We start from the raw sequence: 560,179 nt of genomic DNA, 5'->3' as shown, positions 1-560,179 counted from the left end.
CTTACTGGATTTTTATCCATTTTCTATTCACCAAAAGTTTGTGCATAATATATGCAGATGTATTGCAATATTTATTATTTTTAAAGCGTCCGTTTAGAGGAGAGAACGGTCCTATAAAATGCAAATGTACTAAATCATTTTGAAGGACCGGAAGAAGCTCATCTTGTAGTGGACATTGTGAGTAATGAGCGAGACTTCAGCTAAATTGGTTTCGAACTATTGATTGAGAACTGATTGAAGCAGGGTGACATCATTATAGTTTCAATGAAATATATTGTCACTATAATTTCATAAAACAGAAGATATCGAAGAGACCTGTTAATAAGAACTAAAATTGATTTAATTTGTGTTTTTTTATGAGGAATTCAATGGTCCTCAAGTCTAACCATTTGGCATGTATGAATGTATGATGCAGCCCGCAATTACATGTACAGTATTGTTTTTACAATATTCTTTGCACTTCACATGTAAAGAAGAAGCCGGAAAATACAACAAGGACAACTTTATTCCTTTTTTGTTTCTTTATAAATGGAGGTCCTTGTGTAGCTTTATTAGTGTAAAAGTAGGATACACTGTATTCTGTTCCTAGAAGTTCTGAATTTATGATATCCTAAAGAATTAAAATCATGTTGCAATTAGTTATTAAGTCATTTGCTAGAGCTACAATGCTACAGGCTAGGGGTATTATTGATTGACTTGGTTCGATCCGAATAACTAAAAATAGTCTAACCAAATAATTTTCCATTTACAGAAATATAAATTGATCGACTATATAATCCAATCAATAAAATTAGAAATTGAACTAAATAAATCGACTAAATTATTATGAAAATTTTAATATATAAATGTTATTATGAACGTCAAGTAGCTAATTTATGTAAAATATGTGTAAGAGAGAGGTTAAGGTGTTATACATAGTGATATTATCAGTCCATACTATGGATCCATATCTCTGTTTTTAAAGTTTGAATGGTCTATTCGAACCGCGCAGTATGATTTATATATAAAAATGTATTTGGGTTCAATTTTACATTTTTAGAATTCTTTTACTATTTTTTTGATAGATAGAAAATCATTTGATGTAAAAATTATGGATCATTCAAATATAGTAATTTTTTTATCTATCTGATAAAAAAAGTAAATGTTCTAAAAAATATATAATTTGATCATCAAGTACATCTATGATGATGTGAGTCGAATCAACTGTTAGCATTTTGAAAACAGAGATTAATCCATAGCACAGACTGATCTATTCTATGCATAGCACCAAATAGCCTCACTTATAAGAGTAATATAGCACAGACTGATCTATTCTATGCTTAGCACCACCCCTTCTAGGCCTCACCCAGGACACACCAATACCCCATCTCTCTCGTCTCTACTGACTCGAATGCAGCAGAGAATTAGAGAGAGGGGAAGGAGTAGAGCTAATGGGAGCTCATGTAAGCATGGTATTGTCAGAGCTCGGAGCGTGGAGCCTCCATCCTGATTGGAGTACAACAGTGAGGCGGCTAGGACCAGAGCGGATTTTTTTATGGAGAGAGATGGAGAATAAGGTGATAGAATGATTATAAGTGTAGATAAGAAGGTATTGAAAAATAGAGTAGTTGAGAAGGATTGATGAGAATAAATTAGTAGATCTAGGAATGAGGGTTATTTGACTTATTATATATACGTTTTTTATCAATTACATCGTTAATAGGCATTTAAAGCCACTAACCTTCTAAAATAAAATATATGGTGTATTTGATTTGTTCAGTTCATTTGATTATCATTCATCACCATTTTACCAAACAAACTAAACAAGAATTCTATTACCCAAAATACATTTAGATTTACAGAAGTAAAGAAACTGGTCAATCTGAACAACATGCACAAGGAGTAGTACTGTTATTTCAAGTTGAATAAAATAAAATCAATCGATATTGTTATGTACCTGAGTTTTGGAGCACTGCAGCATGCAACGCTGTCTGCTTTTTTGGTCCTGAGTAATAATCTGGTGTAATTTCGTGATTCAACATTTTTGCCACCATATTATGTACCATATCCAGCGATCCCCTTGCTGTAGCCAAATACAAGGGAGATACAGAATCATCGTTGACCAGGCTCGCCAATTCCATATCTTCTTCAAAGCAGCTTCATGTAAGGCTGTTTCCCCGAGGCAGTTCTTTTGTCTAACCAGCTCTTTCAACCCAGCCTCACCAAATTCCAACTTGGCATGTTTGATCAACTTCAAAATGGTGTTTTCATGCCCAAATCTTGAAGCATGGTGCAAAGGTGTCTCCATTCTTACATTGCGTACCTTCAGTAACGAGCTATCGTTCAGCAATGAGTTATCCTTCAACCATGAGCTATCTTTGGAACAGATTGTAGACACAAGAGTTCCGTGGCCATTGGCAGAGAGTATGTGAAGAATGGTATTCTCCATAGCTGTAAAAGGAATTGAACATGACTCATCAGATTCTGCAGTGAGCAGAAAACTGAAGAAGATAGATAGCAGGATTTGAAAGGCTAAGCGTGGTTCAACTGGGGCAAATAAAATATGGATTCAAATTTCTTGATGTATATTTTAAGATGGTTGAAGCTAGGTTTCAACTTTATGAGAGTTTTCTACGTAAAGTTATGGGTGTTTAAGTGAAGCATGCGCAGTTAATCCACTGTTCTTTTTCAGTTTTTTTTTTTTAAATTATGAATTTTTAGAATTTTTATCTGATGTTTTAAAGCTATAAAATAGATGTAATATGTTGTGATCTAAAAGAGAATATAGAGAGTTGGTAATAGAAAAAAAACATTTCTTCTTCTTCTTCTCTTCCCTCCACCTCAAAAATATTGTATCCACCATTTACTTATATTTAACATGTCTTGGACTCTCTGGTGAGGAACGTTTTAATTTTTTTTTTAATTTCAGTTAATTCTAGGTCATTAGTGGGTTCTCAGGTCCAGGTTAAATCATGTCTTGGTAGAACCCAGGCCTGGACTTTATATTGTGGGTCAACCTTGAGGTTCCATTGGGTCGAGCTTTCTTAGGTTGCGAGCTTTATTAAAATATATAGTGTTATTTTGGGTACTGTCAATCAAATTGTGATCTACACTTGAACAGTCGGTATTTAGTTATTAAGGTTTAAATAGCCCATTATTTAGTGACCACATATATATATTATTTCTAATATTATAAGACGTCCTCATAATTTATCATATTCTATTATTTTTTATCATTAATTGGATAGATGACTTCTAGCCGTTGAACAAAAGAGTATAATCATTCTCAATCAACAAATCAATTAACTATTCGAATTTTCAAGCCCCAACCAAAAAGCTAATGGTTCAAACCAAAAAAGAAAAATTCAACGAGAGGAGAGCTAAGAGCCTAATGACATTTAAATAAATTCAGAAATATTCTAGATCACATTTTCCTGACAGTTTCTTTTGTTTCTTTATAAATTTAACAATAATTAATTGTTAATCCAATATTTAAATATACCTGGTGATTAGAATGTTAGGAATTAGATTCCAATATATCTGTTTATCTATTATTATATTTTATAAAACTTAGTATAAGCATGACAAAATTTGATCGATAGAAAAAATAATTAATTTTAAATCCTAATGTATAGTTTTATAATTAAACAATGTTCCGATCCGAACATGATATATATTTACAAATATCTCATGTATTTTCACAAATTATTAAAATTTAAAAATATGAGAAAATTTATAACACATTATTAGTTTAATTATTTACAAATTTTATCTTATTTCAAATAGATGATAAAATTTAATTCGAAATACATAACTTTTAAATAAAGCAATACTTTCCATAATTAAACACATAGTACAACTGAACACTTAATTCAACATGTTCCCATAATCATTCTTGTGTGTACCCATGGGTTCCCACTTTTTACAAAGTTGGTTCTCATCCCATCAAATCTCATCCCATGTAATCCCGTGACAAACAAACATGCCCTGAATGATATTACCTAAGGTCATAAAATTTTTGAGATTATATCCAGACCGTTAGATCTGCTTTGGCACAAATTTTGAGATTATATCAGACGGTGGGAATCTAAACACAAATATTCTATTAATACAAGCATGACAAGACACAACACAAGTTAATTATTAACAACACGAGTTAGTTCACAAATCAACAACGAGGAGGAAAACTCTTCTCATATAACTCCGGATCCAACACACAAAAGGTTGGGGTTTCATCAACCACCAAATGTATATTTCTTTCTCTTTATTTCTTATCACTAAATAATTAATTAATAAACCAAGACTAATGTATACCATGATTGGTACTCAATGTTACTTGTTTGGGCCAATAAGTACTAATTACCTGTTATGCTTCTTAGGCAGTCAGAGGGCTCCATTGGTGTTTCTTCCTCATCAGAAGCTTCTTTATCATCGTTCAATCCCCGAAGCTTCTTCAAAAACACTATTTTCAAAAGGTATAAAATCTTTAGATCAAGTGATTTTTCTATCTAACTAATAAATAGTAAACAAGCCTTTAAAAATAGTAAACAAATTCTAAGAAATGTAAAATTTGATCTACGCATACATTGTTATATGAAGATCATATTGAACGATTCAGATATATTGTTTGTACTTTGAAAAAGGAGATATTGATCCATAATATAGACCAATATGCGCTATGCATAGTTCCATAGCCTCGCTAATTTCTATCTTTATTTTCTTAGCCCTGAGAAAAAGACCAATAGTCCAAGACTAAGGTGCGAAGCTTGGTAATCAATGTACTCCTGTTTTGGCAAAAAAAAAAAAAAAAATTACCTGTTGCTTTTCTGAGGCAGTCAGAGGGCTCCATTGGTGTGACATCCTCAACAGATATGTTCGTATGAAGGGGATGGTGATCATCATCGTTCAATCCCAGAAGCTGCCTCAAATCTGTCACGTTGCCATCAATAGCTGCCTTGAGTAGCTTGTGTGGCATTAACAGGCGCTTAGGCACATTCTGAGTTGGAGAAGAACTTGTTATCTTGGTTGCTATTAATTAGTTCTGGAGCTTAGTCTACTGTCTTATATGACATATTGGGGACGAAATGTATAGAGGATTGATCTTAAATATTTAGGAAATGCAAGTTTGCCAGCTCAATTATGTATGGCGCTGGAATATATAGTGTGCCATGTCTTTCATTATTATTATATTGGTTGGTACCCTACCCAACGGCTAGATGGGTGGATCAATTAATTATGAAAGATATAATAAAACAAGCCATTTAGGTAACATCGAGAACTGTTAATTAAGTTGACATAGTTTTTAAGTTCTCATATTTACCTATTCCTTATTTCAAATATCGAAGCATAGTTGCAACAAAACAATGTGCTGACATTAAACTTCCCGTTGGGTAGTGGCTCAAAACATATGATGCACAACTATTTATTACTCAATAAATTTAGTGGATCTCACGATCCTATTCTAAGTCAATGCCTCGTTATCTGAAAGGTCCTTAAAATGAAAACAATAGATTAGGGAAGCTGATAACTGTCCTCCGAGTAAAATCTCTCAAATGTCTCTCCACTATAACTCTCGGGATCACTCAAAACTGCATGGAGAACAATCCAAAAATGGTGAAGTGATGAGTAACTTAAGCTCGCTCATTGCAAACAACTGAACGAAACAATTGAACGAAATTATAAGTTACGGTAGTTGCAACCCTAATAAAACACATCAATTGCACTCTAGTAATGTCTCCAGATGGCAAGATTATACGGCATTTACAACCCTAAAACAACACTCCAATTGAAGGTGTTTAGAGCACTCTAGTGGAGTCTCCAGATGACAAGATAATAAGGTATTTACAACCCAAATACAACACTCCAATTGAAGATGTTTGGAGCACTCTAGTCGTGTATCTATATGGCACGATAATATTGGATTTCTAACTCTAATATTGTTAGTTTGTAATAATCTAGAAGTCAATAATACGATAAATTATCATAAAGCTTTGTTCATGAATTGAATGTTTATATCATTTTGTTGCCTTGAGTATTATTGCATTTATGGATCATTTCGTGTTCATGACTGAAATTGTGAAACTCCATAATATAGATGATATATACTCTTAAAAGGTCACTGACCAAGGTAAATAGCAGGAACACTAATTACCGCTATAAGGTTAGTATATGGATTAAAAGATGGTTAAGTTTTACAAACCACTTGACACGAGATGTCATTTTAATCACATAGATACATGTTCTAGGAACATGGTATTTGACAGACCCCAAATGAGACATTAAATATAATTGTGTTCGTGTCATTTATGTTTTCATTCAGTGTCACGTTCTACAGTATGAGGTATTTATCGTTCCCACTGAGAAATGTGTATGTGTGATTGCTATCTACCGCTGTTCGTAAAAAGCAGTCATAACGGTAGCATTTTCATATGTATAGCTTAGCTAAGGAAGTGATAGTCTGCCAAGAATACTATTTGTCCCTCGTATCTCTATATGAGCTATAGCATCACTGGGCCCCTTGGTAGAGTTAGATTATCTGCATGCGGTATAATTACAAGAGTAATTATATTTGATAATCTACTCAAGATCAAGAAAAGATTCAGTTAGCAATGATGACACACATCTACCTTGAAACTGATCTGATAGCTATGAGACAGAAGAACAGACACAAGTAAATAGTTTACTGGATCGTGATATTGTACAGTACAGCATCATCTGTGTAATTGGATGGTCATGATGTGTTGCCAGATACCACTCATGATTATAGAAGTTAAAACAGTTTTAACTCTGTTTACCAACATAACACAGATCCTATTGGGTCACACCATATAGGAGCTACTCGGAGAATCTTACTGATTAATTATAAATTGATTATAATTAATATTAAGATGGTTATAATTAATTATACGTGATATAATTAAATTATAAATGTCATTTAGAATGACAAGCAGAAACAATGGTTAATTTATAAACGTACACATTACGTTGTATAAAAGTTATCGAACAACAACCGAAAAGAAATATAATTGTATATGACAATTATATATATTTGATTTGAATTTTAATTTGTTAATTATGGATTTGAATTATGGGTTTAAAAGCCCAAAAATAATCAAAGCCTTAATTAAAATTAAAAGCCCAAAGTCAAAGCCCAAAATCAAAGCCTTTTACTATTCATGCCTTAATGGGCCAAGGGAAAAATGGTCATTTCACACCTATGCCACCTTGCATGACACCTTAGGGTGTAGAAGCATGGAGAAGAGTGTGGAAGGGGTATTTTGGTCATTTCACATATTAAAGCATGAGGTGTCAATGTATTTTGGTAAATAGATTTGTTTTGAGGGGTACTTCGGTCTTTTGCGAACCTCCTCAAAACACTATAAATAGAGGGGTGAGGGTAGAGAGAAAACTTACTAATTCACGTGTTAATCTGATTACTTCGTTAATCGGTTTTTCTCTCTTCCCCGGTTTCGTTTATTACGAGATTCGAACAAATATATTTTTGCAAACTCTGCGATATTTCTTGTTTTGCTTTTAAGTGAAACGGAATAACTTGGAGTCTTAAATATATTTAATCTGTCCCTTTTTGGTGAATAGTGTTTCTACAGAATTCCGCGGTTTACGGTATTTCTGGCAGAAGAAATAAACTACTCTCCGGTTAGTCCTAGTGGATAACCGACAGAGGTATCACACGTGTGATACTCCGAGTCGATTCCTTCCCTGGTGTAGCTCTTCTCGCTCGGTCTGCATTCCAACTATGATTTGGAAACAAGGTATAAACATGTTATATTAATCTATTTAATTGATAAATAGATTTAAAGCTATAGAAAATCAATTATGGAGTAGATCTGTAAATAGGATTAAATGGATCTTCCTGATTCATTTAATCTGTAGCTTAAGGTAGATGTAAAAATTTTTGTTTTACTCTTTCCGCACCTTAAGCTAAATCAATGGGTTTGAATCATCAAAAACCCAACAAATATAACACTCCAATTGAAGGTATTTGGAGCACACTAGTAGAGTCCCTACATGGTAAGATAATAGGGCATTTACAACCCTAAAACAACTCCAATTGATGGTGTTTGGTGCACTCTAGTAGTGTCCATATATGGCAAGATAATAGGGCATTTACAACCCTAATACAACACTCCAATTGAAGATGTTTTGAGCACACTAGTAGTGTCCCTACATGGAAACATAATAGGGCATTTACATCCCTAATACAACACTCCAATTGAAGGTGTTTGGAGCACACTAGTAGTGTCCCTATATGACAAGATAATTGGGCATTTACAACCCTAATACAATACTCCAATTGAAAGTATTTGGAGCACTATAGTAGTGTCTATATATGGCAAGATAATAGGGCATTTACAACCCTAATATAACACTCCAATTAAAGATGTTTGGAGCACTCTAGTAGTGTCTCCAGTTGACAAGATAATAAGGCATTTACTACCCTAATACAACACTCCAATTGAAGGTGTTTGGAGCACTCTAGTATTGTCCCTACTAGGAATGATAATAGGGCATTGACAACCCAAATACAACACTCTAATTGAAGGTGTTTGGAGCATTCTAGTAGTGTCTATATATGGCAAAATAATAGGGCATTTACAACTCTAATACAACACTCCAATTAAAGGTGTTTGGAGCACTCTAGTAGTGTCTCAAGTTGGCAAGGTAATAGGGCATTTACTACTGTAATACAATACTCCAATTGAAAGTGTTTGGAGCACTTTAGTATTGACCCTTTATGGCAAGATAATAGGGCATTTACAACTCTAAAACAACACTCTAATTGAAGGTGTTTGGAGCATTCTAGTAGTGTCTATATATGGCAAGATAATAGGGAATTTAAAACTCTAATACAACACTCCAATTGAAGGTTTTTTGAGCACTCTAGTAGTGTCTATATATGGCAAGATAATAGGGCATTTAGAAACCTTATACAACACACCAAATAAACGTGTTTGTAGCACTCTTGTAGTGTCTTCAGTTGGCTCAATAATAGGGCATTTACAACCCTAATACAACACTCCAATTGAAGGTGTTTGGAGCACTCTAGTATTGTCCCTTTATGGCAAGATAATAGGGCATTTACAACTCTAAAACAACACTCTAATTGAAGCTATTTGGAGCATTCTAGTAGTGTCTATATATGGAAAGATAATAGGGCATTTACAACCCTCATACAACACTCCAATTAAAGGTGTTTGGAGCACTCTAATAGTATCTCTAGTTGGCAAGGTAATAGGGCATTTACCACCCTAATACAACACTCCAATTGAAGGTGTTTGGAGCACTCTAGTATTGTCCCTTTATGGCAAGATAATAGGGCATTTAAAACCCTAATACAACACTCTAATTGAAGGTGTTTAGAGCATTCTAGTAGTGTCTATATATTGCAAGATAGTAGGGCGTTTACAATCCAAATACAGCACTCCAAATAAATGTGTTTGGGGCACTCTAGTAGTGTCTTCAGTTGGCTAAATAATAGGACATTTACGACCATAATACAACACTCCAATTGAAGGTGTTTGGAGCACTCTAGTAGTATCCCTATATGGCAAGATAATAAGCCATTTACAATCATAATACAACACTCCAATTGAAGGTGTTTGGAGCACTCTAGTAGTGACCCTACATCGAAAGATTATATGGCATTTACAACTCTAATAAAACACTCCAATTGAAGGTGTTTGGAGCACTCTAGTAGTGTCCCAACATGGCAAGATAATAAGGCATTACAACCCTAATACAACACTCGAATTGAAGGTGTTTGGAGCACTCTTGTAATGTCTCTATATGGCATGAGAAGAGGGTAGTTGCATCCCAAATACAACACTCCAATTGAAAATCTTTGCAGCACTCTTGTTGTGTCTCAAGATGACAACGTAAGAGGGTACTAGTAATCCTAATAAAACACTCTAATTGAAGGTGTTTGCAGCACTCTAGTAATGTCTCTATATGGAAAGAGCAGAGGGTAATTGCTACTAACACACTCCAATTTGAAAGTGTTTGGAGCATTCTAGTAATGTCTCTATATTCCAAAAAACGAGCGTAGTTGCATTCCTAATAACACACTCCAATTGTTGGTGTTTGGAGCATTCTAGTAATGTCTCTTTATGGCAAGAGAAGAGGGTAGTGCAAACCCTAATACAACACTCCAAATGAAGGTCTTTGTAGCACTATAATTTTGTCTCCAAATGGCAAGGGAAGAGCATAGTTGCAACCCTAATACAATACTCTAATTGAAGGTCTATGCAGTACTGTAGTAGTTTCTCCAGATGGAAAGATCATAGGGTAGTTGTAACGCAAAAAAACACTCCAATTAAAGGTGTTTGGAGCACTCTAGTAGTGTCCCCAGATGGCAAGATAATACGGCATTTACAACCCAAATACAACTCTCCAATGGAAGGTGTTTGGAGCACTCTAGTAGTGTCTCCAGTTGGCAAGGTAATAGAGCATTTACAACCCTAATACATCACTACAATTTAAAGTATTTGGAGCACTCTAGTAGTGTCTCTATATGGTAAGATAATAGGGCATTTACAACCCTAATACAACACTCTAATTGAAGGTGTTTGGAGCATTCTAGTAGTGTCTATATATTGCAAGATAGTAGGGCGTTTACAATCCAAATACAGCACTCCAAATAAATGTGTTTGGGGCACTCTAGTAGTGTCTTCGGTTGGCTAAATAATAGGACATTTACGCCCATAGTACAACACTCCAATTGAAGGTGTTTGGAGCACTCTAGTAGTATCCCTATATGGCAAGATAATAAGCCATTTACAATCATAATACAACACTCCAATTGAAGGTGTTTGGAGCACTCTAGTAGTGACCCTACATCGAAAGATTATAGGGCATTTACAACTCTAATAAAACACTCCAATTGAAGGTGTTTGGAGCACTCTAGTAGTGTCCCAACATGGCAAGATAATAAGGCATTACAACCCTAATACAACACTCCAATTGAAGGTGTTTGGAGCACTCTTGTAATGTCTCTATATGGCATGAGAAGAGGGTAGTTGCATCCCTAATACATCTCTCCAATTTAAAGTATTTGGAGCACTCTAGTAGTGTCTCTATATGGTAAGATAATAGGTCATTTACCACCCTAATACAACACTCCAATTGAAGGTGTTTGGTGCACTCTAGTGGAGTCTTGAAATGGCAAGATAATAGGGCATTTACAACCCCAATACAACACTCCCATTGAAGGTGTTTGGAGCACTCTAGTATTGTCCCATTATGGAAAGATAATAGGGCATTTCCAACCCAAATACAACACTCCAATTGAAGGTGTTTGGATTACTCTAGTAGTGTCTATATATGGCAAGATAATAGGGCATTTACAGCCCTAATACAACAATCGAATTAAAGGTACTTGGAGCACTCAAGTAGTGTCTCTATATGGCAAGAGAAGAGGGTAGTTGCAACCCTAATATGACACTCCAATTGAAATTCTTTGCAGCACTCTTGTACTATCTGAAGATGACAACATAAGAGGGTAGTAGTAATCCTAATAATACACTTCAATTAGAGGTGTTGGGAGCACTCTTGTTATGTCTCTATATGGCAAGAGATGAGGGTACTTGCAACCCAAATACAACACTCCAATTGAAGTTGTTTGGAGTACTCCAGTAATATCTCTATATGGCAAGAGAATATGGTAGTTTCATTCCTAATAACACAATCCAATTGAATGTGTTTGGAGCACTCTAGTAATGTCTCTATATGGCTAAGAGAAGACGGTAGTTGCAACACTCATAAAACACACCAATTGAAGGTGTTTGAATCACTCTAGTAAAGTCTCTAGATAGCAAGATTATATGGCATTTACAACCCTAAAACAACACTCTCATTGAAGGTGTTTGGAGAACTCTAGTGGAGTCTCCAGATGGCAACACAACAAGGTATTTACAACCCAAATACAACACTCCAATTAAAGGTGTTTGGAGAACTCTAGTAGTGTGTCTATATATGGCAAGATAATATTGCATTTCAAACCCTAAAGCAACACTCCAATTGAAGGTGTTTGGAGCACTCTAGTAGAGTCCCTACATGGTAAGATAATAGGGCATTTACAACCCTAATACACCACTCCAATTGAAGGTGTTTGGAGCACTCTAGTAGTGTCCATACATGGATAGATAATAGGGCATTACCCACCCTAATATAACACTCCAATTGATAGTGTTTGGACCACTCTAGTAGTGTCTCTATATGGCAAGATAATAGGGCATTTCAAACCCTAGTACAACACTAAAATTGAAGGTGTTTCGAGCACTCTAGTAGTGTGTCTATATGGCAAGGTAATAGGGCATTTACCACCCTAATACAGCACTCCAATTGAAGGTGTTTGGAGCACTCTAGTATTGTCCCATTATGGCAAGATAATAGGGCATTTACAACCCTAATACAACACTCTAAATGAAGGTGTTTGGAGCATTCTAGTAGTGTCTATATATTGCAAGATAGTAGGGCGTTTACAATCCAAATACAACACTCCAAATAAATGTGTTTGGAGCACTCTAGTAGTGTCTTCAATTGGCTAAATAATAAGACATTTACGACCATAATACAACACTCCAATTGAAGGTGTTTGGAGCACTCTAGTAGTTTCCCTATATGACAAGATAATAAGCCATTTACAATCATAATACAACACTCCAATTGAAGGTGTTTGGAGCACTCTAGTAGTGACCCTACATCGAAAGATTATAGGGCATTTACAACTCTAATAAAACACTCCAATTGAAGGTGTTTGGAGCACTCTTGTAATGTCTCTATATGGCATGAGAAGAGGGTAGTTGCATCCCAAATACAACACTCCAATTGAAAATCTTTGCAGCACTCTTGTTGTGTCTCAAGATGACAACGTAAGAGGGTACTAGTAATCCTAATAAAACACTCTAATTGAAGGTGTTTGCAGCACTCTCGTAATGTCTCTATATGGCAAGAGCAGAGGGTAATTGCAACTTTAATACAGCACTCCAATTGAAAGTGTTTGGAGCATTCTAGTAATGTCTCTATATGCCAAGAAAAGAGCGTAGTTGCATTCCTAATAACACACTCCAATTGTTGGTGTTTGGAGCACTCTAGTAATGTCTCTATATGGCAAGAGAAGAGGGTAGTGCAAACCCTAATACAACACTCCAAATGAAGGTCTTTGTAGCACTCTAATTTTGTCTCCAAATAGCAAGGGAAGAGCATAGTTGCAACCCTAATACAATACTCTAATTGAAGGTCTATGCAGTACTGTAGTAGTTCCTCCAGAAGGCAAGATCATAGGGTTTGTAATCCAAAAAAACACTCCAATTGAAGGTGTTTGGAGCACTCTAGTAGTGTCCCCAGATGGCAACATAATACGGCATTTACAACCCAAATACAACTCTCCAATTGAAGGTGTTTGGAGCACTCTAGTAGTGTCTCCAGTTGGCAAGAAAATAGAGCATTTACAACCCTAATACATCACTCCAATTTAAAGTATTTGGAGCACTCTAGTAGTGTCTCTATATGGTAAGATAATAGGGCATTTACAACCCTAATACAACACTCCAATTGAAGGTGTTTGGTGCACTCTAGTGGAGTCTTCAAATGGCACGATAATAGGGCATTTACAACCCCAATACAACACTCCCATTGAAGGTGTTTGGAGCACTCTAGTAGTCTCTCTATATGGCAGGATAATATTGCAGGTGTTTGGAGAACTCTAGTAGTGTCTCTATATGGCAAGATAATATTGCATTTCAAACCCTTATGCAACACTCCAATTGAAGGTGTTTGGAGCACTCTAGTAGAGTCCCTACATGGTAAGATAATAGGGCATTTACAACCCTAATAAACCACTCCAATTGAAGGTGTTTGGAGCAATCTAGTAGTGTCCCTACATGGATAGATAATAGGGCATTTCCAACCCTAATAGAACACTCCAATTGATAGTGTTTGGAGCACTCTAGTAATGTCTCAATATGGGAAGATAATAGGGCATTTAAAACCCTAGTACAACACTAAAATTGAAGGTGTTTCGAGCACTCTAGTAGTGTCTCTCTATGGCAAGATAATAGGGCATTTACAATCCTAAAACAACACTCCAATTGAATGTGTTTGAAGCACTCTAGTAGTGCTCGTATATGGCAAGATAATAGGGCATTTACAACCCTACTAGAACACTCCTATTAAATGTGTTTGGTGCACTCCAGTAATGTCCCTATATGGCAAGAGAAAATGGTAGTTGAAACCCTAATACAGCACTCCAATTGAAGGTATTTGGAGCACTCTAGTAATTTCTCTATACGGCTAGAGAAGAGGGTAGTTGCAACGCTAATAACAAACTCCAATTGAAGGTGTTTGGACCACTCTAGTAATGAGTATATATGACAAGAGAAGAGGGTAGTTGCAACCCTAATACAGCCCACCAGATGAAGGTCTTTGTTGCATTCTACTTTTCTCTCTGAATGGTAGGGGAAGAGCGTAGTTGCGACCCTAATACATCACTCTAATTGGAGGTCTATGAACCACTCTACTAGTTTCTCCATTTGGCAACATTCGAGGGTAGTTGTAACCCTAGCAAAACACTCCAATTGAAGGGGTTTGGAGCCCTCTAGTAGTGTCTCCAGCTGGGAAGATAATATGGCTTTTACAACCCTAATACAACGCTACAATTGAAGTTGTTTGGATCACTCTAGTACATGGCAAGATAATAGGGTATTTACAAACCTACTACAACACTCCAACTGAAGATATTTCGAGCAGTCTAATAGTGTCTCCAGATGGCAAGATCATAGAGCATTTACAACCCTTATACAACACTTCAATTGAAGGTGTTTGGTGCACTCTAGTGGTATCTCCATATGGCAAGATAATAGGGCATTTACAACCCAAATACAACACTCCAATGGAACGTGTTTGGAGCTCCCTATTAGCGTCCTTATATGGCAAGATAATTGGGCATTTACAACTCTAATAAAACACTCTAATGGAATGTGTTTGGAGCACTCTAGTAGTTTCTCCAGAGGGCCAGATAATAGGGCATTTACAACTCTAATAAAACACTCTAATTGAATGTGTTTGGAGCACTCTAGTAGTGTCTCTAGTTGGCAAGATAATAGGGCATTTACTATCCTAATAGAACACTCCAACTAAAGGTGTTTGGAGCACTCTAGTAGTGTCTCCAGTTGGCAAGATAATAGGGCATTTACTACCCTAATATAACACTTCAATTGAAGGTGTTTCGAGCACTCTAGTGGTGTCCCTACGTCGAAAGATAATAGGGCATTTACAGCCCTAATACAACAATCGAATGAAAGGTACTTGGAGCACTCAAGTAATGTCTCTATATGGCAAGAGAAGAGGGTAGTTGCAACCCTAATATGACACTCCAATTGAAATTCTTTGCAGCACTCTTGTCCTATATGAAGATGACAACATAAGAGGGTAGTGTCTCTATATGGCAAGATAATACGACATTTATAACCCTAATACAACACCAATTGAAGGTGTTTGGACCATTCTAGTTGTGTCTCCAGATATCAAGATAATAGGGCGCTTACAACCCTAAAACAACACTCTAATTGAAGGTGTTTGGAGCATTCTAGTTGTGTCTATATATGGCAAGATAATAGGGCATTAACAACCCTAATATAGCACTCCAATTGAAAGTGTTTGGAGCACTCCAGTAGTATCTCCAGTTGGCCAGGTAATAGGGCATTCACTACCCTAATACGACACTCCAAACACCTCTAAACCCTAAACCCTAAAACCTAGTGTGCTCGAAACACCTTCAATTGGAGTGTTGTATTAGGGTTGTAAATGCCCAATTATATTGCCATATAGGGACACTACTAGAGTGCTCCAAACACCTTCAATTAGAGTGTTGTATTAGGGTTGTAAATGCCCTATTATCTTGCCATTTGGAGATAGTACTAGAGTCCTCGAAACAACTCCAATTGGAGTGTTGTATTAGGGTTTTAAATGCCCAATTATCTTTCCATACAGAGACACTACCAGAGTGCTGCAAACACCATCAATAGGAGTGTTGTATTAGGGTTATAAGTGCCCTATTATCTTGCTTTCTGGAGACTCTACTAGAATGGTCCAAACACCTTAAATTGGAGTGTTGTATTAGGGTTGTAAATGCCCTATTACTTGCCATATATAGATACTACTAGAGTGCTCCAAACACATTCAATTGAAGGTGTTTTAGGGTTGTAAATGCCCTATTATCATTCCATATATAGACACTACTAGGGTTGTAAATACCCTATTATCTTGCCATTTGAAGACAATACTAGGGTCCTCGAAACAACTTCAAATGGAGTGTTGTATTAAGGTTGTAAATGCCCTATTATCTTGCCATATAGCAATTGGAGTGTTGTATTTGGGTTGTAAATGCCCTATTATCTTGCTATATATAGACACTACTAGAATGGTCCAAACACTTTTAATTGAAGTGTTGTATTATGGTTGTAAATGCCCTATTATCTTGTCATATATAGACACAACTAGAGTGCTCCAAACACCTTCAATTGAAGGATTTTTAGGGTAGTAAATACCATATTATCTTCCATATATAGACACTACTAGAATGCTCCAAACACATTCAATTGGAGTGTTGTATAAGGGTTGTAAATGCCCTATTATCTTGCCATATAGGGACACCACTAGATTGCTCCAAACACCTTCAATTGGAGTGTTGTGTTAGGGTTGAAAATGCCCTATTATCTCTTCATAAAGGGACACTACTAGAGTGCTCCAAACACCTTCAATTGGAGTGTTGTATTAGGGTTGCAAATGCTATGTTATTTTCCCATATATAGACACTACTGGAGTGCTCCAAACACCTTTAATTGGAGTGTTGTATTAGAGTAGTAAATGCCCTATTACATTGCCAACAGGAGACAATACTAGAGAGCTCCAAACACCTTTAATTGGAGTGCTATATTAGGGTTGTAAATGCCCTATTATTTTGCCATATATAGAAACTACTAGAATGTTCCAAAGACCTTCAATTAGAGTGTTGTATTAGGGTTGTAAATGCCCTATTATCTTGCCATAAAGGGACAACACTAGAGTGCTCCAAACACCTTCAATTGGAGTGTTGTATTAAGGTAGTAAATGTCCTATTATCTTGACAACTGGAGACACTACTAGAGTGCTCCAAACACCTTTAATTGGAGTGTTGTATTAGGGTTGTAAATGCCATATTATCTTGACATATAGGGACACTACTAGTGTGCTCCAAACACCTTCAATTGGAGTGTTGTATTAGGGTTGTAAATGCCCTGTTATTTTCTCATATATAAACACTACTAGAGTGGTCCAAACATCTTCAATTAGAGTGTTGTATTAGGGTTGCAACTACTCTCTTCTCTTGCCATAAAGGGACAATAGTAGAGTGCTCCAAACACCTTCAATTGGAGTGTTGTATTAGGGTTTCAATTATCCTTTTCTCTTGCCATATAGGGACATTACTGGAGTGCACCAAACACCTTTAATAGGAGCGTTCTAGTAGTATTGTAAATGCCCTATTATCTTGCCATATAGGAACACTACTAGATTGCTCCAAACACCTTCAATTGGAGTGTTGTATTAGGGTTGTAAATGCCCTATTACCTTGCCATATAGAGACACTACTAGAGTGCTCTAAACACCTTCAATTGGAGTATTGTATTAGGATTGTAAATGCCCTTTTATCTTTCCATCTAGGAACACTACTAGAGTGCTCCAAACACCTTCAATGGAAGTGTTGTATTGGGGTTGTAAATGCCCTATTATCTTGCCATTTGGAGACTCCACTAGAGTGCACCAAACACCTTCAATTGGAGTGTTGTATTAGGGTTGTAAATGCCCTATTATCTTGCCAACTAGAGACACTACTAGAGTGCTCCAAACACCTTTAATTGGAGTGATGTATTAGCGTTGTAAATGCTCTATTTTCTTGCCAACTGGAGACACTACTAGAGTGCTCCAAACACCTTCCATTGGAGTGTTGTATTTGGGTTGTAAATGCCGTATTATCTTGCCATCCGGGGACACTACTAGAGTGCTACAAACATCTTCAATTGGAGTTTTTTATTAGGGTTACAACTACAAACATCTTCAATTGGAGAAACTACTACAGACCTCAATTATAGTATTGTATTAGGGTTGCAACTACGCTCTTCCCTTGCCATTTGGAGACAAAATTAGAGTGCAACAAAGACCTTCATTTGGAGTGTTGTATTAGGGTTTGCACTACCCTCTTTTCTTGCCATATAGAGAAATTACTAGACTGCTCCAAACACCTTCAATTAAAGTGTGTTATTAGGAATGCAATTACGCTCTTTTCTTGCCATATAGAGACATTACGAGAGTGCTGCAAACACCATCAATTGGAGTGTTTTATTAGGATTACTACTACCCTCTTACGTTGTCATCTTGAGACACAACAAGAGTGCTGCAAAGATTTTCAATTGGAGTGTTGTATTTGGGATGCAACTACCCTCTTCTCATGCCATATAGAGACATTACAAGAGTGCTCCAAACACCTTCAATTGGAGTGTTTTATTTGAGTTGTAAATGCCCTATAATCTTTCGATGTAGGGTCACTACTAGAGTGCTCCAAACACCTTCAATTGGAGTGTTGTATTATGATTGTAAATGGCTTATTATCTTGCCATATAGGGATACTACTAGAGTGCTCCAAATACCTTCAATTGGAGTGTTGTATTATGATCATAAATGCCCTATTATTTAGCCAACTGAAGACTCTACTAGAGTGCTCCAAACACGTTTATTTGGAGTGCTGTATTAGGGTTGTAAATGCCCTATTATCTCGCCATATTGGGACACTACTAGAGTGCTCCAAACACCTTCAATTGGAGTGTTTTATTAGGGTTGTAAATGCCCTATAATCTTTCGATGTAGGGTCATTACTAGAGTGCTCCAAACACCTTCAATTGGAGTGTTGTATTATGATTGTAAATGGCTTATTATCTTGCCATATAGGAATACTTGTAACATCCCAGAAAAATTGAATCACTGTTATTTATATTTACAAGGTTTTTTTTTTTGTAATAAAGAAAATCGTTGGTCTTTTAGTAAAATATTTTGTCTGTATTAATGAAAATATAAAGAGGTAATTAGTATAAGAATTTGATTTGTTAATATCTGAATTCTACTTATTTGGAGATAAACTAATACTTTTTATTTCCTTTCTTTCATTATTTAATTGAAGAATTATAAATTAATTTGTGAAGATGAACAAACTATAGTAAATATTAATTGCTACAATTATTTATTTTCCATTTTTATCGGTGATTAAATAGGAATGCAATCTCGGACATTTAATTATCTATGCCGTCTCCTCTTTACGTATTTTAATTAAATATATATTTAGACAGTAAATATAAAAAGAATAAAAGTGGAAACGACGCCTTGTAAAAAGCGGTTATGCATGGTAACTTCTCTATTCCCTGTCCGCTCATATTTCGCTCTCTATAAACTGGAACCTCCTATGTTTTAATTGAAACAGCTCCATTTATTTTCATTTATTCAGCCTCTTACTAATTCCCCTGCGTTCCCCATCTCTGTTCAAGATTATAATAACCGCCTCCTCAATTTATTTAATTCTTTCTCATTTCACCCTGCTTTTGTGGCAAACTCATCAGCAATTTAGCAAACTATTCGACTAGGTAAGATTTGTATCTATCTCCTATTTGTGCTTACTGACAAATTATAATCTAGTTATTCATTTTAAACTAAATACACATCTTGATAAATTTTCTAAATATTGATTATTATTCGATTGTATATCTGATTCGAATTATGACTACGTCGCAGTGATTATGAGTTGTCTTTGCAATCCGATTTGAAATTCTGAATATCTCGCTATCAGGTAACCGGACTTCTCTATAATCTGTGTTTTCGTTTTGTATGGTTGATTTGAATATTGGTATTGCATATTGAATTATGATGGCATATTTAACGGGATAGCGGGTCTAAGGTTGGAATTTGATATGTGATTGTAGCCTCTCATTGTTGGATGGATTTCCCAGTGGGTTGGCGGCCTTCCAATGTTGGATGGATTTCCCATTGGATTGGCGGATTAAAGGAATTGTGTTATGAGAATGTGGGAATTGCCTGTGATAGGGATTACACGTGTGTGAATATGATGTGACTTGTTTTATGGATAACCTAGACCGACGTGCTATTGCTGGTTAAATATGCGTGCATAATTTGATGTGAATTTGTGTGGATTAATCCGGTCTAATTGAATAGTTGTTAAATTAAGCCAATTGTAGAGAAGCGCGTCGTTAAATAACCGGTTACTGAGCTTTGTAGCTGACTCCATTTTGTTATTTTGTTTTCTTTTCTGTTGGCGACGTAGGTTGACGGGCTAAGGAAAGGTGTGAAGATGCTTATATAATCACGCTCCGGATGGTAAAAATCTGGGGTGTGACAATACTACTAGAGTGCTCCAAACACCTTCAATTTGAGTGTTGTATTAGGATCATATATGCCCTATTATTTAGCCAACTGAAGACACTACTAGAATGCTCCAAACACGTTTATTTGGAGTGTTGTATTAGGGTTGTAAATGCCCTATTAGTTTGCCATATATAGACACTACTAGAGTGCTCCGAACACCTTCAATTGGAATGTTGTATTAGGGTTGTAAATGCCCTTTTATCTTGCCACATAGGGACACTACTAGATTGCTCCAAACACCTTCAATTGGAATGTTGTATTAGAGTTATAAATGCCCTATTATCTTTCCATGTAGGGACACTACTAGAGTGCTCCAAACACCTTTAATTGGAGTGTTGTATTAGGGCTGTAAATGCCTTATTATCTTTCCATAAACAAACACTACTAGAGTGCAACAAACACCATGAATTGGAGTGTTGTATTAGGGTTGTAAATGCCCTATTATCTTACTTTGTAGGGACACTACTAGAGTGCCCCCAAACACCTACAATTTGGAGTGTTGTATTAGAGTTGTAAATGCCCAGTTATTTCATATAGGGACACTACAAGAGTGCTCCAAACAACTTCAATTGGAGTGTTGTATTAGAGTTGTAAATGCCCTATTATCTGGCCCTATGGAGAAACTAATAGAGTGCTCCAAACACATTCAATTAGAGTATTTTATTAGAGTTGGAAATGTCCAATTATCTTGCCATATTGGGACACTAACAGGGAGCTCCAAACACCTTCCATTGGAGTGTTGTATTAGGCTTGTAAATGCCCTATTATCTTGCCATCTGGAGGCACCACTAGAATGCACCAAACACCTTCAGTTGCAGTGTTGTATAAAGGGTTGTAAATGTCCTATGATGTTGCTATCTTGAGACACTACTAGAATGCTCCAAATAGGGCATTTGGAGACATGTAGAGACATAACAAGAGTGCTCCAAACATTACAAGAGTGCTGCAAAGACTTTCAATTGGAGTGTTGTATTAGGCTTGCATCTACCCTCTTCCCTTGCCATATAGAGACATTACAAGAGTGCTTCGAACACCTTCAATTGGAGTGTTGTATTAGGGTTGTAAATGCCCTATTACCTTGCCATATAGAGACACTACTAGAGTGCTCTAAACACCTTCAATTGGAGTATTGTATTAGGATTGTAAATGCCCTTTTATCTTTCCATCTAGGAACACTACTAGAGTGCTCCAAACACCTTTAATGGAAGTGTTGTATTGGGGTTGTAAATGCCCTATTATCTTGCCATTTGGAGACTCCACTAGAGTGCACCAAACACCTTCAATTGGAGTGTTGTATTAGGGTTGTAAATGCCCTATTATCTTGCCAACTAGAGACACTACTAGAGTGCTCCAAACACCTTTAATTGGAGTGTTGTATTAGGGTTGTAAATGCCCTATTATCTTGCCATTTGGAGACACTACTAGAGTCCTTCAAATTGGAGTGTTGTAGTGTATTGTATCGGGGTTGCAACTACCCTCTTCTATTGTTATATGGAGACTCTATTGAAGTGTTGTATTAGGTTTGCAACTATCCTCTTCTCTTACAATATAGAGACACTACTAGTGACAAAGTCATTCAATTGGATTGCTGTACTAGGGTTGCAACTATCGTCTTATTTTACCAATTGAAGACACTACTAGAGTGCTATAAAGTTCTTTAATTAGAGTGCTCTATTGGGGTTGCAATTACCCTCTTTTGTTACTATATGGGGACACTGCTAGAGTGATGCAGAGACCTTGAATTGGAGAGTTGTATTGGGGTGCAACTAGCCTCTTCTCATGATATATGGGTACACTACTAGTGTGCTGCAAATACCTTAAATTGAAGTGTTGTATTGGGTTGCAAACTAACATCTTTATCTTGCTATTTGGAGACACTACTGGGATGCTACAAGCACACTCTTTTGTTGCCATCTTGGGACACTACTAAAGTGCTGCAAAGATGTTCAATTAGAGTGTTGTATTAGGGTGGGATCTACCCTCTTCTCTTGCCATATAGACACACTTCTATAGTGTTACAAAGAACTTAAATTGGAGTGTTGTATCGGGGTTGCAACTACCCTCTTCTCTTGTCATATGGAGACACTATTAATGTGATGTAAAGACCTTCAATTGAATTTTTGTATTAGGGTTGCAACTACCCTCTTCACTTGCCGTATGAAGACACTACTAAAGTGCTACAAAGACCTTCAATTTGGGTGTTGTATTGGAAATGCAACTACCCTCTTCTCTTGCTATATAGAGACACTACTAGTGTGCTAAAAAGACCGTCAATTAAAGTGTTGTACTAGGGATGGAATTACCCTTTTCTTTTGCCATTTGATGACACTACTAGAGTGCTACAAAGTCCTTTAGTTGGAGTGTTGTATTGGGGTTGCAACTACCCTTTTTATTACCATCTGGGACACTATTAGAGTGATGCAAAAACCTTCAATTGGAGTGTTGTATTGAGGTGCAACTACCATCTTCTTGCGCCATATGGGGACACTACAAGTGTGCTGCAAAAACCTTCAATTTAAGTGTTGTATTAGGGTTGCCAAATACCCTCTTATCTTGCCATTTGGAGACACTACTAGAGTGCTGCAAAGACCTTCATTTGAACCATTGTATTTGGGTTGCAACTAACCTCTTCTCTTGCCATATGGAAGCATAACTTGTGTGCTGCAAAGACCTTCAATTTGAGTGTTGCATTAGGGTTGTAACTACCCTCTTCTATTTTCATCTAGAAACACTACTAGAGAGCTACAAAGACTTTCAATTGGAGTGTTTTATTAAGGTTGCAACTACCACCTTCTATTGACATATGAAGACACTACTAGAGTCTTACACAGACCTACAATTTGAGTGCTATATTAGGGTTGCAACTACCCTATTATCTTTTCATATGGAGACACTATTAGTGTCCTACAAAGACCTTCAATTGAAGTGTTGTATTAGAGTTACAACGACTCTCTTCTTTAGCCATATGGAGACACTACTAGTGTACTGTAAACATCTTTAATTGAAGTCTATATTAGGGTTGCAACTACCCTATTCTCTTTTCATATGGAGACACTATTAGTGTCCTACAAAGACCTTCAATTGAAGTGTTGTATTAGGGTTACAACGACTCTCTTCTTTAGCCATATGGAGACACTACTAGTGTACTGTAAACATATTTAATTGAAGTGTTGTATTAGGGTTGCACTTACCCTTTTCTCTTGCTATATGAAAACACTACTATTGTGCTATAAAGACCTTCAATTGAATTGTTGTATTAGGATTGCGAGTAACTTCTTCTCTTGCCATATGGAGACATTACTAGTGTGTTGCAAAGATTTTAAATTCGAGTGTTGTATTGGGATTGCAACTAGTCACATCTGTTTTCATCTGGAGACACTACAAGTGTGTTGTAAAGACCTTCAATTGGGGTGTTGTATTAGGGTTGCAACTACCCTCTTCCACTGCCATATGGAGACACTACTAATGTATTGTAAACACCTTCAATTGGAGTGTTATATTAAGGTTGCAACTACCATCTTCTCTTACCATATGAAGACACTACTAAAGTGCTACAAAGACCTTCAATTGAAGTCTTGTATAAGGGTTGCACCAAACCACTTCTTTTGCCATATGGATACAGTATTAGTGTGCTACACAAAGACCATCAATTGAAGTGTTATATTATGTTTGCAACTAACTTCTCTTACTATATAGAGACACTACTATTGTGCTGGAAAGACCTTCAATTGTTGTGTTGTAATAGTTTTGCACCTACCCTCTTGTCTTGCCATATGGAAACACTACTATTGTGCTACAAAGATGTTCAATTGAAGTATTGTATTAGGGTTGCAACTAATTTCTTCTCTTGCCATATGGAGACACTACTAGTGTGCTGCAAAGACCTTCAATTTGAGTTTTGTATTGGGGTTGCAACCACCCTCTTATCTTTCCATATGGAGACACTACTAGAGTGCTACAAAGACATGCAATTAGAGTGTTGTACTAGGGTTGCAACTACCCTCTTCTTTTGTCATTTGACAACACTACTAGAGTGCTACAAAGTCCTTTAATTGGAGTGTTGTATTGGGGTTGCAACACTACTAGAGTGATGCAAAGACCTTCAATTAGAGTGTTGTATTGGGGTGCAACTACCCTCTTCTCATGTTATATGGGGACACTACTAGTGTGCTGCAACGACATTCAATTGAAGCCTTGTATTAGGGTTTCAACTAACATCTTATCTTGCCATTTGGAGACACTACTAGTGTGATGCAAAGTCCTTCAATTTGAGTATTGTATTGGGGTTGCAACTTCTCTCTTCAATTGGCATGTTGACTTTCATCTATTACGCCACTACCAAGCAATTTAAAAAAAAAAAAAAGACTTTCATCTACTATGTTGCACCAAAAAGGTTATGCACAAAGTTTCAGTATAGTAAACTATACTTTTTTACCTTGATTCCACTTTCGACTCAGATTGCAAGTATACAATTTTATCGCGTAGTATTATCAAGTATTGATCCTCAGGGATGGATTGAATTTTGCTGGATTCTACTTAAGTTAATTAAAATCTAGATGTTCTGCAAAAGTTGATTTTGGTATTTAATATCCTAAACAATTCAATAACGATCATTAAAAAGTAATAAAATGATTTTTGGTTTGGTTTTATATAATTAAAAGGTGTTCCTAGGGTTTCTGACTTCGTCTCAGCTTTGCCTTTCGGTGCCCGGTCCGTGCACTCTCATGCACGACCCGTGTCCAGTGTACTCTCATACTCGGTCCGTGTGGCCCTCGAGTTGATACAGCAGCTATTGGTTTCTATGTTGTTCCTTTGTGCAGGGTTTTATTGACCGTACCTGATGTTTCTAAACCTTAACTCTCATTTGTTGGCTTAATTAACTCAGTACGGAACTGCAATTTCTACCCTCTTAGGGTTCTAAACCTCAACTCTCGTTTGTTAGTTTGAATGACCTAAGTTACTTGTTTGGTTTACTACATCCATGTCTTGACGCAAGAAAAGTTCACCTTTCGGCTACTAATTGGTTTCATCTCTCGGTTCACAAACCTACCTCATATACTTAGTCTGGTTGAGAGAATATCAGGGCCAAAGTACCAGAAAGATGCAGCTGTTCATCTAGCGGTAAACCAATCAAATTCAAATAATTTCAACTAAGCAATTAAAATACTACGCAATCAAGCAAACACAAATTTCAACACAGATTCAAATAACTAGCATGTAAAACAAAGCATTTGACTACATCATAACCCTAGAAACTAAAGAGTTTAGCCTAACATAGTTCTAAAGTAAACAAAATAGATGATAAAAGAATAAGTCATGACAAAACTCAAAGAACAAAGAAGATTCATCGCAAAACTTGCATTTTCCTCCTCTTTGCTTCGTCTCCAAGCTTAGCCGTCTTCTCCAAACCCTAGGTTTCGTTCTTAGATCCAGAATGATGTCTCTGTTGCTAAGAATCTCGCCTTATAGCCTTCTTTGCTGCCCTTCCTTCAATTGGCCTCTATTTCCATTTTTTTATTATGTTTCTGGAAATGCCTTACACGGTCTGTGTGCCTATTTCCTGGTCAGGTGGATAGTGTGCGGTCATGTCAGTGGTTGGGCAGGGATTGTACGGTCCACATAGGATGTTGCACGGTCCGTGTGTAAACCTCAAAATTCTAGATTCTTCCCTGATTTTGCCCGTTTCCTGCAAAATAAGAACAAAAGCACAGCAGTACCATATCCTATAGATATTTAATGAAATAAACACAATTTCACAGTTTTAGACACAGATTTTGGTGCAAAGTTTGGTCGGAATATAGATAAAATAGCGAGATATCATACTACTAGTTGTCTTTCATGTTCTACTTGTTATTTTTCATGTTCTACTTGTTGTTTTTCATGTTGTAATTGTTGTCTTTCACCTTGTACTGGTTGTCTTTCATGTTTTTTGCTAGTTGTTTTTCATATTCTACTGGTTTACTTTCATCTACTACTAGTTGTATTTCAACTTCTTCTAGTTGTCTTTCATGTTATACTAATTGTCTTTCATGCTCTACTGATTGTCTTTCATGTTCTACATGTTGTCTTTCATCTACTATTGATTGTCTTTAATGTTCTACTTGTTGTCTTTCACCTTCTTCTAGTTGTATTTCATCTTCTTCTAGTTGTCATTCATCTTGTACTTATTATCTTTCATCATCTTTTAGTTGTCTTTCATGTTTTTTATTTGTTGTCTTTCATGTTATATTAGTTCTCTTTCATGTTCTACTGATCAATTGTCTTGCATCTACTATTAGTTTTGTTGCAACTTCTTCTAGTGTTCTTTTAATTTGTAATGTGTTGGGGTTTACATGATGTTGGATGGTGCACTTTAAATTTTCAAGCCTAACATGTGTGATATTTATGATCAGGAAAGCAATCATCCATGCAGTTTATAGATCACATCACATATGCGAACAAGTATAGAGTTTAAAGAAGCACTACCTCTCCAAATGAATGGAGCGAGAATGGTCAAAGCTTGGACCTTTGTCTCCTTTGTGCCTTCTTCTCCAAGTTACCACAATGGCAACCTCAAAGCTTGATCCACCCAAGGTTTGATTGAGAGAGAGATGGTTCCAATGCTAGTTGTACTACAATCTCTCCAAAATCAAATCCTTTATAACTTTGCTCGAAGACTCGCAATCCAACATAAGGAACGAATCAAAAGATCAAGCAAAATCTCAACACATGTGCAACTCAAATGAGCAAAAAGGGATTAAAACGAGAAGCAAAAAAATTTCTAACATAATATCTAAAACGAGCTCAAAAAGAGGAGAAGAAAGAGCCCTTACAGTAGGCAATCGGCTCACCTAGGCCGATCGGCCTCAAGAGGGGAGGCGGAGGCGGCTTTGAGTGGTTCTTCCAAGGAGGGAAGTGGGAGATATGTGGAGGGAAGAAGAAGAGAATGGCATGAGAGACAAGAGAGGAGGAAAGTGGGGCATTTAAATGGGAGCTCTCTCATTTTATTGTGTAATTACTATATTGTCTAATCATTATGTGGATGAAGTCATCCTTATAAAATATATATGGGCACAATAGTAATCAAACAATGCATTGGTCCAATGGACTAAGTATCATATCAGAGTATGATATCTCATCAGTGACCTTGTTGGGTGTGTCCGCTTTGGATCTGTATTTATGTTGGCAATAAAATCATGCTCTATTGATCACAAATAACCTCCAGCATAAGGCCTTATGATTATTCAATTAATACAAACGATATGTTCAATAACAATACCATTGATCTAATATAAATAATATTGTATACTACCCGGGTAATTATCCATTACACATGATATCCATAATTGACATGTCTCGGTATTAGAAATGTGTCATCCTCATTAACTATATCTATTATGTTTCTTGAATCGAAAGTTCGACTGTATAATGTACAATCAACATCTTATCATACTGCATGCATCATAGTCTCACTTCATCAAAGGGCCCAGAAGATATCATCACTTATACAATATCTACTAGTATTGTTGTATAAGGGTAATTGCCATCTTGATATTTGCGAACTTCTCCATATGAGAAATATAATATTGAGTAATTATCCTTATAACTGTTCTTTGCAGAAAAACTTAGACAATACTACAAGACAAATTCCTTACATGAGAAAACTGAATAGCTTAGTGTCACACCCCAAATTTTTACCATCCGGAGAGTGATTATATAAGCATCTTCACATTTTTCCTTGGCCCGTCAACCTACGTCGCCAACAGAAATGAAAACAAAATAACAAAACGAAGTCAGCTACAAAACTCAGTAACCGGTTATTTAACGACACGCTTCTCTATAATTGGCTTAATTTAACAATCAATCAAATAGGCTGGATTAATCCACAGAAATACACATCAAATTATGCACGCATATTTCACCAGTAATAGCATGTCGGTCTAGGTTATCCATAAAACCAGTCACATCATATTCACACATGTGTAATCCCTGTCACAGGCGATTCCCACATTCTCATAACACAATTCCCTTAAACTGCCAACCCACTGGGAAATCCATCCAACAGTGAGAGACCAAATTCCAACCTTAGACCCGCTATCCCGTAAAATATACCATCATAATTCAATATGCAACATATACCAATATTCAAATCAACCATACAAAACGAAAACACATTTATAGAGAAGTCCGATTACCTGATAGCGAGATCTTTGGAATTTCAAATCGGATTGCAACGACAGTCATAATCACTGCGACGTAGTCAGAATTCAAATCGGACATACAATGAGATTCTTGTTAATAGGATGTGCAAGAAAGAGAGGAGAGATATGACTTATTTGGGTGCGGCAGAGAATTGATACGGACTAATTGAAATTGAGAGGCGCATATATTATAACAAAACAGAGAGGCAGTAGGAAGTAAAATAAATGGGGGATGGTTTCAAATAAAACTGACGAAAGTTATTATTTAATGAAACAGTGAGTTACATCAGGGGACGCGTCTTTTATTTTTCTTTTATTTTCCAAAATTTAAGAGATATAAATTCACATAAATCTGGTTACCGTAAATACTTTGGCGGTTACCATACATGCATTGGAATGTTATTTATATGTGACAATAATTAAATTAAAGCATAAATATATAATCCGTATATCATCTTGTTCATTTTACATTACTAATCAGACATACAAAATAATAATTATTTTATTTATCATACTTATTAGATATTTAAATTTTTTTACATTAACTGTTATATTAGTCAATAATCAAAAATCTTTTTACATAGATGTATAAAATATATTCAATATTACAAATAAAAAATTTATACGCTAAAATAATATTAACTCAATTTTTCGGGATGTTACACTTAGACATAAGATATTTACACTATGTGAATATATGGTGACACTAAACACAAAATCCTATAAATATTCACATAAGGTCATTCCAATGCCATATTCACCTTGATATGCATCTGTGAGATTAAATTGATTCACCATCGGCTGATCTATGAAACGCAATCAATCTTTCATCCTCACACTAATCTTATCTGTAAATAGTATTCCTTACTTGTATACAAAGATTAGGGAAATCTAGAGTTTATTACTTATTACGAAATAATGTTTCACAATCGAGGAATCTTATTCCATATACTATGAAGTAATGTCAAACTCAAGGAAAAGCTTGATTGACTCAACCATCATATGAACAATATCATATACCAACATTCACTCTAGGACACTAACTCCATCATAATGGTTGTCTTTCAAGTTCTACTGGTTGTCTTTGATGTTATACTAGTTGTCTTTCATGTTCTACGCGTTGTCTTTCATATTTTTCTACTTATATTTCATCTAATTCTAGTTGTCTTTCATCTTGTATTGGTTATTTTTTATACTCTATTGGTTGTTTTTCACGTTCTACTAGTTGTCTTTCATGTTGTTCTTGTTGTATTTCACCTTCTACTTGTTGTGTTTTATGTTCTTTACTGGTTTTCTTTCATGTTTTACTAATTTTCTTTCATCTTCTTCTTGTTGTCTTTCATTTTCTTCCGGTTATCTTTCATCTATTACTGATTGTCTTTCATGTTCTACTGGTTGTCTTTCATCTTATAATGGTTGTCTTTCATCTTCTTGTAGTTGTATTTTATCTTCTACTAGTTGTCTTTCACCTTGTACTAGTTGTCTTTGATGTTCTTTACAGGTTCTTTTTCATGTTCTACTAATTGTCTTTCATAACTACTAGCTATATTTCTTCTTCTTCTAATTGTCTTTCATGTTATACTAATTGTCTTTCATATACTACTAGTTGTCTTTTATGTTGTATTGATTGTCTTTCCTGTTCTACTAGTTGTCTTTCATATTCTTTTAGTTGTCTTTCACCTTCTTCTTATTTACTTTTATATTCTTCTGGTTGTCTGTCATCTTCTTTTGGTTGTATTTGATATTCTTTTAGTTGTATTTCATCATCTTTTAATTGTCTTTAATCTTGTACTGAATGTCTTTCATCTTCTTCTAGTAATCATTCATCTTGGATGTTTTTCATATTCCATTAGTTGTCTTTGATAACCTACCGGTTCTCTTTCATTTTGTAATGACTATTTTTAATAGGGGTTCTTTTTCATGTTCTATATGTTGTCTTTCATCTAATACTGGTTGTCTTTCATGTTCTACTGGTTCTCTTTCACATTCTTCTAGTTGTACTTCATATTCTTCTTGTTGTCATTCATCTTGTATTGATTGTTTTTTATCTTCTTTTAGTTGTCTTTCACTTACTACCAGTTGTATTTCATCTTTTTCTAATTGTCTTCCATTATGTACTGGTTGTCATTCAAGTTCTACTTGTTGTTTGTCATGTTTTACATGTGTTTTGTATACTACTAGTTGTCTTCATGTACTATTATTGTCTTTCATTTTCTTCTAGTTGACTTTCATGTTATACTAGTTTTCTTTCATGTTCTATTAGTTGTATTTCATGTTCTATTGGTCGTTTGTCATGTTCTACATATATTTCATATACTACTGGTTGTCTTTCATATTTTACTTTTTGTCTTTCCTCTATTACTATCTGTATTTTATCTTCTTATAGTTGTCTTTTATCTACAACTTGTTGTCTTTAATGTTCTACTAGTTGCCTTTCACTTTCTTCTAATTGTATTTCATCTTCTTCTAGTTGTCTTTCATGTTATACTAATTGTCTTTCATGTTCTTTTGGTTGTATGTCATTTTCTTCTAGTTGTATTTCATCTTCTTCTAGTTGTCTTTCATCTTGTACTGGTTGTCTTTCACCTTCATTTAGTAGTCTTTCATCTTGTAATGATTGTCTTTCATATTCTGCTTGTTGTATTTGATGTTCATTATTAGTTGTCTTTCATGTTCTACTAGTTGTATTTCATCTACTAGTAGTTGTATTTTTTTTTCTAGTTATCTTTTTGTAATAGTTGTTTTTTATGTTCTTTACTGGCTTTTTTTATGTTCTATTGGTTGTCTTTAATCTACTACTAGCTGTATTTCATCTTTATTTAGTTGTATTTTATGTTATACTAGTTGTCTTTCATGTTCTACTAGTTGTCTTTTATGTTATGTTAGTTGTCTTTCATTTTTTTTTGTTGTATTTCATCTTCCTCTAGTTATATTTTATTATCTTCTAGTTGTCTTTCATCTTGTAATAATTGTCTTTCATATTTTACTTGACGTCCTTGATGTTCTTTACTGGTTGTCTTTCATGTTCTACTGGCGGTCTTTCATCTACACTAGTTGTATTTCTTCTTCTGGTTATCTTTTATTTTGTAATGGTTGTCATTGAAGTTTAACTGGTTGTATTTCATGCTCTACATGTTGTCTTTCATCAACTACTGGTTGTTTTCACCTTCTTCTTGTTGTATTTTATATTCTTCTAGTTATCTAATGAGCGTAAATTAGGTACACTTTTACCTAGGATTTTATATCCATAATTTGACCAATTTTCATGCATTTAGTTTAGTTTAGTTTAATTTAGTTTAGTTTAATTTAATTTCGTTTAGAATTACATCAAGATTCAAGTTACTGCCCAAGTCTATTTAAATTACAAGAAATAGAGCAAATTATAGATCTTCTTGCAAGGTTTCCAAAAAGTGGTAGAACACTGAAAACAGAGCTACGGATAATGAGTTCATAGCCGAGTCAGAGGCTCCGTGCGGCCTAAGTTGTGGCCTAGTCAACCCGCACAGCAGAGCAAAAGCAACAGAAACAGAGGCTCCGTGCGGCCTAAGGTGTGGGCACCCCTGGCCGCACATATTTTCGCAGGAATTCCAGCTTTCGACACCCTTTCATATTTTGACCATATCCGGGTCATACGAACTCCATTTTAGGCAAATAAAAGCTTATTGGAAAGATACAACGAGATCTACAATTTTAGGAAGGTTAGAAATCAGAATTTGTAATGTGCAAGTCGCAAGGACCTTTTTAGAAAGGAATCAGCTGAAATCTATTGTCATATCTCATGAGATCTTGATTGATTTATCTTCCATTATTGGTTGCTTACTCCCTAAGTCACAAAATAACTATAAATGAGGGGAATGTAGTAGGAGTAAGATCATCTCCCCTTTGGGGAAGCAATCTTTGGATACCACAATTCTCTCCATTCAAACCCTAATCACCTTCTCCATCCATCTCATCTCTTAAGTGAATCAAAGGCGCGAAGGATTGAAGAACTTGGCAGATCTCGAGGAGCTTGCAAGGAAGAACTGAGATATAGCTTGGGAATTGGCATATTCTATTTCTCTTGTTATTTTCTTGATTTTACTTGTATGAATTTCTTGTTTTCTATCATGGATATTATTGTTATTGCACCCATGAGAGGTTCCTCTCTAAGGGCTTAGGTTGTAGCATGAACTTGTGTTAGTTTATTTACTTGGATGTTCTTTTAATGATGATTGTTTTGACTTGATGTTTGGTTTTATTTTATATATTTGTGAGTCATGCATGATTTGTGTTTTGGTAATCGAACCTTGTTAGGGTAGTGACAGTACTTTAGCATTAAGGGTGTATGATAAAGAAAAAACCCTTTCATTATACACAAATAATCTTAGGATGGTAGATAAGGTGGACTCCAATCTATTCCCGGAATTATAGAACCAAATACGGTACCAAGTAGTAGTAGTAGTAGATGCTTCCTATTAAATAACCCAATTAGGTGGATGAGAGCCCTAATTAAGAGGTACATTAACATGGAATCATGAATTATGAAAGGTAGTTATAGGAATTAGAAATAGACCAACATAGTTGGAATTCCCATCAAGACATGGCATGAATTTAGAGAACTCCAAAAGTAAATAGATTGACCAAGTGATTGTAGACCAAAAGCCCTTAGACCTCGTTATCTTGATTTACAAACACCTTTTTATTTGCATTTAATTTAGTTTCTTGTTACAAACCATCTGCTTTGGGTATTGAACCCATATTTAGTTATTTTGCAACAAAACCACCTTTTTTAATTACTTTCAATTTATTTAGTTTTAATTTAGTTTAAGTGAAAATTACAATTGCCTTGGTCTTTGGATCGATACCTCATTACTACAATGATAGATTGTGCCCTTGCAATTTAATCTACTTTGTGTTTTTAGGTTTATAAATTTAAAGCATTTGTGTAAGAATTAGTCCAAAATAAATACCCCTAAAATACACAATATTATGTTACATTTTGTACTGATTGTCTTTTATCTTCTTCTAGTAGTTTTTTCATTTCTGCTGATTATATTTAATCTTCAACTGGTTATATTTTATTTTCTTCTAGTTGTCTTCCATCTTCTACTGGTTGCATTTTCCTTTTCTTTCCTATGACAGTGGTAGGTTGATGCTTTTTTCATCTTCATTTCCTTCTCGTGTGTGAGCTATAAATATCGACTACCACTATCAGATAGAGAAGAGAAAAAACAATATTCAATAACTACAATTGTGTTTTTAATCATCAAATGTGAGAACTGCTAATCACATATCTTCTCATTTTCTTCCCTCTTATGGTGGTAGAATTCATATTTCCCTCATTCTCATTTTTGCCTTATGTAGGAACTATTATGAACTATAAATTTGGACTACCACCATCAGAGGGAAGAAGAGAGAAATCAATCATGATTAGTTGATCGATTTGTCCAATAAAGTAGTCTTAAAATAAAGTAGACTACCAATCATATCTCGATATTTGGCTATATCCACGGAATGTCCACTTGGGTCCGAATTGAGCTTTGCTGATGTTGCCATGGGAGTTGGACTTGATTTGCTATCCGATATTTCAAACTTCTTTATCAACTCTTTCACATACTTGGATTGACTTATGAAAGTACCTTTCTTAAGTTGTTTGATTTGTAGTCCCAAAAAGAACTTGATTTCACCCATCATACTCATCTCAAATTTGCTGTGCATTAACTTTGAAAACTCATCGGCAAGTGCCACATTAGTTGAATCAAAAATAATATCATCTACATAGATTTGAACTATCAACATTTCTTTCTCATTCTTTTTGGTAAACAATGTTGTGTCATTTTTATCCTTATTGAAACCATTTTCTATTAGGAAGGAGCTAAGTCTTTCATACCATGCTCTAGGGGCTTGTTTAAGACCATCCAATGCCTTGGTAAGTTTGTAAACATGATTGGGACAATTTGGATCAACAAATCCGGGTGGTTGTTGGACATACACCTCCTCTTCTAGGTATCAATTCAAAAATGCACTTTTAACATCCATTTGGTATAGTGTAAAGCCTTTGTGAGCGGCATATGCTAAAAGCATTCGAATGAATTCTAGACAAGCTACTAGAGCAAATGTTTCATCAAAATCTATACCTTCTTGTTAGGTATAGCCTTTTACTACTAATCTAACTTTGTTTCTAACTACATTACCATTTTCATCTCTTTTGTTCATGAAGATCCATTTAGTACCTATAATCATACAACCTTTTGATTTTGGAACTAGTTCCCAAACATTGTTACGTGTAAATTGATCAAGTTCCTCTTGCATAGCACATATCCAATTTTCTTCATTATTGGCTTCTTTGAAATTTTTAGGTTCTAATTGAGATACAAATGCACAGTGAGCAATTATTTGGTGTAATCCGGACCTAGTCTTAACACTTTCCCTAGGGTTACCTATGACATTTGTAAGAGGATGAGCGGGAACTTCACTTAGATTTTTGGAAATTTGATATGTGTCTTCGTGAGTCTCTTGAGGATCTACATGAGGAGTATTTTCTTCTATTGTGGTTTGCTCAAGAGGTGGATTGATTGCCGGATCTTCCTCATTCGTAACTTTTTGTATGGGTCAAGGTTCATGTGTGGATACATCACTTGTTGCATCTCTTTGAGTTTGTTTGTTTGCGTCATTTCTCTCATTCTCTTGATTTTGTCTAGTTGCTTCAATACCTACAAAATCATTTCCTTCATCGGCCATTTGATTAGCATTTTCATTAAATTTGACATGTATATATTCGATTATAGTAAGATGTTGAGGTATGTACACTCTATATGCTTTACTAGTCATGGAATATCCTACGAATATGCCTTCAATGGCTTTAGGATCAAATTTGCCTATCTTTTGTGATTCATCTACTATGAAATACTTTGAACCGATCACCCTCAGGTGTGAGACATAGGGTTTGTAATCTTTCAAAAGTTTATAATGTGTCCTGTCTAGAATATTCATGGTTCTTGTAATTTCAAGTAGGGTTCAGTTTTTCCTTTCGGCTACTCTATTTTGTTGAGGTATTCTAGGGGCCAAAAATTCTTGAGTATACCCTCTATTAATGAAAAATTGACTAAATTGAACATTTTCAAATTCTCCTCCATGGTCACTTCTAATTCTATTTAATTTTAACCCTCTTTCGTTTTCAACCCGGTTACAAAAGATTTCAAAATTTTCAAATGCTTCATTTTTGTGTTGTAAGAATATTACCCAAGTGTACCTACTATAGTCATATACTATGATAAATGCATATCTCTTTTTGGTCAAGCTTGGGGTGCTCATTGGTCCTATGAGGTCCATATGAATCAGTTGTAATGGTTGAATGGTAGATACTATCCTTTTTGGTTTAAAGCTACTATTTGATTATTTACCTTCTACACATGCTTTACATAATCCTTCAATTTCTATGTTAGTTATGGGTAGTCCTCTCACAAGATTTAGTTTAATTACTTTTCTGATAGTATCATTACCAATATGACCTAGTCTCCTATGCCATAACCTATAGTCCGATGTAATTGCACTAAGGAAAGTTTCAACCGTTTCAAAATGATTAAAATGTAGATGATAGACATTTTTATCTATTTTACCTGTGTAGATTATTTCATCATCTGAAGATCTAACTAAATAACACACATTAGTATCAAATTTAACATAATGTCCGACATCACACAACTTACTAACACTAAGTTGTATGTTAGACCAACAACTAAGTACACATTCTTGATAATTAGGTTTTGTAACACCACGTAAATTTAAATTATAGTACAACTTAAACTATATTTATTATTATATTAACTAAATGAATTAGTAGACCAAAAGAGACCTTAGATGTCCAATTAATTCTCCGCAGTCCATATTTTTATAATATGCCTTTGATAAGCCAAATTTATATCTATAAACCTAGGGTTGGGTACGAAAAATAAGCCGAGTTTTGATTAGATTAGGTTTAATTAGGTTAGAAATGTCCAAAAGTTCAAGTTACTGCCCTAGTTATGTTTGTTCTACAAGTAATCAAGTGTTTGGAGCTAAACGAAGCAAAACGGGTGAGTTAGCATGAAGAATGGAGCTTCTGCCACATGCATTGCGGCCCGGAAGAGAACCTTTTGCGGTCCGCAACCAAGCAAGCCAGAACCAAGCAAGCCAGAAGATTTCAGCACATGCATTGCGGCCCGCAATGACCTTCAGAATTCTTCGCTGTAGTCTGTTAACTTCCTCCATGCATTGTGGCCCGCAATGAATATATTGCGGCCCGCAATTAAGTCGGTTCAGAGCCCGAATTTGCTAATTTTGGTTGGTTATTTCTAGGTTTTTGAGTTGGGTATAAATAGGGACCTATAGAACAGATTGAGGACGTTTTTTAGAGAGTTAATTTCTGATTTTGAACAAGGAAGAGCAAGGAAAAGCTAGAAGAGAAAAGAAGGAAGAAGAGATCATCATTGATCAACCGGTTTTATTAATTTCTTTCCTTTGGAACTCTTTTATTCTTTTGAATTGATTTGTATCTCATGGCTGGCTAAGGGCTTTTCTAGGGTTGATTAGGGTTGTACTTGAAACTTTTGTTATGATTTAGTTGGTTTTATTTTATATGTTCTTGTTCTTTGTTGTGATCTATTCTTTATTTTAATTGATTGTGAAGACTTAATCGAAATTGCATGAAACCCTAGGATTTGGTATTTACAATTGAGAAATTGAATATTAGGTCCAGACCATAAGGAATAGGGTATTTGATAGGTTAAGTACCGAGAGGTGATGCTTGTCTTATACGGGCTTTACCCAATAGTTTAGACAAATTGTGCCAAGTACCGAGAGGTGAAAAATAATTTTCTAGATCAATTGGGACAGTAAGAACTTAATGACTTTAGATTAGAGTAGCCAAGTACTGAGATGTGACGTTTATTCTAATTTAAAGATGGTATTAACATAGAAATATCACTTTGTACCTACAACACCAAACTGTGCCTTTATAAATATAAGAACAGAAATTTATAAACCAATTAGTCGTGACATTAGTGGATAGGAATCCTAAGAAACCCTAATTTCTCATACTTGATAAAAATAATATTTTGCTTTAAAGACTTAGTTTAATTCAACTTAATCACAATCAAACCAACCTTTGAACAAACAAATTCCTTTTTACTTTCTTTTACTAAATTAAATTGTTAGGTTAGATTTTGATATTCCAACTTGTGCATGTGGAGACGATCCCTAAGTACTACTTGACAAGGTTGTACAGTTGCAATCGAATTGAGTATCAACCAGGATTTATTACTTGTATTGTAATAATTCATATCAAGTTTTTGGCGCCGTTGCCGGGGACAACGGAGAATATTATTTCAGACCTAAGTAATTTAGTTAGTAATTGTTTTTAATTTTCTTTTGTTTTCTTTCTCTCTCATTTTTAGGTTGAAATCTGGCAGAGGAACCTCCAACCCCGAACGTCACAGATTTGGTTGAGTGGTTTTCTAGGCGAGGGTCAACCCATCTCTTCTACCAAAGAAGGAACAAACACCCAACAAGGGGACCTTTCTTGCACTTGAATCCACGCCAGTTAGACATGTCGACCGGAAATGAAGATATTCGATTTGAAAATCTTCAGAGAGAAAGGGATAGGATGGCCAATGAGCTTCAACGTTTGCGGGCAGTCGCTCTCGAAAGAGAAAACAATGAAGTAGCCGATGCCAATCGCCTTTTGAGAGACTTTACGGCACCTAGGGCTGAGGAAATCCACCTTGGCTATACGACACCTACTATCAATGCTGAAGAATACCAAATTCCGCCTACATGGGTTAGCATGGTGCAGCGTAACTTGTTCCACGGTCTGCCTCACGAAGATGCCACGCAACACTTAGCCAATTTTGAAGAAATCTGCAGTACAATTAAGGTACAAACTGTTTCTCCTGATGATCTGAAAGTTATATGGCTTTCACTTTTTCTCTTGCAGATAAGGCTAAAGGTTGGATAAGGGGACAACGGCCCGAGAACATGAATACTTGGCCAAAGGTGGCGAATGCTTTTCTTAACAAGTTCTTTCCGCCATCCAAAACAAACTCCTTGTGCCATCAAATCTACAATTTCCGACAAAAAGGAGATGAAACCATGAGCGAGGTGTGGGAGAGATTTCAAGAACTGCAGAGGTGCTGTCCACATCATGGTATAGAAGGGTGGAATTTATTGCAAATCTTCTACAACAGCCTCATGCCACACGACAAAGGTATGTTAGATGCAGCTGCTGGAGGTAGTCTCATGAATAAAGGGGCTGTGGACGAATACAAATTGGTAGATGACATGGCTCTCAACCAAAGCCAATGGCACAACCCTAAGGAGACACCGATCATCCTGCAACGGGGAATGAAGGAGGTGAATTCGAATCAAAACTTGGCTGCAGAAATTGCCGCTTTGAATCGCAAAATTGATCAAATGAGCGTAAATTCGGTAAACAATTCCTTGTTCAATTTGTGGTGGTACCGACCATTTAGCAATTAATTGTGGTGTAAGTAATGAGGTTAGTTATGAGGAAGTTAATGCAATTAACCAAGGCAATTTCAAACCAAATAACAATCCTTACTCCAACACTTACAACCCCGGTTAGAGAAATCACCCAAAATTTTCGTGGAGACAAAATGACCAAAATACCCAAGGTAACTCAAACTTTAATAGACCAAATCAAGGTTATGGTAACCAAGGGTATAGTTCTAATGCACAACCAAAATCCAATCTTGAATTGATGATGGAAGCATTCATGACAAGTCAAAACCAAAAGTTTGATGAATTGACCAAAAAGGTAGATATGTTGGCAACCCAAAATAAAATGCTTGAAAACCAAGTTGCACAACAAGCTACGCAATTCTCTCGCCAACCGGGCACCCTTCCACCAAAACCCGAGAACAATCCCAGGGATGTCAAGGCAGTTAGGCACGTGCTTCGCAGTGGCATGCAATATGAAGATCCACCTATGCCGACGGATGACTATGTGCAGCCACAGGGTGAAGAGACACGAAGCAGGGATGAGCATATCTCCACACATGAGGATTCTGCCTCAAAGGAAGCTACACCAATTGTACCAAGCGACCCTACCAAGCAAGCAAATCCATCTCAAGATGAGCCGCCAAAGGTAAGTGCACAGGTACCTCTTTACATTCCTCCTCATAAATTCGCACATTTTCCTGGTAGGCTTAAGAATGAGAGAACTGACAGACAATTTGCTAAATTCCTTGAATTATTGAAACAATTGCATGTGAACCTACCATTAACTGAGGTAATGACCCAAATGCCGGTTTACACCAAATTTTTCAAGGACATTCTCTCAAATAGGCGTAAGCTTGAGGAAGTACAAATGGTATCTTTAGACTCAAACGGTAGTGCCATGGTAATGAATGAATTGCCTAAAAAGTTGGACGATCCGGCTAAATTTTCCATACCATGTTCCATAGGAAATGTCCAATTTAAACGTGCACTCTGTGATCTAGGGGCAAGTGTAAGCCTAATGCCAAAATCGGTGTATGATAGGTTAGGTGTTGGGGAACTTAAGCCAACCAGAATATCTCTCCAATTGACAGACCAATCGGTTAAGTTACCCCTAGGAGTGGTAGAGGACTTACCAATTCAAATTGGTAAATTCTTTGTTCCAATAGATTTTGTTGTTGTTGACATGGATGAGGACACTCATACACCACTCTTGTTAGGTAGACGATTTCTCAATACGGCAAAAGCCGTGATTTATGTTCATGATGGAATTATAACAATGAACATTGGTGAAGAAAAACTGACATTCGATATCAAAAGATCCATGAGATACCCATCTAATGATCAAAGTGTTTTTAGTGTTGAGATTCTTGACATGTTGATAGATGAAGAACTCATAAACAACTTGGAGAAGGGTTCCTTTGAGTATTGGATGGATCAGGAGTGCGAAAAAGCCAACAAAACAAATTCTGCAGACCCCATTGCGGCCCGCAATGACACTTATTGCGGCCCACAGTACCTTTAGACAGAACCACAAAAATGCCTGCAGAAACCAGAACCCATTGCGGCCCGCAATGAATCTATTGTGGCCCGCAATGAACCTTTCCCAGATGACTTAATCCCTGTTCTGAGCCCAATTTTCCAGGTTTCAACAGCTGAGATCCTTCCAAACTTTGCCGAAACCTTGGAGGATGCACCCAAAGTAGAACTAAAGCCACTGCCCTCGACCTTACGCTACGAATACCTTGGCCCGAACCAAACCTACCCTGTTATTGTTAATGCATCCCTGAACCAAGACCAAACCGACCAACTCTTGATAATCTTGAGGAAGCACAAGAAGGCCATTGGATACACCATCGATGACCTCAAAGGAATCAACCCTTCCATTTGCATGCACCGCATTCTCATGGAGGAAGGACACAAGCCAACCATTGAAGGGCAACGAAGATTGAACCCGAACCTTAGTGAGGTGGTGCGAAAGGAGATCCAAAAGCTTCGTGACGCTGGCATCATCTATTCAATCTCTGATAGCAAATGGGTGAGCCCAATCCATGTGGTGCCAAAGAAGGGAGGAACAATAGTGATAGAAGGGGAGAATGGCGAGCCAATTGCAACACGACTGGTGACGGGATGGCGCATGTGCATCGACTATCGAAAGCTCAATACCGGCACGCGCAAGGATCACTTCCCTCTCCCGTTCATTGATCAAATGCTTGAACGGCTAGCTAAGCACTCTTTCTTTTGTTATCTAGATGGTTACAGTGGTTTCTTTCAAATACCAATACATCCTGATAACCAAGAAAAGACCACTTTTACTTGTCCATATGGTACCTTTGCATATCGTAGGATGCCCTTCGGGTTATGTAATGCCCGTGCCACTTTTCAAAGGGCAATGATGGGAATCTTTTCAGACCTTATTGAAAAATCCATGAAAGTCTTTATGGATGACTTTTCAGTTTATGGTACAACCTTTAATGATTGTTTGACCAACCTGACCAAAGTCCTACAAAGATGTGAAGAGGTTAGTCTTGTTTTGAATTGGGAGAAGTGTCATTTTATAGTTTAAGAGGGTGTTGTATTGGGCCATGTTGTTTCTGAAAAAGGTTTAGAAGTTGACCGTGCCAAGGTAGAGGTAATTGAAAAACTACCTCCACCAATTAATGTGAAGGGTGTTAGAAGCATTTTAGGGCATGCAGGTTTTTATCGAAGGTTCATTAAAGATTTTTCTAAAATTGCCAAACCTTTAACTAATCTATTGCTTAAAGATGCCCCTTTTGATTTTAATGCGGATTGCCTAGATGCTTTTAATAGGTTGAAAGAATCTTTGATTTCAGCACCTATCTTGCAACCCCCGAATTGGAGTGAGCCATTTGAGATTATGTGTGATGCGAGCGATTATGCTGTTGGAGCAGTTTTGGGGCAGCGAGTCGACAAGAAGCCGTATGCAATCTACTACTCAAGCAAGGTGCTAGATGAGGCCCAAGTCAATTACACCACAACTGAAAATGAGTTGCTTGCAGTGGTTTTCGCCATCAACAAGTTCCGCCCTTACTTGGTGGGTTCTAAGGTCATTGTCTACACTGATCATGCGGCAGTCCGTTACCTCCTTACCAAAAAAGATGCAAAACCGCGCCTCATCCGATGGATCCTCCTCCTTCAAGAGTTTGACCTTGAGATAAGGGACAAGAAGGGCACTGAAAACTTAGTAGCTGATCACCTTTCACGCATTGTGGATGAACCTTCAAGCAAAGAAGTGCCAATAGATGACTCTTTTGTTGATGAGCAGTTGTACCAGGTGAGCAAGGCCGAATACCCTTGGTTTGCCGACATTGCAAATTTCCTTGCATGTGGAGTTCTACCCCCTACCTCACATACCAACAACGGAAGAAATTCTATGCGGATACCAAGCATTATTTCTGGGATGATCCATATCTTTTTAAGCTTGGTGTTGATGGGATTCACAGGCGTTGCATACCACAAGATGAGGTTCAATCAATTCTCTACCATTGTTATTCATCACCATACGGAGGACATGCTTCAACCAACAAGACCGCTGCCAAAGTCCTGCAAGTCGGTTTCTTTTGGCCAACCCTTTTTAAAGATACAAGGCAATTTGTTGTCTCTTGTGACAAGTGCCAAAGGTTGAGAAGCATCACCAGGAGACATGAGATGCCTCAGCAAGGTATTCTAGAAGTCGAATTATTTGATGTATGGGGCATTGACTTTATGGGGCCCTTTCCAAGCTCATGCAACAATAAGTACATCCTGGTAGCAGTGGATTATGTCTCCAAATGGGTAGAAGCGATACCAAGCCTAGAAGTTGACTCCAAAGCCGTCAAGTGCCTTTTTCAAAAGGTAATTTTTCTGAGATTCGGTGTTCCGAGAGTGGTGATTAGTGATGGAGGTTCTCACTTCATAAACCGCTCCTTTGAAAGCTTAATGGAGAAATATGGTGTAAAACACAAAGTGGCCACTCGTATCATCCGCAAACAAGTGGCTAAGTTGAAGTGTCAAACCGTGAGATCAAGCACATCCTCCAAACTGCTATAGGCTTGACCCGAAAAGACTGGAGTTTGAGACTAGATGACGCACTTTGGGCGTACCGCACAGCCTACAAAACGCCAATTGGCATGACCCCTTTCAAGCTTGTCTATGGCAAACCATGTCATTTGCCGGTCGAATTGGAGCATAGGGCATTTTGAGCCATCAAGTCTCTTAACTTCGACATGCAACAAGTCGGACGAAAGCGCATCCTCGACTTGCATGAACTTGAGGAGATCCGTCTCAGCGTGTTTGAGAATGCCAAAATCTACAAGAAAAAAACGAAACAATGGCATGACAAACATATCATACGAAGGGAGTTTAACATTGGTGATTATGTTTTATTGTTCAATTCACGTTTTAAACTCTTTGCAGGTAAACTCAAGTCCAAGTGGAGTGGCCCGTTTCAGGTGAAACGTGTGTTTGAACATGGGGCGGTAGAGATTTGGAGCGAGCGAACTGGAGCATTTAAAAGTCAATGGGCAACGACTCAAGGTGTACAATTATGGAGAACCGGTTGAAGGGAAGATTAACATCTCCCTTACCGATGCACAAACGAACTAGAAGAGGAGAATGGTCAAGCTCGAGACGATAAACAAGTGCTTCTTGGGAGGCAACCCAAGCAATTTACTTTTCTGCACATTTAAATTTTTGTACTTTAATTTTATTTGCATTTAGATAGGTTAGTTAGACATTTAAGAGAATTTTTTAGACATATTGCGGTCCGCAAAAAAAAAAAAAAAATTTCTGGTTGGTTGCGGTCCGCAATGAGTTCATTTCGGGCTCAATGGACCCAGATCATTTACTTAATCGATTTTTTTTTTAATTTTTACAGGATTATTGCGGCCCGTAACCAACCTCATTGCGGTCCGCAATAGGGTTCCGATAGGTGACAAATACAATCAAAGGGAGGGCCTTTTTGCAAAATCTCTCTCTCTCTCCCTCTCCGCTTTCTCTTTCTCTCTTTCCCTGCCGACTCTCCCTCCCTCTCTCTTTCTCTTTCTCTCATCTTTCTCTATCCCTATCTCTCTTTTTTTTTCTTTTTCTCGATCCACCACACCCTGACCAACACCGAAACTGTAGCCGCCTAGCCTCGCCGTATCAGATCTGCAACCCTTCGCCGAGCCCCGCCGCCTCACCACTTCTCCATCTGTTCCACCACAACCCTCATTGCGGCCTGCAGCAACTCTCCTTGCGGCCCGCAAACCAGCAACACAGAATTCAAAGTCTCATTGCGCCCCGCAGTACAGTGCAGAAAGGCATTCTGCACTGATTTTTCTGGAATTTGGAGCTTCAACTCGGAGTTTGGACTTCTCGGCTGCACTATTCTACCTCTCCACTTCAAATTGGTTTGATTGCACGCATTCGGTTGTATTTCTAACTCTCTTTAATTTCAATTGAATTAATCAAGGTAAATCGAATTGCGAATTGTGCTTGAATTGTACCAAATTGCGAATTGTGCTTGAATTGTACCAAATTACGAATTGTGATTGAATAGAATCAAACCATACCAATCATGCCACCAAAGACTAGGGGAAAGGGTAAGGAATTTGCAAATGAGGATTTCTTACCCTCAAAACGGTCCAAACAGTATATGGGGGGAGCTGGTACCACTAGTGGTCCTCAAGACACATAAATGTCTGACCAGCCCGACTGGACCACTCTACCTGAAAAACAGTGGCCTGAGAACAACCTCACTGACTTTGGTCTTAAGTTTAGGAATGGGAGGGAACGAGAGACCTTTTAGTCTCTTAAGTCCAAGAGGGTTGTACAGCCCAAATACATCCATGTACCTACACTGCAGTCCTTAGGTATTTTGGATGAGGTCCAGTCTCTGATGTCTTCCCTGGGTATTTGGGGATATTGCACTATATCCATGCCAGCTTATCGTACTTTGACCTATGAGTTTTTGTCTACTCTAGAGATGGAGGATGAGCATCTGGCGACATACTACATGGACGGTGAGAAGTACTCCATCACCATGGATGACGTCAACCGTATCATGGGGTTCCCCAATAGACCCGAGGCAGTAAAGGCCCCTGCATGGGATGAGACCACTAATTTCTACGACTTCTCTGGCCAATTGATTGGTGGCCCTAGGAGGACCTACAAGGCCAGTCAGATCAGCCATCCCGTCTTCCGGTACATCCAGCATGCTCTCGCCTTCACTATCTTTGCACGCGGTGAGACGGTGGGTACTATGGGCGAGAGTGAGATCTTCTTCATATATGCCATGCTCAATGCCCAAACCAGACTCGAAATTCTTCCAAATGTCAGTGTCTTCATGTTTGAACACATCTTGGGCGTGCGTGACAATGCCAGCCAGGGAGGTATGATATCAATTGGTGGATTTGTGACCTGGCTTGCCATCTACCACCGTGTGCTTCCTGTAGAAGGTCCGATCTATCGAGTTCTTGCCACGCGCTTCCAGAAGCAAACTGAGTTCATTGATATGACATACTTGTAGACGGCCGGTATGTTTTCTAGGGTTGGCGACTCGTATTTCTTCCTCTCACGTGGTGGTCAGCAGATTCCTCTACCCCTTCCACTTCCGATCGATCGGGCAGATCCTACCACTTGGATTCTGCCCCTCAATGTGGGTCCACCACTGCAGCCTCAGTATCAGCATCAGCCAGGAGCCGAGCCTGCTACATAGCCACCTATTGATCCATTTGGGGGACCTCCCCTAGATCAGCCTCCACCTTACTGGGCTCCCGGACCCAACCAACCGACCCCACAGCAGATGTTCGAGCTGATGCAAACAATGAACACCAACATCACCAATTTGGCGACTCAAAGTGCTACACAGTATACGGAGCTGCGTGATTATGTTAATGAGCGGTTCACTGCTTTCGACCGACAAATTGTAGACCTCCGCACATACATTGGTGAACAGGGTGGCCAGAGTCAGACCTACATGGCAGGCCAGTTCGGCATATTTCACTCCGATATGACTCAGCTCAGCACGCAGATGGGGCGCATGCAGGTTCAGTACTCTGATCTTGCAGGCGATATTGATGAGATGGCAGACCAGCAGCATGGCACTTACCACCAGACTGATCGCATCTATACACACATGTCGAGCTCTGGATTTGTCACAGCTGATCCGATACCGAGGTGCAGGCGACAGAGGCGCACACCACCTCAGCAGAGTGATGCACCACCTCAGCAAAGCGGTGCACCTCCTCCGTAGCTTACTCTATGAGTTTTGTTATTCCTATTTTTTTTCCTTTCTTGAGTTTGTTTGTGGCACCGAGACGATGCCAATGGATAGGCTTGGGGGGGGGAATTGTTAGGAATTGTATCCAATTTGTATCTTTGTTTGTTTGCTTTTGTTTTTAGTAAGTTTTGTGCACTTTAGGGAAAAACAATACAAATTGAGGGCATATTTTTAAAATTTTTGTTTGGTGATTTCAATGATATAACCTCATGACATAGGAAAGGGTAATAATTGGTGAATTATGATACCTTATGATACCTTGGTACCGGTGGTCTTTTATTAAGAACCCATTCTACATGCTTGGAAATCAAGTCTCAGACGCGCAAGGCCAAGAGTTTCTGAAAGGCTTGGTGCCCGTAGGAGACTTTTGCGCGAGACTCAGAAATCCTTTTCTAAACCGGACTTAATTGAACAAAGGTGTAGGCTGAAAAAGTGAGATATGTAGGATTGAAGTCCTTAGGACAAATACATCCGCATATATATATATATATATATATATATATATATATATATATATATATATATATAAAACAAAGAAAAAAAAGAGAGTGAAGAGTAGAAAAAGAAACAAAAATGAAATAAAAATAAAAAATAGGAAAATGAGCGAGCCAAAAACAGACAGATGCACAAGTAAAAAAAGTCAAAGCATCAGGCACAGTCTACACCCTTAACTAAAATTTCTTTTTCAAAGGATTTTCTGGAATTGGTTGTCACTTGTAGAATTGGGGGAAAAATACAATGTTCACTAACTCTGAGGTGTTATTTGGGTATAAATTTTCTTAATTAAAACCAAAACTTGTGTTTGTGAGGTGAAGAAGATCATTTGAAAGAAATCCGAATAAATGTTTTACCTATGCTTTAAATTGAGTTGTTTACACCCTAATTTGCCTTGACTGACCAATTTTTAGTTTTTGTTAGGATAGTTTAGATAACTTGGTTTAAAAGACGTGACCAGCCCCGGGGATATCTGTGAATGTTTAGACTTGCTTGGGACAAGCAAAAACTAAACTTGGGGGAATTTGATAAGCCAAATTTATATCTATTGAAACTTAGGGTTGGGTACGAAAAATAAGCCGACTTTTGATTAGATTAGGTTTAATTAGGTTAGAAATGTCCAAAAGTTCAAGTTACTGCCCTAGTTATGTTTTTTCTACAGGTAATCAAGTGTTTGGAGCTAACCGAAGCAAAACGGGTGAGTTAGCACGAAGAATGGAGCTTCTGCCACATGCATTGCGGCTCGAAAGAGAACCTTTTGCAGTCCGCAACCAAGCAAGCCAGAACCAAGCAAGCCAGAAGATTTTAGCACATGCATTGCGGCCCGTAATGGGGTGGTTGCGGCCCGCAATGACCTTCAGAATTCTTCGCTGCAGTCTGTTAACTTCCTCCATGCATTGCGGCCCGCAATTAAGTCGGTTCAGAGCCCGAATTTGCTAATTTTGGTTGGTTATTTCTAGGTTTTTGAGTTGGGTATAAATAGGGACCTGTAGAACAGATTGAGGACGTTTTTTAGAGAGTTAATTTCTGATTTTGAACAAGGAAGAGCAAGGAAAAGCTAGAAGAGAGAAGAAGGAAGAAGAGATCATCATTGATCAACCGGTTTTATTGATTTCTTTCCTTTGGAACTCTTTTATTCTTTTGAATTGATTTGTATCTTAGCCATGGCTGGCTAAGGGCTTTTCTAGGGTTGATTAAGGTTGTACTTGAAACTTTTGTTACGATTTAGTTGGTTTTATTTTATATGTTCTTGTTCTTTGTTGTGATCTATTCTTTATTTTAATTGATTGTGAAGGCTTAATCGAAATTGCATGAAACCCTAGGATTTGGTATTTACAATTGAGAAATTGAATATTAGGTCCAGACCATAAGGAATAGAGTATTTAATAGTTTAAGTACCGAGAGGTGATGCTTGTCTTATACGGGCTTTACCCAATAGTTTAGACAAATTGTGCCAAGTACCGAGAGGTGAAAGATAATTTTCTAGATCAATTGGGACAGTAAGAACTTAATGACTTTAGATTAGAGTAGCCAAGTACTGAGAGGTGACGTTTATTATAATTTAAAGATGGTATTAACATAGAAATATCACTTTGTACCTACAACACCAAACTGTGCCTTCATAAATATAAGAACAGAAATTTATAAACCAATTAGTCGTGACATTAGTGGATAGGAACCCTAAAAAACCCTAATTTCTCATACTTGATAAAAATCAGATTTTGCTTTAAAGACTTAGTTTAATTCAACTTAATCACAATCAAACCAACCTTTGAACAAACAAATTCCTTTTTACTTTCTTTTACTAAATTAAATTGTTAGGTTAGATTTTGATATTCCAACTTGTGTCTGTGGAGACGATCCCTAAGTACTACTTGACAAGGTTGTACACTTGCAACCGAATTAAGTATCAACCAGGATTTATTACTTGTATTGTAATAATTCACATCATCCTTCAGCCCAATATAATATCTAAAGCCCATAATTTTTTCTAATTAAATATCTGTCCAAAAACTGACCACCTTGTAAAACCACGCAACTCTCTGATTCGCACCCTTTCCTGTTCAATTCTTAGAGCATCTCCAACAATGATTGCTTATGGATTGTTTATGCTGATGTGTCAATTGTTTTTGTAATTGTTGGGTTGTATGGCAATTGCTTATTTAGCAATTCTTGGAAATAATTGCTTAATAAGAAATACTTTTCTAAAGATGAGTTGGCTAAATGTTTAATTCTTATTGGCCAAGTGTTTAATTCTCAATTGTATGGTTAATTGTACTAATGTAGGAGTGGATTGATTAATTTCTAAAATTTTTATAATTGTTATTTAGCAATTAATTTCAATTGCTGGATTGAAGATGCTCTTATCATCTCCTTTATGTAACCCTGTTATGCACCCCTTCCTGTTTAATCCTTATCTTTAAAAACCTGTCCGACGTCTTTCTCTCTTTTGAATTCCTCTACCACATCTTTCTCACTAAAATAAATCGCTGCCACATATCCTTCACTTTTCTTTCCTGCACATGCAATTGTCAAAAGGAAACGTGTTGCTGTCTCCTCTTTTGTGTTGAATTCTACACTTAAGGTAATTTAAAAAGTTTGATATATTGTTTCATTAAAAGTCATTACACCTACTGTACACTAAACTTACCTCCTAGTAGCTCTACTAATAGTTGATCGTGTGGTTGAATTGATGTCTTCTAGAATATTATTTTTCTGAAATATAGTCAAAAGCATCATACTAATTTAATTAGATTTATTATATATATTATCTCCAGTATATACAATCTTGTACATCGTCCTATATATATATTCACAAAAAAAAAAAATGTATCTTTTCTTATGGAAATGTGATTAAGAATCTGAAATTATATTCGTTTATATTAATCTTATTAAATTTTATGACTGAATTTCATTTATTAAGATATGATAAAAATATTAGTTATTTGGATACATTAATTAAAGTTTGAATTAAATAAATTAGGTTCAAGTCTAGTGATTGACGAACGCGACAAACGTGAAGAGTACGCTCGAGGAACCTACGAAATTCAAGGTGCGGTGTATTTCCTGGATAGTTGTTAAATTGCTTTACCATTTTGGTTAAATATTTATTTTTATAGTTCTATGATGAATGGTGCATTTGGAAATCTAAGGAAAGATGCCATGATTGCTATTGAAATGGATTTTTGAAATGAACGTGATATATGTGAATAGAAAAAAGCTAGAATACAATAAGTGAACAAGGGCCGATATGTTTTACATATCGAGATGTATACATTGGGTCCGGTGTTCGACTAGATCCCTCGTTAACGTGACTGTAGGCGAAAGCGGTCCTGTCACGGGTCAAAACTTAGCAGAAAGCCGGATGTGTAACGTCATGTAAATTAAAATACTAAATTAAGGTACGATGTCAATAGTTATATATTTATTTAGCAGTAATTAAATAGTATATAAATAGTATATAATTATAATCCGAATATACAAGACTCAAAATTTATATAATTAGTCGGCAGCACACAATACATAGATATATACATATATATATATATATATATATATATATATATACACATTTGATTAATTGGTTGAATAAGAGTCATAACTCCTCAAAGTAATCAGCGCCAATCCAAATTAATATATTTATATATCAGATTAATTGGAGTCATAACTCCTCAAAACAATCGGCGCCGATTCAAATTAGAAACTGTTTCTTTAAATATACATGAATTAACCGGTTTGCATCTCTGTGTTCTTTTCTCTGCCTCTTCACAGACCCTTCTTTCTCTTCAATTATTTATTCATTTCCTCCGCCATCTTCACAGAGGTGATCAAATACTATATTGCTTTCCATTGGTTTTATTCCTTTTTCTTCATACATTCCATGAGATACCCAATCCGTGCAATCAACGTGTTCCAATTTTTTTATTTAAGGTAATCTTTCTCAGATTGTGTTTTTCATTTGGTTTTTTTTTCTGTTTGTACTCTTTTGGAATTTAATTATTGTATACTATATATATATATAAATTACTTTGATGATAATAGATCAGATAGTCATTATTGAGTCAGATAGTCATTTGAAATCTGATTATTTTTATTAAATTCGTTTAGATAGTCAGATTTATATAGTCAGATATTTAATAATTGTCAGATTTATATGGTCAGATTTATATAGAAATTTTGGAATTTCAAATTTTATTAAATTATTTTATGCTTTTGGAATTTGATTATTTTTATTTAATTCGTTCATATAGTCAGATAGTCATTTTAATTAATTTGATTCATAAAGTAAGTTTGATAATAGATATTATTCTGATTTATATTATTGAGTGATTTTCAATTAGTTTGAATAATTTGGTCTGATTAAATGGTGTCCATGAAGTTCATATAAAATATATATGTATATTCTTTCGGTATTTGACTTTTATTTAATTTACACTAAGTATGATTTTCCATAAAATAAAAATTGATTAATTTGATCATGTCTTGATATGATGACCCGTCTGAAAATAATTGTGATGATATTCAGATTTTAAAACATAACAAATTTTATTTTAAGTCAGATTAGATGGTAATAAATATATTTGATTTATATCTCGAATGACAGTCAAATGGAAATATATATATAAGTATTAATTTAGAATCCGTGTTACATGGTCTAGGTTTGAGTTCTGAAGTAAAGAGTGACGAAGAAGTGGTAGTGAACTACACCACAATAGCAGGTACGGGTTTCCTGGACATTGTCAAATTGTTACTTACCGTTTTGTTTGCATTTATTTATTTATGAAATTATGCATGTTGAATCGAACGATTCCCTTGGCTTTGTTTAGAATACTAGGATGTGATTATTCGTTTGATCAATAGATTTATAGGATGTGTTGTGTTGAGTATGACTCGAGCGTGATTAATGAAACAAATATGGAATGTAATGGATAAGTTAAAGGAAAGGGGCCAATATGCGTTGAACGCGTGTTGGAATGTATACATTGGGTCTAGTGTCCGACTGGACCCCTCGTTAACATGGCGTTGGTTGGACTTCCCGTCACGGGTCAATATCTTGCGGTGGTTCGAGTCCCCGTTGAGTGAGACAGTTGAACTAGTGGTGGTTCGAGTCCCCCTAGTGAGACGCCAATAGCTGGGGTGGTTCGAGTCCCCTTGGTGAGGCAAAGAAGATCTAGCGGTGGTTCGAGTCCCCGTCTAGTGGCACAGCCAAGATCTGGTGGGGTTTGAGTCCCCCTGGTGAGGCAGTTAAAAACATGAAAGATAACTAAAAAAGTGTTTGTGTGCTTGTGTGTTTGTGTGTGTGTGTTTTAAATATGCATTAATAATATAGAATGTGAGGATATAATTTTAATATCCTTTTTGTGTTAATAAGTAAATTTGACAAACTCCGGGACTGGAACTGAATCCCATACTGAGAGACTGTTCGATCTCTCACCCGTTCCACTTTTATGTGGGTTCCAGGAAATGATGAAACCGATGAGGAGCACGAATAGAAGGGATGCAGATCAGGAAGTCAACGAGCAGATGACTCAAATATCTTTTTATTTTCCTTTTAGTTAAACTTTAATTATCTCTTTGAAAGTAGATACATTGACTGACGTGGCAATTATCGATTTCTTTGCCATGTTTGTCTTTAACTCATGTTAAATGTATGTTATGTGTTTGAACTATTGGTGATGTTAAAAGACTTTGTTTGACTTGTAAATATTGCATGAGTATTTATTATTGATAATGTATGTGATGTACACACGCCTTACGTATAAATACGTGGCGGGTTGTCTCAGGGTGTGACAGGATGCATGCACCATCTAATGAGACAGTCCAGACCTAGCGGAAAGCCGGATGCACCGCCTAGTGAGACAACCAAGACTTAGCGGAAAGCTGGATGCACCGCTTTATCAGGCAAAAGAAATGTGAATTAAAAAGAAAAAATAGATGTTTTTGATTAAATAACTAAATTTGTGCATCATTGGATAGATTTCAATAATTCAACATGTATGAGAAATTTATATTTGATATCTAAAGTTAATTTCACAAAGATCCGGGCTGGAACTAAAAATATCCGCACAGAGAGTTTCGTTCAAACTCTCATCCGTACCACTTTATTTATGTGGGTTCCAGGTGATGAAGACTGTCACACCCCAGATTTTTACCATCCGGAGCGTGATTATATAAGCATCTTCACACCTTTCCTTGGCCCGTCAACCTACGTCGCCAACAGAAAGGAAAACAAAACAACAAAACAGAGTCAGCTACAAAGCTCAGTAACCGGTTATTTAACGACGCGCTTCTCTACAATTGGCTTAATTTAACAACCATTCAAATAGGCCGGATTAATGCACACAAATACACATCTAATTATGCACGCATATTTAACTAGCAATAGCACGTCGGTCTAGGTTATCCATAAAACAAGTCACATCATATTCACACATGTGTAATCCCTGTCACAGGCGATTCCCACATTCTCATAACACAATTCCTTTAATCCGCCAATCCAATGGGAAATCCATCCAACATTGGAAGGCCGCCAACCCACTGGGAAATCCATCCAACAGTGAGAGGCTACAATCACATATCAAATTCCAATCTCAGACCCGATATCCCGTTAAATATGCCATCATAATTCAATATACAATACCAATATTCAAATCAACCATACAAAACGAAAACACAGTTATAGAGAAGTCCGGTTACCTGATAGCGAGATGTTCAGAATTTCGAATCAGGTTGCAACAATATTTCAGAATCACTGCGACGTATTCAGAATTCAAATCCGACATTAAAATCGAATCTCAAAATATTTCTCAAGATAATTTTTCCTTTTTCCCACTTTTCTATTTGGTTTATGTTATTCTTTTGTTTCGGAAGGGATAGAGAGAGAGAGAGACAGACATAATTAAGAGAGATAAAGAGACGGTTATAAGAGAAGAGGTCACAGGAGGCGCCTCTTTGATTAAAACTGATTAAATATTTTTTTTTTAATATTTAAAAGAAAATAATTACGGATCATCACCACATCAAATGAAAGTAATAAAGTTTGTATTAAGAATGAAAATAAAAATTAATTATACAAGTCAGAAAGCCAGGATATTTTATTTTAAAATACGCTATAAATTTTATTATTATGAATACAGTATTTTATCGAAAATATATAATTTTTAATTATTACGGAAAATATTGTTAGTATAAAAGAAATAATAATTATGATTCAATTTTTTCGGGATGTTACATTCTTCCCTTCTTCAAAAAGAATTTTGTCCTCAAAATTCAAACATAGAATAGTAATTAAGTGCACTACGCTTCTGTTGCGCTACTCTGATTAAACTATAAAACTATTAAAATAAATAAATAAATGAAACAAAATAATGACAACAAGTTTAATTAGTGCGGCCAATAATAAATAAGAATTTGCCCAAAGGCCGATAATATAAAATAGATATAGTTTAATTTGATGAATAATTTATAACTACAAAGTATTAATAAATTCAACAATAGTTAAAACTAGGCAGCGGAGATTTTTAAAAGTAGATGACTGAATTAACAAAACCAAGTTATACAATAATAATTAATAAACAACTTTTATATATCAACAAAAATCAGGAGTTTATTATGTCGATAATAAATCAGTTAAGATGGAATCAACTTGAACAATCATAATTTAACACGACCAATCAATGAAAAGTATTTATGGACAGTTTTAATTGGAAACGAATCAAATTACGAAAAATCAAGAGATAGATTAATTTGTATATTGACTAACAACTTCGTATAGGAATTGTCGGTGAAAGATGCAATTTAATCTATAATAAAACCGATTTGTCCTTATGATATTTTATATATGATAATTCAAGATAAAAACGATAAATATTTAGCCAGTAACAATTGATAGAGGAAATCAAGCAAATTGAATTGATACATAAATTATAATTCAATCAGGATACCTCAAATAGATATATATGTGGTGCAGATCAGATGAAGATAGAACAAAACCGCCAAACAAATTCTAGATTTATATCTCTAGGAAATTGATTGCAAATCAAAATTCAAAAGGAAATCGATAACGAATGAAACAAGGACCCAAACACAGTCCGAGGAACGAATGCTCTGATACCAACTTAGTTGTCACACCCCATGACAACCCGCCACGTATTTATACGTAAGGCGTGAGCATGTTACACACATCATCAATAAAATTTTAATAAAATATATATATTGCCACAAATCTACATATAAATCACACAAGTATTTTGATACAAAGGACATAAATGGACATGGTTATTATATAAATGTCTCATAACCATGTTCATTATATGTATTCAAACAAATAAAATAAACAAACTAAGTGGCAATATAATAATTATCCTCGCTTTGCCTTCTCATTTTATTCCTCACCTCGCCTAGTCACGTTGTCTTCGTCACCTGGAACCCACATAAATAAAGTGGTACGGGTGAGAGCTCAAACAAAAACTCTCCGTGCGGATTTTTAGTTCCAGCCCGGATCTTTGTGAAATTAACTTTAGATATCAAATATAAATTTCTCATTCAAATTCAATTAATGAAATCTATCCAATGATGCACCAATTTAGTTATTTAATCAAAAACATCTATTTTCCCTTTTTAATTCACATTTCTTTTGCCTGACTAAGCGGTGCATCCAGCTTTCCGCTAAGTCTTAGTTGTCTCACTAGGCGGTGCATCCGGCTTTCCGCTAAGTCTTGACTGTCTCATTAGACGGTGCATCCGGCTTTCCGCTAAGTTTTGACCCGTGACAGGACCGCTTTCGCCTACAGTCACGTTAACGAGGGGTCTAGTCGAACACCGAACCCAATGTATACATCCCGATATGTAAAACATATCGGCCCCTGTTCACTGATCGTATCCTAGCCTTTTCTATTCATATACAGCATGTTCATTTCAAAAATCCATTTCAATAACAATCATGGCATCTTTCCTTAGATTCCAAATTCACCATTCATCACATAACTATAAAATAAATATATAACCAAACGGTAAAGTAATTTAACAACTATCCAGGAAATACACCGCACCTTGAATTTCGTAGGTTCCTCGAGCATACTCTTCACCTTCGTCACGTTCCTCAATCACTAGACTCGAACCTAATTTATTTAATTCAAACTTTAATTAAAGTATCTAAATAAGTAATATTTTTATCATATCTTAATAAATGAAATTTAGTCATGAAATTTAATAAGAATAATATAAACGACTATAATTTCAGATTCTAGAGATAATATATATAATAAATATAATTAAGTTAGTATTATGCTTTGAGTATATTTCAGGAAAATAATATTCTAGAAGACATCATTTATTAGACATTAGATATTTCGTAATAGAATGGTTATAATATTGGTGATCACATTTTTGAAATTATTTGAATAACTGAAAGTTAAATCAAGATACATGATGAAAATTAATTCAGCAATACGATCTACTATTATAAACAATATATCAAACTTTTTAGATTATCTTAAATGTAGAATTCAACACAAAAGAGGAGACAACAACTCATTTCCTTTTGACAATTATGCAGGAAAGAAAATTGAAAGATATGTGGCAGCGGTCTATTTTAGTGAGAAAGATGTGACAGAGGAAAGAGGACGATGGACAGTTTTAAAGAATACCAATTTCTCCAGGGGTTGCGTAGAGAGGATAAGAAGTGAACAGGAAAGGAAAGGGTGCAAATCAAAGAGTTGCATGCACTTGCGTGGTTTGGCAGGGAGATAGTTATGGGCTGAATTTTAATATAGGCTTTAGAAAATTAATTAATTAGATTGGGCTGAAGGTAAATTAGAAAATATGAACTGCAGAGAATTAATTGGATTAAGGTCTAAGTTGTACTTTAATTTAAATTTACGTGGTGTTACAAAGACAACGTGGCTAGGCGAGGTGAGGAGTAACACGGGAAGGCAAAGCGAGGATAACTATTATATTGCCACTTAGTTTGCTTATTTTGTTTGTTTGAATATATATAATGAACATGGCTATGAGACATTTATATATTAGCCATGTCCATTTATGTTCTCTGTATCAAAAATACTTGTGTGATTTGTATATGAATTTGTGGCAGTATATATATATATTTTTCTTTTATTGATGATGTGTGTAATGTGCTCACGCCTTACGTATAAATACGTAACGGTGTGTCACGGGGTGTGGCAACTAAGTTGATATCAGAGCCAAGTTCACACAATATCAATAAAATCCTCGCTTAGAGAGTAACAAAATGTTAAAGTCGTATTTTTAGAATTCAGATAATACAATATACGTTAGGGCCTTGTTGATTTTGTTATATATATCGGCTTTAAATCTGTTTGTATTTAATAAAAATCGACTAATGATTAGATTACAGAAATCATTAAATTACTAATATGAAGCAAATAATCTCATAAGTTTCCTTAAGGTATATAAATTAGATTTCAATCATGAATTAAAAAAAATAATAATATCCGTATGAAATAATTTTACTAAACAAAAATAGATGAACGTTGTAGGAAGTAAAAACTGTTTTGATTTAGTAAATTAGTTATTTATATTTAATTTAATAATTAAAAAATTTAAAAAAAATTAAAAAAAAAAACTAATTTAATAATTAAAGTTATATATAATTACAGTAATGAAGAGGATGACCCCGAAGAACAGCTCGAGTAGCTAATTTAAATAGAAGAAACCCTCCTGTCAGGAACCAACGGCAACAAAATTCTCCAAGTCCACCCCGTGAACCACTGATGGGAGATAATCATGTGGAGTTACTATTACAAGGATTAGAAAGGTTCGTTCAAGCTGCCCAAGGATCAGGTGAAGTAGATCCTTTCTATGAAGTTGATCGTTCATTCAATAGTTTACATCCACCAACTTTTGATAGCACCAAGGACTTTATGACAGTAGAAAAGTGGTTGGCTAGTGTTAAAGATAAGTTTCAGATCTTACGAGCTCCAAATGAATACAAAGTGGAACTAGCTGGTCAATTACTAGAAGGACACGCAAGATTTTGGTGGCAGGAGGTAAAACGGAGATGGGACGAAATCACTGGACCTCCCACCTGGGAGGAATTTGAGACAGAGTTTGAGAGGAGGTACATGGACATCATGTCGCGGGAGGCATTGCATCAAAAGTTTGTTAATCTTAAGCAAGGGAGTGTCACAGTAGTGGAGTACAATTTCAAATTTGAAAATTTGATGAGGTATGCACCGGACATCCTCAGAGATGATTTTCGTTTGAGGCAACAATACCTTAGCGGGTTAAATGCACGTCTGGCCCAGATTATCAATATTCCAGGTATTGATACGTTAGCAGACCTAATGCTAAGAGCTACTACTGCTGAGTCATACGAATCACGTATCAGTCAAGCAAGTGGTTCTAGGAATGTTAAACCAAGGATATAAGAAGGTGTTAAATCAACTCCATATCAATATAATTTCCGATCTAATAATGATGTTCGATGCAACTATTGTGGCAAGGATCATCAAACTAGCCAGTGTAGCCAGTTAAACGGGTTATGCCACCGATGTCTCAAACCAGGACATTTTGTTAGAGAGTGTCCGGAGCATTTTATGCACAGCAAGGAGATCCAGGACGGAGGTCCTCACCAAGGTTACACCCGACCACCGACTACAACCGGTAATGCTGTCAATTGAGCACCTTTCATACGAGGATCTGGTGGCTACAATAACTCTAGGAATGGAAATCAGGGCAATAGCCGAGTAGGAGTGCATGCGCATCAATGCACCTATGACTGTGAGAATGCAGTTGAAGGAGTCGAGGAAGCTCAGGAAGAAGAAGAGTTGGCAAAGAAACTTGTGGGAGGTAGGCAATAATTATTGAAGTATACTGTTTCCGTGTTCATATACATTGGAGGTAGTCATTTTTTTAATTATATAAATAAGTTGACAATCGAATACTATACCGAAATGACTCAAAAGTCATTTTAAGTAGATTTCTAGAAATCAAGATGTCTGTGGACGATTCTGTTCAGAGGGCGGAACAAGAATTTTATGACCGGAAGGATGTAACGACTTGTATAATTTTATTTATTATAATAATCGATCATTATCAAACACCAGAATTCTTCGAGACATCGGAGAACGATTATGTTCAGGGGACTGAACATGATTCTTAAGGGGGAAAGGATGTAACACCACGTCAATTTAAATTATAGTACAACTTAAACTATATTTATAATTATATTAACTAAATGAATTAGTAGACCAAAAGAGACCTTAGACGTTCAATTAATTCTCTGCAGTCCATATTTTTATAATATGCCTTCAGCCAAATCTAATATCTAAAGCCCATAATTTTTTCTAATTAAATCTGTCCAAAAACTGACCACCTTGTAAAACCACGCAACTCTCTGATTCGCACCCTTTCCTGTTCAATTCTTATCATCTCCTTTATGTAACCCTGTTATGCACCCCTTCCTGTTTAATCCTTATCTTTAAAAACCTGTCCGTCTTTCCCTTTTTTGAATTCCTCTACCACATCTTTCTCACCAAAATAAATCGCTGCCACATATCCTTCACTTTTCTTTCCTGCACATGCAATTGCCAAAAGGAAACGTGTTGCTGTCTCCTCTTTTGTGTTGAATTCTACACTTAAGGTAATTTAAAAAGTTTGATATATTGTTTATAATAGTTGATCGTATGGTTGAATTGATGTCTTCTAGAATATTATTTTTCTGAAATATAGTCAAAAGCATCATACTAATTTAATTAGATTTATTATATATATTATCTCCAGTATATACAATCTTGTACATCGTCCTATATATATATTCTCAAAAAAAAAAAATGTATCTTTTCTTATGGAAATGTGATTAAGAATCTGAAATTATATTCGTTTATATTAATCTTATTAAATTTTATGACTGAATTTCATTTATTAAGATATGATAAAAATATTAGTTATTTGGATACATTAATTAAAGTTTGAAATAAATAAATTAGGTTCAAGTCTAGTGATTGAGGAACGTGACAAACGTAAAGAGTACGCTCGAGGAACCTAAGAAATTCAAGGTGCGGTGTATTTCCTGGATAGTTGTTAAAATACTTTACCATTTTGGTTAAATATTTATTTTTATAGTTCTGTGATGAATGGTGCATTTGGAAATCTAAGGAAAGATGCCATGATTGCTATTGAAATGGATTTTTGAAATGAACGTGATATATGTCAATAGAAAAAAACTAGAATACAATAAGTGAACAGGGGCTGATATGTTTTACATATCGGGATGTATACATTGGGTCCGGTGTTAGACTAGACCCCTCGTTAACGTAACTGTAGGCGAAAGCGGTCCTGTCACGGGTCAAAACTTAGCAGAAAGCCGGATGCATGCACCGTCTAATGAGACAGTCAAGACCTAGCAGAAAGCCGAATGCACCGCCTAGTGAGACAACCAAGACTTAGCGGAAAGCTGGATGCACCGCTTAGTCAGGCAAAAGAAATGTGAATTAAAAAGAAAAAAATAGATGTTTTTGATTAAATAACTAAATTGGTGCATCATTGGATAGATTTCATTAATTAAACATGAATGAGAAATTTATATTTGATATCTAAAGTTAATTTCACAAAGATCCAGGCTGGAACTAAAAAAATCCACATAGAGAGTTACGTACAAAAATAAATTACAATTATTCTATTGAAGAATGATGATTTCGATTGCAAAAAACAAAAAATGTCATAATTTGAAAATGGAAATATAATCCAACCCTATCATGATAGTAAGAGCTCATGTGCGCTACAAAAATGTGTCACTATCGCAAGAGTAAAAGTGCTTTTTGCCGATGGTATCTTCACCGGTATTCCTGTCGGTTATATTGACACACTAAAAGAGAGCAATTTCTTTCGGCGTATCCTCGGAAATAGTTACTTTTTACCCTCACGGATAGTGGTCTATTTTTATAGCGCGGCGGATACCATCAGTGGATGGAGAAATTCATACATTACTTTCTATGACATTTTCTCTTACAATTTACAATTGTCACACCCCGAGACAACTCGCCACGTATTTATACGTAAGGCATGTGCACATCGCATACATTATCAATAAAAATACTCATGCAACATTTACAAGTGAAACAAAGTCTTTTAATATCACAAGTAGTTCAAGCACATAACATAAATTTAACATGAGATCAAGACAAACAGGGCAAACAAATCGATAATTGCCATGTTAGTCAATGTATCCACTTTCAAAGAGAGAATTAAAGTTCAACTAAAAAGAAAATAAAAAGATACTTAAGCCATCTGCTCATTGGCCTCCTCATCCGCATCCCTCCTATTCGTGCTCCATGTTGGCCTCATTATTTCCTGGAACCCACATAAAAGTGGAACGGGTGAGAGATCGAACAGTCTCTCAGTACGGGATTTAGTTCCAGTCCCGGAATTTGTCAAATTCACTTATTAACACAAACAGGAAATTAAAATTATATACTTACATGCGATCTTACTAATGAATATTTAAAACACGCACACGCGGGCACACACACACACTTCTTAAGTTATCTTTCAAGTTTTTAACTGTCTCACCAGGGGGACTCAAACCCCACCAGATCTTGGCTGTGCCACTAGACGGGGACTCGAACCACTGCTAGATCTTCTTTGCCTCACCAAGGGGACTCGAACCACCCCAGCTATTGGCGTCTCACTAGGGGGACTCGAACCATCACTAGTTCAACTGTCTCACTCAACGGGGACTCGAACCACCGCAAGATATTGACCCGTGACGGGAAGTCCAACCAACGCCACGTTAACGAGGGGTCCAGTCGGACACTAGACCCAATGTATATATTCCAACACACGTTCAACGCATATTGGCCCCTATTCTTTAACTTATCCGTTACTTCCATATTCGTTTCATTAATCACACCAGCGTCACACTCAACACAACACATCCTATAAGTCTCTTGATCAAACGAACAATCCTATCCTTCTTACTATTCTAAACAAAGCCAAAGTGATTGTTCGATTCAATATGCATAATTTCATAAATATATAAATGCAAGCAAAATGGTAAGTAACAATTTGACAATGTCCAGGAAACCCGTACCTGTTATCGTGGGGCAGTTCGTTGTTGTCTCTATTGTTTTTCCTTACTTTGACACTCAAACCTAGACCACGGAACATGATTTCTAAATTAATATTTATTCAAGTTTCTAATTAAAAATAATAATATTTGTTTAAGTTTATGATCTGTGTAAAATTCAAAAATCCACGTGAAATCCAGAAATATAATCTTTACTCTGAAATAAGACAATTGTACAAATTGTTTTTCATGAAAAATATAATTTAATCATTTGTAAGGATTTAGAACTAGACTTCTTACTATAAAATAATTCTAGGGTCATCGCTAAATAAAATCTCAAGATTCTTGGATAAAAAGATAACCCTTTAATTAAAATAGTAGATGCAATTCAAAAATCAGTCTCTGACAATCGAAATCATTATACGATTTATAAATTTTATTCGGTGAAAAGTAAGGTGTTCTTATATGATTTAAAAAAAAAATGATGAATAGACATATTCTGATTTGTAAAACCTACTCAATTTATTTTACCGATAAACTCATCAAGCATCCAAAAGTTTGCTTACATTAAATTAATAAAAATAGAAGAATTGATCTTCATGAAATAAATTAAGTTCCTTGAAATTCATTAGTGAATTCAATTATTTGTATAAACGTAAATTTCATATTATAATATTACCAAAGAAATATTTGATAATCAATTAAATTTTTATTCGAAAATTACTTTTAACTAATTGACCAGACTTATAAAATTTCAGAAATCAAACTATTAGTCAATAAAACAAATATATATAATTTTCAGAAATCTTATCAACTAAATCAATATAAAAATTATTTAGTCTACTTACTAACAAGAACCTAAGTATAAAATTTGGATACCTTAATGTTTTCATCACTTGATTTTGGGCCTTTTGGCAAGAAAGATGCGGCTTGGGATTATGAACGAAAGAGGTCTCATTTCTAATTGATATGAAGAAAGCAAAGAGAGAGAGAATGGACAGATGGGATAATTTTAATTATAGGAGCAGTAGTTGAAGAGGCGCTAGTTGAAGAGGCGCTATTTGGAGAGTAGTTATTTTGGAAGTTATTATCTTCAGTACGTACTTAACATATAATAAATCGTGGGTTGCTGAAAATAATATATTAAATCATACCTTGTGTTTTGGAGTAACTTATAAATATACAAACTATTTTAATTAGTGATGCAAATCGGACCACAGAAATTTCTATTCAAGGTGGTCATTTTGGAGTTACTTGTTATTGCTAAATTAGTCGATTTACATGATAGAAAATAAGTATAAAAATATATATATGTTTATGTTGTGCTTTTATTTTAGTATTTCAATTACGTGACGCTACATTTAAAATATAAATGTTTAATTAGATTGAACTCGATTACTTGGTGTTACATTCTTCCCCCGGCCCCTTTAAAGTGAATTTTGTCCCCAAAATTCCAATAATAAATTGTAGTTAATTTACATTAAAAATATACCTAATTGGTAAATGTTACATTCTTTCCTGGAAAACGCTATTCTAAGCGCAAAAATTCTATTATTGAGAGCTGAGAGAATTTTTTTCGCAGTTAGACCAAATTTACCCTTAATAAATTCTTCTTTCAATCTTTATTTTAAATTAAGTAACTATTAATAAAGGAAATATTTAAGGCTTCACAATACACATGACAGTCTTGTATATTTATGGAATTCATAAATAAGTAATGTAATTATTTTGATTTTGCCCACATGACCGTGATTATATTATAAACTAATTAAGTTTATCTTCAAGATTAATATTAGCATTAAAATACAATCAATTAGGGGTGCAAAATTGCTGACAGATCGATTAATTTCCGTCTGTATCTGGATATGTATTCAAACTTTTGTGGATTCAGATATTTGGATAAGTATAATTTTTTTTTGCAAACTATAAGTATAATTTGTATATAAGATACGGATACAGGTGTAGATATGAGTGATGAAGATAAATATATGAATATGGTTTTGGTTTCGGAAGCAAATACTGATAATAATTATCTATATCTATATTTTTATTTTAAATTTTCAGATATCTATTTGTGCATATTCATTACGGATACAATGATGATGTGTATTTTTTATCCTTTTGTTTTAGAATCGTATATGTTAGAGAGAAATATTTATTTTTGTAAGTATCTATTGATTAAAATTTTACTTATGTTGGCTATTTTGTCATATCTTATAATAAGATAACAAGTTTAACATTGAAGAAAATATTATTTTGTCCGTTTAATATCCGATATGTATTCATGTTTGTTTAATATTCAATTTGTATTTGTATCTATTTAGTATCCAATCTGTATTTGTATCTCTGTATCTGAAAAATAAAAACATGTGGAAATATAATTTTTATCACTATCCAATCGGCATCGAACCCATTTGCACATGTACAATAAATTATATCCACAAAATAAAATTATCTATTGTAATTAACAAATAGAATACTTAGAGAATTATATAATGATTATCTACTTTTAAAGATTAGTCAATGACTCTTCAATTAAAAAGTTTCCAAAATGTAACATGTTATATATTTTTTCATTATTTTAATTGTACATATTGGAACTAATCAAATTCGACCATGTTTTTTTTATTCAAATAATTTGCCTTGGATCAAATAGAGAAGAATTTGTTTACAATTTTTTTTGACTAATCTCAATGAATTACCTCATCAATTAATTACTTAGAAAGTTTTTTGGGGTTGTTCTAAATTTGAATCAATATAGATTTGTACATGTATAATTTTGTTTCTTATTCCACTCTATTTTGGGGTTGTTCTAAATTTGAATCAATATAGATTTGTACATGTATAATTTTGTTTCTTATTCTACTCTATTAGGTAAGAATTAATAACATGAATTATTTGAACAAAAAACAGCTTCAACGTAGGCATTAATTTCCCTTCCATAAGTGATAATAGGAATTAATTAGAACCATAATAAGAAAGTACTTAATAAGGGGCAAAATTTTATTAAAAGTAAAAAAATTCTCTCAGCACTCAAAAGTAGAATTGATGCTCTCAAAATAGTACTCCCCTTCTTCCCTCCTTTAAAGGAATTTTGTTCTCAAAATTCAAACATACAAATCTTTTACATAAAGCATATAATTTTAATTATACTATAAGCATAAATAATTTTTACTATTTTTTTTTTCAAGGTATCACAACAATAGAGTAATTCGGATTATTTGTATAACATTTATTACTATTTTATAGTTGCATAAAATGCTATATAATTTTTTGTTAATATTATCAGACTAAAAATTAAGTAGGATAAATCTTAGAAGTTCGAGTGATATCAAGTGTCGCTTTTGATGCAGATTAAACATTAACGGCAGTAAATAATAGTAAGGAATGAATGTTAAAAAGGGTTGTTTCTTAATTATTTTTAAGGATTAAAAAATATCTCCTGCGTATCCTGTTGTCCAAGTTAAATTTTTCAAGAAAGCTTAAAAAGCCACTAACATTAATTTCGCTTTCAAATACTCTTCATCTAACATCAGTATGAGATTGTAGTCAATAGTCGACCATGAAAAATAGATCAAACTAAACACATTGATTGACAAATGCATACAAAATTTTGACTAATGAATTAAGAGATACATAAAGAAAAATCATACATAGTACAATTCGAGAATAGACAAATATAGCAAGTAAAATGGTTTCTTGAATATGCAAATTAGTATAATAAAAATATGCAGAAAAGTCAATTTTTCTTCAAAATCGATAGTGACACAGTATTACAAAAGTCAATTTTTCTTCAAAATATGCAAATTTTTCTTGAGTATACAGTAATATTTTCCAACAATTTTTTCCCACCAGACATTTTTTTCCAATATCGATAGTGATATATACATTGAGTTTTTTTCCAACACTGACCAGTATGTACGTCAGAATATATATGTTCAAAACTTCAAATACAAGAATACATCCATTATATAAGGACATCATTAGCACGAGGTCTTTCCACCAACCGTATATCATTTCAATAATCTCTTTTTTAGATAAAAGGAGCAAAATATAGTAAAAGAGAAATGGAGTTCTCGAGATTCCTACACCTAAGCCAAAATATTATCTCACTGTTTACACTCAGGTGCGCTGCCGAGTTGAAAATTTCAGATTGTATACATGAATATGACCGGCAAGCCATACCTCTAAAGGAACTCGCTCGCGCTATTCCCATCGCACCAGAGAAGGCACCAATGCTTGGCCAAGTAATGCGACTACTTGTCCAACAAGGCGTGTTTGCCCAGTCTGAGGAGGGTTACATGCTCACGCCAGTCTCTGAGCTAATGCTGTCTCAGGGCTCTGACATGGGAGCTTTTATCTGCTTTGTCACAGAACCCGAAAATTGTAATACACTTTCCCAAATGGGTAACTGGTTCAAGTCCAGTGGTGCAGGAAGTCTTTATCAAATGAAACATGAAGGGCAATCATTATGGGAGTCAACAAAGGAGAAAAAAGAATTTGGTAACAACATATATATAGACACAAATTAACCTCTTTCAGCCAACATGTTTGATTTGATAAAATGTATGCTACTTTTTTTCTTTCAATTTTGATGGATGGAATTTGCTATTTTGGTGTCACGGGCGGACCTAGTAAGGCCCAAGAGATTTAAAAAATAAAATTAACCTATATATTTTTAGGTTGTTGTCCATCTCTGATAAACAAGTTTGTTTACCCATTAATTATTTGTCTACCACTAGGCCAAATTCATTTTCTTCACAATTTCTGAGGCCAATTTCTGGGCCCGCCCCTCTTCTGTGTTGACATCACTAATTTGATTGCCCATGCTCAACTAGGTAACTTATTCAATGATGCAATGGCATGCCATAGTAGAAAGTTAATGAAAGATGTGGTTGCCTCATGTCCTCAACTATTCGATGGGCTGAAGAGTCTTGTGGATGTAGGAGGCGGCACCGGAACTACTGTAAAAGTTATTGCTGAAACATTTCCTGAATTGAGGTGTACGGTGTTCGATCTCCCGCATGTCATATCCAATGCGTTGAAAAGCGAGTTATTCAATGCCATGGGGGGCAACATGTTCGAGAAAATACCAGCAGCTGATGCAATAATGCTCAAGGTTATATCTGATCATAATAATAATATTATATATACTGGTTACAGCTGATTCCATGGGCCCTGTGTACGTTTGGATGGGCTTGGGTTAGCGCTAACCCAAGAATACTAACCCGGAGTGCTATTTCATGTTTGAGCATGCTACACAAAGCGCTCTAGTGGATATTCCATTAACCCACAAATAGTTGGGTTAGTGATTGAGAAGTTTGCTCGGGTTAGTGGCAATTCTCACTAACTCCATGTTTCATCCAAACACACCCCCAAACATACTAAATAATGTGCATGTTTTACAAATACTGTATGGATTTTTTTTTTAATATTTTCTATATCATACTTAAACAGCATATTCTCCATGATTGGCCTGATGATGATTGCATAAAAATTCTTGAGAGATGCCGAGAGGCGATTTCACCAGTAGAAGTTGGTGGTAAGGTTATCATAGTCGAACTCACTACAGACTTGGAGACACATGACCAGATGGCGATCGAGACGACCCTCTGTTTTGATATAAACATGTTGACAGTGTTTGGATCAAAGGAACGCAGCAGGCAAGAGTGGCACAATGTTTTCCAAGCAGCAGGTTTTGTTAATTACAAAGTACACACAGTGGGGATTTACTCAATCTATGAGCTCTATCCTTGAAGATGATATATAAATATATATTTCAGCAGAGAGTCAGCAATAATATACGTGCCATAAAATGCAGATTGGTCGGACTTTTCAATTTCAATTGTTTTACTTTTCTTTTCTGTTTTATTTAATCTTCCTTTTTTTCTTTCTTTTATTAACTACCTTTGTAATTCCATAAAAAGGTACATCACGGCATCTATGTAGTATTTACAGAAGCATTTTTTTTCGCACAACCAATTATATGTTGCATTGTCAAGAGGTATGTCACATTAATGTACAACAAAAATCATGCTATAATGGAAATATGAAATTGACGCCCAAGAAGTGTATACCAAAAATATAGTTTACCGGAATGTCTTGACGCCCAATAAGATATCAACCATATTATTAAACATTTATAATTTTATTATAACTTTCTCTTTTGAAAACTTGTATTGGATGGATTGTTTATGTACCCTGAACATATTGGCAGACTCAATGTTTGGTACCAGTTTCCTGTTTTTTATGGTTTCGTGGTGAATGAAATCGGTGGGTTATTAGACCCCACTACTTAATAAATAAAATAAAAATTGGTCAACTTAAAATTACTTAGTCTCCTATCTCATAATTTGCAATTTTAAACAATTAGGTTTTTACAATTATTTTATAGATGACCAATGAATATCTATATTTATTTAAAATTGGCATTGGTCCTATCTGAACAATTTTTTCCAAAACATATAACAGAGTACTATAAAGTTAGATGTATGTTAACAGATAACAGAGGTAACATAGAGTTATGAATTGTAAAATATATTTCACATTAAGAGAGAAAATGCATCTTGCTATATGCTGATTTAAGAATCTTCAACCACGATCAATATGGTCAAATAGGTGGCATTTCGGCTCAAATTCTTGACTTGATTTTATCGGTTGAAGAATGGAATGCACAATTCCAAATATTGGTTTAAGATTTTAACAGAGCAGTTTTGGTTTCATGTAGTGCTGTTTTCATTCTATAGTCTGTATGCTGCATGAGCTATATGTAGTGTTGTTTTCATTCTATAGTCCGTGCACTGCATAAAGCAAAAACTTCTCTGTTAAAATCTTTACCCCAAATATTGGTGATAGCAGCAAATTAGCCCCAACGACTTGCACCAGCACAAGAGAAGCATGGCCTGTTACCACAACTGTTTAGTGGCCCATACAATTCAAAAGGAACAAAACCCAGAACCTCCGACTTGTAACTATATCGTTCATGATACAAACATATGATAATACGCCCAAGGATAAATCTATTTAATTAACAACCTCAGCTATCAAGTTGTTTTACAGCATGGTTTATAGCATATATTATATTAACATCCTACAGGTCATATATATCCAAACAAAAAGGAGAAAAACATTCTACAGTCCGTGCAACCACGCCAAATTTACAGCTACCAGATTATTATTATCACAACACAAAATTATAACTAATTAACAACATGTCTCATTACCTTTATATCACCATCCGTTCCATCCTTTATGATATCATTCTTCGCTACCACAGTGAAACCCGACCAGATGTAGAAGCCCTCTTATGACCGATGAGTTTCTTGCACACCCTATTTAAAGTAATTTTTTTAGTAATGTAGAGAAAATTTTCCAGAAAAAAAATGAAGCTGGGAATTTTCAATTCTAACTGAAAATCAATTTCACAACTTCTTTGTTGCTAATAATGACATCCCTGCCAATCCGAGCTTTCATGTCAATAATGCAGTTCCTGTGGTAGAATACAACAAAAATGATCACTAAGTACCCCAAAAATATCATTTCATTAAAGGGATATCAGTTCTTTTTTTCCTTTTCGAAAGAAACAAGTAATTAATGCTTTTGATTTGCAGGTAACCAAAAAAAATTTAGCTGTAGAGAGCGGCTAGCATTGCCATTGAAGCAGTACAAGGTTATACTAAAGCACTAATTCTTGATTATGGTTTGCAGGCAATCAAATTTTCATTTTAAGTAATCAAGTCTGATTGAATCTTCATTTCTCGGTTTTTAAAAAAATTTTAGGGCTTGAATATATGCACATAGCTTGTGTGAAGCCTATATAGTTCCTAGGGATGTAAAGAGCATCAACATTTTCTTAGGAGAAAACTTGGAGGCTAAGGTATGTGATTTGGGCATAGCTAGAGCTTTCTGTAGCAACTATGAAGCAACATGCGCAGCCCTTGCGGTATGTACGGTTACATCGACTCAGAATACATATGTTTCTCATTTTAAATTTCAGTTTAATTAAAAATTGAAGGATCCTTAATATAATCAAACATATATAGTACTTTCTGCCCAAATATAGGTCCATGATGTCAAATATGGTCACTGTTAAGTGCGATGTATACAACTTTGGAATTCTTCTTCTTGAGTTAATCACAAGCCTACTTCCTATCATTCGCGAACAATGTCATGTACAGAAGCACGTAAAGCTTCAGGGAGAAGACATCACGAGCGTGATTGATACACGGTTGGATGGAGAATATGATGACAACTCATTGCGGAAAGTGTTGGAATTGGCCAAGTATAATTGCACGGTATAAGACCCTACTAAGAGGCCCACAATGTCATGTGTGGTGGCTGTTCCAAGAGAAAGCTTGCTACTTTTATTTCATGGAAGAATGTAAGTAATTGACAATTGATATTTATCTAACTTTCGTTCTGTGTTGTAAATATTCAATTAATTAGTTAGATGACACTTTCAAATTATGCGAATTTCATTTTCAAATTTATGAAATCTCCATTTATATTTTGTGAATGTTAATATATATCTAATTTATGGCTAGTAAATTCGGAAGCTAATCCAATATATATCTAGATTTTTCCCTGGTTTGGTGAGAATATATAGTGCTAGGCAAAAAAACTTATCCTGATTGGAAAATAGTATGTAAAGGGAAAGAACAGGAGGATTAGGAGTTCTTAATTTAGATTTAATGAATACTTCTTTACATGCTAAATGGTGATTCAGATATAATGACCCTCAATTCAGGGGAATTGAAAGAATATTAATGGTCTTTTAATTTTTTTGAGACAAGAACATGTATCTTTTTTTAATCTTGGTTATCTCTTTAACCAAATGTGTCCTAAAAAATCCATCACACTTAGTGAAAACTAAATATATCAATAATTGTTGCTCAACATTTAAATATATATCTTGTTACTAACCCAAAGCTACTTCATGGTATATCATTTCCTTTGATAAGCAATCAAAATAATTTCTTCCCGTTTGTATCTAAATGCATGTAGTCATTGTATCCACTGATTAATCTGAATTACCAGCATTCATTTTCATTTAACATCTTGTTTGTAAAATAAATCGAACCTCTAATTAAAGATACATGGAAATATGGGGGTTAATAAATTAGAATAGGCACCATTAATTCGACTTTCATCTAACAACACAATTTAAACTAACCCTCGACATTTTACGCCACTTGCATGCAGCTGATAGTTTATTAATTGGTCCGAAAACTACTAAATACACTGGCAGCAACAAACAGTACAGCACCACAAATCTACCTAAAATGCCAAAACCAAAACATCTCAGATAATGCACCAAAATTCAATTATTGCTATATATATAGTAACAATTTGTTGAATGAAATATTGCTTCTGACTGAAACGGATGTTGGTTCGATAGACCCATTACGGATTTCTCCTTTTATTCCTCTTAGGTACTTAGAGGTATCAGTTTCATCTCACGACATGTCTGGATAGCTTGATCAAACATCTCCTCTATGGTGTATTTGAACTTGAATCCCATGTCTAGAAGCTTTTTCGAAGAAAAATGGACGACTGGCAGATCCTCTTCTTTCCACTTGAACCTAAATTTATAGTTTACAACTTTACATGGTTAGTGGAACTAAATTTTATTTTGTTAGGAGTTTTACCTTTGAAAAACTGAGGCAAAATAAATAAAAATCAGCATCGATTGAAACCATGTAAGGGAAAAGAGCACAAACTCTTGTGGTATGTTGTATTCAGGGTAGCGATTCTTGAGCATTCTTGCAAGGTCATAAATGGTGGAATCATGAGAAGAACAAATGTACCGTCCCTTTGCCTCCGGGTTCTCAAATAGGAAAATGTGGGTTTCACATAGATCATCCAAGTGAACAAATTGAATATTCTTTATGATCATATAGTGCGATTCAGTTCCTAACATAAAAACATTTTGTTAACACATACACAAAAAAAAAAAAATTATAATAAGCCAGTATTTTGAAGTGCAGTGATCGAGTACCTGTGATGAGAGCCAGTGAAGTTTTAAAGCTAGGAGGCATGCCTGTCGACAAAAACGGGCCCGAAACCAGTGGAGAGATTATAGTAATTAGGTCTATTCCATTCTCCTCTGCATACTTCCATGCTGCCTGTTCAGCCAGAGTTTTCGATACAAAGTACATCTGTACAACAATTCATTACATTATGTTATTTGATTTTTTTCTCAAATTCTGATATAGTGTTTTTTGTTTTAGCTCTAGTGATGTTTCTGAAAGTCTCGTGTTTAATGAAATTAATGCAACCAGCTATATATATATGTATGTAAATTAATTGTCTTGTGTCCAATATGTGATATTGACTTTGTTGAAATGATTGTTTGAAGATTAAGTGCCGATGCATGCATAAAATGAATTCCACTTGCTCAAACGAGAAATAAAAAGTATAAAATGCCATACCCAGCCAGTCATTTTGACCTTTTGGCAGAAGTCAATGTCGGTCCAGCATGTCTCGTCATACACCGGCTTCATATGCTCTTCCACGCATACGGTACCAGCAGAGGATGTGAACACCACACGCTTGACAGTACCAGCTTCCTTACATGACTTCATAATTCCCAGCATTCCTTCTACTGCTGGTTTTATCACTTCATTCTGCATAGAGACAACACAAAGTTTTTTTTAAGAAACAAGTGGATTAAATAATATGTAACTGAAAATGCAGAAGTCATCAAATGAAAGTTACATATTGCAATAGTATGTACAAGTAATAACAACTTAGATATTTGATGAATTGGTATGGATACACATTGAGTATCTTGTTAGACCACACAATGGTTTTTGCTTAACTGAAATATTCATGTGAGCGTATATCATCATCTGTTTATCAGGAACTAGCATCTTTTTTATTACTATGGTTCTTGACTTCTTTCCTCTTATTTCATTTATGTTACTGTTAATTTTAAGGGCAATAATAGTACCTCGGGGTCTTTGGATTCCAAATTCACAGGAGTGGCGACATGAAAAACACCGGTGCATCCCTTTATTGCCTCATCAAAACTCCCAGGATTACTGAGATCAGCTTTCCATAGCGACAGTTGCTCACTAGACCCTGGCAGATCAAGCAACGGCTTCGTTCTCTTCTGATTTGCTGCCAAAAGGAGTTGTCAAGTTAACCAATAACCATACTACTTGTGTAATTATTTATTATCACATTGAACAATTTTTCCATAAGTTTTAGAATATAACTTTTCTAAAAAGGAATTACTTCATGATAGAAAATCATCAAAAGGACCAAGACTTGAAACTATAGTGTCAACCAAATCCTTTATGTGTTTATCTGATTCGTATCTATTTATGGTTGAGACTTTTCAATTTTGTTTAACAAATATGAATATGGTAAGACAAAATTTTCATTAGCTTATCGGACAATAATACAGATAAGAACTATTTGGTGTCCATTACCCTATGTTGCATGGATACGGATACGGGTATCGTATCGGATACGATACGGATACGGAGATACGGCAATTTTCAAAAATCCCGGATACGATACGTCTATTATATATATTATTTTTTTATTGTTATTATATTATTAATTCAATATTAGTTACCACAACTATTTTCTACATTTTCAAAGTCCAAATAGTCGATCCAAACCGTTCAACATGAACTCCACAATAAAATGTGCTTCCAAATCAAATTTTATATTTTTTGGAATTTTTTTACTATTTATTAAGATGGGTACAAAATTCAATGGTCTGAATTTGACTAGTTTTTGTACCCATCTTAATAAATAATAAAATAATTCCAAAAAATGTAAAATTTGGTCTCCAAGCACATTTAATGGTTTGGATCGACGATTTGGACTTTGAAAATGTAGAAAATGGTTGTGGTAACTTGTTTTAACTCAAAAATTGTTGTAATTTGATCTCTCCTCTAAAATAAATATAAATTTTTTGGATGATACAGACAACTCAAATATAAGTTAAATATAATAAGTGCTAGCCTCTAACAACAAAATGTGAGTTATTGGTGTGGTTTAGGTGCATGTTAATTTCGCAGGATTGGTCTATACGGGCTCACAGAAGTTGCTCTAGTCGTTTGGTGTACCGCGGCTCACGGGGGTACACACAAAACAGAAAATTGATTCAATAGATCAGGCTCACGCGCGGCCCACAGGAGAATAGACCAGGCTCACTGCCGTATCAGGTCCGTATTCGAGCGTTTCAAGCCGTATCACCCCGTTTCAATCTTTATCCGAGACTGTATCAGAGAGTTAGGGATACGCCGGATACGTCAGATGGCGTATCCGACACGTATCAGGTCCGTATCGGGTGTGTATCTGTATCTAATACAGTTACGGAGCCCTAAACGGCGTATCCGGGTAACATATTGTCAACAAAAACTAAATTATATTTGACAATTTTTTATTTGCAAGTATAATTATATAATTTTTATTATTATGATTAGATTGATTTACACAGTATTTTATATATATTTTTTATTTACTAACTTATGATAAAATTTATTTATCCAATGTTTTACAAAGTTTTTTAATTATTAATTCATGGCAAGATTAATTTGTACAATTTTTTATATTATTTTATTTAACTAATAATTTATATATTTTTATATAATGAAATAAGAAAACTATTTTTTTATAATTTTTAATATTACGTACGTGATGTGTTGAATATATTTATTTATTTGTTGTATCTTTAGAATACATTATCTTATCATTCGCCAATTTCTTCACTGACTAGATATAATAGTTCAATAATAGAAGTAAATCTTTAAAATTCAATTGTAAACTGTTATTCCTGTTATTCTCCGATAATTGTTCTTTTTTTTTTAACTTAATTTCTCTAATTTTTAATTGGTAATCGCTTGATAATTCATACAATTGCTGTTTCTTTTTATCGCATTTTCTGAATAGAAAATGTTTCTTTTTATGAATTTTAACGAGAAAAGGTTTCTCTACTTGGAGGCACCTCACTAAATGGAGAAACTGACAGTGAAGGCTTGACAGAACTTGGAACCACGACTCGTTGTGCAGTAGGAGGAGAGAGAGTGCACAGGACTGTATCACACGTAGGAGAGAGACCGTGACTGTATTGCGTGGAGGAGATGGAGCGCCACGATCAGCCATTGTTGGAAACGATTGGAAATGGATGGTGAGAATTGGAAAGCGTAAGATTAAAAGATGAGAAATGGAGAGAGGTATTTCAATTAGGCATGCTTTTTTTTGGAATTGAAACGTCTCGATCTAGCTAGACTGCTGGTCCAAAATTAGATATACATGTCAAATTTTGGATTACAATTGGAGCATAAATTTTTAGGACATTTGAGCCCTTCTAATAGTAATAGTAATAATAATAGTAATAATAATAATAATAATAATAATAGTAATAATAATAATAATAATAATAATAATAATAATAATAATAAAAAATAGTTAGTAGCTAGTATAATAAAAACTAGGGTTTAAATTCTTACATGGATCTCTAACAGTAGCTCTAACGGTGTATCCAGCTTTCAGAAGTTTCATCACAAGCCATGAACCAATGAAACCGGACGCTCCAGTAACAACAACTGGCCCCTTCATGTCATTCATTTCCTTTTTTCGTTTATCTCGCTGTCTTTCTTTCAAGTTTAGCTCACAATAACGCTTGGTCTTTCCCTTTAAATATATATAGCGCTAACCTTCAGCGACTGTCTAATTAGTTACAGCAATCCACTTTTTAAACTATAAAATAAGTTTAAAAGAAAATCAAGTTGCTTTCTCTCCGTTACATTAGAAGAATGGAAAAAAAACCATTTGAATAATACATTATTCCTTGTGTGTTTAGTCTGGTTCAATACACAGTTTGATAGTCAACAGTCAACACCCAGAAAAGAAAAATTGTCAGATTTCACTATTCCGTGTGTGTTTTGTCTTTCTATTGACAAAGACTTGTCCACAGTATCAAGTTTTTGCCAATTACAATTTTGTTTCATGATTACAAAAAAGTGTTTTTAATCTAAGTAACTCTTATCTGTAATTTTGTATTAATTTTAGTAATGGCCACCGTTGTTTAATTTTATCGTTACAGCAAAAGTTTTTTTTACCTATCTCTAGTCAATTAAGATATGTTATCGGTCCATGATATTTGTTCCTTGGTGTTTGGTGCAGTTTAGTGTGCATTTTGTTCCTCTCACTGTGAATTGACAGCAATTTCAGTTTCTTTGTTCTAAAAGAAAAAAGAAACTTCAAACTAAGACATATATGGAATGAGCTGAATTTACCAACGAGCAAACAAAATGGCAAAAAAAAAATAACTTCATCATTATTAATGCACCGGATGGGCAGATTTTTTTTTTTTAATTCTATTTAATGATCATAAATTACAAGCAAAGATGACTTGCATTAGCAATTGTATGCAACAATTATGGAATATCTAATTAAAATGGGAATTTATTTGTTATTAATAAAGGCTATTTTTTTTCCTCTGTCTTTATTTTTTTTTTTTCGGTAATTAGTTGCGTATGTGATGTAGAATTAGAGGTGCAAACGGATAGGATAATATCCAACTGTATCCGGATACGGATATGATTTTGAATTTTAATTATCCGTATTAAGACATATACTATATAATATAGTATAATAACTTAATATATATATTATGACATTATTTATGTATAAATCTACGGATATCCAATATCCGATCCGTATCCGTCTAATATTTGATCCGTATCCATATCCAAAAAATAAAAACGGATACGGATACAATTTTACCACTATCCGATTCGTATCCGATCCGTTTGCAGCCCTACGTAGAATAGAAGAAGAATCCGTATCCTCTCCGATATTGCAGAGGATCACCATCATTTTACGGTTTGAGATTAAATTTCAACCAATTTGTTATTCGGGCCACAATAGGGGGCAGTATTTTTGGGCTTTGATATTTGTGCCAAGTTAAAAAGAACAGTTCAAATCTAGTAATTGTAAAAGATTCTCTTGTTAGGTATTGGAGAGGATGTGAATTCATAGAAGAATGTCTTGCGTGTCCTATAGAAATTCTTTATCACATGTGTTTCAAATTTCTTAAAATATCTATTTTTTAAATTTTGTAGATCTTTATTTTTCTTTAAAATATGTTCCTACTAAATAATTAGCCACTTCAACACGAAACTTAAAAAGAAAAAAACCATACCTTCTCTAGTTCTATCCATGTATCTTGATTGATCCATCTTCATCTTAAACTAATATATATGGACAAAATTGAAACCTAAATTTTTATAATATTAAAACTGAGATAAGACTTCCTTATCATGTTCGTTGGAATGGGTTTGACTTAGGGGTGCAAACGGGTTGGATATTATCCAACCGTATCCGAAAATTTAATACGGATATTCGATATCCGAATATCCGTGAGGATACAGATACGGATATGATTTTGAATTTTAATTATCCATATCCGAATAGTGGATGGAGAGACTTGCAGTGGTTAAGTTGCTGTGATCTGTTAAATTGTTTTTTTTATTAAAGAACTTGTACCTTACATCTTCTGTGTTTAGGTGTGGTCTTAGTTTAGCCTAGCACTAGTAAAGAAAACGTGACAATACACAGTCCAAAAGGCTATGACACACGGTTACACGACCGTATCCTCGAGCGCCATGTATGAATAGTGAGGTACTTTGTACACGGTTATTGAACCGTGTCTATATAGATGAAATATACACGATTAATTAAACCGTGTCAGATCACATAAAAAAAGGGCGCGGAAGATGGTGGTTTTTACACAATCTATTTAACGGTGTACAATGAGTAGCATACTCATTATTTGTATGTTTTCTAAAAGTCATCCGTGTATTATTTTCTTAACCATACATGGACATTCCATTGGTCCTCCACATTTTTAAAATCGATAGCAATCGTTGATTCATGGTTGTCTTAAAATAACAAGCCAATCCTTCTACAGATAAAAATGTTAGTTATTAAAATTCAAACAAATTAAAGATCAGAAGAAAAGAAAAACTACATATTAAGTAAAAAAAGAACTATCTAACATAGTCCCAAAAAAAAAAAAACTATAGTCCAACAAGATATCCACACCAGCAACTAAAAGAAACAACTAACAAGATCAAGAATTGCCATCTCTGATCTTATGTAACATTACCAATAAGAATTATCAAGATCCACTGTCAAGGTTTTAATAATAATAATAATAATAATAATAATAATGGATCACTCTTATCTTTTGTGACTTTAGTAATAAGAATTATCCTTTGTCTTTCAACTCTATGTCTCTATCAAACATAACAATTAAATAAACTTTATTGTTGAATTCGTTAACGGTTTGATATCAACGCCCACAAAAGAAAAATTGTCATATTTCACTATCAAGGAAAAGTGTACGCTGTCCAAAATGGAAAACCGTGGAAACTAATTTGACTCGATTGATTGTGCGTGGTTTGTGTTTGTATTGACAAAGAGTTATCCGGTGGTTAAGTTTTCGTCCATTAATATTTTGTTTTGTAACTACAAAAACGCGTTTTAACCTAACTTTTATGTAATTTAATATGCGTTTTGCATTTATATAAGCAAAATAATTATCTGCTTATGTTGTTTTTTCTTTATCTCTGTGCCACACACAATCTAAATAAATAAACTTTACCTCTAAAAGTAAATCTCAATATCCGTGTGCGTTTTGTCTTTCTATTGACAAAGACTTGTCTACAATATCAATACAAACACTTCATTTCAATTTATACGCTTCGTTTTCCAAATAGTCCGCTGTGAAAAAGGAAAAATCATATCTTTCCAACTTGGAAATATCAAACAGAGAAAAAAAAAACTAAAGAAGAGATGTCTCCAACGAATGACAAAAAAAAACCTCCAACAGAAACATAAAAAAAATATTAAATTAATAAAAAATCACTTTTCTTGAACAAAATTCATATCTCCAGATTCCGGTGCCTCAGTGAAAAAATAAATCAGTTCGATTTTTAATTAAGATTTGTGGTAAATTGTTAATTTCACAATAATAATAAATTGTTAAAAATAATGAAAATATTAATTTTTTTCTATTATATTTTTTATGAAATAAAATAGTGAAAATAATGTTTAGCCCCGTCTATAATTTTTTCTATTATATTGTGTTATATGAATTTTTTATTATTATTTTTCTTAAATAATTTTTAGCCCCGTCTATACTTAAATCCTAGTTTCACCCCGGTGTGTTTAAAAACTTCACTATTGGAGGACACATGGGAGGTGGTCCGATAACTGGTTAGAACTATTCCATTAATGTTAAAATTGACATGCACTTGTTTTGCACTAATTTCAAAGCTTTCCACACAAATTTTGATGCATAATAGCCAATATTTACTATAGCAGAAATACCCTTCGGCGACTGGCCAAATGGGTCGCAGATGGGTGAAGCGCCAGTCGCAGAAGATGTTTTTGAAGGTGGGAGCCAGTCCCAGATGACCAAAATGGCTCATAGAAGACCTGGTCGCAGTTGCTCCGTCACTAATGACTGCCCTGCTGATGTCACCGGTCTCTGAAGGTTATGGCGCCGGTCGCAGATGACCCCTTCAGCGACCGACTAGATCCGTCACTGGTGCGACATGCTGACGTGGCTAGAGGCGTATCAGGGACCGATTGGGCAGTCGCAGAAGGGTCCCAAATCGGTCGCAGAAGGTTATTATTATTTTTTTTTTCCCAATTGGTACGAAATGTATCAAACAAATATAATATCAAACCAATCAATTACTATTAAAATAAGCAGATTCAATTTTAATTGACTACATATGTTGAACTTCCAGATTTATTATTCAAATATCTATGCATCAAATAACCTTAGATAACTTAAACATATGTTGAACTTCTGATGCATCAAATAGGAAGCATACTGGCATTTACCAAAAATTCTACTTGCAGACTTGAATTGGTCTTGTCAAAAGAAAGAAACATACAGTATAACAATTTTCATATCTATGCATCCATTATGTTAAAAACCACATTGCTTAAAATGATAACTTAAAATGCTACCAAAGCACCGTAATTCAATCCTTACTGCACCAAGCTCAACTATTCCAGACTTGATTTTGTCCAAACTAAATGTTAGCTTGAAACAACTGTTTTGAAAACAAAAGAAATAAATTAAGAAACTACAACCCAATTTGCATCCCAACAAAATGTTAACATGTGCATCAAGACTACATACTTCATTAATGCAACATGAAGTAAAACATCTTCATCACAGGGTACAAGTATCACAACTAGTAAGCATTAAGTACTGCCAACAACAAGAGTTCCTCTCAAGACAGAGAGAGAGCAAAATAAGAAGATTAGAAATATTACTGGACAACGTCATAAGCTACAAATGAATAAACTGTGGTATTTTTTTAAATTTTGATGTGCAAATTTGAGAGAGAAAAAGATAAACATTTATAAAATACCTCGATTATACAAAATATCTTGATTATTATTCCTAGATAAGCTATATGATCATCTTCTCCAACATTTAGTCAATTATGTTTATTGTGATTTTTTTATATATATTTCTTAGTTGTTACTGTACATACGTAATCGCTCTATATATAGTCATTAAAGCTACCGCGCGTGTCCAAAAAAAAAAATCTGGGCTTATATATTAGTATTACTTTCATGTAAAGACTTTTTAGGTTCAGATTTTGAATAAACGCAACCTTACCATATAAGTTGGTAGGTGCCAAAAACATGCATGGAAGTCGTTGGCAGTAACAGGTCCAGTCGAATTGGATTCAAAGGTACGTTTATTACAGCTCATAGGCGGCTTGTTTTAGCATCCCTTGGTTCATTAGTCCGGAATGTGAATACCAATGTGGGTCCGCCCCTGTGGTGACACCTGTTTGAGATTTCGGACTAATGAACCGAGGGATGGTCAAGCAAGCCGGCTATGAGCGGCGACCTCTACTGCTTGAGGTGTTAGAAGAGTATTCCAGATGGTGACTTCTAGTTGTAAAAACAGAGAATGATCATCCTATCTAATTTATACATCACATTTCAATTTTAAGTTTTATTTTTATAAATATACTACCCATGTTTCAAGTTTGAAGTCCACCTATGCCAATGTTTAATTCCACAGTCAATTCCAAGCCTAGAACAAAAAAGAAATCAGTTATCTATCATAACTTATGGTTTGACTATTCTTCGAGACAAATTATGTAGAACAAAAAAGAAATTAGTTATCTATCATAACTTATGATTAATTAGTATTCATATATAACTTATCTTTACTGCTTTTGACTATTCTTCGAGACAAATTCTGAAGAAATATCTATCATAACTTATCTTTTGACTATTCTTCGAGACAGAAATTAGTAGAGAAAATATGTAGAAAAACAAAAGGAAGAGATTAGGTTAGGACTCCTTTCTTCCTACGACACAATAAATGACAAATAAACATATAGAATTTAGATCGAACATCACAATCATTGACCTAAACATATAGAATTTAGAATTAAGAAAACATATAGAATTTAGAATTTAGAATTTAGAAATTAGAATTTAAGCATATAAGCCCAGATTTTTTTTGTTTGGACACGGTAGCCTATAATGACTATATGTAGAGCGATTACGTATGTACAGTAACAATTAACAAATATATATATAAAAAATCACAATAAACATAATTGACTAAATGTTGGAGAAGATGACCATATAGCTTATCTAGGAATAATAATCAAGATATTTTGTATAATCGAGGTATTTTATAAATGTTTATCTTTTTCTCTATCAAATTTGCACACCAAAATTTTAAAAAATATCAGAGTTTATTCATTTGTAGCTTATGACGCTGTCCCCTTATACAAATAGTGGGAAACAGCACCCTTTTTTTTTTAGAAGACCACAAAATATTGTTGTTTTTTTTTATTTTGTCGTAAGGCAAGCTGCTCTATTTCTAGGGTCCGACTTTGGATGCTTAATGGTAATACTGTGGTTAAATGAACCTTGAATTAAAAAGAGATGAGCGTAGGGCATTAGCAAAATATCTATCATATATAACTTATTTCAAAGTCCAAATCATCGATCCAAACCGTTCAACATGATCTCCACAATAAAATGTGCTTCCAGTTCAAATTTTACATTTTTTGGAATTTTTTTATTATTTATTAAGATGGGTACAAAATTCAATAGTCTAAATTTTACTAGTTTTTGTATCATCTTAATAAATAGTAAAAAAATTCAAAAAATGTAAAATTTGGTCTCCAAGCATATTTTATTGTAGAGATCACATCTAATAGTTTGGATTGACGATTTGGACTTTCAAAATGTAAAAAATAGTTGTGATAACTTGTTGTAACTCAAAAATTATTGTAATTTGATCTCTCCTCATATATATATATATTTTACTATATATAAATGGAGACTAGCCCCTAATACAGGCATATAATCAAAATCACAAATATCTCTTCTAACAGATTCAATGTAGAAATTAAAACGACACAACTAATTTCTTTTTTTGTTCTAGGCTTGGAATTGACTGTGTGATTAAACATAGGCATAGGTGGACTTCAAACTTGAAACATGAGTAGTATATTTGTACAAATAAAATTTAAAATTGAAATGTGATGTATAAATTAAATAGGATGATCATTCTTTGTTTTTACAACTAGAAGTCACCATTTGGAATACTCTTCTAACACCTCAAGCAGTAGAGGTCGCAGCTCATAGCCGGCTTGCTTGACCATCCCTTGGTTCATTAGTCCGAAATCTCAAACAGGTGTCATCACAGGGCGGACCCACATTGGTATTCACATTCCGGACTAATGAACCAAGGGATTGTGATGTTGGATCTAAATTCTAATTTCTAAATTATAAATTATAAATTCTATATGTTTTCTTAATTCTAAATTCTATATGTTTAGGTCAATGATTGTGATGTTGGATCTAAATTCTATATGTTTATTTGTCATTTATTGTGTCGTAGGAAGAAAGGAGTCCTAACCTAATCTCTTCCTTTTGTTTTTCTACATATTTTCTCTACTAATTTCTATCTCGAAGAATAGTCAAAGCATAAGTTATGATAGATATTTCTACATAATTTGTCTCAAAGAATAGTCAAAAGCAGCAAAGATAAGTTATATATGATAACTAATTAATCATAAGTTATGATAGATAACTAATTTCTTTTTTGTTCTAGGCTTGGAATTGACTGTGTAATATTTAAATATAGGCATAGGTGGACTTCAAACTTGAAACATGGGTAGTATATTTATACAAATAAAATTTAAAATTGAAATGTGATGTATAAATTAAATAGGATGATCATTCTCTGTTTTTACATCTAGAAGTCATGTGGAGAACGTACAATTAGTGTCGCCTTAAAAAGCCAACACTAATACTTTAGTATCAGTCGTTTACAAAAAGCCGACACTAATAATATTAGTGTCGGCTGTTTATAAAAAGGCGACACTAATAACTGAGAATTAGTGTCAGCTGGTTATAAACAGCCGACACTAATGTATTAGTGTTGGCTATTTATAAATAGCCGACACTAATTGTTAAGTATTAGTGTTGGTTGTTTATAAATAGCCGACACTAATACATACTAATACATTAGTATCGCCTTTTTATAAACAGCCGACACTAATTCTCAGTTATTAGTGTCGCGTATTTATAAACAGCCGACACTAAAGCTGAAAAAATTTCATTTTAAGTCCCGCGCACCTCTTTCACAACGCACACCTATGGTTTAAAACACAACCTCCTTTCTCCCGCCCCTCTCTCTTGAGCGTTCACTTCGCTTCACGCTTCTCTCCGATCTGATCTTCTCAAACCTAGCCGCTTCTTCTAGGCGAATACTAGAAGATGGCGCTGTTTCATTTCGTCAACTGTGCTCTCTCGCTACACCACCTCTCTCTCGCGACACCAGGCGTTGTCTAGATGACGTTGCCTCTGTGGACTCTGCAGCGAAGTAGCGAAGAGGTGAAAAGAACGCTCTGGTTCACACCAAAACCTCAAACATGGCAGCAGTAAGCTTACTTCAACAACAATGCCTTTTCTTGCATAATCCATCTATAAGTGTCATGTTACGAAATTTTTACAATTAATTTTTAATGATTTAAAAGCAAGAATCGAAAGTCGTGCTAATAAAATGAAAGTTTAAACCTTAATTAAGGTTCCTCTAAATAAGTAAGTTAAGTGTGAATCGAAACCGCGTCAAAATTTCGAAGTTCTGAACCATTTTAGGTCCAGTGCGTCCGCACTAGTGGGGAGTGCGGGTGACTGACCCGCACTGGCTTCTGTTTTCCTAAATTTTCTTTTGAAATTTCTGTGAGTGCGGATGGGTTGATCCGCACTGCGGGTTGATGCATCCGCACTCATGAGTTTTCTGTGTTGAACTGAAATCGGCGAAGTGCTGAGTGCGGATGGTTGACCCGCACTGCGGGTGGGTGCGTCCGCACTCATGAAATCATGTGTTGATCTGAATTTTCTGAAATTCTTCTAAGTGCTGAGTGCGGATGGGTGCGTCCGCACTAAGCTCGGACTTTTCCAAATTTTGCTGAAAAATATCGACTAAGTATTCAGTGCGTTCGCACTGATGGTGAGTGCGGATGGATGACCGGCACCGACATCAGTTTTTGCACTGGAAAGTGCTGGAAGGACCTACAAACTGCTGAGTGCGTCCGCACTCAGATCCAGTGCGGGTGAGTGATCCGCACTGGGTGATTCCGAGGGCTTATTTGCATAATTCCTACTCTCTCTCTCTCTCCCACTTCATTTCTATTCCATTTTCAAGTGAAATTTCACCCGAGAGAGAAGAAAAAGAGCGAGAGAGTTTCCCTTCCTTCTTAAACCCCCGATTGTTGCGAGAAATTGAAACTGGAACCGAGTAATCGCCCGTGAATCTCTCCTAACTCTCCGATTCGGTATTCTTTTCTCTCCTTCTCTCTTTCAAAACCTCAAATTTTCTCGATTTCTCAGGTTTTCGTTTTAAACTCGAGATTTGTGTTCGAATTGCTCGAGGATTAGTTCCTCTACACTCCTTGCTTTTTTATTTGTCAATCTTTTTCCCGATTTCTTCCGATTTGTGGATTTTGATTTCTAGGGTTTCGTGCCAAAATTAAAACTGGGCATAATCGTGAATTGATTTGTTTAATCCAACCAATTAAACTTGTAATCGGTAGGGTTACCTCTTGATCTTGAATTTCTAGAACATTTAACGGCTGATTTGAGATTTGACCAAATTAGGGTTTAACCAAACAGTAAACTGAATTGTTACGGGAACCGAATTGGTGAACCAAGATTAAACCTGGTATACGTGTAATATAGGTGTAGGCTCGGTCGAGCAAGACTTTGTGGGGCAATTCGAGACACCCGGTCCTTAATTAAGCGGTACGCTCGTCGTAATCAGGTGCGGGATTCTTGAACTTGTTTGATACTTTGTTTTCAGGAATTAAACTGTGTATTCGTTTGTCATGTTGAATATCATTGATTGCATCATTGAATTGTGTAAAACATTTGCATAGCCCAATCAAATTAAACTCAAATTGATGTGACTTGAGTGATTTGCATGATGGTATGGTTGTAGGTTGTGTCCATCTATTATGCTCTGATTTGATTGAAAGTTACCATGATTTGATATGTATGTGAATGGATTTACGAAGTTAAGCACTTGGATCCAATGAATTTGCAAAGTCGGGCTGTATGCTGACTTTGATTCCCAGGATCCTAATGGCCTTAGGTGAACGGCCCTCAATGTTTCCCAGTACCGGTTGGGACGAGGGAGGGTGATTATGTTATGATGTGTGAATTGGAATCGTGGGTGACTAGTGTGTAACGACTATGGCTCGGTGGTATTCTCCTACGTGTTAATGCATTTGGAAGGTCAATTGAATATTACGAATATTGGAAATGATTCTAAAGAGGATTTTCTTTATGTGACTAGAACCAGACCTTAATAACTGTTAAGCCAAGCAATTGCAGATGGGTGTCAGATAAAAGGTCTAGCTTGGTGGGCCATCTGTAGGTGTCAGTAACCCTACAGATGTGGGTTTGATAAAGGGTCCAGCTCGAAAGAACATTTGTAATTGCTACAAGCCCTAAGGAGTTGAGTTAAGCCAAATATGTGTTGTGTTTGAAATTCATCTTGGAAATTCCATAAACTGTGATTCAAATTGGATTAATTGTTGACTAGCATTGGCATTCTGTTATTTATGAATATATATCTGTTTGAACTGTTATGGTTTGGGTTTCATTTTTGAATATGCAGTTTGATTGCAAGTCTAATAATTCAAATGTGGCAAATTTCGCACTGATGATTTATTCTCACCCCCACCCTTCGGATTACTTTACAGGTACTGGTGCGACTGATTCCGGAGAGGCACGAGAGTAGTAGTCCTTAGTAGCTTACCACTTCATGACCCTAGATATATTTTGTTGTATAGATTTAGGGTAGGCCTCATGGTTGGTATCCGGATGTGATACTTTTGTTGTATTATTTACTGTCCATACTGTGTACTCTGATTATATATTAGAAACTTGTTTCAATTGCTTGCTGTGTTTTGTTTGAATTGGTAATTGCCTTGTAAGCATACACGACGTTGTATGCTTACGGCGGGGGACTGTTACGACCCGTGGCCGCGGGGTGTGACAATAAGAGTGTTAAAGGTCATGACATCAGGTTCATACCATTTACACATCATGTCATGTAAAAAATCCACTGTTGTCTCAATTTCACCATTCTTGTATAATCCATCTATAAGAATGTTATAGGTTACGACATCAGGTTGATGTCCTTTAGAAATCATGTCATGTAGATAACCCATTGCCTTCTCAATTTCAACTTTGTTGCACAGCCCATTTATAAGAATAACGATAAATGATATATGAGCAATTTGGATGATATTTTATTTAGTGAGTGTTATTTGTAAATTATGATGAATTATTTGATATCTTTGTTTTATATATAGTTTAGCAAAAATATATAAGCATCCTAGAACAAAAATTTTCATTTTTGGATTTTTCTATGATTTATAGTGAATTTTTGAAATTTATATATTTTAAAAAAAAAAACATTAGTGTCGGCTATTTATTAAATGGCCGACACTAATACTTATTAGTGTCGGCTTTTTAATAAATAGCCGACACTAAAAGTTAGTATTAGTGTCGGCTATTTAATAATTAGCCGACACAATTGCCTTATTTTTAGTGTCGGCTATTTACAAAGTATTAGTATCAGCCCGATTAGTGTCATTTAATGTCCGATACTAATACCTATAAACAACCAACACTAATTCCAAGTTCTCCACTAGTGAGATCACCATCTGGAATACTCTTCTAACCATAGTAGGAATAATCGGCCGATACCGATCCGGATCGGCCGATACAGATCAGTATCGGCTGACCCCGATCCGATCCTGAGCCGATCCTCACGTAGCAAATCATAAAGTAAAAAAAAAAAAAAACCCGATCCTGAGCCGATCCCAATCCGATACTCCGATCCCGTATCGGTATCGGCCGGGACCGATCCCGATCCCGATAGTTCCTACTATGCTTCTAACACCTCAAGCAGTAGAGGTCGCAGCTCATAGCCGGCTTGCTTGACCATCCCTTGGTTCATTAGTCCGAAATCTTGTGTCCGCCACTGGACCTGTTACTGCCAACGACTTCCATGCATGTTTTTGGCACCTACAAACTTATATGGTAAGGTTGCGTTTATTCAAAATCTGAACCTAATTAAAAGTCTTTACATGAAAGTAACACTAATATATAAGCCCAGATTTTTTTTTCTTGGACACGGGAGCCTATAATGACTATATATATAGAGCGATTACGTATTTACAGTAACAACTAATAAATATATAATTCGTTGACCGCTATGCCGTCAACCATAAAAAAAAACTAACAAATATATATTAAAAAAATCACAACAAACATAATTGACTAAATTAAATGGACTGATCAATTTATTCAAAGAAAGCGGTCTAACTACAACAGCTGATAGCTACAAATGCCATTGTATATACAATATATATATAGACAGATAACCTGCACCTTGGCTTTTCCGTATAATCAATATATATATAGCAAGCACATATATACCTATGTACATTATTTAACACATATACACCCTAAACCCTAAACCCTAAACACATATACAAATGGAGATCACCACAATAAAAAACCTAAGCATAGCGTACATGAGTAGTTTCGCTCTCAAGTGTGCTGTGGATTTAGACATCTCAGGGCACATACAAGCATATGGCCGGGCCATGCCTTTGAACGACCTCGCTCGTTCCATACCGATCCCACCTGAGAAGGGCTCAATGCTTGGACGCCTCATGGCACTTCTTGTTCACCAAGGAGTCTTCGTGCAATCTGAAGCAGGTTACCTCCTCACACCCATCTCGGAGCTCCTTCTGATAAAGGGCTCCAACATGGGCACCTACCCGCGCTCCACTACAGCACTAGTTGAGTTATTTAAAAGTTTGGGTTGTCTCAGCGAAGTGTTCACAGATTCTGGTACAAGCACCCTGTTCCAGAAAGCGTTTGATGGGAAACAGTTTTGGGAAGTTTTAAAGGAAAGACCCGACAATGGTAAATCTAAATACTACACACTAAATTAGCTTTACAAATATTTGTTAATTTGGTAATTTATATTCCCACAGACACACATAATAGTAATTATAAATGTTATATATAATAAAAGGCACTAATGCATAAGTTATAAATTTATACACAATTAATTAATATTTACATTGCATATTTGAACCATCCAAACTAGGTAATATATTCAACGAGGCAATGGCAAGCCAAAGTAAGCCCTTAATGAGAGACTTAATTACTACCTATCCACACATATTTGATGGCTTACGTAGTTTGGTGGATGTTGGCGGGGGCAGTGGAATTGCGGTCAAAATTATTGCCGAAGCCTTTCCCGGATTGAGATGCACAGTGTTTGACCTTCCACATGTTGTTGCAGAGGCTTCGAAAAATGAGTCCTTCGACATGGTAGGGGGAGATATGTTTGAAAAGATTCCTCCAGCTGATGCAATATTTCTCAAGGTCTCTCTGTCTTCATCCTAGTGCTCCAGCTGAACTCAACATTATTATTTATTTGTTACAATAATTGTTTAATTTTCATAGATAAACCTTGAAACTTTTAAACTTTTTTTTATGCAGAAAGCACTCTGATTTATATCCACTGGTTAATTTAATTTGGTAAAAAAAAAAAAAATCATTAGTTCACTCACTTTTTTTTCCAACATGCATGTTTTTCAGAATATTCTTCACGACTGGAGTGATGAGGATTGTGTTCGGATACTCAAGCAATGCAAACAATCAATTGAATCCGGCAAAAGTAATGGTAGCAAGGTCATTGTTGTCGACATAGTCTTAGATTTAGAGACTGATGACCCAAAAGTAATTGAGACAACCCTTCTTTTTGACATCAGCATGATGTGTCTCTTTGGGTCAAAGGAACGTAAAAAGCAGGAATGGCATGATATCATAGTGGGAGCAGGCTATTCTGATTACAAGATAGGTTCTGCTCGGTTGGGTCTTGAAGCAGTTATTGAGCTCTATCCATGAATTTCTGTGATAAATAAAGATGACAGGTGAGGGGCAGGAGAGAATAACAGTGTTTTATTGCATGCTGTTGTACTAATAAATTAAAATAACTTCCATGTATCCCAATTTATATAGCATCAATTAAGCGCAAAATACTCGGTCGTAATTTGAAATTATCTTCAATGAAGCCTCAATCTATGTTAAGTTTTCATCAGTTGGCTCTCAATTCAATTATGTACAGAAAAGAAAAAGTATATGAAGGTAAATTTATTGACATGCTCTTCACTGGCTCAAGATGCAAATATAATGGTCTGAACAGAATTTGCTCCGGTTATAAACTTACCTGATAATAATTAACTGTTGGTGTTTAACTTGACACATAAATATGACTGGTACAAAAGTATTACAAAAACTCACTGATACAGGATGAATTAAATGAATTTTTGAGATGAAGGTGAACAGTGAAAGTATGATAATGAGAATTTAAAAGAGTAAAATACTCGGGAATTACTTACACTTTCAATCAGTTTAGTAGTGCCTTTGCATCTCCAGTGCTTTTAGCTTAAATAAAAAGGGAATGTATAGACTATCGTATCCTTAACGAGAATAGTGTCAAAAACAAGTTTCCCATGCCTATCATAGAGGATGAGAGATAACAAATTCTTTTCTAAGCTGGACCTCAGGTCCAGTTATCACCAGATCCGCATGAGTGAAAAAGATTACCAAAAGAAATGCTCTTCGGACACATGATTGTTGAATTATAAACTTTATTTTTGCTGAACTAATGAAAAATCAAAATCTTCAAGAGAAATCACAACCGGTCAACAAAGCTGGCTGGGTTTCTTAACAAAGTGGCTGCCAACTTAAGAGTCTTCAAATACAAATTCTATTGTGAAATTTAATATTTAATAGCCTTTAGACATGTGTAATGAATAGTCTAGAATTGTGTTAATCGCCATATAGTAGTACAAATAGAGGGTAGTAGTTCTTGTAATAGTTAGTGCATGAGTGATATATATACCAGCTGTGTAATGGAAGAAGCCTCTTGTACTCTTTATCTTAATATAAGAAATATATTTGAGTTTGTGTTGAATATCTTTCTCCATCAAAAATTGGAGATTATTTCTAACAATGATGGCCTATATGAGTTCAGGATAATGCCCTTTGGGCTTACCAATGTGCTGCAACTTTTCAATCCTTGATGAACCAAATTTTAAAATAATTTTTGTGGAAGTTTGTACCAAACTGACTAAGAAAAGTATAAGAAAGTTCTGAGTATTTTATCTTCGAGTTCTCATAATCCTTCTTCCGTTGTTCACTTTTCATCTCGCAAATTCATTCAGTTTTGTCAACCTCTGACTCAAATTGTAGCCACTCGAAACCACTAGGCCTCTACCTGAACCCAAATTATTTGCTAACCCCTAGCTCAAATTCTAACTACACTGCCTCCAGTATAGTTCGAAAAATCGGCCGATTCAATTGAGAAAGGGAGGTCGGCTCCTCTGCGTGGAAAGGAGAGAGATGGAACGGGAAGAGGAAAAGAGAAGAAAGGAAGAGAAATGGGCTGTGGGGTCCGCTGTCAGTGGAACAAAAGAGGAGAGGGAATGGAGGGGAATGTGATGGACCCGAAAATTCCATTCAATTGGGTTAATTCAGCACATGAATTCAAATCATAGCTTTGAGATCTGTGCTAGCTGTGATCCGACGGAATAAGAAAGGTTTTGAAAGAAATCAATATATATATTTGAGTGTGGAGTGTGGATCCGAACCCTTCAATTAAATTTGATTAATTTCATTTCTTCTTCAAGACTTTGAGATTTGTACGGCTGGTATTTGATTGATTAATATACTTCCTAAATTCTAAATTGTCATGTAGCACTTCAAATTTAGCTAGCTAAGAATCAACGAATCTATTTATTTATTCTTAATTAACATAGTTTTTTTATAAATTATTTTTATCAATTTTTTCCTACTTTTTAGCTACAAAACAAGGCTTCTGCCAAAAAAACCCGATTTACCGATCCGATTTTCCGATTTCGGCCGATTTATCTGATTCTAACTAGGCGGTCAAAAATCCGATTCCGATTCCGATTCCGATTTTTTGAACTTTGGCCTCCACCTCCAAACTTAAATGTTAATTAAGATACCAAGTCTTACATTCCACTTTGATGGCACAAAAATGACACTCCTGGAGTTGAATTATATGATTGAAATGCTGATTGTCCTGTGTGGGATGAATTGGTTCCTCCACAGATGGATCGACAATTGGAAATTTACAGAAGCAGAACATGCATGTACGTGCTCAATGATTTGGAGAATGGCATGTTATCCTTTTCCCCAGATATAGGTCTGACATGATGTAGCTTTAATTTTAAACAGAGTATTTTTAATTAAGTAGGATTTTAATTACTTTCAGTTCAGTTAGTGGAACTCTTGAGTTGTCAGATTGTTCCAGATATAGTGTTCTTAATGTATTATTATATAGATTGGTTTGGATCGAATAAAGTATTGTCAGATCGTACTTCCAGAATCCAAGAGTTCAATTCTCTTTCTTTTCATATTTAAAAATTTTGGTTACTCCAATTTTGAATGGTGTTTCCTCTGAGTTAACTCAAATTTTAAGTTTTGAACTTTAGATCTGGATCTTTTGATCATAATCCGTATGAATCAAAGCAGATTGAAGGATCTGAATTTGTGTTTCTTCGGCTTGCAGCAACAATGATTAGATAAATAAGCCAATTATGAAATTATTAACTAATACATCTGCGTATTGGGCGCTTAAAAATGGACCCAAGGATAAAATTTGGGCTCAAGGGCATATGGAAATTGATGGCACCTTAAAGGTATAGAATTTTCGCTTGGTTCTTGTTGTTAAACAGAATATTTACGACAGAATCTGATGAGTATATAGAGACTTCAATATGATGAGCATCTGTTACTTAGGCTGAGCTGACGAGGAAACAACCATAGAAGTCATGAAATCGGAATCAAATGAATCGGTTAGAGTCAGCCGAATCGGACCGCAAACTCGGATCTTTTTGGCAGAAACTTGTCTTGTATTAAAAATATATTAAAACAAAATATTACACACAAATAATATATTTATATAATATAATACAATTTTTTCAATTAAAATAAACTCTAAAAAATCAATATTGTGCTACAAATTCATCTGGGGCTGGGCATCAAAATGGTTTGGATGGTCAAATATTGAGAGAAATTTGTAATTAAAAAAATTGTGTTCGGATGGTCAAATATGGATTTACTCACTACAGCAAAACTAGTCATCTGCAACCGCTTTTTGCGACCGGTCAGGTCACTGAAGACCCCCAAAAAACCCCAGCATTGGAGACGAACCCTTCGGCGTCCGGCGCCCATAGCCTTCTGAGATATTGAACATAATACAGGCAGTGTTTTGCATTGTCTATATTAGATATGCGATACTGTTCAGATACATATTATCTGTATACATGGCTAGTCAAGGCATGTTGCTAGACGCTAACCTTATTCAATCGGAAACTGGTTGTTCCAGATTGCCAATGTAATACAGATCCAAGCTGGCCAGACCTATAAGGTCACTTGGTCGAGATGTCATACAGGCTGATGACACTAGTGCATGGATGTTGGAAACAACATAGTACAACGAATTAAATAATACGGGCTATTATACTGTTCAACACTATGAGAGATATGAGGACATAATCAAAGCAGTTTGCAACCTGCTGTACAAATGGTGTTTTGATTATGTGAGATGATTTTCCTCCTATTTTGATTTATGTGTTGATACCATGAGATAGAGGATAATCATACGAGCGCGTGGATATGTGGTATGCGCGATTTGGACTTACAGTTCAAAAGTTATGATAATTTAAGTAAAGATGTAAGAAAGTTGACCAAAGTCAAAAATGGGTCAAACTTTGGCCAACACGTTTTTGACCAAATGTGAGGTGTCATGTGGTTGACTGGTCAACCATATGAGAGAGATGAGATTGCTTACAAAAGAAGCAATGAATAGATATATTCTTAAATAGACCAATGGTCCATTGGACCATTAATTATGGAAATTACTAAATGAGCCTTCTTCATTTAACATGGTGTTAGATATTTACAAACTACTTTGATTATGGAAATTACTAAATGAGCCTTCTTGATTTAACATGGGCATTTGTCTAATTCATTAATTCTATTTAAGGAGGGTATCCCTCCATTCTACACACACAAAATTCATTTGGCAAGATCAATATAGAAACTTTTCCATTCTTCTCTTTCTCTTCCATTGATCCAGATAGCTAGCAAAGAAGTACGAAAGGCATGACTACAAGTCGAGCAGCCGCCTCTCCTCCTCCCTAGCTGCCACCACAAGGGGACCTGAACCGATCTCTCCACCCACCGCCCAAGACCAGCTCGCCACACCGTGGTCGTGCGTCGCTCACCCGCGCCGCCACTCCGCCACTTCTCCACGCATAGCAGTGGCCACCGATCACCAATCGGCCTTGCTCCGCCTCCCTTCGCCGGTTTGGCACGTCGCCGACCACTGCACCTCTCTCTCTCTCCTCTCCTTGTGTTGAGGATCGAGCGAATCTCTCTCTCTCCTTCTTGCATGAGATTGATCTAGATCCGTTTGATCTAGATCTTGATCTCTCCTTACCTGCTCGATTCGAGTAGAGATTTCGATCATCAAGAAGCGTGTGAGATTGTGTTGATGCGTTACGCGAATACTATTCAAAGTGCTTTGAAGTAGTTTGCTAGCATTCAAGTTCGCAAAGCCACGAGGATCCGATCAACTAGCATTGATCTCCTTCTGTTCTCGACAACACCTTGTTGTGCGAAGCTTGAGGTTTCATGTTTTGAAAACTTCATCAAGGAAGATTAAGACGCAGGCAACCGTTTCACGCTCCACTTGTTTGGAGGGGTATGATTCATAATAGTTTGCTAGATCATGCGTGTGACATAAACAATAAACTGCGTGTGATTGATTGCTTGTATATAGTAAGATCTGGTCTAAATCGCTATGAAAATTTTGAAATATACCTGACAGCCTAGACCCACTACTACAGAAATGGTCATTGTACACGGATTTATCAATTTTACAGAAAACCCGTGTAGAAATTGTAATTTTTTGGATGCCTAAAATATCTGTGGAATCTCTACACGGATATTTATTAAAGAATCAGTGTAGAAAGCCTTGAGAGAGCTACACGGACGTTTATTAGGAAATGTACATCGCTTATTGTCTAACTAACAGTGTAGGATGCCTGGAGAGAGCTACACGGATATTTAATTAAAGAACCGTGAATAAATGTCTAAATTGTACACGGATGTTTGTTTAAATAACAATGTAGAAACCTTGCGAGAGCTACACGGACGTTTAATAAAGAGCCGTGTAGAAAGGTAGAAATTGTACACAGTTGTTTGTTTAATTAACAGTGTAGAAAGCCTTGAGAGAGCCACACGGACGTTTAATAAAGAGCCGTGTAGAAAGGTTATTTTAGGGTTTTGGTTATATAAAAGGCCTTCACTTTCCAGCGCCAAGTTGGTTATATAAAAGGCCTTCTCCTTCCAGCGCCTGTTATGAATTTTAGGGGTATTTATTTTGGACTCAAATATCATGCAAATGCTTTAAATTTATAAACCTAAAAACATAAAGTAATTAAAAAAGGGGGTGCTTGTTGCTAGCAACTAAAGGTGGGTTCAATACCCAAAGCAGTTGGTTTGTAACAAAAAATTAAAGTGCATGCAAATAGAAAGGTGTTTGTAAATCAAGATAGCGAGGTCTAAGGACTTTTGGTCTACAATCCCTTGGCTAGTCTATTTACCTTTGGAGTTCTCTAAATTCATGTTATGTCTTTATGAGAATTCCAACTAGGTTGGTCTATTTCTAGTTCCTACAATACCTTTCACAATTCATGATCCTCCTGCTAATGTATGATAAGCCAAAATTATATCTGTTGAAACCTAGAGTTGGGTATGAAAATTAAGCCGAGTTTTGATTAGATTAGGATTAATTAGGTTAGAAAGGTCCAAAAGTTCAAGTTACTGCCCTAGTTATGTTTGTTCTACAGGTAATCAAGTGTTTGGAGCTTAACGAAGCAAAACGGGTGAATAAGCACGAAAGATTGGAGCATTTCAGCACAACCATTGCGGCCCGGAAGAGATCCATTGCGGCCCGCAACCAAGAAGCCAGAACCAAGCAAGCCAGAAGGTTTTCAGCACATGCATTGCGGCCCGTAATGGGTATGATTCCGGCCCGCAATAACCTTCAGAATTCTTTTGTGCAGAACTGCCTCCATATATTGCGGCCCGCAATGAATGTATTGCAGCCCGCAATTAGGTCGGTTCAGAGCCCGAATTTGCTATTTTTGGTTGGTTATTTCTAGGTTTTTGAGTGGGGTATAAATAGGGACCTGTATAACAGATTGGGTACGTTTTTAGAGAGTTAATTTCTGATTTTTGAACAAGGAAGAGCAAGGAAAAGCTAGAAGAGAGAAGAAGGAAGAAGAGATCATCATTGATCAACCGGTTTTATTATTTTCTTTCCTTTGGAACTCTTTTATTCTTTTGAATTGATTTGTATCTTAGACATGGCTGGCTAAAGGCTTTTCTAGGGTTGATTAGGGCTGTACTTCAAACTTTTGTTATGATTTAGTTAGTTTTATTTTATATATTCTTGTTCTTTGTTATGATTTATTCTTTATTTTAATTGATTGTGAAGACTTAATCGAAATCACATGAAACCTTAGGATTTGGTATTTGCAATTGAGAAATTGAATATTAGGTCCAGACCATAAGGAATAGGGTATTTGATAGGCTAAGTACCGAGAGGTGACGCTTGTCTTATACGGGCTTTACCTAATAGTTTAGAAAATTGTGCCAAGTACCGAGAGGTGAAAGATAGTTTTCTAGATCAATTGGGACAGTAAGAACTTAATGACTTTAGATTAGGGTAGCCAAGTACCGAGAGGTGACGTTTATTCTAATTTAAAGATAGTATTAATATAGATATATCACTTTGTACCTACAACATCCAACTGTGCCTTCATAATTAAAAGATCAAATTTAATAAACTAATTAGTCATGACATTAGTGGAGAGGAACCCTAAGAAACCCTAATTTCTCATACTTGTTAAAAATCAGATTTTGCTTTAAAGACTTTAGTTTAATTCAGTTTAATCACAATCAAACCAACCCTTGAACAAACAAAAACCTTTTTACTTTCTTTTACTAAATTAAATTGTTAGGTTAGACTTTGATATTCCAACTTGTCCCTGTGGAGACGATCCCTAAGTACTACTTGACAAGGTTGTACACTTGTAACCGAATTGAGTATCAACTAGGATTTATTACTTGTATTGTAATAATCTACATCAATGTACCTCTTAATTAGGGATCTCATCCACCTAATTGGGTTATTTAACATGAATCATCTACTACTATTACTTGGTACCATATTTGGTTTTATGATTCTGGCAATAGATCTGAATCCAATCAACCTTATCAAGACCCTAAGATTATTTGTGTACAATGAAAGTGTTTCTTCTTTATCATACACCCTTAATGCTAAAGTACTGTTACTACCCTAACAAGGTTCGATTACCAAAACACAAATCATGCATGATTCACAAATATATAAAATAAAACCAAACATCAAGCCAAAACAATCATTATAAAGAGAACATCCAAGTAAATAAACTAAAACAAGTTCATGCTATAACCTAAGTCCTTAGAGAGGAAATTAGCCTTTCATGGGTGCAATAACAACAACATCCATGATAGAAAACAAATAATTCATACAAGTAAAATCAAGAAAATAACAAGAGAAATAAAATACACTAATTCCCAAGTTATGCCTCAGTTCTTCCTTGCAAGGTCCTCGAGATCCGCCAAGTTCTTCAATCCTTCGCGCCTTTGATTCACTTGAGGGATCAGATGGATAGAGAAGATGATTAGAGTTTGATGGATGAGAATGGTAGAATTAAAAATAACCCCAGAATGATGCTGGTAATGCATCATCAGACTGATGACCCCGAGAGGATCCTCCTCCACTAGCTTCCGCTCTTCTGCGGTCGAGGTCAAGCGAAAGGCTTCTCACTCATACTCTGCACGTTCGGCGGTGGAAGGAGCGAGGTTATGCAGCATATTGTTGTACCACGGGAAATAGACCCCCAGACTGTCAGGGTAATCCTTTGGGAGGTGAGTCTTCTACACTACCCCCTTCCCCTTCTCCGTAACTGGGATGATTTCCTGGAGGTGCTTGCGAAATTCCTCCCCGAGATCGTCAGAGCTTTCTGCAAGGTATTCAGAAAGGGGAAGGGGCGACGAGATGACCTTGGAGGCTGGCACAGGACGCGATGGAGTCGAGGTCGGGACAACAGTTTTTCTCACCACAAGTGTAGTTTCTTTTTCCTTGTGCGACTTCTTGGCGCCTGGTTCTTGGATAGAAACCCCGCCGGTACTTGGAGCTTTTCTCTTCTTTCTCTGAGGAGGTTCGGGCTGAACTCATTTCTGCTTATCCGTAGTGCTAGCCTTTGGGGATGGAGCCTCGGAAGGGGTCTTCTTCCTCTCCCTCTGCCTGGCAGAGGTTGAGTCCTTTGATATTTTTAGGGTCTAAGGATTGGCCCCGGCAAACTTCTTAACAGATGCCTCAGAAGGTTTCTTGGGACCTATCCCGGATTCTTTCTTTAAGGCCCCCGCAAAGACTGTGTTCTCTGGGTCAAGGGGCAAAGGGTACTCCGAAGTGAACTGGAGGTGATGAGATTCATCCTGTATTGGTCCACCGGGCCTAGGGATAGAACAGGGTCCGATGCATCCTTCTTTTTCTTGGACTTCCTGGTAGCCTGTGGAGGTTTTGTCAAGTGACTCCATTTTCTCCGGATTCCACTCCAACAGTCAAACTCATCCGGGTTTTCTAAGTACACGTAGGCGTGATTCCAATCATCGAATTTGTTCCATTTTTCAGCCCAGGAAGTGTCAAAAATAGAAGGACTATTTTGACTCTTCCTTATCCCGGCATAGTAGCTATTCATCCACAGCTGGCTAAAAAAGGTCCAGAACAAGGGTACAGTAGGATCTTGCTCCTCGAGTTCTGACCGGAATTGCTTAAACATCTCTTCATTTGAACTGTGATGAATGAAGAGTTCTGACCCCTCCAGCAGTCAAACTCCTCGAGTTCTGACCGGAATTGCTTAAACATCTCTTCGCACACCAAGGGTACAATTGGATCTTGCTCCTCGAGTTCTGACCAGAAAAAGGTCCATAACAAGGGTACAGCAGGAATCTGTGCCGGTGCGACATCAAGTTCCCTTAGTAGTCCCTTTACGAAGGGGGACAACTTTAAATTAAAGCCACAGAATGATATTTTCCAGTAGATAGTGATTCCCTTATTGGAATCGTGGGCCCGATCTTCCGGGGTGGGAACTCTCAAACGAACTATATCTCGGGGCAATTCCCCCCTATGTTCCTGTGGAACAAGAGCATGGTAGAAACGGTCTAAGTAACCAGAAACCCGAACGTCGGCTTTAGACCCTAGTCTCGCCGACTCCTGGAACTCGATATCATCCGGATGCCCGAAGCGAGGTTCCATAGGATCAAGTTCCCTCTTCTTTCTAGGGACATTTTTTGAGGACCCATTAGCTTTCGGCCTCTTTCTAGGAGGATCGTCTTCGTCCAACTGCTCAACTTCCTCCTCTACTTCTTCTTCTCCAACATGTTTTGATTGACCCGAGGTAGTAGGCTCACTATGCTCTTCAGAGTCTCTCAAAGGGTCTTTATCGCGGGGAGGTATCAAGGGGCCTTTACCACCACCATGATGGACAATGGGTGATGAGTCAGAGCCCGAATCAGAGAAAGCGGATGAGCCCGGACTAGAGCTCGGGTTAGAATTCTAATCTCCCTTTTGGACGACTTCTTCAGTAGAATTCTGATCTCCCCTTTGGACGACTTCTTCAGCCGCCCGAGGTGGAGGAGCTTCTTGGGAGAAGACCCAGGGACCCTCAGAGGTACCGGCCATATATCTAAGTTTACAAAAAAACAAAGGAATAGGCTTACGATGGGGATATGCAAGGGTAAACAAGTCTACTCAACGAGGCATTACCATGAAGACCAAGTATGACTGTCGGGTTCAAATTAATAACGATTACTGGAGACTTACGCAACGACCTATGGTATACCTACCATGTTTAAATTAAAGAAAAGATAGAAAGGACGTACCTCGCTACGATAAAAAAGCGAGATGTCCCTGAAATATGCAAGGACCGGTTTCGCAGTCACCTCCTTGTCCGACTTCGCTCTTGATGTGCAAATCGCTTGCAAGTTCTCCTTCCTCCTTCTTCTCCGAGATAAGTCACCAAAGCTAAAGTAAAGAACAAATGAGGAGAAATAAAGATCCATATATAGGCGTATGAAACTTCCCGCCCGTTCGGGGCACGAGATTCAAGAAATTACTACGTGGCGTATTCTTGGTGAACTCAGCATACTCGCGTCCCATCAACACCAATACCACGTATTTGTTAGTGTAATAATCTAGAAGTTAATAATACGATAATTGATTATATATAAAGTTTTGTTCATGAATTGGATGATTAATATCATTTTGTTGCCTTGAGTATTATTGCATTTATTCGAGTTCATGACTGAAATTGTGAAACTCCATAATATAGATGATATATACTCTTAAAAGGTCACTGACCAAGGTAATTAGCAGGAACACTAATTACCGCTGTAAGGTTAGTATGTGGATTAAATGATGGTCAAGTTTTACAGACCATAGACAAGGAGTTGTCATTTTAATCACATAGATATATGTTCCAGGAACATGATATCTGACAGACCCCGAATGAAACATTATACGGAATTGTGTTCGTGTCATTAATGCTTTCATTCAGTGTTAAGTTCTAAAGTATGAGGTATTCATCTTTCCTACTAAGAAATGTATATGTGTGATTGTTATCAAACGCTGTCGGTAAAACACAGTTATAATGGTAGCTCTTCGGTATACATGACTTAGCTGAGGTAGTGATGGTTTACCAAAAGTACTATTGTCCCTTGTATCTCTATACGAGCTATAGCATCACTGGGCCCCTTGATAGAGTAAGATTATCAGCGCGCGGTATGATTACAAGAGTAATCATATTTGATAATCTGCTCAAGATCAAGAAAAGATTAAGTTTACAAGCATGACACACACCTACCTTGAAACTAATCTGATAGCTATGTGACAAAAAAACTAACACGAGTAAATTGTTTACTGGATCGTGATATTGTACTGTACAGCATCATCTGTGTAATTGGATGGTCATAGTGTATACTGCCAGATGCCTCCTATGATTATAGAAGTTAAAACAGTTTAATTCTATTTACCAACATAACACAGATCCTATTGGGTCACACCATATAGGAGTTAATCGGAGAATCTTATTGTGATTGATTATAAATTGGTTATGATCAATAGTATGATGGTTATAATTAATTATACGTGTTATAATTAAATTATAAATGTTATGTAAAAATAACAAGCAAAAACATTGGTTAATTTATAAACGTGTGTGACACGTTGTATAAAAGTTAACCGGTTAATTTATAAATGTGCAGGACACGTTGTATAAATTACCGAAACAACAACCGCAAGAAAAATATATATAATTATTCAGAATAATTATACGAATATTATTTGTGTTCGGGCCGAGGGCATTCGGGTCTTTTCAGATTCGTCTTATCCGCATGACATGTCATCGATCCTATCCAGATGACACGTCATCAATACCGAAACAAACAACCGCAGAAAAATATATATAATTGTTCAGAATAATTATACAAACATTATTTGTGTTCGGGCCGAGGGCATTCGGGTCTTTTCAGATTCGTGCTTATCCGCATGACGTGTCATCGATCCTATCCAGATGACACGTCATCGATCTTATCCACATGTCATCATCCTTATCCATTCGATGGCATATCTTGTAAATAGGCCGAACTTGGAGGGCATTTTGGTCATTTGGCAACTGACCCTAAATCCTATAAATAGGGGTGGAGGGGTAGAGAGAAAAATTGCTAATTCACATGTATCGTTTCGTGCAGAATCGAATCGATATTTTCTCTCTTTCTCGGTTTCTCTCCCAAATAGTGTTTCGGTTGAGAAAAGAAAGTTATACGTAGTTGACGTATAATCTTGCGGGTTGTTGTGGAGAATATTTACCACATGAATAGTGTTTTATCGAATTTCGCGATATGTCAGTTTTGCTTATTTGTGAAACTGAGTAACCGAAAATTCGTGTTTACGAGTTTTCATCTTTTTCCCTGTGAATAGTGTTTTGATAGAATTCCGCGGTTTATAGTATTTCTGGCAAAAGAAATAAACCGCTCTCTGGTTAGTCCTGGTGGATAACCGATAGAGGCATCAGACGTCTGATGCTCCGAGTCGATTCCTTCCCTGGTGAGGCTCTACTCGCTCGGTCTGCATTCCAACTGTGATTTGGAAACAAGGTATAAATATGTTATATTAATCTATTTAATTGGTAAGTAGATTAAAGTTTTAAAAATCAATCATGGAGTAGATCTGTAAAAGGATTAAAAGGGTCCTTGCAATGAAAGACTTCAGAAGGAACTCTGCTTTTGTCTTTTCGGCATATCCCTTTTAATTCACGGCTTGAGTTAGAAGTAAAAAATTTTGTTTTACGTTCTTTCCGCAGCTTAAGCCTAAACGGGTTTTGGTTACCGTGAAACCCCAAAAGTGGTATCTGAAACCCAACAGTGGTATCAGAGCACAAGGCTCTCCCGCTGATTGATTTTCTAAAAGTTATAACTTATGCAAATTAGGTGCATATACCGCATATCAGTTTAATTCTTACATTTGCAGCTTAAGTCCAAAACCGATTAGAAATGAGATTTTCTTGGATCGGTTCTACCGACTAAGAAAGTTAAATTAGATTTAAGCTTTCTTTATGCTTTCTTATGAAATGTAAACTTTTACATTTCTTGGATCGGTTTTCCGACTGAGAAAGATAAAATAGGATTTTATGCTTTCTTTATGTTTTCGTTTTCAAAACTTTCAACTGCATTTGAGTATATCTAAGAATGTGATGAAGCAATAAAGTACCCAAGTAAGAACTGTTAATCTCCACCCGTAAACGACAAGGTTAATGACAAGAAAAGTCTCGACTTTTCGTCTAACCCTCGTTTACGTGTCCTGATAGCTGGCCCAAAGGGGACTTTGTCACGTTACCAAATTACTCTATGCTTTTGAAATGGCAAAATTTAGTGTAAGTTTTTCGCCTTTTCGAAAACCTTCGGATAAGTAAAGTTCATCGAAGAATGTGATGAAGCAATAAAGTACCTGAGTAAGAGCTGTCATTTCCACACAAGAAAGAGATGGTTCTGTCTAGGAAAGATTGAGTCTAAGCGGTCCTTGTGACCCCGATCTTTCCTGGGAGCCCCTTTCACGTGTCCTAATGGCTGGCCCAAAAGGAACTTTGTCACGTTACCAAATTGCTTTATGGACCGAAAATAATATCTGATTTTAAAACATATAAATTGTTTATGTGCTTTAAATGGTATAAATAAGAACTGAGCATAGCTGCAAAATAAAGAATTGGTAACTGATAGATTATATACCCGACTTGGTCCTGTATATAAGTAAATTAGATTTACAGCTTAGAGTAAATTAGATTTACTGCTTTAAAATGAAAATTGGTAAAACTAGATTTACAATCTTTCCAAGGAACCGTGAAAGAAAATTTTCTTTGAAGAAAAATACGAATGTGGGATCACATTTGGCATTGTTTTCTGATATCTCCATATTATATCTAAATTACAGCCCTAATTTACACTAAAACCTGTGTTTTAAAGCCTATAAAAGTGGACTTTGTACTTGTATTTCGATGAAATGTGGTACTGCTATGCTTTGTTTGGTATTTTGCAGGAAAAAGGGCGAAAAACTGGATCTGACTACTTTTCATACGGCCCGTATGACATTCCCTACGGGCCGTACAAAATCTGCCCAACCACACAGAAGGGTTCCACAACAGAAGCACAAAGTCTCCAAGGCAAAGCACAGGCATACGGCCCGTACGAGGTCCCATACGGCCCGTACGGAGTCCCATACGGCCCGTACGACGCTAAATTGGAAAATCCAGCTGGAATCTGAAATCAGTATGATTTAAGGAGGCCGAAAAGGAAGCCTCTGGGGGCGTAATCTGAGGTATTAAATGAGATATTCCACACCATAAAAAGGGGGATTAGGTCATGGAATAAATAGAATCCTTCTTGGAGAGACCAGGGGGCATGAGAGAGAGATCATTCCTCATCATGGGGGGATCAACCTAGGGTTTGGGGGCGACGGCTCGGCTTGGAGAGCAAGTAGAGAGGAGGAAAATGAGAGTTTTGCGACGGATCTTCTTCGTTCCTCGAGCTTTGCCATGAGCTTCCTTATCATTATCTTTACTTGTTTTATTTGTTTTCTTTTCTTTTAGTTTCTAGGGCTAAGATGTAGTTTCTAGTTTGGTTTTGTTTGCATGCTACTTGGATTTTGTGTTGAATGATTTGTTTTTACCTTGTTGTGTAGTATTTTGATTGCTTTATTTGTGGTTGCTTGCATCGATTAGTCATCCCGTTAGATGAATGCGCACATCTAAGTGTTAGGAGCCAAGTCTATGACATTTAATCCAACCGAATAAAGTATATGAAGTAGGGTGAAACCAAGGAGTACCCGAAAGGTGAAACTTTCCTCGAGGCGAAAGTCCTTGGATACTTTTAGTAAACCGACAAGTGACTTAGATAAATTAGGCCAAAATGCGAAAGTTGAGGTTTAACGCATCTAAGAGGGAAGTATTTGAGTCCGGTAATCGGGTACTAGGCCAAAATGCAAAAGTTGAGGTTAGGTATCTAGATCTGGTCGATAGAAACCCTAAACATTAGCACCAACGCAGAAAACAGTAGCTGCAGCATTAACTCGGGGTCCCCTACGGGCCGTATGGGAATCCATACGGGCCGTATGCCTCGGGGCTGAACAGAAATGAAATCTAAACCCTGGAAACACCTTTTTATTCTTATTAAACAAAACCCCAAAAATATTTATTGTTTTGAATATCATTATTTATCTTTTTAAAAACACCAAAATCACATTTGCAACTTCTAGAGTTTATTTAATTTAAGTAAAGTCCAGTTAAGTTTCAACCGTCCCTGTGGATCGATACCCGACAATATACTACTCGATAGGACTGTGCACTTTCAGTCTGAACCGAAGGTGTATTCAAGGTTAAAAGGTACAGCTTGCTGTACTGAAACTTTGTGCATACTTTTGTGTGAACATTTTCTTTCTGACTTCCTTTCCACGACTGCTTACTGAAGCATATGAAAGAGGTCTTTGAGGAAGATAGGAATTGGATCACAATAGGTATTTTTCTGACAAGCAACTTTCACGTGTCCGTAACGCTGACCAAGGTCAACATTACGAAATTAAAGAAATATACGTGACTCGGTCACATATATAGGTAAATCAGATTTACTGCTATCATATAAAAACGTATAGATTAGATTTACCGTTTTTTATAAGAAACCATATAAACTACCTCTACAAGATAGACGGTAGCTAAAGTCAGTTACAAGAACTGACTGCTTAAACAAAGCTAAGCGTATCAAAGAGGTACTGATAAGAACAGAAACTAATGGAGATCACATTTCGTATTCAAGACTTCCTTTCCACGACTGCTTAATGAAGCATATGAAAGAGGTCGTTATAAAGATACGAATAGAATCACATTTAGTCATTCTTACATATGCTGAGAAAAGAAAGTAATGGGGATCACATTCGATATTTTAGACTTCTTTTCCACGACTGCTTAATGAAGCATATGAAAGAGGTCGCTATAAAGATACGAATAGAATCACATTAGTCGTTCTTTCTGACATAAGCTAAGAAAAGAAATGGAGATCACATTCGGTATTCAAGACTTCCTTTCCACAACTGCTTAATGAAGCATATGAAAGAGGTCGCTATAAAGATACGAATAGAATCACATTAGTCATTCTTTCTGACATACCCCTTTGGAGATTGCTGGCACTGTTAAGCATAAACACCAACCCATTAAATATTAAGTAGTATGCCCTTCCCACTCTATCCTCCTCAAACCATTGTTCATTGGTTGATGGGTAAACTACTCAGTAGACATCGCCTTTTACCTTTGGTGGTCGAGGGTTATGTCCGACATATCAAACCAAATAGAGTGAAGTTACTTACCAATGATTTCCAAAACAGTTTTGGGCTTGGGGCAAAGTCTTCGTTAAATACACGTGATGTTTTAACGAAACTAAGAATCACAAAGAGTTGTGATTAGCAAGTTTGCTTACCTAAGATAACTGATAACCATGATATGCATACACTGCCTTGGTTATTGGTGAAAATATGGATCTTGGTCCTACTGCAAACGGGAATAGAACAAATTTGCAGTGGGAGTTTTATTATTGAATAAAACATTACATGAACAAAGCTAAAAATCTTTACATTAAACGTTGTAGAAATATGGCTAAAGAAACGTCTTTCTCTTTACGCTCCCTACTCGAAAAGGTAGACATACATGAGAAAAGGGAATATATCCTAAATACACCGGTCCCTGCTGAAATAGTAGAGAGTAGCTCTGTCAGTACTCACACGCTTCATATGACAAGCGATGATGAGAAACTGGAGAAGCTTAACTGTTCGTTGAGCCACGAGTTGGTCACGGAAGTTATCCTGAACTCATTTCCTCCCAGCTATTCGAAGTTCATTGTGAACTCCCATAAGCAAGAGTTGGATAAGAGTTTGCAGGAGCTCCAAGGGATGTTGAGGATCATTGATATAGACATTGAGAATAGCTCTCATGTTCTCGTGATCCAAGAAGGTGGGAGAAAGATCAAGAAAGCAAAAGGGAAAAACGGCTATTAAAGTACAAAGGCAAAGGGAAGTTGGTTTTGGGAACGAACTCTCCCAAGATAAATGTTTCTGCTAACTCTGACTGCTATTTTAGCAATAGCAAAGGTCACTGAAAGAGAAACTGCCCGGAGTATCTTGGAGATATGAAGTTTGAGAATGTCTCAAAAGTCTCAGTCTCAAGTATTTATGTTATTGAAATTAATGTTGCGACCTCTTTTAATGATTGGGTACTGGATACTGGATCATGTGCTCATATTTGCACGAATATGCACGCACTAAGAGGAAGTTACGCAATAAGGAAGTACAACTCCGAGTTGGTAACAGAGCACAAGTTGCAGCCGTTACAGTCGGTAGGATAGAATTGTACTTGCCTAGCGGGTTTATTCTGGAACTAGAAAATGTCTATTTTGTTCCTACCATTTCTAGAAATATCATATCAATCTCGTGTTTAGAGATGAATGGTTTCTCGTTTGTTATAAAGGACAATAGATGTTCTATTTATAACATGAGACATATTATGGATCATCTTACTTGTTAAATGATCTTTATATGCTAGAAATGGAAAATCCCGTGTTTAACAATCAATAACAAAAGACTCAAAACGTTTCATGAAAGTATTGACTTACATGAGACATAAGTCTGAATCCTTTGACGAGTTCAAGGAATTTAAGACTAAAGTAGAAAATCAACTGAACAAAAGTATTAAGGCATTACGGTAGGACCGTGGAGGCGAATACTTGAGTTATGGTTTTCAAAACGTACTTAAAGGAATGTGAGATAGTCTCACAAATCACACCTCTAGGGACACCGCAATGTTACGGTGTTGCCAAGAAAATGAAACAAACCATGCTGGACATGATTCGTTCCATGATGAGTAACGCCACCCTTCCCAAAATCATTTTGGGGACACGCACTAGATACTGCTGCACTAACGATAAATATGGTTCCATCCAAGTCAGTTGAAAAGACTCCATACGAGTTATGGTTTGGGAAATCCCAAATATGTCTTATCTTAAAAATGGGGTTGCAAAGTATTTGTCAAACGCCTGACGTCTGACAAACTTGGTCCCAAATCTGACAAGTGCTTTTTCATAGAGTATCCTAAGGAAACGAAAGGATATTACTTCTATTACCAGTCCGAGAACAAATTAGTTGTTGCTCGTCATGGTATACTTTTGGAGAACAAGTTTCTTGCAAAAGGAAGTAGTGGGAGTAATGTAATACTTGAAGAAATTCAAGATACATCACACAATACAATATCTGAACTAGATCAGATTAACCCACCTCTTGATTTTTTGGCTGATGAGCATCTGGAAGTACCAAGTCCACAAGTAGTTGTGGATGAGGTTCTAGTCTCGAGCTCAAGTGCTTCAACGCAAGTTGAAGTAGAATTGGATCTGCAGACAGTTGTGGATCAAGTTCGATAGCCTGAAGAACAAGTGCTACGTAGGTCAATGAGAACAGTCCATGCACCCGAGAGGTACTTGGGACTGCACGAGGTCTCAGTTTTTGACACTGAAGATCCACTGACCTATGCGGAAGCAATGGATAGGCCTGACTCTGATAAATGGCTGGAGGCCATGAGATCCGAAATACAGTCCATGTATGACAACACGGTTTGGAACCTAGTTGTACCACTTGATGGGGTGAAGCCCATAGCTAACAAGTGGGTTATCAAAGGAAAACAGACATGGATGACAATATGACTATTTACAAAGCACGGCTAGTAGCGAAAAGGTTTCAAACAAATTCTGGGAATTGATGAAACTTTTTCACCTGTGGCTATGTTTAAGTCAATTCGGATACTCCTAGCAATTGCCGCATTTCATGATGATAAAATATGGCAAATGGATGTCAAAACCGCATTCTTAAATGGAAATTTAAGAAGAGGATGTGTACATGACACAGCCTACGGGTTTTGAAGATCCAGAAAATGCTGGGAAGGTATGCAAGCTTCTTGAATCCATTTATGGATTGAAGCATGCATCACGGAGTTGGAATCTTCGATTTGGCAAAGAAGTCAAAAGCTTGACTTCGTAAGATGCGAAGAAGAATCTTATGTGTACAGAAAAACTAGTGGGAGTGTCATCACCTTTCTTAATCTTATATGTAGATAACATACTCTTAATAGGAAACGATATTCCTCTATTGCAATTAGCCAAAGTCTTCATTAAAGAAAAGTTTTCTCGATGAAGGACTTGGGCGAGGATGTCTATATACTAGGCATAAAAATCTACTGAGGTAGATCAAAGAGACTTATAGGATTAAGTCAAAGCACGTACATTGACAAAGTGCTGAATCGGTTCAGCATGCAGGATTCTAAGAGAGAATTCCTGCCAATGAATCATGGTACACAGCTTAGCAAGACTCAGTGTCTTTCGACAACTGATGAGCAAAGCACTATGAGTAGAGTACCATACGCTTCGGCTATTGGCTCTATCATAAACACCATGTTGTGCACTCGCCCTGATGTCTCGTACGCTTTGAGTGTGACGAGTAGATATCAGGCTAATCCAGGCATAAAGCACTGGAATGCAGTAAAGAATATCCTTAAGTTCTTGAGGAGAACTAAGGATATGTTTCTCGTCTATAACGTTATCACCTAATACGAGAGATCGTAAACATAATAAGATGTTTATAATTAATTATAAAAGATATAATTAATATAAAGGTGATGTAAAGGTTTGCAAAAATTGACACAATCAGCAACACAGCTGATCCACTCACAAAATCTCTTCCTCAAGCCAAGCACGAGATGCTTAATGCTTCTATGAGTCTAGAACACATAGAAGATTGGCTGTGTGATTTTCTCAGGATCTACGAGATCTTAGAGAATATAGAGTTTTGTATATAAGTAGGGCCTACGATGATTGGCTCCTAGCTTAAGTGGGAGATTGTTAGTGTAATAATCTAGAAGTCAATAATACGATAATTCATTATATATAAAGATTTGTTCATAAATTGGATGATTAATATCATTTTGTTGCCTTGAGTATTATTGCATTTATGGATCATTTCGAGTTCATGACTGAAATTGTGAAACTCCATAATATAGATGATATATACTCTTAAAAGGTCACTGACCAAGGTAATTAGTAGGAATACTAATTACCGCTGTAAGGTTAGTATGTGGATTAAATGATGGTCAAGTTTTACAGACCATAGACAAGGAGTTGTCATTTTAATCACATAGATATATGTTCCAGGAACATGATATCTGACAGACCCCGAATGAAACATTATACGGAATTGTGTTCGTGTCATTAATGCTTTCATTCAGTGTTAAGTTCTAAAGTATGAGGTATTCATCTTTCCTACTAAGAAATGTATATGTGTGATTGTTATCAAACGCTGTCGGTAAAACGCAGTTATAATGGTAGCTCTTCGGTATACATGACTTAGCTGAGGTAGTGATGGTTTACCAAAAGTACTATTGTCCCTTGTATCTCTATACGAGCTATAGCATCACTGGGCCCCTTGATAGAATAAGATTATCAGCGCGCGGTATGATTACAAGAGTAATCATATTTGATAATCTGCTCAAGATCAAGAAAAGATTAAGTTTACAAGCATGACACACACCTACCTTGAAACTAATCTGATAGCTATGTGACAAAAAAACTAACACGAGTAAATTGTTTACTGGATCGTGATATTGTACTGTACAGCATCATCTGTGTAATTGGATGGTCATAGTGTATACTGCCAGATGCCTCCTATGATTATAGAAGTTAAAACAGTTTAATTCTATTTACCAACATAACACAGATCCTATTGGGTCACACCATATAGGAGTTAATCGGAGAATCTTATTGTGATTGATTATAAATTGGTTATGATCAATAGTATGATGGTTATAATTAATTATACGTGTTATAATTAAATTATAAATGTTATGTAAAAATAACAAGCAAAAACATTGGTTAATTTATAAACGTGTGTGACACGTTGTATAAAAGTTAACCGGTTAATTTATAAATGTGCAGGATACGTTGTATAAATTACCGAAACAACAACCGCAAGAAAAATATATATAATTATTCAGAATAATTATACGAATATTATTTGTGTTCGGGCCGAGGGCATTCGGGTCTTTTCAGATTCGTCTTATCCGCATGACATGTCATCGATCCTATCCAGATGACACGTCATCGATACCGAAACAAACAACCGCAGAAAAATATATATAATTGTTCAGAATAATTATACAAACATTATTTGTGTTCGGGCCGAGGGCATTCGGGTCTTTTCAGATTCGTGCTTATCCGCATGACGTGTCATCGATCCTATCCAGATGACACGTCATCGATCTTATCCACATGTCATCATCCTTATCCATTCGATGGCATATCTTGTAAATAGGCCGAACTTGGAGGGCATTTTGGTCATTTGGCAACTGACCCTAAACCCTATAAATAGGGGTGGAGGGGTAGAGAGAAAAATTGCTAATTCACATGTATCGTTTCGTGCAGAATCGAATCGGTATTTTCTCTCTTTCTCGGTTTCTCTCCCAAATAGTGTTTCGGTTGAGAAAAGAAAGTTATACGTAGTTGACGTATAATCTTGCGGGTTGTTGTGGAGAATATTTACGGGATCGATGAATAGTGTTTTATCGAATTTCGCGATATGTCAGTTTTGCTTATTTGTGAAACTGAGTAACCGAAAATTCGTGTTTACGGGTTTTCGTCTTTTTCCCCGTGAATAGTGTTTTTGTAGAATTCCGCAGTTTATAGTATTTCTGGCAAAAGAAATAAACCGCTCTCTGGTTAGTCCTGGTGGATAACCGATAGAGGCATCAGACGTCTGATGCTCCGAGTCGATTCCTTCCCTGGTGAGGCTCTACTCGCTCGGTCTGCATTCCAACTGTGATTTGGAAATAAGGTATAAATATGTTATATTAATCTATTTAATTGGTAAGTAGATTAAAGTTTTAGAAATCAATCATGGAGTAGATCTGTAAAATGATTAAAAGGGTCCTTGCAATGAAAGACTTCAGAAGGAACTCTGCTTTGGTCTTTCCGGCATATCCCTTTTAATTCACGGCTTGAGTTAGAAGTAAAATTTTTTGTTTTACGTTCTTTCCGCAGCTTAAGCCTAAACGGGTTTTGGTTACCGCGAAACCCCAAAAGTGGTATCTGAAACCCAACAGTATTAACACGTGGCATGGTAGATTCATCATTTTGGAAGGCAATAATGACGCCTCTTTGAGTTACGCATCGAGTGCTCTGACAGTTTGACTAACGCCTGATTGGACAGCTAATAACCAGACGCGCCCTTTGGAATCCTCAAAGGAAAGATTATATAAACCCTTCTTCTAGAGCAAACTTCGACACGAACTTTTCCTCTCGTAAGAATTATACATCTCCGAGATGAGTAACTCTAACCCACAACCCGACAATGGCAGAGGAAAGTGGAGAGCTTTCTTCGACTTTGTCCTAGCGGGAGGTGCTGAGAATTGCCAAAAGATATTCAACACGTTGTGCGAGACAGGGCACTCCAAGTTAGAGGCCGCCCAAGACCCAGGGGATGCCACAGCTCCAGTCCCGGAAGTAACAAATGAGTGCCAGCGTAAGGGAGATCCGGAGAATCCGTCTCGGGTAGAGATGATGGGGGCGCCGCGCCAACTACCTCATAATTCATCAACCCGATGAATCTGAATAAGTGCGCCCACTGTATAATGCAAATTATGATATAAGAACTTTTTCTTCTTTTCTGTTTGATCTGACTTACTCATGCTAACTCCTTTTATTGACCTCGGGGGCTTTCTCCTGACATATCCTCCTAACACTTTCACACGACTTCAATGCGTCAGTAAAAAAAAAACAAAAAAAAAATATATTACCGTGTATCCTCCGCGATAGCACTTTAATTCGCTTCTAATATTATGCACGCCGCGTAAAGTAAATTTTCCGCGTTGCATCCCACGTACACTAATAAAGTTTTACCATGAAAGGTACTAAATTTTGACCACGTGTAATACATTGTTACCGCGTACAAAATTGGCTATATAATATACATGCCATAAGCGATAATGACAACTTGAGAAACCAACAAACATGAATCCAGGACAGATCTCGGATATTGAAAGAAAAACTAGGGATGCCGATGATTTCTGTAAGGTATGCAACCAATATGGGAAGCGAATAAATATGTTCACTTGTATTGAATGTATAGAAGTATTTCATCCCCCATGCATCACGGCCTACCTCCCCAAGACAAGAGATGATTTGAGATGGAGAGCTTTTATTTGCCCACCATGCGCGTTCGACAAGTCAAAGCGACTTAGAACAAAAAGAAAACGCAAGAAAATAGTTCATTATGATTCCGAGTAACAAACTCATTTTTTGAGTTAATAACCCCTCCGAGTTTACATCGTTTCTATTGTTAATATTTTGCTTCTTAAGCTAATATAGATGTGTGTAACCTAAGTAACCCCTCCGACTTAGGACCTCTTCGTTGAGAGGCCAACCCGGGATACAATGCAGAGCCCACAATTGAAACCCTATTACGATTAAAGCCCAGAACAATTGACTTAAAATAGATCGGGATAGCCCGTATCCCGCGACTCAAGGCCCTGAAATCGCTTAGCGGATAATAACCGTTCATTAACTTCCCACGATGTCGGTTACAACGTAACCATCCATGACGTCGTGTGACTATTAGTTATGCCATGTCCGCGGTCACATGTTCGCATAACTGATCACACGATCTCAGAACTGACCCACGAACTGCCTTACCCTTGGCAAGGGTAAGGCGGTACGTAGATCACCCTATATAAAGCCCTTCTTTCGACAGGAAAAGGGCGAACCACAAACAACACATACTTACACTCATACACATGTAGGAAATAACACAGGTCAGAGTTCAATATTTCCAAGATCATCCTAAGTCTTTGGGGTCATTTTTCTGACTTCCGAGACCCGAGATCGAATCACAGTCTCTCCAACACCTCTTCTTGGCCTGCAACTCCAAGCAAGACGAGCCCAGTTCAAGCCCATCCTGACATACGGCCTTCTCCCCGAGATAGCCCATATCACCAATAATACCGAGATTCAAACGGTTATTTGCAAATCCCAAAGATACGAAATTGTTGCGTTGGCATGAAGAAGAGCGCAAAAGGGATGTTAAACTAAGACACCCGGCTGATTCTCCTCAGTGGAGAAACATTGATACAGAGTTCACAGAATTTGGTGGCGAATCAAGAAACCTTAGGTTAGGGGTGAGCACAGACGGAATGAGTCTGTTTCGAAGCATGAGCAGTTGGCACAGTACTTTACCAGTTCTTATATACATGTACAATCTTCCTCCTTAGTTGTGCATGAAACGCAGGTATATAATGATGTCATTACTAATCCAAGGACCCAGACAACCCGGAAATGACATAGATGTATATCTCGCACCATTAATTGAGAACCTCCAAAAATTGTGGAGGGATAACATCCGGGTGTGGGATGCATACGGCAAAGAACAATTTGAATTGCGGGCCCTCGTATTGTGCACCATAAATGATTTTCCCATGTATGAAAATTTATCGGGCTACAGTACTAAAGGAGCAAACACGTGCCCTATCTGTGAAGATGACACGTAGGTGTTGAGGTTGAAAAATTGTAAAAATAATGTTTTTATGGGGCATCGTAGGTTTCTTCCTATTAATCACCCATACCGTAAGAAGGAGAAAGAATTCAATGTGAACACTGAGCTTGGAGTGGCACGTTGTCAGTTAGAGGAGAAGGGTGTCTTCATGCGGGTTAAAAACCTGAAAGTTGTTTCTGGAAAATGTGCCAAAGCACCACCGAAAAATATTTGGAAAAAAAGGTCCATATTTTGGGAGCTACCGTACTGGGAATATTTAGAAGTGTCGTGCACGTTGAAAAAAATGTTTGCGACAGTTTGATTGGCACATTATTGAACATTTCGGGGAAGACTAAAGACGATATTAAAGCTCAAAAAGACATGGTAGAAATGAAAATACGACCCAAGCTTGCACCGCAGGATAAAGGGAAACAAAACGCATACCTACCCCCCGCAATGTGCACAATGTCGAAAATCGAGAAAACAAGCTTTTGTAAATGCCTTCATAGTATTAAAGTCCCACCAGGGTATTCTTCGAATATTAAGAAGCTGGTTTTGATAAAGGACATGAAATTGATTGGTCCTAAATCCCACGACTGCCATGTTTTAATGACACATATGATTCCTGTTGCAATTCGGGGAATTTTACCAAAGCCCGTTCGGCAAACCATCACAAAGCTTTGTTTTTTCTTCAATGCAATTAATTTCAAAGTGATAGACTCGGTAAAGTTAGATGCTTTACAAAAGGAGGTTGTCGTTACACTTTGCCATCTTGAGATGTATTTTCTGCCATCTTTTTTCGATGTTATGGTTCACCTTGTTGTTTATCTTGTGAGAGAAATTAAGATCTGTGGTCCTGTGTTCCTGTGGTATATGTATCTATTCGAGAGATTCATAGGTATTTTGAAAAGTTACGTAAGGAACCGATTTTGACCCGAAGGTAGCATCATAGAAGGATATTCCATGGAAGAGATCGTTGAGTTTTGCACCAACGACATGACCGGTGTGGGTCCTATTGGCATTCCAAAATCTCAATACGAGGGAAGGCTCCAAGGAGTAGGCACTATTGGGTTGAAAGCCGTAGTTGCTGATTATGATGAACTGCTAAAGGCATATTTAATTGTACTACAACACACGGCAGATGTTACTCCCTATATAGATGAGCACATGGCAATCCTTCGACAACAGAACTAAACTAGAAGTCAGAAGTGGCTTACTGACGAGCATAACTGTTCTTTTATAGGATGGCTGAAAGAAAGAGTGAAGTCACACCCCGAAATGTCGCCCGTAAGTGAAACTATTAGATTGCTGGGCGAAGGACCACAAATGGTTGTTAGAACATTCCAAGGATACGAGATTAACGGATATACATTTTACACTAAATTACAAAGTGATAAAAGCACCATGCAAAATAGTGGGGTGACGTTGGTGGCGACGTCTCAAGAATTCAGTAGATCGGGGGATGCCCGGCCTGTAATAGCATCAAAATCATATTACGGTGTTATTGAATAAATCTGGGAGCTCATTTATAATGCTCACCTCAGCATTCCGGAAAAAACAGTCCACCGGCAAGCAGAAGCGACAAGCGTTGGCCAAAAGTTACCCGAAAACAGTTCAGATGGGGAAAATTAAGCGGATGCGGCCAAGTGTTGGGGAAAAGTAAGCGGATGCGGCCAAGCGTTGGGGAAAACTAAGCGGATGTGGCCAAGCGTCGGTGAAAAATGGCCCGAAATCAGTCCAGTGGCAAGCGTTGGGCAAAAGTGACTCGAAAACAGTCTAGCTGGGGAAAATTAAGCGGATGCGGCCAAGTGTTGGGGAAAACTAAGCGAATGCAGCCAAATGTCGGTGAAAAATGGCCCGAAAACAGTCCACCGGCAAGCGGAAGCGGCAAACGTTGGCCAAAAGTGACCCGAAAACAATTCAGTTGGGGAAAAACTAAGCGGATGCGGCTAAGCGTCAGTGAAAAATGGCCCGAAAACAGTCCAGCGGGGGAAAATTAACCGAATGCGGCCAAGCGTTGGATAAAACTAAGCGGATGCGGCCAAGCGTTGGGGAAAACTAAGCGGATGCGGCCAAGCGTCGGTGAAAAATGGCCTGAAAACAGTCCAGCGACAAGCTGAAGGGGCAAGCGTTGGGCAAAAATGACCAAAAACAGTGGAGCGGGGCGCTCCGAATCTATGCATACACATAAAATGGGGGGGAAACCTGGGGAATTTCCAGGGGGTGGTAACCCTGGGCGTGGCTAGAGACCCAAAATGCATATTCCTCTATAGGGGGAATGATTTTTGGAAGGGGCGCCTCCTCATGTACATGTCAAGCAGTGTGTACATGGCCCCTGTCGGTGCCAGCGTCGGTGAAAAATGACACGATTTTGTTACCCAAAAACACGATTATGTTACCGAAAAAACACGATTGAGCGGGGGCAAAAAACACTATTTTGTTACTAAAAAACACGGACCGCAGTGGGCAAGGAACGCGATTATGTTACCGAAAAACACGGATTGTAGTGGGCAAAGAACACGATTGTGTTACCGAAAAACACGAACAGCAGTGGGCAAAGAACGCGATTATGTTACCGAAAAACACGGACCGCGCGGGTTGAAATCCCCAGCTGTAAATCCGACGAAACAAGGTCGGCCAGGGCGTCTAAGCGTGGAGGCGCCCGTAAGACCGATGCGGTGTTACGTTACGAAACTTTTACAATTAATTTTTAATGATTTAAAGGCAGGAATCAAAAATCGTGCTAACAAAATAGAAGTTTAAACCTTAATTAAGGTCCTCTAAATGAGTAAATTAAGTATGAATCGAAACCGCGTCGAAATTTTGAAGTTCTGAACCTTTTTAGGTCCAGTGCGTCCGCACTGGTGGTGACTGACCCGCACTGGCTTCTGTTTTCCTAAAATTTCTTTTGAAATTTCTGTGAGTGCGGGTGAGGCCACCCGCACTGCGGGTGGGTGCGTCCGCACTCATGAATTGCTGTGTTGAGCTGAACTTTCCTGAAATTGGCTAGGTACTGAGTGCGGTTGAGGCCACCCACACTGCGGGTGGGTGCGTCCGCATTACGCTCGGACTTTTTCTGAAATTATGTCGAAAATTTACTAAGTTCCGACTGCGGGTGAAGTGACCCGCACTGCGGGTGATTTCTGTGTTAAATTTCATTTCTGAAAACTGACTAAGTGCCGAGTGCGGGTGAAGCCACCCGCACTGCGGATGAGTGCGTCCGCACTCAGGGTAATTTTAACCCTAAAACTCAAATTGAACCTTCTCTCTCTCTCCCACTTCATTCCTTTCCCCATTTTTAAGTGATATTTCACCCGACAGAGAGAAAAAGAGCGAGAGAGTTTCCCGTTCCTCTCAAACCCTCGATTGTTGCGAGAAATCAAAACTAGAATCGAGTAAGCGCCCGTGAATCTCTCCCAACTCCCTGATTCGGTATTCTTTTCTCTCATTTTCTCTTTCTAAACCTCGAATTTTCTCGATTTCTCAGATTCTCATTTTAAACTCGAGATTTGTGTTCGAATTGCTCGAGGATTAGTTCCTCTACACTCCTTGCTTATTTATTTATCAATCTTTTTCACGATTTCTTCTGATTTGTTGATTTTAGATTTCTAGGGTTTCGTGCCAAAATTGAAACTGGGCATAATCGTGAATTGATTTGCTTAACCCAACCAATTAGACTTGTAATCGGTAGGGTTGCCTCCTGATCTTGAATTTCTAGAACATTTAACGACTGATTTGAGATTTGACCAAATTAGGGTTTAACCAAACGGTAAATCGAACTGTTACGAGAACCAAAATAGAGAACTGGTACCTAAATTGTTACCAAATGGAGAGTTTGTATGGTCCGAAGGACCTAGATGAGATTGTGTGCGGTTTTAGAGGATTTTGGTAAGAAATAATGAACCGAACGAATTGATATCAAAAGCATAGAAATTGATTAAAGAAGGTATAAGCCCTAGAAGTAACTCGAGTAAACCTCTCGATCGTGAACCAATGTTAAACCTAGTATACGTGTAATATAGGTGTAGGCTCGGTTGAGCAAGACGTTGCGAGGCATTTCGAGACGCCTGAACCATAATTTAAGCGGTACGCTCATCGTATTCAGGTGCGGGATTCTTGGACTTGTTTGATACTTTATTTTCAGGAATTAAACTATGTATTCGTTTGGTCATGTTGAATATCATTGATTGCATCATTGAATTGTGTATAGCATTTGCATAGCCCAATCAAATTAAACTCGAATTGATGTGACTTGAGTGATTTGCATGCTGGTATGGTTGTAGGTTGTGTCGATCTATTATGATCTGATTTGATTGAAAGTCACCACGATTTGATTTGATATGTATGTGAATGGATTTACGAAGTTAAGCACTTGGATCCAATGAATTTGCAAAGTTGGGCAGTATGCTGACTTTGATTCCCAGGATCCAATGAAGTTAAGCCTTAGGTGAACGGCCCTCAATGTTTCCCAGTACCAGTTGGGACGAGGGAGGGTGATTATGTTATGATGTGTGAATTGGAATCGTGGGTGACTAGTGTGTAACGTCTATGGCTCGGTGGCATTCTCCTACGTGTTAATGCATGTGGAAAGTCAATTGAATATTACGAATATTGGAAACGATTCTAAAGAGGATTTTCTTTATGTGACTTGAACCAGACCTTAATAACTGTTAAGCCAAGCAATTGCAGATGGGTGTCAGATAAAGGGTCCAGCTCGGTGGGCCATCTGTAGGTGTCAGTAACCCTACAGATATGGGTTTGATAAAGGGTCCAGCTCGAAAGAACATCTGTAATTGCTACAAGCCCTAATGAGTCGAGTTAAGCCAAAATATGTGTTGTGTTTGAAATTCATCTTGGAAATTCCGTAAACTGTGATTCATCTGATTAATTGTTGTCAAGCATTGGCATTCTGTTATTTATGAATATATATCTGTTTGAATTGTTATGGTTTGGGTTTCATTGTTGAATATAGAGTCTGATTGCAAGTCCAATGATCTAAACTGTGGCAAATTTTGCACTGAGAATTTATTCTCACCCCCACCCTTCGGGTTATTTTACAGGTACTGGTGCGAATGATCCTGGAGAGGCACGCGAGTAGTAGGCCTTAGTAGCTTACCATTTCATGACCCTAGATTTGTTTTGTTATATAGATTTAGGGTAGGCCTCGTGGTTGGTATCCGAATGAGATACTTTTGTTGTATTATATTCTGACCAGACTGTGTACTCTGATTATATATTAGAAACTGGTTTTATATTGCTTGTTATTTTGTTTGAATTGGTAATTACCTTGTAAGCATACACGGCGTTGTATGCTTACGGCGGGGGACTATTACGACCCGTGACCGCGGGGTGTGACACTATACATCCAAGAAAATGTAAATAATGAATAAATTAAATATGAGAAATTTTATTAATATAGAAAATTTTTCTTATTTAAATTTTCTTCATCGTAGTTGTATCTTAAAGTTCATATGAGTCATTTATCTGACAATTATTCGTTTCATATCTATATTCGAATTCGTATTCGGAGATTATTCGTTTCATATCAATATATGTATCTATATCCATTTAAGACGGGTATGGTTTTAAATTTTGAGACACTTTTAATTGGAGTGTTGTATTAAAGTTGTAAATGCCAGCAATACAAAACAAAATGAACCAGCAAGACTGGGATGGTTTGAAACTTAGCGTATATACCAATTTCACAAAATTTGCATTTTTTTTCCCTGAAGCAGCCAAATCAAGATAAAGAATAACAATTTGGGCGAATTCTAGAATGTGTTAAATTATTTTAAGGGGTTGTTTACGGTGCAGCAAAATTATTTTGACTACAGTACAGCAAAATTAAACTAAATTGTAACCCTTCATTTATTTAATCCGACGATTGAGATAAAACAAATCTATTTAGTATTCTCTGTTAAATTTAACGGAATGTTTAGTCTGAAGGGTAAAATTGTCAATTTACAATGAACCGTTTATTTCACTGATTCTCTCTTCGTCTCTCTCGTTTCCCCAAAACCCTCCATGCGCGGATCAAATGTTCATCTCTCTCACTCTCTCGCCTATGAACTGTTTATTTCACTGACGCACCATCTCACTCTCTCGCCTCAGACCCCATCCCGACCCATCTCTCTCTTGATCTCTCGCCTCAGACCGGCGCCAGCGGCCCTAGCACAGACCCTCAGCCTTCCTTTTCAATTCTCTCTTTGTACAATCGGCTGAGCCATGGCGGTGAGAGGGATAGCTGCTTCTGTCGGCGCGATAGTTCTTCTAGCTGTAACGAATCGCATTCTTTACAAGCTGGCGCTTGTCCTCATGAAGGGTTACCCTTTCTTCCTCGCTCAAGCTATACTACCTTTGGGTATGTTTTAATTGTAATTATGCAGGTCACTTGTAAATTTTTTGTGTGTAATATGATGTTGTATGTGGATTTATGTTGAATAGACATTAGGCTAATCCTTAAGATTTTAGGATGTGTTTTTCTATGTTTAGATGTTTGATAAAATGCTAAAGAGAAAATGTCTTTCAAAATATGTATCATATTTGATATCTTTCAGGTCAAATTTGAAACACGTAATATTTGCTTGTTCTGCTTATGTGAACATATATCATTGACAGAAGATGGAGCATATTTATCCTTAAACATTTGGATAAGATAAGATAGATTACAGTTTTAGATTATCACACCGGTTAAGTCTGGTATTCTAATGGTAAAGTGTGTCCTACCCTGAAGGGCCTGAATAGAGATGTACACTTTTACCTAGGTATTCTTGCTTATATGAGTACTCATTTCAGTATCAGCACCCGGTTATGCACCTCGATATATCATAGGTACTGTTATATTAGTCTTTTGGATAACTTTTTTACAGTGATAAGAGCATAACCTTTAACACTTTCTTTGTTCATCACAGGTATGTGGCAGTATACTTCTCTGTACTTTTCTTAAGATGTTGTTCAGGGTAGTTACTAAGGAAATCTTGTCGCTTCCCAAAGTTCATTTTGTGGTAATTGGTGTATTAGAAGCCCTTGGTGTGGCTTCAGGCATGTCAGCTGACGGTAAATACTTAATGTTGTTTAAATTTTCAATTATCATTGCAGAAAAAGGTTGTAATTTCTTGCAACTAATAAGAATTTCCCTGAAGAGTAACCTTTCGTATTAAAACTGAATTGATATGCTACCTGGGCCAGCCATACCTATTTTGTCTCAGGTAACAAACTAATTTCAATTGATTTTTGCTTTGTTTGTAATATAGATAGATATGTTGAAGATATGTATGATATCAGTCTATAACCAGGAAAAGACAAAAACTTGGGGTGGTTCTTAAATCACACTAGCAACCAAAGGTACACTTGTCCACCAGAGTATCCTTTCTGGATAGATGATGTTCATGAGATGTAGATTTAAAAAAAAGTCACGAGCACTAATCATTGTTTATCCTTGGGCTCCAGGTGTTTAGAAATTTCAAAATTGAAGAGGCTGAGATAATATGTGACTATGATATGCTACAACTATGGATGAGTTTTTTACAAAATACTGGTACCGGGTTTTGATATGCAAAAATAATGTTTGCAAATTCCTGCATATACAAAAAAGATTTATTTGTAATATCAACTGTCTTATTTGTGTTAAGCAAAGTACTATAAATTTTTTATTTGTAATATCGACTGAAGTGAGATGAGCAGAGATTTTTTTCTTTTTATTTTGTGTAATTGCTGGTTTTGTAGTGTTGTACCAGTATAGTTTTGTACTGCTGGTTTTATCTAACTTTTCCTTTTCAATTTTTTTTTTTTATATCTTCAATTAACTATGGTCACAACATCAGGTTGATGCCCTTTAGAAATCATATCATGTAAAGTCTTAGAAATCATGCCCTTGAAAAATGTGTAGATCTTAGAAATGCACGCAAGTTCGATGAAATACCTATTTGAGAATCTTAGAGCTGATGTTGCATTTGATGATCTTAGAGGGTTTGGTTACGTGATAAAGTGAATCTGTACTATGGGTTTCAGTTCAACTGAACTGTAACAGTGGCATGATTGACAATACTTAAACTACTCAATTATTGGCCTTGAACAAGGGTACGTATAACAGTACCCATCCCAAAAATTATGAACTTGTACATAGTACTTTGCGTGATGGTGAATACACCATACTGACTCTACCAAATTAAATAGCTAACTTAAAAAAGATATACACCGATAATCCCTAAGTCATTCTAACTGAAATCGAGAAAGATACAAATAAAAGAAAGAAATGGAAAGCAGGAAACCGGTACTGGTACCGATGTCGGTATTGGCCATTAGGAAATATGATTGAATTTATTGAGAAAATAATAATCTGACGTTGTCACGAATTGATAGTAGGACACTCTGACTTTGCTTCAGTCAATGAGCTGCTTCAGACAATACTGGGTAGCTCCACCTATTGCAGTATACTTTGAAGTCAATGAAAGGCATTGCTTAATTAACAGTGAGGAAGAAAGAGAGAGGTGAAGTGAATAGAATGAAAGGGTATATTAGTTAATACAATTTGTAAAATAATAAATAAAAGGGGATAGAAGAAAGAAAGTTAAATTTATATGGGGTTATTAGATATTATGATGTATTTATGGGAAATTTTCCCTAAAAGAAAAGTCATGGCCTAATTGAGGAACCATTTGAGGCTTAATCCAGCCTTTCAGTTTGCTCAAGCTAGAGTAATCTTAAATTGAGGTTAGAAGAAAATGTTATCTTGAGTGGAACATGCACCAAACTGAACAGATAAGTAGACACTTCATTTCATGGGGAAATTAATTAGCGTGCATAGTTTTTCAAATTAGAAACGACCAAATTGTAATACTTTTCATATCAGCTAAATCAAGCAAATTTATGTAGACTATTTAATCTGCTGTAAAGAGGCTTGAAATAATTAACAGATACCATCATCATATGACAGTAAAAAACATTTCTTTGTTTTAATCTCTCACTTTGTATTTCTCCCTTCTTGCTTCTAGTTTAATTTCTTTTCTATTTTATTAGGATTTTTTTTATTTAATTCTATTTTCTGCTGCTTTGTTTTTTCGGATGATGTGATGATACCTGTATCAGGTACGGAGTAGCTTAAATCATCGTTATTTTGTATTAGAATAACATGTACGAGGGCAATTTAAATTTATAATAATATTTAATTATCTATCTATTCATTAATTGCTTGCATTTTAATTATCTGTTAATTCATTTCTTGCATTTGCTTCTGTTGCAAGCACAATACCTCTTGTATAATTCTGAAACTGCCAGAAATAATTAACAGATACCATAAGCATGTCACGATGCTAAACTTTCCATTTACTAAACGCAATAAATTGATGATCAACCATCATGCCAGAGCTAAGGCATCAACTTGATTTAGTTAGATTTCATGTCTAGTTACATACAACATATTCAACTTACAACTATATAACTTTAGTTAACAAAAACCACCAACAGTTTTCAGATATCTGCCACCAGAACACGGGCAAAAGATAAATCATAAAAGTTCAATACCCATAACTTTTACCCTTATGTAGATCAACAAAATTATCAGCTAATTTACTTTTGTTATAAAATTTACTCGGCTATATGCACCAACTCATACTCCACAAGCGACAAATTGTTATCTTCTTTAACCGTAAAATTAGATGCTTCAGCTGCCTCCACATGGCCCCACTTGTCAACTGCTAGCCTCACGGAACCCTTAAAAATGTCAATTTTTGCATTGCGAATTATTGTTGTTGAAAGGTTGCAACACATCAACTGTCACAAACAAATTCCTATGTTAATTCATGCAACATAAATCAATGTTGGTTCACCGTACATATACGATGTGGGAAGTGGAATATTATACATTGCAGTTCTTTGCTCAGTAAATTATGAATTATATCTACTGTTCATCACCAAGGATCTCAAAAACTTAACAGCAATAGCAATAAATTGTGATTCTTCTAAACTTGTCAAGGAGAATGTGACAAACAATACTTGAATTTTTCATTATTAAAAAATCTACAATGTTGAAAATATAACAGGAAAAGAAAAGATATTCTTACTGGTAAAAAAAAAAAAGAAAAAAGAAAGTGCACTCTTAAGCCAAAATCTATTATTTAGTATGAATGTGAATTAATAATAAATATTTGTAGCCTAACAACTCAAGTACTGATATCAATCTAATTATCACTCCTAAATGCAAAACTTGAACATGGATAAGATTATAGTTAATCAAATAATATATCAATTTTGTTCATTTTTTTTTATATTTCTTAGAAGAATTAAAGATTAATCATCATTGACATAAACAGATGGGAACTCAATTTGCTAACAAACTCATGAATTTAGAGAATTAGCAAAATTTACAAAAAATGCAGCATAGTCCTCAGAATTAGTAAAATTTAGAGAATAGGTCAATAGTATTGCTAGCATTATACTAGTACACCAGTGGGAGATGTGTAAACTAAAGGATATGTGCAACAAACAATAATGAAATATCATAGGGTATTCAAACCTCAATAGCAGTGGAAGATGCAGTCCCCTAAACTTTCAAAGATATATATAGAAAACTTTTCCCTACAGAGATTTAAAAAAAATCCAATTAATAAAACAGAAACAAAGAAATAATCACAAAGAGATATTAGATTATTATAATTAGCGACTAAAGTATCAAACAAATCTATTAAATACAAACTGCACATATGTTCCAATAATAATAATAACAATATGAAGTCACAATAAATACCATGGACTCAATCAATGAAGTGATGCGATCAAAGCACGCAATGGGTACTGGTATATTACCTTACTCGTAACATGCACGGTGATCAGTACATGTCTGCCAATTGTGCCACATTTACCGCACTGATCCACTATTTTTATTGTTCATACTCATCACTGACATCGTGAAGGAGTATAAGACATGGTTTAGTTGCCAATTTTGGACAGGGGCATCCATTCATGGTATTTGGTATCAAGTTTGCTTGGTTTGGAACTTGTCAGAGACTGAGACATGGTTTCTTTTCATCAATTCGTGAGTTTTTGCCTGGACACGGGTACCCCTACCAAAAAAACTTAACAACAAAAAGCTAGAACTTAAACTTGAAAGAAAAGAAAAATTAATCAATTAAATCATGCAATCGTAATAAACGTATTAGAATTTCTCAAGGACCTTGGCAAGTGAAAGAGAGAATTGAAAAAAAAAAAGACTTTTCAATTCAAGCGGAATTGAGTTGCGTTAATTGAAAATAATGTGGAACGGTATGAGTATGAGGAATGGAATTTTACGATTTGCCAAGAGAAAAGAGATATGTGAACAGTATCACGAGCACCGAGCAGCGGAGGCGGCAGCGCGTTCAAGCCCTGCCGCAATTTCTCTACTCTCTTCTCCGTTCAAAAGGATCAGCCGCGAATTTTTGGAATGAGAGAACGAGATGTAAGCGCAAGCGTGTCTTATTTACTTGAGAAAGGATAACGGAGTCAGGGAAAAGAGAGTAAAAAGACAATTCTACCCTAAATAACTTAAAGATGGAGATAAGGAGATTAAAGGTCAGATTTTAATTAAAATCAAGTACTGCACTGTAGCTAAAATAACTTTGCTGCACTGCAGACGAACCCTTATTTTAATTATGTAATTTGAGATAAATTAGCAATTTTTTCATTAGTTCAGCCACAGGGGTGGACTAAATATTAAACCACTTTAATAGGTAGCTTATCTATATATATTTATTTTAGGTCGGTGTAGAGATTGGTTTTTGCCATATTAAGGACTATCAACACAATAAAAACTGCTGTTGGAAATAAAATAAAATAAAAGAAAAGGGAATTTCTTAGTCGTACAGTAGTCCACCAGGAGGGGAGGGCTTGGCTTGGCAAGTTGTCTTACCAGTTGAGTAAGTTACACATCAATCGCAAAATATTTCCAAAAGCAGCATCCAATAATTTGTGACTAATCAATATCAAATGCAGAATGGCTTTTTTTAGTCGTACAGTCCAATCAATATCAATTGCCGAATGGTTTTTTTTTTTTTTCCACCAATCAATCAACATAAAATAAATTGTGACTAATTTTATACGAAAACATTTGGTTTACAGTTTGATCAATATGACTATATCTTGATCTTCTGGCTTTCGATAAATAGAGTAAATACTATATAATAAGGAGAGTATTTACAAATGGAATTGACAAGTTGACATGACAAGTTGTACAAAATAATCGGATACATGATCTACGCGAGCGACAATGAATGATTTGATATATTATTATCGGATATATGATTCACGCGAGTTATTTGGAATGGCCAGATAAGATCAGATGCTCAATCATGAAAATCATGAATATCACCAAGATCAAGATCATGAATATTATGAAGATCACATTTTACCAATTATATTTTATCAATTTTAATTTACATCCAAAGGTTTTAGTTGCTACCTTTGGGAAATAATTTAGGAGGATTAGAGTTCGTACAATGTAATTGGGGATTGGGATGGTAAAATCCATTTTTTTTTTCTTGAACCCTCAATGAGCTCAAATTTGCACAATTTGATGTATGAATAGATTTTATATACCGTAATATTTATGAATTGTTTTTATTTGAGAAGTTTGTTGTACTAATTAGGTGTTGTTGTATCCATTAGGTCTGGAATATGGGAATTATCCAGAAAACAACTATTATGTTGGCCAAGTAGAACCTTTGATAGAGACAATTTCACACAAACACAAACCTTTGATATAGACAATTGCACGACTATTTGGCTCTCTTTTATTAAGTACCCTTTTCCCACTTATCTCCCTCCATATTTTTTCTTGCAAAACACTCAAATTTGTAACACCATATTCATTTCCTATAATATACTCCATTAATTTTTAAGTGACCCTTTTAACATTGAAATCTTTTGATACACATATCCACCCAAATTTGTCAAATCTTTGTCAGATTATTTGAATAAAGGCTTTGTTTTTCTTTTTGATGATTTTTAGTAGAGAACATAATTTATATGAAATACCTATGCGGTACCATCAAGTCAATGGTTAACGTAATAATTTCATCCCCTCCAGATTAACAAATTACTTAGGCACTTTTCGCGAGAGAAAAAATACATTTATGACGGTACTCTGTTACGAAAAGTACCGTCGCGAATAGAAAAAGAACGTTTATGACGGTACTCCGCACGAAAAGTCACTTTTTACTCTCGTGAAAAGTGTCAGTCTTTTGTAGTGTTTTGCCATAGACAGATGAAACAATTTGTTTTAATTCATGAGTCAAAGTTGTTAAATCAAATGAGTCAAAGTTAAGAAAAAGTATCCGCTCAAGGCTAGTTGAGGAATTAAATACAACTTGATGTTTTACCATACATGGTAAATGAAAATAAATAAATTTATTTTATAAATGAAAGTACCAATGAAGTTTAAACATTACACTACTCTGCAAACTTGCATTATTAGATCAGATGCACTGAATAAGATCTTTCCATTTGCAAATAACAAATTACTCATATTATTCACTTATTTTCCTCAGAGTATCGTTTATTGTCACTCAGGCATTTGCAGCTGGGATGTACACCTTATTCTTTGGGGTTTTCATCAAGGTCTTGTTTGTGGTTGAGATTGGAGATGTAGTCGTCGAAGCATTCGTCGATTGTGTGGAAGGTTATGTCAGGGTAGAGGTTGCTGATCTCAATTTCATCTTGGCCATCAATATTGAAGTTTGTCTGGCACCCGTTTATGAATACGTCGTGTGTTAGCGAAGCCACGATACTTCCAGGAAAGATATTCTCTGTTAATTTTGTCAACCAGAAACATTTTTTTGAGACTAACTGTCCAGAAACTCACTCAAAATTTGTGGTGTTATGGAATATGTATATCCCTTTGTAAAGCAGTATAAAGTTTTGCCTATTAGGACATCCAATTTCTTTCCCTTTTTGGTGTTTTGACTTACCCAGGAGAAAGATGGAAGGGCGTTAGCAATCTTTTTGTTTTGAGAAATGAAAATAATGTCCACAATCATACATGTCCCCATAATTTGTGTTATTGTATTGATATATGCATCTTTGTTCTGTAGTGTTTTCGAGAGTTACCTGCAGCAATGGAGAGCAAATCTTCTGCGGTGAGGGTGGTTCGTGGTAGCTTTCGGCCGATCTTACTTTCCCAGAGGGAGGCCATCTCATTCAAGCTGAGGAGGTTGGATGAGGGACGGAAATGGACAGTCTTGTTCAATGTGCGCAGATCATACGCTGCTTTGATTGTCAACTTTCCAATGTCATTACCCGCCACAAAAAATGCTAGTCATGAGAAAAGAAAAGTTAATTTATTTGTTTTTTATTAATTAATTTCAGCACCTTTTTTACTTAGACGTTTATGATTGATAATGAAATTCTGTCCTTAATATAAAGATGAAATTTGTCCCACCTATGATACATTATGATGTTACTTATTAAAACTATAAACGATAAATGGGATATCTTTAATTGAGGAACATTAGTTGAGTAGCGTGTGCATAGGTGATATGTGTTTGGTTGTCTTTTAAAGGATGTAGCTTGAGAAATGAAATGGTTACAACATTTGGAATTGGACATCAGCATGGCAATAATATTGAGATAGGAAAAATCCAAAATGGGTACTTCACAATGGGTAAATGACTTTTTAATAAAGGGAAAAATTGGCACTTCATCAATTTTAAAAATAATATATATCGAAAAAAATAATAAAATGGGTAAATTTGTAAGATTTTAAATTTAGAAGGATAAATATGATAATACAAATTTAATTGGGGGCAATACGTAATTTCAAAATTTATCTTGACCGTGGTGCTTTTCAAGACACTAAACCAAAATTGCAAAAACAAAAAAGGTACCTCTGCCATTGCCATCACCATAGATCTGGAAACAGTCAAGCGGTGGCGTCATCTCCGATGGATGTATATTGTCGAAGTATGGCCAACCTGCGATCGAGTTACAACAAATATACGTGTACGGGATAGCTGCTGCCTCTAAGGCACATCGAACCCTTCTCTTCTCATTGTAAAAAGCCAGACCTGGCTCGACGGGATTTGTTTTGTCTATGTCATGTCCGAACTCCGATGGCAAAAATCTCTATGAATAGGGATAGAAATAAATTTTGAAAGGAAGGTACCAATTCACACTTAAAAGTTACTGAAGCATGTACATAGAAAACCAGTTCTGCGAGCAATAAAAATAAAGGATTTCTCACTATTCTGTTATAATCAATATCATTGGTTTGGCACCATTGATCTTCCATCCAAGTTATCTGCTTTTATTACATTAGTGGTCTGAAAAAGGATAGCATTGTAACTGTATGCCTTTGAATAGCAGATATTCAGTTTTGGTAATATTCAACACATTACCTAAGAGGAGAAAAAAAGGAAGCAGAGAAAAACTGATCCTATAGCAAGAGACTTCAGATAATTAAAATTGTGAAAATGACGTGATAATATGGAGGTAACTGATAGTCCCATTTCCCTACCCCTTAACTGGACAAATACAACAGAACTAAAAAAAGAGGAAAAATAAAACAGAGATGTTCATATAAGAGTGTTAAATTACATGCGCACAAGGTTTCGTGTATCAATGCATACATACATACCTTGACTGTACCAACAGCTTTCATGGCTTCTATTAGTGTTAACTGATCAAGTATGTTGGTCCCACCTACTGAAGATATCACCACCTCTATTCTATATTCTTTCAACTTCTGTTCTATGAACTCCTTCTCATTAATGCGGCCCTGTTTTACAAATGATTTTTCTATATATAAGTGTCAAGAACGAATACTCAAAAAAAAGAAGCTTAATAATATCATATTTCTTCCACATCACATTGAAAGCACAAGAGAAATGTGGGATCTCAGTACGAGTGAAATTAATTACCTCTATAATTATGGCGCCTTTCTCGCGGAGCGCCTTGATAGATGCCGCACGTATTGGGGATTTCCTTCCTGGGGTTACAAGCACATAGGTGGTATGGCCACTTTCTAAACATGCGTCAGCCACAAACCGGCCAATGTACCCAGTGGCACCAATTATCAGTGCTGGGCCATTAATACTCTCTTGAGCAACCGCCATGGTACTTGGGTTTTTAGGCTTAGGATTGCTTATGTGTGTGGAACTGACTCGCAAATTACCAAGGAAAGAGCCTTTATCTTGCCTCCACCATGTTAGGATGTAAGAGAGACAATATTATATATATATATAGTGGGGAGACTTAATTTTATTTTTAGAATTGTTATTTATTAAATAGGGAAATAGATTAAGTACGAGGGATTTTCAATGCCCTATAAGGTGCCGAATTAGTGGTTTGGATCCAAACTTAATAGCCGAGTTAATGGTATGTTTCCAAACTTTGGAGCCAAATTAGTGATCCGAATACAAACTAAGGCCACATTAAATCCCACCGACCCACTTCTTTCTCTCTCTCCTTTCATTTTTGAAGATCTCTTCTCCGTACATGTATTTTTCCAAGACATCTATTCTAAACAGGTAAGGCCAAGGCAAGGGATAAAACAAAAAGATGATATTTTCACCGAGAAGGCAATAGGAAAGCTTATGAGGAGATCTACAATAGCATATTTCTTTCCCATTAAACAAAAGGAAAAGTCTCAATACTTGAATTGACGTTTCCGATTAAGTTTTTCCTTTTCCATACTGCATTACCATACTTTTTCTCAGATATAGTGTTTTTTGTTGCATTTTGATTATTTTTAGTTAGATTGTTGTTCATGAAATAATTTGTGTAATGTAATTGTAAATGTTGTTTATATTCGTAAATGTAGTGTTTTTTGATATGTATTTTGTTTAAATTTATTTAGTGTTTTGGTATTTTGTTAAAAGTAGTGTTTCATTTGAATTCAGATACATGGTTTCGTTGGTACTTTTTTTTCTTCAGAAAATATGAATTATACATAGTTTTTAATTGAAACCATGTATGATTGGTGTTTTTATACACAATTTTTATTTAAACAACCGTGTATGAATGTTTTGGCGAATAAAATCAGAGGTGTTTATAAATGTTCAAGAAGATGACCATATAGCTTATCTAGGAATAATATTCGAGATATTTTATAAATGTTTATCTTTTTCTCTATCAAATTTGCACACCAAAATTTTAAAAAATACCACAATTTATTCATTTGTAGCTCATGACGTTGTCCCCTTATACAAATAATAGGAAAACAGCACCCTTCTTTTTTTAGAGGACCACAAAATATTGGTTTTTTTTTTTCTTTTTTTGTCGTAAGGCAAGCTGCTCTCTTTTGGGGGTCCGACTTTAATTGGATGCTTGATGGTAATTAATACTGTGGTTAAATGAACCGTGAATTAAAAAGAGATGAACGTAGAGCGTTAGCAAAATATCTATCATATATAACTTATCTTTACTGCTTTTGACTATTCTTCGAGACAAATTATGTAGAAATATCTATCATAACTTATGCTTTGACTATTCTTCGAGACAAAAATTTATAGAAAAAATATGTAGAAAAACACAAGGAAAAAATTAGGATAGGACTCCCATCTTCCTACGACACAAAAAATGACAGAAACATATAGAATTTAGATCCAACATCACAATCGATGACCTAAACATATAGAATTTAGAAAGAAGGAATTAGAATAATATAATGTAGATACAAGACAAAAACTTCTCCATCTGTTGAAATCTAAAATCTCCATACATTATATTTTGAATTCACACAGCACAATCAACAGTTACAATAGGAAGGCCACCATCTATAGAGGAAAAATGTCCCTTATATGACAGCAACAATCAATGCATTTCTATGTTAACGTGTAATGTAGTAGGTTCCGGTCTAAATCAAACATTGAAGTGCACAGCTAACCATACATTGTTTAATCAGATCATGATCAAGTTGGACTATAATTTCCAAATTTGCAATCTCAAATATGGACTATAATTAGTTGTCTCCAAGATAAGTAATTGTCCCAATTTGAAGTCGCCAATATGGATCTTGCGCGCAAGTTGGACTTATTGTTCAATCAGATGTTGCAAGTTGGACTTAAAATTACCCTAGTTCTACTCGATTATTTGAACACAATATATCTAAGCACTGTTGAGTGCATATTGCAATACACATTTGTAATACACATTTGTAGTAACTTAGTAATATTGTAATACACATTTGTAGTAACTTAGTAATATTGTAATACACATTTGTAGTAACTTAGTAATATATACAATTTGTTAATAGCAGGCGTTTGAGCAAAAATAAAGCTCACACATATCTACATAATCATTTAAAATCCAACCGTGCACTAAAACCAATATTTGTAGGCGGTTTGTTAGTATTGAACCATGTACAACTTGAGGGCTCTATACAAGATTAATAGTTTAGAAAACGTGTATATTTTGTACAAATATTCGAACACAGATTTCTCTAAATAACCATGAAAGATTCATTTGTGCCCTGATCAACTGAACTAGTTCAATTGCATTCATGACATGAATTTGTGTGTGTGTATATATATATAAAATAGGGACTTTCAAATATAGGGAAATAGATTAAGTACGAGGGATTTTCGATGGCCTAGGTGCCAAGTTAGTGGTTTGGATGCAAACTTAATAGCCGAGTTAATGGTATGTTTCCACATAGTAACAAATGAATTATTCGGTTTCGGTTTGGCGAGGTCAAAAATTCGTGATTCAGGTATAATTCGGGTATAATTTGGAAATAATAAGTTCTAAATCTGAGATTTTTTTAATTTTAACATTAAATAACAACTTTAATACAAACTTTTATATACAAAAACGAACACAGAAAATCAAATCTACACTTTAAAACCCATTACCGTAAGAAATATTTAACACTAAAAGTTACCCTTCTATTTTTCAGATTTGATTGAATGGTTTTAATAAGATCTACACCATTAATTTCAGATCCAACCATTGAAATCTTCACTAAACATGCAATGAGCTCTTTTCAAATTGGAGATGATCCCAACAGAATACAAAAATTTGGGTTCACGCGGTGCAGCAGCCTAGGGCCTAGGCCTAGATTCCTAGAAAAACGTGAATTCAAAATTTATCCAGATTTGAAGCTAAAGGCACGGACGTTTCTTTGCAAATTTAATGCGAATAAAACGTAAAATTTGTTAAATTCGCGAATAATTCATGAATAATTCGTTTAATTCGCGAATTAACGTTTTAATCGCAGATTGATTCGCAGAGTCCTCAAATCCAAATTATTGGTGAATTATTCGCAAATAATTCGCCTACCTTGTTACTATGTGTTTCCAAACATTGGAGCCGAATTAGTGATCCGAATACAAACTAAGGCCACATCAAATCCCACCCACCCACTTCTTTTTCTCTCTTCTCTCTCCTTCTTACCTTCTCCCATCCAAAAACTACTTTTTTTTATCGAAAGTGTAGAATTACCATCCGGTTTTGGTTTGTTTTATTTATTGAAGGGGATGCCCTCATAAAGAGTTGTAAAATTGCCTTGAGGTAGTACAAATTAACAACCATTGTCAATCTTTTCAAAAAAGAAAAGAAAAAAAAGAATGTAAGTTCAAGATAGGGGGGGAGGATGCCATATGCAACACGAGCAGGCGCCAGGTTTTCTTTTGGAGCAATTTTTGTTTGGCGCTAGGAATTGGAAAGGTACAGAGGGGAGGATCTGAATTCCAGAGAGAGAGAGATAGAACGAAGAGGGGTATAATGGTCTTTTTTAATTAATTAATATTGTTTGGTAAATTTAAGTATTAAGTTTTATTATTTTATTATTTTTCGGTAAATATGTGAGTTTCTATGATTTTGAAGGGTAAATATGATATTTTAAATTTTTGAGGGGGAAATACGCAATATTGAAGTTTTTGAAGGGGATACATGAAAGTCCCCCTTCTAATAAAGAAATCCCTAAATCTATTTTGTTTTATCTTAATATATTACTATTTTTCTTTATCTTAATATAATTACTATTATTTTTATATATCATATTTTTCTTAGCTTATCTAGGAATTTTAATCGAGATATTTTGTATAAATTAAATGAATTTAACATGATATTTTTTCTTTTTCTTTATCAAATTTCCACACCAAAATATAAAAAAAATACCACAGTTTATTCATTTGTAACTTATGCCTATTGTCCCCTTATGCAAATAGTTGGAAAACAGCCCCCTTGTTTTTTTAGAAGGCATGGTGCTCTCTTTTGGTGTCCTACTTTGGCTGCTTAATGGTAATACGTGGTTGAATCAAAAAGAGATGAGTGCAGGGCGTTAGCGAAATATCTATCATAACTTATCTTTCCTGCTTTGACTATTCTTCGATAGAAGGAAATTACGTACAGATATCTATCATAACTTATTCTTTGACTACTGTTCGAGACAAAAAATTATGTAGAAATATCTACCATAACTTTTGCTTTCACTATTTTTCGAGAAAGAAATTATGTAGAAATATCTATCATAACTTATCCTTTGATTATTCTTCGAGACAGAAACTAGTAGAAAAAGATATGTAGAAAAACACAATGAAGAGATTAGGTTAGGACTCCCTTCTACCTACCACTCAAATCAATGACCTAAACATATATATAGAAATTGGATCCAACATCACAATCAATGACCTAAATATATAGAATTTAGAATAATATATTAGAGATACAATAATAAAAGATAATAGCTAGAATAATTAATGAGGTACGTAGGTGGAAAATTGCTAAAATGTACTAGTTGAATATGTATAGAAATGTTGCAGAAGATGACTGTAAGACTTCTAATAGAGGTATTTTGTATGATGAAATGAATTGAATTCTAACTTTTTTATCTTTTTCTTATGAACTTTACAAACCAAAATATTAAAAAGTACCATGCACACTTTCTTCATTTGCCCCGATTTACGCAAATCTCCTTCAAATTTTCTAATTTGCATAATATATGAGGTTGGCTAAGATCAAAGTGGTAGTTCCTGAGCTTTGGTGCTACCAATTTGTTTTTTAATTTTTGAAGTTCAAAACGTCGATCCGAACCGTTCAAGTTGTTCTCCATATTAAATTGTGCCTGGAGACCAAATTTTACATTTTTCTGAATTTTTTTACTATTTATTAAGCCACTTTGAAAATCGCTAATCCAACAGTGGCTTAACAATACAGTAAAATCAGAAGCCACCGTTGGATCAGCGATTTTCAAAATGGCTTAATAAATAGTAAAAAAATTCAGAAAAATATAAAATTTGGTCTACAAGCACAATTTAATATAGAGAACAACTTGAACGGTTCGGATCGACGTTTTGAACTTCAAAAATTGAAAAACGAATTGGTAGCACCAAAGCTCAGGAATTACCACTTTGATCTTAGCCAGCCTCTATAATATATATCTCATTTACTGACAATTAGTATCAGGATGGTCGATCTTGTGCGCACTAATGAAGCAAATCGGTTATATAGTCAGCTTTATTTTACTCTAACCTTTTATCCTAATTTCATGTAGCTTCTATGTCCTAGGTTAGTACATTCATTTCTCATCAATTGAATATATTATATTCTTAGTGAAATAAGAAGAACTAATTTGTGAAAAAATCGCATTTAGTAAGTGCAATATTTCTTGTAATGATTGCGAAGTCATATTCTATATTTTTCAGCCTTTTATTAAGTAGATTCCACTATGAATTATTAAATTGTATTATTCAAATTTAACAAACCATTGCTTCATCAGGTGTGGTAAATATGTCTGGGAAATTAACTGATTCGTTTACTACTTGGACTAGATTGGAAATTTTGAATTTCCAAAACGAAATGTCCTTATTTTGTTAACTGCTTTCTCATAGATGATTTTTGAGTGGAAATAAAAAAAAATTGAATTATACAAAAAAATTAGTTGGTACGTACCATCAAGTGAAAGGATAACATTTTCTTCCATGGCACTCAATAATAACAAATTGGTTAGATAGGGATGTTTCCATTAAATGTCTATATCAGTAACATCGTGTCAAAGGAATAAAAGAACTGTGGACGCTCAAAAGCTTTCCCCTGTTAAATGTCTATATCAGTCAGTGGCGTAGCCAGGATTTGAGCCAGGGGTGGGCAGAATAATCCAACAATAGATACAAAATTTTCAACAAATTCAACGATTTATACAATGATCTGATAAGTCCAACAATTCACCAAGAAATATGAAAATTTCCAAAAAATTCAACAATTCAAGAATTCATCTATTGATTTAATAACTTTAACAATCCAACAATAAGTACGAAATTTTCAAGCCAATGACATTGAAGCGAGCAATCCTCTACGATTCTTCATCTTCTGAAATCTTTGCATAATTTTCTCATTATCCACATGGGCAAACACATCATTTTCAATATAAATAATCAAACAATCATTCATCCATTGATCTCCCATTGTATTCCTTAAGCGACTTTTCACCACATTCATTGCCGAAAATACCCTCTCAACACTTGCGGTAGCCACCGGCAATATTAAAGCTAATTTCACTAATTTGTAAACCAAGGGATAAGCAGTGTGTTTATTCTTTTCCACCATCTTTTGAGAAAGTTCAACTAAGCTCTTTACCTCCAAAAAATCACTATCACTTTGCAAATCCATGTGGTAATTCACCAATTGATTTTCTAAGATAGTGAGCTCCCACTGATTGAAATCAGAGGGATAAAATTGAGCTAATTGGAGATTTAGATGTCCTCTTATAGTACTTGTCCATCTTTGATACTCTAATAGACAGAAATTTAGGTTATAAACAAAAATTTAGGGTTCAGCTCAATTTTACAAAATCAACATAAAGTGGGTATAAACAGAAATTCAGGGTATAAATTATGCAATTTGAGTAGCATGAAACAAAAATTTGGGTATAAACATAAATTTCTACTCAATTTTATCCAATTTGAGTAGAATGAAAACATATTTGTACTCAATTTTATCCAACTCACTAGTCGCAACTGATTTTATCAATTTATAAACAGAAATTAAATAGAGTTAGGTTTCAAACTGTCAATCTGTCGCTAGAGCAGGGTCTGCCTCCGTGAATCAGCAAGCAGGGTTGAATGCTTCGCTCTGAATCGCCTCCGTGCTTCGCTTTGAATAGCCTCCGTAAACCCTTTGCTTTGAATCGCCGCTGCAGTCCTGCTTCTTTCTTTTGAATCAGCGAAGGGTTGAACAGGCCGCGCCTCTGCTTCTTTCTATTGATAGGGAATCTCACCTCTGCAGCTCTGCTTCTTTCTTTGAACGGGCCACGCCAAGGAATTAATTGGGCTTCTTGCACTTGATTGGCTGATTGCAATTATTCTATTCCTAAATTAAAGGTAGGAATTAATTGGGCCACGCCAAGGGTTGTGGGCTGCAGAGGCCAGAGGGAGGCAACAAATAATTTAGAGGTAGGCAAAGGCTGAAAATACTATATCCGGTCCAAAAAAATTCAATTTCTAGGGGTAAGTAACTGCCCACCCCTGCAAAGAGCTGGCTCCGCTACTGATATCAGTGACTTTCTCATGGGCTGCACCCCAGTCAATAATAACAAATTGTTTAGATAGGGATGTTTCGATTAAATGTCTATATTAGTAACATCGAGTGAAAGGAATAGAAGAACTGTGGACGCTCAAACTTCAAAGAATGCCATAACACAGTTGATGTACTAGAGGAGATGGTCATTATACTGTGGATTTCATTATTTCAACAAGCGGAAGACGAATGACACAAAGAGAAGATAACTAGTTTTGATCTTATTTTGGTTTTTTGGTTCTCGTTATTTTCTTTGTTTTATTTTGAATTGTTTTTTTTCTATTTTAAGTTCGATACTTCACTTTGTAAATCCACCCTAGAGTTACATCTCAAAACCCTAGTTAAACTTTGTAATCAATTACAGTTAATAAAATAGGAGCATGACTCCCGTTCTTACTAAATAAAAAAAAAAAAAAAAACTTACCACGCCTCAAAAAAGTTCTATTTCAATTTTCAAGACTCCGCAATTTGCTTAAGAAAAGTAGTAGCGTGTCTGAAAGGTTGAATTCCTCACGAATAAGTTCTTTTAATAGGCCCAGTAATGGCCCAGTAAGGACCTTACATGGTCCATTTTACAACAAAAAACATGCCCATCTTGTGGGCTTGTAATTTATTAAGGGACCCATTATTTTGGCAGGACCCAATAAGGAAACTAACTTAAAAATAGCCTTCACTAAATTGGTAGAGGAAAAAAATCTGTCAAAGGCAACAGGGGACCGAGAAATAGTAGAATTCGCATCCTCTGAGATATCTCAACTTTTGCGTGTTTTTTGGGAAAATCACAACCGTTCAAATACGTTATGCATGACCTCAAAGCACAAATATTAGGGGCCCTGCGCTACCTCCGAATAGGCACCGGACACGTTGGTCCCGCTAAAATTGAGATATCTAAGAGGATACGCACTCGAAATAGTATTAATGAGCACTGGTTCATGTTCATATATGAAGTTTAGAAGACTGTCTGTAACATTCGTAGAACGAATCAAATGAAGTTGAGACTTGAGAGGCACCAAGTAGAAATGTCTATACTATGTAGCGTTTCGTAGAGCGAATCAAAATGGGGTTGAGAGACTAGGTATATTAATTAAATGTGTGACAAAAAATATGGCACATCCGACTAATATATTTTAAAAACATTATTTTGAAATAATAATGTTCTTGTAATTTTCAATAAAATATTTATTATTTTTTCTTTCCGGTACTTCACTTTGTTTGAGACTACTTACACAAACTTTTTTATGTATAATTCATTTTTCTGTAAAAAAAAGTGAAGAAAATTTTGTTTACAAATTTTCTCCCATTATTCGATCTAAATATTTTTAGTTTGACATTAATTAATTTATTTTCTATAAAACAAAAGATTTTTTTAAGTTACTAAAAACTTAATATTTAGATTTAAGTAAATATAGCAATGTGATTCTTGAATAATCATCAATAAAAATAACAAAATATTTAAATCCATTATAAGATTAAATTAGGGCGGGTTATGGAAGCGTCTAATTGTCCACAGCCTTTTGTCCACCATTTGTCCACAGCTTTGACTTGCGCGAATACTGTAAAATTACTTCTACATGTTGTATAATTATACAATATATCACATAAAATATATCAGTTAATCACAAAACATCCAGCAACTATTTGAAGTGGTCCCATGATAGTTAAAAAAAGATTGCAACTTGCACAACATGACAAAATAAATGTACTTTCAAACTGTACTTTCGGAAATTGCAGTTATAGGAAGTTATTGGCAGTTAGAGTTAGTTATTAGCGATTATTGGCAGCTAGAGTTATTAGTGTCCGCACTGGGTTGAATCTTGTATACTGTAAAATTGAATCTTGTATACTGTAAAATTAAATCTTGTATACAGTAGAATTTTCAATTGAATCTTGTATACTGTAAAATTTTCAAATAATACTGTAAATTTTCAATTGAATCGTCTATATTGTAAAATTTTCACATAATACTGTAAATTTTCAATTGAATCTTGTATATTGTAAAATTTTTAAAACTAAACCATAAAATATTACCATATATACTGTAAGATAAAATATAAAAAATGCTACATTTCAGTTTAAACTACAACCTGCAAACAATCATATATACTGTAAAATTACAAAATATAAACCATAAAATAATACCATGTATACTATACAATTGCTAAATCTATACATACATCCATCATTACACACAAAATCTGTTTACCACAAAACAACATCTGTTCACCACAAACAACATCTGTTCAACACAAGATAAAAAAATTCACCGCAACATTCAGAATAGCATAATAGCAACAAAAAAACTATGGACAAATAACTTTTACATTAAAAACCTCATGTGTTCATTGTTCGGATGAATAAGAAGCCTCATCATAAGAACAACACGTTCTTTTGAGATGTCATCCTGCATAATAATAAAATAAACAATGAAACAAATTCGATTTATAACAAATAAGAATTACAAAATAATCTTACAAGTTATTTACCTAATTGAAAAGCATATGGAGTGTAATCATGCATACAAACCTGTATCATACAAAATAAAACGCATTAAAGAGTACTCAAGTATTTCAACAGCAAAAATAAAAAGATTAAATTAATAAAGAGATAATAAAATAAAAAAGCAAAAAAAAAATATTTACATACAAATAAGGATTAATGAAGAACCATTTATCATTGACAGGCGTCTCAAATTGCATGACACTCAGAACCATTTCAACCAACTACAAAACAAACGATAAAAAACATTCAAATCAAAATCAATGATGTATCCAGGAAAGTAAAATTACTTCATATATCCTGTAAAATTATTTCATATATCCAGTAAAATTACTTCATATATCAAATTACTTCCTGTATATTGTAAAATTACTTATATATCTAGTAAAATTACTTGATATATCAAATTACTTCATGCATGTATCCTGCAAAATTACTTCATATATCCAGTAAAATTACTTCATATATCAAATTACTTCATCTATCCTGTAAATTTACTTCACGTATCCTGTAAAATTACTTCATATATCAAATTACTTCACATAGTTGTCACATGAACAATTCTACTCATAACATAATTACTTATATTGTAGCCTATTTGCTCTTCATTTTACTTTTAATCAACTTTTACTTCAAATGATAAGAGTATCACCTAAAAAAGGAAAAAAAAAAAGTATTTGAAACAACATCTGCAGCAGAGCACGTTCTAATTGCTAATTACAATCATACATCATTGATCAATAAGACGAAACATGCATACAAAGATTAAATAAAAGAGAGAAGTAATGCACTGGATTACATAAATAGTAACGAGAGAAACTTGGGCAAGTAAAACACACCTGAATGAGGATAATATTGGCACCTTTCTTGTGAGCTTCTCTGATTAACCTGCACACATACAGTACAAACCTTCAATTCCAGCTCACCTCATAACGGCTCTCTTTCTTTTTTCAGGATAATGATCAATAAGCAATGATTTCACAGTATATTTTTATTAAATGGAATTTTGACGAACCGAGAAAGGGTTTATGGCCTTCATTAGTTACAACACCTACTGAGAAAAATAGTTAGGGAGAGAGAGAAAAGATGAGGTGTGTTACCGTTCAGCGGTGGCAATGTTGTCAGAAGGGGAATCGGTGCAGGCGAACTGTACAGCTGCTACAGCTACCTTTCTGCCACCACCGTTATCCATCCCTCCCTATTTCTCTTCTCACCAATGAACTTTTCTCCACTCTCAGTGGTAAAGGTAAAGCCAAAGGCTCTGATCAGAACAAGATATTTCTCGCTAAAACGGAAGGCAATCGCAAAGAACTCAGGAATCGTTTGAATGAAAGAAGAAAGAGGAAGGCAATCGCGAATCGCGGTCTGAATCTTATGTCGCGACGAAAGAGGAAGGCAATCGCGAATCGCGATCTGAATCTTACGTCGCGACGAAAGAGGAAGGCAATCGCGAGCTAAATCTGATCAGATCTGAAATTTGGAAAATAAATTCAAAAAAAAGAAAAGTCGGTAGCGGAGGCATGTTTAAATACGAGAATATGACAGCTAGAAAGTCGGTAGCGGAAGTTGAAGACAGTTGAACTGAGAATAGATAACCCAGTGAACAAATGGTGGACAAAAGCCAGTGGACAATAACCTTTTCTCTATAAATATTTATTGTGAAACATTCATTCTTATCTTTTTGAAAAAAATAATGAAGCTAATGTGACACTTCTCTTGCCACGCGGCTTGTTGCATGAAAACCACCTCTAATCTTTTTTTTACCACCGTGAAAATCTCTTGATATATATAGGATCATTTTTACTTTTTGGTCAAACTAAGATGGAAAAAAAATAGGAGAGACAATTTGAGAAAATGATAAGTTATGTTTTGATAAATATTGTGATATTTGATATCATGTACGATTCGAATTCCGACTACGTATGTCACGTTGATTCTAAACAATTGTTGCAATTCAATTTGAATTTTTGGATTCATCGTTATTAAGTAATCGGACTTCTCTATAATCTGTGTTTTCGTTTTGTTTGGTTGAATTGAGTATTGGATTATGATGCATATTTAACGGGATAGCAGGTCTGTGATTCGAATTTGATTTGTGAAATGATTTGATCGTGTGTTCTGAGAAATTGTGAAATGATATGATTGTGTTAAATGAAATGATAAGGATATATATTGTGTGACTTGTTTTATTGATAACCTAGACCTAGGTGTTATCGTTGGTTAAATATGTATTCATAATTTGATGTGAATTTGTCTGGATTAATCCAATCTGTTTGAATGGTTGTTTAATTAAGCCAGTTATAGAGAAGCGCGTCATTAAATAACCTGTTGCTGAGCTTTGTAGCTGACTTTGTATTGTTTCTGTCTGTTTCTTTTTATTGCGAAGTAGGTTGGCAGGACGATGGATGGATGCGAGGGTGCCTCTCTTGTCGCGACTCTTGGCCCGGCGGCGGGGTTGTGACAATTTTGGAATCAGAGCATTCGTTCCTCGGACTGTATTTGGGTCCTTAATTCATTTGTTATCATTATTCTATTTCAGTTCGAATCCATTTTGAATCAGTTTGATAACTATCTTGATTAATTATAATAAATTTTAAACTATTATGCTAGTTCAGAATTATAATTTGGCTCTGAAAAATATTATTCTTAAAGTTTTATTTGGTTCATTAAACTCATATGATTTTATATAAAGTAGTAAATTTAAGTGACATTAATTTTATTAGAATTATGCAAATTATTTTGATTCAAGTTGATAACCTCCACCGATTGATATGTATATCATAAATAAATTTTTGTTGATCATAATTTAATATGTCCCTTTCGATACGAATATTATCCGTTTGAATTTTGAGGACAAAATTCTTTTGAAGGAAGAGAATTTGTAGCATTCTGTAAATTTTACAAATTCTTATGAACTTATTTTGTACTTATTTATAATTATACAAATTTAAGGATTTATTTATAAAATGTGTAATAAACTTTGAAGGAAAAAAAAAGGTGTGGCATTCTAAGCCACGTGGCTCTCTTGCCTAAATTCCATTCAACATTCCTAAAACTCCTTTTAATTATCACTAAGGCCACGCGGCCTAACCTTGTGTTGCCATATATTTTTTACCACCGTTTGAAAGACATTTCAAGGGTCAATTTTATTTCTATCGGATTAGGATGACAAAGTAAAAATTAGAGACATGAGAAAAAGAGAGAAAAAAAATAGATATGATATTGAGTCTTGTCCGATTGGAATTCCGGCTACGTCGCATTGATTTTGAACAATCGTTGCAGTTCGATTTGAATGTCTGGATTATTCGCCATTAGGTAACCAGACTTCTCTATAATATGTGTTTTCATTTTGTTTGGTTGAATTTAATTTTGAATTGGATTTTAGATTATGATGCATATTTAACGGGATAGCAGGTCTGTGGTTTGAATTTGATTTGTCAAATGATATGATCGTTTGTTATGAGAATTTGAGAAATGATATGATTGTGTGAAAGGAAATGATATGGATATTGTGTGACTTGTTTTATTGATAACCTAGACCCAGGTGCTATTGCCGGTTAAATATGTATCCATAATTTGATTTGAATTGGTGTTGATTAATCTAGTCTGTTTGAATGGTTGTTCAATTAAGCCAGTTATAGAGAAGCATATCGTTAAATAACTGGTTACTAAGCCTTGTAGCTGACTTGGTATTTTTTGTTTGTTATCTTTGTTGCGACGTAGGTTAACAGGATAATGGATGAATGCAAAGTGCCTCTCTTGTCGCAATCTCCGACCCGGCGGCGGGGTCGTGACACCCATATATCGTAGTGGATCAAATCAAACATGACTTCACTTTTACTAAAAGAATGAGGAAAAAAAAGCATTGTTTGTTTCGCTAACTTACAAATTTCACATTTAGTACAATTAAAATTTTTACATTCTAAAATGCAAGTTAAAATCTTGTCGGAGGGATGTCCAAGTCTTCTATGCCAAAGATAAATATTAATGAGCAGAAAGATAATTATTTTAGTTCAAAAATAGTGTCAATTTTCAAAAAATCCTTCATCAATCTTCGTCCTATTTTTCAATCCTGAAATACAATATTTTTGAAAGTGGAAATTAGATTGTTATACTAAGTGCACCTCTAAATTTGCTAAAAAACTGAAAATAAATCCAATTGAAAGTAAAATAGAAGAGTTTAGAGAAATTTGACATGCGGAATGTTAACAGAGTTCGGCAAAACAAAGGCCTACCTCTCCGAGGCTTTGCAACCTCTTATAGGTGTGCCTTTCTATTACCCAATACAAAAGGATTACAACTTGTGAACCGTTAAGCCCTTACAATCCAAGCGGGAAGTCAACCGGCCAATTAGAGATCACTCTAACCTAATCTAGAGAAACACTCTAAAGACCACTCTAACCTAATCTAACTCAAGATTAGTGAAGTGAGTTTGAGGTTGTTTGAGAGATTTTGAAGTTTTAAGCTCTCACAACAATGGAGTAAGTTAAGTTCTCAGAAAATCATTTTTAGAAGTTTAGGATCAGCTAAGATGTTTTGGGAAGAAAGCCCCAAGCCCTATTTATAGAGGCAGCTCAAAAATGAGCTGTTTGACCTAAAACGTTACCAACGTTTTATAAAACGTTATAACGTTTTAGTTCAAAATGCGATTTAGGGTTTCAATTTTCTGAAAGCTCAGTCAAACGTTACAACGATTGTATAACATTTATGTAACGTTTTGCACTGTAAAACCATGATCAAAAATAGGAATTTCTGAAGCTCAGATTTAATTAAAACGTTATAACTTTTGTCAAACGTTACAACGCTGATTTAATCAAATCGTTGTAACGATTGACAAACGTTACAACATTTGTAATTTAATTTTGAATTTGATACAACTGTACTTCAGGAGTTCTGACATTTGTAAAACGTTACAACGTTTTAAGTTGCTTCTGAGTTTGATCAGGCTATTATTTCAGCGTATCTGACATGCTGAAAACGTTACAACGTTTTACAAATGTCACCAACGTTTGTTCCCTGTTAAAATATTCTCAAACTTACTTTACCAAGTTTATGATTTTACAATTTATATTTTTGATAAGTTTCTTCATGATTTCTTCTGTCCAAGTATTTCATATTGCAATTTCATTTGACTTGAACCCACATATCTTTCAAAAATAAAAAAATCTTAAAATACAATAATTGTATGTTTTTGCAAATTAGTCAAATAGATGAAAAAAATTATTCCTAGAACAACATAGATCACAATTTAATTCTTGTGTTAATTTTTGCACCGAAAGTAGGTTTATAGAAATTTTTTCCAAATATAACACGTTATGAATATGTTTGTTACAGAAATTAGTTTGACCATGCCATTTATTTGAGCCTTCATACCATTATCTACCAAGACAAATTGTTTGTTTTTGGTCATTTCTAAATTACAAAGAAATTTTTGATTACCAAACATAAAAAATTTTCGTTACCAAACATATAATCGGGAAAATAAATCTGCTATAATTCTCGGGGAATTACAGGACCCTGTAATTCCAATCCCAACCGTTGGTCTTTCTCGAGATGTGTGCATGAAAACATACTTTTTTACAACATTTTTTAGATCTGCGCATGGAAAAATTTGAACGGTTGATATTGGAATTTCAGGGTCATGTAATTCCTCCCGGAATTAGAGCAAATTCGTACTCTATAATTAGACTATCAATAATTATTCTATCTAATTAATTTAAATCTTTTGAATATGAAGAAATACCTGAAAATGAAGAATTTTGTTTGGCTAGCAACACATAAAGTTGTTGGAAGATATAAAGACTGCAGTTGATCTCCAAACCCGCCTGACCCGTTTCCACCAAAACCATTTGACCCGTTATCGCCTGACACATCTAACCCACCAATGATAGAAAGGGTTGAGTCAATTTGGTTGGGCGGGTGTGGGCCAGTCATGAACCCACTTCCTCGTCCGCCTTTTCGCGTGTTTCCCCCTTCATTTTTTTGAGAGAATTTCATATATATAAGTGAAATTAAGTATTTATCATTAGATAAATAACATATTAATTATATTTTATATAATATTAAAACTTAATTAATATCATTTTTAGATTAATTGGGTAAATATATGAGTTATTATATTTTTAAATGATAAATACATAATTATAGAAATTTAGATGATAAATATATAACTTCAGTGTTTTTGAGTGGTATATATGAAATTCTCTCTTTTTTGTATTCTTCTTTCGTTTCCATCGGCTCTCCCTCCTTTCTTCTTCCCCTTTCAGTCTATAGTTTGAGATGGGAATGGAGAAACCAATACTTGTCCCGTGTAAATTTTGTCTTATTAGAAAGAATTATTTCTAAGAGTTTAGAGATTTAACTATTCTAATAAGACAAATGATAATTATTCTAACTATTCTTATTTTACAAATAACCAATTGTTTTAAAACATTTTACTAACCATCACTACAGCAAAACGGAGCTTTAGCGACCGGTATTAGCGACCGGTGGTAACGCCGGTCGCTGATGCTAATTTTTCTCCAAAAATAAAGATTTTCACTCAAATTCAGGCGACCAATAGTATTAGCGACCGGTATCAGCGACCGGCGTCCTCACCGGTCGCTGAAAGTTTTTTTTTTTTTTATATCGCTGAAATATTTTTTGGATAAAAAAAATAAGGCACCAGAACCATCTCCGCGCACAGTCCTCCGCAAAAATCAAAACCCTTCCCCAAAACCATCTCCCGCGCCAGATCCCGCTCAGCCCTAAACCCTCTCCACCATTTCTCTCTCGCCTCAGACCGACGGCCCTCGGCATGTCTCTCTCTCGCTCTCTCGCCTCTCTCGATGCTGGTTAGAGGGATGCCTGGGACACGGCAGCTCCATGGCCGAACGCTGGAAGCGATGCGCCCTCCGCCGCTGCCATCTTAGCGTCGTCCACCGCACCACTCCTTCCCTCCTTGGGATGCTCAATTAGGTCCGTGCTTTTTTTTTTCTCTCTGCCTTTCTAACATTTATTTCTTTGGTTTCTATTATGTACTATCTGAAGTTGATTGGAGTGCTATAAATTGAGGATTTGGTGAAATTCAGCGTCTGTTTGGGTTTAAGGATAATTGGGTTTAAGACAGTTGTAGAGATATAATAGCAATGGAGATGAAATTTACTCAATCCTGAAAGTGAATGTACGAGTGTATCGGTGGAATTGGCAAGGGACATATAGAAGCGTTCAATTAGATAATGAAGTCTTGAAATTAGATAATTGGCAAGGGACATATAGAAGCCTTGAAATTTTTGGTTTTATTTATCCAGTTGAAGTCAACTTTGGAGTAATTTGGTTTCGAGTAATCTGGCATTGCCCCAAAGCCCTCAACTTTTCAAGCAAATGCTTATGGTATCTGGTTTCGAGAAATGTTACCAGATTGCAAGGTAAAATTCATCATTTCTCTTGTTTATACAAATTTTGTAACTTATAATGTTATTTGGAGCACCTTTCTGTCTTTTAAAATTCTTAATACATTATCAATGGATGAAAAGTATTATACTTATATATAATGTTATATGGAGCACCCTTCTGTCTTTTAAAATTCTCAATCTAATATTTTAATTTCTATTATTGTTCATCTTTAAACAATGTGACCTCTGTAAAACAGATACTTTAGAGATGAGAATCTGAGAGCTGACAGACATCCTGAGTTCACACAATTGGATATGGAAATGTCTTTTATAAGCTTGTAACATTGTAGAAAAAAATCAATGTGTGTATATATATGTGATGGCTTTTTATTTATGTTATATGATATCATGTTGTATGTTAATATTGAATTGTTGTATGATATTTGATATTAAATTCGAATCGAGCTATTATGTATGTTATGATTATTTGATATTATATTCGAATTGAGCAATTATTTGATATTATTGTTTCATCGATGTGAATGTTTGGTACGTGTGGTATCAATTATTAAATGATGCAAATTTAAATAATAAAAAATATTCCAAAAACTTGATAGAAGGGTATCAGCGATCGGTTTTGCTATCAGCGACCGTTTTTTTGGTCGCAAATACCCTTTCATGACGTCAGCAAAAAAACAACAGCGATAAAAAAAATTGGTCGCAAAAAAAGTATCAGCGACCGGGTGACGTCTTTCAGCGACCGGTGACGTCATCAGTTGAGTATCTGCGACCGGATTAACTATCTGCGACCGGAAAACCGGTCGCAGAAAGTCAGATTTGTTGTAGTGCATTTATACTGCCTTATCTTTCTTGTAGTGTTTGATACTCTGATGTCATGAAAATCGATGAATAAGTACTCTCGTGATATTTTGTGGTTGAAAGACCGCATATTGGAGCGGATAATTATTGCAGGAATTAGCCATACGAAATTGTTTGCTCCATGAAATTTTGTACAGAGTTCATAATAACAGGAAAAATAAATATTAATAACCCCGACAACTTCCGACATCCTACGACTGAAACTTTAAGGCCAGGTTTGTGATCGCTCCAGTTCCCCATGTGCTATTGATAGAATTTGTTCTAATTGTGGGGTCCTAATAATTGTGGAATACATAACACCATGAAATCCTGACATCCTACGCGGTACAACACATGACAGCGCATAAAATTAAGGCATTGGGTTTTGTCCAAACGGTTTTTGACAAAATCTCATCCAAAGTCGGACCTAAAATGTTCGATTTGCATCAAAATTCATATAGATATTTAGATTTATGAAGACATTTAAATTTATTAATTTTAAAATATGTTTGCATGAATCTCAATGCAAATCAGACGTTTAAGTTTAGCTTTGGATGAGACTTTGTCCAAAACCTTTTGAACAAAATCCAATCCCTAAAATTAATACTGACATCTTACGACTGGAATCCAGCTATATTTGGGCCAATACTGACATCTTACGATTGGAATTGAACTCAGATCATTTATCTCATTTATCCAGCTACTTGGACTAATACTGACGTCTTATATACGCATAAAAATATTGACATACTGACATGTTCAAATTATGAAGTCTTATCATAACTTATCTTTATTATTATAGTATTAATTTTGGACCAATACTTTACTGCATGTAGAGCTACAGTTTTAACCTTTTAGGGATATACAGTAGTTAAAAGAAATAATTCAAGGGATAGTAGTTGCTACTAATTACTGAAGACGTGTCTTAATATGAATCTTCGTGATAGTTCTAACGCGGTAACATGTGTCTTAATTTACGAATACATATATAATTCAAAATTCTAATTTTAGATATTATAAACTTTCTTTTACCACTTAACTTTATTCTAAATTAGTTTGAAAATTTATAAATTTGACATGTAAATTCATCACTCGTGAAGTAAATCGGTTTCAACGGTTTGAATGCATCGCTTAAAGCCAATTTGATGAATTTTTAAGTTAAGTTCACGAAGATGCTTAGTAAATTTAAGACCCTATACTGTTATAACAAAATTAACATCTCATTTGACAAATTATTTTTCTCATTAAAATAATAAAAATAATATAAAATACAGATATAAATTTCTTTTGACGACGAGGCAGGTCTTGTACCTCTCAATGCTGCCATCAGATTAAATTGGGGCGGGTCCAATATATCGTAGTCGATCAAATTAAACATGACTTCACTTTTACTAAAAGAATGAGGAAAAAAAAAGCATTGTTTGTTTCGCGAACAAATTTCACATTTAATAAAATTTAAATTTTTACATTCCAAATTAAATGCAACTTAAAATCTTGTTGGAGAGATGCCCAAGTCTTTTATGCCAAAGATAAGTATTAATGGATTAAGCGGAAGCATAAAGATAATTCTTTTAGTTCAGAAATAGTGTCAATTTTCAAAAAATCATTCAACAATCTTCGTCCTGTTTTCCAATCCTAAAATACAATATTTTTGAAAGAGGAAATTACATCACAATTTAACTCTTGGGTTAATTTTTGCACCGAAAGTAGATTTATAGGAAAATTTTCCAAATATAACATGTTATAAATATTTTTGTTACAGAAATTAGTTTCACCATGCCATTTATTTGAGCCTTCATACCATTAGCTACCAAGACAAATTGTTTGTTTTTGGTCATTTCTAAATTAAATAGAAATTTTTGGTTACCAAACATAAAAAAAATTCATTACCAAACATATAATTGGACTATCAACAATTATTCCATCTAATAAATTTAAATCTTTTGAATATGAAGAAATACCTAAAAATGAAGAATTTTGTTTGGCAAGCAACACATAAAGTTGTTGGAAGATATAAAGACTGCAGTTGATCTCCAAACCCGCTTGACCCGTTTCCACGAAACCCATTTGACCCGTTATCGCCTGACACATCTAACCCACCATTGATAGAAAATATATAACCATAGTTAACAAAGGCAATCACCAACATACAGTGGCGGAACCAGAATTTGAATTTTGGGGGGGGGGGAGGGGGGGGGGGAGCCGCTGTGCCTTTGCCTTCTCTTCTCTTCGCCGCTATGAATTTCAGAGCCAACGAAGCCTCTCCATTTCTCTCTCTCGGTCCTCTCCCTTGGCAGCTTTTGATTTTTGAAGAAGACCTTTTAATGATATTGCATATTGGGCTATCCGGCTATGGGCCTTGTATTTTTGAAGAAGACCTTTTAATGGGCCTTGTATTTTCCATTTAATTTATTTGGGGAGTGCCACGGGTCTTAAATCTACTGCAAATCAGAAGTTTATGAGGTACAAATAATTATCGATTGTCACTTACACCAACTATTGGTACAAATAATTATTGACTGTCACTTACACCAACTATTCGTACAAATAATTATTGATTGTCACGTACACCAACTATTCGTACAAATAATTATTGATTGTCACTTTTCTTACTACAGAACAATTTTTAATTTGTCAATTTCATCAACAGTTCTCAGATCTATTTGCAAATGTTTCTCACCATTCATATTAATTAATTAAACAGTATGAAAATACTATGAATAGCACAATACTAATACCACATTATCTAATTCCAAATATACCATTTACATTATCCAAATACACATAATGCAGATTACTTAAGTTAATTTTACAAAGTATACTAACACACCACCTCTTGCAAAACTAGCATTCTCGTGGAAATAAATAGTGTAAAACACATATAGCTAATTATTTTGATGTTATATGCAAACTTAGTACAAATTGCAATCAAGCAAAGTAGTCAACATACTGATGTTAGTCCTCTTCAACACCAATCTGCAAGTTTAGAATGAAAGAAAGATGCAAGTCCAATTTCATTTAGTCTTGGTCTTTAGGCTCATGCTTTTGCATATAAGTATAAGAAGAGAGAGAGGGAGAGCTACAGTCAAGACATTGTACCTTTGCTGATTTGCTGTGAATCTTTGGAAGCATGCCAATGTATAGCTTGCGCTCTACAAAATTTAGCAATAAATTTGAAAGCATGTGAAAAAATTATGGTAATTAATTAACGTATCAAAATGCTTCAAAATTGCACTAGTTGTTGAATTTCACCAAAAAAACCAGAAATATTATAATTTAAGTTTTACCATATACCTGCCTATAGGAGAACTATTACCAAAATATTCAAGTATGTCACCTGCAAAGTTTAAAAGTGTAATTATATGCCTCTTTTATATGTAGTATATACCAATGTTGTAAAAACCATATGTTTAGGCCGATTAATTAGCCCATTAGTGTTTGGTGGTGACCAAACCGTCACAGATTTTTCCGACTAATTGGTCGATTTTTTTTAATTATTCTTGATTAATCGCTTGGCAGTACCCTGTCCGTTCGACAAGCGCATATAGTTATTTTCAACACTGGTAATACATGCCCCCTTAACTAAAGGTTGTCATTAACATACTATCCCTGTCTGTATTTGTCTATATAAATGAGGGCAATGTTTTCACATATATTAATGAGAATTACAATACTGTTTTTCAAGTTTAAAAAATTGGTCGAGAACTAGTATTTGATTTAGTGACAAAGACACATGGTCTCTATGTGTGAGGGAGTTCTGTACATACGTACAAGGTGGCCCACCTTTCGTCGGATCCATCTCAATAAAACTGTAGCTGTGCTGTAGCTCAACAGTAAAATATTGGTCCAAAATTAATTAATACTATAATAAAGATTTGATAAGCAATAATCAATAGCTTTTCTTATAAGGTACATGTTCCTTTTCAAAATATATATAGTATTATTTAATAAATAAAAAGGATAATAAAAGAACTACCCTATATACATAGACATAATTATTGAAAATAAATTAATTTAACAAATACAGGTAGAAAATTTATACATACTTGTTAAATTTACATTTTTTAGATTTCTTTTTACTTTTTTTTAGATAGGTAGAAAATCACTGCTTCTGGATAGTAAACAATGTTTAGATCAAGTGATTTTCTACATTTCTAAATAAATCAAAACAATATAAAATTTGGACTCAAAATACATTTCTATATGGAGATCATATTTAACTGGTCAGATTAAGTGCTTTCAAACTATGAAAATATATAGAAAAATAAATCGTGGGGATGACCCTTATTTTTCTTCAAAAAAAAAAAAATCTATAATATGAGTCAGTCCGTAATATGCATATTAGCATAGTCTCACTCTATTCATAAAAGCTATGTTTGTCGTTATGATTATTTAAGAATGATAATGAGACAAAATATATATATGTGAAGATAAAGAGCGAGACTGAAGAGAAGATAATATCTCTCATCTTAAAATTATTTTATAAGAAAATATAATTTCAACAAAATATATGTTATATATGTTTGGTATGAGATGTAGAGCACTACATTGCTAGAATTTTATTTTGTCAATTGTTTTCTAATCAGCTATCATGCTGTCAAGGAGAAAGTGAAGATATTTCATTAAAGTTGAATTTGGAAAGTCATAAAAATTATAACGGCTAGTAGATTTAAATTTAAATTGTAATGGCTAGTTGTAATTAATAGACTAGGAGTTAGTGGTATGTGGTTAGTAGTTAGTAATTGTAATTAAGGTATCTGATTAGTAGTTAGTGATTGTAATAAATAGTGGTTAGTGGTTAGTAATTAGTTGTTGTAATTAATAATGCAACGGCTAGTTTTTTTATTTCTTTCAGAAGTAGAGACACATGTAAAGTAAAACATAAGATTGCAATAATAAGTTATTTTCTTATTCTCTCTTCTCTTGTCATATCAAAAATAATAGAAAGTGATAAAATATAAAGTTAACGCTACACAAAAAGTGAAATTCTATATATCCTTCCAACATAGACGACGAGATCACTCGGTCCACTAAAATATAACTAGATTTGTCTCGAACTTGTTTAATTATTCAAATTTACTTTATTTAATTTATTGAAGTTTGATTAGAAAATTCTATTAATTATATTTAAAGGTCCCAATTATTAATTTAATGAAAAATATTCCAACACCTAACATACTTCGGAATTTTTATTGCATGCTTAGGTCTTAAAGTAACAAAATTCTTGAATGATATATATTTTATGACGTGCCAATTTTTTTTTTATAAAAGAGAAAAACATGAGTATGTTTCATAATGGACTATCTTTTTGGTCCTAGTCTTTTTTCACTTTATAATGATATTTTTATCTATCAATTGAAACATGAATTTTTTTTCTTTATATACATTAATGTAGATCGATATATATCGTAACATCTGTTTTATTAATAATTGAGTATATATAGGGTTAACATGTCTAATTATTTTTTGTATCCCAATCGGTTATGCCTCACATCCTTATCTCCATTTTGTAGTCCAAATAGTAAATTTTAATCGCTCAACATGATCTCTTCATATTAAAATTTAGTAGAAAACCAAATTCTATATTTTTTGGAACTTTTTTCTAAATTTTTTTGGATGGGTATAAAATCACTATTTTTCATAAGATTATGGATCATTCAAAAATAATTAAAAAAAAATCGACAAAAAATATAACTTTGGTCTCCAAGCACATTTTAATATGGTGATCATGTTAAGCAGTTTGGATCAACTGTTTGAACATTAAAAACAATAATGTTGTAGCTGTGATGGAGATATAGGTGTACCCTTTACTGTAGTTACGGGTGGAGATCTACAGTGACCCGGCCTTAAATATTGTAGATACAGGTCCAGACTATGTGTCCCTACACAAAGCACGTTGTATATATAGGTGCAGACTCAATCAACCACAGCTACCCATTATTAATTGTAGTTGCCAGTGTATAATTTGTCACTGACAAACAAAGAACAGATACAAGATGTGGAAGCTTAAAATTGCAGAAGGTGGACCACTGGTGAAAACTTCCTATGGAAATATTGGAAAAGAAACATGGGAGTTTGAGGAAAGGCTTGGATCGAGTGAAGATCGAGCAGCAGTAGAAAGGGTGAAAGTGCAGATCTACTTGCAAGGATGCAGGTTAAATTTATCTTTAGTTATACTGTTACAGTAAGTTGTAGATGTCATAAAATAAACAAGAAGTTTCAATGTGATAAGAGAAAATTCATCTTGCCTCTACAAGGATCAGGAATTGTCATTTTTTGAAAAAAAAAAAATGGGTCATCACACCGATTTCATTAACATGAAATCATTAAGCACATGACTAGTACCAAACCACGGGTACATAGTCTCTGAAAATGTTCAAAGTACCAATACATCATCAGTTTAATTAGTAAGCAACAAAAACTACCAAGAAATATTACATGTCCATTGTTTTAAGTTTTAACCTAATCAAAAGCAAAGATAACTGGTAGAACTAGCTAGAACAAACATCTCTACTAATCAGTTGATTTTAAGTTGATAATAGTGTGGTTAAACAAAATATATCCATATATATTGTTGAAATCTCGTTACATATATTTCTGGTTTGTTTAAACTGCAGCTAGCCAAACAGAACAACTTCGATTATTTCAAAAAACCAAGAAAAAATGAGGACAATTCTGAAAAATCAGCTTCAGCGGCTCTGCAGAAAGCGCTTGATTATTTTTCAGCAATTCAGGCAAAGGATGGACATTGGCCTGGAGATCTTCCTGGATCTTTATTTCTCTTACCTCTTTTGGTATATCTGTTTCTAACTTTTATTTCCTTTTCACCTAATTCAGTAGTGCTTGTGCCTTCTGTTTTGTTTCTATTTTTGGTGGTCAGGCACTTTGTGTAATATCCCAAAAAATTTAGTTATTATTATTTATACTTATAAATTTCTTTTAAAAATATAATCTTCATTATATCATAAAAGAAATTTATAGAACAAGTCACATCATTTTCAACTATCGAACCCGACCGTAACTAGCATTCCCTGCATATCGGTCCCGACCACGACTAACAGCTCCCGTGTATCAGACAAATCAAATTTCAACCTCAGACTCGCTATCCCATTAAATATGTCATCATAATCCAATATGCAATACTAATATCCAAATCAATCGTACAAAACGAAAACACATATTATAGAGAAATCCGGTTACCTGATAGCGATATTTTCAGAACTTCGAATTAGATTTCAACAACTCATAATGACCGCAACGTAGTCAGAATACGAATTGGAAATTGATACTTAATATAAAAACTTTTTCAAAGTTTTTGTGCCAGTTTCTTTTTTTCTTTTTCATTTTTGTTTTTAGTCGGATATCAAACAGAGAGAGAAGAGGAAAGTGTATTGGATTTAAAATAGTGAGAAGGAAACCGAGTTGATCGATTCAGTTATTTTAATATGTAGATATATATAACGAAAGTATAAATCGAAATAGTGCCTTAATTCAAGAGGTTTGTCACGAGTTTAAAATAAATAAACTGCTCTGAAACGGTGGATTTAAGATATTTATTAAATAATAGTTGTTATCAGAATCAGAGGTTTATTTGAAAAAGTTTTTATATTAATTATCAATTTCCGATTCGTATTCTGACTACGTCGCAGTGATTCAAAGTTGTTGTTGAAATCCGATTTGAAGTTCTGAATGTCTCGCTATCAGGTAACCGGACTTCTCTATAATCTATGTTTTCGTTTTGTATAGTTGATTTAAATGTTGGTATTGCATATATACTAAATTATGATGGCATATTTAACGGGATAGTGGGTCTGAGGTTGAAATTTGATATGTGATTATAGCCTCTCATTGTTCGTTGGATTTTTCAGTGGATTGGCGGCCTTCCAATGTTGAATGAATTTTTCATTGGATTGTCGGATTAAAGAAACTGTATTGTGAGAATGTGGGAATCGCCTGTGACAGAGATTACACATGTGTGAATATGATGTAATTGTTTTATAAATTTCTTTTATGATATTATCAAGATTATATTTTTAAAAGAAATTTATAAGTATAAATAATAATAACTAAAGTTTTTGGGATATTACACAAACTGCTTGACCACCAAAAATAGAAATAAAACAGAAGGCACAAGCACTACTGAATTAGGTGAAAAGGAAATAAAAGTTACCAAAAGGGGTGTGAGAAATAAAGATCCAGGAAGATCTCCAGGCCAATGTCCATCCTTTGCCTGAATTGCTGAAAAATAATCAAGCGCTTTCTGCAGAGCCGCTGAAGCTGATTTTTCAGAATTGTCATCATTTTTGCTTGGTTTTTTGAAATAATCGAAGTTGTTCTGTTTGGCTAGCTGCAGTTTAAACAAACCAGAAATATATGTAACGAGATTTCAACAATATATATGGATATATTTTGTTTAACCACAATATTATCAACTTAAAATCAACTGATTAGTAGAGATGTTTGTTCTAGCTAGTTCTACCAGTTATCTTTGCTTTTGATTAGGTTAAAACTTAAAACAATGGACATGTAATATTTCTTGGTAGTTTTTGTTGCTTACTAATTAAACTGATGATGTATTGGTACTTTGAACATTTTCAGAGACTATGTACCCGTGGTTTGGTACTAGTCATGTGCTTAATGATTTCATGTTAATGAAATCGGTGTGATGACCCATTTTTTTTTTTTTCAAAAAATGACAATTCCTGATCCTTGTAGAGGCAAGATGAATTTTCTCTTATCACATTGAAACTTCTTGTTTATTTTATGACATCTACAACTTACTGTAACAGTATAACTAAAGATAAATTTAACCTGCATCCTTGCAAGTAGATCTGCACTTTCACCCTTTCTACTGCTGCTCGATCTTCACTCGATCCAAGCCTTTCCTCAAACTCCCATGTTTCTTTTCCAATATTTCCATAGGAAGTTTTCACCAGTGGTCCACCTTCTGCAATTTTAAGCTTCCACATCTTGTATCTGTTCTTTGTTTGTCAGTGACAAATTATACACTGGCAACTACAATTAATAATGGGTAGCTGTGGTTGATTGAGTCTGCACCTATATATACAACGTGCTTTGTGTAGGGACACATAGTCTGGACCTGTATCTACAATATTTAAGGCCGGGTCACTGTAGATATCCACCGGTAACTACAGTTTAAATAATAATAACTAAATTTTTCTGGATATAACATTTAAATGTCCGGTTACCTAATAGCGCGATTTTCAGAACTTCAAATCGGATTTCAACAACAACTCAGAATCACTGCAACATTTAAATGTAATATCCAGAAAAATTTAGTTATTATTATTTACACTTGTAAATTTCTTTTATGCTATAATCAAGATTATATTTTCTTTATAACATTTCGTAAAAATATAAATATGATATATAGGCTTTTGATAAAAAGATTCAACGAATTAGGACAATTGAAATATCTATTCGTAATATTTAATAACTTAAAGACTAATATGAGATTTATAATATCTATTTAAACAATTTTAACAAATTTATTATTATATTATCGTTCGATAAAAAAAATATTAATTAAAGAGGCACAAACCTCTGATTCTGATAACAACTATTATTTAATAAATATCTTAAATCCACCGTTTCGGAGAAGTTTATTTTTTTAAAACTCATGATAAACCTCTGCAATTAAGGCATTGTTTCGATTTATACTTTTGTTATATATATCTACATATTAAAATAACTGAATCGATTAACTCCGTTTCCTTCTCATTATTTTTTATCCAATACACTTTCCTCTTCTCTCTCTGTTTGATATCTGAGTAAAAACAAAAATGAAAAAGAAAAAAAGAAACTGGCACAAAAACTTTGAAATAGTTTTTATATATTATCAATTTCCGATTCGTATTTTGACTTTGTCGTAGTGATTCTGAGTTGTTGTTAAAATCCGATTTGAAGTTCTGAAAATCTCGTTATCAGGTAACCGGACTTCTCTATAATCTGTGTTTTTCATTTTGTATGGTTGATTTAAATGTTGGTATTGCATACTAAATTATGATGGCATATTTAACAGGATAGTGGGTCTGAGGTTGGAATTTGATATGTGATTATAGCCTCTCATTGTTTGTTGGATTTTCCAGTAGATTGGCGGTCTTCAAATGTTGAATGGATTTTCCATTGGATTGTTGGATTAAAGGAACTGTATTGTGAGAATGTGAGAATCGCCTGTGACAGAGATTACACATGTGTGAATATGATGTGAATAGTTTTATGGATAACCTAGAATGACGTGCTATTGCTGTTTAAATATGTGTACATAATTTGATGAGTATTTGTGTGGATTGATCTGGCCTATTTGAATGGTTGTTTAATTAAGCCAATTATAGAGAAGTGCATTGTTAAATAACCGGTTACTGAGCTTTGTAGCTGATTCTATTTTGTTATTTTGTTTTTCATTTTTTGTTGGCAACGTAGGTTGACGGACCAAGGGAAAAGTGCGATGATGATATTATAATCATGCTCCGGATTGTAAAAATCTGGGGTGTGACACTTTGTGTCATGTGTTTTTGACATGCGATGTGACACATGAATTTTATTAATGCAGATCATTGTTCTTTACGTCACTGGATCATTTCATGTATTATCTTCTGAGCACCGGAAGGAGTTGTGTCGTTACATGTATAATGTTCAAGTAAGACTACCACCAAATTTAAATAGCTAATCCATCACTCCATCTAAATACATAAAAATTCAGAACTCGTTCACTTGACCTAGATCATTTTTTATCGTGTAAAACATGTAACTTATCAACTATTCTATGATTAAATAACAGAACGAAGATGGTGGTTGGGGTCTACAAGCCGATTCATCCGATTCCAATTTTGAATCCGAGTTTCAGAACCATGCTTTCCTCATTAGTTATGTTTTTTTTATTATAAAAAATTCGGTGGAATCTGAATGTAGGAAGACAGCTTCCTACCACGCTCAAGATTTCAAGAAATATTGTGTGAATGCCTATACAAAATAGGTGAACCTCTTTTTACCACTTGGCCCATTTCACTAGTAAGAAAAAGAGCACTATATGCAATTGAGAAATAATTACAATATGAAGATGAAGACACAAGGTACATATGCATGGGAGCATTACAAAAGGTAGGTATTTCAGCGTTGCTAGTTTCCTTGTTTATTTGAAGTAGCTTTATTTTTTCAGAGAGGAGACTATTTATGATTAGCAGAAGTAATGCAACTGTTTCGCATAATCTTTGAATAGAAAAAGTATAAAGTGCCCCAAATCAAATAGGAGCGCATAGTCAGGGGAACTATATCACTATTTCAATGACAACAACAATAAATAAAAAAATGCAGGAATAACATAACCATGATCATGATTTATGAAGGCAGACATTCCATTGCATATGTTATTACTCTTAGGTGTTTTATAAACTTTGATGTACATGATAACAATGCAATTACAAATGATTGAAAGATTTTTATTCAAAGATAAATTAAGTTCACAAGTTACCATGAACAGTGTACGAGGATGCTCTGTTCTTACGTGGGGGATCCAAATAGCAACAACCTTGAGGACCATCTTGCAAGAATTCCAGATAAACTATGGATTGGTGAAGATGACATGAAATGGAGGGTAAACTTTTCAAGTTATTGTTTTACCATTCCTGGGGCAGTCAATAAAATCCTTCAAACTAGGAAAATTCTAATTTGTATAGATTTCATCTGAAACTACAGTAGAAAAAGAAAAATAAACTATGGAAGAAATGAGAAAGAAAAGTTACTTGCCTTGTCTGCAGCATAAAGGAAAAATAACACCATAAGAATTGGTTATCTGATGTACTAGCTTAAAACTCTCTTTAGATAGGTACAATCTGATGGAACTGTAAGAACTGCAGCTCTATGTAGGTCTCATTAATATTAGTATATGGTAAGCCTAGTTTATTTCTTTTTTAAATGGCACTAGATGTTTGATACCACCTTGAAAAACTGACCTTTGGACTTTGGTTTCATAATGAAATGATGGGATAAAAAAGGATGGAAGTCCAATAAAATATCATTTAAAAAAGGATGGAAGTCCATTAAATTAGGTTATTAAACTTAGGAGAGGAAATCACCCTTCATGTGGGCCTCCAGTTTTCGATCTGAACATCAAGAGAGTTAAATTATGGTAAGAACTCCCCTAGGTAGGATCGTTTTTTTTTTTTTTTTCTTCTTTTTAAGTTCATAGATCCAAAACGCTATGATAAGCTATGAATTATTGAATTTTTAAGTTTATATATCCAAAACACTATGATAAGCTATGAATTATTGAATGCATTCAATATTTCATTGCTTATCATAGCAGTTTGGATCTACAGGTTAAAAAAAGAAAAGAAAAAAAGATCCTACCTAGGGAATTGTACATGACTGTCTGTCGTTGAAAAGGAAGGTTCAGATCGAAAACTTGAGGCCCATGTGAAGGGTGATTTCCTCTCTTTAGTTTAATAACTTAATTTAATGAATACGCTTGTTGCAAGGGTATCAGTTGTCATATTAGTAAGATTCAATTGAATAATATATGTACACTAGTCAATCAAGGACTGATCAAAGTATTGGTGGTTCGAGCCACGTGGTCTTTCATATCATATCAAAATAAAATTTTCTGACATTAGATCTTTCGGATTCCTTTTTTTGGACTTGAAAATGCTTGATATGACTGAAAGCATCTTAGTGATAATGCATTATATATATTTCTACTCTTAATTATGAACCGTGAGTTATTGGCGTCACATTAATTAGTTAGGAACAAAAAATAATAATTTGCAAAGTATTCAAGCCAAATGAAGGCTTCATGGGGGAAATGAAGATGAGGGAGGAAGACTCGATCTATAGTAATTAAAGGGAAGAAAAGAGAAATGAAGAAAAAAATGAAGAGACAAAGGCTAGACTTAAATGGAGTATGTGTGTGAAGCTAGAAGCGGTTGAGTGGTATTCTCTATACAGGAATATTGCACGGCTTCTATTAAAAAAATAGTGTTTGGAAACGCAGCAAAATCTTACATGGTTTGTTTAGAAAAACCATCTATGAATTAGTACAACCATACATGGTTCATTAATAATAAACCGTGTACAAATATATGTGATTTGAGTGCATGGTTGCGTTTATATTGACCATATGTGTATGGCTGGGCTCATGCATTTTCGCGTGAGTGCCTCCTCCTTTTATCCACTGTTAATTTTGATTATTTTCACATTTGTGTATGATATGCCACGTATGGTTAAGGTTTTTGTATGTAGTGCAAGTTGCATGATTGACCTCATCAGTGGTGGTTGATTTCAAACATTCCTAAGATCAGTTTGTGTATGTAGTACAAGTTGCAATTGCATGATTGACCTCATTAATGGTGGTTGATTTCATATATTCCACATATCCGTTTCTTATAGCACATGAGAGCATATGTAAATGATATTTTATTAATTGAAGAGCAATGATAGGAATACATCCAATTAATGGCATATATGACGGTGTATATATGCATATTATATACATATAGATCATTAGCCTCTGTAGTATATATAACGAACTAGAAATCAGAGCATTCCAATATTTATCTTGGAAAGCACTAACGCTTGTTGTAGGAAGAGCTCCTCATATCTAAGGTTAGACTTATTAGCTTTATTAATTAAATAATTTATTTATTTTTATGATTCTATTAATGGTACGTTCTGCAAACTTCTAGAAATATTTCAAAAATAACAATACATCAATTTTTTATGCAATCGAGCATCGAATAGTGCTATATATACACATTTTTCTTACTCCATGAACGACATTTAGTGAGTAGCAATTTAGTTTGTTGCTTGTTTGATTACTCAAGTTATTTAGTACCTTTTTCATCAAAAAAAAGTTATTTTGTATATTGAAAAGCATGCGCAGTTGAATATATTTATTAAATTAAAATATTTATTAAAATAAAATATATTTATTAAAATATTTATTTCAAATATTTTTTTCATGAATTTGTATGCGTTCATATTGCATATATCATGTAGGTTTTATGAAACTGTGAACTATATCCTGTAAAATATTTTACATATCATGTAAATCTGTAAACTATATCTTATAAAATTGTGAACTATATACAGTAAACCCTGTAAATATCAATAATAATAGATACTGTAAAATGGTGTATATATCCTGTAAATCTATTAAAAATATATTGGAAATTTAAATCATTAAAAATGTTAACTAGATCATGTAAATATTGCATATATGTCATGTGAAACTGTTAAACAGATCTAGTAAAATAAAGAAAAGCAATACAATGCATAGCTCATGTAAAATATATGATATATCCTGTAAAACTATGAAACATATCCTAAAAAATACTATAAATAAATTTAAAACCTAACTAACAGATCTTGTAAAATAATGTATAGAACCTATAAAACTATTACCTGCATCATAGAAATTTTAATACGTAAATAACTCGCTCAATTTAAATTTTGCCGCTACTCTTCAATCCAAATTTCAAATGATGAAGATCAGAGATGATTTATCGTATTATTCTTTTAAAAGTGAAATCGAATACTGTAAAACAAAATATCGAATTATGTAAGTTCTTAAATCAGAAATTCAAATCAACGACATTACGAAAACGATCTATGTAATTTTGAATTCAAATATCAAATTCAAAATAAAAAAAGTCAAATCAGACATTGAGATAATGTGAAATCCGTTATTGAACAATAAATAACACAATTGATATTTGATCAAGACATATTTGTGACGAAATTATGTAGGGTTTTGCCATAGGTATTACCTTGTTTTCTCACATTTATCCTTTATTTATTATTATATTCACTTACTATTGCCCAAGTTTATGTCTTGATGCAGAAACTATGATCAATTGGACCCTAACTCATCTCCAGACGCCCCCTCACCCCTATATATTCCATCTGGACTGAAGAGAAGATTATCTTAGATCTACTTTGTATTCTTGTATAGTTTAGTCGTGAGGAGTGTAGACATGCCGTTCCACGACTAAACATCTAGTAGTGAAGTAGATCATTCTGAGAGAGGACAATCTGATGAGGATCAGTGATGTATTTCTAATTTGATCAACCTATTGGTCACTCCTCTACTAAACGAGTTTGATGAAGCACAAAGGCAAGTTGGGGGGGGGGGGGGGGGGGGGCGGAGGATTAAGAGACTGAGCAATGCCTAAGCAAAACACTCAAGCTGTCGAAAGGTGCATTTCCCTTCGTCACAAGTTTGCATTTTCGTAAATTACGTTTGATTTGAATATTTTTTGGTATATTGGATCTTATATATTTATAAACTGTAGAAGAGGAGGCACGAGACTTACAAGAGGAGGAAACCCAATTTTACAACTTGCATGGTACAACCTTACGACCATTACATAAATTAAATATTTACATCTCTTTCAGTAACATATATGCTACTGACAAAATGAAACATTGCAGCACCTGAGGGCAGGTATTACTGACCTTCAAATGATGATTAATTAAGAACATTTGTTTAGGAAAAGAAATTATGTTTCAGATTTTGTTATTAGCTGTGATGATTAATATGTGTCTGTTTAGGAAAAGCAACTCCGGTTTGGATTTTGTTATCAGTGATCCCTAGGGAGTCCTGTTGTAACTACTCTTGTATGATTTGAATACAAATTAATTATATATATGATACAATTAGTTTTTTTTTTTTATATTGTCTATTACATATTACCTTGCATGGTTTTATATTATTTGTCGGTACCTACTATTGGGTGCATGTTATTTAATATAAATGGATGGATAATATATATATGGAGGCCAGACACTAATAAAAGCTTAATTAAAAACATATATTCACATTCAACAGCTCAAAATTAGTTACAAATGCCATAGCTAATATAACCAAGTGACCTGCCAAATGCTAACACAGTAAAACAAATGGTGTAAGTGACATCTATCACCAGTTGAACAACGCAAGAGATGGCATTGAATGATCAACAATGTCAAATATCAAACACCGTATGTAAGATAGCAATCGGCTCATTAGCAATGTACATCCGATGGTGTTTCTATATTAGACGACTTATTAAACGATCTAAAAACTATTATTCCCATTTGTCCCCATTTTTTGACTGATAGCGTTGGACCTGAACGCCATTGGTTTGAACCGATGACAGATGTGTATACCTTTCCTATCAGAGCGATAGCCATCGGTTTGGAACTCAATTGCGGATTGTAATTTGATCCGACGGTGAAGTGTTTTTCTATAGTAGTGAATGGCTCATGGTTTATAATTAGTAGTAGATAGGGGTGTCAATGACACCCGTTTACCCTACCCGTATCGTATTCGATAAGACGGGTATGGGTAATTTTTTTTTTCCGTTAGTTTATTGGGTATGGGTATGGGTAAAGATTTTTTTTCGTTAGATAAACGGGTATGGGTACGGATAAAGGTTATTTCGTACCCGTTGGGTAATGGGTAATTATATGAAATATATTATATATAAATATATCAATATTATATCCAATTTATTTATTTTTCTTCTTTTCATATTGTTGTATACCTGTATCAACGCTAGAGACATATATATCAACGAATTCATTTCCTTGTTTTCTTCCTTATTCATCGTTATTGTATTTTTCTCAATTCTACAAATGGAAATATTCCATGTTTCAAAGAAAATATATCATCACCTTATTTTCTAACAATAATGTATTGTTTGGTCTAAATAAGTAATCCATTAATGTCAGCTCAGGTGTTAGCATCTGAATTTTCCATTACATGTCAGCTTTCTGAAGGTTATACTATGAATATATATATATTTAATAATTGAATGAGATGGAATGAAATGTTAGAAGAAAGAATGTAACAAATGACAAAATTGACCATATGCTGTCCGAACCATTATATTGGTATTTTCGTTATTCGCCCACTATCGTTTCGTTACCCGTTAATCATAACGGGTATGGGTAGGGTAGGGTAAGACAAATTCTTAACGGGTATGGGTAGATTATGGGTAAGGTCAATTCTTAGTGGGTATGGGTATGAAAATGGTTTCACCCTCCCCATATCATACCCATTGACACCCCTAGTAGTAGAAATATGTAAACAATGCATATTATCACTAAGATGCTTCCGGTCAAATTAAGAATTTTCCAATCAAAAGAAGGAATCCGAAAGATCTCATATCAAAATTATTTAATTCGATATCATATATGAAAGACCATGTGACCCGAACCACTAACACTTGGATCTGTCCTTGATTGAGTGTGAATATATTATTGAATTGGACCATATTATATGATAACTACTACCCTTGCAACAAACGTGTTCATTAAATTATATTATTAAACTTTAAGAGTGGAAATCACCCATCATATGGGCCTTCAGTTTTCGGCTCTTATCCTTCTTTCTCTTGACACTTGTTGAGTTATTGGCTCTTGATTCTATTTTCTTAACACTGATTGAGTTCTTGTGCAAAAACACATAAAAATCTATTTTCTTAACACTGATTGATTATTATAATTATGTACATGAATTAATATAAACATGATTCTAGTAAACAAAAATTAAACAATAACATACAGAGAAAATAGTGTGATTATTATTTGAGAAACTGACAATAATGATGTTTATTAAATAATTTTTATTTCAAAAAACTAACTTGTAGAATAATAAGTTAATTTAAATACAACATCCGTATTATGTATCCGAATGATATATGTATTCGTATCACTTAATATTCGATTAGTATCCGTATCTGTTTAATATCCAATTCCTATCATATCCGAAAAATAAGAATGGACACATAAGAATGGACACAGGTGTGGTTTTACCACTGTCCGATCCGTTTGCACTAACACGATATGGTCAAAGAAAATGATTTATTTCTCGTTCCTAATTAATGCGACGCCAATAGTCACGGTTCATAATTAATAGTAGAAATATGTATACAATCCATATTATCACTAAGATGCTTCCTGTCAAATTAAGCATTTCCAAGTAAAAAAAAAAAAAGGAATTCGAAAGATCTAATATCAAAATTACTTGATATGAAGACCATGTGACTCGAACCACTAACACTTAATTTGATCTTTCCTTGATTGTGTACATGTATTATTGCATTGAACCTTATTATATGATAACAACTACCCTTGCAACCAATATTATTGCACTGAAAATGATGTTGAAAAAAACAATTTTTTTCTCGTTCCTAATTAATGCGGACGCCAATATCAATTAATGGTATCCAATGTATTATCACTCAGATGCTTCCGGTCTTATTAGAATGGATTATTTTTAAATTTTTGAAATTTAACTATTCTAATAAGACAAATAATAACTATATTTAATTTAGCCATTCTAACTATTCTTATTTTGCAACTAAATTCTAGATAATCGACTGTTCTAAAACGATGAATAAGTACTCTGATGATATTTTGTGGTTGAAAGATCGCATAATATTGGAGCGGATAATTATTGCAGGAATTAGCACACGAAATTGTTTGCTATATTAAATTTTGTACAGAGTTCATAATAACAGAAAAAATAAATATAATAACCCCGACAACTTCCGACATCCTACGACTGGAATTAACCTGTGTCATCCAATAGCTTACTATTGAAGGTTTGTGATCGCTCCAGTTCCCCATGTGCGATTGATGGAATTTGTTCTAATTGTGGGGTCCTAATAATTGTGGAATACATAACACCATGAAATCCTGACATCCTACGCGGTACAACACATGACAGCACATAAAATCCTGACATCTTACGACTGGAATCCATAACGGTAGCTAGGGAGATGAAATGATCCGAGTTCGAGCTACTTGGAATATGCTTGTGCTTGAGTTAATGAGCGAGTCAATTTGAGTTGAGAAGATATTATTGAGTTAACAACTATATTTGTGCTAAACTTGTTAAATGTTCGAGTTGATTCGTACTTGTTAAGAGATTTGTTAAGAAATCAAGTCTGTTGGCAATTTTAAAATTTTATTTCGATTTTTTTGTTCCAAAACAAAACAGACCGATAAGATAAAGTAATTAATTTCTCTAATAGAAAATATAGACATATTGACATGTTCAAATTGTGAAGTCCTATCATTACTTATCTTTATTACATATTACTGTAGAGCTACATTTTAGGGATATACAGTAGTTGAAAGAAATAATTCAAGGGATAGTAGTTGCAATTAATTAATGAAGACTTGTCTTAATATGAATCTTTGTGATAGTTTTAACTCGGTAGCATGTGTCTCAATTAGATGAAGCATATATTAAATGAATATAAATATGAATCGGCTATTAAACAAATATGAATACGAATACATATATATAATTCAAAATTATAATTTAGATATTATGAACGTTTTATTACCGCTTAAATTTATACTAAATTAGTTTGAAAATTTATAAATTTAACATGTAAAATCATCACTCATGAAGTAAATCAGTTTGAATGGTTTGAATGCGTCGTTTGAAGCCAATCCAATGGGTTTTTAAGTTAAGTTCACAAAGATGAAAAAAAAAGGCATTTCGGGGAGTGGTCTTCAGAGAGATGAGAGTCAAGACAAAGGCGGCGACTGAGGAGGAGAATGCACAACCACCGACCGAGAAAGCAACAGGAGGACCATGTAGGGAGAACAGATCTCTTCTCAGTTGGTACGAAGAAGCAATGAAGGAAAAACCTAGGCCGATAGAGGATGCACTCAAACCTATGAAGGGACACGATGAGAGAAAGATGGAGCAGCGAAGCCAAGGGCAATTTCAAGGTGACTCCCAACCAGGAAACAAGGCGAGAAAGGATGGACATCCACCAAGCAAAAAACATCAGGAGGAGTGCGGATGGACTACGGCATTGCCCAGATGGAAGAAAAGGGTTATATCAAACAGGGGAGTCAAACAATTTTCATCTCCAAAGGTAGAAAAGGCGTATGAAAAATTGTTCAATTTATAGTAAATCATAGTCATGTAGGGATGAAATGATATTTTTGGGGTGCTTAGTGATCATTTTTGTTGTATTCTACCACAGGAACTGAATTATTGACATGAAAGCTCGGATTGGCAGGGATGTCATTATTAGCAACAAATAAGTAGTGAAACTGATTTTCAGTTAAAATTGAAAGTTCCAAGCTTCATTTTTTTTCTGGAAAATTTTCTCTACATTACTAAAAAATTTACTTTAAATAGGGTGTGCAAGAAGCTCATCGGTCATAAGAGGGCTTCTACATCTGGTCGGGTATCACTGTGGTAGCGAAGAATGATATCATAAAGGATGGAATGGCCGGTGATATAAAGGTAGTGAGACATGTTGTTAATTAGTTATAATTTCGTGTTGTGATAATAATAATCCGCGGGTAGCTGTAAACTTGGTGCTGTTGCGCGAACTGTACAATGTTTTTCTCCTTTTTGTTTGGATATATATAACCTGTAGGATGTTAATATAATATATGTTATACTTATAAACCATGCTGTAAAACGACTTGATAGCTGAGGTTGCTAATTAAATAGATTTATCCTTGGGCGTATTAGCATATGTTTGTATCATGAACTATGTAGTTACAAGTCGGAGGTTCTGGGTTTTGTTCCTTTTGAGTTGTATGGGCAACTAAACAGTTGTGGTAACAGGCCATGCTTCTCTTGTGCCAGTGCAAGTCGTTGGGGTTAATTTGCTGCTATCATCAATATTTGGGGTAAACTGCTTTCACCAATATTTGGGGTAAAGATTTTAACAGGGAAGTTTTTGCTTTATGCAGTGCACGGACTATAGAATGAGAACTACACTACATATAGCTCATGCAGCACATACAGACTATAGAATGAAAACCATGGTTCTAAAACTCGGAATTGGAATCGGAATCGGATACTTAACCGTAGAATTGCAATCGGATGAATCGGTTAGACTCGGGTGAATCGGATCGGTAACTCGGATTTTTTTTGGCAGAAGCATGTTTTGTACTAAAATAATATAAAAAATTAGTAAATACAATCCTTTTGATTAGAAAAAAGAACTAAATATATACAAGAAAAATGAAGGATTTAAAAGAAACATAAAAAAGTAGAAAGCATGAAAAAATAATTCAAAAGCATATACACAAATTGCTAAAAACTGTTGAAATGGACGGATCCAATGATAACTTAAATGGAGAGGAGCAGGAAAAGGTGGAGGTAGCTCTAAATTATTTATTAAATATTGCCAGCGCCCTATATCTCCATGATAACTTTTGGTAGCTCCGGGTGCACAATGGATCATATGTATATTCAATATCTATACTTCACAGACTAGTAGACCAAGTCTATTTAAGGAAATCCATTTTCTAATCTCCTCCACAGCTCCTTTCATTCTTTCTTTCCAAATTAAACCCTTCTTCGCTACAAACTCATTTTCACGCAAAGGAAAGGCAAAATTGACTCTTCAGGGAGAGAATCGATCTGGAATTGGTCAAGACTCGCCTTAACTCGGCTTAACTCGCCCGAGTCAAGCACTGTTCATCCGATTTTTTCTGAGAAACTCGCATAGACGCGAGACTCAGGTAAAACTCGGCCAGGTCCCGTCCGATTCCGAGTTGACTCGGAATCAGCCGATTTTTCGAACCATGATGAAAACAGCACTACATGAAACCAAAACTGCTCTGTTAAAATCTTAACCCAATATTTGGAATTGTGCATTCCATTTTTCAACCGGTAAAATCAAGTCAAGAATTTGAGCGGAAATGCCACCTATTTGACCATATTGATCATGGTTGAAGATTCTTAAATCAGCATATAGCAAGATGCATTTTGTCTCTTAATGTGAAATGTATTTTACAATTCATAACTCTAGGTTATCTCTGTTATCTGTTAACGTACATCTAACTTTATAGTACTCTGTTATATGTTTTGGAAAATATTGTTCAGATAGGACCAATGCCAATTTTAAATAAATATAGATATTCATTGGTCATCTATAGAATAATCGTAAAAACTTAATTGTTTAAAATTGCAAATTATGAGATAGGAAAAAAGGTAGTTAACTTAACTTTGTAATTCCATAAAAAGGTAGTTAATTAAAGAAAGAAAAAAAAAGGAAGATTAAATAAAACAGAAAAGAAAAGTAAAAAAATTGAAATTGAAAAGTTCGACCAAGCTGCATTTTATGACACGTTTATTATTGCTGACTCTCTGCTGAAATATATATTTATATATCATGTTCAAGGATAGAGCTCATAGATTGAGTAAATCCCTACTGTGTGTACTTTGTAATTAACAAAACCGGCTGCTTGGAAAACATTGTGCCACTCTTGCCTGCTGCGTTCCTTTGATCCAAACACTGCCAGCATGTCTATATCAAAACAGAGGGTCGTCTCGATCGCCATCTGGTCATGTGTCCCCAAGTCTATAGTGAGTTCGACTATGATAACCTTACCACCAACTTCTACTGCTGAAATCGCCTCTCGGCATCTCTCAAGAATTTTTATGCAATCATCATCAGGCCAATCATGGAGAATTTGCTGTTTAAATATGATATAGAAAATATTAAAAAAAAAAAAATCCATACAGTATTTGTAAAACATGCACATTATTTGGTATGTTCGGGGGTGTCTTTGGATGAAACACGGAGTTAGTGAGAGTTGCCACTAGCCCGAGCAAACTTTTAAATCGCTAACCCAACTATTTGCGGGTTAATGGAATATCCACTAGAGCGCTTTGTGTAGCGTACTCAAACATGAAATAGCACTCCGGGTTAGTATTCTTGGGTTAGCGCTAACCCAAGCCCATCCAAACGTACACGGCGGCCCATGGCATCAGCTGTAACCAGTATATATAATATTATGATCAGATATAACCTTGAGCATTATTGCATCAGCTGCTGGTATTTTCTCGAACATGTTGCCCCCCATGGCATTGAATAACTCGCTTTTCAATGCATTGGATATGACGTGCGGGAGATCGAACACCGTGCACCTCAATTCAGGAAATGTTTTGGCAATAACTTTTACAGTAGTTCCGGTGCCGCCTCCTACATCCACAAGACTCTTCAGCCCATCGAATAGTTGAGGACATGAGGCAACCACATCTTTCATTAACTTTGTACTATGGCATGCCATTGCCTCATTGAATAAGTTACCTAGTTGAGCATGGGCAATCAAATTAGTGATGTCAACACCGAAGAGGGGCGTGCCCAGAAATTGGCCTCAGAAAAAAAATGAGTTGTGATGAAAATGAATTTGGCCTAGTGGTAGACAAATAATTAATGGATAAACAAACTTGTTTATCAGAGGTAGACAATATAATAACCTAAAAATATATAGGTTAATCTTCTTTTTTTAAATCTCTTGGGCCTTACTAGGTCCGCCCGTGACACCAAAATAGCAAATTCCATCCATCAAAATTAAAAGAAAAAAAGTAACACACATTTTATCAGATCAAACATGTTGGCTGAAAGAGGTTAATTTGTGTCTATATATATATGTTGTTACCAAATTCTTTGTTCTCCTTTCTTGTCTCCCATGGAGATTTCCCTTCATGTTTCATTTGATAAAGAGTTCCTGCACCACTGGACCTGAACCAATTACCCATTTGGGAAAGTGTATTACAATTGTCGGGTTCTGTGGCAAAGCAGATAAAAGCTCCCATGTCAGAGCCCTGAGACAGCATTAGCTCAGAGACTGGAGTGAGCATGTAACCCTCCTCAGACTGGGCAAACACGCCTTGTTGGACAAGTAGTCGCATTACTTGGCCAAGCATTGGTTCCTTCTCTGGTGCGATGGGAATAGCGCGAGCGAGTTCCTTTAGAGGTATGGCTTACCGGTCATATGCATCTATACAATCTGAAATTTTCAACTCGGCAGCGCACCTGAGTGTAAACGGTGCGATAATATTTGTGCTTAGGTGTAGGAATCTCGAGAGCTCCATTTCTCTTTTACTATTTTTTGCTCCTTTTGTCTAAAAGAGAGATTATTGAAATGATATACGCTTGGTGGAAAGACCTCGTGCTAATGATGCCCTTATATAATGGATGTATTCTTGTATTTGAAGTTTTCAACATATTCTGACGTACATACTGATCAGTGTTGGATAAAAAATTCAATATATATATCACTATCGATATTGGGACAAAATGTCTGGTCATACTCAAGAAAAATTTGCATATTTTGAAGAAAATTTGACTTTTCTGCATATTTTTATTATAATAATTTGCGTATTCAAGAAACCATTTTACTTGCTATATTTGGCTATTCTCGAATTGTACTATGTATGATTTTTCTTTATGTATCTCTTCATTAGTCAAAATTTTGTCAATCAATGTGTTTAGTTTGATCTATCTTTCATGGTAGACTATTGACTACAGTCTCATACTGATGTTAGATGAAGTATTTGAAAGCGAAATTAATGTTAGTGGTTTTTGAAGCTTTCTTGAAAAATTTAACTTGGCCAACAGGATACGCAGGAGATATTTTTTAATCCTTAAAAATAATTAAGAAACAACCCTTTTTACGTGAAAGAGAATATACATCAATTCAGCCCAAGTAAAACTGTTGAGTCAAACACCACATGGACGTTCCACCGGTCCATCCACATTTATGATGCCGTTTTTATGAAATTCTTAATCCATAGTTATCTTAAATTGAAAAGTTGACCACCTACATATAAAATTTTAGCTAGAATTTAAAGCAAGCATATCTCATAAAATGTATATGTATGTTGTATATTTTGTTAAATTATGAATATATTTATGTTAAATGAATGTTAATTGTTTCTATTTGTTGAATGTTTAAGGAATATCATTCATTATGTATGCACTGATGTTGAATATTAATTGAATGTTTGATGTATATTATTATTTGTATGTTTAATGGCTAGCAAATATGGATGCTAACCAATTATATATCGTTTAAAAAAAAAACAAAACAAAAAACATCCACTGTTCTAAAAAAGAAAAAAAAAACATGTATGGTTAAGAAAATAATATATGGATGACTTTTAGAAAACATACAACTAACGCTACTCATTGTACACCGTTAAATAGATTGTGTAAAAACCACCATCTTCAGCGCCCTTTGTTTGTGTGATCTGACACGGTTGAGTTTAATTAATTGTGTATATTTCATCTATATAGACACGGTTCAGTAATTGTGTACAAAGTTCCTCCCTATTCATACACGGCGCTCGAGGATACGGTCATGTAACCGGGTGTCATAGCCTTTAGAACTGTGTATTGTCGTGTTTTCCTTACTAGTGCTAGGCTAAACTAAGACCACGCCTACACACAGAAGATTTAAGGTACAAGTTCTTTAATAAAAAAAAAAGAAAAAAATTAACAGATTACAGCAACTTAACCACTGCACAAATCTGACAATTTTTCTTTTCTGGGCGTTGACTATTAAACTGTGTATTGAACCAGACAACAGACATTTCACTTTGGCAAGCAATTTAAAGTAAAATTGGAACATGCAACACATCCCCATCTAATTAACTTATTATTGACGTGAATTTCATAACACCGGGCTCTCTCGGATTACAATTCGTTTCCTTCTAGTAGGGGTGTAAACGGATCGGATACAAACAGATATTGATCAAACCATATTTTTATCCGTTATAATCATTTGGATTCGGTTACGAATATAGATAGTCTTAGATACAAATATATATGGACCAAATGTTAAATGAATACGAATACGAATCCGATCGATATAAGACACATAATACGGATATGAATATAATTTAGATAATTAAAAATTATTTATTGATGTACATTGTGAGAAAGAAATAACATCTAAATAAATTATATTCATTCATAAATTATAGCAACCGCGGCGGCAGCGGCAGCATTTGGATTCGGTTACGAATATAGATAATCTTAGATACAAATATATATGGACCAAATGTTTAACAGATACGAATACGGATCCGATCGATATAAGACTCATAATACGGATATGAATATAATTTAGATAATTAAAATTATTTATTGATGTACATTATGAGAAAGAAATAACATCTCAATAAATTATATTAGTTGATAAATTATAGCAGTGGCTGCAGCGGCGGTGGCAGCAGGACAGCAGCAGCAGCAGTAGCAGGAGTAGAGTAGTAGTAGTGGTGGTGGTAGTAGTAGTAGTAGTAGTAGTAGTAGGAGGAGGAGGAGGAGTAGTAGGAGCAGTAGCAGGAGTAGAGTAGTAGTAGTAGTAGGAGGACGAGGACGAGGACGAGGACGAGGGGGAGTAGTAGTAGGAGGAGCAGTAGCAGCAGGAGCAGTAGCAACAGTAGCAGTAGCAGCAGCAGTAGTAGCAATAGGAGTAGGAGTCGTAGGAGTAGTAGTAGTAGGAGTAGTAGTCGGAGTGGTAGGAGTAGGAGTAGCAGTAGCAGCAGTAGTAGTAGTAGTAGCAGGAGTAGCGGTAGAAGCAGGAGCAGGAATAGCAGTAGGAGTAGCAGGAGCAGTAGCAGTAGTAGCAATAGAAGTAGTAGCAGTGGCAGTAGCAGTAGTAGCATTAGAAGGAGTACCAGTAGCAGCAGTAGCAGTAGTAGTAGCAGTAATATTAGCAGGAGGAGTAGCAGGAGGAGTAGCAGGAGTAGTAATAGCAATGGTAGTAGTAGCAGGAGTAGTAGTAGCAGTAGGAGTAGTAGCAGTAGCAGGAGGAGCAGTAGTAGTACGTAGTAGTAATAGCAGGAGTAGTAGTAGCAGTAGCAGCAGTAGTAGTAGCAGTAGCAGGAGTAGTAGTAGCAGTAGCACCGTAGGAGCAGTAGTAGAACCAGTAGTAAGAACAATAGTAGCAGTAGGAGTTGCAACAGGAGCAGTAGTAGCAGTAGGAGAAGCAGCAGGAGCAGTAGCAGTAGTAGCAGTAGGAGAAGCAGTAGGAGCAGTAGCAGTAGTAGCAATAGGAGTAGCAGCAGCAGGAGCAGCAGCAGCTAAGAAATAATTAAGAAACAATCGGATACATAGGAGATATTTTTTAATCCTTAAAAATAATTAAGAAACAACTCTTTTTAACATTCATTCCTTATCATTATTTACTGCCGTTCACGTTAAATCTGCATTAAAAGTTACATTTAATATCACTCGAACTTCTAAGATTTATTCTACTTAATTTTTTAGTCCAATAATATCAACAAAAATGGTATATATCTTTTTATGCAACTAAAATAATAATATATGTTATACAAATCATCTGAATTACTCTATTGTGACTTGTAAGAGAAAATGTCATAGAAAAGTAATGTATGAATTTCTCCATCCACTGATGGTATCCGCCATGCTATAAAATGTTGGTCCCAAAGGCACAAAGAGGGGGGCTTGAATAGGGCATTTTTAGATTTTTGTCTATTTAATAATTTTCTAACGTGTCTATAAGTTATTCTTGGCAGAAACTAGAATAACATTGTCCTAAACTAAATGTAAAGTAAATAAAGTAAATAGTAAAGTATAGAGACACTTGACACGAGAGTTGTTTACGGAGTTTAGCACTAACGTCTACGTCTCTAGGGCCCGTGACCTTTTAGATGGTGCATCTTTCTTTACCCAATGAGAAAGAATTACAAGGTGGAAACGGTGATCCCTTACAATCTTCTAGGAAGTCACACGGCCCTAACAGGAGCACTAAAGGCTCAAAGGAAGACAATTCGATTCGCGAGGACTCAAGGATTGCTAGGTGAGCACAAGACTCGAAGTAGTAAATGATTCGATCATGCAGGATCACTCTAGGAGTTGGTTAATTGATTGAATAAGCTTGAGATTGATTGTGTATATTGAAGCTTGAGTGCACAAGCAACAACGGCTTTCTCAAAATCTGTAAATACGAAATATTGAAGTTGGAGGCAGCTAAAGTGATACTCCAAACCTTGGTATAGCTTCTATTTATCGAGAGCTAATAAAAAGAAAGTAAGTGGTGCTGACCATTGCAATGGTAAAGGAGACCGTTACAACGATAGGTTAATCTGAGCGGTTTGGAGTGTAACAGTAGTTATTGTTGATAACAGTCAATAATCGTTACAACGGTTCCCACAATGGAAATCCTCTGATTGGTTTAGCGTTATATGATGCTAAACCCTATTTTATGCGTTATGGGTTTTGCAGAGGATTTATTTATTCTGTTGCAACGATCACTAGACCATTACAACGGTAGGCCTCACTTAGGTCAATCTCAAGCTTATTTTACCAGTCTTACATATATGTTATCCTTAATTTTGAGTTGCTATCCAATGTCTTGTGCTTCATGACTATATCCTTGATGTTGTATTGCAGTTCATTAATTCATCCTTGATATGTAATTACTGATCCTTCACTTGTCATGAACCTGCACAAATACTCAAGAAGGAAAACTGTAAAATGCAATTATGTATGTTTTGCAAATCCAGTCAAACGGATAAGTCGAGGGCTCCCAAGGCCAACACAAAAATATACCACTATTCTTGGGGGTAAAAGTAACTATTTCTGAGGATACACCGAAATAAATTGATATCTTTTAGTGTGTCAATATAACCGACAGGAGTATGATAAGGTGAAAACCAATTCTAATAATATTTATACTCTAATTTTCTACTCTGTTGTCAATTCGCAAGCATACGAATTTAGTGTATAGTATAGATCTGGGTGTCGATCCACAGGGCTAGTGAATTAAGAGATCTAGGTACAAGCTAAGTCTAGGTTATTGGTTCCTTTAGGTTGGTTGGTTGTGTTTGATTGATTGATAGTAGGTTGTTTGGTTGTAATGTTGAGTTACAACAGTGAAGTAGTATTAGATTAAGTGTTTAGAAGATGGGTTTCTAGGGAATTAGACATTCTATCCTTCAAACTCATTTAATCTAGGTTCTAGACAACATAACAGTTGCATACGGTTTGTCACCAACCACATGCTACTGCCAATACCTGTCGATGTAAAGTTACTCAGTAGCATGCGGTTCTATCACCATCCGCACACAACTGGGCAAACCGTACAAAGGCTAGTTTTCACTCCAATCGGAATTGCACACGATTTGATCAGAACCACACACACCCTATACTGGTATCAATTGCAATCTGAGAGTTTATAATCCTATTCTAGTGTTGATTACTGGTCAATCTCACAACACCTTAACTGAGTACGTCCTGGTCAGGTACCTAGTACAATCACAATAAGATTAATGATAAGTCCTAATTACTAATATTAGAAAAGGGTTAAGTTCACTTGGTCGGTCCTTCCTATATGCCTTTCATAATAATAACAATTAAGATTACTCCACTACTAGTTATAGAGTGTGACGTTCGTCTACTAAACTATATCCTAATAGGTCTCTAACTGAAGTTCGGATACAAGCAGTCACCCTGTCAGTCTATTCTACTTGTATCAAAGATACTTATAGTCTTTGAGTATTGGTTAACCCCACAATGAGTGTACATCTCAATGCATACGAGGTCTCTTTAAGTACCAAATAAGTAAGAACATAAGAAGTAAATCTTAGTAAGAATTCAGATCATAGTACAATGACAAATATAAATAAACAACTAGTTTAAACTCATAAGAATTCAAGATTACATTTCTTCACCCTAGAAAATGATTGCTTAGCCGTTCATGGCGGGTTCAACAACAAAAGTGACAAAAGACATTAAGAAAGAGAGCAATAGAGAGAAAGAAATGGAAGGTGGATACCTATGCTGCCTCTTCTCTCATACACGCCATCTTCTAGTCTTGTCTCTACTCATTCTCTTCTAATGGAGACCTTGTTATTCTATTGAACTCTCATTTGCATAGACTCCATAAGAGAAACCCTAATTCTAACTGCTCTCTGATATGTATGTGTCTTCAGGGGTTCAGAGATTGAGAGCTTATGTTTCCTAGGCACGTCCAGATGCTTATATAGGCCTTGGTTGGCAAGTTAGATTTGTATGTTGGGGTTTATTCGGTTCAAACCCATTGATTTAGCTTAAGGTGAGGAAAGAGTAAAACAAAAATTTTTACATCTAACTTAAGCTACGGATTAAATGAATCAAGAAGATCCGTTTAATCCTATTTACAGATCTACTCCATAATTGATTTTCTAAAGCTTTAAATCTATTTACCAATTGAATAGATTAATATAACAATTTATATCTTGTTTCCAAATCACAGTTGGAATGCAGACCGAGCGAGAAGAGCTACACCAGGGAAGGAATCGACTCGGAGTATCACACGTGTGATACCTCTATTGGTTATCCACCAGGACTAACCAGAGAGCGGTTTATTTCTTTTGCCAGAAATATCGTAAACCGCAGTTTTCTGCAAAAACACTATTCACCGAAAAAGGGACAAAATAAATATATTTATGACTCAAAGTTATTCCGTTTCACTTAAAAGCAAAACCAGAAATACTGCAGAGTTTGCAAAAATATATTATTTCCGAATCTCGTAATAACCGAAACCGGGGAAGAGAGAAATTCCGATTAACGAAGTAATCAGATTAACGCGTGAATTAGTAATTTTCTCTTTCACCCTCACCCCTCTATTTATAGGTTTTGAGGAGGTTCGCAAAAGACTGAAATACCCCTCAAAACAAATCTATTTACCAAAATACCTTGACACCTCATGCTTTAATATGTGAAATGACCAAAATACCCCTTCCACCTCACATGCCACCTTGCAAAGCACATGGGGAGGTCGGCACTAGGGTGAAATGACCATTTTGCCCTTGGCCCATTAAGCATGAATAGTAAAAGGCTTTGATTTTGGGCTTTTGACTTTGGGCTTTTAATTTTAATTAAGGCTTTGATTATTTTGGGCTTTTAAATCCATAATTCAAATCCATAATTAAGAATTAAAATTCCAAATCAAATATATATAATTGTCATGTACAATTATATTTCTTTTCGGTTATTGTTCGGTAACTTTTATACAACGTAACGTGTACGTTTATAAATTAACCGTTGTTTCTGCTTGTCAATTTTATATGACATTTATAATTTAATTATATCACGTATAATTAATTATAACCATCTTAATATTAATTATAATCAATTTATAATTAATCAGTAAGATTCTCCGATTAGCTCCTATATGGTGTGACCCAATAGGATCTGTGTTATGTTGGTAAATAGAGTTAAAACTGTTTTAACTTCTATAATCATAGGAGGCATCTGGCAGTATACACTATGACCATCCAATTACACAGATGATGATGTACTGTACAATATCACGATCCAGTAAACAATTTTACTTATGTCAGTTCTTCTGTCTCATAGCTATCAGATCAGTTTCAAGGTAGATGTGTGTCATCCTTGCTAACTGTATCTTTTCTTGATCTTGAGTAGATTATCAAATATAATTACTCTTGTAATTATACCGCATGCAGATAATCTAACTCTACCAAGGGGCCCAGTGATGCTATAGCTCGTATAGAGATATGAGGGACAAATAGTATTCTTGGCAGACTATCACTTCCTCATCTAAGCTATACGTATGGAAATGCTACCGTTATGACTACTTTTTACGGACAGCGTTAGATAACACTTACACATACATATTTCTTAGTGGGAACGATAAATACCTCATACTGTAGAACTTGACACTGAATGAAAACATTAATGACACGAACACAATTCTATTTATTGTTTCATTCGGGGTCTGTCAAAAACCATGTTCCTAGAACATGTATCTATGTGATTAAAATGACATCTCGTGTCAGGTGGTTTGTAAAACTTAACCATCTTTTAATCCACATACTAACCTTATAGCGGTAATTAGTGTTCCTGCTAATTACCTTGGTCAGTGACCTTTTAAGAGTATATATGATCTATATTATGGAGTTTCATAATTTCAGTCATGAACTCGAAATGATCCATAAATGCAATAATACTCAAGGCAACAAAATGATATATATAAATAAACATTCAATTCATGAACAAAGCTTTATGATAAATTATCGTATTATTGACTTCTAGATTATTACAAACTAACATTGTAATCGTTGTTCTGGAAGTTTCTGCATGTAGATGCCTGAGTCGCATGAGGTTTGAGTTAAACCACATGGAGGGCATATCTTCCTACGGCACCTGTTCTGGATCGCATGCGGATTAGGGCATCCATACGGCTAAGACTGAATGTCAGAATTGCTACATTTTATGCCTATTTTAGCTCGAATATCATAAAAAATCTGCAAGTCTCTGAGATCAAGTAAAATAACAAAAATAAATCTGATTATTTAGAAAAGAAGCAATTGTAACTCGATAAATGACAATATTTTAGACAAATTGATAGGAAAAATAACGACTTATTTCACCCCTGTCACATCTCCAAGCTTAAACATTTGTTCATCCCGAACAAATAATCTAAGAATTTTGTTTGTCCCTGAATAAAATACGAAGATTTTATGAATGTGATAGATTTGATTATCCCCAATAAAATCTAAACAATTCGTTCCCTGGTCAAACTAGCTTGGTTCAAACCTTTAAACATTGCTCTAAACTAAATTACAAGACTTGTTAAATTATTTCAGATCTGAATTTCCCATGAAATTGCTTGCTATCTCATTTTGTACTTCAATGTAAATCTTTTAGAAATAGAATCATTTGCATTCACAATACCATTTTTGACTTTAATCGGAATCTTTCAAAAAAAGAAATTTAAAACCATTACAATGAGAATAACCATAAAGAAGATAGAAATTTAAGGTGATTGGAGCACTCTAGTAGTGTCACCAGATGGTAAGATAATAAAGCATTTAAAACTTTAATACAACAATCCAATTGAAGGTGTTTCGAGCATTTTAGTAGTGTTCATATATGGCAAGATAATAGGGCATTTACAACCCAAATACAACACTCAAATTCAAGGTGTTTGGAGCACCCTAGTAGTGTCTCCACATGGCAAGATAATAGGGCATTTACAACCCTAATACAACACTTCAATTGAAGGTGTTTGGAACACTCCAGTAGTGTCCATATACAGAAAGATAATAAGGCATTTACAACCCCAATACAACACTCCAATTGAAGGTGTTTGGAGCACTCTGGTAGGGCCGCACTATGGCAAAATAATAGAGTATTTACAACCCTAATAAAATACTTCATTTGAAGGTGTTTGGAGCACTCTAGTAGTGTTTCTATATGGCAAGATAATAGGCATTTACAACCCACATACAAACACTCCCGTTGAAGGTGTTTAGAGCACTCTAGTAATGTCTCTATATGGCAAGCACTCTAGTAGTGTCTCTATATGGCAATAGAAGAGGGTAGTTGCAAACCTAATCCAATACTCCAATTGAAAATTTTTGCAGCACACTAGTAGTGTCTCCAGATGGCAAGATAACTTGGTATTTATAACCTTAATACAAGACTCCAATTGATGGTTTTTCGAGCACTCTAGTAGAGTCTCTATATGGCAACATAATAGGACATCTACAACCCTAATACAACACTCCAACTGAAGGTGTTTTGAGCACTCTAGTAGTGTCTCCATATGACAAGATAATAGGGCATTTATAACCCTAATACAACACTCCAATTGAAGGTGTTTTGACCACTCTAGTAGTGTCTCTATATGGCAAGACAATATGGCATTTACAACTCTAATACAACATTGAGAATGATGGTGTTTGGGGCACTCTAGTAGTGTCTCCAGATGACAAGATAATAGAGCATTTATAATCCTAATAAAACACTCCAATTGAAGGTGTTTGGAGCATTCTAGTAATGTCTCCAGATGACAAGATAATAGGGTATTTACAACCCTAATGCAATAATCCAATTGAAAGTGTTTGAAGCACTCTTGTAGTGTCTCGAGATAGCAAGATATAGGGAATTTACATCCCCAATACAACACTCCAATTGAAAGTCTTTGCAGCACTCTAGTAGTCCTTTTTTTTCCAATTTGAACAATTATTAGGATTGCTTTGTAGATTGGTGAGACTAGAGTTTTGTGTCATGGTTGTATGATTTTTTAGGAAAGAATTTGTTTTTCTTTTGGTTCTTTACGGTAAAAACAAATATTATAATTTTGTTACCAGTTTTGTAGTATATGTAGAGAGAGGACTATTTTGACTCTTTGGCTCTTATCTTTTTTTCTCTTGACACTGATTGAGTTCTTGTGCAGAAAGCACATAAAAATCTATTTTCTTAACACTGATTGATTATTATAATTATGTACATGAATTAATATAAACATGATTCTAGTAAACAAAAATTAAACAATAACATACAGAGATAATAGTGTGATTATTATTTGAGAAACTGACAATAATGATGTTTATTAAATAATTTTAATTTCAAAAAACTAACTTGTAGAATAATAAGTTCATTTAAATACAACATCCGTATTATGTATTCAAATGATATATGTATTCGTATCACTTAATATTCGATCAGTATCCATATTTGTTTAATATCTAATTCCTATCCTATCCGAAAAGTAAGAATGGACACATAAGAATGGACACAGGTGTGGTTTTACCACTATCCGATCCGTTTGCAATAATATGATATGGTCAAAGAAAATGATTTATTTCTCGTTCCTAATTAATGCGACGCCAATAATCACGGTTCATAATTAATAGTAGAAATATGTATACAATCCATTTTATCACTAAGATGCTTCCGGTCAAATTAAGCATTTTCAAGTAAAAAAAAAAAGGAATTCGAAAGATCTAATATGAAAATTACTTGATATGAAGACCATGTGACTCGAACCCCTAACACTTAATTGGATCTGTCCTTGATCGTGTACATATATTATTGCATTGAACCTTATTATATGATAACAACTACCGTTGCAACCAATATTATTGCACTGAAAATGATGTTGAAAAAAACAATTTTTTTCTCGTTCCTTATTAATGCGGACCCCAATAGCAATTAATGGTATCCAATGTATTATCACTCAGATGCTTCCGGTCAATTCAAGCATTTTCAAGTCTGAAGAAGGAATCCGAAAGATTTAATATAAAAATTATTTATTTCGATATGATAGGAAAGACACTCTGGCACGCCACTAATACTTGGATCTTCGTTGACTGAGTGTACATATATTATTGCATTGAATCTTATATATTAATATGATAACTACTACCCTTGCAACAAGCGTGTTTATTAAATTAGGTTATTAGACTTAAGAGTGGAAATCAGCCTTCATATGGGCCTTCAGTTTTGGACCTGAACATCGAGAAAGTTCAATGATGGGAACAACCTTCTCTTGCTATAAGAAACTGTGTATCATTTTCTTTGACCATATCATATTATTGCAAACGGATCGGATAGTGGTAAAACCACACCTGTGTCCATTCTTATGTGTCCATTCTTACTTTTCGGATAGGATAGGAATTGGATATTAAACAGATATGGATACTGATCGAATATTAAGTGATACGAATACATATATCATTTGAATACATAATACGGATGTTGTATTTAAATGAACTTATTATTCTACAAGTTAGTTTTTTGAAATTAAAATTATTTAATAAACATCATTATTGTCAGTTTCTCAAATAATAATCACACTATTATCTCTGTATGTTATTGTTTAATTTTTGTTTACTAGAATCATGTTTATATTAATTCATGTACATAATTATAATAATCAATCAGTGTTAAGAAAATAGATTTTATGTGTTTTCTGCACAAGAACTCAATCAGTTTCAAGAGAAAAAAAAAGATAAGAGCCAAAGAGTCAAAATAGTCCTCTCTCTACATATACTACAAAACTGGTAACAAAATTCTAATATTTGTTTTTATCGTAAAGAACCAAAAAAAAAAATCTTCCCTGAAAAATAAAACCACCATGACACAAAACTCTAGTCTCACCAATCTACAAAGCAATCCCAATAATTGTTCAAATTGCAAAAAAGAGGACTACTAGAGTGCTGCAAAGACTTTCAATTGAAGTTTTGTATTGGGGATGTAAATTTCCTATATCTTGCCATCTCGAGACACTACAAAAGTGCTCCAAACACTTTCAATTGGATTGTTGCATTAGGGTTGTAAATATCATATTATATTGTCATCTGGAGACCTTACTAGAGTGCTTCAAACACCTTAAATTAGAGTATTGTATTAGAGTTGTAAATGCCCTATTATCTTACTATATTGGAACACTACTAGAGTGCTCCAAACACCTTCAATTGAAGTATTTTATAGGATTGTAAATGCTCTATTATCTTGACATCTGGAGACACTACTAGAGTGCACCAAACACCATTATTCGCAATGTTATATTAGAGTTGTAAATGTCATATTGTCTTGTCATATAGAGACACTACTAGAGTGGTCCAAATACCTTCAATTGGAGATTAAGGTTATAAATGTCATATTATCTTGTCATATGGAGACACTAATAGAGTGCTCCAAACACCTTCAGTTAGAGTATTGTATTAGTGTTGTAGATGCTCTATTATCAGGGTTTTAAAAATCGGTATAATTTGCCGTATATTCAACCGTATATACGTATTCAGTAGAAATCCGAATAGAAATAACTTATTCGTTCGAATATCGGTTCCGTACAAATTTTGTACATATTAAATATGATCCGAAATTTTGTTCTCAATCCTTATGCGGACTTTAACCCAGTTAATTGATTTTTTTACATGCTTTCTGACCCCTAGCGCTGCTTTTATAGGCTTCTGTCCGATGCTTCTGTTTTGGTTTGACATTGTGGGACTAAAACCCATTGATTATATCGGACGGTTTCTTTCGTTCTTCAATAGATTCATTATTTTATTAATAAATGGTAGCGGGCCTGAGAATATTGGGCCGACGAATACTCCCTTGATGCCTTCCTTCCTGCCACGTGGCTATGTATTAATTATTTACAATTCTATTAACACTCCTACTGGCTACAAATTGAGCAACTTCTCTGATATTAATTCTGATTGTTGTGATTTGCGTGTGGGTCCCACTGGTAAAACCCATCTTATTCTTTATCAGGAAATGAGTAATTCATTCATTCATCGGTACATGTTTAATTCATCAACTAAGTTAATTAATTAAGAAAAAATGTAGATATATACCGCATATATAAATCCGAATAAAAATCCGTATATGCGGCGGCATACCGTATATGCGGTATGTGGTGGCTTTTCAAATACCGAATAAGAACCGATTATTAAAACACTGCCTATTATGTTGTCATATAGAGACTCTACTCGAGTGCTCGAAAAACCATCAATTGAAGTCTTGTATTAAGGTTGTAAATATCAAGTTATATTGCCATCTGGAGACACTACTAGTATGCTGCAAAGATTTTTAATTGGAGTATTGGATTAGGTTTGCAACTACCCTCTTCTATTGCCTTATAGAGACACTACAAGAGTGCTCCAAACATATTCAATTGGAGTGTTGTATTAGTGTTGTAAATTTTTCATTATCTTGTCATATAGAGACACTACTAGAGTGCTCTAAACACTTTCAACTGGAGTGTTTGTATAAGGGTTGTAAATGCTCTATTATCTTGCCATATAGGAACACTACTAGAGTGCTCCAAACACCTTCAAATGAAGTATTTTATTAGGGTTGTAAATACTCTATTATTTTGCCATAGGGCGGCCCTACTAGAGTGCTCCAAACATCTTCAATTGGAGTGTTGTATTAGGGTTGTAAATGCCCTATTATCTTTCTGTATATGGACACTACTAGAGTGTTCCAAACACCTTCAATTGAAGTGTTGTATTAGGGTTGTAAATGACCTATTATCTTGCCATGTGGAGACACTACTAGGGTGCTCCAAACACCTTCAATTGGAGTGTTGTATTTGGGTTGTAAATGCCCTATTATCTTGCCATAAATGAACACTACTAAAGTGCTCGAAACCGTGTGCGATTCCGATTGGAGTGAAAACTAGCCTTTGTACGGTTTGCCCAGTTGTGTGCGGATGGTGACAGAACCGCATGCTACTGAATAACTTTACATCGACAGGTATTGGCAGTAGCATGTGATTGGTGACAAACCGTATGCAACTCTTATGTTGTCTAGAACCTAGATTAAATGAGTTTGAAGGATAGAATGTCTAATTTCCTAGAAGCCCATCTTCTAAACACTTAATCTAATACTACTTCACTGTTGTAACTCAACATTACAACCAAACAACCTACTATCAATCAATCAAACACAACCAACCAACCTAAAGGAACCAATAACCTAGACTTAGCTTGCACCTAGATCTCTTAATTCACTATCCTTGTGGATCGACACCCAGATCTATACTATACACTATATTCGTATGCTTGCGAATTGACAGTAGAGTAGAAAATTAGAGTTTAAATATTATTAGCATTGATTTTCACCCCATCATACTCCTGTCGGTTATATTGACACACTAAAAGATAGCAATTTATTTCGGTGTATCCTTAGAAATAGTTACTTTTTACCCCCACGAATAGTGGTATATTTTTGTGTTGGCCTTGGGAGCCCTCGACTTATCCGTTTGACTGGATTTGCAAAACATACATAATTGTATTTTACAGTTTTTCTTCTTGAGTATTTGTGCAGGTTCATGACAAGTGAAGGATCAGTAATTACATATCAAGGATGAATTAATGAACTGCAATACAACATCAAGGATATAGTCATGAAGCACAAGACATTGGATAGCAACTCAAAATTAAGGATAACATATATGTAAGACTGGTAAAATAAGTTTGAGATTGACCTAAGTGAGGCCTACCGTTGTAATGGTTTAGTGACCATTGCAACGGAATAAATAAATCCTCTGCAAAACCCATAATGCATAAAATAGGGTTTAGCATCATATAACGCTAAACCAATCAGAGGATTTCCATTGTGGGAACCGTTGTAACGATTATTGACTGTTATCAACAATAACCACCATTACACTCCAAACCGCTCAGATTAACCTATCGTTGTAACGGTCTCCTGTACCGTTGCAATGGTCAGCACCACTTACTTTCTTTTTATCAGCTCTCTATAAATAGAAGCTATACCAACGTTTGGAGTATCACTTTAGCTGCCTCCAACTTCAATATTTCGTATTTACAGATTTAGAGAAAGCCGTTGTTGCTTGTGCACTCAAGCTTCAATATAAACAACAAATCTCAAGCTTATCCAATCAATTAACCAACTCCTAGAGTGTTCTTGAATGATCGAATCATTTACTACTTCGAGTCTTGTGCTCACCTAGCAATCCTTGAGTCCTCGCGAATCGAATTGTCTTCCTTTGAGCCTTTAGTGCTCCTGTTAGGGCCGTGTGACTTCCTAGAAGATTGTAAGGGCTCACCGTTTCCACCTTGTAATCCTTTCTCATTGGGTAAAGAAAGATGCACCATCTAAAAGGTCGCGAGCCCCAGAGACGTAGACGTTAGTGCTGAACTCCGTAAACAACTCTCGTGTCAAGTGTCTCTATACTTTACTATTTACTTTATTTACTTTACATTTAGTTTAGGACAATGTTATTCTAGTTTCTGCTAAGAATAACTTATAGACACGTTAGAAAATTATTAAATAGACAAAAATCTAAAAATGCCCTATTCAAGCCCCCCTCTTTGTGCCTTTGGGACCAACATTTTATAGCATGGTGGATACCATCAGTGGATGGAGAAATTCATACATTACTTTTCTATGACATTTTCTCTTACAAGTTACAATAGAGTAATTCAGATGATTTGTATAACATTTATTATTATTTTAGTTGCATAAAAAGCTATATACTTTTTTTGTTGATATTATTGGACTAAAAAATTAAGTAGAATAAATCTTAGAAGTTCGAGTCATATTAAATGTAACTTTTAATACAGATTTAACATGAACGGCAGTAAATAATGATAAGGAATGAATGTCAAAAAGAGTTGTTTCTTAATTATTTTTAAGGATTAAAAAATATCTCCTATGTATCCGATTGTTTCTTAATTATTTCTTAGCTGCTGCTGCTGCTACTCCTATTGCTACTACTGCTACTGCTCCTGCTGCTTCTCGTACTACTACTACTGCTCCTCTTACTACTCCTACTGCTACTATTGTTCTTACTACTACTGCTCCTACTGCTGCTGCTACTACTACTACTCCTGCTACTGCTACTACTACTCCTGCTACTGCTACTACTATTGCTGCTCCTCCTACTATTACTACTATTGCTACTGCTACTACTCCTACTGCTACTACTACTCCTGCTACTACTACTCCTGCTACTCCTGCTACCCCTCCTGCTACTCCTCCTGCTAATACTACTGCTACTACTACTGCTACTGCTACTGCTGCTAATGCTACTACTGCTACTGCTACTGCTACTGCTGCTACTTCTATTGCTACTACTGCTACTGCTACTGCTCCTGCTACTCCTACTGCTTCTACTACTATTCCTGCTCCTGCTTCTACTGCTACTCCTGCTGCTCCTGCTACTACTACTGCTGCTACTACTCCTGCTACTAGTGCTACTCCTGCTACCCCTCCTGCTACTCCTCCTGCTAATACTACTGCTACTACTACGGCTACTGCTACTGCTGCTAATGCTACTACTGCTACTGCTACTGCTACTGCTGCTACTTCTATTGCTACTACTGCTACTGCTACTCCTACTGCTTCTACTACTATTCCTGCTCCTGCTTCTACTGCTACTCCTGCTGCTCCTGCTACTACTGCTGCTGCTACTCCTACTCCTACTCCTACTCCTCCGACTACTACTACTACTACTACTACTACTACTCCTACGACTCCTACTCCTACTGCTACTACTGCTCCTGCTACTGCTCCTGTTGCTACTGCTCCTGCTGCTACTGCTCCTCCTACTACTACTCCCCCTCCTCCTCCTCCTCCTTCTCCTCCTCCTACTACTCTACTTCTGCTACTGCTCCTACTACTCCTCCTCCTCCTCCTACTACTCCTCCTCCTACTACTACTACCACCACTACTACTACTCTACTCCTGCTACTGCCGCTGCTGCTGTCCTGCTGCCACCGCCGCTGCAACCACTGCTATAATTTATCAACTAATATAATTTATTGAGATGTTATTTCTTTCTCATAATGTACATCAATAAATAATTTTTAATTATCTAAATTATATTCATATCCGTATTATGTGTCTTATATCTATCAGATTCGTATTTGTATCCATTTAACATTTGGTCCATATATATTTTTATCTAAGACTATCTATATTCGTAACCGAATCCAAATGATTATAACAGATAAAAATATGGTTTGATCAATATCTGTTTGTATCCGATCCGTTTACACCCCTACTAGAAGGAAACGAATTGTAATCCGAGAGAGCCCGGTGTTATGAAATTCACGTCAATAATAAGTTAATTGGATGGGGATGTGTTGCATGTTCCAATTTTACTTTAAATTGCTTGCCAAAGTGAAATGTCTGTTGTCTGGTTCAATACACAGTTTAATAGTCAACGCCCAGAAAAGAAAAATTGTCAGATTTGTGCAGTGGTTAAGTTGCTGTAATCTGTTAATTTTTTTCTTTTTTTTTTATTAAAGAACTTGTACCTTAAATCTTCTGTGTGTAGGCGTGGTCTTAGTTTAGCCTAGCACTAGTAAGGAAAACACGACAATACACAGTCCTAAAGGCTATGACACCCGGTTACATGACCGTATCCTCGAGCGCCGTGTATGAATAGGGAGGAACTTTGTACACAATTACTGAACCGTGTCTATATAGATGAAATATACACAATTAATTAAACTCAACCGTGTCAGATCACACAAACAAAGGGCGCTGAAGATGGTGGTTTTTACACAATCTATTTAACGGTGTACAATGAGTAGCGTTAGTTGTATGTTTTCTAAAAGTCATCCATATATTATTTTCTTAACCATACATGTTTTTTTTTTCTTTTTTAGAACAGTGGATGTTTTTTGTTTTGTTTTTTTTTTTAAACGATATATAATTGGTTAGCATCCATATTTGCTAGCCATTAAACATACAAATAATAATATACATCAAACATTCAATTAATATTCAACATCAGTGCATACATAATGAATGATATTCCTTAAACATTCAACAAATAGAAACAATTAACATTCATTTAACATAAATATATTCATAATTTAACAAAATATACAACATACATATACATTTTATGAGATATGCTTGCTTTAAATTCTAGCTAAAATTTTATATGTAGGTGGTCAACTTTTCAATTTAAGATAACTATGGATTAAGAATTTCATAAAAACGGCATCATAAATGTGGATGGACCGGTGGAACGTCCATGTGGTGTTTGACTCAACAGTTTTACTTGGGCTGAATTGATGTATATTCTCTTTCACGTAAAAAGGGTTGTTTCTTAATTATTTTTAAGGATTAAAAAATATCTCCTGCGTATCCTGTTGTCCAAGTTAAATTTTTCAAGAAAGCTTCAAAAACCACTAACATTAATTTCGCTTTCAAATACATCATCTAACATCAGTATGAGACTGTAGTCAATAGTCTACCATGAAAGATAGATCAAACTAAACACATTGATTGACAAAATTTTGACTAATGAAGAGATACATAAAGAAAAATCATACATAGTACAATTCGAGAATAGCCAAATATAGCAAGTAAAATGGTTTCTTGAATACGCAAATTAGTATAATAAAAATATGCAGAAAAGTCAAATTTTCTTCAAAATATGCAAATTTTTCTTGAGTACCACCAGACATTTTCTCCCAATATCGATAGTGATATATATATTGAATTTTTTATCCAACACTGATCAGTATGTACGTCAGAATATGTTGAAAATTTCAAATACAAGAATACATCCATTATATAAGGACATCATTAGCATGAGGTCTTTCCACCAAGCGTATATCATCATTTCAATAATCTCTTTTTTAGACAAAAGGAGCAAAAAATAGTAAAAGAGAAATGGAGCTCTCGAGATTCCTACACCTAAGCACAAATATTATCGCACCGTTTACACTCAGGTGCGCTGCCGAGTTGAAAATTTCAGATTGTATAGATGCATATGACCGGCAAGCCATACCTCTAAAGGAACTCGCTCGTGCTATTCCCATCGCACCAGAGAAGGAACCAATGCTTGGCCAAGTAATGCGACTACTTGTCCAACAAGGCGTGTTTGCCCAGTCTGAGGAGGGTTACATGCTCACTCCAGTCTCTGAGCTAATGCTGTCTCAGGGCTCTGACATGGGAGCTTTTATCTGCTTTGCCACAGAACCCGACAATTGTAATACACTTTCCCAAATGGGTAACTGGTTCAGGTCCAGTGGTGCAGGAACTCTTTATCAAATGAAACATGAAGGGAAATCTCCATGGGAGACAACAAAGGAGAACAAAGAATTTGGTAACAACATATATATAGACACAAATTAACCTCTTTCAGCCAACATGTTTGATCTGATAAAATGTGTGTTACTTTTTTTCTTTTAATTTTGATGGATGGAATTTGCTATTTTGGTGTCACGGGCGGACCTAGTAAGGCCCAAGAGATTTAAAAAAAAAAGATTAACCTATATATTTTTAGGTTATTATATTGTCTACCTCTGATAAACAAGTTTGTTTATCCATTAATTATTTGTCTACCACTAGGCCAAATTCATTTTCATCACAACTCATTTTTTTCTGAGGCCAATTTCTGGGCCCACCCCTCTTCGGTGTTGACATCACTAATTTGATTGCCCATGCTCAACTAGGTAACTTATTCAATGAGGCAATGGCATGCCATAGTAGAAAGTTAATGAAAGATGTGGTTGCCTCATGTCCTCAACTATTCGATGGGCTGAAGAGTCTTGTGGATGTAGGAGGCGGCACCGGAACTACTGTAAAAGTTATTGCCAAAACATTTCCTGAATTGAGGTGCACGGTGTTCGATCTCCCGCACGTCATATCCAATGCATTGAAAAGCGAGTTATTCAATGCCATGGGGGGCAACATGTTCGAGAAAATACCAGCAGCTAATGCAATAATGCTCAAGGTTATATCTGATCATAATATTATATATACTGGTTACAGCTGATGCCATGGGCCCCTGTGTACGTTTGGATGGGCTTGGGTTAGCGCTAACCCAAGAATACTAACCCGGAGTGCTATTTCACGTTTGAGTACGCTACACAAAGCGCTCTAGTGGATATTCCATTAACCCGCAAATAGTTGGGTTAGCGATTTAGAAGTTTGCTCGGGCTAGTGGCAATTCTCACTAACTCCGTGTTTCATCCAAAGACACCCCCGAACATACCAAATAATGTTCATGTTTTACAAATACTGTATGGATTTTTTTTTTTTTAATATTTTCTATTTAAACAGCAAATTCTCCATGATTGGCCTGATGATGATTGCATAAAAATTCTTGAGAGATGCCGAGAGGCGATTTCCCCACTAGAAGTTGGTGGTAAGGTTATCATAGTCGAACTTACTATAGACTTGGAGACACATGACCCGATGGCGACCGAGACGACCCTCTGTTTTGATATAGACATGGTGGCAGTGTTTGGATCAAAGGAACGCAGCAGGCAAGAGTGGCACAATGTTTTCCAAGCAGCCGGTTTTGTTAATTACAAAGTACACACAGTGGGGATTTACTCAATCTATGAGCTCTATCCTTGAACATGATATATAAATATATATTTCAGCAGAGAGTCAGCAATAATATACGTGTCATAAAATGCAGCTTGGTCGACGGACTTTTCAATTTCAATTGTTTTACTTTTCTTTTCTGTTTTATTTAATCTTCCTTTTTTTTCTTTCTTTTATTAACTACCTTTGTAATTCCATAAAAAGGTACATCACGGCATCTATGTAGTATTTACTTGAGCATTTTTTTGGCACAACCAATTATATGTTGCATTGTCAAGAGGTACGTCACAATGTACAACAAAAATCATGCTATAATGGAAATATGAAATTGACGCCCAAGAAGTGTATACCAAAAATATAGTTTATCAAAATGTCTTGAGCGAGGAATAAGATATCAACCATATTAATTAAACATTTATAATTTTATTATAACTTTCTCTTTTGAAAACTTGTATTGGATGGATTGGTTTATGTACCCTGAACATATTGGCAGACTCTATGTTTGGTACCAGTTTCCTGCTTTTTTTATGGTTTCGTGGTGAATGAAATCGGTGGGTTAGACCCCACTACTTAATAAATAAAATAAAAATTGGTTAACTTAAAATTATTTAGTCTCCTATCTCATAATTTGCAATTTTAAACAATTAAGTTTTTACGATTATTCTATAGATGACCAATGAATATCTATATTTATTTAAAATTGGCATTGGTCCTATCTGAACAATTTTTTCCAAAACATATAACAGAGTACTATAAAGTTAGATGTACGTTAACAGATAACAGAGATAACCTAGAGTTATGAATTGTAAAATACATTTCACATTAAGAGACAAAATGCATCTTGCTATATGCTGATTTAAGAATCTTCAACCATGATCAATATGGTCAAATAGGTGGCATTTCCGCTCAAATTCTTGACTTGATTTTACCGGTTGAAAAATGGAATGCACAATTCCAAATATTGGGTTAAGATTTTAACAGAGCAGTTTTGGTTTCATGTAGTGTTGTTTTCATCATGGTTCGAAAAATCAGCTGATTCCGAGTCAACTCGGAATCGGACGGAACCTGGCCGAGTTTTACACGAGTCTCGCGTCTATGCGAGTTTCTCAGAAAAAATCGGATGAACAGTGCTTGACTTGGCTGAGTCAAGCCGAGTTAAGGCGAGTCTTGACCAATTCCAGATCGATTCTCTCCCTGAAGAGTCAATTTTGCCTTTCCTTTGCGTGAAAATGAGTTTGTAGCGAAGAAGGGTTTAATTTGGGAAGAAAGGATGAAAGGAGCTGTGGAGGAGATTAGAAAATGGATTTCCTTAAATAGACTTGGTCTACTAGTCTGTTAAGTATAGATATTGAATATACATGGAGAGATAGGTCCATTGTGCATCCGGTGCTTCCTTAAATAGACTTGGTCTACTAGTCCGTTAAGTATAAATAGACTTGGTCCATTGTGCATCCGGAGCTACCAAAAGTTATCATGGAGAGATAGGGCACTTGTACCATTTAATAAATAATTTAGAGCTGCCTCAACCTTTTCCTGTTCCTCTCCATTTCGGTTATCATTGGATCCGTCCATTTCAACAGTTTTTAGCAATTTGTGTACATGCTTTTGAATTAATTTTTCATGCTTTCTACTTTTTTTATGTTTCTTTTTCTTCCTTTATTTTTCTTGTATATATTTAGTTTTTTTTTCTAATTAAAAGGATTGTATTTACTAATTTTTTATTCTTTTAGTACAAAACATGCTTCTGCCAAAAAAATCCGAGTTACCGATCCGATTCACCCAATTCTAACCGATTCATCTGATTCAGATTTCACGGTCAAGTATCCGATTATGAGTTTCAGAACCATGTTAGCATCCACCAACTGATGTTAATTAGAGGGCTTAGAAGGAGATAATGGTGATTTGGAAATTACTCAGAAAAGAAAAAAATCTGATATGTCTTCATATGCAAAGAAGGCAGTGCGACTATAGAGAACTATAAAATGTGATATAAGGATAGTTGTGAGTGTTTCAGGATTTATATGCAAGGCTGGAAACCAAAAACAAAAAAAATGGCTTAGCTTGACATAGATCGGATTTTATGTTTGATTCTAGTCTCATTTTTTTTTTATTTGACATGATTTGATTGGATTTGTATTTAGGTTTGACTTGGTGTTGACTGAACCGCCGAGTCAAAATTTAATGCGAGACCCAGTAGAGTACTGCTCAAAGGAGTCGAGCTGACGTCGAGATTTGATATTAAAAGAAAATAAAGAAAATAAAGGATTCAAAATAAAATAATTGATAGAGGATTGAGAACAAATAAATAAATAAAATAATGTTTGACAGTTGTGATTAATTGATAGAGGATTGAGAACAAATAAATAAATAAAATAATGTTTGAGAGTTGTGATTAAACCAAGGTTCTAAATAGCATTTATCGCATCATAGCGGGGAGCCTCCAAAAAAAGCTATAGCGAATAGCGACGCTATAGCGAAAGCTATCCCAAATAGCGTTTTTTTATTTTTATAAAAATTATATTATATATTTGTACTAAATATCAACATTATTTAGTCTCATGGAACAATAAATAATATTAAATTGATTAAAAAATTATAATATTCATATTGAACCAATACAAAGTCCAAATTGCGACTCAAAATATCTATAGTAATACTAATATCATAAACTATCGATCTTTTTTCTATTTAAAATATCTTCAACATCATAACATAATTTATCTTTTTTCTATTTAAATTTCAAAATAACCTAGAAATTGAAAAAAAAAAAAAATCATACTTCTAGTAAAATAAACAGATGATCCTTGAAGAAATTCTTGTTAGTCCCTAAAATTTCCATAATTTACCAATTATTTATTTGATTTATCATCAGTTAAAAAAAACCAAGAGCAAAATGAAAAATTTATTATAGCGGACCTGAATTTGATATAAGATAATATTCATCAAAATTAAACAATATCTTCACCATTTATTTATTTTAAAGCTCATATAAATTGAAAAAAAAAACAGCAAATGTTGCATAGCGGGCGCTATTTGCACTATACGCTATGCGCTATAGCGGACCGCTATTACCGCTATAGCATCCATAGCTCAAATAGCACATTATTATGCATAGCTTAGCGTTTTGGGTCCAAAAACGCTATAGCGCGCTATTTAGAACACTGGATTAAACTAAAAGCATCAATAGTGAGAAGCACCATATTAAAATTTTGAAGGAAACCACCATAAAAAAATTCGAATGAATTAGGACCCTCAACCATCCGAATCCAACTCTTTATGCAAATTTAATAAAATTTGCTACTCATGCTTGGTATCTTCATTCTTATATTATGCACGTAGTTGTCCTGATCCGCCAACGGCTGAGATTGAAAAATGAATTTTCAAATTCAATATCAATCCTCCAATCACATAATCTGTCTTATTTTGATTAAATACATCTATTTTATGTGTAGAAGTTTAAATTTAGTTAGATACATACTCGCCACATAGACTGCTACATGATTTATCACATTAAAACAAAATAAATCCTTAGCTATTTGTTTCCTTATTTCTCCTTACAGCAATCTTTTATTCTTACAATTAATTTTTTTTCCTTATTTCTGCATTTCCTCCTTAGCAATTCATTTCCTTATTTTTTCTTATAACTATCTTTTATTCTAGAGAATAATCATTATAATGAATATAAAAAAATATAAAAAAATTAATAATTAGAATATCACAAGGTATTCTTTATACAAAGTTATCCAGAGCAGAGTTTCAATATAACAAATTTAAAATGTACAATTTGGGTTATAAATTTTCAAATATAAACAAAAAATAAATTTTGCTACAAAGTGTCATAGCATTATAGAGAATTTTTTATTTTTAGAAATTATTATTAAATAATATAAGAATATATATTCAGTACGTGAATTTTTTTATGACATAGAAGGCACTGAGTGGGTAACTCGGATTTAAATTTTGGAATTGAGTTAGTAGTCTGGGTCCAAAATTTAATTCCAAACCACTAATTCGGCTTCAAAGTTTGAATCTGAACTACTAACTTGGTTCGAAAGTTTTAATTCAAATCACTATCTCAGAGCCTTCTAGACCATTGAAAATCTAATGTACTCAATATATTTTCCTATATTATTTAATAATGATTTTTAAAATTCAAAATTTTCTGACAAATTTTTTGTGCTATAAAATGTTCAAAGTTTACTTTCTCATTTATATTTGAAAATTTATAACTCAAATTGCACATAAAATTTATTGTATTGGAACACTCTTTCATATAACTTAATTTTTTTTTCATAAAAAATATCTTGTGATAATTTGCTATAAATTTATTTTACTTGTGGTATCATAATATAAGAATGAAGATTTCACAAAGACAAATTGTATTTTTGTTGACCACGTGAGTCAATTTTTCTATGCTTAGAAATATTAATGACGGATCAAGTATTTAATTATTGTGAAAACCATCATTGAGAGGTCCAAAACGTGGCAGACCATGATTGATTAATTTTTATAGATGACAGGAAAATTCTGCCCACCAGTGGACAAATGATTTGATTCCTTCATTTCTTATCTTCCTCTACAGTTTCGACAACTAAAATGAAAGCAATCATATCTTTCTATATTTTGTTTAGGATTATTGTATTTTTGTGAATATATGAATAACAGATCTTGTGCTGACAAAAGCATTAAATTTTTCTAATCTGAAGAGAAAATAAAGAATATCTAGAAATGATATGTAGAGAAATTTCTATTGTTAAAATAATTTTCATCAAATATATATATATATATATTATTTCAATAATTTAATTATATATTTTTCAAATTTGTTTCTTTACATACCATCTCCTCTAAATCGTTTAATGACCTGTTTTGCTTGTGGAGAAAATTAGATATTAAATCGCAATGACATTTCAAAAAAAAATTCATGTTATATTTGATATTTTTTTTCATTTGTTGTTGTTGTTTTCTTATTGTTATTTATTATTTGGATTTCCGTTTTTTTTTCAATTTTTCTTTTATTTCATTTTTTTAATTTTGTGTGAATTTCAAAATAAAAAAAGTCTATTTATATTCTATTCAATCTTATAATATGTCTCCGTGCGTTGCAACGCACGGACATGATAATAGTACCAATTAAAGGGTGTATTGTTTCTCTGTTTTTATATTTCCTTTCTCCTTTTTTTTTTTAAGGATACAAGTATGGGTATAGTTGTACAAATGACCCAACATTAGGTATATCACAATTTATGGTAACTAAAATTAATACATACAAGATAAAAACTTAAAATAAAAAACGGAAACTAAAAGAGCTTGGAAATTACCATGAGATTAGAGACCAAAAGTATATTGGAGAGCAGCTAGAAAAGAAGTGGTTGAAGCTCTTATTTTCCTAGTGGCTGGTGCTCTTCTGCATCTTATCCTCCCATGGTATATGATGAAGTACAATTATTAAATTTAAGCCACTCAAATAATTTCTACTTTGACTTTTCTACCCTTACTTTCTTTGGTCTTCTTGCCTCCACGTAACACATTTTATATTGAAGTGTGAATTCATACACATATTTATTTGAAGTTTTGCGGATAAAAACAAAAGAACCTTGAGCGAGAGAGCGCATATTTTTGAGATATTAGAAAGCACTTTGTGTTGAATTATAAACTTAATTTTCTATAATAAAGTTAGTTGTGTTGACAAATATGAATAAAACTCTTTGAATTTTACGGTGGACTGAATTTGAGACTGATTAAACACCGATTTGAAAGAACTAAATTGTTGCATCTCTCTCTCTCTCTGTTTTTTTTTTTTGGTTGTTCCATCTCAAGAAAATTACATAACTCATGGGTTAAGAAAAATGTTTGCCAAAACTTAAAAAAGCATCGAGGTGGAAATAGAGAAGGAAAAACGTGATGCGGCTAACATGCCGTAACTTAGTTTTATCATATCAAGACATGGGAAAACATGATCAAAATTTATTTCACGCAATGTGATGTGATGTGCTATATGAAAAGGAAAAAAAAAAAAACTAAAACAGATTTCTGTTACATTTTCGTTGAATAAATTAATGCAAATGATTATATTTTAAACAGGGACGCAACCCTATTTTGATTAAGAAAGTGAATTATCTTAAACTATTTCTCTTTTTGTTGTTTATATAATTAGCTAATTATTAGTCTAGTTGACATAATTATAGTGCTTCGGTATCACAATGTACGCAAATAAATCAAAGAAAACATCTGACGCAAAGCTAACCATTCAAATCTGACCAAATACTGAGATTTGTACATTTGTAAATAGTGTCAGATAAACAATTTAAAATAACATTTGATTTAGATATACATGTGAATTTCTTTTCGAACATTTTAAATAGCTACATCACCAAACGGTGTATATAGACCAGCTGTTGCCATGAGCCCGTGAGCGAATGACTACTTGTCCTATATTGAAGGTGATATTATGTGACATTTTCAGAGTGTTGCTAATTGTGCATGACCCGTCAATTGTTAATTTACAGAAAATTTCATAATTTGTTCTTGCTGCAGGCCCCACCATGTGAAAAGTGCGGATATATGTAAAGATTACCTGCGTAGGTTTTCTTGCTGTAGAACAGCAGTGCATGTTTTTGACCCAGCAACTGCTTTGTAATGACCCGCTGTACAGAAGTTATAAATTATGTACCACAGAACTAAAACTAGGCTTTGGGCATTGTATAATGTCTGGATCACAGAAAGTAACCGAGTTTTGAATTAGGATCGGACCTACCGATTCAAATTCAGAGAATCTGGCTCCCGAGGTGGAATGTACAGACACCTTTAATATTCGTGCTAGAGCAGATTGAACGGTCCGCATTCAAACTCAAAATTTGAGTTATTTTAGGGATCCAAATTCCACTCTATGTGGGCTCCAGCAGGTCAGGTAAAATTGAAGATTCGTGCGCAATAAAACTGAAGATTTTTATATATTAATTTTATGTTTTAATCAGTGTTTTAAAATGCGGTTTTGTTCATGTATGCGGAAGGCCACTGCATACCACATACGCTATATGCGGACGCATATGCGGATTTTCATGCGGATTTATATATGCGGATTTTAAAATAAAAATCCACGTATATATATATATATATATAGAGTGTGTGTGACTAATGTGCATTTGTATGCATACGGTCCAAATTTAAAATTTCAAAATCCAAAATGTCGATCCGAACTGTTCATCTTGTTCTCCATATTAATATGTGCTTGGAGACCAAATTTTATATTTTTTTGAATTTTTTTACTATTTATTAAGCCACTTTGAAAATTGCTGATCCAACGGTGGCTGCTGATCTGCATGGGAGGACTGCATGGCCGCATATTCGGACCGCATGGCCGTATTTTAATCCGCATATGCATTTTTTTATTCCGCATGGCCGCATATTCGGACCGCATATGCTGTCGCATGCTCAAAACCGCATGGGATGACTGCATGGCCGTTCTGAGCGCAGCTGCTGACCGCATACGCATATGCGGCCGCATTTTAAAACACTGGTTTTAATGCTACAAAATGTTAGCCTAACTAATAAAGATATTAAATTATACCTTATATAAAGTGACTGGTTTAGATGAACTTTGCCTCTCTCATACATTAAGAATAAGAATATATATATGATATATGTGGACTTCTCATGAAAAATAGACTAAAAATAATAATAATATATATATGATATATGTGCTCTCATGAAGACTGAAAAAAGTACATAGTTGTGCTTTATAGTTGAGAGTCAACCATTTAATAATCAGTCTAACTTTGATTAAAAAAAAAAAATTAAAGATAAAGCTATATAGAAATGACAAATAGATTAATACGTGGAATATACATGTATATGTAAGATGAGGTGGAATCCACTTACACCTTATATCACTACTACAGAAATCACTTTCTGCGACCGATTTTCCGGTCGCATAAAGTAAAAGCGCCGGTCGCTGATACTCATTCCGGTTGCAGAAATCTGATTACGGTCGCTGATAACCCGCTCGCAGAAAGCATTGTCGCAGATATTCTTTTGCTGACGTCACCTGTCGCTGATACTTCTTCTGCGACCAATTTTTTTTGTCGCTGCTAATTTTTGCTGACGTCAGAAAAACGTATCTGCGACGAAATAAATGGTCTATGATAGTCAAAAACCGGTCGCTGATAACCTTCTGTCAATTTTTTTTGGTTTTTTTAGTTATTTACTTTCCCCCATTTAATTGGTACCACACGTACCAAACATTCACATCGATCAAACATAAACAACAATATCTAAACATACAAAATATAAACAACATTCAAATCAAACAAAATCGATCAAAGCAAGAGTATATTGACATAATCTTTTGATACAAAGCAAGAGTATATTGACAACATATATTTATGATAATTACACACTCTACTAGAAGAGAAGAGAATTAACACATGTCCGTTGTTTCTACCTCGTATTTTTCACAGCATAAAGCAACATCTACAAGCAAAGAAAGAAAAACTTAGGTTTGTTCATTTAATTTCAGATTAATAAATTAACTTAGAAACTGAGAAAATACAATTAAATAGAATAACCTTTGAAGGGCCTTCATGCTTGTCTAGATGCCACTTCAAAGCAGCGGACCTGAATCTATAATCCATTTAAAGAACCACCAATTTATATACCCTCTAACTGTACAACTAAGTTGTAATCTTCCTCAGATTAAGACAAGTGAGGTTGAGACACATATATAACAAAATTATAGAAAAATGAATAAGGCCGCATTTTACACTAAAAAATTTCAGATTTGCATAGAATCCCCCTCTCTTAATTTATTTATCACAAGTCAAGCAATTTTCACACACTACCCCTTAATCTTATACCAAATAATGAAAAGGCCTTTATCACAACATTTACTAGTAAGCATCAGAACACACATAATCATCACAGCAAGTCATAGGGGGTAATTAGATAGAGGAAATTAGATAGAGGGTCAATAGGTACAAATGAAGGCATAAGACACGCAAGAATTCACAACAAGGCAGCACACAAGCCCGATCAAGATCACAAGAGCATTTCAATAATTTCAAAGTAGAGCTGATATTAGGCTCTAAAATTTCAACCCATGCTGGACATTCAATCAAAACCAGAACCAACGACATTCAATCAAAACCAGAAATTACACTCAAAATCAAATACAGTAAAAGGCGCTACTATACCTTGCTACAGTAGAGGCGGCACAGGCAGAGGCGTGATCCTTCTTCTTCGCGCAGATAGAGGCAACAGTCTGGCGGCTGCTCTTTTTCGCAAAGAGGACAGGGAATGGAAGAGACGGAAAGACAGAGAGGCTAGGGTTTAGGCTGACAATGATTCCCAATGTCTGGCGAGAGCGAGAGAGCGGCTATGGCGCGGGCGGCTAGGGTTATTCGATCTGGCGGGGAGACGAATTCGAAGGCGCGCCTTTATTTTTATTTTTTTACCAAAACTTTCAGCGACCGGCGCCCACGCCGGTCGCTGTTATGGTCGCAGAAAGTCAATGAAGGTTTGGTCGCCGGTTCTTTGGTTAATTTCATTTTTTTTTGAAAAAAAAATTGTTTCTGCGACTGGCGTCAGCCCCGGTCGCTGATACCGATCGCAGTAAATATGTTTTGTTGTAGTGTATTTTCAAAGTTTTCAAAGTTTAAGCAGTCGATCCAAACTATTCAATATGATATATATATATATATATATAGAGGTGGGCTACGGTGAGTTGCGAAGTAAAACGCGTTTCTACTTCACGCCGTATTTTTATTTTGAAAGTCCAAACGACCGATCCGAACCGTTAGATATTTAATCCATATTGAAATGTGCTTGGAGACCAAATTTTACATTTTTTGGAATTTTTTTACTATTTATTAAGCATTTTTGAAAATTGCTGTTTTGCTGTAAACAGTAAAAAACAGTAAAATTTTCTGGACCATCAGATCAGCGACTTTCAAAATTGCTTAATAAATAGTAAAAAAATTCCGAAAAATATAAAATTTGGTCTCCAAGCACATTTTAATATGGAGAACAAGGTGAACGGTTCGGATCGACATTTTGAACTTTAAAATCGCAAAATATGAGCGTGAAGTAAAATAGTCGCTTTACTTCGCAACTCACCGTAGCCCACCTCTATATATATATAGAGATGGGCTATGGTGCATTGCAATGCATAGGCCATGGTGTGCATTGGACCATAAATCACCGATTCAAAGTCCAAATGACCGATCCAAACTGTTCATCTTGTTCTCCATATTAATATGTGCTTGGAGACCAAATTTTATATTTTTTGGAATTTTTTTACTATTTATTAAGCCACTTTGAAAATCGCTGATCCAACGGTGGCTTCTGATTTTACTGTTCCAAACAGTCACCGTTGGATCAGCGATTTTCAAAGTGGCTTAATAAATAGTAAAAAAATTCCAAAAAATATAAAATTTGGTCTCCAAGCACATATTAATATGGAGAACAAGATGAACGGTTTGGATCGGTCATTTGGACTTTGAATCGGTGATTTATGGTCCAATGCACACCATGGCCTATGCATTGCAATGCACCATAGCCCATCTCTATCTATATATATATATATATATATATAGAGTTAGGTTGGGGTGCTATGGATAGCATAGTAGCCTCTATGCTACGGCTCAATATTCGAGTTTTCAAAATCCAAACGGTCGATCTGAACCGTTCATCTTATTCTCCATATTAATATCTGCTTGGAGACCAAATTTTACATTTTTCTGAATTTTTTTACTATTTATTAAGTATTTTACAAAATTGTTGATCCAACGGTGGCTGCACAAAACAGTAAAACCGTTGGATTAGCGATTTTCAAAGTGGCTTAATAAATAGTAAAAAAATTCAGAAAATTATAAAATTTGGTCTCCAAGCAGATATTAATATGGAGAATAAGATGAACGGTTCGGATCGACCGTTTGGATTTTGAAAACTCGAATATTGAGCCGTAGCATAGAGGCCACTATGCTATCCATAGCACCCCAGCCTAACTCTATATATATATATTAAAATGTGCTGGCATATCAAATTTTATATTTTTTAGAATTTTTGTACTATTTATTAAGTATTTTACAAAATCATTGTTTTCAATCCATTGAATTTGTGTATCCATCTTAATAAATATTAAAAAGAGATAATTTTCTATATACCCCTAAAGTCATCTTCAATTTCTTATTTACCCCTCAAGAGTTGCATTTATCTTTTTTACCACTTAACTCTTCCAACCATTTCTTATTTATCCATCACTTAACTAAATCAAAATTATCTCTTATTAAATTATAAAAAATCCTAATTAACCCTTGATTAAGAAAAAACCCTGTATTAACCGTTGATTAACCCTTCATTTTCATTTTACATTTACGTTGAGATCTATTGAGAGCAAAGATCCTGGTAAAACTCTTCGTCTCTTCCTGTCACCAAAGAAAAAAGAACATCAATCTCTTGGGAGCAAGTGCTGTTGGAGTTTAGTAAAGAGAGAATCATGAAAATATTTTATTAATTGAACAGTAGAATGAAGCAAGGCCATGCATGGAAAATTGGAAAGTCCCAATCATGAATGGACGTTGGAATTGGTCAGCCTTGATGCCTTCATCAGAATTCAGAAACGATGTACCCCAACTAAATATGGAAGTTATAAATTGTTTTCTTTTGTAACACGAAGAAACGAATTAAGAGTCTCAGCTTAAATTGAAAATGAAAGGTTAATTCAGGGGTTTTTCTTAATCAAAGGTTAATCAACATTTACATAATTTACTAAGAGGTAATTTTGATTTAATTAAGTGATGGGTAAATAAGAAATAGTTGTAAGAGTCAAGTGGTAAAAAAGATAAATTCAATTCTTGAGAGGTAAATAAGAAATTGAAGATGTCTTTAGGGGCTTATAGAAAATTAATCCTATTAAAAAAAATTAAAAAAATTAAAAATTTGATCAGCAAGCACATTTTAATATACTCACAATGTTGAACGTTTTGAATCAACTATTTTAACTTTTAAAATGTAAAATGTAATTCAGTGTCACTAAAAAATATATATAAGTAGATCTCTCCGTTTCGAATCCGACTCAATTCAATTTCAAATAAAACAGATTCGGATAAATCGGATACCTATTAGATATCAATAAAACAGCGGGATTTGAATTCGGATAACTGGCTGTTAACTTTGTTGTTATATATATAAAGCCGTTCCCATTCTTTCTCTCACGGTTGGGACTCACAAAAAATCACATCAAAACCGGACACACTTCTTTTCTCTATGTATTACAACTGTCAATTGATAAAGTGATTAACTTTATAAAACTTTGATTATCTTCATTTCAATATGTTCTCATTGTGCCACGTATCACACACAATCCGGAGAATTTATAAATGGCTCTATGAAGTACAAACAATTTAATTTGAATTATACAATTTTAATTTGCATAAATTATGTATTATTTTTAAGTTCTCATTAAGAAAATTAATTATGAAAAATACTTTCCTGACATACTATTATTTTACCTCTATATATCCAAGAAAATGTAAATAATGAATAAATATGAGAAATTTTATTAATATAGATGAATTTTCTTATTTAAATTTTGTTAATTGTAGTTGTTTCTTAAAGTTCATATGAGTCAATTATCTGACAATTATTTGTTTCATATCTATATTTGAATTCCTATTTGGAGATTGTTCGTTCTGTATCTGTATCTGTATCTGTTTAAGACATATTTGGTTTTAAATTTTGATATCTGTTTATTATCTATATCTGTATTAGTATTCGGTTGTTGAAAGAAGGATACATATTTGGTATCAACATCATATGCTCTGAATTCGCTTTGTTTTTACCCCTACATGTATGTAATTTAAATAGTGAAAAAATAGGACAACCTCACTTTTTCATTTATATTTAAAATTTTCAAATTTAAATGTCAAATCCAAACAGTTGATATTATTCATTTTCACGAGAGATGCATTAATACAAAATTTGACAATTTTTGGAATTCATTTAATATATACTTGTTAAAAATATAAAAATACAAGTACATTAAATATCATTATTAATTGCTTCTTTATTTTTCATTATTATACAGTCATGTTTATATTATATGTTTACGTACCTTAAACAAAAAAAAATATATTAAAATTACCATGTTAAATATATGCAGAGGAAACTTTAGTTTAGGTGCAAGGCAGGTTATGAACTTAGTAGGCCGGATGGGCATCAATTCTACTTTAGGTTCGATGAACTCGAGGGCCATCCTATCCATTTTAGTATTTGTGCACATGTCAAGATTTTCTCACATGAATCTTAAAACAAATCAGACGGCTTCGGAGCTCATCGGACCTACTATGTTCTCCAGGTTATGATTGTAAATGATATGAAGAGAAAAGAGGAACCTGCCTGTGAAAGATCAAACAGCTCAACTCATCCAATAACAATATTTTACCTGATCACTTCAAATGTTTGTTTCACATGCATAATACGGAGCTGTGAAATTATGTGTACTACAAACAATACAGTACAAACATTCACTAGGTAGTTCACAATCAACAAATTAATAATATACAGTCCAACAATTTATATCCTTACAAGTTAAATAGCATAATAAATGTGTCAAATAAAAGTTCATACACACAAAAATATATTAAGCATCAAAGAAACAATAATATATATATTTGTTATAACTACCTCACTAGATGATATATCACATAACAACCACATCTAGGAGGCATCTACCAACCAGCATAACAGTTTTGCTAGGATCACAAAAGCAGAGATTAAAGAGAATTATACAAAACAGGCAAGCAAACAAACAACTAAAAGTTTTCACCCATAACAGTTGGGACACTTAGAAGCAGCTACACTATCAAATCATGAACCACAATCATCAGAATCCAACTCAGAGTCTGTGGAACCGCCTGTAAGAAAGAAAGGAAATACAACTTAATTCGTTCCTCGTATCAATAACTAATAAATTAATAAATAAGAAAGAAAGGAAATACTACTTAATTCGTTCCTCGTATATAACTTTGCACATGTGCAAATTGCAATTTATCTCTAATAATTAATAATAAGCATCTCTAATTAGTATGGTTGGTACCACTCAAATTATCCATTAAAGTAAGGGTAAGGCTAAGGTGCTATGGGTTGCATAGCGACCTACAGTGCTACGGCTCAATATTCGAGTTTTCAAAATTTAAACGGTCGATCCGAACCGTTCATCTTGTTCTCCATATTAATATGTGTTTGGGGACCAAAGTTTACATTTTTTTAAAATTTGTTACTATTTTTTTAGATGAGTAGAAAATCAGTTGATCTAAAAAATTCTGCACCATTCATATATTTGATATTATATCTATCTAAAAAAATAGTAAAAAATTTTCAAAAAATGTAAAATTTGGTCTCCAAACACATTAATATGAAGAATAAGATGAACAGCTCGGATCGACCGTTTAGATTTTAAAAACTTGAATATTAAACCGTAGCACCGTAGGTCGCTATACAACCCATAACACCTTAGCCTTAGCCTAATGCAAGTTAGGTTCATCAGAATATATATATACTTATCCTTTCAACTTTCAGTAATTATTGAAAATTTGGTTTTTCAAGAAACATAATTTATCCAAAAATTCTTGATTACTAATTTCAAAATGTTCAGGTTTATCAACATATATGTAATAAGAATAACAATTGTATTTATTTAACCAAGGGAAAGAACCATATATAGAAACAGAGCAACAAACAGATGCATGGAATTTAGAAAATTGCTTGAATGTCGTAAAGGATACCTTTTAAATGTGCAGCCTATGCAAACTTGATTAACCTGAGAATTCTCACGCGGTCCTCACTTACTTGTTCCTCTGTCATTTCCTTTTCAACCCTCTCCACCAAAGTTCTATCTGGATTACCCAATTTCAAAAGTTTAAGTTTAGATAGGTACTCAATTCCTCGAGGAAGGTCCTTTACTCCAGGACATTTGGAAATGGATAGTTCTTCCAGGTTTGGCATTGCCCCTTTATTGATTTCAATGTGCTCAAGGTGGGGAGCTTCCTTCACCTTAAGTTTTCGAAGCATAAGAAAGGACATCTCATGAAAGCACAATTCATTCCTTTCATAGCGTGTGAGATCAAGGAATCTCAAGCTACGTATCTCTTGAAGACAAGAGAAAGAATTTTCGTCCAACCCACTATTGGATAACTTCAATTTTCTAATGCTATTATGATATTGTAGTGACCTAGAAAACTGAGGTACTGAAGTTCTTTCCACCTGCCCGGTGAACTCTATTTCTGATGCTGACGTATTGAGAGCTTGCAATTGCAGTACTTCCCCATCTTTTGCCAGAACAGAGAGAGCCTCAAGATGACTGAATTTACTTATAGCAGTAAAAAAGACCTCACAGTGTTCGCTTCTTATTTCTGAGATACCTAACCTTGTTAACTTCGTTAAAGTTTCAAAATTTCTTATTATTTCATCAGTTGCTTTAATAACTCCTAAAACTCGTAAATTCTTTGGCTTCCATATCTGCTTGGGTGGCATTACTCCAATAAATTCATTTTCAGCATCACAATACACCGACAGTACTCTCAGCCTTCTTAACTTTGTTAACTCATTTGGAAGTTGTGTAATTTTAGCTCCTGCAGCAGACAAGGTTTGTAAGTTTTGCAGCCTTCCAATTGATTTTGGGAGCTCTTTTATTCCAGTACCATCCAACCCCAAATAATGCAGGTTGAATAAGTTATATACCTCTTCTGGTAATTTTTCTATAGTGGTCCCATGTAAATACAAAACACGTAACAATTTGGAAGATCTTAGCGAGTTGAGACTGATTTTATCACCGAAGGTAAATATTGAACGAAGAGAGTATTCGTTGTTGCTTGCACTTGCAAGATTACAATTTTGAATAGACACTCGGCGTAATCTGCCTCTAGGTGAGTGTGTCGAACTTCCATAAACCACAAAAAAATCTTCCTCATCTGATTTTGAAACAACCATGCTACGTATAATATCGTGCAAGCTGCATATTTCTACTCTTTCAAGCACATCTCTCTTAACTACATGCAACAAACACCGACTAACAAGTTCATTCAGGTATTCCTCTGCTACTTCTTCTTGTGTTCTTCTTCCATTTGTCTCAACAAATCCCTCTGCAATCCACAGGTCGGTCAGACGAAATGCATAGATATAGCCATCTTCTGGATAAATGCCACAGTAAAGCAAGCAATTTTTGAGATTACTAGAAAGATCTGCAAAGCTTAGTTGTAAAATCCTATTTACGTATTCGATATTCGGATTATGTGCTAGTTCATGCTCAAGGTCTTCCCACATTCTCTTCCATTCCCTCTCTGTTTGTTCCTTGCATGCCATAACGCCTCCTATGGCTAAAATAGCAAGAGGAAGGCCCTCACACTTTTCTACAATTTTTCTCGCCCACAGAGTTAAATCTTCTGGGCAAATATTGGTATTATTTTTCTTAAATGCTGTTTTACAAAAGAGATCCCATGAATGGTGTTCCTTAAGTGGGATAATCTCCATGATTTGTTTCTCTGGGGCCAATAATGCTACTTCTCGGTTCCTTGTTGTTAAAATGATACTGGCAGCGTTACCTTCTGGGAGTATGTCGCTTATACAATGCCATACATCGGTAGTCCACACATCATCTAGGATGAGCAAGCACCTTTTATTTTTCAAATAGTTTTGAATTGTTTGAAACAAACTCCGAAAATCCATGCTCTCAATTCCATCAATGGTAATTCCATTTGGGTCCTCTCTATGCAATTCCTGCAATATCTTTCTCAATAATTGATCCCTTTCCCAGGTTTGAGATACTGTGATCCAAGCACATCCACCAACTGATTTCTTTACCGTTTTGTAAACATCAGTAACAAGAGTGGTCTTCCCTACCCCACCCATCCCCAACACCGAAATTACATTGTGTTTACTTTCGTCATCAATCAACATTTCCATAAGCTTTTTCTTATTTTCATCAATTCCTACGAGATCACCTTCCTTTTTAAAAAGTTCATATTCTGTTGTTCTCCATCTGCCAACTTCTTGGGGTTCTCCTCTTTTTACAATACCATTGGTTTCGTATCGGTTTTTCCTGCTCTGGATATTTACAAGTTGAGTTTTTATCTTTCCGAGCATTTTGGTGAGCTTGTACCAAGTCTTGACATGCACGACTCTCTTGATAGTTTTTGCTACAACCCCTCTTTTCTGCTCATTTAGCTTGTAAGTGAACTGATCTACAACATCTTCAATATCAAAAGCAATCGTTCTTATTTCCCTGATGAAATTTTTAATGTTAGCATCTATCTCACTAAATCTCTCTGCATCATGTAGGAAACCTCGGATGCCCTCTAATTCTGCCTGGATGTTTCTCATCTCATCGAAGAATTTATTCATAGCGCTTACTTCGGTTGTTAGGATTGACAAAGTAGATTTGCCTACTTCAATCACTAAAGCATAACCAATTTTTTTTAGCAAAGAACCCACCACAGCTTCAGCCATCACGTGTCTCTTGAACTTTTAGCGAACTTGAAGATTGAATTCACCGCATGTTTACTCTGTCATGTCCTTCATATCTAAATAGTCAATTGGAAAAAAAAAAAAATCAAACTGATTGTATGGAATGTAGCAAAATTTGAATGAATTTGGACCCTCAACCAACTGAATCCAACTGATTATGTAAATTTAATTAAATTTACTACTCATGCTTGGCAGCCTGGTATACAAAAAGGTGCATTTTTACTGTTACAGAATTTTCTCTGCGTTTTTATTTCCTTTTTCCTATTTTTTTTTGGGTCTTAATAAACAAATGTTTAGCGATACCAGTATGAGTATAGTTGTACAAAGTACAAACGACCCAACTTTAAATATAGTACATCTTTGGTAACTAAAATTAACATATACTAATTAAATCTCATACAAGATAAAAACTTAAAAGAACAACGGAAACTTAGGAAGCTTGGAAATTACCTTGAGATCGAGTTGGGACCAAAATTATATTGGAAAAGAAGTGGTTGAAGCTCTTCTTTGCCTAGTGCTCCTCCGTAACTTGCTAGTCGCTGGTTGGGAGCAAATGGGGAAGTCAAAATGTTGGTTTAATTAATTAATTGGAAAATGTTCTTGACTAGTAGATTTTTGTTTTTCGGCCTAAATTGAGAAGGTAAATTGGAAAGGCTATTAGAATATGTTCAGTAATTGCAAGCATAGCAATTTTGCCATTTATTACATAATTTGAAAGTCATCATTTGTTATTATCTATTAAAATCATGCTGAAATTTAAATGTTTACAATTTATTAATTTCTTGGCTATGAATCCAAATGTACAGATTAATCATGCTGAAAATTTTCACGGGACAACCCTTTCTACACTTAATTTATTCAATGATTAACTGCAACGTACAAACCTCAAACTTTGCTATAAGAGGTAGAAATCCCAATTCATAAAAGAAACAACTCAAGCAAACAAAAGAACTGCAGTGGCGAATCTGTAATTGAAAAGAAAATCAAAACAAAGAAACCAAAAAATATTACTAAAAGATTGTAAATGCCTTTCAGCAAATGAAACTAACCGTTGAGGATTTATTATACCGTCGATGCAAATGAAGGACAAAGTGACTTCTGGTTACTTGTTATCAATCCTGGTGAAATTGATTAAGAAAAATTGTGTATTTTGATTAGATTTTGAATAAGCTTAGGAAATGCAAGAGTTCACTGATGACCTAATTAAATCGGCGTGTGTAAAATTCATTAAAAAATATCTGAAATGTTGATGTCTAAGCACAAAAATATATAATTTCCTATTAACACCAAACTATAGATCAAAGAATTTGAGTTAATTGATACAAAACCCTTAATCCTAAAATAATGCAAAGAGCAACACAGGAGGCAGAAAACCCAATTCAGTTCAAACAAACGCAACAACTCACTGATGACCTAAATCAGTGCATGTAAAATTCATTAAAAAAAATAAGCTGAAATGTTGATGTTTAAGCACAAAAATATATTATTGCCTATATATTATCATTGTTGAGAATAATTGAATCATCGATGAATAAACAGACTGAATAATGTGACGTGAGTAAATTAATTGAAAAATGTCCTTGATTTGTAGATTTTGTTTTTTGGCTGAAATTGAGAAGATAATTGGAAAGGCTATTAGATTATTTTCAGCAATTGCAAGCATAACAGTTTTTCCATTTATACCATAATTTGAAAATCATCATTTCTTGTTATCTATTCAAATCAAATTTTCAAATAGCAATTATCGCTTCAATGTGGAATGTTAAAAAGTTTTTGAGAATAGCATAGTTATAGCGAAAGTTATCCTATATAGTGTTTTTCCAATATTTATATTTTATGTTTTCACTAATTATCAACATTTTACCTAAGCATCATGATAAAAACAATATTTTTCTATTCAAAATAACTTCAGCATCATGACATAAATTATCTATTTTTTTCTATTTGAAAACAAAAAATAATTTGGATCTTGAAAAAAATTGGTTCTTAAAATAAAATTTTAGTTTGGGCCTTTAACTAGAAGTCCTTGTAGCATAGTGTACACTATGTGCGCTACAAGCTACGTGTTATAGTGGTCGTAGCTGAAATTGTACACTTTTATCCCATAGCCTAGCGTTTAAGGCCTAAAAACACTATAGCGCGCTGTTTAGAATACTGATTCAAATCATGATAATATTTAACAATTGATAGTTTATTAATTTTTCACTATGAATCAAAATATACAGATTAATTCTGCTGAAATTTTTCACAGTACAATCCTTTCTACACTTAATTTATTTAGTGATTAACATAAATGTACAAACCTGAAACTTTGCTATAGGACACAAAAATTCCATTTCGGAATAGAAACAACTCAAGCAAATGAAACAACTTCGGTTGCAAATCTGAAATTGAGAAGAAAATGAAAACAAAGAAACCTAAATTGAAACATACAGTTTTGAGAGAGAGAAATGAATACTGAAGAAAATTAAGAATGAATTACTCAACCTAAATTATGGCTTTGTGAATTACTCATTAAAAATGAATACTGAAGAAAATTAAGTATAGAAAGCGTAGTAGCAAAAAATAGGCTGAAATGTTGATGTCTAAGCCAAAAAATATATTATTGCCTATTATCACTGAACTATCAAGCAATTTGAGTTAATTGGTAGAAAACACTAAACCTAAAATAATGCAAACAGAATAAAAAAAGAGGAGAAGTTTGGTAGATTCCATTTTTCTTTATATTAATCAACTAAATAAATTAGTTTTTTACCTTTATATTTAAATTAAAAGGCTAAAAAAATTGAAAAATCCTTAATTACAAAAAGGTACGATTCAAAATAGAGAAGGTTATAATAAAACACAAAAAGATTTAAGGAAATAAGGAAAATATCTACCTTGTAGGAGAATTAACCCGCTGCTTGTCTTAAATTCGTGTTTGAATTCATGTTTCAATACAAAATCTTTCACTGCATTACTAAGTTTTCATACTGAAATTCATTTGAGTAAAAAATAAAGAAATCTTTTTTATCAAATTACCAAATTTAGCAGTGAGAGCCAGAGCAGAGAGATAGGAGAGGAAGAGAGGGAGAGAGACCTTCCTCAAGACTCTTGGAATCCTCTGTCAAAAATTTTATAAAACAAAAGAAAAAAAAAAAAAAAAAACAGAGATGAGTGGGGTAGGATCCAATGAAGACAGTGCGGTATCAGGTCGGAAAGCAAATTGTGTAATGTTGAGTCTAATTTGATTTGTGTTGGCAAGTTAATCATGCAGCTACCGCTAAGTGATTTTTTGAAATAAGTAAATAAATGCTACCGTACGTTAAAATCTTATTAAATAATTATTGTACTTGTTAATTTGTTCCTCCGGTCAAAGTAGATCTCCAAGTGCATGGAAGTTACTCGTTCAATTAGTTTATTTATTATTTCTTGAAAAGATACTTGGTTCACAATCAATTAAAAAAAAATACTTGGTTATTTTATTAATTGATGCACATGCTTCAAGACAAAATAGAAAGAATCCACTTTAATCAGGTTGCTCGGTAGAGTAAGAGGGAACCCTCATTAAAGGGAATCAAGGGAGGGGACGACGGGGGAGGTTACCCTCAAAACAGTAAAACCTACATTTAAATCGGAGGTGACAAAATTCGGAGAAAATCAAGACTACGCGATACCGCTCTCCCCTCCGAACAGTAGTTCTTCACCTCCGCTCTCTTTCTGGTTCTTCTCTTCTAGAGCAGGGAAAATCTTCGGATAGAAGCAGTCTGGGGTGAGCGTCTCTCTCCCACAGTGATTTTCCCTTCCCTTTCTTCCGCCTCCCTTTGCTTGGAGCATGCCCTAAGGAAAGGGGAAACAAAAAGTAACCCCATTAAAGGGATAAAGTGTGCTATTGCTATTAAGCTATGTTGCATGGATACGGATATGGATATCGTATCGGATACGATACAGATAAGGTGATACGGTAATTTTCAAAAATTTAGAATACGATGCACCTATTATATATATTATTTTTTATTAATTTATATATTGTATTTAGATAATATAATTTAAAATAAAGTTTGTACAAAACAATAAAGACTTACTCTAAGTATATATTAAATGAGGAGGGTTCAAATGCCTCCATTTTTTGTGCCTCCATCATGCCTCCATTTTTAAAAACTTTAATAACTCAAAATTTAAATCTTAAAATTCAAAATAAAACCGTTGGATATGAACTATATCATTTTATCTATGCACATGTAAAAAATTATGGCATTTCAACTTTGTTTTTATTGTCATCTTAAGCTTGTAAAAATGTATACAAATATGGATAATTTCTAGGCGTTGATTTTTCAACTTATTAATTCATATAAAAGCAAAATCAAAATGTGATAATTTTTTATGGGCATGTAGAGAAAATAATATAGATTACATCTAACGGTTTTATTTTGACGTTTCAGTTTTGAATTTTGAGTTATTTAAGTTTTTAAAAATGGAGGCATGATGGAGGCACAAAAAATGGAGGCATTTGAACCCTCCTCATATTAAATACAGTAGTTACTAGCATATGGAAGCAAATCTGCTGCGATATTACAGGATCGCAGGTTCTTGCGATTTCAATTTCAACCCCTTCATTTACTACAGTGTGGGAATCTTAAAAAGAGATAGTTTTTGTACACGAATCTCAAAATATATAAATGGCTGAGATTAGAATCGCAGGGACCCTGCGATCCTGTAGGATCGTAGCAGATTTAATTCCACTAGCATATAACAAATATGATACTCTAGTGTGGTGGCTAAATGTTTTGCCTCTATCTTGGACTTCCCAAGATCGAATCCCGCCAACAGCAGAAAAAAAAAGTTCATTTTCAACGGTTCACAGTGCGGCTCATGGCGCGGGAGAGGTCCACGGCGCGGCTCAAGGGCGCGGGATGGGTGCGAATGCGGTTCCTGAGTTGGATCTGACCGTATCCAAATGTGTCCAGCCGTATCTATACATATCCCTGACTTTCAACGGAGTATCGGCGACTGTATCGGCTGAGTGAGGATACGCCACATAGACTGATACGCCAGCTGGCGTATTGGATACGTATCATGGTCGTATCAGGTGCGTATCGTTATCCGATACGTATCTGACACGAATACGGACTCCAATTTGGAATATCCGAGTAACATAGCTATTAAGGAAAGGAATTTGTGCTAAATGTGGAGGCATAGACTACTTTCGTTTCTCTTTAAATGAACCTGGGATAGACTGCTATTAAGCTCACCAAGGCATGTTAGGCCCATATCCGGTTCACTGCCCTGTTTTTTCTTCTGGCCCAAAATTAGCTCATCTAAATTTAAAATAGTAAGGCTATTGAGTTTTATGCCAAATTTAGTGATGCATGATTGTCTGATATGTCGGTACAAGTATTCTAAAAAGATTTCTACCGAATTTTCCATAAAGAAAAAATATACATCATATCATTACTACCGAAGTTTTATGGAGTTTTGGAGATCAAAATGTTGTATTGTGTTGACTTGAAATCTGTAGATTGTTGTGACTGTATAATGTTAATAAACAACAAAATTCTTAAATTACCTATTCGACATCCTCTAGAATAAATCTTCCATTGTGAAGTTTCTACCTCATTTGATAAATTTACTTCCCTAACTGAATTGTAGGGATCCAGTACACGTCTTTCAAAAAAATATTTCCAGCAAAACTGGAGAGTTATGTCGTAGCTCTCTTTTGCCCCCTAATTAATATCTAGTTTATTTATTTCTTTGTCACTCATGACCTAAATCAGTGCGGTGTCAAATTCATGAATTTTTTTCTAAATGTTGATGTCTAAGCAAATATATTGCCTATTATCACCAAATTATCTAATGTTGTGGAACAAAATTCAAAATAAATAAATAAAGGATGAAAATAATACCTCAATTGCTAGCTGTAGAAAGAGCAATATGCAAGGTTGAGTGAGGACTCTATTACAGATTGTTGCTGTTGAGAATAATTGAATCCGTAACGAATAAATAGACTGAATAATGTGATGAGTAAATTAATTGAAAAATGTTCTTGATGCGTATATTTTTATTTTTTTGGCTCAAATTGAGAAGGTAATTGGAAAGGCTATTAGAATATGTTCAGCAATCATGTTGAAATCATGTTGAAATTCAAAAATATACATTCTATTAATTTCTTCACTATGAATTAAAATGTACAGATTAATCACACTGAAATTTTTCACAGGACAACCCTTTCTACACTTTGAGGCAGGAGACAAATCCTAGTTCAGACAAGAAACAACTCAAGCAAACAAAACAACTGCAGTTGCCAATCTGACATTGAAATGAAAATCAAAACAAAGAACAAATTGAAACGTACAGTTTCAACTTTTGAGAGAGAGAGAGAAACTATTAATGTAAAGACATAACTTTTCCAATATACGTTACTAAAAAATTTTAAATGCCTTTCAGCGAGTGAAACTAACCGCGGAGGATTAACCTGTTGATGCAAATGAAGGACAGGGTGACTTCTGATTACTTGTTATTGATCCTGGTCAGGAGCAATTTGGTTGTAGATTCCATATTTCTGACATTAAACATCTAAATAAATTAATTTTTGACCTTTATATTTAAAAACCTAAAAAATAAAAAAATTATAAATTGAATGAAGGAGAGAAAGTGGAAAAGAGATAAATACCTAAATATAGTGAGATGGAGAGAGGAGAACCAGAGGAGGGAGGAAGGAAAGGTGAGAAGGCCAGCAGCAATTCGCACACTAGAGATTGAGAGAGAGGCCGGAAGACCTTACTAGGGAGGGAGGAAAGGTGAGCAGGCCATGAGAGATGATGGATTAATTGAAAGATGAGGCAAACAGGGGAAAAGCGAGAACGGAGAGACCAAGGGAGAAGAAGAGACAATTATTTTTGGAAGAGGAAGAAAGGGGTAGGCATATCGACACTACACACGTTTATATTAACACAACAATTTTACAAAAATTTAATGTATGGACAATTTTAACCCTCATTAAATATTTCTCTAACTACCATTTTGTTCATAATATAATTAATATAGTGATCATTAAATTAGTTAGTTTCCATAATTACTAGATTTTGTTTCCCTTTTTTTATATTTTGCATTCATGTAAAATCAAAAGCTACATAAATTTGTTGATCTTTCCTTTTTCTCATGACTCATGATACGTATTTAACTTTTTTTGTAAATTTATTTATTTTTATATTAAGATACACTTGCTTTAATATATGATATATTCCAACTCAAATATTTTTTAAAATTTTTTATATTTTTTTCTTCTTTATTTTGATACTTATAATCTATTAGTCTATTTTTTTATTGATGTTTTGTAATTAATTTATATTTGTTAATTGAATAGATCTATCAATCCCCTAACTTATCAGAAGAAAACCAAGTTTTGAATTATGCAAATGAAAGCAATCAACTTCTTAATTTGAAGTTTGAAAATCGTGATGATATACTTCGTGTTGTTCGTAATTTATATGGTGCTAAAGGCCATGTATGCTAACAATTTACGGATTGTGACCAAATAAATTTGTTAGTTTGTAGTCTTTTGCTGTACTTTTAATTTATTATTTTAATTATAAGTTGCTTATTCATGATAAGTTGCATTCAATATGTTTTTTATATAAATAATAATGTTGTTTTCTTAGTGTTATTGCATAAAAAAAGAAGATAAAATGTTAATAGACAATTTTTTGTATAGTAGATTATTAAAATTTTTTTTTTTGAAGTCGTATAAAATAAATCGATATATACAATGTTTATAAATTTTAATAATATAATAAAATCAATTCACTGTTGTAATTTTCTCAAAAAATCTTAAACATTTGATTAAAATAAATAATGAATACTTATTATACGATAACATAAAGTTTATAAACATATTTTATTGTAACTTTTAAGGAACATATTTTAAAATAATATATGATAAAAAACATATTTTTTATGAAGTAACATACTTTATAAAACATAACTTTTAAGGAAAAACAATTATGTGCTAATATATGAGAGAGAATTGGTTTTTAAAGGAAACACTTAATGAAGGATAAAATTGTCTATATAGTAAAATATTTTGATGATGTTGTGTCAATATAAAATTAAGTTGTTTTAATATCATCACCCGGAAGAAAGTGGTAGGTAGAAAGCAGGAAAATCGGAAGCAAAAAAAAAAAAAAAAAAATGGAGAAATAGGGAGAGAAAGAGAACCTTCGACCAGAGTGAGAATAGGATGAAAATGTTTCGCTGATCCTGTTTACTGTAGGCGATACTGTTTCTAATATAGATATAGACATATATATAGCGAGTGCAAATCTAGTTATATATATAAACTGTTACATAAATAGCTTCAAAGAAATGGAGATGCATGATTAATCACAGTAGTTAAGACGCGGACGGAGACCGACCAAAGTTTAATTAATTAATATCAATTATTTTATTTGCCTCTGGACTCTGGTTGTTTGCAATTTTACAGTCAAAATTTCAATGCATGTATTGTACACTTTATAATTAGCTGTAAATATAGGCGAGACATGAACTGTACCGAACAAGTTGTATGACAGATAGAGAGAGGGGTTTTAATAGATATATTTTACTGGTAGGCGTATGACGGTATGAGCCATTGGATTATGACATATTGACAAGTTACGGTACGTGAGACTTAGAGGATCGATATGGATTCATGGGGAAGGGGCAGGTGATTTAAGATATATGATATTTATTAAATTGTGTCATGGATCATATATTAAGTTATTAAGTCAAACCTCGACTTTATATATATTAACACGTCTCCAAATTTGTATTAAAATTATTTAAAGACCACTTTTTCATATATTAAAATTATTTAAACCACTTTGAAAATCATTGATCCAACATAAACTTCTGATTTTACTGTTTTGTTAAACCATTATTGGTAACTTTGAAAATCGTTGATCTCTATATTAATTTCACAATTGTGTATATACAAAGAAAATAAAAAATAAATAAAGTTTACGTCCCTTTGATTACATATCGAGTTCTGAACATATTTTATTCATAAATAAAGAAAAATGTGTGTACGATTCCACCAGAAACAAAAATAAAAAAATAAAAAAGTAATTTAACTAATATCTTATAAGAACATGGCAGACAGCCTAATGGCGCACTTAATATAAAGTATGATTTTTTTTATTGATTTCATTCGTCTTTTCCACCCACTGAAAATTAATTAGTCCATTTGGTACACCCACCCCATTTCATTGTTTTTTAAAAAATAAAAATATGTCCTATGTGTAAGAATAATATTATGTCTTTTAACTGATAAGTTTTCGAGCACAAATAATTCGTTTCCTAACTTATTATGCATAAATAGTGGCATTTAGGTATATGCATATGTGCGTAGTTGTTTACAAATAAGAAAGTGACCCATTAATTTGTTCTCAAAACTGACCAATTAAAAGATAAAATATTTTTCATAAACACAACACGTGTACTTTTTTATTTATTTTAATAAAGGGTAAATCAATACTTTAAACTTCAAATTAATTAGTTTCAATAGATAAATCAATAAATTAGATAAAATTTGTGAGTTTTTGAAATTAGAAGGGTAAATATGATATTATGAAATTTAGTGTAGGAAAATACATTATTTTATTGTTTTTTAGGGATATACATGAAATTCCCCAAAATACTAATATATAGCTTTCGCGGTAGGAAGCGAGGATGAGAAGAAGTCAGAGTCACTGTATAATGCATTCAGATATCGGGCCGCACGGCAGGTCCCAGCACAGAATATAATATGTTTAATCGTTTCAAGATATGTGCAACTCCAATCTTGATATATTCTTAATAAAATCAACCGTCCATGGGTCCTGCAGCGCACATACTAAGCTGTAGAAGATCAACATGCCTCGTATAAATAAAGGACTTTGAAATGTTGTGGGTGCCCAACTGCTGTATTTTTTATAGAAGTATTTGTTTAAAATATCAGGCTAGACCCTACAGCTGTACGCCTCGTATTTATTTGCAATCATCTTTCTGTTGCATGAATAGATCAACTACACAAAATTTATCAAGTAATTAAAAAAGTATGGGCAATTCCATATATACCACTCAAGAAGAATGAACAAAAAATCTCAGACCGAACCCATTCAGAGCATATTTCCGACAGCAATTTTTGACTCTATGACCATTCTGTGGTAGATTCAAACCCAACTGAAATTGAGATTTACGAGACACTTATGACTCTAGGGCCTGCCAACGCAATTGGGCCTGAAAAATTGGGAATATTTTTGGTCCATCCACGTTGGGTGAGGTCAATAGGACAATCTCACTTTATCATTTATATTTTAAATTTTGAAATTGAAATGTTAAATTCAAACTGTTCATATTATTCATTTTCACGAGAGAAGCATTAATACAATATTTTACAATTTTTGGAATTCATTTAATATATAGTTGTTAATATATACAAAAAAAATAAGTACATTAAAATTAATTTATAATTATTAACTGCTCCTTTATTTTCTTATTAATATACAGTAATCTTTATATTCTATGTTTACATACCTTAAAACAAAAATAAACAAAAAAGAAATTGCATGTTAGATATATTTGCGGTGCAATTGTTTGGGTCTCTCGGCCCGGTTGTGCGGTTGATCCAGGCCTCTATTTGGGCGTTTTACCATTAACCATATCCAATGCGATTGTAGGAGAAATAGAATGGAGGAGTTCAATTTTAGAATGTCTTGCATTTCAATGTAGTTCAAGTATAAGATGTAATTATATAATGTTAGCTATGTATATCCCCAGCCATTCGCAACACGTGTCCTATAACTTACTGTCAAATATATTCAATCAGACGACTTTTCTTGTAGTTTGTTGCTGTCCCTAAAGAATGTATCTGCCAAAACAAAAACAAAATGTGATTTGAACTCACATAGATTAATAAAATTTAATATTGAACATAAATACAAAGGGAAATGACATGAAGATAGAAAAGAGGAACCTGCCTGTGAAAGAGCAAACAGCTCAACTCAGCCAATAAAATCATTTTAGCTCACTTCAACTGTTTGTTTCACATGCATAATGCGGAGCATGGTGAAATTATATACTCCAAACAATATGGTACAAACATTCACTAGGTAGTTCACAATCAACAAATTAATAGTATACAGTCCAACAATTTATATTGTTACAAGATGAATAACATAATAAATGTGTCAAATAAAAGTTCATACACAGAAAAAAAATATTAAGCATCAAAGAAACAATAATATATATTTCTTATAACTACCTCACTAGATGATATATCACAGAACAACCACATCTAGGAGGCGTCAACCAATCAGCATAACAGTTATGCTAGGATCACAAAAGCAGCGATTAAAGAGAATTATACAAAACAAGCAAGCAAACAAACAAATAAAAGTTTTCACCCATAACGGTTGGGTCACTTAGAAGCAGCTACACTTTCAAATCATGTACCACAATCATCAGAATCCAACTCAGAGTCAGTGGAACAGCCTATAATTGATTCCACCTTATTAAGGAAAATATCATATCAATAAGTAATAAATTAATAAATAAGAAAGAAATGAAATACTACTTAATTTGTTCCTTCCTATATAACTTTGCACATGTGCAAATTGCAATTTATCTCTAATAATTAATAACAAGCATCTCTAATTAGTTCTGTTGGTACCAACCAAATTATCCGATAAAGTAATGTAAGTTAGGTTCATCAGAATAGATATATACTTACCCTTTCAACTTTCAGTAATTATTGAAAAGTTGGTTTTTCAAGAAACATAGTTTATCCAAAAATTCTAGATTACTAATTTCAAAACGTTCAGGTTTGTAAACATAAATGTAATAAGAATAACAAGTGTATTTAATTAACCATGGGAAAGAACCATATATAGAAACAAAGCAATAAACAGATGCATGGAATTAAGAAATTTGCTTCAATGTCGTAAGGAATACCATGTTAATGTGCAGCCTATGTAAACTTGATCAACCTGAGAATTCTCATGCGGTCCTCACTTACTTGCTCCTCTGTCATTTCCTTTAGAAGCCTCTCCACCAAAGTTTCATCTGGATCACCCCATTCAAAAAGTTCAAGTTTAGAAAGGTACTCAATTCCTCGAGGAAGATCCTTTCGTAGAGGACAGTAAGATATGTATAGTTTTTCCAGGTTTGGCATTGCCCCTTTGTTGATTTCAATGCGCTCAAGGTGGGGAGCTTCCTTCACCTTAAGTTCACGAAGCATAAGAAAGGACATCTCATGAAAGCACAATCCATTCCCTTTGTAGAATGTGAGATCAAGGAATCTCAAGCTACCTATCTCTTGAAGACAAGAGAAAGAATTTTCGTCCAACCCACTCTTGGATAACTTCAATTTTCTAATGCTATTATGATATTGTAGTGACCTGGAAAACTGAGGTACTGAAGTTCTTTCCACCTGCCCGTTGAACTGTATTTCTGATACTGATGTATTGAGAGCTTGCAATTGCAGTACTTCCCCGTCTTTTGCCTGTACAAGGAGATCCTCAAGATGACTGAATTTACTTATAGCAGTAAAAAAGAACTCACAGTGTTCACTTCTCATTTCTGAGATATATAACCCTGTTAACTTTGTTAAAATTTCAAAATTTCTTACTACTTCATCAGTTGCTTTAATAAGGCCTAAAGCTTTTAAATTCTTTAGCTTCCATATCTGCTTGGGTGGCATTACTCCAATAAATTTATCTTCATTTATAGGAATAGGATCAGATGACACCTTCAGTACTCTCAGCCTTTGTAACTTTGTTAACTCATTTGGAAGTTCTGTAATTTTTGATCCTATAGCAGACAAGAATTGTAAGTTTTGCAGCCTTCCAATTGATTTTGGGAGCTCTTTTATTCCAGTACCATCCAACCCCAAATAATGCAGGTTGAATAAGTTATATACCTCTTCTGGTAATTTTTCTATAGAGGTGCCATTTAAATTCAAAACCCGTAACAATTTGGAAGATCTTAGCATTATGGAGAGCGAGTTGAGACTGATTTTATCACCCAAGGTAAATATTGAACGAAGAGAGTATTCGTTGTTGCTTGCACTTTCAAGATCACAATTTTGAATAGACACTCGGCGTACTCTGCCTCTAGGTGAGTGTGTTGAACTTCCATAAACCACAAAAAAATCTTCCTCCTCTGATTTTGAAACAAGCATGCTATGTATAATATCGTGCAAGCTACACCTTCCTACTCTTTCAACCACATCTCTCTCAACTACCTGCAACAAGCACCGACTAACAAGTTCATTCAGGTAGTCCTCTGCTACTTCTTCATGCGTTCTTCTCCCACTTCTCTCAACAAATCCCTCTGCAATCCACTGTTCAGTCAGATGAAATGCACCGATATAGTAATCTTCTGGATAAATGCCACAGTAAAGCAAGCAATTTTTGAGATTACTGGAAAGATCTGCAAAGCTTAGTTCTAAAATCCTATTTACGTGTTCGATATTTGGATTATGTGCTAGTTCATGCTCAAGGTCTTCCCACATTCTCTTCCATTCCCTCTCCGTTTCTTCCTTGCATGCCATAACGCCGCCTATGGCTAAAATAGCAAGAGGAAGGCCCTCACACTTTTCTACAATTTTTCTCGCCCACATAGTTAAATCTTCCGGGCAAGTGTTGGTATTGTTTTTCTTAAATGCTGTTTTACAAAAGAGATCCCATGAATGGTGTTCCCCAAGTGGGATAACCTTTATGATTTGTTGCTCTGGGGCCAATAATGCTACATCTCGATTCCTTGTTGTTAAAATGATTCGGGCAGCAGTACCTTCTGGGAGTATGCCCCTAATGAAATGCCATACATCGGGGGTCCACACATCATCTAGGATGAGTAAATACCTTTTATCGTGCAAATAGTTTTGAATTATTGTAACCAAACTACGAAAATCCTTGGTCTCAATCCCATCAATGTTAATTCCATTTGCATCCTCTCTATGCAATTCCTTCAACATCTTTCTCAATAATTCATCCCTTTCCCAGGTTTGAGAAACTGTAATCCAAGCAAATCCACCAATGGATCCTTTTATAATGTTGTAAACATGAGTAACAAGAGTGGTCTTCCCCACCCCGCCCATACCCCACACCGAAATTACATTTTGTTTACTTCCATCATCACTCAACATTTCCATAAGCTTGTCCTTATTTTCATTGATTCCGAAAAGATCACCTGCCTTTTTAAAATGCGCATCTTCCGCTGATATCCATCTCCCAACTTCTTGGGGTTTTCCTCTTTTTACAATACCACTGGTGTCAAATTGGTTCTTTCTATTCTGGATATTCTCAAGTCCAGTTTTTATCTCTCTGAGCTTTTTAGTGGGCCTGTAACAAGTCGAGACATTCGCAACTCTCTTGATGGTTTTCGCAACAACCCCTCTGTTCTGCTCATTAAGCTTGTAAGTGTACTCATCTACAATATCTTCAATATCAAAAGCAACCGTTCTTATTTCCCCAATGAAATTTTTAATGTTTGCATCAATCTCACTAAACCTCTCTGAATCATGTAGGTAACCTTGGATGCGCTCTAATTCTGTATGGATATTTTTCATCTCATCAAAGAAGTTATTCATAGCGCTTGCTTCTCTTGTTAGGATTGACCATGTAGATTTGCCTACTTCAATAGCTAAAGCAGAACCAATTTTTAGGAGCAAAGAACCCACCACAGCTTCAGCCATCACGTGTCTCTTGAACTTTTAGCGAACTTGAAGATTAAATTCACCGCATGTTTACTCTATCATGTCCTTCATATCTAAATAGTAAATTAGAAAAAAAAAAAATTCAAACTAATTGTATGGAATATAGCAAAATTTGAATGAATTACGACCCTCAACCAACTGAATCCAACTAATTATGTAAATTAAATTAAATTTACTACTCATGCTTGGCAGCCTGGTATACAAAAAGGTGTATCGTTTTCACAGATACCTAATTTGCCCTGTTTATTTATTTCCTTTCTCCTTTTTTTTGTCTTAATAAACAAAATGTTTAGGGATACTTTGTTAACTAAAATTAACATATACTAATTAAATCCCATACAAGATAAAAACTTAAAAAAAACAACGGAAACTTAAGAAGCATGGAAATTAATTACCTTGAGAGTTGGGACCAAAATTATATTGGAAAAGAAGTGGTCGAAGCTCTTCTTAATTTGCCTAGTGCTCCTCCGTAAGTGCTCCTCCGTAACTTGCTAGTCGCTGGTTGGAAGCAAATGGGGAAGTCAAAATGTTGGTTTAATTAATTAATTGGAAAATGTTCTTGACTAGTAGATTTTTGTTTTTTGGCCTAAATTGAGAAGGTAATTGGAAAGGCTATTAGAATATGTTCAGTAATTGCAAGCATAGCAATTTTGCCATTTATTACATAATTTGAAAGTCATCATTTGTTGTTATCTATTAAAATCATGCTGAAATTTAAATGTTTACAATTTATTAATTTCTTCGCTATGAATCAAAATGTACAGATTAATCATGCTGAAAATTTTCACAGGACAACCCTTTCTACACTTAATTTATTCAGTGATTAACTGAAACGTACAAACCTCAAACTTTGCTATAAGAGGTAGAAATCCCAATTCATAAAAGAAACAGCTCAAGCAAACAAAAGAACTGCAGTGGCGAATCTGTAATTGAAAAGAAAATCAAAACAAAGAAACCAAAAAATATTACTAAAAGATTGTAAATGCCTTTCAGCAAATGAAACTAACCGTTGAGGTTATTATACTGTCAATGCAAATGAAGGACAGAGTGACTTCTGGTTACTTGTTATTGATCCTGGCGAAATTGATTAAGAAAAATTGTGTATTTTGATTAGATTTTGAATAAGCTTAGGAAATGCAAGAGTTCACTGATGACCTAATTAAATCGGCGTGTGTAAAATTCATTAAAAAATATCTGAAATGTTGATGTCTAAGCAATAAAATATGTAATTTCCTATTAACACCGAACTATCGATCAAAGAATTTGAGTTAATTGATACAAAACCCTTAATCCTAAAATAATGCAAAGAGCAACACAGGAGGCAGAAAACCCAATTCAGTTCAAGCAAACGCAACAACTCACTGATGACCTAAATCAGTGCGTGTAAAATTCATTAAAAAAAATAAGCTGAAATGTTGATGTTTAAGCACAAAATATATTATTCCCTATTATCATTGTTGAGAATAATTGAATAATCGATGAATAAACAGACAGAATAATGTGATGTGAGTAAATTAATTGAAAAATGTCCTTGATTTGTAGATTTTGTTTTTTGGCTAAAATTGAGAAGATAATTGGAAAGGCTATTAGATTATTTTCAGCAATTGCAAGCATAGCAGTTTTTCCATTTATACCATAATTTGAAATAGCAATTATCGCTTCAATGCGGAATATTAAAAGAAAAGTTTTTGCGAATAGCATAGCTATAATGAAAATTATCCTACATAGCGTTTTTCCAATATTTATATTTTATGTTTTCACTAATTATCAACATTATACCTAAGCATCATGACAAAAACAATATTTTTCTATTCAAAATAACTTCAGCATCATGGCATAAACTATCTATTTTTTTTTAATTTGAAAACAAAAAACAATTTGGACCTTGAAAAAATTTGGTTCTTAAAATAAAATTTTAGTTTGGGCCTTTAACTAAAAGTCCTTGTAGCTTAGTGTACACTATGTGCGCTACAAGCTACGTGTTATAGTGGTCGTAGTTGAAATTGTTCACTTTTATCTCATAGCCTAGCGTTTAAGGCCTAAAAACGCTATAGCGCTATTTAGAACACTGAATCAAATCATGATGATATTTAACAATTGACAGTTTATTAATTTTTTCACTATGAATCAAAATGTACAGATTAATCCTGCTGAAATTTTTCACAGTACAATCCTTTCTACACTTAATTTATTCAGTGATTAACATAAATGTACAAACCTGAAACTTTGCTATAGGACACAAAAATTCCTTTCGGAATAGAAACAGCTCAAGCAAATGAAACAACTTCAGTTGCAAATCTGAAATTGAGAAGAAAATCAAAACAAAGAACCCTAAATTGAAACGTACAGTTTTGAGAGAGAGAAACTATTAATGGAAAGCCATAATTTTTTCAATATCCATTACTAAAAATTTGTAAATTCCTTTCAGTGAGTGAAACTAACCGTGGAGGATTAAACCGTTGATGCAAATGAAGGATAGGGTGACTTATGTTTCCTTGTTATTGATCCTGGCGAAATTGATTAAGAAAAATTGTGCATTTTGATTAGATTTGGAAAGACAAACTTCTTCCAATGCATGTTACAAAAAAAAAATTTGAGCAAGCGAAATGACAATGTTAGTGCTCAAAAGCTCAGTTCATCAATATAATACATGACACTGGTAGTGTGTTCTATTGTGAATTACTCATTAAAAATGAATACTGAAGAAAATTAAGTATAGAAAGCGTAGTAGCAAAAAATAGGCTGAAATGTTGATGTCTAAGCCAAAAAATATATTATTGCCTATTATCACCGAACTATCAAACAATTTGAGTTAATTGGTAGAAAACACTAAACCTAAAATAATGCAAAGAGAATAAAAAAAGAGGAGAAGTTTGGTAGATTCCATTTTTCTTTATATTAATCAACTAAATAAATTAGTTTTTTACCTTTATATTTAAATTAAAAGGCTACAAAAATTGAAAAATCCTTAATTACAAAAAGGTACGATTCAAAATAGACAAAAAGACTAAGGATTTAAGGAAATAAGGAAAATAAGGAAATAAGGAAAATATCTATCTTGTAGGAGAATTAACCCGCTGCTTGTCTTAAATTCGTGTTGGAATTCATGTTTCGATACAAAATCTATCACTGCATTACTAACTTTTCATACTGAAATTCATTTGAGTAAAAAATAAAGAAATTTTTTTTATCAAATTACCAAATTTAGCAGTGAGAGCCAGAGCAGAGAGATAGGGAGGAAGAGAGGGAGAGAGACCTTCCTCAAGACTCTTGCAATCCTCTGTCAAAATTTTCATAAAACAAAAGAAAAAAAAAAAAAAGAGAGAGATGAGTGGTGTAGGATCCAATGAAGACAGTGCGGTATCAGGTCGGAAAGCAAATTGTGTAATGTTGAGTCTAATTTGATTTGTGTTGGCAAGTTAACCATGCAGCTACCGCTAAGTGATCGACTTTTTGAAATAAGTAAATAAATGCTACCGTACGTTAAAATCTTATTAGATAATTATTGTACTTGTTAATTTGTTCCTCCGGTCAAAGTAGATCTCCAAGTGCATGGAAGTTACTCGTTCAATTAGTTTATTTATTATTTCTTGAAAAGATACTTGGTTCACAATCAATTAAAAAAAAATACTTGGTTATTTTATTAATTGATGCACATGCTTCAAGACAAAATAGAAAGAATCCACTTTAATCAGGTTGCTCGGTAGAGTAAGAGAGAAGCATCAAAGTAATCATTATGTATATGTAAGGTTCGTCACTAAGGCTGTGCTGGGGAACCCTCATTAAAGGGAAGCAAGGGAGGGGACGACGGGGGAGGTTACCCTCAAAACAGTAAAACCTACATTTAAATCGGGGGTGACAAAATTCGGAGAAAATCAAGGCTACGCGATACCGCTCTCCCCTCCAAACAGTAGTTCTTCACCTCCGCTCTCTTTCTGGTTCTTCTCTTCTAGAGCAGGGGAAATCTTCGGATAGAAGCAGTCTGGGGTGAGCGTCTCTCTCCCACAGTGATTTTCCCTTCCCTTTCTTCTGTCTCCCTTTGCCTGGAGAATGCCCTAAGGAAAGGGGAGACAGAAAGTAACCCCATTAAAGGGATAAAGTGTGCTATTGCTATTAAGCTATGTTGCATGGATACGGGTATGGATATTGTATCGAATACGATACAGATAAGACGATACGGTAATTTTCAAAAATTTAGAATACGATGCACCTATTATATATATTATTTTTCTATTAATTTATATATTGTATTTAGATAATATAATTGAAAATAAAGTTCGTACAAAACAATAAAAGCTTACTCTAAGTATATATTAAATTCAATAGTTACTAGCATATGGAAGCAAATCTGCTGCGATATTACAGGATCGCAGGGTCTTGCGATTTCAATTTCAACCCCTTCATTTATTACAGTGTGGGAATCTTGAAAAGAAATAGTTTTTGTACACGAATCTCAAAATATATAAACATCTGAGATTAGAATCGCAGGGACCCTGCGATCCTGTAGGATCGCAGCAGATTTAATTCCACTAGCATATAACAAATGTGATACTCTAGTGTGGTGGCTAAAGGTTTTGCCTCTATCTTGGACTTCCCAAGATTGAATCCCGCCAACAGCAGAAAAAAAAAGTTTATTTTCAATGGTTCACAGTGCGGCTCATGGCACGGGAGCGGTCCACGGCGCGGCTCAAGGGCGCGGGATGGGTGCGAAAGCGGTTCCTGAGTTGGATCTGACCGTATCCAAATGTGTCCAGCCGTATCTATACATATCCCTGACTTTCAACGGAGTATCGGCGACTGTATCAGCTGAGTGAGGATACGCCACATAGACTGATACGCCAGCTGGCGTATTGGATACGTATCATGGCCGTATCAGGTGTGTATCGGTATCCGATACGTATCCGACACGAATACGGACTCCAATCTGGAATATCCGAGTAACATAGCTATTAAGGAAAGGAATTTGTGCTAAATGTGGAGGCATAGATTACTTTCGTTTCTCTTTAAATGAACCTGGCATAGACTGCTATTAAGCTCACCAAGGCATGTTAGGCCCATATCCGGTTCACTGCCCTGTTTTTTCTTCTGGCCCAAAATTAGCTCATCTAAATTTAAAATAGTAAGGCTATTGAGTTTTATGCCAAATTTAGTGATGCATGATTGTCTGATATGTCGGTACAAGTATTCTAAAAAGATTTCTACCGAATTTTCCATAAAGAAAAAATATACATCATATCATTACTACCGAAGTTTTAATGAGTTTTGGAGGTCAAAATGTTGTATTGTGTTGAATTGAAATATGTAGATTGTTCTGACTGTATAATGTTAATATACAACAAAATTCTAAAATTACTTATTCGACATCTTCTAGAATAAATCTTCCGTTGCGACGGTTCTACCCCATTTGATAAATTTACTTCACTAACTGAATTGTAGGGATCCAGTACACGTCTTTCAAAAAAAAACTTTCCAGCAAAACTGGAGAGTTATGTCAGCGCTCTCTTTTGCCTCCTAATATCTAGTTGTTTATTTATTTCCTTGTCACTCATGAAATAAATTAGTGCGGTGTCAAATTCATGAATTTTTTTTTTAAATGTTGATGTCTTAGCAAATATATTGCCTATTATCAACAAATTATCTAATGTCGTGGAACAAAATTCAAAATAAATAAATAAAGGATGAAAAGAATACCTCAATTGCTAGCTGTAGAAAGAGCAGTATGCAAAGTTGAGTGGGACCCTATTACAGATTGTTGTTGTTGAGAATAATTGAATCAGTAACGAATAAACAGACCGAATAATGTGATGAGTAAATTAATTGAAAAATGTTCTTGATTCGCATATTTTGTTTTTTTGGGCTCAAAATGAGAAGGTAATTGGAAAGGCTATTAGAATATGTTCAGCAATTGCAAGCTTAGAAAATTTTGTCATTTATTACATAATTTGAAAATCATCATTTGTTGTTATCTATTCAAATCATGCTGAAATTCGAAAGCATACATTTTATTAATTTCTTCACTATGAATTAAAATGTACAGATTAATCACACTGAAATTTTTCACAGGAGAACCCTTTCTACACTTAATTAATTCAGTAATTAACTGAAACGTACAAACCTCAAACTTTGCAACAGGAGACAGAAATCCCAGTTCAGAAAAGAAACAGCTCAAACAAACGAAACAATAGCAGTTGCAAATCTGAAATTGAGAAGAACATCAAAACAAAGAAACTAAAATTGAAACGAACATTTTTTAGAGAGAGAAACTATTAATGTTAAGCCATAATTTTTTTCACGTTATTAAAAAATTGTAAATGCCTTTCAACTAGTGAAACTAACCGTTGAGGATTAAACCATCGATGCAAATGAAGGACAGGGTGGTTTCTTGTTAGTTGTTATTGATCCTAGCAAAATTGATTAAGAAAAATAGTTGTAAAGACAAACTTCTTTCAATGTATGTTACCAAAACAATTAAAAAAATTGAGCAATTGACATGACACTGTTAGTGAGCAAAAACTCAGTTCATCAATATATATAATACAAGACACTGTTAGTGTTTTTTTACTGTGATTTACTAATTAGAAATGAACACTGAAAAAATTAGGTATAGAAAGGGTAGTACTGTACAAGCCTGAAACTTCGCACACAGGAGGCGGAAATCCCAATTCAGTTCAAACAAATGCAACAACTCACTGATGACCTAAATCAGCACGTGTAAAATTCATTAAAAAAAGGCTGAAATGTTGATGTCTAAGCACAAATATATATTATTGTCTGTTATCACCAAAGTATCAAAGAATTTGAGTTAATTGGTACAAAACCCTAAACCCTTAAATAATGCAAATAGCATATAAAAGAGGAGAAATTTGCTTGTTGATTCCATTTCTTGAGATTAATGACCTAAATAAATTAATTTCTGACCTTTATATTTAAAAACCTAAAAATATTGAAAAATCGTAAATTGGATGAGAAAGGAGAGAGAAAGAGGAAGAGAGATACATTACCTAAATGTAGAGAGATAGATAGAGAGGAGAACAGGTGGAGGAAGGGAGAAGACACTCTTTCTTCAGTTTGAGACTTTTAGTCTCTCAGTCCCTACTCTCTCTCTCTCTCTCTCTCTCTCTCTCTCACTCACTGTTTCCCCGCTGGTGAGGCTGTAATTACAAATTTACAACGGCTATTCATTATTGTTGTCGTTGTGCTGCCACTTGCCAGACCAACCATGTGATAAAATTAAGGTCAAGTCGCATCCCATATGGCTTTTTGTACTTAAAAGCTGCTGCACATCCAGAGGGCTCCACCACAAGGAATCTTTACACTAAATTTCAGCCTTTCACGATCTAGCAAATTGGTACAAATGTACAATTGTACAAATGATATAATTACAATAAAACAACACATAAGTGAGGTTATTATTGTTTTCTCCAAAAGCTTATAAAAAAAACTTTACCAGTAGAGTTGTTCAATTTCAACCGAACTGAAATTTTTCGATTTAAATGAATTGATTTTCCAATTTAAATAGATCAGTTCAATTTAAACTTTTCAAAACCAATAAAACTGAATCAACCGAATTATAATACTTTAAGTGTAAATTATATTTTATTTAGTTCAATCATTGCTTAATTTCTTTCATTTTGATTTAAATATTTTTAGACATCTCATATTTTGTAAGAAATTTATTACACCCGGTAAATTTCATATTTTATTTTTTTGAAATTATTTTGGACTTAAATGTGAAATATGAAAACTTAAAAGTTTGAAATGTAAAAAAGGTAACTTTAAATAAAAAAATAAAGACCAACGCGGCACACTTGCCACGCTGTCTATGGGTGTGCCCCCACCGTGTTGTCCTCTCTAAGGGCCTGTTCGGCCAGATCACTATTCACGTGGGAAAAAAAAATTCAGTTCAACTGAATTTTTTTTTTCCCACGGGAACAGTGTTTTTCAGTTCAAATCCCGTGACCGCGCCCATTCCCATTTGTCGGCCGAACAGGCCCTAATTGACTCTAAGTCAATTAGCTCAGGGAGACAACCGAAAAACAAAGAAAAGGAAAAAATGGAAGAAAAAGAAAGAGAAAAGAAATATTTTCATAAGAATTTTTATTCGCTTATATGTTCGGCTGGAATTCTGAATAGTCGTTGTAATTCGAATTGGATTTCTGTATTGATAACTATAAGGCAATTGAATTTTTCTGTAATTCGTGTTTTTCATTTGTGTGGTTAAATTGAATGTTTGAATTGGGTATTGGATTATGTGGGCATATTTATTAATGGGATACCGGAACTGATATTTGAATTTAATTTGTGAAATAATATGATTGTGTATTCTGAAAATTTGTGAAATGATATTGTGTGAAATTTTTAAATGGATAAAATTAAATGAAATTAAATAATTAATTAAAATAAAGCGTTTAAAGTTGTGAAATATAATTAATGTCTATTAATTGATACATGTATTTGAATTTAATGGATATATATTGTTATGCATAGAGCGAGATTGATGTAATTATATAGCTTGCAATTGTTTATTAGTTTGCAATGGAAATTTTGTAGTAATTCTATCTATAGGATTTAATTGAAAACTACTTTAATTGTGTATGTCAATGGATTGTCCGAAGGCCTCTCTTCTTTTCTTTGTACCTTTATTAATTGGATCTGAAATCAATAGTTATGGTTGGTTGTGACAAATTTTATTTACTATTAGTGACTTGGGTTAAGGTTTTGTGAAGTCATAGCAAGATCGTTGAATGGTTTAATTCCTAGATTCTTGGCATATTAAGACAGCCTCAGTCGTACCTTTTTTCAGCATCGAGCTCCACCAACTTTATACCGACTATTTAATTTATTTCTAATGTGTTGTAAAGTGGGTTGTGGGTTATTGATGAATTAATTCTAGAAATTGGTACCTATCAGTACCAATTTAGTTTGGGTACCGTATACCTAGTTAAATGTTTAGGGGCCTGATCGTAAAAGAAATAGGAGAGGAGAGGTATATTTGCACCAATGATATGGTAAATTAAATTGTTAGATGGGCCTTGGCGCAAAGTAAATATTTGAACATATAAATAATAAAGAAGAAATAAAGTTATGAATAAAAGAATAAGGAAATTTGAAAGTGAAATTGGATTCAGACCAGAACCTTGATTTATTTGGATAATTGGACTATTGGATCTATAATAAATGAAATTGGATCTAATATGAACTATTAGACTGAAATTGAAATTTAATAACTAATGAGCATTTAAAATGGGTTGGTCAATTGAAATAACACAAATTGAAAATTGTTTATCCTTTTATCCGATTTGTTGGTGGGGAGTTCATCAATTTGGGAGGAAGGAAAGAGAAGAGGATTATTGGATCGTGCTTCAACCAAGATTGAAGTCAAAATGTTGGTTTAGGTACCCTTTGTGTTGCCCACTTATATCCAAGTCAATTAAAAAAAATAAAGGAAGCGTACTGTCAATATAAGTGTTTTCATTTGTTTATTATAATAAATGCAAAATATATATGATGTTTATTCTTTTTCTTTTGCTTTTTCCTTCCTCCATGCTAAATAATGATTATCAAAAGTCGTACAAAAGATGGTACATAATAAATTGTGTATCATTTGAATCCATAATTTAAATCACAAAAGATGGTACATAATAAATTGTGTATCAAAACATATCAATTTAAATATTAGATTGTATATATTGCCAGAGTCATAATTAAAACTAGAACTTGGATATCAGTTTATATTCATATTCATGAAAAAAAAAACATAAAAAAATACTAAACAATTAAATCAATAAATAAATGATACACAAATTTGTTTCAAAAAAAAAAATTCTGGCAGCATTGTAACAGCATTAAACGATCAATAACAATTTTTTTTATTATGTTAGATCTTCCAGACAGAAAATTTGACAAGTGAAAACTATTTGATCGTGACATCCTATTAACATTTGAAGCAATATGTAGTTTTCAAAAACTCTAAAGCCATAGAACGCCTTTTTCTGTCCAATGATTAGTATTTTTCCTTTTCATATAAAAGAATTATTAGAACATGTTGTTGTGTTATTTGAAAAGAAAAAAAAAAAAAAAACTAAAACAGTTCTGTCACATTTTCATTGAACAAATTAATGCAAATAATTACACTTTAAACAAGTTTAAGGACGTAACCCTATTTTTTTTTAAAAATTGAATTATCTTAAACTACTTCTCTTTTGTTGTTTATATAATAATTTGCTAAGTTTAATTGACGTAATGCTAACCATTGAAATCCTGACCAAATAGTGAGATTTGTACTTTTCTGAATAGTGGCAACTGGCAAATAAACAATCTAAAATAACATTTTATTTAGTTATACATATGAATTTCTTTTCGAACATTTTATTTAAGGTAAATGACAAACAATATAAAAATGATTACTCATACCATCAGGGCTGTTGATCTCCTTTTAAGTTTATTTTATTATCCGCTTAAACTTTATCTTAATACACTATGGTTGAATTATATAAACGGCTACAATACCAGACGGTGTATGCAGACCAGATGTTGCCATGAGCGCATGACTACTTGTCAGATATCGAAAGTGATATTATGTGACATTTTCAGGGTGTTGCTAATTATGTGTTACACTTGAATGGTTAATTGCTATTCGCAACACAGAAAGTTCTATAATTTGTTTGATAGGAGGCAAGGCTATGAGCCCCACTACAAAAGTGCGGATATATGTAAAGATTCCCTGCGGAGGTTTTTTTACTATAGAAGAGCGGTGCATCTTTTTGACCCAGCAACTGCTTTGTAATGACCCGCTGTACAGTTGTTATACGTTTTGTTACGTAGAACAATTTGCTAAAGAAACAAACGACACTAAACCGTCAGATAAAAAGCTGTCTACAAAATTCGTTTCTCTTTGAGGAGATGTCTTCCCAGTCTTCTTCGTACAACTTCTTTGAGAAAATAAAAGATCGAGGCCCATTTACTGTACTTACAAAATGATGTTTATTCGGAAACAGGCACTGCCAGGCGGGTCCGACTCTACCGAGTCCGGATCACGTAAATTAACCAACCAAGTTTTGAGTTTAGATGGGGACCGTCCGATTCAAATTTGATCCAATGTAGCCTACAAAGTGGAATGAACGGGCCCTTTAATATTTGCGCCAAAGCATATTGTACGGTCCGGCTTCAAACTCAAAATTTGAGTTACTTTAGGTGATTGAATTTGACTCTATATGGGCTTCAGCTGACACATCGAGATTCGTGCGCAATAAAAATGAATCTTTATTGTTTCAGTGCCACTACTACTTGTCCTCTCATTGTCGTATCAATTATTATATAAATTATGACATAAGTTAATCTCATACAATAATTATTTATTTGTTAAAGGATTTCACTACATCTAGCATATTTTAGATATTATTTTTAAAAATTAAATCTATTCTAGTGATAAAAATAATGTCTTCCTTATGGAAAGTCGCACATTAGAAACCGGATGGAAGAAACCCTTATGGATATTAATTAGTTAAGTGGCTTGGCATCTAATTTTTACTTAAAAAAAAAACTTGAACCTACGTACCTCTCTAGAAAGATGAGAGCTTGTGCAGAGTCATTACACTAAGTCTATGGTTCTTTCATACAATAGATATATTTAACTCTTTGATTAATTTCATCAAGATTGTTATATGTGAATTGTATGTTTTAGTGCAACAAAATGTTATCCTAATTAGTAATCTAAGATAATCCTAATTATAAAGATAAGGGATCGACTAACAGTCCTCCTACTTCAGTCTCCTATCTGTCCCCCGCACTAAAAGACAAAAAAAATAGTTAAAACGTGCTAACTACCACCAAAGAGCAAGATTAATGCTATTTTATTAATAGTCAAAACGTATAGTATTCATACCTACGAATTTATAGTATTCATACTTATTATCAGAACCATTCATCATATGTAAACACAAGCTGGAGGGGATCAGTAATGACCAGGGGAGCCACTGACGTCTTGTGACAGCCTGGATTGGGGACCGCAATCGTCTGAAAGCGACATTTGCCAAGATTGGGGACCACTACAGCGAAACTATATATTATTCATATTTAAATAAAGAAGTATTCATATCTAAACAAATGAAGTATTCATACTGACGATTACGAAGTATTCATACATGTTTGAAATAATTTATACAATTCAAAATTTAAAGTCAGATTCATCTCTCTCACCCCACCTCTTCCAAGAAGTATTCATACTGACGATTACGAAGTATTCATACATGTTCAAAATAATTTATACAATTCAAAATTAATTGTCAAATTCATCTCTCTCACCCACCTCTTCCAAGAAGTATTCATATCTAACATGAAGTATGCATATCTAACAAATGAAGTATTCATATCTAACTAATGGAGTACTCAATATCTAACAAATAAAATATTCATATATATAACTATTCATATCTAACTAATGAAGTATTCACACATGACACTAACAATATTCACATCTGACACTAATAATATTCACACCTGCCTAGATTGAGACCAAGAAATATTCTCAATAGACTAGTATGCATATCTAAAACAATGAAGTATTCATATCTAAAACAATGAAGTATTCATATCTAACTAAAGAATTATTCATAATGACGATTACAAAGTATTCATACATTTTCAAAATAATTTATACAATTCAAAATTCAAAATCAGATCCATCTCTCTCATCCCACCTCTTCCAAGAAATATTCATATGTAACATGAAGTATGCATATCTAACAACTGAAGTATTCATATCTAACTAATGAAGTATTCATATGTTGCACTGTGACAACCTTCGCTGGGCTAGCATGAACCCCCTCCAATGGTGCACCACGCTCTCCCCGCCGGATCTTGACGGTGCACCACGCTCTCCTCGCCGGATCTCGACGGTGCACCACGCTCGCCTCGCCGGATCTCGACCGCCATCACAACTGTCGGCGTGGGTAGATGGTGGCGAGCAGTAGAGGAGAAGAACAGGGTGAGTTTTGAGTTGTGTTGAATTTTTTTTTTCTTTCTAAGAGAAGATTAAAGAGGGTGGGTTTTGACCACGTGAGGGAACAAAAAAGGAAGGTTGTTAGGGGGACAGATAGGGGACAGATTCAAGGGGGACAACATCTTTACTCTAAAGATAATACCAATTGAGGAGGGTTAAAATGCACCATTGGTTTTGTGCCCCAACCATACCCCATTTCTATATCTCCGTTTATAAAGTTAAAACAGTCGATCCGAACCGTTCATCTTGTTCTACATATTAAAATGTGCTTAGAGACCAAATTTTATATTTTTTGGAATTTGTTTACTATTTTTTTAGATAGGTACAAAATCACTACATCTGGACCATCCAAAAACGGTGATTTTGTAACTAATTAATGCCCTAAAAACATATACATTATGTACCACAGAAATAAACCTAGGCTTTGGGCATTAATTAGTTACTAAATAATGCTTGTAGGGAATCGTACAATGACAGGTGGGTCTGACTCTACCAGTCTGGATCACTGAGTAACCGACTTTTGAGTTTAGATCGGACCGTCTGATTCAAATTTGGGTCAATTGGGTTCCTGAGGTGGAATGTATAGGCTCCTTTAATATCCGTGCTAGAGAAGATCGAACGGTCCGGATTCAAACTCAAAAATCGAGTTATTTTAAGGGATCAAAATTGGACTCTACCTGGCTCCAGCTGGCCCCTCAATCTTTGTTGTATCGCATGGAGATTCGTGCGCAATAAAACTGAAGATTTTATATGTGAATTGTATGTTTTCATTTTACAAAATATTAGCCTAACTAATAAAAGATAGTACCCAATTATATTATAAATTATATAAAGTGAGTGGTTCAGGTGAACTTTTTCTCTCTCATAGAATAAGAATAAGAATAAGAATATATATGATATATGTGGACTTCTCATGAAAGATAGACAGCAAAAGTACATACTTGATACAAAGAAATAAAGATCAAAGCTATATAAAACTGACAAATAGATTGATACGAGTAATATGCATGTATATGTAAGATATTTACATATATGTAATTTAAATAGTGAAAAAAATTGGACAACCTAACTTTTTCATTTATATATTAAATTTTGAAATTTAAATGTCAAATTAAAACTGTTGATATTATTTATTTTCATAAGAGATGCATTAATACAAAATTTTACAATTTTTGGAATTCATTTAATACTTGTTAAAAATATAAAAATACAAGTAAATTAAAATTAGTCTATCATTATTAATTGCTCCTTTATTTTTCATTAATATACAGTCATTGTTTACATTATATGTTTACGTACCTTAAAACAAAAACAAAAAAAATTACCATGTTAGATATATGCAGAGGGAACTTTGTTTGAGTGCAAGACAGGTTATGGACTATGTCTTGAAAATAGTAAACTTAATTAGTTTGTCAATTAGTCATATTGGGTTGTGCAATTCTTGCATTTAGTATTTGTGTCATGTTTAATAACATTTGTGTTCAAGTTATCAAAAGTGCACTGATAGGCCTAAATTATATACATATTCGATCTGATTTTTATCACGAAATAACACCAAATATCTTGTATTTTGAATATAAAGTGAATAGAATATACCTAGGATCAAGTTACTGCGTTTGTTTGATTTTAATTTGCAGAAAATGAAGAAAAACGAAGAAAAAACACAGAAAAATGCCCAGTACGGACGCACGGTTTGCGATATGACTGCACTAAGTACTTAGATGGATTTCTGGACGCACACCAATTTTAAAAAGGTATAATAAGCTATTCGTCAAAATCCGTGCGGATGCACGGATATCGATGCGGACGCACGGATCTCGATGCAGCCGCACTCTGGTCGCACAGAAAAAGTCTGAGCCTAGTGCGGATCTCGATGCAGCCACAGTGCGGGTGGTGCGGATAGTACTGTAGCAGTGCGGACGCACTGTAGCAGAACGCATAACTGGAGCCTGATCTTAAAATAGCCATAACTTTTGACTCGTAACTCCGATTTAGGATTGCGATCACTTTTTGGAAAGCTAGGAAGAAAATCTACAACATGAGAAACTAAAAAAGGAAATTTGGAGTCAGTTGGACGCACTAAACTCGCAGACAGCCAAAATTACACGTTTTCAACACGGTTTCTATTTTTGGAGTACCAAGGACACGTTTTTACAGCCAAATGTGGACAAGACAATCCTGGAAAACAATCCAAATATAGCACCCACTAACTCCACTTTCTAGCCTCTAAATTGGGTATGGTCTTTAGTTATAAAAGAGGGAGTTCATTATCCATTCAAGGCATCTCTTCGCAAAGATCAAAAACACATCCATATCTCTTCCTCTTTCATTCTCTCTATATACACAATACTTAGCGATAAATTCTGGAGAAAATGAAAGCTTTCAAGCAAGGAGAAGAAGGGTTTCCTGAGCAAGAAGTCGGCAAGATAGAGGTTTTTGATCTGTCAAAGGGTGTAATTACTTCCTTTATTTCATTTCTTCTTACTTTGCCAATTTTTGTAATGGATCTCTCCATGAGGGAGTAGTTCTCTCTCTAGGGGTTTAGGTCAATGCATGAACTTGTTTAATTGTATCTTATTCGGTTATTTGTCTTTGTTATGATTGTTTATTGGGATTTGATGTTAATTTATGTGATTTATCATTTGTGTTAATTACATAATTAGTACTTGAAATCGCAGTAGTCCCGCTTTGGTATCTCTTTGTCAAAGGATCCAAAGAAGTTAGGACGAGAGGAGAGTACCAAATTATGAATGCAAATACCCTAGGTTTAGATTAGGATTGTAACCAATTTGTAATCTAAGCCGGAACTACAGAAATTAAGGTTAGGAATTTGGTGAAGAACCTAACCGTGAAGGCAAACCCTAATTAGGACATCTCAAATCGAATCGGTATTGGTATGAAGGACTTAATCGTGAAGTATCAATATTTGAGGAGAGGAGAGACTAACAAGAGCTCAATGGGTCTAGGTAACTAGGGTGGGGGACTTCATCGAGAAGTTCGAGTTACTTAGGCATGTTATTAATTCACGAAAGTGACCCTTAATGACATATTAGGTTAGAAACCTCATCAAATCATACATGAACTTAAACAAATACCGAATAGATAGAGTTAGCAAGGGAATGTAGACCAAAGACCCCTAGATCTCTAAATCTTGAAAACAAATCAATTCCTTTTCTTTTGCTTTTATTTACAATTATTGTTTCAAACTCTCTATTCGGGTATTGAACCCAAATTTAGGAATTGTTAGAACAAACCCCCCCCCCCCCCCCCAATTTACTTTTATTGCACTTTACTTTCCTTTTATTTTCTGAAATTTATTACTAAAGTTTAAACTAAGTTTTTATCATACTCCCTGTGGTTCGACACCTCAAATACTATTTTGATAGAATTGTGCACTTGCAATTTAACTCAAACGCGTGTTAAAAGTTTAAAAGGTACATCTTATTGTACTGAAACTTTGTGCATACGCTTTTGCACGCATCAGGCACCATGTAGTCTATAAATTGAGTTGTTCTCATTTGTAATTTGTAAGAGAGTAAGAGAATATTAAATAATAGAATTTAAATTTGTGTTCTCTCTTCCACTATTAAATATATTAAGTTCTTATTAAATATTAACACTATGGAGTAGACTAGATGAGTAGTTAGGTATGAGACTGACTTAAGGTTCGATGGGCTCAAAAGTAAATGGGCACGATGACCGTATGATCTGTTTTAGTATTTGTACGCATGTCAAGATTTGCTCACACGAATTTTAAAGCATATTAGACGGTCTTCATCTGACCTACTCTGTTCTCCAAGTTATGATTGTAAATGATATGAAGACAAAAGAGGAACCTGCATGTGAAAGAGCAAACATGTCAACTCATCCAATAAAAATATTTTAGCTCACTTCAAATGTTTGTTCCACATGCATAATTAATACAGAGCATATATAGAATAATATACAATCCAACAATTCACTCCAAACAATTTAATTATGTCCTTACAAGTTGAATAGCATAATAAATGTATCAAATAAAAGTTCATGCACACAAAAATATATTAAGCATCAAAGAAACATTTTTTTTTTTGGTGCCAACCTCACTGGATGATATATCACATAATATCCACAACTAGGAGGCATCTACCAACCAGCATAACAGTTTTGCTAGGATCACAAACGCAGAGATTAAACAGAATTATACAAAACAGGCAAGCAAACAAACAACTAAAAGTTTTCACCCGTAACAATTGGGACACTTGGAAGCAGCTACACTATCAAATTAATCATCAGAATCCAACTCAGAGTCAGTGGAACCGCCTGCAATTGATTCCACCTCATTATGGAAAATATTATAACAATAATTGATAAATTAATAAATAAAAAAGAAAGGAAATACTACTTAATTTGTTCCTTCCTATATAAATTAATAAATAAAAAAGAAAGAAAATACTACTTAATTTGTGCAAATTGCAATTTATCTCTAATACTTAATAATAAGCATCTCTAATTAGTATGGTTGGTAACACCCAAATTATCTAATTAAGTATTGCAAGTTAGATTCATCAGAATAGATATATACTTATCATTTCAACTTTAAGTAATTATTGAAAATTTGGTTTTTCAAGAAACATAATTTATCCAAAAAATTTCGTTTACTAATTTCAATAAACATAAATGTAATAAGAATAAGAAGTGTATTTATTTAACCAAGGGAAAGAACCATATATAGAAACAGAGCAATAAACAGATGCATGGAATTAAGAAAAATTCTTGAATGTCGTAAAGAATACCTTTTAAATGTGCAGCCTATGCAAACTTGATTAACCTAAGAACTCTCATGCGGTCCTCACTCACTTGTTCCTCTGTCATTTGCTTTTGAACCCTCTCCACCAAAGTTCTGTCTAAGTCCAAAAGTTTAAGTTTAGGAAGGTACTCAATTCCTTGAGGAAGCTCCTTTACTCCAGGACATTCGAAAATGAATAGTTTTTCCAGGTTTGGCATTGCCCCTTTATTGATTTCAATGCCCTCAAGGTGGGGAGCTTCCCACAAGTGAAGCTCTCGAAGCATAAGAAAGGACATCTCATGAAAGCACAATTCATTCCCTTCGTAGCATGTCAGACCAAGGGTTCTCAAGCTACGTATCTCTTGAAGACAAGAGAAAGAATTTTCGTCCAACCCACTATTGTACAACTCCAATTTTCTAATTCTATTATGATTTTGTAGTGACCTGGAAAACTGAGGTACTGAAGTTCTTTCCACCTGCCCGGTGAATTGTATTTCTGATGCTGATGTATTGAGAGCTTCCAATTGCAGTACTTCCCCATGTTTTGCCCAAACAAAGAGGGCCTCAAGATGACTGAATTTACTTATAGCAGTAAAAAAGACCTCACAGTGTTCGCCTCTTATTTCTGAGATACCTAACCTTGTTAACTTTGTTAAAGTTTCAAAATTTCTTACTATTTCATCAGTTGCTTTAATAAAACTTAAAGCTCGTAAATTTTTTAGCTTCCATATCTGCTTGGGTGGCATTACTCCACCAATAATAGAAATCACCAACAGTACTCTCAGCCTTTGTAACTTTGTTAACTCATTTGGAAGTTCTGTAATTTTAGAATCTTCAGCAGACAAGAATTGTAAGTTTTGAAGCCTTCCAATTGATTTTGGGAGCTCTTTTATTCCAGTTTCATCCAACCCCAAATAATGCAGGTTGAATAAGTTATATACCTCTTCTGGTAATTTTTCTATAAAGGTGCCGTGTAAATCCAAAACACGTAATAATTTGGAAGATCTTAGCATTATGGAGAGCGAGTTGAGACTGATTTTACCACGGAAGGTAAATATTGAACGAAGAGAGTATTCATTGTTGCTTGCACTTTCAAGATTACAATTTTGAATAGACACTCGGCGTACTCTGCCTCTAGGTGAGTGTGTTGAACTTCCATAAACCACAAAAAAATCTTCCTCCTCTGATTTTGAAACAACCATGCTATGTATAATATCGTGCAAGCTACACCATTCTACTCTTTCAACCACACCTCTCTTAACTACTTGCAACAAGCACCGACTAACAAGTTCATTCAGGTAGTCCTCTGCTACTTCTTCATGTGTTCTTCTTCCACTTGTCTCAACAAATCCCTCTGCAATCCACTGTTCAGTCAGATGAAATGCACTGATATGGGCATCTTCCGGATAAATGCCACAGTAAAGCAAGCAATTTTTGAGATTACTGGAAAGATCTGCAAAGCTTAGTTCTAAAATCCTATTTACGTGTTCGATATTCGGATTATGTGCTAGTTCATGCTCAAGGTCTTCCCACATTCTCTTCCATTCCCACTCCGTTTGTTCCTTGCATGCCATAACGCCTCCTATGGCTAAAATAGCAAGAGGAAGGCCCTTACACTTTTCTACAATTTTTATCGCCCACATAGTTAAATCTTTTGGGCAAGTGCTGGTAGTGTTGTTCTTAAATGTTGTTTTACAAAAGAGATCCCATGAATGGTGTTTCATAAGTGGGATAACCTTCATGATTTGTTTCTCTGGGGCCAATAATGCTACTTCTTGGTTCCTTGTTGTTAAAATGATACTGGCAGCGTTACCTTCTGGGAGTATGTTGCTTATACAATGCCATACATCGGTAGTCCACACATCATCTAGGATGAGCAAGCACCTTTTATTGTGAAAATAGTTTTGAATTGTCTGAACCAAACTCCGAAAATCCATTATCTCAATTCCATGAATGGCAATTCCGTTTGGGTCCTCTCTATGCAATTCCTGCAATATCTTTCTCAATAATTCATCCCTTTCCCAGGTTTGAGATACTGTGATCCAAGCACATCCACCAAATGATTTTTTTACCAATTTATAAACATGAGTAACAAGAGTGGTCTTCCCCACCCCACCCATCCCCCACACTGAAATTACACCGTGTTTACTTTCTTCATCACTCAACATGTCCATAAGCTTTTTCTTATTTTCATCGATTCCGGTAAGATCACCTTCCATTTTAAAATGTTCATATTCTGCTGTTCTCCATCTCCCACCTTCTTGGGGTTCTCCTCTTTTTACAATACCACTGGTGTCATATCGGTTCTTTCTATTTTGGATATTCTCAAGTCTAGTTTTTATCTTTCTGAGATTTCTAGTGAGCATGTACCAAGTCTTGACATGCACGACTCTCTTGACAGTTTTCGCTACAAACCCTCTGTTCTGCTCATTAAGCTTGTAAGTGAACTCATCTACAATATCTTCAATATCAAAAGCAACCATTCTTATTTCCCGGATGAATGTTTTTATGTTATCATCCGTCTCACTAAACCTCTCTGCTTTATGTAGGAACCTTTGGATGCTCTCTAATTCTGTCTGAATATCTTTCATCTCATCGAAGAAGTTATGCATAGCGCACGCTTCGCTATTTAGAAATGAGCAAGTAGTTTTGACTGGTTCAGCCACTAAAGCAGAACCAATATTTAGGAGCAAAGAACCCACCACAGCTTCAGCCATCACGTCTCTTGAACTTTTACCGAACTTGAAGATTAAATTCACTGCATATTTTACTCTATCATGTCAATCATATCTATATAGTAAATTTACAAAACAACAGTAAATTTACTGATTCAGACCATTCCTTATTTTCCGAAAACAACAGTAAATTTACAACCTCAGTCTTGGTATATGAAGATGACATATTTATTACTAGAAACAATAAATAAAATATTTAAAAAAATTAAGCTACAACTAAAAGAGAATTTTGACATCAATGATTTAGGACAATTGAAATATTTTTTTAGGAATTGAAATAGATCATTCCACTAATGGTCTCTTTATTTCATAAAGAAAGTATACTTTGGATTCATTAAAGGAAACCGGTATGTTCTGATGTAAGCCGGTCTCTACACCAATTGATAATAAATGTAATTTGAACACAAAGGATGGTGAAAATTGATTCATCTTACAGTCACACGACCTAATCATATTTAATTAATGGTGAGCCAAATAACCAAGTTCATGCATTGACTATGAACTCCTAAATATAATCCTTAGATACTTAAAAGGAACACCTAGAAAGGGGATTTCTATAAAAATAAAAAAATTCTAATGACATATGTGGTTCTTCTGATGCAAGTTGGGCCCGAAATTTCGATCAAGAATTGACTATCGACTTTTGCACAATTGTAGATGAAAATCTAATCACATGGAGAAGCAATAAAAAAAAATATTATGTCTCGATTAAGCGCCAAAGCAAAATATTGACCCATGATATCAACCGCTAGTGAGCTAACTTGAATCAACCAACTCTTGGCAGACATTGGAATCATACAAAAAGATCCAACGAAAAAGTTTTGTAACAATCAAGCGGACATTGGAAGCACTTCATCAGAGAAAAAATAATCAAGCAAAAGAAATTGAAATGCCATTTGTGCGAAGCGAAGAACAATTGGTGATATATTTACAAAATGGTTGGATCCCAAACTATACGAGAAAAATAATCGCAAGTTAGGACTAATTAACGTGGATCTACGAATCTAACTTTAGACGGAGCTAGTGTTGAGAAATAAAATTAATTTGGAAATTATGGGTCTCAAAGCCATATGGCATTTTCATCATTGGCCCAAATTAAATACAAATAGGGAGCTATTATTTTTTTCTTTTTTGTAAAACAGGCAACTCAGCCATATTTTTATTCATAGGAATTAGAACGTTAACAATACCGTCGGAACCATTTCTATATAAATCTCATGTAAATAATGTTAAAGATCAGAATAGCAAAATAATTTTTCTATTCATTATTTCTCTATTCCATTTCTTCTCTCTCTGTTCAAAAATCAACAAATATAATTTGTTTTGCTTCGTTTTGCTACAAAATATTGATATTTCAACTTTTTTGTAGTGAGTGCTAGCTGAAGCGGGGGGAGATCTATGTAGAGTTGACCCCTATTTCTTGTCAAAATTAATGTACTTATACAAAAATCTTATATATATATAATTTAGAGTAAAATATTATGGGTACTGTAAAATTGACTCTTACAATTAAATAAGAAAATTGTATATGTTTGACCTCATTAGTTGAAAGTATGACTCCGCCTTTGATATGAATTATAAAATTATGAATTCTGAGAAGTATATATTTGATGGTGCGTCCGCAACAAAAGCTAACATTTGCAATTTCACAATAATTTATATCTGGTAGAGATCGATCGACTACAACATTCAAAACTTATCCTTCGATTGACGATTTATCTCTCAATTATTTCATCTAGTATCTGAATTTTGAGTTTTTCTTGGACAATAATTCATTACGTGACACTAAAAATAGTTAGCTATTTCTTCTAACTCACCATCAGGGCCTGTTACGGTTTGCAACTAAAGCAAGAAGAAAAGTAAAAATATATATATATATATATATATATATATATATATATATATATATATATATATAGAAAGGTAAAGGAATTGATAAGGAGGGCTTGATCGTTACCTGATCAGAAAAACCATCAATATCACCTACTATCTCTGCTACGTGAGACGGGGTAGAAGAGAGCAACAATGTCTTTCTCACAAGGTCTATTCAATACATATGATGCCCATAGAAACATCCAGCTTTTTCATAGTGAAATCATGTCGCCTCTGTAAAACTCTTGTTTGTGTTGATTGTCTCCCGTTCCGTTCAAAGTCTGCCATATCACAACATATATATCTTAATGAAAATTAAGTCACAATTTAATTTTGTTAACTTCGGCTTGTCATGTCCATTGAATATGTATATGACATCTATCAATTATAGCTTAAAAATTATTAGTAATAAAATATGAAGCGGGATGTTTCTATGGGCATCATATGTATTGAATTTGATTCAATGATCGGTTCAAATCAACCACTTTACATTTAGATTTGTGCGGATGAATTATATCTATATAAATATAGAACCTTGTTTATTCTGAGAATTTAATCCGTTTGCACAAATTTAAACACATAAGATGATTTAGATCAAACATCGCAACCAACGATATGCCCATCAGCACAACCCATAACCTTTTCATCTATGATTCACCTCAGGGAATAAAAAAACCATGTTTGATTCGTTTGTTCCATAAATATGTGATTGAAACAATAAAAAAAGAAGGAGATGCGACAAATTAAGCATACCTTGTGTTTGAGATAATTCTTCAAGGAAGAGGGAGAAATGCAGCAGATCTGAGTGGTAATAGTAATTAATAAGTAGGTCCAGAGGCACCAATAATTCATGGATTGGTAGGTAGTAGTTGGATTTCCTCGCATCAATCAACATCCACTCTCCCACTCCAAGGACCAATTCACATCCTCAGTATTAATGCACTGATTTGAAATAATCCCCTACATTATAGGTGTGGATCAGATTTGTAGATTTTGACTTTTAATTGTTAAATTTTGAGTTTTTAAATTTTTTAAAAATGGAGGCATGGTGGAGGCATTTCAACCCTCCTCTATATATATATATATATATATATATATATATATAGAGTACGGCTAACGTGCTTCCGGTAGCATATGAGCCGAAATGCTTCCGGTGGAAATTTGAAATTTCAAAATTCAAAAAGTCGATCTGAACCGTTCATCTCCTTCTCCATATTAATATCTGCTTGGAGACCAAATTTTACATTTTTGTGAAATTTTTTACTATTTATTAAGCCACTTTGAAAATCGCTGATCCAACGGTAGCTTCTGATTTTTACTGTTTGGTAAGCCACCGTTGGATCAGCAATTTTCAAAGTGGCTTAATAAAGAGTAAAAAATTTCAGAAAAATGTAAAATTTGGTCTCCAAGCAGATATTAATATGGAGAAGGAGATGAACGGTTCAGATCGACTTTTTGGATTTTGAAATTTCAAATTTCTACCGGAAGCATTTCGGCTCATATGCTACCGGAAGCACGTTAGCCGTACTCTATATATATATATATATATATATATATATATATATATATATATATATATATATATATATATATATATATAAAGTATACAAGTACATTTTCATACAAAGATTATGTTTAGTGGTAAGTTAAACTTTAAAAATAGAGATATGAATAAATAACATGAGTCGATCCGTAATATGCATATTACCATACCATCACTCTATTTTTAATTCATAATCAATCATCATAATTTATAAATTGTTGAACTTGTACCCTTTTCAATTGACCAGGTTTTGTAAATTTTGCAAATTTTATTAATAAAATAATATCATGTACATGTCCTGATATTTTTAGTATTTACAAAATACAGATAAAAAATAATCCAACAAAAGATAAAATAAATAAAAATCTCAGTAAGAACTTAAAACTAACAACAGCATTTCATATAATACTTACTGTTTTGTAAGGATATCAATTCTACTTCAGGTTCAATGAACTCGAGGGCCATCCGAGCCATTTTAGTATTTGTGCGCATGTCAAGATTTTCTCACACAAATCTTAAAGCAGATCGGACGGCTCCGGAGCTCATCGGACCTACTCTGTTCTCCAGGTTATGATTGTAAATGAAATAAAGAGAAAAGAGGAACGTGCCTGTGAAAGATCAAACAGCTCAACTCATCCAATAACAATATTTTACCTGATCACTTCAAATGTTTGTTTCACATGCATAATACGGAGCTGTGAAATTATGAGTACTCCAAACAATACAGTACAAACATTCACTAGGTAGTTCACAATCAACAAATTAATAATATACAGTCCAACAATTTATATCCTTACAAGTTAAATAGCATAATAAATGTGTCAAATAAAAGTTCATACACACAAAAATATATTAAGCATCAAAGAAACAATAATATATATATTTGTTATAACTACCTCACTAGATGATATATCACATACCAACCACATCTAGGAGGCATCTACCAACCAGCATAACAGTTTTGCTAGGATCACAAAAGCAGATATTAAAGAGAATTATACAAAACAGGCAAGCAAACAAACAACTAAAAGTTTTCTCCCATAACGGTTGGGACACTTAGAAGCAGCTACACTATCAAATCATCAGAATCCAACTCAGAGTCGGTGGAACCGCCTGTAATTGATTCCACCTCATTAAGGAAAATATCGTATCAATAAGTAATAAATTAATAAATAAGAAAGAAAGGAAATACTACTTAATTCGTTCCTCGTATATAACTTTGCACATGTGCAAATTGCAATTTATCTCTAATAATTAATAATAAGCATCTCTAATTAGTATGGTTGCTACTACCCAAATTATCCATTAAAGTAATGCAAGTTAGGCTCATCAGAATAGATATATACTTATCCTTTCAACTTTCAGTAAGTATTGAAAATTTGGTTTTTCAAGAAACATAATTTATCCAAAAATTCTTGATTACTAATTTCAAAATGTTCAGGTTTATCAACATAAATGTAATAAGAATAAGAAGTGTATTTATTTAACCAAGGGAAAGAACCATATATAGAAACAGAGCAACAAACAGATGCATCGAATTTAGAAAATTGCTTGAATGTCATAAAGGATACCTTTTAAATGTGCAGCATATGCAAACTTGATTAACCTGAGAATTCTCATGCGGTCCTCACTTACTTGTTCCTCTTCATTTCCTTTTGAACCCTCTCCACCAAAGTTCTGTCTGGATTATCCAATCTCAAAATGGATAGTTTAGGAAGGTACTCAATTCCTCGAGGAAGCTCCTTTACTCCAGGACATTCCCAAATGGATAGTTTTTCCAGGTTTAGCATTGCCCCTTTATTGATTTCAATGCCCTCAAGGTGGGGAGCTTCCCACACCGTAAGCTCTCGAAGCATAAGAAAGGACATCTCATGAAAGCACAATTCATTCCCTTCGTAGCCAGTGACAAAAAGGATTCTCAAGCTACGTATCTCTTGAAGACAAGAGAAAGAATTTTCGTCCAACCAACTACTGTTTAACTCCAATTCTCTAATGCTATTATGGTATTGTAGTGACCTGGAAAACTGAGGTACTGAAGTTCTTTCCACCTGCCCGTCAAACTCTATTTCTGATGCTGATGTATTGAGAGCTTCCAATTGCAGTACTTCCCCATCTTTTGCCTCAACAAAGAGATCCTCAAGATGACTGAATTTACTTATAGCAGTAAAAAAGACCTCACAGTGTTTGCTTCTTATTTCTGAGATACCTGCTTGGGTGGCATTACTCCACCAATAATAGAAATCACCAACAGTACTCTCAGCCTTTGTAACTTTGTTAACTCATTTGGAAGTTCTGTAATTTTAGATCGTACAGCAGACAAGAATTGTAAGTTTTGCAGCCTTCCAATTGATTTTGGGAGCTCTTTCATTCCAGTAAAATCCAACCCCAAATAATGCAGGTTGAATAAGTTATATACCTCTTCTGGTAATTTTTCTATAGAGGTGCCATTTAAATTCAAAACCCGTAACAATTTGGAAGATCTTAGCATTATGGAGAGTGAGTTGACACTGATTTTATCACCGAAGGTAAATATTGAACGAAGAGAGTATTCGTTGTTGTTTGCACTTTCAAGATTACAATTTTGAACAGACACTCGGCGTATTCTGCCTCTAGGTGAGTGTGTTGAACTTCCATAAACCACAAAAAAATCTTCCTCCTCTAATTTTGAAACAACCATGCTATGTATAATATCGTGCAAGCTACAGCTTACTACTCTTTCAACCACATCTCTCTCAAGTACTTGCAACAAGCACCGACTAACAAGTTCATTCAGGTAGTCCTCTGCTACTTCCTCGTGTGTTCTTCTTCCACTTGTCTCAACAAATCCCTTTGCAATCCACTGATTGGTCAGATGAAATGCATTGATATAGTTATCTTCTGGATAAATGCCACAGTAAAGCAAGCAATTTTTGAGATTACTGGAAAGATCTGCAAAGCTTAGTTCTAAAATCCTATTTACGTGTTCGATATTCGGATTATGTGCTAGTTCATAAGGTCTTCCCACATCCTCTTCCATTCCCTCTCCGTTTGTTCCTTGCATGCCATAACGCCGCCTATGGCTAAAATAGCAAGAGGAAGGCCCTCACACTTTTCTACAATTTTTCTCGCCCACATATTTAATTCTTCTGGGCAAGTGTTGGTATTGTTTTTCTTAAAAGCGGTTTTACAAAAGAGATCCCATGAATGGTGTTCCTTAAGTGGAAAAATCTGCATGATTTGTTTCTCTGGAGCCAATAATGCAACTTCTCGATTCCTTGTTGTTAAAATGAAACTGGCAGCGTTACCTTCTGGGAGTATGTCGCTTATACAATGCTGTTGTTATGTTTATCTTTGTATTAGGATAGTTTGAGGGGGTTATTTGTAAGAGTGTTTGTAAGGCTCTATATAAGCCTAACCCTTGATTAATAAAGATAATCCTCCTTTTTTACACAAAACTAGTTGGTATCAGAGCCACTTTTCAGATCTAGGGTTTTGCGTCAAAAACCGTGCAACAGCAGCCACCTTCCGCCAGCACAGCCAGCACCTCCGCCAGCACAGCCAGCACCTCCGCCAGCACCACCGGACCTCCGCCAGGCCTCCGCCAGCTCCGCCAGGGGGTCCGCCAGCCCTCCAGGGGCTCCGCCAGCCCTCTGCCAGCTCCGCCAGGGGCTCCGCCAGCTCCGCCAGGGGGCTGCCGGCTCTGCCAGGGGTCCGCCGGGTTGCCAGGTGCTCCGCCGGCCCTGCTGGTGCTCCGCCAGGGGTGCTGGAGCTCCGCCAGCCGCTGTTTGTGAGTCGTTTTGGCTGTTTTATCTTGGTAACAGATCTGATCTGATCTCCGTTTGGCTGTTTTTGGTGACAGATCTGATCTGATCTGATCTCTTCTTCTTCTTTTCTCTCTTGATTTGATCTATCCTCTTCTCTTTTCTCTCTATTTCTCTTGTTGATTGTTGTTTGGCCGGCGTGGGGGGGTTTATACCCCACGATACCCGAGAGACGGGTATTAATCGGGTTGTTTGAAACTCGAATCTTGATGTTTTGAGATCAAGATCGGGTTAAAAGGAAAGGGAAGGGGTTCGAGGTAATGATTTTCTAGATCTTACGGGTTCGAGATCGTGTCTTGGGGAAGAAGGAGGATTTGACTCAATCTTGTGTGTAGATCAGAGTCAGATCAATGGCAGGTGAGGGTTCGAAGATGGGTTTAGCAATGAAAGAGGCCTTGGAGAAGCTGAATGGTGATGAGATCGCAATGTTGATGCGAGCATTTAGCTTTGCCTCTAGTGACACTGCACCGAAACCAACCCCAGCACCTGCACCAGCACCAAGGGTGGAGCTTCCCTCGATTGATGTGAAACTCGATGGTCCAGGTTCGTATCTGAGCTGGTCACGTCGGGTGCGGTACACTCTAGTTGGGAGGAAACTAGAGGGGTACTTGACTGGAGCGATTGCTGAGCCAGCTGAGGGTACTCCAGCGAGGGATGAGTGGAGGTCCACTCACATGTTGGTGTACATCTGGCTCTTAAACTCGATGACTCGAGAGATCGCGGCCAATGTTGATGGCATGGAGGATGTGAAGTGTGTCTGGGAAAAATTGAGGAAGACGTATGATGGTGTGGGGAACAACCTGAGGGTTTATCAGATAAAGGGGGAGATTGCTGCTTGCGTACAGGGGGAGAGGACTGTGCAGCAGTATGCCATAGAGCTGGAGCGCTTATGGCTGGATCATGACTACTGCACGAGGACGTTGTGTTGTCCTGATCCTGCGTGCAGGAAGACTGAGGCTTGCATGCAGGATAGGACCATGGGGTTCCTTAGAGGTCTGGCCCCAGCCTTCGAGCAGAGGACTGCGATGTTACTTGCTCAGCCGAAGATTCCCTCGCTGGAGGAGGCAGTCTCGGCCATGATACAGGAGGAGACCCGGATCGGGCTCCAGACCGGGGCAGGGGGACTTCCAGGGGTGAAGTCAGCTCTAGCCGTCTCCAACTCAGGTGGTACCAGGTCTAGAGGTGAGACCCGGGAGTGCTACAACTGTGGAGAGATAGGCCACCTGAAGTCGGCTTGCACTAAGCCACCAAAGGGGAGGAACTCTGGTGGACGTGGTCAGTCTGGGGAGCGCGGTCGTGGTCGTGGCCGCAGAGGAGGTGGAAGAGGGGGCTACCGGGCAAACCTGATGGTAGCAGGAGAAGAGGATGAAGGGGGTGCGCAGGATGAGGAGCTCTCTGCGGAGGATCAGGAGCTCTTGAGAGCCTACTCCCAGTTACTTAGGAGGAAGGGAAAAGGTGCGGCAGAGGATGCATCTACCTCGGGTAACATTGCCACTTATGCTCATTCAGTTGCAGGTACTAGTGACACCCATGCTCTTGCCTCTATATCCACCGTTAGTTCACCATGGATTATTGATTCTGGTGCTTCCAGACATGTGACGGGTACTGTTGGGGAGTTTTCTTCTTATACTCACCTGGCAGTCCCTGAGAGTGTTCAGACAGCCGATGGTACGGCCCAGCCCGTAGTGGGTAAGGGTACCGTGCGATGTACCGACTCCTTGACTTTGTCCAATGTTTTACATGCTCCATCTTTTCCAGTAAATCTCTTATCCATTAGTGCTATTATCCTCCAACTGAAATGTGTTGTTTCTTTTGATATTCCCAAGGTGATCTTCCAGGAGAAGGGAACGGGCAAGAGGCTTGGGACTGGCACATGGCGTAACGGATTGTGGTTCCTTGAGAGAGAAGGGATGGACTCAGCCCTCGCATCTGTGGTGGAGAGATCTGGAGGAGTGAGGAGTAGTGTGGAAGACTTGTTGTTGCTCTACCATAGGCGGATGGGTCATTCTTCTTTTAGTCTTTTGAGTCGTTTGTATCCAGCTATGTTTGAAAAAGCTAATAAAGAGAGACTTGTTTGTGATGCTTGTGAGCTTGGCAAGCACACCAGGAGTTCGTATGTTAGTACAGGTAGTAGGAGCACCTGTAGTTTTGATTTGATACATTCTGATGTGTGGGGACCTTGTTCCACAACTTCTGTTAATGGTTTTCGATATTTTGTGTCTTTCATTGATTGCTTTTCTCGTACTACTTGGCTTTATTTGATGAAAAACAAGAATGATGTGCTTGCTTGTTTTAAAGATTTCCACAAAGGGGCTCAGACTCAATATGGGGCAATAGTGAAGGTATTGAGGTCTGACAATGGGACAGAGTACACGAACAATGCGTTCAGAGAATACTTATCCTCCCAGGGAATCCTGCATCAGACCACGTGCCCATACACACCAGAGCAGAATGGAGTGGCAGAAAGAAAGAACAGGCATCTCCTTGAGGTAGCGAGAAGCATGATGATCTCAATGAATGTACCAAAGTACTTGTGGGGACAGGCAGTCCTGACAGCTGCGAGACTGATCAATAGGATGCCGTCACGTGTGTTGGAGTGGAAGTCCCCGGTTGAGTTATTGAAAGGTGAGATTAGTGATAGTCTCCCCTTGAAGGTATTTGGTTGTGTGTGTTTCGTGCAGAACAACAGACCAAATGTGGGAAAACTGGATCCGCGAGCGGTCAAATGTATCTTTGTGGGGTACTCGGCCACTCAAAAAGGCTACACATGCTGGAGTCCCGTGGAGAGGAGGTTGTTTGTTAGTATGGATGTCACATTTCGAGAGCATGAGCCATACTACTCCTCTCAGGTTACATCACCTTTTGGAGACTCGCTCGATACTGGAGGTATGAGGCGAGAGGGGGAGAGTAGCAGTGGTAGTGAGAGGAGGATGGTGGGCGTGAGCGATGTCCCTTGCGCGCCAACAGTTGAGGAGTCGACTGTTGTGGAATCGGCTGTGGTGCCGGAACGAGGCGGGGATGATCCCGATAATGGTGGCACTCAAGCTCAAGGGGAGCTGCGAGTGTACACGAGGAGAAGGAGGCAGGTTGAGGATACCGCGCCTACAGTGCCGCTTGTGCCAAGTCCCTTGTCCCTTCCTACCCCGACTTCTGAGACACCATCCACTGACTCAGAGCACACAGGTGATATGATTCCTCTCTCTACTCCTCCCACTCCCATGTCGGTAAGGAGGACTTCTCGCCTCAATGCGGGAGTTCCCCCTGATCGATACGGTTTCCCACATGATATTGCCCAGTTTGTTTCTTACTCTCACATCTCACCTGCACATGGAGCATTCATTGCATCTCTGGACATTGTCTCTATTCCTAAGTGTTGGCAGGTTGCTAAGGAGGATCCAAAGTGGAAAGCCGCCATGCTTGAGGAACTTGAGGCTCTCGCAAAGAACAAAACCTGGACGCTTGTGCCATTACCACCAGGAAAGAAGGCGGTTGGATGCAAGTGGGTTTTCACTGTGAAGCAAAGCCCAGAGGGTCGGGTTGAGCGTTACAAGGCCCGGTTGGTGGCAAAGGGGTACAGTCAGACATACGGTATTGACTATGATGAGACTTTTGCACCCGTGGCGAAGATGAGTACAGTGCGGACACTTGTTTCCTTAGCAGCGAATGGGGGTTGGAAGTTACATCAGCTTGATGTGAAGAATGCCTTCCTTCACGGCGAGTTGTTGGAGGAGGTGTACATGGAGGTCCCACAGGGTTTTGGCACGAAACAAACGGAGGGTAAGGTGTGCAGACTCAAGAAATCTCTTTATGGGCTGAAGCAGTCCCCTCGAGCCTGGTTTGACAGGTTTAGGAGGGCTATGGTAGGCATGGGGTATCAGCAGACCAATGCAGACCATACAGTGTTCTTTAGGCGACATGGAGTTCACATTACGATGCTGGCAGTGTATGTGGACGACATGATTATCACTGGTGATGATGAGGGTGAGATTGCATCACTGAAGAAGAGGTTGAGTAAGGAGTTTGAAGTGAAAGACTTGGGGCAACTCAGATACTTCCTTGGGATTGAGATAGCTCGTGGTGCAGAGGGGATTGTTTTGTCTCAAAGGAAGTATGTGCTGGATTTGCTCACAGAGACAGGTATGCTAGGGTGCAAGCCTGCGGTGGCCCCGATCGATCAAAAGTCTAAGCTAAGTGCTGAGGCAGGAGAGCCAGTTGATAAGGAGAGGTACCAGAGGTTAGTTGGTCGATTGATCTATTTGAGCCACACTCGTCCTGACATCTCCTTTGCGGTGAGTGTGGTGAGTCGCTACATGCATGACCCTAGGGAGGGTCACATGGATGCTGTGTACCAGATCCTGAGATACCTGAAGAGTGCACCAGGCAAGGGGTTGATCTTTCGCAAGAATGGGCATTTGAATATTGAGGGATATTGTGATTCAGACTGGGCTAGTTGTGCCGATGATAGGAAGTCCACGTCTGGATATTGCATGTTTGTAGGAGGCAATCTGGTCTCCTGGAAGAGCAAGAAACAGTCGGTAGTTGCGAGGTCCACAGCCGAGGCAGAGTACAGGGCCATGGCTTTAGGTGTTGCAGAGATGATGTGGTTGAGAGCTCTGTTGGTGGAGCTCAAGATGGACCAAGGGGCACAAATGAAGCTGTGGTGCGACAATAAGTCAGCTATTAGCATTGCTAATAACCCTGTGCAGCATGACAGGACTAAGCATGTGGAGATCGACAGATTCTTCATCAAAGAAAAACTGAATAGCGGGTTACTTGAGCTGGGACATGTAGCTACTAGAGAGCAAGTGGCTGACTGTCTCACTAAAGGGCTTAGTTCGTTGGATTTGTCGAGACTATGTGACAAGATGGGCCTAGTGGATATTTTTCGTCCGTAGGCTCATCTTGAGGGGGAGTGTTGTTATGTTTATCTTTGTATTAGGATAGTTTGAGGGGGTTATTTGTAAGAGTGTTTGTAAGGCTCTATATAAGCCTAACCCTTGATTAATAAAGATAATCCTCCTTTTTTACACAAAACTAGTAATGCCATACATCGGTAGTCCACACATCATCTAGGATGAGTAAGCACTTTTTGTTGTGCAAATAGTTTTGAATTGTTTGAACCAAACTCCGAAAATCCATTATCTCAATTCCATGAATGGCAATTCCATTTGGGTCCTCTCTGTGCAATTCCTGCAATATCTTTCTCAATAATTGATCCCTTTCCCAGATCTGAGATACTGTCATCCAGGCACATCCACCAAATGATTTTTTTACAGTTTTATAAACATGAGTAACAAGAGTGGTCTTTCCCACCCCACCCATCCCCCACACCGAAATTACATGGTTTTCACTGTCTTCATCACTCAACATGTCCATAAGCTTTTTCTTATTTTCATCAATTCCTGTAAGATCTCCTTCCATTTTAAAATGTTCATATTCTGCTGTTTTCCATCTCCCACCTTCTTGGTTTTCTCCTCTTTTTACAATACCACTGGTGTCATATTCGTTTTTTCTCTTCTGGATTTCCCCAAGTTGAGATTTTCTCTTTCTGAGCATTTTGGTGAGCTTGTACCAAGTCTTGACATGCTCCTCTGTTCTGCTCATTAAGCTTGTAAGTGAACTCATCTACAATATCTTCAATATCAAAAGCAACCCTTCTTATTTCCTGGATGAATTTTTTTATGTTAGCAGGTGTCTCACTAAATCTCTCTGCTTCATGTAGGAACCCTTGGATGGTCTCTAACTCTTCCTGGATATCTTTCATCTCATCGAAGAAGTTATGCATAGCGCATGCTTCGCTATTTAGGAATGAGCAAGTAGTTTTGACTGGTTCAACCACTAAAGTAGAACCAATTTTTATGAGCAAAGAACCCACCACAGCTTCAGCCATCACGTGTCTCTTGAACTTTTACTGAACTTGAAGATTAAATTCACTGCATAGTAAATTGGAAAGTTTTGTTCAAAAATTTGCTTTTCACTTGAATTACTAATGGAATGTAGCAAAATTCGATTGAATTAGGACCCTCAACCAACTGAATCCAACTGATATCCAATTTTTACTGATACAAAAAGGTATACAAAATGGTACATCATTTTTACTTATACCAAATTTTCTCTGCTTTTTTATTTCATTTTTCCTATTTTTTTTTTTTTTGGTCTTAATAAACGAAATGTTTAGGGATACCAGTATGAGTATAGTTGTACAAACAACCCAACAAATAGATATAGTACATCTTTGGTAACTAAAATTAATATATACTAATTAAACCTCATACAAGATAACTTAGAAAAAACAACGGAAACTTAAGAAGCTTGGGAATTACCTTGAGAGTTGAGACCAAAAGTATATTGGAGACCAGCTGGAGAAGAAGTGGTTGAAGCTCTTCTGTGCCTAGTGCTCCTCCGTAACTTGCTAGTCGCTGGTGGGGAGCAAGATCAAAGTCAATATGTTGGTTTAGTTAGTTAATTGAAAACTTTTCTTGATTAGTAGATTTTATTTTTTGGCTCCAATTGAGAAGGTAATAGGAAAGGCCATTAGAATATGTTCAGCAATTGTAAGCATAGCAATTTTGCTATTTATTACATAATTTGAAATTCATCATTTGTTGTTATCTATTCAAATCATGCTGAAATTAAAAGTTAACAATTTATTATTTTCTTTGCTAAGAATCAAAATGTACAGATTAATCATGCTGAAAATTTACACAAGACAACCCTTTCTACACTTAATTTATTCAGTGATTAACTGAAACGTACAGACCTCAAACTTTTCGATAGGAGGCAGAAATCTCAGTTCATAAAAGAAACAACTCAAGCAAACAAAACAACTGCAGTGGCGAATCTGAAATTGAAAAGAAAAGCAAAACAAAGAAACCAAAAAATATTACTAAAAAATTGTAAATGCCTTTCAGCAAGTGAAACTAACCCGATTTTTTTATTTATATCCAAAAAATAAATCAAATTACAAAAAATAACCACTATGCCGTTGAAATTCAAAAATTACCCAATCCGGTTAACCAGATTTTTTCTTTTTTTCCGGTGAACCAATTCCCGGAATTGGAAAAAATGTCCAATTATTGGATAACCGGAAATATGATTTTGGTCCGGTTATCCAATAACCGGTTTTTTTTTATAATAATAATAATAATAATAAATCTATGTGCCGAATTGGGAATTCAGCACACCCGTTTTTTTTTTTTTTTTTTTGAAAACAGAATTTTTTTATTTTTTGTATTAAAATATTAGAAATTTTGAATATATTTCTTTGAAAATAGATGGAATACAATATAATTTGATTTATTAGAAAGACTGCAACAAATAACCCGGATGAATATTTTTCAGATCGGATTTTTCGCGGCTGTAAGAAAAATTAATATATTTCTTTATGTATTATTGGAAAAAAATAAAAATGCTTAGATTCCGAGTTATTGATCCCGGTTCAAAAGTCACTTCTAAGTAATCTAGAAAATATTATGATCTTTCTAATAGATTTAATTTATTAAAAGTTGTATCTATTTTGAAAAAAAATAAAAACTTTAATTTATTTAATGATTGTTATTCAAAAATAATTCTCAAAATAGATACAACTTTTAATAAATTAAATCTATTAGAAAGATCATAATATTTTCTAGATTACTTAGAAGTGACTTTTGAACCGGGATCAATAACTCGGAATCTAAGCATTTTTATTTTTTTCCAATAATACATAAAGAAATATATTAATTTTTCTTACAACCGCGAAAAATCCGATCTGAAAAATATTGATCCGGGTTATTTGTTGCAGTCTTTCTAATAAATCAAATTATATTGTATTCCATCTATTTTCAAAGAAATATATTCAAAATTTCTAATATTTTAATACAAAAAATAAAAAAATTCTGTTTTTTTTTTAAAAAAAAGGGCGTGCTGAATTCCCAATTCGGCACATAGATTTATTATTATTATTATTATTATAAAAAAAAACCGGTTATTGGATAACCGGACCAAAATTATATTTCAGGTTATCCAATAACCGGACATTTTTCCCAATTCCGGGAATTGGTTCACCGGAAAAAAAGAAAAAATCCGGTTACTGGTTAACCGGATTGGGTAATTTTCGAATTTTAACGGCATAGTGGTTATTTTTTGTAATTTGATTTATTTTTTGGATATAAATAAAAAAATCGGGAAACTAACCATTGAGGATTTATTATACCGTCGATGCAAATGAAGGACAGATTGACTTTTGGTTACTTGTTATTGATCCTAGCGAAATTGATTAAGAAAAATTGTGCATTTTGATTAGATTTTGAATAAGCTTAGGAAATCCAATAATTCACTGATGACTTAATTAAATCAGCGTGTGTAAAATTTATTAAAAAAAGCTAAAATGTTGATGTCTAAGCACAAAAATATATAATTTCGTATTAACACCGAAGTATCGATCAAAGAATTTGAGTTAATTGATACAAAACACTTAATCCTAAAATAATGCAAAGAGCATCACAGGAGGCAGAAAACCCAATTCAGTTCAAGCAAATGCAGCAACTCACTGATGACCTAAATCTGCGCGTATAAAATTCATTAAAAAAAAAAGCTGAAATGTTGATGTTTAACCACAACAATATATTATTGCCTATTATCATTGTTGAGAATAATTGAATGAACGACGAATAAACAAACTGAATAATGTGATGTGAGTAAATTAATTGAAGAATGTCCTTGATTTGTAGATTTTGTTTTTTGGCTGAAATTGAGAAGATAATTCGGAAGGCTATTAGATTATTTTTAGCAATTGCAAGCATAGCAATTTTTTCCATTTATATTATAATTTGGAAATCATCATTTCTTGTTCTCTATTAAAATCAAATTTTAAAATAGTGATTATCGCTTCAATGTGGAATGTTAAAAGAAAAGTTATCGCGAATAGCGTAGCTATAACGAAAAATTATCCAACATAGCATTTTTTTTCAATAATTATATTTTATGTTTACACTAATTATCAACATTAACTAAAGTCTCACAGAGCAATAAATAACACAAAATTGATTAAAAAATTAGAATATTCATATTGAATCAGTACTAGTCCAAATTTTTATTCAAAAATATCCCTAATAATATCATAGACTATCTATTTTTTTTCATTCAAAAGAACCTATCATGATAAAAATAATATTTTCTATTAAAAATAACTTCTGCATCATGATAAAAAACAATATTTCTCACCCCCCACAAACTCAACATCCTCAAAAAAATTTCATTTTCTATCTCAAATACTGAATGTTATGTAGGATTATAAAACTTATAACCTCTTTAGCGCTCAACATTACCAATAAATAGCAACTAACATTCCTTTTGTCTAGTTTCGTCTCATGCGGCCTTATAAGACCTTTCCTCATTTAGACATCACCATACAAATCTATGTTTCAAACTAAGCTTTCACCCAGTTCAAACCTCAAAGGGATTTATGTTAGTCACTTTAGTGGGTACTCGGTTAAGGATATAAGCTGCAGACTTTAAGGCCTCACATCATAGATTATCTGATAAAGTAGTACGACTAATCATAGTTCTTACCATGTCCTCAAGCGTTCTATTGCGCTTCTGAGATACTCCGTTCATTGCTGGCGAACTAGGCAATGTATACTGAGGGACAATTCTGCATTCATCTATGAACTGAGCAAAAGGCCCTCGACGTTGTTCACCTGATGCATCATATCTGGCATAGTATTCTCTACCACGGTCAGATATGATGGTCTTAATGTGTCTATTGAGTTGAGCTCAACTTCCGCCTTAAACTTTTAAACATATAAAGGGCTTGAGCCTTTACCTTAAATAAAATATGTATAACCATATCTAAAATAGTTGTCAATGAATATAATAAAATACCGTTGCCATTTCTAGTGGCCATTCGAAACGATCCACTTTTTGGCTTCATATTTTCTTAAATTTGTTTGCTTCTCTTTTATGCAATTAACACAATCATTAAGATTTAAAAATTTAAGGGTTTGAGAATTTTATTAGACACAAGACGTTCAATTCTACATCTAGAATTACTTAATGTCTTGTGCCATAATGTGGCCGAATTCTCATTTGTCAATTTTACCAAATACTTCTTTTTATCTATATGCAAGGCTTATAAATATGAGCTATTGACATCCAAATAATGTAGGTTATCATAATTCGAATCAAAACCAGAATTAACTTGTTTTGAATTTTGAAATAAACCAATTTTTTGTAAATAAAATTACATAAACCGATTTATCATAAGCTCATATATATTTAAAACATAAATTTTATTGTCTAAAAGACAATATCATAAATATTTCATATAAATTCAATTAAAATCTAGTTTTCCCAAAAATAATCTATATAATTGTCAATAGCTCTCACCTTAATTTTATTACGATTGCCCACAAAGATGAGTCTTTCATCATCACTTGACTTCGATAATTTATGCAGTCTTACAAAAAAATACACTTATGTGAATAGTTTAAATCTATCCACCAATTGTATCCAGCTATAGAAGTTAATTAACTTCCTTACAAACCAAAAAAAGAGACATATCATTCTTAACACGCCAAGTATGAAATTATGGCTATGTTCTTTTCTGTGTCCAACTCCACAACAAAAGAAACAATCGGTATCATCTGACATGGCAATTATCTTGCCCTTTTTTCAGTTTCTTTTGAGTGTACTCTACAACTTCTTTATTATCCCTTATTTTATTCGATTGTTTTCTCTTTTCAAGACCTTAATTTTGGAGGTTGTACCAACATGGGGCATTTTTCGTCTTATCCCGTTTCAACGAATTTCTTCTCAATGTTCTTCAAAAAAAAGTCCTTAATGGTAACAATAAAATCTAAAATCATGCCCATTAATGCCTCTTCATGAACATCTTCATTAGCATAAGATACATGTCATTAAACATGTTTCACTTTTTCTTTTCCTTCTTTTGATCAGAAGTACTTGTATCCCTAATAGTGGGACAAGTTTCTCTAAACGCAAGGTCCAGATCCATGACACCGAGACCTATTACTATGTTCTCATGTCAAAATTTAAAGTTGGTTTCACTCAACATAAAAAAAAAGTTGTTTAGGCCTTTAACAATACTAACTGAAAAATAGCGAACTCAAAATCACAAAAAACAACACGAATAAAAAAACTAAATTTATAAATTATATTCAAATAAAGACTCAACTTGCTCAAAATATATCAAATTATTTTCTCTTTTGTTACTATACACATGAATTTCACAACCAGGTAAGTTTCCAGATAAGTCAGGGATCCCTAAGGATACACTTCGAATTCCGACTTGCCTAGACAGAACTTTCCTCGATATTGTTACATTCATAGTATCGTAACTTATCTTATTAAATCATCACATTTTATGAGACTTAAAAAACCATCTTAAAACTAAAGTATCGATTTCCATTAAGCGGCTACCTTTGGGTAACGGGTCAATTTCTTATGATACTTTGGCGCAATAATAAAGTACTGATAGTCTAGAATATACTGAACAACATGTCTTCCTTTGGGCCGACAATGTTGACATATGTGTAAAATTTTTGGTCATCACTATACTTTATTATCACTCACTTACACAAATATTTTTTTGTAACCATTACCTTCCTTTGGGCCGATAATGATTGCATCCATTAATTGCACCTTAACTTTCTTTCGTAAAATGAATTTAAATTTAACCTTGTCAAAAGAGGTACCTTTGGGTACAATTAGGACTCAATGAATTTAATGAGGTACCTTTGGGTACAATTAGGACTCAATGAATTTAATTCAAGATACATACAATTTTAATGCCTTTATAAGAATTATAATTTACATCTTAGCCATAAAACAAAATTGCAATTAAATAAATAAATATAATTGCATTATAATAACTGCAATTTTAATCCCAGAAATTATTTTGTAATTTTATAGAGAGTTATGTGGCCTTCACGAATTTTAGTGCAATATGCCAATTTGAAAAAGATATTTTGTGTATTTGCATCAAAAACCGTGTTGTCACATCAAAATCCATGCGGCCGAATCTGTTTTCTGAGTAGCTATAAAACTGTACTTGTTATGCTAAAATTGACCCATGATATAGAGAGATTTCATAATTTTGGAAGCACCTTAAATAACCTTTGAAATTTAGAAATTTAATTTTAAATCTGTATATTTTGTTTTAGAAAGTTTATCAAAAATAAATTTCACGAAAAACCCATAAAAATTCATAACTGCCTATTAAAATTTGCCAATAAAGGCTATGCGGAATTTTGCGTAGCCTCTGTGCGTCCACACGGAGGGTTGTACAAAATCTGCCAGGATCGATTTGATTAAAATTTTGTGATTTCAAATGAAAATCTTCTAGCAAATTTTAACCAACTTAATAACTGAAAAATAGGCAATTTTGGCAACAAATTTTTATGAGTTTTGTACTCTCCAAACCAAAATTTTTAGATGTAAAACAATCAAGAAAAATCCAACAAAAAATGACGAAAAAATCATCAATAATTTATTATTCTCTCTAGATCCTAAAAGACTTAATCTTTCGGCATAGGAAGACTCTGATACCACTTGTTGGGGAATCATAAGGCCAAACAATTATGCCTTATCTAGAGATCAAATAATTACATCTCATTTAGGGGTCAAACACTTACACCCCGGGAAGGAGAAGCAATTCCCAACCTTAACCTAAGGACCGTCCTATGCTAAAGTGAACCAAAACATAAATCATAAGTGCAGATCACAATACCTGATTTCATGTCATTTGTCATGGAATAACAAAAGCCATAGTAGAGCAAGCCGTCTCTATGAGCACGAGACAAGTCTTCAATGGCAAGAAGTCATTCTCGTCTTTTGTTGTCGAGTTGAGGAATAAGTCTTCCAAGATAGCAAGGTGTGGCCCTTGAAAAATCCTCTCTAAATTTTCTAATGGATTTCTCTTCTCTATTCTTTGATGGTCGAAGAAGAATAGAAGGCACACAAAACTGTGGTTTCTTAAGAGAAAAACATATGTTAAGTTTTTGTGTTTTTCTTGGTTACGTTGTGCCTTGGGGACCAATCTTTATATATCATAACATTTATGGTTATCTTCCAATTTGAAAAATGTATAATGTGCTGTCACATTAAAAACCGTGCTGACACATCAAAAGCTGTGCGTCTACAATAAGGGTGTAAACGGTCGGATGCGGATCAGATAGTGGTCTTACCGTATCCGTATCCGTTATAATTTTTCGGATACGGATAGGGATACGGATTGTCTCGGATACGGATACAGATTGGATATTAAATATTACGGATACAAATCGGATATCGAACGGATACGGATATTTTTCATAATTAGCTTGTTGGTTACAAAATATGTATTATATTATTAAAATATTAATCATTAATTATGTCATAGTGTTACATTATTCATCAAAATATATATCTATATGCAATTTAATAAATTATTGGGTATAATATGCAATTTAATAAATCAATTTAAGAATATATAGCACATTGTTGTGGTTTAAAAATATAAACGGTCGGATATGGATAGTAAAATGTCTTACCGTATCCTTATCCGTTATAATTTTTTGGATACGGATACGAATACGGATAGTCTCGGATACGGATACGGATACGGATAAGGATCGGATAATTTAGGTAATTTTTTGGATTCGGATCCGGACGAAATCGGAAAATATCCGATCCGTTTACACCCCTAGTCTACAATGATATCCGTGTGCACAACACAACCCTTCATAAAGGCAGATTTCTGACCTCTGAAAAATTACTTTTCTGAAATGTAAATTTCTAAATCAGTCCATCAATATTTTGATCTTTGCCTAAATTGTTTTATGCATTTATGGACCACATCCTAATGAATATATTAATTGTCTATTACCTTATTTGATCACTTTAATTGACAATCATATATGACAGCAAACAATCCATAGTTAGATCATTAAATCCAATGAGGTTGGCAATAAATCCAATAACAATATCACTTTATCCGATGTTCCCGAATCTCCTTAAAACAGTGATTTTGTATCTATCTAAAAAAATAGTAAATGAATTCTAAAAAATGTAAAATTTGGTCTCCAAGCATGTTTTATTATGAAGATTATGTTGAGCGGTTCGAATCGAATGTTCGAACTTTGAAAACGGAAATAAAAAGATGTGGAGCATATTGGAGCACAAAAATTATGGTGCATTTTGAACCCTCAAAATTAATATATACCAAACCTCATCCAAGATAAAAATAAAAAAAAATAAAAAGAGGGAGCCTGTAGAAGCTTGGATATTACCTTGAGACCAAAACTATATTATTGGAGACCAGCTGGGAAAGGAAATGGTTGAAGATCGTCTCTGCCTAGTGCTCCTCTGTTGATGCCTATTTTGCAATTTAGGTGACAGCATGAAATCTCGTCAATTGATCAAATTACAACTGTTTAAATACATGCACATGGACGAAATATGAGATCTAAGTTGGGTTTGGAAATTCATCATCTGATCTCGAGTTGACTTCACCGAGTAAAACCGGAATCAGATGAAGTTGAGCCGTTTGTCATATGATCACCATTGCAGGGGTTTTGGACCTCTGTAACTCGCCTAATCAGTCGATTTCCACCGAGTTGCTGGTGGGGAGTTGATCAATTTGGGAGGAAGAAAAGAGAGGAGGATTATTGGATTGTCCCTCAATCAAGATTCAAGTCAAATTGTTGGTTTAGGTACCCATGCATCGTGTTTCCCACTTATATCCAAGTTAAAATCTTGGTTTGGTCCATGTCAATTAAAAAAGAATAGAAGCCTATAATTAATACAAAAGTCAATATAAGTGTTTCATTTGCATTTTCCTTCATCCGTGCTAAATGATGATTATCTCTGTTGTAACAATCGTACAAATTCATAGTTTGAATTACAAAAGATGGTACAGAAAAAATTGTATATCAAAACATATCAGTTTAAATATTAGATTGTACATATTTCGTCACTAATTCGTTATCTTTTTATATTCATATTTACAAGAAACACATAAAAAATACCAAAAAAAAATTAATAAATAAATAATACATAAAAGGCACGGGTAATAGTATAAGTACTAAGAGGTTCCCAAAAATCTATTTTGTTTACCTGGCAGCATTGTAACAGCATTAAACGATCAATAAATTTTTTTTATTATATTTTAGATCTTCCAAACAAAAGAAAATTTGACATGTGAAAAACAATTTAATCGTGACATCTTACTAACATTTGAATTAAAGCAATATTTTTTTAAAACACTCTAAAGCCATAGAACGTTTTTTTCTGTCCAAAGATTATTATTTTTCCTGTTTAAATCAAAAAATTATTAGAACATGTTGTTGTGCTATTTGAAAAGAAAAGAAAATAAAATAAAACAGTTCTTTGTTCCATTTTCATTGAATAAATCAATGCAAATGATTACATTTTAAACAAGTTTAAGGACGTAACCCTATTTTGATTTAAAAAGTGAATTATCTTAAACTACTTCTCTTTTGTTGTTTATATATTTAGCTAATTAGTCTAATTGAGATTTGTACATTTGTAAATAGTGACAGATAAACAATTTAAAATAACATTTGATTTAGGTATACATATGAATTTCTTTTTGGACCTTTTAAATAACTACATCACCAAACGGTGTTTATAGACCAGACGTTGCAATGAGCGAATGACTACTTGTCGGATATCGAATGTGATATTATGTGACATTTTCAGAGTGTTGCTAATTGTGTGTTACCCGCCAATTGTTAATTTTTATTGGCAATACAGAAAATTTCATAATTTGTTCTTGCTGCAGGCCCCACCATGTGAAAAGTGCGAATATATGTAAAGATTACCTAGGTAGGTTTTCTTGCTATAGAACAGCAGTGCATGTTTTTGACCCAGCAACTGCTTTGCAATGACCCGCTGTACAGAAGTTATGCATTATGTACCGCAGAACTAAAACTAGGCTTTGGGCATTATAGTTACTAAATAAATAATGTTTGTAGGGAAATGTATAATGTGTTGAGTTAGGAACTTAGGATCGGACCTACCGATTCAAAATTTGAGTTCTTTTAGGGATCCAAATTCCACTCTATGTGGGCTCCAGCAGGTCAGGTAAAATTGAAGATTCGTCCGCAATAAAACTGAAGATTTTTATATATTAATTTTATGTTTTAATGCTACAAAAGGTTAGCCCACTACTAGAATTTTCAGTAATGGCAACGGTAGGATTGGGCTTGTTGCAACGGCTTACCCTTGCTATAGGCCCCAAAAACGCCATTTGCAAGCGCTACGCTTGCAATAACTACCGTTGCTTTAAACCTCCATGCAAATACTCAATTTCTGACTTTTAGCAAGCGCTTACGCTTGCTAAAACATTTCCCTAAACTTTCTGCAAGGGCAGCTGTTGCAAAAAGACACGCTTGCAAAAACTTTGTCCCACGTGAGCCACTGAGTATTAGCAAGGTTATGTAGCGTAGGCCCCACAGAGTATTAGCAAGGATATCATTTATGGGCCCCACGTATTATTTGCAAGAATGTCCCACGTGGGTCCCACCTGACTATTTGCAAGGGTAATGAATGTGGGTCCCACCTGATTATTTACAAGAATATCATTGATACTTTTTGCATGCTCCAATTCTATAATCCTTCCTCGTTGTACCAACTCGATACCAACCCGGTACCAACCCAATAAACTATTACATTTCCATTGAACCAGATTTATATAAACACATTGAAATATAGAGAACATTTAATAAACATTAATCAACATAGTACAATTATCATACATTGTACAAAAATACCAAAAAACATTACAACAAAAGTACTAAAATGAACTTCTAAATATATCCAAAACATATCCATCACCATAATTTACAATCAATAAATTATTTGCATAATTCTAAAATATGTCATTAGCGCCAATCATCAGACACAACATTTAAGCACATTCAAGATAGCTTTCGCAATCAAGTACCTAATTAAATAAACAATCAAAATATTAAATAATGAGTATTTAAGATAACAATACTTTCACAAAATATTTTGAAAACTTTACACATCTCATGAAATTCACTTAGATAAAATTTAGATCCTACTATACCTGCTAAATCCAGAACAGAAAAAACATTAACACACCAGTCCATATCCAGTAGCTTCAGTACAGAAGCTAGAACCTTACCAGAAGATCTTTGGTCCTTGTAAAACATACCTGTACCAAAACAAACTAAAGTAATCATTCAAAAAACCCTCAGTTTATCCAAATTAAGAAGTGTAGCATGAAATTTGTAATACAATAAGATGTACCTGGAAGTGACCAGAAAGTCATTTGTACTGCCCAAAGAGGTAACCCGCTCTCTTCGACCAAACCTAAAATATGTAATAATTATAGTGTGATGAGTAATGCCTTACATGACAGAAACAACTTTTGTGTATAGAAGTAGCAGCATGTCAGAACTCTTGGCAGGTGTTATTAATTACCAAATATTTCAGAATGCAGTGATCCCTTCTAGAATCAACACGTAGGTAGACCCGGTAACTTCTCTGCATTCACTGAAAATGAAAATAGAGCAATTTATCAATTTCTGTACAAAAGAATATAAGGATGACTTCTAAGAGGTCCTGGGTTCAAACCTTACATCAAAAAATATGGATGGACTTGGGACCAACTGGTCAGCAGTCACGGAACAAGACTTAAGCCTGGTTGGTCAAACTTCCAGACTCAGAACTAGGTCCAAATGGTAGGTCTTTCATGTTATTTCACCTCTCTATATTGGCTTCTTTTTGCAGCTGGGAGTCCTTACCTAGACTCTAGTGCCTTGCATCGTTTTCTACTTGGAACTTCCTTAACAGTACCTAAGAGACAAAATAAATTCAATTATACAAGTAATATGCCTAGCTTTTTGTCCTTTTTTATTATAATACACAACATCTAAGAGAAAAAAAATAGACCTGAAATTATCAACTGTGCCTTTTTTATTATAAGACACAACATCTAAGATCCACAAAGTTGCACAACATTCTTCAATGTTATCAACTGTGCCGCCTCCCACATGAAATTTGAACAAATAAATTCAATTATACAAGTAAGAAGAAAAACTTAACATATGAAAATAAGAAGAGAATTAGAAGCTCTGGAAAACTTGTATTGAACCCTACCAATACTCATTTACCCAATTAACCAGCTTGTTCCACAATTACCCAATTATATCATGCACAATCCAATTACATCCAACACACTTATAGCCTACAACAAATTTAAGGAAAAACGTATCATGTTAATAACATCAGCAGCAGTGATAATGAATTAGCAATATTATTAATAGAAAATATAGAACCAGATTGCTAATGACCAAGAAATTAAAAAAAACACACTTCCTTAGTTTCTAATATTGTGCTAAGGTCACTGAAATTATTAAAATTATGCTCTAAGGATGAAAAAAGTGACTATATAAATTGATCTGACACAAATTTTGTTTGGACTAATGGAATAGAGACTACAGTATATTAACCCAAAACTAAGGGACAAACAAATTCAAGGAACGCGTATAAAAGGAATCAATAAATAAACCGTAAATGAGCCGCCTCGCCTTCGCCTGAAGACCAGCCCTGCTGCATGTCCGCACTTGGCCAGCGATCGACTGAACCGGTCCCACCTGAGCCGCGTCCTGCCCTGCCTTCCCCGGCAGAGAAGTAAATCGATCTAACCTTCGTCTAGATCTGAATCGCGCCAGAGATAAGTAGCGGCGGAGGATAACTGTAGAATGAGCAGTGGAGGTGGCTAGGGTTTAAGGTGTGATGGAGGAGGTGGTGGAGTAGCAGCTAAGGAAGAGATCGGCGATCCTCAATCACACCTCGCACATTTGGTCCCACGGCGGCTGCCTGCCTCGGCAAACAGCTTCCAATCGACGGAGGTTGCGCTGAGCAGCGAAGGTAACGCCGGAGGGAGAGAGGAGCTGAAGTTGCTGATCGGCGGACAAAGAGGAGAGCCGGATTTGCATTGGGTGGCGGAGAGATTGATTTTGAAAATCCTCGGAGAGAGAGAGGGAGACAGAGGGAGGGAAATGAAATGAGTAAAGTTAGATGGCAGCTCACTAAATCCTCTCTCGATGCGAAACAAAAAAGTTTCTAAGTACATATATTAACAGAGCAGTTTTAGCTTCAATGCAGTACGTTTAATATATTGGATACTCTTTTTATACAGGTCGTGCATTGCATAAAATCAAAACCGCTCTGCTAATAAAATTACTTCAAATTTCAAAGCTCTGTGAGGAAATATTGAGAGAAAATTAAAAATAAAACAAAATAAAATTAAGTAATGCATGCATGCATAACAGATAACAAAAAAATTTCTTAAAGACAAATTAAGTAATTTTTTTATGTTTTCTATGGTCAAATTAATATTATAATTGATGGTACATATATGTTTAAATGTTTATGAATAATAATTGATGTTGGTTTTATTTTTTATAAATTCAACTAGTTCAATATTTTTACTATCAGATTGATAAAATAGCAATTAATAAAATGACAATAATTACAATGATATTGATAAAATTTATACCAAAATACAATGCTAGAACATTTTTATTGTATTATTAAATAATTTTGACAAATTAAATTGTATAGTTGTATATGCATGTTGCATCAATGACTTGTGTCAAACATACATCACCATAGAACATCAACTCTTGTTGAGTGAGTTAATGAAGGAATAAAGACAAACATCATCCGTTGGTCAATCAGAACCGTTCAAATCAAAGATTGTTCCATTAATTTCATTGTTGGTAAGTTTGATCTAATTTGATGTTCAATTACACATCCATCCAAGCAACGAAATATAACAACATCGTATGGCTATAAACACTACACATTGGATCGAAGCTTATAATTGTTGAAACTTCAAAACTTTTTCGTTTTTAAGATTCCTGGTACTAACTTGATCATTTTAAAAGAAATTAGGCGGTATTTCACTATAGATCGACCGTTGATTACTTATACAAAAATGAACGGTTCACAATTATTAGCTCAATTTTAATAGACAAATATTGATGAAATCATATGAAATTGACAATTACAAACATTATTTGGTCACAGGGTATACATAAATGTAGAAATTTTTTTTAAGGAATTTATTCATATTTTTTGTTGTACAAAAATCACTAATTTTATCAGATGTTGATATGAGTCGTTTGATGGGTGATGAAAGGTCATGATTTGTCTCCATTACAGGGGCTGTGGGTATGAGGTCAATTATGCAGAGGTAACATACTATTTCTGTTTATATTCTCCCTAGATGAAATCACGTGGATCCTTTAATAACCGTGCCAATTCTGATCATACGGCCCAGATCTAAACATAAATATTATGTTACCTCAGAGAAGCTCCTACCTTTTCCTCTTTCTGGCTATCTTCTCTTCTCCCCGCCAACTGCAAATTTGTGCTCCCGCCAATTGCTAATTTGTGCTCCCGCCCCTGCAAATTTTTGCTCCCCCAATTGCAATTTGTTTGCTCCCGCGTTAATGGACCGCCACGCTGCAATTTCGTCGATTGTACCCTTTTAATTGCTCCCTTTCTCACTCTCGCTCAAAGCCTCCCGGCCCTCCTCAGTCCTCACTCACTCTCGCTCTCTCACCCTCCAAGCTCGAGCGCACCAAATCCTCCCTACCCCTCTCTCTCTTCCTTGTCCGAGAGCAGCAGCAATAAGGCTACGCTAGGTGGATCCAAGGCAAACACAAGTTCGTGAGTAGCAGTGCTCGCCAGGTATTCGACAAAATACCTCTTTGAAATTTCTACTCTTATTAATTCTAAAATTTAATCAATTTTTGTCAATTAGCCTCTGGAATTGTGGTTAAAGGCAAACACAAGCTTACATTCATATAAGAAAAAAAAACAAATTGTGGTTTTTTTTGGATGAACAATGTCTTGGTCTTAATTTTTTTTTTTTGGCATATATGCTGTCTATTGTGTAGCTAATTAGGGGCAATTTTTAGTGGCAAACAAATAAATATTTTAAATTTTCACATATGAAGATTCTAGAAGAGTCAAGAAGTCGTATGATTTCATTGGTCTCAACCATTATGCTACCATTTCTGTTCAAGCTGACACAAGCATGTTGGAGAACCAGCTTCGCGACTACATGCATGACGTGGCTATAAAAATACCAGGTAAGTCAACTAAGTCAAGACTGGTATTTGGCTATCTGAAGAATTTAGGAAAGAGAGCTACCAGTTGGTACTGTCCTTTGTAGCCCACTAACACGGTGTTGGTGGCTTGGTGCTGCAACAAGAACCAATTTTGCAAAGGTAAATGACTGGCTTATTAATCTCGAAATGGGGACACAGACATTTCTAGTTGTGAGTGTGACTAATCAAATGAGGGCGCGCTTGATGACAATAGTTGTGTGCTTAGTCATTTTGAGTTCTAATTCTAGAATATAATTCTCATAACAATTTGCATATCTAAATTTCTGTATATATGTTTCAGGTGGAGCTTTCTTGTTCTTGAGGTGCTCTATCACAAGATCTACAAGGTTTTTTGCCCCTTCTTTTTTCATTATTTTCTGGTTCTGTTTTACAAAGTTGTAGATTACCAACTTGGGCTACTGACTGTGTATGGGATGAGCCTTTGTTTATACCTAGATCTTATCTTTTACATTTGTTGGCTAAATTTTTCACCTTTTTGTGTTATTTAGAAATTGAACTGTCAATAGCTTATCAAAGCATGTTGATGCTTGTTTAAGTGTTGCCTTGCTTGCTTGTTAGAATTCTGTGTTATGGCAACAAAGAGGGAAGGTTAATTTGATGGTTCTTTTTAAATATGGCAGTAAGTTTGAGGTTTTAACACTTATTGATTTTAATAAAATAAACCATTAGTGATGATTTATAAGAAATACAGGATAATTGATAAATTTTTAATGGATGTCTAAAAAATATGTGCATAGTTCCTGTCTTGTCAGTCCCATCAAGTTGATTATGCCTTTTAGTCCTTAATATGTCAAAAATATCAATTTTTATAATTTAATATATTTTGATTATGTGGAGTTTAATATAAATCCATCTAGAAGTATTTTTTTCTTCTATTTTAAGTTTTCTAATTAGTGTCAAATTTTTGCATGTATAAAAAGCTTCCTTGTATCAGTAGACAGTTCAAAAATAGTCTAGGATTACTCCTTGATTTAAACAACATAAAGTGTCAAATTTTCAGCAAAAACAACATCCATAGGTTTATACTATAGAACAAAGTGTTTGTTGCAGATTAGAAGGTTAAGAGGTAGAAACAGCCAGCAATACTAATTAAATAGTTGGTGAAAAAATAATATTAAAACCTCTAATCCATTGTAATATTGTTTTGTGTTAATGCATCCAGATTCTTCATTTATCTAATATCATTTACCTTCTATACAAGCAAATGAATACAATTGGTGATCAGAATAAGGGTCATGCACAACATTTTTCCAAAAAAAAGCCAAAGGGCGGGTTTGAACAACATTTGCAAATCATAAAAGCATTTGCAATGGTGACGCTTTCAAATAGATAGGGCCTTGCACCAAAATATTATAAACAACATTTGCAACAGTGGCTCTTGCAAATGATAAGTCGGACTCGAATAAAATAATATAAAAATCTACACTAAAAACAATTGCAACGGTGCCGCTTGCAAATAATAATCACTTGCACAATAAAATAATGTAAACAGAATCCTTAAATTTATTTGCAACGGTGCCCGCTTGCAAATAATAACGACCAGCACAATAAAATAATGTAAACATAACCCTTAATTTTATTTGCAACGGTGCCCCTTGCAACTAGTGTGTGCTGATCGTCTAGGACTCATTTGCAAGCGCAATAGGAGACATTAGCAAGGGTAAGTATAAGACATTAGCAAGCGTGCTTATTTGCAAGGGCTGCCGTTGCAAATATATTAATTTATTCAGAAAAAATCAGAATCTCAATTTCTATTGCAAGGGCTCTTATTACGCTTGCTAAAACCACTTAGTACCGTTGCAATTACTGGGAATTCTAGTAGTGGCCTAACTAATAAAGATATTAAATTATACCTTATATAAAGTGACTGGTTTAGATGAACTTTGCCTCTCTCATACAATAAGAATAAGAATATATATGATATATGTGACTTCTCATGAAAAATAGACTTAAAAAAATAAGAATATATATATGATGTATGTGTTCTCATGAAGACTGAAAAAGTACATAGTTGTGCTTTATAGTTGAGAGTCAACTATTTAATAATCAGTCTAACTTTGATAAAAAAAAAATAATAAAAAAAATAAAGATAAAGCTATATAAAAATGACAAATAGATTAAAATGTGGAATATATACGTAAGATGAGGAGGGATCCAAACCGTTCAAACAGCGGTTTTCAAACCAGTTTAATAAATAGTAAAAAAATTTCAAAAAATGTAAAATTTGGTATCCAAGTAGATTTTAATATAGATTAAACATCTAACAGTTTGGATTTGTTGTTTGAACATCACACGGCTAAAAAAAGCCCCAGCAGCACCTTGGTTGAAATGTTGCTGGCAGCAATTTAGCCGGACCGTATATATATATATATATAGAGGTTGGCTATTCTACTTCCATAAGCATATAGCCACATATGCTTATAACTTAATTTTGCGTTTCCAATGTCCAAACGACCGATCCGAACCGTTCCTCTTGTTCTCCATATTAATATGTGCTTGGAGACCAAATTTTACAGTTTTCGGAATTTTTTTACTATTTAGTAAGCCACTTTGAAAATCGCTGATCCGATGGTCCAGAAATTTTTACTGTTTTTTACTGTTCACAGCAAAACAGCAATTTTCAAAAATACTTAATAAATAGTAAAAAAATTCCAAAAAATATAAAATTTGATCTCCAAGCACATTTCAATATGGATTAAACATCTAACGGTTTGGATCGGTCATTTGGACATTAGAAACGCAAAAATGAGTTATAAGCATATGTGGCCATATGCTTATGGAAGTAGAATAGCCAACCTATATATATATATATATATATATTAAAATGTTCTTGCAAATCAAATTTTACATTTTTTTGAATTTTTGTACTATTTATTAAGTACTTTACAAAATCATTGTTTTCAATTCATTGAATTTGTGTATCCATTTTAATAAATAGTAAAAAAATTCAAAAAAAATATAAAATTTGATATGGCAATACATTTTAATATATTCACAATGTTGAACGGATTGAATCAACTGTTTGAACTTTTAAAATGTAAAATGTAATCCTGTGTCTCTTTGTAACAAAGAGTGTAAGTAGATCTCTCCTCATTTAAGATATTGACATACATATAAATAGATTATCTGTTTCGAATCCGACTCAATTCAAATTCAAATAAAACAGTTCCGGATAAATCGGATACAGATATCAATAAAACGGCGGGATTTGAATTCGGATAACTGCTTGTTAACTTTGTTGTTTTTTATATAAAGCCGTTCCCATTCTTTGTCTCTCACGGTTGGGACTAATAAAAAACACATTAAAACCGGACACACTCTTTTTCTCTATGCGGTTTTATAATTATTTCATCATTATTGTATTACAGCTGTCAATTGATAAAGTGATTAACTTTATAAAACTTTGATTATCTTCATTTCAATATGTTCTCATTGTGCTACGTATCACACACAATCCGGACAATTTATAAATGGCTCTATGGAGTACAAACAATTTAATTTGTATTATGCAATTTTAATTTGCATAAATTATGTATTATTTTTAAGTTATCGTTGAGAAAATTAATTATCAAAAATACTTTCCTGACATACTATTATTGTACCTCTATACATCCAAGAAAATGTAAATAATGAATAAATATGAGAAATTTTATTAATATAAATGAATTTTCTTATTTAAATTTTGTTAATCGTAGTTGTATCTTAAAGTTCATATGAGTCAATTATCTGACAATTATTCATTTCATATCTATATTCGAATTTGTATTTGGAGATTATTTGTTCCGTATCTGTATCTGTATCTGTTTAAGACGGATTTGATTTTAAATTTTGATATTCGTTTACTATCCGTATCCGTATTCGTATACGCTCGTTGAAAGGTGAATACAGATTTGGTATCAACATCATATGCTCTGAATCCGCTCCGTTTTCACCCCTACATGTATGTAATTTAAATAGTGAAAAAATAGGACAACCTCACTTTTTCATTTATATTTAAAATTTTAAAATTTAAATGTGAAATCCAAACGGTTGATATTATTCATTTTCACGAGAGATGCATTAATACAAAATTTTACAATTTTTGGAATTCATTTAATATATACTTGCTAGAAAAATACAAGTACATTAAATATCATTATTAATTGCTTCTTTATTTTTCATTAATATACAGTCATGTTTATATTATATGTTTACGTACCTTAAACAAAAAATATAGTAAAAGTACCATGTTAGATATAGGCAGAGGGAACTTTTGTTTAGGTGCAAGGCAGGTTATGGACTATGGAGTATTTGTGCGCATGTCAAGATCTACTTTAGGTTCGATGGGCTCGAGAATCATCCGATCCATTTTAGTATTTGTGCGCACATCAAGATTCGCTCACACGAATCTTAAAGCAGATCGGACGGCTCCGGAGCTCATCAGACCTACTATGTTCTCCAGGTTATGATTGTAAATGATTCGCTCACTTCAAATGTTTGTTTCACATGCATAATACAGAGCTGTGAAATTATGTGTACTCCAAACAATACAGTACAAACATTCACTAGGTAGTTCACAATCAACAAATTAATAATATACAGTCCAACAATTTATATCCTTACAAGTTGAATAGCATAATAAATGTGTCAAATAAAAGTTCATACACACAAAAAAATATTAAGCATTAAAGAAACAATAATATATATTTTTAGAACTACCTCACTAGATGTTATATCACATAACAACCACATCTAGGATCACAAAAACATCTACCAACCAGCATAACAGTTTTGCAAGGATCACTAAAGCAGAGATTAAAGAGAATTATACAAAACAGGCAAGCAAACAAACAACTAAAAGTTTTCACCCATAACTGTTCGGACACTTGGAAGCAGATACACTATCAAATCATGAACCACAATCATCAGAATCCAACTCAGAGTCGGTGGAACCGCCTGTAATTGATTCCACCTCATTAAGGAAAATATCATATCAATAAGTAATAAATTAATAAATAAGAAAGAAAGGAAATATTATTTAATTCGCTCCTTCCTATATAACTTTGCACATGTGCAAATTGCAATTTATCTCTAATTAGTATGGTTGGTACCACCCAAATTATCCCATAAAGTAATGCAATTTAGGTTCATCAGAATAGATATATACTTATCCTTTCAACTTTCAGTAATTATTGAAAAATTGGTTCTTCAAGAAACATAATTTATCCAAAAATTCTCGATTACTAACTTCAAAATGTTCAGGTTTGTAAACATAAATGTAATAAGAATAACAAGTGTATTTATTTAGCCAAGGGAAAGAACCATATATAGAAACAGAGCAATAAACAGATGCATGGAATTAAGAAAATTGCTTGAATGTCGTAAAGAATACCTTTTAAATGTGCAGCCTGTGCAAACTTGATTAACCTGAGAATTCTCATGCGGTCCTCACTTACTTGTTCCTCTGTCATTTCCTTTTCAACCCTCTCCACCAAAGTTCTGTCTGGAATACCCAATTCCAAAAGTTTAAGTTTAGGAAGGTACTCAATTCCTCGAGGAAGCTCCTTTACTCCAGGACATTCGAAAATGGATAGTTCTTCCAGGTTTGGCATTGCCCCTTTATTGATTTCAATGCCCTCAAGGTGGGGAGCTTCCCACACCTGAAGCTCTCGAAGCATAAGAAAGGACATCTCATGAAAGCACAATTCATTCCCTTCGTAGCATGCGAGAGCAAGGAATCTCAAGCTACGTATCTCTTGAAGACAAGAGAAAGAATTTTCGTCCAACCCACTATTGTACAAAAACAATTCTCTAATGCTATTATGATATTGTAGTGACCTGGAAAACTGAGGTACTGAAGTTCTTTCCACCTGCCCATTGAACACTATTTTAGATGCTGATGTATTGAGAGCTTGCAATTGCAGTACTTCCCCATATTTTGCCCGAACAAATAGATTCTCAAGATGACTGAATTTACTTGTAGCAGTAAAAAAGACCTCACAGTGTTCGCTTCTTATTTGTGAGATAGCTAACCTTGTTAACTTTGTTAAAGTTTCAAAATTTCTTACTATTTCATCAGTTGCTTTAATAAAACCTAAAACTCGTAAATTCTTTAGCTTCCATATCTGCTTTAGTGGCATTACTTCACCAAAAGGAGTAGGAGAAAAATACAGTACTCTCAGCCTTTGTAACTTTGTTAACTCATTTGGAAGTTCTGTAATTTTAGCTCCTTCAGCAGTCAAGAATTGTAAGTTTTGCAGCCTTCCAATTGATTTTGGGAGCTCTTTTATTCCAGTATGATCCAACCCCAAATAATGCAGGTTGAATAAGTTATATACCTCTTCTGGTAATTTTTCAATAGAGGTGCCTTCTAAATCCAAAACACGTAACAATTTGGAAGATCTTAGCATTATGGAGAGCGAGTTGAGACTGATTTTATCACTGAAGGTAAATATTGAACGAAGAGAGTATTCGTTGTTGCTTGCACTTTCAAGATGACAATTTTGAATAGACACTCGGCGTAGTCTGCCTCTAGGTGAGTGTGTTGAACTTCCATAAACCACAAAAAAATCTTCCTCCTCTGATTTTGAAACAACCATGCTATGTATAATATCGTGCAAGCTACACATTCTTACTCTTTCAACCACATCTCTCATATGTACTTGCAACAAACACCGACTAACAAGTTCATTCAGGTAGTCCTCTGCTACTTCTTCATGTGTTCTTCTTCCACTTGTCTCAACAAATCCCTCTGCAATCCACTGTTTGGTCAGATAAAATGCATTGATATAGTGATCTTCTTGATAAATGCCACAGTAAAGCAAGCAATTTTTGAGATTACCAGAAAGATCTGCAAAGCTTAGTCGTAAAATCCTATTTACGTGTTCGATATTCGGATTATGTGCTAGTTCATGCTGAAGGTCTTCCCACATTCTCTTCCATTCCCTCTCTGTTTGTTCCTTGCATGCCATAACGCCTCCTATGGCTAAAATAGCAAGAGGAAGGCCCTCACACTTTTCTACAATTTTTCTCGCCCACAGAGTTAATTCTTCTGGGCAAGTGTTGGTATTGTTTTTCTTAAATGCTGTTTTACAAAAGAGATCCCATGAATGGTGTTCCTTAAGTGGGATAACCTTCATGATTTGTTTCTCTGGGGCCAATAATGCTACATCTTGATTCCTTGTTGTTAAAATGATTCGGGCAGCAGTACCTTCTGGGAGTATTACCCTTATGAAACGCCATACATCGGGGGTCCACACATCATCTATGATGAGTAAATACCTTTTATTGTGCAAATAGTTTTGAATTATTGGAACCAAACTTAGAAAATCCTTGGTCTCAATACCATCAATGTTAATTCCATTTGGGTCCTCTCTATGCAATGCCTTCAACATCTTTCTCAATAATTGATCCCTTTCCCAGATCTGAGATACTGTGATCCAAGCACATCCACCAAATGATTTTTTTACAGTTTTATAAACATGAGTAACAAGAGTGGTCTTTCCCACCCCACCCATCCCCCACACCGAAATTACATGGTTTTCACTTTCTTCATCACTCAACATGTCCATAAGCTTTTTCTTATTTTCATCAATTCCTGTAAGATCTCCTTCCATTTTAAAATGTTCATATTCTGCTGTTCTCCATCGCCCACTTTCTTGGGGTTCTCCTCTTTTTACAATACCACTGGTGTCATATCGGTTCTTTCTATTTTGGATATTCTTAAGTCTAGTTTTTATCTTTCTGAGATTTCTAGTGAGCGTGTACCAAGTCTTGACATGCACGACTCTCTTGACAGTTTTCGCTACAAACCCTCTGTTCTGCTCATTAAGCTTGTAAGTGAACTGATCTACAATATCTTCAATATCAAAAGCAACCCTTCTTATTTCCTGGATGAATTTTTTTATGTTAGCAGCTGTCTCACTAAATCTCTCTGCTTCATGTAGGAACCCTTGGATGGTCTCTAATTCTTCCTGGATATCTTTCATCTCATCGAAGAAGTTATGCATAGCGCATGCTTCGCTATTTAGGAATGAGCAAGTAGTTTTGACTGGTTCAACCACTAAAGCAGAACCAATTTTTTGGAGCAAAGAACCCACCACAGCTTCAGCCATCACGTGTCTCTTCAACTTTTACCGAACTTGAAGGTTAAATTCACTGCAGATTCACTCTATCATGTCAATCATATCTGTATAGTAAAATGGAATTTTTTGTTCAAAAATTTGTTTTTCACTTGAATTAGTAATGGAATGTAGCAAAATTCAATTGAATTAGGACCTCAACCAACTGAATCCAACTGATATCGAATTTTTACTGATACAAAAAGGTATACAAAATGGTATATCAATTTTACTGATACCGAATTTTCTCTGCTTTTTTATTTCCATTTTCCAATTTTTTTTTGTCTTAATAAACGAAATGTTTAGGGAACTAATCAATGAGGATTAAATCGTGGATGTTACTAAAGAAGGTATATGGCCTATTGAAGCCCAATCATACATTTTATTCTAATCTTCTCCTTGGCACAAAACGGGCTCTTCTCAGTCAGAAAGGCCTATCATCACCTGAGAACTATGGGAGCGGTCTCCTCATCAATGGCATCCTCATCCTTATCTCAGATATCAAAGCAACTCTGGAGCTACATTTGGGAGAAAGGAGATGCCCTACCTATGGTTCTGAAAATTGGAATCGGAATCGTAATCAGTTATTTGACTATGGAATTGGAATCGGACGAATCGGTCGGAACCGAATGAATTGGATCGAAAACTCGGATTTTTTTAACAGAAACACGTTTTATATTAAATTTGTCAAATAACCCACTCCAAAACTCATAATAATTATATTTGGAAGGGTAACAATCAAATTTACAGTATTACTTATAAAATTAATATTTATCTAATTTAACAATTAAATAGACTATTCATAAAATAATAATAAAACTTCATAAATTAAAAAAACAAATAAAATGTTTAATTTTAACTTTTACATTTTCATACTTTATTTTGTATGCATTAATTTATCTTCATAGAAAATATTTTATTTCTTAAATAATTAATATTTATTTTGCTTAAATAAAAATAAAAAATAAATAAAATAAATTACTATTGTCAACAACTATATTCACCGTTTACTTTAGTCAAATAAAATAATAATAAAATAAATCATTGTTTATTTAATAACAGAATCAATATTGAATTAAATAGGGCAGCATTCATTAATAACAAATTGGTATAAACGAAAATATAGCATTAAGTGCTGAATATGACATTTTATCCATTTGTATTCTGCTCCTAAAAAATATTTTATAACCAATCTGGACATGGTCCATCGTAAACCATGTCATGTCTTTAAAACAAAGCAGTACAGCATACTTACACCAAGTTTATACACTATTTTATAAGAATTCAATCTCCTTCGTTTTGAGTCACGATTTCCCCAAATCATTTCTCCTGTCGTTGCTAAAAATCTAAAATTGGTCGGATTGAATTACCGAAACAATGTACTTTTGCTCTAGAAAGAAGAGAATTGAGTGAAAATTCGGTCATTGTTTCAATTTAGCCTCAATTTTATCGATTTTCTGTACATAATTTATATAGCCGATTTAACTCGGAAAAAATCGGATCGTCCCCGGCCGATTCCGGTCTGAGAGAGCATGCTGGCTGTCGAGCTCTCTGACAATCAGAACACATGATTCGGAGCTCTCTGACGATCAACGAAATCATAGGTTGGATTTGTGCGAATACCTCACACGTACAATGGACTGAATTTGTCACTGGTATGTGGGCGATTTGGCGTGTCAGGAATGACAGAGCCTACCAGGGGAAACAACCGTGCAGAGAGGCATTTGCAAAATACCAGGCTATGATTCGGAGCGAAACCATGATAGCGGCATCAGCAAAAGGAAAGGGGTGAGCTGAGCAAATAGAACTGGGAATGCCAGCAGTGGGGGGGTGGTGGATCTCGATTCACTAACGGGTCCAGTATGCTGGGTTGATGGATCTTGGAAGGAAGAATGGTTTGGGGGTTTGGGGTATGTGATAACAAAAGGTACTACACTGCTGGCATACAGATCAGCATCAACAAAGGCATGTTCACCATTACAGGCAGAGGCTCTGGCTTTGCAGCAAGCCTGGAAATACGTTATCTCATTTGGGAGAACAACAGTGCCTTTTCCTATCTGACTGCCAGCTTCTGGTATCTGCGTGTAACAGCCTAATACCCCCAACTGAAGTGGACTGGAGAGCCCATAAGGAACTTGTTGAAAATAAATAGAATAAGTGTTGAAAATAATAAATAGGATTAGATAGGATTAGGGACTCGATTAGCCTCAGCGGACCCTTTTTTAGGGTATAATCATCATAGGCTAAATTAAGGCAATAAAGGGAGCAACTAATTATAAAGTTACTCAACCTTTTTTTCTTTACAGAAAAGTTACCGTTACTTTTCTTTCCAACAGTCATTTTTCACTTTTGACCATATAAATACCCATTGTAACAACTCAGCAAAGGAGATAATACACATAATTTTTCTCTTAATTCTACTATCTCATAATTCCTGAAAATCATCAGAACTGTTTGAGTTGTGGAAATTATTTAAGCAGCATGATGGGTTCCAATGTGCAAAGGTGGATAGATCTCTAAACTGTGAGGCAGACAGGTTGGCGCGAGAAGGAAGAATGAATTGGTGGGATTTTACCGGTTTTACTTACCCAATTATGAGTACGAAAGAATAGGAACTAGGAATCAGATTTTACTGGTTTTACAGATTTTACAGGTTTTACTTACCCTTCGCAAGGTCTTGTTTCGTTGCATAGCCACTTGGCTCAAGATCAGAAAACATGAAGGGGGCCTTTTTGCAAATTTTCCAAAACATAGGTGTTGAAATGGAAGATGACTAATGGAGTTCATATGTCAATTCCCTCTGGGCCATATGACGATGTCTAAATGACTCGGTTTATGGGAAAGGCAGCCTATATTTGAAACCTATCTTAGCCATCTAATTCTAAACTCCATCAATTGGGGAATGAATATTAGGGGCTGCAAGGAAACTCCTCAATAGAAGGTCTCACCAGAAAACAACGATGTCCAGTTTGGAAAGAAGCAATTCCTATATCTGCTTCATGGATGGATTGTGCGGAGAAGGGTGAATTGGTGGAATAGGACTTCACATTCATCACAAAAGGGTAATAACTGGTTTACACTTTACAGATTGCTAAGTGTACAGGTGTGTTGTCCCTTACAAATCGAGGCTATAACACACAAGGAATCAGTGATGTTGGCCCTAGAGCTAGGCATAACTCAATGCTCCTTCTATAAAGATAATCTCAGACTGGTAAATGACTGTTCCAGTTAGCATCCACCAACTGATGTTAATTAGAGGGCTCAGAAGGAGATTTGGAAATCACTCAGACAAAACCATAATCTGATATGTCTCCATATGCAAAGAAGGCAGTGCGACTATAGACAACTAGAAAATCTTTTTTTTTTTTTTAAAACCTTCGTAAAAACTGCGAAGTTGTGAGGGGGAATTGAACTCTCGACCTTTGGGTACAACAACTCTAGGACTTTTTCCTAGCTAATTGTTTTACCTCCTCTTTGGGTACAACAACTCTAAGACTTTTTCCTAGCCAATTACTCAGACAAAACCATAATTTGATGTCTCCATATGCAAAGAAGGCAGTGCAACCATATGTATACTATTACTCACATTTTTATAGTTCCGAAGTTTTATTGAGTTTTGGAGATCAAAATGTTGTATTGTGTTGACTTGAAATCTGTAGATTGTTCTATAATGTTAATAAACAACAAAATTCTAAAATTACCTATTTGACATCCTCTAGAATAAATCTTCCATTGTGAAGTTTCTACCTCATTTGATAAATTTACTTCACTAACTGAATTGTAGAGATCCAGTACACGTCTTTCAAAAAAAATCTTTCCAGCAAAATTGGAGAGTTATGTCGTAGCTCTCTTTTGCCTCCTAATATCTAGTTTATTTATTTTCTTGTCACTCATGAACTAAATCAGTGCGGTGTCAAATTCATGAATTTTTTTTTAAATGTTGATGTCTAAGCAAATATTGCTTATTATCACCAAATTATCTAATGTTGTAGAACAAAATTCAAAATAAATAAATATAGGATGAAAAGAATACCTCAATAGGTAGCTGAAGAAAGAGCAGTATGCAAGGATGAGTGGGGACCTTCAGATTTCTGTTGTTGAGAATAATTGAATCAGTGACGAATAAATAGACTGAATAATGTGATGAGTAAATTAATTGAAAAATATTCTTGATTCATAGATTTTGTTTTTTGGCTCAATTCGAGGAGGTAATTCGAAAAGATATTAGAATATGTTCAGCAATTGCAAGCATAGCAATTTTGCCATTTATTACATATTTTAAAAGCCATCATTAGTTGTTATCTGTTCAAATCATGCTGAAATTTAAGAGTTTACATTTTATTAATTTTTTCACTATGAATCAAAATGTACAAATTAATTATGCTGAAATTTTTCACAGTACAGCTCTTCCTACATTTAATTTATTTCTTGATTATCTGAAAGGTACAAACCTCAAACTTTGTGATAGGAGACATAAATCCCAGTTCAGAAAAGAAACAACTCAAGCAAATATAATGTTAAGCCATAATGTTTTCAACATATGTTACTAAAAAAAATGTAAATGTCTTTCAGTGAGTGAAACTAACCGTTGAGGATTAAATCGTGGATGCAAATGAAGGACAGGGTGACTTCTAGTTACTTGTTATTGATCTTGGCGAAATTGATTGAGAAAAATTGTGCATTTTGATTAGATTTGGAACAATCTTACAGCTATAAAGACAAACTTCTTTCAATGCATGTTACAAAATATATATATAGAGAGAGAGAGAGTGTAAGGTTACGCTATTTCGCGAATTAAACGAGCTATTTTAATTCGTGCTCATATCTCTAGTTTCGAACTCCAAATAACCGATCCAAACCGTTAGATGTTTAATCTATATTAAAATGTGCTTGGAGACCAAATTTTATATTTTTTGGAATTTTTTTACTATTTATTAAGATGGTTTGAAAATCGCTGTTTTTATTAAAATTCTGCACCACTAAAACAGCAATTTTCAAACCATTTTAATAAATAGTAAAAAATTCCAAAAAATATAAAATTTGGTCTCCAAGCACATTTTAATATAGATTAAACAGTTAATGGTTTGAATTAGCTATTTGAAGTTCGAAACTAGAGATATGAGTACGAATTAAAATAGCTCGTTTAATTCGCGAAGTACCATAACCTTACTCTATATATTTTTGAGCAAGTGAAATGACACTGTTAGTGTGTTTTACTATGAATTAATCATTAGAAATTAACACTGAAGAAATTTAATTATAGAAAGGGTAGTAGCGTACAAACCTGAAACTTTGCGCGCCGTTGGAAGAAATCCCAATTCAGTTTAAGCAAACACAAATCACTGATGATCAAAATCATTGCATGTAAAATTCATTAAAAAAAATTGGAATGTTGATGTTTAAGCACAAAAATATATTATCGCCTATTATCACCGAAGTATCAAACAATTTGAATTAAGTGTTACAAAATTCTAAACCCTAAAATAATGCAAAGAGCATCACAGGAGGCAGAAAACCAATTAAGCTCAAGCAAACACAACTACTCAATGATGACCTAAATGGGAACTACAATTGCTCGACTTTCTGGAGAAGTTAACGACATTAAGGGAACCTTTGTTGCAGTGGGTCACTTGGAGTTTGGGAAATGGGGAATCATGTATGGCCGTGGCAGAGCCTTGGTTCCAAGGGGTGGTTGTCTGTCGGCCGCAATGTGAAGGGTGAAGACAACTATATATAAAGGACCTGGTGAATCCCAATACTGGTACATGGGAGATAGAGAAGCTAATAGAGTTGCATGGTTATGTTACGAGCATGGAAATTGTCGCAAACATAATATACCACCTAGACCAGATGTGGGGAGGATAGGTTCATAACTTCATATTCATACATTCAACCAATGTGGTTTATTCGGTAAAGAAGGTATATGGCCTATTGAAGCAAACGAAGCAACAGCCGATGCAGAAGGAAAAAAAGTTGTGGGACATGATTTGGCATAGGGGAGAATTGTACCCAAGGGTTCTACTCTTCATATGGAAATTGATACACAATGGGGTACCACGGGAAAATTCTACAACGCAGGTTCCCGGCACTACTAGAATTTCCGCTTTTTTCAAGGGTAGCATCTGTATTTTCAAGGGTAAGAAGGGCCCTTGGAAATAAAATCGAGTTTGCTGACACATTTAACTATTTTCAACAGTAGGCCCTTGGAAATAGTAGCGCATGGAAATCTCTGATGCCAACCCTTGAAAATGCTTGTTATCCACCCTTAGAAATACTTTTGCACGACCCATGACCCGCTAAACAGAACGAATACTATATTTTATTGATAGCTCATATTATTTTCAAGGGACTACCCTTGGAAATGTTTTGGTAAGTCTGTTTATATTATTTTATAGTGGGGCTCATGGAAATGCTGGAGCAAAATACTCTTAGAAATATTTTGTTGATTCAGTTTATATTATTTTATGCTGAGGCCCATGAAAATGCTGGAGCACACTCTTGGAAATGTTTTATTGATTCAATTTATATTATTTTATAGTTAGATATAATATTTTCATGAGGCTACCGTTGAAAAAGTTTAGCTTCTAGAGACAGAAACAATCTTGTTTATTTGAGATGCCCCTTTGAATGATAAAAATAATAAATCACAACAATAAAACTAGTACAATAAACACCCACAATTCCAATTAATACTAAATTATATAAAAAGATTACTAAATAACACAATAATGATATCATATTATCCAAGTATCATATTTACAAAATCAAAGTATCTCATTAGTCAACACACAATTTCTATGATCAGTAAAAATCTAATCAGTATAAAAAATCCAGCTACAATTTCTCTCAAAACAAGAAAAGTGTAAAAAAATCCACCTACAATTTTTCTTTGTAATATGATCATTTGTCAATTTCCTTGTATGCTTCCATCTCTAATTACTAGACTAAGAGGCAAAAAAGAAGAAGCAATATCAGCTCTCTTTTTTTTTTTTAATAAAATGAGGTTATGGAATTATTTATAAGCCTATACATTTTATCTTAACATAAACTTAAAACTAATACCAGTACAAAAAAAAACTGAAATTATTTACAAGGAGAACAACACTGCGATAAAAATACAGAATGACAATATCCACTGGAGCACTGTGTTCCAAATATCCCAACAAAAAAAATTGCCTTATAAATAATTATACTTATAAAAAATCAAACTTAGGAAATAAATGTCAAGCCATTATCAGGTTTGTAAAGATTAAATTGTCTTAAATTATTGCAAACTTAGAATAATCATGGAATTGGAAAATATAAGGTAGCTTTGTATGTCCAGTATATAAATAGTTATCATCTTTATAGAAAAAACCTGATGACACAATCAACTTAAATAAACAACTTAATATCAAGTAATGTTTAGTGCCAGACACTTGATCTTGTCTCTCTTGCCACTTCTTTAATTTTTTTCTTGTTTCATGTATCTGCAATCAAGTGAGGCATCTTATCTTAGATGATAATATGAACATCTTCATAATTGAATAAAAACAAAAAAAATTACACAAGATCAATCATACAAATGCATACATTAAATTTATGTCGTAAATAATAATTCTATGTACAAGTACGAACTGGTACAGACCAACCTTTTAGTCAAAAGTATTTGTTATTATGTGTTGCTGTTATATCGAAATATAAACCACAAATTCCAGACTGTAACCAGATCAGACCAGTTCTAATTCATCGTTTTTTGTGTAATCTTGCCATCAATAAAAGCACATTATAATAATCCAAGGAAATTTTGTCTAATACTCCGTAGAGATCAGTAAGAATTCAGAAAAATGTCAGGGAAGGAATTACCTTGTAGAGATCCAAGACAATGTTGTCAAGGGAATCTTGGGCCTGATCAGAGCAGCGATTTATGAGAGACTTGATGGCATCGATTGCTTCTTCAGCTCGATTATGCTATTTCATCACTATGGCCATATCTTTTAACGCAATGTCGACCCGATCTCTTTCATTTATTGCCGCCCAAAATAGCACTATTGCTCGGTTTGATCCTTGTCTACCAGCTGAAAAATTGAAATTAAGAATTTGTTAGAACTGAATTTTTTTTATTAATGAATACAAAAGAACTTCAAGAAGGAGAATCATACCACAACTTATTCAATAAACACCATATAAGCCACTCTATCAGACCTATAAGACAGATTCGAAAGTATCTTAAAGAAAGACTAATTCTTGAAAATTTTAAGTGAAATTAGGATCCTAAATTTTTATGGAAGGATTTTTTTACCTGCATACATATATTGATCAAGTTTCTATTGAGATACGCACATGACAGATCAATAGGCATGAACAATAAAATGATCATTTTTCTTATTACATCTTACAAATGCTTTAATTAGTGCATATAATATATTTGAACTGCACTATAAAGGTTTTTTTTGAAGTACATAATAAGCAATGCTGAGGCATAACTAAACTATTCAATTTCAAATTTCCTTGCTCCGAAAAAAGAGTATAAAGATGCTATTTAGATTATCGAATTTTAATTCACATCAGGCTTTTTTCTTTTAGATGGTACATTGAATCTTCATCTGTCTCAAGAATGCACTGTGAATCACTTACAGATGCCGCCGTAACGACCCATCCCAATCAAATTCTCAGCATAACAACTGAATTGCGATCCTTTCCTTTATGTGCGCATAAAAAAAAGGAACCTAATAGTGAACTTTTAAATATTTCAAGTAAGATGCAATTTCAACTTACCACCATTATACAGCAATTATAGTCTGGTCATAGAGATAAACACAAACACATGATGAAATCACTAAATCAAGTACATGCAACTATATGTCTGATTGAGAAAAAAGATAACCATGTCCAACTAGAGAGAGATCCAAATAACAAAATAATATCTGCAGGTTATGTGCCAGACATAATCCTCATGATATAAAAACTGAGTCACATTTTTTTATTTTAAGAAACAAGAAGGATTTCAACGGCAATACCGGCCCCAACAAATTGGGTATCATTCAAGTACTGATTGTACTATGACTTGGTATAATTGGTAAGGATGACATCAGATACCAACCTTGGAACACAGGCCGGCATGACCTGTGCATCTTGTGTCACAGTGACATTGAGGTGACAGTGAGAAGGGTAGGAAGGATAATTTGGGAATTGTTGTTCAATACCTGGTACAGTTTCATCACCAGTTGAGTTGGTACATGGTACAAGGCTGACCCTTGAATTGCTTTGCTAATTGCTCAGCCAAGCAACAAGCATTTGAATTTTCGGTTAGGGTTGTGAGGTTGAGAAAATAAAAATAGCTATATTTTAATTAAGTACAATCAGCCCAAAGAGATAAAATAGACGTTTCTGATTACTGAACAAGGTTTTGATCAAGTTTGGATTAAAAACCATTTTGTCCAGATTAGACAAAAAAAGAAGCACAATTGGGCTATCATGCCTTTTCATTGAAACAGATGCTCTTGCTACTGCCAAATTAGGAAAATTAGGCAAAATAGGCTATATTAGGCAAATTAAGTTCATTTTAGAGTGAGTCTAGTGACATTTGCTACAGCCATAGGCAAATTAGGCATTTGGAGAGATTTGCTACAATAACAGAACCTAGAAAAGAGAATTCTACTGCCAAATTAAGCATCATAGTAAAAATTGAACAAGTTTTCCCCAATTTGCAACCCTTTGCTACGGACTAAACACACCATTGAACGAGTTCCTCTCAAAATTAACAAAGATAAACAAAAATATATTCAGTGCAACATAACATACCAGTTTACTGTCGATCGATAGAGAGACGACCAAGACTAGGACTTTATTCCGCTCCTGTGAAAAGCCGTCGGCGTTAGGGTTTATCTTTTTGGTTTTGGTAGAGAAAAGAGTGAGGGGCGACGCTAGAATAAATGAAATTTCTCGCTTCAATTTCTCCCCAATCGCAGTAGCAGCAACTAATATATGAAATTGCCCAACAATTAATTGCCAATTTTAATGTATCAATTCCTTGTTTTTCATTAACACAGATCCGATATTGTAAAGAATTTACCAAAGAATATCACAATAATTTAAAAAAATAAAACAGAAAATAATTACCCCAAATCCTTGGTTAACCCAATTGTCCCAATTTCTGCACATTTCCCATTTAAACGGACATGTAGACATGGAGAAGGAACGGCGGAGTTAACCATGGAGAAGGAACGGCGGAGTTGGAGTTGGGTATGGAGAAATCGAGGCCGACATGGAGAAGGAATAGCGGCGGCGGGACTTGACAGGGTAGGTTGGGATCTAGACAGTGAGCACTGGAGAAGAAGGGATCGGGGTTGGCGTTGGAGAAGGGGCTCGGATCTGTTTTCTTACAGAGTTGAGAGAGAGAGAGAGTAGAGCAGAAAGGTTTCAATTTGGTTTTGCAAAAAAATGCCCAAGTCCTCAGGTAGAAGAACTCTCTGTGTATCAACTCTCTCTGTATGGCATATTTGCGTTCTTACTCGTGAATTCATATCACCTGAGGTAACATAATTTTTCCATTTTAGATTGGAGCCGTCTGATCAGATTTCGCATAAATATTGAAAGATCCATTGCATTTCACCTAGAATGGATCTAAACAGAAATATTATGTTACAGTAGAGAATATTGAATCCCTTGTACAGCTTCTAGAATGGAGATATCCTTTGAAATCAGGACTCTTCATCACCCATCGGACGGGTCTGATTTGCAAATATATAAATTAGATAATAATTGTACAGCAAATAATATGAAATTTTTTTGAAAAATATTATGTATATTTTTTTATAGCTTCTATGACGAAATCATACTTATAAATGTCAAATTTATAGAATTTCATCATTATTTCTCTTAAAATTGAGTCAATATTTATGGACCGTTCATTTTTACATAAGTAATTGACGGTCGATTTGAAACAAAATGATTTTAAATTTATTTTGAAATGATCAAGACAAAATATTGAACATAACCAACATAAAACTTATGAAGTTTGATCACGTATGAGCTTCGATCCGACGTGAAGTGTTTATAGCCATTCGATATTGCAATATTCCGTCAACTTGATGGATGTGTAAATGAAAATAAAATTTCATCAAATTTTGCTATGATAAAATAAATCCAGTTCATTTTCATTTCAACGGTTCCGATCGATCAACAGACGATACAATCCCGTGAGTCTTCATTAACTCACGTAGCAAGAGTTTATGTTTCATAGAACATAAACTCTTGCTTCATGAGTTCATGAAGATGTACGGGAACGTATCGTCCGTTGGTCGATCCGAACCATTGATTATGTTCAATATTTTCCCTTGATCATTTCATAATAAATTTGGACCCATTTCATTTCAAATCAACCGTTTATCGCTCACGTGAAAATAAATGGTCCACAAATATTAGCACATGATGAAAGAGAAAATAGTGATGCTATTCTATAAAATTGAAATTATAAATATAATTTGACTATAAAAATCGTAACAAATTTGAAAATATATATTTTATATTTTTTCATATTATTTATTGTGTATGCATTACCTAAATTTATTTTGTTTCATTTCATAATATCTTTTTAAAAAGTTGGTTATACACATGTAAATCATAATTTTTTTTTCACTATTAAAAAAATCTTGCAAAATTTTTTTATTTAATATCTTGCAAAAAATTTATTTTGAAGCCATTTCAATTTATAAATCAATTCAACTAAAATTAAAATACAAAATATACTCAAATTTGTATTGGCTGTCTAATGTTTTCAAAAAGCCAGAATAGATTCTTTCTTTCATAGGAACAGAGCAATTTAGACTATAAACAGCGCATCAAATATATCAATTGAAGACTGCTCTTATGTTTACTGTGCTGCACGAAGCTAAAACTGATCTGTCCGGATCCGAAATTTTTTTCCTTCCCTCCTCCGACGCCTGATACATTCACTGAATAGCTGTGGGTATTCTATAAGGTAATATAATATTTCTGTTTAAATCCAACCTTAGACGATGCACATGCTTCTTTAATATTTGTGCATAATAATGATCAGACGGTTTCGATCTAAAAGCAAATATCATGTTACCTCAGAGCATATGAATTCGTTTCTTTTCTCAAATCTCAATATGATAATCTCTCCTCTCGTTTTTTTTTCACTTCCCGCCCTAAAATTTCACTATCCCGCTCTCCCATTTTCACTTTCCTCCCGAAATTTCATTATCCCGCCGCTCTCCTCGCTTTATCCAAGTCCATTAGAACTTTCGTCTAGGGTTTAACTAGTCTTCCTCTTACAGCCGCACCCAGTTACTCACCCTTTGACTCTCAACCTCAGGACTTCATCGTTCTCGATCTCCTCCTCTCCGCTCATCAGATCTAAGGCTTCTCCCTTCAATCTTTCTGCCCATCGGATCGACGCATCTTCCTTCAGGTCAGCAAATCTCTCAAATCTCAACCTCACCGCTCTTTTTTACTAAACCAATCCAATCCAATCAAATTTCGTTTCATGCCATCTAATTAGCTTTTACATATGCTTTATGTTTCTCAAAATTTGGAACCTATTCATTGCTCACCTTCATGCTTTCTGTTAAATCTGAACTTTTCACTGATTTTGGTAGAAATATGGTTAGATTTTGACTTGTTTGTGCTCCAATCAGACTATATAGTACTGATTCATTTTGAATTTTGATTTCTTTTATCCACATTTCTAATTCAAGCCTCTTCTTTCTACTGTGGTCTAAACTAAACTAAACTAGGTAAATTTTATTAGCTAAAGTTCGACTGTTATTCCACTTCCAGATCTAGTATACAAAATTCCTGCACAATACATTTTATAATTTAACCCCTTCTAATTGGCATTTAAGATTGAGATTTATCTTCTCTCCTATTATACAAATTTCCCCTTTTATTATCTTACAAAGTTGAAATGATCTCATTTAACTGATTTTGCTAAAAAAGTTGAAATGAGCGACTAATATAAGTTTCTTACAATATTCTTCCATTTTATTTTCTTTTTATTTAGGCAAGTGTGTGTGGGTGTGTACATTAATAGAAACATCTAATAATTAATTCTAGTAATTTGTGTTCTGATTAATAACTGAATGGGGTGCCCCTAGGTGTGTGGGAGGTGTGTTTGTTCTGATTAATAACTGAATGGGGTGCCCCTATTTTTCATGGCCTGGTAAGATTTTTTATTCATGGCCTCTTTTAAGTGAAGCCGATCTCCCTATATCTATATTTAACTTATTTCTGTTCATTTATAGATGTTAACTTGGCAAATTACATGTAGGGAGAGGCACTGGTTATGGGCTATGATGATATGGGGTATGTTCCTGAAAACTAGATTCAATAGCATATTTTCATTATGGTAATTAAACTCTCTGTACTTGTTTCTGTAGGTATGAACTATGGAAACCGTACTTGAGGTCAATGATGGAAGCTGATATGAGAGCTATTAGCATGGGCACCAAAACCAAATCCCAAGTTCTTGAGGCTTGTTTGCAACAGATGAAAGCTTGTTTTCTTGATGTATTCTTGACAGTTACAAATACCTAAAACTGCCCTTATTTTTTATTTTATTTTGAAATTTTTTTAGTTTTCAGGCAAAAGTGAACAAAGCAAAACTTTTAGATGCCATGCAAGTGTTTTTCCAGAGGTATTAACTCCTTCTTTCTTTTTTTTCCTCTATCGAAAGAGCATAATTACATTATTGTAATGGTACCAACACAAACCAACTGATGTTGTACCTGCATGGATAATAATATCAGGTTTGTAACATTGTATTGTCTATCTGTTTTTCTTTTCTTCTTTCTTATTGTATGGTGTTGTGACTGGTAGAAGACCCAGCTCGTACTAATAATTGATATACGCAAATCATACCTAACCTTTTAATTTACCATGTGATTTTCAGATCAAATAGACCTCAAGGTGGAGATGTCAACCAAGGTGCCGCAGTGCGTCCATGTGGTGCATGCCCTGAATTTGACATGGCATTAAGACGAACACCAGTACGTTATAGTTTTTTTTTTTTCCAAAAACTTCTTTAGGCAAGTAACATAGTAACTTTTAAATAGTTTTAACATTTATGTCTTTATATTATATAAAACAGAATGGTGCCTTCATGGTTGGTTGCATGCGCTCCCATTGGTAAGTTCTCTTTTAATGTTCAATTTTCATTAATTTTTCATTTTACTTTTAGTTGCCTCATTCTTAAGACCTTTGTTTTAATAATCTACAAGGTGCATTTTACTGTGCACATTGAAAAAAACTACAGACCTTCATACAAATAGACTTGTGATTACTGGATGTAATTTTTGAAACATGATCTGAATATAGGCATTGCATTGTGGTTAGCTGCACGAGGTGCTAGAACGTAGATGGTGAGATCTATCAACTGTTAGAAATAGTACCAACCATCAACAAGAGTAAGCAAGCACATAATTGTTATTAACCTTGACTACTGCTCATTAATCCAACGACACAGCATTATAATTTGTTAATTTGTAGTTGGAAGGCAACACAAAAGTTCACATGGTTTAGAGTTCCATTAATTCTTGAAGGAAGAGCATAAAAACAAAGCTCTCCTGATAACCATGCATTTCATGTATTTGGAGTGATTGGTAGATAATTATTAAATGGAAATGTTTATGATGCAAAATGGGTACTAAAATGTTGGTGTGTGGCTGAAGCATAATTGGTGCATACTAACAGAGGTTTATTTTAAAATTCAAGGGGTTTAGAATATTTCTTGCATTAGTAAGTCACTGAGTTGTAAAAATAACATAGCTATACAACTTTTCATTAAAAAAAATTATTAAATGAAAGTACCCTTTTTTTCTAAAAAGATACAGGTGGAGTAACAAGATTTGTGAGTATCAAGCTCAAACTGGATAAGAGGTTGCAAGGAGTGAAGCCGCAATGATCCAATGGTGAGGGCAAAATGTTTTCATTGGTAAAATTGTACCAGTATATATTTATAAATTCTGAAAAAGCCAGAATTTTTTTGGAAATACTGTGTTGCAAGGTGTTGAATTTTTTTTTTGGAAATACTGTCTTTAATATTTCCAAGGGATAATATTTTTGGGTGTATAGCAATGTGCAAGTACACGGTGTTGTGTTGTAATGGGTTTTTGACATTTTTTGATACAATGTGTGTTGATTATGCTATGTTAATGCTTTATTCTTATTAAAAGGTTTATGCTTATTAAATGATTTATGATGTTTTTCTCAATGTGTTTTCTATCGATTTGTAAGATGTGTTCTCAGTTTGAATGGGAATTGGGAATTGTAAAGGAATACTGGGTTGGTACTGGGAGGATTGTCCAATGAAAGCATTCTGGTACCAAAAATAGGAGGCTAGTAATTCCAGGGGTATATCCATGAAAAAAATGCACGGGCCCATTCAAATAATATCGCCAATTTCTGACCAAGTGGGGCCCACTTTCGCTGGTCATGGATATGCTGGGGTGGGTCCCCCGTAAACTACCCTTGAAAATACTCAAGTGGGTCCCAGGGGTGTCACCCTTGGAAATGTTCAAGTGGGACCCATGTTCCCTCCCCTTGAAAATAATCTGGTAGGCTCCACGATGCTCCCCTTGAAAATAATGTAGACAGTGGCCAAATTTGAAAGTATTTTCAACGGTCCTTTTTTCCAAGGGTAGTCTCTTGAAAAAAGCTAGAAAAGAGTATTTTCAACGGTCCCCTTGAAAATACTGACTATTTCCAAGGAGGGTATTATCAACGGTAGTATTTTCAAGGGTAGCTCTTGAAAATGACGATTTTTGGGCTTTTTTCAAGGGTAATCTCTTGGAAAAAACCATTTTCGGGAGCATGAAAAAAGAGTGAATTCTAGTAGTGCGGAAACTGACCCAATCTGCTACATGTGTGGTCAAGGGGAATAGGATGTAGTGCACCGGACACACGGGTGCCCCTTCGCAAGGTCTTGTTTCGTTGCATGGCCACTTGGCTCAAGATCAGAAAACATGCAGGGGACCTTTTTGCAAATTTCCAAAAGGGTAATAACTGGTTTACACTTTACAGATTGCTAAGTGTACAGGTGTGTTGTCTCTTATAAATCGAGGCTATAACACACAAGGAATCAGTGATGTTGGTCCTGGAGCTAGGCATAACTCAATGCTCCTTCTATTCAGATAATCTCAGACTGGTAAATGACTGTTCCAGTTAGCATCCACCAACTGATGTTAATTAGAGGGCTCAGAAGGAGATAATGGTGATTTGGGAAATTACTCAGACAAAACCATAATCTGACATGTCTTCATATGCAAAGAAGTCAGTGCGACTATAGAGAACTAGAAAATCTGATATAAGGATAGTTGTGAGTGTTTCAGGATTTATATGCAAGGCTGTAATGACCTAAGGGTCTTTTTTGAAACAAAAAAAAGATGGCTTAGTTTGACATAGATCGGATTTTATGTTTGATTCTAGTCTCATTTTTTATTTGTTTTTAAATGATTTGATTAGATTTGTATTTAGGTTTGACTTGGTGTTGACTGAACCGCCGAGTTAATATTTAATGCGAGACCAGTAGAGTGCTCAAAGGAGTCGAGCTGACGTCGAGATTTGGTATTTAAAACAAAAAATTGTGGAGATTTTATATTTAAAAGAAATAAAGAAAATAAAGAAAAATAAAGGATTCAAAATAAAATAATTGGTAGAGGATTCAAAATAAATAAAGAAAATAATGTTTGAGAGTTGTGATTAATTAAACTAAAAGCAATCATTAGTAAAAATAGTGAGGATCATCATAATAAAATTTTGAAGAAAAACACCATAATAAAGTTCGAATGAATTAGGGCCCTCAACCTACGGAATCCAACTTGTTATGCAAATTTAATTAAGTTTACTACTCATGCTTGGCAGCCTGGTATACTAAAAGGGGTATTGTTTTTACTCATACGGAATTTGCTCTGTTTTATTTTATTTCCTTTATTTTTTTTTGGTCTTCATAAACAAAATGTTTAGGGATGGATACCAGTATAGTTGTACAAACGACCCAACATTAGGCATAGCATATCGATCTATGGTAACTAAAATTCATATATACTAATTAAACCTCATACAATATAACTGAAAAAGTTTGTAAATTACCTTGAGAGTTGTGAGTGACCAAAAGCATATTTGGAGACCAGCTAGAAAAGTAGTTGAAGCTCTTCTTTTCGTAGTGCTCCTCTGTATCTTATCCTCCATAGGTATCTTATCCACCCATGGTATTTGACGAAGTACAATTATTAAATTTAAGCCACTCAAATAACTGAACGGTTTGGATTAAACGATGTGTACTTTGACTTTTCCACCCTTACTTTCTTTGGTCTTCTTGCCTCGACGTAACACATTTTATATTGAAGTGTGAGTTCTTATACATATTTATTTTAAATTATGAGCGCATAGTTTTGACATATTAGAAGGACCTAGACTACAAGAGTGGGATAATATCCGCGAGAGTAAAGTAATACTATTGTTGAGAGTACACCAACAAAAACGTACTATTTTTTAGCGTATTGATATTACTCACAGGAATATTCGCGATGATACCGTTGACAAAAATATTTTTTTAAGGATACTGTCCCATTTTTATAGTTCCGATGATTTTGTGACCAAAATTTAGGAGCCAATGATTTATATTTGAAGCTTCAATTATTTACCGGAAAGGGCATTCCAGTCTAATAATTAACGAAAGCAGTTAGATGGTACTTTTGATATAATTCAATCATCAATAAATTTAACGAGATTATTAAATCGCTTGGAAGTTTCCACGGAAGTGTTTAATTTGGTTGAAATTTCCACCAAAATTTTTCAAGCAGACACTATTGACTGGAAATTTCCACAAAAGTGCTCGCTTGCCAGCCTATGCTCACGATTTCACATCCACGATATTACCTGCGTTCACAATTTCACATCCACGATTAATTATTGTCTACAAATTTCAACGAAAGATCTAAACCAAACAATTTACACAATTGACGTGTCGAAACAAAACTGATGACTAATTTCCTTCACTGCATGGAAATTTGACCACCTCTTATATCACTACTACAAAAATATTAACCATACACGGCATATGATTTTTTCATCGAATTTTGGTTGAAACGGTCTGATTTCAGTCAAATTCTGGTCGAAATGGACAAGTTCCAGTCAAATTTCGCCAATAACAGTCAAGTTTCGGCCGAATCAGACTGCACAGAAATCTATACACCGGGTCGATTGTGAGCTGCACTAAGTCCAAAAAATTGAACCAAGGATCTCCTAATAATGAACTAAGCAAACTACCACCACACCATGCTACTTCTTGTTGCAAGAATATATAACTACAACTATTAGTGTTTGAACTAATAATAAAATTAAAAACTATATAAATTACATATATATATATAATAGGCGTATGGTATGTTGATGTACAAGCACACCCTTAAACATGCTCTAAGACCATCCTATACATAAATAAAACCGAATCAAGGCAGCGGAATTACCTTGTTCCATCTTGAGCGTGTTGTTACTCGACACTCAATCGAGATCAAAGGCTTGAACACTTCTAGAGTTCTTATTGAAGGCTTGAACTTTGAAGACGGATTTTGAAAGACAAACGTTGTTCCATCTTGTTTTTTTTTTTTTGGTTGTTTTGGTTAAGTCACACTACTAGAATCAGATTTTTTTACATAACAAGGAAAATGGCCTTTTGCAAGGAGATACGCTTGCAACAAGCCCAAAAAGGCTATTTTCAAGGAGATATGCTTGCAAATGTACTCTTGAAACTGCATTCGTCACAAATACTCAGTATTTGCAAGGCCTCCCTTGGAAATACGCTGTTCTGACCTTTTGCAAGAGATTTGCCTTGCAACAACTACGCATGAAAATACTTTCAGAGTTGGCCCAGTTTGGAGTATTTGCCAGGGAAGCGAAGGTGGGTCCCACCTGACTATTTGCAAGGTTGGAAAATGTGGGTCCTACTTGACTATATGCAAGGCTAACACAAGTGGGTCCCACCTGACTATTAGCAAGACTAGTGGACGTGGGTCCCACCTGACTATTAGCAAGGCAAGGTAACGTGGGTCCCACATGACTATTAGCATGGGAGATGATTATCTTTTTACATGGTTGATTATTTTCAAGGATATGATTTACATTTTTTGCATGCACTTCAGTTCACACTATTTGCGTGGAAGTAGCAATGAATATATTAACAAGAAGTGATTGCTGTAAATTATTATGCTCCAATTCTACCACCCTCTCCCTGTACCAATCTGGTACCAGCCCAGTGCTGTTTTACAATTCCCAGTCCCATTCATCAAGATTTACATAAAACACAATGAGAAATGTGTAGAAAGTAACTTATAAGCATTGAACCATAGTATAATCATCAGGACTCCTATAATAGCACCTTGGTATAAAAGGGACTGAATGGTGTATCTGTCCAGAGACGATCTCAGCCTTTCATTTATCAGATCCAACCATTCTAAATCATTGTGTTAAATATGAGATATTATATATGTATTATATGTATCCATTTGTGTACAAGTTTGAAATTAATTATAACCCAACGTGCTACATACAAAACCACACGGTTTCTCCCTTCCTCGCGAATCCTCTTCCCTTACACGCGAAGCGGATCTTCTTCCGAAATATTTTTTCTCTTCTCTCGGCTGGTGCCGCATCCTCTTTTCTCTTTTTTGAATCTTCTTTTCTCTCTTCTCCGTTTGCATCACGCCCGATGCCTAAACCTTCGCTGCCAGATGCGTAAATCTAGATGCCGCTCTCTCTCCCTCTCTTTCACTTCTCTTCTCCTTCTCTTTTTGCCTCCAGTCACGCCCCACCACCGATCTGATCTGCCTCCGCTATCAGTCCTCCGCCACGAAGCCACCAGTCCTGCCCTCACAGCCGATCTGCCTCGCTCTTCCATCAGGTTAGTTTACTCCCTATATGTTATGTTTTCTTACGCGATTTTTGTGCGATATGTTTGCATGAAACCCCCCTCTTTCCCCTTTTAATTTTGCTCAAATCAGGTTAGGGTTTCCTTAGATCCTTCGTTTCTTGTATAGCCATGGTGATTACTTCTTTTTCTATGAAAATAGAAATTAAATCAACAATTTTGTTTCTAAATGTTGTTGTAGTTCGGATGCTATAAGTAGATCAAGGCAGATTGGTGCTATGATGTCTGAAAAAATGAAGTGTATTGAGTGAGAAATGGTATAGCAGGGGTAATTTCGGTATGCTTTGTGCTTATTTTTTTGTCCTAATTATCTGCATTTAATTTAATAAAATTTCAGTTTTGGCAGAAGCAGTTTCCATTTCTTCTTCTGTTTTTGGGGATTATGCGATGGTTTCGGTTGAGTACCCAGGTATGTCTTTTTGATCCGTGCCACTTTGCTGGTATTCTGGAGAGATATGTTGTGCCCTTGTTCAGGTTTCTTCAGTTGTTTTGTAGGAATATATAGTGATATATTATCTTGAATGGTTTCTTAATATGATTGTGCTGAGCAAAGATTGTTGTGTTTATGATGTTAACACAAAATTTTACCCAGCATATTTTGGTACTGTCATCCTCACAAATTATTCATTCAGCATAGTAATGATTGATGTGTCTGTTGGAGTGGGTAATGTGATAGTGTAGCCTACTTTAACAATTGAGTATTTTACAAGCTACAAATAAATTTGAGACCTATTTTGATAGGTTTCAAAGTGTTAATCTAATTTTAAATCAGATTAAAGGAAGCTTAGATGTAAATAAACTTGTGGAAATAATGCATCTGGATTCCTCAGGATAACATCTATTTTTGCCATGACAGGACTTCCATCATCTCCACCAAGTTTATCAGAGCCGTCCATAGGAGCGGGTCCCACCAGCAGTAGAGGCATTAACCAGCAGCCACATACAACAGACGTTGGGGATACTTCCAAATCCCAGAAACTGAACACTTGGATAATTGCCGTGATAACAGTTTCTTCATGCTTTCCTGTGTTACTCAGCATTGGTGTGGTCGTTTTCGTGTTGAGGTGGCGCAATCTCAGACAACATGGGAGAGTTCTATAGGCCTTGCAACTACAATGCCTACCACCAAAAGATCTGGTAAGAACAACCTATTACAGTTTTCAATAATTGGAATTTTGTAGTTAAACAATTTGACCTTTATATAGTAAGTTAGAGTGGAAATGAATGGGAGATTGAAGGTCCAGTAATTGCCAGCTTGATTCCCTCCATTGGCATATGCGTCCGTTCTTCTTTTGCTGGTAGTTTCGATCAATTTATCGTTGACACAACACCGAGTGACATTGGATCAGATGACCCTGGAGAAGATCCTGATGGTATTGTTGAATTTCCCTTTCTTTTAGTTTTTTCTGTAATGTTAGTTCACTTTGGTTTACACGTATTGGCATTGCAGTTTATTATATATGGTGATAATAATCTCTTTGTTTCGCTGCTTATGATTTTTATGTAGTAATCGGTTTAGTTTAAGAGAAGACATTTAAATTAATCGGATCCTAGAGCATGGCTTCAATAGCAGGTCTCCTTAAAAAATTAAATATGACCCAAAGGTTGAGAACGAGGATATCAAAGTGCGGCTTATACACTGACAACAAATTGTGGGATTATAAGGGGTTTACATATCCGCCATTGTTTAAGGATAGCTTTTAAATAAATTTTAGGGAATCTTTATATTTACAATCAAACATGTGTATCTCAAAATAAATGTAAGCTTACGGTCATTTGAATGCAAACAAAAAAAAGGAAAAAACTTGGGAATGTTTACAACGTGTCTCCTTATTTATCTATGTAATTACATTTAATATTTATGTAATTTCTTTGTTAAATTTAATGGTGACTTTCTGTCACGATTAACCACAAGAAAAGAAGTGAAAAAAAAACAGCATATATGTGAGATAATTAATAAGTCACATACAACAGTATAAATTCAAAATAAGATAATTAAATTTAACAAAATATTTATTAAAGTACAAACGTCACATTTAAAGAAAATGATCAAAACATATTTTTAATTTTCACGGCAACGCGTGGCTGGCACTTACTAGTCTTACATAATACCAGATCTTAAAAGTAATAAAACAACATAAAGACTTATACTTTTAAATATATCCAAAATGTACCCACCTATCAAGCATTCAAAAAAAGAAATCATCCCCAGGAGTTAATAATGTATACCCAAAATGTACCCACCTGTCAAGCATTCACAAAAAGAAATCATCCCCATGAGTTAACAACGTATACCCAAAATATCACCAAAAGACTTTAACCAAAATACAGACAACCCAACTAGAACCTGCTTGTTCATGTCCTTGTTTGATTGGCCATCCAAGTGTTCATTGCGGCATCATGCACTGCAAACTCCACTCCATTTTGAGAACTCAGCAGTGCTTGGAAAGGCCCTTCCATATTTGGTTGTAAAGGACCAGCAACATCCTATGTAGACCAAATAATACTGTTAAAAACAATAATTATGTAGTTGAAGCATGTCAGAAATTTGTTATTATTGATCATACAGTATTACTACCCATTGTTGTCATACAGTATTATTACCCATTAATGTCGAACCCAATTGTGTTGAACATCTGATTATTACAATTGTACACTTGACTAATTATATGTTCTTTTCATAAGAATTTAATTATTCAACATACGTAGACTAGAAGTACTTACCTGATTGAATTCCATATTCCCTAGTATACCATCTTGGGGTATTTCGGGGCTGCTATATGGTACCTAAGTTTAACATGTGAAAAAACCAAGGTTAGTATTGGCTGTTGTTATTGAAGCGTTCATCTCAAGTGTGTACATGTGAAAATCTGTGAACACAAAATATCAAAAAGCATTACAACAAAAGTGCTAAAAAATTCTACATATACCCAAAATATGTCCTAATTCAAGATGACTAAAAGTATAATATTTAGAATTGACAAAATCCGCAAAAATGCTTTACGGGAATTATGCAGTCACTATTTCTCTTCTCCTCTCTTGCTATGTTGTCCTCACTACATTCAGACTTCAACACACTAAAAGCGAAGCAAAATAAAACATAAATTACTGAGACAAACTATAAAATTATGTTATACAAATTAGTCCAGAACACCAAATTTGGAATTTCAGAAGAATATAGATTGATAGCCACATGTGATTAATTGTCATGTATACAGGGACATGGCCATAGTTGCAATGTTATACTATGACATTTTGATACCAATTCATCAGGTCTGGAGAATTAGCCTTGTATATGATTTTCATGGGCACTATGAGATTTCATTACACTCACAAAGCATTGTCTAAGGCTTCTATTTACCAAATATTTTACAACCTAAATAACATGATGGGCAAGAACTCTGAAATCTCAAATTCAATGACCTCAAGTAATACACATCTTAACACACTACTACAAGCAACTTTGGAATTGTCATTTTGGCAAAGTCACAGCAAGAGTATAAATGGAAGAGGAAATTATTAGTACCCAAAGGCTTCAACTAGTCTGAACTCTTTAGGAATAAAAGCTCGTGCAGTCTCTGCTTTGACTAGTTGGACATGGTAAAGTGCCCTGTAATAAAACAAACCACATTTAATTGCACTGTAAAAGAAGAAAAAAAAATATATAAATGAGAAAGAATAACAAAAATTGAAGAAAGCATGTTTAGAACTTTAGATGATGTTTCTTCTTTCACCTCCATTTCACTATTGTAAAAATAGATGACTAATTTGAATACTGGTATATTAAGAAACCACATGAGAGACTATAAAGGAACAAAATATATTCTAATGTAATGCAGCCAATCTACTAATTTCATTTGAACTTAATCCAGCATCTAGATTGGTTTGGTTGATTAGTTTAATTTGTAGGAAAATGGAAGGGGTGCCACGTTAGGTACAAAATCGTGCTAATAATACCATTACTGCCCCCACTAAGCTAACAATTGTTGCTTGGTAACAGTCTCAATACCATCACTGCCCCCACTAAGTTATCAATAATAAGTATCTCAAAATTGAAGGGGGGTCAGAGCAAACATTGAAACTTTCATCAGAAATTACTACTGAACATGATAAAGTATTGATTGTTACTTGCATAAACTGGTGCCTTAAATGGACTTCAATTGAAACAATTATGGCAAAACTTAAGCCCAAAATTAAAGTATCTCCTAAATATCTCTTGCTTGGAAAACCTCTGCTGTGACTTTGCAAATCATGGTTTATCTGTTGGTACGCAACAAAAACTGACATTGATAAACTTTATACAAGAAGAAAATTAATACAAGATTCTTAACTACCGTATGACCAGCTAGCTACGGCAGCGCGGTTATCTGAGCTAAGAAATCAACTCCGAGTCTTGCAAAAAACCATTGATCAATGTATTAAATGTGATCAAATTCGGCTTTATGTTTCTTCTCATCATCTCTTGACGAAACTTTGATCTCCCCTTGTTTGCTTTGCCCATCAATCTATGCAATCAAAGTCGTCGTATTAGGAACCAATCCTCTAAGGAACATTTCAGCAAACAGTTAGATGTGCGGTGCAAATTATAAAATTATACTGCAAATTTAGGCATTTCCACAAATACCTTATGTGCAACACATTATTAGTTCCTAGATTGATAAAATTTGAAGTGCCAAAAGAAAAGAAAACTTAAGATTAAGACATTATTCATCCAAAAAAACTTTACCAAATGCAAATCTTCTGTGCCAGAATTATAACCTCTAGTGCCAAAAAAAACTCATCAATGATTCAGATCGATTATGGCTGACAAATAACCTCTAGTGTTGAAAAATCATACACTCAGTTTAGTCCTGCGTTAAAAGAGCTCATAATTAGTGGCTGACAAATAACCTCTAGCTCTTTTTACTGTGAAGAGATGTTATGAGTCGATTCTCAACTCAAACAATCACACAATTTTGATTTGAAAAGAGAAAAAAATGTCAAAGCATACCTCAATGTGCTCATCAGCCGACCAGCCCCGCACGCCAAAATTTTGCCTCGCTTGAGCACATGCTGCACGTCCGCACCAGGCTAGCGATCGCACCACCTGAGCCGCCTCCAACCTCGCACGAGGGTTTGGTGGTTGGATTATGTTTGTGCGGGGGGAGGCAGTTAACAACAGAGAAGCGAGAGAGAGAAAGATGGCAGAGAGTCCGAATTTAGGAAGGCGGAGAGCAACAGTTAGGTTTTACTGTAATAAGGAGAATCTGAATTTTTAAGAGGAAAATGAAAATTTAGGAAGGCGCCGAAATGAATGTTTGGAGAGAAATGAAAATAAACCCTAATTCCCCTAAGTTCACAACAAAGAGATAAGATAGAAGGCGCTCATCCTATGTACTGAGAAGACCTAAATACAAACAAATTCATAAACTCCGAGGTAACATAATATTTTTGTTTAAATCAAGGTCGTCTATCATCTTTGTGCACGAATATTAAAACATCTTGTGTATCATCTAAAACCGGATCTAAAAAGAAATAATATATTACCTCAGAGAATAGGGATTTCTTACCCACAGTCTCTAAAATGAAGACATCAAGACCCTTCACTATCTATCGAACGGCTCAGAGTTTAATATTTACTAATTAGATAATGTATGTACAACAAATAATATTAAAAAGTTTCAAAAAATATAAAATTTAATTCTTTACATGTTATATAGTCAAATAATACTTATTATTGTCATTTTTATATACATTCATTATTATATGCTCCTTCAAATTTAGAAAATATTTTCGGACCGTTCATTTTCAAGCGAAAAATCAACGGTCGATCTGCAATGAAATTATTCCAAATCTATTTTAAAATGATCAAGAGAGAACATTGAACATAATCAACATAAATTTTTGGAAGTTTTATTATGTATAAGCTTCGATCCAATACGAAGTGTTTATGGCCATACGATGCTTTAATTTTCGGTCAACTAGATGGATAGGTAAATAAAAACATATTTTTATCAAACTTGGGTGAGTGACAATAAGTATAGTGCTCTTTAACTTAAGCGGTCCCGATCGATCAACAGACGACATATTTTCATTAGTCTTCATAAACTCGTGAAACAAGAGTTTATGTTTCATGTTCATGCATAAGAGATGTGAGTCACATATGCAATATGCATGTAATGCTATATAATTTAATGGGTCAAATAATTTAATTTAGCAATACAACATAAATTATTACATAAGTTTCATTAATATAATTTCTATACAAAATATTTTCTACAATTAAAATTAAATTTTGATATTAATTGACTAAAATTTACTAAATATTTTCACAAATATTGGTACACATTGAATGAGCAAATTATGATGAAATTCTATAAAATTAATAATTATAAGTATGATTTGGATGTAGAAACCGGAAAAAAATTGACAATATTTTGTTTGATTTTTTTATATTATTTGTTGTACTTTTAATTTTATTTTAAATTTACATATTTGATTTTATAAAAAGCAACTCAACTTAATTTATTTTATCAATTTTCTCAATTTCATTTTTGTCTTTTTTTTTCTACATGTGGGTTTTATTGGTATTGGGTTGCTCAGTTTAGGGTAAGCTAATGTAATTTTGAGATACTTAAAGGTTAATTAATGAGGGTGAATTGACCTTTAAATGGTTTTAACTTCATAATTATAATCTTGTTGTGCTTAATTTCCAATTTCATTAATCATGTAAATTACTAATCATACAAAATAACATCAATAACGTAAATTACTAAAAGAATTTGTTCATTATCACATAAATTATTAATTCTTTCCATCTCCAATTAATAAAATTTCTGGTTAATGCCTAAATTTTAATATATTTTCTTATTTCCTTTACAACCTTTTTTTATTCGTGTAAAAATCATTTTAGTTAGTCTTCAATAAAATTGAGCCTATGAAATAAGCGGCCCACCTGTCAGATTGAACCACACAAATAGCTGTATAGCCCTTGCCTCACTCTTTTTTCTCATTTTCTCTTATTTTCTCTCTCACTTCCAAGTGGATCCCACCCCAATAAATATACTCCATCTCTCTCCCTTCATTTCCTTCCTGGAGAAGATGACTAACCCTCTCCAATTACAATTTCGCTCCAAAATTTCCAAAATTCCCAAACCAATTTTTTTCATTTCGCTCTAAAATTCTAATTTTCATTTCCCTCTAAAACTCCTGTACTTTCAGTAACTTCCCTCTACATTTTCCCTCCACGATTTTTGGCTATCGCCAAATAATTTTTTTATGGTGAAATCGACGATTAGTGTTATTTCTGGCACGTCTCTCTACACCAACTATTGTACAATATAGTTTAATTTAACAATTAACACTTCCTTGCATGCCAATTAGAACTTCGGATTTCATTTGGGGAATTTCATCAAACAATTTCATTAAACACTATCGCCCTTTCTTGCTTCTGTCTCCCTCTCTCTCTCCCTCTTTCTTTTCTGATACCTTAGGTGTTTAATTTCACAATGTAAACTGCTAAGGCTTAATTTGGTTTTATTTTTGTCTTCCATAAAAAATTGTGAAGGTTGTTGGCACAGTCGAAACCTCCTTGGAAAAACACAGAAGTAAAAGCCGTTGACCTAGAATTATATTGCTCTAATACCTGAAGTCATGAAAAGCTATTACAAGGTAAATGTTTTTAAGAATTATATTGCTCTAGTACCACTACCATAATGAATTAAAAGATAAATTGTAAATAGTTGGTTAAAGTGGTTTATTTCTTTAAATTTCAGGGTACGAAGGGCAGTTATCTTTCTCTGGCATGCTGCCTTGTGATTTTTGCACAGAGCAAACTACAGGTCCAAATTAGGAGTTCTTGGTACCAAAATTCTCAGAACATCATGTACTATCACCTAGATTAATCTCAAAGTTTTTTGAATTTTCTAACTGGGTCAAACTAGTAATTTTTTACTGTTAAGTTTTGGTACCAATCACCCATTGTACCAGTTCCTGGAATTTTTGAAATCTGATCTTTGAAAGTCCTTAATTAATTGTATAAAAATCACAAAAATGTGAGGTTTGTTTCTGTGAGTTCCTGTTAATGTCCTATATCCATCTATCCAAGGATTTGGTTAATTTATAACTTTCTTCACTGGTTTCTGGTCTGATTTTTTTGTTTGAGGTATTCTCTGTATCAGTACCAGATTACATGTGCTTCCATGATAGACATGCTTTTCAAGTTACATTACACAGTTGAAATCAGTGGCAAGACCCTTGTGCACCTCTACTATCATAAAAAAGGCTCAAAATACCCTTCTGCTGAAAACTGGCAAATCAGAGGACAAAGATTCTGATTATGTCAAAATAAACATGACAGGTAGATACAGGACTCAATTCCATGCAGTCTGGACCCAAATTTTGATTAAAAATGAATTTTGTACTATTTTTAATGAATTTTTGAAATTCAACTTTCTGAAAATTCTTATTTTTTTCCTTTTCTTCTTCTTTTCTGTTGCTGGTAAACAATGGCCATGGTACTGAACCCCTTACCAGTATGCTAGGGAAGCCAGAAATTTTTTGAAATAAATCACATGAGTACATTAAGTCTAAATGGATATTTTCATGAAAATAAATCCAAATTTCATGTAGCCAATTTCCTAGAATAAAATTAACAATTAAATGACTGAAAATGACAAACTGATGCCCTTGCATGCCAAATTCATGAATTAAAAATATAAATAAAATCTGTAAAAATGTGAAATTGGATCCAGAAGTGCCTAACATGGCCAGGGATGTGATTATGTAATAAAAATACATAACCATATTCAAAAATAATAAGTTTAAGGATCAAATCATGAACCACCAGCATATGAACTACACAGTGAAAATTGCTAAATACTCAAATTGAAAATCTAATAAAACATAAGGTACATATGCACTCCAGAATCAATCTAAATGATTGAAACAATATCGTTGATGCTCCTCTATGTTCTAATTTGACAAAAATCAAAGTTTCATATGATGAGATAGGCTTCCAGTACCAAACCGAAAGCCAAAACTTCAATTAATGATGCTAGTGGAGTATTTACATGGACCTTCAATAAAATATTATATAAACAGGTGGTGTAGTATTTGCAAGCAAATGGTGTTGAGTATTTGCAAGTACTTTTAATAAAATATAACATCTAAAATGTGGTAAAGTATTTGCAAGTGAATGGGGTTGAGTATTTGCAAGGACGTTCAATTAATTATAATATCTGACTTTCAAAATGTTTTTACAAGGACAGGACAAAAATATGTACAAGGTTGCAGATCACACATTTCCCTGCGATACAATTTACAAGGGACTAGCCTTGCAAAAAGTTTGAGGATTCCAGAAATGTCATTTCTTTTGCAAGGGCCGTCCTTACCTTGAAAAAAACTAGTACTACGCTTGCAAAAAACTCATATTCTAGTAGTGTCAGTAGGGTAAGAAAAAAAACAAGATGATTTGTAGTTGGATATGCACTGACATTTCTTCAAGAAAATTACATAACTCATGGGTTAAGAAAAATGTTTGCCAAAACTAATTTTCTCCCAAAATTTAAAAGGCATTGAGGTGGAAATACTGAAAGAAAAATTAACATGACACAGCTAACATGTCGTAACTTGGTTGTATCATTCACGGCATGTAAATACATGATCAAAATTTATTTTCACGTGATGTGATATGATGTGAAAAGGAAAAAAAAAACTAAAATAGATTTCTGTTACATTTTCATTGAATAAATTAATATAAATTATTATATTTTAAACAGGGACGTAACCCCATTTTGTTGTTTATATAATTAGCTAAATATTAGTCTAATTGAGATAATTAGTGAGATTTGTATTAGTCTAACGCAATACTAACCATTCAAATCCTGACCAAATACTGAGATTTGTATCTTTATAAACCAAGGTTCTAAATAGCGTTTATCGCGTCATAGCAGGAAGCCGAAAAAAAAAGCTATAGCGAATAGCGTCGCTATAGCGAAAGCTATGCCACATAGCGTTTTTTTATTTTTATAAAAATTATATCATATATTTGTACTAAATATCAACATTATCTAAGTCTCATAGAATAATAAATAACATCAAATTGATTAAAAAATTATAGTATTCATATTGAACCAATACAAAGTCCAAATTGCGACTCAAAATATCCATAGTATTACTAATATCATAAATTATCGATCTTTTTCTATTCAAAATATATTCAACATCATGACATAATCTATCTTTTTTCTATTTAAATTTCAAAATAACCTAGACATCATGGCATAATTAATTATCTTAATATATTCAAAATATTCAAACTACCATATAGTAAGTATCATTTTGTTACTTCAAGAAATATCTTAATATATTTAATCTGAGCCTTTATTTAAAGCCCATATAAATTAAAAAAGAAAAGAAAAAACAGCTCATGTTGCATAGCGCGCTGTAGCTTCCTTATTTGATTTCGTTTGATGGATCTCTCATTTAATAATTAATAATTTTTTTTTATGAAAATAATAATTAATAATTTAATATAAAGCTTAGTACGTCAATTATAAAAAAAAAGTCACGGTTAAAATCCAATCTGAGCCTTTATTTAAAGCCCATATAAATTGAAAAGAAAAAAAAAAAACAGCATGTTGCATAGCGGGTGCTATTTGCGCTACACGCTATGCGCTATAGCGGACCGCTATTACCGCTATAGCGTCTGTAGCTCAAATAGCGTGTTTTAATTGTATAGCTTAGCGTTTAGGGTCCAAAAATGCTATAACGCTGCTATAGCGGCGCTATAGCGCGCTATTTAGAACATTGTTATAAACAATTGAAAATAACATTTGACTTAGGTATACATATGAATTTCTTTTCGGACATTTTAAATAGCTACATCATCAAATGGTGTATATAGACCAGATGTTGCCATGAGTGCTTGACTACTTGTCGGATATTGAAGGTGATATTATGTGACATTTTCAAAGTATTGCTAATTGTGCTTTACCCGTCAATTGTTAATTTTTATTCGCAATACAGAAAATTTCATAATTTGTTCTTGCTGCGGGCCCCACCATGTGAAAAGTGCGGATATATGTGAAGATTACCTGCGTAGGTTTTCTTGCTGTAGAACAGCAGTGCATGTTTTTGACCCAGCAACTGCTTTGTAATGACCCGCTGTACAGAAGTTATACATTATATACAGTAGAATTAAAACTAGGCTTTCAGCATCAGTTAATAATGTTTGTGGGGAAATGTACAATGGCAGGCGGGTCCGACTCTACTGGTCCGGATCCCCTAAAATAACCAAGTTTTGAGTTTAGATCGGGACCATCTGATTCAAATTCAGGTCAATCTAGTCCCTGAAATGGAATATATGAGCCCTTTAATATTAGTGCCTAAGCAGATTAAACAGTCAGTATTGAAACTCAAAATTTGAGTTATTTTAGGGGATCCAAATTCGACTTTACCTGGGCTCTAGCTGACCGCTCAGTCTTTGTATCGCATGGAGATTCGTGCGCAATAAAACTGAAGATTTTTATATGTGAGTTGTATGTTTTAATTTTACAAAATAATAGCCTAATTAATAACTTTTGTCTGGGTGCAAGTCAGGTCGTTATAGACTGTTGAAAATAGTAAACTTAATTAGTTGGTCAATTACTCAAATGGTTAGGATGAATGTATTTGAATTTTTTAAATAGATTAAATGCTTAGGTTTGTGTCATGTTTAATGATTAAATGGTTAGAGTTGGTTAATTCATGTACTTGATATTTGTATCATATTTAATGACATTTATGTTCTAAGTTACCTAGAGGGCACCACCATGTAGCCTAGCTATAAACTGAGTTATTGTCATTTGTAATTTGTAAGAGGGTAAGAGAGTCAGAGAATATTGAATAATATAATTTAAATTTGTGCTTTCTTCTACTATTAAATATATGAAGTTCTTATTAAATCTTAACACTATGGAGTAGATCAGATGAGTAATTGGTATCGGATTGACTTAAGCTTCGATGGGCTCGATGACCGTATGATCCGTTTTAGTATTTGTGCGCACATCAAGATTCGCTCACACGAATCTTAAAGCAGATTGGACAGTCCCGAAGCCCATCGGACCTACTCTATTCTCCAGGTTATGATTGTAAATGATATGAAGAAAGAAAAGAGAACCTAGCTGTGAAAGAGCAAACAGCTATATACTCATCCAATAAAAATATTTTAGCTCACTTCAAATGTTTGTTTCACATGCATAATTAATACAGAGCATAGTGAAATTGTGTACTCCAAACAATACAGTACAGACATTCACTAGGTAGTTCACAATAAATATACAGTCCAACCATTTAATTATATCGTTACAAGTTGAATAGCATAATAAATGTATCAAATAAAAGTTCATGCACACAAAAATATATTAAGCATCAAAGAAACAATTTTTTTTTTTTGTGACAACCTCACTAGATGATATATCACATAATATCCACAACTAGGAGGCATCTACCAACCAGCATAACAGTTATGCTAGGATTATACAAAACAGGCAAGCAAACAAACAACTTAAAGTTTTCACCCATAACTGTTGGGACACTTAGAAGCAGCTACACTATCAAATCATGAACCACAATCTTCAGAATCCAACTCAGAGTCAGTGGAACAACCTGTAATCGATTCCACCTCACTAAAGAAAATATCATAACAATAAGTAATAAATTAATAAATAAGAAAGAAAGGAAATACTACTTAATTCGTTCCTTCCTATATAACTATGCACATGTGCAAATTGCAATTTATCTCTAATTTGTATGGTTGGTAACACCCAAATTATCTAATAAAGTATTGCAAGTTAGGTTCATCATAATAGACATATACTTATCCTTTCCACTTTCAGTAATTATTGAAAAATTGGTTTTTCAAGAAACATAATTTATCCAAAAATTCTCGATTACTAATTTCAAAATGTTCAGGTTTATAAACATAAATGTAATAAGAATAAGAAGTGTATTTATTTAACCAAGGGAAAGAACCATATATTAAAACAGAGCAATAAACAGATGCATGGAATTAAGAAATTTGCTTGAATGTCGTAAAGAATACCTTTTAATTGTGCAGCCTATGTAAACTTGATTAACCTGAGAATTCTCATGCGGTCCTCACTTACTTAAGTTTTCGATGCGCTCAAGGTGGGGAGCTTCCTGCACCTTAAGTTTTCGAAGCATAAGAAAGGACATCTCATGAAAGCACAATTCATTCCCTTTGTAGCATTCGAGACCAAGGATTCTCAAGCTACGTATCTCTTGAAGACAAGAGAAAGAATTTTCGTCCAACCCACTATTGGATAACGTCAATTTTCTAATGCTATTATGGTATTGTAGTGACCTGGAAAACTGAGGTACTGAAGTTCTTTCCACCAGCCTGTTGAACTCTATTTCTGATGCTGATGTATTGAGAGCTTGTAATTGCAGTACTTCCCCATCTTTTGCCTGAACAAAGAGATCCTTAAGATGACTGAATTTACTTATAGCAGTAAAAAAGACCACACAGTGTTCGCCTCTTATTTCTGTGATACCTAACATTGTTAACTTTGTTAAAGTTTCAAAATTTCTTACTATTTCATCGGTTGCTTTAATACCTCCTAAAATTCGTAAATTCTTTAGCTTCCATATCTGCTTGGGTGGCATTACTCCAATGGGATCAGAAACCACCGCCAGTAATCTCAGCCTTCGTAACTTTGTTAACTCATTTGGAAGTTCTGTAATTTTAGCTCCAACAGCAGTCAACATTTGTAAGTTTTGCAGACTTCCAATTGATTTTGGGAGCTCTTTTATTCCAGTATCATCCAACCCCAAATAATGCAGGTTGAATAAGTTAGATACCTCTTCTGGTAATTTTTCTATAGAGGTGCGAGGTAAATCCAAAACACGTAACAATTTGGAAGTTTTTAACATTATGGAGAGCGAGTTGAGACGGATTTTATCACCAAAGGTAAATATTGAACGAAGAGAGTATTCGTTGTTGCTTGCACTTTCAAGATTACAATTTTGAATAGACACTCGGCGTACTCTGCCTCTAGGTGAGTGTCTTGAACTTCCATAAACCACAAAAAAATCTTCCTCCTCTGATTTTGAAACAACCATGCTATGTATAATATCGTGCAAGCTACACCTTTCTACTCTTTCAACCTCATCTCTCTTAACTACTTGCAACAAGCACCGACTAACAAGTTCATTCAGGTAGTCCTCTGCTACTTCTTCATGTGTTCTTCTTCCACTTGTCTCAACAAATCCCTCTGCAATCCATTGGTTGGTTATAGTATCTGCATATATCTTGTAATCTTCTGGATAAATGCCACAGTAAAGCAAGCAATTTTTGAGATTACTGGAAAGATCTGCAAAAATGACGTGACAAAGGCAGGCACGTGACAAAGATCTGCATATATATCCGTATTTGTTCTCTTCTGTTGTTGTTGTTGTTTTTTTTTCATTTTGTATCGTTCTGTATTTTCTCATCCCATTTACTATCCCTATTCACTTATTGAAAGACAAATACGGATTTTTCAGAGGCGGAATTCAATTTTAAGTATAAAGGAGCTAACTGAGTACACATCATATATTTTTAAAAAAGAATCTCTATAACACAAGATTATAAGATTTTTCACTATTTAAATTCATAAAAGTAAAATAAATCATTAACATAAATATAAATAACATGTATATGAAGTAAAACATAACATACTAACATTTTCTTTATTAAAATTTTGACCTGTGATTTTTTTAAAAATCATATTCTACCTTCATTCAAATTGTACACAAAACATCAATAGTTTCTTCTGTAATTCCATACACAAATTATTTTTGTCCAAAATTAATTTTTTATATATAAAGTTAAAATCGAAAATAATTCATGAATTTAACAATTTGTAAATAGTCAATAAATAAGAAGCAAACCTTGAAATCCAACCTCAATTTCAAGAAAAAAAATATGGCGTCCTTCACATCAATTTAAATTTTACCTTTTTATTGATGAACATGCATGTTCAAATGATAATTCAAATTAATTGTTCTGAGGAAACATGCATGTTCAAATGGGAAATAGCACCAAAATAATATCGGTTTGAGGAAACATACATGTTCAAATGATAATTCAAATTAATTGTTCTGAGTAAACATAAAGCAAATAGCACCACATGCTTACAAGCAACAACAGTAGCACTAACAAAAAAGAAAGAAATAATACAAATATTGATGAACAACAATTTAAAAAAAAATTTTGGCTCCTCCCCAGCAAGAACAGCAAGTATTACCACATCGGCTCTGCTGTTAGATAAAAAAAAAATAAGTTATTGAGAAATTTAGTTAAATTTTTGATGTTAACAATTTAAGCTTAATATTTACCTCATTGTGCTGTTAGAACTTCTCGGTATACAACATTCTTAGTAAAAACTCCTTCTGATGCATTACTATCTCCACAAGGTTTGACAAGTACATGTGTTGTTTGCTGAGATACTCCTCTTGACAATGCCACATAGAGTTGACTGTGCGAAAATACAGGCTCAGGCAAGTAAACACCCACATTTGGTACAGTCTGCCCCTATGCTTTGTTAATTGTCATAGCAAAACTCAAGCGGATTGGAAATTGCTTTCTCTTAAATCTGAATGGGAACAAATCCTCATCCGAGGGGCTTAAAGGAATTCTTGGAATAAAAATCCTTTTACCTGCATGCTGTCCAACTGCTATCTCTGCATCTATTGCATTATTCTGAAAACTACGACACACCAGTCTTGTACCATTGCAGAGCCCATTTACAGGATCGAGGTTGCGCAATAAAATTACGGGGCACCCCACTTTCAACTTGAGCACATTAGGAGGCAACCCATTCGGAGTCAGTGAGTTCAAGAACTCAGAAGGATACAACATACTATGGGTGTCATCCACGGCTATGTCAAAACTGTGGTAAATCTTCTCCTCACCGGGAAAACGGTCAATCATGCGCACATTTAATTCATCCACATGATCATTCTTTGTTGACAAAATTGCTCGAGAAGCGATATAATCTAAATTTAGTCCATTGAGATGTAAAGAAGGAAAGACAGCTTCTATGAGTTCATTTATGGACTGCTCATCATTTGTGTAACGAATTGCCATGTCATTCGGAATACGAATAAAATCATCCTCAGATGATGATTCAGTTCCATCACCTATGCGTAGTACGAATTGAGAGAACGATGGATCTAATCTAGCTCGCATGTTTTGTGTAAGCCTTCTTCTCTTTACGGATGACCACAACGGGGACATTGGGAATGTCTAGTCGACAATCTCTGCCCTAGTTCCACGCCTGACCACAGGAAGAACCTGTCTAAAATCACCACCAAATACTACAATTTTTCCTCCGAACAGTTCATTGTATCCTGTTACATCTTGCAATGTTCTGTCAAGTGCCTTGATAGCTTGCCTATTCACCATGGATGCCTCATCCTATATGATCAAAGTAGTCCTCCGGAGTAGCTCTGCAGTCGCACTTTGTTTGCTGACTGTACAAACAGATTTGCAATCGAGCTTGATAGGAATCTTAAATCTAGAGTGTGCCGTCCTCCCACCGGGCATATTATTAGCTGCTGCTTCAGAAGTGGCAGTAGCAAGTGCAATGAGCCGACGAGATCGAACAGTAGCTAACAATGCCTTATAAAAATATGTTTTTCCCGTACCACCTGGCCCATCAATGAAAAAAACAGCTGGACTGTTGTTTCCAACATGCTCCATAATCTCCTCATAGGCAGATAGTTGGTCTTCATTAACTGAATTAGATGCATGCAAATCATCTTCTGATACCTCTATACTATTCTCTTCATGTACTTCTCGAAAATCCCCAGAACTATAATCGTTATTTGTAGAGATCTCAGGAAGACCATACATATCTAAATTTTTCCCCATAGTTTCAAGATATTCACCAAAACTCTTGAGTGTCATATGTTGCACCATTTCCGATGAGCTATGGACTCGTCGGTAGTCTTCCGACATGTCCATGTAATGTTTGTCCCACAACTCGCGGGTATTGGCTACCTCACAAAAACTAAAATCGTTGCAAAAAGCCTTCTAAGAGCTGACGGGAATTTGAATGTTGCTGCCTCAAGAAGGCACTCAGATAGACTGTCATCCATTTCTATTAGACCTCTCGCCTGAGCTGATGCTCTGTATGATGGATGCACAACTCCGTTGACCGTTTTAAGATATTCAAATGAAGTTGCTCCTCTTACATGGTTGAGAAGTATGCGCAAGTAGTATCGGTCGGGATCTGTTGGAGGAGCATAAACAACTATACCGACCTCACCTCCTTTTTTGCGCGGTTTCCATATTTTACGGCTCTGGTCCCATGTAAAATACTCTGGGAACTCCCTATACAAGTAATTCCTTGCCTCTGGGAAAGTCTTGTTAGCCTCAAAAAACTCTGTTAACATAGTTTTCTTTAGCTTATCCCTCTGGCAAACCTCCTCCAAATCATCGTTCTCGTTGTAACAAATGGATTGTTTACCAGAAACATGCAGCTGCAAAGATCTTACCGAAGGCTTGATCTCACTCAGGTGAAACCCGAAAATGCGCCATGCTGCCTCCAGTGGTGACATCCATCGAGCATCTTGAAACATTTTAATCTCATCGATGGGCGCACTGGCTTCAGAAGATCCAACATGAATTTGTGTACGGTCGTGGCCCTTGTAAATATACTTGAATAGATACTTCACGGCCCTGATACTCGAGCAAATCTCGATGTTGATGTGGCAATTGTAGCGCATCAGCAAATGTGGGTTGTAAGGAGCCACCCATCTATTGTCAAGCTCACAACCTCGCACGTGCACTGTATGGCCATTGTCTCTTCTCCGATATATGGGGTAGGAGTCATTTCCCTGAACAATTGTTTCATTAAATTGTCTAGGATAACGAAACCTACACCGACCATTTCTCATGCAAGGGCTTGTGTTTCTCAAAGGCCCACATGGTCCGTGCAACATGTGTTTAACAACCAGTTTGTGCAACTCAGGATACTTCCTTTGATTAGGGATCTCTGCGGACACAAGGTTGTCATATTGTTCTGGATTTATGATCTTACAACCAGACTCCAAGATTATGAGAAAATGTGCATGAGGTAACCCTCGTTTCTGAAACTCAATGACATACACGTGCACAGCGACATCTCCAAAAAAATTACCTTTAAAGATAAATTTCTTCAAATCCTCCATTTTTGCCCGAAATACACGAGCTGTTAAGTCGGGGCGATCTTGTGCTATTTGTCCAGGCAATAACTCAGCACGTATCTCATCCCATTTCGGATTGCACGTCATGGTCAAAAAGATATCAGGCTTTCCGTATCTCTGTACCAATGCCATAGCATCTAAGTACCTTCTCTGCATATCTCTCGGACCACCTATGAATGAAGGCGGCAACACAATAAGCTTGCCAACTCGAGAACCTCGCACCTCCCCTACATTTATACTATCCACAATCCCTTGGTATAGGTCTGCGCGTATCTTTCCTTGTTCATTTCTTACGTAATCCAAACGACATGACTCTATCTTTATGTACATGTCTACCAAAAATTGTTGAAATAACCTTCCTCCCACAAGGATCAAATTTTTTTCAGATTGTATTTGCAACTTGTAGCAGTAATACTCTCTTGCTGAGACAACTTTCCTTCTTTTTGAATCATGACATTCTATAATAAAAAGAAAGACCATGTTAGTTTTTTAGGAAAAAAAAATTAAAGTAATTATTAATTACTTGATCATTTAAATAAAAATGCGAAGCAAAGTGTACCTCCATCTTCCAATTGAGTCATTTCTGTCATTAAACTGGTAGTCAGAGATTCTCCAACCATTGGAATTTCTTTATGCCAGCCAGGCTCACCATTGGGATGTAACAACGGATATCCTAATGGATCATAGCATCCATGATAGCACTGAATTCTCGTAGGACAATTATTTCTATCGTACACTGTTATGCTTCTCTTGTACGATGTTTGATCTCCATTTCCCTCAACCCAGATAGCACCAACTTCAGATGTGGTTGGCTTATTATATGTTCTTTGATCAAGATCCCTAACGGATGCATTTAGTGTTATTCGATAATTATCGAGCGTCGGTATGTCTCTCAGCATCCTAAATGTTTGTGCATATGGATTATTTGATAGAACACCCATCAGTATCTGAACGGTGCTCCTATCAAGATTTGGTGTTCCATCCATCCGTTAATCTAACTCTGTATCGGTATCATAAAAGTAAAGTTGCAAGTATTTTGGTTCATTTTGAGGAACCAATTGATCTAAGAAATGGTATATCTGGCCGTGAGCACGAAATGTGTACACACCATCTCTCATGTTGGCCAAATTCTTATCTACCCTCGCTCCCAACGATGTGAACGAAAAATGAGAATTGTAACACCGTATGAAATGTTGGAAAGACACACCATTAGGCTCTTCAGTTGTAAATAGACGATACAAGTCATCAGGAACTTCATTCGGGGCGAGTGATATCTTACCATTCATGCAACAAAAGGTAGGAAATTCGTACTGGAATCACTTAGCTTTGTAGAACTTGCAATCTCGTTGCTTCTGCAGAATGTTGGGTGAGGGAGGCAACCCATGATATACAAAATCAAGCAGGTCATTATTTTGGCTTTCATTTCTGGCAGATGCTAGTGTCATTGTTGCGTTTAAGCTAGTTTCCCCATCTTCAAATAAACCTACAATAACAATAACGCTCTTATTATCCTTATATAACTTATGTAGTTCTATGTAGATAGATGATAAATTTTTAAGATTTTGCAAAAAAATAATTTTATTACCGTCAATCTCCGACCATGACTCTTCGGATGGAAAGATGATGACATTGTCACTTTCATCTAAATCTTCAATTTCATCTATTAAAGCAAAGGAGAAAACACGATTTGTGTAATAAAAATAAACATTATTCTTTGTTATGATGCTATAAATAAAATCATAACAAAAGAAAACATTTACCTTTAAGAATCTGTTCACGTGAATGTTCATTAGTTATCTGAGTTTCCCTTTCTATATCAAGCACTGTAGTCTTCTTTCTCTGATTTATTTTATTGATAGATGCATTTCCACCCTTGATATGAGATGATCCATTTGAAGTGTTATTGCATGTGTAGAGTTCATCCGCTGCCATGCTACTGGTCAACCCATAAATTCGCTTGTTATTGTACTCTCGCATCATCTCCTTTCGTCTCTCTTTACTTGTGTAATCCATGCTTGCATATCTTTTCTTGTTATATAAACATTTGTTTTTCTTAGAAGAGCTAGATGCCATTCTCTTCTCAATTATGACTGTCCAATGATATTAGAAAAATATGACATTAACTTCATAAGTGATGTATTGATTGTAAAATTTATATATACACTATTTGAAGGCAAACAATTAATACTAATATTGAATAAGTCAACAACATTTAAAATTTCAATCCAAGTAAAATTACAAATATGACATGTAAGCCGGGCATCTTAAAAAATAAAATTCTGAGATGTAAATAAAAAACGGATTGACGTTCATCAGTAATTTTGTCCGTATTATTTTTAAATTTTATAAGAAAAATTCGCATGTGTCATAATAAAACTTGAAAGCTAACAAGCATTTGTCATTTACCAAGGAAAATAATACAAGGACACCAGGGACTCAAAAATAATAGAGAATTAACATGATAGAAAGAAATCAGAAAAAAAGAGTTAAAAAGATTGATATTATTAAATTTATATCTGCTGCCGAATATTTAGGAACAAGTGGTCTGGTAGATGCTTTTGGTTGATATTCATTGTGTCTCGGGTTCGACTCCCACATGGTTCAACTATTCTTTTGTTTTTTTGTTTTCCTTATGTTTTTAAAAGTCTAAACTGTATATTTTTTTCTTAATAGATTTAAGTAATAGTCACGGTTTATTATGAGGACTTTATAAAAAATAGAAAATAGATCTTGCATTCTAGATTTGTATACCTTGTAATGGTATTCAATTTTTTTCTTAACAGCGCAAGTAACGATCACAGTTTCATTATAATTATAATTAAAAATAATATATATAATAGGCGTATCGTATCCTTGATTTTTGAAAATAGCTGTATCACCATATCCGTATCTTATCCGACACGATACCCGTACCCGTATCCATGCAACATAGATCATCACATTATCATCATTATTATAAAAGAGAAGTATGCATGCACTTGATTTTGATAGGACTGAGTCCAACTATAACCTCAAAGAAAAATAAAAAGATAATTTTATTAGGGAGTTTAGACCAATGGTATTTTTAATCAAGAATCCCTAATATCACAACAAACAGACAATTTGAGAGTTTAGACCAATGGTGCTATCTTCTTGTTGACTATTCTAATAAAAGGGAAAACACATTAACTTAATAGTTCAATACAATAAGGTTCACAGTTTCACACTGAACTAATGTCCAGTAACAGGTGAAAATTATATAATATAACTCATCCTTCTAAGTCCTAACTATCAGACCAACAAACAAAATCAAGTCCAAAAATCATCAATTTTTTATATAATCAGCTGTCATCAATTTGTATTTTTATAATTGAAAAAACCTAAAAAAGTGTACAAATAATTATACTTGATAATATATATATTATTTTAAAAGGAACAATTTGTACACAACACTACAATTAACACAACACAATCAGAAATATAACAGCATTGCAGATTTAATAAAGCAGTCATCACTCAATATCATGTGATATAACAGCATTGCAGATTCATTACAGTATAGAAAAGTAGTTTGAATTAATCTCATGAGGAATAAAATTTGAAGAAATTTACCCTCGACGCAGGAAATACAGGAGAACGTAACCAAGCAATTCTAAATCATCCCTTCAGCTTTGCTGTAAAACCAGAAGTTTGAATTTTTCATTAAATAAATAGATCATCAGTAAATAGGTACATAGACATACACACAGGATGCAAAAATCTGAATATAGGATAAGATCTTATGCACTCACCAATACCAAAAATCATTAAATAAGTACATAGACATACACACAGGATGCCAAGATTTTATGCACTCACCAATTTTGCTATCTAACTTGCCTCGAATGTAATATAAATATGAGTTCAGTAAATAGAAACATTAAAGAAATCATTCATATCCATAATATAATATGAGTTCAAACATTGAAATTAAATACAAAACATTACCAGCCAAACAGGAACAAACCATAACATAATATAAACACAACAAAGCATAACAAATACACGACAAAGCAAAGCATCAGGATTGGAAAATAGCTACCCATCAAAACTAACAAAAATGGCAACATCAAACACAACCATAATATCAATATCCTATCCTAAACCCCAAACATCCTTTGACTCCTTCCTTGCATAATTAAAGAGGTACATTAATTCTATGCAAATTAAGAACGCTTTAATTAGAAATATTAGTGATTTATTAAAGATAACAACATTCTAATTGTTTTTTAAACTTACAATTACCTATGTGTCAAGGCCAAGGCTTCAGGCATGATTGGATCAAAAGTAACACTGGAAATATCTGTGGCTTGCAGATAATTAACTGCAAATAAATCGATATTTAACATATTTTTATACGTTACTAAGAGAAGAATATTGAAAAATGAAAGGAGGACAGATATGAATGTCGTACGTGGTGTATGAACGATTACTTTCACCCGAGTGACAAAGATAACAGACTTGTCATCACATGCACGAACAAGCCTCACATGGTTGGTCAAAGGTAAGTCCATCAGAACTAATGCAATCACATTGCATCTAGAAAATTAAAGGAGTTCAACAAATGCAACAAATAGAAGCACAGGTACCCGATTAAGGTATTCCACTTTATGCCCATAGCAGACTCAACCCACTACATCTAAAGGAAGGAAACAAAAATTGTAAGGTGTCCACTAAAATTAAGAAAGATTTTTTGAAAACACTAACAGCTCCTAAATAATAACTATCTGTACAAAAATTAATTACCTATGAGATGATTGCCGTGTTGGATCTCGTAAATTGTTTCAATGGATGGCACCATGGGGTAAAGAGGAAAATTACATAGGCTTTGAGGAAGAGGAAGGATAGTGATATCTTTGTCAAAAACAATTTGAAAATCTCGGTCCACTATTTTACATTTAGCAAAAGTAATATACTTTTCATATGCCGGTTCGACTTTGAAATCCTTTAGACAAATCAAATGGCCAACTTGAACTCGGTTTTCTACGTACGATTTCATCTCATTCGGAACTTTGGCCAATATTTTTGCTCTCTAAAAGAATCAAATGTTAAAAGATGCAACACGGATAATGAGACAATAACAGCATGTAGGAAATAGTATAACTAAATATGACAAATTGAAAGAATAATACGATTCTTACATCATTATCTAGAAGAACCAAGTAAAGTTTGTTATTACGGCAAGTCTTCCAGATGAAGTGCACTCGCACGACATTCATATCCCACCAGTAGTAGTTTAGAGGCTCCAGTTTAGCAAATTTTTCAACCGTTAAAAAACCCATTGCTTGACTGCCATAAGGAAACTCTTATATTTATATGAAAAGGTCATCACTTTATGTTTATTTACAAATCTGTTGACTATATCTATACTCTTTGATGAAAAGGCCATCATTTAAAACAGTAAAACACAAGGCAGATATCAATATGCAGAGAAAAATTTCAAAAAATTGTGAGAAAATAGATATCTTCTATGTGGAAAAACAGTAAAACCAATCCGAGAGGTATCAACTCACGGTGTTCTCATAAACCCTTTTTTAGACAGAATTGAGTATGAAATAGACAGAATAGAAGAGTTGTACAACATGTCATATGAACTGACTTAAAGGACCCTATAATAAGAGATATGGAGAACTATATGAATAGTAGTGAGAAATAGATATATAAGTGATAGTAAGAAATAGATATATCAGTATAGATCACTGCTTTATCAAAAGCTAAATTTTATTTTATTTAAATTGTCAAAAAAATAAAAATTGAAGATATATCAGTATAGATCACTGCTTTGATGAAAGCCAAAGTAACTGTTTCCTAATACAAAGAGATATAATGATTGAGAATAAATGTGGTTGTTCCAAGGAAGTGTATGGAGATGATTTCAAAAATTGAAGATAATTAAGCCAACAATAGATGATAACAAACATAAAAGCTCCCAAGAAGACTTATTTCAAAAGCATTAATTGTCCTATTCTAATAAATGCATAGTTCAATAGAAGTATGCCAAACAAAAATAAGAAAAAAGCATACCAGAGTAGAAGTTGACAAATCAAATGGTACGCCTTATTTGCAACTTTCAAATTCACCTAGTCAAAGTTTCAAAAAAAAAAAAAAATCAGTTTCATCAGTCATAATTTTTCCTTTTAGATTACCAAAATTGTAAGGTTCTAAATGTAAAATTTGATAAATGACAATTTTGAAGTTCCAGTTTTGAACCTTGGTTTGAGTTTCAAATGTTGCATATAGATTTGCTTGAGAATGCAGCCCTGAATAATAATAATAATACAAAAAAATAATGAATGAGACTATGGTACCATGCATAGCACGGATTGGTCTGTACTATGGATCAACATCTCTTTTAAAGTTTTTGCAGAAATGGAATCCAGGACATCAAATAGTACTGTCTGTCTGTTTTTTTTGGATTAAATTTGTACAACTCTTTTGGTTTACTTAAATTTGTTTACAAAACAAATTAATAGGTTGAAGCATAAGTAAAGAACACAATTTTGGGAATCTCATTCTACACATGACAAAGCATACGTATATTTATATCAGGCTCCTAAAGAGAACACAATTTTTCAGATCTCTGTTCTTATACTAATCACATCATTATTGGGCCTTTGCAACAGTAAATACAATGCTTTTTCACAAAAAAAAATGCACAACAAAGTACCAGAATAATTTTCAAAAGAAAATTTAACATCATTTTTTTAAAATAAAGATTTAAATCATGCTTCAACAATTCAAATCAAGCTCTAGTAATTATTAGCTAGATTAAGATCAAATTGAAGAAAAAATTAATTCCATTAAAATCAAGGTCTGCACCCTCTAATACTGTTTTACAAATTAATTCATTTTATCAAATAATAACAATAATTATTCCTATAAAATCAAATAATAATTATTCCTATAGAAATAAGGGAGTGGGGATAGTTTCATAAATATGATTATTCATAAAAAGAAGTACTATAATTTGCTTTCAGTCCTACAAGAAATACATGCATGTTGGTAGAGTACTAATATAGTTAGCAAAGGGAAGTAATTAGTAATTAGTCCATAAAATCAATCATCAAATCAAAATATGAACTATATTAAAGAAATCTAACCCTTTTTTTTTGTCTTCCTTTCAATAAACAGTATTGGCTCCGCTTCTGACCAGCACTGGAAACAAAAAGAAATATTACATTTGTAAAAGTCATAATATGTCAAAAAGAAAAGTAAATTTCATAATTTGTATAAGGAGATGGTAGTTAAATATAAATCCTTATAAAATCACTCCTTTACCTTTCTTATTGACATACTGTCGTAGAATTTACATTTTTTTTAAATTTATATTTATATTAGGAGATAATATATAAAGATGCTGTCAAATGAGAGGATGGTAGTTAAACATCAACTCTCCTAGACATTTCTTTTTATATATATTTCTCAAAATTTAAAATAGACATTTTCCTTTATCTTAAATTTAAAATTTAAAATATATGGTCATCCATCAATGAACTACAAATTAAATATCAATCCATATCTATATATAACATCCTTTGAACAAAATCACATGCAGGTATGAAAAACCAGAAATATAAGAATAATTACCACATACCAATAGCGATCCTGGTGTCGGTGATGAAATCAGGGTGGCCAATCAGATTGTTGAAAAGGTGAGCTTTCAGGTATTCTGCAGTGCGGACCCCACCATGACCTAAAAATTATACATTACATGAGATGCATGCCATGCTGATTTATTGAGCTTCCATTCATTTAATCCAAAAAGAAAAAGAAATAAAAAATAACCATATGAGAAGGAAAAAAGAAAGACACTAATATTGGCAATGTACGCAATTGATCATGTAACAGTTCAGCAGAAAATGATGATAAGCACTGCTATTTCAACAGGGGCAGACATGCAGGTACCAGTATGCACACAATAGGTGGCACATCAACAGGGGCTTGGTAGCAAATGATGATATTCCCAGAATCCAGACTAATAAAAAAATATAAAAAATATATATATAAAAATAAAAAGAACACAACAAGCACAGGTGCAGGTATTTACAGGAATGTACAGCTTGTACAGCACCTGACTGGTACTAAAAAAATCAGACCAGGCCTGAGTGGTACCAGTAAAAATCGGATAGGAGGGAAGTAAATAACTAAATATAACAATAAATTCTAACCCACAAAATTTGTTTTCCATTTAGTATTTTTACCCATACCAGGCTTGACTGCTTCCATTACCTAAAGGCGATGGCACTCCCTGAGCTCCAGTTGTCTTGCCCTTCGATGTGTCTTCACTCCCAACAAAATCTGATATGGATGATAATTAAAGTTATTGCCTAATTATAATTACGTTCAAACTGTAAATAATTAGTGTTACAATGACATGCAACATTTTTAAATACTAATATGTAATTACAAAAGGAGTGAGAATATGCATGCTCATAAGAACCGATGTAATCCCAATTTGATCGATACAAAAGAACTGATGTCCTCCCAATTTGAATTTACAAATAAAACACTATTATGCATGCTCATAAATACTAATGACATGCTTAATTTATTGACCTTATCAAACTGAAATTTTATTTTGATTTGAATAACCAAGTTCTGACAAGAAAGATAAGCAAAATTACATATTGGTACTCTATCTTTTTGAAAATCATAGAATGCTTAAAATCCAATGACTTTTCATCCTTCAACCAGAATAAGGGGGTTTATTAAACCATAAAATAGAATAAAGATCAAAAGACCCTTTTTGCTTCACTACATCTTATATTGTATGAAAAGGAAAACAAATAAAATAAAGATGTTACAGTACTTACCTGCTCAAGATAATAAACATAATATATTGTATGAAAAAGAAAATGACATAAAGTTCTTCATTGATATAACAGATTGTACATAATATACGTTTATGTTGCTTCATTGATATAACAGATTGACATAAGTTCTTCATTGAGTTTATGTTGCTTAATGAAAACAAGCAATGATGTGATGCTAATCGATAGCAAAAGTCGATAAAAATACAACACTTCATACCAGATAACTAAGCATAACACAAAGAAACTGAAAAGTAACACAACATAATACATATAAATTTGAGAGGAGAATACAAAGCAAATTGCTGAACCCCTATATGTATTTCACAGAATACATATAAAACTGGATTCAGCAAGCAAGCCTCTTGTACCAGTTTTATAATACCAGCCTCTTTGCTTATAATACCAGTTTTATAATACCAGCCTCTTGTACCAGTTTTATAATACCAGTTTTAAAACTGAATTCGGCAAGCAAGCAAGCCTCTTTGCTAATTGCTGGACATACCAGTTTTATAATACTAGTTTTGACACAAAGCAAATACCTGAACATATCAGTTTTATATGTATTCAGCACGCAAGCCTCTTTGCTAATTGCTAAACTCCTATCTCTGATCTATAATTTAAGTAAAACAATGGGTTTGAGTGAAGAAGGCGATTGTGCAACTATAAATCGCAAATGAAAAATCAAGTCTGCAATTTGAGAGGACCGAATTTGATTGATATATATATATAAATATAGAAGAGTCGGTTCAATTTGAACTTGCAAGGGCGGGATAATTACCGGTCAAATCCATGAGAAGAGATTGAAGAACCAATGTCGTTTGAACTTGGAATGGCGGGACAATTGTTTTCTCTTTTTCAGATGAGAGATCGAAGAACCAAGAGGTGCGGAGATCGAAGAACCAGGTGCGGCGGTGGTGTTCTCCTTAGGGTTTTGAGTATTTTCGATCTCACGTCGTCGGAAAAACAATAAAGGGGAAACGCGTGGGGACCGGAGAGAAGGGAAAACGCATGGAGACTGTTGAATTACTATGCGGCTTTTCATGTAGTGGATACGGTTTTAATTAAATTTAGATTTCTACACGTTTGACCATAAGAAAAAGATGTATAAAATCAAAATAATTTATTAAAGGCCGAGATTGAGATCTGTTTTGATGAGTGGCTGAGATTAATAGAATGAACGGTTCAGATCCACTCTGGACAGATAGATGTTTGGGTGCCAAAAATTCAACGTGATATTAGTAGTGCAGATAAGATGATTTAGATCAAACATCGCAACAAACAATATGCCCATCAGCACAACCCATATCCATTTTATCTATGATTCACCTCAGGGAAAAAAAAAACATGTTTGATTCGTTTGTTCCATAGATATGTAATTGAAACAATAAGCCATGGCTGAGGGTCTTGTTGTAGGTCTTGGAAATTTTCCAAATGTGGGGAATGTTCTTAATCTCCATTTTGCAGATGACACTTTATTATTTTTAAAAGCCGACCCTCAGGTTTTGTTACATGTCAAATGGTTACTTATTGGCTTTGAAAATCTGTTAGGCCTCAAAATAAACTTTGACAAAAGTGAAATGTATCATCTAAATATACTTGAGGAGGATATTACTATACTTGCCTCAATTTTGGGTTGTAAGGTTGCCTCTTTACCTCTCACTTACCTAGGTGTGTCAATTAATAACTCTAAACTAGCTATCCTTGACTAGCAGCTTCTCATTGATAAAATAGAGAAAAGATTACGGGGTTGGAAGGGTTCCTTGCTCTCATTGGGAGGAAGAGTAACCCTTTTAAATTCTGTGATATCTGCAATACCATTGTATTGGTTATCCATTTATAGGATGCCAACTAAGATTAGACATAAGATAGATAAAATTAGAAGAAAATTTTTGTGGCATGGTGGTAATTCCACCAAAAGAAAATACTCTTTGGTAGCCTGGAAGGTGGTATGTAAAAGTAAAGATCAAGGAGGTATAGGTATTCTTGATTTACAGTTAATGAATCAATCTCTTTTAGTTAAATGGTGGATTAGATTTAATGATAATTCAGTTCATAGCAGATGGAAGGATATTCTTCTAAGTAAATATGGTTGTAGAACTTCTACTTCCATTTGCTCACCATTTTGGAAATCAATTATTAAAGATTATATGGTTATTAATTTGGGTATAAATAAAGAAATAGGTAATGGTCTTACCAGTGCCTTTTGGCTTGATAGATGGCATTTCGAGCATACATTGCAGCATCTCTTTCCCAATCTGTTTTCTATAGCTACTAATAGATTCATATATGTTGCTGAGGCTTTTGCCTCCTCTTATCTATCTTTGTCTTTCAGGAGACAGCTGACAAGAATTTATTTGGAAGAATGGAAAGCTTTGCACCATGTGTTTCAACACTTTACCCTTTCTTCTAATTTAGAAGATAGGTTAATTTGGAGATGGTCCCAAAATGATTCATTTACAGTTCATTCTTTCTATAAATTGTTGGAATTTGGAGGTTTCCCAAATTCTGAATATAAACATATATGGGCATCCCATATACCTCTGAAAATTAAAGTCTTCTTATGGCTGTTAAAAAGAGATAAACTTCTCACCAAAACCAATTTAAGGAAAAAGGTTGGCCTGGTGAGGTCACTTGTGCATTATGTTCTGCACTTGAGAGTGTAGACCATCTGTTTGTAGAATGTTCCTATGTTCAATGCATCTGGAATTGGATTGCTTCTCATAATAATTTTGTCTTTAATGGTGTTAGTTTAGATGACCTTTGGTTAATTGAGGCTTGTATACCGTTGAAAGATAAACATACCCTAGTCTTACGGCTTGTCTCTGTCCTTTGGACAATATGGTTAGAGAGAAATAGGGTTTGTTTTAATCCTTCAGACCCCTTACCTATTAAATCAATTGGTGCTAAGGTTATATCCTTAGCACATTTATGGTGCAATTATATTCCAAAAAACTCTTTACTTAAATTAAACCTAATGATGCCGTCTGATCTTAAGGATCTCCCAGACCAAGTTCCGGTGGAAGATTCAAGCAGCCTGGACACTATTCACACAGTGGACCTGCTGCTGGCTCTGGCAGATGCACCCAACAATACACCTCGGGTTGGTGGCAGTGGCAACCACCTAAGTCCAACGTCTGGAGAAGACCAAAATGAAGATGATGGTGTAGATTGGGAAGCCTTAGAGTAGTTTCTGTTACTAGGTTCTAGTTTGTATGTTTTGGATAGTTTTTTATGCTTTTCTATATCTGGTTATATGCATGGTCTGTTTTTACTTTCCATATTACTGTCTTTTTGTATGACTCTATACTTCTAATTTTGGTATCCATTTTGGGTACCATGTTAAGAAGTACTTTTGGTTTCATATATGAAATCAGTGGTAACCCACTACTTTTCAAAAAAAAAGGAAGAAGGAGATGCGTCAAATTAAGAATACCTTGTGTTTGAGATGGATGGACTTTGAGATAATTATTCAAGGAAGAGAGGGAGAAATGCAGCAGATCTGAGTGGTAGTAATAATTAATTAATAAGTAGGTCCAGAGGCACCAATAATTCATGGATTGGTAGGTAGTAGTTGGATTTCCTCGCATCAATCAACATCCACTCTCCCAATGCAAGGACTAATTCACATCCTCAGTATTAATGCACTGATTTGAAAGAATCCCGTACATTATAGGTGGATCAGATTTTTAGATTTGTCCGAATTCTGAATGTGAGGAACCTGCATGTGATTGTGCAAACAGCTCAACTCATCCAATAAAAATATTTTAGCTCACTTCAAATGTTTGTTTCACATGCATAATTAATACGGAGCATACTGAAATCGTGTACTCCAAATAATACAGTAAAAACATTCACTAGGTAGTTCACAATCAACAAATTAATAATATACAGTCCAACAATTTATTTATATCGTTAGAAGTTGAATAGCATAATAAATGTGTCAAATATGCACACAAAAATATATTAAGCATCAAAGAAACAATAATATATTTTTTTTAATAAAAAACTCACTAGATGATATATCACATAACAACCACATCTAGGAGGCATCTACCAACCAGCATAACAGTTTTGCTAGGATCACAAAAGCAGAGATTAAAGAGAATTATACAAAACAGGCAAGCAAACAAGTTTTCACCCATAGCAGTTGGGACACTTGATCTCTGTAACCGATTTGGGACACTTGGAAGCAGGTTAATTTAAATGAGCCTGACCACATTTGGGACACTTGATCTCTGTAATTGATTCCACCACATTAAGGAAAATATCATATAAATAAGTAATAAATCAATAAATAAGAAAGAAAGGAAATACTACTTAATTTGCTCCTTCCTATATAACTTTGCACATGTGCAAATTGCGATTTATCTCTAATAATTAATAGTAAGCATCTCTAATTAGTATGGTTGGTACCACCCTAATTATACAATAAAGTAATGCAAGTTAGGTTTATTAGAATAGATATATACTTATCCTTTCAACTTTCAGTAATTATTGAAAAATTGGTTTTTCAAGAAACATAACTTATCCAAAAATTCCCAATTACTAATCTCAAAATGTTAAGGTTTGTGAACATAAATGTAATAAGAATAACAAGTGTGTTATTTAACCAAGGGAAAGAACCATATATAGAAACAGAGCAATAAACAGATGCATGGAATTAAGAAAATTTCTTGAATGTCATAAAGAATACCTTGTAAATGTGCAGCATATTTAAACGTGATCAACCTGAGAATTCTCATGCGGTCCTCACTTACTTGTTCCTCTGTCATTTCCTTTTGAACCATGTCCACCAAAGTTTCATCTGGATCACCCCATTCAAAAAGTTCAAGTTTAGATAGGTACTCAATTCCTCGAGGAAGCTCCTTCACTCCAGGACATTCGGAAATGGATAGTTCTTCCAGGTTTGGCATTGCCCCTTTATTAATTTCAATGCGCTCAAGGTGGGGAGCTTCCTGCACCTTAAGTTCTCGAAGGATAAGAAAGGACATCTCATGAAAGCATAATTCATTCCCTTCGTAGCCAGTAAGACGAAGGATTCTCAAGCTACGTATCTCTTGAAGACAGGAGAAAGAATTTTCATCCAACCCACTATTTAATAACCCCAATTCATTAATGCTATTATGATTTTTTAGTGACCTAGAAAACTGAGGTACTGAAGTTCTTTCCACCTGCCCATTGAACACTATTTTAGATGCTGATGTATTGAGAGCTTCCAATTGCAGTACTTCCCCATCTTTTGCCTGAACTGAGAGCTCCTCGAGATGACTTAATTTATTTATAGTAGTAAATAACTCCTCACAGTGTTTGCTTCTTATTTCCGTGATATAAAACACAGTTAACTTTGTTAAAGTTTCAAAATTTCTTACCATTTCATCAGTTGCTTTAATAACTTTTATTTCTTGTAAATTCTTTAGCTTCCAAATCTCCTTGGGTGGCATAACTCCATTACTAAAATGATTCCCATGACTCACTAGCAGTACTCTCAGTCTTCGTAACTTTGTTAACTCATTTGGAAGTTCTATAATTTTAGTTCCTATAGCATACAAGTACTGTAAGTTTTGCAGTCTTCCAATTGCTTTGGGGAGCTCTTTTATTCCAGTATAAGTCAACCCCAAATAATGCAAGTTGAATAAGTGAAATACCTCTTCTGGTAATTTTTCTATAGAGGTGTAGTATAAATCCAAAACACGTAACAATTTGGAAGATCTTAGCATTCTGCATAGTGAGTCAAGACTTATTTTACTATTGAAGATAAATATTGAACGAAGAGAGTATTCATCTATGCTTGCATTTTCAACATTACAAAATTGAATAGACATTCGGCGTACTTTGCCTCTAGGCAGTGAGCTTGTGGAACTGCCATGAACCACACAAAATTCTTCCTCCTTTGATTTTGAATTAACCATGCTATGAATAATATCATGCAATCTACACATTATTACTTCTCCATTTGGTTTCCTCCTAACTACTTGCAACAAGCACCGACTAACAAGTTCATTCAGGTAGTCCACCGCTACATCTTTTTCCGCTCTTCTTCCCCTTGTCTCCACAAATCCCTCTGCAACCCATTGGTTGGTTAGATAACTGGCACTCATCTTGTAATCTTCGGGAAAAGTGCCACTGTAAAGCAAGCAATTTTTTAGATTACAAGAAAGATCTGCAAAGCTTAGTTGTATAATCCGAGTTACGTATTCAATATTCGGATTATGTTCTAGTTCATGCTCAAGGTCTTCCCACATTCTCTTCCATTCCCTCTCCGTTTGTTCCTTGCATGCCATTACACCTCCTATGGCTAAAATACACTACAAGAATTAGACACTTTTCGCGAGGATAAAAAAGTGACTTTTTGCGACGGACTACTCTCATTATTCAGTTTTTTCTTTTTGCGACGATACTTTTTGCGACGGACGACCGTCATAAATGCGCTTTTTTCCTCTCAAAAAGTGTCTACTTTGTTGTAGTGATAGCAAGAGGAAGGCCCTCACACTTTTCTACAATTTTTCTCGCCCACATAGTTAATTCTTCTGGGCAAGTGTTGGTATTGTTTTTCTTAAATGCGGTTTTACAAAAGAGATCCCATGAATGATGTTCCCTAAGTGGGATAATCTCCATGATTTGTTGCTCTGGGGCCAATAATGCTACATCTTGTTTCCTTGTTGTTAAAATGATTCGGGCAGCAGTACCTTCTGGGAGTATGCCCTTAATGAAATACCATACATCGGAGGTCCACATATCATCTAGGATGAGTAAATACCTTTTATCGCGCAAATAGTTTTTAATTATTGGAACCAAACTTCGAAAATCCTTGGTCTCAATCCCATCAATGTTAATTCCATTTGGGTCCTCTCTATGCAATTCCTTCAACATCTCTCTCAATAATTGATCCCTTTCCCAGGTTTGAGAAACTGCGATCCAAGCACATCCACCAAAAGATCGTTTAATAGTGTTGTAAACATGAGTAACAAGAGTGGTCTTCCCCACCCCGCCCATCCCCCACACCGAAATTACATGGTTTCCACTATCTTCATTATTCAACATGTCCATAAGCTTTTTCTTATTTTCATCAATTCCTGTAAGATCTCCTTCCATTTTAAAATGTTCATATTCTCCTGTTCTCCTTCTCCCACCTTCTTGGGTTTCTCCTCTTTTTACAATACCACTGGTGTCATATTCTTTTTTTCTCTTCTGGATTTCCCCAAGTTGAGATTTTCTCTTTCTGAGCATTTTGGTGAGCTTGTACCAAGTCTTGACATGCGTGACTCTTTTGATGGTTTTCGCTACAACTCCTCTGTTCTGCTCATTAAGCTTGTATGTGAACTCATCTACAATATCTTCAATATCAAAAGCAACCGTTCTTATTTCCCGGATGAAATTTTTTATGTTACCAGGTGTCTCAATAAACCTCTCTGCTTCATGTAGGAAACCTTGGATGCTCTCTAGTTCAGCCTTGATACCTTCCATCTCATCGAAGAAGTTGTGCATAGCACTTGCTTCTCTTGTTAAGATTGAACAAGTAGATTTGACTGGTCCAATCATTAAAGCAGAACCAATTTTAAAGAGCAAAGAACCCACCACAGCTTCAGCCATCACGTGTCTTGAACTTTTAGCAAACTTAAAGAATAAATTCCCTGCATTACTCGATATGGCAATCATATCTATATAGTAAATTGGAAATATTTGTTCAAAAATTTGCTTTTCACTTGAATTAGCAATGGAATGTAGCAAAATTCGAATGAATTAGGACCCTCAACCAACTGATATCGAATTTTTACTGATACAAAAATGTATACAAAATGGTATATCATTTTTACTGATACCGAATTTACTCTGCTTTTTTATTTCCTTTTTCCTTTTTTTTTTGGTCTTAATAAACGAAATGTTTAGGGATACCAGTATGAGTATAGTTGTACAAACGACCCAACAATAGATATAGTACATCTTTGGTAACTAAAATTAATATATACTAATGAAACCTCATACAAGACAAACTAAAAAAAACAACGGAAACTGAAAAAGCTTGGAAATTACCTTCAGAATTGGGACCAAAAAGTATAATGGAGACCAGGTGGAAACACTACTAGAATTCCCAGTAATGGCAACGGTGGGATTGGGCTTGTTGCAACGGCTTACCCTTGCTATAGGCCCCAAAAACGCCATTTGCAAGCGTTACGCTTGCAATAACTACCGTTGCTTTAAACCTCCATGCAAATGCTCAATTTCTGACTTTTTGCAAGCGCCTACGCTTGCTAAAACATTTCCCTAGACTTTCCGCGTGGTCAACTGAGTATTAGCAAGCATACGTATCGTAGGCCCCACTTAGTATTTGCAAGGATGTCCCTCGTGGGTCCCACCTAGTTATTAGCAAGGATATCATTTGTGGGTCCCACTTATTATTTGCAAGGATGTCACGCATGGGTTCCACCAGATTATTAGCAAGGTTATCAAACATGGGCCCCACCTGACTATTTGCAAAGACATAATTAATACTTTTTGCATGCTCTAATTCTATAATCTTCCCTCATTGTATCAATCTGGTACCACCCCGATACCAACCCAGTACCAACCCAATAAACTGTTACAATTCCATTGAACCAAATTTACATAAACACATTTAAATATAAAGATATAACATTTAATAAACATTAATCAATATAGTACAATTATTATACATTGTATCAATATACATTACAACAACAGTAATGAAATGAACTTCTAAATATGCCCAAAATACATCGACCACCCATTTAACAATTTTTACAAAATAAATTACAGTCAAGAAATTAGTTGCATAATTCTGAAATTTGCCATTAGCACCAATCATCAGAAGCAGCATTTAAGAATGTTCAAAATAGTCTTCGCAATCAAATACCTAATGAAATAAACAATCAAAATATTTAATAAGTGCTAAAAGTGACATCACTGATATATATCTTTTATAAGATAAAATTTTCAATTGAACCTTATTAAATGAACAAAGACAACATATTTTCTTCTTTTACCTTCTATCGTGAACAGAAGCAAGCATTTGATTGTCATTGTTCAATGAAACATCATGGGTACCAACTTCATTTCCTTCTTTTGTAGCACTTTCCATATAAATCACATAAACCTTGTGTTTCAAGAAAAATAATTAATGTTAATTAAGTAGAGAAATGATAAAGATTTCTGAGTAATAATGTGGTTACCTTAAATGGTTGCATAACTCATAAAATGGTTTCATTATGTGATTGAATATGTCAAGTTGAAACAATTATATATCCAAACACATACCCTTAGACAAATAGAGATGTGGGGTGGTTTGCTTTGATTCTATCAAACGCTTTGCAATGGCACACGACATAGCCACTGTCTGCTAGTCCAAGAAAAAAAGAAGTCACAGAATACATGTAGGTTTCACTTGGCTCGGTTTTTTGGAAATCACAGAATCAGATAAGGTAGAAAAGGCACATGTAGGTTTCACTTGCATACATGCCTCTACCATGCATTAATCCAACAGATCGGTCTCACTTGCAATGGCACACGACATGACCATATATGGTTACAGGATTGATGACAAATTGAATCTAGGTTGATTTAAGTTGATGATTAGTTACATACTTGAGAACAATTTAGAAGTCATTTGGGCTTAAATGAATTGCAATTACACAACTAACAAGAAAGTTCAAATGCAACGTAGTGAAGTAGTTGATCGATTAAAGAATTTGGGGGGCAATTTCAATTAGTCTGGTATGCATGAAGAATTTGGGGCTTACGATACTATGAATGGATGAGCCCGTCAACTGCTTGTAGAAAAGCATCTTTGAGAAATTCCTGCAATCGAGTTGCAACCTTAATTCCTACAAATCTGTTATGCAATGGTTTTAGTAAATAGTTTGATTAATCAATAAAAATTCAGGCAGTAATTATTCTAGAAAAATAATTAAGGAAAAAAATGTGAAGGCATACCTCAATGTGCTCGTCAGCCCCGTACCTCGTCAACCGACCAGCCCCGCACGCCCAAATCTAGCCTCGCCTGAGCACACGCTGCACGTCCGCACCAGGCCAGCGATCGCACCACCTGAGCCGCCTCCAGCCTCGCACGAGGGTTTGGTGGTTGGATTATATGTGTGCGGGGGGGGGCAATGAAAGAGGGGGCATGAGCGCATCTTTGCTGTGATCAATGCTAATAGGCGCCGATCTGAGGCATTAGAGAGAAAGAGCGAAAGAGCGAAAGAGAGATGGCGGAGAGCTTTTAGAGAGTTAGATTTTACCGTAATAAGGAGAATCTGAATTTTTAGGAGGGAAATGAAAATTTAGGAAGGCGCCGAAATGAATGTTTGGAGAGAAATGAAAATAAACCCTAAGTTCCCCAAGTCCACAACAGAGAAGAAAAATAGATGCTCTGTATCGTAATATACTCCAAGGTAACATAATATTTTTGTTTAAATCAGGGTCGTCTAAGAAGAGTTTTGCACGAATATTAAAACATCTGGTGTATCATTTAAAACCGCATCTAAAAAGCAATATTATATTACCTCAGAGAATAGGGACTTCTTACCCACAATCTCTAAAATAAAGACATCAAGACCATTCATTATCTATCGAACGGTTTAGAGTTTGATATTTACTAATTGGATAATGTATGTACAACAAATAATATTTAAAAAATTCAAAAAAAATAAATTTTAATTATTTCCATCTTATATAGCCAAATAATACTTATTATTGTCATTTTTATATACATCCATCATTATATGTCCCTTCAAATTTAGAAAACATTTTCGGACCATTCATTTTCACGCGGAAAATCAACAGTCGATCTGTAATAAAATCTTTCCAAATTTGTTTTAAAATGATCAAGGGAGAACAATAAACGTAACCAACATAAAAGTTTGGAAGTTTTATTATGTATGGTCTTCGATCCAACACGAAGTGTTTATGGCCATACGATACTTCAATTTTCAATTAACTAGATGGATGGGTAAATAAAAACAAAATTTTATCAAACTTAGATACAAGACAATAAATGTAGTGTTTTTTAATTTAAACGGTTCCGATCGACCATCGGTGACATATTCTCGTGCATCTTCATTAACTCACGAAACAAGAGTTTATGTTTCATATTCATACATAGAAGATATGAGTCAAGTAAGCAACATGCATGTAATGCTATACAATTTAATGTGTCAAAATCAAATAATTAAGTAATAAATATGTTATAACATTAATTGTTGCATAAATTTCATAAATAAATAAATTTTTTTTTAATATTATTTGTTGTACTTTTAATTTTATCTGACCAGAGAAACCATAAAAATTTTAAAAATATTTTTTTCATATTATTTGTCGTGCGTGAATTACCTAATTATATTTTGTTTCATTTTCATAATATTTTCTAAAAAATTGTTTTTCTGAAAAATATTTTGATTTAAAAAAAGTCACTCAACTTAATTTATTTTATCAAGTATCAATTTTTTTAGAAAAGCGGTAAGGATTTAAAAAACCACTCAACTTAATTTTAATCTATGCATATGTAAATCATAGAAAAATAGTAAGGATTTTAAAATCTTCTTTTTAATTATCTTATATTATTTTGTAGTATATGTTTTATCTAATCTATACATATGTAAATCATAAAAATTATTTTGTTAACTTTTAATTTTATTCTGACTTTAATAATTTGACCTTGTAAAATACCACTCAACTTAATATATTTTGCAATAAATTTTAAATATACAAGTGAAATAATTTTAATTTCTTCTCAAGACTAATATGAAATTTATCTGCAATTTAAATTCAAGACTAATATGAAATTTCAGATTGAGTTCCAATATCTGTCGTGTAGAGCCTTAACTTGTTTTTATTTTCTCTTCTTACCACCCGCCTTCTCCTTTTTCTGGTGGAGGAGTTTATCGAACTCAAAATTTTGATTCCCTCCTCTCAAATTTCACTTCTCCCTCTCTGAACTTTTGTGAAAATTTATTTCCCTCTCAATTTTCACTAGATACTTCTCTCCAACCAAGCCCTAAATCCCCACCAAACCATCCCCGCCAATACCTTTTACAGTTTTGAATTTGTAGCACTCGCTTCCCGACAGCCCCGATAATTCATCCAAAGAAGCAATTAGACGATTCTCAATGGTGCCTTTCCCTCTTCAGGCTGCACCCCACTTCCTCAATCAATCTCACCCTCCCCTCTTCAGGTTGCGGAGCCCAGATAAGATATCTGAGCTTAATCCCCTTTGGTCCTCCTGCTAAGGATACACAAATTGGTGAGTAGTAAATTCAAGATCAACTAAAATTAATTGGTTAATTGAATTTCTTTGTTACTGTTGTTGTTAATTTGGCTACACTTCCACTATACTCACGAGGTGTTTGATGAAATGCCCCGTTGAATCATGTGCATTCTTAAGTCTGAGTGGTTACATGATAAACTTGCTGAGAAGTACAAGGTCAAGGTATAGTGCATTGACAGTGATGCTGTGGTACTTAACTGGTATCAACCTTGTGAGACCAACATCTGCACAAAATTCTCACAAGCTTTAATTATACTTTGAGAATTTAGGTTTCTACAATCTAATTTCATGCTTCTCTTTGCCAAATAGGGAACCGAGGCTCTGGCCAGACCCCACTAAACTGGGAGACTCGAGCTAACATCACCCTGGTAGTCTCCCGTAGACTCCACCACATCCACTCAGGGGGACTGTTGGAGAAATTAATCCCCTAATGTCTACTGGTACAGTATTTTCTATGACCAGTCCAGATTCTGAGAAATTATGGACTGTTGGAGAAATGTGTACAAAAACAGATGTTACCTTTCTTATTTTTACTTGATATTTTGTGGAATTACATTAGATATATATGGGAGGGTTATGTAAAATTTTGAAGGGGTACTGTGTGGGAAAAATGTGAGACAAAGCAATTTGAACTGGCACACCAGCTGCTGTTCAGAAAGCTGCAGCAGGTTGCGTCAAGTTCGAAGGCTCCAAAACTGAGTCTCCCAAAGACGCATGACCATAAAACTTTCTGAGAAACTGGGATTGAAGTTTACATTGTGGTAATGTTTTATTGTTTCTCCAAACTGGAACGATATACAAACATAGAAGCCCTTTATGTTATTTTTTTTTATTGTTTCTCTGTTACATATGGACAGTATTTTTTCTTATTGTTATCGTACCAGTTGTATATATGGTCAGTATTTGTCTCAAATACATTAATCTCCTGTCTCAAATACATACATTAATCTGAAAGTATGGTGAATTTACTATCGATTCAAATGAAGATAATCATGGGGGGGCTATTCTATTAATTTGTGGGTTGTATACAATACATTAACTTCATATGTACACAGTGGGTACTCAACAAAAAGAAAATCAAATTTTTAATTGGTAAATCAATACATGTATGTGTTGTGGCAATTTGGTGAATTATTTGTGTATCTCAATTACTTTGTAAAGTAGGATGTAATATTTTTTGTTTTTTTCCCTTCCATATATATATTTTTTTATGGAATCCTGTGTAATATTGAAAAAAAATATATTACCACCTCTAATCCAGTGTAATATTGTTTTGTGTTAATGCATCCAGATTCTTCATTTATCTAATATCATTTACCTTCTATACAAGTAAATGAATACAATATTGAACTGTTGACCTTTTGATGAGCCTTCAACTACACAACCACTGGGATATATACACCTTGTTTTATTTTAATTTGTAGTCTCATTAGTTATCGGATAATACTAATTTTTGTTGTCTCCGTACAAGGGTGTCTCTCTGGATAATACTAATTAACGTCTTTTACAATAAAATAATATAAAATGCACCTTACAAAACATTAGCAAGGGTGCCTCTTGCAAATAGTTAGGACCTTCACAACTCAAAAACAATTGCAACGGCCCCCCTTGCAAATAATAATGACCTGCACAATAAAATAATGTAAACATAACCCTTTATTTTATTTGCAATGGTGCCCCTTGCAACTAGTGTGTTGTGACCGTCTGGGACTAATTTGCAAGCGCAATAGGAGACATTAGCAAGGGTAAGTATAAGACATTAGCAAGCGTGCTTATTTGCAAGGGGCTGCCGTTGCAAATATATTAATTTATTCGGAAGAAATCAGAATCTTAATTTCTATTGCAAGGGCTCTTATTACCCTTGCTAAAACCACCTAGTACCGTTGCCATTACCGGGAATTCTAGTAGTGAAAAGTTGTTGAAGCTCTTCTTTGCCTAGATGTAACTTGCTAGTCACTGGTGGGAAACAAGACCGAAGTCAAAATATTGGTTTAATTAATTAATTGAAATATGTTCAGCAATTGCAAGCATAGCAATTTTTCCATTTATTACATAATTTGAAAGTCATCATTTGTTGTTATTTATTCAAATAATGCTGAAATTTGAAAGTATACAATTTATTAATTTCTTCACTATGAATCAAAATATATCGATTAATCATGCTGAAATTTTTCACTGTGCAACCCTTTCTGCACTTAATTTATTCGGTGATTAATTGAAACGTACAAAACTCAAACTTTGCGACAGGAGACAGAAATCCCAATTTGGAAAAGAAAATCAAAACAAATAAACCAAAAAAATTTACTAAAAATTTGTAAATTTCAGCAAGTGAAACTAACCGTTGAGGATTAATTATATTGTCGATGCAAATGAAGGACAGAGTGACTTCTGGTTACTTGTTATTAATCCTGGTGAAATTGATTAAGAAAATTGTGCATTTTGATTAGATTTTGAATAATCTTAGGAAATGCAAGAATTCACTGATGACCTAATTAAATCAACGTGTGTAAAATTCATTAAATAAAAGTTGGAAATGTTGATGTCTAAGCACAAAAATAGATTATTTCCTATTAACATCGAAGCATCAATCAAAGAATTTGAGTTAATTGATACAAAACCCTTAACCCTGAAATAATGCAAAGAACATCACAGGAGGTAGAAAACCCAATTCAGATCAAGCAAATGCAACAATTCACTGATGACCTAAATTAGTGCATGTAAAATTTATTAAAAAAAAAAGCTGAAATGTTGATGTTTAAGCAGAAAAATATATTATTGCCTTTTATCATTGATGAATAATGGAATCAGTGACGTATAAACAGACTGAATAATGTGATGTGAGTAAATTAATTGAAAAATGCCCCTGATTTGTAGATTTGTTTTTTGGCTGAAATTGAGAAGATAATTGGAAAGGCTATTATATTATTTTCAGCAATTGCAACCATAACAATTTTTCCATTTATACCATAATTTGAAAATCATCATTTCTTGTTATCTATTCAAATCAAGGTTTCAAATAGCGATTATCGCTTCAACAAAGAATGTTAAAAGAAAAGTTACGCTAATAGCATAGCTATAGCGAAAGTTATCCTATATAGCGTTTTCTTCAATAATTGTATTTTATGTTTTCACTAATTATCAACATTATCTAAAGTCTCATAGATCAATAAGAAACACAAAAATTGATTAAAATAATAGAATATTCATATTGCATCAGTACTAGTCCAAATTTTTATTCAAAAATATCCCTAATAATATCATAGACTATAGCGAAAGTTAGCTATAGAGAAAGTTAGCCTAGTGTTTAAGGCCTGAAAATGCTATAGCGCCACTACTGCATTGCTATAGCATGCTATTTAGAATACTGATTCAAATCATGATGATATTTAAAAGTTGATGGTTTATTAATTTTTTTCACTATGACTCGAAATGTACAGATTAATCATGCTGAAATTTTAAACGATACAATCCTTTCTATGCTTAATTTATTCAGTGATTAACTTAAACGTACAAACCTGAAACTTTACAATAGGAGAGAAATTTCAGTTCAAAAAAGAAGTAGCCCAAGCAAACGAAACAACTTCGGTTGCAAATCTGAAATTGAGAAGAAGATCAAAACAAAGAATCCTAAATTTAGACAGAGCAGTTTTGAGAGAGAGAAACTATTAATGTAAAGCCATAATTTTTTCAATATCCATTGCTAAAAAATTGTAAATTCCTTTCAGCCAGTGAAACTAACCATTGAGGATTAAACCGTCGATGCAAATGAAGGACAGGGTGACTTTTGTTTACTTGTTATTGATCCTGGCGCAATTCATTAAGAAAAATTGTGCATTTTGTTAGATTTGGAAAGACAAACTTCTTTCAATGCATGTTACAAAAAAATAATAATAATAAATAAATGAGCAAGCGAAATGACACTGCTAGTGTGTTTTACTGTGAATTACTCATTAAAAATGAACACCAAAGAAATTAGGTATAGAAAGCGCGCGTAGTAGCAAATAATAGGCTGAAATGTTGATGTCTAAGCCAAAAAAATATATTATTGCCTATTATTACCGAAGTATCAAACAATTTGAGTTAATTGGTAGAAAACCCTAAACCTAAAATAATAAAAAAGAGCATATCTAAAAGAGGAGATATTTGGTAGATTCCATTTTTTTGATATTAATCAACTAAATAAATTAGTTTTTTACCTTTATATTTAAAGGCCTAAAAAAATTGAAAAATCATTAATTAGAAAAAGGTACGATTCAAAATACAGAAGGAAATAATAAAACACAAAAAGATTTAAGGAAATAAGGAAAATATCTACCTTGTAGGAGAATTAATCCTCTGCTTGTCTTAAATTCGTGTTCGGATTCATGTTTTGATACAAAACCTTTCACTGCATCACTGACTTTTCATACTGAAATTCATTTGAGTAAAAAATAGAGAATTTTTTTATCAAATTACCAAATTTAGTAGTGAGAACCAGAGCGGAGAGATAGGGAGGAAGAGAGGGAGAGAGACCTTCCTCAAGACTCTTGGAATCCTCTGTCAAATTTTTCATCAAAAAAAAGAAAACAAAAAGAGAGACAGTGGGGTATCAGGTCGGAAAGCAAAGTAATGTTTAGTCTAATTTGATTTGTGTTCGCAAGTTAACCATGCAGCTACCGCTAAGTGACTTTCTCAAATAAGTAAATAAATGCTACCGTGCGTTAAAAATTTATTAGATAATTATTGTACTTGTTAATTTGTTCCTCCGGTCAAAGCAGATCTCCACGTGCATGGAAGTTATTTAATTTGTTTATTTATTATTTCTTGAAAGAAACGTGGTTAGTTTATTAATTAATGCACATGCTTCAAGAGAAACTAGTAATTAATTGTACGTCCAACCCGAAAAATTGAACAATAAGAATCCACCTTAATCCCGTTGCTCGGAGTAAGAGATAAACATCAAAGTAATCATTATGTATCTGTAAGATTAATTCGTCACTAACTAAAAAAGGAGGAGACAGCAAGTAACTCATTAAAGGGATAAAGGTATGTGTGCTAACTGTGCAGGCATAGACTACTTTCGTTTCTCTTTAGATGAACCTGGCATAGAATGCTATTAAGCTCACCAAGGCATGTTAAGTCCATATCCAGGTCACTATCCTGTTTTTATTCTGGCCCAAAATTAGCCCATCTAAATTTAAAAAGATATCTACCAAACTTGGTGGTTCTTGATTGTATTCTAAAAAAATTTCTACCCATTTTTCCATAAAGAAAAAATATACATCATATCATTACTACCGAAGTTTTAATGAGTTTTGGAGATCAAAATGTTGTATTGTGTTGAATTAGATTTCTACCCTAGAATTACCTATTCGATATCTTCTAGAATAAATCTTCCGTTGTGACGGTTCTACCCCATTTGATAAAATTTACTTAACTGAATTGTAGGGATTCAGTACACGTCTTTCAAAAAAAATTCTTTCCACCAAAACTGGGGAGTTATGTCAGCGCTCTCTTTTGTCTCCTAATATCTAGTTGTTTATTTATTTCCTTATCACTCATAAACTAAATCAGTGCGATATCAAATCATGATTTTTTTTTTAAATGTTGATATCTAAGCAAATATATTGCCTATTATCACCAAAGTATCGAATGTTGTGGAACAAACTTCAAAATAAATAAATAATTGGAAGAAAAGAATACCTCAATAGCTAGCTGTAGAAAGAGTAGTATGCAAAGTTGAGTGGGACCCTATTACAGATTATTGTTGTTGAAAATAATTGAATCAGTACCAAATAAACAGATGAATAATGTGATGAGTAAATTAATTGAAAAATGTTCTTGATTTGTATATTTTGTTTTCTGGGCTCAAATTGAGAAGGTAATTGGAAAGGCTATTAGAATATGTTCAGCAATTGCAAGCTTAGAAATTTTGCTATTTATTACAAAATTTGAAAATCATCATTTGTTGTTATCTATTCAAATCATGCTAAAATTCAAAAGTATACATTTTATTAATTTCTTCACAGTGAATTAAAATGTACAGATTAATCATGCTGAAATTTTTCACAAGACAACCCTTTATACACTTAATTTATTCAGTGATTAACTGAAACATACAAACCTCAAACCTTGTTACAGGAGACAAAAAATCTAGTTCAGAAAAGAAACAGCTCAAGCAAACAAAAACGACTGCAGTTGCGAATCTGAAATTGAAATGAAAATCAAAACAAAGAAGCCAAAATTTAAACGTACAGTTTTTAAAGAGAGAAACTATTAATGTAACAAAAAATAATATACGGGTATGGGTATCATATCGGATATGATACGGATTCAGCAATACGGCAATTTTCAAAAATCTAAAATACAATACGGCAATATATATATTATTTTTTATTTACTAATTCAATGCTTATATGGGGTAGATGCCTGTTGACTGTTGTCTGAACGAACCAACTAGGGGTTAAAATGGACCAAAATTGACGACATTGTCAAATAAGTTAAAATGGGTCTTCAATGGGACTAAGCATGGGTAATAATTGGACCTTAATAAAGGAAGAAACAAAAAAAAAACCCAGTAATTATATATCTGGATGTATTAGCTTAAAAGCCCATTTAATTTACAGAGAGAAGCGACCGTTGAAATGAGAGTTGTTTAGAATCTGAACTCTGATACGATATGCGTATCGGAGACTGTATTGAGAGGTATAGGATATGCCATGTACCCTGATACAGGTATTGAGGTCGTATCGGGTGTGTATCAGGTTTGTCTCGGATGTGTATTGGGGTCATATCTGATGTGTCCCTGTATTCGATACACACCCAATACAGGTACAGGATCCTAAATGGAGTATTGGGATAACATAGATAAAGCCATAATTTTTTTAATATACCTTACTAAAAAAATTTAAATGCCTTTTAGCAAGTAAAACTAACTGTTGAGGATTAAACCGTCGATGCAAATGAAGGACAAGTTGACTTCTGGTTACTTTTTATTGATCCTGGTGAAATTGATTAAGAAATATTGTGCATGTTGATTAGATTTGTAATAAGCTTATAGCTGTAAAGGCAAACTTTTTCAATGCATGTTGCCAAAAAAATATATATACATTCAGCAAGCTAAATGACACTATTAGTGGGAAAAAAACTCAGTTCATCAATATAATACATGACACTATTAGTGTGTTTTACTATGAATTACTCATTAGAAATGAACACTGAAAAAATTAAGCATAAAAAGGTTAGTAGCATACAAGTTTGAAACTTTGCACACAGGCAATAATCCCAATTCAGTTCAAGCAAATGCAACAACTCATTGATGACCTAAAACAGCGTGTGCAAAATTCATTAAAAAAAAGGTTGAAATTTTGATGTCCAAGAACAAAAATATATTATTGCCTATTATCACCAAAGTATCAAACATTTGAGTTAATTGGTGGAAAACTCCAAACCTAAAATAATGCAAAGAGCAAAAAAAAGAGGAGAAATTTGGTAGATTCAATTTTTTTAGATTAATCAACTGAATAAATTAATTTTTCACCTTTATATTTAAAAACCTAAACAAATGAAAAAATCGTAAATTGCATGAGAAAGGAGAGAGAAAGAGGAAGAGAGACAAATACCTAAATGTAGAGAGGAGAACAGGAGGATCTAAGGCCATTGAAATTGCTTTCAATTGGAGGGAGGAAAGGTCTCAGTTCACACGCTAGTAGGTGAGGCAAGGACTGCGAGATGATAGATTAAGAGATGAGGAGAAACCGGGGAAAAGCGAGAACGGTGAGATGAAGGGAGAAGGAGAGGCGGTTTTTTTTTTTTTTTTTGGAAGAGGAAGAAGGTGGTAAAACGTAGAAGGAAAAAAAAATAATAACAAAAACAAATACAGTGTGACAGACACTTCACAACTTTGAGAGAATTTGCCGTGCGAAATCAAAAAGAGTGAATTGGATTCCTTCTTGATAACAAAGATAATTGGCATTTAGCACGCTTTTACTTTTCAAAAAAGATATTCTAATTCTTAGCATCTGCTTTCCAGGCCATTCTAATTCTTACCTTGTAAAAAAGATATATATATATATAGCTCCAGCACAATCAAACTCAAATACTTTTTATCATGTATGACGGTTAATGCGTATAATAAAGAATTGAAATTTCTGAAGTATTTATAAACTTCTGTGTAACATGTCATATTTGGAAAACTTTGGAAATTTGACTGAAAGCAAAATCCTTAATTGAAGAAACTTTTATAACGTTGTAACAAGTTCAGATTCATCCTGAACTTCTGAAAATTAATCTGAACAACTATTAAAAGTTTATTTGCTTGTAAAATTTATAAAAGTGATTCGAAAGGTTTCACTTAGGCCATGGAATATTTTAACATCTGAAAATTTCTTTGACTTCAAATTAAGAGATGTGTAATAAAATCTGAAAACTTTAATCAATGTATCACGAAAAATTAGTAGTTAAAACAATATAAATACATACAAATAAATTAATTTGAAAATAGAAAATGATTTAATAATTTAAACTTGCATGTGGAGACACATGTCAAGGTCTCCTTTTCACTTAACCCCACCGATCGAGGGATCAGCAAGTAGCTTGAGCTTATCATCTCCTAGTTCTTCCTCTTTCAGGCACCGTTCGATGCAGCCTCTTGTCTCTCTCCCTCCTCTAAATAGTTATTTTCTCAATGGAGGTAATATTTTACTATTTGAAATACTTTGAAACCTTTTTCCTACAATTCCTTGTTAATACGAACTTTGTCTCAATACAATTTCAGAAATTGTACAACGCAAATTGCCAATTTGCTCCTTTTCTAAGAGAAACGTTTTTTATTTCATCCTAGGCGGTACATTGAAATCGGTTTCAAGTAATTAAACACTGAGGTTGAACTAGGAAACTTGATGTACTTGGGTATCAAATGAAAATCTCTCTCTAGTTCAGTATACTGTTGATTTGTTTTTACGTTTATATGTACTTATTAACAATTATGAGGTTGCTTAGTATGTTACTGTTATTTGTTTCCAAACTTGGATATTTTCTTTTAATGAAATAGTCAGTGCCTTTTGGTAACAAATATTTCCCAAAAAAAAAAAAAATCAATATGCTTAAATCCAAAAAATGCCAAAACATTCAAAAACTTTTTGTTCTTTGCTGGTTCAAAGGAGTCACTCCAGATACTGGTACAGACCACCTGATAATTGCATTCTAGCATTTGTTTAATTTCTGTATTTGATTGTGCATTTCTTGTTTGTACCATTAGGCAGTAATGGTACAGGTGTCGTCATGGTTGACTCTGTTGCTCCTTTTTTTACAAAACCAAAGTAGGATGTTATGAAAATAAGTTTTGAATGCATAAACTCAGACATAATACTACTTTTTTATTAAAATAAAACAGGTACAAAAGGGCACAATTGGCTCTTCAAAAAGGAGAGGAGGACCTGGCACGCAAAGCTCTAAAAATACCACAAACTTGGTTTCGTAAGTTTACAGTGTCCCGACAAGGCGACAACTGTACAAATGCCATGTGACATAGGTAACTATACTAAACAAATTGTCAATAGACCAACCCCTAATACCTTTGAAATTGTTCACAATTGGAGGGCAGAAAGGTGAGCAGGCCAGAAGGTGTGTGTCATGCGAGTTGAGGCGAGCAGGCTAGTATGTGAGGCAAAGGGATTGAGAGATGAGGTGAACAAAGGAAAAGCGAGAACCGAGAGACAAAGGGAGAAGGAGAGACGATTTTTTTTGGAAGAGGAAGAAGGTGGTAGAACACGTAGTAAAACTTTGAAAAATTAAAAGAGGGGGGGGGGGGGGGGGGGGGGGGGGGGGGGTTGGTTCTGAGAATAGGAAGAAAATGTTTCGCTCATACTAAATATATGTTTCAAATATTAAACCGATTGTAACAATAGTAATAAAAAAAATAGAAACCAATAGTTATCAAAATAAAATATGATCCTATAACCAATGATCGTATAATAACTCAGAAAACTATTAAAAATAGATAAGGTTATAATAAAACACAAAAAGATTTAAGGAAATAAGGAAAATGTTGACCTTGTAAGAGATAATTAGCTCACTGATTGCACTGATTGTGTTAAATTCGTGTTAGAAATCATGTTTCAATACATAATCTTTCACTGCATTACTGACTTTTTGAAATTCATTTGTGTAAAAGATAAAGGAAAAAATATTTTTATAAAATCACCAAATTTAGAAGTGAGTGCGAGAGGAGAGAGACAGGGAGGAAGAGATGGAGAGAGACCTTTCTCAAGACTCTTGGAATCCTCTGTCAAACTTTTCAATCAAAAAAAAAGAGAGAGACCTTGGTCAAGAGATTATTTTTGTTTCTATTTTAAGATTCATTTTACGTCCCTATTAACTTATTAGATAATTATTAATTGTACTTCTTAATTTGTTCCTCCAGTCAATGATGATCTCGAGGTGCATGGAAGTTGTTTAGTTTATTGATTATTTCTTGAAAAGAACTTGGTTAGTTTATTAATTAATTGATGCACATGCTTCAAGACAAACTAGTAATTAATTGTAAGTGCCATCTCGAAGAATTGAACAATAAGAATTGACTTTAATCACGTTGTTTGGTGGAGTAAGAGATAAACGTGCTACTAATAGATAATTTAATTTGAATTGTAGTTCACTAAGTCGTGTGTGTATCACGATACGAAATGCTGTTCCCTACCAGAGTAATCCTTTTGTATCTGAAAGATTCGTCACCAACTAAAGAAGGGGAGACAGCAAGTATCCCATTAAAGATATAAAGAATTTGTGCTATCTGTGGAGGCATAGACTACTTTCGTTTCTCTTTAAATGAACCTGGCATAGACTGCTATTAAGCTCACCAAGGCATGCATGCTAGGCCATGTCCTCTTTTTCTTCTGGCCCAAAATTAGCCCATCTAAATTTAAAATAGTAAGTAAGGCTGTTGAGTTTTATGCCAAACTTGGTGGTAGTGATTGGTAAATACCCCCGGGGACCCAACCCGGACCGGTCCGCCCGTGCCCGTGCCCGGACCGGACCGTGCCCGTGCCACGGGTATGCACGGGTACACGGGCACGGGTATTAAACGGGCCAGACCCGGTTTTTTCGAAAAATGCCGTGAGAACCCGGACCCCCGTACCCGTAACCCGTACCCGTGACGCCCGTGCCCGTGAGCCCGTGGCAGAAATTTTTTTTTTTTTTTTTTTTTTGGGTCTAAAATTCGAAATTTGAACTCAAATTCTCCCCCCCATTCCCCCCATGCCCCACATCCCCACTTTGTACCCGGACCCCTACCCATTTTTTTTTTTTCAGTTTTTTTTTTTTTTTTTTTTTTTAAATTCAAATTTTAATCCCTCCAAACAAAATTCTATAAATATACACTCATTCCTTACAAATTTTCACATCTCTCTCAATATTTTCATCTCTCATCTCTCAATCTCAATATTTTTATTATTCTCCAATTTTAATTTTATTGTTAAAAAAAATAGTTGTTAATTTAACAAATACGCAAATACAAACACGCAAACGGAAAGGGAATTACGAAGGTATTCTCGAAGATTTTCCCACGAAATTAAAAAGGTAACATTAACTTTTGTTAGATTACATTTTGTTAGATTAAATTTTGCTAGATTAAATTTTGTTAGATTGAAATATTGAATGTTAGATTTATTTTTGTAGAAAAAATTTAGAATATAAATTGAATGTTAGATTTAGTTTATGTTAGATTTATTGAATGTTAAGTAATTAGATTTGTTATATTTATTGAATGTTAGATTTATTAAATTTGTTAAGTAATTAGATTTATAAGATTTATTTTATGTTAGATTTGTTAGATTTATTTAGTTTATATTAGATTTGTTAGATGTGTAGTAATTATATTTGTTTTGAATATGTGATGTTATATTTTATTTTTGAAATTCAGATTTATTTTTAATAGGTTAATAAAAGATGTTAGATTTATTTTGTTGAATATGTGAAGTAATTAGATTTGTTTTGAATAGGTTAGATTTTATTTTTGAAATTCGGATTTATTTTTAATAGGTTAAATAAAGATGTTAGATTTTTTTTTTTGAATATGTGAAGTAATTAGACTTGTTTTGAATAGGTTAGATTTTATTTTTGAAATTCGGATTTATTTTTAATAGGTTAAATAAAGATGTTAGATTTATTTTTTTGAATATGTGAAGTAATTTGATTTGTTTTGAATAGATTAGATTTTATTTTTGAAATTCGGATTTATTTTTAATAGGTTAATAAAAGATGTTAGATTTATTTTTTTGAATATGTGATGTTAGATTTTATTTTTGAAATTCGGATTTATTTTTAATAGGTTAAATAAAGATGTTAGATTTATTTTTTTAAATATGTGAAGTAATTTGATTTGTTTTGAATAGGTTAAATAAAGATTTTCACCAACGTCGTTTGAGTTGCTCAAACATCTCTATAACATTTCCAAGGTATATAGTGAATTGGAACAAGCTGAAATCCACGATAAATCTCTCACACCAATCGTAGATGCCATGAAACAAAAATTCCTAAAATATTGGGAAGATGTACCCCTCCTGGCCGTTATCGCAAACTGCCTCAACCCGGCATACAAGAAGTATTACACGATCAAATTTATTGAAAGGTACAAAGATAATCTACATTTAGACAAAACCGGGGTGGAGGCATACGTGGATTCGAAGTTCAATGAGATGTTTAACACATACAGCTCAAGAATGAGCGGCAATCAGAACCCGTCTTCGTCCCGTGCTGGCCCTAGGTATAAATATAAATATACATGTGTTTTTAATATTTATTATTTATAATATCTACATTATTTGTCCGCTAATTTTTATTTTTATTTTTTAATAGTTCCACTTCTAGGAGCACTAGCAGTGGTGGATTGTTAACAGATTTCCAGTCGGAGAGCCAACCGCACACATCCACAAACGAGATATTGAGCTATATGGCGATGCTGAATGAACCCGAAGATGTTGACATCGTTGGGTGGTGGAGGAGGCATGCAAGGATCTATCCAATCCTGGCGATGATGGCCCGTGATGTATTTGCCGTGCCGGTGTCAACCGTCCCTTCCGAAAGTTGTTTTAGTTCGGCGAACAGGATCCTCTCTGACAAACGCAGTAAGTTGGGTGCACATGTCTTTGAGAGACTTGTGTGCTTGAAAGACTGGATTGATGCTGAAGAGCGCACGCAACATCTGCCTCAACAACAATCATCACCCGAAGCCAACACTGAAGAGAGTGGTACCGAGGTGCGGCACGAGGGCGAGGCTAATTCGGATTCAGACGGTGCAGAAGAGAGCGAACAATGGTATAGAAATGCGAACTTCTAGATATGTAGTGTCGGTATATATTTCTAACATCTTTAATTTTTATGGTTATTTTTTAAATTATAAATTTCTAAATATTTCAATTAGTTTTTAAATTATTCATTTTTACGAAAAATTACTAACAAAAAAAAAAGTTAGAACTCTGCCTATGTTATTTTACATAGCCGGTCCCAAGCCCGAAATAAAAGAGGAGGGTAACTTTTATTTTTTAATCTATTGTTTTAAAATAAGAGCTTAATTATTTTTAAAATAATTGATTTAAGAAATTTTTGATTTATATTTTATTATAACAAAAATTATTGAGTTCAAATATACAACCATGTCAAATGAGTTTAAATTGGTATGAATTTATATTTATAATTTATTAGTTTTCAAAAAAAAAAAAAACAGAAAAAAAATAACACCAAAAAAAACAGCAAAATAAAACAGCAACATAAAACAGAAAAAAAAGCAAAAAAAACAGCAAAATAAAACAGAAAAAATAGAACAAAAAAAAAAGAACGAAAAAACAGAACAAAAAAACAGAACGAAAAAAAAAACAGAACAAAAAAAAATAGAACCGAAAAACCGAACAGAAAAACTGAAAAAAAACAGAAATAAAAAACAGAAACAATAAACAGAAACAAAAAACAGAAAAAAAAACAGAACCAAAAAAACAGAACCAAAAAAACAGAACAAAAAAACCGAAAAAAAAACAAGAAGAAAAAAACCAGAACAGAAAAACAGAAACAAAAAACAGAAAAAAAAAAAAAAAAAAACCGGTCCGGACCCGGACCGGACCGCCCGGCCCCCGGTACCCGGACCGTCCTGCCCCCGAACCCGTGACGGGCACGGGTATTAAACGGGCAGGGCAGAATTTTTGAAAAAAAAAACCCGTGACGCCCGGCCCGTTGTACCCGTGTGCCCGTGACGCCCGTGACCGTGGGTACCCGTGCCCGTGCCCGGGTTTTGCCCGGACCGCCCGGCCCGGCCCGTTTACCAATCACTACTTGGTGGTGCATGATTGAGTCCGTACAAGTTTTCTAAAAATATTTCTACCGTACACGTCTTCCTCTAGAATTATGTATTCGACATCCTCTAGAATAAATCTTCGGTTGTGATGTTTCTACACCATTTGATAAATTTACTTAACTGAATTGTAGGGATCCAGTACACGTCTTTCAAAAATAATCTTTCCAGCAAAACTGGAGAGTTATATCGGGAATTTTTTTTTATAAATCATAAATAATTAAATGAATTTTACAGAGTCAATACGATGACTTTTTTTTTTTTAAAAACCATAAAAATTAAATGAATTTTTCAAAATTCTCCAGACCGTGGGAACCCCACGGTCTCTACTTTTTTTTTTGGTTTTTCCAATTCTCTGCCGCAAGAGATCTGTAGCAAAAAAAAAAAAAAAAAAATAGAGACGTGGGGTTCCCATGGTCTGCCTATATTTTTTCCAATTTACGCCCAGACCGTGTGTCACACCCCGCGGCCACGGGTAGTAACAATCCCCCGCCGTAAGCATACAACGCCGTGTATGCTTACAAGGCTAATCACAATTTAAACCAAACAACACGCAATTCAAAACAAGTTTCTAATATAAAATCAGAGTACACAGTCTGGATATTAATAATACAACGAAAGTATCGCATCCGGATACCAACCATGAGGCCTACCCTATATCTATACAACCAAAATATCTAGGGTCCTGAGATGGTCAGCTACTATGGCCCACTACTCGCGTGCCTCTCCGGAATCAATCGTACCTGTACCTGTAAAATAACCGGGAGGGTGGGGGTGAGAATAAAATTCTCAGTGCGAATTTGCCACATATGAATTATTGGACTTGCAATCAAACTCTATATTCAAAGATGAATGAAACCCAAACAATAAACAATGCAACAGTTATATAAGAAACATAAATAACAGAATGCCAATACTCGACAACAGTTAATCAACCTGAAACACAGTTTACGGAATTTCAATATGGATTTCAACACACAACATGTACTTTGGCTTAACTCGATTCCTAACGCAGTTCATTAGGGCTTGTAGCAATTACAGATGTTCTCTCGAGCTGAACCGTTATCAAACCCACATCTGTAGGGTTACAAGCGCCTACAGATGGCCAACCGCTGGACCCTTTATCAGACACCCATCTGAAATTGCTGTTTGGCTTAACCATTTCCTAAGGTCCGGTTACAAGTCACCAATACAGGTCAACTTGACACAATGCAACACACGGAAATCAAAGTTACCTAGACAGGTCAACTTTGCTTAATCTCAACAAATATATCTATCAAAGCCACACATATAGGTCAGTCTCGCAAAATCATAACAGGTCAACGCATAAGTCAGCAGCGTCACCTTAATCCAGCCACCTAAACAGGTCGGTCTGGCAAATTCTGACAGATCAACGCATAATTCAGTAGCGTCACCTGAATCCAGCCACCTAAACAGGTCGGTTTGGCAAATTCTACAGATCGACGCATAAGTCAGCAGCGTCACCTGAATCCAGCCACCTAAACAGGTCGGTCTGGCAAATTCATAAACACAGGTCAACGGATAGGTCACCGTCACCTTATCCAGCCACCTAAACAGGTCGGCCTGGCAGATTCATTCACATCAAGAACAATTAATAGAACTAATCAAATAATAACCATACCAACATGCCAATTAACCTCAACCAAACAATTCAATCATTCTCATTTATGCAAGAATCAATATGCAGCATGAATTCCAAAATATGCAACAATTAAGCATTCAACATGACAAACGAAAACACAGTTTAATTCCTGAAAATAAAGTATCAAACAAGTCCAAGAATCCCGCACCTTATTATGACGAGCGTACCGCTTAAGCTAAGGATCGGACGTCTCGTATGGTCTCGCAAGTTCTTGCTCGACCGAGCCTACACCTATATTATACGTATACTAGGTTTAACATTGGTTCAGGATCGAGGAGTTTAATCGAGTGGTGCTAGGGCTTATACCTTCCCTATTCAATTTCTATGTTTTTGGTATCAATTCGTTCGGTTCATCATTTCTTACCAAGATCCTCTAGGTCCTCGGGACCATACAACTCTCCATTTGGTGACCATCAATCACCGGTTCACTACCTTGGTTCTCGGTTCATTTCAATTTACCGTTTGGTTAACCCTAATTTGGTCAAAACCTCAAATCGGCTGTTAAATGTTCTAAAAATTCACGATCAGGAGGCAACCCTACCGATTACAAGTCTAATTGGTCGGGTTAAGCAAATCAAATCACGATTAGGCCAACTTTCAATTTTGGCACGAAACCCTAGAAATCAGATTTCATAAATCGGAAGAAATCGGGAAAAAGAATGACAAACAAACTAGTAAGAAGTGTAGAGGAACTAGTCCTCGAGCAATTCGAGCACAAATCTCGGGTTTAAAACGAGAATCCGAGAAATCGAGAAAATTCGAGGTTTCGAAAGTAAAAAGGAGAGAAAGAAATACCAAATAGAAGGGTTCTGAGAGATCCTCGGCTGCTTTCTCGGTTCCAAACTCGATTTCTCGCAACAATCGGGAGTCTGGAAGAAACGGAAACTCACGGGATCTTTTCCTTCTCTCATAACCGAAAATAACTTAGAAATGGGGATAATGGTGAAGTGAGAGAGAGAGAAGGTTTAATTTGGGTTTTAGGGTTAAAATTACCCTGAATGCGGATTAGCCAATCCGCACTGCGGGTTACCTAATCCGCACTCGAGACTTAGTCGGTTGTCAGCCGAATCCAGGAAAAGTCCGAGCCTACTGCGGATGAACCTGATCCGCACTGCGGTTCAACCTCATCCGCACTCACTACTTAGCCGATTTCAGGAAAATTCAGTGCAATACAGAAATTCATGAGTGCGGCTAAACTCATCCGCACTGCGGATCCCTCACCCGCACTCACTACTTAGTCATTTTTTTTGGCAAAATTCCAGAAAAAGCCTGAGCCACTGCGGATGGCTTCCACCCGCACTGCGGTCAACCTAATCCGCACTGGGGCTATAAAATTCCGAAATCTCAAAATTTCGACGCGGTTTCAATTCACAATTAACTTACTTATTTAGGGGAACCTTAATTAAGGTTTAAACTTCCATTTTATTAACACAATTTATCGGTTCTTCCTTTTAAATCATTTCAATTTAATTGTAAAAATTTCGTAACGTAACACCGTGGGGATGGCACCGTCTACTAACCCTTCCCTATTTTCCCAATTCCCTCCTCTGTCTCGGACCCGTGACTCCTTCTTCATTCTCACTCTGCCTCCCTTCACCATTTATTCTTCTTTCTTTCTTCCATATTTTTTTTGTTTAACTCTCATAATTAGTGTAATTTTTATTCTAATTACATAAGTTTGTATATTTTTGAAAGAAGAACAAAAAGAGCTCTAGATCTAAAAATTTTGTTAGGTATGTATTTAATTCTTTTATTTTTGATAAATAGTCCGCAATTATGAATAAATGGTTTATGCAGTAATTGTAGTATAAATAAATAGTTTATGTATAATTTATTTGCATGTAGTTTTTTTTAGTATGCATGTAGTTTTTTTTTAGTATAGATGAATGTCGTAATTTTTGAATTATTTATTTATGGTTTATGTAGATGCATGGTTTATGTGCATGTAGATTTTTTTAGTGTACATGCATGTACTAATTGTTGAATGATTTATTTATTTGCATGGTTAATGTACATGCATGATTTATTTGCATGTAGTATAAATAAATGGTTAATGTAGATGAATGGTTTATGCATCTCAATATTGAATGTTAATTTTTTTTTTATGTATTTATTTATATTGTAGTAAAAAATGCAAAGAAGTGAAGAATATTTATTGCAGTTGCATCATGCACAACCACTACAGCAGAAAAGACTATCAGAGACCGATTTTCCGGTCTCTGATAGTCACGTAGCCGGTCGCTGATAGTAATTCCGGTCGCAGAAAGCCGATTCCGATCGCTGATATCCCGGTCGCTGAAAGCATTGTCGCAGATACTCTTCTGATGAAGTCACCGATTGCTGAATGACGTCATCCGATCGCTGATACTTTTTTTGCAACTAATTTTTTTTGTCGCTGTTGTTTTTTTTTTTTCAAAATGTAGGTATTAACTATTAATACATTACAGAGTGCATCACTAATTCAAATAACACATTTAGGTAATAAAAATTTTACATATTAATTCTACATTAATTCATATCACATTTACATAATTCAAATTTTACTAAATAACACAATAATAATACCACATTATCTAAATATCATATTTTCACAATACTAATTACATGAGCTAATTCCAGACATGTACAAACACGATACAACTAGTACATCAAGTAATGTTAAAATGAAGCCATAAATTATACTCAACAAATTTAAGTTCAAACAGAAGGGTATTTGTGTGCAAGAGATCTAGATGGAGATTAATCTGGCATGAAAGTGACATTAGTACCAGTAGATTCAGTGATTGGTTCTCTCTCAACAAATTCTAATACTATATCATCCCTATCAGGAAGTTCCTCCTGAAAGCATAAATAAGCCAATAATAATAAAAAGATTTGAAATATACCAGTTACTAACAAAAGAACACTCTAGGACTTGGTTGGTACATACAACAAACCACTTTTTTCTTTATTTTAAAAACAGTTACATAGTTCCATAGCAATGTAATATACCAGTTACTAATAAAAGAAGAAAAAAGATGAAATAGACATTAAAGAAAATAAAGAATAACCTGAGATTAGATCAATATCTCTAGTAATAACCTAAGAAAACAAATCGATTAGAGTCAAGTCAGATTTACAAGAAATCACTCAAAATAAGGACATTGATTTGGCATCTCGTAAAAAGAAGCGAGAGCCACATGATTTCAATTAGGCTAGACAAAGAATTAGCAGATGATAAGTGACACTTGACTAACTTAGTACCAAATACTGCCTTGTTGCTATACCACTCTCATTTTTCATGAAATATGTACCGGTATGGTTATCGTACCGGTTTCATTATTGTATAGGTCTGGTTAATATTGCAGTATAAAATATGGTACAAGTACTAATCTAGTACAATTTAGATATGGAACAGGCACGAATATGTTACAAGTATGAATACGGCACTAGTTTACACCTTGTGATTGCTACTCACCATGCTCGACTCCATCAATTATCTTCTCATTGTTTCCGTCATGTTCATCGAACAAACCATCAAAACTGTGAAAAACAGTAAAACATGCCATGATATTGCCATATGACGCAATCCTTGCTCCAAAGCCAAATTCAACATAAATTGTCTCTGAACATAGCCAAATTAGTATAATTACGTCATTCCAAACTTAATTGCAACAAAAACCAACCCAATTTCAAGAAATCCAAACCCAAACCTAAAACCGAGTTGAAACAAATACAAACCTATTCAAACACAAACCTATTCGATGAATAAAAAAATAAATACCTGGACTAGAAATAGAGGGAAATGAATTGGCATTTTGTTGGAAGATAAATCAAATTAAATTATTCTACATAACAGAATATAAAAGAATAATGAGAAACCATGAACAATACAAGAATGACACTGGTGCCCAACTGGACAGGTATGGCAAACTATTTTCCAAGTTTGACAAAAATTAGTACAAACAATATGCTACAATTATCCAAAGTCTAAAACTAACGCAAGGTTAATCAATTATAAGTTTATAACCCAAGGAATAAAATAAACTGAACAGAGGATTAGAAAATTTTCCTAATTTTTGCAAAAGCATTTTTAATTTTGAAAATTGATTACAACAAACTTGCCCATAATCTCTTGTGAAACGGTGCTGATTCAAACCCCACAGACACAGTAATAATTACCTGACTAAACCAATGGAATTCAGATCCAGTGCATTATAATACCTAGCAGTACTATACTCAGCAATGTTGGAAAATTAAAATCAAACACAGAAAAGTACCTTACACAGCACCTCATTATTGGTGCTGATAGGAAAAAATAAAGGGTACCTGACTGAATTAGCAACAAAGACACAGATAAAGCATATATCAGTAAAATTCTACAATTTAGACATAACAGCAAAGTAGATTTCGTGTCTCTAAAAATTCGTGTTTCGTAACAGATAGCATCAAGAAAAAATTTCAATTTCATAAAATTTCATAAAATTGTCAAATCAGTAAAGATAGAAAAAGGGAACCAGGCATACAACCTCGAATTCAAGCTTTAAGCTTTAAGTAAGCACTAATGGCTATTTTATCCAAATCAAACAAACAAAATTTTAAAAGACAAAAAGAGAGATAGAGTTCACCTGGAGGAGGCGGCGAGACAGAGAGAGAGAAGCCGTGCACGTGGAGGAGGAGGCGGCGACGGAGGGACAAGAGAGGCGGCGATGGGGCACCCTTCAGCGGATCGGTTGTTTTTTTTTGGTTAAACCTAAAATGCGACGAGACAGAGAGAGAAGCCGTGCATGTGGAGGAGGCGGCGGCGGCGGCGGGACGAGAGAGGCGGCGATGGGGTCCGTCTCCGAGCGGATCAGCCGAATTTTTTTTTTTTTAGGCTAAACCTAAAACACGGGAGGAAGAAGACCCTTCAGTAGAGGCGCACAATATTTTAGGGTCCGTTTCCGATGTTATTTTCTTTTTCTTTTCTTTTTTGGGTTTTTGGGATTTTGAGCCACCGGCGAATGGACCGGTCTCTGAAAATTAGTTTTGCTGTAGTAAACATCAATCAGATGCGGCAACTGTAAAGATATTTATTTAACATCGGTTTGAATTTAAATTTACTTATTAAATTCTTGAATTCAAATTTAATTATTTGTTAAACTTTTTTGCATGACAATTATCATTCCAGCTTGATCATGCAGTGCGTCCTGGAGCTTTGCAAATGCACATTAACTACCACAAAAGTATAAAAGAAGGTTTGAAGAATTTAGGATTGTATCAGATGGTCGAAATCCATCGTTGTCAAATTGACAAAGGGTTGATCACTGCTCTCGTCGAGAGGTGGAGGCCCGAGACGAATAGTTTTCATCTTCCGGTGGGGGAGTGCACAGTGACATTGGAAGATGTTAGCTGTTTGTGGGGCTTATCTGTTACCAGTAAAATATTTTTTGCTGCTAATTCATACTTTTGTTATTAATTGAAATTTTATACTAGTATAATTTTGTTTAACATCTATGTTTACAGAGAAGGCTATCTCTGGATGTACCGATGATAATTGGTCACAATTGATCTAAGATTGCCTAGGACATGAAGTGTATCATGGTTATGAATGAGATGAGAATGATTTTTATTATAAAAAGGTGGAGAATTCGGATCAACCCAATGAGAAAATATCAATCTTACAAAACTATGTGTGTCTTGTATGGTTGAGAACAAATTTTGCAAATACGCATATGGATGGAGTCTGTGACCAGCATATAATCAATCGGCACACACGAGCATATGCAATAGAGTTGTTCGGGACTATAATGTTTCCCGATGCGAATTCAAGCTCTGTTCGGTTAATGTATTTACAATTTCTGGAGAATTTGGGACCTCGAGGTGAAAACTATCAATTAATGGTCCATTACTACTGCTATAGATGTGGTCTTGGACACGGTTTCCTATCGGCCGGCCCAGACCACATGATTAACCATTTGATAGTGAACCAGTGGATGAGAGACGGGCATATGGAGCAAAATTGACCATTCCTCTAGGGTTACCCTCCCATAGATGCGGAATGGTCCATTTTCCTCCATATGCCCCGAACGGAGCTTGAATTCGCATCGGAAAACATTATAGTCCCGAACAACTCCATTGCGTATGCTCGTGTGTACCGATTGATTATATGCTGGTCACGGACTTCATCCAATTCTGTATTTGCAAAATTTGTTCTCAACCATACAAGACGCACATAGTTTTGTAAGATTAATATTTTCTCGTTGGGTTGATCCGAATTCTCCACTTTTTTTATAATAAAAATCATTCTCATGCAATTCATAACCATAATACACTTCATGTCCTAGGCAATCTTAGATCAATTGTGACCAATTATCATCGGTACATCCAGAGATAACCTTCCCTGTAAATATAGATGTTAAACAAAATTATACTAGTACAAAATTTCAATTAATAACAAAAATATAAATTAGCAGCAAAAAATATTTTACCGGTAACAGATAAGCCCCACAAACAGCTAACATCTTCCAATGTCACTGTGTACTCTCCCACCGAAAAATGAAAACTATTCGTCTCGGACCTCCACCTCTCGACGAGAGCAGTGATCAACCCTTTGTCAATTTGACAACGATGGATTTCGACCATCTGATACAATCCTAAATTCTTCAAACCTTCTTTCATACTTTTGTGGGAGTTAATATGCATTTGCAAAGCTCCAGGACGCAGTGCATGATCAGGATGGAACGATAATTGTCATGCAAAAAAAGTTTAACCAAAAATTAAATTTGAATTCAAGAATTTAATAAATTAAATTTAAATCCAAACCGATATTAAACAAATACCTTTACAGTTGCCGCATGTGATTGATGTTGTGCATGATGGAACTGCAATAAAGATTCTTCACTTCTTTGTATTTTTTACTACAATATAAATAAATACATACAAAAAAAAATTAACATTCAATATTGACATGCATAAACCATTCATCTACATTGACAATTTATTTATACTACATGCAAATAAATCATGCATGTACATTAACCATGCAAATAAATAAATCATTCAACAATTAGTACATGCATGTACACTAGAAAAATCTACATGCACATAAACCATGCATCTACATAAACCATAAATAAATAATTCAAAAATTACTACATTCATCTACACTAAAAAAAACTGCATGCACATAAACCATGCATCTACATAAAATATGCAAATAAATAAATCATTCAACAACTACATGCATATTAAAAAAAACTACATGCAAATAAATTATACATAAACTATTTATTTATACTACAATTACTACATAAACCATTTATATTACATAAACCATTTATTCTAATCATTTATTCATAATTGCATATTATTTATCAAAAATAAAAGAATTAAATACATAGCTAACGAAATTTGTAGATCTGAAGCTCTTTGTGTTCTTCTTTCAAAAATATACAAACTTATGTAATTAGAATAAAAATTACACTAATTATGAGAGTTAAAAAAAAAATTTAGATGGAAGAAAGAAAGAAGAAGAAATGGTGAAGGGAGAGTGAGAATTAAGAAGGAGGAGTCACGAGTCCGAGACAGAGGAGGGAATTGGGAAAATAGGAAAGGGTTAGTAGACCGTGCCATCTCCACGGTCTGGGCATAAATTGGAAAAAATATAGGCAGGCCGTGGAAACCCCACGGTCTCTATTTATTTTTTTTATTTTTTTTTTGCTACAGATCTCTTGCGGCAGAGAATTGGAAAAAAAAAAAAAAAAAAGTAGAGACCGTGGAGTTCCCACGGTCCTTATGGTTTTTTTTTTTTAAAAAAAATGTCATCGTATTGGTTCCGTAAAATTCATTTAATTATTTATGGTTTATAAAAAAAATTCCTTTTTCCTCCTAATATCTAATTGTTTATTTATTTCCTTGTCACTCGTGAACTAAATTAGTGCGGTGTCAAATTATGATTTTTTTTTTAAATGTTGATGTCTAAGCAAATTAATATATTACATATTATCACCAAATTATCTAATGTTGTGAAACAAAATTCAAAATAAATAAATAAAGGATGAAAAGAATACCTCAATTGCTAGCTGTAGAAGGAGCAATATGCAAGGTTGAGTGGGAACTCTATTATAGATTGTTGTTGCTGAGAATAATTGAATCAGTAACGAATAAACAGACTAAATAATGTGATGAGTAAATTAATTGAAAAATGTTCTTGATTCGTATATTTTATTTTTTTGGCTCAAATTGAGAAGGTAATTGGAAAGGCTATTACAATATGTTCAGCAATTGCAAGCTTAGAAATCTTGCCATTTATTACATAATTTGAAAATCATCATATTTTTATTTATTCAAATCATGCTGAAATTCAAAAGTATATATTTTATTAATTTCTTCACTATGAATTAAAATGTACAAATTAATCACACTGAAATTTTTCACAGGAGAACCCTTTCTACACTTAATTAATTCAGTAATTAACTGAAACGTACAAACCTCAAACTTTGCAACAGGAGACAGAAATCCCAGTTCAGAAAAGAAACAGCTCAAACAAACGAAACAATAGCAGTTGCAAATCTGAAATTGAGAAGAACATCAAAACAAAGAAACTAAAATTGAAACGAACATTTTTTAGAGAGAGAAACTATTAATGTTAAGCCATAATTTTTTTCACGTTATTAAAAAATTGTAAATGCCTTTCAACTAGTGAAACTAACCGTTGAGGATTAAACCATCGATGCAAATGAAGGACAGGGTGGTTTCTTGTTAGTTGTTATTGATCCTAGCAAAATTGATTAAGAAAAATAGTTGTAAAGACAAACTTCTTTCAATGTATGTTACCAAAACAATTAAAAAAATTGAGCAATTGACATGACACTGTTAGTGAGCAAAAACTCAGTTCATCAATATATATAATACAAGACACTGTTAGTGTTTTTTTACTGTGATTTACTAATTAGAAATGAACACTGAAAAAATTAGGTATAGAAAGGGTAGTACTGTACAAGCCTGAAACTTCGCACACAGGAGGCGGAAATCCCAATTCAGTTCAAACAAATGCAACAACTCACTGATGACCTAAATCAGCACGTGTAAAATTCATTAAAAAAAGGCTGAAATGTTGATGTCTAAGCACAAATATATATTATTGTCTGTTATCACCAAAGTATCAAAGAATTTGAGTTAATTGGTACAAAACCCTAAACCCTTAAATAATGCAAATAGCATATAAAAGAGGAGAAATTTGGTTGTTGATTCCATTTCTTGAGATTAATGACCTAAATAAATTAATTTCTGACCTTTATATTTAAAAACCTAAAAATATTGAAAAATCGTAAATTGGATGAGAAAGGAGAGAGAAAGAGGAAGAGAGATACATTACCTAAATGTAGAGAGATCGATAGAGAGGAGAACAGGCGGAAGGGAGAAGATTCTCTCTTTCTTCAGTTTTAGTCTCTCAGTACCTACTCTCTCTCTCTCTCTCTCTCTCACTCACTGTTTGCACGCTGGTAAGTGGTAACTGAGGCTGTAATTACAACGGCTATTATTTATTTTTATCGTTGTATTGCCACTTGCCAGACCAACCATGTGATAAAATGAAGCTCAAGTCCCATCCCATGTGGCTATTTGTACTAAAAGCTGCTGCACATCCAGAGGGCTCCACCACAAGGAATCTTTACACTAAATTTCAGCCTTTCACGATCGAGATAGGAGCAGGTCCTCTAACACCGTATGATTAGAATTAAGATCTATGTGCACGGAAATTGATATAGACACACGGATTTTAATACGGAGCGCATGAATCTTGATGCAATCGAATGGTCACTACATCCATCGAACCAAAGTAAGTCCAATGGGCATCAGACCTACTTTGAACACTTCACGATCTAGCAAATTGGTACAAACGTATAATTGTACAAATGATGTAATTACAATAAAATAACACCCAAGTGATGTTATGTTATTGTGCATAGCAAATTGGTCTATACCAAACAATATCTTTATTTTCAAAGTTCAAATATAACGTTAGGGTTGCATGTATAGAAGAGGCAATTTGCTGCAGACTTTGAAAAATAAAGATATTGTTCGATACATACCAATTTGCTATGGACAATAATATAACACTTGAGTGAACCTATGTCATTGTCCATAGCAAATTGGGTTGTACCAAATAATATCTTTATTTTCAAAGTCCGCAGTAAATTGCCTCTTTTATACGGTCTTTTGAAATTTTGCATCACGTGATGCGTCTATTTTTGAAATTTTGGGCCGACATTTATTATTATTTCCTCCAAAAGCTTATAAAAAAAATTAATTGCTGCAAACTTTACTAGTGGGGTTGTTCAAACGGTTTGGTTTTCCAAACTGAAAAATTTCAATTTAAATGAATCGATTTTCCAGTTTAAATAGATCAGTTCAATTTAAACTTTTCAAAACCAATAAAGCCAAACCAACCAAATTATAATACTTCAAGTATAAATTATATTTAGTTTTGCTCAATCATCACTTAATTTCTTTCATTTTGGTTTAAATATTTTTAAACATCTCATATTTTATAAGAAATTGAACAACTTGTGTATGAAAATATATATTTTTTGTTAATAATGTTACATAGATTTACTTTTGTTTGAACCGAACAAATTAAAATTTATCTTGATTTCTCGGTTTGGTTCCTAATTAGTTGATAAATTTAATCAACTTGATTCAGTTCAATATTTGAAAACCAAAAAAACGATTGTATGACTATTTTACTTTTGATTTCAACCAAACCGACCGTTTAAACACCTCTATTTACCGGTCAATATTTTCAAACTGAATGAAACAAAAAAAACTTGCCACTCGCAACAACAAAAGAGCATTAATTAAGATTGATTTAACTCCCCAAAGCATTTGGAAAGCCAACTCAACATTAGTTAGCCTGAATCAAGCAAATAATTCCATACGTGAATCATACAACTAAATCGTGACTATTCACCCCTGCAGTTCAAATCATACAATGCAATAGAAACACCACAATTCACCAAAAATGACTTTATGTGCAAGTACGTACCGACTTCAATTATTAGTGCCAAGCATAGCTTCCAAAAAGGGCAGAGAATTTTATCACAATACCAATCTTACCATTAATAATCATAATACATAAACTACATGAATTCAACTAGTTCCCAAGTGCAACTTGGAAAGTCGTCTTTTAAGCTACTACTGACAGTTCAAGGAATAAACCAGATAAGGTTTTATTTTAACTACCAACTCCAAAAACCAAACCATACATCTCACTCTAACGGGTACAAACTCATACAGTACTCCACACATAGATTCCATCTGAGAATTTCACACACTTGACTCTGATTTTACCTGGTAAAATAGTATTAAAAATGCAAGTCAATAATGTAAGTTTACAGTGGTATTGAATGTATCGACAACTGCACAAATGCCATCTGACAATTTTGAAAGTTACTGCACCAAACAAATTGTCATACCACCTGGTACAGTTTGAAACTAAACGAACTACATTAAAGGCGCAAATTTATTAAGTCGTCCAAAAATGATGTTTATACTGATGTCTGAAATAGTTAACCATATAACATTTCATTACAATAGAGATATCGGGATTACAAAATATTACCGGGGATGGAGAGCGAGAAATGCTTCTGTCACGTATGGGGCTACGCTCATTGGGGCTCACACTACCCGCCTTCTTTCCTGCCTGAATTTAAAATATTAAAAAAAAAAAATTGTTAGGAACACAAGGACATTGTATACAAAAGATGCTACCTGTCTAGCAGGGAGTAAACAAAAAATTACACATTTTACACATTGCAAAAGATAACTTTAGAGAATCTGTAGGTGAAATGCATATATCAAAAGTAAAGCCAAAAGTACAACTTAAAAGCTTCTACTTTCTGAACCACAAAAGAAATACACAAAAAGAATACTTACAGACACAACAGGAGATTTGGATCTTGAACGTGATCTACAAAGTTTTGAAAAATATTTATGCTTCAGCTAACATATAAGTAGAGTTACAGGAAAATATAAAAAATATCAAAGGCAGCCCCTGCCAAGGTTTCAAGAGAGAGAGAGATGTACCTCGATACAGACCTTGACAAGGACCGGCGAGATGGTTTCTTTATAGGTGACCTACTGCATAATACAGTTAAAATATTAAAAATGTTCTCTTCAATTATCGCTACTGCTGCAAGTATAGCTAACTTAAATTTATGAATGATGCCTCGCCAGTTTCTTTAAGCGATGATTCCTTTTTCTCCTGAATTTCTATGGTAAAAAATGGCTTACATTTATCATACTCTTCAATAACATTTTCATCAATGAATTACTCAAAAAGATGCATACGGAACCCCAAAATTCGTTATCTCCACTGTTGAACAAGTAACCAAGGAAAATGGGCCTAATACTAATTTCTATCATCTTTTTTCTGTATCGGATAATAAAGGAATATATCATAACTGGGTCACTTTATTATCCCTATTGTATCTCCATTTTTTCCTTTGGGTTCTTTACTTTTTCTCTCTTCTCATATTACTTGGAGATGGAATGGAAAACTTAGGTAAAAATTAAAGCCCTACAACTATTCAAGGTCTAAACCTTCAGGGCTTGTTCCCAAAAAAGGTGGAAAAAGACATTCACATACACTATTCCTGTTGTGTTTCGCAAAAAGTATAAATAATTGTGGGGAATTGAAACCATTTCAGCACATTTAAAAAAAAGAAAAAAAAAATAGACTATACATCTGAGTAGAATAGGGAATGAACTACAGAATGCGGGGTATGACTGCAAATTTCACCCAAATCGTGTTATCCATACCTGGGACTCCGACTGTAGCTTCGGCTGCGGCTGCGGCTGCGGCTGCGGCTACGGCTAGGACTAGGGCTCCTCGTATAGGAGCGGCCTCTGCTACGGCTTCGGCTTCTACTTCTGCTTCTGGATAAGCTGTTCCTCTTTGAATCATACTCCCTCACCTGTTCATTGCAAACCCGCCAAAAAGAAAGTCCTCAAAATTCAATAACTGGCTCAATATATGCATGCACTATGCTTCTACAAGCGTAAAAGAATTAAAACAAAAACTATTTTCTTTTTTAATATTTTCATAATTTTTTCTTATCAGTACCTTGTTTGTTATACAAAGTGGGGCCAAGATGCAAACAAGAGAAAGCTGTCAGAGATCATTTTGTCATTTTTTGAGGAAATTTCTTAGATTATGTAAGTTCTCTTTTTGTTTTTCATTGTTGTTTGGGTTTGATATGACAGGATTCTTGTAAATCGCTATGTAAATTTTCTTATTTTCTGGTTATGTACTATCTGTAACCAACTTTGGAAAACATCCAAAAGAAAGAAGGGACATTTAAGTATGTATATTTAGGACAATTCTGAAGTCAATGTTTATTTCTAAAAGTAATTATGTTTTATCATCCTTGGCATAACATACTAAAATAATAATACATAATCAATTTTCAAAATTAATAAATAGGCATGAAATAGAAAAGATATCATGCTCAATTATATATTAAACAAGCCATGGAAGATATAAGTATTAGCTGACCGGTCCAAACAACATTTGCACTAACCAAAATAGTACAAGGTTAGCACTATCCTCACACTGTTCGGATTACCACTGTTTTCATGTACTAACCCCAATAGAACTGTTCTCCCGATATTCTTTGAGAGTGATCCTAAAGTACCCAATGTATGATATGATTTGTTTGTAAAATAAGCAAGATATGCACTTCTGTTATGAACAACATTGGATCAGGATTTGCAAGCACATATAATACACATTTCAATGAGGCAAGAGAAACTGCCCACAAACAATTCCCCTGTTTTCGTACCAACAATGGTTAAACAAAATGATTCAAAACTGCAGAGACTTACCCGTATATAGGCACGAGAAAATGCATTGCGAAACTCTGAGTCATCAAGTTTTTTTATCTGCCATAGCAAACATCTCAGATTCATCCACAAAAATCTTACATAACACTATACTATCCCAATTCTGGTATCAAAACAGAGACTGGCAGCACTCAGAAGAGATCTTCTCGATCATCTCCTAAATTCAGGTAATGGCCACTGGTAGCCTATAAACTTTGTCCTATAATGATGCGTTATATACTGAATAATATAATACAGGCCTAAATAGCTTATCATGTTGAATTCGATTCAAATTGTTTCTCTTTATAGAGAACATGGTGAAGGCCAGAACGAAGGAATACACAAGATTTTAAAAAAAAAAAAAAAAGTAAAAGATACATACCGCATATTTCATGTCATCATAATTTGTGTAATCCACAACCCCCACAGTTCCTACAAAAGCAAAGCACCAATTGTGAGGCTCGATAAAAGCAGGTTAGACCATAATTCCCATACCATGGGTAAACTGAAGGCCTGAAGCATACCAGCCCCTACGCACTGGCCCGGCCCAGCCAGCAACTGGTACCGCAATATCGGTGCCCGTGCACAATTCCTAGCTAGCTAGCACCTGCCGGTCTGACCAGTAATTGGTATGGTAATCCCTTGCTACTGTATTAGAATAAACAAAGGTATGCTCAATAAGCTCCACATCAGCCAACAAATTTTTAAAGGAAGCAGGGTGGCCCCCGCTTCCATTTTGAAATTCAACACCAAAAGTACAGTTTCCTTGAAACTTGGCATTGACCAGGAACAGTTTGACACAAAAATGGGCTCTTCTCCTTGTGAAAAATCCAGCAAAACCAACCAGACCATATCCTGAAGAAACCTCAAAAGCACTGTTTACCAGTACAAATGAACTGATGGTGGCCTACTACCAGTTACTAATGAGCCATAGCTTTCTTGATTTTTATACTTACCTCCACCTTCACGGTAGACATCAGAGAAGCATACGTCACCAGCTCTACGCATGTGATCCTACAAAGAGAAGCAGATATGTTATATGTGCAATTACAAGCATTATGTGCCAAAATGTAAATTACATGAATATAATGAGAATACCTTCAGGTCTTGCCATGAAGCCGACGAAGGCAACCCATTGACCAGAACTACATGCACAGACACAAAAAAAAAGAAATTAAAAAATAAACAGTGGGCAACAACCTAAATTTCAACTTATTCAATGTCATATACTAGTGGAAACATGGTGCAACAAGAAGCATTGTTGTATATATAGCTTATTAACCTTAAAAGTGAGAATTATTCAAAAAGCTCCCTGAGAAAGAAAAAGTGGAACCTATAAAACTACATAAAATTCAGGTCTCTCTCTCTCTCAGTGACACATCCAGCAAAGGTAAATAGGACAACAACAGCACACAACTCATTATCTATATTATGCCTAGTACTATAGGAGAAGAACCTTTAGCTCCTATTGCATCTAGACAGCTCATATAGGCCCCCATTCAGCAAATCCATGGAATAGTGGAAAGGTGGAAAAGGGAAGAGGCTTCTATTCAATATTATAATGTTTGTGTTCGGCACGTTTCTAATAGTGGAAGAGCAGAATTGAGCCTGTTCCAATATATGGAGAAGCCACTCTTCCTCAATTCTACCTTTCCCATTGAATAGTGGGGATGGGATAGAAAGGGCTAAAGTGCAAAAAAAATAGAATTTGACTGCATAATCCATTGCAATTCCACTTTTCACTTTTTCTCAATTCCATCCAATTCCATTTACGTTTGGCAACTATTCCATCACAATTCCATACTTACCCCTATTCCCACTGTGCCAAAGAGGCCATAGCATTGAGGATCTAAAATAACCTGTTAACTAAACATCAGAGGAGAAAGTAGCAGCAGGAGGCCAAATTGAGTCAAATCACAGTAGGAGCCATGCCAACAAGAACCTTCCCAAAAATTGAACAGCTGCTTTCCTTAAAAATTTAAAAAATTGAAAAAAGACAAACCTCGATACTCTGAGCGTCTAGGGATGGCCCCACGGCCACGAGACCCACTGCTATAGCTGCTTGGACGATCACGAGAGGAAGGCCCACCACCACCACGCCCAAAATGAGCCATCTCCACCTTTTATTTCAGCAATAAAAAGATAGCATAGAATTGAGAGATGAGCAATTTGAACAAAGCATCTACAGCTGAGAAACAAGACCAAATTTCTGTCACCTTATATAGGCAGAAAGAGAAAGATTGAATATCTCCAGACCAATGTTTCTCAAGGGATGCTTCTAATTATGGTACAGGGGGGTTATTTTAAGGTTATTTTACATGAAACTTACTGTGCCCGTGTCAAACATCTTTACAGTCATTGCTGTCGAACAGTTCTACAATAAACGAGGTAATTCAATTCCGAAGAAGTTTTGGGTGCTTCACACCCAAATTATCATTTTACAAATAATTCATAAATCCATTTTTAAACAAAAAGGGGGAGTTTCTTCTACTTCTGATGGCACTTGTACTCAAAATCTTCATCTAAAAGTGACTGAACTTTGACAAAATCAACAGATCCTTAATCCAATTGAAATGTAAAATCATCCTTAGTTCAAAGTTCAAATCAAACAAATAAGAGTTGACTCTGCACTGCAGCACATACTGGTAATAAGAAAATGCCACTTGAAGCAATAGTTATACACATACCCGCAATCTTTCGCCATCAAATTTGTATCCATCACGCCCACGAATTGCATCTTCAGCATCTCTAGCGTCTTCAAACTACAACGTACATACAGTAAGTAAAAAAATTACACACTCAGCACACTAACAAAAATGCTACTTGGTACAGCAAGTTTCCCTTGATTTAACAACCAATATACTCAGATGGCATGTTTAGTCCTTGATTGCATGTTTGGTTTTGGAGTAAACCCCATACTCTACCTTTAAGTAGCCAAACGAGGAGTAAAATTGGAGTAAGATAAAATAACATTGAGTTAATCCAAAATAAGTTACTCCACCTCTAGTAACTTACTCCACAGTTACTCCGCCTGTCAATCCCACCGTCACAGTAACATTCATCTTTCAATTTTCTCTCTCTTCACAGTTACTCCACCAAACATGATTAACTTAATCCACTTTAACTAGGAGTAAACAATTTAATCCTTCTTAACTTTACTCCACAACCAAACATGCACTAATTGACAGCTGAGGGTAATTATGTTAATTTTTGTTGAATCAATGACATTGATAAAGCTCCAATTTTGACAGCTCAAGGCTTAAGCGAAAGTAACTTACATGAGACTCTTCAATAACTTAAAACTAACAATGTTCAATTTGGGGTCAACAGCACAATCAAGTTGCCAATACAACACCAGTATAGGACTCAAGTGAGAAGTTAGATATGTTCATACCTCAACGTAAGCATAGGCTGGAGGTCTAGGAGGAATCTTCAAGTCAATGTCGACAATAGGTCCATACTGCAAACTCATAAACAAATAAAAAAAGGGAATAATGAACCAAAATATACGCTTCAGGATACAAAACCATGTACGACAAGAAAGGACCAAAGTACATTTTCATATGAAGATCATGTTGAACTGTACAGATCAACTATTGAGCTTTAAAACGAATATATTGATTCATAGTACAGACCAATCTGCGCTATGCATAGTACCATAGCCTCACTCAATTACAAGTATATATTACAATTCATAGAGAAAGGTTTACATCTAACCCCTGTCCACTTCATATTAAACTGTACTCTTCTCAAGATTGCAAATTTCAACTTCAAATCAAATGAAGTCTTAGAGTCACTAATGAAATTACCTTGTAAAAAAGATCCTCGACCTCCCTTTCACGAATGTTGCCAGGAAGGTTCCCCACGAAAATAATCCTGCCACTGCGTTTGCTCATCCTCTCTACTACATGGAACAAAACCCCAAACCAAATTTTCATAAAAGAGTTGTTTTCAGTTTACTTTAAGCTCCAGGCAAGCATTGCCTAGGTAGCGTTTGTGGAGACAAGGTTATAACCACCACCCTTTCACAAAAGAAGAAATTACACAAGAAGGTACAAGAAAAGGAGAAATTGTACTGGTTTAATGCTTAACCGTAACCAAAAACAGCCCCAACTACCAACGATTCAACGAACAAAACGACATTACTAGTAAAAAAAAAAAAAAAACTTCAAAATAGGGGGTTAAAACAAGAAATAATCGAAACTAGAAGGGATCTGCTCAAACAAGCCAGGGTTTCTCCATTCTAGGGTTTACAAAGAGCTCACCTAGCGAGACTTCGCGAAATCGAACTGAGTGCGAGGCGGGCTGCTTTTTCTTCTCTCTCTCTCTTTCTCGCTCTCTCAAAAAGACTTTTCTAACTGCGTAGCAGCCGTAAATTATCAATGGATGGGATGTATCAAGACACGTTTCATATCCTCTGTTCAGTATGTATGTACCCAAAATGTGTATCTATTGGTGTAACGAGTCAAACGTGTGCATATGTCTTGTAGGATTCTTTCATGGTCCCACTTATCAGTATATCAACGCAAGGGTAAATGTTCGTTTCTCTTCTCCATGAATCATGCTTTCTAGATTTTTCTGGAGACTGGACCGGTTTGATTTGCCTGTTTATATTGGGCCAAACCCAAAAAGAAATCCAATTACTAATGTAAAATGAAAGGCTCAGCCCATATTCGGCCCGGTTCATTGCGGGTTCGGGTTTGCACTTTTGGTAGATCCTACAAAAACCTAATACTTGATCAGGCGGGAACGAGAATTTACCGTGTCTCCACGTGCGGTGCACGGACCAAACATTCCCGGTTGTTCACACATTTACTTGCGTACACCTGGAGCATCATGTTAGAACTATCAGTTGGGCCCTTATTTATAGTCTGAAAAACCTGCGTCCAGAGAAAAACCATGTCTACATAGATATCACTACGCAACACATCACCCGTAACAATCACCGACGTGGACAATAGCGCACCTCCATGGAGTCGGCATGGACTGGAATGCTTATCACTTGAGGTAACAGAAATTTTTATTTTGAATCTGGTCCGTTAATATGACCATGATTCTGATCGAGCGGTATGAATTCAAGCTCAAATTTTCTGTTACCTCAGAGATTGGTACTCCATACAGTTACTGTCCCTTTCACTTTACCACCTTTCTTTTGAAAAGGAATCGCAATTTCACAATTTTAAGACTTCTGTTTCAACAACCCCCCATCAATCTCTTTCACTTTCATCCATGGCGTCTACCTCTATTGATCCAAGTGAGCACCTCAAAACACCACTCATCACCTCCATTTCAGAATTGGAAGAACTAGAAGAAGAAGTAGGTTCTGACGAGGAGAGAGCGTACGATTCCGATGAGAAGGTTCGGATCACGATCGGCTCTGATGACGACGAGGGATACTCTAGCGACGGTTCCATTCCTCCTTTCTCATGGCGTAAGCTGTGGCAATTCACTGGGCCGGGTTTCCTCATGTGCATCGCGTTTCTCGACCCGGGAAACCTTGAAGGAGACCTCCAGGCTGGAGCGATTGCCGGGTGTTCTCTCCTGTGGCTTCTTTTGTGGGGCACAGTCATGGGATTACTCATACAGGTGTTGTCAGCCCGTCTCGGGGTGGCCACGGGACGACACCTGGCGGAGTTGTGTAGGGAGGAGTACCCGTCGTGGGCCCGGCTGACACTCTGGTTCATGGCTGAGCTGGCACTGATCGGGGCCGATATACAAGAGGTGATTGGTAGTTCAATTGCCATGAGAGTGCTCAGTGGTGGGGTCATACCTCTTTGGGCTGGCGTAATCATCACTGCCTTTGATTGGTATACATACACTTTTACTTTCTTGCCCTTCTCAACTCCCATAATTGTATACTGGTATACTGGTACAAGGGGCAGTTCAGTCATTAGGCTACCTAATATATTTTTTGTAAGTACTTGGACTTTAAAATAAATTGTCGTGAGTATTTAAAAAAATTTGATGGCAACGGTAATAGTTAGTATACTGGTATACTGGTACAAGGGGCAGTTCAATCATATTTAGGCAAACTAATTTTTTTTTGTAAGTACTTGGTCTTTTACTAGAATTGATTGAAATGTATGCATTTATTGTTCTTATCAGCTTTATCCTTCTATTCCTTGAGAACTATGGTGTGAGGAAATTAGAAGCATTTTTCGGGGTTCTAATTGCAACAATGGCCATAACATTTGCTATAATGTTTGGCAAAGCAGCACCTAGTTCTGAGGAGCTTCTATACGGTAAATAACTATAATTTCGTTTCAAATTGATAAATCACTGTTGATGTTGGTTATACAAAATAATTGGCCTTTTGCATCAATAGGGGTTCTGGTCCCACAATTGAGCTCAAAAACTATAAAGCAAGCAGTAGGTGTCATAGGCTGTTTAATCATGCCACACAATGTCTTCTTACACTCCGCACTGGTTCAGTCACGAAAGATCAACATCAACAAAAAGGGACGTGTGAAAGAGGCGATGCACTACTACACTATTGAATCATCTCTTGCTCTCTTTGTCTCGTTCATTATAAATGTATGCGTCACAACAGTTTTTGCCAAGGGATTTTATGGGACCAAAGAGGCTACCAGTATAGGCCTTGAAAATGCCGGCCAACTTTTACAGGTACGATTTTGCTCTCATGAATGGTACAATTCAATGCTAGTACTGTACTGGCAAAATTTTCGTATAGTACAATATACTGATGGATACAGCTGCACTATGATATTTTACTTGTACAGTTCCAGGATATGTCAGTTCAATTTACTTATAATATGTCAACGGGTACAAAACGGATTTGGTGGAAGCATTTTCATACCCTTACCCATACTTGTCTTATTGAATATGGTACAGATCAAGTAAACAGATCAAAAAGGTGTCATTGAATAGATATATATGGGCCATGAATAAAACTATATCATGCATCATCCCATATAAATATATATCTATGTATATAATTTTATTTTCAATAATTACTTAAAAGTGTAACGGTACGAAATAGTCATTACCCGTACCCTTATTTGTTATGTTACTAAAAGTCATTGTGGTATCCTTATTCTATGTAGACAAAATATGGAAGTACGCTGTTTCCTATCCTGTACATATGGGGCATTGGTTTACTGGCATCAGGTCAGAGCAGCACCATAACTGGTACCTATGCGGGTCAATTCATAATGAGTGGTTTCTTAAACCTCCGTTTAAAGAAATGGGTCCGAGCTGTAATTACCCGGAGCTGTGCCATTATACCAACTATCATAGTTGCGCTATGTTTCGACACCAATGGATCTACTATGGATTCGTTGAATGAGGCGCTCAATGTTCTTCAATCGGTGCAGATCCCTTTTGCGCTTATACCCCTCATTTTTTTAGTTTCCAAAGAGCAGATTATGGGCTCTTTCAAAATAGGCTTTGTTACCAAGGTACGGTATTATGTTCAATGCTCACTATTTTAAGTTCATATTTTTTTTTTTGGCAAAGCACACATCTATCCGTATGAATCCATATCTTCATTTTCAAAATCCAAACAGTTGATCTCAACCATTCAACATAATATGTATATAAAAATGTACTTGATGCTCACTATTTAAAATTCTAGACCATTCAAAAGTAGTGATTTTTAACCTATCTAAAAAAATAGTTTCTAAAAATAAAAAAGTAAAATCCAATCTCCAACTACATTTTCATGTGGAGATCATGTTGAGCGGTTCAGATTGACTATTTGAACTTTGAAAAAATTCTTGTTTTTCGACACTTGGCTTCAAATTTTATTTTATTATTGTTTTTTCACAGGTGGTGAGTTGGGTGGTGGTGGTGTTTCTAATATTAATCAACGGTTATCTTTTGTTGGATTTCTTCTTGGCTGAGATCAAAGGCTTTTTATTTGGATCAGCTATTTGTGTTGCACTGACAGTTTATCTGGCATTTATCGTGTACCTTGTCTTACGGGAGACATCGGCCTCTACCAGTTTCAGGTTTCCTTTCAGTAAGACTTAAAAAATAATTTATTAACACGATTACGAAAATCGGATGCTTAAATAAATTAGGCTCTTTTAGTTTGAGCAAAGATTTCAGTTGTTATTATTGTATATATATATATATGTAGGATTCTCTAATTATGATATTAATAATTTTTTTTTTTGTAATGACTACGATAATTTTCTTTGATGTAACATGTTTTGAGATAGAAATTAAAGAGAGGCCACAAAAGCATAATCATGGTCTGAATTCTGAGAGGAAACTTTAAATTTAAGCCGATAAAATCAAGTACCAGATAAAAAAATCAATATGAAAGCATTGTAATATTAAATTATCGTAGTTGAAATGGAAACTCAAAACATAAAACTTTAATACCAAAAATAAATATGAGATAAGATATGTAATCCTTTTTTTAACGCATATATAGATACGATATTTCAACTTTGTTTCAACTAACATCGAGAGCTTGTATAAATCTAATTTGGACAATTTCTTGATGTTAAATTTTTCAAGTTCTTAATTTTCACTAAAATCAAAATACTAAGTTTTTCATATGCATTCAATAAAGTAATACATTTCAACAAAGTTTTTCACTAAAATCAAAGTAGTACCATAATTTTTTTCATATTTTCAATCAGTTTTACAAAGCTAATTCGGTGCAAGTGCAACCGTGCAACCAGTAACAATTGTAAAGAGTGAGAAATAAGACTATAAACTTTTATAGGCATCTAAAATTAGGAGACTAAAATTTTTACAGATGGAGTTTGTATGTTATACAAATTAAACGGGTTGTAATATTAATTGAAGAGAAAATGTTTTTGTCCACTGGGTTTTGTCCACCATTTGTCCACAATCTTATCCACTTTCGTCTAACTGTCATTTAATCGTTCACGGTCCCCACTCCGATATTGTCTTAGATCTCTTCGCTCATTCCTTCCGTTTTTTGAATTCAATTTCATATCACTTCTCCCAATCAATTTTCAGATCTCTTTTAACGATCTCTAATGGACATTCCTCCGATCTCTGTATTTTTCATTCTTCGTCTCTACTCCACTAAATATTAATCGTTGTTTCGTTCCTTTCCCTTTCTCTCAAAGAGGAGAACACAAAAATGAATTCAGTCCGAACTTCTAATTAAAAAAAAGGTTTCAATCCAAATTGCCAAAAAAATTTATCAATCTCCTGAAAAGGTTTCGTCCCTTTCCCTTCTCCCATCTCATGATACCTTTTTTTTCGAAACGCGTGCGTTTATTTATTGTACTTCTCAAACTTAGAGACCGAATCGTCTGCCCCCAGAGTCTCTGCGGGTGGGGCCCATTTAAAAACAGTAACAATAGTTAAACCCTTAAACAGTAACCGGTCCCACCCAGCAGAGACTCTGTGGGCAGGAATTTCCTGCCCCCCCGGGGGCAGACGATTCGATTTCCTCAAACTTATTTGAGTATCTTTTCTAACCCGTGACAAGACAGCCCAAAGGTAAATTTTACTAGTGTAAACAACTTACAATTATTATTTTGACAATCAAGATTTTAGTTTCTAATTTCCAAAGTATCAGATGTACGTAGAAAATAATAATTTTGGTCATGGAATAAGCATGTTCCAATTATACCTTTTTTTAATTCATTCTAAAATCTTGATTGTCAAAATAAGTTTTTGTGTTCTCCTCGTTTTTTATACATGATCGCAATGGAACCTTCAATCGTGGAGCGTGATCGAATAAAAATTGTTTTTTTTTTGTTAAGAGCACAGCAAAATTCAAATCTAGTAAGTTATTTCTGTTGAATTTGTTGTTTTCGTTGTATACAGTAATAGATCTAGCATTTCAAATAAAATCTGGATGAAAGAGATGATAGAGAGGCGATATGGAGTATTGATCTGTTAATTTTACTGTATTGCCCCGTTAATTTTACAGTATTCATCTTCTTATTTTACAGTATTCATCTTGTGGAAATTTGGAGGAAATAGATGATAGAGAGGTGATATGGAGTATTAATCTGTTAATTTTACAGTATTCATCTTGTGAAAATCTGGAAGAAAACGATGATAGAGAGGCGATATGGAGTATTGATCTGTTAATTTTATAGTATTGCCCCGTTAATTTTACAGTATTTATCTTGTCATTTTACAGTATTCATCTTGTGAAAATCTGAAGGAAAGAGATGATAGAAAGGCGATATGGTTTAGTTTTAGAAATTTTACAGTATACAAGATTTAATTGAATATCACAGTATTATGTGAAAATTTTACAGTATACAAGATTCAATTGAAAATTTACAGTATTATTTAAAAATTTTACAGTATACAAGATTCAATTTTACAGTATATATTTTACAGTGTGCAAGATTCAATTGAAAATTCTACTGTATACAAGATTTAATTTTTACAGTATACAAGATTCAATTGAAAATTTTACTGTATACAAGATTCAATTTTATAGTTCTGCTGATTCAATTTTACAGTATACGAGATTCAATTGTAAATTTTACTGTGTAGAAGATTCAATTTTACAGTATACAAAATTTAATTGAAAATTTTACAGTATACAAGATTCAATTTTACAGTATACAAGATTCAATTTTACACTATACAAGATTCAATTTTACAGTATACAAGATTCAATTTTACAGTATACAAGATTCAATTTTACAGTATATAAGATTCAACCCAGTGCGGACGCTAATAATTAACTCTAACTGCCAATAACCGCTAATAACTAACTCTAACTGCCAATAACTTCCTATAACTGTAATTTTCGAAAGTACAGTTTGAAAGTACATTTATTTTGTCATGTTGTGCAAGTTGCAATCTTTTTCTAACTATCATGAGACCACTTCAAATAGTTGCTGGATGTTTTGTGATTAACTGATATATTTTATGTGATATATTGTATAATTATACAGCATGTAGAAGTAATTTTATAGTATTCGCGCAAGTCAAAGTTGTGGACAAATGGCGGACAAAAGGCTGTGGACAATTAGACGCTTCCTTAATTGAATTATCTATATAATATAGGCTACCATGCTTTGTAAATTAAAGTGAGTATTTTAATTTGCGCTCATGTCTCTAGTTTCAAAGTTCAAAATGTCAATCCGAGCTGTTCAAATTGATATTCATATTAAATTGTGCTCGAAGACCAAATTTTATATTTTTTGGAAATTTTTTTCTATTTTTTAAAAAAAAATTCAAAATCACTGTTTTTTATGGTCCATAATTTTCTGAAAAACACTGAGATTTTTAGTATTTGAATAAATCGAATAATTGTACTAAAAGGCTTCATATTCACCTCTCCTATAAGTGTTGTTAGGAAAAACATTATTAATTTAAAATTTTCTCTGTTTCATTGAAATGGAGCTGTCCTTTACAGCACAACCTGATATCTAAATGGGAAATGGAGATCTCCGGTATGTTATTTTAATAAAGAATCAGACAAAACATGGCCGCATGTGGTAATTAGGCGGCTAGGTCCTTGGCAAATAGAATAATACAAGTTGCAATCTTCATTGAAATCTATAGTATCTAAGGGGTTTGAAGTAGACTATTAGAGGATAATTTTTTTTTTTTTAAAATCTAAACACACCTTCCATTTAATCAATTTTACTAGTTATAGTAAGGGGTATATTTAATATGCAATTGATTTCCTTGATTAACAAATATATCATTTGTGAACTCTATTCATATTAATTGGGTACATTCAGCGTTAAATTCATGCTACTGGTAACTGAAATATAGTACTGTTATTACATGCTGACAACTCGAAATATCAAAAATATACTTGTTATCACTTCTCAAGTTGATTAAAAGTAAAACCACTATATAAAGTTCAAAAGAAGAATATCCATATATAATATATAACAACCTTTCCTAATTGGTTAGTTCTAAGTAGTGCACCTTTTCTCCTTGGGTATGACTTAGCCATTAAGCACCTTGCTAATCTCTGTTAAGTCTTTTCAAAGAAAGACTTAGCTATTAAGCCAGGGGTGTCAATGACACTTTTTTATCTATTTATTCGATCTGTACTATATTTGATATAATGGGTATGGGTAATATTTTTTTTGTAAACTTATTGGGTACGGATACGGATAAAGATTTTTTTCATTATCTAAACGGGTAAGGGTAAAGCATATTCCATACCCGTTACCCGATCGGGTAATTATAAAAAAAATTATATATATTAAATATATTATATATATCAATGATCAATGAATATTAATTCTCAAACTATTCTTGATAGTTGTGTTACGCTTAATTAACCATTAAAATACGTAAATAAATTTCAATAAATTCCAACAAAATTTTGACCTTTAAAACATGTATATATATTTGTGAAATGAATGTGTTTTAATCTATTATTTAGTAATTAATATTTTTTTTATTATAATAGCACTATTTTTTTTTTCTCTAGATACCATTTCGTTATCTGAAAACTATAACGGGTAAGGGTATAGTATGGGTAAGATAATTCATAACGGATAAGGGTAGAGTACAAGTAAAGACAATTTGTAACGGGTACGGATATGAAAATGCTTTCATCCGACCCTTACCGTACCCGTTGACACCCCTACATTAAGCATTATTTAAAATGTTATTTAATTCGAGCAATATTTGCATTGGTTAATTGTGATCATATTACTCAAAAAAATATTTTGTCAAAGGTGGCCTCTTCCATCTACATATCTGATCATAGCATGGCACGTCACATGATCACACAAGTCACGTGTAATTAGAACCATTAAATCTTGATCGAATATTAAATTTTAAATAAACTAAATTAAATTATATAAAAGAAAAATATGATCAAACAACACATGTAGATCACTATCGTTAAGTCTCTTTTCTTTTATTTTCTTTTGCTTTCTATTCTCTCTCTCATGTAAATATTCGATTTATCAATCCATCGATCGTTCTTTAATTTGATTCCTCAATGCCTCCAGCTGTCCAGCACTATATATATCAATACGCATTTTCGTGCTTATTCAATGCTATTTGTCGTCATATATTTTGGCAGCTCTTCCTTTTTCGCTGTGAAGTCTTGTTGTCCTCTCTCTCTCTCTCTCTTTTCTCTCAGGTAAATATTCCATTCATCAATCCATCCAGGGATCGTTCTATAATTTTTTTCTTAAGTAGGTGCCGCACACAAGAGAATTGAGTCAATGGGTAACATCAAGGTTTGGTTACACAACTTATATAACATCTCTATGTTCTTTAGTATAATAGTATTTCACTGAAGCTTTACTCTGTGCTCCACAACCAAGGGGTGAAATCGTAATAAAGGGAAGGGAAGGGAGGTGAACAATGCCATTTCACCTCATCTCCATCCCGATTTGGGGTGAAGGATTTCGCTAAAATTCCACATAGCGTTCTCCTCTGATCCCTCTCCATTTCACCTTTCACCTCTTTTAGATCAGGTGAACCACCCGATTAGATGTAGTCCGGTGAAATCTCTACTCTGCACAGTGTTTCTCCCTTCCTCTCCCTCCGCATACCCCCTTCTTGAGCTGTCTTAATAGGTTTTAATTTTAGTTGTTGTACTTACATGAGATTTTAATTGATATTATCTGTGTTACAATCTGGTAAAGATATTGACAGAGCAGCTTTGTTTCATGCAATGCACAAATCATATGTAGTTCTATTTAACTGTATTGTTCGTGCACTGCATGAATTAAAATATGCTATGTCAAAATCTTCAATCAGCTTTTCTCTTCTTCTTATTTTTTTTCTTTTCAGATTTAGTGCAAATTTCTAATAATGAACCAATGCACACAAATCGGATGGTCTTTGGATTCAAATTTAAGTCCTACAGGTGCTTTATGCTTTTGATAAAGGGCAAAATGGATATTTTATAAATTTAAAATGAGTTTTAATATAAAAGACAATAAAATGAGTAAATTTGTGAGTTTTTGAAATTTAGAGGAAAAATACGTAATTTCAAAGTTCAGAGGAGCAAATATGTAATTTTGAAGTATTTGAGGGGTATACGTGAAATTCCCCCAAGTTTTAATCAGTCATCTTTTCTATCTTGTAATAATTTGCACCAATTCAGGCTAAAGTATTTTTTTTATCCTTTTTTTTTTGGGCATTTTTAGGTCCATGCTTCAAATTTTAATCCCATTTTGGCCTTCAAATACTCTATTCAAGCTGACAAATAATGGGGACCCACCAACCAGAGACTTCAAATAACTACACTGAAGAGCAAGTCAGAGTGGTTCGTGAAATCAGAAAGAACAAGGACTACTATGCAATTCTCGGAGTAGAGAAGAATTCTAGTGCTGAAGAAATCAAAAGAGCTTATAAGAAATTATCTCTTAAGATTCATCCTGACAAGAACAGGGCACCGGGGGCAGAGGAGGCGTTCAAATCCGTACTTGAGGCATACAACTACCTCAGCAACGAGCAATCGAGGAGGAATGATGATCAGACTGAGCAATCGAGTTATGATCAGACTGAGCAATCGAGGAGGAATGATGATCAGACTCGAAGTGAAAATTATAGTTATACCCGCCGTATTGTGAAATGGGTGGCGGTGGTGAGTTTGGTGGTGGCGGTGGTGGTGGGTGATTGGGTTGGGCGGCGTAGAAAATCTAAATTGGAATCTAAGAGAGGGCACAAATACATAAACAAAATATTGTCTGAATTATTAGAGGATTTTTCTAATTTTTAGCTGATAAACTTAAGTACCAGAAAAACCACTATGTTTTATTTTACTTTTTTTTAAAAAAAGTCAAAAACCCATTCCATTGAACAGGAAAATAGATTACATTATCAGTATGTAAGCATTATAATATTAGCCCATTCCGTTCCGTATCCATATCCAGAAAATAAAAAAAGAAATATAGATATCGTTTTACCACTATCCGCTCCATTTTCACCCTGCCCCAGCCACATTTATATATTTTTATATTTTATTTTTTAACATCTATCTAAATTTTCTAGTTCTGCACTAGCTTACTCCATTTCATCATCTGCATAATTTCACAAGAACTACATTGACAAACTTAAAAATATATCTTTGAAACATGAGAATGGCAAATAATTTCTTCAATAATTGTTAATTTGTTCTAAGAAAAGAAACAATTTCTTCAATATTCATGACCAATTAAGGAGTTCAATAGAATGCATTTTTCACACAAAACCATAAAAAAAAACCTTACGGTCTTGGAATTTCAAGTTTAAAACCACCTTCTTCTTTTTTTTTTTTGCAATTTTTGAATTCCAAAATCCAAAAAAATAGTGGGTTTAGACAATTTTCAAAGAAAAAAATTGCGGTTTAGAAAGATTTTAAAATTTCTCAGCTAGAAATGTAGATTTTAAAATTTAATATTGTCTTTTACAACAATAAAAATTTCGATTCTATTTCCTAGTCCCACTAAACGATATAAACAGTTACAAATCTCTTTCCAGTCTAACATCTCCATTTCTATAACGAGTCATAATCTTCCGAGGTAATAGAATATTTCTTCTTAGATCCGCACCGTCTGATCATGATCCGGGCAAATCCAGTCCGAGATGAAATGCCAAGGACCCTTCAATATTCGTGTAGATTCTGATCGGACGGTGAGGATTTAAACAGAACTATTCTATTACCTTAGGTGATATGAATAGATATAACCCCACGTCTTTCATCTAGGAATTAATTTCTCGCTTGGTGTTCATTGGTCCGGTTTGGTTGGTTTTGATACGAATCAAATTAGTTTGGATCATACAGTTTGGTTTTTTTGATTTAATGGTTTGGTTTGGTTTGTTTTTTAAAATCCAATTATAATTTATGTTTGGTTCGGTTTGAAAATTTTCACAACTGAAATAACTGAACTAACTAAATTTTTATATATTATGAATTTGGTCCAGACTACCTCGTTTAATTTCCTAATCAATTGCTTTAAATACTTCGGTTTATTTCTTAATATCCCATTAACTTCTTAATACTCCGATTTATTTTTTAATATATTTCGGTTTATTATAAATCAATTGCTTTAAATAAAAAAATTATATATTTAGGTCTGAACCAAACAAACTAAAGTAAAACTTTGGTTCAGTTCAGTTCAGTTATAATTCTAAATCGGTTCGCTTCAATTCTATTTTCGAAACCAAATTATAACTTTGGTTTGCCTAATTCAATTCAGTTTTAACTGAACCGAACTGAACCGTCTTTTTGCCCACCCCTAATAAAAAAAAGTGATCCAAGAGGCTGAAAACATGATATCCCTCCTCATTTCTTCCGAAAGATCAATACAGTTTGATGTAATTCGCTCTCTTTTTTTGATATATACTGGTATCTAGTTTGTTAAGTAGATGCTTTCGTAATGGAGCTTTATTTAAACATTGGTCCTGTAATTCTCAGAGCATCTACATTCCTAAAACTCACAAGGGTTTCTAAATAACTGTTAACTACTTTTTAGAAATTATGGCCTCTAAAGTTTCTAACCTTCACATCTCTGAAACTCATTTTAGAGTTTCTATTAAGCCACGTCAGCAACAAATTAAAAAGGAGAAACAGTTTGAGCCAATCATTTGGCCAACATAGAGTTTATAAACAGTTTCTTAATAAGAAACTTTCCTGTATAGTTTCTAAATAAGAAACTCTCTCACATCCCTGAAACTGGATTAGAAACTGCCACGTCAGATTAGAAACTCTAATAGTTTCAGGGATGTAGATGCTCTCAGTAAACCAAATGCTGATACTTTCCTTTCTGGAAACAAAATTTAAAATCTACTACAAGTTTCTTCATAAAGATGTCGTAAATCTGGTATTTGCCATAAATTTGGAACATGAATATGCTGAAAACATGATATCCCTGCTCATTTCGTCCGAAAGATCAATATAGTTTGATGTAATTCGCTCTTTTTTTGATATATACTGGTATCTAGCTTGTTAAGTAGATGCTTTCGTAACGGAGCTTTATTTGAACATTGGTCCTGAAATTCTCAGTAAACCAGACCTTCAAAAAAAAGGAAATTCTCAGTAAACCAAATGCTGATACTTCTTTTGTGGAAACAAAATTTAAAATCTACTACAAGTTTCTTCATAAAGATGTGATAAATCTGATATTCGTGTAATTAAATTTGTTTTCTTTAGTAATTGTTGATTGCTCATATACTCTCCAAATTATAATTGATATGATTTATTGGCAAAAGCAACGTTGTTTTTTCCTACAACATTGAAATTTTTTTTTGTTATGTAACATCACTTTCAGTTTGAAATCTTTTCTTATAGTTGACTTCAAAGTTGATTCAAAGAAAAAGTGAAACCAACTAATATAGATTTTATCAGAATTTCATTATTAACATGGCCCTAATTTGAAATTACAGACATAAACTGAGTGTCTACAATTTCACGTTGACGACACATTTTATTTATTTATTTTCTCAAAACTTTGATTTTCAACACTGATTGACTAAGAAAATCAAAATTTAATGTGTTCTCAATTTGAAATTATGACACTTAATTTATGTCCGCAATTTCAAATTACGGTGTCAAGGAAGCATGAAAAATAATGAAATCTGACCTTCTTTCAATTTTAGTATCTCTATGTTGAAATTTGAACAACTCAAATATAAAAAATAAATATGTGATTTGATGAAGAACTTATATCTGATGTGGACAATATTTTGAAGTTTCAAGTTCTTAATATTTCACTAAAATAAAAATAGAATGATTTTCATATGCATTTAAAGTAAAGTGACTAATAAAAGTACTGAAATTAATTTGAAGCTATAAAAGAAATTTCTGAAATTTATTTACAGTTAAATTACAAAAACTAATGTACTCATACAATTAATTTTGATTATTTTTAGCATTCAGAAATTGCAAAAAAAAATTCCGAACATTCCACACATTAATTATTGTCAACAAATAGAAAATAAGGCATGTAAAATTGAAATTAAATTAACTTGTTATATCCTAGTCCCCCAAAACGACAAAAAAAGTAACAAATTTCTCCATTTCTATTACAAGACCACAACCTCTGAGGTAACAGAATATTTATGCTTAGATCATGACCGTTCGACCGTGATCTAGGACAATCCAGCCATTTAATATCGTCACAGATTCTAATCGGACAGTGAAAATCTAAACAGATATATTATATTACCTTAGGTAATTTCAATAGCTATAACCACACCTCTTTCATCTACGAATTCATTTCTCGGCTTCTCGCTCTCAAGTCTTCTCTTCTCTTGTCTTTCTCTCTCTCAGGTAAATATTCGATTCTTCAATCCATCGCTCGATGCCTCTAGCACTACTGATACACATTTTTGTGCTTATTCTATGCAATTTTTTCCTTCAATTTAGTTTTATACTTAGAAACCTAATCACGAGATCACAAAATGCAACTCTAGTAAATTGGGGCTGGATTTCTTGCGTTCCTTCAAATTAGGGTTACTTGGTAGAGATTTGGGATTTGTTATATTTTTCCTGATCTGTGCATCTGAAAAGTTGAATTAAAGAAGCTAATTGAGGATTGACAGTTCATCTAAGCAATTTAAATTTGTTATTTTTTTTTTCTCAAGTAGGTGCCTCACACAAGAGAATTTAGTAATTGGGTAAAATCAAGGTTTATATGTGAATTTAGTTATTAGGCTTTAATTTAGTTGCTGTTCTTAGAAAAAAAAGGTGGGCTAGCTACCTTTTGTACTAGATAAAATTTTAATGGATATTGTCTGTTACAATCTGGTAAAGATATTGATAGAGCAGTTTTTGTTTCATGCAGCATACGGGTCATAAGCAATGATGTTTTGACTCTATTGTTCGTGCATTGCATGAATTAAAAACTGCTCTGTCAAAATCTTCAATCTGCTTTTCTTTTCTTTTCAGGTTTAGTGCCAATTTCTAATCATTCCTCTTTTCTATCTGTAATAATTAGCTGCTATGTTTTACAATCGGGTAAAATATTGACAGATGAATTTTTTATTCATGCAGCAATTGAGTCATATTCAGCACTGTTTTGACTCTATTGTTTGTGCACTGCTTGAATTAAGAACTGCTCTTTCAAAATCTTCAATCAGCTTTTCTCTTCTTCTTCTTATTTTTTTTTTTCTTTTCAGATTTAAAGTCTTTTTTTTTATCCATTTTTTTTTGCCATTTTCAGGTCTATGCTTCACATTTTAATCCCATTTTGACCTTCTAATAATGGATGGGAACAAAGATGAGGCATTGAGATGTATAAAAATTGCTGAGTCGTCTCTTGAATCAGGAGACAAACAACGTGCATTGAAATTTGTAAAGATTGCGAAACGATTAGACCCCACCATTTTGGCCGACCACATCATCTCTGCCATAGAAAATCCCAACACTTCAAAGCCTATTCCTCAGAGAGAGAACCACCGTGTTTCACAGCGGACCCACCAACCAGAGACTTCAATTAACTACACTGAAGAGCAAGTCAGAGCGGTACGTGAAATCAGAAAGAACAACGACTATTATGCAATTCTCGGAGTAGAGAAGAGTTCTAGTGCCGAAGAAATCAAAAGGGCTTATAGAAAATTATCTCTTAAAATTCACCCTGACAAGAACAAAGCACCAGGGGCAGAAGAAGCATTCAAAAATGTTTCCAAGGCATTCAACTGCCTCAGTAATGAGCAATCGAGGAGGAATTATGATCAGACTGGTAGTGAAAATTACAGTTATACCCTCCAAAATGATAATTTTGCAAGGAGAAGGCCAGGGAGGAATGCCCGGGATGATTATTTTGATGATTTAGACCCGGATGAAATTTTCAGAACACTCTTCTTCGGCTCTCAGAGAGGAGGGGTTCACCATAGGAGATACCAGCATACACAGAGAAATTACAACACTACCCCTAATCCTAATCCTAACCGTAACCCTAATATCGCCGATGCACCAAGTTTTTTACTCCTGATATTACTCGGGTGCATCATGTTCTTCTTCATTGTAGCATCTTTACCATTCATGGAACCGGAGTACTCGCTCCAGAAGTCACATGCATACCACATAGCGAAGGCCACGGAGGATCGTGGGGTCGAGTTTTTTGTGAAGAGGGAGGATTTTGAACAGAGGTTTCCTAAAGGGGGAGATGTGAGAGTGAATTTGGAAAGGACTGTTTTGCGGGATTACAGGAGTTTATTAGGGCAGTATTGTCAGAGGGAAATGCAGCGACGGTTTTGGAATAGTGGGTATCCCACACCTTATTGTGATAAGCTTAAGAGCTTTGGTACCGCTTGAGGTATCAGTAGTGGTACGACTGAGTGCTTCTCTCTCTCTCTCTCTTTCTGGGGTGATGTGTAGGACCAGTACAGTATAGACTGCTCTAGACTGCTCTGATCTGTAATTTAGTTAGTAGTAAGTCAACTTCTTGACCCGTACCAGTCAACTTCTTGGCCCATATCAGTCAATCTGACAGTAGGATGTTAGTCAACTTCTTGCCCCGTACCAGTCAATCTGACAGTAGGATGTTAGTCAACTTCTGGAATCTGACAGTAGGTTTTTATATAGTAAGTTATAGGAAACCATGGTTAGCAGTACGATGTTAGTCAACTTCTTGACCCGTACTAGTCAGTCTGACAGTACTGATATGTCAAGTTTTTTTACGGGCATTGGACCCTGGTAGTATGATTTCACACCATGATCCGTATTTAACATTACTAAATTAAATTTATATTTTTGCATATATATTTGTCATTCTCATTTGGATACATCATTTTTTCTATGCAGGGTTCTGATACCGATACCGGATTCTTCTCTTTGCTTGCTGCAAACAACTGCTTTACAATGCTCCGAAAATTTAATACCTCTATACATCATGGTGCGAGAAGATCCTATTTTTGTTCTTTTCCTTTTCTTTTCGTATTTTATTTTCCGGAATTTACCTTTTTTGAAATGTTATTGGAGTTACCTCTTTATGATATAATACGGTAACTTGTCCGTAACTCCACAAATTTTATTTGTGCAACATTGCATCGGCCATAGACATACCTGGTACGGGATGGTTCTAAAACAGGTACAGCAAAATACTGGTAACCAGCAGTCCCTTGTTTTCATTGTCATTGGCTTTCCTGGAAAGCAAAAATCCTGGAAAATATCAAGCGCCTTTTAATTTTCAGGAAAATTCTAAATAATTACTTATTTTGTTTGACAGAATCATGTTAGATAACATAGGGGTTTAGTTTATACAGTCTAAAATACCACATAAGAAAAAAAATTGATTATACAGCCTAGAAAAAAAATTATATGTGAATTTGCACAACTCGTTTGTATATTGATATAATAAATGAGTATGCATTTTAAGATGTATAAAAAAATTTCGAAATAATATTTATAAGTGAGTTCCTGACCGAACCTACAAAATATTTGCTGGAATTATTCTTCTAGCTACCGACCTCTTCTTATCACCTGTAACGGATTATGAAACCCCCTCAAAATGACCCGCTTTATTAAACTTCACAAATTTGCATGCACAGATTACGCTGCATTCTTTCCCTTTTTTTTGGGTATAAACTGCTTTCTGCTTCTCTAAATTTCTTACCCTCGGTACCATAAACAAGAAACTGGTCCTCTAAGGTAACATAATATTTCTGTTTAAATTTTGACCATCCGATCAAAATCCTGGACTTAAATAGTTGTGCGGATTCTAATTAACGGTCTAGATCTAAAATAGTATTTTCTGTTACCTTATAGTGATATGAATTCCAGGATAAATATCTGAGATAGTTCTCCATTCCCTGTGGTAACACAATATTCTATTTAAATGATAACCGTCCGATCAGAATCTGGACTTCGATTGTCGTGCAGATTCTAATTTAACGTTCCAGATCTAAACAAAAATATTCTGTTACCTTAAGTGATATGATTCCCAGAAACAAGGGTAAATTTCGCTGGAGGTCACTAAACTTTGTTATTTGTCACGAATTTGTCACTCAACTTTGATTTGTCCCTTTTGAGTCACTCAACTTTGTTATTTGTTCCAATCAAGTCACTCCACGTTTTCCATCCAAATTTTTAACGGAATATTCCTATTCCGTCCAAAAAATTAACGGAATATACCCATTCCATCCAAAATTTTAACGGAATTAGCATATTCCATCCAAAAAACTAACGGAATTAGCATATTCCGTTAAAAATTTGGATGGAAAACGTTGAGTAACTTGATTGGAACAAATAACAAAATTGAGTGACTCAAAAGGGACAAATCAAAGTTGAGTGACCAATTCGTGACAAATAACAAAGTTTAGTGACCTCCAGCGAAATTTACCCCAGAAACAATATCTCGAGGTAGTTCTCCTTTCCTTCTTCCCTCACTCTATCAGTCTATACCCACTATCTCTCTCTCAATCTGAAACCCTAATCAACTGTTGTTACGAGATGCTTGATCCTTCAAATCGCCATCGCTGATACCTCGTGCACCGAAGACTCATTGATCAAGCTTGATGGAGTCGGTGTCGCACCAGCTCCACTCATGGAAGCCATTCCAGCTGCACCAAACCCTAACAGCAGAGGGACATCCTTCCAAACCCTACCTCTTCCCCACCAAAAAGCCGTGCTGCTCCGATCGGTCCACTGCTCCTCCGACGATCCTCGATCCGGATCTGTCCAGACTGAGCCTCAGAGAAGAGAATAACCTGCCTAGTAGACCCCGAGATGATACTTTGTTCGTTCAAGGCAAGAAATTGCTTTCTCGTATGTAGTTCATTAGTTGATTTGGTTATATTAGTTGAAATTAGTTTTTTTTTTTTTTCATGAATTTCTCTTTTGCAGGTATAAATATAAGAGAGAATTAAATTACCAGGCTAGATGTATAATGAAAATTTCTTCTTCATTAGGGTAATGTCTGAGTTTTTTTTTTTTTTTTGCATAAGCAAGGTTTAAATTAAAATTTGAAGTAAAATTTTCTGTTTGTGGAAGTTCAAATTAAAATTTGAAGTAAAATAATCACTTTGTGGTGGTTTAAATTAAAATTTGAAGTACATATACACATATGTACACATGTGTGTACACGTGTACACATATGTACACATACTTCACCATCAAAATAACAAGCAATTTCAATCATAATTGGTTGAATAAATCTAATAATACAAAATAACTAAATTAAAAATACTACAAAAAATAAATTTTTAAAAAAAAAGGATGAAAAGGTAAAAAAACGTACCTATGCAGCAGCTTTGGTGAAGAATGAGAGTGGAGTTGCAAGTCAGAACTGATCTGATCTCTATATAGGGAAAACGTGCCATGTGCGCAGTTCAACACTACGAACAGGTCTGTCCGCACCTCTATTACGCGCACGGGTCGTCGGGAACGGGTCAGTCCGCATATCCATTACGCGAACGGGTAGGGACCCGTTCGTAGATCCAGTGTGCGAACGTGGCGGAATCTGAATTCGGAATTAACGGGTGGTATTGATTTAATTCTGATTTATTAGGGTGGTACATGAAAAAAAAACGGTAATATTTTGAAGTTTCAAGTTCTTAATATTTCACTAAAATAAAAATAGAATAATTTTCATATGCATTTAAAGTAAAGTAGGGGTGAGTAAATCGCTCATAACTCATGAGTCGCTCATAACTCGCTCATTAAAAGCTCGCTTAAACTCGCTCATTTATCCGCTCATTTAAACTCGCTCATTTACTTAATGAGCGAGCATGAGCATGACTCAACTCGCTCATAACTCGCTCATTAAGAATTTGCCACATCTAATCCCTGCCACTTTTAATCATGTGTAATTCTGTGTAACATCAACCTTGCCTCATTAAGATTGATAGATAGTGAGCATAGTTTCATATTTAATCATGTGTAATATAGTGAGCACAATGTAACATTTAATCTTGTGTAATATACTAATATTCATGATTTCATATTCATTTTTTTGTAAATCGGTAGAACCAAGGTTGCTTGTTTAAGATGAAGGTTTAATTCTAAACTAGCAATTTAAAATCCCAACTGCTTGTTGCTTGTTTAAGATGAATTTTCATTATTGTTTTCATAATACAAATTTGTAGGTATGTAACAAGGAAATATCTATCCGTATGTCACAAGTAGGATCGTCAAAATCGACAAGACGATAGCTGTTTAATTTTTATTAGTTTCTGTTGGATTATTCTATTTTTGTAATATAATTATATTTTTGTTGAATTTTTATTATATTTTATTTTAAATAAATTATAACAATTTGTTATGATGACTTTTAACAAATTTTGTTATGCGTGGGCACACTATATAATTTTGTTATGAGTCATAAGTCATAACTCGTGAGCCGCTCATAACTCGCTCATTAAAAACTCGCTCATTTATAACTCGCTCATTTATCCGCTCATTTAAACTCGCTCATTAACAACTCGGTCATTTACTTAATGAGCGAGCATGAGTATACCCTAACTCGCTCATGCTCGCTCATTAATCACCCCTAAAGTAAAGTGACTAATAAAAGTACTGAAACTAATTTGAAACTATAATAGAATTTTCTGAAATTAATTTACAGTTAAATTACAAAAACTAATGTACTCATACAATTAATTTTGATTATTTTTAGCGTTCAGAAATTGCAAAACACATATTCCGAACAATCCACACACTAATTTTTGAAATAAACAAGCGAATAGAAATTAATATTTTTGTCAACCTGATTTGAAAGTAATTTTACTAAAAAAAATCTTTTCACAAATAGAAAATAAGGCATGTAAAATTGAAATTAAATTAACTTGTTATATCCTAGTCCCACAAAACGACATAAAAAGTAACAAATTTCTCCATTTCTATTACCAGACCACATCCTCTGAGGTAACAGAATATTTATACTTATTAGATCCTGACCGTCCAATCGTGATCCAGTTCAATCCAGCCATTTAATATTCGTGCAGATTCTAATCGGACGGTGAGATATAAACAGAAATATTGTGTTACCTTAGGTGATATCAATCGCTATAACCACACCTCTTTCATCTACGAATTCATTTCTCGTCTTCTCGCTCTCAGTCCTCTTCTCTTCTCTTCTTTTCTCTTTGTCTCTCTCTGGTAAATATTCGATTCATCAATCCATCGATCGATGCCTCTAGCACTACTTCAGATACACATTTTTGTGCTTATTCTATGCAATTTTTCCTTTTTACACTTAGAAACCTAATCACGAGACCACAAAATTCAACTCTAGTAAATTGGGGCTGGATTTCTTGCGTTCCTTCAAATTAGGGTTACTTGGTAGAGATTTGGGATTTGTTAAATTTTTGCTGATCTGTGCATCTGAAAAGTTGAATTAAAGAAGCTAATTGAGGATTGACAGTTCATCTAAGCAATTTAAATTTGTTATTTTTTTTTCTCAAGTAGGTGCCTCACACAAGAGAATTTAGTAATTGGGTAAAATCAAGGTTTATATGTGAATTTAGTTATTAGGCTTTAATTTAGTTACTGTACTTAGAAAAAAAAGGTGGGCTAGCTACCTTTTGCACTAGATAAGATTTTAATGGATATTGTCTGTTACAATCTGGTAAAGATATTGATAGAGCAGTTTTTGTTTCATGCAGCATACGGGTCATATGCAACGATGTTTTGACTCTATTGTTCGTGCATTGCATGAATTAAAAACTGCTCTGTCAAAATCTTCAATCTGCTTTTCTTTTCTTTTCAGGTTTAGTGCAAATTTCTAATCATTCCTCTTTTCTATCTGTAATAATTAGCTGCTATGTTTTACAATCGGGTAAAATATTGACAGATGAATTTTTGATTCATGCAGCAATTGAGTCATATTCAGCACTGTTTTGACTATTGTTTGTGCACTGCTTGAATTAAGAACTGCTCTTTCAAAATCTTCAATCAGCTTTTCTCTTCTTCTTCTTATTTTTTTTTTCTTTTCAGATTTAGAGTCTTTTTTTTATCCATTTTTTTTTTTTTTGCCATTTTCAGGTCTATGCTTCACATTTTAATCCCATTTTGACCTTCTAATAATGGATGGGAACAAAGATGAGGCATTGAGATGTATAAAAATTGCTGAGTCGTCTCTTGAATCAGGAGACAAACAACGTGCATTGAAATTTGTAAAGATTGCGAAACGATTAGACCCCACCATTTTGGCCGACCACATCATCTCTGCCATAGAAAATCCCGACACTTCAAATTCACAGCGGACCCACCAACCAGAGACTTCAATTAACTACACTGAAGAGCAACTCAGAGCGGTATGTGAAATCAGAAAGAACAGTGACTATTATGCAATTCTCGGAGTAGAGAAGAGTTCTAGTGCCGAAGAAATCAAAAGGGCTTATAGAAAATTATCTCTTAAAATTCATCCTGACAAGAACAAAGCACCAGGGGCAGAAGAAGCATTCAAAAATGTTTCCAAGGCATTCAACTGCCTCAGTAATGAGGAATTGAGGAGGAATTATGATCAGACTGGTAGTGACAATTACAGTTATACCCACCAAAATGATAATTTTGCAAGGAGAAGGCCGGGGAGGAATGCCCGGGATGACTATTTTGATGATTTAGACCCGGATGAAACGAGAAGGCCGGGGAGGAATGCCCGGGATGACTATTTTGATGATTTAGACCCGGATGAAACGAGAAGGCCGGGGAGGAATGCCCGGGATGACTATTTTGATGATTTAGACCCGGATGAAACGAGAAGGCCGGGGAGGAATGCCTGGGATGACTATTTTGATGATTTAGACCCGGTTGAAATTTTCAGAACACTTTTCTTCGGCTCTCAGAGAGAAGGGGTTCACCATAGGAGATGCCAGTGTACACAGAGAAATTACAACACTACCCCTAATCCTAATCCTAACCGTAACCCTAATATCGCTGATGCACCAAGTTTTTTACTCCCGATATTACTCGGGTGCATCGCGTTCTTCTTCACTGTAGCATCTTTACAATTCATGGACCCTGGTAGTATGATTTCACACCATGATCCGTATTTAACATTACTAAATTAAATTTATATTTTTGCATATATATTTGTCATTCTCATTTGGATACATCATTTTTTCTATGTAGGGTTCTGATACCGATACCGGATTCTTCTCTTTGCTTGCTGCAAACAACTGCTTTACAATGCTCCGAAAATTTAATACCTCTATACATCATGGTGCGAGAAGATCCTATTTTCGTTCTTTTCCTTTTCTTTTCGTATTTTATTTTCTGGAATTTACCTTTTTTGAAATGTTATTGGAGTTACCTCTTTATGATATAATACGGTAACTTGTCCGTAACTCCACAAATTTTATTTGTGCAACATTGCATCGGCCATAGACATACCTGGTACGGGATGGTTCTAAAACAGGTACAGCAAAATACTGGTAACCAGCAGTCCCTTGTTTTCATTGTCATTGGCTTTTAATTTTCAGGAAAATATCAAGCGCCTTTTAAATTTCAGGAAAATTCTAAATAATTACTTATTTTGTTTGACAGAATCATGTTAGATAACATAGAGGTTTAGTTTATACAGTCTAAAATACCACATAAGAAAAAAAAAATTGATTATACGGCCTAGAAAAAAAAAATTATATGTGAATTTGCACAACTCGTTTGTATATGGATATAATAAATGAGTATACATTTTAAGATGTATAAAAAAAATTTCGAAATAATATTTATAAGTGAGTTCCTGTCTCCTGACTGAACCTACAAAATATTTCCTGGAATTATTCTTCTAGCTACCGACCTCTTCTTCGGCCATTTTTATTAATATTCTTAAAAATTTTTTTTTTTTTAAAATAACCTTACATTTAATTTTTTATTAAAAATGTCCCAACCGCCAGGCCCACGGGCGGCCCAAAACACAAGTGGACCGCCCGTGACTGGGGCGCTCCATACCAACTAGCGTTGCGCCCCTGGCTGGGGCGCCCCATTTTTTTTTTTATTTTTTTATTTTAAGAGAGATCTTAGTATTTTGATTTGAATAATTTTGTGAAAAAAAAGTTTTCTTCTTTAGAGTGTATGCCAAAAAATAAAATATTTGATATATTTACGAAGTGATGTCGTAAATTTTTATAATATGCAATAATTTTTTTTTTACGAAATTGATTTTCAGTGGTTCGTATAAAAGTTATACAGATTCAACTAAAGCGTATTAAATCTAACATATCAAAAAAAGAGTATGCATGTAATCCATGACATGATGTCTCTTGGTTAAAGATCTCCAACATATTGCATCTCCAAATGACATTCATCAACATATATGTGCATGCATAATAAAAAATAAAAATTCTCAGTTAAAATTTTCGTTCAAAAATATAAGAAAATATTTATACATAAAATTAATTGAATATGTATAACTTTTATACGAACCACTGAAAATCAATTTTGTAAACAAAAAATTATTGCATATTATATGAATTTACGACATCACTTTATAAATATATCCAAATGTTTTATTTTTTGGCATACACTTTAAACAAGAAAATTTTTTCTTCAAAAAATTATTTAAATCAAAATACTAGTATATGTGTATGTATATGTATATGTATATGTATATGTAGATGTGTATGTATATGTATATGTATATGTATATGTGTATATGTGTATATGTGTATATGTGTATATGTATATGTGTATATGTGTATATGTATATATTATACATATATTATAAAAACCATAATAAAGACCAAGTCCTTAATTAGTGTTATATTTAGACTTGTGATGTCCAACTGACAAATAAAATCAAAGTTCACCAAAAAAAAAAAAAAAAATCAAAGTTATAAAAATTTACGACATCACTTCGTAAATATATCGAATATTTTATTTTTTGGCATACACTCTAAATAAGAAAACTTATTTTTTCACAAAATTATTTAAATCAAAATACTAAGATCTCTAAAATAAATAAAAAAAAAAAAAACATGGGGCGCTCCGCTAGTTGGTATGGAGCTCCCCAGCCACGGGCGGTCCACTTGTGTTTTGGGCCGCCCGTGGGTCTGGCGGTTGGGACATTTTTAATAAAAAAATTAAATGTAGGGTTATTTTTAAAATTAAGTTTTTTTTAAGGATATTAATAAAAATGGCCGTTCAAAACTTGTTCAGTTTTTTTATTTACCCTTATCCTCTTTGTTATATTTAATTTATCCCTCAACTTCTTTTTCATTTTTCTATTTAACTATAGTGTTATTTATCACAATTAAATATTATCTCATTTATTTATTTCCCATCATACCCTTGTTCTATCGATGTGATTTACCATGCAACATACAACCATTAGAAGAGAGCAGATTGTAACTTTTGTACATGATAAAATTAGAAAATTGTTTTGCAAGAATTATATCCGTATGAGTTCCATTGTCAACTAAAGAAACCCCAAGTCCAAATTTGTCTGTTTACTTCTTGTGTTTACAGCTCCAGCTATCTAACCACACCTATCAATATTATATGTATCTTGTATATATGGTATTAGAATTCTGACTATATATATCTGAATGTTGAAAATATAAACTTGTTTATCTAAAAGTCTGATTATAGATGATAAATTGTGGAATTACTGTGCCTGAAAAAAAATATGATGACCATAGTTGATTATTTGTTGGTAGTGATAAAATGTTAACTATTCATCCTGTATTAAAATCTTGAATCTAAATATTAAACTAGTTAGTTTCATTGACTAGTACCATTAAAACAGTTGCTCTTCACCAGTACCTTCTTGAGGTTGCAGTCAAATTTCTCCAGAAAAAAAGTACTTTTTTTCTATGTATTTTTTTTTGTGGGGATATATAGTACCATCATATTTAGTTTGATTGTAGTTGTGTTCTTGCATCAAAATTTCATGAGGTATATGCTGTCATTAGATATCTCTTTTGTAGTGTGCTTGATAAATTAATATGTACAAACCTTCAATTTCAAGTACTACACGTTCATCACCAGTGCTATGTTGCTCAACAAGTACTACACGCTCAATGAAAGATCACTCTTCTTAATTTTCTATTTTTTTTAATCTGGAGAGAGCATTACACCATGATTTTCAGAGATGAACAATGGACATTAACAGAATTCATGGAGCATGACACAGTGCAAGAGAGAGATTTTTCACAGGCACAACAGGGGCTTGCGCGCGCAGTAGAGATCTCACAAGGAGTCCAAGCTATGGCCATTTATGTTTTCGTTCATATCTTTTACAAATCTCATATTTCACTTATTTTGATTTTTATTTATTTTACCTTTCCTTGATTTTGTGCTCATTCTCTTAGCCAAAATTGATTTGCCATTTTTGACACAGACTATTGTACCAGTATCCTATCAATACAATAGGGGAATAACCAAAAATAAAAATAAAAATAAAAATAAAAAAATAGAGAAAGGTACTTTTGTCTTTTATTATTTTAATTAGAGATTTAATTATAGTTAACTCATAATTAATGTGTAATGGGTAAAAAAGAAAGAACTTTTAAAGCTAAAGAGGTTAATAACATAAATTGAAGAGTTTAAATGTAAATAAGTAATTAAAAAAGTATGTGAGGGTATAAAAAAAATTAATCCAAAAAAGTATTATAGATTCTTTTCACCTGCTTAGCCTCTAAAAAGTTTCTGCGGCAGCTATACACTGGAGTAACCGCGTAATTGAACGCCATAAAAATAATTAACAAAGGCTACAAATAAGAAGTGTCTGGGTCCCAGGAGTCGGAGACTCGCCACACTATATCTGTACGGAAGAAGTCGGATCTTATCCACACAGACGCACCATAGTTTGTCGATTAAAGTTTAACTTTTATTCTTTTTTTATTCTTGTATGTTAGAAAACTTGGGGAAGATAGAATAGACTTTTATTTGTAAGGTCAATTTTTATGGTGCATAATGGAGGTGATGCGATGGCGACATTTAACAAACACAGCTTCCCTGTGAGAAATTTCTCAAGAGCTTTGATTGAAATTAGAATAGAAGAGGAGGGTTCACATCTTTTTTTTTGTTTTTAAAGTTGGAACAGTCGATCGGTGCTGCTTAATATAATTTTCATAATAAATTATTCTTGGAGACCAAATTTTATATATTTTATTTTTTTTTGCTATTTTTTTTACATAGGTACAGTATCATTTTTTCGGATAGTTCAGAATCTTCTTAAAACAGTGATTTTGTACCTATCTAAAAAAATATCAAATTTAGTCTCCAAACATATTTTATTATAAAAATCATGTTGTGCAGTTCATATTAACTATTCGTATTTTGGAAACAGAGATAAAGGATGTGGACTATGGAGCATTTAAAACACAGGATCATGATGCATTTTAAAAGCACTACACTTACACTTGTGTCATTAATTTTAATTGCATTTAGCATTCTTTATTTAAAAAATATATATATCCTGGCAACAGCTGCAAAGTAATTGCATTTAGCATTCAGAAATTGAAAAGGAAGTGAATGGGCTATAAGAATTAATGCTTCTGTCAATATGATATTTTGAAAGTAAATTAAAAGAAAATTTTCTATTATAAAATTATCTCAAGTTGTAAATGAAATTGTCACCTAGAAACTGTAACAAAATTACAAATATAGATATTCTTATAGTTCAATCAAGTACAATATTAGGGGTGTCAACAAGTATGGTATAGGTCGAGTGGAGGCTTTTTCACACGTACTCCTTGTAATAACGAAAAAAAAATCTTTATCCTCATCTGTTTTTCACACGTACTCCTTGTAATATTATATGTATCTTGTATATATGGTATTAGAATTCTGACTATATGATAAGCCAAAATTGTATCTATTTAAACCTAGGGTTAGGTATGTAAATTAAGCTAAGTTTTGGTTAAATTAGTTTAAATTAGGTTTAATTAGGTTAGAAATGTCCAAAAGTTCAAGTTACTGCCCTAGTTATGTTTGTTTTACAGGTAATCAAGTGTTTGGACCTTAACAGAGCAAAACGGGTGTGTTAGCACGAAGAAATGAGCTTCTGCCAACATTTATTGTGGCCCGAAATGGAGTTATTGCGGCCCGCAACCAAACAAGTCAGAGCCTCTTCATTACAGCACAGTTATTGCGGCCCGCAACGCATTGTAGCAGTCAGCCAAAAATAGAGTCTAAACTTAAAACGGCCATAACTTTTGACTCGTAACTCCGATTTAGGCTTGTGACCACTTTTTGGAAAGCTAACGAGAAGATCTACAACCTAAGAATATAAAAGGAATGTATTGCGACCCGCAAGGACTTTTATTGCGGCCCGCAAGGACCTCTTCAGAATTTTTCTGCGCAGTCTGTTAACTGCTACAATACATTGCGGCCCGCAATGAATGTATTGCGGCCCGCAATTAGGTCGGTTCAGAGTCCGAATTTGTTATGTTTGGTTGGTTATTTCTAGGTTTTAGAGGGGGCTATAAATAGGAACCTGTAGAACAGATTGGGGGACGTTTTTTAGGCAGAATTTCTAGGGTTTTAACAAGGAAAAACAAGGAAAAGCTAGAAGAGAGAAGAAGGAGGAAGAGATCATTGATCAATCGGTTTTATTTGTTTTCTTTCTTTCGGAACTCTTCTATTTTTCTTTGATTTGATTTGTATCTTAGCCATGACAGGCTAAGGACTCTTCTAGGGTAGATTAGGGTTGTACTTGAAACTTTTGTTATGATTTAGTTGGTTTTATTTTATATATTCTTGTTCTTTATTATGATCTATTCTTTATTTTAATTGATTGTGAGGACTTAATCGAAATCACATGAAACCCTAGGATTTGGTATTTGCAATTGAGAAATTGAATATTAGGTCCAGACCATAAGGAATAGGGTATTTGATAGGCTAAGTACCGAGAGGTGACGCTTGTCTTATACGGGTTTACCTAATAGTTTAGAGAATTGTGCCAAGTACCGAGAGGTGAAAGATAGTTTTCTAGATTTATTGGGACAGTAAGAACTTAATGACTTTATATTAGGGTAGCCAAGTACCGAGAGGTGACGTTTATTCTAATTTAAAGATGGTATTAATATAGAGATATCCCTTTGTACCTACAACACCCAACTGTGCCTTCATAACTAAAAGAACAAATTTAATAAACTAATTAGTCATAACACTAGTGGATAGGAACCCTAAGAAACCCTAATTTCTCATTCTTGTTAAAAACCTAATTTTGCTTTAAAGACTTTAGTTTAATCACAACCAAACCATCTTAAAAACAAACAAATTCCTTTTATTCTCTTTTACTAAATTAAATTGTTAGGTTAGAGTTAATATTCCAACTTGTTCCTGTGGAGACGATCCCTAAGTACTACTTGACAAGGTTGTACACTTGCAACCGAATTGAGTATCAATTAGGATTTATTACTTGTATTGTAATAATTCACATCACTATATATATCTGAATGTTGAAAATATAAACTTGTTTATCTAAAAGTCTGATTATAGATGATAAATTGTGGAATTACTGTGCCTGAAAAAAATATGATGACCATAGTTGATTATTCGTTGGTAGTGATAAAATGTTAAATATTCATCCTGTATTAAAATCTTGAATCTAAATATTAAACTAGTTAGTTTCATTGACTAGTACCATTAAAACAGTTACTCTTCACCAGTACCTTCTTGAGGTTGCAGTCAAATTTCTCCAAAAAAAAAAGTACTTTTTTTCTATGTATTTTTTTTTGTGGGGATATATAGTACCATCATATTTAGTTTGATTGTAGTTGTGTTCTTGCATCAAAATTTCATGAGGTATATGCTGTCATTAGATATCTCTTTTGTAGTGTGCTTGATAAATTAATACGTACAAACCTTCGATTTCAAGTACTACACGTTCATCACCAGTGCTATGTTGCTCAACAAGTACTACACGCTCAATGAAAGATCACTCTTCTTAATTTTCTATTTTTTTTAATCTGGAGAGAGCATTACACCATGATTTTCAGAGATGAACAATGGACATTAACAGAATTCATGGAGCATGACACAGTGCAAGAGAGAGATTTTTCACAGGCACAACAGGGGCTTGCGCGCGCAGTAGAGATCTCACAAGGAGTCCAAGCTATGGCCATTTATGTTTTCGTTCATATCTTTTACAAATCTCATATTTCACTTATTTTGATTTTTATTTATTTTACCTTTCCTTGATTTTGTGCTCATTCTCTTAGCCAAAATTGATTTGCCATTTTTGACACAGACTATTGTACCAGTATCCTATCAATACAATAGGGGAATAACCAAAAATAAAAATAAAAATAAAAATAAAAAAATAGAGAAAGGTACTTTTGTCTTTTATTATTTTAATTAGAGATTTAATTATAGTTAACTCATAATTAATGTGTAATGGGTAAAAAAGAAAGAACTTTTAAAGCTAAAGAGGTTAATAACATAAATTGAAGAGTTTAAATGTAAATAAGTAATTAAAAAAGTATGTGAGGGTATAAAAAAAATTAATCCAAAAAAGTATTATAGATTCTTTTCACCTGCTTAGCCTCTAAAAAGTTTCTGCGGCAGCTATACACTGGAGTAACCGCGTAATTGAACGCCATAAAAATAATTAACAAAGGCTACAAATAAGAAGTGTCTGGGTCCCAGGAGTCGGAGACTCGCCACACTATATCTGTACGGAAGAAGTCGGATCTTATCCACACAGACGCACCATAGTTTGTCGATTAAAGTTTAACTTTTATTCTTTTTTTATTCTTGTATGTTAGAAAACTTGGGGAAGATAGAATAGACTTTTATTTGTAAGGTCAATTTTTATGGTGCATAATGGAGGTGATGCGATGGCGACATTTAACAAACACAGCTTCCCTGTGAGAAATTTCTCAAGAGCTTTGATTGAAATTAGAATAGAAGAGGAGGGTTCACATCTTTTTTTTTGTTTTTAAAGTTGGAACAGTCGATCGGTGCTGCTTAATATAATTTTCATAATAAATTATTCTTGGAGACCAAATTTTATATATTTTATTTTTTTTTGCTATTTTTTTTACATAGGTACAGTATCATTTTTTCGGATAGTTCAGAATCTTCTTAAAACAGTGATTTTGTACCTATCTAAAAAAAATATCAAATTTAGTCTCCAAACATATTTTATTATGAAAATCATGTTGTGCAGTTCATATTAACTATTCATATTTTGGAAACAGAGATAAAGGATGTGGACTATGGAGCATTTAAAACACAAGATCATGATGCATTTTAAAAGCACTACACTTACACTTGTGTCATTAATTTTAATTGCATTTAGCATTCTTTATTTAAAAAATATATATATCCTGGCAACAGCTGCAAAGTAATTGCATTTAGCATTCAGAAATTGAAAAAAAAGTGAATGGGCTATAAGATTTAATGATTCTGTCAATATGGTATTTTGAAAGTAAATTAAAAGAAAATTTTCTATTGTAAAATTATCTCAAGTTGTAAATGAAATTGTCACCTAGAAACTGTAACAAAATTACTAATATAGATATTCTTATAGTTCAATCAAGTACAAGATTAGGGGTGTCAACGAGTACGGTATAGGTGGAGTGGAGGCTTTTTCACACGTACTCCTTGTAATAACGAAAAAAAAATCTTTATCCTCATCTGTTTTTTCAAATACAGTACGAGTCGGATAAACGGATAAAAAAGTGCTATTGACATCTCGATTTGTACTTTCAATTAAATATTTTTTAAAACAAGAAAAAAAATAATGAATACTAATTTGTATTAAGAAAATTTAGTAAAATACGAAACTTTATTGTATCATGCATTATCTTCATACAAATATATATCTATATATATAATTTTATTTTAAAAATTATCTTATAGGATAACGGGTTAGATAACAAAAAAAAAATCGTTATCCTTACTCATACCTGATAAGCTAACGAAAAAAAATCTTACTCATATTCATTTTATCAGATATGATACGGATCGGATAAACAGATATAAATGTATCATTGACACCCCTATACAGACATAAATGGATTTCTGCGCTTTTCCATTTTCTCTGAATCAAACTCGTTGTCCTTTGGTGTTGTATTCTTTTAATGAAAGTACAACTACAATCTACAAATGAAAAAAAAAAATGAACATGAAAAAAATGTCATATGCACTTATAATTTATGTGGAATTTCAAATGTATCTCTCAAAAACTTCGAAAGATAATGTTTAAGCACAGAACCGATATATTTTTCTTAAACAAAGCTATTTTTTTTATACTTTTAATAAAAGATAAAATGAGTATTTTATAAATATAAAATGATTTTTAATGTAAAAAACAATAAAATGGATAAATTTGTGAGTTTTAAAAATTTAGAGGGACAAATATGTAATTTTGAAATTTAAAGATATGAACACGTAATTTTGATGCTTTTTAGGGGCATATTAGTAATCGTGCCCGTGCATAGCAACGGGAGCAAATTATGTAGTAGAAATTATTAAGCTCCTTAATAAGGAGGAGAGATAATTTAAATCAAATTTGTAGTGAAAAATAGTTAAATACTATATTTATCTACGAGATAACACATTTGAACTCTAGTGTAGTGGTAAGAATTTTGGCACCAATAGAATCCAACTGGTAAGATATTGATAGAGCAGTTTTTGTTTCATGCAGCATACGGGTCATATGCAACGATGTTTTGACTCTATTGTTCGTGCATTGCATGAATTAAAAACTACTCTTTCAAAATCTTCAATCTGCTTTTCTTTTCTTTTTAGGTTTAGTGCAAATTTCTAATCATTCCTCTTTTCTATCTGTAATAATTAGCTGCTATGTTTTACAATCGGGTTAAATATTGACAAATGAATTTTTGATTCATGCAGCAATTGAGTCATATTTAGCACTGTTTTGACTCTATTATTTGTGCACTGCTTGAATTAAGAACTGCTCTTCCAAAATCTTCAATCAGCTTTTCTCTTCTTCTTCTTATTTTTTTTTTCTTTTCAGATTTAGAGTCTTTTTTTTTTATCCTTTTTATTTTTTTTGCCATTTTCAGGTCTATGCTTCACATTTTAATCCCATTTTGACCTTCTAATAATGGATGGGAACAAAGATGAGGCATTGAGATGTATAAAAATTGCTGAGTCGTCTCTTGAATCAGGAGACAAACAACGTGCATTGAAATTTGTAAAGATTGCGAAACGATTAGACCCCACCATTTTGGCCGACCACATCATCTCTGCCATAGAAAATCCCGACACTTCAAAGCCTATTCCTCAGAGAGAGAACCACCGTGTTTCACAGCGGACCCACCAACCAGAGACTTCAATTAACTACACTGAAGAGCAAGTCAGAGCGGTACGTGAAATCAGAAAGAACAACGACTATTATGCAATTCTCGGAGTAGAGAAGAGTTCTAGTGCCGAAGAAATCAAAAGGGCTTATAGAAAATTATCTCTTAAAATTCACCCTGACAAGAACAAAGCACCAGGGGCAGAAGAAGCATTCAAAAATGTTTCCAAGGCATTCAACTGCCTCAGTAATGAGCAATCGAGGAGGAATTATGATCAGACTGGTAGTGAAAATTACAGTTATACCCTCCAAAATGATAATTTTGCAAGGAGAAGGCCAGGGAGGAATGCCCGGGATGATTATTTTGATGATTTAGACCCGGATGAAATTTTCAGAACACTCTTCTTCGGCTCTCAGAGAGGAGGGGTTCACCATAGGAGATACCAGCATACACAGAGAAATTACAACACTACCCCTAATCCTAATCCTAACCGTAACCCTAATATCGCCGATGCACCAAGTTTTTTACTCCTGATATTACTCGGGTGCATCATGTTCTTCTTCATTGTAGCATCTTTACCATTCATGGAACCGGAGTACTCGCTCCAGAAGTCACATGCATACCACATAGCGAAGGCCACGGAGGATCGTGGGGTCGAGTTTTTTGTGAAGAGGGAGGATTTTGAACAGAGGTTTCCTAAAGGGGGAGATGTGAGAGTGAATTTGGAAAGGACTGTTTTGCGGGATTACAGGAGTTTATTAGGGCAGTATTGTCAGAGGGAAATGCAGCGACGGTTTTGGAATAGTGGGTATCCCACACCTTATTGTGATAAGCTTAAGAGCTTTGGTACCGCTTCAGGTATCAGTACTGGTACGACTGAGTGCTTCTCTCTCTCTCTCTTTCTGGGGTGATGTGTAGGACCAGTACAGTATAGACTGCTCTAGACTGCTCTGATCTGTAATTTAGTTAGTAGTAAGTCAACTTCTTGACCCGTACCAGTCAACTTCTTGGCCCGTATCAGTCAATCTGACAGTAGGATGTTAGTCAACTTCTTGCCCCGTACCAGTCAATATGACAGTAGGATGTTAGTCAACTTCTGGAATCTGACAGTAGGTTTTTATATAGTAAGTTATAAGTTATAGGAAACCATGGTTAGGAGTACAATGTTAGTCAACTTCTTGACCCGTACTAGTCAGTCTGACAGTACTGATATGTCAAGTTTTTTTACGGGCATTGGACCCTGGTAGTATGATTTCACACCATGATCCGTATTTAACATTACTAAATTAAATTTATATTTTTGCATATATATTTGTCATTCTCAATCATTTTTTCTATGCAGGGTTCTGATACCGATACCGGATTCTTCTCTTTGCAATGCTCTGAAAATTTAATACCTCTATACATCATGGTGCGAGAAGATCCTATTTTTGTTCTTTTCCTTTTCTTTTCGTATTTTATTTTCCGGAATTTACCTTTTTTGAAATGTTATTGGAGTTACCTCTTTATGATATAATACGGTAACTTGTCCGTAACTCCACAAATTTTATTTGTGCAACATTGCATCGGCCATAGACAAACCTGGTACGGGATGGTTCTAAAACAGGTACAGCAAAATCCTGGTAACCAGCGGTCCCTTGTTTTCATTGTCATTGGCTTTCCTGGAAAGCAAAAATCCTGGAAAATATCAAGCGCCTTTTAATTTTCAGGAAAATTCTAACTAATTACTTATTTTGTTTGACAGAATCATGTTAGATAACATAGAGGTTTAGTTTATACAGTCTAAAATACCACATAAGAAAAAAAATTGATTATACAGCCTAAAAAAAAAATTATATGTGATTTTGCACAACTCGTTTGTATATTGATATAATAAATGAGTATACATTTTAAGATGTATAAAAAAATTTCGAAATAATATTTATAAGTGAGTTCCTGACCGAACCTACAAAATATTTCCTGGAATTATTCTTCTAGCTACCGACCTCTTCTTATCACCCGTAACGGATTATGAAACCCCCTCAAAATGACCCGCTTTATTAAACTTCACAAATTTGCATGCACAGATTACGCGGCATTCTTTCCTTTTTTTTTTGGGTATAAACTGCTTTCTGCTTCTCTAAATTTCTTACCCTCTGTACCATAAACAAGAAACTGGTCCTGTAAGGTAACATAATATTTCTGTTTAAATTCTGCCCGTCCGATCAAAATCCTGGACTTAAATAATTGTGCGGATTCTAATTAACGGTGCAGATCTAAACTAGTATTTTCTGTTACCTTCTAGTGATATGAATTCCAGGATAAATATCTGAGATAGTTCTCCATTCCCTGTGGTAACACAATATTCTATTTAAATGATAACCGTCCGATCAGAATCTGGACTTCGATTGTCGTTCAGATTATAATTTAACGTTCCAGATCTAAACAAAAATATTCTGTTACCTTAAGTGATATGATTCCAGAAACAATATCTCGAGGTACTACTCCTTTCCTTCTTCCCTCACTCTATCAGTCTCTCTCTCTCTCTCTCTCTCTCTCTCTCTCTCTCTCTATCTGAAACCCTAATCAACTGTTGTTACGAGATGTTTGATCCTTCAAATCGCCATCGCTGATACCTCGTGCACCGACGACTCATTGATCAAGCTTGATGGAGTCGGTGTCGCACCAGCTCCACTCATGGAAGCCATTCCAGCTGCACCAAACCCTAACAGCAGAGGGACATCCTTCCAAACCCTACCTCTTCCCCACCAAAAAGCCGTGCTGCTCCGATCGGTCCACTGCTCCTCCGACGATCCTCGATCCGGATCTGTCCAGACTGAGCCTCAGAGAAGAGAATAACCTGCCTAGTAGACCCCGAGATGATACTTTGTTCATTCAAGGTAAGAAATTGCTTTCTCGTATGTAGTTCATTAGTTAATTTGGTTATATTAGTTGAAATTAGTTTTTTTTTTTCATGAATTTCTCTTTTGCAGGTATAAATATAAGAGAGAATTAAATTACCAGGCTAGATGTATAATGAAAATTTCTTCTTCATTAGGGTAATGTCTGAGTTTTTTTTTTTTTTTTTTTTGCATATAAGCAAGGTTTAAATTAAAATTTGAAGTAAAATTATCAGTTTGTGGGAGTTCAAATTAAAATTTGAAGTAAAATAATCAGTTTGTGGTGGTTTAAATTAAAATTTGAAGTACATATACAGATATGTACACATGTGTGTACGTGTGTACACGTGTACACATGTATACATATGTAAATATGTAAATAGAGTGATGTTACCATGCTTTGGGAATTAAAGTGGGTGTTTTAATTCCTACTCATATATCCATTTTCAAAGTTCAAATAGTCAATCCAAACTTCTCAACATGTTCTTCATGTTGAAATGTTCTTGGAGACCAAATTTTACATTTTGGAAATTATTTACTATTTTTATAGAATTTTTGAAAATCAGTGTTTTCTATTAAATAAAAAAATAATAAAAAATTCAGAAAAAACACTGATTTTCAAAAATAACTAACAGCGCACCTGTCCATTTTGACAAGGCTTTGTTTCCTGCGGAGCAGCTTCTTCAGAGGGGGTTCATACTTCATACATGGACCTCACTCCGGATGTCGGCGACACTGCCTCCGACCCCGCTTCTGACAGTGCCACCACCCAGCCTGCCGGTGGAAATGAGGTATCGTCATCCTCTTCTGCACCACCACCTCCACCTCCACCTGGACCCCAACCGCTGCCCCAACAGCCGACCCAGGCACCGAGCTTGTACGAGTCACAAAAGCGCCGTGATTGGAACACCTTCATCCAATATCTAAGGGGTCACAAATCGCCTCTTACACTCCAGCAGTGCAGTGGTGCACATGTGATCGAGTTCTTGATATACTTGGATCAATTCGGCAAGACCAAGGTCCATGTGGATTCATGCCCTCACTTTGGGAAACCAATCTCTCCGGAGCCGTGCACCTGTCCACTGAAGCAAGCATGGGGATCCCTCGATGCTCTTATCAGTCGACTCATAGCAGCTTATGAAGAAAGCGAGGGCCAGCCCGAGTCGAACCCATTTGATGCGAGAGCAGTCCGGATGTACCTTCGGGAGGTTCGGGAATCCCAGACCAAAGCTCGAGGGATATTGCATGAGAGGAAGAAACGAAACCGGCTGGCCCTAACATACGGGCTCTGACTAGTTCTTTATTTAGTTAATTTAGTATGATAGAACTCTATTTTCTATTCTAAATGACTGTGTTTGAACTTCTATGTATATATGTTTTTTATTTTCTGTTGTTGAAGTAGTTTGAGCTTGTTTGCTCTTTTGGACTTACTTTACCCAGTAGGTATGTTGGTCATTTCGGTTGGTTCTAATATGACGGTTGTATGAACTCTGTTTTAGTAGTAATGAAATGGGCCTTTAGGCCTTTATATCAAAAAAATGTTAGTCAACTTACTTGACCCGTACCAGTTAACTTCTTGATTCTACCAGTCAACAGTAGGATGTTAGTCAACTTCTTGACACGTACCAGTCAATCTGACAGTAGGATGTTAGTCAACTTCTTGACCCGTACCAGTCAATCTGACAGTACTAGTATGCACAGTTATTTTATAGGTTAGATTGACAGTACTAGTATGCACAGTTATTTTACGGGTAATGGACCTGATAGTTTGATTTCATACCAAGATATGTATTTAACATAAAGTAAATTCATTTTCCCTATATATATTTGTTATTCTCATTTGTATACATCATTTTTCTATGCAGGGTCTCTTATACCAGATTCTTCTCTTTGTTTGCTGAAAACAAGTGATTTACAAGTTACAATGCTCTGAAAATTTAATACCTCTATACATCATGGTGCGAGAAGATCCTATTTTCCTTCTTTTCCTTTTCTTTTCGTATTTTATTTTCCGGAATTTTCCTTTTTTGAAATGTTATTGGAGTTACCTCTTATGATATAATACGTTAACGTGTTTGTACCTCCACAATTTTTATTTGTGAGAGATTGCATCAGCCATAGACATGCCTGGTATGGCATGGTTCTAAAACAGGTACAGAAAAATACTGGTAACCAGCAGTCCCTTGTTTTCATTGCTTTGCTCATTGGCTTTCCTGGCAAACAAAATACTGGAAAAATATCAAGCGCATTTTAATTTTCAGGAAAATTCTAAATAATAGATTGTTTTGGTTGACAGAATCATGTTAGATAACGGGAAATTTTACAAAATACCCTTCATTTTCAAATCAACAAACAAAATACTCCCCTTTCAAAATTATTAACAAAATATCCATGTGGACTCTACTTATTTCTCCATTTTCCCTCCCTTCCACTTCTCCACGTTTACTCCCCTTTATTTTTTTGGTATGTGATTAAGAGCAAATTATGAGTTAAATGGCAATTATTGTGCATTCTTCAATTTGAGTAGGAAATCACAGACAATTGATATGTGTTCAAGTACAGTGAATCGTGTTATTTATAATTTCTCCTTCTTAAATTTTTGTAATAACCATAGAGATATTTAGAATGAGAAAATTTTTATTTTGATTAAATCAATTTTTGGCATGCATAAATTATTTTTGTACAATTCTTTACATGAAAAGATATGTTAGTTCTTTTGCAATCGAAACTGACCAAGGTTCATTATTTTACAAAACTTCACATCCGCATAAACTATAGTTTGCATTACTGATAAAAATAAAATAAGTCAAAATTATGACTACATTCTCTTAAAAAAAACAGTGACCACAAGTACAACTATTTTTTAATTTAAGCCAGAAATCAGCAAAGAAGGTCATTATATTTATATATAGATATGGTAGGATCTTACATAAAAGCTTTTTACTAGTAATTTTATATACTATTTTTATTTCAGAAGGCTAGCATGCATGGATTGACACTTATACAGAGAGTTATATACTTTTGTAATATGTATTCATGTATTTACTAATTAAATCTCAAAGGATTAAAGGAACAAACTAGTAGAATGTGTGTTTCTTACATATACGAAGTTGTTGGTAAATTATACAGGTTTCATTAAGCCCATACAATACCTAACATAGCAAGGATTCACTCTTTGATTTATACCGGTTTCACATACCTTCTGTTTACTTATAATGGGTTTAGCATGTAAACTGCATGTACCACTAGTGTGGTTCTTGAAAAATACCAGTGATGTTGCTCTTGTAATATTTTATGTGGTCTTTGAAATATTCACTTGTAACATGTAATGCACTGAACACTTGTTCAATAAAAAAAAAATGCACAATAGTTGTCATTAACTCATACCTTTCTCTTAGGGTGTACTCTAGAAGTCTGTCACGCAGAGGAAGGGGACGGGGGAGGAAGGAAGGGAAACGCAGTCGTTTTACTCCGTCTACACCTCGAATCGGGGGTTACGAATTTCGCAACTTTCTACACTTAATTTCCCCCCTGCTACAGTGCCGTCTCCCCTCCTCTCCTCTCCAATCTCTTCGTTTCTGGAGCAAGTAAACAACGCGGGCAGCAGCGGGTTGAGCGCGTCTCCCCTCCCCTCCCTTTAATGAGGGACTTCTACCCCGACTGGAGCACACCCTTAACAACTTACCAAAAAATTTGAGGGAGTAAACGGGGAGTGGGATTGAGGGGAAAAGAGAAAAAAATGGGACTCACAATGACATTTTGTTAATAATTTTTAGAGAGGGTTATTTTGTTTGTTGGTTTGAAAAGTAAGAGTATTTTATAAAATTTCCCGTTAGATAACATAGAGAGGTTTAGTTTATACAGTCTAAAATACCTCATAAGAAAAGAATTGATTATACAGCCTAGAAAAAATATAGATGTCAATTCGCACAACTCATTTGTATATTGATATAATAAATGAGTATACATTTTAAGATGTATACAAAAATTTCGAAATAATATTTACAAGTGAGTTCATGACCGAACCTACAAAAATATTTCCTGGAATTTTCTTTTAGCCACCGACCTCCTCTTATCTCCTATTGCGGATTATGAAACCCCCTCAAAATGACCCGCTTCATTTTACTTCACAAATTTGTATGCACCGAATACGCGGCATTCTTTCCATTTTTTCCCTATAAACTGCTTTCTGCTGCTCTAAATTTCTGCCCTCCTTACGAAAAACAAGAAGTCCATACTCTGAGGTAGCACAAATTTCTGTTTATATATTAACCGTCCGATCAGAATCCTGGATTTAATAGTCGTGGAGATTCTGATTAAACGGTCCAGATCTAAACACAAATATTCTGTTACCTTAGGTGATATGAATTCCTAAAACAATATCTTGACATAGTTACTCCTTTCCCACAGATTTTCATTTTTTTTATAAAGCTGCTTTCTGCTGCTGTAAATTTCTTTCCCCCTTCACCAAAAACAAGAAAGTCCAGCCTCTGAGGTAAAACGATATTTTTTGTTTCTATTATAACCGTCCGATCAGAATTGTGGACTTCAATAGTCGTGCATATTCTAATTTAACGGTCCGGATCTAAACAAAAATATTCTGTTACCTCAGGTGATATGGATTCAAAAAAAAAATCTCGAGATGGTTCTCCTTTCCCTCACTTTATCCCACCATCTCTCTCTCTCTCTCCCTCTCCCTCTCTGAGACCCTAATCAACTGTTGTTGCGAGATGCTTGATCCTTCAAATCGCCATCGATGATACCTCGTGCTCCGACGACTCATCGATCGAGCTTGATGGAGTCGGTGTCGCACCAGCTCCACTCATGGAAGCCATTCCAGCTGCATCAAACCCTAACTGCAGAGGGGCATCCTTCCAAACCCTACCTCTTCCCCACCAAAAAGCCGTGCCGCTCCGATCGGTCCACTGCTCCTTCGGCTATCCCTGATCCGGCGATCGATCTGTCCAGACTGAGCCTCAGAGACGAGAATAACCTGCCTAGTAGACCCCGAGATGATCCTTTGTTCGTTCAAGGTAAGAAATCACTTTCCTGGATGTAGTTTATTGGTTGATTTGGTTCGATTAGTTGAAAGTAGATTTTCTTTTCATGAATTTCTCTTTTGCAGGTATAAATATTAGAGACAATTAAATTACCAGGCCGGATGTATAATGAAAATTTCTTGTTAATTAGGTTTATATCTGAGTTCTTATTTTTTTTTGCATATAAGCAGGGTTTAAATTAAAATTTGAAGTAACACTATCAGTTTGTGGGAGTTCAAATTAAATTTTGAAGTAAAATCATCACAGTTTGTGGGGGTTTAAATTAAAATTTGAGTTCAAACACTCTTTTTTTGAGATTGAAATTGAACACTTTCTCATATATATATAGTGAAGCATAGTCACTATAAAATCATCCCTTCAAAATTCTCTCTTCCTTTGGTAGGGATATACTAATTCTGAATCCAGAAAATGGTTAGAATCTGAGTTTTTTGTTTTTGTTTTTGCATATAAGCAGGGTTTAAATTAAAATTTGAACTCAAATTTTTAATTTCTGGGAGTACATGGAGTTGGACCAGTTTCTCATATATATAGTGAAGTCTAGCCACTAGAAACCTTCCTCTGATAGGGGTATGCAAATTCTGTATCCAGAAACTGGTAATTAGTATGCTGTTATTGTTAATTCAATTTTTAAATATTTTGCAAATTCAGTAATAAGTGGGGATAAACATTGGAATTCCAAGTTTGATTTGGAACTGAAGAAAAAAATTGGATTGGTTGAAAGAGGATAATCTCAAATTTTATTCATTCCAAAATTTCCTTGGAACTCAATGATTTCCTTTTATTCTAACTAGGAACCAAACAAGAGCAGGAATTGAGATCTTTATTACTCATTTCTTAAACGGGGGAATTTCATGTATACCCTCAAGAACTTTGAAATTGCGTATTCCCCCTCTAAAGTTCATAATATCATATTTACCCTTCTAAATTCCAAAAACCAACAAATTTACCCATTTTATTGTCTTTCGATTAAAACTTATTTTAAATTCATAAAATACCCATTTTACCCTTCATTAGAAAAAAAATGTCAGCCTTATAATTTGCTGGTTTCTGATGGCAAATGGGTAATTTCTCTACTCCTGTAAATGTCACTATGTACATGTCGTCTGATATTACCTGCATCACAGATGGCTACAAGAGGTGGTTTGCACGGAAGCGTCGTCGCCGTGGGTCCCGCTCGGTCTCTGGCATGAGCAGTGATCGCAGCACGACACATGTCACACTCACATGCACTGCAGCTACTTGCTCTGATTCTAGTGGGGAACTCATGAGCTGGGGTTCTGATTTCAGTGAAATCCGAATCCCGAGGCATAGAGAAGGGAGGGGAGACAACTCGGGTCTTAGTTTTACAGCAGAGAAGGAAGGGGCTGGGTCTGGTTCTGCATTAGTGGGTACTGGTGGAGCGGGTCAAGAGAAAGACCCGTTACAGGGAAATGAATCTGGGTATGGAAGTGAACCGGGGTATAGAGGCGATGCGGAACTTGGGTATGGAGATGAATTTGATGAAGATGATGAGTTTGATGCTAGGCATTTGCTGTTCTGGGGCGATCACCGGATCAGAGGCATATACTGTCATAACTTGTTTAATCATCAAAGTAAAATTTTCATTTTTATTATCAAATTTGTTTGTCTAATTATGAAAGTAACTTTTGTTTCCCAGATGGACATCAAAGGGGAATAGAAGGCGAGAATAAAATAGGAGAACTGAAGAGTCACCACCGGAATAGGCGTAAAAAGATAATTATGTGATGATCTCTTAAAAATTTTACTGGAACTATCTTACTACATTGGTATTACTACTATCATGTCACCATGTTAGTTGGTATTCTATATGGATAAGTGTATTTATGGTAATTTTATAGTGTATTTTTGCAACTGTAACTAGATTGACAGTCTATAATTGTGAAGTAGCAAGAGAGATGTATTGACAGTCTATAACTAGATTGCCTCTCAAAAAAAAAAAAAGAGATGTATTGTAAATTCCATTGTACTATTTGATTAGTGGATTGTTTGTATTTGAATTTATTCTCTTGTAAGGTTTTGAAGTTAAAAAAAAAACTGTTAGGAGGTAAAATTACACTTTTTAAGGTTTTTGAGTTAAGAAATCAAATTCAGTACAAAGCAAAATATTAAGGAACCAGAATATGTCAGTGGGTTCCACAAATCAGGCAGTACCAATCATTATACTGCTTATAGGGCGAAAGCATGCCAATGGGTAAATGTTTTTAACAGAGGAAATTTAGATTCATGCAGCGCACTAACCATATGCAGTGTTGTTTTAATTCTATACTCCGTGAGCTGCATAGAGTAAAACTTGATCTGTTAAGCTCTTTACACATCGTTTAATCCAAACCATTCAGTTATTTGAGTGGCTTAAATTTATTAACTGTACTTCATCAAATGTACTTCATCAAATACCATGGGAGGATAAGGATTCCCTCTCCATAGTAAACAAACATTTTGACTTAGGTCTTGCTCCCCACCACCACTTAATAAAAAACATTTTGCCAAGTTGCGGCGGAGCAGTAGGCAAAGAAGAGCTTCAACCACTTCTTTTCCAGCTGGTCTCCAATATATTTTTGGTCTCAATTCTCAAGGTAATTTCCAAGCTTCTTCAGTTTCTGTTGTTTTTTTTAAGTTTTTATCTTGTATGAGGTTTAATTGGTATATATTAATTTTAGTTACCATAGATGTACGTACTAATATCACAACTATACTCATACTGATATCCGTAAACATATATTCCGTTTATTAAGACAAAAAAGGAAGTATGAAATAAAAAAAAAGAGCAAATTTGGTATCAGTAAAAATGATGCACCTTTTTATACACTAGGTTGCCAAGCATGAGTAGTAAATTTAATTAAATTTACATATCAGTTGGATTCAGTTGGTTGAGGGTCCTAATTCGAATTTGGCTACATTCCATAGAATTCTACATCTATTACTAAATGAAGTGAAAAGCAAATTTTTGAACTAAATTTATTTCCAATTTACTATATAGATATGATGGACATGATAGAATAAACATGCAGTGAATGTAATCTTCAAGTTCGCTAAAAGTTCAAGAGACACGTGATGGCTGAAGCTGTGGTGGGGTCTTTGCTCCTAAAAATTGGTTCTTCTTTAGTGATTGAACCAGTCAAATCTACTTGCTCATTCCTAAATAGCGAAGCATGGGATATGCGTAACTTCTTCAATGAGATGAAATATATCCAAGCAGAATTAGAGAACATCCGAGGGTTCCTACATGAAGCAGAGAGGTTTAGTGAGACACCTGCTAACATAACAAATTTCATCCGGGAAATAAGAATGGTTGCTTTTGATATTGAAGATATTGTAGATCAGTTCACATACAAGCTATATGAACAGATAAACAGAGGGGTTTTAGTGAAAACTATCAAGAGAGTTGTGCATGTCAAGACTTGGTACAAGCTCACCATAATGCTTAGAACCATAAAAACTCTAACTTGTGGAAATCCAGAACAGAAAAAACCGATATGAAACTTGTAGTATAGTAAAAAGAGGAGAAACCCAAGAAGTTGGGAGATGGAGAACAGCAGAATATGAACATTTTAAAATGGAAGGCGATCTTACAGGAATCGATGAAAATAAGAAAAAGCTTATGGACATGTTGAGCGATGAAGAAAGTAAACATAGTGTAATTTCGGTGTGGGGGATGGGTGGGGTGGGGAAGACCACTCTTGTTACTCTTGCTTACAAAATGGTAAAAAAATCATTTGGTGGATGTGCTTGGATCACAGTATCTCAAACCTGGCAAAGGGATCAATTATTGAGAAAGATGTTGCAGGAATTGCATAGAGAGGACCAAAATGGAATTGACAACATGGATTTTCGGAGTTTGGTTATAAAAATTCAAAACTATTTGCAAAGTAAAAGGTGCTTGCTTATCCTAGATGATGTGTGGAGTACTGATTTATGGTATTGTATAAGGGACATAGTCATACTCCCTGAAGGTAATGCTGCCCGAATCATTTTAACAACAAGGAACCGAGAAGTAGCATTATTGGCCCCAGAACAACAAATCATGGAGATTATCCCACTTAAGAAGCACCATTCATGGGATCTTTTCTGTAAAACCGTATTTAAGAAAAACAATACCAACACTTGCCCACAAGAATTAACTATGTGGGCGAGAAAAATTGTAGAAAGGTGTGGGGGTCTTCCCCTTGCTATTTTAGCCATAGGAGGCGTTATGGCGTGCAAGGAACAAACAGAGAGGGAACGGAAGAGAATGTGGGAAGACCTTGAGCATGAACTAGCATTTAATCCAAATATCGAATATGTATATAAGATTTAACAACTAAGCTTTTCAGATCTTTCTTGTAATCTCAAAAATTGCTTGCTTTACTTTGGCACTTTTCCAGAAGATTATGAGATCTATGTAAGTTTTCTAACCAACCGGTGGATTGCAGAGGGATTTGTTGAGATAAGTGGAAGAAGAACACAAGAAGACATAGCAGAGGACTACCTGAATGAACTTGTTAGTCGGTGCTTGTTGCATGTAGTTAAGAGAGAACTAAATGGAGAAGAGGTTGGAAGAGTAGCAACTTGTAGAATGCACGATATTATTCATAGCATGGTTGCTTCAAAATCAAAAGAGGAAGAATTTTGTGTGGTCCATGGCAGTTCGACACGCTCACCTAGAGGCAGAGTACGCTGAGTGTCTATTCAAAATTGTAATCTTGAATATGCAAGAAACAATGAATACTCTCTTCGTTCAATATTTACCTTCAACAGTAAAATTAGTCTTGACTCACTATACAGAATGCTAAGATCTTCCAAATTGTTACGTGTTTTGGATTTATCCGGCACCTCTATAAAAAAATTACCAGAAGAGGTATTTCACTTATTCAACTTGCATTATTTGGGGTTGAGCAATACTGGAATAAAAGAGCTCCCAAAAGCAATTGGAAGACTACAAAACTTACAGTACTTGAATGCTATGGGAACTAATATTATAGAACTTCCGAATGAGTTAACAAAGTTACGAAGACTGAGAGTACTGCTCGTGACTAGTGGTATTCCTCGAGTTCAAGATGGAAATTATTTTTATAATGGGGTAATGCCACCCAATCAGATATGGCAGCTAAAGAATTTACGAGTTGTGGGATTTATCAAAGCAACTGATGAAATGGTAAGAAATTTGGAAACTTTAACAAAGTTAACAAGGTTAAATATCTCGGAAATAAGAAGCGAGTGCTGTGAGGACTTATTTACTGCCACAAGTAAATCCAATCATCTTGAGGAGCTCTTTGTTCAGGCAAAAAATGGGGAAATACTGCCATTGCAAGCTCTCAATACATCAGCATCAGTTATAACTTTCTCCGGGCAGCTGGAAAGAAGTTCAGTACCTCAGTTTTCCAGGTCACTACAATATCATAATAGCATTAGAAAATTGGAGTTGTACAATAGTGGGTTGGATGGAAATTCTTTCTCCTGTCTTCAACAGATACGTAGCTTGACAAACCTTTGTCTTATTTGGGCCTACGAGGGGAATGAGTTGTGCTTTCATGAGATGTCCTTTCTTATGCTTCGAGAACTTCAGGTAAAGGAAGCCTCCCACCTTGAGCACATTGAAATAAAAAAGGGGGCAGTGCCAAACCTGGAAGATTTATTCATTTCCGACTGTCCTGGACCAAAGGAGCTTCCTCGAGGAATCGAGTACCTATCAAAACTTAAACTTTTTGTATGGGGTAATCCAGATGGTACTTTAGTGGAGAGAGCTCAAAGGGAAATGACAGAGGAACAAGTATGTGAGGACCGCATGAGAATTCTCAGGTTGATCAGGTTTTCATAGGCTGCACATTTACAAGGTATTCTTTAGGACATTCCAGCAATTTTCTTAATTCCATGCATCTTTTCATTCCTCTGTTTCTATATATGATTCTTTCCCTTGGTTATATATATACACTTGTTATTATTATTACATATATGTTTAGAAATAGTATTTCGATCATACTCAGAGACATGGACTATATCAGGCTTGCAGGATCATGGTTCCAAATTAATTTAATTGATAATTTTTGGATTAATTATGTTTTTTGAGAAACCAATTTTTCAATAGTTCATGGAAGTTAGAAGGATAAGCATATATCTATTCTGATGAACGGTGTTACCACAACCATGCTAATTAAAGATGTTTATTATTAATTATTTAGGAAGAAACGAATTAAGTAGTATTTTCTTTCTTTCTTATTTATTAATTTATTACTTATTGTTATGATATTAATTTTTCTTAAAGAGGTGGAATCAATTGAAGGCGGTTCCGATGACTCTTGAGTCGGATTCTGATGACTAAAGGAGTCTCCTTTAGCTTCCTTAGCCGCTTAATTTTGACGAATATTGGTTCCTTATCACGGATTAAGATAACATCCTTAAGTCTCCTTTTCTTCAGATTTTAATCTCATACACCTTACTTAAGGCGCCCTTCTTCCTTTAGCTTTCTTTAGTTATCTTAATTCTCTGTTTCTTCCTTTAGCTTATCAAATAATCTCTCCTTAGCGCGGATTAATAATTAATCTCCCATGTGTTGCTAAATAACCCTTAACGTGGATTAATATTTAAGTTCACAAATCAAATTCGGTACCAAGCAAAATATTAAGGAACTGATGTGATTTTTACTACACAAGTAATAAATCCTAAATTGCACTCAATTTGGTTGCAAGTGTACAACCTTATCGAGGAGTACTTAGGGATCGTCTCCACAGGGACAAGTCGGAATATTAACTCTAACCTAACAATTTAATGTAGTAAAAGAAAGTAAAAGAAAGTAAAGAGGTTTTTGTTTGTTCAATTGGTTGGTTTGATTGCGATTAAATTAAATTAAACTAAAGTCTTAAGGCGAAATTCGGTTTTTAACAAGAATGAGAAATTAGGGTTTCTTAGGGTTCCTATCCACTAGTGTTACGACTAATTGGTTTATTAAATTTGTTCTTTTATTTATGAAGGCACAGTTGGGTGTTGTAGGTACAAAGGGATATCTCTATATTAATACCATCTTTCGATTAGAATAAACGTCACCTCTCGGTACTTGGTTACTCTAATCTAAAGTCATTAAGTTCTTACTGTCCCAATAAATCTAGAAAACTATCTTTCACCTCTCGGTACTTGGCACAATTCTCTAAACTATTAGGTAAAGCCCGTATAAGACACGCGTCACCTCTCGGTACTTAGCCTATCAAATACCCTATTCCTTATGATCTGGACCTAATATTCAATTTCTCAATTGCAAATACCAAATCCTAGGGTTTCATGTGATTTCGATTAAGTCCTCACAATCAATTAAAATAAAGAATAGATCATAACAAAGAACAAGAATATATAGAATAAAACCAATTAAATCATAACAAAAGTTTCAAGTACAACCCTAATCAACCCTAGAAAAGCCTTTAGCCAGTCATGGCTAAAGCACAAATGAAATCAAAAGAATAAAAGAGTTCCAAAGGAAAGAAAATGATAAAACCGGTTGATCGATTTTGCTCCCTTCTTCCTTCTTCTCTCTTCCTTGTTTTTCCTTACTTTTCCTTGTTCAAAACATAGAAATTCTGCCTAAAAAACGTCCCTAATATGTTCTACAAGTTCCTATTTATACCCCCCTCTAAAACCTAGAAATAACCAACCAAAAATAGCAAATTCGGGCTCTGAACCGACCTAATTGCGGGCCGCAATGTACTGTAGCAGTTAACAGACTGCGTAGAAAAATTCTGAAGAGGTCCTTGCGGGCCGCAATAAAAGTCCTTGCGGGTCGCAATACATTCATTTTATATTCTCAGGTTGTAGATCTTCTCGTTAGCTTTTCAAAAAGTGGTCACAAGCCTAAATCGGAGTTACGAGTCAAAAGTTATGGCCGTTTTAAGTTCAGACTCTATTTTTGGCTGACTGCTACAGTGCATTGCGGGCCGCAATAACTGTGCTGTAAATGAAGAGGCTCTGACTTGTTTGGTTGCGGGCCGCAATAACTCTATTTCGGGCCGCAATAAATGTTGGCAGAAGCTCATTTCTTCGTGCTAACTCACCCGTTTTGCTTCGTTAAGGTCCAAACACTTGATTACCTGTAAAACAAACATAACTAGAGCAGTAACTTGAACTTTTGGACATTTCTAACCTAATTAAACCTAATTTAAACTAATTTAACCAAAACTTGGCTTAATTTACATACCTAACCCTAGGTTTAAATAAATACAATTTTGGCTTATCAAATTCCCCCAAGCTTGAACATTGCTTGCCCTCAAGCAACATCTAAACTCGGAACTCTAATTTAACCCTATATCAAGTATGTCTTTCAATCGAAAAATTTGTATGATCTTGCCAAAATTTAAAAATCTCAACGTAAATTTTGTACAAATTTAAAGTGCAACCCTTGGCTAATCATGCTTCACCCCACAATTCAATTACTCTAACTTTTATTTCCCTAAAGATTTAGAATTTGTAAACTTCGGATATCTAAATTTGTTACAAAAAATGCATTCCTATTTGCGAAAATTCTTTTTAAAAATCCCCCAAGCTTGAATCAAACTTAGGTTAGAAAATCGCGGACTTCGTGTGTTGATATATGCAAAATTTTATTTTTCTTTTGTTGACACTATAAATCTTTATCCTTAGAACAAAACCGGCTAGTTATAGGTAGCTAATCCATACCCAACCGTTTTAATTCAAAAGTGCATTCGCATGCTCTTGGTTCAACCCTTCCATGACACGAACCTACATGGTTAGTGCAAACCCGGTCACTTTATCGGGCAAACTAGCGGAGCAAAGTGTCGATGACTCATTGCTATAAGTACGTCATGTCGCCGTAACATAAGCAAATGAAGTCTTTCTTTTCTAAAAATTTTCAACTTGACTATTTTTCAACATTTTTACAAAATATCATGAATACACACATCCTTAAGCATTAAATCATACCTATGGATATCCCGATCTTTCTAAATTCGTTTTTCCCAAAAAAGTTGCATTTTCAAAAAAATAAATTTAAATCCATAAATTTCCAATTTCTTAAACCTTTATTTCCACAAAGTTTTTCGCCAAAGTATGTGGTTATTTCAAATTATTCCAAGGGTATTACTAAAAACTCGTTAAAATTCGCATCAAAATTTCTAATTTTTTTGACAATCACTCAAATTTATCAAAAATTTTATTTTTTGCCAAGTTTTAACACAAAAAATTAAACATGATTTTATACTTTATGCATTTTCGAACAATTAAGTCCAATTATGCAAGACTCTATTTTTCATAACCCCGTAAAACGTCTTGACAAATTTGCAATTTCAATCATTCAAGTTCAAAATCACAAATCCTACTCATGGTCAAGTAAAAACAAGGTTATAAATCCTAAAATTTTTCGAAAAAAACTGAAAAAATAAACATGCATGCAAGATACAGTTTCTTCTCATACCCCCAAGCTTAAATTAAGTATTGTCCCCAATGCTTTAATCTAAAACTAAAAAGTAAATAGAAAGAAATATGAAATATTAAGTTGTGTGAAGAACCGTCATAGAGGCGGAGAGATGGCGGTTCAAGTAGAGGGAAGGAACGAGAAGGACTTGGGTTGCCTCCCAAGAAGCGCTTGGTTTTAGGTCGGGGCTTGACCTTCTTCTTCTTTCTCCTTTTCTTGTAATTTCTTATCAAATTAATGTATTTTTTCTTCGAGTACCAAGATGGGTTCATCTTGTTGGATTCTCGTGCCTTGTCGGTTTTCTCATTCTTAAGCCTACCAGGAAAATGTGCAAATTTGTGAGGAGGAATATAGAGAGGTACCTGTGCACTTACCTTTGGCAGCTCATCTTGAGATGGTTTTGCTTGCTTGGCAGGGTAGCTTGGTACAATTGGTGTAGCTTCCTTTGAGGCGGAATCCTCTTGTGTGGAGATGTGCTCATCATTGCTTCGTGTCTCTTCACCTTGCGGCTGCACATAGTCATCCGTTGGCATGGGTGGATCCTCATATTGCATACCGCTGCGAAGCACGTGCCTAACTGCCTTGACATCCCTGGGATTGTTATCAGGTTTTGGTGGAAGGGTGCCTAGTTGGCGGGAGAATTGTGTAGCTTGTTGTGCAACTTGGTTTTCAAGCATTTTATTTTGGGTTGCCAACATGTCTACCTTTTTGGTCAATTCATCAAACTTTTGGTTTTGACTTGTCATGAATGCCTCCATCATCAATTCAAGATTGGATTTTGGTTGTGCATTAGAACTATACCCTTGGTTACCATAACCTTGATTTGGTCTATTAAAGTTTGAATTACCTTGGTTATTTTGGTTACCTTGGGTTGGTTGGTCATTTTGTCTCCACGAAAAGTTTGGATGATTTCGCCAACCGGGGTTATAAGTATTGGAGTAAGGATTGTTATTTGGTGTAAAATTACCTTGGTTAATTGCATTAACTTCCTCAAAACTACCCCAATTACCTACACCACAATTAATTGCTAGATGATCGGTATTACCACAGATTGAATAAGGAAGAGGAGAATAATTGTTTACTGAATTTACGCTCATTTGATCAATTTTGCGATTCAAAGCGGCAATTTCTGCAGCCAATTTTGGGTTCGAATTCACCTCCTTCATTCCCCGCTGCAGGATGATCGGTGTCTCCCTAGGGTTGTGCCATTGGCTTTGGTTGAGAGCCATGTCATCCACCAACTTGTATCCGTCTGCAGATTTCAACCTAAAAAAAAAAAAAAAAAAAAAAAAAATGAAAGAGAAAGAAAGCAAAAGGGAATTAAACAATTACTAACTAAATTACTTAGGTTTGATCTAAAATTCACCGTTGTCCCCGGCAACGGCGCCAAAAACTTGATGTGATTTTTACTACACAAGTAATAAATCCTAAATTGCACTCAATTTGGTTGCAAGTGTACAACCTTATCGAGGAGTACTTAGGGATCGTCTCCACAGGGACAAGTCGGAATATTAACTCTAACCTAACAATTTAATGTAGTAAAAGAAAGTAAAAGAAAGTAAAGAGGTTTTTGTTTGTTCAATTGGTTGGTTTGATTGCGATTAAATTAAATTAAACTAAAGTCTTAAGGCGAAATTCGGTTTTTAACAAGAATGAGAAATTAGGGTTTCTTAGGGTTCCTATCCACTAGTGTTACGACTAATTGGTTTATTAAATTTGTTCTTTTATTTATGAAGGCACAGTTGGGTGTTGTAGGTACAAAGGGATATCTCTATATTAATACCATCTTTCGATTAGAATAAACGTCACCTCTCGGTACTTGGTTACTCTAATCTAAAGTCATTAAGTTCTTACTGTCCCAATAAATCTAGAAAACTATCTTTCACCTCTCGGTACTTGGCACAATTCTCTAAACTATTAGGTAAAGCCCGTATAAGACACGCGTCACCTCTCGGTACTTAGCCTATCAAATACCCTATTCCTTATGATCTGGACCTAATATTCAATTTCTCAATTGCAAATACCAAATCCTAGGGTTTCATGTGATTTCGATTAAGTCCTCACAATCAATTAAAATAAAGAATAGATCATAACAAAGAACAAGAATATATAGAATAAAACCAATTAAATCATAACAAAAGTTTCAAGTACAACCCTAATCAACCCTAGAAAAGCCTTTAGCCAGTCATGGCTAAAGCACAAATGAAATCAAAAGAATAAAAGAGTTCCAAAGGAAAGAAAATGATAAAACCGGTTGATCGATTTTGCTCCCTTCTTCCTTCTTCTCTCTTCCTTGTTTTTCCTTACTTTTCCTTGTTCAAAACATAGAAATTCTGCCTAAAAAACGTCCCTAATATGTTCTACAAGTTCCTATTTATACCCCCCTCTAAAACCTAGAAATAACCAACCAAAAATAGCAAATTCGGGCTCTGAACCGACCTAATTGCGGGCCGCAATGTACTGTAGCAGTTAACAGACTGCGTAGAAAAATTCTGAAGAGGTCCTTGCGGGCCGCAATAAAAGTCCTTGCGGGTCGCAATACATTCATTTTATATTCTCAGGTTGTAGATCTTCTCGTTAGCTTTTCAAAAAGTGGTCACAAGCCTAAATCGGAGTTACGAGTCAAAAGTTATGGCCGTTTTAAGTTCAGACTCTATTTTTGGCTGACTGCTACAGTGCATTGCGGGCCGCAATAACTGTGCTGTAAATGAAGAGGCTCTGACTTGTTTGGTTGCGGGCCGCAATAACTCTATTTCGGGCCGCAATAAATGTTGGCAGAAGCTCATTTCTTCGTGCTAACTCACCCGTTTTGCTTCGTTAAGGTCCAAACACTTGATTACCTGTAAAACAAACATAACTAGAGCAGTAACTTGAACTTTTGGACATTTCTAACCTAATTAAACCTAATTTAAACTAATTTAACCAAAACTTGGCTTAATTTACATACCTAACCCTAGGTTTAAATAAATACAATTTTGGCTTATCAGGAACCAGAATATGTCAGTGGGGTCCACAAATCAAGCAGTACCAATCATTATACAATTTTACAGGGAGAAAACATGCAAATAGGTAAATATTTTAACAGATTAGTTTTAGCTTCATGCAGCGCACAACATATGCAGTGTTGTTTTAATTCTATACTCCGTGCGCTGCATGATGCAAAATTGATCTGTTAAAATCTTTACCCCATGCCAATTGGAACCCGTATCCTCTCAGGTATTGCACAATTATTGCAGAGGATCACTTACTTTACGGTTTGAGATTAAATCTCAACCGGCTTGGGATTCGGGTCATTGTAGGGGGCCCCATTTTTGGGCTTTGAGATTCGTGCCAATTTGAAAAGTACGGTTCAGATCTAGTAATTGTAAAAGATTCCCTTATCAGATATTGGAGAGGATGTGAATTCTGCCAATTGCACATCCCTGCTAATGGTTTGCAATCTATACAGGTCCTATCATAATGGGCTTTACCATTTCAAATTTTAACTTCTAGGCCCAATACGACCAATTCAAGTAAAGCCCAAAAGAGAAATTTCAAAGAAACAACAGAAAGAGAGAAGAATTTTACTTGAGAGGAGAGCGAGAGATGGCGAGCGTAGAGGCCGTGGCGGCGTACAGAGCTCTGCTCCGGGCAACGCGGCGGACGTTCGCCGGAGACAAGTTGATGCTATCGGAGTCAAAGAACGAGATCCGGCGACAATTCGAGGAGAACCGCCAGGTCACGGCGGAGGCGGAGGTACGACAGCTTCTCGATCAGGCGAAAGAGGCCTCGCACTTCATCCAGCACATGATCGTTCAAGCCAAGCGCTCCCCTTCTGGATCCTTCAGTAAGTAATCAATTACCATTTCTTTTCTATTTTTTTTTTCTGATTTTGGAAGTAATTATAGGGTTCAGTACTTAGTTAACTGTGTTGATTATCATCTCTGTTGTGTAATGTTAGTAGTTCTGATGTCAATTTGATCTGATCTGAGTATGGACTTCATTGTACTGGCGCCTAGAGGTGTTCATTGGATCAGGTTTTTATTTGGTTTTCAACCAAAACCAACAAATTTTGGAGTAAATGGTTCGGTTGAATTTTTGAATTACTTCGGCTTCTTATAGTCCGTTCTGTTTAATCTCTCTTATTTTGGGTCAACCAAACAAACTAAAATTTACTTAGATTTTTTTGGTTCAGTTGGATTTTTGAAAACCGAATAAAATTTTGGTTACTATTTTAATTTGGTTTTAACTAAACTGATCATTTGAATAACCCTACTGGCGTGCTCTTTAACAGTATTTTGGATAAAAGGTTCCATGGAAATGAGTTATCTTGCTCTTTTCTGGTGTATCCCTCCTTTTTGGGTATTTATGTGTTTGATAAATGAATAGAAAAAAAATAATTAATGCCAATTCGGCGGTTCTCAAGGGTATTAGATTGTAAAAGCAAATATGTAAACTGCTGGGTCTTACTTGCATATGAGAGGAAAAATAATTGAATTTGGTTAGAATTTGGAACTTTGAATTTTTTATCTCTAGTATATTTTTCAGTATAGGAAGTAGGAACTAGAAATCACATTTTGTAGTGTGGTCAACATAGTTTGATCTGTTGAAAACAAGGAGTGGCACCTTCTAAGTTTTCTATTGTTTTATTAGGAAATGGAAACAGAAACAAACCAATCTTTTTTTTTTCTCTTTTGATCTGTGCAAATCGAGTAATCATTTTTTTTTGTTTGGTTGGGAAAATGGATAGAAAGAATGCATCTAGTTCCTGGTTCAAGTTGAACTCTGATGTTCATATTTTGTTTGGATCAAAGATTTTTGTTATATTCATTTTTACCAGTTTAGTATTTTGGAATAACGTTTCAGGTCAATATAATTTATTTAGATTAAACAGACCTGCATAGTATCCTACTGGTACTGTTCCAGGAACCACCATCAAGCACTGGTACCAGGTTATACTGTCTGGAAATCAGTTGCCATTATCTCCCTAACAAGAACCATTTAATACATATTTCCTTACTTTTATGTGCTTTATTATTTCATAATTTTTCTTTGTGATTTTGACAGTGGTGAAGCCAGAGAAAGAGCACTCGGGAGCTACATTGGAATTGCCTTCAGAAGAGATCATCTCCAAATTGCACCAGTAGAGATGCTTTTACTGACATTTTTTATCCTTTTATTTTAAATTTGTTGTTAGGAAGTTGTATTGCTGTTTTTCTTGTTATGTGATTCTGTCTTTTGAAGCACAATTTTGATTAGATATGGTGATAAATAGCTAAAGAGCATTTGAAATTGTATTGCCTTCTTTCTGAGAACTCACCTTTTGATTGATGATCAATGAAGCAATGAAGCAAAGAACCAAGCTAAAAAACAATCAAAACTGATATTTGGTTTAAAAATAATTTCAAAATGAAGAAAATCAAATCCATATGGACAGATAAATTTGTTTAAAGCAAAAATGAACACAGCAAAATATTCAACGCAATTTGGCAATGAAAACATTGCATAATAGTTGCAGCATACTCTGTTATAAGCCACTTGAAAATATACTTAGGAGCCAAATTCTTCTACAAGTTGCAGCATACTTATGATTGTGCTAGGTCTCTCAATAAGTAATTCAAACATGCCGCCTTTCCTACTTAATCAAGCGTCAACACCTGTGATTAAAAAAATAAAATAAATAAAGTTACAGTAGATGCACCAAATGAAGTTATTAGCACCAACATTAGCAGTGACTAATCAGGCTTAGTATTAAGATATACTTGTTTATACTGGCAAGCCAAAAAAAAAAAGCTTTGAAAATCACTTTCAGTAATGAATTAGTTTATTGAGTGAGGCTATGGTACTGTGCATAGTGCAGATTCGTCTGTACTACTGATCTCTTATTAACTAAATTTTACATTTTTTAAAATTTTGTACTATTTTTTTAGATAGGTAGAAAATCACTAATTTTGAATTGTATATATGAAGTGATTTTCTAGGTAGAAAATCACTAATTTTGAATTGTATAGATCAAGTGATTTTCTATCTATCTAAAAGAATAATAAAAAAATTCTAAAAGATGTAAAATTGATCAACAAGTACATTTTCATATGGAGATCATGTTAAATGGTTCTGATCAATTGTTTGGACTTTGAAAATTGAGATATTGATCCATAGTATAAAACAATATGCGCTATGCATAGTACTGTAGCCTCACTAGTTATTTCATACCAGTCAGGCTCATGTATCAGATACTAGTGTTGTACCAGTCATGACAACACTATCTACAGAAAAAGATATTATAATATTACTAGTGTTTCAAAAGGATTTATTTAACTTTATTTTTTCCCTTATAGAGTTACTCAGAGAAGGGTTTATTTATATAAATGCAGCAGCAGTGCAGATTTTCTAATGCCTAAAAAACTTGACCTACTTTTAAAATGACTCGAATAAGACCGTGATTTTAAAAATAAATGACAGAGAAGATGTGAATGCACCTTCCAGAGTCCATCATTGAGGTAGTGCATATTGTCGACTCCGATCCCCTTATTAATATTCTTACTGGCAACAATTAACAAATAATACCAAAGAAAAAGGATAAAATAAGCTAATAATTCCATGGCATAATGAGACATATTGCATTATTTTAAGGGGGGATTTCATATATACCCCTCAAAAACTTTGAAATTAAGCATTCCCCCTTTAAAGTTCATAATATCATATTTACCCTTCTAAATTTCAAGAACTCACAAATTTCCCAATTTTATTATTTTTATCTATTAAAACTCATCTTAAATTCACAAAAATATGTAGCATGTTTCAAAACACATGTCAGATTTCTAATTGGTCCGTTTCTGAGGGCAAATGTGCAATTTTTCTACTTCTGACGCTTATATAGTGGCATTTAGGTATATGCTTGTGTAAGCGCCAAAAATAGATAGAGACATAATTTCAAAGTTTTTGAGGGTATACATGATATTTCCCCCTTTTTTTTAAGGATAAACATGGTAGATATGACTCGTGTCTCTCTTCCTAACTTTTTTTCAAATGTTGCATATTACCCAATTGTTTCTCACTTGAGCATAACATTATTTTGTAGATTCTAGGGTAAGCATTTCATCTTTTACCACTGAAAATGCATAATATTTTGTTTCCAGAGATAAGTACAAAAAAATCTGAAAATTCAATACAAAGAAAATTTCCTGCGAAGATATCTCTTCACAATTGGACACTTATGTAATAAACAGATATAAAGAGTTCTGATGGATTGAATTCTACAGGATATTTAAGTTTAGAAGAGGTAAAATGGGAATTTTGCCAATCAAATAGACTTCTATGTAATTTCTTAAACTAAGAAAATAATGCAAAATAAATTGCCCGTTAAACCGGTTGTAACTTACATGTCTTTTGCTGACATTTTGGTAAATCCAATCGCCAAAGCATGCTCTTTACCTTCGGCCATTATTGCCTGAATTTTTTTTAACAAAAATATACCAAATTAGTGGGCATCTCTACCCAAAATAATAACATTCTATTTGGTACTTTAGTTTGTTCTTATCTGTTAAGGTGGGGATAAACTGGAGACAAAACCAACATTTTAAATCAAACATAAATAATTTCAAACAAATTGCCTATAGATTCAGAGTCCGTATCCTCCGAGCCAAATTTTTTTTGGTGCCTATTTGGAATGCGGGGTGGGGGGGTGGGGTGTTATTATTGTGCTTTGAGATCTGTGCAGAAACAATTTGAACGGTCCAGATTTTCCACATATCAACTCAAAAGTTTAAATCTCAGGGGATGCGAATTCAAAGATGCAACCTTTGATAGGAACAAAAAAAATTAATTACCACAGGTCTCTCCGCTAATACTTCTTCATCCAAGGAACCACCTGGTGATGTCAGACCGGGACACATTATATTAGCTCCAGAAAGAACAAATTTTATTGCACCTCTGTCCACTTGAAACTTCTTCATTACATTAGGGTCTAAACAGGAAAATAACAATATGTTATTACTTATTCAAATAGTGAAAGTAAACGTCAATTCAGATTTACTGACTTAAATCAAGAAAATTTTGTATGGTTATAATATTTTTATTCCAGAAACAAAATTAGGAATATGTAAAGATCAATGAAAATTAAAAAATAATACAAAATAGCCAAATAGAAAAACGTACATTGGTGCAGAAGGCGCAATGTTGGCATGTAGGGACCGTCTCGTATGTTGAAAAATAGTGGCACATTGTTCACCACTACTAAATTGAGGTGGTTTTGACTGCAAAGATAAAATAAGAAAAAATAACAAGAAATTTAAAAGAAGAGGTTATTTCAAGCTGGCATGGAAATCGAGTTTTTTGTAATACTTTTAAAAAACTAAAACTAACTGATTGAATACAAGAGAAAAAGGTACACAACTTGATTTATTTTTTTTGATAAGTGGGATCATTTCTAGCCTATCCCAACTTGTTTGGGACTAAAGGCTTGGTGGTTGTTGTTGTTGATAAGTGGGATCATTCGCACCGATTTCCATTAAAGAAACCATACAATGTTTTACTGGTATCAAACCTCTGGTACCCAAATATTGACAGTTCTGTACCTAGCTTTGCTAACCTTTATTTACAGAAAGCCAAAATCTGACTTAAATCAGGCAAAAATTGGACTTAAATCAAGCCATATCAATTTACATAATGGGTTCCAGGTCTTTATAGATTATTCTGTTAACATGATGTACAAAAGACACAACAACTTAATTAAATCTTAAACTTAGCAGTCACATGTAATTTAAGTTAAAATACAAAAGCAACAACTTTGCAAATAAATCGATAAATGTATATGCAATATATGAAAATTAAAAACAAATGATAAGAAGAATCTCACCATTTGACAACAACAAGAGGTGATTTTTTAGGAATCAGGTCCTCTAACACAGGTTCAAGCCCAGGGTACTGAAACAAAATCAATACAAAAATCAATAAAAATCATTTAAAATTTTAATTTATATTAATCAGGTGCTACAAATTAGTAAAAATTACTAAAACGAAAAAAAGGTTGAATCTTTGTTGAGTAGATAGTAAACCTCCTCAGCAATGCTTTGTCGAATCCTTCGCTGAACTGATGCTTTCACTTGATTCTGTGCAGATACATCTTCATAAGTGAACCTTCACATAGAAAACAAAAAACAAATTGAAGTACCAAAAGATGCCACATTAGATAGATTATCAGAAATGATAACTTCATTATTTAAAAACAATCAAATATTATGAAGCACAAAAGAAAAATGGCAAAATCATTTGTCTGGTAAATTTCACATAAATCACTGGCAGACAGCAAGCAATCATGAATTCTTTCATTGAGAAACTGAAAAATCTTTCACCTTTTAATTTTTAGCAATATTTATGAATCCAGAGAACATTAAATCCTTAAGATTAGGAAATGAGATCGAACTTGAAATAGCGAATCTCAAAATATCAAGGCTTGAACTGTCACAAGTTGGAACGAACCAATCTGAAACCCTAGAGATAGAGAGAGAGAGAGAGAGTACTTCTTAAACATGGCTGGCAGCGCGAAAGAGAGAAGAAGAGAGGTCGGCGAAGGAAGGAAATAGCAGCTGTTTCTTTTGTTCCGGTGTAGAACTGAGAAGAGAAGAGATGTGGACCGGTGCCGTGGATCGTGGTGGGGTGAAGCGGATGGAGTGCGTATCCTCTGAGATATCTCAACTTTTGCGTGACCGACGTGTCCGGTGCCTATTCGGGGGTGATGTAGGGGTCAGTATTATGTATGCTTTGAGATTCGTGCAGAACGTATTTAAACGGTTGGGATTTTTCATAAAGTCACGCAAAGTTTGAGATATCTCAGAGGAAACGAATTCAAGCGGATGCGCCTCTAAGGCTGATTCGGTTTACAAGGACCGGGATTATTTGTGGCTCTGTGTGGTGTCTACACTGTACAGTGGCGTGGAGGCCAAGCGCAATTAGAGACCAGCTGATGAAATGAAAAGGGGGACGGTTCGTTTAAGTCGTATGATCTGTATTAAGATTCGTGCAAATGAACAGTGCGATATTTAAAGTTGTTTGTACAAATTTTGATGTGGATCAGACAACTCCGATTGAACATCAGATCAAATTTGATTTGATGTTCATCGAACCGCCCCCATTCTGATGAAAAAGATCTAAAAGTCTGAGTAGAAAGGAATTGGTTTTTGTATAAAGGACTCTGGATAATTTTTATCTAAAGCTGGACTTAATATGTGCTAAGATTTGTGCAACAATCTCATGAATCTAAACTGCTCATGCATTTGATACAGATCAGATAGTTTAAGTCCAGTTTTGACTGAGGCTTTGTCCAAAAGCTCTTTAGAGCGAGGTATTTTATGGGATTCAACTTGAACTATTTGATTTGTGTTGAGAATTGTGTGAAAATTAAAATTATAAACTGCTCATGAATCTAAATTGGATGTATGAATCTTAATACAGATCGAATGAGCAAAAACTAGGGATGGATTCATTTATATTGAATGAGGTGTCAATTGACCTTCATTTTTTTTTTTTTAGTTTTGTATTTATATATGATTTTTTTATATAATTTAGAGTAAAATGTCATGGGAACGGTAAAATTTACCTCCATTCTTAGTATGAACAATTTATATGATTGACTATTGTTGTGCGTAAACTTTTTTATTTTATTTTATATGATTAGTCTATATAGTTCAAAAATTTGACTCTTTCTCTGAACAAACCAACATCAAACTAAATTTAATCTGATGTCAATTAAACCCCTTGGCTCTCAGTAGAATATATATATATGTTGTGAGAAAAGAAAAGCTGCTACAAAATGTGCAATATTTGATAAATTTAAAACGAATGCAATTTTACTTGAATTAAATCTAACTACTTTAATTTAGTAGCCACTATCAAGTTCCTCAAAAAAGAAAACAAAATCTAGCTACTTCATATTTGTTTTTATAGCATTTTGGGAAAATTAATAAATTTTGTGAGAGTTAGCTCGATCTCAAATTGCAAATTGGTGATAAAATTTTCATCTGTCACCCCTCAAATAATGGGAACCCATTTGTACAGAGTAAATTTTGATGCGTACAGCGTTTAAATTTTTGATGGACCAAAAGACCCCTGTTCAGTTCAATCCCTGCCCTGTTTTCTCTGCCCAGCTCAATCTCTGCCTTCGCTATAGGGGTATTTTGGTCCGTAAAAAAATGAAACTCTGTACGCACAGAATCTAACTCTGTAAAAATGGGTTCCCCAAATAATTTACTTTACTTTGTGGAGAAGTCCCTCAATAATTTTCCATAGTCGTATGAGCTAATATTGAAATGCAACTTTCTCTACCCCTTCTCATTGTTTTATTATTATTATTATTATTATTTTTTTTTTTTTCCTTCTACATTGCACTTTTGTATATTTTTTTCTTTTCCTTCGTCTAGAAAACATTGGAGATTTTAGCAGTTTTAGCGATAAAATATATTAACCTAAAGAGGTTAATGTGAAATTGTGAAGGAAAGGAATATGTTTTATGTGGATATCAAATAGTTCGGTAGCTTGATCTACTCTTTACTCAAAATTATCGTCTTTACATGCTGATGACTATCAATTTAAACATATTTAGTACAAATCTTGATAATAATATTTTGTTTTTTTTATTGTTTAATCCTGAAAATATGAAGTAACTGCATATATGACAGAAAAAGTTGGATATTTTATTTTAAATGCCATGACAGAATAAGTTGTCAAGTGTTGAATCATCAACATCATCATCACTTATTATATTTTTATTATAATCATTATCATTATTGTTTGATTATAAATATTTGATAATTATTATTAAATTCTCATACAAAGGATAACTAAACATGAAGCAAGTAGATAACAAAAATTTCAATTTAATTAAGAAAAAAAAAAAAAAACTTAACACATGCAGCAAGGAGTAATAGTTAAAATGAGAAAGGATATAGAATATGCCTAACGGTCAACAATAATTTAACATCCAACTCCAATTCAACAATAGAATAACGAGGTTCTTAATAAGTAGAAGTACTTCATAACTTAATGAAGCTACATAAAACGGAAATAGGAAATTACAACAACAATAATAAAATAGAAACCAACTTAATAGTATAATGAACATTTAATAGGCACCAACTTCTGGTGTAGCCTTTAACCAACAACAGAGTACATGGAATCATTCACAAGATCCACAAGCCTTTGGAGAAAACTTGGAATCGGAGGCATCAAAACTTCAACAACGCCCTCCAACATTTGAATGACTTCTTGCTTTTTAAGGACTCGATCTATCAATAGAAAAATTAATGCATATGCGAGTCAATCAAAATAAAAGTGAACAGCAAATTAAAAAAGTATGAAAAATAATACTTCACGATCAGTACCTCAGATTCGAGCTTCTTTTGAATTTCATCTTTGTTATCCAACTCAGCTCTTAATTTTGGTAATTCATCATTCTTGTCTTTTAAGAACTCGATCTATCAATAGAAAAACCAATTCATATGCAAGTCAATCAAAAGTGAACAACTAATTAAAAAAGTATGAAAAATAATACTCCATGATCAGTACCTCAGATTCGAGCTTCTTTTGAATTTCATCTTTGTTATCCAACTCAGCCCTTAATTTTGGTAATTCATCATTTTTGCTTTTTAAGGATTCGATCTATCAATAGAAAAACCAATGCATATGCGAGTCAATCAACAGTGACCAACAAATTAAAAAAAATATGAAAAATAATACTCCACGATTACTACCTCAGATTCGAGCTTCTTTTGAATTTCATCTTTGTTATCCAACTCAACTCTTAATTTTGGTAATTCATCATTCTTGCTTTTTAAGGACTCGATCTATCAATAGAAAAACCAATGCATATGCGAGTCAATAAAAAATAAACAACCAATTAAAAAAGTATGAAAATAATACTCCACGATCAGTACCTCAGATTCGAGCTTTTTTTGAATTTCATCTTTGTTATCCAACTCAGCTCTTAATTTTGGTAATTCATCATTCTCGCTTTTTAAGGACTCGATCTATCAATAGAAAAACCAATACATATGCGAGTCAATCAAAAGTGAACAACCAATTAAAAAAGTATGAAAAAGAATACTCCACAATCAGTACCTTCCTTTCGAGCATCCTTTGAATTCCATCTTTTTCATCCAACTCAGCTTTTAATCTATCCAACTAAATCTTTAATAGGAAAAGTTCCGCAAACTGCAAATAAATGACATAGGAATGTTTGTTTACAACTATTTGAGAAGGAATGTTTGTTTTCTAATAATAATTATTTTAGAAGGAATGTGATAGAAAATAAATCAAGCAAACCGGTTCTAGGAACGGTTTTACGATCGGTGTTACGAACGCCTCAATCATCAAATTCTCCGCCACAAACCTTGGGTGATTTGTCTATTTTTCAGTAATGAAAAAAAAATAGTTTATTAACAGCAAGATGTACTTGTCTTTGAGATACAAAACAATAGACACCATTTTCTGGTATTATGAAGTGTGGTCTGTGTAACGTTGTATCATTATTTTGTAGAGCTTTTAATCGGTAACCTAATTACGATTTTTGTTTAATTGGGATTTGATTTTCATATAATTAACCAAAATGAAACTAAATAAGTTCTTTACTTCTTCAACAACTCCCCTTCCACCGAAAAATCCACGACCAAGGAGGCTGTAGGCTACTATTCCTATGCCAAGTTCTCTGTACAACCAAAATGCAACTAAATAAGTGTGTCATTGGGTTTTTTTTGTATATGCAGTTGTCTATACTTTTATGTCATTATTTGTGTTTTAATTTTGTTAATTAAGGCATTAGATAGTATACATAATAGGATTAATTAATTAAATGATCCATTTAGGCAATGTTTTTTTCTCAATTTACATGAAAGTTTTTGTTTAAGATCAAAATAAGAATTTAAAATTTATCATTAACTTGATTTTAAGATAATGAGAAATCTGATACATAATTTCTAAATAACATGAATTTGTTTTGATATGTAAGTTTGATAAGTCAGCAACTGCATTTCTATTAACTAATTGGTTGTGATATTCAGATTGTTTGACAAATTTTCTTGAATGAGAACTAAAAATTGATTTGGACTAGTTGGTTTAAAATAGTTTGATTTGAAATTGTGGAATTTTAAACTAGCGACTGATATTAACACAACGTAATTAACTATTGACATAACACTATATATTTTTTGTTATTTTATAGTCAATTTTGCCCCTGAATAATCTTTCTTCTAGCATTGGACTCTCTTTCGTCAACTGCTGCACAATATTAATTAGTTTCCTTAAATTCCATTATAAAAAAGTAAACAAATTTCTTATACATTTCCTACTTCTAGTAGATCATTTAAATTATTTAATTGAATATTTCTATACTTGTCGTTCTAGTCAATAAGTTCAAATAAAAAAGCTGTAAGAAATTTACTAAATAAAAATATTAAATTATGATAATAAAAGAAAATACTCCTATTGTCCTTGCGGTCTGTAAAAAACACTAAATTACATAATAGTCTACAAAAGTAATAAAAACAAATTGAATAACCCATATGCAATAAGAATTTTAGAATTTTAAGAATATATAAATGTTCTCTCTTCCACTATTAAATTATCACTAAAATCATTTGAAATATTAAATGACACTCGTAAGTAATAGAACATATATAATGGTAACAATTATCATAAAATAATAATAAAGTAATAATAGAGAAGGTTATAATAAAACGCAGAAAGATTCAAGACAACATAATATCTTTACCTTGTAAGAGATATGATCCAAAATAGAGAAGTTGTTGCTCTAGCATTCCATGTGTTTCTCTATTTTCTACTTTGTTAATTCTGCTTTTGTAATTCTCCCTTAACACTAAGCACTAAAATAGATGCTCAAATTCAATTATATGTAAGATAGAAGGAAAATTAGTTGTATGAAATTACCAAAATTTAGAAGTGCTAGTGAGAGGAGAGAGGGAGACGTCTTGCTCTATTTAAATAAAAAAGTACAGAAAGATACCCTGCTGAACAGATAAGTAAAAGAAAAAGAGGAAAAAAAATACCCCTAATATACCTCTCTTTCTCTTTTAAAAGTAAGAGAAAGATACCCCTATATAATATACCTATCTTCCTCTTTTAACCTGTTTGGAAGAGGAAAAAAGAGAGAGAGAGAAAAAAAACGATAAAGTAAAGGAAAAGAAATCTAATTGTTTGTTAAGCCGAAACTTTTATTTTCACCATTAAAAAAATGATAAATAAAAAAACCATGATTTTGTGGGAATTTGAAATTTAGCATGGACGCAACTTCACGTTGAGTCTTGCATCCAAAAACTTCCATTTTTAACCAACTTGAGTGGCCAAAAAAAAATGCGGGGTCCACCCAATTTTTGGACGCAACATGAAGTTGCGTCCATGGTGAATTTTAAATTCCATAGAATTCGTGGTGAATTGGTTTCTTTTTTTTTAATGAATGATAAATTTAAAATTTCAGGTTTGTTAAGGGGTTTAAAAGTGGAAAGAGTACGTAGCTAGTCTCTCAAGCAAATAATTTCCATATCATCAAAGAGGAAAGAAGTAAAGAATAAAACATATGAATATCCACATTACTAAAAGCAAGATCATTTCACCATTTCCTTGTCTTGCAATTATGCTTTATACCTCTTATGGATTATTAAATTAAGCTTCAAATTTACAAAAGAGAAAACAACATCAACGAAAAGGTACCACACACAAAACGAAAGGAATATTAAGAGCATCTCTATCTCAGAAAACATTTAGAAATTAAAATTAGCCACGTCACTGAGTTTAGCAATTAAGGGATTCATAATTTCTAAATCACTCCATCCCAAAAATTAATTATGAATTGCAATTAAGAGAGTGAGAGTGCTACATATAAGGGAATAAAATATTTGAACCAATTAATTAGCTAGTGTGTCATTAAAAAAAACGTTTTCTTTTAAAGCAAATTTGCTAATTTAGAAACTGTGGTACATCCCATAAATTATCACATCAGATTATCAATCTAAAAGAAATCACCGTTGTAGTAACAAAAGAAATTAATTGAACCGTGCATTAGCTACTATTTATTTAAGCTAATAATAACAACAACAACAACAACAAAAATGAAGGTCGCATCAATGGAGAGATTACGCAAGACTCTAATGTACCTATTGGAGAAGAGAAAACAGAGCTAGACAAGAGATATCTGACATCAAAAACATGGAATTCACATCCTCCCTGGTACTGTAATACGGAATCTTTTACAATTACTGGATCTAGACCATTTATTTTAAGTTGGCACGAATTTCAAAGCCCAATAATACTTTTACCTGTGCTAGCCTAAATCTCAAAATAGCTGAGAGTTAATCTCAAACCGTAAAGTGAAGGGAATCTTTTACAGTGATGCAGAGGATACTTGTCCAACAACATGTTGCTACTTTCTTCAAGGGCTTGTGAATAGTGGCGGAGCTAGCTATATCCTGGGGTAGGCAGACGCCTACCCCTGAATTTTGGAATACGGTACCAAATTCGTATATAGTTGGTTTGGATTTGGATTTTGCCTACACCTGGATTTGAGTTTTGCCTACTCCTGATTGAGTCAAAGTTCTCGATTAGTGAAATTGGCCGAGTCATTACAAATTTGGTAGTCTTTCATCAATCTAATTTGAAATATACCGACAAGAGAAAGGTGATTAAAAATGGTATGATAGTGGGACCACAATAAACCTATTATTTTTTTTTGAAAGGTATAGACTAAAATGTTTTACAAAGTAATACTGAAATTTAATGTAATGCATTAAATTATTTTTATTAGGTTTAACTATTCAAAATGGGCTGAATTTAATGGAAGAATCTTGTGACGTATGCTTCAAAGTAAAATTTAATACTTCAATATTTTAGATTAATTTTTTATCTTAATAATTTTTCAAAAGAAATCGAGTTTTCAATCTAATTCGGTTTATTTCTACTGATTTTGTCGATTTTAATTCATGGTCAATTACCGATTGCGCTTCCAATGAAAATTATTTAATAATATTTTATAGTTTAATAATTTAAATATAATAATAATAATTTATTTTGCCTACCCCTCATGAAAATCTTAGCTACGCCATTGCTTGTGAAGAATGAGAATAAAGCAAACATCCAAGAACGAGGATGCAACGATGCAAAAGAGAAATATTAAGAGCCATGCAGGAAAAGATTAACTTGGGAATGAATAATGTGTAAGGTATAGAGCTAGAGATGCATATATTCTAATTTATTTACACTCAGAAAAATATTGGAATATCTTCTTGTCTCATTCATACCTCACATCTTTATCATTATTTTTAATATTCAAACAATCAATTCGAATCATTTAACACGATATCCGTATTAAAATGTGTTTGACGGCCAAATTTTAAGGTTTTTTGAAAAAAGAATTATTATTTTTTTAGATAGGTACAAAAGCACTTTTTTTTTTGGATGGTTGAGAATTTTATGAAAAACAGTGATTTTAATATGAAGAAACTTGGTTAGCATAACTCCTGAATCTATCATTTTGGATTGGTTTCAAACGACGAATTCAATACGTTGAAACCGATCTACTTTACAAGTAATGTGTTTACATGCAAAATTTTGAACATTTTGAATTTATTTAGTACATTTTTGAAAGGAAAAAGAAATGAAGTTCTACATGTTATTTTAATACATTTATTTTGCATCATTTTTTACCATTTTATTGTTAAATATGTGTTCTAAAATTTATCTTATGTTGATTACTTTTACATGTTATGTTTATGAATTGGATGCTACGTGCATTTTGTTTCATAAAATTTATGTTTATCTTTAGAAGTGTTCAAGAAGATGCTCTTGGTCTTGAACCATAGAACTCTAAATGATGACAAACATTAATCTCTAAAATGTTCACAAACTTTATTATTAGCATGGAACACTAATATACCATAATAAGTTTGTTATGTTGATTAAAGTACATTGTAGTTCTATAAATGTTGATAAAAACTTATCGTTTAATAACATGAGTATATGAAATGTTTCATATATTGAACAGACCCAATAAATGAAAATATTATATGGGTTATGTTAGTGTCATTAATATTTTTATTGTGTCTCGGAATTCTGAGATATGAGATGTATTTCTTTTGAATATTAGAAGTATATAATGTAATTAGTATTAAAAGCTACTTATCATAAGTGGTGATAAAAATATTAGTTCCTTATATATAATTTGTGCGGGAGAAAGTTATATATTAATAATATCATTGCCCCTCATTTATAATGAGTGATGATATTTTATGGTCCCCTTGATAAAGTAGAATTATAATGCATGCAATATAACTGAAGTACATTTATATATTTATAATTTACTTAAGAGACCAAGAAATGAATATATAATACAAAGATGACACAGTCCGACTTTGTATAATATTCATAATATCATGTGACTAGGAATAAACACAAGTGATGTTAATTATAGCATTATTTTAAGGGATCGTGTATTGTAAAAATGTATTTTATGGTAATAAAATATTTTATACCATTGCCAACATGACATAGATCCCATAGGGCCACACCAATAAGAAATTAATTAGAAATGCTAGCTCCTAGATTTATTTGACATGTGTGACATGACTAATAAATGAGTTTATTTACTTAAACATGAGATAAATCATTATGATAATAATTATGAGATGTTGGAATTTAATTAAATGATTAATGAAATTCAAATATTGAGAAAATATCAAAATGGAAGAAGCTTTGTAAGACACAAAAGAGAGTTTTTGTGTGCAGCAAAGAGTTATGTATTTCCACCACGATTTTTGTGAACAGAACTTAAAACAGGCATATCTCATCAACCATAGCTCCGATTTTAGTGTTCTATGACTGTTCGGAAAGCTTGCAACAAGATCTACAGTTTGATATAAAATAGGATGTAGGTCTATGTTGCATGTGGGTATGCCTAGGTTGCATGCGGTATCGCGCAGTGTGCTGTTTGGCCAGAATCGGCTAATTTTGCCCCAGATTAATTATGGAAATCGTGGGGAACATGGAAGAACGTGGGAAACATGTCTAGGTCGGTGCGAGTACCTCTAAACAACATGTAGGCTATAAAAGGAGGTCCCTACTACTTAGGGTTTCATCCTATTCATCTCTCATCTTCTTAAGAGAGCCGAAACTTTGTCTCTCTTGTTTGATCTCTCTCATGTGTTAAGAAACCACAAACCCTAAACTCAAGATGTTCCATTGGAGAATAAGGATTAAGGAGCGATTCAAATAGTACTCTCTAGCAAGAGAAAACTTCAATTTCTAGTTAATTTCTTGGTGGATACCGTGGAGGGCTTCTACTTTGAAGTCTCAACTTGGTGCAAGACATTTTAGGAGGCCGTTTCGACAAACGAAGGCATCCAAGAGATCTAGAAGAGAAACGACTTCTCTCTACTTACCAAATTGACATTTGGTAGAGGTATATCCAAATCTATCTATCTTCTTTTGTAGATAAATTTATGATGGATGAATGAGTAGATGATTATTCGTGCATATGTGAATTGCTTTCATAGAATTAGCATAATGAAGTAGATCCGTAGATGCTTAAAAGGGAGTTAAAATTTTAATTTTACCGCCTTGTCGTATTATGAAATCCTTCATTTATTTTATACTAAATGAATTTTAAAATTTTAAAACTTTACATGTACGTACACATATCACTTGTGAAATTGATCGGTTTCAATGGTTTTAATAGATTTTAGAGTTACACTCATCAAATTCTCTTGATGATCATAATACAAGCTAGCTTTGCTCGCGGTATTGTATCATTTATTTGATCAGAAATATTTATTGACAAATTTAATTTCGTTGCCCGGATCAATTGTAGAGAGAACCATATTCTTTGGAACAACTAAATTTTCAAGTCTATCGCTTTTTTGCAATTTTCTGAAGTGATTGTAGCCTGTAAGACTAAGGGCGTGCTCCAGACGGGGGTACATAGAGGGAGGGGAAGGGCGAAATCACTGTGCGGAGGTGAACGCACACCAGACCGGATCTGACCGGGCGAGTTTACTTGCTCCAGAAGGAGAGAATCGGAGAGGGAGCGGAGGGGAGAAAACACTGTTTGAAGGTGAGCTCCGTGTTCAGTTTTGACGAAATCGTTACCTCCCAAATCGGGGTGTACAGATTACTGTTTGAAGGAGAGCTTCCACCCTGTCTCCTCCTTTCCCTTTCCTTTAATGAGGTTTTACTCTGGTTTGTACCAAGGGTAGCTATAGCTTGTAACATGAGTATTTAAGGTCCATGCTAAAGAATTGGCATTTCTGATTCCGTATATCTTTTAACATGAGCTGTCTCATGCAACAGAGCACCCTTGTAATTGCCTGACGCTTGTCCATGTTATTGTCTCCTAACTACACATGTTAATAATATTGGGAGAGCCCGCCCCCTCAGATAATGTATTTTATTAGATGCTCATGTTAATAGTTAATCATATACTCATGAAAATAGTTAGGACATACTTTTTGCAAGAGCTCACCCATGTTATTGTTTGAATGATGTTGTTTATATTATTTTATTATAGGGGTCCATGTTAATACTGGACCAGCCACCCATGTTATTGTTTCATTGATACCGATTATATTATTCTATTCTAGGGTCCATATTAATACTGAATCAGTCACCCATGTTATTAATCTGGATTGTTGGATTAGACTTTTTTGCAAGGGCTGTGTCCCATGTTATTGTTTCACTGACCCTGTTTATATTATTTTATTCTAGAGTCCATGTTAATACTTAACCAAAAGTCCATGTTATTAATCTGGATTGTCTTATCCAATAATTTGCATGGACTGGCTCAAGTTAATAATTTCGAATTACTTTTCACAGATCTTTATTTCTCATTTTTTTTTCTCCCTTTCAATAGTGAATATAACTATAAATCAGATATCTACGAACTATAACAGCATATAAAATAACTTTAGTTTTGAAACTTAAGCATTCTGGTTTTAGATAAAATTCTCCCAAATATCTGAGATAAGCAATTAATTTAGCCAATTGGAAAACAAAATATTACAAAACCATTCATTTAATGTCTAATTAAATTCTTTTACTTGATGAAGGGGTCCAAGTGGCTAGCTGAAAGGGGGGAAGTTCAATACAGACCAATACACCTCTCCCACAAACACGGACCAATACAAGGATTTTTAGAATTTACACAAGTATAGAATACAAGGATGTGAATTAAAGTTAGAAAAGATGTAACTAAACCCAATAATTATGGCAATAGTAAAAACAAACAATGATCGTAATATTTAGTGGCACTATCCGCATAAAACATTATGAAAAAAATGCGACTGCACACCTCATTTTTTACAGTGTTGTACTTGATTTCTAAGGTCAACGATCTCATCTTGAGATGATTGTCTCAAGTTTTTTTCATTCTCGAGCATGTTTCTCACATCTAATAGCTCATCTGATTTTGTTTTTGTCGGAATCTGTAAAGAAGGACACATTGCTTGATGCTTACAAATGAAAGTGTCTGGATTACAATTAAAAAAAAAAACTAAAATTTACCACGACCTCTCCATTGCTATCATATTGGCATCACTCCTGGTGTTTGTTATACCTTTGATCAATGTCAAACAACAACTTAAGAAGACATAAGCAAGAAAATAAAAAAAGAATAAGGGAACTGAAACAAGTCCTCTCTACAGGGGTCAGGGGTAGTGTACAGTAAACATTATATTTTATTTAATGGTTTTTATATTTTTCAAAGATGAGATACAGATGCACTTCTAAAATACCAGAAACATCCTAAATATGTAAAATCAAGCAGGGAACTTTGTGATGACCTTTTTACCCCTACCTACTGTTCAGTTTTCTTTTAGCTGTTGTTGGTGGTCATATTGTGTACCAGTTGGAATTTCTTTTGCATTTCTTTGCTTTTTTGCACTGGTACAAGACTTGGTTATCTATATGGTATTTCTAAGTGCGAACATGGACTGTCAGAGACACTTGACATGTCATGTTCCTCCTATACAAATTACTTTCCCTGATTGAATAAATATCTCAAAGTTGGACAAAGAAGTTACAGTTATTACCACACTGATGGCAGCAGGTGTGTTGAAATTAGGCTCACCATATGCAAGTCAGATTACTAGAACTCCAGCTAGTACAAGTGCAGTTGCATGATCAGTAATTGCCAGTGTTTGACGGATTCAGATATTTCACCCTTGGGTTGATCAAATCATCAACTGGTACAATCGGCTAGGTACCATGTTGTGAACTTGCCATGACACTGATTGACACAAGGTTTATCCTCTTCTCCTAAGATCTGCACCATGCAAAAATTAAATTATGCATACAAATTCAAGTTTTAAAAGACAGTTAATTTATAATAGAAAAGAAACTTCCCTGTATTTATGTATTTTCCACAAATCTTAATGAATGAAAGAAATTTTCCTTACAACCTAAAGTCGTATAGTTAATGAGAATGTGAAATAAAATGGTTGGAAAATGTAAAACAAAAGTTTCATTTCAGTTTCATGCTCACAGTCAGGAAAAACTCAATCTTTATATTTGCATCAAATTAAAAACATAATCACATTAAAAAACACTCAAATGCCCTTTCCCAAAGCTCCCTCAAGATTCTTAAAACAAAATCTGAAATGTACAACCAACTCAATCCCAGTTTGTTAAAAATCATGAAAAGTCAACTGGATGTTGACTGAAATAAAATTGATGAACTTATTTGAACTAATTTACTAGAATTGACAGCATACATGTATAAGCACACACATGCATTCTAAAACCTTGAGCCTATGTAATTTGAATTAAAAATTGTTAAGTTTTGAAAAGGAACTGAAACTCAATTTTTTATACATGCTGGTAGAGAAGAGGTAATTCCAAATGACACAATGTGTAAATGGATTTGATAAAACATTCACTAAATACAGATCGAGAACCTGATTCTCATTTTAATTAATTTAGCCTAAGTGATTGAAGAACAATGCATAACAAGGAGAACCAAACTCATACTCATTCTAATAAATAAGACATGTGCTACAGCTGGTTGTACCAGATACATTCCCAAACCTGCTCCAATTAAACATATAAGATGATTGCACAAAAGTATATGGAAAGCTTATCGCTTGAGATAGAACAACAATGACGCAATTGAGAGTAATTAAACAATTTCGACACATAATTGAAAAAAGTAGCAGTAAATCAGAGTTAGTTCTCACCTGAGGTAGCCAAAGCGACACCTTCCACCAAAATACAACCCCTAACCCCAGCCACGCCAACAAAAACGTGCCTTTGTTTGATCTATCATTTCTGTCTGACAAGAGTATTGTTTCACTTAAAAGCACAAAATAGATGAAAAATAAAGAATAATAACAAGATAAAAAAAATAATTGAACCAACTCTTTAGCATGTTGCCTCTTCTACAGGGGAATTAGGGATAGGTTAAGGAAGGGGAAAAGGAAGGGACAGCAGTGGCATCAGTCATATATTCAATTTAAAAAGAGCACTAATTAACTAGGAAATACCTAAATATATAAATTCAAAGATTTGAACCATCTAATGGCATCAGTCATATATTCAAATTTGCAACTTCTAAACAACTAAGAAAAGAAAATGAGAATGAAAAGTTAGACTTAAGTGGACAGCACATAATCAAATTTTGTTATATATTTTCATTTTCTTTTCATTTCCTAACAAAATGGACAGCACATAATCAAATTCAATTATCTATTAATCTGAATCAATAGTTCGACTTCAGTTCTATTTCTTTTATTTTACTGGCAAGAAATCAATTTAGGTACTCACCAAAAGCTTGTGGATTTTTGAGGTAGTCACAATTGCCATCACAGCTTCTTAGTGCTAGCTCGGCCGGTACACACCCCAGTGGCCCTGTACCAGTCACTATGACTCGGCGAGCCCCAAATTCATACAGCCTCTACAAAATTTAGAAAAAGTAATAATTTTAAGTGATGGTTTGAGTACAGTTAGTGATCGTACACGGTCAGGTATTGTATGGAAGTAGTATGTAATGGTCAAGTACTGCAACTGGTACAGTTCTGGTACCAAGGACTAAAGATTTAAGATCTGTGGTCCAAATTTTCGTCAAGAGAGAGAAAGGGTTCAACAGATCTGTTAATTGCTTTTACACCAATTAGGCCAGAAACTATTAAGAAAAGAAAAAAACCGAGATTGCACTAATTAAGTAATCTCAAGGTCTCTGTTGCATTATAAGGATCATTGGTTTGATTTGAAATTGGTCCAGCTGGCACAAGGAATAAATGCAGACAATTAATTTGAGAATTACAAGGGTACATGTTTTGTTCAGTTAAGTGGGGAACCTTATGTCCTTATCCAGCCAACGTGGATTTACTAATACAGCTCCAGTGTAATTGTTTTTTAACCACATGTTTAGTGTTTCAAATTAATGCTTTCATTGGGTTAGGATTTGAAAAAAAAAATGACAAAGCCCCATAAGCCCTAAACCGTGACTAGCCATTCTTTACCCTCTGAATGATGTACAGACAAACAGTATGACAAAGCCCCATAAGCAATCAAGTTTAAACCGTCAAATACAAATAATAAGTACAAAAAGAAAAACTTTGACTTGAGCATTTTATCAAACACCTTGAAAGCCGCTGAGTTGGCCTCCCCTTTTCTTTTATTTTCATGGTGGAGAAGGGGCTTCGATCGTTTAGTGAATACATTTCGAAGAGCTTTGTTTTCATTTGTACCCATATTGTGACAAACATAGTTGATATTCTGAAATTGCCTCTACGGTTTAGTGGTGTAGTAGCGGCGGAGGATGACTAGCGAGTGAGCAGTGGAGGTGGTCGCTAGGGTTTAGGGTGCGACGGAGGAGGTGGTGGAGTAGCTACGAAGGAGGACTGGAGGGAGAGAGGCGATCTGTGAGGAAGAGGGAGAGGGGCGAAAGTGGTAGCTACGAGGAAGAGGGAGCTAGAGCGGGAGATGAAAAAATGAGTCTAAGAGGGAATGGAAAATTCACTGAAAATTGAGGGAATGGAAAATTTAGGAGTTTCTAACACCTTGTTTGGATGGAGAGTAGAGTAAGGGAGGGAATGGAAAGGAACAAAAACTTTCCGTTGAATTGTATTTGGTTGTTAAAATTATATCGGAGATGAAGGATACAGGAGTTGAAAGGATTAACTCTTTATTATTATAATTAATAGAATCGGTTTCCCTTCTAAATTGAGGTGTAACGGATGAAATTTTTTTTTGTTACAAATATTTTTAGAAAAAATAATACAAATGCCCAACCCTATATCTTACATATATAATTTTCATACAAGATTTTTTCCTCAAATCTACAACAGTCACCGAATTTCTCATTAATCTCCTAAATTTTAATCAACCAAACAAGAAATAAGACGGAAATGAAAGTTAAATTTATTTTCTCTCATTAATCATCCAAACGCGAAAAGGTTAAATATGCTAATCTTTATTTCTATTCCATTCTATTCCCTTCTATTCTTAACCTCCCATTCCTTCCTCTACTCTCCATCCAAACATGGTGTAAGGAGGGAAGTGAATATTGAGGGAATGGAAAAATAATTGGAGGCAGTGAACGAGGGAGATGAAAAAAAAGAGTTCTTAGTCCAGAGAGTCTGAGAGGAGAAGGTTCTTTGTTTCGCGCTGGGATACTTACCCACAAATTCATATTCTCTGAGGTAACATAATATTTGTATTTATATTGAGGCCGTTAGATCATCATTAGGAACGAATATTAAAGAAAAATGTGCATCACCTAGGGTCAGATTTAAAGAGAAATATTATGTTACCTCAGAGTATAAGGACTCCCTTCCCACAACTATTCAAAAGAATAAATCATGACCGTTCTTCGCTTATCGAATGGCATGGAATCTTCATATTTTCGCATCACCTAATGCTTGTACAACAATACATATGAACAAATTAAAAAAAAAAAATTACATCTTATATGACGAAATAATACTTATACATGTTACTTTTATAAACTTCAATCAATATATGCCCCTTCAGATTTAGAAAACATTTTTAGACCGTTCATTTTCAAACGGGTAATCTACGATCGATCTGCAATAAAATGACGCCTAACTAGGAACCTAACAACGGGTAATCAAGTTAGTACTAGGAACCTAACAACAACAAAAATTTAGAGTTCCAATAATTATAAGTTTCGATCCAATGTGTAATATTTATAGCCCTACAATGTCACTATACTTCGTCGCTTGGATGGATGTGTAAATGAACATCAAATTAGATCAAACTCACCTACAATGAAATTAGTGGAACACTCTTTGATTTGAACGGTTCTGATCGACCAACGGACAACATTTGTCGTTGTTCATTCGTTATCTCACCTAGCAAGAGTTGATGTTCTATGGTCATATATGTTTGACACAAGTCATTGATATAAGATGCATGTACAACTATACAATTTAATTTGTCAAAATTATTTACCAATGAAATAAAAATGTTCTAGCATTATGTTTTGGTATAAATTTTATCAATATCATGTTAAAGCATTGTCATTTAAAAAAATTAATGTTGGATTAGTTTATTAATTGCTTAAATTTCACTAGTCTATCAATTCAAAATATTTTATTAAATTTAATCTCGGATTCATTCTTTAAATATTGTCTAAATTTCATTAATCATGTAAATGACTATATCTTTACGAAAATTTGCCTAAATATTTTATTAAATTAATGTCGGATTCATTCATTATTAATCACGTAAGTTCCAACAATTACAAACTTCGGTTTTACAAGACTTGAAATTTACTCGTAAACAGGGCTTAATCATTAATCGTAAAGATGACTTAATTATTATTCGTAAACATGACTTAACTATTTAAATAATTAAGCTTGACTTATAAATAATAAGTTTTTAATTAACACATTGTTAAATAATTTCAAAACATATCAAGACTAACATGCAACCTGTCTACAATTTAATTAAATTTACAAAACAGTAAGTTTCAAATCAACCTGTTTTTATTTTATTTGACATTTCGCATCTATTAAATAACAGTCCCTTTCATTTTTTTTTTCTTTTTCGTATTATAGCACGAAAACAATAAAAAAATTTAAGATTTAACCATTTTTTTTTATCACATCTTGATTTATGTAAGACTAACAATTCCAAACACCTGTGTGGACACTAGAGTACTAGACCACATCAATCAAATTCACTGAACATTGAAAAATAAAATATAGGGCAAAATTTGCGACTTTATTTATTGGAATTATTGATATTCCACCTATCCTTGATAAAGACCTTAACAGTTACTTTGGAGAGATCATTTGCTGCTGCTTCTTTATAAGGTTTTATGTGATTATTTGATTTGTGCCTGGTCATTAGATATGTGCAGTTAAAAGACGCTACATATATTTTTTTACCAACAAAACAAAAATAAAATGAAAGTAACTGCAATATAATAGATCATTCATATATAGTAAATCATCAAAAATGTAAATTAAAAAGGAAAGTAAATGAAAATAGTAAATCGTCGAAAAAGTTTATTTTTATCTCTTCAGCCATATCATTTATATATATATATATATATATATAATATTTTTCTCACTGATTGAGAGGTGGTGTATTTGCATATTTCCACTGTGTACTCTCATTTCCACCTAGTGATCTACTACCTGCCACATCATCTGCATTTACTAGATCAATTAACTCTTTAATGTCCTCATCTGAGAGTTTCAATTTCAGTGCACTTATGTTGCTCTCCAAGTTCTTAACTTTGGTGGTTCCTGGCATAACCCACAAAAATATAGTTACTTTTCATTAATTTATATACCATTTCAATTAACCTTACATTAAATAAGTTAATAATAACAACCATATTGTTTATAACCATTTGAGAAGGAATATTTGCTTTCTAAAAATAATTATTTCAGAAGGAATGTGATAGAAAATAAATCAAGCAAACCTGGGATGGGAACCACATCATCCCCTTGGTGAAGAACCCATGCCAGGGCTAGTTGAGCAGTTGTGCATTTGTGCTTCTTCGCTAGACTCTCAAGCCGAAAAAACAAATGTTTGTTCTTCTCTAAATTCTCCCCCACAAACCTTGGGTGATTTGTCTATTTTCCAGTAAAGAAAAATAATTAGTTTAGTAAGAGCAACCTGTACTTATCTTCGAGATACAAAGCAATACACACCATTTTCTGGTATTATGAAGGGTGGTCTGTAACATTGTATCATTATTTTGTAGAGCTTTGAATCAGTAATTCAATTTTGATTTTTGTTTAATTGGGGTTTGATTTTCATACAATAAACAAAAAATCAGAAGGAAAATTAGTTTGAGATAATGATTGGATAACCGTGCCAAGGATTACAAATGGAATGTTGTACCGCACCAGTAAATCTCTTTACTAGTAAACTACTAGGTTTAGTAATTTGTTTTATTCATTATTTGATTCTGTATTACTAATTTAACTCTTGAATTTGTGCTTGTAGTATAGTTCTTGATTATCTCCATATGAAATTAAGATTAACAAAATCATTACTACATACTTAAACTGAAGGTGAATTTGTCAGAGTAAGGCAAAAAAAAATATGGTTTAAAATTTACATAATATGAGCCGTCCTTTAATTCTTCAACAACTCCCCTTCCACCGAAAAATCCACGACCAAGGGGGCTGTAGGCTACTATTCCTATGCCAAGTTCTCTGTACAACCAAAATGCAACAAGTAAGTAACCTTAACAATGCTCATATATGTGTGTTTCATTGGGTTTTTTTTTTCTCATATGCAGTTGCATATGAAAGAACCTTCATAAAATTCATCACAGGCACTTATCCTATTCTACCATATTTTAGCATGTTTGATAGAAGAAAAAAGAATTACCTACAAAGTGGCACAATTTGTGACTCGATATCACGGGACCAGAGGGACCATTCCATCTGCAAAGCAGTGATTGGATGCACCGCATGTGCACGCCTAATTGTATCAGGACTTGCCTCCGACAATCCTATATACTTCACCTTCCCCTCTTCAACTAGCTTCTTTAGTTCTCCAACCTATATATATATATAGATCAAAAACTCAATCTAATAAGGCTACTGGTTACTGATTGGTATTACTTTAAGTAAACAAATCTCTAGAACTTGTGGCCTCCTATTTGTCTACCAAATTAAGGTTTTGGGCATCGATGAGCAGGCCCAATCAATTGATAATTGTTAATTAGCAGTAATAAAGAATTAATAGGATAAGAACGTAATTACAGTTTCCTCGATTGGAATGGTTGTATCAATCCGGTGCTGGTAGTAGAGATCAATGTACTCTACTTCAAGTCTTTTAAGGCTTGCCTCGCAACACGCACGGACATAATCTGGCTTGCCGCATATCACTAGATTTCCAGCAACATTTCTTGAAAGCCCAAATTTGGTAGCCACTTGCACCTTTTCCCTTGGCAAGTGCTTAAGAGCCTGATATGTGAAGGCCATTGTAAGTAATTTGGAAAATAAGAAATTTTTTGGTTGGCCACTACAAATGGATTTGTTAGTTTTATTTCCTAGCTCCTTTCAGTAAATATAAAAAACAATTGACCAAACTTAATTTTTCTGTTGAATTTCCCAAAATCAAGTATGAAAGCAACATTAATGTTTTTTATTAAAGGCTCCCGGTTCACTCTGGCATTTTTAAGATGCTATTTTCAAAAATTAAACCTGTATATGTCCATAGAGAAACGATGGCTCATGTCATTGCACTAAGCTTGGGGTTACAAATTCTAAATCTAAATCCTCTGTATGAATACAAAATAAGATCAAAGTCTAGAACTAACCTTACCAACTAAAATCTCATTGGTATGAGGTCCATACTCATCAGAGGTGTCAAAGAAGGTGATGCCGTTGTCAAATGCATGTTTTATTATCGATATGCCGACATCATCAGAAACCGGAGAGGTGTAAGCATATGATGTGAGCCCCATGCATCCAAAACCCAGCTTTGATACCTGCAAAATAACCGTAATTAATTATTCCTGCAAAATTAACTGTGCATGAATTACAAAAAAGTGTCAAAATATATAGTACCTCTAATCCCAGGGATCCCAATTTCACTCTAGAAGTGGCCATCTGCGCTTGCTCTGTTTTTCCTCTTGAACAAGTACAGAGAGGAGTTGCTTTGATATTTATGCTGTTAGGGAATGATACTTTTACTAATTGATTAGGGAAGCAGTGACATCATATTATCATAGTCAGTAGCATGACCCAAACCATCTCCAGTTATAAAACAATTCTTACAATCCATTTTGTTTTCAATATTTAGTGTTGACCACAGGCCCTCAGCCAAATACTGGACGCATCAAGTTTTGTAATACTGGCGGAGATCAATTATATGCAAGTGAATCATATTTGACTTTGAATAATTTAACAAATAAATTCTTCAAAAAGTCTATAAAAAAATTCAACAAGGAAAACAACGGATGCTATTTAAAAAGCAAGAGTGGGGTTGTTAACATGCGTTCACATTATAAACAAGTATTTATTTTCTTCACACATATAATTAATGTAAATCCACAAAATTAAATAAGACAGTATGTACTTCATAATGAACAATTTTTAATACTGTTTTTAAATCAATTTAATAAGACTAAATTAAAGAAACTTTTGGAATGAAACATACCAACAAAATTTCATATAATTTGCCATTAATTTATAGTTTGCTGATGTTTAAAGACTATAATTAATTTCAAACAATTAAAAATCTAATTCACTTGATATGTTACAATATGAATAAAATGTCATCATTGATGAATATATAATTTGGGAGAAAAATAAAAGATACAATATACAGTTCTTTATCCCCAAAATTTTTTTGCTGCAAAAGTTATGATACAACCGTGAAGCAGCTGACACGAACAAATACCAACTTGAGTTTTACCCGCTACACAGTTTGTTACGGATATACTATATTCAGAATTTGGGACAATAGGTGGGTTGGGGTTGGCCCTGCACAAAATAGATCAAGTTCAGAAAAATGGACACCTCCTAACAAGCAGATCATTATGAAACAGATAACTAAATGTTATCTAAATTACTGCATTTATATTGCGACTTGTACTGCCAAGCAAGTACATGCCAAAATTTTCTATTTAATTAAGAAAAAAAAAAAAAAACATAACGCATGAAGCAAAGTAGTACTAGTTAAAATGAAAAAGGATATACGTACGCTAGCTGTCAACAATAATTTAACATCCAATTCGGATTCAACAATAGAATAAAAAGATTCTCAATAAGTAGAAACTTCATAACTTAATGCAGCTACCTAAATCAGAGAGAGGAAATTACAACAACAATAATAAAATAGAAACAAAATTAACAGTATAATGAAAATTCAACTGGCACCAAGTTCTGGTGTAGACCTTAACCAACAACAGAGTACATGGAATCATTTTCAAGATCCACAAGCCTTTGGAGAAAATAATATTTTGTTTCCAGAGATATGGAAGTATACAAATCTGAAAATTCAATACAAAGACAATTTCCTGCGAAGAAATCTCTTCACAATTGGACACTTATGTAATAAACAGATATAAAGAGTTCTGATGGATTGAATTCTACAGGATATTTAAGTTTCGAAGAAGGTAAAATGGGAATTTTGCAGATCAAACAGACTTCTATGTAATTTCTTAAGAAAATAATGCAAAATAAATTGCCCGTTAACTTACATGTCTTTTGCTGACATTTTGGTAAATCCAATTGCCAAAGCATGCTCTTTACCTTCGGCCATTATTGCCTGAAAAAGAATTTACAGATTTACAAAAAATACCAAGTTAGCATCTTACCCAAACTAATACCACTATTTGGTACTTTAATTTTTTGTTTTCTTTGAAGGTGAGATGGCATTTCGTAGTTTGGTATATCTGTTAATTAAATGTGAGACGAAACCAAGAGTGAGGCTATGGTACTATGCACAGCGTGGGTTGATCTATACTATGAATCAATATCTCTGTTTTTAAAGTTCAAATAGTCAATCTAACATGATCTCCATGTGAAAATGTACTTGTTAAACAAAATTTACATTTTTCTAGGTAGGTAGAAAATCACTTGATCTAAAAATTCTAGATTATTCAAAAAGTAGTGATATTTTACCTATAAAAAAAATAGTAAGAAAAATTCTAAAAAATATAAATAATTTCATTGTACGGACCAATCTGCACTATGCATGGTACCATAGCTTCACTCATGAAACCAACATTTTAAATCAAACAAAAATAATTTCATACAATTAGCCGAAAAATGCAACCCTTGATAGAAACAATAAAAAAATTACCACAGGTCTCTCTTCCAATACTTCTTCATCCAAGGAACCACCTGGCGATGTCAGACAGGGACACATTATATTAGCCCCAGAAAGAACAAATTTTATTGCGCTTCGGTCTAAACAGGAAAATAACATATGTTATTACTTATTCAAAACAATGAAAGTAAACGTCAATTCAGGTTTACTGACTTAAATCAAGAAAATTTTGTATGCTTATAATATTTTTTTTCCAGAAACAAAATTAGGACTACGTAAAGATCAATGAAAATTATAAAATAATAAAATGAAACAAAAAGAAAAACGTACATTGGTGTAGAAGGCGCAAAGTTGGCATGTAAGGACCGTCTCGTATGTTGAAAAATAGTGGCACATTGTTCACCACAACTAAATTGAGGTGGTTTTGACTGCAAAGAACAAAACAAGAAAAAATAACAAAAAATTTAAAAGAAGAGGTTATTTCAAGCTGGCATGGAAACCCAATATTTTGTATTACTTTTAAAAAACTAAAACTAACTGATCGAGTAGCAAGAGAAAAAGGTACACAACTTGATTTTTTTTTTTTTTTTTTTTTTGAGATAAGTGGGATCATTTGCAACGATTTCCATTAATGAAACCATACAATGTTTTACTGGTACCAAACCTCTGGTAACCAAATATTGACAGTTCTGTACCTAGCTTTGCTAATCTTTATTTACAGAATGCCAAAATCTGACTTAAATCAAGCCAAATCAATTTCCATAATGGGTTCCAGGTCTCTATAGATTATTCTGTTAACATGATGTACAAAAGACACACCAGCTTAATTTAAATCTTAAATTTACCAGTCACATGTAATTTAGGTTAAAATACATGAGTAACTTTGAAACTAAATCAATAAATGCATATGTAATAAATGAAAATTGAAACAAATGATAAGAAGAAACTCACCATTTGACAACAACAAGAGGAGATCCCCCTCAGCAATGCTTTGTCGAATACTTCGCTGAACTGATGCTTTCACTTGATTCTGTGCAGATACATCTTCATAAGTGAACCTTCACATAGAAAAAAAAATAAAATTCAAGTACCAAAAGATGCCACATTAGATACATTATCAGAAATGATAACTTCATTATATAAAAACAATCAAATATTCTGATTCTGAAGCACAAAAGCAAAAGGGTAAAATAATTTGTCTGGTAAATTTCACATAAATCACTGGCAGACAGCAAGCAATCATGAATTCTTCCATTGAGAAACTGAAAAAAGATTTCACCATTCAAATTTTAGCAATATTTACGAATCCAACGAACTGTAACGATGTTAATGCCACTGATCGATAAACAATGCACTGAATAAATCCTAGTATCAGAAATTAAACCTAGTATAATATTCGCACCCAATCCTGTCACTTAAAGTTAGGAGATGAGATCGAACTCAACATAGCGAATCTCAAAATCTCAAGGCTTGAACTGTCACAAGTTGGAACGAACCAATCTGAAACCCTAGAGAGAGAGAGAGAGAGAGAGAGAGAGAGAGAGTACTTCTTAAACATGGCTGGCAGCGCGAAAGAGAAGAAGAGAGGTCGACGAAGGAAGTAAATAGCTGCTGTTTCTTTGTTGCGGTGTAGAACTGGAGAAGAGAACAGAAGAGATGTGGGCCGGTATTGTGGACCGTGGTGGGGTGGGGCGGATGCGCTTCTAAGGCTGATTCGGTTTACGAGGACCGGGATTATTTGCGGGCTCAGTGTGGTGTCTCCGCTCTACTGTGGCGTGGAGGCCAAGCGCAATTCTAATTACATACCTGCTCATGAAATGGGTTATTGGGCCGAATTCAGTCCGATTTCGCATCAAGATTTGTACAAATAACTTTAAAATTCGTGCAGATTAACATTTTCTTTTATATAGAACAAGGGGTTTAAAATTTTAAAATTTATGTATTTTTAAAAAATCTTCATTCGGATTTCAAATTTGATACTTCTCACGTGAAGAATATTGCTTGTTGCAACTAGATTAAAAGTTAGTTTTTGAAGATTTAATAAAAATATTAACCTAAAGAGGTTAATGTAAAATTATGGAGAAAGGGAATATGTTATATGTAGGGATGAGGACATTGAAGATTTAACATTTTTTTAAAGATTGATGGAGATCTAATAAGTCTTTCAAACTCATATTTTTAAAGGACTCTCATTCAGATTTTGAACTTACAACCTTTCAACAACGAAAAATATTGTCTTTTATCATTATATTAAAATCAGGTTCTTGAAGATTTATAAAAATACTAACTTAAAGGGGTTAATGTAAAATTGTGGAGGAAAGGAATATGTTATATCTAGGGAGGAGGAGCGCAAAAACAAGAAAAATAAAATAGAAAGATATTGAAAAGGAAAATAAGGGGGAACTTCATGTATATCCATCAAAAATTTTAAAATTATGTATTTTCCCCACTGAAATTCATAATATTATATTTACCCTTCTAAAATTCAAAAACTCATAAATTCATCAATTTATTGACTTTTCTATTAAAACTCATTTTATATTTATATAGTACCATTTAATCCTTTATTGAAAAATATAAAAATATGTGTAAGAAAAATGTTCTGACTTCTAAATGATCAGTTTCTAAGGATATGGTTCATTTATCTACTTCTAATGCGTATAAAGTGGTATTTAGGCATACAATTGTATGCATCACAACAAAATGAACTATTTGCTATCACAACCGATCAATTAAACGACCGGATATTTCTCATAAACATGCTGCATTTTTTTCATAAAATGTATAATACGTACTTTATAAATTTAAAATGAGTTTTAATAAAAATGTCAATAAATTGGGTAAATTTATGAGTTTTTGAAATCTCAAAGGGTAAATCTGATGTTAAAATAAATGATTTGTACTATGCTGAGTGCGCAGTACTTATCACGTAAATCCCATGGTTATATGAATTTTGGCACCAAAACTGCCACAAATTATTCTGGACCATACTATCTATCTTGGTTTAGGCAACATTCTCAGATCAATTTGCTTCAAAAGAATGCTCGACCCTGCATAAAAGAAAAAATGTCATGTAGTCTAGTTGAGAATGTTACTGATATATCCTCTGGCAGCACTTATCCAACACAATTGCCCTTAGAAAAAAATGGTAAATATCAGTTGAATCCATAATTTAAATTAATAGGGGTTTAGGAAATAAGCATCACTCAAGTGTGTTTAAATACAACAGGTATCAAATTTGTGTCAAGACGTGCGTTGGATGAAAATCCATGGTTCTGAAACTTGGAATTGGAATCGGAAATAGATGAATCAGTCGAAATCGGAAGAATCGGGTGAAACTCAAATCAGACCTGACTGATACCATGTTGACTCAGCCGAATTTCCAAACCATGTGAAAATCAAAGCACATCCAACGATGATATATTGAATGAGAGCACATTATAGATAAGTGTATATTGCAATTAAAGCACCATACCTCACTTGGGGAATAAAATCCAAAATATCGCTGCACGAATGGAAAGCATAATTTCCCCAGTTGTTGTTCTTTTGTCCAATATAATTGCTTCATCCTTTTATTGAAAGTGCCTTGCTCCCTTTTGAAATTTGGAATGCACTAACAAAGAGAGAAATAAACAAATCAATTCAGCACATACGCTAACAAAGAGAGAAATGCAAAAATACAGCCAGCTGATGAGAGATGCAAATCAATTCAGCACTCATGTCAAATTGGGCTCTAAACCTGCATGTGCAGTATCCCATCTCTTGACCAAAAAATAAAATAAAATAATAATAATAATAATAAAGACAAATTAAAATGCAATAAAACATGAAAATTAAGATAGGTTTTAGGTCTAACCACACATCAAATAATATAGGAAGTTAAAGTTTATTACACTTTCTTGTATCCAGTTCTTGATTAATTCCAAATTAGTTTGATTCTTGTCGTTCTTTCTAAATTCGTGCATTCTATTGTTCAAAAGAACTTGGCTATGTAAAAATGATCATTTATTATTCACTGCTCGATAGCCTAGAACGATTGACCCGTTCCTTCTTCTCGTGTTGCACTGTTGACCGAGTCAAAATTGGCTATGACTAGTACTCCCAAATTAGTCTCTGCACTTTTTGATTGTGATGTTGATCCAGCACTTTCTGGTTCAGCTTCTCTATCATCTTGGGGGTTGTCAATAGGATTCAACTGCCAATGAACATTAGACACGAGAAAGGTAAGCTAGGATTGTTCTACAGGATTTTATACTGGACATTAGTATATTATAAGCTGTTTGGTCCTGCAAAAAACCAAAAATATTCCAGGCTTGAGCATTAGTATAATGGATTCTTTTGCAACTTCCAGTATATTTTTTCTATGCTTTGTGAATCAATCAAGGGTTGAGCATATATGGAATTTCGGAAAATATATGCAAGATGGTACTGGTTGGGTCTGCTATTAATAAATATACTTTGAAGGGTCTAACATCTAAATTATCTAACAACATAATTTATTTAAAATGTTGTACCCAGACCTCGTAGTAAGTGATGCTGTTTCTCTGGCACCAGTCTCTCATCAAAGGACAATCACCAATGGTAATATGGGGCCTGAATTGGAGGCTATCAGTAGCAGGAGAGATGCATATGTTCGTACAGTGTAGTAGTTCCACAGTTTTCAGTTTCATCAGTCATTGAAAACCTTCCAACACAGCCAGCCTTGGGCACTTCTTTATCACAAGAACCTTGAGAGTGCTCGAATGGTTTTGAACTGATAAATTCGGCAAGGAGCTCAGCATGTCACAAGAATCTAGTTCCAAGAACTTGAGTGATAGTGGCAGTGTTTTATCCTTCCAATTGCATATCTCTGGACAGTATGATATGCTCAAGCGCTCGAGGTGGTTGAGATTATCCAGCCCTGTCACTGATATGACCTTTCTGCATCTCAGCATGTCTTCAGTATCACCAACGAAGCCAAATTTAGCATTATACATTGAAAGTTCACCCCAACTGATGGTGTTAATGATTCCACTTGTTGAAAATCTTCATTGATTAAGAACAGTGTAAAGGGGCTTTCTAGAAGTGGAATTGTGGAATTGACTGATGCACGTGAGAGATCGATCTCATTATTCCCAAACAAATTCAACATTTCAATCGTTGTTTCTCTCTGTTGCATGAGTAAAACAGATTAGCGTAATTAAATAATATAAACTAATTTGTAAAACATATTAGTGTAATTAAAGAATGTAGAGTAATGAAAAGGTTATAAAATGCTCATGACATGGTGATTATTTACCTGATAGACATATCTTTTGCCCAAATCCATTCTGGGACAGTCATAAATTTCAGCCCTCTGGGTCATGGACTGTAACAAATTCTTCAGAGGAAACTGGAGAAGAGGACAGTATGATATTCACAAGTTTAACAATGCTGTTTGTAATTCAGGACAATCCTCAAGTTTAACCCAATGAATTGAGGTGAGCACTGGACAGTGAAAGATATCGACCATTTGAATACTAGATTGTAAAGAAAAAATGATTTCCTGAATACCGCAGTAAGCTATCTTCAGTTTCTTGATTCTTGATGAAATAGTTGGGAGTACTATTTTTGGGCAACATTCAAAAGTAACTTCCTCAACATAATTTAAGCCCCCATCACTCCAATTAATCAAGATTAGTTCTGCACAGTTTGAGATTGTTAGGTTCTCAGATACTGATTGCATCATGATTTCACGAAAGCCACAGTCAGTTATCTTCAATTTCAAGGTTCCAACAGGAATGGCTACGAGTTCCAATTTGGGACAATATTCAAATCTAACTTCTCTAACATTATTTAAGCCTTTGTCCCTCCAATAAATCGATATTAGCTCTAAACAGTTTGAGATTGTTAGATTCATAAAGACTGACTGGAACATGATTTCACGAAAGCCACACTCATGTATCTTCAATAACAATATGCCAACTGGAATAGTTATGAGTTCCAATTTTGGGCAATATTCAAAACTAACCACTCTAATAGAATTTAAGCTCCCATCCCTCCATTTGATCAAGTTTAGCTCTAGACAGTTTGAGATGGATATGTTCTCAGTTATTGATCCGAATATAATTTCACGAAAGCCACACTTGTGTACCTTCAATCTTCTTATTATTGATGGACATGTTAGGAGTTCCACTTTTGGGCAGTATTCAATGTTAACTTCTGCAATAGATTTCAGGCCCATGTCCCTCCAATTAATCGAGATTAGCTCTAAACAGTTTGAAATGATTAGGTTCTCAGATCTTGATGGCAAGATTATTTCACGAAAGCCACATTTTTTAATCTTCAACATCTTAAGTTCTTCTGGAATGATTGGAAATATCCATAATTTAGGGCAACAATCAACTGTAATACTCTTAATAGCCGGTAGTTTGTGAATGTTTGCAAATTTGTATAATTCTGGGCAATCTCGAACTGAAATTTTCACAAGAGCAGGTAAGTCACTCCCCGTGGAATGAATAGAGATAAGATCTGGACAATTAGAGATCGAAACATTTTGAATCTTAGATTCTGACGAGAACTGAAGTTCATGACAACCGCATTGTTTTACCAGCATCACTCTAACTTCCTGTGGAATTGTTGTGATTTTCCATAATTTTGGACAATTTTCTATAATGAGTTTTCTAAGACAGGGAAAGTCACCATCATGTGCCTGCCACTCCACCAAATTGAGTGTGTTTCTCAATGAGAGCAGTTCAAGTGATGGGTAACTAGGTTCCTTGGGTTGCTTGGAAGAACCATATTCTGCCAACAATGAATATATGTTGCATCCATCTCCCATATTTCTAACACGAAACCTACCTGATAGTTTTAGAAATCTAAGATATGGCAGTCGACCAAATGGTGGTAAGAAGTTAGGCTCGGTCCGGAAGTTTATAGTAAGAGCTATCAGTTTCGGAAGTAATGGATTAAGTAACCATGCAAGAAGGGAAAGCTCGCCCTCCATAATTTAATATTACAAGCTCTGTGAGGTTACCATGAGGTTGGAGGCTCTGGAGTACAACATCCTGTATCTTTTCATCATTCTCATTCTTTACATTCTTACTTGAACGGACATTTAAATGGAGATGGAGTTCTTTAGCTTTGCAATTCACCATACTGTGATCTTCCTGAAAGTCTAAAATTAACTCGTGTAAATTTAGCTTTGATGCAAGATTGGCATTTTTGGAGCACTCCACGTCATGGATGTCTCTGAGCCCTGATATCCACAACAACCCGCTAAGCTTATTCATATTCTTAAGCTCTCCCAAATTCATGCCATGATCCATGACACTAAAATGTCCATTCAAAGGTTTAAGAGTTGTTAATTTTCCAATCCCAGATGGCATGCTGATAAGAGAGACAGGTAAATCTAGAACCCGTAGCCTAGTTAACTGCTCTATGCCTCTTGGTAGCTCTTTAAGTTTTGCACAATATCTTAATGATAATGTACGCAAGTTACGAAGCAGGAAGATGGATTCAGGCAACTGCTGGATTTCACCACTACTCAGCTGAAAGTACCGAAGGTTAATAAGGTTTTTGATGTTTTCAGGAAGCTCACGAAGATAAAAGCTATTCAGATCCAAAGTTTGAAGGTTGTAAAGAAGACATAAAGTTTCAGGAAGCGTTTCCATCGGAGAATATTTAACAGAAAGGTAGGGCAAATGTTTCAACATGCCGAGTGTATTTGGCAACAAGGAATACCTCAACTGAAGAGCTCTCGCACAAACAATCTCGGAGAAGATTGCTAACTCAAAGTTCTGACTTCTTGGATATTCCTTTACAAATGTTCTAACAGACCAGTAGTTAATAGGTGCTAAAAGAGAACTCAAAAATTGATCTTGTTTTGTTACGTACAGATGGTATACTTCGCATGGACCATTGTAGTGTTGGTCATTTTCTAAAACAGGTCAGTATGCTTCTTGCGAAATGGATCTTGCTAGATCATGTATTAAATCATGCAATAAGTACCCAGTGAAAGACCCACAATTAACAAGTGATCTGCTTTGCAATTCATCGAAGTACTCGTTTCCAATCTCTTCCAATGTTTTCAATTTCCTTGTATTGCCATTAATATAGCCTTGTGCCATCCAGAACCTAACCACCATGTCTTTTTCAAATGGCGTATCTTTCGGGAACATGGATAAATAAAGGAAACATGGCTTAAGATGTCGTGGCAATTTCTGGTAACTTAACTGTAATGCTTGTATAATCTCTCCAGTCTCATCTATTTTTGATATATCACTCTCCAAAATTTCTCTCCATTTCTCTTCATCCATTTCATGTCGGAGAATGCCTCCAAGTGCCTTTATGGCCAAAGGTGAGCCTTTGCACTTTTTGACAATACCACAACCAATCTTCTGTAGATTTACATTTTCATTTGTCTCCTTACTACCAAAAGCAAAATGCTTAAACAGTGACCAACAATTTCCCTCAGGTAATGAACCCAATTGAAAAGGTGATGTTGTCTGCATGATCGTAGCAACCAAGGTATTGCGAGTAGTTGTCAAAATTCTTACAAATTTAGCACCAAAAAAACCAACCCGAAAGCGCTCCCACGAGTTTCTTTTTTCATTCCAAACATCATCTAGCACGAGAAACAAGGCAATACCTCTTATCTTTCCCTTGAGAACATCTTGAAGTTTGCTTAGTTCAAAGGACTCACAAGGGTTGTCACTCACCGAGTCAATAATAGCTTTGGATAGCCGCACTAGATCAAAATCTTCAGATACAGATATCCAACATCTCTTGTTAAAAAACTGACAAATCCTAGAGTCATTGTAAACAAGCTGGGCAAGCGTGGTCTTACCGAACCCACTCATTCCAACAATGGGAATAACCATAAAATCAGGACCATTTGAAGGTTTCAAGAGGCTAATGATCTTCTCTTTCTCCTCCTCCCTACCAAAAATAGCTCTCTTGTCCATATGGGAGCTGGTCTGTGGACAAATTTATGGATCCCTAACTACCCGGGTCCCATCCTCCTCCCTGAAATGAAGATCCCTACGTGCATTTGAAATCTCTTCAAACCTCTCTCTTATACCCTTGATTTGTTCATCCATGCCATCTGGAATCGACGCCTTGGTAATAGTAAATGAATAAGAAGCAAGGGGGGTTGATGTGTACATCTCAACAAATTTTCTCTTAGTCCCTGTAGATTTGTATATCAAAATTTCTCTTAGTATCCCCATAATTATTTAAAAAATAAAAAAAATATATTCTCTTAGTCTTTTACATATTCATTGAGAAGTCAATAAAAATCTAACACAAGGGTTACCCAAGGATAATTTTAGGTTTTCTATTTTTTTACCTTTGCGTTGTTTTGTATGGAGTGCATAAGTTTTTTTTTTTTTTCTTTAAAATTACTTTGTGGTCGAGGCTACCAAGGTGAGTGTAGTAAAATAAAATGAGCATTAATTACAACTTATACGACAACATTCATAGAAAAAATTAAATTCAACATACAACACAGCTACTTTGTTCTTCTGCATTGATGTTGTTTCTCAACAGTATTGCCCATAGTAGGAAATATTGGCCGATACCGATCCGGATTGGCCGATACGTATCGATATAGCCCGACAATGATCCGATACCAAGCCGACATTCGAGAATTTTGTGTTTTTCGTCCAATTTCTGCTATTTTGGTCCGATTCTAGTCATTATTCGTCTAAAAACTTGAACCCATGATTGATTAAATAAAGTATAAACTATGCACATGCTGAAATAGAGAAATATGAACCCGTGATTAAAGATGTTAACAATATTTCATTTGGTTCTACAATGTCTTTTTTGTTGTTGTGGATAACAATATCCCAATTTTTATTATAATACAAATGACGATGAAGTGATCCAGCCAGCACGATATAGTTTCTGGCAGTGAAAGAGTGTGTTTATAGTTTTAATACTTGTATTAGTGGATTATTTGATTGTAATTATTTATCTAAACATAAATTATTGACAAATTAATTTTTTATTAATTTTTTTTCTCCTTTTTAGTGTAAAACAAGATTCTGACCAAAAAATCCGATTTTCCGATCCGAATCGGTCGATACCAGCCGATACCCTGATCCCAGATCAGTATCGGCTGGGATCGATCCCGATCCCGATATCAATATTTCCTACTATGGTATTGCCTCTACATCCCCCTTCGTGTGATACTCTCTCTGCCAGCAACTCTGCTTGCAGGTTGAGTATACAAGGGTTAAAGTCCCAAAGCTATAATCTTTTTTAGGCAATGAGGATGCACAATTGTGATATTTCAGTTGCATTCTATCATCTAACCACTTAGGCACTATGCCAGTAAAGTTAAATGCATAGAAGGAAAAATTAGAATCAGAATCAGTCACTTCAGCAGATAATCGGTTAGAATCAACCGAATCTGATTGAAAACTCAGATATTTTTGACAGAAGCTTGTTTTGTACTCGGTTTGATTTGATATTTGGTTTTAGACTTAATTTGAGCTTATTTAAGACTTAATTTGAGCTTATTTAAGACTACAAGGACTTGTATGTGATTTTAGAAAACCGCCAAACGGTTTATTGGGTTAAAAACAAAGAAATATATGATATATAAAAATAATAGTGATAATATTAAGATTTTTTAAAAAAAAAAAATCAGATTTAGGGATTTCTTTATTGGGCGCATAAATAGATATCTTTAATAGCCCTAACCCAATTGAAAAAAAAAAATCCCTAAATCTCCTCACTAAAACTGATGCACAATACCCCCTTAACCCTCTGACTGAATAGGTCCCACTCAAGACAGGTGGGCCATCTCGTTCTGACGAGGGGCCCTTGATGATCTGAGAACCAGCTTTCTTCTCCAATTAGCAGTTTGATCTAGTCAAATAACAGATTTCACACCGAAATCCGACTTGAGGTCGTAGCACTTCGTTTTTTTATGAAAAATTGCTACAAATAATCAGAATCAACGTCAAGAATCGATCCACAGAAGAAGAATCAACGAATAATCGCTTGACTCGGCCTGTTTGAACCGGTTTTTCGCTGAAAAATCGCGTACCAAGGAACTCGATACAAAATCGGATGGCCGACGGCTGATTCCGGTCCGACTGGGCCGATTCCGGTTTGACTCAGCCGATTTTTCCTTCTATGGATAAATGTTAAACAACTAAACTCACATGAGCTAGCATACATACATGAAAGCTGATAAGACAACAGTGTGGTAAATTTAGCTAGGTTTCCGTACACCGATGAAATAGTCATCAGACCTTTCATCGAACATCTTGTGTGCAATAATTGAAGTACCAAAAGATATAATTAAAAGCATACCCCCGTCCCTATGGTAGGCCTCGATAGCAGCATCTCCGCTCTCCACTATGGATCTGAGCACCTCGTAGTAGAAGTCGTCGAGCACATCCTCTGCTTGGTAGGCCACACCTCTCAGCTCCGCCAGCCACAGACGAACAGAGCTGTCGTGTATTTCCCTCTCTTCAGCATCCTGTTGAACGGCCTGGATCCACTCAAGCATCCGACTCAGCTTCTCCAAATCCTCTCTGACACTTTTGTCGCGATCGGTAACAGGGGAAGTGGTGCCCCGAATGGCCTCGAGGAGCTTGGTGGAGAGGGATTGGAGGGAATAAAACAGTCCAGATGCCATTAAATTGAATCTCTCTCTCTAGTCTCTACTCTGTATACTGGTGTATGTCTATGGGCATTTCTCAAGAAAAGGAAAAACAAAGACTAGACTTGTGCAAATTGATTGAAATTGCTTCAGCGGAGTCATGGAGTTGGTAAACAACCCGTGGGTTTATTTACTGTGTCACACACCGCATAGGAAATCATGCTGCAGGTTCGGGACAGCTATTATTTATTTTTTCACTTCTAAGTTATAATTATTACAACGGACTATATATTGTTGTTCTTCTCTTGCCACACCAGATCAAGTCCCCGCCCATATGGCACGACCACATGGCAACTTGAACAGGTTGGTGAACACTATCTAATAAAAAAGAGGAGGGTTCCACTGCCTCCATTTTTCATGCCTCAATTAAACCTCCAAATCTCAACCGTTTATCAATTATTTGATCAACGGACCTGATCAGAAAACGCTTCAGTGATAAAATTTGTTCAAATCGTCTCCATTTCTCTTCCAATTAGCAACTCTCTCTCTCCTTCCGTCGCTCTCTCTCGGCACCCCATCCAGCGAATCCGGTTATCAATCCCCCTCCCACAGCGACCTCCGTTTGAGAAGCCCCCCTGCGTGCTCTCTCTCGCAACCTCTGCCTTTCTCTCTCTTTCCCGACGCGGCCCTCCTCCCCGATCTCTTCGCCGACTCTCCTCCGCGTTACAAGGAATCCAAAGAGAATCATGTAACTCTCTCTTTCTCTCTCCCTCTCTCCAAGATTGAGAAGTTTCAAAAAAAAAAAAAAAATGCAAGTAGCCTTGATTCAGTTCTATTGCGCACATTTCAAACTGAAATTTTTGGTAAACTAGATCTGTTTTGTGTTATTTTTTACATAAATTCACATCTATTTCTAATTTTTTATACATTGGTGATTTTTGCAATTTGGGTACTGTATATGGGACTGGTATGTTCTGTTACGTCTAAATTTGAGGCATTAGCAGGTATTCTAGTAATTTATCTAGTGATTTGTGGCTATTTCAGATATGCTTATCATATGTTTTTCTGGTTGGGTATATATGTTAAAGGTTGATGTATGAAATGTTTACATCTTTGAATGTGATAGCATGAATTGAGTACCATTTGTTAGTCCAAGTACGATAATAATTGGGTTTAAATTTGTATAATTGTATGTATGAGGGTTTGCGACCTTTTGATTATTCAAACAAGAAAATAATGCTTTATGGTTTTATTTTTAATGTGCAGGTTATGTGCAGATTAGTCCCAAGTAGGTGTCATAACAAAAGAGAATGAGGAACCGCTAAAATTTCCTCATTTCTTGTTATTTCATTGTTTATATTTGCAATAGGTTCAATTCACAGGGATGATAGAACTTTATACAATATCATGTTAAATCTGGAATTTTTGTAAAATTTGATTTTTTTTTTTTTTGTTGTTGTTATTTTTTGTTTTTAAACTGTTACAAGTCATGTACTGGTACAATAATGCAATATTATTGTTGTGAACGGCTGTCTATTTTACTGTTATTATGTTCAATTCAATTGTTCATTTCTGGTATAAGTAATTTTAATTTTTCTACTACACATTTCAAACTGGTACAAACTACAAAGAATGCATTACGGTGTTATTCATTTTAGTTCATGTCAATTGCTAATTTTTGGGTTAATTTTTGTGTTTAATTGCTAACTTTTTGTTGCTCGCTAGTTTTTTGTTAACTGAATTGGGTCAACATTGCTTAAATATAATTTATATGTTATTTTGAATTTTGTGGGAATATTACATACTTACGAATTATGCGCTAGATTGGTGTGTAAATTTTTTGGTACTGTAGCCCTTCTGGTACAAATGCATTTGGTGGTGATGCATCTAAGAAAAGACTGACAAAATTAATTTTGGGATGCTTTGGTAATCTTTATTCTTTATTGTATCAATTTCTAATAATCTTGCAAGAACGTTGCCGCTCCATGTTTCCTGTAATAACAAATTTTATTGCATTTAAGAGGTCACATCAAAAATAAAATATATTTTTTGTATAAGAAATTTGCTGTTCGCATGTAAAAATATTTTATGTACTACATCTATCTTGCTCCCAAAAATGAAATATAGATACAAACACAACAAAAATAGCCATCTTTCTCTCAAAATAAAAAATAAATACAAATGACAACATCCTAAAAAAATGTACAACCAAATTGCCTAGTCTTGGTATGTGACACAATTGCTAATTTTTGTGTTTTTTTTTTTGTATTCCAAGGGGAAAAACATTACATCTCCTTACAGATTACTTCATCATTACAAACGGATTTAGGAATTCTCCCTATCATCTGCCAAAGTAAAAAAAAAAACAAACTTCGCATCCTCATGAAATAGTACCAGTACATTTGAACAGAGGGAAAGTGAAGCCCACATAATCTAACCCCTGAGATCTACCTGCTTTTGCTAAATGGTCGGCCACTTCGTTTTGACCTCTAGGAATAGCCTGATAGGTATATTTAGTGTTCTTTCTTAATTCCATCCATAATATCATTCATTCTTTGAATGCTTCCCAATTTGCCTGTACCGGTGGTTGCGTATCAGTCACCCAACTTACCAGAGATGCATTGTCAGAGTAGAAGTCACATTCTAGAAACCCTTTGTGTTGCACAAACCTGATGCCCTCAAGGAGAGCAATTGCTTCAGCATGAGTAGCGCTACAAGCCTTCTTATGTGAAGTTAGATAGGCCTGCAACTCTCCCTCACTGTACAGCACACATCCAATCCCCCCTTGCCATCTGTCAACCCAAGCTCCATCCACAAAGCATTCAATTTTAGAGAGACATCCCTATTGTTGCCTCATCAGAAGCTCACTCCGGTTACCAGTTGCTGCCGGAGTGCCCTTCGATGCCAAATTGGATTCATTCACTATTGCCCTGTAATAGGAGATGAACCTTTTGAAGGTCGGTTGTACTGCTGAGTAAGTCAGATCGTTTTGACAACGCCAACGTGCCCAAATGATTGATGCCGCCTAGTGATGTTTGTGTTCTGACTGTAAAGAAATTTCAAGAGGCTTTAAAAACCTAACTTGTCATCCTCACCTCCCTACAATCCTAGTCTAATGTCGGTGCAACGTCGGTTCGTAGTCGAGAGTCACGGGGAAGGGGGCGCGAGGGGGAGGTCGGGGGAAGGGGGCACTGGGGGGCGTGCGAGGGAAGTCGTGGGGTGGGGAGGGGGCGTGGTGGGGGCGCACTGGGAAAGAGCGATAGGGAGAGAGGCAGTACTGGAGGCGAATTGAGAAAATTTTCTTACTCTTGAGCGTTTTAATCTGGTTTGTTGATCAAATACTTGATGAACGGTTGAGATTTGGAGGTTCAATGGAGGCATGAAAATTGGAGGCAGTGGAACCCTCCTCAATAAAAAATAATAATAATAAAAGTATTGGTAGAATACGACAATTGTGTATCGCAATATGGCATTAAACAATGCTACAACAAGAATCAAATGATTTATGTAATATGTTTTGCTATATGGTCGCCAACAGGGTTTAGACTTTAGACGAGGATGCCAATCCATCGGACCTAATGGGTTAGATGAGCTATGCATGTCTGCGTTCCGCTTTAAGATTTGTGTGTTTCACTTTATAATTTGTGCGCTCTATTTTCATATTTGTAACGTGTTAGTTTCAATATTCGTACAAGTTAAGTTTGCACGGATTGTATAGCGAATAAAAAAAAGTTTTGGCCCTTAAAAGTAGAATACATGCATGACGCTAGTGCCTAAACAAAATTAGAGTAAATGACAAAGATATATAGTCCTTAAACATGACAAAAATCGGTTTTTGGCTGTTATAATTTAAAAGGTCCATTTTTGGTCCTTAATTGTTTTTAATTTGAATAAAAAAGGTATGAATGATTAAAAAAATATATGAATATTTCATTAGTATCATAATGATATCCATAGTGACATGTATGTAAATATAACTTTTTAAATAATTTTTAAATGACATGGATGTCGACATTTACATTTATTTACTCAATACGTGATGATGTGGATTATATATATATATGAGATGGGCTACGGTACATTACAATGTATAGCCTTTCTTGTGTATTGCACTATAAATCACGTGATTCAAAGTTCAAATAACTTATCCAAACCGTTCATCTTGTTGTCCATATTAATATGTGTTTGGAGACCAAATTTTACATTTTTTGAAATTTTTTTACTATTTTTTTAGATTTATTGAAAATCGCTGTTTTTTTATGGTCCAGATTATTTTTGGGAATGAATCATGTGTAAGCAGAGGCAGAGGGAGTAAGAGCCAATGGGGGTCAATTGACCCCCATTTTTTTTTCAAAATTTTTGTATTTATACATAGTTTTCTATATAATTTTGAGTAAAATGTTATAGATATGGTAAAATGACCTCCATTCGCAGCATAAAAAGTTTATATGATTGACCCCCACAGACAGAAAGTCTGGCTCCGCCCAGCGTAAGGTATACGGGTTCTAATCCTCTTCAATTGAATGGGTACTATTGGAATATTTTTTGTCTCATTCGTATCTCACATCTTTATCGTTATTTTTAAAGTTCAAACAATCGATCTGAATAATTTAACATGATGTCCCTATTAAAATGTTTTTGACGATCAAATTTTAAACTTTTTGACAAAGAATTATTATTTTTTTAGATAGGTACAAAATCCTTTTTTCTTGGATGCTTGAGAATTTTCTGAAAAACCAGTGATTTTAATATGAAGAAAGCCGGCGTGTGATATGCTCGCCAAGAGGACTTGATGAGCATAACTCTTGAATCTATAATTTTGAGTTGGTTTCAAATGACGAATCCAATCCGTTACACATATCTACTTTACGAGTAATGCGTGTACATGCAAAATTTTGAACATTTTGAATTTATTTAATATAATTTTAAAAGGTCAACAAAATGAAGTTCTACTTTAATGCATTTATTTTTCATTATTTTTTTACCATTTTACTTTATACTAAATGAATTCAAAATTTTTAAAATTTTGCATGTCACGTATCACTTGTGAAATTTATCGGTTTCAACGATTTAAATTTGTCGTTTAAAACCAAGCCAATAGATTTTAGAACTATGCTTGCCAAGTTCTCTTGGTAATCATAGTACAAGCTAGCTTTGCTTGTAGTATTGTGTCGATTATTCGATCAAAGAGAATTTGGCGAGCATAGCACATGCTAGCTTTGTTAGCGGTATTGTATCATTTATTGGATCAGAGATATTTATTGACAATTTTAATTGTGTGGCCTGGATCAATTGATCAATTGTAGAGAGTACCGTATTCTTTCAAAGAACCAAATTTTCAAGATCTATATGGGCCATAAAATATATTATAGCCTGTGTAAGACTAAAGGGCCTTGTGACAAACCCAACAGCCACAAAATAATCCCTTTCATTTTTTTTTTCTTTTTTGTATTATAGCACGAAAACAATAAAAAATTTTAAGATTTAAGCATTTTTTTATCACATCTTAATTTATGTAAGACTAACAATTCCAAACACCTGTGTGGACACTAGAGTACCAGACCACATAAATCAAATTCACTGAACATTGAAAAATAAAATATAGGGCCAAATTTGCGACTTTATTTATTGGAATTATTGATATTCTAAAGACCTTAACAGCTACTTTGGAGAGATCATTTGCTGCTGCTACTTTATAAGGTTTTATGTGATTATTTAATTTGTGCCTGGTCATTTTATGTGCGGTTAAAAGTCGCTACATATATTTTTTTAACAACAAAACAAAAATAAAATGACAGTAACTGCAATATAATAAACCATTTATATATAGTAAATCGTCCAAATTGTAAACGAAAAAGGAAAGTAAATGAAAATAGTAAATCGTCAAAAAAGTTCAATTTTATCTCTTCAGCTATATCATATATATATAATCTTTTTCTCACTGATTGAGAGGTGGTGTATTTGCATATTTCCACTGTGCACTCTCATTTCCACTTAATAATCTACTACCAGCCACATCATCTGCATTTACCAGATCGGTTAACTCTTTAATGTCCTCATCTGAGAGTTTCAATTTCAGTGCGCTTATGTTGCTCTCCAAATTCTTAATTTTGGTGGTTCCTGGCATAACCCACAAAAAGATATATAATTACTTTTCATTAATTTATATACCATTTCAATTAACCTTACATTAAAAAAGTTAATAATAACAAGCATATTGTTTATAACCATTTGAGAAGGAATATTTGCTTTCTAAAAATAATTATTTCAGAAGGAATGTGATAGAAAATAAATCAAGCAAACCTGGGATGGGAACCACATCATCCCCTTGGTGAAGAACCCATGCCAGGGCTAGTTGAGCAGTTGTGCATTTGTGCTTCTTCGCTAGACCCTCAAGCCGAAAAAACAAATGTTTGTTCTTCTCTAAATTCTCCCCCACAAACCTTGGAAAATTTGTCTATTTTCCAGTAAAGAAAAATAATTAGTTTAGTAACAGCAACCTGTACTTGTCCTCGAGATACAAAGCAATACACACCATTTTCTGGTATTTATATGAAGGACGGTCTGTAACATTGTATCATTATTTTGTAGAGCTTTGAATCAGTAACTCAATTTTGGTTTTGTTTAATTGGGGTTTGATTTTCATACAATAAAGAAAAAATCAGAAGGAAAATTAGTTTGAGATAATGATTGGATAACCGTGCCAACGACTTTTACATTATAAAATGTACCTTTAAATCAAGGATTAATTACAAATGGAATGTTATACCACACCAGTAAATCTCTTTACTAGCAAACTACTAGGTTTAGTAATTTGTTTTATTCATTATTGGATTTTGTATTACTAATTTAACTCTTGAATTTGTGCTTGTAGTATAGTTCTTGATTATCTCCATATGAAATTAAGATTAACAAAATCATTACTACATACTTAAACTGAAGGTGAATTTGTCAGAGTAAGGCAAAAAGAAATATGGTTTAAAATTTACATAATATGAGCCGTCCTTTAATTCTTCAACAACTCCCCTTCCACCGAAAAATCCACGACCAAGGGGGCTGTAGGCTACTATTCCTATGCCAAGTTCTCTGTACAACCAAAATACAACTAGTAAGTAACCTTAACAATGCTCATATATGTGTGTTTCATTGGGTTTTTTTTTTCTCATATGCAGTTGCATATGAAAGAACCTTCATAAAATTCATCACAGGTACTTATCCTATTCTACCATATTTTAGCATGTTTGATAGAAGAAAAAAGAATTACCTACAAAGTGGCACAATTTCTGACTCGATATCACGGGACCAGAGGGACCATTCCATCTGCAAAGCAGTGATTGGATGCACCGCATGTGCACGCCTAATTGTATCAGGACTTGCCTCCGACAATCCTATATACTTCACCTTCCCCTCTTCAACTAGCTTCTTTAGTTCTCCAACCTATATATATATATAGATCAAAAACTCAATCTAATAAGGCTACTGTTTACTGATTGGTATTACTTTAAGTAAACAAATCTCTAGAACTTGTGGCCTCCTATTTGTCTACCAAATTAAGGTTTTGGGCATCGATGAGCAGGCCCAATCAATTGATAATTGTTAATTAGCAGTAATAAAGAATTAATAGGATAAGAACGTAATTACAGTTTCCTCGATTGGAATGGTTGTATCAATCCGGTGCTGGTAGTAGAGATCAATGTACTCTACTTCAAGTCTTTTAAGGCTTGCCTCGCAACACGCACGGACATAATCTGGCTTGCCGCATATCACTAGATTTCCAGCAACATTTATTGAAGCCCCAAATTTGGTAGCCAGTTGCACCTTTACCCTTGGCAAGTGCTTAAGAGCCTGATATGTGAAGGCCTTTGTAAGTAATTTGGAAAATAAGAAATTTTTTGGTCGGCCACTACAAATGGATTTGTTAGTTTTATTTCCTAGCTCCTTTCAGTAAATCTAAAAAACAACTGACCAAACTTAATTTTTCTGTTGAATTTCCCAAAATCAAGCATGAAAGCAACATTAATGTTTTTTATTAAAGGCTCCCGGTTCACTCTCGTATTTTTAAGATGCTATTTTCAAAAATTAAACCTGTATATGTCCATAGAGAAACGATGGCTCATGTCACTGCACTAAGCTTGCGGTTACAAATTCTAAATCTAAATCCCCTGTATGAAAACAAAATAAGATTAAAGTCTAGAACTAACCTTACCAACCAATATCTCATTGGTATGAGGTCCATACACATCAGAGGTGTCAAAGAAGGTGATGCCGTTGTCAAATGCGTGTTTTATGATCGATATGCCGACATCATCAGAAACCGGAGAGTTGTAAGCATATGATGTGAGCCCCATGCATCCAAAACCCAGCTTTGATACCTGTAAAATAACCGTAATTAATTATTCCTGCAAAATTAACTGTGCATGAATTACAAAAAAGTGTCAAAATATAAAGTACCTCTAATCCCTGGGATCCCAATTTCACTCTAGAAGTGGCCATCTGCGCTTGCTCTGTTTTTCCTCTTGAACAAGTACAGAGAGGAGTTGCTTTGATATTTATAATGTTAGGGAATGATACTTTTACTAATTGATTAGGGAAGCAGTGACATCATATTATCATAGTCAGTAGCATGACCCAAACCATCTCCAGTTATAAAACAATTCTTACAATCCATTTTGTTTTCAATATTTAGTGTTGACCACAGGCCCTCAGCCAAATACTGGACGCATCAAGTTTGTAATACTGGCGGAGATCAATTATATCCAAGTGAATCATATTTGACTTTGAATAATTTAACAAATAAATTCTTCAAAAAGTCTATAAAAAACTTCAACAAGGAAAATGACTGCTGCTATTTAAAAAGCAAGAGTGGGGTTGTTAACATGCGTTCACATTATAAACAAGTATTTATTTTCTTCACACATATATAATTCATGTAAATCTACAAAATTAAATAAAACAGCATGTACTTGATAATGAACAATTTTTAATACTGTTTTTAAATCAATTTAATAAGACTAAATTAAAGAAACTATTGGAAAGAAACATACCAACAAAATTTCATATAATATGCCATTAATTTATAGTTTGCTGATGTTTAAAGACTAATTAATTTCAAACAATTAAAAATTTAATTCACTTGATAAGTGTTACAATATGAATAAAATGTCATCATTGATGAATATATAATTTGGGAAATTTGGGAGAAAAATAAAAGATACAATATACAGTTCTTCATCCCCAAAGTTTTTCTGCCCCAAAAGTTATGATACGACCATGAGAAGCAGCTGACACGAACAAATACCAACTTGAGTTTTACCCGCTACAGAGTTTGTTACGGATATACTATATTCAGAATTTGGGACAATAGGTGGGTTGGGGTTGGCCCTGCACAAAATAGATCAAGTTCAGAAAAATGGACACCTCCTAACAAGCAGATCATTATGAAACAGATAACTAAATGTTATCTAAATTACTGCATTTATATTGCGACTTGTACTGCCAAGCAAGTACATGCCAAAATTTTCTATTTAATTAAGAAAAAAAAAACAAAAACATAACACATGAAGCAAAGTAGTACTAGTTAAAATGAAAAAGGATATACGTACGCTAGCTGTCAACAATAATTTAACATCCAATTCGGATTCAACAATAGAATAAAAAGATTCTCAACAAGTAGAAACTTCATAACTTAATGCAGCTACCTAAATCAGAGAGAGGAAATTACAACAACAATAATAAAATAGAAACAAAATTAACAGTATAATGAAAATTCAACTGGCACCAAGTTCTGGTGTAGACCTTAACCAACAACAGAGTACATGGAATCATTTTCAAGATCCACAAGCCTTTGGAGAAAATAATATTTTGTTTCCAGAGATATGGAAGTATACAAATCTGAAAATTCAATACAAAGACAATTTCCTGCGAAGAAATCTCTTCACAATTGGACACTTATGTAATAAACAGATATAAAGAGTTCTGATGGATTGAATTCTACAGGATATTTAAGTTTCGAAGAAGGTAAAATGGGAATTTTGCAGATCAAACAGACTTCTATGTAATTTCTTAAGAAAATAATGCAAAATAAATTGCCCGTTAACTTACATGTCTTTTGCTGACATTTTGGTAAATCCAATTGCCAAAGCATGCTCTTTACCTTCGGCCATTATTGCCTGAAAGAGAATTTACAGATTTACAAAAAATACCAAGTTAGCATCTTACCCAAACTAATACCACTATTTGGTACTTTAATTTTTTGTTTTCTTTGAAGGTGAGATGGCATTTCGAAGTTTGGTATATCTGTTAATTAAATGTGAGATCAAACCAAGAGTGAGGCTATGGTACTATGCACAGCGTGGGTTGATCTATACTATGAATCAATATCTCTGTTTTTAAAGTTCAAATAGTCAATCTAACATGATCTCCATGTGAAAATGTACTTGTTAAACAAAATTTACATTTTTCTAGGTAGGTAGAAAATCACTTGATCTAAAAATTCTAGATTATTCAAAAAGTAGTGATATTTTACCTATAAAAAAAATAGTAAGAAAAATTCTAAAAAATATAAATAATTTCATTGTACGGACCAATCTGCACTATGCATGGTACCATAGCTTCACTCATGAAACCAACATTTTAAATCAAACAAAAATAATTTCATACAATTAGCCGAAAAATGCAACCCTTGATAGAAACAATAAAAAAATTACCACAGGTCTCTCTTCCAATACTTCTTCATCCAAGGAACCACCTGGCGATGTCAGACAGGGACCCATTATATTAGCCCCAGAAAGAACAAATTTTATTGCGCTTCTGTCCACTTGAAACTTCTTCATTACATTAGGGTCTAAACAGGAAAATAACATATGTTATTACTTATTCAAAACAATGAAAGTAAACGTCAATTCAGGTTTACTGACTTAAATCAAGAAAATTTTGTATGCTTATAATATTTTTTTTCCAGAAACAAAATTAGGACTACGTAAAGATCAATGAAAATTATAAAATAATAAAATGAAACAAAAAGAAAAACGTACATTGGTGTAGAAGGCGCAAAGTTGGCATGTAAGGACCGTCTCGTATGTTGAAAAATAGTGGCACATTGTTCACCACAACTAAATTGAGGTGGTTTTGACTGCAAAGAACAAAACAAGAAAAAATAACAAAAAATTTAAAAGAAGAGGTTATTTCAAGCTGGCATGGAAACCCAATATTTTGTATTACTTTTAAAAAACTAAAACTAACTGATCGAGTAGCAAGAGAAAAAGGTACACAACTTGATTTTTTTTTTTTTTTTTTTTTGAGATAAGTGGGATCATTTGCAACGATTTCCATTAATGAAACCATACAATGTTTTACTGGTACCAAACCTCTGGTAACCAAATATTGACAGTTCTGTACCTAGCTTTGCTAATCTTTATTTACAGAATGCCAAAATCTGACTTAAATCAAGCCAAATCAATTTCCATAATGGGTTCCAGGTCTCTATAGATTATTCTGTTAACATGATGTACAAAAGACACACCAGCTTAATTTAAATCTTAAATTTACCAGTCACATGTAATTTAGGTTAAAATACATGAGTAACTTTGAAACTAAATCAATAAATGCATATGTAATAAATGAAAATTGAAACAAATGATAAGAAGAAACTCACCATTTGACAACAACAAGAGGAGATCCCCCTCAGCAATGCTTTGTCGAATACTTCGCTGAACTGATGCTTTCACTTGATTCTGTGCAGATACATCTTCATAAGTGAACCTTCACATAGAAAAAAAAATAAAATTCAAGTACCAAAAGATGCCACATTAGATACATTATCAGAAATGATAACTTCATTATATAAAAACAATCAAATATTCTGATTCTGAAGCACAAAAGCAAAAGGGTAAAATAATTTGTCTGGTAAATTTCACATAAATCACTGGCAGACAGCAAGCAATCATGAATTCTTCCATTGAGAAACTGAAAAAAGATTTCACCATTCAAATTTTAGCAATATTTACGAATCCAACGAACTGTAACGATGTTAATGCCACTGATCGATAAACAATGCACTGAATAAATCCTAGTATCAGAAATTAAACCTAGTATAATATTCGCACCCAATCCAGTCACTTAAAGTTAGGAGATGAGATCGAACTCGACATAGCGAATCTCAAAATCTCAAGGGTTGAACTGTCACAAGTTGGAACGAACCAATCTGAAACCCTAGAGAGAGAGAGAGTACTTCTTAAACATGGCTGGCAGCGCGAAAGAGAGAAGAAGAGAGGTCGACGAAGGAAGTAAATAGCTGCTGTTTCTTTGTTGCGGTGTAGAACTGGAGAATAGAACAGAAGAGATGTGGGCCGGTATTGTGGACCGTGGTGGGGTGGGGCGGATGCGCTTCTAAGGCTGATTCGGTTTACGAGGACCGGGATTATTTGCGGGCTCAGTGTGGTGTCTCCGCTCTACTGTGGCGTGGAGGCCAAGCGCAATTCTAATTACATACCTGCTCATGAAATGGGTTATTGGGCCGAATTCGGTCCGATTCACATCAAGATTCGTACAAATAACTTCAAAATTCGTATAGATTAACATTTTTTTATTATAGAAGAAGGGGTTTAAATTTTTAAATTTATGTATTTTAAAAAAATCTTCATTTGGATTTCAAATTTGATACTTCTCACGTGAAGAATATTGCTTTTTGCAACTAGATTAAAAGTTAGTTCTTGAAGATTTAATAAAAATATTAATCTAAAGAGGTTAATGTAAAATTATGGAGAAAGGGAATATGTTATATGTAGGGAGGAGGACATTGAAGAGTTAGCATTTTTTTTTTAAAAGATTGATAGAGATCTAATAATAAGCCTTTGAAACTCATGTTTTTAGATGATTTCCATTTAGGTTTTGAATCTCTAACCTTCCAATAGCGAAAAACATTATCTTTTACTATTAGATAAAAATCATATTTTTGAATATTTATAAAAATACTAACTTAAAGGGGTTAATGTAAAATTGTGGAGGAAAGGAATATGTTATATCTAGGGAGGAGGAGCACAAAAACAAGAAAAATAAAATAGAAAGATATTGAAAAGGAAAATAAGGGGGAACTTCATGTATATCCATCAATTTTTTTTAATTATGTATTTTCCCCACTGAAATTCATAATATTATATTTACCCTTCTAAAATTCAAAAATTCAAAAATTCACCAATTTATTGACTTTTCTATTAAAACTCATTTTATATTTATATAGTACCATTTAATCCTTTATTGAAAAATATAAAAATATGTGCAAGAAAAATGTTCTGACTTCTAAATGATCAGTTTCTAAGGATATGGTTCATTTATCTACTTCTAATGCATATAAAGTGGCATTTAGGCATACAATTGTGTGCATCACAACAAAATGAACTATTTGCTATCACAACCGATCAATTAAACGACCGGATATTTCTCATAAACGTGCTGCATTTTTTTCATAAAATGTATAATACGTACTTTATAAATTTAAAATGAGTTTTAATAAAAATGTCAATAAATTGGGTAAATTTATGAGTTTTTGAAATCTCAAAGGGTAAATCTGATGTTAAAATAAATGATCTGTACTATGCTGAGTGCGCAGTACTTATCATGTAAATCCCATGGTTATATGAATTCTGGCACCAAAACTGCCACAAATTATTCTGGACCATACTATCTCTTGGTTTAGGCAACATTCTCAGATCAATTTGCTTCAAAAGAATGCTCGAGCCTGCATAAAAGAAAAAATGTCATGTAGTCTAGTTGAGAATGTTACCGATATATCCTCTGGCAGCACTTATCCAACACAATTGCCCTTAGAAAAAAAAATGTAAATATCAGTTGAATACATAATTTAAATTAATAGGGGTTTAGGAAATAAGCATCACTCAAGTGTGTTTAAATACAACAGGTATCCAATTTGTGTCAAGACGTGCGTTGGATGAAAATCCATGGTTCTGAAACTCGGAATTGGAATCGGAATCGGATGAATCAGTTGAAATCGGAAGAATCGGATGAAACTCAGATCGGACCCGACCGATACCATGTTGACTAAGCCGAGTTTCCAAATCATGTGAAAATCGAAGCACATCCAACGATTATATATTGTATGAGAGCACATTATAGATAAGTGTATATTGCAATTAAAGCACCATACCTCACTTGGGGAATAAAATCCAAAATATCGCTGCACGAATGGAAAGCATAATTTCCCCAGTTGTTGTTCTTTTGACCAATATAATTGCTCCATCCTTTTATTGAAAGTGCCTTGCTCCCTTTTGAAATTTGGAATGCACTAACAAAGAGAGAAATAAACAAATCAATTCAGCACATGCGCTAACAAAGAGAGAAATGCAAAAATACAGCCAGCTGATGAGAGATGCAAATCAATTCAGCACTCATGTCAAATTGGGCTCTAAACCTGCATGTGCAGTATCCCATCTCTTGACCAAAAAATAAAATAAAATAATAATAATAATAATAAAGACAAATTAAAATGCAATAAAACATGAAAATTAAGATAGGTTTTAGGTCTAACCACACATCAAATAATATAGGAAGTTAAAGTTTATTACACTTTCTTGTATCCAGTTCTTGATTAATTCCAAATTAGTTTGATTCTTGTCGTTCTTTCTAAATTCGTGCATTCTATTGTTCAAAAGAACTTGGCTATGTAAAAATGATCATTTATTATTCACTGCTCGATAGCCTAGAACGATTGACCCGTTCCTTCTTCTCGTGTTGCACTGTTGACCGAGTCAAAATTGGCTACGACTAGTACTCCCAAATTAGTCTCTGCACTTTTTGATTGTGATGTTGATCCAGCACTTTCTGGTTCAGCTTCTCTATCATCTTGGGGGTTGTCAATAGGATTCAACTGCCAATGAACATTAGACACGAGAAAGGTAAGCTAGGATTGTTCTACAGGATTTTATACTGGACATTAGTATATTATAAGCTGTTTGGTCCTGCAAAAAACCAAAAATATTCCAGGCTTGAGCATTAGTATAATGGATTCTTTTGCAACTTCTAGTATATTTTTTCTATGCTTTGTGAATCAATCAAGGGTTGAGCATATATGGAATTTCGGAAAATATATGCAAGATGGTACTGGTTGGGTCTGCTATTAATAAATATACTTTGAAGGGTCTAACATCTAAATTATCTAACAACATAATTTATTTAAAATGTTGTACCCAGACCTCGTAGTAAGTGATGCTGTTTCTCTGGCACCAGTCTCTCATCAAAGGACAATCACCAATGGTAATGTGGGGCCTGAATTGGAGGATATCAGTAGCAGGAGAGATGCATATGTTCGTACAGTGTAGTAGTTCCACAGTTTTCAGTTTCATCAGGCATTGAAAACCTTCCAACACAGCCAGCCTTGGGCACTTCTTTATCACAAGAACCTTGAGAGTGCTTGAATGGTTTTGAACTGATAAATTCGGCAAGGAGCTCAGCATGTCACAAGAATCTAGTTCCAAGAACTTGAGTGATAGTGGCAGTGTTCTATCCTCCCAATTGCATATCTCTGGACAGTATGATATGCTCAAGCGCTTGAGGTGGTTGAGATTATCCAGCCCTGTCACTGATATGACCTTTCTGCATCTCAAAATCTCCAGTATCACCAACGAAGCCAAATTTAGCATTATACATTGAAAGTTCACCCCAACTGATGGTGTTAATGATTCCACTTGTTGAAAATCTTCATTGATTAAGAACAGTGTAAAGGGGCTTTCTAGAAGTGGAATTGTGGAATTGACTGATGCACGTGATAGATAGATCTCACTATTCCCAAACAAATTCAACTCTTCAATCGTTGTTTGTCTCTGTTGCATGAGTAAAACAGATAAGCGTAATTAAAGAACATAGACTAATTTGTAAAACATATTAGTGTCATTAAAAAATGTAGAGTAGTGAAAAGTTTATAAAATGCTCATCACATGGTGATTTTTTACCTGATAGACATATTTTTTGCCCAAATCCATTCTGGGACAGTCATAAATTTCAGCTCTCTGGGTCATGGACTGTAACAAACTCTTCAGAGGAAACTGGAGAAGAGGACAGTATGATATTCGCAAGTTTAACAACACTGTTTGTAACTCGGGACAATCCTCAAATAGGAAGTTCGTACGAAACAATGCCTCTCTCTCCACCCAACGAATTGAAGTGAGCACTGGACAGTGAAAGATATCGACCATTTGAATGCTAGATTGTAAAGAAAATATGATTTCCTGAATACCGCAGTAAGCTATCTTCAGTTTCTTGATTCTTGTTGTAATAGTTGGGAGTATTAATTTTGGGCAAGATTCAAAAGTAACTTCCTCAACATAATTTAAGCCCCCATCACTCCAATTAATCAAGATTAGTTCTGCACAGTTTGTGATTGTTAGGTTCTCAGATACTGACTGCATCATGATTTCACGAAAGCCACAGTCAGTTATCTTCAATTTCAAGGTTCCAACAGGAATGGTTACGAGTTCCAATTTGGGGCAATATTCAAATCTAACTTCTCTAACATTATTTATGTCTCCGTCCCTCCAATTAATCGATATTAGCTCTAAACAATTTGAGATTGTTAGATTCATAGAGACTGACTGGAACACGATTTCACGAAAGCCACACTCATGTATCTCCAATAACAATATGCCAACTGGAATACTTATGAGTTCCAATTTTGGGCAATATTTAAAACTAACTACTCTAATAGAATTTAATCTCTTATACCTCCATTTGATCAAGTTTAGCTCTAGACAATTTGAGATGGATATGTTCTCAGTTATTGATCCGAATATAATTTCTCTAAAGCCACACTCGTGTACCTTCAGTCTTTTTATTATTGATGGACATGTTAGGAGTTCCACTTTTGGGCAGTATTCAATGTTAACTTCTGCAATAGATTTCAGGCCCATATCCCTCCCATTAATCGAGATTAGCTCTAGACAGTTTGAAATGATTAGGTTCTTAGATCTTGATGGCAACATTATTTCACGAAAGCCACATTTTTGAATCTCCAGCATCTCAAGTTCTTCTGGAATGATAGGAAATATCCATAATTTAGGGCAACTATCAAGTGAAATACTCTTAATAGCCGGTAGTTTGTGGATGTTTGCAAATTTGCATAATTCGGGGCAATCTCGAACAGAAATTTTCACAAGAGCATGTAAGTCACTCCCCGTGGAATGAACTGAGATAAGATCTGGACAATTAGAGATCAAAATATTTCGAATCTTTGATTTTGATGAGAACTGAAGTTCATGACAACCACATTGTTTTACCGACATCACTCTAACTTCCTGTGGAATTGTTGTGATTTTCCATAATTTTGGGCAATTTTCTATAATGAGTTTTCTTAGACGGGGGAAGTCACCATCATTTGCCTGCCACTCCACCAAATTGATTGTGTTCCTCAATGAGAGCAGTTCAAGTGATGGGTAATTAGGTTCCTTAGGCCGCTGGGAAGAACCATATTCTGCCAACAATGAATATGTGTTGCGTCCATCTCCCATATTTCTAACACAAAAACTACCTGATAGTTTTAGAAATCTAAGATATGGCAGTCGACCAAATGGTGGTAAGAAGTTAGGCTCAGTCTGGAAGTTTAGATTAAGAGCTATCAGTTTGGGAAGTAATGGATTAAGCAACCAAGAAGGAAAAACTCGTCCTCCATAATTTAATATTACAAGCTCTGTGAGGTTACCATGAGGTTGGAGGCTCTGGAGTACAACTTCCTGTATCTTTTCATCATTCCCATTCTTTACTTTTTTACTTGAACGGACATTTAAATGGAGATGGAGTTCTTTAGCTTTGCAATTCAGCATACTATGATCTTCCTGAAAGTTTAAAATTAACCTGCGTAAATTTAGCTTTGACGCAAGATTGGCATTTTTGGAGCACTCCACGTCATGGATGTTTCTGAGCCCTGATATCCACAACAACCCGCTAAGCTTATTCATATTCTTAAGCTCTCCTAGCCCCCCATTCATGCCATGATCCATGACACTAAAATGTCCACTCAAAGGTTTAAGAGTTGTTAATTTTCCAATCCCAGATGGCATGTTGATAAGAGAGACAGGTAAATCTAGAATCCGTAGCCTAGTTAACTGCTCTATGCCTCTTGGTAACTCTTTAAGTTTTGCACAATTTCTTAATGACAATGTACGCAAGTTACGAAGCAGGAAGATGGAATCAGGCAACTGTTGGATTTCACCACTACTCAGCTGAAAGTACCGAAGGTTAATAAGGTTTTTGATGTTTTCAGGAAGTTCACAAAGATAAAAGCTATTCAGATCCAAAGTTTGAAGGTTGTAAAGAAGACATAAAGTTTCAGGAAGTGTTTCCATCTGACAATATTTAACAGAAAGGTAGCGCAAATGTTTCAACATGCCGAGAGTATTTGGCAACAACGAATACCTCAACTGAAGAGCTCTCGCACAAGCAATCTCGGAGAAGATTGCTAGCTCAAAGTTCCGACTTCTTGGATATTCCTTTACAAATGTTCTAATAGACCAGTAGTTACTAGGTGCTAAAAGAGAACCCAAAAATTGATCTTGTTTTGTTACGTACAGATGGTATACTTTGCATGGACCATTGTAGTGTTGGTCATTTTCTAAAACAGGTCGGTATGCTTCTTGAGAAATGGATCTTGCTAGATCATGTATTAAATCATGCAACAAGTACCCAGTGAAAGGCCCACGATTAACGAGTGATCTGCTTTGCAATTCATCAAAGTACTCACTTCCAATCTCCTCCAATGTTTTCAATTTACTTGTATTGCCATTAATATAGCCTTGTGCCATCCAGAGCCTAACCACCATGTCTTTTTCAAATGGTGTATCTTTCGGGAACATGGATAAATAAAGGAAACACGGCTTAAGATATCGCGGCAATTTCTGGTAACTTAACTGCAATGCTGGTATAATCTCTCCAGTTTCATCTATTTTTGATATATCACTCTCCAAAATTTCTCTCCATTTCTCTTCATCCATTTCATGTCGGAGAATGCCTCCAAGTGCCTTTATGGCCAAAGGTGAGCCTTTGCACTTTTTGACAATACCACAACCAATCTTCTGTAGATTTACATTTTCATTTGTCTCCTTACTACCAAAAGCAAAATGCTTAAACAGTGACAAACAATTTCCCTCAGGTAATGAACCCAATTGGAAAGGTGATGTTGTCTGCATGATCGTAGCAACCAAGGTATTGCGAGTAGTTGTCAAAATTCTTACAAATTTAGCACCAAAAAAACCAACCCGAAAGCGCTCCCACAAGTTTCTTTTTTCATTCCAAACATCATCTAGCACGAGAAACAAGGCAATACCTCTTATCTTTTCCTTGAGAACATCTTGAAGTTTGCTTAGTTCAAAGGACTCACAAGGGTTGTCACTCACTGAGTCAATAATAGCTTTGGATAGCCGCACTAGATCAAAATCTTCAGATACAGATATCCAACATCTCTTGTCAAAAAACCGACAAATCCTAGAGTCATTGTAAACAAGCTGGGCAAGCGTGGTCTTACCGAACCCACCCATTCCAACAATGGGAATAACCATAAAATCAGGACCATTTGAAGGTTTCAAGAGGCTAATGATCTTCTCTTTCTCCTCCTCCCTACCAAAAATAGCCCTCTCGTCCATATGGGAGCTGGTCTGTGGACAAATTTGTGGATCCCTAACTACCCGGGTCCCATCCTCCCTGAAATGAAGATCCCTACGTGCATTTGAAATCTCTTCAAACCTCTCTCTTATACCCTTGATTTGTTCATCCATGCCATCTGGAATCGACACCTTGGTAATAGTAAATGAATAAGAAGCAAGGGGGGTTGATGTGTACATCTCAACAAATTTTCTCTTAGTCCCTATAGATTTGTATATCAAAATTTCTCTTAGTATCCCCATATTTATTTTAAAAATAAAAAATATATTCTCTTAGTCTTTTACATATTCATTGAGAAGTCAATAAAAATCTAACACAAGGGTTACCCAAGGATCATTTTGGGTTTTCTATTTTTTTACCTTTGTGTTGTTTTGTATGGAGTGCATAAGTTTTTTTGTTTTTTTTTTCCTTTAAAATTACTTTGTGGTCGAGGCTACCAAGGTGAGTGTAGTAAAATAAAATGAGCATTAATTACAACTTATACGACAACATTCATAGAAAAAATTAAATTCAACATACAACACAGCTACTTTGTTCTTCTGCATTGATGTTGTTTCTCAACAGTATTGTCCATAGTAGGAAATATCGGCCGATACCGATTCGGATTGGCCGATACGTATCGATATAGCCCGACAATGATCCGATACCAAGTCGACATTCGAGAATTTTGTGTTTTTCGTCCAATTTCTGCTATTTTGGTCCGATTCTAGTCATTATTCGTCTAAAAACTTGAACCCATGATTGATTAAATAAAGTATAAACTATGCACATGCTGAAATAGAGAAATATGAACCCGTGATTAAAGATGTTAACAATATTTCATTTGGTTCTACAATGTCTTTTTTTTTGTTCTGGATAACAATATCCCAATTTTTATTATAATACAAATGACGATGAAGTGATCCAGCCAGCACGATATAGTTTCTGGCAGTGAAAGAGTGTGTTTATAGTTTTAATACTTGTATTAGTGGATTATTTGATTGTAATCATTTATCTAAACATAAATTATTGATAAATTAATTTTTTATCAATTTTTTTTCTCCTTTTTAGTGTAAAACAAGATTCTGACCAAAAAATCCGATTTTCCGATCCGAATCGGTCGATACCAGCCGATACCCTGATCCCAGATCAGTATCGGCTGGGATCGATCCCGATCCCGATATCAATATTTCCTACTATGGTATTGCCTCTACATCCCCCTTCCTGTGATACTCTCTCTGCCAGCAACTCTGCTTGCAGGTTGAGTATACAAGGGTTAAAGTCCCAAAGCTATAATCTTTTTTAGGTAATGAGGATGCACAATTGTGATATTTCAGTTGCATTCTATCATCTAACCACTTAAGCACTATGCCAGTAAAGTTAAATGCATAGAAGGAAAAATTAGAATCAGAATCAGTCACTTCAGGAGATAATCGGTTAGAATCAACTGAATCTGATTGAAAACTCAGATATTTTTGACAAAAGCTTGTTTTGTACTCGGTTTGATTTGATATTTGGTTTTAGACTTAATTTGAGCTTATTTAAGACTACAAGGACTTGTATGTGATTTTAGAAAACTGCCAAACGGTTTATTGGGTTAAAAACTGATACGGAACAAGTCCCGGAGGACGAGACCGTAATGTATCGGTGGCTCGACTCGTCCCGACCTCGGAAGTTTGGTTCGAGTCTCGCCGCGATGACTTAGGGTGATTATTGAGGTACTCGTACTCTAACCTATTGGTACATTCTATTGTCCCAAAGTTCACCCTGTAATCCCTCGGGATTTGGGACTTATATAGGTTATTCTCTGACAATCATTCCGCGTTGTCAGGATTGTCAGAGTCCGCATATTGCTTTTCGTGACGTCCTTTGCGGATGCTCATAGGGTGATCTAGCCGAGGAGGCCCTTCGACTGGCTCGGTTTTGGGTCCATCTCGCTTTATCCGAGACCGCCTTGGGTAGGCCTTGGGCCTCGATTATGCCGGACTTGCTTGACTGGGGATGAGGGTCTTATTCCTAGTCCCGGCCTGGCCCTTTTCGAGATGCAAGACTGGGTTATTCATGACCCACATCCATTCGTCTAAGGCCTTGTTTACATGGGCCTATCATTAGCCCCCTAAGCCGAGATGCATTCGAGGGAGAAGCATTTGAGTGAGATGTATTTTGGCTTGATTACCCCAGATGTATCGGCATTTCGTACCTATGAGATACTGAGCGCCCCATAGTTTGTAAGAGAAAATGGATCATGAGATAAAACAGTGTAAAATAAATGACATAAAAATACATAACATGACTCATAGTAGGTTCTTCATGCGACACGATTCATAGTACTTTCATAATATTACATGCTCCGACATAAATCCTAGCAACCTCTCGCGATACGTGGTACTTATAATTGACGAAATCGCTGATGGTTATCTTGCGAGATTATCGGGTATGTTTCTCAATCAGAATCAGAATACCATTGTTGCGGGCGCTTTTTCGGGTAGGTTTCTCGTTTGTATTTCTCGATAGCGCACGTTGGGCATGTAAAATGCTTAAACCTCAGATCGTCGCTTGTTTTTGGAGGGAAATCTGAAATACAGGGTGGGTGGAACGCTTCTATACATTCAACACATGTAAACATCAAACGTCGCTTACCATACTCCTTGCACTTCGGGCAGAAGTCAATCTCTTCCTTCACGCGAGACGTGCCGTTTGTTCTTTCCATGTGTCTCGTTAGTAATGGTCTCTCCTTTACGTTTATTCTAGTTCTTTGGATTTCTGGTATGGTAAATAAGGTTGGTGTCGTTTACCAGTATCATGCTCATCGTTCCTTTTACTAGACGCTTCGTGGTGTTTGTGGTTGAGAATGTCTGGGTTCTTCCCCCCTTCTTTTTTTATTTTTATATATCAACTTTAAGCCCTTTGTTTTCGTTGGAAAATCATATTCATGATAGCTAGCGGGAAAGTGATAATATTAATCTAGAGATAACATAGTCATTGCGATACACGTACATTGGAAAAGTAAAAATTGAAACAACAGACTTGAGACAATGTGCATTAGTTTAGATATCAAGTAGTGCAGGCATGATCTCGGATACCCGTTCTCCTGGGATGACGACGATTGTTGTTAGGTTGAAACCTTGAAATCAAGTTCCATGTCGGAGTCGGTATCTTCATAGTGGCTATCTTGCTCGATGGCGGCTTTGGACTTGTATGTGAATTTGTAACCGGGGTCCTGTTTGGGATCAGGCTTGCACTGTGGACACAGCCAAAAACTGAAGTATGGGTCCTTGCGACCATCTCGTTCAGGTTCATCGGCACACTAGGTGTGGTACCAATATCCCACTTGCGGCATTTGACCATATCATCCTTGTGGCCGAAGTTGGTGCAAGTGACTCAGTGGCGGATGGAGGCAGTTTTGTCCTCAGTCTCATCGTCGGTTGGCGGCTGGTAGTCATCTCGGAGGAGGTCATCAAGATGGTGATCTGTGAGGGTCTTCTTGGGTGTAGGTGGTCTGGCGGCTTCTTCCGCTAGGATCCGATCAACGAAGTCGCTAACTTTGGTCTCGTTGTTGTGCATAAACCAGTAGATTTCTGAGGCAGAGAATCGCCGGGCAAGGCGATGCCATTCTTCCGGGGTAAACTCGCGCATGGGCTTTACCTACTGTGGCACGGGCGGGTTACTGGGTTCGCCTTTGGCGAGACGGGGTTTTTTGCCCTTGTAAGCGATGCGTTTGAAATATTTGGGAGGCATGTCTGAAATGTGTTTAATGGGTTTTTTTTATGATATGTTTGTGCGTGTATTTATAGTAAAAATTGCTGACATTGGTGGGCCCTTGGTAATCGTAAGGCGGTGTGATAGTAGTTGTGCACGGCGATTATAGATAGACGATTGTGTGTGGCGGGTTGCGAGTGGTACCATAGTCGTGGCGTAACTTGTTTTAACATTAGCAAAAGATAATAAGGACGCCATAGCATTCATAAGTAGTAATAATATGTTCCATATGTAGCTAACCAAGAACATAAGCAGCAGTAATTAGAAAATATGTCCCATATGCAGCTAAAACACACACAATGCACGAAAAGATACGGGATACATGCTACCAAGTTTATAATCAGTGAATATAATGGACAACTTTTAGTAGTATAGTGACAGGTAGAAGATGGAGGGTGGTGGATCGTGAGTTACTCGTCGAAGTCGTCATCTTTGGAAGACTCGCCATAGCTAGTGTCGTCAAGATCCTCGGCGTGCGGGTCGTCCGCTTCCAAGGTAGGGTTGGTGGAGTCGTCATAGTCAGAGCTGTCGTTGTCACTGTCGAGAGGGTGGTACCCTTCGAAGCTGGTGTCACCATCCTCATCATCAGTCTCGGCAAACAAGAAAGCCGGAATAGTGAAGGTGTAATTAACGTGAATGACATCACGTGTTGTGGTATTGTCATCATGACCGGAGGTGTTATCGGTATCCGGCTGGGAGAACTCATCCATGTGAATCCAAATATCGAGGAGTTTTTTGTCGCTAGGGTCATTGGACAGCAACAGTGCCTTGACGTCCTCGGCAGAAGCCTCCTCGAGTAATTGCTGGAAGTGTGATTGGGGAATGGTGTTTAGAATGTCAGGTGTTCCGATGTGGGTTAAATCACGCGTTGCATTCAGTGGCGGTGTCGGAGGAAGTTCTGAGTGCAACTCTGTGGATGGTGTAGGTGAGTGGGTATCGGGAATCGTAAAATCAGTAGGGAGGGGTGAAGGTGTCTTGGTGGTGTCGGACGATGTATCACTTTGTATCGGCGTATGAGAGGTCATGATAAAGGTGTGTTAATGGGCATGTTCAGTTGGTATGAACGTGTTAGGGGATCAAAAATGGAGAGGTGGTCGTATTTATAAGATGTATCGTAATAAATGCCATCAACTACTCGTTCACATGTATTAATGACGCAGGGCGAGTTGGGGTACGTCCCAGAGGTGGGCAGTAGCGCGGGGTTAATCATTGTTGGGAAACGCGTGTGGTTGCAGTTCTCAGGGATAAACAAAATATCAAACACATCAAAAATTAAGTAACGTAACATAGTTGTCATAAGGAACATCAAGCATCAAGTAACATGTAACTGGGTGCCCAATTTACACGAGCTCTATTCTATGCTAAAAAGAGATGTTGCTGCTTTGCGCAGGTAGGACACATGTAACTGCTGAACTGGCGGTCTTGAGCGCTATGGGGAAGCCGCCGAGAGACACATCTGGGGTGGAAGCTCCTCTCACAGCCGTCACAGGTGAACATACGTGTCGCATGACCGCGGGTATCGCAGATAGGACACAAGTCCCAAGCCAGGTCGTCAATTGTAGTGCCAGGAATTCCTGTGGGCGAAACGGTTGCTAGAGGAAGTTGGCCAAGGCTAATGCTGCCGTTGCGAAGCAGGCGGAAAAGGCGATGCGTGGCTTCTTGGGCCAAGGCGGTCTTGGCAGGGTCATTGGATGTCATGTATCGAGACACCTTATGGTTCGATAGGGTTCCGGTCTCATCTGATTTGGTCGGGTCCATGGTTCGTATGTTGGTCTTGTCCCGTCGCGGTAAAAAAATCAGGTATATATATACGTTTGTCTCGGAGTACGCGATCGGACGCGACGGTTGGGGAATGAGTTGGGGGGATCTACGACTTCACACGCATTGCTGAAAAGGCATGTCAGAAGGTAACACGTAGGGCAAGTGCGGTTACGTGGCACCGACATAATATTTACGTCAAATTACGAACGCCTATATAACATGACTGATACGGTATTTATCATATCGCTTTTTCATTTACCATATTTGGGAAAGCAACGAAAGTTTATACTGGGGGAAACGGCGACGCTGTCGAGACGTGAGATAGCGTCGATACTTCGTGTTGGTCGGCAAGGTAACATATTGTCTCTGTCTACTGTATCGACGGGGTTAAATGTCAACACATTACGGGATCAAAGAGTAATGTCACTTATTTATCGGCTGACACTTTGGCCGCAATATCGGGCGTATGTAGCTGGGGGTAAGTAATGGGGAATGGGCAATGGGAGCGTGGTTGTGCTAAGTGTTACGGTGATGCCATGCCCGTGGTCGGTATTACCTAAATCGTCGTAGGCAGTGTCGCCAATGGCTCTAGGCGAGGTTGTTTGGGCTAAGTCATGTCGTTAAATTATCCGCTAACCGGATGTATCCTGCAATTAGGTTTGAAGAACATAAGATGTTCAGAGGGCAGGAGCGCAGGCCGCTACATCCTACTGACCCACACTATTATAGTACTGATGAAGAAAAAACCTTGTCGGACGAGACGACATCAGACTCCGCATCAATGGGACAAGAGCACGGTCCTACTGCATCAAGTCCTTTGTCGAAGGTGTCGGCGCAATCTGAGAGTATTGACCATAAGGCGTTGATGGGAGGGTGCTCAGGTTCTCGGAAGCAATAAGGGAGCAATCCAACCGCCATTGCAGAGAAGCGGAAGAAGAAAAAGGTGAAGAAAGAAGATATGATCTTGAGGGCTCGTGACGAGACGAAGCCTATGGATGATGCCGCTTGGCATCAAATCAATACTCTTAAGTCATCCTGTCCTGCCAACGCGGGATATTGGATGAAAACTTTCTATCCGGAGCTAGTGCTGGAAGAGCATCGGGAATCCATTACTTATGGTAACTTGGCGCTCATAACCCCTAATGACGAAGACCGCGCGCATGATAGGGAGTTGACAGGGAGTTGAAGGAATCGCTGATAGAAAAAGAGAAATTGCAGGAAGACTTGGTCGTCAAGGACACCAAGAAATCGCTGGCGTGTAGTGATTTGGAAGAGGCGAATGCAAAGGTCGCATCACTCGAGGCAGAGGTCGCGCGACTAAGGAAGGATCGGGATAGCCTAAGGGACAATAATAAAGAATTGTCAAGGAGTGTCGCAGCCGAGAGGGAGAAGGTAACTATGACCAAAGCGGAGGTTGTGAGGGCGGATGAGGATATCGCTCGGATGAGGATATCGCAGCAATGCCTTCAGGCATGTCGCGTTAGTTGCATCGACAGATGCGATGAAGGCCGTAATGTATGATGAGCTGCGTAAGCTGTCGAAGCACTATCCTTTTACGCCGGAACAGCTAGGCTTTATTGCTCCAGAAAGTGGTCAGACGGAGGCTAAGTCACTGGAGGGGTATAAATGGGATAGAAAAAACAATACCCTATTGGATCCACATGGTCAGACCACGTCTGATGAAGTTAGCCTGGTTGGGTGTCCATGTGTGAAGCCCCTTCCGCACGTGTGGCTACACGTGCATCCGTGGTTGAAAGACATAAATGTGAGTGGGTCTTACGGGTGGTTTTGCTCTCCCGAGAAAGAAGCGCAAAAGGACCACGTCGAGAGTGAAGAAGGCGACACGACGACTGAAACCGAGACAGAGGACGGATCTGGTACGAGTACAAGTACCACGGACTCTAGCCGTGATGGGAGTGCCAAGGACGGCGGAAGTACCGACAACGCGGAAGGGAAAGTTACCGGTTACGTGTTATTTAAAAGATACGCATTTAGTAAAAAGAGCGTAACATAACTTTTTTGTGATGGCAGATGAAAGGAGCGAGGATGCTTGAAGCCGGAATGTTTCACTCGTGTTTCTTCGAAATGAAATATATTATGAACTAGGTGTCGTCTTGTATGTTGTCCAAAAAAGAACAGTTTACTCCCGGTATGTGGTGTTTAATAGAATTTGTGTACCTGTGGGGTGATTTGCCGGCCACCCAATGAACATAGTGAACTTGTCTTGTCGTATGTTCTGGAATTTTAATGCATGTACTCTGTGATACGGTCGCCTCATGTCGGATTTGTATGTTGGACCTCCTTTGAATGATTCTGTTTGTGCTGTATTGCTCTATACTGGAGCATTTCGACGACCGAGATCCGATAAATGTCATGTCGGCTTTATTGTTGGTAGGGCAGTCTGCCGCCACTCATAGGTCTGACAGAGGTATGCGTTGCCTAGGGGCTTTCGTTTATTCCTCTGCCGACATCCCGTTTTGGTGGTAAGTACAAATGTATATAAATTCATGTGAACCACCCATAACATTTTGTTGTGCCTTTCGAAAGGATTTGTGTGGATCACCACATAGGAGTAGGCATTCGTTGTTCTCGAGACTTATGTCATAAGTCCCGAGAATATTCGTGTTGCCTGATGTGAATATGTTGTTTCGTAAGGCTATTCGTTATCCCGTAGGATGTTTGTTTGCCTTTATTCATCAATTCATCAAAGAACGCATTGTAATAAAAAGCAAACATTCATCAAGTAGTGTGCCTATAATGTGCACAAATAAAGTGTTTCCAAAAAGATAAAATTTGCGTCTGACTTGGAAACGAGGAAAACAAGCATAAAACAAAGATAAGATACAATGATAACAAGTTTAGAAAGCAGTAATCTCAAATGTAAAATTTGCGGAGATGCTCGATATTCCAAGGTCTCGGGAGGGTGTTGCCTGTGGAATCTTCCAATTCGTATGATCCCACCCCACGAGCGCGGACAACTCTGTATGGTCCGTCCCAAGCACGCTGTAGCTTACCAACCTGCTGTCCCGCGACAGTCACTTTCCGCAAAACTAAATCACCTGGTTGGAAGTGTTTCGGCGCAACATGCTTATCGAAGGCACGCTTGACACGCCTCTGATATTCCATTGTACGGATTCGTGCTTTGTCACGTACTTCCGAGATTAGGTCCAATTCCAGCCGGCGTGCCTCGTCATTATCTTCTTCGGAGTATGTCTCGATCCGTAAGGATGGGGAGACAAGTTCCAACGGAGTGACGGCTTCCATCCCAAATACTAGCGAGTATGGTGTGTGTTGAGTGGCTTCGCGAGGCGTAGTGCGATATGCCCACAGGACTTCGTCTAGCATGTCGGCCCAATCTTTCCTGTTCTCGGCAACCTTTTTCTTGAGACCGTCTACGACGGTCCTGTTGCTGACTTCTGCGAGACCATTGCTTTGCGGATGACTGACAGAAGCGAAGTTACTGCGGATGCCCAAGCCATGTAAGAAAGATAGTGTGCTTGCCGCATTGAACTGAGTACCATTGTCTGAAATCAATGCTCGCGGGAGACCGAAACGACAAATGATGTTTTTCCAAATGAACTTTTGAATATTCCACTTGGCCTCAACCCATATTCCACTGCGGTAGCCGTGATGGTTGCCAAGGCTTTGGCCTCAACCCATTTGGTGAAATATTCCACCGCGACCACCAGCCATCGCCTTTGCCTGACTGCTGTGGGGAAAGGGCCGACAAGATCAATACCCCATAGATCGAACAGCCATACACTAGAGATACTTACCTGATCGTAAGCCGGGGTATTGTCCAACTTGCAGTGGAACTGGCATTGTTCGCACTTGCGAACTAGGTTGGCTGCATCCTGATGGATTGTCGGCCAATAGAACCCGGCACGGAGTATTCGCTTGGCGAGAGTCTTGGCGCCTTGATGGCTGCCATAGATTCCCTCATGTGTTTCGGCCAACATTTCTTGTGCCTTGTCTTCGCGGAGGCATTTTAACCAAGGACGGAGATAACCTCGCTTGTATAGCTCATTGATAAAGATAGAGTAAAGATGAGCAATCTTCCTCAGTCGGCGCGCTTCGGTCGTGTCATCTGGTAGGTGACCGGTAGTCAGGAAAGTCCACATTGGTGTGAACCATGTGTCACCGACCTCGTGAATCACAGACACATTCCCATCGCCTGTATCGATACTGGATGTCGGGATTTTCATTACAATAACTGACCTATCTTTGTCCGGGTTGCCTGCCGCGCCAAGTTTAAACAAAACGTCGGCTTGACAATTTCGATTGCGAGGAACGTGGACAATGTCGATTTTATCAAACTGCTCTTTTAAGGACTGCAGGTGCTCGTGGTACTTGCGTAACCGTTCATTGTCAACTCGAATCTCTGCATTGACCTGTTTCACAGCTAACTCGGAATTGCTATGAAGATAGACTTCCTGAGCCCCTAACTCTCTTGCCAATTTTAGACCAGCTATCATGGCCTCATATTCGGCCGTGTTATTAGTGACGGGGAACAGCAAGTGTAATGCATAATTCAGGGTCTCGCCCATTGGTCTTGTCAAGGAAACGCCTGTTCCGGCGCCTTGTGTGGAAGCGGCGCCGTCAACATAAATAGTCCATTTTTTGTTGGATGGGTCAGGCGTCCCGGAGTATTCCGCTATGAAGTCGGCAAAGATTTGTGATTTAATAGCTACCCGTGGGAGGAACGAAATGTCAAATTCGGATAACTCTAGGGCCCACGAAATAGTCGACCGGAGGAATCGAAATTGGTAAAAACCTTCTTTAGTTGGACACTGGTGTAAACGTTGATAGGGTGAGACTGAAAATATGGGCGCAATTTTCTAGCTGCCACCACCAAGGCATATGCAGCCTTTTCTAGTTGAGAATATCTGGTTTCGGCGTCCCGTAGGACGTGCGAGACAAAATAAATTGGCCTTTGCTCGGTCTTCTCGTCGCGGACGAGGGCTGCACTGACCGCATGACTGGTAGTGGCGATGTATAGCGCCAATGTTTCTCCATCTGCGGGTCGGGTGAGGCAAGGGGGCTTGGCGAGATATTGCTTTACCTATTCAAAAGCAGAAGCACAGTCCTGTGTCCACTCAAACCGTGTCGACTTACACATAGCCTTAAAGAAAGGGAAACAAACATCACCCAATTTGGCGATGAACCTGTTCAGGGCGACTAGCCGCCCAGTGAGGGTTTGTAACTCCTTCAAGTTTCTTGGGGGAGTCATGTCTAAAATTGCTTGGGACTTGGAAGGGTGGATTTCTATTCCCCTTAGAGAAACCATGAATCCCAGAAACTTGCCCCCGGTGAGGCCAAAGAAGCTCTTCTTGGGATTCAATTTCATACGGGCCCCATTTAAGGTGTTGAAAGTCTCTTGCAAGTCTTCGATATGCCCCACGTCGGTCATGCTTTTGACCAAAAGGTCGTCCATGTATGCTTCTAGGTTGCGCCCGAGTTGTGGTTTGTAGACGGTGTTGATCATCCGCTGAAATGTGGCCCCGGCGTTTTTCAGTCCGAATGACATGACCCTGTAACAATAAAGACCAAAGTTAGTGATAAATGAGGTTTTCTCCTCGTCGGCCTCGTGCATCATTATCTGGTTATATCCAGAGAAAGCGTCCATAAAACTGAGGAATGCATGTCCCGAAGTTGAGTCTACTAATTGGTCAATTTTCGGCACAGGAAAATAGTCCATTGGGCAAGCTTTGTTGAGATCTGTGTAATCGATGCACATCCGCCAATCTCCGTTAGATTTCTTAACCAATACCGGATTGGCGGTCCACTCAGGGTAATGGGTTTGGCGTCGGGCCTGATGCACGGGTTCCGCAGATCACAGAGGACTCTGGTCTTTGGGGTCTAAGACCAATACAGTGCCTGGTGGCATGAATTAGTTCTTTTGACCCTTGCTTTTATGCTTACTCGCATTGCCTCTGTCTACTTGATGCATGACACCACCTATTTCACGAATAGAGGTCACGTAACATTCTCGCGCAACATCCTGCTGTCCGCACTCTTCACCGACTCCAGCCGGTGTATGAAACTTAATTTTTAGGTGCGTGGATGATATTATTGCGCCAATCTTATTCAGGGTTCCTCGTCCAATGATGACATTATACGTTGACGGGGCATTGACAACAAGGAAATCTACTAACACTTCCATGGTTCTTGGAGGAGTGCCAAAGATGACCTTGAGCTGGGTGACACCTCGCGGCTGTAAGGTATCGCCCGTAAATCCCACTAGGGGAGAAACACCACCTTGTAGGTCTGTCACCTTTCCTCCTAATTGCTTGAACGTGGACCAGTATAAGATATCCTCGGAACTCCCTGTATCGACCAGGATACGCTTGACCCGATGAATTCCAATTTTGAGGGATAGGACGATTGGGTCTTCGTGAGGCCATATTACATGCTTCATGTCCTTATCCGAGAAGGAGATGGCTTCGTCGCATCGGGGCCGTTTCCGGTCTGTCTCCTGTTCTACAGTCATGACAGTGGGGAATGGTTTCACGCCGCTGCGGGCTTTGGGCTTGTATACTGCTTCCCGGTGCCCCCCGCTGATAACATGTATCACAGGGCTGCGTGGCGGGCTAGATTGTCGCTGTTCCACGTGATTGTTACCTTGGTTGTTTGGTAAGGGGTGTCGCGGCCCCTTATAATCGTCCCGGTAAGGAATCTTCTTCCGGTAATCCTGCCCAATACCATCATACCTTTTCTTGTATTGCTGAAAAAATCTCGGGTCCAGAAACTCCGGCAACTTTCCTTCCCTGGCCAGACGTTCCAAGATGTCTCGCAATTGTTGGCAGTCTTCCGTGGAATGGCCATAGAATCCATGGAACAAACACTTTGCGTTATTGCTTTTTACCTCGAAAATAGCTTTTGGTAGAGGTCGAGGGATACAGAATCTTTCGAGAGCGACATAGTATAACTCGGGTGTACTTGTGTTGAATTTCGCGTAGTTAGTATAGTGTTGCCGGTATTCCCTGTTTCCTACGTTGCGCGGTTGACCTTCATGTCTATCACGATTATTATGATGAGGATCGTCGTGTCTCTGGAGAGGTTCAGGTCTATGCGATAAGTTACCCCGCTGCTGTCCTCCCGCACTGTTGCTTTGTAAACTGATGTTCCGCCCATGCCAACTGTTATTAGGTTTCCGGGGTGACCGGGACCTCAGGTTTACGGGGTCTCGGGCATCGTTCTCTGCTCTGATGTACCCTTCTGCCAATTTCAAGAATTCTCCGAGGGTGTAAATTTCTTTAAGGTGGGCGTCATGCCTTAGTGTTCTAACTCCCCTCGGCGGAGTCCTTTCCGCAAGGCCGCAATTGCAACTTCTTCATTCAAGTCATGTACTTTCCTTGAAGCATGCATGAATCGCTCCAAGAATTTAGCGGTTCCTTCTTTCGGCCCCTGTTCTATGTCAAACAGCATTTCACAGGTGACCGTGGGTTAACGGATTGCCAAGTATCTGGTCAGGAAGGCTTTTACCAGATCGTCAAATTTTTTGATGGATTTACGCGGTAATCGCATATACCATTCCCAAGATTCGCCCTCCAGGCATATAGTGAATACGCGACACATTACTGAATCTGAGGCTCCCTGTAAACGGAGCCGCTCCCGAAAGCCAAAGACGAAGTTTTGTGGGTCTTGGGGGTCCCCGCTCCCTCGGAAAGTAGGTAGATGGTTCGGATATTTGAAGTCGACCATAGACTCAGCATATACTTCAGGTGCTAAGGGGCCGTCTCCCTCATGCGTGGTGTAAGTATACATTCCCGACTTCTTAGACTCGTACTCTTCGAGTTTAGCGGCCACTCGAGTCCGGATCATTTCTTCTATTTGAGTCAAACTGAGCCTCCTGGTCGGGCTTTCAGACTCACGTCTCTCCTTTCGTCCGTGCTTGTCACGAGATCTCCTCCCGTGGGAATTGCACCGTTTACTCCGGCCATTTCCTCGACGTTCCCGCCTCTCCCTATCCTCCGGAGGGGAACGTGCATTGTCTCTCAGGGGAAATCGTTCAATGTTCCGACGAGGGACCTCCCTTGGCAGAGAAGGCGGCCGTCAGTCTTGACCATTGGTAATATTTTCATTTAGGGGGGATCCTTCACACCTGTCCTCACCTTTCCTTGAGGCTCTCGATCGCCTTCTTGGTTGAGTGCCTTCTCTCTCCTGTTACCCTCAGCCGGGACCGGTCCCGTTCCTTCAGGATTATTTGAGGGATGTCCCTGTCGCGATCGTCCCGCGTGTCTCGTTTCCCGAGCAGTGGAACTTTCACCGCTCCTTTCGGTTCGAACCTCATAAAACTCTTCATCGAGGTTGCGAACTGGGACGTGAGGACCAGCTATGTCGCGGTGCGAGTTGTTGAACTGGGGAGGTTCTAGATGGGGGGCAACCGGACGAACCGGCGCTACCAATTCTCCTCGAGCAGTAGGTGGAGGGTATGGGATGTAAACAGGGGCAGGAGCAGAGTATTGACCTTGCATCGTCGGGTGGGTCTTGTAAGAGTAATGGGCGCTTGATAGGTCAAGTGTGCGTAGGTGTATGACGGTGGATACGAAAACATTTGTGGAGTACAAGGATATGGGAACATTTGATTGTATGGGTCTGAAGGAGGTGGTTGTCCTCTTTGGGGAGTACAAAAAGGTGGGAGTTGCAATCCCGGCAAGGACGAGATGGCGGGTCTCGGATTGACCGAGGTGTCGCCGAGAGGATAGGTAATGTCCCCTCTTCTCGGTGGTAGAGCCACGGATCTCGGATTAACTGAAGTGTCGATAGCAGGACGGGTGTTGTTACCCAGCTGCGGATCGGGGAAGGTCTCGGGAGGGTCGGGAGGCATTCCGAAGGGCAATGCTTTCGCTTCCCCGCCAGTCCCCTCAGGTGTCATCTAGAACTCGGGTGATAAAGCTCGGTGGGCCCCACGGTGGTTGATACGGAACAAGTCCCGGAGGACGAGACCGTAATGTATCGGTGGCTCGACTCATCCCGACCTCGGAAGTCTGGTTCGAGTCTCACCGCGGTGACTTAGGGTGATTATTGAGGTACTCGTACTCTAACCTATTGGTACCTTCTATTGTCCCAAAGTTCAGCCTGTAATCCCTCGGGATTTGGGACTTATATAGGTTATTTTCTGACAATCATTCCGCGTTGTCAGGATTGTCAGAGTCCGCATATTGCTTTTCGTGACGTCCTTTGCGGATGCTCATAGGGTGATCTAGCCGAGGAGGCCCTTCGACTGGCTCGATTTTGGGCCCATCTTGCTTTATCCGAGACCGCCTTGGGTAGGCCTTGGGCCTCGATTATGCCGGACTGGCTTGACTGGAGATGAGGGTCTTATTCCTAGTCCCGGCCTGGTCCTTTTCGGAATGCAAGACCGGGTTATTCATGACCCACATCCATTCGTCTAAGGCCTTGTTTACATGGGGCTATCAAAAACAAAGAAAAATATGATATATAAAAATAATAGTGATAATATTAAGATTTTTTAAAAAAAAAAAATCAGAGTTAGGGATTTCTTTATTGGGCGCATAAATAGATATCTTTAATAGCCCTTACCTAATTGAAAAAAAAATCCCTAAATCTCCTCACTAAAACTGACGCACAATACCCCCTTAATCAGCTGGCAAAGCGCCTTTGACAGCGGACCCCACCTTCTTTTTAACCCTCTGACTGAATAGGTCCCACTCAAGAGCGTTTCATTCTCCCTTGTTAAACCAGATAGGCGGGCCATCTCGTTCTGACGATGGGCCCTTGATGATCTGAGAACCTTTCTTCTCCAATTAGCATTTTGATCTAGTCAAATCACAGATTTCGCCCCAAAATCCGACTTGTTGTCATAGCACTTCGTTTTTTTGTGAAAAATCGCTACAAATCGTCAAAATCAATGTCAAGAATCGATCTATAGTAGAAGAATTGACGAATAATCACTTGACTCGGCTGGTTTGAACTGGTTTTTCGCTGAAAAATCGTACACCAAGGAACTTGATCCAAAATCGGATGGCTGACGGCCGATTCCTTCTATGGATAAATGTTAAACAACTAAATTCACATGAGCTAGCATACATACATGAAAGCTGATTAGACAAAAGTGTGGTAAATTTAGCTAGGTTTCTGTACACTGATAAAATAGTCATCAGACCTTTCATCGAACATTCATTGAACATCTTGTGTGCAATAATTTAAGTACCAAAAGATACAATTAAAAGCATACCCCCGTCCCTATGGTAGGCCTCGATAGCAGCATCTCCGCTCTCCACTATGGATCTGAGCACCTCATAGTAGAAGTTGTCTAGCACATCCTCTGCTTGGTAGGCCACACCTCTCAGCTCCGCCAGCCACAGACGAACAGAGCTGTCGTGTATTTCCCTCTCTTCAGCATCCTGTTGAACGGCCTGGATCCTCTCAAACATCCGATTCAGCTTCTCTAAATCCTCTCTGACACTTTTGTCGCGATCGGTAGCAGGGGAAGTGGTGCCACGAATGGCCTCGAGGAGCTTGGTGGAGAGGGATTGGAGGGAATTACACAGTCCGGATGCCATTAAATTGAATTGAAACTCTCTTCCTCTCTCTCTCTCTCTTCGGTTCAATCTCTAGTCTCTACTCTGTATACTGGTGTATGTCTATGGGCATTTCTCAAGAAAAGGAAAAAAAAAGACTAGACTTGTGCAAATTGATTGAAATTGCTTCAGCGGAGTCATGGAGTTGGTAAACAACCCTGGGTTTATTTACTGTGTCACACACCGCATAGGAAATCATGCTGCAGGTTCGGGACAGCTATTATTTATTTTTTCACTTCACTAAGTTCTAATTATTACAATGGACTATATATTGTTGTTCTTCTCTTGCCACACCAAATCAAGTCCCCGCCCATATGGCACGACCACATGGCAACTTGAATAGGTTGGTGAACTGAATCTAATAAAAAATAATAATAATAAAAGTATTGGTAGAATACGACAATTGTGAATCGCAATATGGCATTAAACAATGCTACAACAAGAATCAAATGATTTATGTAATATGTTTTGCTATATGGTCGCCAACAGGGTTTAGACTTTAGACGAGGATGCCAATCCATCGGACCTAATTTTAAAAGTAGAATACATGCATGACGCTAGTGCCTAAACAAAATTAGAGTAAATGACAAAGATATATAGTCCTTAAATATGACAAAAATCGGTTTTCGGCTGTTATAATTTAAAAGGTCCATTTTTGGGCCTTAATTGTTTTTAATTTGAATAAAAAAGGTATGAATGATTAAAAAATTATATGAATATTTCACTAGTATCATAATGATATCCATAGTGACATGTATGTAAATATAACTTTTTAAATAATTTTTAAATGACATGGATGTCGACATTTATATTTATTTACTCAATACGTGATGATGTGGATTATATATATATATGAGATGGGCTACAGTACATTACAATGTATAGTCTTTTTTGTATATTGCACTATAAATCACGTGATTCAAAGTTCAAATAACTTATTCAAACCGTTCATCTTGTTGTCCATATTAATGTGTTTGGAGACCAAATTTTACATTTTTTGAAATTGTTTTTACTATTTTTTTAGATTTATTGAAAATCGCTGTTTTTTTATGGTCCAGATTATTTTTGGGAATGAATCATGTGTAAGCAGAGGCGGAGGAAGTAAGAGTCAATGGGGGTCAATTGACCCCCATTTTTTTTTTTTCAGAATTTTTGTATTTATACATAGTTTTCTATATAATTTTGAGTAAAATGTTATAGATACGGTAAAATGACCCCCAGTTACGATTGACCCCCATAGACAGAAAGTCTGGCTCCGCCCAGTGTAAGGTATACGGGTTCTAATCCTCTTCAATTGAATGGGTACTATTGGAATATTTTTTGTCTCATTCGTATCTCACATCTTTATCGTTATTTTTAAAGTTCAAACAATCGATCCGAATCATTTAACATGATGTCCCTATTAAAATGTTTTTGACGATCAAATTTTAAACTTTTTGACAAAGAATTATTATTTTTTTAGATAGGTACAAAATCCTTTTTTCTTGGATGCTTGAGAATTTTCTGAAAAACCTGTGATTTTAATATTGAGAAAGCCAGCGTGTGATATGCTCAACAAGAGGACTTGATGAGCATAACTCTAGAATCTATAATTTTGAGTTGGTTTCAAATGACGAATCCAATCCGTTACACATATCTACTTTACGAGTAATACGTGTACATGCAAAATTTTGAACATTTTGAATTTATTTAATATAATTTTAAAAGGTCAACAAAATGAAATTATACTTTAATGCATTTATTTTTCATTATTTTTTTACCATTTTACTTTATACATACTAAATGAATTCAAAAATTTTAAAATTTTGCATGTCACGTATCACTTGTGAAATTTATCGGTTTCAACGATTTAAATTTGTCGTTTAAAACCAAGCTAATAGATTTTAGAGTTATGCTCACCAAGTTCTCTTAGTAATCATAGTACAAGCTAGCTTTGCTTGCAGTATTGTGTTGATTATTCGATCAAAGAGAATTTGGTGAGCATATATAGCACACGCTGGCTTTGTTGGCGGTATTATATCTTTTATTGGATCAGAGATATTTATTGACAATTTTAATTGCGTGGCTTGGATCAATTGTAGAGTGCACCGTATTATTTCAAAGAACCAAATTTTCAAGATCTATATGGGCCATAAAATATATTATAGAGTTAGGCTAATATGACATTGGTGTTATTTCAAACTAAATAACACCACATCTTAAACCGTTAGATCTGCTTTAATATTCGTACAAAATAAAGTGCTTGAACAGTAAAAACAGATATTACGAATATTAAAGTAGATATAACGGTTTAAGATATGGTGTTATTTAGTTTGAAATAACACCAATGTCATATTAGTCTAACTCTATATTATAGCCTGTGTAAGACTAAAGGGCCTTGTGACAAACCCAACGGCCACACAGTAACAGTCCCTTTCATTTTTTTTTTGTTTTTGTTTTTGTTTTGTAGCACGAAAACAATAAAAAAATTTAAGATTTAAGCATTTGTTTTTATCACATCTTGATATTTATGTAAGACTAACAATTCCAAACACCTGTGTGGACACTAGAGTACTAGACCACATCAATCAAATTCACTGAACATTGAAAAATAATATATAGTGCCCAATTTGCGACTTCATTTGTTGGAGTTAGTAATATTTTCACTTGTCCTTGATAAAGACCTTAACAGTTACTTTGGAGAGATCATTTGCTGCTACTTCTTTATAAGGTTTTATGTGATTATTTGATTTGTGCCTGGTCATTAGATATGTGCAGTTAAAAGACGCTACATATATTTTTTTACCAACAAAACAAAAATAAAATGAAAGTAACTGCAATATAATAGATCATTCATATATAGTAAATCATCAAAAATGTAAATGAAAAAGGAAAGTAAACGAAAATAGTAAATCGTCGAAAAAGTTTATTTTTATCTCTTCAGCCATATCATATATATATATATATATATATATATATATATATATATATATATATATATATATATATATATATATATATATATATATATATATATATATATATATATATATATATATAGAGTAAAGCTAGCGTGTGACATGCTCACCAAGAAAGTTTGGTGAGCATAACTCCAAAAGTATATCGGATCGACGTCAAATGTCAAATCCAAACCGTTGAAATCCATGTACTTCATGAGTGATGAATATACATGCAAAATTTTGAAAGTTTCGAGTTTATTTGCTACACGGTCAAGTGGTCAAAGAAATAATAAAAATTGAATATATAAAATAACTTATAATAAAATGTTCATTTCTTTGACCACTTGACCGTGTAGCAAATAAACTCGAAACTTTCAAAATTTTGCATATATATGCATCACTCATGAAGTACATGGATTTCAACGGTTTGGATTTGACATTTGACGTCGATCCGATATACTTTTGGAGTTATGCTCACCAAACTTTCTTGGTGAGCATGTCACACGCTAGCTTTACTATATATATATATATATATATATATATATATATATATATAGAGTAAGGCTATTCTACTTTGCAAAGTAAAGAGTCCCTTGTGCTTTGCATTTTGGTTCCTTGGATGTGCTATAAAATCCGTGCTGATCGGATAGATCTGATTGAAAAAGTTTCGCTGAAATCAACTTTTTCGGAACTCCATTCAACTTGAACTGGACCCTCCATTACCGCCCCTGACCCCGAACCCAACAAAATGAAAGCTTCAAAATAGCTGATGCATTCATGGAATTCTGGAATAAGAATTTCTCCAGCGCCCCCCTCTCTCTCACAGCGTACTCTCAACTCCAGCGACTCGTTCAAAGCGATCCCGCTCCTCTCCTCTCTCGGTGCCCGTCTTCTCTCTCGCTTGCGATCCCCTCTCTCTCTCACTCCGGAGACCTAGGGTTTCAGTAAGCTCTCCTCTCTCAGCGTTGCCTTCTCAACTAAACTTGTGTAACCAAAATTTCCTTGAACATGCTTCAACAAATCTTCATAAACCCTCATTTGCTGCTACTTTGTTCAGAGTTTCTGACGAATACAAATCTTCAGTACCATCATTTGCTTCCGAAGTTCTGATTTCAAATCTTCTTCAACCTGAAAGAAAGGTTTTATTAATGATTTGTTAAATTTGAACAAATATGTTATGTTAAAAAATTGACAATTCCATACAAGAGATGTATCAATGGAGGATTGCTATGTAAAATGCTAGACTTTTCTGTAAAAAGTTCAAGAGCTCACTGTCTATTATCAATTTTACCATTTTATTTTTTATGCTAGTTTATTTAGTTAATTTCATTCATTTTTTATGAAGTTTTAATTAGGATTTTTTGTCATAGGTTTAGCTTTTTTAGCCTTTTTTAGCTTTTTTTAGTTAACCCTTCTTAATTTTGAAATTAGTTTTTTTAACAAGCATCAAACTCTATAAAAATGTGTTGATTGAGATGAGAGCACTGAGAACAACAATGAAGTTAAAAATGAAGTTGAAAGTAAAGTTGTTGACGAAGAATCTGACTAATGAAGTTGAAAGTGTAACAAGGTCTTATTCCTGTTCACGGATGTAAGTCGATTGCTTATTGAACAAAGTACAAAGTTTTTTTTTATAGAAAACATCCACTGTTTATTTGGCTTCTTTTTTTATTTGTGGCAGTGATGAAAGAGATTATTTCATCATGTAGCCTTTTGTGATTAATTGTACTAGTATGTAATCGGTTTCTTAAGTGCAAATGATCTATGATAAAACTGACTGGTACAGAAAACTAGTATAATTTTAAACTGACTGGTACATGAGTGTTACAAGAGGGTTACAAGTTCATTTTTTTTATTACTGTAGTGCTCAAATAATTACAGTATAATTCAAGTTTGGTATATGATTCTTCTTGGAACTGGACTGCTATAAAATTCAAAACACTCCTGCTTTGACAAAACAGTATAATTACTTGCAATATAATTCTTATTGGTATAATTCAAGACACTTGCTATAAAATTCTTATTGACAATAATTACAGTATAATTACAGAAACTGGACTGCTATAAAATTATGTTCGAAGAAGCCATTGCCATCCTATTTGAAGCAGGAGAAGACAATCTCTGAACAATAAAACCATCTGCTTAATACTCATTTGCAATGATTAGAGTAATATTTTACCTTTTAATAAAACCAAGAAATTTACATATCCATCTGTTAACAGTTCCATCTTCGAACTTCAAATAAAATAAAAATTTCTTCTATAACATCAAAAGTTTTTACAAATTACAAGTACCAATTCCCAAGATACCCTCAACAAATTACTTTGATTCTTATCAAGGATTTCATAATTAGTTTAGAAGATACAATCAATCTAATTTCACCTTTCAAAATATCACCAAAACGATGACCTTTACAATTTAGACCCTAAAATATCTTCTTCTTCTTCTATTGCCCTTCTTCTTAAACCCAATGTAAGGGTCATTGCAATCCTGAAAAGTTAGCTATTTTGTATCAAAGTTATTGGATCACATAGTAAAACCATGATGTGTTGTCAATGAAACTATGACACCACAAGAAGCATATCTATACTTCTATACCAACTGATATGACAACTTCAATGACATTGGATGACTATTAAGAGTACATATGACATGTCAATACCCATATGCCTAATAAGCCACAAATGAGCTGTCGGACAAAGTTCAGATGAACCTAAGAGATAAGTTGGATACGATTCTGCAAAATCAGGTCCAGCACTATACAATAGCAGGTACTGGAATCAGTTGCTCCTACAGTTAAAAAGAAACTACATAATTGCAAATATAGATATAATACCCAAAATATGACAGCAATTTTCAATCGATGAGTTCGTACCAGTTTCAGCAAGTTTCAGCAAACTCAATTTTTTTTTAAACCCTAATTTCAGAATAAACAGGTCTGAAGTTACCAATTTCCAATCGGTGACTTGTCTGAGATTTTCGCCGAGAGAAAGGTCTTAGTTCTGTCACTGGAGAAGATGAGCGGTTGTCGCTGGCGCCAAGAGGGAGGGAGCCGAGCACGAGAGCAACGATTCTTTCCAGAGCAGAGCATGAGAGTGCCGAGAGGGAGGGAGCCGAGCACGAGAGTAGGAGAGGAGCGGTAGAAGGAAGATCGCGTGAGAAATCAACTGGTGCGATTTGGTGCGATTTAGGTCTAGAAGTGGCTTTGAGAGGAGAGTACGCTATGAGAGAGAGAGGGTCGGGGTTTGGGGGGTTATCTCACTGGACGGATCCAGTGAATTGAGAGACGAAAAAGTTGATTTCAGCAAAACTTTTTCAATCAGATCTATCTGATCAGCACGATTTTTATAGCACATCCAAGGAACCAAAATGCAAAGCACAAGGGACTCTTTACTTTGCAAAGTAGAGTAGCCTTACTCTATATATATATATATATATATATATATATATAGTAATGCTATCCTACTTCACGAATTAAAACGCCTATTTTAAATTCACGTTTCTGACCCTCCGATCTGCTTCAAAAATCGTGCTGATCGGATATAAAATTTGCGGAACAGGACAACTCCAGTTGAGCAAGGCTATGTATATCCTATCTAATTATATGAAATGGAGATCTCCAATTAAATCCCAGTTGAGCTCCCTCCCGCTGTTTCTCCTTCTCTCTCACGCGAAAAAGAAAACAGCGCCTCTAAACCCTAAGTCGCGATCCTCTCTCTCTCAGAGGCGATCAGCGCCTCTCTAAGTCGCGAAGTCGCTCAGTCGCCTCTCTCTCTCAGGTAAATTTTCCATTCTTCCTTTAAGCCGTTCTAGTCGTTTGTTGTGTGATTTCGGATAAAGTCGTGAAGTTTCGATTGAATTTTGGGCTTGCTCGGGTTGTTGATTTTCCCGGCAAGCCGATGGATTTGAGAGTGGCTGTTGCCTTGCTGTCTTGTTGTTTGGTATTGTATGAACGGGAATTCATGTAATCGTAGCAGATCTGTATGGTTTTGCTTTTTATGTGCATTAATTGGGTTTATGTGGATAATTGGCTATTTTAAAAATTTCTATGGGCATAGGGGTAATTTTTTCCAAATAATCTTAGATCTGAACTAATGCATAAATAAGTCCCGTACTGTATGGAACCCTTGTACCAGACCCAAATAGTGGTACCAGTCACATTATTGATGACTTAAATTTATGCATTGGTCAGATTTATGTACCAGTCACATTATTTTGGTATCTTAAATTATGACTCTGAGAGAAGTAATGCATTATTCTTGAATTGGTCAGATTTATGTTCAGAAGTGGCATTGCATATTTTTTTGAATAAAAGAATTATACAAATTGCTTTCCTTGAATACTTACAGAATTGGTCTCTTTTCTTGAATTCAAACTAGAGAATATATGTTCATTTTCCACAATAGCTCAGGTTCAAGTAAACTACTGTATGTATATACTCTGTTAGGCAAATGTTATAATGCAAATAACAGTTCATATATGTTTTGCATCTATAGTTGGATGCAGAATCATATCAGATGTGAAATTTGTTGAATAATACTTTGGAATGGTCTAAGAGGGGCTTGCTACCTGGTTTTGGAAATTTGGTACCAGTTACTATGTACGAATGATATCTTCATTTTTAATTTTATTTGTGACTTCTAGCTTAATATCTAAACATGTTTTGATTTTATTTGTGTAGATAAAATGAGTAGCCAATATAGTCGTTTTTCATCAAATCCTTCTTGATAAAGAACTATGGAAAAGAACTATGGAAGGTTGCAAGGACTAAGAAGAACTATGGAAAAGAATTTTATAGTTGTCCAAATTGCAATGGGTGGAATGGTTGGTGCGACATCACTACCAATTTCAATAACATAACTCAACTGCAACATCACAAAAAGGGTTCAAGAGATATGTATATGCCTTGTAAAAACTGTGTAATATATGCCTACGGGTTCTTTATAAAGATGTACATAAGACAAAAAGTTGTATATTTTTAGTTTTGATTTTTTCCACGCATAGATCAAAAGACCAAAAAAATAAAAACTTATATTATATAGATTTTTAATCTACATATTACAGACCCAATAATCTGATTGCTAAAGTGCCGAATCAAATCAGAACAAAGATGCTTCCCTTGTACATCACATCCTGATTCTTTTTCAATAACCAAATGAAGAAATCAGCTCTCAAAAGCAGCAAGCAAATCAACAAAAATAAGTCGCAGCAAGCGAATCAACAAAAATATGAATGTTCAAACATGATTGATACAGTTGTGCCAACATCGTCTAAACAAAAGACAGTTTATAAATTGACTTCATCAGATTCATATATTTGTGCTAGCATTTGAACACCACTCTCCTCATCATCAACTGCCTTTTGTTTGCCCTTTCCAATGAACTATCACAATGAACACAAAAAAAATAAAAACTTGTCAGATACAAAAATATGTAAGCAAAAAATATAAGTAAACAAAATTGAGATAATAAAACAGTGAGCAAATTATGAATTCAAGCTTATGATATGCTTGTCAAAATTTGAGATTATAAAATAGTGAGTTTATGAAACTGTCAAATAAAACAGTGAGCTCATGAGACAGTGAGTTTATTACATTTTTACTCAAAAATTATGAAATCAAGCTTGTCAGATGCATTGAACTTTTTACATAATAGCCTTTTAATTTTTTTTATTACATTTTTAAGGGATTTTTAAAGAGTCAGTAAACCTGATGAATTGAAGTTGAAATTGAGGAAAAAAAATGTAAACAGAATTGAACCATTGAGCAAGTTCATGAGTTATGGCCCTCTTTTTCGCCACATATGCTACAAGTTCTGCACTTCTTTGCATTCTTAATAGAAGCAGGCACTATTCGTGTCAAAATCTTCTTTCTACCCTTACATTGTGACTCTCGTGGGTCATAAAATACGGGATTGGCGTGCACTTGGTTAGTCCCTGACACTTCTTTGAAATTGGCTTCAAGGCTTGGTAGACAACCTCCTTGTGCTTGCCAACAATGTGACCCATATCTTTGAAAAATAGCATATTGTTAAAAAATACCTTTTTTCTGAAATCAAGTTTCCCCAAACTTTGACAATCTGACCCACACATAATTTTACCAATTTTATCAATTTCAATTAAAAACATCCTACAATTTGCGCTCTTTAATATGCTTTTCAATTAAAAAAATCAGTTAACTACACACTAAGCACTAACATCTTAGAATTTGTGAAAAATCAATTTTACCTGATGTCGCTGAAGAGAAAGGAAGATAACTCGCTGGAGAGAGGAGCCTGCACTACAAGAAATTATGCAATTAACGGCGCTAAGAGGGTCGGCGCGAGAGGAAATGCCGGTATACGTCTTAGATCGGCCGGCGCTAGTACCTCGGCGCGATAGAAAGCGCCTGCCTAGGTTTTCGCGGCGCGATTGAAATTTATTTCGCTTCTTATTTCTCCAGCGCGAAAAGTTTATTAATTGCTTTATTTACTCCCGTCAAAAGTTTACCTCAAAACAACAAAGCAGTTGATCGATCGAACTCGATCGTACTCCTCCGGGACTCCCCGGCTACTGCCGCTCTTCTCCGCGACTACGCGACTCCGCTCTTGCCGCTCTTCTCCGCGACTCCGCCCCTGCCGCTCTTCTCGGCGACTTCGCCCAGCCACTGTAAGTAATTAAATTGTCCTTTTCATTATTAATTAGTATTTTATTGAGTTTCGTTTACTCGTAAGAAAGGGTTTATGAGAATCCCGTGTGCATTGCATTAATGAAAAATTAATTACAGAATCCACTTACATTTGAGAAATAAAAAGATTACCTACCAAGTAAAAAGAAACCAAATTAACCTGAAGAAAATAGAAATTTCGAACATATCTCTATAGAAAAAACCAATAGTATGCTTTGTGCTATTCATATCCCAGCAATAATATCATTTCTTCAATTCAGATGTTTTTCAATTTGAGAAAGGCGAGCTAGCAGTATTCCTTTTATAATTCTTCTCTCTTTCTAATTTTCAATCTGTTTTTTCATCCAATTTAGACGTTTTTCTGATTTCTCTTGACAACAGGAAGCTACAGCAACCTTTCTCCACTAATGGTCCAATTTGATGGAATTTGTAGTATTAAATCCGTATTATAATCAAGCTTATGTGTTGGTTTCTTTTGGTTTTAATTCATGGTTGAAATTAGAGCCAGTGTTACCTGTAGATACTAGTTAATTGTTTTGCTTGTGTTTAATTGGTTGATTGAGTTTAGAATTGTAAAAGTTTGAGGCTTCAATGGCATTTGAACTAAAGTACAAACTCAATTCTAGATTGAAAAGAGATTGTATACTTCCTGCTGGTCCAGTAGAATCAATTTAGTATGTAGTTTCATGTTGATTTTATAGAGGAAATTATAATCTATTTGATAGATAAGTCAGCACCTTCACTCAAAAAAAGGGGAAATGTGTAGTGTGTCTATATACAATTTTAAATAGACAAATTTTCCCATCAAAATAACATAATATCCAATATCCCCGTAAAAACTTTACATTATTTCTTCTATCCCCTTTTATCTATTTAACTCTTTTGTTAATTATTTTATACATTGAATTGGCAAAAATATCCTTTCCTCTGTCTAGAGGTGTCCAGTGCTAGTACTCTCTTCTAAAGACAACATGGAAAGGTACAAAGTTTGAAGCTTGATCCCCTCTTCTGTCACAACTGAGGATCCAAATTTAAGCAATTGATAACATAATTAATTTGGTGCCAAAGATGGGTTTTGATCCTTTAGACTGGTACTGTCAGCTGGTACAAGGTAGTGTGTGGTCTCAAGCTGTAGAGAATGCATTTGACATGTACATGCCTTGTGGCATGCAGACAATGATCTTGGGCATATCCCATTTAACACTGTTTGGTGTTTGCTTCTACTAGACTTGGCGAATCCTGAGGCTGTACCATGCAAATCCATTCCCAAAAATTTGCTCATTATTTTTGTTTAATTTTGATACATTTCTTGTTTCTCTAGCACACAAAATAGAAAACCAAAATGAAGTTTCATTTGGCTAGTATCATAACGTACTGTATAATACCAGGCTGACCTGATTTGAAGCTGGTACATTTTTATATGGTTCTCATATTTCTGGTATTAATCTGATTGTAATTTTTTGTATAATATATGTTTCCGAAGAGAGCTCTCTCATTTGAATTTACTGTTCACCTTGCATAGGTTCTGAATTCTGACACTACTCACCAAAGCTGCTGCATGGAGTTGTGTGCTTGTTATTCATTTGCAATTTTCTTACAATATGTCATTGTCATTTTACTTCTTGATTTTAGTTTTATTATGATGTACCATTTACTGTAATATAACTCTGACGATGATTAATGCTGAACAAACAAAGCGGATAGATAGGTTAATACAAAACCACCTAAAATGATAATTTATTTGTATTCCATTGTAGGTTGTAGAAGCACCTTCCGATTTTACCCCTCCTCCTGACGGGGCTGCTCTCTGTGCATATCAGGACTTTGAGAATCTTAGAAATTTCCTTGTTGCCCTTGGAGATTTGCATCTTCCTACTTTTGAGGCCTCTGATCTTGAAAATATTTTAGTTCTCTATCTCTTTCTCTCTCTCTCTCTCTCTCTCTCTCTATAGTAAGATCTTAGTTATGTGGTAACTTTTTTTAACTCTTTCTTGGCTTTGCTTTTATGGACGAAAAGCTGGTTGAGTAGTTAACTGCATACTAGCATTAAAATCGCATAGTGAGAGGAGAGGCAAATCTCACTGGACAAGGTCAAATTCGTCTTTTTCTTCTTTAAACAATAGCAATGGAACCTCTACATGTTCATCCTCTTCCACAACAAAGTATTTGTGCGCAAGAATTCAGAACCTTCTATGAACTCCCTCTTTCTGTCCCAGTCGTCAGAGGCTCTATCTGTCGAGCAGAATCACAGCCTTGATGTCTCCATTGAATCTTCTCAAATGGTACATACTAATTAACATCACTTGCGTTACATTGAACAATTCTTAATGCTCCTAAATTTTAAGGTACCAATTTGTCAGGTATTTTACTGAGATTACTACATACTTACACTAAATTTTCAATATATTTTACTGCTTTATTTGTTAGACTGCATCACATTCATTGCATATGCTGGTGAGCACAATGTTGTCAGGCAAGAAGCCAGAGGAGGTCCGAGAGGTCAATTTTTTTTTTTGTATTTTGTTTTATTCATTTTCTATTTACTGGTACGATCGATGGCTCGGTATCAAATTTTTATTTTTGTTAATATGAGAGAAATTATCACATAACTAATAATCATAAGTGTAAGGGCACAAGTGTCATTTTAATTCAAATGAAATAATTTCTCCTTTGTGTATTACTTATGATCTAGATTAAGCTTAGGAAGTGAAAAAAAAATGTGTGTAATTGGTCCGTACCAGTACATGGAAGGTAACTTATGATCTAAATTAAGCTTAGGAAGCGAAAAAAATGTGTGTAATTGGTCCGTACAAGTACATGGAAGGTAACTACTAAATAACTCAGCTAAAGAAATTGTAAATCTCTTCTCTTCAGCCATTTATTTTTCAGGTGAAAATAATTTGTTGTTGCCAACATAATGAGCTTCTGTCTGTGTTCCATGTTTCCCGAAGCTTTTGATGTGCTGTAAGTACCAGGAATGACCGCTCTTTTCCATATTACATATCCTACGTTACCGTACTGAACTGACTAATACATTCGTGCGCCGGTGTGGTAACATCAATTCGCGTCAGGACAGTCCTCCAAACCTGAGCTGAACACATGCATCTCCATATTAAATTTCAATTTTCATTCATTAGCCATATGGCAATTTCCATTGCTCTAATTATTACCTTATTTTTCTCCCTTATAATTGTCTCTCTTTTTTTCCCATTTTAAACAGAGATAACATCCAACAAGAAGCCAATTTATACTTGAATGTTACTGGTAAAGTATAGTATTTGCCACGTGCTTTTCATCTCATTTTTTCTTCCATTATAAAGGTACACTGTCTGTTATATTCTTTGTTAAATTTAACATAACTGTACAACGCACCGATATAGTGAAATGCCCCATCCATATATATTTCAGTGATTAATGAATAATGTGAAAAAAAATACTAAACAACTATTCCAGTCAGTTACTCTTTCTACTGGTACACTTGCAAAACTTTTAACTTTTAGTCGTACACTGTGTCAATTTTAAACCATAATTGCCAAATATTCAATCAAAAAGTTAGACCCGCCAACAAATGCCATCTTGTCAGTACATGCAACAATTTGATTACGTATGGTAACAATTTCAAATTTTTTTTTTGTAGAAAAAAATGTATTTATATTACTGTTTTTCCTCGTAGGATCTTATTACAAAAGAAAGAAAAAATCTTGACTCAACAACCATTCCTTTTGCCAGGTGCTTTGGTTCAGAGATCCAAGGGCTTCAAGAAGGATCTACTAGAAGTGGTAAACAAATAAAAATTGTCTATGCTTCATATCTCTAGTTCTTACTTTAGACTTCAAAAAATGTAAATTGAATTACTAGGTCCCTATAAATGAGGATTGAACTAGTTAATTGCTCGATTGCTTTTGTGGACTAAATTTTGGATTGGGGTAAACATAATTTCTCAGCAGTGAGACTATATTGTTGTTTATAATTTTTTCATTGTTCTATTAACAGCCGGCGTGGGATAGAAATTTGCAAGTTCGGGTAAAGTAACTTATTTAGTGTAAAATTTGTAAGTTGGGGTAGGTAAAGTGAGGCTTATTTGTAAGTTGTAAACTTTTTTTGAGATAGAAATTATGGTTTCAAGTTGAACTAAGTCAAACCATTGCACATGCATATAGACAACACTCCAATGAGTATCCCAGAACAAAAAATTTCATTTTTAGAATTTTCTATGATTTATAGCGAATTTTTGAAATTTTAAATTTTTTTTTATTACCCATGACTTTTGGCGGCGTTTCAGAAGCGCCGGGAAAGGCTATTTTAAAAAAAATGGTAAGTCTTTTGGCGGCGCTTCGCAAGCGCCGGGAAAAACTTCCAAACGTCGGGAAAACTATATAAACGCCGGGAAAGCCATACTTCGGGCGGCGCTTCGCAAGCGCCGGGAAAAGCTTCCAAACGCCGGGAAAAACCATACAAACGCCGGGAAAGCTGTATTTCGGGTGGCGCATCGTAAACGCCGGCAAAAGGTCCTGCAAGCGCCGGCATAGGCTTTTGCCGACGCCAGTATTACTGGCACTTGTCCAAGCGCCGGTAAAAGCCTTTAGTGGCGTTTTTTAGTGTTTTTGGCGGCGTTTGTAAGCGCCGGGAAAAGGGTGTTTTCTTGTAGTGCTGTCTAAATACGAGGGAGAGAGGATTTTCAAAATACAGATTTCATCTTATGAGAAGTACCAATCTGAAATATTTAGAAGGTAATTGGTCAATGGCTAAGAACTTGATAACAATAGGTAATCGTAACTTTAGCAGGTAACAAAATGCTTAATTTTGACCTGCTATTGGTACAAGGAAAGGCATTGCTACAAGGATCATGTAACAATGGCAAGAATTAAACTAACAAAAATTAATTGTAGGAAATAGTAGGCATTAAAGTAACAAAAATTACTACACTGTTTGCATAAATCATAGTAATTAGTCAAGAATTATAGCTATTAGTTTTGCTGAATTTTGGTTAATTCTCACTCTAGGGTCAATTCCAATACATTTAAATATTTACTTAAAGAGTTTTTTTTTTTTTTTTTTGTTCTTGCTGACTTTTCTATCAGTTTGATACATATATAGTGAAATACAAAAATGGACAGAAAGTGAGAGGGGGAGAGCTTACCAGGGATGAAAATGTCTAAGGCAGCAAAAGGTGTGAGGTGGTTGTAACGCAAGCAAGAGGAGAGATCAGGAGCAGATCTGAGAGAGAGTTGAGGACGGTGAGTAGCCGAGAGAGATAAGATGCAAAAATCGTGAGAGGAGAGGCGGTGCGCACCGAGAGAGGAGAGAACGATCTGATTTCGATTTAGGGTTGGGAAAGAATACATGAGAGAGAGAGAGATCGGGGAGATGGATTTTAATTTTGGCGTGAGGAAGAGAGGAAGAGAGGATCGCCTCTCTCTCGCCTGAGGTTTTCGCCAGGAGTTCGCCAGGAGAAAGAGAAGGAGAGGGGTCGGGTCGGGTCGTGTCTGGGATTTTAATGGGAGATCTCCAGTTCACCAAATTAGATAAGGATATGTAAAGGAGCCTAACTGGACGCGTCCTGTTCCGCAAATTTTAGATCCGATCAGCACGATTTTTGAAGCAGATCGGAGGGTCAGAAACGTGAATTAAAACAGACGTTTTAATTCGTGAAGTAGGATAGCATTACTCTATATATATATATATATATATATATATATATATATATAGTATTTTTCTCACTGATTGAGAGGTGGTGTATTTGCATATTTCCACTGTGTACTCTCATCTCCACCTAGTGATCTACTACCTGCCACATCATCTGCATTTACTAGATCATTTAACTCTTTAATGTCCTCATCTGAGAGTTTCAATTTCAGTGCACTTATGTTGCTCTCCAAGTTCTTAATTTTGCTGGTTCCTGGCATAACCCACAAAAATATAATTACTTTTCATTAATATATATACCATTTCAATTAACCTTCCATAAAAAAGTTAATAATAACAACCATATTGTTTATAACCATTTGAGAAGGAATATTTGCTTTCTAAAAATAATTATTTCAGAAGGAATGTGATAGAAAATAAATCAAGCAAACCTGGGATGGGAACCACATCATCCCCTTGGTGAAGAACCCATGCCAGGGCTAGTTGAGCAGTTGTGCATTTGTGCTTCTTCGCTAGACTCTCAAGCCGAAAAAACAAATGTTTGTTCTTCTCTAAATTCTCCCCCACAAACCTTGGGTGATTTGTCTATTTTCCAGTAAAGAAAAATAATTAGTTTAGTAACTTGTCTTCGAGATACAAAGCAATACACACCATTTTCTGGTATTATGAAGGGTGGTCTGTAACATTGTATCATTATTTTGTAGAGCTTTGAATCAGTAACTCAATTTTGGTTTTGTTTAATTGGGGTTTGATTTTCATACAATAAAGAAAAAATCAGAACGAAAATTAGTTTGAGATAATGATTGGATAACCGTGCCAATGACTGTTACATTATAAAATGTACCTTTAAATCAAGGATTACAAATGGAATGTTATACCACAGCAGTAAATCTCTTTACTAGTAAACTACTAGGTTTAGTAATTTATTTTATTCATTATTTGATTTGGTTTTACTAATTTAACTCTTGAATTAGTGCTTGTAGTATAGTTCTTGATTATCTCAATATGAATTAAGATTAACAAAATCATTTCTAAATATTTAAACTGAAGGTGAATTTGTCAGAGTAAGGCAAAAAGAAATATGGTTTAAAATTTACATAATATGAGCCATCCTTTAATTCTTCAACAACTCCCCTTCCACCGAAAAATCCACGACCAAGGGGACTGTAGGCTACTATTCCTATGCCAAGTTCTCTGTACACCAAAATGCAACTAATAAGTAACCTTAACAATACTCATATATGTGTGTTTCATTGGATTTTTTTTTTCTCATATGCAGTTGCATATGAAAGAACATTCAACTGAAACCATATAACATAAAATTCTTCGCAGGTACTTATCCTATTCTACCATATTTTAGCATGTTTGATAAAAGAAAAAAGTATTACCTACAAAGTGGCACAATTTCTGACTCGATATCACGGGACCAGAGGGACCATTCCATCTGCAAAGCAGTGATTGGATGCACTGCATGTGCACGCCTAATTGTATCAGGACTTGCCTCCGACAATCCTATATACTTCACCTTCCCCTCTTCAACTAGCTTCTTTAGTTCTCCAACCTATATATATATAGATCAAAAGCTCAATCTAATAAGGCTACTGTTTACTGATTGGTATTACTTTAAGTAAACAAATCTCGAGAACTTGTGGCCTCCTATTTGTCTACCAAATTAAGGTTTTGGGCATCGATGAGCAGGCCCAATCAATTGATAATTGTTAATTAGCAGTAATAAAGAATTAATAGGATAAGAACGTAATTACAGTTTCCTCGATTGGAATGGTTGTATCAATCCGGTGCTGGTAGTAGAGATCAATGTACTCTACTTCAAGTCTTTTAAGGCTTGCCTCGCAACACGCACGGACATAATCTGGCTTGCCGCATATCACTAGATTTCCAGCAACATTTCTTGAAACCCCAAATTTGGTAGCCACTTGCACCTTTACCCTTGGCAAGTGCTTAAGAGCCTGATATGTGAAGGCCTTTGTAAGTAATTTGGAAAATAAGAAATTTTTTGGTCGGCCACTACAAATGGATTTGTTAGTTTTATTTCCTAGCTCCTTTCAGTAAATCTAAAAAACAACTGACCAAACTTAATTTTTCTGTTGAATTTCCCAAAATCAAGCATGAAAGCAACATAAATGTTTTTTATTAAAGGCTCCGGTTCACTCTCGTATTTTTAAGATGCTATTTTCAAAAATTAAACCTCTATATGTCCATAGAGAAACGATGGCTCATGTCACTGCACTAAGCTTGCGGTTACAAATTCTAAATCTAAATCCCCTGTATGAAAACAAAATAAGATTAAAGTCTAGAACTAACCTTACCAACCAAAATCTCATTGGTATGAGGTCCAACATCAGAGGTGTCAAAGAAGGTGATGCCGTTGTCAAATGCATGTTTTATTATCGATATGCCGACATCATCAGAAACCGGAGAGTTGTAAGCATATGATGTGAGCCCCATGCATCCAAAACCCAGCTTTGATACCTGCAAAATAACCGTAATTAATTATTTCTGCAAAATTAACTGTGCATGAATTACAAAAAAGTGTCAAAATATATAGTACCTCTAATCCCTGGGATCCCAATTTCACTCTAGAAGTGGCCATCTGCGCTTGCTCTGTTTTTCCTCTTGAACAAGTACAGAGAGGAGTTGCTTTCATATTTATGCTGTTAGGGAATGATACTTTTACTAATTGATTAGGGAAGCAGTGACATCATATTATCATAGTCAGTAGCATGACCCAAATCATCTCCAGTTTTAAAACAATTCTTGCAATCCATTTTGCTTTCAATATTTAATGTTAACCTCAGGCTCCCAAACAATTACTGGACGCATCAAGTTTTGTAATACTGGCGGAGATCAATTATATGCAAGTGAGTCATATTTGACTTTGAATAATTTGACAAATAAATTCTTCAAAAAGTCTATATAAAATTTGAACAAGGAAAACAGCTGCTGCTATTTAAAAAGCAAGAGTGGGGTTGTTAACATGCGTTCACATTATACACAAGTATTTATTTTCTTCACACATATATAATTCATGTAAATCTACAAAATTAAATAAAACAGGATGTACTTGATAATGAACAATTTTTAATACTGTTTTTAAATCAATTTAATAAGACTAAATTAAAGAAACTTTTGGAACGAAACATACCAACAAAATTTCATATAATTTGCCATTAATTTATAGTTTGCTGATGTTTAAAGACTATAATTAATTTCAAACAATTAAAGATCTAATTCACTTGATAAGTGTTATAAGATCTGGACAATGAGAGATCAAAACATTTTGAATCTTAGATTCTGACGAGAACTGAAGTTCATGACAACCGCATTGTTTTACCAGCATCACTCTAACTTCCTGTGGAATTGTTGTGATTTTCCATAATTTTGGACAATTTTCTATAATGAGTTTTCTAAGACAGGGAAAGTCACCATCATGTGCCTGCCACTCCACCAAATTGAGTGTGTTTCTCAATGAGAGCAGTTCAAGTGATGGGTAACTAGGTTCCTTGGGTTGCTTGGAAGAACCATATTCTGCCAACAATGAATATATGTTGCATCCATCTCCCATATTTCTAACACGAAACCTACCTGATAGTTTTAGAAATCTAAGATATGGCAGTCGACCAAATGGTGGTAAGAAGTTAGGCTCGGTCCGGAAGTTTATAGTAAGAGCTATCAGTTTCGGAAGTAATGGATTAAGTAACCATGCAAGAAGGGAAAGCTCGCCCTCCATAATTTAATATTACAAGCTCTGTGAGGTTACCATGAGGTTGGAGGCTCTGGAGTACAACATCCTGTATCTTTTCATCATTCTCATTCTTTACATTCTTACTTGAACGGACATTTAAATGGAGATGGAGTTCTTTAGCTTTGCAATTCACCATACTGTGATCTTCCTGAAAGTCTAAAATTAACTCGTGTAAATTTAGCTTTGATGCAAGATTGGCATTTTTGGAGCACTCCACGTCATGGATGTCTCTGAGCCCTGATATCCACAACAACCCGCTAAGCTTATTCATATTCTTAAGCTCTCCCAAATTCATGCCATGACACTAAAATGTCCATTCAAAGGTTTAAGAGTTGTTAATTTTCCAATCCCAGATGGCATGCTGATAAGAGAGACAGGTAAATCTAGAACCCGTAGCCTAGTTAACTGCTCTATGCCTCTTGGTAGCTCTTTAAGTTTTGCACAATATCTTAATGATAATGTACGCAAGTTACGAAGCAGGAAGATGGATTCAGGCAACTGCTGGATTTCACCACTACTCAGCTGAAAGTACCGAAGGTTAATAAGGTTTTTGATGTTTTCAGGAAGCTCACGAAGATAAAAGCTATTCAGATCCAAAGTTTGAAGGTTGTAAAGAAGACATAAAGCTTCAGGAAGCGTTTCCATCGGAGAATATTTAACAGAAAGGTAGGGCAAATGTTTCAACATGCCGAGTGTATTTGGCAACAAGGAATACCTCAACTGAAGAGCTCTCGCACAAACAATCTCGGAGAAGATTGCTAACTCAAAGTTCCGACTTCTTGGATATTCCTTTACAAATGTTCTAACAGACCAGTAGTTAATAGGTGCTAAAAGAGAACTCAAAAATTGATCTTGTTTTGTTATGTACAAATGGTATACTTCGCATGGACCATTGTAGTGTTGGTCATTTTCTAAAACAGGTCAGTATGCTTCTTGCGAAATGGATCTTGCTAGATCATGTATTAAATCATGCAATAAGTACCCAGTGAAAGGCCCACGATTAACAAGTGATCTGCTTTGCAATTCATCGAAGTACTCGTTTCCAATCTCTTCCAATGTTTTCAATTTCCTTGTATTGCCATTAATATAGCCTTGTGCCATCCAGAACCTAACCACCATGTCTTTTTCAAATGGCGTATCTTTCGGGAACATGGATAAATAAAGGAAACATGGCTTAAGATGTCGTGGCAATTTCTGGTAACTTAACTGTAATGCTTGTATAATCTCTCCAGTCTCATCTATTTTTGATATATCACTCTCCAAAATTTCTCTCCATTTCTCTTCATCCATTTCATGTCGGAGAATGCCTCCAAGTGCCTTTATGGCCAAAGGTGAGCCTTTGCACTTTTTGACAATACCACAACCAATCTTCTGTAGATTTACATTTTCATTTGTCTCCTTACTACCAAAAGCAAAATGCTTAAACAGTGACCAACAATTTCCCTCAGGTAATGAACCCAATTGAAAAGGTGATGTTGTCTGCATGATCGTAGCAACCAAGGTATTGCGAGTAGTTGTCAAAATTCTTACAAATTTAGCACCAAAAAAACCAACCCGAAAGCGCTCCCACGAGTTTCTTTTTTCATTCCAAACATCATCTAGCACGAGAAACAAGGCAATACCTCTTATCTTTCCCTTGAGAACATCTTGAAGTTTGCTTAGTTCAAAGGACTCACAAGGGTTGTCACTCACCGAGTCAATAATAGCTTTGGATAGCCGCACTAGATCAAAATCTTCAGATACAGATATCCAACATCTCTTGTTAAAAAACTGACAAATCCTAGAGTCATTGTAAACAAGCTGGGCAAGCGTGGTCTTACCGAACCCACTCATTCCAACAATGGGAATAACCATAAAATCAGGACCATTTGAAGGTTTCAAGAGGCTAATGATCTTCTCTTTCTCCTCCTCCCTACCAAAAATAGCTCTCTTGTCCATATGGGAGCTGGTCTGTGGACAAATTTATGGATCCCTAACTACCCGGGTCCCATCCTCCTCCCTGAAATGAAGATCCCTACGTGCATTTGAAATCTCTTCAAACCTCTCTCTTATACCCTTGATTTGTTCATCCATGCCATCTGGAATCGACGCCTTGGTAATAGTAAATGAATAAGAAGCAAGGGGGGTTGATGTGTACATCTCAACAAATTTTCTCTTAGTCCCTGTAGATTTGTATATCAAAATTTCTCTTAGTATCCCCATAATTATTTAAAAAATAAAAAAAATATATTCTCTTAGTCTTTTACATATTCATTGAGAAGTCAATAAAAATCTAACACAAGGGTTACCCAAGGATCATTTTAGGTTTTCTATTTTTTTACCTTTGCGTTGTTTTGTATGGAGTGCATAAGTTTTTTTTTTTTTTCTTTAAAATTACTTTGTGGTCGAGGCTACCAAGGTGAGTGTAGTAAAATAAAATGAGCATTAATTACAACTTATACGACAACATTCATAGAAAAAATTAAATTCAACATACAACACAGCTACTTTGTTCTTCTGCATTGATGTTGTTTCTCAACAGTATTGCCCATAGTAGGAAATATTGGCCGATACCGATCCGGATTGGCCGATACGTATCGATATAGCCCGACAATGATCCGATACCAAGCCGACATTCGAGAATTTTGTGTTTTTCGTCCAATTTCTGCTATTTTGGTCCGATTCTAGTCATTATTCGTCTAAAAACTTGAACCCATGATTGATTAAATAAAGTATAAACTATGCACATGCTGAAATAGAGAAATATGAACCCGTGATTAAAGATGTTAACAATATTTCATTTGGTTCTACAATGTCTTTTTTTTTGTTCTGGATAACAATATCCCAATTTTTATTATAATACAAATGACGATGAAGTGATCCAGCCAGCACGATATAGTTTCTGGCAGTGAAAGAGTGTGTTTATAGTTTTAATACTTGTATTAGTGGATTATTTGATTGTAATCATTTATCTAAACATAAATTATTGATAAATTAATTTTTTATCAATTTTTTTTCTCCTTTTTAGTGTAAAACAAGATTCTGACCAAAAAATCCGATTTTCCGATCCGAATCGGTCGATACCAGCCGATACCCTGATCCCAGATCAGTATCGGCTGGGATCGATCCCGATCCCGATATCAATATTTCCTACTATGGTATTGCCTCTACATCCCCCTTCGTGTGATACTCTCTCTGCCAGCAACTCTGCTTGCAGGTTGAGTATACAAGGGTTAAAGTCCCAAAGCTATAATCTTTTTTAGGCAATGAGGATGCACAATTGTGATATTTCAGTTGCATTCTATCATCTAACCACTTAGGCACTATGCCAGTAAAGTTAAATGCATAGAAGGAAAAATTAGAATCAGAATCAGTCACTTCAGCAGATAATCGATTAGAATCAACCGAATCTGATTGAAAACTCAGATATTTTTGACAGAAGCTTGTTTTGTATTCGGTTTGATTTGATATTTGGTTTTAGACTTAATTTGAGCTTATTTAAGACTTAATTTGAGCTTATTTAAGACTACAAGGACTTGTATGTGATTTTAGAAAACCGCCAAACGGTTTATTGGGTTAAAAACAAAGAAATATATGATATATAAAAATAATAGTGATAATATTAAGATTTTTTTAAAAAAAAAAATCAGATTTAGGGATTTCTTTATTGGGCGCATAAATAGATATCTTTAATAGCCCTAACCCAATTGAAAAAAAAAAATCCCTAAATCTCCTCACTAAAACTGATGCACAATACCCCCTTAACCCTCTGACTGAATAGGTCCCACTCAAGACAGGTGGGCCATCTCGTTCTGACGAGGGGCCCTTGATGATCTGAGAACCAGCTTTTTTCTCCAATTAGCAGTTTGATCTAGTCAAATAACAGATTTCACACCGAAATCCGACTTGAGGTCGTAGCACTTCGTTTTTTTATGAAAAATTGCTACAAATAATCAGAATCAACGTCAAGAATCGATCCACAGAAGAAGAATCAACGAATAATCGCTTGACTCGGCCTGTTTGAACCGGTTTTTCGCTGAAAAATCGCGTACCAAGGAACTCGATACAAAATCGGATGGCCGACGGCTGATTCCGGTCCGACTGGGCCGATTCCGGTTTGACTCAGCCGATTTTTCCTTCTATGGATAAATGTTAAACAACTAAACTCACATGAGCTAGCATACATACATGAAAGCTGATAAGACAACAGTGTGGTAAATTTAGCTAGGTTTCCGTACACCGATGAAATAGTCATCAGACCTTTCATCGAACATCTTGTGTGCAATAATTGAAGTACCAAAAGATATAATTAAAAGCATACCCCCGTCCCTATGGTAGGCCTCGATAGCAGCATCTCCGCTCTCCACTATGGATCTGAGCACCTCGTAGTAGAAGTCGTCGAGCACATCCTCTGCTTGGTAGGCCACACCTCTCAGCTCCGCCAGCCACAGACGAACAGAGCTGTCGTGTATTTCCCTCTCTTCAGCATCCTGTTGAACGGCCTGGATCCACTCAAGCATCCGACTCAGCTTCTCCAAATCCTCTCTGACACTTTTGTCGCGATCGGTAACAGGGGAAGTGGTGCCCCGAATGGCCTCGAGGAGCTTGGTGGAGAGGGATTGGAGGGAATAAAACAGTCCAGATGCCATTAAATTGAATCTCTCTCTCTAGTCTCTACTCTGTATACTGGTGTATGTCTATGGGCATTTCTCAAGAAAAGGAAAAACAAAGACTAGACTTGTGCAAATTGATTGAAATTGCTTCAGCGGAGTCATGGAGTTGGTAAACAACCCGTGGGTTTATTTACTGTGTCACACACCGCATAGGAAATCATGCTGCAGGTTCGGGACAGCTATTATTTATTTTTTCACTTCCAAGTTCTAATTATTACAATGGACTATATATTGTTGTTCTTCTCTTGCCACACCAAATCAAGTCCCCGCCCTTATGGCACGACCACATGGCACCTTGAATAGGTTGGTGAACTGAATCTAATAAAAAATAATAATATAAAAGTATTGGTAGAATACGACAATTGTGCGGCCATTTTTATTAATAACCCAAAAAAAAAAAGTTTTTAACAAAATAACCCTAATTTCTGAATATTTTCAAATCTGACCAGACCGCCAGGGTTGCTGGCGGTCCGGTTCCATAGCAAACCGCCAGGGACCTGGGCGGTCCACTATGGACCAGACCGCCAGTGATCCTGGCGGTCCACTATGCTGCCAAATAACAGCTCTGTCTGCTGTCTCTCCAGCACAGTATCATTTATTAAACCACAGAGAAGAAAGAGAGAGCGATTTTGGCGATTTTGAAGCGATTTTAAGCGATTATAGGCGATTGCTACAGGTATATTATTTTTTATTTAATTATTTTATGTTTAATTTTTAATTAAGAATTATTATACCCGCAGTCTGTAAAAACTATAAATTAGGCTTTAATTAATATTATAATTAACTTTTAAATTCCAAAAAATAATGAATCTATTATACTGTAATTCTTATGAATGTTTTTTTTAAATGTAGTTTGTTAAGGATAAAATGCTGGTTGCACTGTACGTGGGCGGTAGGCTAATTAAGGGTGTAGAGGGCGTGTATTACTCGAAAGATGCCTCATTCGGCTTGCAGGTTAATGAAAGAACCACATTTATTGAACTTAAGCAACTAGTATACGAAAAGACTGGTGTGAACCCCAACCGGTATGAATTAGAATTGGCTACCCGAATTGACACACAACGGGCTGGGGCGGGTAGACCTTACTTTGTGAGTTTTCCTATAACAGATGAGGAGTTGTGGAAGGCTGTGTACCAACAATTTGAGTCTAGGGGGGTCGCTATGATAGACTTATATTCCAGGAGGGTTCCCCAGGCCGGGGCTAGACCTTTTAGTGCGGCTGGGGCTGGACCTTCTAGGGCTCCCCCTGCTGGACCTTCAGGTTATGACAATTCGGCTTATGACAGCCAGGGGTACCACCACTCCCCTCATGACAGCCAGGGGTACCACCACTCCCCTCATGACAGCCAGTGGTACCACCACTCCCCTCATGACAGCCAGGGGTACCACCACTCCCCTCATGACAGCCAGGGGTACCACCACTTCCCTCATGACAACCAGGGGTACCACAGTCCCTGTTATGACAACCCGGGGTACCATAACTCCCGTGAGTTTACTGAAGTTGTACCACCACCACCACCACCGCCCAGACAGACACCCATAATCCCTACATTTCCAGCTATACCAGAGTCAGTACCGATACAGTTATCCATTAATCGAAATGATACTAATATTGATGTTGATGCTATTGATGCCATACCGGAAAGAGAAATGGAAACCGGAGATGAATACCAAGGAATTTGGGAATCTGATGACTTATCAGATGGTGATGCAAATGTACCAGGTTTGTCCAGGGAAGAAAAATTCCCAATCAGGGGTCGGGGGAATAGGCATCATGTCGCCACATTCAACGATACCACAGCTTTTGAAGAGGCTGACATTAGTTTCTTTGGTCCTCGTGTTGTATACAATCGTGAACTTGCCCCAGGGCAAGTCTATACCAACATAGATGAACTTGTAAAGAAAATCCACGAGACTCACGTTCACGGCAACTGGGAATGTATATTAGAAAAAAGGGAATAAAAAAGATTGGTTGTGATATGCAAAAATGCCCCTCGTTGCGAGTTTCGCCTTTATGCAACCCCTGCGGGTTCGGGGGAAGCATGGATAATTAAAAAGTGTGAACCACCTCATACATGCAAGTCTGTGTCCACAAGGACAGACCATTCAAACCTGACAGCATCACTAATTGCCGATGCAATTGAGGCAGACATTAAGTTGGACCCATCGATGAGCATCAAGGCGGTGGCTATGGCCGTCAGACACAAATGTATAATATACACATACACATACACTTATTTCTAGCATATTCAAAAATAATGCAACCCATGTTCAACCTAAATATCAGGAATTTAAAATTCATAAAATCCAAATACATTACTAAATAATACAATACCGTCGAGTCCATAGAATAAGGTAACATAAAATTCATACAGCAACAACCAGTTCAAATAGCAATTATACAAACCGTTACAGTTAAAACATTAAATACTACAACAACATACAATTGGACTCTTAAGCCTTACGAGATGAGAAGCTTGCTCCCTTTTTTTCCTCAGCCCGACGGACGCACGCAGGACACTCCCACGTAGTGAGACGAGCGTCATTCAGCGGATCTGCATGCGGGTCCATGCAATTGGGATGAACAGCTTTGCCACATTTATAACAGAAGAACATATCCACCATATCTCCCTTCAGCTCACATAAGCAGCACTGTCCCCATCCAGGTGGAGGGACCCTGTCCACCCAGCCTTCCATCAGCATTTTTCTAATTGATGGATCAAGAGTGCTCAGAAATTCTTCATTATTTCTGGGTGAGAACAATCTTTCCAAATTCCTCATCGCGTAGGCTTCAGCCGTCCAAAAATTATTAATGAGTGCTATTTTTGCTTCGCATTCGGTTTCAGTTCTTCCTCTATTTTTTTCAACTTTGGGTGCCATTATAACTAGGATTTCAAGTGACAGCAATTGATTAGGAAGGCTAATTATGTGCTTAATTAAATACTAACTGTACAGTAACCAACGACTAATTCCGTACGAATCTCATTGCAGATCAGACGATCTAAGTTCAACTTTGAATCAAATTTGTCCAAAACTTTTTGAACAAATCCCAATCCATTTATTATATGGCGCCGTAGCTGATTAGCTGAACCTAATGCAGTACGTAGTATTCAACTTTTTTACCGTTAGAACATGACTCTGATAATTAATATTTAATCGTACAATTTCATTTCTATATGATCAGATTCTTGTCTTTGGAAAAAATAAGCATAAATTAAACTTGATAGGAACTTTGCAATTGACTACTTTCCGGCCTTGCAATTGTTTAAATTTAAAAATGGACCGTTAGAATAATGTACATTAACAACAGAATGACAATGAAATTATTTTATCCGTGCGCGCTTACTCTATTTGTATTGTATTTGATAAAATGTATATGAATTACAAATATTTTGTTCATTTTATTGAGTAAGAATACGAATAAAAAATTGTTAACTTATTGAATAAGGATTTAGATAAAAAATATATATATATATATTAATTGTACCCTTACCCAAAAAGATAAATTCAATAAATCAGAAAATAATATATGATAATTTTTATTTAAAAAATTAATTAAATATTACTATTATTATTATTATTATTATTATTATTATTATTATTACTATTATTATTATTATTATTATTATTATTATTATTATAAATTGATTTCTACACTATTTTATATTATTTTATTTTATTAGCAATAATGACGAGACTGGTTTATATATTTAATAACTAGGACAAGCTTCCATAAACATACAATTAAATAGAGTTACGACTTATAATTCCTAATCAACCCTAACCCTCAATTTTTAACCATAACCCCGAACCCTAAATTTTTATTTATAACCCACAATACCAACAATTCGAGAAATTCAACCATCTTAACCCTCAATTTGTATCCTTAAACCCTAACCTTAAATTTTTATCAATAAATCACAATCCAAGCAATTCGAGAAATTTGACCATAAATCCTAACCCTAAATTTTTAACCATCAAGCCTAACCCTAAATTTTTATTAATAACCCACAATTCAAGCAATTCGTTTTATTCAAATATAGCCCAACAACAAAATCATGGCCCCAATTCCATACAAATTCAACCAACAACAATCTTACGAACTAAACCAGTTAATTTACACATTCAACCGATTAATTTACAAAACCAACCAATTAACACAATTCATTTACAATTTTAACCAATTAACCCTAACCCTAAACCCTAATCGGGTCGCCTTCCGGGAAAATCAACAACCCGGCAAGGTCACAAGCAATTCAGAACAACCAATTCATAACGAGTTTTGATTTAGATAATTACCTGGGAGAGCTTGAACACACAACGAGTCAGCGGGTTGCGGTCGGTTTCGAGATCCTTCGCTTCGCCTCCAAAAATTTCCGAAATCACCAAATCACGGTCAATGCACCACAAAGACACCACTACGAGAGAGAGAGGGGAAAAAAGATTCGAAATCGGTTAGAGAGAGAGAGAGGGAGAGAGAGGCAGAAAGAGAGAGAGAGAGGGAGAGAGAGAGGCAGAAGAGAGAGAGAGGGAGAGAGAGGAGCAGAAGAGAGAGAGAGGAGCACCTGGGCGGAGGCGGGCGGCGGCAACGGCGGCGCTGGGCGGGGCTGGGTGGGCGCGGATCGCTTTTTTTTTTTTTTTTTGGGGTCTGGTTCGCTAAACAGAGAAGAAAGGGAAGGGGGCGGGGCGGATTTGGATCCGCTGCATTAATCCCCACTGGACCGTCAGGGATCCAGGCGGTCTGGTCCCTATTGGACCGCCCAGGATCCTGGCAGTCTGGTATGGAACTGGACCGCCAGTAATCCTGACGGTCTGGTTAGATTTAAAAAAAAATCCAATTTTCAGGTTATTTTGGTAAAAAACTTTTTTTTTTGGGTATTAATAAAAATGGCCGACAATTGTGTATCGCAATATGGCATTTAAACAATGCTACAACAAGAATCAAATGATTTATGTAATATGTTTTGCTATATGGTCGCCAACAGGGTTTAGACTTTAGACGAGGATGCCAATCCATCGGATCTAATGGGTTAGGTGAGCTATGCATGTCTGCGTTCCGCTTTAAGATTTGTGTGTTTCACTTTATAATTTGTGCGCTCTATTTTCATATTTGTAACGTGTTAGTTTCAATATTCGTACAAGTTAAGTTTGCACGGATTGTATAGCGAATAAAAAAAAGTTTTGGCCCTTAAAAGTAGAATACATGCATGACGCTAGTGCCTAAACAAAATTAGAGTAAATGACAAAGATATATAGTCCTTAAATATGACAAAAATCAGTTTTTGGCTGTTATATATAATTTAAAAGGTCCATTTTTGGTCCTTAATTGTTTTTAATTTGAATAAAAAAGGTATGAATGATTAAAAAATTATATGAATATTTCACTAGTATCATAATGATATGCATAGTGACATGTATGTAAATATAACTTTTTAAATAATTTTTAAATGACATGGATGTCGACATTTATATTTATTTACTCAATACGTGATGATGTGGATTATATATATATGAGATGGGCTAGAGTACATTACAATGTATAGCCTTTCTTGTATATTGCACTATAAATCACGTGATTCAAAGTTCAAATAACTTATCCAAACTGTTCATCTTGTTGTCCATATTAATATGTGTTTCGAGACCAAATTTTACATTTTTTGGAATTTTTTTACTATTCTTTTAGATTTATTGAAAATCGCTGTTTTTTTATGGTCCAAATTATTTTTGGGAATGAATCATGTGTAAGCAAAGGCGGAGGGAGTAAGAGTCAATGGGGGTCAATTGACCCCCATTTTTTTTTTTTTCAAAATTTTTGTATTTATACATAGTTTTCTATATAATTTTGAGTAAAATGTTATAGATACGGTAAAATGCCCCCCATTCGCGGCATAAAAAAGTTTATATGATTGACCCCCATTCACGATTGACCCCCATAGACAGAAAGTCTGGCTCCGCCTAGTGTAAGGTATACGGGTTCTAATCCTCTTCAATTGAATGGGTACTATTGGAATATTTTTTGTCTCATTCGTATCTCACATCTTTATCGTTATTTTTAAAGTTCAAACAATCGATCCGAATCATTTAACATGATGTCCCTATTAAAATGTTTTTGACGATCAAATTTTAAACTTTTTGACAAAGAATTATTATTTTCTTAGATAGGTACAAAATCCTTTTTTCTTGGATGCTTGAGAATTTTCTGAAAAACCAGTGATTTTAATATGGTGAAAGCCATCGTGTGATATGCTCGCCAAGAGGACTTGATGAGCATAACTCTAGAATCTATAATTTTGAATTGGTTTCAAATGACGAATCCAATCCGTTACACATATCTACTTTACGAGTAATGCGTGTACATGCAAAATTTTGAACATTTTGAATTTATTTAATATAATTTTAAAAGGTCAACAAAATGAAGTTCTACTTTAATGCATTTATTTTTCATTATTTTTTTACCATTTTACTTTATACTAAATGAATTCAAAATTTTTAAAATTTTGCATGTCACGTATCACTTGTGAAATTTATCGGTTTCAACGATTTAAATTTGTCGTTTAAAACCAAGCCAATAGATTTTAGAACTATGCTTGCCAAGTTCTCTTGGTAATCATAGTACAAGCTAGCTTTGCTTGTAGTATTGTGTCGATTATTCGATCAAAGAGAATTTGGCGAGCATAGCACATGCTAGCTTTGTTAGCGGTATTGTATCATTTATTGGATCAGAGATATTTATTGACAATTTTAATTGTGTGGCCTGGATCAATTGATCAATTGTAGAGAGTACCGTATTCTTTCAAAGAACCAAATTTTCAAGATCTATATGGGCCATAAAATATATTATAGCCTGTGTAAGACTAAAGGGCCTTGTGACAAACCCAACAGCCACAAAATAATCCCTTTCATTTTTTTTTTCTTTTTTGTATTATAGCACGAAAACAATAAAAAATTTTAAGATTTAAGCATTTTTTTATCACATCTTAATTTATGTAAGACTAACAATTCCAAACACCTGTGTGGACACTAGAGTACCAGACCACATAAATCAAATTCACTGAACATTGAAAAATAAAATATAGGGCCAAATTTGCGACTTTATTTATTGGAATTATTGATATTCTAAAGACCTTAACAGCTACTTTGGAGAGATCATTTGCTGCTGCTACTTTATAAGGTTTTATGTGATTATTTAATTTGTGCCTGGTCATTTTATGTGCGGTTAAAAGTCGCTACATATATTTTTTTAACAACAAAACAAAAATAAAATGACAGTAACTGCAATATAATAAACCATTTATATATAGTAAATCGTCCAAATTGTAAACGAAAAAGGAAAGTAAATGAAAATAGTAAATCGTCAAAAAAGTTCAATTTTATCTCTTCAGCTATATCATATATATATAATCTTTTTCTCACTGATTGAGAGGTGGTGTATTTGCATATTTCCACTGTGCACTCTCATTTCCACTTAATAATCTACTACCAGCCACATCATCTGCATTTACCAGATCGGTTAACTCTTTAATGTCCTCATCTGAGAGTTTCAATTTCAGTGCGCTTATGTTGCTCTCCAAATTCTTAATTTTGGTGGTTCCTGGCATAACCCACAAAAAGATATATAATTACTTTTCATTAATTTATATACCATTTCAATTAACCTTACATTAAAAAAGTTAATAATAACAAGCATATTGTTTATAACCATTTGAGAAGGAATATTTGCTTTCTAAAAATAATTATTTCAGAAGGAATGTGATAGAAAATAAATCAAGCAAACCTGGGATGGGAACCACATCATCCCCTTGGTGAAGAACCCATGCCAGGGCTAGTTGAGCAGTTGTGCATTTGTGCTTCTTCGCTAGACCCTCAAGCCGAAAAAACAAATGTTTGTTCTTCTCTAAATTCTCCCCCACAAACCTTGGAAAATTTGTCTATTTTCCAGTAAAGAAAAATAATTAGTTTAGTAACAGCAACCTGTACTTGTCCTCGAGATACAAAGCAATACACACCATTTTCTGGTATTTATATGAAGGACGGTCTGTAACATTGTATCATTATTTTGTAGAGCTTTGAATCAGTAACTCAATTTTAGTTTTGTTTAATTGGGGTTTGATTTTCATACAATAAAGAAAAAATCAAAAGGAAAATTAGTTTGAGATAATGATTGGATAACCGTGCCAACGACTTTTACATTATAAAATGTACCTTTAAATCAAGGATTAATTACAAATGGAATGTTATACCACACCAGTAAATCTCTTTACTAGCAAACTACTAGGTTTAGTAATTTGTTTTATTCATTATTGGATTTTGTATTACTAATTTAACTCTTGAATTTGTGCTTGTAGTATAGTTCTTGATTATCTCCATATGAAATTAAGATTAACAAAATCATTACTACATACTTAAACTGAAGGTGAATTTGTCAGAGTAAGGCAAAAAGAAATATGGTTTAAAATTTACATAATATGAGCCGTCCTTTAATTCTTCAACAACTCCCCTTCCACCGAAAAATCCACGACCAAGGGGGCTGTAGGCTACTATTCCTATGCCAAGTTCTCTGTACAACCAAAATACAACTAGTAAGTAACCTTAACAATGCTCATATATGTGTGTTTCATTGGGTTTTTTTTTTCTCATATGCAGTTGCATATGAAAGAACCTTCATAAAATTCATCACAGGTACTTATCCTATTCTACCATATTTTAGCATGTTTGATAGAAGAAAAAAGAATTACCTACAAAGTGGCACAATTTCTGACTCGATATCACGGGACCAGAGGGACCATTCCATCTGCAAAGCAGTGATTGGATGCACCGCATGTGCACGCCTAATTGTATCAGGACTTGCCTCCGACAATCCTATATACTTCACCTTCCCCTCTTCAACTAGCTTCTTTAGTTCTCCAACCTATATATATATATAGATCAAAAACTCAATCTAATAAGGCTACTGTTTACTGATTGGTATTACTTTAAGTAAACAAATCTCTAGAACTTGTGGCCTCCTATTTGTCTACCAAATTAAGGTTTTGGGCATCGATGAGCAGGCCCAATCAATTGATAATTGTTAATTAGCAGTAATAAAGAATTAATAGGATAAGAACGTAATTACAGTTTCCTCGATTGGAATGGTTGTATCAATCCGGTGCTGGTAGTAGAGATCAATGTACTCTACTTCAAGTCTTTTAAGGCTTGCCTCGCAACACGCACGGACATAATCTGGCTTGCCGCATATCACTAGATTTCCAGCAACATTTATTGAAGCCCCAAATTTGGTAGCCACTTGCACCTTTACCCTTGGCAAGTGCTTAAGAGCCTGATATGTGAAGGCCTTTGTAAGTAATTTGGAAAATAAGAAATTTTTTGGTCGGCCACTACAAATGGATTTGTTAGTTTTATTTCCTAGCTCCTTTCAGTAAATCTAAAAAACAACTGACCAAACTTAATTTTTCTGTTGAATTTCCCAAAATCAAGCATGAAAGCAACATTAATGTTTTTTATTAAAGGCTCCCGGTTCACTCTCGTATTTTTAAGATGCTATTTTCAAAAATTAAACCTGTATATGTCCATAGAGAAACGATGGCTCATGTCACTGCACTAAGCTTGCGGTTACAAATTCTAAATCTAAATCCCCTGTATGAAAACAAAATAAGATTAAAGTCTAGAACTAACCTTACCAACCAAAATCTCATTGGTATGAGGTCCATACACATCAGAGGTGTCAAAGAAGGTGATGCCGTTGTCAAATGCGTGTTTTATGATCGATATCCCGACATCATCAGAAACCGGAGAGTTGTAAGCATATGATGTGAGCCCCATGCATCCAAAACCCAGCTTTGATACCTGCAAAATAACCGTAATTAATTATTTCTGCAAAATTAACTGTGCATGAATTACTAAAAAGTGTCAAAATATATTGTACCTCTAATCCCTGGGATCCCAATTTCACTCTAGAAGTGGCCATCTGCGCTTGCTCTGTTTTTCCTCTTGAACAAGTACAGAGAGGAGTTGCTTTGATATTTATGCTGTTAGGGAATGATACTTTTACTAATTGATTAGGGAAGCAGTGACATCATATTATCATAGTCAGTAGCATGACCCAAACCATCTCCAGTTACAAAACAATTCTTACAATCCATTTTGTTTTCAATATTTAGTGTTGACCACAGGCCCTCCGCCAAATACTGGACGCATCAAGTTTTGTAATACTGGCGGAGATCAATTATATGCAAGTGAGTCATATTTGACTTTGAATAATTTAACAAATAAATTCTTCAAAAAGTCTATATAAAATTTGAACAAGGAAAACTGCTGCTGCTATTTAAAAAGCAAGAGTAGGGTTGTTAACATGCGTTCACATTATAAACAAGTATTTATTTTCTTCACACATATATAATTCATGTAAATCTACAAAATTAAATAAAACAGCATGTACTTGATAATGAACAATTTTTAATACTGTTTTTAAATCAATTTAATAAGACTAAATTAAAGAAACTTTTGGAAAGAAACATACCAACAAAATTTCATATAATATGCCATTAATTTATAGTTTGCTGATGTTTAAAGACTAATTAATTTCAAACAATTAAAAATTTAATTCACTTGATAAGTGTTACAATATGAATAAAATGTCATCATTGATGAATATATAATTTGGGAAATTTGGGAGAAAAATAAAAGATACAATATACAGTTCTTCATCCCCAAAGTTTTTCTGCCGCAAAAGTTATGATACGACCATGAGAAGCAGCTGACACGAACAAATACCAACTTGAGTTTTACCCGCTACACAGTTTGTTACGGATATACTATATTCAGAATTTGGGACAATAGGTGGGTTGGGGTTGGCCCTGCACAAAATAGATCAAGTTCAGAAAAATGGACACCTCCTAATAAGCAGATCATTATGAAACAGATAACTAAACGTTATCTAAATTACTGCATTTATATTGCGACTTATACTGCCAAACAAGTACATGCCAAAATTTTCTATTTAATTAAGAAAAAAAACAACAAAAACATAACACATGCAGCAAAGTAGTACTAGTTAAAATGAAAAAGGATATATGTACGCTAGCTGTCAACAATAATTTAACATCCAATTCGGATTCAACAATAGAATAAAAAGATTCTCAATAAGTAGAAACTTCATAACTTAATGCAGCTACCTAAATCAGAGAGAGGAAATTACAACAACAATAATAAAATAGAAACAAAATTAACAGTATAATGAAAATTCAACTGGCACCAAGTTCTGGTGTAGACCTTAACCAACAACAGAGTACATGGAATCATTTTCAAGATCCACAAGCCTTTGGAGAAAATAATATTTTGTTTCCAGAGATATGGAAGTATACAAATCTGAAAATTCAATACAAAGACAATTTCCTGCGAAGAAATCTCTTCACAATTGGACACTTAAGTAATAAACAGATATAAAGAGTTCTGATGGATTGAATTCTACAGGATATTTAAGTTTCGAAGAAGGTAAAATGGGAATTTTGCAGATCAAATAGACTTCTATGTAATTTCTTAAACTAAGAAAATAATGCAAAATAAATTGCCCGTTAACTTACATGTCTTTTTCTGACATTTTGGTAAATCCAATTGCCAAAGCATGCTCTTTACCTTCGGCCAATATTGCCTGAAAAAGAATTTACAGATTTACAACAAATACCAAGTTAGCATCTTACCCAAACCAATACCACTATTTGGTACTTTAATTTTTTGTTTTCTTTGAAGGTGAGATGGCATTTCGAAGTTTGGTATATCTGTTAATTAAATGTGAGACGAAACCAAGAGTGAGGCTATATATGGTACTATGCACAGTGCGGGTTGATCTATATTATGAATCAATATCTCTGTTTTTAAAGTTCAACTAGTCAATCTAACATGATCTCCATGTGAAAATGTACTTGTTAAACAAAATTTACATTTTTTTAGATAGGTAGAAAATCACTTGATCTAAAAATTCTAGATTATTAAAAAAGTAGTGATATTTTACCTATAAAAAAATAGTAAGAAAAATTCAAAAAAATATAAATAATTTCATTGTACGGACCAATCTGCACTATGCATGGTAGCATAGCTTCACTCATGAAACCAACATTTTAAATCAAACATAAATAATTTCATACAAATAGCCGAAAAATGCAACCCTTGATAGAAACAATAAAAAAATTACCACAGGTCTCTCTTCCAATACTTCATCCAAGGAACCACCTGGCGATGTCAGACCGGGACACATTATATTAGCCCCAGAAAGAACAAATTTTATTGCGTCTCTGTCCACTTGAAACTTCTTCCTTACATTAGGGTCTAAACAGGAAAATAACATATGTTATTACTTATTCAAAAAAATGAAAGTAAACGTCAATTCAGGTTTACTGACTTACATCAAGAAAATTTTGTATGCTTTTAATATTTTTTTTCCAGAAACAAAATTAGGACTACGTAAAGATCAATGAAAATTATAAAATACTAAAATGAAACAAAAAGAAAAACGTACATTGGTGTAGAAGGCACAAAGTTGGCATGTAAGGACTGTCTTGTATGTTGAAAAAATAGTGGCACATTGTTCACCACTACTAAATTGAGGTGGTTTTGACTGCAAAGAACAAAACAAGAAAAAATAACAAAAAATTTAAAAGAAGAGGTTATTTCAAGCATGGTTCCGAAAATCGGCCGATTCCGAGTTGACTCGGCCGAGTCGACTCGGAATCGGCGGTGTCCGGGGCGAGTTTTACCCGATTCTCGCGCCCGTGCGAGTTTTTCGGCAAAACTCGGATGAACAGTGCCGAGTCAGCCGAGTTTTCCGATTTTTTCGGCCGAGTCAGCCGAGTTTTACCCGATTTTGCCCGATTTCGGCAAAACGGATTGAACAGTGTAGAATCGGCCGATTCTGCCAACAGCCAATGAGACGGACTCGTAGCCTCGTACGGCATAGAGGCGAGAGCGGGGAAATCAAATCCCGTCGTTTCTTTCTCCTGGCAGGAAGGAAAAGAGAGAGAGGGAAGGCGGAGTGGGCCTTGTGCTTAGTAGCAGAGAAGGAGAGAGTGAGAGACCACTCTTGCGTGAAAGGGAGAAGGAGAACTGAAAAGGAAGAAGGGGTCTGTGGGGCCCGTCGGCAGAGAAAGAAAAAGAGAAAGGGGTCATGGACCCGAAATTTTAACTCAATGGAGCTTATTCCCCATTTTCAATTCCATTCAAAGATCAAAGGGTGAGATGGCTTTAGGATTTGTGCTTGATTTAATCCAAAGTTTCAAAAAAATTCAGAATTTCAATATGAACTCATCTAATTCAAAATCAAAGGTTGAGATGACTTCAAGATCCGTGCTATGATGAGATCCAAGGGTTAAGACAAATCCAGAATTAAAATGGGGTTTCCAACTAAATTGGTTTGAAAAGAAAATTTTCGTTATAATATTCATATATGCATATAAATATCTAATTTGGCTATATAATTTTTATTAGTACGAGATTTGTAACTTTTATAATTTTTATTAGTACGAGAGATTTGTATTTTTATTCTCCTAATTAGAACTCAATATATTTATTTATTTTCACGAATTGAATTAATTTGGTTCATTTTCTTTCTTAAGTTTCACGATGGTAACGAATTTTCTTTCTTAAGTGTGTTCTATTTCTAATGTTTGTAATACATTATATAAGTAGTAAATTATGTGAGTGTAATATTGTCTTAATTAACATAGGTTTTTTACAAATTATTTTTATCAATTTTTTCCTATTTTTTGGCTACAAAACAAGGGTTCTGCCAAAAAAACCCGAGTTACCGATCCGATTCTTCCGATTCCGGCCGATTCATCCGATTCTGACTCGGCGATCAAAAATCCGATTCCGATTCCGATTCCGAGTTTCAAAACCTTGATTTTAAGCTGGCATGGAAACCAAATATTTTGTATTACTTTTAAAAAACTAAAACTAACTGATACACAACTTGATTTTTTTTTTTTTAGATAAGTGGGATCATTTGCAACGATTTCCATTAATGAAACCATACAATGTTTTACTGGTACCAAACCTCTGGTAACCAAATATTGACAGTTCTGTACCTAGCTTTGCTAACCTTTATTTACAGAAAGCCAAAATCTGACTTAAATCAAGCAAAAATTGGACTTAAATCAAGCCAAATCAATTTACATAATGGGTTCCAGGTCTCTATAGATTATTCTGTTAACATGATGTACAAAAGACACACCAGCTTAATTTAAATCTTAAATTTACCAGTCACATGTAATTTAGGTTAAAATACATGAGTAACTTTGAAACTAAATCAATAAATGCATATGTAATAAATGAAAATTGAAACAAATGATAAGAAGAAACTCACCATTTGACAACAACAAGAGGAGAGTTTTTAGGAATCAGGTCCTCTAACACAGGTTCAAGCCCAGGGTACTGAAACAAAATCATTCAAAAATTTAATTTATATAAATCAAGTGCTGCAAATCTATAAAAGCACTAAAACGAAAAAATGGTTGAATCTTTGTGGAGTAGAAGGTGAACCTCCTCAGCAATGCTTTGTGGAATCCTTTGCTGGACTGATGCTTTCACTTGATTCTGTGCAGATACATCTTCATAAATGAACCTTCAGATAGAAAAAAAAAAAAAAAATTAAAGTACCAAAAGATGCCACATTAGATAGATTATCAGAAATGATAACTTCATTATATAAAAGCAATCAAATATTCTGATTCTGAAGCACAAAAGCAAAAGGGAAAAATCATTTGTCTGGTAAATTTCACATAAATCACAGGCAGTACAAAGCAATCATATATTCTTCCATTGAGAAAAAAAAATTCACCTTTCAAATTTTAGCAATATTTACGAATCCAACGAACCAATCTAAACCTAGTTACTAACTTCGTTTTTGAAAGATCGAACTCGACATAGCGAATCTCAAAATCTCAAGGCTTGAACTGTCACAAGTTGGAACGAACCAATCTGAAACCCTAGATAGAGAGAGAGAGAGAGAGAGAGAGAGAGTACTTCTTAAACATGGCTGGCAGCGCGAAAGAGAGAAGAAGAGAGGTCGACGAAGGAAAGAAATAGCAGCTGCTCTTTCTTTCTTTCGGTGGGGAACTGGAGAAGAGAAGAGATGTGGGCCGGTGTTGTGGGGTGGGGCTGATGCACCTCTAAGGCTGATTCGGTTTACGAGGACCGGGATTATTTGTGGCTCTTTGTGGTGTCTACACTAACAGTGGCGTGGAGGCCTAGCACAATCATAGTTACAAACAAAAAGTTTGGGTTTGGTTTGACAAGTTTAAAAATTCGGGATTCGAATTATAAATAATTCAATATAATAAATAAGTCAAAAAAAAAGAAAATCTCTAATGAAACTCCAACAAAAAAAATGACATTTTTTTCGCATTTTTTTTGCGAATAATACGTGACTTGCGTTTTATTCACGTATAAAATGTATTATACATTTTTTTTAATGTTTTATTCGAAGTTCAGTTCGAAAACATCAAAAAAAACATTTTATACGTGAATTAAACACGAATTATACCCGAATCATTTCAATATGAGCGCAATTAGCACCGTAGTGACAAACTAATAGTTCGGATACATTTCGTGGGGTCAAATATTCCTGATTCGGGATAATTCAGATATAATTTGGAAATTATCAGAATTATTTAGATTAGAGATCTCAGTTCTATGAAAGAGCAAAAAAAAAAAAGTTATGTGAAAAATTTGGAAAAAATTCGTAAATGATTTGTAAAATTTAAGAAAAATTTGTAAAATTCAAGAATTATTGACGAATAATTTGGTCCCAGTTCGTTTAACTGAATAATTTAGCGTTCGAATCGACATCACAAAAAAAACAAATTATTCAAGAATAATTCGTGAATCTTGTGACTATGATCTGCAACGGACCAAATTTGATCCTATACACATTAAGATTCACACGCCGTACAAATAAGAACTTATGAATCTTAATGTAGATCAGATGGCTCTAATCAAACATCAGATCAAATTTATTTTGATGTCTATCGCACCAACCCTCACTCCAATGACATGTGTACAGGATATAACAATCTAAGTAGATAAGGGAAGCGGGTATCCGACGGGTATGTACTATTCAATCCACGTTGAGATTCATACAAAAAAAAATTAAATTATAAATTGTCCATAAATCTAAGAAAAAATAATGTCGACATGCATCAAATTTGATCTAATAGACATCAGACTCAACTCCTAGTAGAAAATATTTACATATTATGAGAAAAAAAATAGTATTGTAAGAAATTACAATCTGAAAGCTGCTACAAAATGTACACTATTTGATTATTTACTAAATTTACAGTGATGCAATTTAACCTAAATTAAATCTAATTATCTAAGTACTTCATATTGTTTTGTATATTGGGAATAATAATAAACTTTGTGAGAATTTACTTGGCTCGATCTGAGATGTAAACGGTATAATACGAATAGTTAAAAATTTTACCGTATTTTTATCTGTTATAAATTTTTGGATACAAATATGAATACAAATAATTTCGGATATAGATACATATTGAATAATTTAAGTAACTTTTTAGATTTGGATCCGGACGAAATCAAATGATATCCGATCCGTTTACATCGCTAGCTCGATCTCAAATTGCCAATTCGTCATAAAATTTTCGTCCATCGACCCTCAAATAATTAACTTTGTGGAGAAGTCCCTCAATAATTTTCCATAGTTGTATGGTCCAGTGCAATGCAACTTTCTGTACACGTTTTCATTGGTTTTTGTTTTTTTTTTTTTTTTTTTTTTTATGTTAGTGGCTTTAAATGTCAATTAACAAATTCATTAGTAAAAAATGTATTTACAACGAGTCAAATAACTCTAATTCCTAAATTTAAACTTGTTTATTCTCATTAATTTATTTAAATTACTCTCACCATCTAATTCTACTTATCTCTTCTCCTTATTAAGGAGCTTAATGTCTAGATCCTGCAAGGGTCCTAATTTATTATTTTTTTTTCGGAAGGATGCTCAACCGTTGAATTTCCAGATCGCACATAGACGAATTTTCCAAATTATGCACTTCAACACTTAAGCATGCATTGGTCGCGCCGCATATGATCCCAGCGTCCGTAGACCGCGCGCCGCACCCGTGGACCGCGCTTCTGAACCACGCGCGGCGCCTGCGGACCGAGCCTGTGCACTGCGCACCTTTTTTTTCTGCTGAAGGTGGGATTCGAACACTAGAGTTCACATGTGTTATCTTGTAGATAAATATAATATTTAACTATTTTTCTCTACAAATTTGATTTAAATTATAATTATATAAATATCATATATAAAATAATAAATAAATAAATATATATATATATTAATTACCGTATCACCGTATCCGTATCCGTATCCGTATCGTATCAGTATTATTATTGCTTTGAGATTTGTGCAGCACGTATTTGAACTGTTGATTGTCAAAAAGGTCACGCAAATAATGAAATAATGAAACGCTTGATCTTCTTCATTTTATAATATTTTATAATGAAATAATATGTTTCCGTTGCAAAGCACGGGTACGATGCTAGTTTACACTCTTAACACCCTAATGCATCATTCTCTAACCCTCTACACTATTGGATTTATTTTCGTCCGATAGTCGCCGCACTTCGATGGTCCTATCTACTCACCACCGCACTCCGAAAGTCTGATCTACTCGCCGCGGTGCTCCAAAGGCCGAATCTACTCAATGCAGCTCTCCGACGGCCGGATCTGCTCATCGCCACGCTCCGACGTCCGGATCTACTCATCGCGGTGCTTCGATAGCCGGATCAACTCACCGTCTCGCTCCAATTGAGATGGGTAGAGACTATATGCTCCAAACTTCGACGATACTGCACTTTCGGCTCCGATTGGCTCGGCTCAGCTCGGCTCTCCCCTCTCTCATTCTCTTCTTTACTCAAAGAGATAGAGATGAAAGAGGGGAGTATACCCGTTTGTCGGATTGAGATCTAGAAGAATATAAAAGGGAAAAAAATGGAGAGGGATGGAGGCGGGGACGGCTAAGTTACTGGCTTTTTATTTTATTTTTTTATTTTTTTATATATAACTTCGTAGTATATAAGACTTCCCTATTATTTGTAGTTTTGTTGTGGGATTAACAAAAATGAAGTTGTTAGCTTATGAAATTTATTTAGTACAATTTTGAAATTTAAAAAAAATAAAGTTCTACATGTTATTTTAATACATTCTTTTTTACCGTTTTACTTTATATTAAATAAATTTTAAAATTTTACATGTACACATATCACTTATAAATTAAATTGATCAAGTTCAGAAAAATGGACAATAGGTGGGTTGGGATTGGCCCTGCACAAAATAGATCAAGTTCAGAAAAATGGACACCTCCTAATAAGCAGATCATTATGAAACAGATAACTAAACGTTATCTAAATTACTGCATTTATATTGCGACTTATACTGCCAAGCAAGTACATGCCAAAATTTTCTATTTAATTAAGAAAACAAAAAACAAAAATATAACACATGCAGCAAAGTAGTACTAGTTAAAATGAAAAACGATATACGTACGCTAGCTGTCAACAATAATTTATCATAGTCAGTAGGGACGTTCTAGTATATAAGACTGCTCTATTATTTGTAGTTTTGTTGTAGGATTAACAAAAATGAAGTTGTTAGCTTGTGAAATTTATTTAGTACAATTTTGAAATTTAAAAAAAAATAAAGTTCTACATGTTATTTTAATACATTCTTTTTTTAATTTCTTTTTTACTGTTTTACTTTATATTAAATAAATTTTAAAATTTTACATGTACACATATCACTTATAAATTAAATTGATCGGTTTCAATGGTTTTAATAAATTTTAGAGTCACGCTCATCAAGAGGCCTGATGATCATAATACAAGCTAGCTTTGCTCGCAGTATTGTATCGATTATTCGATCAAAGAAAATTTGTTGAGCAAAACTAGAGTATTGTATCATTTATTGGATCGGTGATATTTATTGACAATTTTAATTGCGTCGCTCGGATCAATTGTAGAGATGAGCACCGTATTCTTTCACAGAACCATATTTTTAAGATCTATATGGGCCATACAATATATTATAGCCTGTGTAAGACTAAGGGCCTTGTGCCAAACCCAAAAATAGAAAATAGCAGTCCCTTTCGATCCAACGGCCACGCAGAAGCAAAATTAAACAAATAGCAGTCCCTTTCAATTTTTATTTTTTTATTATAACACGAGAACAATAAAACATTAAAGATTTAAGCATTTGTTTTATCACATCTTGATATTTATGTAAGACTAACAATTCCAAACACCTGTGTGGACACTAGAGTACCAGACCACATCAATCAAATTCACTGAACATTGAAAAATAATATATAGGGCCCATTTTGTGACTTTATTTATTGGAGTTATTGATCCACTATCCTTGATAAAGATCTAAACAGCTACTTTGGAGAGATCATTTGCTGCTACTACTTTATAAGTTTTTATGTGACTATTTAAGTTGTGGGGGATCATTTTATATGTGTGGTTAAAAGTCTCTCTCTATATATTTTTACCAACAAAACAAAAATAAAATGAAAGTCACTGCAATATAACAAATCATTTATATATAGCCGCTCATTTAGTAAAAAGAAAAGTAAACGAAAATAGGAAATTGTCAAAAATGTTCATTTTTATCTCTTCAGCCATATCACACACACATATATATATATATTCTTTTTTCTCACAGATTGAGAGGTGGTGTATTTGCATATTTCCAGTTTGCACGCTCATTTCCACTGACTGATCTACTACCAGCCACATCATCTGCATTTACCAGATCAGTTAACTCTTTGATATCTTCATCTGAGAGTTTCACTTTCAGTGCACTTATATTGCTCTCCAAGTTCTTAATTTTGGTGGTTCCTGATATAACCCACAAAAACAAAATTACATTTCAATTGTCAGTATTATTATTTTAGTCATTGTTTTGCTATTGTTATACAGGCCTTACATGAAAAAGTTAATAATAACAAGCATATTTTTTTTACAACCATTTGAGAAGGATGTTGCTTTCTAAAAATAATCATTTGAGAAGGAATGTGACAGAAAATAAATCAAGCAAACCTGGGATGGGAACCACATCATCCCCTTGGTGAAGAACCCATGCCAGAGCCAGTTGAGCAGTTGTGCATTTGTGCTTCTTCGCTAGGCTCTCAAGCCGAAAAAACAATTGTTTGTTCTTCTCCAAATTCTCCCCCACAAACCTTGGGTGATTTGTCTATTTTCCAGTAACGAAAAATAATTAGTTTAGTGCCAGCAACATGTACTCCTGGTACTATTACTTTGCAAAGCTTTGAATCAGTAACTTAATTATGATTTTTGTTTAATTGGGGTTTGATTTTCATATAATAAATAAAAAATTGAAAGGAAAATTAGTATGATATGATTGGATAACCTGTAAATCTCTTTACTAGTATGGCATTAATGGGGCCTTCCCAAAGATTTTAACTACAAGGTTTAGTAATTTGTAATTGAAGTAATTTAACTCTTGAATTAGTGCTTGTAGTATAGTTCTTGATTATCTCAATATATGAAATTAATATTAACAAAATCATTACTACCTATTTAAACTGGTATATGAACTGAAGGTGAATTTGTCAGAATAAGGCAATAAGCGATATGGTTTAAAATTTACCCAATATGAGCCGTCCTTTACTTCTTCGACAACTCCCCTTCCACCGAAAAATCCACGACCAAGGGGACTGTAGGCTACTATTCCTATGCCAAGTTCTCTGTACCAAAATGCAACTAATAAGTAACCTTAACAATATTCATATATGTGTGTGTCATATATGTGCATGCTTGATATCAGAATAAAGAGAAGAAAAAGTATTACCTGCAAAGTGGCACAATTTCTGACTCGATATCACGAGACCAAAGGGACCACTCCATCTGCAAAGCAGTGATTGGATGCACTGCATGTGCACGCCTAATTGTATCAGGACTTGCCTCTGACAATCCTATATACTTCACCTTCCCTTCTTCAACTAACTTCTTTAGTTCTCCAATCTATGTAGAACAAAAACTCAATCTCATAAGGCTAGTGTTTACTGATTGGTATTACTTGAAGTAAACAAATATCTACAATTTGTGGCCTCCTATTTGTTTACCTAATTGATAATTCTTCACAAGGGTAAAGACAAATGAATTAGAAGTAACAAATAATTAATTGGATAAGAATTTAATTACAGTTTCCTCGATTGGAATGGTTGTATCAATCCGGTGCTGGTAGTAGAGATCAATGTACTCTACTTCAAGTCTTTTAAGGCTTGCCTCGCAACACGCACGGACATAATCTGGCTTGCCGCATATCACTAGATTTCCAGCAACATTTATTGAAACCCCAAATTTGGTAGCCACTTGCACCTTTACCCTTGGCAAGTGCTTAAGAGCCTGATAAGAAGGCCTTTGTAAGTTAGGAAAATAAGAATTTTTTTGGTTTCCACTTCAAATGGAAGTGTGAGTTTCAAATCCTCTTTTTAGTAAATTTATAAAAAAATTGACCACACTTAATTTTCTTTTGAATTTCCCAAATCAAGTATGAAAGCAACATTATTTTAATTTTTTTTAATTAAAGGCCCCCGGTTCACTCTGGCATTTTTAAGACGTTTCAAAAATTAAACCTGTATATCTCCATAGAGAAATGATGGCTCATGTCACTGCACTAAGCTTGCAGTTACAAATTCTAAATCTAAATCCCCTGTATGAAATTGAAGTGTAGAACTAACCTTGCCAACCAAAATCTCATTGGTATGAGGTCCATACACATCCGAGGTGTCAAAGAAAGTGATGCCGCTATCAAATGCGTGTTTTATTATCGATATACCTTCATCGTCAGACACCGGAGAGTTGTAAGCATATGAGAGTCCCATGCACCCAAAACCCAGCTTTGATACCTGCAAAAACAACCTTAATTATCTCTGTAAAACTGTGCATGAAAGGGTTTTTAAAAAGAAATTACAAAAAAGTATCAGAATAATTAGTACCTCTAATCCCTGGGATCCCAATTTCACTCTAGAAGTGGCCATCTGCGCTTGCTCTGTTTTTCCTCTTGAACAAGTACAGAGAGGAGTTGCTTTGATGTATATACTGTTAGGGAATGATACTTTACGGATTGATTAGGGAAGCAGTGACATCATATTATCATAATCAGTAGCATGACCCAAACCATCTCCAGTTATCAAACAATTCTTGCAATCCATTTTGTTTTCAATATTTAATGTTGACCTCAGGCCCTCAGCCAATTACTGGACGAATCAAGTTTTGTAATACTGGAGGAGACCAATAATATGCAAGTGAATCATACTTGACTTTCAATAATTGAGCAAATAAATTCTCCAAAAAGTCTATAAACATTTTCAACAAGAAAAACGACTGCTGCTATTAAACAAGTCTATATTTCTTCACACACATATAATTATTGTAATTAAATCCACAATCTCTGATACACAGTTTGTGGAATAGATTTTTAAGGATTAAATAAAACATCATGTATTTGATAATGAACAATTTATAATACTGTTTTAAAATCAATTTAATAAGACTAAATTAAAGGAACTTTTGGAAAGAAACATACCAACGAAATTTCATATAATTTGCCAATTTATTTATAGTTTGCTGATGTTTAAAGACTATAATTAATTTCAGACAATTAAAAATCTAATTCACTTGATAAGTGTTACAATATGAAAAAAATATCATCATTTATGAATATATAATTTTGAAACTTGGGAAAAAATAAAAGAGACAATTCACAGTTCTCTTTACTTAATTCTCTATTTTGCAGTTTTCACCATTATGTATTTTGCGTACTACAAATATATAAAGAGAAATTTAGATATATGCCCATCATAACTTGTTCAATTAGATATATCTCCATCCAAAATTGAAAATTAGTTATTTCCACATCTAAGCATTACTATTTTATTAATATACCCATCCTTTATTTTTTGACTAAAAAAAAATCAAATAATATTAATAAAATATCTATTTGACAATTCTGCCCCTTATTTTAAACTATACCGTTACTCTCAATCATTTTCAGACTCCCTTCCTTCAATATGTGGAGTCGGTAGGTGAATTTCTCGATGATTGTCAGTTCACAAATGTGGAGTCGAAACTGGTAGCACTTGGTTGTAAGGAGTGCCTTGTTCCAATTGAAAGTGCAAAACCCGTTGAATTCAAAGCTCTTTATGAAACTATCTCAAGATGCAATGTACTGGTGACTGAAAGAAAAAAAAGTCCAAGTTCAGGTTGAGAGATCTTGTTCAAGATCAAGGCAGGATTATAAGATGTTCAATCGAGCCTGTTTGATACCTTCCTTCCAATTTTGACCTCGCCATTGGTTCACTCGGGTCTCTCATTTCCTATGTTGATTTACTGGCAGATAATAGCAATTATGGGAATTATTCGATCAAGAAGTACAGTTTGAGAACAAGACTGGCCTGAACAAGAATTTTAGCTTGTTTGGTCTAATGAACTGTACCAGTACTGCTGGTATGGGAAAATGGCTCCTGAATCGGTGGGGTTCGGGCTGTTTGTAGATAGGTGCGTGACTGGCTAACGGGTCTGGTTAGTGAAGTTGTATTCAGATTTATTGGTGAAGGGGGAAAATGTGTTGGGTTACGACTTGGTCCTGGGTTTGATGTAGGCTAACAGGTTGGAGAAATCTCTCTTAGCCATTAATGAGGTGGTTGGGAGAGAAGAAGGAAAGTTAATGTGGCTGTTGGTGTTCCTATGACTATGAACGAAATTTGTAATCCAGCCAAAGTACTAGAACAATTAATGCCAGAGACGTTTGTTTGATGTGCTTCCTTTGCTTTGCCATGATGAAAAAACTTTGGTTGGGTGAGAACTTAACTTGGGTGCTGTACCGGTCTGTGGTGTGCATTGTGCCTTTGAAACCCACGGCTACCCTTCTTGAGTCTGCTTGAGCTGTTGTAGGCATGGCTGTAATCCTTTCCCCCAGTAGGTTGACGGCGTTGTACAGTGAACCAACCATCTTCAGAGGCAACAATCCCTTTCACCATTTGTTTTTTGAAAATCGCCCCTTAACGGGTCTCTTGAGAGGATCTGATAAGAGAGCCCCGTTAACCTCATACTTATGGCGGACAACAATTATATGCAAGTGAATCATATTTGACTTGTAAGCAGCAAAGTGTAATGATTTAGACTTGACTTTGAATAATTCAACAAATAAATTCTCCAAAAAGTCTATAAAATTTTTCAACAAGGAAAACAACTGCTACTGTTAAAAATCCAAGAGTGCTGTTGTTAACTCGCGTTCACATTATAAACAATTTTTTTTTCTTCACACACCTATAATTCTTGTAAATCCACAATCTCTGATAAAAAGTTTTTGGAATAGATTTAATTTCTGATAACTTACAACGGGTTTAAGGATTAAGTAAAACGGCATGTACTTCATAATGAACAATTTTTAATACTGTTTTTAAATCAATTTAACTAAGACTAAATTAAAGTAAATTAAAGAAACTTTTGGAAAGAAACATCCAACAAATTAATTTCATGTAATTTGCCAATTTATTTATAGTTTGCTGATGTTTAAAGACGATAATATCAGACAATTAAAAATCTAATTTACTTAATAAGAGTTACAATATGTATAAATCTCATCATTGATGAACAATTTGGGAGAAAAATAAATGAGACAATTCACCTTTTTATTTATTTACATATTGTGCTAGTAATATGGGGGGAGAGAACCACCCGAATTTTTTATTAACAAGAATTAAAAATAATAATTAAAATTAGATCAGTTTTCGAAAATTTCTGAAAATAAGCAAACGCCATAGTTTATGAAGTCTGGCGCGGAAAAAAAAAATGAAAAAGAAAAAAAAAAAAGAGCGTCCTCTCTTTTGCTTCATTTTTTCCCCTCTAGACAGACATGCAAAAGAAATGTTTTTGAATGGATTAAGGCATGTACTTTATGGGTTTTGAGACCATGACTATCTTTTGTATTATCTTTGCTTTATTTATTTTTATTTCAAGCTCAAAACCAGGGGTTGAAAATACCTTTTTTGGGTATACTTTATATTTGTACAGTTGCTTACCAGCTCTAGGTATTGCTTTTAGAGTCTGGGCTACATAGACTAAAACTCATCCTATTTCCTCATATCTTGCTATTCCCTCTACTTCCAATCTATTCCTTTCCTCCCATATCTCTTCACACAGCAAAGAGAGAAAATATCACTCCCAACTGTCGATGTCAACATCGCATCTGATCTTGGCGTCACCATCACACCCTCTGACAATTCCGATCACTGCCACCGCCAATTCGGCTTGCACCAGCCTGCTGCGTCGTGCACCAGACCAGATCAAGAGGAGACAAGAAGATTATCTTCGTGACTGCATATTGTCGTGCCAAAGTTTTTCTGTGGAAAAAGTAACTAATGATACAAACGCAAAGTAGTAGTACTTAAAATGAGAAAGGATGTCCATATGTCTAACGGTCAACAATAATTTAACATCCAACTCGGATTCAACAATACAAATAACAATGTTCTTAATAAGTAGAAGTACTTCATAACTTAATGCAGCTACATAAACTGGAAATAGGAAGTTACAAGTTACAACAACAAAAATAAAATAACAAACTACTTAATAGTACAATGAAAATTCTACTGGCACCAACTTCTGGTGTAGACCTTAACCAAGTACAGAATAGATGGAATCATTCTCAAGATCCACAAACCTTTGCAGGAAACTAGGAATAGGAGGCATCAAAACTTCAACAACACCCTCCAACATTTGAACAACTTGTCGCATCGATGGTCTATCTGTTTCCTTCTCTTGAATGCACCAACAAGCAACCTTACAAACTATGTTCAGCTGCCCCATATCGGCATTTCCCTGCAACCTATCATCTAACAGGCACACAATCTGTCCTTGTCTAGTTTTCATAGCAGCATAAAGAGGGAAGTAAGTGCATTCCGGATTTTGGAATTTCTCTGTATTTCTCTTCCCTGATATGATTTCGAAAAGCATCATGCCGAAACTATAGACATCGGCTTTTTTTGTAATCGGTTGCCCACAAATCCATTCGGGTCCAAGATAGCCAATTGTTCCTCTCATTGTTGTTAATGCTCTGCTAAAATCTCTCCCCAGTAGTTTTGCCATACCAAAATCCGCAACTTTCGGACAAAAGTTGGCATCAAGAAGTATATTCCCACGCTTAATGTCACAATGAATAATGCAGTCTCTGCATTCCTCATGCAAATAAGTTAAACCTCTTGAAATTCCAACCATTATTTCGTAGCGGGTATTCCAGTTTAAACCATCGCATTGATTCGAAAATAGATGAGACTCTAAAGAACCATTTGGCATGTACTCATACACCAACGACCTTCTAGTGCCTTCGGAACAAAATCCAAGAAGTTTGACAAGGTTTCTGTGTTGAATTATTCCTATCGTTTGCACCTCCGTTCTAAATTGCTTCTCTTCAAAGCAAGCATTTTTCATTCTCTTAACAGCCACAACAGTTGAATTTGGTAATGATCCCTTGAAAACACTACCAAAGCCTCCTTCTCCTAGCTTATAAAAGAAATTCTTGGTGATACTTTTTGTTTCGGCATACGAAAATGCTACCAGTTGGTCCCCAGTTATTTCCTTTCGGTTGAAGATAAGGCAAATTGCTTTGCGCTTCCAAGAAACCAATAACCCAACAACCAATAATGTTGCAACCCCTATGGTTGACATAATGATAAACCAATAACTATGTTTGGGTGCTGCAGTTCGAATACGAATGTTCATTTTATGTCCTTTCCCATAGTCACTTCTTAGGATAGTATTTTTTAGTTCTTCAAACCATAGGCTACAGTTATTCTGATAAGAATAAGCGGTACAAGAGCAATTACTAAGACATGTTGCGGCACACTCGTTTTCATCTTTTAGCACAAGCAATTGGGGATTATCAGGATACTCATCTATGTTTTCTATTGGGAGGAATACTATATCAGAACTGGAACTTCTATTAATTTGGCAATTGAGTGATATATCTCTTGAACAACCGCCACCATAGTTGTCGAATGCCCACCATGTTTCTAGATTTGTAGGATGGAAATAATCAGGACAAGAGCATTCTGGATATGAGGTACCAGCATTGGTACCAACTGAGCAGAAGCTAGATTGACCACAAAATGAATCAAAGTCACACTGAGTATCAGGACTAGACCAAAGAGTAGTATAATTGGAAGGGTCATTAGGCCAATACATCATAACGAACCAGTAGTCTAATTGTATGAATGTATGATTTTTGTTGGGAACATTAAATGTTACTAAACCATTGCCATCATCCACTATATCAATTAATTGTGGAAATATACCATGATATGTAGAATTTCTTGATAATTGTCTTATAATGAACCCCCTAGCTCTACTTGGATCTAACTCCAAACTGAACTCAATAGAACCTGAATAATGATTAGCCAATGTGAGGTAAACATTCTTTCTGGTGGCCGCATTAAATCCAAGTGGTGCTCCCTGGAACCAAGTATCAGTTGGGTGATCAAAACTCTGCCATACTATTCTAGAAATGTTATCCTCTACTTTTAGTACAAGATTGCCGGTATCAAGAAGAACTGCAATGGTGGATGTTGTCTCATTCGATCTTGTCAGATGTGTTGACCAGATCAGTTCTTGAGATTTGGTCAGTACTAAATTGCCAGTAGAAGAAATATGCAGTTCAGACATAAGATGATCTTGAATAGGATTGCCTCTATTGGCAACCCACAACAAAGAATTAGAAGCATTTACAATTCGAATTGCCAGGTAGTGGTCATAAGACCCCATATAACCACCGAAAAGGCTGAGTTCATAGATACCATTTTTGGAAACTAAGGTTTGGCTTCCAGAAAGAGTCTGACCTGGTAGGAGGGTGTCCTTGGCTTTACAGAGACGACTTACCATGATGAAGATGATGATAGTGAAAATGAATAGTGTCATCGGCAAGTTTTTCCTCTGTGTATCTGTTCTTCTTTAATCAAAACCAAAGGTTTGTGGGTGTGAGAGGGTGCGAGACACACACATACATTATCCTACACAAAGAGATGGTTAACTTCTATAATAAGACAAATAAATTAAGAAGCTCAGAATAATTAATACGGTTGAATGAATGCATGGTTCCTGTTAAGTCCTTGACTGGTGGATAAAGAAAAAGAAGGAAGAAAAGTAATTTGAAGTCTCGGATTAATTAAGTATAATTTATTTTCTAATATTTTATTTTGTATTCTTTTATTATACTTTTTTAGCCATTGTTTATGTAAATGTATAAAGTTTAAGATTTTGGATTTCTTTGTTGTATTTTATTTTTTTTAGTTAAAATATTATTTATGTAACATTTTGTGTAATGTTATTGTATGTTGTTTATATTGGTAAATATACTGTTGTTGGTATGTATTGTGTTTAAATTCATAGTTTTTAAAATTTAGTTTAATGTTTTGGTATATTGGTACGTAATTGTAGTGTTTAATTTCATTTCAGATTTAGATTTTAATTGGTATCTTTTTTTTGAAATATGAATTGTACATAATTTTAACCATTTATACTCAATATTTTTATAGTAGTGACATAGTACTTAATAACATACATCAGCATAAAAAACAGTTGAGTTCGTCAAAGTCTTCTCCTGTCAATATCTGGAAACCACCATCGCATTAATTTTTCCAACAACCTTGAAAAGAGCATTGAGCCGTCACATTAACTTCAATTGTGAGGTATGATTGAAATACAAAATTAATGGAATATTTGATCCTTCCTCTTAATTCATATGTAATGTCAATTGTCTAGGCCGTTGTTTATCTCTAGATCTGTGAATTGCCCATCCTTGGACTGGGCCTCAGGCCTGGTTAGGTTTTTGTTTGGGCAGAAATCGAATTGTTGAATCTTATTGGTTCATCCATTCGGTTTTATTATTGTTAGTTCGTATATAAAGTTGTGCGTGTTCAAGAATATATCATCTCTTGTATTAAACATTTTGTCCATCAAAACATTAAATTAATTTGTATATTTATCCATCGAAAGCAAATATTTTTTTATTAATGTTTCTACTTCTAAGTTTACTAAATCTAAAATATTGATTAAGAAAGAAAATAATTATTTTGCTCTTAATTAATCAACATTTTTTTGTAGATAACCCCAAGTGCAAAATAATAAATAGCTCTGGTCATATAGATATATAACCCAAGTTCTCACATCACTAACAAAAAAAATAAGCACTAAAAATACATCCAACTTTTATGCATCCTTTCTTGTTTGATTTGAGTCGTGGGATCCGCATTAAGATATATCCGTTAAATTTACCAATTTAAAATTTTAATGTACACACAATTCTCGACACAAATCCGCACCTTAGACCACACCTGTCAGTCAATCCTGGCACAACTAACCCTTTCCCTGGGCCTTACCCATCAACTATCCCCGGCACTTACAACAGGAACCGTGTTGGTGCCAGTAGTAGTCGTGCCCATGGAACTGCTTATATGATGATAACTGGACCAAGATAAATTGAAATGTGAGTTCCTTTTTTCTGAATTATGGAGTTCTGGAGTTCTTTTCCTTTCTCCTTTTTTGGCATTGAAAATATTTGCTAATTGTTATGATTTGAACCCTTTGCTATTGCAGAGACAGAGAGAGAGGTAGTGAGGGTTCAAGGGTGGAAGTCGTTGTAATTTTAGATTATTTGTATGTGAAGGAATGGTCGAGTCGGTGCTATTAAGTATATTGTTTTTAACAGCATTTTGTGCTTTGACATTAGGTTATTAACATCATTAGAAAGCCTCATATGTATTTCAATTTGGTTGAAGTTTTTTGTGTTAGTTGATCTTTATTTCTTTCTCATTTATGGTGTTTACTCTTTGTATTGCCACCATATTCGTTTTTATTTATAAAGGAGTTTTCTTTTTCTGTCAGTGTATCCATGCTTTAGCTTTTTAAACCAAATCAACTTGGTACAACGCAAAAAAGAATCCAAAAATTATTTATATTCATTTCAATTTTAATTTCACAATCCACAACCCATTTTTCACACTCAAAATTTTTTTCACATTTCAACATTTTTTTCAAGGGAACAAAGGGGGTCTGATAGGCATGGGACCAAATTCTCTCTCATGCTCAATCTCGACAGTAATTTTAGAGAGTCTAGCTAGAAATAGTAATTTTGTACCTAAGTAAAAAAATAGTAAAAGTTTTTTAAAAAAATAAAAAATGGTCTCGGAGCACATTTTTTGCATGAGGCATTTGAACTCTCAATATACAATTGACAAACTTTACTAAATTTTGTATGATGTAAGCGTGATCAAAACTGCCAATCACAAATCTAAACTGAAATGAAAAATTAAACTATACTAAATGTTAATATTAATAGTTAAATCACAAAATTATAATGTAACATTAATTGAATTTTATGACATGAAAAATCAAGTTTAGATGACTGACGAATCTACCTCATATTATAGGTGTATAAATATATTAAAGGTGAATAATTTGATATGCATAAATCAATTTATTTAATAACATACAGTACATCCATCGGATTACATGCAATCCCAATCAATCTAGCTGGCTTCCTCCCACCAAAAAAAAATTAAATATGCTACTTTTTAACAATAATACAAATTGCAAAAGTAAACAAAGTCAAAATAAACCTTGATAATTTTAAACACGATTAAAGCAATCCCAAGACATGCAACTCCGAATAGGACAAGGCTTGTGATCGATGTTCAACTTGCAACAATCCTTCTTCCTGCACTTGCATTCCCTTAATTTAATTAACAACATAAAAATAATGATAAGAACACTAAGATATGAAATGAAAGTAAAGAAGAGTTTATGTGAAAAATAACTGGTACTGTACATACCATTATGCAAACATAAACAGCCATTGTAATTAATTTCCCCATCAAACTAGGGTTTTGAAGTCTAGAAGCTTATACACTATTTACTTTTTTGTTAATGTGAAAAATAACATTTCATGGCCCCAAAAAGTTCAACAGAATAGAAAGTGAATGGTAAAATCTTGCAAACTATATTACTCTATATATCTATTACTCTGTATAAATATATATCTGCATCAGAAGAAAATTATACAATAATCTGAGGATTACATAACTAGATGGACTCATGGAGTGTTTTTCTTCTAAATTATACTACAAAAATGTGATTTAAAAGTTTCTCTGAAGATTTCGGTTTATGTTAGATAACAGGGGAAGGTACGCAGGTTATTACAATTGGACAAGCTTTGGAATGTATATTGCATCAAACTTAGATGCTAACCATTAAACCATATGATGTAACAGTAGATCTAATTTGACTAATGAAAATCGTGTTATGATATTGAACACTATAAACCATTTTTTATATTTCAATCAACATGTTTAAATTGAACATATTTTTCTCAGAAGCGCAACTATTTTGTTACGAAAAGCCGAAGATGATCTGAGCAAGGAAAGCACTGATCTAATTCATAATGTTAATTCATACATGGGGAGGAAAATGCCATATGCGGAGAATGAATTGGGGAGGATTGATTCTAATTTTCACTCAGTTGAAGGACAGAGAGAGCAAGAGAAGGAACCGGGCAGCACGGTCAATGGCTTGGGCAGAAATTAAATGAAACAGGGACGCTGAGTTTGGGCCCCGCTATTAAAGGGCTGTCCGTGACCGTTGAGGGTAAATTCCGCTACAATGTGGGTCCAGAAGCGTCCAGAAGCTGACGGCACGGGATAGAACTGGAGGAAGTGTTATAACTGCTCTTCTGACATGGCTGCTGATTTGGCATACGAATATTTAATGTAGCGTTAGGAGAA

The 560,179-nt window shown here is 34.9% G+C and overlaps 38 protein-coding genes, 9 long non-coding RNA genes and 5 pseudogenes across 89 annotated transcripts; 23 read left to right on the top strand and 29 right to left on the bottom strand.

Moving 5' to 3' along the window:
- Positions 1 to 57,620: 57,620 nt before the first annotated feature.
- LOC144553768 (uncharacterized) lies at positions 57,621 to 58,277 on the top strand. The gene has a single exon (XM_078301966.1). The coding sequence runs from the start codon at positions 57,621 to 57,623 to the stop codon at positions 58,275 to 58,277; it is 657 nt and encodes a 218-aa protein (XP_078158092.1).
- Positions 58,278 to 65,889: 7,612 nt separating this feature from the next.
- LOC144554335 (myricetin O-methyltransferase-like) lies at positions 65,890 to 67,878 on the top strand. The gene is made up of 3 exons (XM_078302661.1): positions 65,890 to 66,418; positions 66,754 to 67,034; positions 67,373 to 67,878. Exons 1-3 carry the CDS (start codon positions 65,983 to 65,985, stop codon positions 67,670 to 67,672), a joined length of 1,017 nt encoding a protein of 338 aa, XP_078158787.1. The 5' UTR covers positions 65,890 to 65,982; the 3' UTR covers positions 67,673 to 67,878.
- A 3,296-nt stretch (positions 67,879 to 71,174) lies between these two features.
- LOC144554695 (dihydroflavonol 4-reductase-like) lies at positions 71,175 to 75,544 on the bottom strand. The gene is made up of 6 exons (XM_078303016.1): positions 75,385 to 75,544; positions 72,867 to 73,036; positions 72,346 to 72,540; positions 71,913 to 72,072; positions 71,635 to 71,827; positions 71,175 to 71,496 (listed from the first exon to the last, which is right to left on the bottom strand). The coding sequence occupies exons 1-6, from the start codon at positions 75,500 to 75,502 to the stop codon at positions 71,343 to 71,345; spliced, it is 990 nt and encodes a 329-aa protein (XP_078159142.1). The 5' UTR covers positions 75,503 to 75,544; the 3' UTR covers positions 71,175 to 71,342.
- Positions 75,545 to 87,978: 12,434 nt separating this feature from the next.
- On the top strand, positions 87,979 to 89,593 carry LOC144554251 (eugenol O-methyltransferase-like). Its single transcript, XM_078302571.1, has 3 exons — positions 87,979 to 88,459; positions 88,647 to 88,927; positions 89,144 to 89,593. Exons 1-3 carry the CDS (start codon positions 88,024 to 88,026, stop codon positions 89,450 to 89,452), a joined length of 1,026 nt encoding a protein of 341 aa, XP_078158697.1. The 5' UTR covers positions 87,979 to 88,023; the 3' UTR covers positions 89,453 to 89,593.
- A 30,329-nt stretch (positions 89,594 to 119,922) lies between these two features.
- On the top strand, positions 119,923 to 121,614 carry LOC144554698 (uncharacterized). Its single transcript, XR_013511710.1, has 3 exons — positions 119,923 to 120,264; positions 120,815 to 121,247; positions 121,353 to 121,614. It is a non-coding gene; the product is annotated as an uncharacterized LOC144554698 (long non-coding RNA).
- A 5,654-nt stretch (positions 121,615 to 127,268) lies between these two features.
- Positions 127,269 to 130,090, bottom strand: LOC144554713 (leucoanthocyanidin reductase-like). Its single transcript, XM_078303031.1, has 5 exons — positions 129,791 to 130,090; positions 129,508 to 129,648; positions 128,759 to 128,996; positions 127,983 to 128,186; positions 127,269 to 127,681 (listed from the first exon to the last, which is right to left on the bottom strand). The coding sequence occupies exons 1-5, from the start codon at positions 129,983 to 129,985 to the stop codon at positions 127,470 to 127,472; spliced, it is 990 nt and encodes a 329-aa protein (XP_078159157.1). The 5' UTR covers positions 129,986 to 130,090; the 3' UTR covers positions 127,269 to 127,469.
- A 24,155-nt stretch (positions 130,091 to 154,245) lies between these two features.
- Positions 154,246 to 159,040, top strand: LOC144553767 (cycloartenol synthase-like). The gene is made up of 5 exons (XM_078301965.1): positions 154,246 to 154,268; positions 154,732 to 154,908; positions 158,688 to 158,774; positions 158,916 to 158,942; positions 159,002 to 159,040. Exons 1-5 carry the CDS (start codon positions 154,263 to 154,265, stop codon positions 159,038 to 159,040), a joined length of 336 nt encoding a protein of 111 aa, XP_078158091.1. The 5' UTR covers positions 154,246 to 154,262.
- Positions 159,041 to 169,126: 10,086 nt separating this feature from the next.
- On the bottom strand, positions 169,127 to 172,147 carry LOC144554465 (myricetin O-methyltransferase-like). The gene is made up of 3 exons (XM_078302782.1): positions 171,551 to 172,147; positions 170,918 to 171,198; positions 169,127 to 170,581 (listed from the first exon to the last, which is right to left on the bottom strand). The coding sequence occupies exons 1-3, from the start codon at positions 171,816 to 171,818 to the stop codon at positions 170,282 to 170,284; spliced, it is 849 nt and encodes a 282-aa protein (XP_078158908.1). The 5' UTR covers positions 171,819 to 172,147; the 3' UTR covers positions 169,127 to 170,281.
- Positions 172,148 to 190,752: 18,605 nt separating this feature from the next.
- LOC144553711 (myricetin O-methyltransferase-like) lies at positions 190,753 to 192,675 on the top strand. The gene is made up of 3 exons (XM_078301917.1): positions 190,753 to 191,263; positions 191,613 to 191,893; positions 192,223 to 192,675. The coding sequence occupies exons 1-3, from the start codon at positions 190,828 to 190,830 to the stop codon at positions 192,520 to 192,522; spliced, it is 1,017 nt and encodes a 338-aa protein (XP_078158043.1). The 5' UTR covers positions 190,753 to 190,827; the 3' UTR covers positions 192,523 to 192,675.
- A 13,417-nt stretch (positions 192,676 to 206,092) lies between these two features.
- On the bottom strand, positions 206,093 to 258,853 carry LOC144553938 (disease resistance protein RPM1-like). Of its 4 annotated transcripts, XM_078302118.1 has the most exons (5): positions 211,062 to 211,186; positions 210,897 to 210,977; positions 210,463 to 210,551; positions 207,276 to 210,068; positions 206,093 to 206,405 (listed from the first exon to the last, which is right to left on the bottom strand). In XM_078302118.1, the coding sequence occupies exon 4, from the start codon at positions 209,992 to 209,994 to the stop codon at positions 207,292 to 207,294; it is 2,703 nt and encodes a 900-aa protein (XP_078158244.1). In that variant the 5' UTR covers positions 209,995 to 210,068; positions 210,463 to 210,551; positions 210,897 to 210,977; positions 211,062 to 211,186; the 3' UTR covers positions 206,093 to 206,405; positions 207,276 to 207,291. The 4 variants fall into 4 exon arrangements, with proteins under 4 accessions (XP_078158244.1, XP_078158245.1, XP_078158242.1 ...); XM_078302119.1 differs by lacking the exons at positions 207,276 to 210,068; positions 210,463 to 210,551; positions 210,897 to 210,977; positions 211,062 to 211,186 and adding exons at positions 221,959 to 222,508; positions 222,635 to 224,775; positions 258,764 to 258,853; XM_078302116.1 differs by lacking the exons at positions 206,093 to 206,405; positions 207,276 to 210,068; positions 210,463 to 210,551; positions 210,897 to 210,977; positions 211,062 to 211,186 and adding exons at positions 221,104 to 221,515; positions 221,959 to 224,775; positions 258,764 to 258,853.
- Positions 215,460 to 225,612, top strand: LOC144553941 (uncharacterized). The gene is made up of 2 exons (XR_013511477.1): positions 215,460 to 216,041; positions 225,290 to 225,612. It is a non-coding gene; the product is annotated as an uncharacterized LOC144553941 (long non-coding RNA).
- Positions 241,657 to 281,941, bottom strand: LOC144553937 (disease resistance protein RPM1-like). Of its 4 annotated transcripts, XM_078302114.1 has the most exons (4): positions 247,851 to 247,947; positions 247,183 to 247,378; positions 242,498 to 245,248; positions 241,657 to 242,024 (listed from the first exon to the last, which is right to left on the bottom strand). In XM_078302114.1, exon 3 carries the CDS (start codon positions 245,205 to 245,207, stop codon positions 242,514 to 242,516), a length of 2,694 nt encoding a protein of 897 aa, XP_078158240.1. In that variant the 5' UTR covers positions 245,208 to 245,248; positions 247,183 to 247,378; positions 247,851 to 247,947; the 3' UTR covers positions 241,657 to 242,024; positions 242,498 to 242,513. The 4 variants fall into 4 exon arrangements, with proteins under 4 accessions (XP_078158240.1, XP_078158238.1, XP_078158237.1 ...); XM_078302112.1 differs by lacking the exons at positions 242,498 to 245,248; positions 247,183 to 247,378; positions 247,851 to 247,947 and adding an exon at positions 278,988 to 281,941; XM_078302111.1 differs by lacking the exons at positions 241,657 to 242,024; positions 242,498 to 245,248; positions 247,183 to 247,378; positions 247,851 to 247,947 and adding exons at positions 278,369 to 278,551; positions 278,988 to 281,941.
- Positions 269,152 to 337,560, top strand: LOC144553944 (uncharacterized). Its single transcript, XR_013511479.1, has 2 exons — positions 269,152 to 269,235; positions 337,387 to 337,560. It is a non-coding gene; the product is annotated as an uncharacterized LOC144553944 (long non-coding RNA).
- Positions 278,334 to 336,441, bottom strand: LOC144554389 (disease resistance protein RPM1-like). The gene is made up of 4 exons (XM_078302709.1): positions 335,158 to 336,441; positions 333,380 to 334,991; positions 314,200 to 314,269; positions 278,334 to 278,469 (listed from the first exon to the last, which is right to left on the bottom strand). Exons 1-3 carry the CDS (start codon positions 336,340 to 336,342, stop codon positions 314,223 to 314,225), a joined length of 2,844 nt encoding a protein of 947 aa, XP_078158835.1. The 5' UTR covers positions 336,343 to 336,441; the 3' UTR covers positions 278,334 to 278,469; positions 314,200 to 314,222.
- LOC144553692 (uncharacterized) lies at positions 288,900 to 298,917 on the bottom strand. 3 transcript variants are annotated; one of them, XR_013511442.1, is made up of 4 exons: positions 298,807 to 298,866; positions 291,499 to 291,674; positions 289,561 to 289,772; positions 288,900 to 289,184 (listed from the first exon to the last, which is right to left on the bottom strand). It is a non-coding gene; the product is annotated as an uncharacterized LOC144553692 (long non-coding RNA). The 3 variants fall into 3 exon arrangements; XR_013511441.1 differs by lacking the exon at positions 298,807 to 298,866 and adding an exon at positions 291,817 to 293,003; XR_013511440.1 differs by lacking the exon at positions 291,499 to 291,674 and having other exon boundaries at positions 298,807 to 298,917.
- LOC144553691 (DNA topoisomerase 3-alpha-like) lies at positions 293,330 to 298,797 on the top strand. The gene is made up of 4 exons (XM_078301904.1): positions 293,330 to 295,023; positions 295,098 to 295,227; positions 295,302 to 295,354; positions 295,610 to 298,797. Exons 1-4 carry the CDS (start codon positions 295,004 to 295,006, stop codon positions 295,743 to 295,745), a joined length of 339 nt encoding a protein of 112 aa, XP_078158030.1. The 5' UTR covers positions 293,330 to 295,003; the 3' UTR covers positions 295,746 to 298,797.
- Positions 301,393 to 303,135, top strand: LOC144554648 (uncharacterized). 3 transcript variants are annotated; one of them, XR_013511690.1, is made up of 3 exons: positions 301,393 to 301,615; positions 301,980 to 302,051; positions 302,499 to 303,135. It is a non-coding gene; the product is annotated as an uncharacterized LOC144554648 (long non-coding RNA). The 3 variants fall into 3 exon arrangements; XR_013511689.1 differs by lacking the exon at positions 301,980 to 302,051 and adding an exon at positions 301,824 to 301,899; XR_013511688.1 differs by lacking the exon at positions 301,980 to 302,051 and adding an exon at positions 301,824 to 301,910.
- LOC144554392 (disease resistance protein RPM1-like) lies at positions 314,762 to 316,117 on the bottom strand. The gene has a single exon (XM_078302711.1). It carries the CDS (start codon positions 316,115 to 316,117, stop codon positions 314,762 to 314,764), a length of 1,356 nt encoding a protein of 451 aa, XP_078158837.1.
- Positions 316,629 to 320,971, bottom strand: LOC144554391 (uncharacterized). The gene is made up of 3 exons (XM_078302710.1): positions 320,386 to 320,971; positions 317,003 to 320,338; positions 316,629 to 316,924 (listed from the first exon to the last, which is right to left on the bottom strand). Exons 1-2 carry the CDS (start codon positions 320,839 to 320,841, stop codon positions 318,665 to 318,667), a joined length of 2,130 nt encoding a protein of 709 aa, XP_078158836.1. The 5' UTR covers positions 320,842 to 320,971; the 3' UTR covers positions 316,629 to 316,924; positions 317,003 to 318,664.
- Positions 323,828 to 325,449, bottom strand: LOC144553939 (uncharacterized). 3 transcript variants are annotated; one of them, XR_013511475.1, is made up of 5 exons: positions 325,015 to 325,447; positions 324,620 to 324,905; positions 324,288 to 324,412; positions 324,119 to 324,197; positions 323,828 to 324,030 (listed from the first exon to the last, which is right to left on the bottom strand). XR_013511475.1 is itself a non-coding variant. In XM_078302120.1 (4 exons), exons 1-4 carry the CDS (start codon positions 325,153 to 325,155, stop codon positions 324,012 to 324,014), a joined length of 525 nt encoding a protein of 174 aa, XP_078158246.1. In that variant the 5' UTR covers positions 325,156 to 325,449; the 3' UTR covers positions 323,828 to 324,011. The 3 variants fall into 3 exon arrangements, 1 of the variants encoding a protein (XP_078158246.1); XR_013511474.1 differs by having other exon boundaries at positions 324,119 to 324,412; XM_078302120.1 differs by lacking the exon at positions 324,288 to 324,412 and having other exon boundaries at positions 325,015 to 325,449.
- Positions 337,561 to 341,709: 4,149 nt separating the features above from the next.
- LOC144553940 (uncharacterized) lies at positions 341,710 to 366,602 on the bottom strand. Its single transcript, XR_013511476.1, has 5 exons — positions 365,908 to 366,602; positions 344,703 to 344,767; positions 344,479 to 344,557; positions 343,303 to 343,371; positions 341,710 to 342,919 (listed from the first exon to the last, which is right to left on the bottom strand). It is a non-coding gene; the product is annotated as an uncharacterized LOC144553940 (long non-coding RNA).
- LOC144553942 (uncharacterized) lies at positions 347,124 to 365,756 on the top strand. The gene is made up of 3 exons (XR_013511478.1): positions 347,124 to 347,223; positions 347,810 to 348,010; positions 365,715 to 365,756. It is a non-coding gene; the product is annotated as an uncharacterized LOC144553942 (long non-coding RNA).
- Positions 359,473 to 361,869, bottom strand: LOC144554531 (uncharacterized). 2 transcript variants are annotated; one of them, XR_013511635.1, is made up of 5 exons: positions 361,551 to 361,869; positions 361,203 to 361,255; positions 360,401 to 361,146; positions 359,994 to 360,024; positions 359,473 to 359,781 (listed from the first exon to the last, which is right to left on the bottom strand). It is a non-coding gene; the product is annotated as an uncharacterized LOC144554531 (long non-coding RNA). The 2 variants fall into 2 exon arrangements; XR_013511634.1 differs by having other exon boundaries at positions 360,401 to 361,255.
- Positions 366,603 to 367,996: 1,394 nt separating the features above from the next.
- LOC144554192 (serine/arginine-rich splicing factor SR30-like) lies at positions 367,997 to 375,167 on the bottom strand. 6 transcript variants are annotated; one of them, XM_078302488.1, is made up of 15 exons: positions 375,051 to 375,167; positions 374,595 to 374,689; positions 374,180 to 374,245; positions 373,473 to 373,547; positions 373,115 to 373,159; positions 372,788 to 372,905; positions 371,884 to 371,930; positions 371,742 to 371,799; positions 371,168 to 371,217; positions 370,789 to 370,845; positions 369,724 to 369,878; positions 368,989 to 369,039; positions 368,839 to 368,872; positions 368,525 to 368,605; positions 367,997 to 368,253 (listed from the first exon to the last, which is right to left on the bottom strand). In XM_078302488.1, the coding sequence occupies exons 2-15, from the start codon at positions 374,679 to 374,681 to the stop codon at positions 368,230 to 368,232; spliced, it is 948 nt and encodes a 315-aa protein (XP_078158614.1). In that variant the 5' UTR covers positions 374,682 to 374,689; positions 375,051 to 375,167; the 3' UTR covers positions 367,997 to 368,229. The 6 variants fall into 6 exon arrangements, with proteins under 6 accessions (XP_078158614.1, XP_078158613.1, XP_078158618.1 ...); XM_078302487.1 differs by having other exon boundaries at positions 368,989 to 369,042; positions 374,595 to 374,686; positions 375,051 to 375,119; XM_078302492.1 differs by having other exon boundaries at positions 368,989 to 369,042; positions 375,051 to 375,096.
- An 810-nt stretch (positions 375,168 to 375,977) lies between these two features.
- LOC144554203 (metal transporter Nramp3.1-like) lies at positions 375,978 to 378,926 on the top strand. Its single transcript, XM_078302513.1, has 5 exons — positions 375,978 to 376,592; positions 376,891 to 377,027; positions 377,111 to 377,409; positions 377,850 to 378,203; positions 378,574 to 378,926. The coding sequence occupies exons 1-5, from the start codon at positions 376,015 to 376,017 to the stop codon at positions 378,775 to 378,777; spliced, it is 1,572 nt and encodes a 523-aa protein (XP_078158639.1). The 5' UTR covers positions 375,978 to 376,014; the 3' UTR covers positions 378,778 to 378,926.
- A 4,675-nt stretch (positions 378,927 to 383,601) lies between these two features.
- On the top strand, positions 383,602 to 391,647 carry LOC144554006 (chaperone protein dnaJ 49 pseudogene; annotated as a pseudogene). 2 transcript variants are annotated; one of them, XR_013511507.1, is made up of 3 exons: positions 383,602 to 383,629; positions 389,841 to 390,947; positions 391,424 to 391,647. The product of XR_013511507.1 is annotated as a chaperone protein dnaJ 49 pseudogene, transcript variant X2 (transcript). The 2 variants fall into 2 exon arrangements; XR_013511506.1 differs by lacking the exon at positions 383,602 to 383,629 and adding an exon at positions 388,907 to 388,948.
- On the top strand, positions 383,754 to 385,463 carry LOC144554009 (uncharacterized). 3 transcript variants are annotated; one of them, XM_078302188.1, is made up of 2 exons: positions 383,754 to 383,824; positions 384,843 to 385,463. In XM_078302188.1, the coding sequence occupies exon 2, from the start codon at positions 384,905 to 384,907 to the stop codon at positions 385,415 to 385,417; it is 513 nt and encodes a 170-aa protein (XP_078158314.1). In that variant the 5' UTR covers positions 383,754 to 383,824; positions 384,843 to 384,904; the 3' UTR covers positions 385,418 to 385,463. The 3 variants fall into 3 exon arrangements, with proteins under 3 accessions (XP_078158314.1, XP_078158315.1, XP_078158312.1); XM_078302189.1 differs by lacking the exon at positions 383,754 to 383,824 and adding an exon at positions 383,840 to 384,266; XM_078302186.1 differs by lacking the exon at positions 383,754 to 383,824 and adding an exon at positions 384,371 to 384,582.
- A 3,999-nt stretch (positions 391,648 to 395,646) lies between the features above and the next one.
- Positions 395,647 to 398,002, top strand: LOC144554007 (chaperone protein dnaJ 49-like). Of its 4 annotated transcripts, none has more exons than XM_078302183.1 (3): positions 395,647 to 395,716; positions 396,602 to 397,585; positions 397,691 to 398,002. In XM_078302183.1, exons 2-3 carry the CDS (start codon positions 396,643 to 396,645, stop codon positions 397,696 to 397,698), a joined length of 951 nt encoding a protein of 316 aa, XP_078158309.1. In that variant the 5' UTR covers positions 395,647 to 395,716; positions 396,602 to 396,642; the 3' UTR covers positions 397,699 to 398,002. The 4 variants fall into 4 exon arrangements, with proteins under 4 accessions (XP_078158309.1, XP_078158310.1, XP_078158308.1 ...); XM_078302184.1 differs by lacking the exon at positions 395,647 to 395,716 and adding an exon at positions 395,723 to 396,326; XM_078302182.1 differs by lacking the exon at positions 395,647 to 395,716 and having other exon boundaries at positions 396,349 to 397,585.
- A 9,503-nt stretch (positions 398,003 to 407,505) lies between these two features.
- Positions 407,506 to 412,746, top strand: LOC144554003 (chaperone protein dnaJ 49-like). Of its 3 annotated transcripts, none has more exons than XM_078302175.1 (2): positions 407,506 to 408,636; positions 412,523 to 412,746. In XM_078302175.1, exons 1-2 carry the CDS (start codon positions 407,583 to 407,585, stop codon positions 412,588 to 412,590), a joined length of 1,122 nt encoding a protein of 373 aa, XP_078158301.1. In that variant the 5' UTR covers positions 407,506 to 407,582; the 3' UTR covers positions 412,591 to 412,746. The 3 variants fall into 3 exon arrangements, with proteins under 3 accessions (XP_078158301.1, XP_078158300.1, XP_078158303.1); XM_078302174.1 differs by having other exon boundaries at positions 407,506 to 408,648; XM_078302177.1 differs by lacking the exon at positions 412,523 to 412,746 and adding an exon at positions 409,121 to 409,345 and having other exon boundaries at positions 407,506 to 408,648.
- On the top strand, positions 410,268 to 412,045 carry LOC144554004 (protein LIGHT-DEPENDENT SHORT HYPOCOTYLS 9-like). Of its 2 annotated transcripts, none has more exons than XM_078302179.1 (2): positions 410,268 to 410,657; positions 411,336 to 412,045. In XM_078302179.1, the coding sequence occupies exons 1-2, from the start codon at positions 410,426 to 410,428 to the stop codon at positions 411,947 to 411,949; spliced, it is 846 nt and encodes a 281-aa protein (XP_078158305.1). In that variant the 5' UTR covers positions 410,268 to 410,425; the 3' UTR covers positions 411,950 to 412,045. The 2 variants fall into 2 exon arrangements, with proteins under 2 accessions (XP_078158305.1, XP_078158304.1); XM_078302178.1 differs by having other exon boundaries at positions 411,315 to 412,045.
- A 2,560-nt stretch (positions 412,747 to 415,306) lies between the features above and the next one.
- LOC144554005 (LYR motif protein) lies at positions 415,307 to 417,737 on the top strand. Of its 2 annotated transcripts, XM_078302181.1 has the most exons (4): positions 415,378 to 415,690; positions 416,172 to 416,311; positions 416,842 to 417,276; positions 417,375 to 417,737. In XM_078302181.1, the coding sequence occupies exons 2-4, from the start codon at positions 416,287 to 416,289 to the stop codon at positions 417,461 to 417,463; spliced, it is 549 nt and encodes a 182-aa protein (XP_078158307.1). In that variant the 5' UTR covers positions 415,378 to 415,690; positions 416,172 to 416,286; the 3' UTR covers positions 417,464 to 417,737. The 2 variants fall into 2 exon arrangements, with proteins under 2 accessions (XP_078158306.1, XP_078158307.1); XM_078302180.1 differs by lacking the exon at positions 416,172 to 416,311 and having other exon boundaries at positions 415,307 to 415,690.
- Positions 417,738 to 418,168: 431 nt separating this feature from the next.
- On the top strand, positions 418,169 to 420,039 carry LOC144554810 (disease resistance protein RPM1-like). 2 transcript variants are annotated; one of them, XM_078303161.1, is made up of 2 exons: positions 418,169 to 418,311; positions 418,747 to 420,039. In XM_078303161.1, exon 2 carries the CDS (start codon positions 419,292 to 419,294, stop codon positions 420,030 to 420,032), a length of 741 nt encoding a protein of 246 aa, XP_078159287.1. In that variant the 5' UTR covers positions 418,169 to 418,311; positions 418,747 to 419,291; the 3' UTR covers positions 420,033 to 420,039. The 2 variants fall into 2 exon arrangements, with proteins under 2 accessions (XP_078159287.1, XP_078159286.1); XM_078303160.1 differs by having other exon boundaries at positions 418,716 to 420,039.
- Positions 420,033 to 421,532, top strand: LOC144553766 (disease resistance protein RPM1-like; annotated as a pseudogene).
- Positions 421,533 to 428,652: 7,120 nt separating this feature from the next.
- LOC144554619 (complex 1 family protein / LVR family protein) lies at positions 428,653 to 430,400 on the top strand. Its single transcript, XM_078302936.1, has 2 exons — positions 428,653 to 428,952; positions 430,173 to 430,400. The coding sequence occupies exons 1-2, from the start codon at positions 428,712 to 428,714 to the stop codon at positions 430,250 to 430,252; spliced, it is 321 nt and encodes a 106-aa protein (XP_078159062.1). The 5' UTR covers positions 428,653 to 428,711; the 3' UTR covers positions 430,253 to 430,400.
- Positions 430,401 to 430,491: 91 nt separating this feature from the next.
- On the bottom strand, positions 430,492 to 434,780 carry LOC144554612 (pseudouridine synthase and archaeosine transglycosylase (PUA) domain-containing protein). The gene is made up of 8 exons (XM_078302929.1): positions 434,627 to 434,780; positions 434,162 to 434,243; positions 433,963 to 434,030; positions 433,263 to 433,360; positions 432,935 to 433,071; positions 432,488 to 432,555; positions 431,585 to 431,648; positions 430,492 to 430,762 (listed from the first exon to the last, which is right to left on the bottom strand). Exons 1-8 carry the CDS (start codon positions 434,635 to 434,637, stop codon positions 430,745 to 430,747), a joined length of 546 nt encoding a protein of 181 aa, XP_078159055.1. The 5' UTR covers positions 434,638 to 434,780; the 3' UTR covers positions 430,492 to 430,744.
- A 2,231-nt stretch (positions 434,781 to 437,011) lies between these two features.
- On the bottom strand, positions 437,012 to 440,079 carry LOC144554697 (uncharacterized). The gene is made up of 8 exons (XM_078303018.1): positions 439,867 to 440,079; positions 438,423 to 438,503; positions 438,219 to 438,311; positions 438,035 to 438,127; positions 437,852 to 437,944; positions 437,667 to 437,759; positions 437,483 to 437,575; positions 437,012 to 437,386 (listed from the first exon to the last, which is right to left on the bottom strand). The coding sequence occupies exons 3-8, from the start codon at positions 438,231 to 438,233 to the stop codon at positions 437,327 to 437,329; spliced, it is 447 nt and encodes a 148-aa protein (XP_078159144.1). The 5' UTR covers positions 438,234 to 438,311; positions 438,423 to 438,503; positions 439,867 to 440,079; the 3' UTR covers positions 437,012 to 437,326.
- Positions 440,080 to 446,276: 6,197 nt separating this feature from the next.
- Positions 446,277 to 455,387, bottom strand: LOC144554608 (putative aldo-keto reductase 1). 5 transcript variants are annotated; one of them, XM_078302923.1, is made up of 12 exons: positions 455,156 to 455,387; positions 454,906 to 455,076; positions 454,346 to 454,549; positions 453,969 to 454,141; positions 453,694 to 453,790; positions 453,049 to 453,202; positions 450,905 to 452,869; positions 448,914 to 449,043; positions 448,328 to 448,422; positions 447,185 to 447,746; positions 446,664 to 446,709; positions 446,277 to 446,578 (listed from the first exon to the last, which is right to left on the bottom strand). In XM_078302923.1, the coding sequence occupies exons 1-7, from the start codon at positions 455,195 to 455,197 to the stop codon at positions 452,688 to 452,690; spliced, it is 1,023 nt and encodes a 340-aa protein (XP_078159049.1). In that variant the 5' UTR covers positions 455,198 to 455,387; the 3' UTR covers positions 446,277 to 446,578; positions 446,664 to 446,709; positions 447,185 to 447,746; positions 448,328 to 448,422; positions 448,914 to 449,043; positions 450,905 to 452,687. The 5 variants fall into 5 exon arrangements, with proteins under 5 accessions (XP_078159049.1, XP_078159050.1, XP_078159051.1 ...); XM_078302924.1 differs by lacking the exons at positions 446,277 to 446,578; positions 446,664 to 446,709 and having other exon boundaries at positions 446,982 to 447,417; XM_078302925.1 differs by lacking the exons at positions 446,277 to 446,578; positions 446,664 to 446,709 and having other exon boundaries at positions 446,982 to 447,417; positions 448,328 to 448,418.
- Positions 455,388 to 455,549: 162 nt separating this feature from the next.
- LOC144554614 (uncharacterized) lies at positions 455,550 to 458,937 on the bottom strand (annotated as a pseudogene). The gene is made up of 6 exons (XR_013511666.1): positions 458,912 to 458,937; positions 458,316 to 458,422; positions 457,695 to 457,792; positions 457,398 to 457,504; positions 456,793 to 456,860; positions 455,550 to 456,073 (listed from the first exon to the last, which is right to left on the bottom strand). The product of XR_013511666.1 is annotated as an uncharacterized LOC144554614 (transcript).
- A 3,830-nt stretch (positions 458,938 to 462,767) lies between these two features.
- On the bottom strand, positions 462,768 to 464,163 carry LOC144553765 (uncharacterized). Its single transcript, XM_078301964.1, has 2 exons — positions 462,976 to 464,163; positions 462,768 to 462,776 (listed from the first exon to the last, which is right to left on the bottom strand). The coding sequence occupies exons 1-2, from the start codon at positions 464,161 to 464,163 to the stop codon at positions 462,768 to 462,770; spliced, it is 1,197 nt and encodes a 398-aa protein (XP_078158090.1).
- Positions 464,164 to 466,312: 2,149 nt separating this feature from the next.
- LOC144553764 (uncharacterized) lies at positions 466,313 to 468,978 on the bottom strand. Its single transcript, XM_078301963.1, has 2 exons — positions 468,651 to 468,978; positions 466,313 to 466,512 (listed from the first exon to the last, which is right to left on the bottom strand). Exons 1-2 carry the CDS (start codon positions 468,976 to 468,978, stop codon positions 466,313 to 466,315), a joined length of 528 nt encoding a protein of 175 aa, XP_078158089.1.
- Positions 468,979 to 469,487: 509 nt separating this feature from the next.
- Positions 469,488 to 470,472, top strand: LOC144554793 (uncharacterized). Its single transcript, XR_013511754.1, has 2 exons — positions 469,488 to 469,690; positions 470,209 to 470,472. It is a non-coding gene; the product is annotated as an uncharacterized LOC144554793 (long non-coding RNA).
- A 4,268-nt stretch (positions 470,473 to 474,740) lies between these two features.
- LOC144554615 (putative aldo-keto reductase 1) lies at positions 474,741 to 477,499 on the bottom strand. The gene is made up of 7 exons (XM_078302931.1): positions 477,394 to 477,499; positions 477,144 to 477,314; positions 476,584 to 476,787; positions 476,207 to 476,379; positions 475,932 to 476,028; positions 475,246 to 475,399; positions 474,741 to 475,062 (listed from the first exon to the last, which is right to left on the bottom strand). Exons 1-7 carry the CDS (start codon positions 477,433 to 477,435, stop codon positions 474,881 to 474,883), a joined length of 1,023 nt encoding a protein of 340 aa, XP_078159057.1. The 5' UTR covers positions 477,436 to 477,499; the 3' UTR covers positions 474,741 to 474,880.
- A 528-nt stretch (positions 477,500 to 478,027) lies between these two features.
- LOC144554613 (uncharacterized) lies at positions 478,028 to 481,339 on the bottom strand (annotated as a pseudogene). Its single transcript, XR_013511665.1, has 6 exons — positions 481,172 to 481,339; positions 480,596 to 480,702; positions 479,976 to 480,073; positions 479,649 to 479,785; positions 479,044 to 479,111; positions 478,028 to 478,323 (listed from the first exon to the last, which is right to left on the bottom strand). The product of XR_013511665.1 is annotated as an uncharacterized LOC144554613 (transcript).
- Positions 481,340 to 483,478: 2,139 nt separating this feature from the next.
- Positions 483,479 to 486,044, bottom strand: LOC144554658 (uncharacterized). Of its 2 annotated transcripts, none has more exons than XM_078302974.1 (3): positions 484,905 to 486,044; positions 484,143 to 484,775; positions 483,479 to 483,823 (listed from the first exon to the last, which is right to left on the bottom strand). In XM_078302974.1, exons 1-3 carry the CDS (start codon positions 485,964 to 485,966, stop codon positions 483,656 to 483,658), a joined length of 1,863 nt encoding a protein of 620 aa, XP_078159100.1. In that variant the 5' UTR covers positions 485,967 to 486,044; the 3' UTR covers positions 483,479 to 483,655. The 2 variants fall into 2 exon arrangements, with proteins under 2 accessions (XP_078159100.1, XP_078159101.1); XM_078302975.1 differs by having other exon boundaries at positions 484,149 to 484,775.
- A 53-nt stretch (positions 486,045 to 486,097) lies between these two features.
- On the bottom strand, positions 486,098 to 491,928 carry LOC144553763 (putative disease resistance protein RGA3). Its single transcript, XM_078301961.1, has 3 exons — positions 491,664 to 491,928; positions 486,240 to 488,803; positions 486,098 to 486,145 (listed from the first exon to the last, which is right to left on the bottom strand). Exons 1-3 carry the CDS (start codon positions 491,926 to 491,928, stop codon positions 486,098 to 486,100), a joined length of 2,877 nt encoding a protein of 958 aa, XP_078158087.1.
- Positions 491,929 to 496,974: 5,046 nt separating this feature from the next.
- Positions 496,975 to 497,445, bottom strand: LOC144553762 (uncharacterized). Its single transcript, XM_078301960.1, has one exon. It carries the CDS (start codon positions 497,443 to 497,445, stop codon positions 496,975 to 496,977), a length of 471 nt encoding a protein of 156 aa, XP_078158086.1.
- A 16,842-nt stretch (positions 497,446 to 514,287) lies between these two features.
- On the top strand, positions 514,288 to 517,848 carry LOC144554621 (kinesin-like protein KIN-14P). The gene is made up of 5 exons (XM_078302937.1): positions 514,288 to 514,911; positions 516,340 to 516,532; positions 516,678 to 516,749; positions 517,140 to 517,218; positions 517,473 to 517,848. Exons 2-4 carry the CDS (start codon positions 516,389 to 516,391, stop codon positions 517,206 to 517,208), a joined length of 285 nt encoding a protein of 94 aa, XP_078159063.1. The 5' UTR covers positions 514,288 to 514,911; positions 516,340 to 516,388; the 3' UTR covers positions 517,209 to 517,218; positions 517,473 to 517,848.
- Positions 517,849 to 519,935: 2,087 nt separating this feature from the next.
- Positions 519,936 to 538,420, bottom strand: LOC144554605 (putative aldo-keto reductase 1). 4 transcript variants are annotated; one of them, XM_078302918.1, is made up of 7 exons: positions 538,234 to 538,420; positions 537,984 to 538,154; positions 521,660 to 521,863; positions 521,285 to 521,457; positions 520,994 to 521,090; positions 520,328 to 520,481; positions 519,936 to 520,149 (listed from the first exon to the last, which is right to left on the bottom strand). In XM_078302918.1, exons 1-7 carry the CDS (start codon positions 538,273 to 538,275, stop codon positions 519,968 to 519,970), a joined length of 1,023 nt encoding a protein of 340 aa, XP_078159044.1. In that variant the 5' UTR covers positions 538,276 to 538,420; the 3' UTR covers positions 519,936 to 519,967. The 4 variants fall into 4 exon arrangements, with proteins under 4 accessions (XP_078159044.1, XP_078159042.1, XP_078159047.1 ...); XM_078302916.1 differs by lacking the exons at positions 537,984 to 538,154; positions 538,234 to 538,420 and adding exons at positions 522,219 to 522,386; positions 522,466 to 522,572; XM_078302917.1 differs by lacking the exons at positions 519,936 to 520,149; positions 520,328 to 520,481; positions 520,994 to 521,090; positions 521,285 to 521,457; positions 521,660 to 521,863 and adding exons at positions 535,581 to 535,902; positions 536,086 to 536,239; positions 536,772 to 536,868; positions 537,047 to 537,219; positions 537,424 to 537,627.
- On the bottom strand, positions 525,622 to 528,287 carry LOC144554388 (uncharacterized). The gene is made up of 2 exons (XM_078302708.1): positions 527,960 to 528,287; positions 525,622 to 525,821 (listed from the first exon to the last, which is right to left on the bottom strand). Exons 1-2 carry the CDS (start codon positions 528,285 to 528,287, stop codon positions 525,622 to 525,624), a joined length of 528 nt encoding a protein of 175 aa, XP_078158834.1.
- A 535-nt stretch (positions 538,421 to 538,955) lies between the features above and the next one.
- Positions 538,956 to 543,445, bottom strand: LOC144554611 (uncharacterized; annotated as a pseudogene). Its single transcript, XR_013511664.1, has 7 exons — positions 543,324 to 543,445; positions 542,841 to 542,922; positions 542,665 to 542,732; positions 540,823 to 540,921; positions 540,499 to 540,632; positions 539,891 to 539,958; positions 538,956 to 539,164 (listed from the first exon to the last, which is right to left on the bottom strand). The product of XR_013511664.1 is annotated as an uncharacterized LOC144554611 (transcript).
- LOC144554603 (G-type lectin S-receptor-like serine/threonine-protein kinase At2g19130) lies at positions 539,180 to 556,400 on the bottom strand. 2 transcript variants are annotated; one of them, XM_078302915.1, is made up of 2 exons: positions 554,071 to 556,400; positions 539,180 to 539,626 (listed from the first exon to the last, which is right to left on the bottom strand). In XM_078302915.1, the coding sequence occupies exons 1-2, from the start codon at positions 556,317 to 556,319 to the stop codon at positions 539,581 to 539,583; spliced, it is 2,295 nt and encodes a 764-aa protein (XP_078159041.1). In that variant the 5' UTR covers positions 556,320 to 556,400; the 3' UTR covers positions 539,180 to 539,580. The 2 variants fall into 2 exon arrangements, with proteins under 2 accessions (XP_078159041.1, XP_078159040.1); XM_078302914.1 differs by having other exon boundaries at positions 539,181 to 539,606; positions 554,048 to 556,400.
- Positions 547,900 to 550,494, bottom strand: LOC144554610 (putative aldo-keto reductase 1). Its single transcript, XM_078302928.1, has 7 exons — positions 550,343 to 550,494; positions 550,085 to 550,252; positions 549,546 to 549,749; positions 549,193 to 549,365; positions 548,992 to 549,088; positions 548,421 to 548,574; positions 547,900 to 548,219 (listed from the first exon to the last, which is right to left on the bottom strand). Exons 1-7 carry the CDS (start codon positions 550,382 to 550,384, stop codon positions 548,038 to 548,040), a joined length of 1,020 nt encoding a protein of 339 aa, XP_078159054.1. The 5' UTR covers positions 550,385 to 550,494; the 3' UTR covers positions 547,900 to 548,037.
- Positions 556,401 to 560,179: the final 3,779 nt, after the last annotated feature.

This window comes from Carex rostrata, chromosome 5 (assembly GCF_964058835.1).
Source record: "Carex rostrata chromosome 5, lpCarRost1.2, whole genome shotgun sequence".
In the NCBI taxonomy this organism is placed as follows: Eukaryota; Viridiplantae; Streptophyta; class Magnoliopsida; order Poales; family Cyperaceae; genus Carex; species Carex rostrata.
This window is presented reverse-complemented; position numbering and strand designations above follow the sequence as displayed.

What these genes read in the sequence shown, in the direction of transcription:
- LOC144553768 (XM_078301966.1), top strand. Translation starts at nt 57,621, where the DNA reads ATGGGAGATAATCATGTGGAGTTACTATTACAAGGATTAGAAAGGTTC.
- LOC144554335 (XM_078302661.1), top strand. Translation starts at nt 65,983, where the DNA reads ATGGAGTTCTCGAGATTCCTACACCTAAGCCAAAATATTATCTCACTG. An exon ending in AAAGGAGAAAAAAGAATTTG is followed by an intron (nt 66,419 to 66,753) that starts GTAACAACATAT and finishes ATGCTCAACTAG; the next exon opens with GTAACTTATTCAATGATGCA. An exon ending in CTGATGCAATAATGCTCAAG is followed by an intron (nt 67,035 to 67,372) that starts GTTATATCTGAT and finishes ATACTTAAACAG; the next exon opens with CATATTCTCCATGATTGGCC.
- LOC144554695 (XM_078303016.1), bottom strand. Translation starts at nt 75,502, where the DNA reads ATGAATGACATGAAGGGGCCAGTTGTTGTTACTGGAGCGTCCGGTTTC. An exon ending in AGCTACTGTTAGAGATCCAT is followed by an intron (nt 73,037 to 75,384) that starts GTAAGAATTTAA and finishes TCCTTTTGGCAG; the next exon opens with CAAATCAGAAGAGAACGAAG. An exon ending in TTCACTGGCTCTCATCACAG is followed by an intron (nt 71,828 to 71,912) that starts GTACTCGATCAC and finishes TTTTTATGTTAG; the next exon opens with GAACTGAATCGCACTATATG.
- LOC144554251 (XM_078302571.1), top strand. Translation starts at nt 88,024, where the DNA reads ATGGAGATCACCACAATAAAAAACCTAAGCATAGCGTACATGAGTAGT. An exon ending in AAAGGAAAGACCCGACAATG is followed by an intron (nt 88,460 to 88,646) that starts GTAAATCTAAAT and finishes CATCCAAACTAG; the next exon opens with GTAATATATTCAACGAGGCA. An exon ending in CTGATGCAATATTTCTCAAG is followed by an intron (nt 88,928 to 89,143) that starts GTCTCTCTGTCT and finishes CATGTTTTTCAG; the next exon opens with AATATTCTTCACGACTGGAG.
- LOC144554713 (XM_078303031.1), bottom strand. Translation starts at nt 129,985, where the DNA reads ATGGCGGTTGCTCAAGAGAGTATTAATGGCCCAGCACTGATAATTGGT. An exon ending in AAGCTGTTGGTACAGTCAAG is followed by an intron (nt 128,997 to 129,507) that starts GTATGTATGTAT and finishes CCCTATTCATAG; the next exon opens with AGATTTTTGCCATCGGAGTT. An exon ending in TGGTGATGGCAATGGCAGAG is followed by an intron (nt 128,187 to 128,758) that starts GTACCTTTTTTG and finishes TCTCATGACTAG; the next exon opens with CATTTTTTGTGGCGGGTAAT.
- LOC144553767 (XM_078301965.1), top strand. An exon ending in GTTACATGTATAATGTTCAA is followed by an intron (nt 158,775 to 158,915) that starts GTAAGACTACCA and finishes ATTAAATAACAG; the next exon opens with AACGAAGATGGTGGTTGGGG. An exon ending in ATGGTGGTTGGGGTCTACAA is followed by an intron (nt 158,943 to 159,001) that starts GCCGATTCATCC and finishes TTTCCTCATTAG; the next exon opens with TTATGTTTTTTTTATTATAA.
- LOC144554465 (XM_078302782.1), bottom strand. Translation starts at nt 171,818, where the DNA reads ATGCTTGGCCAAGTAATGCGACTACTTGTCCAACAAGGCGTGTTTGCC. An exon ending in AAAGGAGAACAAAGAATTTG is followed by an intron (nt 171,199 to 171,550) that starts GTAACAACATAT and finishes ATGCTCAACTAG; the next exon opens with GTAACTTATTCAATGAGGCA. An exon ending in CTGATGCAATAATGCTCAAG is followed by an intron (nt 170,582 to 170,917) that starts GTTATATCTGAT and finishes ATATTTAAACAG; the next exon opens with CAAATTCTCCATGATTGGCC.
- LOC144553711 (XM_078301917.1), top strand. Translation starts at nt 190,828, where the DNA reads ATGGAGCTCTCGAGATTCCTACACCTAAGCACAAATATTATCGCACCG. An exon ending in AAAGGAGAACAAAGAATTTG is followed by an intron (nt 191,264 to 191,612) that starts GTAACAACATAT and finishes ATGCTCAACTAG; the next exon opens with GTAACTTATTCAATGAGGCA. An exon ending in CTAATGCAATAATGCTCAAG is followed by an intron (nt 191,894 to 192,222) that starts GTTATATCTGAT and finishes CTATTTAAACAG; the next exon opens with CAAATTCTCCATGATTGGCC.
- LOC144553938 (XM_078302116.1), bottom strand. Translation starts at nt 224,701, where the DNA reads ATGGCTGAAGCTGTGGTGGGTTCTTTGCTCCTAAAAATTGGTTCTGCT.
- LOC144553937 (XM_078302111.1), bottom strand. Translation starts at nt 281,709, where the DNA reads ATGGCTGAAGCTGTGGTGGGTTCTTTGCTCCAAAAAATTGGTTCTGCT. An exon ending in ACAGGCTGCACATTTAAAAG is followed by an intron (nt 278,552 to 278,987) that starts GTATTCTTTACG and finishes AATCAATTACAG; the next exon opens with GCGGTTCCACCGACTCTGAG.
- LOC144553691 (XM_078301904.1), top strand. Translation starts at nt 295,004, where the DNA reads ATGGGCTATGATGATATGGG. An exon ending in ATGGGCTATGATGATATGGG is followed by an intron (nt 295,024 to 295,097) that starts GTATGTTCCTGA and finishes TTGTTTCTGTAG; the next exon opens with GTATGAACTATGGAAACCGT. An exon ending in TGAAAGCTTGTTTTCTTGAT is followed by an intron (nt 295,228 to 295,301) that starts GTATTCTTGACA and finishes TTTAGTTTTCAG; the next exon opens with GCAAAAGTGAACAAAGCAAA.
- LOC144554392 (XM_078302711.1), bottom strand. Translation starts at nt 316,117, where the DNA reads ATGAGAAAATACAGAACGATACAAAATGAAAAAAAAACAACAACAACA.
- LOC144554391 (XM_078302710.1), bottom strand. Translation starts at nt 320,841, where the DNA reads ATGGATGGAACACCAAATCTTGATAGGAGCACCGTTCAGATACTGATG. An exon ending in GCTTCGCATTTTTATTTAAA is followed by an intron (nt 320,339 to 320,385) that starts TGATCAAGTAAT and finishes TCCTAAAAAACT; the next exon opens with AACATGGTCTTTCTTTTTAT.
- LOC144553939 (XM_078302120.1), bottom strand. Translation starts at nt 325,155, where the DNA reads ATGGGTTTTTTAACGGTTGAAAAATTTGCTAAACTGGAGCCTCTAAAC. An exon ending in TGGTTCTTCTAGATAATGAT is followed by an intron (nt 324,906 to 325,014) that starts GTAAGAATCGTA and finishes TGATTCTTTTAG; the next exon opens with AGAGCAAAAATATTGGCCAA. An exon ending in ACACGGCAATCATCTCATAG is followed by an intron (nt 324,198 to 324,619) that starts GTAATTAATTTT and finishes ATTTATTTGCAG; the next exon opens with TTAATTATCTGCAAGCCACA.
- LOC144554389 (XM_078302709.1), bottom strand. Translation starts at nt 336,342, where the DNA reads ATGATTGCCATATCGAGTAATGCAGGGAATTTATTCTTTAAGTTTGCT. An exon ending in AGTGTGAGGGCCTTCCTCTT is followed by an intron (nt 334,992 to 335,157) that starts GCTATCACTACA and finishes TAATTCTTGTAG; the next exon opens with TGTATTTTAGCCATAGGAGG. An exon ending in ATATGCTGCACATTTACAAG is followed by an intron (nt 314,270 to 333,379) that starts GTATTCTTTATG and finishes AATCGATTACAG; the next exon opens with GTTGTTCCACTGACTCTGAG.
- LOC144554192 (XM_078302487.1), bottom strand. Translation starts at nt 374,681, where the DNA reads ATGAGCAAACGCAGTGGCAGGATTATTTTCGTGGGGAACCTTCCTGGC. An exon ending in CCAAATCTCCTGTTGTGTCT is followed by an intron (nt 368,606 to 368,838) that starts GTAAGTATTCTT and finishes TTTTAAATTCAG; the next exon opens with GCAGGAAAGAAGGCGGGTAG. An exon ending in TTTCTCGCTCTCCATCCCCG is followed by an intron (nt 368,254 to 368,524) that starts GTAATATTTTGT and finishes CTATTTTACCAG; the next exon opens with GTAAAATCAGAGTCAAGTGT.
- LOC144554203 (XM_078302513.1), top strand. Translation starts at nt 376,015, where the DNA reads ATGGCGTCTACCTCTATTGATCCAAGTGAGCACCTCAAAACACCACTC. An exon ending in ATCATCACTGCCTTTGATTG is followed by an intron (nt 376,593 to 376,890) that starts GTATACATACAC and finishes TGTTCTTATCAG; the next exon opens with CTTTATCCTTCTATTCCTTG. An exon ending in ATGCCGGCCAACTTTTACAG is followed by an intron (nt 377,410 to 377,849) that starts GTACGATTTTGC and finishes TATTCTATGTAG; the next exon opens with ACAAAATATGGAAGTACGCT.
- LOC144554009 (XM_078302188.1), top strand. Translation starts at nt 384,905, where the DNA reads ATGGGGACCCACCAACCAGAGACTTCAAATAACTACACTGAAGAGCAA.
- LOC144554007 (XM_078302183.1), top strand. Translation starts at nt 396,643, where the DNA reads ATGGATGGGAACAAAGATGAGGCATTGAGATGTATAAAAATTGCTGAG.
- LOC144554003 (XM_078302174.1), top strand. Translation starts at nt 407,583, where the DNA reads ATGGATGGGAACAAAGATGAGGCATTGAGATGTATAAAAATTGCTGAG. An exon ending in CGCTTCAGGTATCAGTACTG is followed by an intron (nt 408,649 to 412,522) that starts GTACGACTGAGT and finishes TTTTCTATGCAG; the next exon opens with GGTCTCTTATACCAGATTCT.
- LOC144554004 (XM_078302178.1), top strand. Translation starts at nt 410,426, where the DNA reads ATGGAGTCGGTGTCGCACCAGCTCCACTCATGGAAGCCATTCCAGCTG. An exon ending in TGATACTTTGTTCATTCAAG is followed by an intron (nt 410,658 to 411,314) that starts GTAAGAAATTGC and finishes CATTTTGACAAG; the next exon opens with GCTTTGTTTCCTGCGGAGCA.
- LOC144554005 (XM_078302180.1), top strand. Translation starts at nt 415,414, where the DNA reads ATGATACCTCGTGCTCCGACGACTCATCGATCGAGCTTGATGGAGTCG. An exon ending in TGATCCTTTGTTCGTTCAAG is followed by an intron (nt 415,691 to 416,841) that starts GTAAGAAATCAC and finishes CCTGCATCACAG; the next exon opens with ATGGCTACAAGAGGTGGTTT. An exon ending in GGGCGATCACCGGATCAGAG is followed by an intron (nt 417,277 to 417,374) that starts GCATATACTGTC and finishes TTTGTTTCCCAG; the next exon opens with ATGGACATCAAAGGGGAATA.
- LOC144554810 (XM_078303161.1), top strand. Translation starts at nt 419,292, where the DNA reads ATGGAAGGCGATCTTACAGGAATCGATGAAAATAAGAAAAAGCTTATG.
- LOC144554619 (XM_078302936.1), top strand. Translation starts at nt 428,712, where the DNA reads ATGGCGAGCGTAGAGGCCGTGGCGGCGTACAGAGCTCTGCTCCGGGCA. An exon ending in CTCCCCTTCTGGATCCTTCA is followed by an intron (nt 428,953 to 430,172) that starts GTAAGTAATCAA and finishes TGATTTTGACAG; the next exon opens with TGGTGAAGCCAGAGAAAGAG.
- LOC144554612 (XM_078302929.1), bottom strand. An exon ending in GACAAAGCATTGCTGAGGAG is followed by an intron (nt 434,031 to 434,161) that starts GTTTACTATCTA and finishes ATTTTGTTTCAG; the next exon opens with TACCCTGGGCTTGAACCTGT. An exon ending in ATTGCGCCTTCTGCACCAAT is followed by an intron (nt 433,072 to 433,262) that starts GTACGTTTTTCT and finishes TTTCCTGTTTAG; the next exon opens with ACCCTAATGTAATGAAGAAG.
- LOC144554697 (XM_078303018.1), bottom strand. An exon ending in AAAAGAAGCTCGAATCTGAG is followed by an intron (nt 437,576 to 437,666) that starts GTACTGATCATG and finishes TTCTATTGATAG; the next exon opens with ATCGAGTTCTTAAAAGACAA. An exon ending in AAAAGAAGCTCGAATCTGAG is followed by an intron (nt 437,387 to 437,482) that starts GTACTGATCGTG and finishes TTCTATTGATAG; the next exon opens with ATCGAGTCCTTAAAAAGCAA.
- LOC144554608 (XM_078302923.1), bottom strand. Translation starts at nt 455,197, where the DNA reads ATGGCCACTTCTAGAGTGAAATTGGGATCCCTGGGATTAGAG. An exon ending in TGGGATCCCTGGGATTAGAG is followed by an intron (nt 455,077 to 455,155) that starts GTACTATATATT and finishes GTTATTTTGCAG; the next exon opens with GTATCAAAGCTGGGTTTTGG. An exon ending in TAAAGGACGGCTCATATTAT is followed by an intron (nt 453,203 to 453,693) that starts GTAAATTTTAAA and finishes ACTGGAAAATAG; the next exon opens with ACAAATCACCCAAGGTTTGT.
- LOC144553765 (XM_078301964.1), bottom strand. Translation starts at nt 464,163, where the DNA reads ATGGGAGATGGATGCAACATATATTCATTGTTGGCAGAATATGGTTCT.
- LOC144553764 (XM_078301963.1), bottom strand. Translation starts at nt 468,978, where the DNA reads ATGGCATCTGGACTGTTTTATTCCCTCCAATCCCTCTCCACCAAGCTC. An exon ending in GGCCTACCATAGGGACGGGG is followed by an intron (nt 466,513 to 468,650) that starts GTATGCTTTTAA and finishes ACAAATCTACAG; the next exon opens with GGACTAAGAGAAAATTTGTT.
- LOC144554615 (XM_078302931.1), bottom strand. Translation starts at nt 477,435, where the DNA reads ATGGCCACTTCTAGAGTGAAATTGGGATCCCAGGGATTAGAG. An exon ending in TAAAGGACGGCTCATATTAT is followed by an intron (nt 475,400 to 475,931) that starts GTAAATTTTAAA and finishes ACTGGAAAATAG; the next exon opens with ACAAATTTTCCAAGGTTTGT. An exon ending in TGATGTGGTTCCCATCCCAG is followed by an intron (nt 475,063 to 475,245) that starts GTTTGCTTGATT and finishes GGGTTATGCCAG; the next exon opens with GAACCACCAAAATTAAGAAT.
- LOC144554658 (XM_078302974.1), bottom strand. Translation starts at nt 485,966, where the DNA reads ATGCTGGAGATTCAAAAATGTGGCTTTCGTGAAATAATGTTGCCATCA. An exon ending in GCAAAAAATATGTCTATCAG is followed by an intron (nt 484,776 to 484,904) that starts GTAAAAAATCAC and finishes CTCATGCAACAG; the next exon opens with AGACAAACAACGATTGAAGA. An exon ending in TCACTTACTACGAGGTCTGG is followed by an intron (nt 483,824 to 484,142) that starts GTACAACATTTT and finishes GTTCATTGGCAG; the next exon opens with TTGAATCCTATTGACAACCC.
- LOC144553763 (XM_078301961.1), bottom strand. Translation starts at nt 491,928, where the DNA reads ATGGTCAAATGCCGCAAGTGGGATATTGGTACCACACCTAGTGTGCCG. An exon ending in TCGTCATCCCAGGAGAACGG is followed by an intron (nt 488,804 to 491,663) that starts GTATCCGAGATC and finishes ACAAATCTATAG; the next exon opens with GGACTAAGAGAAAATTTGTT. An exon ending in TCACAACAATTCCACAGGAA is followed by an intron (nt 486,146 to 486,239) that starts GTTAGAGTGATG and finishes CTAATTGTCCAG; the next exon opens with ATCTTATCTCAGTTCATTCC.
- LOC144553762 (XM_078301960.1), bottom strand. Translation starts at nt 497,445, where the DNA reads ATGCTAGACGAAGTCCTGTGGGCATATCGCACTACGCCTCGCGAAGCC.
- LOC144554621 (XM_078302937.1), top strand. Translation starts at nt 516,389, where the DNA reads ATGTTCATCCTCTTCCACAACAAAGTATTTGTGCGCAAGAATTCAGAA. An exon ending in CCATTGAATCTTCTCAAATG is followed by an intron (nt 516,533 to 516,677) that starts GTACATACTAAT and finishes TTTATTTGTTAG; the next exon opens with ACTGCATCACATTCATTGCA. An exon ending in AGCCAGAGGAGGTCCGAGAG is followed by an intron (nt 516,750 to 517,139) that starts GTCAATTTTTTT and finishes TTTATTTTTCAG; the next exon opens with GTGAAAATAATTTGTTGTTG.
- LOC144554605 (XM_078302916.1), bottom strand. Translation starts at nt 522,561, where the DNA reads ATGAAAGCAACTCCTCTCTGTACTTGTTCAAGAGGAAAAACAGAGCAA. An exon ending in ATGAGATTTTGGTTGGTAAG is followed by an intron (nt 521,864 to 522,218) that starts GTTAGTTCTAGA and finishes TTCACATATCAG; the next exon opens with GCTCTTAAGCACTTGCCAAG. An exon ending in GAAATTGTGCCACTTTGTAG is followed by an intron (nt 521,091 to 521,284) that starts GTAATACTTTTT and finishes TTTGGTGTACAG; the next exon opens with AGAACTTGGCATAGGAATAG.
- LOC144554388 (XM_078302708.1), bottom strand. Translation starts at nt 528,287, where the DNA reads ATGGCATCTGGACTGTTTTATTCCCTCCAATCCCTCTCCACCAAGCTC. An exon ending in GGCCTACCATAGGGACGGGG is followed by an intron (nt 525,822 to 527,959) that starts GTATGCTTTTAA and finishes ACAAATCTACAG; the next exon opens with GGACTAAGAGAAAATTTGTT.
- LOC144554610 (XM_078302928.1), bottom strand. Translation starts at nt 550,384, where the DNA reads ATGGCCACTTCTAGAGTGAAATTGGGATCCCAGGGATTAGAG. An exon ending in ATGAGATTTTGGTTGGCAAG is followed by an intron (nt 549,750 to 550,084) that starts GTTAGTTCTACA and finishes CCTTCTTATCAG; the next exon opens with GCTCTTAAGCACTTGCCAAG. An exon ending in CCATTCCAATCGAGGAAACT is followed by an intron (nt 549,366 to 549,545) that starts GTAATTAAATTC and finishes TGTTCTACATAG; the next exon opens with ATTGGAGAACTAAAGAAGTT.
- LOC144554603 (XM_078302914.1), bottom strand. Translation starts at nt 556,319, where the DNA reads ATGACACTATTCATTTTCACTATCATCATCTTCATCATGGTAAGTCGT. An exon ending in TGTGGATCTTGAGAATGATT is followed by an intron (nt 539,607 to 554,047) that starts CCATCTATTCTG and finishes ATCTTGAAAATG; the next exon opens with ATTCCATGTACTCTGTTGTT.